This window comes from Prionailurus viverrinus, chromosome B4, assembly GCF_022837055.1.
Source record: "Prionailurus viverrinus isolate Anna chromosome B4, UM_Priviv_1.0, whole genome shotgun sequence".
NCBI classification, from domain to species: Eukaryota; Metazoa; Chordata; class Mammalia; order Carnivora; family Felidae; genus Prionailurus; species Prionailurus viverrinus.
This window is the reverse complement of record NC_062567.1, coordinates 64,870,985-65,447,700: the sequence shown is the minus strand read 5'-3', so window position 1 is coordinate 65,447,700 and position 576,716 is coordinate 64,870,985. Positions and strand designations below refer to the sequence as shown.

The following is a 576,716-nucleotide window of genomic DNA, read 5'->3' as shown; positions in this document are numbered from 1 at the left end:
TGAAATTCTCCTGACACAGTAACTATTACCGCCTCCTTAGAGTTCCATTCCAACCACACAAAGCCCATACTGCTTGGGAATCTTTCAAGCAACTCTTTCAAATGTGAGGCTTCTTCCATTAGATATGGTTTTGAAAGACCACTTTTAGATATGGTTTTGAAAGACATTATCCCAAGTCCAAGTTGTTTTCTACTCCTCTCTTTTCACTGATCAACTCAGCCCACAGACATCAGTCAAGTGACTTGTGTTACAATCTTTTTGGTCTGCAATTCTGTTTTTGCTCATAAGAGTCTCGCTACCTTTTGTAAATTAGCATCAACTACTAGTTTCCAGTCACATTCATATAGGATGGGGAAGTCACGATTTTGAACAAGGAAGGAAAAAACAGAAATCTGGAAATCTGAATTGATAATGTTGAATATGAGTCAATACTAATGAGATAGGTTTTATTGCATCAGTAACCACAGAATTAAAAAGTTATGTTAAGGATAATAAAAATCATTAACAGAAAATTACTGAGCTCGTTCTATATGCCAGATGCTTCTGGATATTGCAAATACAGTGATAACCAACAGGAACAAGTCAAACACATCTTTGTTACAATTAAGCTTAAATTTTAGGGAAGGAAGATATGAAGTGTGCTGCTAAAAACAGGTGCTATGAAGACTGTATTTGATCAGGACCCTATCTAGAATCCTGTGTCCAATATTAACACATGTTTATTAACACATGTTTCTGATAATTACATATAAATTATAAATCACGTAACCTAATATCTGCTGATACATTGGTTTGAAACTGTATTCTACCTTTGGTGTACAATTTGTGTCTTAAGAACGGAGATCTGTGTCAAATACCTGCCACAAAGTACTTAGAATAGCAACATGAACAGAGCAGAGGTCAGGAAAAAAATACCTTTTTTTTTTTTTTAAGTAAAGAGTTCCGAACACTATCACAAAGCAAACATCTTTTGTTTTGTTTTGTTTTTTCATTTGGGTTTTGTTTTTGGTTTTCTAAATCCCTGTTGCTTCCTACTGTGCACAATAGCATACACTCTTTTTAAGTAACAGAGGTGTTGACTTTATTGTGGACATCATTTCACAATATATATGTGCATTAAATCATCACATGGGACACCTTAAAGTTACATAATGTTATATGTCAAGTGTATCTCCAGAAAGACAGGAAAAATAGTTTCAAGATGATAACAGCAGAGCACAAAACCAAGCATGGGCTCTTCTGAGCAAAGGACTTTGTGTGATAACACAGATGTCAGACCTGTGATGTAAGCCCTGATTCTACCCCAAAACAAGTCTAAAATCTGACCACTTGTCACCATTTCCATGGTTAACAACTTGGCCCATGCTATTCCCCAGGTTACTACAATGGTCTTTTAAATGAAATCCTTGCACAACGTCACAAATTTAACTCTTTGAAAGTAAAAAAAAATGCTGTACTATGTAAAATAAATTCTTTTCCAGGTGTATACATCTATTCTTGTTTTTTTAAATCTAGCTTTTAAGCATTTGAGAGGGTGGAAAAATAAGTGAATCATCACTGTTCCAAGGGATGAACATAAAAGTAAAAATTAAGTGCACTTAACCATACTGCTATTTTTTTTTTCAAATGGAAAGTGCCAAGCCAGTCAGTTTCAAAAGGAAATAGGCTACAGACTTACATAGAGTGTTTTATCAGCAGTTTGCTTTATGGAAGTCTGAAATTCAGTTTTCTTAAATTCAGGTATTAATTTTCACGGACTTAAATTTTTTAAAGGAGTTACTTTATATAGACATGAATATCAGAGTGTCAAGATATGGTGACTACATTATATTAAGCTTTAAAAGAGACGATACAGCCATGGGGTAATGTGTTATGCGCATTTGACTATAGAAGATCAATTACTGAAAGCTTGTACTAACACATACATATGGATAAATAGACATAGATACATATATAAGTATAGATACAGGACTTGTTCTGTAGTTAATTATTTTGAGTATCACTCAGATTATTTATACACACACACACACACACACACACACACACACACACATATGTATTCTCAAGGAAGAGGGCTCATTTAAGGCATAAAAATATGATATATTTTGGCACCATAAGGTTTTTCATAAACTATATAATTAACTTGAGTAAACTGTGTAATACAAAATTCCATGAGAGGAATATTTTAACCTTATGTTATATCTTAGGTGGAGGAAAGATAAAATATTCTAGCCTGTTTTGAATAAGAAGAACATAAGGAAAGTAAGAAAACAATGAAAGAAAGGAAGGACTACTGAAGTAGGAAAAGAGAGGTTTATCTGATTTTAGAACATGAAGCATAGTGACTCACAACAATGCTTCTTTTCTTTCCTGTCGACAACTCTGAATAACGGAATAAACCAAAACACACAGATAATGTTTGGGACTCTGCCTCTCATCTACATTTAAGTCCCTCCACACAACAGGAGGCACTTTAGAGGAAGTCTGGGGGGATATAATAACATAAACTTGCAGCTCTGTTTTGTCATCCCAAACCCAACTTCTGAGAGGAAGAGCTGGAACTTTTGCCTTCTCCTTTGACCTTGCATCGCTCTCCTTCAACCTGCTTTTGCTTCCCCATCACACTGGTAAACTCCAAGATCTCACATCCTGTCCAGGCCTTAACACTGCAGATGGCTCTCACCTCCCTCCCTGCCCTGAATGTTTTCTCATCAAGGTCAACTGCCTGATTACAAGCAACTCAAAAACATACAGATAGTTCTACTTCTGATCTTGCTTAACCTTTATGCAGTTTTATCACCTTTTATCCCCCTTTCTCTTTGGAAAAGCTTTCTTCCTCCAACTCACACCACAATTTCCTTATTTTGTTCCTATGCTTCGGTTTCCTTTGTGAGCTCGTTTGTCCATCCTTTAATTCAGACATCCCCCAGCAATCTGTCTTGGGTTTTATTTTCTTCCTATGCATATTATCTATGGGCAATTTTACTTACTTCTATGGTTTTAATGACCAGCTCTAGGCTGATAAGCCCAAATCTCAACATTGCTAGTTCAAGTCTCTTTTCTGAGATCCAGAAATAAATACAACTCCCCACTGATCAGGTTTACTGATGGTCCATAGAGATATCAAATTTAACAAATCTAAAACTGAATTCATTGCTATGTCATTACCCCTCCCCAAATGAGCCCTCTTTTTAGGTTTTCTGATTTCGTTGTAGGCACTATCTTTCATCCTGTCGCTCAAGCGAGAAACCTTGAGTACCTTCCCAGCTCCTCCCTCACTCTCAACATCATACATCCAATAACCAAGTTCTGTTGACCCTTCAGTTCAGACATCTCTTAAGTCTATCCACTTTGTCTCCATTTAAACAATCATAGCCATTTCTTCCACAGCTCACATCTATTTCTGCACCAAACTGGCTGCTTACAATTATTCCTAGATCAAATCTCGCATCCTAATTGCAGCCCATGTGACCTTTCTAAAATGTTATGCTAGTCATTTCATTCTCCTCTTCAAAATCCTTTAACTGGTTCCCCACTGTTTCTTTCATTCATTCAGTATACTCCTTGTCTATTTACAGGCTATTATATTCTGTTAGGTACTTTGTAGAGTGCCAGGGCTATGGTGACCACAAAATATTATCCAGCAAGACACTGTTTTTTCCTACAGCAAAGATTTGGTTCTCCTGCTAACCCCAGACTTCAGATTTATGGTTTCAGAACTTTACATTAATCATAATTGTTCATTCCTCTTAGTGATAATGATGCACTGACACATTATTTCTCATCCTATAAATGTTTCTGATATCTATTTCCCTGCTTTGCTTCTGTTTTAGTTCTCGATACCTTCCAGATTGAACCTGGACTTACTTTCTGTCTACTAATGGGACGTTTTGAATGCCTTAGCTTGGCTGCATTCTACAATGGAGCTCCTAGAAGTTCCCCAAGTTACATTTTTGCCAAGAACCCTCCACCCCCAAAGTAAATACTGCTTTGCGTTATAGCTGCTACACCCTGGCTTGGTCTCTGAATTACTGGCTTTTCTCATTAAGGGCTACAGAATTGTTTCTGCTTTCTCATACTTTTTATCATTAATTATTTTCTACTTTCAAAATACAAAGCTTTTTTCTTAACTCTTTTTACCCTCATTTTCTTTACAACATATTTATTGGTGTTGTCCAATTTTTTTCCTTTTTAAAACTCTTTTTTTTTCCTTTGGTTGTTATGATGCACCACCATGGGTACTGTGATAGCTGTCCATTGTCTTTTCTGCCCTTACCACTGGCTTGCATATCTCCTGTCATCCATTAAAAGTAGTAGCCATTACCTAAAGTACTGACCATCATTCTATTATCTTTTATCTCTAAAAGTAAATGGTTCAGTCATATACTTTGAAAGCTTCAATGATTATTTCCAGATCACTCTTGTCAGTTCCAGAACCACATGCTCACAATTCTTGAATTTCCAAATGCTGCGAGAGGTTTTCTGTGTCTGAAGCTCATGGGGCTCCTCTTCTTTAATCCCCTTCATAGCTTCTTTCTTTTCCAGTAGACTGCCTTTTGTTATTATTAGATGAGATAATATATGTAAATGGCATATCATGGATGGCACACAGTAAGGCAGCACGTTTATTAATCCCTTTTTCTGTATGTATCTACACTTGAAATGTTAGTAATGTTAGTGAATTTTACCTCCACTTCTCTTGGAAAGTGAATGTAAAGTAGCAATTTTCATGGAGTCTCCATCCTCTGAAATCTCACATTCCCACCCAAATGAAGCCCTTCTTTCTATAGCTTTGATGAGCACAACTTTCCAACTAGCTTCCTCTTTCTACTTTATCCTGCGCACTGATTCCAGACAAATATTCTTGTGTCACAGCCTAATTATCTGAATGGCCTGTTCAGATACATTCAATGGCCTCCCAGCATCCGTTGAATACTAATTTTGAGATTATGAAGGTACAGAAAGATACTCATATCCCTTTTGGTGAGCCTAAGTATTCAACTCAGAGTCCTGGATTACTAGGTGATAGAAGACATCCTATAGGTTATAAAGTGAACCTTCAAAACATATAGCACTTGAATAAGCATTACATACCTCCCTTCTATTCCATTTCTTCTCTAATGTTAATTCTAGAATGGATTTTAGTTACTTATTCTCTGGCTTTAAATGCCTCACATTACAATTAAAATTCCTGTTCCAGGTACTTGACAATGGAATTCAAATATCACAAAGTGAATGCAACAGAAAGTAGGACCATGCCTGTGGACAAATGAGTTATGATTGTTTCAATCAAGGAAGTAACATTCTTATTGCTTTTGACTCATACTATATAAATTTATGCAACGTTTTTAAAGTAAACTCTACCCCCAATGTAGGGCTTGAACTCACAAACCCAAGATCCAGAGTCATGTGCTCTACTGAAATTTATACAAATTTATATAAAATCAATTTTTCCTTATAATCCAGATACGTGAAGGTAGTTTAGGAACAACTCTGTTTAGACTCACTCGAATAATTCACAGCTCTATATAACATCGACATTATATTATTCTACAAATAAAACAGAATTAGAAATATGCTTACATGAAAAGTAAGAGGTAAAGCCAAAATTAATATTCTAATTTCAAGCTATTCAGGCTTCCTTCTTCTCGGGCAAATTTACTTTAACATATAAAAGTATAAGCATGATTGCCTGGGAAAGTTAAGGAGTCAGGATCCCTTCAAGCAGACGGCATAGTCTTCCTCTGACTTTTATGACATGATTCCTCCCAAATTGCTGGGTATTTATCCCAAATTGTCTTATTTAGAAAAGCATCTACTCCCTCAGCATTGCCGCCAAAGTGTTGAGAAGACTAACGGAATGTATACAACGAAGTCTAAGATAAAGGAGAAAAACCTCAAATGAAGAGGAAAACATTTATTTATTTTCCAAATGAATTACATTGCTTTGTCTCCCACTGCTCCCATCAGCTTTACTGATGCTGGGGAGGCCACTCCCCAAAGGAAAGACTCTCCTCTCCTAACCACAACCATCTCCTCCACATTCACACCTTTCCTCTGCATAAGCAGCTACAGGGCAGAGGGAGAAGATAAGGAACATTAAATTGTTTTTGCAACAACTAAAAATCTTTATACAATTGTTATGATTAAGTAATTGGTAGTATCAAATAATAACAATGGATCATATATTTTATTTTCAGTCAGCTATGCTTGAAATCCACCACCCACCCCAAGCTGATTTTGATTTTATAATGGGCCATTCTCCTCCTGGACAATGCTATAAGCCACCACAGCCCAGAGGGGCCCGTCTTGCATGTTCACACGCAGCTCAGGTGTTCACAAAAATAGCAATACAAATCTTGATCACTTATTAATATTATCATTAATGAATACCAAATTGAGGGTTTTCTGCAACAACATACATTAAATATTCTAAGTTTCTTAATTCTGAACTACCTACGCCAGAACATATCCTCTTAAATATATAATTTCCCATCTATAGCAGAATATTTGCAAGAATAACATTATTAAAGAAATAACACTGGACATCGACTTTAGTTTAATTGAAAATTAAGCTGATCAGTAAATTATCCTCAAGCCAGTGTGAAAAAAAAATGTGCATATTGACAACTCAAGAAGGTGACGGAGTCAGGCTGGTATAGGGGAAAAACATCTGGTTTGTAATCCATGAGAACTGGTTTTAGCCAAGATTCTAATACGTTCAAACTGTGATTCTGAGCAAGTGAACAAACTTTCACAGGTGTCATTTTTTGTTCTTTTTTTTTTCTTTTAGATATAGTACAATGAGATTTTCCTAATGTGATTTCCTACTGGAATAACATATATGTCTAAGGATTTCATGAGACCGTATGGATTTCTTTCCTAGGTTTTCCTTGGAGAAGTCTTCTCTACTACATGCACAAAATATTTTATCAACAAATGGAAATGCACTGAGGCTTCTAACTTGATAAGCAAAGCAAGATTCAAGTCATGGGATTGGAAAACAATTAATTAAAATTGAAATCCTAATAAGGAAGTTTCCACATCATTAGTTTCATAATGTACCTGTTTCTGCTTATTTCACTGTCACTAGTAAAATTTAATTGCTTCATATTTCATATTTATTATTTTGCATATAGCATGTGTTTCAGATTAGAGAAAGTAATAGAAAAAGCATTAATCAAGCCAGGCCAGTCTCAGCCTTTTTTGCAGTCTCTGATCATCATTTTTATACACACATTTGAGCAATTCTTGTGATTATATTTTTGTTAATTATATGTTATCTCTTAAGCGTTCTGTACTCCTTATGGCAGCATCTAACCACTAAAATTACAATTTCAACCTTAATATGCAAATCGATATTAACTATACAGACACCTTTTTTTTTATGTTTATTTTTGAGAGAGAGAGACACAAAAGAGTGTGAGTGAGGAGAGGGGAGAGAGAAGGAGACACAGAATCTGAAGCAGGCTCCAGGCTCCAAACTGTCAGCACAGAGCCTGATGCAGGGCTTGAACTCAGGAACCACAAGGTCATGACCTGAGCTGAAGTCACATGCTTAACTGAGCCACCTAAGTGTCTGTACAGACACCCTTTAAACATTGTTTTCATGGCCTAAATATCCAAAGCTCTCATATATACACAGATAGTTTAAAAAGGCAATACTTAAAATTTTGAGGTAGAAAAATTTGGGTTTCTTTTTTTTTTAAGGTTATTTATTTATTTTTAGACAGAGAAGGGGTGGGGCAGAGAGAGAGAGAGAGTGAGAGAGAGAGAATCCCAAGCAGGCTCTGCACCGTCAGCCTGGAGCCCAACACAGGGCTTGAACCTGTGAGCCACAAGATCATGACTGAGCCTGAGTCAAAATCAAGACTTGGGACACTTAACCAGCTGAGCCATCCAGGCTCATTCATTTTTATATACTTTTTATGTATAAATTTAATTTTTCTGGCACAAGTGTTATTTCCAGTTTTAAATAATACAACACCTAAACTGGTCTTTAGAATAAGCTTAAAAGGATCTTAATTACTTCCTCTGAAAATTTTCTGAATCAAACACTGGTCCTGAGAACTATTCTTTTTCCAGATGGCCAACTTAGTGAATTTGCCTCTCTAGAATAACAGGGATTTTGAAGACCACCAATCTGTTATACAAGGGACCCTCTCTCCAGGTAAAATTGGCATCCTTTGAGGGGCTCAAATAACCTGATTGCTTCATACAGAAGTTTTTGGTAGTATTTATTGAAATACAAAGCCTGGCATAACTAAGGCCACACGGTGCCTTCAAACTTGATGGGAGTATAGTTTCAATTTCATGACCTCTAGAAATAACATTGTACCAGAATGCAAAAGGATCTAAAAACTCTCTTCTCACTTCTCAACAATACAGTCCTGAAGCCCAGTGTTTTCTCCCCTCAATATGTAACTCTCTTTTTTTCCCCTAATAACATTGTCTCAAAGAGATATTACAAGCAACTAGAAAAGATAATGGGTAAACTATAGGTATAGTTCCACAAGCAGTGCAATTTATTATTGCCTTAAAATATCTAAACACAATCCAGGGCCAAGCCCATGATGATAACAGTAAGGCACTTGTCAGAAGGGAAAAATTTAAGAGGAACCTCCCCAAATTCAGTAATCAAGACAAGTAATATTATTTTTAAATGGTTTATTTATTTTTGAGAGAGAAAGAGCATGAGCAGGGAAGGGGCAGAGAGAGAGGAAGACACTGAATCCAAAGCAGGCTCCAGGCTTGGAGCTGTCAGCAGAGCCCAACGCCAGACTCGAACTCATGAACTGTGAGATCATGACCTGAGCCAAAGTCAGATGCTTAACCTATTGAGCCACCCAAGCACCCCAAGATAAATAATATTTTAACGGAATATTCTAAAACATCAAAATTAAAGCAAAAATCCCCAATGAACAGAATATTAAAAATTTAAGTAAAGAAAAGATATTATATACTATATCTAGCTAAATAAGTCCTCACACCTGCCGTTTGTTTATCTTGCACTGGTTTATTGTAGAATAGCTACAGTTGTTCAAGTCATCAATGTCGGTATACATATCATTAAACACTAAATCTATACTTTTATTATTTTTCCATACTTATAAATAGAATTTTAATTGTTGGCCATGGACACTCATGAGATGCACTTCATATTCTGCTGCTGTTTCCAAAAGAATTTTAAGGAGATCCAATTTAATAGAGTGCTAGTCTTCTCCCCTTCTTAATAATAATCCAATTACTCATGTGCTTCAGGTAAATATATTATTATAACTATTTAATGTCACCTTGATGACGTTATCCCACCTATGAAGTTTTTTTAAGCATTTTGAATCCACAAATAATAATAAATTCTTTATACTTCAATACAGAAACACTATAGTATAACTTTATAATTTATAATAATTATTTACAACTAGAAAGCACCTGTACTCTCTCAGACCCTTTGCTGATGCTGCTTCTAGAGGCGTGGCTCACACTGATCCTCACTGCACACTGCTTTAGGGAAGACCACCAGAGCTCGAGTAGTTACATAAAACAAAACAAAACCAACAAGCAAACAAAACCAAACCAAACAAAAAGACCAAAAAAACAGGTGCTTATGTACAATAACATAAAAACAAATAGTCCTCGATTGCAGTAAGCATTAAGGTTTCAATTATTTAAAATTTCAGAAATTTGAGAGATACTTTCTTGCTCCAGCTCCCTTTCCTTGTCCACGTTTACCATTTTGCTTTAGAGCAGAGGGGGCAGGCTTTCAGCTGACCTAATGAAACACTGCTGCAAAATTGAGAAGCCAACCTGTGTGCAATTGCAGTTCAGCCAGAAAGAATGCTAATTCTTGGCTTCAGTGCTTTCTTTAAAGAAATCATTCAGGCTTTTCTGTGGCATGGAACACTGTGACCAGCCAGGAACTGTTAGAGATGAAAATAACCTTTCTTTGTTATGATCCCAAAAATGTAGTATTTGTTTCAGTTTCATATGAGACCCTCGTACCTAGTTTAAAAAAAAAATTGGGGGATGGGTGGGGTGTGAAATTAGTCAGGCCTAGCCATTGTCTATAAAGGATATAATCTCCTAACTTACAGCGTGCTCCCAAGGGGCTTATAAGAGGCATACAGCAAATGCTTTAAAAAAAATAGGGTATCATTTTGCAATTGCTCAAGTATGGTCAAAGAACCCTGGATATAGAGGAGGAGGAGCTGAGTTGAGGGCCCGCGCAACCTTTACAAGCTGTATGACAATGAATTCTGATATGAGATATCCTTTTCCCTAAAACGGCATTACTAATACCCACATCACAGAGTTGTAAGAATTAACTAACATGACAACTATAAATAATATATAAATGATAAACTGCAACACAAATGCCATGAAGAATTTTAAAAGATAACAAAATATAATAAGAATGTAAAGTAGGATTGTAAAGCCAATCTCCATTTCTACTGGAAATAAAATTAAGTTTTAAATTATTGTGATCTGTCCATAGAGGTATAAGCTAACAAATTGAGATATTGCAACGAAATAATTTCTTAGATTAATATTTTCACTTTTAGGAACATGAATTCAAAGACTGCAGAATCATTAATATATGATCCTTTCAATTTTTATTAGGTTAGAAAAGTCAATTCAAATAAAAACACTTAAAAGATATTTTCACTTAGAAAAAAAAATAAAAAAAGTGGATGGAGAATTACCTCAGTTTGATAACTTTCCAAGTGGTTTTTAAGTAACATAAGAATAATGGATACTAAAAATAAAGTAAGGTGATTCCATTATAAAGAAATAATTGAAGAGTAAAAATTTTATGTCATAGTACCATTTGACTGCTAGTAGTTACCAGAGTAGATAGAATATAAATTAAATTGGAAATTTTCAAATACCCTTATTGGGCATGTTAAAAATGTATCATTTTTTGATTTGCTACATTTGGTTCCTTTATTTTTTTTTTTATTTTTTTTTCAACGTTTATTTATTTTTGGGACAGAGAGAGACAGAGCATGAACGGGGGAGGGGCAGAGAGAGAGGGAGACACAGAATCGGAAACAGGCTCCAGGCTCCGAGCCATCAGCCCAAGAGCCTGACGCGGGGCTCGAACTCACGGACCGCGAGATCGTGACCTGGCTGAAGTCGGACGCCTAACTGACTGCGCCACCCAGGCGCCCCCATTTGGTTCCTTTAAAATAACTTTATAAAACACAGACATGTTTTACATGGCAAAAGAATTTTGAATAAGGCATATAAAATTCTTAATTTTTTTTTATCCTGATCATTTTTGTTTTCTCTTTATTCTACTAACTCTCCTTGAGAAATGTTACCCACTCTGGTTTTCATTACTATTAATATATGATTCTCAAATCTACTTCCACTACCAATATATCTTCTAAAGTCCACATTCCTGTTTTCAATTATCTACTGGACATAATACTTGGAAATTTCCCATGGACCCTTTGGCCCCTTCCAAAACAAACTCAACATCTCCCACCCTCTGACATCCACTTCTGTCTCTATATTTCCACCTGACTAAAAAGAACAGCTACCCACACAATGACTCATGTCTAAAATGTGGCAATCATGATTTTGCCTAATTTCAGACCCATCTGATTGGTCACCAAGTTTAATGGGTCCTACTTTTAAAATATCTGTCATTTTGGATTTCATCCCCACTCTGCAACTTATCTTCTCATCTTGTTCCCCATGTATCTTGTTCTACCATATCATTTGTCTGTCTAGAAACACCCATTGGGGTTTATGGATAAGTTGAGCAAGAGAATCTACTTGAGATTTCTAGTTTCTGGAAGAAATTAACTAAACTTCCTGAAGCCTTGAGTTTTAATTGCAAAAATCAGTATGAACTCATAATGTATTTGATGTTCAAAATCAAAACATTTTTCTTACTCTTTCAACAAAACAAATGAATGAAAAACCCAACAAGCAACCATAAGAGATCCCTTATCAACAAAACTGAAGACTAAATGAATCAAAGAACTTGGAGGAAATGGTTGATTCCAGACTGGAGGCAAGTTATATACAGTGGGTGAGGTAAGGGAAAAAAAAACAGATTCACCTTGAGTTGGTAACTGCTGAAACTGGGTCATGGGTGCATTAAGAATTCATTAGACTTTTCTGTCTAGTTTTGAACATATAAGAAATTTTTCATAATACACACAAAATAAAACAAAAAAGAACCAGGTCCCATAGTCTACTTGGATGTAAATTTTTATAATGCAGAGTGTCCATAAATGTTTTATAATGTATATAAAACACAATTTTGAAGCAGCTACAGAGGGCTACATTCCAACAGAAAATCTAAATGATGGCAACCTCTTGCAATTATACTGTATCTGATTTTTACTTCAAAAACGTTGTGTGTATTTTTTAGCTCAAAGTCTGCTATGGACTGAATTGTACCTCTTCAATTTCATATGTTGAAGCTCCAACTCCAAAAGTGATTGTATTTGAAGATGGGGCTTTGGGAGATAATTAGGTTTAAATGACATCATAAGAGAGGAGCCTTCTTATAAAGTTCTTATAAAAACAGACACTATAGAGCTTGCTCTCCTCTCTGTACCATGTGAGGACACAATGAGAAATGGCCATCTGCAATGTAGGAAGAGAATTCTCACCAGAACCCAGCCATGATCGTGGACTTCCCAGCATCCAGAACTGTGACAAATAAATTTCTGTTGTTTAAACCATCTAGCTTAATGTATTATGTTGTGGCAGCCCAATCTGGCTGATACAGGGCCTTTCATTTTTAGTGCTCATTAAATGGCAGAATTTAAAATGGTAGATTTCTAAGTTGCCTTGAAAATTCTCAAAACACAAAAGAACATTTTGTCTTAAACTTGAAATATACTGAATATACAAACATAAATCAACTACTGTGTAAAATATTCATAATACCAGAGGCTTAAAAATGTAAATGATTAGAAACATTAAATCACTGATGTGATTACAGAGGGGTACTTCATAAAAATAAAGCAGCGACAATTAGAATCATGCTTCATAATAACCATCTACAATGTGGAAAAAATTTCTTGCCTTGGGCATCAAATTAAGGTGGATAGTTTTATTCTGTCTAAGAAGATGAATAACACATATCTGGTCTGTTAGAAAGAAAAAAAGGGGAAACTAATTTACATTTGTTATCTTAATTAATCCTTGACAACACCAAGAACTCATTCTACTATAGCCATACTATATATAGTTTTCTACATATAAACTAAATAGCATGTTAACTAATTATATAACCTTTCTACTTATTGACAAAATATAAGAACATAAATTGATCTCTAGTACTTTTTATTTAGCACAAAAATATAAAGATTTTTAATATAAAAAACTGAATATAAATTGTTCTATTTTTACTTTTTTACTGATTAACAAGATTGTCAATTTATCTTTAATCTTTTTCAAAAAAGCAAGCAAAGGTTATGGTCACACATAGGAGAGATTCAATTTTACAGTTGTGGGTGCTAATCTGTGAAAAGCTGACTATTGGCTGATCATAACAGGAAAAGTGATGGTTGAAATCAATAAATCAGGAGATATAACTATACTTCATTATTCTGCTGGCAAGAATTTCTGGAAGTAATGAGTGACAACATCTTTGAGTCCTAACTAATAACTATCTTAAGGCAAACAAAACAACTTTATACCTTCTTAATTGTGATACTAATTCACCTTTTGTGAGGAGAAGGTTGTGAATAGCAATTCTTATAAGATGAATGAATACTCTGAGTTGGAAAATTCCTTTAAAAAGTATATTTGGATTTTGGAAGAAGTCACAGGAAAGTGGGAGATGATATTGAACCCTATAAATGTTCATTCATTCATTCAACATTGAGTTATTGACTGCATACTACGTGTCAGTAATCATAAGTTGGGGAAATCTGCCACAAACAAGATATGCAAAAATCACTGTTTTCAAAATATTTGTATTCTATAAGAGGACCAGTGTATGAAAACAAATAAATAAACAAGTTAGTTTCAGTTAGTCATAAATGGGTTTAAAATATAAAACACAAAGTAGAGCATGCCTTAGGGACGATTTTAGATTGGATGATGGGCAAAGCCTCTTGAAGGAGGTGATACTTAGGCAAAGACCAAATTAATGAGAAGGAACAAACTATGGGGGGCAGTGGTCTGGTGGAAAATGTTCTAGGCATGAGGAACATCTAGTACATGAGCTCTCCATATCAACCCTCAATTTTGATAGAGTACCTCTTCTTGGTGCAGTCACCTACCCAGTTCTCAGAAATCTTTATTTACTGTCAAAACCTCCAACACTAATCTTATCTCAACCTCATTCAGTGATCTTGTCATCAACACTACCTCAGCTCCTCTGGTCATATCCATAAGAAAACTCCTACCACTGGGTGGCTCCGTCAGTTAAGAGTTAGACTTTGGCTCAGGTCATGGTCTCATGGTTTGTGGTTTGGGCCCCACATTTGGCTCTGTGCTGACAGTGCAGAGGCTGGAGACTGCTACAGATTCTGTGTCTCCCTCTCTCTCTCTCTCTGAAATAAACAAACATTTAAAAAAAGAAGAAAACCCCTCCATAATCTCAATTTCTAACACCACATGCCCTGACTACTACTCCTTTCTTACCAGTTCACTACCTCTAAGTACCCTGACTCCAATAACTCTCTTATCCCAGCAGGACCTACAATCCATGGATTTAGCACTTGTTTCCTATATTTCACTCCCAACTCTTGCCTTCACCACTTTCCTTTCTCATCATAAATTTTATGGTACATCACTGAAATCACTCCACTATATAAAACTCCAACTTTCTTGCCCCTTTCTTGCTTTATTCTATTCTTGAATAAATCCAACCCTAGTTAAAATCAATTCCATCTATTCTATGCCCACATCTATGTATCTGAACATGGCTAGAAAAACAAATCACAGCATAGAATCATACTGAATGGTTTTGCCTTACATTCATAAACAGTATCCTAAAAAGAGCTGTTAAACCAGACTATTTAGTCTCCCACTGTCCTAGATTACAAGTTCATACTTATTGTTCTCTCCTACAACTGTGAACATGTCTTCCCTCATTCCATCCTTACTGAATAAACACCATGTAAGTGTTATTCTACAAAACCACAGCTGCCACTTGTACATAAGATCCCATCCCTCTACCCAACCAGCATCACTTCAGCAAATCTCCCCTTGTCTTCTTGGGTCGACAGTTTCTTTCTACACCCACTGTTCATTCTTATCAACATACAAACTTGGGGTAACTTGTTTTTTCCCAGATAATTTTCTTTACGAAATAAGAAAATAAATATATTTTTTTTTCTGGAAGAATAAATGATAAGACTAACCCTGTATTTTCTTTTTTTTTAATTTACCGAATTGACGAAGCTGTGGTTGTGTTAAAAGTATTAGGTCATGGGGCACCTGGGTGGCTCAGTTGGTCAAACATCCGACTTTGGCTCAGATCATGATCTTGTGGTTCGTGAGTTGGAGCTCTATGTCAGGCTCTGTGCTGACAGCTTAAAGCCTGGAGCCTGCTTCAGATTCTGTGTCTCCCTCTCTGTCCCTCTTCTGCTCATGCTCCATCTCTCTCTCTCAAAACAATGAATAAACATTAAAAAAAAATTTTTAAGTATTAAGTCATATTATAAAGCCCAAAAAAATTATAAAGCATAATAGCATGAAGAATGATACTAAAAACAGAAATAGAATTTTTTAATAGAGGCAATAAACAAACCTAACATTAAATGTGATAATTATGGCACTTCAAATCAAAACAAAAATAGGTAGATTAAGTAAAACCAAAACTCTAAATATATTGAAAACCTGGTGAAAATTTGCAAAATAATTAATAGAGAGAAAATATTAAAACATAAATGTTACAAAATATCGCTCAAAAGAAAAAAGTGGGCAATTCTCATGGTTAAGAAATTCAGAAGAAGATGTATAGATAGCCAGTAACATATGAAAAATATTTAACTTTACACATATTTAATAATATTAAAAAACAAAGGTGACATATTATTCTTGCTTATATATACATATATACATATACATGCACAATATACACACACCTATATATATAGATGTACAACATACTTCCACCCCAATGCCTATATTTCTATCTCTAACGTAGTGTACCCTATATTATGAAACATACAAGAAAGTATTTTCATACTTGTTATCAGCTGATAACTCCCTGAAGGCAACTTGACAATATAAAGCAAAGGTCTAAAAAATGTGGCTATTTTATAACAGCAAAAAATTAAAAATAATATAAATTCCCGACCATAGGAGATTACATAAATTATAATATATCTTTATGTTAGAATGTGATATGGCAACAAAAATCATAATCTTGAAGAATATGTGAGGATAGCTGATATTACTCCAGGCACCCTCCCACATCCTACAAAATAGTATAAAATAGTACTACAAAATAGTATAAAATAAGTGATCTCATCTTCCTAAAGTATTCATTATAATATTTATTATAAATAATATACCAAAAAATGATAAGAGCAAAGTATTCGGAGTAACTATTCTCAGTTATGGAGCTATGGGTAATTGCAACTTTCTTCAGTATTTTCCACCTTTTTTTACAGCAGTATATTTAGAAAGTTAAGAAAGCAACAAATATTGAAGATGATGAAGAGGAAAGAGGCAAGTTGAGAAGAGTAAAGTTTTCTTCTCTCCACTTTTTTAAGTGGGAATTGGTCAGAAATCACTAGTGCCTCAAGGTAGTCACATGGTTTGTAGGTCCTTGCACAGGAACAATTAGTTTATTGCAGGTTCTTCACGACCACCCCCACCACCATATTTGCAGATATTTTATGAAAGCCACCAAGGGCAATGACATCTAGCACAGCAATGAGGAGATTCTAGGCTCTCTATGCCAACCATGTGGATTGGGCAGTCAGAGAGTATTTCTGAACTTCAGTTCTAATCACAAAATAAATGGATTGACTTTTTTTGCAATGGGTTTGCCACCAGAACACAGATGTTGTAAAAACCACTGCTAAACCTAAACCAAAATGGGAAAGGAAAAGACTCATATTAACACATTGTCATTGGACATGTAGATTGAGCAAGGCTACCTCTACTGCTCAATGTGGGATCGACAAAAGAACTATCAAAAAATTTGAGAAGGAGGGTGCCAAGATGGGAAAGAGCTCCTTCAAGTATGCCTGGGTCTTGGATAAACTGAAAACTGAATGCGAATGTGGTATCACCAGTGATATCTCCCTGTGGAAATTCGAGACCAGCAACATCGAGACCGACATCATCATTGATGTCCCAGGACACAGAAACTTTTTCAAAAACATGATTACAGGCACATCTCAGGCTGACTGTGCTCTTCTGATTGCTGCTGCTGGTGTTGGTGAATTTGAAGCAGGTATCTCCAAGAATGGGCAAACCTGTGAGCATGCCTTGCTGGCTTACACACTGGGTGTAAAACAACTAAATGTTGGTGTTAACAAAGTGGATTCCACTGAGACACCCTACAGACAGAAGAGATACAAGGAAATTGTTAAGGAAGTCAGCACCTAATTAAGAAAATTGGCTACAACCCTGACACAGTAGCATTTGTGCCAATTTCTGGTTGGAATGGTGACAACATGCTGGAGCCAAGTGCTAACATGCCTTGGTTCAAGGGATGGAAAGCCACCCGTAAAGATGGCAATATCAGTGGAACCACAACTGCTTGAAGCTCTGGATTGCATTCTGTCACCAACTCATCCAACTGACAAGCACTTGTGTCTACCCTTTCAGGACATCTACAAATTGGTGGTATTGGTACTGTCCCTGTGGGCTGAGTGAAGACTAGCACGATGGTCACCTTTGCTCCAGTCAATGTTACAAGAGAAGTAAAATCTATTGAAATACACAGTGGGCTTTGAGGGAGGCTCTTCCTAGGGACAATGTGGGCTTCAATGTCAAGAACGTTATTTGTCAAAGATGTTTGTTGTGGCAATGTGACTGGTGATAGCAAAAATGACCCACTGATGGCAGCACCTGGCTCCCCAGTTCAGATATTTATCCTCAACCATCCAGACCAAATCAGTGCTGAATATGCACCTGTGCAGGACTGCCCCACAGCTCATATTGCTTATAAGTGTGCTGAGTTGAAGCAGAAGATTGATCATCATCCTGGAAAAAAACTGGAAGATGGTCTCAAGTTCTTCAAATGTGGTAGTACCGCCATCATTGATATGGTTCCTGGCAAGCCTATGTGTGTTGAGATCTTCTCTGACTGTCATCATCTGGGCCATTGTGCTGTTCATGACATGAAACAGACAGTTGCTATGGGTGTCATCAAAGCAGTGGACAAGAAGGCAGCTGAGCTGGCAAGGTCACCAAATCTGCCCAGAAAGCTGAGAGGGCCGTGTGAATATCATCCCCAATGCCTGTCACCCCAGTCTTAATCCATGGTGGAAGAATGGTCTCAGAACTACTTGTGCCAATTGGCCATCTAAGTTTAATAGTAAAAGATTTGTTAATGATAACAATGCATCATAAAACTTTAAGAAGGAAAAGGAGAATGTTTTGTGGACCATTTGTGCATGCATATGTGTGTGTGTGTGTGTGTGTGTGTGTGTGTGTGTGTGTGTGTGTAGCAGTTTTAAGCCATTATTTTTTTTTAAATCAGTACTTTTTAATGGAAACAACTTGTACAAAAATCTGTCACAGAATTTTGAGACCCATTAAAACAAAAGTTTAATGAGAACAAAAAATGGATGAATGCGATATCCTCTTTACCTTAGTACTTTGATTACTTATCTGTTTGATTTAGTAATGTAGAGAGAATAAGGGGAAATACAGAACTATTACTTTTATAAATCATACGGTATGCACATATAAAAAGATTCTAAAGCACTGTAGACTTTAAAATTCTGTAGACTTCAAATTTTTAGTCTTTAACTTTTATGATATCATTTGAAAGCATTAAGTAATAGTCTTCAAAATTATTGGAAACTCCTGGGAATAGAGATTACAATTATAAGCAATTTAATGTACCATGAAATTGTCCTATCTGGGATTAAATAAAACGACCACAAATTGAAATCTATACTTGGATCTCACTCATTAAAACTAGCACCTAGATGGGGGATGAAAGACAAAGCTGATCCCATGCAGATAACATAGTTAAATATGTTTTTCAAAATCATATGACATAAAGTGTCTGCCATTTGAAACATTTCATTGTTTTACACATTTCAATATTTTAACAGGAGTTTCTAGACTGTATAATGAAAAGAATCTGAAAAGTCCTAAAATTATTGTCTTTTGACTAAAGCAAGAGAGCATCATTCATAGGACAATGAATGTGCTACACACGTAGCTCTGAAACAGTGAATTTAGGACAAGTTCAATTGCACTAAGGCATGGGCTAATAAACATCAAACAAAGCAGTCATTGTAAGCCAAGCCTCATCTATTATAAACATGTGATCACACAGGGCATACTAAAGTCTTTGTTCTTGTGTTAGTGCACAGTGGTCAAAGGAAATTATATATTCTATATTTTGTTAACTTACTCATAAAAGACAATCAGGGGGTCTTATAAATGTATTTTACAAATACAAAATTTTAAATGTGAAATAAAAAGATGTAGTTTCACTCTAAACATATTCAGATAAATATTCAGATAAATAAAAATTAAAAATGATTATAAAAAGCTGGATTTTAAGAACTACAAAAAATAGGTCACAAGATTTTGCAGATATGCTTTACCAATTATCATTTTCTTATAAAAAGATCTTTGATTTATAAGGTTTTTTAGAGAATATATAATCCCATTTGACCAATGCAACACCACCTTCTGATAGAACATAGAACTCTTACACGTGAGGAAGCTATGGTTTCTCAAGGTTATTTCCTTCGCTCATATAGCTTGTTACGTTTTGGATATAGACCACCACAGTCTTCTGAAAACTATTATATTCTTCTTTTGACTGAACCACCACATTTTTGTACAAAATCCTCGTCCATGTAAATGCCATAAACTGAAAATTAAGGAGGCCTGTTTTCTATCTTATCATGGATTTTTCTTGTGATGTCAAGTGACCCCACGCACTTCCTTTGGCTCTTCCGTGCCCTAGATTCACACTGTTTATTTTCGTCTTTTCTTTGACTTTCTCCTGATATGAAAATTTTAAATGCTCAATGCTTTCTAGGCTAAAAGAAGCCACCTAAACTAGAATATAAGATACTGAGGACTGGGATTTCTGTCAAATTTGTTCACAATGTCCACTTTGTTTAAGGATACCTGGCACAGAGAAGATACTTCGTAAAATTTATTAAAACATAAAAGTTCCCTTTGTCTACCTCACTTTATTTTTTTTAAGTTTGTTTATTTTGAGACACACAGAGAGAGAGAATGCACACTCACGCATGCACACGTGAGTGGGGTAGGAGCAGAGAGAGAGAGAGAATCCCAAGCAGGATCCACACTGCCACTGAGGCACGCCAGTGAGATCATGACCTGCTCCAAAACCAAGAGTCAGACACTTAACTGGGTGAGCCATTCAGGCGCCCCTGGTCCACCTCACTTTAAAACTACTAACCTCTCATGATGTTTCCTTTCACTATCATAATCAAATATCTTGAAACTTCAGTTCCTGTATTATAGCTTCAAAATCACCCACTCTTAGGTTAGGTAATCAATAACTTCCTAATAATCAAAATGTAATGGTCTTTTTATAGTCTTCATCCTATTAGATGACATTTACAGGGCACCTTGGTGGCTCAGTCTTTTAAGCAACTGACTCTTGGTTTCAGCTCAGGTCATGATCCTGCGGTTCCTGAGGTCAAGCTACGAATTGGGCTATGCTTGCAGCATGAGTCGGCTTGTGAGTGTGTCTGTCTGTCTGTCTCTCTCTCTCTCTCTCTCTGACTCTCCTCCACTTGCATTAACTCTCTCTCAAAATAAGTAAATAAACTTAAAAATAAAAAAAAAAAAGAGGCGAGCCTGGGTGGCTCAGTCAGTTGAGCATCAGACTTCGGCTCAGGTCATGATTTTGCGGTTCATGTGTTCCAGCCCTATGTCAGGCAGTGTGCTGACAGTTCAGAGCCAGGAGCCTGCTTCGGATTTTGTGTCTCCCTCTCTCTCTGCTCCTCCCCTGCTCTCACTCTGTCTCTTTCTCTCTATAAATGAATAAACTTTTAAAAAACTAAAGAAAATAAATAAATATTAAAAATAAGAAAAACCGAACACTCTCTCTTATAACTATTATTGCCATTTTATATCTTAGTTTTCTTTGTCCCTTTCTGCTTCCTTTCTCCATTGCTGGCATTGCTTCCCTTACTTAAATAAATAATAAAATTCTTTAATTATGACCTTGGCTCCTCTCTTCACTTTGCTAGTTCTTCCTGGCCATATCTTTTACATCATGGTTTAAATTACCATAACTGTGCCACTAATATTCAAAACTGTTTCTAGATTTCATCTCCTGACTGAGCAAAAAGATTGCATATCCTGTCTTCTTGAATGACCCACAGAACCTCAAACATAACACCCTCAAAATAAACATTTTTTCTTTATAATCCTCTTTCACCAAACTGAGTTGTCTTGAGTTTTCGCACTTGGCTCCCCCCGCTTGTATATATTTTTTTTTTTTCTGATACTCAGCTGATGTCTATGCTTTCTATTTCTTTGGGGGAAAAAGAAGATGCAATCAAAAAAGAGAAGGCCTAAATATTGCCAATACCACATCCACCAACTTACTTTCATGTGTATCCATATACAACATCTTTTGTTCTGTTAATATGCATAAGCTGACCTACTCCTACCTAGAGCTAGTCTCTCCTTATATACTTGGAATCTATCCATACCTTTTAGCTACTCAAAGACAATACTCCAAAATCTGTACCCCCCCTTGCCTCTTTGATTTTTCCTCTCTAACCAAGATTCCCAATATCATGCAAACCTGATTTTTAAAAACTTTCCATCTTAAAAATGACAACAAATTCTCTTGATCCACATCTGCATCCAACCACTGTTTCATTTTTCTGCTTTCATTTACAGCAAGGCTCAAAAGAGGTGTTAACACCATCTCCCCTTCTTTTCCCAAACTCTTGAACTAGTTCATTTAGGCTTTTGTTTTTCCCAATCTATGCAACAGCTCTTGTCAAGGCCCCAGTGTCTGCTGCACCACCAAATTAATGGCCAATCCTCAATTCTCTTTCATAGAACTAATAGGGGCATTTGACACAGTATATCACTCCTTCCTTCTTGAGACCATTTCAACACTTCCTTAACCAAATATATAAAATAGTGAATATCCTGTCCCCAACACCTCAGACCTCAGTGCCCCTTCTTCTCCACATTTATTTTTCCCCTTATCCAGCTTTACTGAAGTTCTTCACAGTACCTATTACTGTGTGTATATACCTATTACCTGTATATATAGTTATTTTTTGTGAAATATAGGCTCAATGACAGCAAGGGCTTAGATTTATACTAGTCTCCAGCCCATATTAAGCACTCCCTAAATATCATTTATATAACTCATTTTTACTATTTGTACAATCATACTAATTAATATACAGTAAAACCTTGGTGTGCGAGCATAATTTGTTCAAGAACAATGCTTGCAATCCAAAGCACTTGTATATTAAAGCAAATTTCAAGAACCATTGGCTCAACAGTGATCATGTGACATCTGGCACCATGTACTACTTGTATTACAAGACATCACTTGTTTATCAAATTAAAATTTAGTAGAAATGTTTGCTTGTCTTGCAGAACACTCACAAAACACTTTACTTGCGATCCAAGGTTCAGATCCTTCTAATTCTTACTTACACTATTTCATGTGACAACCAAATGGATATTTTTACGTCAATTTTCTTTCCTTTAAAATCACTTTTTATGTTGTTATTATCCAGAAGCACAAATCAGATAACATAGTAAATACATCTACAACAATGGTAACATGCTAAGAAGAAGGAAGTCAACATAGTATCTTACACAATTTGATTAAAGTTCAGGAAAACTCATATTTTACTGAACATTTGCATAGGCCAATTAACATACCTTTTAATTTATATTAAAATATGGTTATTAGGAAAAATATATGTAGTTATTAGGAGTACATTATAGCACTCAAGGTCATATATACCTGGATTATAACTGTGGCTCTTCTATCCAACGACTTGAGTCATGTTATTTAACCTCTGAACTCATTTTTATTATCCATGAAAATGGGTGATCATAAGTAAGAGCTGGGTCCTGGGTTGTTGGAAGAATTAAATGAACTAATGTGTATAACTACTATTATTGCCATTATATATATATATATAGGTAATTATTCATTTTGGTCAATATTTACTCAGGACCTCGCATCTACCAGGTCATTGAAAAAAAAAAAGTATTAGACTGAACTTCTATTCTGTCTTCTATCTACCCAAAGATGCTTTATTTCCTTCATTTGATAGATATCTCAAGTAATATTAACATACCTCCCAATATTTGCAAACACATGTATTGGAATAAGCATAATTATACAAAGAAATATTTTTTCAGTAAAAATATCACTGAGTTGTGGTGGGTTAACTTGAAAGGTGGACAATGGGGATATAGGCTGTATACTTTAAATATACTCTATCTACTTTACTATAATACCTGGTCCACTGTATGAAGTCAATAAATATTAATTTATGTCAATGTACCTAAAATCTTTTAAAAAGGACAACTGTATACAATTATCATATAGTTTAGTTCCTGGACAATTCTTAGAAAATGGAATAGAATCCAGAGACATAATAAAGAATTGGTACTCTTTAGTTAGCACTAATAAATAAGAACACCAAGTTAATCATTGCAATAACAATTCAAAGAATTAAATGGAAACAATTCATTAATGTCAAGAATGCTACGATATAAAAGCAAGTATAAGAACTAAAAGGTGCTCTGTTTTCAGTCTTAAAATATTGTAATTTTAACTCTGCAAGAAAAGATAGATTAAAAATACATATTGAGCCACCTGGGTGGCTCAGTCAATTAAGTGTCTGACTTCAGCTCAGGTCATGATCTCACGGTCCGAGAGTTTGAGCCTCACGTCAGGCTCTGTGCTGACAGCTCAGAGCCTGGAGCCTGCTTCGGATTCTATCTCTCCCTCTCTCTGCCCTTTTCCTGCTCATGCTCTGTCTCTCTCTGTCTCAATAATAAATAAAAACATTTAAAAATTTTTAAAAATATATGTTGTACCTATAATTTTTAAACTATTGTTTATGAGAAAAGCATTTTCTTTTCTGCTAAATTGTTTCTTAGATTGATTCTTCTTTGTCCCACTCTTTTTTCTTATGCTTGGTGGTATCCAGTTAGACTTGTAGAGAAATCATTGATTGAATCAGTAATGAATCATTTGCAGTAAAACATCTAATATATGACATTAGAAACCAATATATTAATGTAATTTTTATGATTAAACAATGAGAATAAAAGCCAAAATTCTATTAAGACAGTTTTCACTTTGCATTGTGTTTTAAGTATCTTGAGTACAACAACAGCAACATTTGTAAATGAGCATAATAATTTTCAAGTATAACTATTCCAACATGAAAAAAAAATCTTGAGAATATAGCACTATATCTATGCACAACTAATCTTTAGAAATGTTAGATTTTCAGAACATTTTGCAGATGGTGTTAAAATCCCATCTGACACTCAGTAGTTTGTTGAAGAGATTAAAAGTGATATATATCTTTTACTTAAACCTTGGAGTTATTTTTCATTCTTCCTTCTCCTTCAACCCTTCAATACACAGTCTTTCCAACGTTCCTCACCTAATAATTAACACTAACCCTGACCTCTGCCCAGATGCCTCCTATTTCACCTATTACTTTACTCCCCAGATCCTCTTCCGTCCAATATTAGCTCTTTAGACAGTACTACAAACCACTACCAAACTGCACATTCCCCTCTCCTCTTCAAATATCTGTAATGACCCCCACTGCCTACACAATGAAGTACAAATTCCTGACCTTGTATTTTATGCCATCCACAATCTGCATCTCTTGTCTATACAGCTTTATTGCCTAATATGCTCCTTCACGAATACTCCATTTCACTCAACTAGTACTAATCATTGCCTAAAAAGAAATAATGCAAACTCAAACCTCCTATATCAAAACAGTTCTCCAGTGCCTATAATGGATTCACCCTTCTCTGTATTACAGCTTCCTATCAAGGAGTATTTTTTTTAGCAGCATATCACAGTCAAGTCCATTAACACTCATTATCACTTATTTTTCTTAAAACTTCTTGTATTGCTATTTATGCTGTCATTTTACAGCAATAACCTCCTGACTAGACTATTTCTTCTTTTGCGCTCCACAATACATTCTCCATATAGCAGCCAAACTGATATTTTAAAAATGCAAATCATATCAGGTCACAGCCTTGCTCAAAAGCCTCTACTGGCTTCCTATACTCAGTAGGAAAGACAAAAGCATCACACATCACTCTGCAGCTGCCTGCCCTGCGTCCTCATTTCTGCTCTGGGATTTATCATTCTGCCCTTGCTCACCAGACTCCTGGAACCTACACTTTTAGCCTTTTTCTATGCAATTCTTCCTACACATCTCTGCATGGCTTACTTCTCTGACAAGACCTTCTGTGACTACCTTTTCTAAAAGATTCACTAAAACAAACACATACATACGAATGCACACACACGCATACACTCACTCACACACACACGCACATTCAGGCACGCATGATCACTCTACCCTTTCCCTTCTTTGTTGTCTTCTTAGAATTTAGCATCATCTGTCTTTATTAATTTCTGATGCTACTCTATGGCCAACTCTTCAAATGGAATGTAAACTCCATACAGTGGAGATAATCTTTATAGCTATATCCCTAACTTACTATATTGGAAATGCACAATAAACATTTGTTCAATTAGCAAATTAATCCTTCTGTTAACAAGCATATAATCTGTTTCCTTAAACAGAATACTAATTCCCTAAGGAAAGACATTTGTCTGAATGCTCGAATGTTCTTGAATCCAGTAAAGCGGCTTGAATGTAAGTGCTCAAGTGTGTGTGTGTGTGTGTGTGTGTGTGTGTGTGTGTGTGTGTGTGTGTTTAACAAGTAGAATCAATTTAGAGTAAAATGCATGCTAGGAATTACATGAAAACAGGTAGAATTTCCAAAGTGAAACAAAAAATAGAATAAAAATATCTTTCTACCCATTTTATAAAATAGCTGGTTTCTCACTCAATATGCTATGAAAACCTGCTTTATGGAGAGATTTTATTGCCAAAGTCATTTGTGGAATTATTTTGTACATAATTTCAGCTCTTTTGAAATGAAACCAAACCACAGGGCTTTGCAAATCCGAGATGAATTGAATTCATTAACTCTAGGTCCCACAAAGCCTACAAGGTACCTTTTGGTCAAGTGCGTATTTCTAAAACCAAGACAATGATTTTTAAGCTTTTTTTCTTTAAGCTTTTTTTTTGGTACCAGACAAATTTGTCCTTCTGATAATATAGATGGGGAGCACAGATCAATAAAAACACCAACAGTCTTGGGGTGCCTGGGTGGATCATTCAACTGAGCATCCAACTTCGACTTAGGTCATGATCTCATGGGCTGTGAGTTCAAGCCTCTCTTTGGGCTTTGTGCAGACATCTTGGAGCCTGCAACCTGCTTCAGATTCTGTGTCTCCCTCTCTCTCTCTATGCACCTCCCCCACTTGCACTCTGCCTCTCTCTCTCTCAGAAATAACATTTAAAAATTAAAAAAAAAAATAAAAACACCAACAGTCTTAAAACTTCAAAGGAAATCAAAATAATTCACATCAAAATATTTTCAAAATCTAATAGCAAACTATGTTGCTGAGCCATTTCTTTTTTCCATCCCTCTACTCAACCCGCATGCTGAAGTTTACAGTGAAAGATTTAAAAAGGCAGACAAGAGCAAAATGCCTGGCACATGGTTATTATTCAATGATTATTTTTAAATGAATAAATAAAACACTTTAAGAGGCCCTCAGTAAGGAGATGGACAAAACATCTGGTCCCTGAATATTATTATAATATTAGTATAACTGTCATCCAGTTTAAAAAAAATGAGATAGAAATGCAGTATGTGATCATTTCATTTGTAAAAGATACACCAATTGAGAAGAAAGGAAATTTTTTTTCAATTGGAAATTAAGTAATAGAGACAGAATGGGTTTTTATATTAACATATCATTATTTTTTCAATTATGCAAAACATATTTAGTTTATATTAATCTACATAAGTGCTCATATAGTTTGTTCTTTAATTAACAAGGAATAAAGAACTAAGTTATTTAATATATTTTGGAATATCCAAGACTATTTGAAACCGTTTTTAATACTTCAAAATGTTATAAAATTAAATATCAATCAGTAATAGTAACCCTGGCTAGCACTTTATCTTTTTTTTAAAGTGGGGCACCTGAGTCGCTCAGTTAGTTAAATGTCCAACTTCACCTCAGGTCATGATCTCCTGGTTTGTGAGTTCAAGCCCCACATTGGGCTCTCTGCTGTCAGCACAGTAAATTGACTTCAGATCCTCTGTCTCCCTCTTTCTCTGCCCCTTCCCAGCTCATTCTCTCTCTCAAAAATAAATAAACATAAAAGTGAAGTATTTGTTGCCAATACCCATATCTTGATTGAAAATGACTGTAATAATGTGGAGAGTGAAGATGTCAATAATAATTAAGTTATATGAATAATAATTGTTGGAAAGGTATATATGCAGTTCATTGTAAAAATAAATAACACATCTGTTAGAGAATAGGCAGTTTGTGATCAGTGTCCAGTCTCATACATACCGCTGCCTAAGAAAAAATGGGAAATTTAGAAAACAGGTTAGGTCTTGATATTTGCCTGCACAAAGTAAATAAGTAAAATAATGTATCTCCCCATAGAGATAAATTGTACAATAAATAAATACGGTACAATTCAACATGAACTACTTTACAGCTGCTAAACATGGTGATTATGATTATGTGGCAATGTGGATCATATTAAATGTTAAGTGAATGAAGCAGGTTATACATTGTTATACTCCAATCACAATTATGTAAAGAAACATTTGTTTACCAAACAAAAGACTAAAAATAGACACATAAAATGATAACCATGGTTGTGATGGGAAAAAAAGATATTCCTTCTGGTAGTCTCTAAGAAAGTGATTTTATTTTTCAAATACATCTCACTAGTAGTATATATATGTCATGCCTCCATGAAGGAGTCTTTGTACCCAAACATCCCCCTTCCCAGTATATCTATGAATCTATCTTTAGAGATTTCTTCTCTGTCCATCCTGAAAAACTGGGGAAAGAGATTCTTTCCATTTCTTACTTCCTACATTCACCCTCAATGGTTTTAACAATCACTTTTATTCCACTAACTCTCAAGTCTCTCTCTCCTACCTACTACCTCTAAGTTCCTGCCCTGTGTTTTCTAACAGGAACTGAATGTACATTTTCTTGAAAGGATTTTGTACAAAAATGTTAACAGGAGTTTTCTTTATCACCTCTGGCCTCCTGTACAGGGTTTCATGTTACCATGCCTATTTCTCAAGTTGGAAACCTTAATAGGTAACTTCACTCCTTTCTCTACCTCTCCCGTCATGAATGTCAAGTCACCGATTATCAGTTCTTCCACTCTGGAAGTCTCCTGAAGCTGACATATCTTCTCAACTCTCTCTTTATCCATACATTCATCTCTGGTGTTCTTATATTTGTTTTCCAAACACTCCTTTCAAAAACTCAGTCAATATTACCGCATTTAATCTTTATGCCGATTATTTACATTAACACCGTTTTACAGACAAAACTGATGCATAAAAGGTAAGTAATGGGATAACACAGCTTGTAAGTGGCAGAGTTGGCATCTTTCACTATTCCAACTATCTCCTGTGTCTATGTCACTCCTAATTATTTTTTTTCAAATATTGTTTTGTCCCCCATTGCCTACATAGCAATTCAAACGTATTAGTGTCTCAAAGAAAGTTCTTGCAAGTCTACAGCAAGTGTACTTGTCCAAGCTTATCTTCTGATACTCCCTTACCCTACACCATGTATTCCTGCAGAAACTGATCAGAATGAACTCAGGTCATGGTGATCCCTTCTCAACCCCCATCACTATGTGCAAACCTCAGCTACTTAGAAAACTGTCCCAATCCCCTCCCCTCAAAAATCCTTTACAACCAGACTCAAAGCTTTCCTCTTTAATGAAACCTCTCCTCCTGTCACCAGGCTGCAGAGTAACCTTGTTCTGTTCTCCAGATCTCCATAACACTGTATTCATATATCTAACACATTCTCTACTGTAAATTAACAGAATTTAATTGCTGGTTAATCTATCCTCCTTCCCAAATGATAATCTCCTTCAGAGCAGGAGATCATATCACTTTTTCATCCAAATATACTAGTTGCATATCTACAACATGCTAATGCTTAGCTCGGTGCCTAGCACACAGTTGATACTCAATATATGGTGAATGTGGAAATTTTTCAGAGAACCATATTACAAAACAGATATTCATGGAAAGGGTAATTCTTATAGATCAGATAATTCAAGATCAAGGGCACTTATAAGAGAACTAATACAAGACCCTGAAAGGCCTCTAGGGATAGAAGGCGAAGGACATGAAAGAGAATGAGATATAGAAAGGATGGAAGAGTTCAAGGGGCACCCGGGTGGCTCAGTCGGTTGAGCGCCTGACTTTGGCTCAGGTCATGATCTTGCTGTCTGTGAGTTCGAGCCCCACGTCAGGCTCTGTGCTGACAGCTCAGAGCCTGGAACCTGCTTCAGATTCTGTGTCTCCCTGTCTCTCTGCCCCTCCCCCACTCATGCTCTGTCTCTCTCTCTCTCTCTCTCTCTCTCTCTCTCTCTCTCTCTCTCTGTCAATAATAAATAAGCACTAAAAAACTAAAAAAAAAAATGAAATGATGGAAGAGTTCAAAAGCAGCAAACACAAATTTTACTCCCTTGAAAATGTTGCCATTTCTGAAATATTAAATAATCAAATGCAATTCGATTTGGATAGAATTCTCTGCCACAAAGACAAAGCATTTGTCCTCTTTCCCTCTTTGTGTAAACTCTTGGTTCAGCTATTGACCGATGGAGCTATTATGGTGAAATACCACTCTACTAAATGCTTTCAGTTTTAGCCCATTTCAGCTATTGTAAAACTCAACTTGGCAGTCACCTTGCTGCACAGTGAAAGAGCAGGATAAATGAAACTTCCCTCAAGTTCTTTTTATCTTCAAACAGTAGGAGAACATTATTGGCTCCCTCCAGTTGTGGCTAGGTTACATGGGTTATATTCTAAACATTTCAGGGCAAACTCCCACTGTAATGTGATATTACTGGGCCAGTTTGTCTAACTTGAGAGAAAGTCCTATTTTAAGTAGAAGTACTTTTGCTTGATATTTTGAGAGTATACGTAAAACACTTGGAAAGTTTATAAATCTAGATTTTTTCCCTTTTGGGTAAAAGGAAAAAAAAAAAGAAATTCAGTCTCTCAAAGCAAATTAAAAATACATAATGTTTAAATGTAATGAATTAGTAATGATATTATAAATTCACTGGTAGAATTTTCAATCTTTCCATTAAAATTCAATTAATCTAATAAAAGTTATTTATAAACATCTAACGTACAAGGTAAGTAAAAACAAGATCATACTTGTAATCAAGGAACATAAGTCTGAAGTAAAATCAATTAGTCTACTTCTTTGCTTCTCTGTGGGTTGACATTTATCATTCATTATATTGAACAATTTATTTTATCACTCAGTGTGACATTTCCTCATCTGCCAAACAAAAATAGTATGTAAATGCACTGACTATTTCAAGTATTCCGTTGATATTTATAATATTTGGTACAAATAGGTGATCAATATATGTCATTTGAAATGAAATTTAAACAATAAAGGGATCAAATTTAGTATCTCATTGAGGGGATTGTTCAATAGGCTTTAATTAAAGCTAAATGGTCAGATTATTTCTAATTAAATTCATCATTTTAGTTTATCTTTCTTATATCTTTTGTGGTAAAGTATATGATATTTTATAGAACATAAAAGGGAAAAATAACGATGGACCATAATAAAAGAGGAAACCTTATTCATTAGAGGCTTTTTTGAACCACACTTGGAAAATTGAAAAAATGTGGATTATGATTTATTTATTTATAAGTTTAAGTCAAGTCAAAATTCAAAATTATTGAAGCTGATTTAAAGTGAAGGAAACAAGCAGATGTAAAGATATAGCCCAAAAAACTAGAAATATTACCGTTCACCTTCCTATTCTAGGAATTTTAGTGTGCTTTTTTTCCTGCTTATTGGTATGAGAGATCATTTGCCTGACTATGTGTGTGATATTTTACTGAAAGGGCTGCAACTCACATTCAACAAGTCACTTTAATGTTTATTAATCACTGATTATGTATACACTCTATTGGGAACTAAGTGAAAAAAGTAACAAAATTTTGTCTCCAGGAGTACATTGAGTAGTGGAAAAGACTGGTATATAATTTTAAACTTTCAGGATTCACTCAGGAGATTCACTTGTGAGCTATAAAATTCACACTTACTGGGAGATATCCAGAGGAGGTACACTTAGTCCATCCCACTGGAAAGGTGTAGATATGGTGGATGAATTTATTTTTGGGGACGAATAAAAACTGGCCAGGTGAAGTAAGTTGAAAGGAAACTCCGGGCAGTGAGAAATGGCCTGGTGTGTCGGAAGGGATGGGGGAAAACTTTCAGTTATTTGAGTGCTAAAACAGGGCTGAAGGGGGAGGCAGGGCTGAGCCCTAGAGTGTCCTTCATACCTTGCTAATGTGATTAACATTTGTCTAGTATGCAGTGAAGAGGCATTAAACCATTTTATGTAAGGAAGCTAACACATTATGTGTATTTGCCATCGATCGTTTGAGGTGGGAGGAAAGACTTGAAAAATACTACAAGTATGAAGAGAAAGTGAAGAGCTATTACAATTTCCTGATGAAAGGTGATGGAGAACTGAACGAGGGCAGAAAGAAAGAGAAGGCAGTGAAGACTCAAAAGTAAATTGTGGGAAAATCCACATTATGCAATGATGGTCACAATTTTACTTCTATGGCCATCCAATATGTTAGGACAGAACCTCAGCTCAAATGTAATTATGATATTTTTACATACCACTCATTTTAAAAACCATAGATTTATTCATAATATATTTTATTACAAGATTGTGTTATTCCCTTTATCGATCATCATTCTCGGATTTATCTGGCAGTTCTTGCAAATTTATTTATCTTTATGAACTTCAGAATCCATTATGTTGTCTAGTTTACAAAAAATTATACTGAGAGTTTTTAAGGAAATTGATTAAATTTATTTAATAACAAGAAAAGCATGTTTCTTTACATTAAGTCTTTATATCCAAAATAAAATACAGCATGTCTTTCTATGCGTATCTTCCTTCCTAACCTTAAACAGTATAGTATGTGTTATTCAGTGCATCTCAGATTTATTGATAAGTTTACATCAAGATAGCTTTTACTTTGTGTTACTACCAACAAGGTCTATTCATCCATTGTGTTTTCTTTAAAATTATTTTTACATTAGTAAATAGGCTTATAAAATGCATACCCCTGTACTAAACACCTACCTCTGTCAAATTCTAGATTTTGACTATATTTGCTTCAGATTTTTTGTTAATGAAATCAAACATTACAGATATGACTGGAGTTTCTGTTTACCTCTCTAGATCTCCTCTGCAGTGGGAATGCCATATAAAATTCAGGATTGCTTGTTAAAACTGAATTTTAGATAAACAGTGACTCAATTTTTAATATATCTCATGCAATAGGCAATTTGAATGATAATCTTACTTCTTGAGGTATAGAAATATCCTTAATTTGTTCTTTTATTATTCTTAAACATTTCAAACTATACTGTTACATATTATGTGATCTTAAATACTTAATGGCATTGCCTTTGAAAGTCTTCAAAACTTACACAAATTGTTCAAACATGTTGTTTCCCTTAGCTCAAACCAAGGATTGTTGCCTTTTCTCTTTCACACGGTCTGAACAATGTGTTTAGCTGGCTGTGTCTGAGATGTAACTGCATATGTCTTCTGACAGTATTTTCACGTATCCTGGATCGATATTTATTGCGTTTGACAATGCTTCATCTTAAACTATGATTCAAGAGTACAGATATGCCTAGTTTTGTCAAAACGTGATTTATACTTTTTTTTTTTTTTGCTAGTCTTCTTTCAGTGATTACAGACTAGAAAAAGGGAAAGAAAGGTTTGTACTCCCCCTTCTCACAATTGGAATTCACTTACGTATTTGAAAATTATTGATGCCTTAAGCAGCATTCTACTAATGGAATCAGTCCCCCTTCAAGGGTCAGTCCAAAACCTGTGTAAGCTGACAAACTCCATAGGTGATTCTTCTGTGGGAGTGAGACCCTTGGCTTAGCTAAACAAAGATAGATTTTAACAATACTTAGAATATTCTACTTTTTTCTTTTTTTTTTATTTAAAAAAATTTTTTTTTAACGTTTTATTTATTTTTGAGACAGAGAGAGACACAGCATGAACGGGGGAGGGGCAGAGAGAGAGGGAGACACAGAATCGGAAGCAGGCTCCAGGCTCTGAGCCATCAGCCCAGAGCCCAACGCGGGGCTCGAACTCGCGGACCGCAAGATTGTGACCTGAGCTGAAGTCGGACGCTCAACAGACTGAGCCACCCAGGCGCCCCTCTACTTTTTTCTTCTTACTTAACTTTGTTTTCTTTGTATCAAACAAATGTACATTTTTAAGCATGTTGTTATATATTTTTAAGATTCTTGCAACTTCTTAAAAATAGTACTAAATTGACTTCCATAAAAGCTATCAGTTTTAATCTCTAAAAGTTTATAAATGGCTTTAATTATTAACTAGATGTTAACTCAGATTTTATAGAAATGTTTAGTTCAGGTTCTGTTGGACTCCCCAATGGTGTAGAATGTTAGCCTGCAAAAAGTAAATAAAATATCCTTTGAAACTTTCAAGGATTTCTTGGTGATTTAATTATAGTCAACCTACGGGGCATCTGGGTGGCTCAGTTAGTTAAGCTACTGACTTTGGCTTAGGCCATGAGCTCACGGTTCATGGGTCTGAGCCCTGTGTCAGGCTCTGTGCTGTCAGCTCAGAGCCTGGAGCCTGCTTCAGATTCTGTGTGTGTGTGTGTGTCTCTCTCTCTGCCCCTTCCACATTCACACACTGTCTCTTGCTCTCTCAAAAATAAACATTAAAAAATATATAGTCAACCTACAATATTTATCCAGCCTTTCTTTGAGGTATAATCTTCTTTTGCTTTATAATAAAATTTTATGACCTATTAAAATGATTGCTCTTTCCTGTTCCTCAATTATGCTTCATGCTTTCACTGCTACATGATTTCCTCATACTCTTTAACTGAAATACATATTCTCACCTTAGTTGATAAATTAAACCTGTCTTTTAAAAAACATTTTCAAAATCAATTTCTCCTCCTTCAAGGTCTTGTACATGCTGGTTTTCTTTTTCTGAAACCTAAGGGCAATTCATTTGTATATTTCTTGACATGCTTATTACATGATATGATAATTTGTGTACTTGACTTTTCCCATAGTGATAGATCATAATTGATAATAGAATGGTAATATGTGATAATTATTTAACATCTACTAAATGCCAGGCAATGGGCTAAGGTCATCATTTGCTTTAATCCTGAAAACAAACATATGAAGTATGTAAAATTATTTTTTTTCTATTTTTCTAATGAGAAAATATGGGTAGAATCAAGTTTAGTAGTTCCAAAATCACACAACTAGAACAGGCCAGACTTTGAACATGTCTCACTGCAGAAGCAGCCTTCTTAACCACAATGCCCTGCAGTGCCGCAGGTCACCTACTGCCTCTTTGGGGTCTTGCTCAGAAACTTAAGTGGCAAATCCTAGCATATTTATTCCACTGAATTTCATCATTTACCCCTAACCATCTGTTTGATCTTATTTGGGCTACTTTTATATAATTATAAATGTGGGAATCTCAAGTCAACATGTTTTAATGTTTCTGTTTTCCCATTATACTTCAGAATTCTAATGAGAATACGTTCCCAGCTAGAGAACATGGCCTAATCACTAGTTCTTATGCCTCCCCCTCCCGTTTAGTGGACTCCAATTGTTCTGTAGATCTGAATTGACAGCCATTACATAAAGCAGCCAGAAGATGATTAGCCTGGAAAGCTGAATTTTGTCAAGTTAATTACCAGTGGTACACATTGACTTTGATTCATGAATATGGCTTTTAGCAGAACTCTTAAAGTAAGATGTTAATCAGTCAACACTAATTGTTTACAGTTTAATGGAAATGTCACAAGGAGGGTTGCAGGGAAAGCCCAGGCAAGAGGGACCCTGGTGTGCACTGAAAGAATCACCACATATAAAAGAAGCATTCATTTTAAAGAAGTGTTTTTCAAGCTTCTTGATCATAAAATGAACAGACCTCTAACTGCTAGAGCTGTAATCAAATCAATCATCAGTGCTCTTGATAAACACAGAGATCAACTAAGAGATTATGCTCCGTTTTTCAGGTAAAAACCTTCCAAATTTAATGGAACTGTGTGGTACTAAGAGTGAATGCAAAAAGGCAGGACAAAGAAGAAAATGTATCTTTATTAAATATAAAATATTTAAAATGTATTCTATACTTTGTGATCAGATGAAAATATTCTGCAATCTCTTCCTAGTTCAAAACTGAACAAATACTATTAGGGATAAAGACTTCCTCACAGTCAACATAAGTCATTCATGCTGCTTTTTAAGCTTATTATCTTTCTTTGTCTCAGGGTGATAAAAACCTCTTGCATATCTACCTCTGGGAGGGGGGGGGTGAAGATCTCCTTATCTGAACACTTTTGAAAATGATAGCATGATAGGAAAATGCAAACCTTATGTTTTGCTGCCAAATTTTGCCACTAAATGTATATCAATTTCTTGGGGGGGGGCGGATCTAACTTTTATGGCATCTAAGGTATCCTAGTTTTGAAGGTATATTTTAGCTTTCATTTTTAAGCTTTTTTTTTTTTCATGACCAAGAGAAAATAATACTGGAAAATAAATAGAGCCTGGTTAGAGTTTATAAGCTTTGTTTCCAGGCAACATTGAATTTCAAAGACACTGTATTTTGTATTTCAAATACTGCAAATCAAGTATGATATCAGCCACAAAATATTATGACCAAATTCATTCACTTATAATATTCATAAATACCCATCTTGGTCTCCCTGTCTCCACTCAAAGCCCAAGTTCATACGCAGGAACTTCATCTCTTTTATAAACAGAATGCAAAGATCCCCAGTCTCTATGAGTCACCACATCCATGACTAGAAGAATTTCCTAGTATAAATAAAATCTAATTAAATCTATCTAATTAAAATATATGCCAACTTGGTAAGGGCAGAGAATGATATAAAATGCTTGCCTCATTTTTTTAATATCATAAAGGCAAAAATTAGCATTTTGATATTTAAAAGAACTATCAAAGAATGCTACAGAATTAGTTTTACATCAGTAAAATCATTTGAAAGAAAGGATTCCTATGGAATTAACTCTTGTCAATTTTTCCAAATATTTAGACAAAAAAAAAAATGTAGGCAAATCAGTAACAAACACTTCAGTGCTTTTCATTGCCTTTTCCTCAATAGAGGCACTAATAGGATTTCTGAGCAAATGTGGATTTCAATCTTCTTTTCAATAAAGACCAGTACAGTCAATGGTTTCCTGTGTCCCCTTTTATAGTAGAGAAGAAAATAACTCAACTACAATGCTGAAATGCAGTTTTCCTGGTAGACCATGAGCCTGGTCTACAAAACTGTGACATCTTTCAGGACTCCATTTTTGAAGTTTGAGAATAAGTATAATGAATCAGTAAAGTGTATTTGATACAATTTCATATATCAGTATAACAAATAAAATACTCTGTTACCATTTGATTCTGCACATTGGGACAGAAGCTTTCCTCTTGAGATTGTATTACTGCATTTATCATTGATGTTTTCATTATTTCCCACATCAGGTTATATCTATAAAATTTAATTGGTTACTTTCAAAGATAACCATAAAGGTGACATAACATCTCATAATGAGATCTTATCAGATACTACACATACTAAATCCATGAAGGAAAAATAATTGCCTAAATTGAGCATGATAGACTTACAATTTTTTTAACCCTTCCACATGATAAGGCAAATAATTTAATGAGCAATTTCCCTAGCTCCCCTCATTTGCAATTTAAAATTTTCTATTTTATACTATAAATATGTTTTCAATCATTGATTCAACAAATATTTGCAGAGGTCCCTCTGAAGCAGGAATATAACGATTACCTAAACCAAATGCATGCTCCCCAAGAGCACATAGTTTGGTGGAAAGTAATACATTCATGGCATGTGCTCATTCTGTTTACTTATTGAAATGAGACAATTAAAATCATTAACATTCCCTTCACTGAGACAGAGCCATGGTTAAAATACTGGGGTATGTATGTGTTGGAACATGTGAAATCACTGTTTTGTAGACTTAAAATGGTCAATTGTAACAATGTCATACAGCTCACTCTAATATATTTCACTGTGTATATGGACCACAATGCTCTACAGTGGCATACTTAAATAATGTTCCATGTTTTTCTATAAGTAATGCTAACAGATAGTGCAACATTGCCTATCCAGTCACATAAATCTTTATACACACCTCTCATGCTCCACTCAAGAAAAACTCCCTGTAAGCAAAATATCTAAGATATGTACTTCTTTTTATCTTGCAATGTAATTTTAAATGGTGCTGAATATTTTACTCAATTGTTGGTTCCATTACCATTTGATTTATGTTACTCTGAAACTGAATGACTAGCTTATCCATTCCCCGCTATGGCATACTATTATCTATTGAATAAATTTTGGTTATTTATTTACTTACTTATTTATTTAACAAAAAAACACCCATTTATTTTAGCCACATTTTTGCTTTTTCTTAACATAGAATTGTCATGGTATCATTCTTTAGTCTTAAGGGGAAAACACCCAACCATAATATGTTGTTATATCCCCTCAATCATTCCTTTTCTTCTCCTTCTTCTTCTCCTTCTTCATTTCCCCACATGCACACACAAGCAAGGGAAGAACAGAGGGAGAGAGAGAGAATCTTAAGCAGGCTCCATGTGGAGTGCAGGGCCCTATAAGGGTCTGGATCCCAACAGCCAAGAGGGGCTCAATCCCAGGAGTCTGGGATCATGACCCAGTGGAAATACCACCTGAGCCACCCAGATGCCCATATCCTCCATCATTCTTGATATAATATAGGGAACTTCTCTTTTGTTTCCAGTTAAGTGTTGCTACGGGTTGGTCTATTTTACTGACCTGGTCAAAGAACAAATTTTGGATTAAATTAACAGTGGTATGTTCCCCTTTTCTGTCTAATTTTTAAAGGTCAGTTTTTACTTTGGGTGATTTATTTTCCTTAAGCATATTTTCCTATTCTATTTCTATTTTTTGTTTAGTGTAATACTTAGTTCACTTGTTTTCAGTCCTTACTATGTAAAATAATTGTATTCTGAGTATAGCTTAGGCCTATTACATAATTTGTATAGTTTATATGTACTTCTCTCTATTTTGTAAGGCACGATGTAATTGTAGAATTGAATCTCTATTTTCCTAAGTTAATTAAGAGAGTCATTTATCTCAAAGGTAAAATTTTTGTTTGGCAAATATTGTGGGTATTTAGAGTCAACCCAAATCTCCCTTCTCATCTGATCTCTTTTCCTATGGAAGATGGACAGCTAAAATTCTCAACAACTCATTGCAACTAGGGGTGAGTGTGTGGCTAGTTTTAACCCATGAGGGTATTAATAGAAGTCTCTTGGTAGTATTATTGGGAAAGCTCTATAAGAGTTTTTTGTTGTTTTGGGTTTTTTTTTCCCATATTATTTTGTTTTGTTTTGTTTTGTTTTGTTTTGTTTTAAATAGAGCTAACTATACTGGTTGGCTTGTCCCTTTAGGCCTTTAGTCCACTTCCTTTCCCCTTGTTCCTGCCTAAAATGTGGTTTTTGCCCAAGGATTTAGCAGACATCTTGAATATGAGAAGAAACTGCACACTAAGATCCTGCAGCAGGAAGGAGAAAAGAGCAGAGATAGTTAAGGATATACTGGAGTTTGGTGCATAGGTCTAAACTGCCCACCTCTAGACATATTGTTTCAAGAGAACAATAAAGCCTTTGCTTTGTTTAAGCCAACTTTCACCAGATTTTCTCTTTCTTGCAGCCCAAATTCATCCTAACTAAAAGTGTGGCTATAGTAGATGTTGTCTGTCCTTACCCTCAGATCTCCTTTATCATCAGTCTACATGTCCTCCAATACTGTCCTGGACGAAGAAGAGCTGTTTACCATAAGGCAGTACAAAAGCCCAACTTCTCTTGCCTGAAGGTGGAATACTTCTATGGAGTCATACTCCACAGTTTCTATTGGCAGTGACTGAGGGTAGATTTCAATCCTCCCCACCCCCATTCTAATCTGATTCCCTCAGTTTCTTATAGTTTTTTCTAGTTCATACACTATCAAGCAATCATTTTCTTCTACAAAATTCTATCTGATTCAGTGAGTATTTTTATGTCATTTTTAAAAATAAACACCTTGCTTTATTATAGTATAAGTATACAGCATGTATAATTTTCACTTCTTATAATTTTTAAATCATTTCTCTATGGCCTAATATAAAAAGGATTATGTTTATATTCATAGACATTTGGAAATAAGAGACATTTTTTTTCTCTAAGTTACCAAGTTTGATATAAAGTTAACTTTTCTGGTTATATCACTTAAATTCAGGATGTTCACAGTTACCTATGATTTGACTTTACTTGTATTTACTGCACTTTTTATATTTTTTAAACTTTCATGTATGTCTTCTGACTCATTCAGGTAGACATCTTTTACCTGTTATGTAAATTTTCTTGTTATCAATAAAGTCAACCTTCTATATTCATTTTATGCTCTTTGCTTTGAATTCTTTCAAATATTTCAATACTGCTACTTTGCTTTTCATTTGTTATTGTATTTTCAGACATATTTTCCAATTATTTAAACCTTTATGTCATTGTATATGACTTTTAAACTTCTCTTTTAGAAATAGCATATATTAGATTTGTATTTTTTGCCCCAATATAGAGTCTTTGTTTTTTCTTTTCTTTCCTGTCTTTGAAACTTAGTCTTTGTAGAGATGCAATTAGCCATTCACATTAACTATGATATGTCACAGGTTTTCCTTTAAATGTTTCCTTAGTCTCTTTTTTACTGTTAGAATTTTTTTTATTTGTGTGGCTATTTTGGCTTATTTTTCTTTATTACTTATCAAGTGGTTTTGAAGATAAAAATTATATTTTTATTCCAACAAAGACTTTTTAAAATTTCAGCACATTTTACATCTTTCCTTGGTATCATTAATCCAAAAGTAACAGTGTCTATTGTCTCGGTAAAATTCATTTACCAAGTTTCCGCATATCTAATAATATTACAAATCTACAGTGTAATTATTGAATTGCAGTATGTTTACTTTCCAAAATATTTTGACATTTTTATTACTATATAATCACATCAATAATAATAAAGAATAATTGCTGATGTTCTAATTCAGAAGTTATTCAAACTTATTTTTTTCTGTTTGCCACCTTCTTCCCCCTTACTGTTGTCATAACAATTTTTTATTGTCCTTGTAATGTAAGATATTTTACCATTTCTTTTCATTAGTTATTCCTATACTTTAGCCATTTTAATTTGCTGAGTCATGATTGTCTTTAATTCATGAAATTTTCTTCCATTGTCTTAAAGGATTGCTTCTCTGTTCTGGTCTTCTTAAAAAAACATTGTTATTGAATGCCTACTAAACATTTGTTGAATCTCAAGAATCTGGCCTCAATTGGAAAAAGTGAAATAGCACTAGACAGATTTAAATAAGCAAGGAAGACTTTATTCAAGACTAATGCAGTAGGCAAAAGAGATTGAACTCAACTACACTGAAACAACAGTGGAAGAGTTTGGGGGGAGGGGACACAGTTGGTGAGCTAGTGGAAAACTGATAGACATTGTCTGGGAGCACCCAGTGTGATCAGGCCGTCTAAGTATGCTAATTGTTGCAAATTTAAGTTTCTATCCTCCCAAAGAAACTGGGAGTTAAGGGTATTATCTTTCTTGATGATTACATTTCAAATGATGGCTCCCTGGTCCTTGAAAAAGATCTAGATTGTAAAATTGGCTAGAGGCTGAAGAATGAATATACATTTCATAGGAGCAGAGAAAAAAAAATGCAATTCCAAGTTTCTAAAGTAAATCCTTCAAGAAAAGGAAGATCAGGAGACCAGAGTCAAGAAGAAGCCTGTCTAAAGTTAGTTAAGATGAGGGGAATTTTAAGGCTAACTTGGTTACCTGGTCACTTGTCTTTTGTTATCTGGGTATCTTACAGATTTTTCTAGCTTGTAGTTTTTTGTGAATTCCTGGATATTTTTTTTAATTTTATTTATTTATTTTGAGAGAGAGAGAGAAACAGAGAGGGAACGGAAGGGGGGGAAGAGAAAGAGAGAGTCAATCCCCAACAGGCCCTGCACTGTCAGCACAGAGCCCAATGTGGGGCTCAAACTCACAAACTGTGAGATCATGACCTGAGCTGACTCCCTTATTTGTTTTTACCTTCAGAGTACAGAGGTTTCCTTGTTGACTGTGCTTTATTTTATTAAAAAACAAATTCAAAGATGTTTAAGAAAAAAGTTCTACTACTCTCTGAAACCTATTACATCACTAGACTTATTCTAAACTAATACTACTTTTGTCCTATACTGCAAATTGACACTAGATAAATTATATATTATAAATTATGTTACGTAGCTTTATAAGTATACACATATATGTGTGTATATCATTAAATAGACTTTAAGTAACTCTGTGTTGACTATTTGAGGGCAGTGTTTCCAGTCACACAGCTCAATAAACTACAAGCTGTTTGAGGGTGAGGACAATATCTAATAGAGACCTATAATCCCTTTCCCAAAACATATGGCATCAAATATGTTTTAAGATATATTTTGGAATTTTTGGAATTTTGGAAGAGCACATACCTGTCTAGAATCACAATATGTAATGTAAAACATCAATATTTCTTTAGGAAAAACTGAATATTCACACCAGAAAACAATGAATAAGGTATAAAAGGCCTCAAACCAGTTCAAAGTAGGTTTTTCTATCAATTCAAGTCAAGATGAGGTTTTGTCACCAAATGAGTCACAAAGACTGCATGTTTAGGGCTTTTGTGAATTCCAGAATTATAAGAAAGTAAATGGTGACTAGTAGATCCTTTGCACCCTGGGTAGCTCCCATGAGGGAGCTACCATGAGGTACTTGTTAGTTAATGGAGAAGTCTGTCATTCACCACAGCTTGGATTCGTGTGATATCACCCAATTTACCAAACAGCATCCCTTGACAACAAATTAAAAAACAACATATAGGGCTCCTGGATGGCTCAGTCAGTTAAGTGTCTGACTTCAGTTCAGGTCATAATCTCACAGTTTGAGTTTGAGCCCCACATCAGGCTCTGTGCTGACAGCTCAGAGCCTGGAGCCTGCTTCTGAATCTGTCTGTCTGTCTGTCTCTCTCTCTGCCCCTCGCCTGCTCACGCTCTGTGTCCCTCTCTCAAAAATGAACAAACATTAAAAATATATATATTAAGCCTTGAGATTGAGTGTCAAAGTCAAATGGGCATTCCTCTGTACCAATAAAAATTATACTTTTTTGATATTTTTAGAGTCCTTTACATAACAAAGAATTTTAAAATGTAGACAAAAGATCCAACATTAAAGAGAAAATAGGAGCTGGTCTTGAGTGCTTTTACAGCCATCATTCACATAGCTTACTTTACTGACTTTTGGGGCAGAATGTTAGAGGAAAGGTGACAACCTGAGCACTTGGGATCATTATGAAGAAGGACTGAGATACAAAATATCACATCCTTTATATGAGCATCATTGTCTGAAAAATAACTCTGATAAATGAGGACATCTGTATGAGTTGTGATGTTCGGGGTTTAGAAAGAGGAGAGACAGGATCAACTAGTAAAGTTAACTATTCTCTCAAAGGGCAAAAAAAAAAAATGCATTTTCCTCACTTTATATTTTACACAACCATAGCTGGGTTTCACTTTAAATAGCCTGACAACATTATGTTCAAAAAGTTGAATTATACCAAAAAACTATTTGATTATAGTTCATTTTTGGGAGATTTATAACAGGATTCAATTATCTGATACCATATTACCTTTGCATTTCAAATAAAACTCAATTTTCAAAAACACAAAACAAATTGCAACATAAACTAAATGCTATTTGTTCAAAAATGTTGAATTACACCAAAAAACTATTTGGGGTATAGTTCATTTTTTTTGGAGATTTATAACAGGATTCAATTATCTGGCACCATATTACCTTTGCATTTCAAATAAAACTCAATTTTCAAAAACACAAAACAAATTGCTACATAAAGTAAATGCTCTTTGCCTGCATTTCTAGTCATTTTTTATACTTCTCTACTCCCATGTATACCCAAACACACACACACCCTCTGAGATGGGTAACTATTTCTTAGATGGAGATCTGTCTATAGTGTTTAACAACAAAACAATCAGACTCTGAACTAAACCTTTGAAAGTCAATGAACAAATCCAGAACTTAAAAAATCCAAATAATTGTGAACAAACATGAGCTTCTATACTTACCTTTTTGACTCTAACATACTTCAGAGACAAATTTTAATGAAAAATACAGAGAATAGATTCATAAGCAGATTTGATTTTTTTTTAAAGGCACACTGTTGAATGTCAAAATCTTAGACGAGCAAGGTAGATCTTTTGACAATATTCTACTCTTTTAACTTCAGCATGGTATTGACATATGGTAAATACTTAATAAATACTTACTTTGTTGTCTAAGAGCCCTAGCAGTTTATGTAGCAAGCATATTATGTACTTCCTCTTAACCATGGTAGAGTACATTAAGCAAATAAGAATGATTTATTTTATTGATCACATAGCACAAGGAGATAAGGTGAGTTCCACAATTTCACATGAAATATAATCAAGGTTCTGGTCCTGATTCAAGGTTTAATGCTTTTTTCAATAAAAGCCACTATACTTCCTTTCTTTCAACTATTATATTTAGTTACTCTGTCCTACATTCCAGATGATCAGGTTACGAGTGATATTATTTAGAAGCTGCCTATAAAACAGCTTAGAAATTATAAAGCAAGTTTCTGAGGTAAAAAATTTTTGTGATAATTAAAAAGGCCTGTATGGAAAGTTTCCCTAAATATTGTGCTTTGAAAACATAACTATCCTCAATTTTAAATCAAAGTGACTAATACTTCATCATTCCATTGTGTTCTGTAACACGTTGTTAAGGTGACAGTAACATATTCCTGATTTAGGTGCTCTAATATTAAAAAATCTATAAATGTGCATTATTCCATACGATGAATCAGCAACTGTTAATTTTTCCATCTTGAGCACATTATTTCCAACTGAATAACACTTCTGTCCTCAAGGCACACATGACTATACAATTAACTTTAATTGTCCCGTGTTTAAAAAGGTTCAAACTTTGATAATATGCAGGTAATCAGACAGGAAAGAACTCAAATAGCTTCCCTTAAAAGATTTAACACCCCATACCACCCAAGGTGAAGGGAAATAAAATTAAATGAGGCTATGCACCTAAGGTCACTTTGGAAATATGCTTTGATGGAAAGAAATCCAAAATTTTCATCGATAGACAGCCAGGACCCAGAAATGCTTAATACAAGTCTGTTCAAATAAAGATAAACAGTAGAATCTGTGAAAACCTTAGAGGATATCTACAAAGTCCATCAGAACTAAGAACTCTAAATATGTAACAGAACTGTAAATACATAACTTCACCTGGCCTCAGTTTCTTCATCTGTAAAAAGGGAATAATCTCTGTCTTATAGTGCCACATGCATAATCTACTCAATTTCGCTGCTCCAGCATGTTGGGCCTTAGAGCACTTCTACCATTGCCCCAGAGGGCTCTTTTTTGCCCAGTGGAACAGAAACAGACTAATGGACTCGACAGACATGACTAAATTCACTGAAGCCAACTCTTGGTGTTGACTGGAAGCCACCTGGGTTACTCATTAGAGAAGGCATTAAAAAACTTTCATAACCTTCAAAAGTATCTTTAAAACCACCCAGCATGTGCTTGGTTTCGAATGAAAATGCACATTGCACTAAAAACAGATATCCATCAGGTGGGATAAAAGAAATATTATAAAGGCCCCATGTCACATGAAAACATAAATTAAAAACGGAGAAAAATTAAAACTTAATCTATTGCATTTATTTTTATTTATTTATTTATTTATTTTTATTATTATTTTTTTTAACATTTATTTATTTTTGAGACAGAGAGGGAGAGAGCATGAACAGGGGAGGGTCAGAGGAAGAGGGAGGCATAGAATCTGAAACAGGCTCCAGGCTCTGAGCTGTCAGCACAGAGCCCGACACGGGGCTCGAACCCACAGACCGCGAGATCATGACCTGAGCTGAAGTCGGACGCTTAACCGACTGAGCCACCCAGCCGCCCCAATCTATTGCATTTATAAGTCAGTCAATTAAAAATCTGGAATCTTTCTCTTGAAAGACAAGGTATGTAACTGATTCCCAAAGAAACCCCAGTTACCTTAGTAGCTTTAAAGCTGATTAAAGAATGAATAATACACACCTAATTATGATAAATCTATTTTTGCAATAATAGGCACAATTCTTTTATAAGAGGCCCCTACTTTGCATGAGAAATACTAAAAGAGATTCCTCCAACTCACTAGGCATCATGCGTAAAGGAGCAATTGTATCCAGTGTCGGTGGCAATGCTGATTTTAGCTTAAACCAATACAAGAAAAACAAAACCATGTTTTTATATACAGCTGTGAAACAATTTTCCTCAAGAAGCTGTAACACTCCTTCAAGAAAATAGTAGAACTGACTTGACATAAAAGAAATGAAACATATTTGAAGATGATTTTATATTTTCTAATGCTGACACCCAGTTGATATGCAGAAATTCTCTCATTTAAATAATGATTTATCTTACTACTTAAAACTTAAGGAGTTTACTCCAGAACTTAAAGCAAGAATTTCTTTTCAGTTGGAAAGCCCAATGTATAAAATAGTATGAATAGGAGTATGGTTGTATACTATAGGAATAGTTGGACATTCATTTTGCTTTAGTCTAATGAATTTATTAGTGCTTTAGCCTAGTGAATATCTGTCAATAATTTTATTGTCCCTATAACCATGTGAAGAGACCCAATTGGTTTTCAACTATGGTTACACTAATAATTGATGCCAGATTCTGAATCCAGGCCATCTTCCTGAATCCAGGGCATCTTCTGAAGCCCTTTTCACTTTTTACCATAGGTTAAGCCTATGGGTTCCAGACATGCTTGGGAAATACAGCCAGAATTCCTACATCCAGAGAGTTGTATTTATCCACATCTGACAGCAAGGTTCTATAGGCAATAATACACTGAGCCTGTATTCTACAGGAAACATTGCTCATCACCTTGCATTCTAGCCTTTCAACATTTGTTACAGTTTGTCTCTTCTTCCAAGCTGTTTAGATTTCAGAATAGCAGTAGTAAAGTGGTAGTAGTAGAGGTAGTAGGAGTAGTAGTAGAATGAGAAACAGAAGAAGTGAAAAAAACAAGAGAGAAAGAGAGAAGAACGAAAGAAAGTTATCCAGTATCTCTATAAGGAAATGGAGAAAGATGGACCCTAAAGCCATGTCTATCTAGGCTCTAACGGCCAGTCCCTTACTTACCAAATAACCTCTTGGCATAACAAAGTTATTCTATCCCTATATTTAAGTCTTTTTGCTTAGATTTTTTTAAAAATGCCTTTACCTTATAGCTATCTTTTGAGTTTATTTGAAGTTTAGGGGCAATATTGATAAAATACCTTATCTAATGCTTAATATATGGAAAGTAGGCCCCAAGAAATGGTAGTTGGCTTTTTGTCTGCACTTCTCTCCTTAATCATTCTCCTTTATCCATTTCCCTATATCAAGACAGGACCCCAAACAATTAAATCTGAATGTCTGAATGGTGGAGCCCAGGCATCAGTATTGTTAAGGTCCCAGGTGATTTTAATACCTAGCTTAGGTTGTAAGATATTCTATCATCCTGACTTTCAAACTATTAGAAATATCTGTGGAATTTAATCCTAAATCTCAAGGGTACATTTACTAGATATTTGTCATGGCAAATTACATTCCCCCCCCCCATATTCTCTAACTGCTATACTATAAAAAGCTTAAAATTACTTGTTAATGAGAAAGCATCAGGGGTGTCCTACTTGCTCCCCCCAGACTTGGTTGGAATAAAAACTTGATATCTTAACAGGTTTATTTCATTTTTTATTATTAATATGAAATTTATTGTCAAATTGGTTTCCATACAACACTCGGTGCTCATCCCAACAGGTGCCCTCCTCAGTGCCCATCACCCACCCTCCCCTCCCTCCCACCCCCATCAACCATCAGATTGTTCTCAGTTTTTAAGAGTCTTTTATGGTTTGGCTCCCTCCCTAACTTTTTTTTTCCTTCCCCTCCCCCATGGTCTTCTGTTAAATTTCTCAGGATCCACACAAGAGTGAAAACATATGGTATGTGTCTTTCTCTGTATGACTTATTTCACTTAGCATCACTCTCCAGTTCCATCCACATTGCTACAAATATGGAGGTTCCTCAAAAATTAAAAATAGATCTACCTATGATCCAGAAATAGCACTGCTAGGAATTTACCCAAGGGATACAGGAGTGCTGATGCATAGGGGCACTTGTACCCCAATCTTTACAGCAGCACTTTCAACAATAGCCAAATTATGGAAAGAGCCTAAATGTCCATCAACTGATGAATGGATAAAGAAAGTGTGGTTTATATACACAATGGAATACTACACGGCAATGAGAAAGATTTATTTCTTAAAAGTAAAAGGAATGTCAGTATTTTCTCCAACACAAATCATAAAATCAGGCCCTGGGAGATTACTTGTGTTATTTTTTGATAGTAAGGAAAAAATGTGTTAGTAATGTTCAATCAAGGCAAAGAATCCTGCTAATGCAGCATCATCCTATACAATAAATAAATTGCTTTGTTGTTTTCTTCCATTATTTAGTACCTTTGGTGTGGCTATTATTTTCTGAAAGTAAGTATTATCAGTTAACAAAGAAGGGTTGGTCTAAACTTAATTAGAGCAATACTACCCAAAGGGTAGTTCTCAGAAAGGCAACATTAGCATCATCTGAGAGTTTGTGAAAATGCAAATTATCAGAACCCACTCCAAACTACTGAATCAGAAACTTTGAGAGCATCTGTTTTTAAGAAAGCTATTCTAGTGATACTTGATGCATATTCATACTTGAGAATCATAGGCTTAGAGTATGTCTAAGGCAAATAAAATTGAGTTCATGACTTATCATGTTCTATATTCTCATCTTATTCCTTCACCCATTTTTCCTTTTTCTACAAAAAATGCTTATAAAATATCAAAGTCATGTTATATGTCAGCACGTCCTGAAGAAATCTGAATCACCAGGAGCTGGATATTATAAAATCTAAAAGTTGAACAACGTTAACCTGAAATACTCACTTTGTAGCTCATTGTAATAAGATCTTGCATTTTGGTTGATCTATGATGTATGCCTATATATGTGTTCATAAAAGAATTCATATTAAATAGAGTTGTTCACAACGATTACATCTCATAAGGTAATCAGTTCAGAATTGAGTAAATGAAAGTCTGTAGGAAAGCTAATTCAAAGTATAATTTCTTAAAGCAAATAATACATAATATTGTCCAGCAATGTTTATATCTGAGAATATACAAGAGATGAGAGCACCTCAATGAGGAAGCATTAGCAATTTGATATGCTACTGTATCTTTCACTTTCTACTAAAGATGGACAATATAACTTCATTAATGATCAACATTTTAACCATGTATGGAAGGGAGAGATGAAGGGGCTATAATTCAGTAATATTGGACCCTTTGAGTGATATTTAACAATTGCTATTCCCTAACCTATTAATTCCAGAAATGCCCCATACTACCACTCCAGGAAATCTGTTTCATGTTACCCATGAACTTCCTGGGTTTACTAATGCTTCAAATTAACAACTAATTCTTGAAATTAACATAAAGTTCTTGAAGACCTATTACATAATCTAAAAAAAGGAAACATAATTTAAATTTTTATATTGACTTTTATATTAACTACAATACAAAATATTATATAATAGACCACACATTTATATTCATAGGTGGTCAATCCTGATTTTGTTTTTTAGTTAGTATCCCAAATTCTAACAAGAGAAGAGAATGAGGCTATAATTAATCATCCAATCTCTTACCACTTAGGTAGTCAGAGAGAAAGAGGTCTTGGAGTGATCAGAAGAACCCCAATTACTTCTCAGGGAGGTCACTTGACCTCATCTAGCTCCTCTTAGCAGTGACAAATAGAGCAGAGTATAATTTGAAAATACCAGGGGAAAAAAGCAGTAGGATTCTGCTATTTAATAATAGATTAAACCAAAGCACCAAATACAGAAAAGACATATAACTTTACTTCCCAATGGTTCTCAGGGCAACAAAGCATAGAGTTTCTGGTTGGACGTTTTATTTACCTTTTCATTTATTTCATTACATACATAACTCCTCAGTATTCTCCCTAAATACTAACAACTTTCTTCTCTTGTGCCTTCATGACACATTTCTTTGACATGATAGGACCTTAAAAACATAACATTAACAGCATGACTTCCCCACTAGTTCCATTATCAAATGCTTCTTTTGTGAGAAACTGTTCTAAACAATTTACATGTGTCCTGCAATTTCATAAATTAAAAAAAAATCTGCCTACAAAAATATGCCACATAATCAAGAGGTTATTAGCATACAGGAATAGAAATCACTGAGTAAATCTCTTCCACTTTTGGTTCCACATACTTTAATTTACTATCGTATAAACAAATATGATGAAGACCTGGACAAATAAGCTTCTTGAGACTGCAGCTTTGATTTGGGCTAACTTAAAGTTTAGTTAAATTTATGCTCAATATATAAATCAATTCCTATAAGGACTTCCATGAATTTTATGAATTCATGATTTGAGAGAAATATTTCTCTAGATGCTATGTCACTTCAATGATATTTTTGAGAAAATGGTAGAAGAAAAAGCGATGATATGGGGTTGAAAATAAAAGATTCAGTTCATTTAACAACTCTTCAATGAAATGTAGTTGAGTTCAAATGAACATAAAATAGGAAGCCCACACAAACTTTGTGTTCAAGAGACAGCTTAAAAAGTTGGAATATGGAAGTATGAAGTAACATAGAAGAATTATATTATAGTAATATTTTACTTGCATAATCCAACTAAGTTGAACATTTCTGTGAGGTAGATACTATTTACATATAATGTGAAAACTTCCATATGATTAAGATCAGTGTCTTGTAAGTACTTTACAATGAATCTTAGTTGATCAATTAGAAAAATAAATATTATGGGTCCTTAAGAAATCAACTACTGTCATTGGAAATAATCTGAGAATCTTTCATAGAAGCCTTAAGCTTCAAATGAATAATCTGAGAATCTTTCATAGAAGCCTTAAGCTTCAAATGAATGTAGAGACAGGATACCACCATTTATAACAAATATTATGAACAAAGACACAGAAGCAGTAATGTGGGTGGTTTGTTTGGAGGATAGCAAGGAAGTTTCTTTTTAGGGAGCAGTAATGGTTATTGTTGAATATATACGATATATATTAAAAAGATGATTGAAGAGTTTGTTCCATAAATTTATAATTTAAATAAGCAGCCAATATTTTTGTATGTGTGACATACTTCTTAATCTTCTTTTTGCTTATTAGCCAATACTTATTTAAGTTCAGGTGGTATATATTTTCTAAAGAGCTCTTCTAGTGAGTGGAGAATATTCAAATAAGTTGTTTCTGCATTAGTGGTTTGGGGATGTCCGTAGAATGTGGGGCATTAGGGTCATACAGATTTGCATTTGATCTAGCTCATCCCCTATTACCGATTAATCATAGATTATTTGATTTCTAGGTCTCTCATCTGCAAAGGAGGACATAATAATATATAATCCACAGAGTCATTTTGACAATTAAGTCAGATAATTCATTTAAAGGCATAAAGCAAAAATGCAATAAATCATTAATTCCCATGCTAACTTGTGTAATGCTATTGATAATACAGAACTGTTTTAAATTTTTTCTTTCCTGTGGTTCAGTATGAAATAGATTGGGGAGGGGCATCTGACTCAGTCAGTTATGCATCCAACTGTTGATTTCAGCTCAGATCATGACCTCACAGTTCATGAGACCAAGCCCTGCATCAGACTCTGTGCTGACAGGCTGACAGCATGGAGCTTGGGATTCTCTCTCTACCTCTCTCTCTACATACATAGAGATACACGTTATTCTCTCTCAAAGCAAATAAATAAACTTAAAATACATTGTGGAGAAAAGCACAGCATTCAGGAAATAGAGTTTAGTGTGCTTATTAAACCACTAAACTGGAAACCACTAAGTGAAAATATACAATGCATTTTTAACAAGATGTGCCTACTGTATAAGTCAAATTGAAATTAATGACTTTGAAGTTATCAGCATATAGACAGCAATCAAAACCATCATTGGAAATAATATCTCATAGTAAATGTATTTAAACTGAGGTAATGGGTTTAGGACAGAAGTCTCAGAAAATTTAAGCTTAAAAGCAAGGTAAAGAAAAGACTAGAAAGGTTACAAAGATTTCTAAGACTTAAAAACCAGAAGATGGTTCCATGAAATCCCAAGGAACTGCATTATATCCATCAGCTATTGCCCAATAATTCTGCAAAACAAACATTCCAAAATTATAACAAGTTCCTTTTTTTTTTTTTTTTTGATCACAAGTCCACAGTTTGGGCCAGATATGCTTCAGGGTGAGTGTGCTTGGCTCCCAGCTTTGTATTGACTTCATGTCTGCTCACATGTTTCCACATTCTCCTTGGATGAGCAGGTTCTCAGCATATGTGCTTCTCACAGCAGATAACAGAGTATAAGAACTAAGCCAAACTACAGATGCATAATGTCCGCTTAGTTCACACCCACTACTATGCCGCTGGGCAGAGCAAGTCACATGACTGGGCACAACACCAATGGGTGTGGTCATATGCTTAACTACAGTGGGAATGAAAGAAAAACGAAAATGTCTTAACAATAAATCCAAACTACCAAACTATTTTAACAAGAAGGGAAATTCAAGAGTGTAGCATCTGCCAAAGGGTCTAGTAGGTGCTATGTGAAAGGTACCCACAGGATTTAGGAACTAAGAGGTATTTGAGTGACCTTATAAAGCACAGTTTTACTGAAATGTCTGGTATAAGAACCAGGTTTCAGAGATTAGAGAATAAATTGAAGGTAAGGAATGGCAAAGTGAGGGGCACCTGTGTGGCTGAGTCAGTTGAGCATCTGACTCTTGATTTTGACTCAGGTCATGCTCCCAAGGTCGTGGGATTGAGCCTCATGCCGGGTTCTGCACTGGGCATGGAGCCTGCTTAAGATTCTCTCTCCCTCTCCCTTAGGCCCTCTCCCCAAACTCTCTTAAAAAAAAAAAAAGGTAAACTGAACATAGATGAAAGTTCAAAGAAATTTGGCAGTGGGACAGAAAAGGGAAAAATAAATACAGTAGCTTGTGGGAGGCAAGAGTTCAAGGAAGGACTCTGTTTGTTTAATTTTGTCTACATGGTTTTTAAGATGAAAGAGAATTAGGCATGCTTAAATGCTGACATCAGGAAACTAGTAGAGAGGTCAAGGTTGAAGATTAAAGAAAGAGGTAATAATGGATACAATGACAACACTAAAAAAGTGGGCAGATGCAATCCTGAACTAGGAAGAGAAAAACATGTAGACAGAAATTGACTTTCCTCTTTCATTACAATGAATTGGAAGAAGGGAAGGAGAATGTTGCCGTAGCTTAGGTCATATATTTAGAAACTACAGACTAGTAATTCTAAAATAAGAAAGAGAACAAAATGAAGTTTAAAAAGTAGCTAGAAAAGTTAGTAGAAAAACAAAACTGAAAGTTTGAACATAGGGAAAAATTAGGGAGCTGAGTAGGAAAAAAATTGGAATTTCTGGGGAGAAAGCATATAACTACAAGAGCAAATATTTTCTCGTGCTGCACAAAATTGAGATCCAGAATACAAGTAGAGGTATTGGAATTAGGAAAGAGAAAAGATCACTCTCTCTGAGGTTTAAAGGACAGAAGTAGGGATACAGACATGTTGAGTGAAGCCATATTTAATTTACTAAGGCATTTCACTTGACACTGATATTTTTAGTAACATACATATTAGTGTCATCTTCCAAAATATGTTCCAGAAGAGTTGGAGAGGAAGGCTGGTTTAAAATTCAAAAACAGAAATAAATAGGGTATGTGTCAATCACGCTAAGAAATCTAATAAATAAATAAATAAATAAATAAATAAATAAATAAATAAATAAATAAATAAAATAGTTGCTGAATCCAGCAAGATGGTCTCCTTACCTACATATTAGCAAAAACCTAAAAGAAATTCCTTTGTTCTTCAGTATTCTTTTCAAAAACAGAAGGCAATATGAATAAACATGATTTGTGGCAACATCTGTAGCATTGTTTCTCAGTTTGTTTTTAAGAAGTATTTAATTGGCTATCAGTCATCATAGTCATACCACCTTAGATCAGACAATAGTCAATGGAAATTTTTCAGTATATTATCAGAAAGCAATAATTAATAGAAAATGTGAATAGAGAATCTTAGTGATACAGTTTGATTTCTAATATAAAAGCATATCTGTGAGTAATATGTTATTATTTCTCTCAAATATAAAACCAAATAAATGGAAGAAAAATGTAAACTTCAAATTAGACACAAAATTCTAGTACATAAAACAATTTACAGTGGAAAAATATACGCAGAAATAAAAAGCCACTGGGGAAATTCATATTGTAAAATAATGAATCAATTTTATTAATATTTATATAAGAATTAGAGCAAGTTATCTTTGCTCTGAGTTTGTAAATAAATTATTCATTTTTCCCAACCACCTTAAGAACTTGGCAAAGTACAACATCTTATTTTAATATTCTTAGCAATCCAGAAACCATCCCTCCAAAGGTCACCCAGGAAACTAAAGATTCCATAATATTGCTCCCTCTTTACACTTCTTTCCTCCTCCTACTCCAGTTAGGCACTTGTTTTCGAGACCAATCATTCATCCATGCTTATTATCAAAAAGGAGAAAGAAAGAAAGAAAGAAAGAAAGAAAGAAAGAAAGAAAGAAAGAAAGAAAGAAAGAAAGAAAAGGAAAAGAAAGAAAAGAAAAAAGAAAAGAAAAGAAAAGAAAGGCCAAGCACAACAGAAGACCCAAAGATTAAATTATTTTATGCATCAAAATAGGTTAGTATTTAACATGAAAGAATAGGATGCCCTGGTTGGCTAGTGATACTTGTAGTAAGTCATCTTTCGATACCAACAAAAAAGATAATAAAAAGGAAAGAGGAAGGGGGGAAAGCAGTGAACTGAGTGATAAAAAGAAATAATGGCTCTGGCAACGTGGTGATCCTTAATGTATTTAAAAGCAATTTTTTTAGGTTTAGTCTGAGCTGCTGCTGTAAGTGTGTGTGTGTGTGTGTGCACGCGCGCGCATGCTTGCGCGTGTGTTTATATGTATGTATTATTAGGCTATGAGCATTGGCTCCATCTAGGCTGACTGAATTTTTTCTTAAGTTTTTATTTCTTTATATTGAGAGGGGAGGAGGGGCAGAAAGAAATCTCAGGCAGGCTCTGCACTGTCAGCACAGAGCCAGACCCGGGCTGGAACACAGGCCCACAAGAAATGCTGTTAAAAATGCAGATTTCTGGGTCATATTTCAGATCTACTGAACCAGACTCTGTATTGATGGAGGTCAGGAACATCATTTTTAACAAATAATATCAGGTAATTCTTATAAATTGCCAAGTCTGAGAGCCACTGCCCCATTGTATATCACTTGTAGAACAATTGTAGGATTTTAACTGTATTTACCAACATGAAGAAAGTAGTGTGAGCACCTGCTATTACACTGATGGTTTCCCTCTTGTATTTTCATAATATGGAATATTTTTACAATAGAACATTTCTAAAATATCTTATTTGTTTACTAAAATAAAAAAGACATATGGAGACTTGAATATCCCTAAATGTACACTCTAGTAAAGAAAGGCAGACATAGGTATAAATATGAATAATGAAGGGACTATGGTAGAAGTTTGTAAGAGGTACACTGGGGACATAAACGCAGAGGTGCTAATATAACTGGAAGAAGTCAGGCTAGGAGAAACTTCCTGAATGAGGTGGCACAGAGTAATCTGAAAGGGGAGAAGATGCCTGCTAGATATACAATGCAGACACAAGCAAAACTTTCTACCTCATTATAAAGCATTGATGATACTTTAAAAAAAACAGATGTTGCTTTTGCTCAGGATTCTGTCTGAAGTCCATTATTAAAGAAATATTGAAGAAAACAATGATCTGCTATCAATTAAATAATTCTCCATTACTATCCATTATCCACAGCATTTGTCCCATCTCAAATATGAGCAAGTCTGGGAAACATGAACAGATACGCATTTGTCAGCTGAACCGAACAACCATGGCAATAATGAAGCAGAAATAGTAAATCAAGATTCAAATGGTAGTATCAGATCAAAAAACATTGCAACCAATTGTGAAGGAAAATATTCTCTGACTGAAACAAAATCCCCTTGGGGAAAGGCTTCCTTAAATTTTCATTCTCTAATGAATCAACTAATGGGCAATAACTGGCTTTGAAAAGTACATTAGAAAACTTCTGGACATTCAAAAAGTGACCAGTATCGTCGGTATACCTCAGGATGATACTTACCTGAACAACATCAGCATTCAAAGGAGACAGAAAGTAAAAAAAATAAGAAATTATGTACAATCACTAAACATCAGATATTTGTTGTGACTTCTCAATATATGATTTTAGCAGGGTATCAGAAAATATAAATATTTTTTATTGCAAGTATAAGCTTTTCACATGTTAAGCAGTGATTCTTTAAGTTCATTTTACCAGGACTAATAAGTTCATTTAGGTCAGTAGTAATGGCAATTTTTCCTCTTTACAGCTATCCACCTTACCACCATAAAAATAAAGAAGGAAAAAATTTTCAGTCCAGTGATATCAGACACAGGGAGCATTTTATAGAAACCCTCTGTTTCAAATATCTCTAAAGATCTCACTACTACTAGAAATCTTTCTTTAGTGATTTAGGCATGTAATAAATGCCCATTTTATATGCCTCTGTAACAAATATTATTATATGCAAACAGGAAACCATATGTGTTTCAAATAAGCATGGTGGCGTTCTGGTGCTCTCAGCCATGGCTGGGGATGAAATCCAAAGTCCTGTATACCTGTGGATGTCTATGGCTCTTAAAAAGATAGGTATCTCTTAGCAGAAATCTAGCTCTTAAAGATGCTATGAAAAACATTAAGATGAAAATATATGACTTAGTACATTTACTAAATTTTTCTGTAATTACTCAAAGGGCATTTTCATAAAATTATAAAAACAAGATGAAGTAAAAAATGAAATTATGATTAGAGTTTATCAAAAGAGACAATTTAGAGACTACAGGCCAGCCAATTTTGGAGCAAGACTTCTTATTGAGAATTGTGTAGATATGCTGCTTCAAATCTGGAGTAAATTTCCTTAACATTTTTGAAATTACAAAGTCCTCTATTAACTAATATCTTTCTTTTACTTTATTAAATCCTCAAAGAACATTTTAAGATATTAAACCACTGTCTTATGCAACCATTGCTCCTAGGCTAAAATACAAAGAACATTCTTTAAAATAACTATTTTCCATTCTTCAGCCATGTATCTAGCTACTGTATAGTTTATACTCTATCATATATTAGATTTCTTTCAGTTATTTGAATCAGTCATGCTCTACTAAATGCCCCTGACATAGACCATTCACCTAACACACTGATTCTCCTTGCATTAAAGCACTCATCACAGTTTGGGGTTATCTTTTTATCTATTTTTCCCACTTAGCTTAGAACACTTTTGAAGGCAAGGAAAAGTCTGACTTATTCATTACTATTTCCAGGCTCCAGTGCAATGTCTACCACACAGTAGATCTGTATTTCTGGACTCATTCTCATTCTCATTCTCTCTCTCTCTCTCTCTCCCTTTTATTCCCTCCCTTATGAATACAATGTAGAACAAATGATGAAAAAAATTATTATTCACTTTATTTCTTTGCATTTCTAGCAGAAGGACCTGCTTTGTAGATTATTCAGGGGAGAGAGATCCTTTGCCTCATCTGAAAGCTGATGTTTTTGTTTTCCTTGAAGAAAAAGCAACTTTGAGAGGGTCATAAATAGTTAAGTGAAAGACAAGAGGCACCTGCCTAACTAAGATGATTACCTAAATCAAACCTAGAAAACAATCAGACAGAAAATACTGCAAACATACTTTCATATCTATTCCCCTCACTTTACAAAATGAAGTCACTCAGGGTTACAGAAGTTGAGTACATTTCCCAAGAATACATACCTATTCAGTACCAGAATATTGACTTAAATATATGTCTATTGAATAGCTAGTATTACAGTCTTTCCTGCATGAGCAAACATATCATATATTATCTTGAAAGTCTATGACCCTAAAATGACAATGAAAGCAAGGGAATTTCTCAGTTCTTGAATTTTATGAAAACAACATAGGATCCATTTTAACTGAAATGTTCTACAAGTCTAATAACAATTAAAATATTTTTATGCATAAAATAATAAAACTTGATCTATAGCAAAAAAATGTTATGCTTATGATGTCATCAGCACATAATTATGCTTCTCTAATATAATTTCTTTATTTAAAGCTTAATTTGGCAAGACAAAATCTTCTACAAGTGTTTGAAAGATTGACAAGACTCAACACCGAAGACAAGATGCAAAAGCAAACATTCTTATTCCTGTTACTAGGATTATAAATTAGTACAATCTCTTTAAAAGACCATTTTGAAATAGTGATAATGTGTAAAAGATGCATCTCTTGCCAGCAATTTCACTGTAGAAATGTATCTTAGGGAAATAGTTCCAGGAATATACAGAAGCACATGTAGAACAATGTTGCACATTCTTAAAAGAAAGAAAATTGGAAATAACCCAAAGAGCCAATCCTGGGACATCAACAAATTAGGTTCCATGCTACGGGGTACTTGGCAATGCTAAAAGGAATGTGTTAGTACTATAAGGTAAGGAAATAAAAGTTGACCAAGATTTTTAAAAAGCAACAGAACATTTTATATAGTATGATGCAATTTTGATAGTAGTATATTTAAAATTATAGTCTATGCATAAAAATATTTATTTTAAATATATATATATATACACATATATATATATAACATCAATAATAGCTCTGTGGTTGGACTTAAATGAATGGAAAGAGTCGTCATTAAAATTTTTATAGCTATTGAAAAATAGTAAAAAATTATTTTCAAAAATACTATTGAATATATTTGAAAGTTTTGATGGATAAATTCCTAGAAAAAAAACTTATCAAAAAAAGATTAAGTAATAATTAGGAAATATATATAAACTCATAACTCCTAAGACAATTGATTATTTCATTTAAAATTGTGCCACACACAAAAAAATTCAGGAGGAGGACCAAATGGCTTCACCAGTGGATTCTATAAAATATTTAAGAAAGAAATTAACATGTATCTTCCAGAATCTTAGCAAATAAAAAGAGGCAATCTATTCCACCTCATTTTATGAGTTCAACCAACATAAACTTAAGACTAAACTGTAACCAAATAATATTACAAAAATTGAAAAACAAATAGCTAAAAAAAATCCTAAGCAAAACATCATCAACCCTAATCCAGCAATATACATAATGGGTAATAAACAGATCATGAATGAGTCAAATTTATTCCAGAAATCGGGTTTAACATTTGAAAATCAATCAATATAATCCACTGCAATAACTTAGCATAAGAGAAAAATCATATGGTCATCTAAATAATTTAAAATTATTAAATTTTTAAAAAAATCTTAACAAATAGAAATAGGGGGGAACTTCCTTAACCTCATAAAGGTTTTCCAGAAAAATCTAATACTTAATGGTGAAGTTTGGAGGAATTTTCTTATGATATCAGGAATGAGACAAAGATAAGTTATCACCACTTTTACTCAACATTGCACTAGAGATCCTAGGCAGTACAAAAAGGGAAAATTTTAATAAGTTATAAAGAATGGATCAAAAGAAATAAACTCATTATTCTCAAATGATACAACTGAAAATCTAGAAAAGTAAAAGGAATCAACAGAGAAATTAACATTGATAAGTGAGCTTTACAAGTCTATAAAAGGTCAACATATAAAATTGGAAATTTGGAAATTATAGTGCTTATGATGGCATAAAAAAATCAAACACCTAGGAATAGATACAACAAAATATGTGCAAGGCTTTCACACTGAAAAATTTAAACATCATTTAAAGAGTTTTTAAATATCTTAAAAAAGCGCTATATATATATATATATATATACACACACACACACACACACACACATATATATAAGCCATGATAATAAAAGACTTGAGTTTTTAAATATGTCAATTACACTCAAATTGATTTCTAGATTAAGTGCTATCCTAGTGAAATTCCAACAAGGATTTTGTAGAAATTGATAAGGAAAATTTCAAATTTATATAGCAAGGCAAAGAGTCGATAACAGTCAAGACAAACTTAAAGGATTAGCAAGCTAGAGAACTACTCTAGCAAATACTAAGACATAATTTAAATCTATTCATTACGACTGTGACTATGGCCACAATGATAGACAAATAATCCAGTGAAACAGAATAGCAAATCCAAGAACAGATATGCCCATACATGGTACACTTGATTTAAAACAGAGGTAGTAGCATTGCCAAACAGTGGGGAAAGGACAGCCTTTTCAGTAAATGCCCCTGATGACTTCTGAATCCATAGAATTAAGAAAGCAAAAGTCAAACCACACACAAAAATGAATTCCAGATGAAATGTATAACAATATAGTGTCTGGAACACAATACAAAAAAATCTCTGTAACTTATAGTTAGGAAAGATTTATTAAACAAGACCAAAATAATACTAATTCTGGACTACATTAGAGCTGAGAACAGCTGCTGATAAAAGATAACATTAAGAGTGGCAAAGCAAATCATAGAGTGGGAGAAGATATTTACAAACATTTTCTAAGGGCTCAAATTCAAAATATATAAGGAACCTCCTATGAATCAATACGTAAAAGATAACTCAATAGCAAATTGGATAAAATTTCTGAATGACACTTCAAAAGAGCATATTCAAATGGCCAAAACACATAAAAAAGGTGTTAATTTATTAATAAAAAATGCAAATTAAAACCACAATTAGGTATCCATTGCCACTAGGGTAGTTTAAGTTAAAAACACTATTAAGAGCAAGTGTTGGTAAAGCTAAGCCACAGCTTGAAATCTCATACACCACAGGCTCGACTGGAAATTGGCTCAACCACTTGGGAAAAAGCAAACAATTTCTATGTAGCATTAGCCTATGAATCAGTAATTGCGTATTACAAAACATGTACAATAACAAATGTACATAGAAGAACTATTGGTAATAATACAAAACTGGAAACAACCCAGATGCCCAACAAGCAGAACAGATATGTACATTCTGAAGTATTCATTAGATGGAATTCTATTGAGCAAGAAAAATGAAGCACTGTTATATGCAGGAACATGGATATTTCTCACCCAAAAGGTTGAACAAAATAAATCTGATGCAAAAAAAAATTGCAGAATATATGATTCTGTTTATATTTATTTCAAAAACAGGCAAAAACTATTCTATGGTCTTGAAGTCAGAATAGAGTCTACCTTCGGGGAAGAGCAAGGTGGTAGTGATTGGGAGGGGCTGGAAGAGGCATTCTTGGGTGCAGACAAGGTTCTCCATCCTGAATGGAATGTTGATTTCATGGGTAGAATTACTTTGTACTTCTCATTCAGCTCATTTAACTGACACTTCTCTGTATTTCTATTATTCTTTAGTTAAAAGGGTAAAACAAAACAAAACAATACAATACAATGTTTTATTTAAAGCAAAGGCCTTAGTTTCATTGCCATTCAACTTGTGCCTAAGCCAAAATTTAAAAACAACTTTTTAAAAAAAGCTGGGTTAATTTTCTAGTACCAAAAAGGAGTTGCTATGATCTTTAAAATAATATATTCTGGGGCGCCTGGGTGGCTAGGTCGATTGAGTGTCCAACTTCAGCTCAGACCATGATCTCAAGGTTCCTGAGTTTGAGCCCTGAGTCCAGCTCTGTGCTAACAGCTCAGAGCCTGGAGTCTGCTTTGGATTCTGTGTGTGTCTCTCTCTGTGCCCCTTCCCTGCTCATGCTATGTCTCTCTCTGTCTCAAAAATGAATGTGTTAAAAAATTTTTTAAATAACATATGTAAAAATATAGTCAATCAATCCAGTAGGTATTTTTAAAGGTTTTCAATTAAAATATAGTATATTTATTGCATAAAAATATTATGCCATGGGAATTTTTATCTGACATAAAATTATGTTATATTAAGCAAGTTGAGTCCCAAACTGGAATATTATAAATATCATTTGTAATATTTTAGCAGGCAATATTGTCTGTTATAGATAGCAAATCTGTACTTTCTGTAACCATGACAATTAAATACTATAAGATGAGATGCCTTAAGATAGCATTACTGTTTATGGTTCCTGGTGTTAGGAAGCAAAATTAAGGCAGAAATGCATAAATACTTCTGATGCATAGATCTAAGTTAAAATAACAAATTTTTAAAAAACACATTGCAATCACTTAATGTTTGGGAAACTGCCCCACGTAAATCACTATAGTAGAAGACCACTTTGTTTATATGATATCCATAAATAAAACATGTAATGTTATGAATGTTTTAGAATTCATATATTTAGAATGAACATATGTTCATTCTAAAATGTTTTAATCTCTTGTGTGGATACTAAGTTTATTTGAGATAGATATTGGTCACCTAAAATGGAGAAAATTTAAAATGTGACTCACAGAAAACTAAAACCGGATATCATGGAAAGGCGTTAAGCCTAATAATAATTTAGCCTTAGGAGTTAAATAACTTGGGTGTAAATTCTAGCTTTTTAATATCTCTAATCTGTCTCATCTGAAGAATAGTAAAAATAATACAAATCCACTTACTGGATTGGTTAAGTTAGGAGAAATCACATTGAACACATTTAAAACAAAGCCCAACACTGAGTAAGTGCTCAATAAATGGTTTTTGTCATCAATAATTGAGGTGAGACTACAGAGAACACATTGCTTACAAAAGCCAAATAGAAAAATCAGCCTCATATCTCAGTATTTTTAATTTTCAAACTAGGCTACTTCAATGCTCTAGGTAAGTATCCATCTATTTTTCATAAATGTCTTTTTTCAATACTTTCATTAATTCTGAAAAACATAATTGACTCACTAGATTCTCCAAGTTTATATATAATACATGCTAAACCAAACTGAAAATGTGAATACTGTATACTTAATTCTGGAAAAGGAGTGAAGAAATGGGCAAAAAACATGAATAGACACTTTTCCAAAGAAGACATCCAGATGGCTAACAGACACATGAAAAGATGCTCAACATCATTCATCACCAGGGAAATACAAATCAAAACCACACTGAGATACCACCTCACACCAGTCAGAGAGGCTAAAATTAACAACTAAGGAAACAACAGATACTAGCAAGGATGTGGAGAAATGGGAACCCTCTTGGACTGTTGGTGGCAATACAAACTGGTGCAGCCACTCTGTAAAACAGTGTGGAGTTTCCTCAAAAAATTAAAAATAGAACTACCCTACGACCCAGCAATAGCACTAGTAGGAATTTATCCAAAGGATACAGAAGTGCTGATTCATAGGGGCATTGTACCCCAATGGTTATCGCAGTGCTTTCAACAACAGCCAAATTATGGAAGAGCCTAAATGTCCATCAACTGATGAATGAATAAAGAAGATGTGATTTATATATACAATGGAATACTACTTGGCAATGAGAAAGAATGAAATCATGCCATTTGCAGCAACGTGGATGGAACTGGAGGGTATTATGCTAATCGAAATAAGTCAGAGAAAGACAGGTATCATATGTTTTCACTCATATGTGGAACTTAAACTTAACAGAAGACCATGGGAGAAGGGAAGGGGGAAAAATAGTTACAAACAGAGAGGGAGGGAGGCAAACCATAAGAGACTTTTAAATTCAAAGAACAGGGGCGCTTGGGTGGCAGTCGGTTAAGCATCCGACTTCAGCCAGGTCACGATCTCGCGGTCCGTGAGTTCGAGCCCCGCGTCGGGCTCTGGGCTGATGGCTCAGAGCCTGGAGCCTGTTTCCGATTCTGTGTCTCCCTCTCTCTCTGCCCCTCCCCCGTTCATGCTCTGTCTCTCTCTGTCCCCAAAAAAATAAATAAACGTTGAAGAAAAAAAGGAATATCTGGAAAAGGTATTTTAATAATTCTAGTAAAGAAGACATGTGTGAAGAGCATTGTACTTGTTGCCAGAAATAAAAAGAAATATGTACTGGGATGCCTGGGTGGCTCAGTCAGTTGAATGTCGGCCTCTGGCTCAGGTCATGATCTCACGGTTTATGAGTTTGGGCCCTGCGTCAGGCTCTGTGCTGACAGCTCGGAGCCTGGAGCCTGCTTCGGATTCTGTGTCTCCTTCTCTCTCTGCCCCTCCCCAACTTGTGTTCTATGTTTCTCAAAAAATAAATAAATGTAAAAAAAATTAAAAAAAACAAAGAAGTACGTCCTGAAGTAAAAGAAAAAATAAAAAAAAGAAATACGTCCTGAAGTAAAAAAAAAAAAAAATTATAAATGTAATATGTACCCACACATAAACATATCTAGTCTAAATAATCAAATATACACAAGACTTTAAAATATTTTTGACACAATGTTCCTATCAGTAGGTTTCATCTCAGACATTAAAAACCAAAGTAAAAACTGTCTATAAATATTAGTGCAGTGAATTTTTACTGGATTGTTCCAGAGTCTCAGTATAATATCAGTGTCCTAGACGTGGGCAGACTGGTGGCTGGCATTGAGGAGAGATGTTTTGGCTAACCATAATACACCAAACAAACAACTATAAGTAAGATGACCTTACTTCTTGTCCAGATTTGCCACTAGCTAACATGATTTTAGGCAAATTACTTATTTCTCTGAGCCTGTTTCCTTATCTGTAAGTCTGAATAATCATGACTTTCCATCTAACTTTCAGAATTGTTGCAAAGGATAAACTGCAGTTATGAATGTAACCATGTTTTGTAAACTTCTGGAGATCACACCAATGGAAGGCCTCTTATTAAATGAAGAGAGGGGGATTCGTTTTGTCAATATTAGTTCCAATAAAACTAAATATATATGTACATTATCCATGTAACCACACATCTTTTATTCTTTTTAAAATGTAGATTTAAAAGAGAGTTACCTACCGGTTTAGCATTTGGGAATTATTCAGTGTCTATGCAGTGTCCAAGGCATGAATCTTCATGTCAAAATTGCTTATTAAAGGACTCTTTTTAATGTATCTTGTATAAATCAACAGAACCAGGAAATTAATTCTTGAAAAAAACAGGTGAAGTTTGACATAGCTTCTAGTTTTTAGTTGTTTGTTTCCAAGGTAGTGATACAAATCCTTTATTCATTGAAATCCTGAAAACAAGAATCTTAACCTTCCTTTATTCATTTCTTCAGAAAATATTTATTAAGTATCAACTATATGTCAGAGCCTTAACTGGACCTAAAAAAGGAAGAAGGCATGGTCTCTATCCTTTAGGGCTTACAGTGGGGATAATAGACATAAACAATCAGTTACAATTTAGTATAGTAAGTGCTATGGTTGGGGTATCTACAGGTTGTTATGGAAGCACTAAATAAGGACCCCAAACTCGGCCTAGAAGTTCAGGAAGTCTTCCTAGAGAATGTGGCAGCTGACTTAAGCCTTGAAAATGTGAGGCAGATCAGTCACACTGCAGAAAGGAGACAGGTCATTTGTGGCAGAGAAGAGAGTATGGATAGGTAATGAAGTTTGAGGAAAAAAGAGAAAACATGATGCATTAGGGGAAATGCAAACAGTTCAGTGTGACTGGCATTGTGGGACTGGAGATGGAAGAGACTAGAATAATAAAAAAATGAACTTGGAGAATTAATCAGGGACCATTTAATACAGAACTTTAGGTGAAATGCAAAGGACCTTAGGCATGTTACTATCAGTAGAGGAGACACAGGATGGAATTGGTTTTAGAAAGATAACTGATGAGGGTGTGGAGGATGTGCTTGAGAAGAGACTATAAGAGAGGGAGGCTCACGTAAGGACCCTAAACTCTGAATATCCTCATTTCCTACATGGGAAAGAAAGATTTACAGAGATTAAGTAACTTGCCAAACATCACACCATTTGTAACTGGTTAAACTGACCTTCCTGCAAAGCTTTGCATAATTCTAATACATACGTTCTTTAAAGACCAAGGAAACTGCTTCTCATAAACGAATGTGACCAACTCTCAGTATTAGAGACTAGTAACAAATAAAACTGCAGGGAAACAATGACACAGGTCTACATCATCAAAATCAAGTACAGGAGTGAGCAATTATCCAGTGAATTAAGGACCATCTGGATAATCCTAGCAAAAGCAGATTTAGTGCCTGAGTCATTCAGATAATTGTGCAAACAATGTGCCTTGCTCTGGCTGAGTAACCTGGTCATTAATATCTTCCATAGTACGTTTTGCCCCGTGGCACTTCTGAAATGGACAACAGTAGCTCAGAAAGAATTAAGATACTATTCACTTCATGAGAAAGCCACATAAATAATAATGGGATCTTAATAGACTGAGAGGGTATTTTATATGTCCCCAGGAGCCATTTCACACAGTGATATATACACGATATATGTAAGCCAAATCCCACTTCAAAGAATAAAACAAGCTCAGCAATAGCACCCTCAAATGTGTGTTTTAATTTCAATTCTTTGTCAGAAGAAAGTTTTCTGAGCATTAAGGCAATGATAAATACTACTGCAAATAGACTTATAGGTTAAACTACAATAAGATTAAAAATTTCTATATGTCCAAAAACATAAAAGGTAAAAGGCAAAAAAAAAAGTAAGAAAAGTTTCACAGTATACAATAGATTCTTCTATGAAACAAGTTAAGAAAAACATAACCCAATAAAGTCAAATAAAATACACACATTAAGAAATACAAAGAGCCAATAAACATGAAAACATATCTCACAATCATCCAAAATCATAGAAACATAATTCAAAAGAATAACCAGATCCACAATTTCTACTATCAACGTAGTCACAATTTTTTAAACCACAATACCAAATGTTAATGAGAATCTTGCCCAATTAGTTGACACTGGGTATCAATTTGTGCATAAACTTTTCCCTGGAACAATTTAGCAACGAGCACTAGGAGTATGAAAATATTTACATGTCTGACCCAGTAATATCTGTGAAGTTATTATAAGGAAATGGTCAAAATTGCAAAGGTTAATGTATAATCATGTTCATTTCCTTTTTTTTTTTAAATGTGTATTTATTTTTGAGAAAGATAGAGAGAGAGACAGAGCATGAGGAGGGAAAGGGCAGTGAGAGAGAGGGAGACACAATCTGAAGGAAGCTCCAGGTTCTGAGCTACCAGCAGAGAGCGTGACAAGGGGCTCCAACCCCAGGAACCATGAGATCATGACCTGAGCCAAAGTTGGATGGTTAAACAACTAAGCCACCAGGCACTCCCATGTTCATTTCTATAAATGTAAAAAACAGGAAACAATCTAAAGTCTCTATCTATAGAAAAGAATAGGTGGCAGCCATTAAAAAATTGGTTAGTAAAAATATTAAATAAAATAATGTTTATGGTATGATGTTAAGTGGGAAATAAAGCTAAATATAAAAATAAATATTCACTTGAATTCTAAAACTGTATGTTTAAAATACCTAGGTATATTCACAGAAATAAAATTGGAAGGTTCAGAGTAGATTTCTCTGCATGGTGGAATTTTCTTTCATTTTCAATTTTTCCTGAAAAAATCTGTATTTCTTTATAAAAGTGTTATTTAAATGTAATATTAATAGGTATACTTTTGAATGCCATTTTATACACTACATTGTTCATACAACCATAACAAAATAATAATCTATCTTCCTCCCGCTACATTTCCAAAGTCACAAAACTGGTAAGTCCTATTCTCAGGATTTGAACCTAAGTGTCCTTGCTCCAAAGTTAGCACTATGGATATAAATATATGAAGTAAAGCACAGGAAAAGTTGCAAAGAAGAGCATCATCAATAATGAAAATTAAAATGTGTCAGTAATATGTGACATCTTAGATTAAAACAGGAAAACATACATTGGGAGATTTGAAAAATTGCCTCCTCTACTAATCCAAGGCATGCAATGACATATACACTGGTATTGGGAAAAATATATGATACAGATTGGAGATCAGAATAAAAATGGATAAATTAATTATTGAATAGATTGTGGGCACTTGGAGGTAGAGGAAGGAAGTCTGAAAAAAAATAACTAATCACAAACCAGAAGCCTGGAAAACTGTGGTATGCTTTGCTAAAAGCCAGTTGAAGGGTGATGACTATTGATGGGGGGAAAAAAGTTTTTACTATGTATATTATCACAACTTTAAACAGTACTTCTACTAATGGCTATTATTTATGAGTAATGACTACAGCCAAGCCTTATTTTAAAAGTGTTGTGTGCATTATCTTATTTAATACTAAAAAAAAAAAAAATCCCACAAAAAAACTCTGAGGTAAGTGCTATTATAATCCCCAGTTGACTTACTGACATTCACTTATCTGCATAATGATATATAGATAGCAGAAGTAGGCTTCCTTCCAAAGCCTGTGTTCTTAGCTGCTAGGCTAGTAATTTGAAATGGCTAATGGAGGAGAGATGAGAAAATAAATGCAGGAGAGAATTTTGTTCCCAATAAAATAAATTGCATCAACTGGGGGAATTCACTTGAAAACCTGAAGCAGGAAGAGGAGATTAAGAGGAAGACAAAGAAAAGGTTAGAAAAAAAGTTAGAAAAAAATTATCACATCAGATCATTGGTGGTATCAAAAAGTAAAAGATCAAGGAGGAGATGGAGAATATGGAAAATGGCAGTTCAGAGGGGAAGAAAAATGAACAATACACCAGTAAAAGAAAATGAACATTGGACTTAATGAAGAGCTTACTGTGACCTAGAATGGGTTCTTTGCTAGGATGTAAACTGTGGCCCAATTTGTATATAAAAATGGATGGACATTGTTGATCTCTCTTTTTTTTTTTAAGTTTTTTTTTTCAACATTTATTTATTTTTGGGACAGAGAGAGACAGAGCATGAATGGTGGAGGGGCAGAGAGAGAGGGAGACACAGAATCGGAAACAGGCTCCAGGCTCTGAGCCATCAGCCCAGAGCCTGACGCGGGGCTCGAACTCACGGACCGCGAGATCATGACCTGGCTGAAGTCGGACGCTTAACCGACTGCCCCACCCAGGCGCCCCTGTTGATCTCTCTTTTAATAGAGATCTAACACTGCATGTTTTGTACAGAAAAGTATAAATCATCTGTTTCAACTTGGACTCTAGTTTGTCTCACGGGCACAGATAAGAGAAAATATATAGAATAACTTATACATAGCCATAACCCCTACTGGAGAATTCAATTATTTTGTGGAAGGATATAGAAATGTCTGATGTCATCCATTACTCCTTTCGAGAGAATAAAAGAGCTAAGGGAAGTTTCCAAAAGTAGTTCTCAGCACACAGCTTTCCAATATATAGGATAAATATATTATCCCTAAATCATTACTCCAAATCATTCCTTAGTATGATGTTTACTCAACAAGAATCTTTGAGGCTACTTAGAACTGTGTTCAGTGTTGTGGAGTATACAAAAACATAGGTCATAGTCTTTTTCTGCAAAGTACTTCCTTGCCCAATTAGAAGACAAATCAGATATACGTAAATGGCTATGCGAATAAATAAATAAGACCGAGTGCCTGGATAACTGAGTAACCTTGGCCTGTATTGTTACTGGTATAACACTGAGCAAATTTTGTTATCAATACCAAAAATCACAGGAAGCTGAGGTATTCTATTTGAAGGGAAACTGCTATGCAATATAATTCATAGTAGGTTGTTGAAATATTAGGGTGGAAATAGTGGAATTTCAGAAAGCTTTAGGCAAATTACAGGTGTCCTCTAAATCTTAGTTTTCTCATCCAGGAAAATGAAAAAGTTATCATCAGGATTAAATAATTTCAGGCAATGGGAAAAATAAATGCACATACATTTATAAAACAAAGTCCGTGTAGTGCAAATAGATATGAAAAAGCAGCGCACATTTAAATATCAGATCCACAAGTAAAATCTGTACAAAGAAATAGATTTATACCAACTTCAAAGGTTCCAAAGGTCCCTTAGCTTTACCTCTTGCAAGGTGGGTGGATCTTTTTCCCCCCAGTTCTCCAATTGCTGCTATCTGTAAGTTACCATCCAAATACATTTACAACCCAAAAAGGAAGGCAGGGCATATAGAAACCATTATGCTCTGATGAGTTTAATAAAATATCTTGGATATGATATGTATTTATTTCATGTGTGTGTTACACTTCAGGTTGGTAAGGCTCATATGTACACTGTAAAGCTGAAAAATTCAGGGAAATAGCACACTCTAAGGATGTATTCAAAATAATATCTGGAAATACTGATCTTCAGACATGTTACAGAAACATCATTTCATGCAGGGTTTCCTCAGTCTGAGCACATCTTCTCAGGCTTTTCCCCCAGTGGAGAATTTGATTCCCTTTTGCCCCTCCCACTCAGTGCTTCCAGATTGCTTCAGAAGGCCCAGGCAGCCTGCTCAGCAGCAGGCAAAAGAGCTATATATAGCCCCACCTTGGAGATGTGCACGCAGAAGCACACATGCAAATGCCCATGCTGTATTTGGCATGAATAAACGAGAGAAGGTTGCAGCTTTCCTCTCTCCTTCTTCCCCATCACCCCAATTTTTCAATAATTTTCAAAGCAGGGTGTCATCGCTTCCCTAGAGTGATGCAGCCTCTAATTTCCCTGCGATTCTTCTGCCTACTGTTTCCAGCAATCCGACTCCGGCAGGAACCGGCATTGGGCCAACACCTACTACCCAGATGCGGTCATCCAGGGAGGCTGCCTTGCAGCCGCGGGGAGCCCATCCGGGTACAATTACTTGAGTCTCTGGAATCCCTGTGCATAAACCCATTTTTTAGAAACCAGGCTAGGAGGTGGGTCCCCATGGACATCGACAGACTAGAAGAGAGAGGCGAAGCTTTCCTGTCTCTCCCCTCCCTGGCCTGCAGTAAATAGGGGAGAAGGGCCCAGGTTTTCTCACTGGAGGCATAATTAATCGGTAAATGCCCTTAGAGTTGCGGGATTTCTTCCCCACCGCATCACTTCTTCACAGAGGAGCCGGGGAACAAACAAGTGCCTTCCTCCCCTCGGCGCAGTCATTCCCAGTTTTTGCAGGGATGTGCTAGTCTAGACGCAAGGGTCGAGAGGGAAAATGAGTGGGTGCGGACAGACGTGGGGAGAAGGAGAAGCCCTTCCTGGTTAGGAAGACCTGCGGGCTCCCGGCTGCTGACATCCAAACCCTCCCCTGCGGGTCGACATGGCTTTCCTAGGGCGCAACACCCGCCGCGGCGGCCAAAGCCTCCGGGAGGAAAGTTGACGAGACGCGGATGGGGGCTCGGTCCCCCCTCCCAGGGCACTGCCGCCCTGCCCCGCCCGTCACCGGGGCTCCCGCGCCCCTCCTTCCCAGCAGCACCCAGACGACCTCCATCCCGGTCCTTCCAGCCGTACTTCGCGACCAGAGCTGCGGCGACCACATCAATTTGGGGGTGACGAGGGCGGGGCAGAGCTGGGGGAAGGGGAAGGCAGGCAACAGTAGCACGAAAATACGCATTCTTTTTCCGAGCTGCAAAGAAGGAAAAGTCCTGCCTCCTACCTGTTCCGTGCTCCTGCTCGCCTCGGCGCCGCGCGGCTGGACCATAACCTACAGGTTTCCCACTTCCGCTGCAAACACCTGGGAGCGCATCTCCGCACCCGGCGCCCCTCCTAGCCTCGGCGGAGCCCTGCCTAGCTACTTGACAGCAGAAGCCGGGCCTTTTAGAGCGGTCATTGGGGCCGCGGGGAAAGTGGGGCGGGCCCCGGAGAGAAACCCGCGCCTCTCATTGGGCAGGCGGGATGCCACTCTCACCCCAGACCAGGGTTTGCTGCGGACTGAGGTAGCTGCTAAGCCCAACTGCAAAGGGTCTCTGCAGTCCCTGGAACCAAACCCTGCTGCCAAAGGATCAAGGACCCCTCAGAGGAGGGACACTGGTTTGATGGCTTGTCATCTGGGGCCCCAAGAGGGAGGGAAGGGCCAGGCAGCACCAGACACCCAGCACTTTCCAGAGCTTCCCTGAAGGGACCATCTGCTCTGGGAAATTTGACAGGAGAAAATATCAGGAGCAGTGCCTTGATAGGGAAGCACGAACTTCAGTTAAGAATGGAGAAAAATACAAGAAATACGTATATTGACGTGAAAAAAAACACAAGAAATAAAAAGACATGAGGGTTGTGTTTATTTATTTCAAGTTTCCTTTTTTTTTTTTTTTTCCTAAATGTAACCCGGTAGTTTTTCCTGTGGAATAAAGGTTGAACTGTTTCTTCTGTACTGCAGAGAGACTCCAAAATATTCCCTGGTGGGAACAGTGCTTTAAATGGGAAGACGCTGCAATAATAACCTCTCCAGAAAGACTAAAAGAGAGAAATTAAGGCCAAACTGCATAAGCAACTTGCTTTGGGCAATTCATTTGGTGGTGGAAGTCTTAAAATAATCACCACCAGACTGACTGATAATGGATCTGTTTCTCTTCTACTGATATTAGTCCCTCATTCCTTTTATGCTCAAACCCTGAGGCTGCAGAGGATGCTTAAGCCAACCCCAACATAGGTAATCCCAAACCTGCCTTTTAGATGAAGGGGAGCAAGGGTAAAACCATTTTGTTCCCATCTTTCATCTCTGCCATTTGGCCAGGTGGAATCAGTGAATCAACCCACAGAATTCTTAAGTGGGGAAAATGATAGAAGGAGTACCATAAAATTGGGGGAAGGGAGGTGTCTTGTTTTAGTGCCATATTAGAAAACAATCGTCTCACTTCCAGCCTACCTCCTTTTTGCAAATAGCCAAGTTCTTCATCCACCTAAATTAAGTAGCCGTCTTAACTTGTGCTGAGCATAACACAGCCCACTGGACAACTGTGCGAGAAGATAGCATTGTTATTAAATGCTAAATAAGTGTAGGCTCTTAGCTTAGTGCTTATGGTTGTTATTACCATTAGGGGAGACTCTTCATAAAATGTTCTCTTCATAAAACTGGATGATTCAAATTAATGTACTTGGAAGTGGGAAAGGACCCTAGAGATAATTTACAGAGAACAATAGATATGGCTTTTATGCTGGGAACTTAACTTACCACTGACTGGGAATAACTAAAAATGCAATGGGAAATTTCAAAACCTTTCAGCCATGTTTCCACATAATATGCCCATTAGTTTGTGTCTCCACCCCAGGGACCCACACCAATTGTTCCATTGAATTGGACCAATCATTCATTACTTAGTGCATTTACTGAGCACTTATTCTGTGCCACACCCTGTGTTAGGTGCCAGGGAACTAAAGAAAAATAATACATTGAACAGGAAGCAATAAAGATAGTAAAATATTGTAGTAAGGAATATGTAATTTCCTTTTTTAATATTTTTAAGTTAATTTATTTATTTTGAGGGAGACAGAGAGAGCGCGAGCAGGGAAAGGGCAGAGAGAGAGAGAGAGAGAAAGAGTCCCAAGCAGACTGCACAGGGTCAAGGCAGAGACTGAAGTGGGGCTGTAACTCACCGAACTGTGAGATCTTGACCTGAGCTGAAATCAAGAGTCTAACGCTTAACCAACTGAGCCACCCAGGTGCCCCAGGCATATGTATTTTCAGCACTAACTTCTTTCAATTCCTAAACCTAAATCATTTTGAGTAGCGATGAACTCTAGCAGACCTTCCCCTAAATTTAAGCAGGGAGGAGAAGGTGAAATATCAAGGAAAGAAACTGAACATTGGGTTTAGCACAAGAGTTGAAATTGGAAGTGAAAAGAATATTAAAGATCTCTGCTATCCTCATTCTTTCATTCCTTAATTCATTCCTTTCTTCAACAAATATTGCTATCACAAATATAGTGGTGAATAAGGTAGGCAAGCTCTCATGGAGCATATTTATTTTTTAAATATACAGTGTTACTCTGTATATTTACTGATATAATTACAGCTCTCTAGGTGTGCGTATGTGTGTGTGCACACACACAATTTGGGAACAGTATTAAAATAATTAAAATTTCTATCTGGGCATCAGGCACCTCTTATATTTTCAAATAAAACAAATTATCTCCAGGTTATTGCTTGTTATCTCAGAGAGCAACACCTCCCCCTCTGTTCCTGGAATAAGTATGTTCTTACGTATATGAATATATCAAAAGTATCTGCTACAGCACATTTTACATTTTTCAGATCACTTTCAGATAAACTCCGCCCCCCCCCCTTTTTTTTCTTAAGTAAGCAGAAGAATCATTATCAGCTCCACTTCACAACTCAGGAAATGAAAGTAGCCAAGGAAACGTATTCCTTTGAAAGTAAAGGTAATTAAAAAATAGTTAGGTATTTAATGCTTGGTATATAGGAGATAATATATACTTACAGATGAATATATGCTTTATAAAATGTGAGAGTTTAAAGAAGTTCAGAAACTATCAATTTCCACCATTAGTCTGTGAAGGAGACAATCAATTATTATAATTTGCTCAGGGTATTGTACCTACTCAGAAGCAAATGTGAGTCTAGAACCCAGATCTTAGAGCAACTCCTTCATTATTTTTACCAGCATAATGAACAATAACTTTCTCTGGTATATCTTCCACCAGAGTTCTTGCCCTTTTTCCTCCCCGAACCACCCATCCTTTTGAAATTTTCAAAAAATTCTGACCCAACATTGTACCCATCTTCCAGCATCTATAAAACTATATGAGAGCATGCCACTTTAAGTGGAAATTAAGCAGGACATAATAAGTAGCTAAGACTAAGTTTGCTTGTAAGTTTGGGGTCTGCCTCAGAAGACTGGGATCAGAATAATTGGGGCTGGCGTTCAGGTACAAAGAAAGCTGATGAAAATGGGTGGCTAACTAGGCAGATTGCCTCCAGCACATGCTGTCCCTAAAGTGAGGAAAAAGAGAACCGCAGAAACATCAGTCTGAATCCCCACTGACAGCCTGGGATAGAACCTATTTGCAAATCTCTATAAGAAACAGTAGGAACATTTTGCCTGGTTCTCTGGCTGGCTCTGATTCCCTAATCACTCGCAGAGTTCCACGGCACAATTTATTGGATATTACATTGCTAAACTTCCCTTGGCCCTGTTATTGAATTCTCCTGCCATCCATCCCCTCCTTCTTCCACCCGGCATTGGCCCTCTTTCTTGAAACATTCCAATTTCCTCCAACCAGTGATTAAATCTTGGTGAGAGGAAAGGAAACTATAGCAGCAGTACAGTGTTCCACAGCATGTATTCCTTTTCTTTCTCTTCTGCTCCACCCACCATTTCCTCACTCCGAAGCTTCCCAGAACAGTTGCTAGCATAGCCTGTTGTAGCAAAGAAGGGGGAGAATGAGAAAAAAAGGGGCTTTTCCAATAGAAATTTCAAACTAAACACAGCAGAAAGACAGCAGAGGCTCTGCCCACTAGTATGAACAGAGTCATGCTAAACCCAGTATGCAGCGTCTCAAAGAAGATCACATCAGCCCACTGACCTAGCTTTCACATAGCCAATAGGGAATGATTGCAAAGCGATGCACACACACGCGCAGCCACACACACACACACACACACACACACACACGCACGCACACTGTACCATGTGGCTGGCAGAAGAGGCTGAGAAGATAGTTTTCAAATACTGCATACTGGAAATACAGTCCACAGCAGCAGCTTGCTACTTAGCCCCCGGGCTACTGCAGTATTTTTGGAGATTAACAGTAAGATTAGAATTCCTTTTGTTTTGTCAATGACTGCTGTGCACCAAAAGGGCAGATTTATAGAAAGCCACATGCCGATATTTGCAAGGATATCTTCACACAGATTCCGTTGTTTCACAGGAGAATCCACTGTGTCTCCTTAAAATTGCCCCATTTGCATAATAGGAACCAATGTGTGATATAACAAAAAGGCATGTTACCCCTTAGTCAGCCAATATGTCCTCCAATTTATTTCACCTCCTGAAACTCATGGGGAAGGACGATGCTCAATTCAATTGTTAAATTGTAGCTTGGTCTCTGTTATTCACGGAGAGTAAGCAGTCAGTTATTATTAGTGAACTCCACTGTCAACCTTAATTAACATGTCCTTTCCCTTCTCTCCTAACAGCCACTAACACTGAAAATTTCATTTACTGAGTATGTCCTTGAAATGATGCATACCTTCACATCTGGAGTGGACATGGGATGAGACAACAGAAGACCTTTGTTCCACTCTGAACTAGAAAATAGCTGAGAGGGTAGGGACAGAATCCTCAGTTGCTATGCTATAATGTGTCACAGCAGAGTGATGCAAAACTATTTGCTAATAATATGGTATCAGCATCTTTATAAAAGGTCATCTACCCAAATATACCTCCTGTCCCCCAAAACAACCAAAAGAAGCAAGGGGAAAGATACAGAGGAAAGGATTTTCCACTTCACCAAAATTTTCAAATTTATTGGACTAAAGTTGTTCATAAAATCCTTTTTTTGTGTGTGTTTAATATATATTGGATCTGTATTTATAATCCAATTATCATTTTCTTTTTTTTCCAATTTTCATTTTCTATGTTGATAAATTATGCGGTTTTCCCCTTGTTAGTTTTCCAGTGTTTAGAAATATTGTTAATCATTTCAAATATTAATTTTGGATTTTTAATTTTTCTGTAATGTGTATATGTCTTCTATTTTATTGATTTCCACTCTTATCTCCATTATTTCCTTCCTCTTACTTAGTTTTGCTTTGTTCCTTGTCTCTATTCTTGAAGTGGGAATTGATGCCACTAATATTTCAGCATTTCATCTTTTTTTAATATCGCCTTTAAGGCTACACTGTTTTCTCTAAGCACTGCTTTAGTGTATCTAACAAGTTTTACTATGTCTTATCTTTATTATCAGTCAGTTTAAATAATTTCTGAACTCTGCTTTTCTTAGTCCAATGATAATTTAGAAGTACATCATTTAATTGATAGCCACTTAAGGTTTTCTACTTATCTTTCTGTTTCAAAATCTCAGTTTGATTTTTTCTTTGTCAGAAAAATACTCTAAAAAGATTTCAACTTTTAGTGATATGTTGAGGCTTTGTTTATAATGCCAATTTTTGCATCTTTGGTACATGTCCCCTGTACTCAGATTTTAAGCTGACTCCTAAACTATACATACACAGGACAGATTCCAAACAGTATAGATAAAGTTTAAAGAATTGTAGTAGGATGAACAATGACCCCTGACTCTCTGGAACCTGTGAATGTTACCTTATATGGCAAAGTCTCTGCAGAAGTGATTAAGGATCTTGAGATCCTGAGATTATCCTGGATTATCCAACCAGGTCCTAAATGCGATCACATGTATCCTTGTAAGAGGCAGACAAAGAGCGATTTTACTATACACAAAGCAGATGGTGATGTGAATGAAGACAGAGCCGAGAGAGATTTGAGGATGCTGGCCTTGAAAATTAGAGTGATGCAGCCATATGCCAAGGAACCCCCGCAGCCACCAGAATCTGGAGGAAGCAAGGAATGGATTCTCCCTAGAGCCACTGGAGGGAGTGTAGCCATGCTGGGCCACCTTGATTTTGGCCCAGTGATGCTAGTTTAGATATTTTGGATTCTACAGTGGTGAGAGAATATTATTTATTGTTTTAAGACCTTTTGTGGATTTAAGTGAGAGGATAAATGCAATTGTTTTGTTGTGGTGGTAATTGGTTACAGCAGCCACAGGAAACTAGGATGAGAATTTAGGAAAGATTTCAACTGCACAGAGGAGAGAGAATTCAGAATTGGAGGATATCCTAGCTAACTGCCTTATAAACAAACAAAGAGGGTGGCTCAGTGTGTTGAGCATCTGATTTGGCTCAGTTCATGATATCACAGTTCATGAGTCTGAGCCCCTCATCAGGCTCTCTGCTGTCCCTGCAAAGCCTGCTTCAGATCCTCTGTCCCCCACCCCTCTCTCTGTGCCTCCCCTGCTCATGCTGTCTCTCAAAAATAAATAAAACATAAACAAAAAAATGAAACATATTCATGCTCTTCAAAAAGACACAACAGAATCCAAAAATCACTAAATGTATAATCGCGGGGCACCTGGGTAGCCCAGTTGGTTAAGTATACGACGCAGGTCATGATCTCCAGGTTTCATGAGTTCAACCCCCGCGTCGTGCTCTGCACTGACAGTGTGGAGCCTACTTGGGATTCTCTCTCTCTCCCTCTCTCTCTGCCCCTCCCCCACTCGCACTGTCTCTGTCTCTCTCAAAATAAATAAATAAACATAAAAAATTGTTTAATGTCTCATCACAATTTCCAGGATATAATCTAAAATTACTATACCTACCTGCCTCCCCCTGCCACTGCCTGCCTCTCAAAAAGAAAAACAAAATCAAAAACAAAAACAAAAAAAAAACAAAAAAAAAGTGAGCTTCATACTTCAGAGTAAAGGCAGATATTACAGTTAGGAGACTAAGATTTTAAAACTGCTATTATAGTTATGCTCAAGGGCAAAAAGGAAAATTTGTCCATGATGGGTATTTTCCCAAATAAATTATATACACACAAATCTTCATCCTATAATGTTTCCTGGATGACTGAACACAATTTAATAAATCATACATGCTCATTATATAAATGTATGACAAACTAGAAGAGATAATAGTTGGAAAGAAATCTACCCAGAAATTAGCAAATTATTGTGTGATATTATTAATTTACTACTTAATTTCTGTTCTTCAATTATTCAAAATCGTATCAAACTCAAAATGTCCAAAACTGAAATAATTACCTTGTTATAAGTTACAAAGGAACATTATGAAAACAGAAACTTAATATATCTGAGAGAGAAAAAGGAAATAGAGATGATATCTAGGTATATTGTTACAGGAAGAATTGTCAGTATCTAGAACTGAAGACAATGTTCCTAGTTAGAAAAAAGTGTGAAAAATATAATGTAAAATAGCAAGGCATGCTCAATAATTGAGATTTGATTATGATTAAAGCATAAACATAAAGAAGACGAAAAACAGACTGGAAACTACATTGGCCTTGTTGCTATTCCTTATATGAGGTAAACTCTAATCATAGGGCTTTTATACTTGCTGGCCTCCCTTCCTGAAATATTCTTCCTCAATTCCAGCGTGAACTTTTTCAGATTTTTATTAAAATGTTATCTTCTCAATCAGCCTCCCTCTGATCATCTCACTTAAAATCAATATGCCCCACCTCAGAACTCCCATTTCCTTAACTTCCTCCATATTTCTCCATGATGCTTTTCATCAGCTACTGTGCTACATATTTTTTGTACTCATTTGATTTCTTGACTGTCTTATAGAATATGGCCACCTTATCTTCCCTTTAGAATTTAAGCTCCACTGTGGTTTAAACTGACTCTTTTGTTCACTTCTGTGTGCTTACTTATCATCACATGCCTGTCCATGGGGCATGATAGGTACTCGATAAATCTTTGTTGCCTGTGAAAAAGAACCCCCAGAAAGAGCACCCATAATGCCATGCTTTTTGCTTGACTCTGTCTTCACACTTGTTCTCTCAACCTGGGATCTATTCTTCCCTCCTCCCTACCTGCTTGCAGCCAGGTGAACTCTTGTTTATGCTCTAAAACACTGTTAGCTGGTATTTATTTTGTGAAACTCAAATTCTTCTCTTATAACAACATACAGTCACGGCCACTTCTGCACTTCTACACTTTACACATAAATTTATCATTCTATTACATTTTATTGTATGCATTTGTTGGTATATCTCTCTTCATTACAAATAAAAAGCAATGAAAAGAATATATCACTTTTTACCTTAATGGGGTATAAACTTGAAGCTTCATTATGAAGAAATATGGCAATTTGCTGATAAAAACATGGAAAATTATAAATCCATCTGGACAACTAGAGAATATGTAAAATTCAAATTTTGGGACTCTGAATTCTTGCTTGTTTCTGAAGAAAAGGGGTCAGAAATGCCATTCCATTAGTCCTGCCCTTCCCTTGGGTGTTCAGTAATAGTAGGAGGAACATGCAGCACAAACAGCACATAAGGAAAACAGAGTACAGTTTAAGAATGAAGTATTACCTACTGCCAATAAGTCTGAGCTTTCTGCTGCTATCCAATTATCAAATTGGAAGCACTACTTAAAAGAAAGTTTACTTTAACCTTTATGTGGACATAGTCATTCATTTTTCCAAAAATCTGTACCATTTGACATTGCAATAAAATTGGCTCAAAGCCTGAATTCCTCTCCAGCTGGTTGCCTACCTGAAGAAAGTTGATATATATTTTTTTAAATGTATATCAATCATGTATACATGACTAGGAACTGCTCACCCCCCCTTTCCAGTTGACCTGAATACCTGAATATTTTCTATGCTGTTACTGCTGTTTACAACTTTATTAGTCAATCTAGGTTAACTGGGTAGTTCTTTTTTTTTTATTTTTTTAATGTTTATTTATTTTTGACAGAGAGAGACATAGCATGAGTGGGGGAGGGGCAGAGAGAGAGGGAAACACAGACTCTGAAGCAGGCTCCAGGCCCTGAGCTGTCAGCAGCACAGAGCCCGACGCGGGGCTCGAACTCACAGACCGCAAGATCATGACCTGAGCCAAAGTCGGACGCTCAATGGACTGAGCCATCCAGGCGCCCCTAAGTGGGTAGTTCTTATACTCCCAAGAAGTCCTCTGTTGAGCAGCAAATTTCTAGAATGAACTCAAAGAAATAGGACATAGGGCAGGTTGTCTACAAAAGGAAAAAGAGTGGTTCATTTAGAGTGTAGGCTTGAAAATGATAGGAAAGCCTGGAGTTTTTCATGTGTTGCACAATTCTTTGGAGAGGATGCTTGCAGAGGTCAACAGAATTGAAAGGAAAATCCAAGGTTGTGGACACAGGATTACTCCATCCTGGGATGGCCTCTCACTCTGAGTCTCCTCCTGTCATAGTCCTCCCCACATTTAAAATTCCATAATGGCCTCGCATTGCAATTTTGAATGTCCAACTCTTTTTCCATTACAAATGGTCTGGCTCCTGCCTACCTGTCTGACTTCACCTCAAACCACTCAGCTCTTTGCTCACTATGCCCCAGCCCACATTGGCCTTGATTGACCTCGAATGCCAAACTCAGTGCTGTTCCTTTTTTCTAAAAGGTTCTTCTCTTGGTTCTTCTGTGGTGAGATTTCTATGATTTTTCAAGTCTCATCTTACCTGTTACTTCTCAGAGAAGACTTGGTGATGACGTGACTGGGCATGTTACAGCAGTAGCAACTGCCCCTGGGCCATCAGCTGAATCCTGACGACACGGTGAAATTCAACTGTAAATTTGAGCAGGTGCAACAGAAGAAAATGGAAACTTCCCACCGATCCCCTGTTTAGCTTTTTCTCATTCCTCCTTTCTCCTTCTGTGACCACGCTACAGTGTATCAGCAACAAATGCTGCAACATTAAATGCCAATTTGTTTAGATTCTTTTCCCAACATTCAATCAGATGATCAGCTCCAAAATGTAGAGGTCATCCTCCATTCTCCCCTTTTCCTCACTAACTGATTTAACTTATTTAATAACTTCTTTTTTAAAAAAAATGTTTATTTATTTTTGAGAGAATCCAAGTGGGAGAGGGGCAGAGTGAGAGGGGGACAGAGGATCCAAAGCAGGCTCTGCACTGACAGCGCATAGCCTGACACAAACTCAGGAATCATGAGATCATGATGTGAGCCGAAGTTTGACACTAAACCAACTGAGCCACCGAGTTGCCCCTCTATTGATTAGTATTCATTAACCATCCTCCCGATCATATTCTAATGTATCACAGTGCTGCCACTCTGACTAAAGCTACCATTCCCTTCTTCTACGACTAGTGCAGTAACCTGATCATTGGTCTCTCACCTTCCATTCCCAGCTATTTGTCAAATCATCCAGAGTAATCATTTAAAAACAGGAATCAGTTTAGATCACGTGCCCAAATGATACTTTACAGAGACCTTGCATTAGAGTTTGAATGTCCAACTTTCCCATTATAAACGGTCTGGTTCCTCCCTATTTCTCTGGTCTCATCTCAAACCAAACTCAGTTTGTTGTTCCTTTCTTTCTTTCTTTTCCACCCAGATTGCATCCTCTCCCTCTTACTCCCACGGAGGACAAGAACAATCATCAATGGCAATAGACGGTGGCAGGAACAACACCTACAGCCAACTTCATGCTCAGGAGAGAACACTGCACCCACCCCCCACCCCACCCCCCCCCATGGTTTCAGGCACTCTACATTCAGAGAAACTTCTCTAGTAACAAACTATAGAAATGATCCCTGCTTTTTTTCTAATACTCCTCTCCTGGTTCTCCATATGATTGGCTTTCTATGGTTTTTCAAGTCTAATCTTAAGTGTCACCTCTCACAAAAGACTCCTGTAACACTCCCAACATGTATCCCCTAATTCAGATTCTCTGTCATATCACACTATTATTTTTTCCTTCATAGCACTTCACTGTGAGAAATAATATTTGGTATTTAAATGTTTGTCTGTGTATCTTCTTTCTCTCCCTGTAGAATGTAGGCTCCATGAGGACAAGAACGTTGGCTGTCTTATTCACTACTATCTTCCCAGTGCTAGCATGGTCCATGGCACATGGTATGTGCTCAACAGATATTTTATACTAATTAATAAAAATTGTGACATGTGATTCTTTTTTTTAATATCCATGACAGGCCATATACATTTTTTAACATTTTATTTACTTTTGATAGACAGAGCATGAATGGGGGAGGGGCAGAAAGAGCAGGAGACACAGAATCCAAAGCAGGCTCCAGGCTCTGAGCCATCAGCACAGAGCCCGACGTGGGGCTGGAACCCGCAAACCGCGAGATCACGATCTAAGCCGAACTCGGACGCTCAACCGACTGAGCCACTCGGGTGCCCCTATGACAAGCCATACAAATGATCAGTGAACACTGTTGGTGAGCACTCACAGAGTCCAGACTGACAGCTCCCTCTGGATACAATGTCTTGTAGAGTTGTCCATCTGGACTCTCCAGAGCAGGCTGCCTGGTTTTACTTCTTGGGAAGTTGGTGGGCTCCTGAGAATCAGCACCCCATTGATACAGTACATCGAAGAAAATCTTTCTGACATTTTTCTATGAAACAACTCCGGTGTTTCACTTCCTAGTGGTGGTCATTTCCTAATCCCTTCAAATAATTGAAAGAGCCCCATAATTTCTGGATATGTATCCAAACTTTCAGGCCCCTACACAGACTAAATTTCCCTAAAGTTAGAGTAAACATAAGCTTCACACCAAAGGGAAGAAAGGAAGAGCTGGAAAGCTACTCAATTAAACCATAAACAGACCAGATTTAGCAGCATGATCACAAGATTGAGTCGAGGGAGACCAACGTTAATTTATTTCTGTTATCAATTTATAAAAAACATTTCTTGAGGGGCAACTGGGTGGCTCAGTTTCTTAAGCATTCAGCTTCTGCTCAGGTCATGATCTTGCGGTTCGTGAATTCGAGCCCTGTGTCAGGCTCTCTGCTGTCAGCACAGAACCCACTTTAGATCCTCTGGCTCCCTCTTTCTCCGCCCCTCCCCCACTGCCTCTCTCTCTCCCTCTCTCTTAAAAATAAATACACATTTAAAAGAATTTTCTTGAAACATACTAACCTTTTCAGAGAAAGATGCATTCCTAGGAGAATAAAATCATATTGGCATGCTACAAAGAAATGGAAATTTTCGGAAGAATGTGAACCTGGGCGGCTTGTCTCACTAGGACAGTACATATGGAGACTTAGCTATGTATTTTCTAATATAGTTTCAATTTGGAAACACCTGTATAGGTAAAACTTCATGTGTGGAGGATAATAGTGATTGCCTGAATGTCAATTTCTTCACGACTTACCCCCAAAACATCAGAGCAACAGGAAGGCGTATAAAGCCACATGTGACAATAGTATCCTTTAATAAGATTTTGATACACTGAAAGAGGTAACTTTCAATTCAGGCATCTTGTCCATTGGATGTTCAGAAATAGAGAAAAGTAAAATTTCATACATAGCTATTGAAATAAAAAATACAAACTGTAAATCAAAGATTTCAGTAGAGAAAATTCTCCTCAAATACACACACACACACACACACACACACACACACGTACACACAACTGGAGAAAACTGCAACACAACACTTGAATCTGAATTTTAAGTCCTTAAATGAGAATTTAAAGGTATTTTCTAAAAAAATAAGGATCAAAAATTTAAAAATTAAAAACAGAAATGGTTTCCCAAATAACAACAACAAAATTCTCACAGAAGGAAAACAAGAGCTTAGTTAGCTCAAAAAAGGAATTTAACAAAGAGATAAACCATTTCTTTAAAAAAAAGAATAAATTACAAAGTGCTCAAGGATAATAAATTCACATGAAAATTTAATAAGGCCCATTGAAGAAAGGAAGAAAAACAATCAAGTAAATAAAATGAGGTAAAGAAATAAAAATGATTAAAGAGATGGTAAATGAAACAGAAGGCAATCTAAGAAGGCCCAGCGTGCATACAACTAGAGTTTCAGAAGAAAAGAAAAGCAATCTAACAGCAGTAATATTTAAAACTGTAATCTAACAAAGCTTTCAAAACGCAACTAAATTTACATACTGAAAGGCCCCCTTGTGTACCTGGGAAAATGGATCCAGAACAATAAATTCTCAAAAGTATCTTAGTAAAACCATTAGTCTCTAAAAACAAAAACAAAATCATCAGGATTCCTGGACAAAAACATTAAATTATAAAAATAAAAAAAAATAGGGGCGCCTGGGTGGCGCAGTCGGTTGAGCATCCGACTTCAGCCAGGTCATGATCTCGCGGTCCGGGAGTTCGAGCCCCGCCTCAGGCTCTGGGCTGATGGCTCAGAGCCTGGAGCCTGTTTCCGATTCTGTGTCTCCCTCTCTCTCTGCCCCTCCCCCGTTCATGCTCTGTCTCTCTCTGTCCCCAAAATAAATAAATGTTGAAAAAAGAATTAAAAAATAAATAAATAAATAAATAAATAAATAAATAAATAAATAAATAAATAAAAATACACTGGTGCCAGACTTTTCAAAAGCAAGGCTGCAGTGCAGCAGCATTTCAAAAATTCTAAAAGTGTGAGCCACGGATGTTATATCTAACCAAACAATCCTTCAAGTATCAAGCCTATAAAAAGACACGACTTTGAATCAGAAGGAACTCAAGTTACAGTGTAACCATGAGCTCTTCATGTGGCTTCTATAAGATGAGCTTACTGGAGAATAAACATGACTGGGAAGTTTCCCCAAAAGGAGAAAAGATGAGCACTTAATATACTTAAGTGCAGAACTAATGCAGGGTTCAGTGTAGGTTTAGGTACGTGAGGGAAAATAGTATGTAAACATCATCTATTCTGACAAAATAGAAGGAATGCAACTAATAAACAGAAGGAGAAACTAGAGAGGAAAAAGTGGAATAAGAGCATTGACTGGTGTAAATGTAATAGACAGCAGGCAAAGAATGCCATTTACATTTCACAAACAGCAGAGGGAAATATTAAGTAGGAAATAAGGTGATTAAAGGCATTATAAAGGGTATACATGAATGGGTATACATGAATAAAACATAAGACAAAACTCCCTCGATATCAAAAGAAATGTTAAACAAAGGAAGGAAGACTCAATAAATACAGAAAGAGGTGCAGTAAATACAATACACTAGACACAGCAATCATAAAATACTATTATAAAAGCAACATATTAATCATAACAATAAATATGAACAGGCTTCACTTATGTACTAAAGGAAAAGATTTTCCAGTTGGCTCATAGAGCAAACCCAACTCTCTGCTGTGTACAAGACGCACACTTAAAATGGTAACTGAAAAGTGTGGACCATTAAGGCCAAGGCAAAGACATACTAGGCAAAGGGGAACAATAAGGAAGCAGGGTTTGTGTTTCTGTTATCAAAGTAAAATTCAAGCCAAAAAACATTACATGAGAACAAAAAAAAGGGCATTTTAAAATGCTAGAAGCCATAATTCACAATGAGGAAATAAAAGTTATAGCTATGCCCCAAATAATACAGTAAGCATTTAGTGAATACAAATCACAAAAGGTACAAGATGAAATAGAAACATTAAAACCAAGAGACTTTAACACATTATTTTTGGTTCAAGGCAAATCAAAATTTAAAATTTGGACCAGAGAAAATCTAAATAACATAATCCACAGCATAGAATTTATAGGGATATATCAAACACCACACAGGAATATGATTTCTTCTCAAATGCATGTGGAATGGGGCACCTGGATGGCTCAGTCGGTTAAGCATCCAACTTCGGCTCAGGTCATGATCTTATGGTTTGTGAGTTTGAGCCCCGTGTCCGGCTCTGTGCTGACAGCTCAGAGCCTGGAACCTGTTTCAGATTCTGTATGTGTGTCTCTCTCTGCCCCTCCCCTGTTCACGCTCTGACTCTGTCTCAAGAGTAAATAAACATTTTAAAAAAATTCAAATGCATGTGGAATATTCACAAAAATAAACCATATAAGAGATCACAAAGGAAGCATCAGTATTTTCCATATCAGAATCAATTACAACAACACTCCAATCACAATGCAAAACAACTTGAAATTAAAAGAAATTGCACATGGAAATAAAAAAAAAACCTTCTCTTAAATAACTCTTGGGTGGAAGAGAAAATACAACCAAAAGTAACAAAATCTCTGAAAAAAGAAAAAACAATACATAGTAGAATCTGTGGGATATATTTAAAGTAATGATCAGGAGAAAATTCAGTCTTAAACATCTATATCACGGGTCAGAAAACTAAAGTCCCCGGGGCAGGTCTAGCTCAATGCCTGTTTTGTATGCCTTGCAACAACAGCCAAGTTTATTTATTTATGCATATCTTATGGCTGCTTTTCACTACAACTACAGAGTTGGATAGTTGTGACAGAGATTATATAGCTCACAAAACCTACAATTTATAATATTTATAAGACCTTTACCAAAAAATGCTGATTCTTACTCCATAGCAATAGAAAGATAGATAAAAATTAAATAAATTAAATTCCCAACTTAAAAAAAATTCAAACAAAAATAAGCCAAAATAAGCATAATGAAGATTAATTACGTAGGGAACAGAAAAGAGTCTATTAAATTAAATCCAACTCCTACCTACTCTTAAAAAAATCAACAAAATAGACAAAATACTAGCTAAATGAATATGTTTTAAAAAGAAGAAGAAATTACATGGGAGACATAACTATTGATAGGAAGAAATGTATATTACATTATACATGTATATTATATTAACATGTATATTATATTATATATACATATGTAATATAAGATAATCAGAAACCAATTTTTCACACTTGCATAAAAATGGAAAACAGATAAAATTGATAGTTAATAAATCATTAGGAAAGTAAAATTTGTCAAAATTGTCTGATAGACAATAGAATAATTTACATAAAAGACATAGTGAAAGTTATCAAATTAAAAAAAAAAACAAAACAACAAATACAGAAATTTTGTGCAACACATATCAACAGGTAAAGGATAATATAACTAGCATATAAAAAAAGTATTTTTTAAGCTAGGTAAAAAAAATCAAAATTCTATAGAAAAAGTGACAAAAGACATGAATATAGATAAATTCACAAAAATCATGCAATGCTTAAACACATGGAATGGTGTCCAATTATTTATAATAAAGAGTTATTTATAATGTTATTTATAATAAAGAGATTTATATTAGAATCTCACTAAGTTACCATTTCTCATGATAGATTGGTAAAAACTCAAAAGCTTAATAATGAACTCTGTTGGCAAAGCTAGGGGAAATAGACACTCTCATGCCTTGCTACTGGAGTGCAAGATTGTATAACTCTTCTGGAGAATTTGGCAATATCTAACAAAAATATATGCATTTATGTTCTGTACCAGAAATCCCACTTCTAGGAAGATATGTTTAAAACAGTAGGAAGATATATGTCATACATTATTTGTAATGACAAAATATTGGAAACCATCTGGCGTGCCTAGGTGAGTGGCTCAGTCGTTTAAACATCCGACTTCGGCTCAGGTCATTATCTCGCAGTTTCTAGGTTTGAGCCCCATGTCGGGCTGTGTGCTGACAGCTCAGAGTCTGGAGCCTGCTTCGGATTCTGTGTCTCCCTCTCTCTCTGCCCTCCCCCACTCGTGATCTGTCTCTCTTTCTATCAAAAATAAATTACGAAAATGTTTTTAAATAAAAACAATTGCAAACCATCTAAATGCCCAGAGAGATTGGTCTACTAAAGTACATCCACATAGTGGCAGACTACATGGCTGTAAAAAGGATGGGGAACACTTCTAAGAATAGATATGGGGTGATTTTTAGGATACATTAATTAAAAAAGCAAAGTGCGAATCAGTATATGATATACTCTATGTTTGCGTGTGGGCATATTGCTCACCTTTGAAAAAAGAAACAGGAAAGATGACAGAAAATGAAATTGGTTACTGGCAAGGAGTTCAGGGGAGCAGGAGCCAAGAACGATACATGGCTGAGAGTAATATAGGCCTGGTTTACATTTTGGTTTGGTAGTTTGGTTTTAGAAGCACATTAATATTCTCCATATTTAAATACTAAAATAAAAGAAAAAAAACTAAAACCTCATGTAATCAAAAACAAATGAACCCAAATGAATTATATAATCATACTGAAATGGTATGGGGAGACCTAACCAACATAACTTTTAACAGAATACTTTATATATCCACAATCTGTATTTAAAAAAAGAAATAAAATCAAATATTAAAGGCATTTTAGTAAGTATCTTTTTCATAACTGTATCAATTATTTTGTTTGTTTGGGTTTTGGTTTTACTGAGGTATAATTGCATCTAATATCATTTAGTTTCAGGTGCACAATATAATGACTATATTTATATACACTGCTAAATGATCACCACAATAAGTCTAGTTACCATCTGTCACCATATAAAATTACAAGTTTTTTTTCTTGCGATGAAAACTTTTAAAATGTACTCTCTTGGCAACTTTTAAGTCTGTACTACATTATTACTGTTATAGTCACTCTACTGTACATTATATCTCCATGACTTATTTATTTTATAATTGGACATTTGTACATCTTAACCCATTTCATCCATCCTCAAACTTCTTCTCTACTAGAAACCACTGTTCTGTTCTTTGTATTTATGAGTTTTGCTTTGTTTTATTTGTTCACTTATTTTGGTTTTTTTATTCCACAAGTTAGTGAAATCATACAGTATTTTCTTTTTCCGATTTATTAGCATAATTCCATCAAGATCCATCCATGTTGTCAAACTGGCAAGATTTTATTTTTTTCAGGCTGAATAGTATTCCATATTGTGTGTGTGTGTGTGTGTGTGTGTGTGTGTGTGTATCTCACATCTTCTTTACTCATTCATTGAGTGACGGTTATTTAAGTTGTTTCCATATCTTGGCTATTGTAAATAATGCCTTAGTGGGGGTGCATATATCTTTTCAAATTAGTGTTTTTGTTTCTCCAGATAAATATCTAGTACTGGAATTATTGGATTATAAGGCAGTTATATTTTTATTTTTTTAGGAAAGTCCACACTGTTTTCCATAGTGGCTACACCAATTTACATTCCTACCAGCAGTGCACTAAGTCGCCTTTACTCCATATCCTCCCCAACACTTCTCTTTTCTTTTCTTTTCTTTTCTTTTCTTTTCTTTTCTTTTCTTTTCTTCTTTTCTTTTTATAATAGCCATTCTAATAGGTATGAAGTGGTATTGCATTGTGGTTTTCATTTGCATTCCCCTAATGATTAGTGATATTAAGCAACTTGTCTTGTGCCTGTTGGCCATCTCGATGTCTTCTTTTGAAAATGTCTGTTCAGGTCCTTTGCCCATTTTTGATTGTTTGGTTTTTTGCTACTGAGTTGTATGCATCCCTTATATATTTTGGATATTAACTTAAAAAAATTTTTTTAATGTTTATTTATTTTTGAGAGAGACAGAGACAGAATGTGAGTGGGTTAGGGGCAGAGAGATAAGGAGCCACAGAATACAAAGCAGGCTCCAGGCTCCGAGCTGTCAGCACAGAACCCAATGCGGGGCTCAAACTCACAAGCTGTGAGATCACAACCTGAGCCAAAGTCAGACGCTCAACTGACTGAGCCACCCAGGTGCCCCTATTAACATTTTGTTAGGTATATAATTTATAGTATTTTCTCCCATTCAGTAGGTTGCTTTTTCATTTTGTCGATGGTTTTCTTTGCTGGACAAATGCTTTTTAGTTTGATGCAGTCTCATGTGTTTATTTTTGTTTTGTTGTCATTGTTGTTGTTGTTGCCTTTGCTTTTGTAGTTAGGTCCAAAAAATCATTGCCAAGACTGAAGTTAAGAAGTTCATTGCTTATGTTTTCTTCTAGGGGATTTATGGTTTCAAGGCATTCAAGCCTTCAATCCACTCTGAGTTAATTTTTGCGTATGTTATAAAATGATAGTCTAGTTTCATTCTTTTGTTTGTAGCTGTCCAATTTTCTCCGTACATTTATTGAAGAGCCTGTCCTTTTCTTACTGTATATGCTTGCCTCCTCTGCAGTAAATGAATTGATCAAATATGTATGGGTTTGTTTCTGGGATCTCTATTCTGTTCCATTGATCAATGTGTTTTTGTACTGATATTGTATGCTTTGATTACTATAGCTTTGCGGTATCATTTGAAATCAGAGGGCATAATGCCTCCAGCTTTGTTTTTCTCTCTCAATATTGCTTTGGCTGTTCAGGGATTTTTGTGGTATCATACAAATTTTAAGATTGTTTGTTATATATCTATGAGAAATGCCACTGGAATTTTGGTAAGGACTGCATTGAATCTGTTATAACCATATCAATTCTGATTCTATCTCACATGTATTGTAGGATTGAGCAAATGAAAAAGTTGGTTAATATTGTTGAGAGTTAACATTGATACTGTGAAAGAAGGAAATGAAATATGGAATGGGAAAAAGGCAAAGGATGATCATGTGGTATACCATTGAAATAAAAAATGTCATTATAAATTTATGTTTTCTGTCGGTCCTAGAAGCAATGACACCTCTATGGCAACATAGAACAAGATGTAGCATATAGGCAACAAAGGATCAAACAGAAAAGAGAAATAAATATAGAGGACTTCTAGGGGTGGTGCAAAAGAAGGACAAGGAGGCCGTGGAGCACCAGGTGGCTCAGTTGGTTAATCGCCTGACTTAGGCTCAGGTCACAATACAGCAATTCATGAGTTCAAGCCCCACATCGGGCTCTGTGCTGACAGCTCGGAGCCTGGAGCCTGCTTTGGATTCTGTGGCTCCCTCTCTCTCTGCCCCTAACCCACTCTCACTCTGTCTCTCTCTCTCTCTCTCAAAAATAAATAAACATTAAAAAATTAAAAAAAAAAAAAGGACAAGGAAGCCAGCTGTGCAATAGGCTAAGGTAGAATTAAGTCCTCCTTGAAGTGGGACAACAGAGGATTCCAGATGCCCTTCCAAAAAATGTACTATATAAATATAATATAAAAATATATCATATGAATATAATATATCCATATACATGTGTCATAAATATACACAATATTTATTAATTACAGAGGGTGTGAATATATTCACCAAAGGAAATGTCATCATGGAACATAATAAGAGCTTCTACTTTGTAAAAAGTCTAGTTAAATGGTTTTACAAGAAAGGGAAGGAAAGAGTGCAGAAGGTTCAGAATGAAACATTAAGAGTGGTCAGTCTTCATCTTTAGATATTTTGAAAATGACATGTAGACAAGTCGATGTTTTGTAGAATAAACATACAACATGGTTGTGGCAATAAAGGCCAGAAAAAGTATTACAAGAGTTAAAAATTTGGCCGTAGAAAACCAGAAATTGGGAGGAGGAAGAGCAGAGCAGGGGACATTTGCTATTTTTGTAGTATTAATGACATTTCAAGAGTTTATATTCTTACTAGGAAATTGTTTATGAATTGGTGACATTTTTGAGGAGCTATGTTGCAGACTATCACAGAATGATCTGGTGGTCTCATTCTAGAACAATTCTCCTGGGATTATACCCTGGGTCATTTCTCTGCCCTTTTCTCTGTTATGCCCCAAGACTTGCCCACCATCCTACTTGATTTGCTACCGCTTCACCACTGTGGATCAAGAAGTATACTTATAACTTTGTCCTCTCTGTTCTTGTCCTCGCTAAATAAACATACAACACTGGAAATTTCTTGGACCTATTCTGAGCAATAACTATAACAAAACAGTTGTGAGTTCAAGCCCCACGTTGGGTATGGAGGCTACCTAAAAAAAATTGCTAGTCTTAGTCTTAACCGTCATATAAATAAATGCACCTCATCCTGATGCTGAGTTTCACTGATTCTCTCTTTGCTTTCTTTCTTGGAGTCAGATCCATTTTTCTATTCCTTTTCAAGGGCAAAAGATATAAATTTTAGAAATTCAGGTCTCATAAAGTATACTACTTGTGAATCCTTATGAGGGGGAAAATACAAGATATAAAGATGGTCAAAAATGGATTAATATACATGAATTAAGAAAGGGGAAATCAGAGCTAAAACAAAGACTTTCAGGCAGGAGGGAGAGGTGGAGTGACTGGATACATTATCTGTTGTTTACAACCTCTGGAACTGCCTACGCTCCAAATCTGAAAGAGAAGGCAAAGAGAGACAGAAGAGAGAGGGAGGCCACTCCGGATCAGTAGGTAGCAGGTTAATAAGCAAGGGAACTTAGCTGTGAGATGTGTTTTAGGCAGCAACAAGACAGATGGATCTCTGCCTCTGCCTGCTAGAATCTTAAAAGTTTATAAAGAGCTCTTAACTGGGTTAAGCCACATAATTTAGTTCAGATGGTCTCAACAACACATTGTTCTCTCGAGATTGTGTCCTTGTATAGCCAGGACACAGATGTGCAAGAGCACCTGGATCTGGGGGTCCCAAACAGACCAGATTCGGCAACTCACCACTGACAAAATCCAAAGGCAGAGAGAACAGTGGTGCTGAAACAAGAAAGGAATTTCTTTCAGGGAGGCCAACACCGGGAAGACTGGACTAATGTCTCAAAGACTGTCTCCAAAGCGCCAAAAATTCTTCCAGGTCTATATAAAGAAACTGTAGACAAAGATCAGTGCAGATGGGAAATGAAAGTCAAGTGGATTATTGTCCTGGAATTAATCATGGGGTCTTGCTGGCTCAGGGCAGTCCTCTTTGCTTGAGAGGGTAGTTTCTCCCATCAAGGGATGCTTTGCTTACAGGGTCCCTTGCCTGAGTTAAGAGATATTTTAGGAAAAAGAACTTAAGTAGAAAGTTTGAGGTCAAAATGGTGGTAGTTGAAGTCCTTTTTCACTTGAAACTTACCCTAAAGTGGGAATGGTGGGCAGAATGTACTTTCCAAGGACAGGAAAAGGGGTAAGGAGCCTCTGATTGCCCGAGTCCAGGTTGCGGGTCAACTGGTGATCATATCCTCTTGATGACCTCCACCACCATCACCCTAGGGACAGAACATTAGAAACTATAGAAATTGTAAGTATCAAAGTATAACTATAATCTGAAAAGACATCTTCACTTTTATAATTATTTTTATTTTTAATCATAATATTCCACCTATTTTAAAAAGCAGTTAGACATTTTATGTGCCTCAAAAATATATCTGGGTAATAACTTTTTTAAAGCTGGAATAAGCTGTTATAAAATATCTGACAGTATATCTTATATACTGGCTGGCTGGGTCACTCAGTCTGGTAGGCGTCCAATTCTTGATTTTGGCTTGTGTCATGATCTCATGGTTTGTGAGGTCAAGCCCTGCGTGGGGCTCTGCACTGACAGCACAGAGCCTGCTTGAGATTCTCTTTCTCCCTCCCTCTCTGCACCTCTTTCCTGTCACATCCACACATGCTCTCTCTCTCTCTCTCTCTCTCAAAATAAACATTTTTTTAAAAAAAACAATAAAGTAAAATATATGACAGTGAACAACAAAAGGTATCTAGAACAGAAACAAAAAAATAATAGGAACAAAAGTAGCAGATGTCAATAGCTTTAAACATTGATAATTAAATAAAATTGGTTGAAAGACAATTTTCAATGTACAGGCCACCACCAAAGGAGCAAAACAAGATGTATACTGTCTAAATCTTTAGGAGAAACTTCTAGGAAAAGAAGATAGACTTCCTTTTAACTTTGTCTTGTCTTGGAGGTACTGTGAAGCATTATTGCTAAATAGTTAAGGCAAAACCTTCAGAAATAATAAAGTACAGCATAGCCAGGCAACTTGGAATAAAGGAACAACAAAGTTTTCAGATTCAACGAAGCTCCTTTTGAGTCAGGATTTCATTACAAATCTTTAAGATAGGCACCGTACCCTCATTTTTACAAATAAGGAGAATGAAACTCAGAGAAAGCAAATAACTCATCCAAGGCCATAATTCTAATGAGCATCAGTGTTGTGATTCAAATCCAGATTTTTGGACTCCAATTCCACCATCCTCTGAATTACTTCACATCACTTCACTACAGCTTACTGGAGTTCAGCAGTGCTCAGGTTCAGCAAGTCAACAATCCTTTTCTCTTTCCTCTTTTGTTGTGCTGACTTTCCTGCTCTCATCATTTATGCAAAGAATCAAATCAACACAATAACATGTGCATTTTGCCTAAGTAAACAGGATGTTCCCAGTTACAAGATGGAGTAGCACAAATTTGTATTCTATCCAGCCTCAGGCATCAATCTCAACAGAAGTGAAAAGGAGGGCAACTCTAGCTGCTTCTAAATTTCCCTTATATTCTAGGAGCAGTGCCAAATGAAATCTTGCAGCTTATACTAAAAAAATCCAAAACCCAAAAACAAACAAACAAAAAAAACCTTTGTGCATTCATTCTAGTAAGTAAGCACACACTCACAAACTCCTTTATTTATAACAATCCCCAATGGTAGCCAAGTAATTTTCCATTTTATTCTTAAAACCCCAGTTACATAAATCTTGCATTATTTCCAAAACTATGAAAACTCAAGACAAATATTCACTCCCCTGTCAAAAGGTAAAGAAAAAAAAATCTGTCAAATGGTCAGTACGTAGGGGTTTCTCCAGGTAGACTCCAAGTTTTTGTGTAGCCATTGGTTATGATGAGACAGGAAAAATGCTACTTTAATAGATTCACCACGCCCCTCCCTGCTGTCTAACCAACTAAACAACCTAAATAAAGAGCTGGGATATTGGACAAAATGGGTACCTGAAGAACTGAGGTACAGATTTTCTGTTGAGAACATGAATTCTTAACTCGAATGAGGAATTTAGACCAAAACAATTATATAGCATACACTTATTATACTGGGGAATTCGAAACCACCAAATTTACCACGAACTAACAGGGAAGGCAGACTAATGATAGTGAGGCCGTCCTGCTTTATTAATGCTTTTCCATTTGTGTGCCAAAGGTCTTACATTTTCAGAAAAATGCATGAATCTCTCATGCCATTTATTTATCCAACAAGATGGCAATGCAGATGATTCTTAAGTGTGTATGATCTAGGAAAAATAAAGACAATAATAACTAATTGAACACGTGTAAAAACCACACCTTTAAAACTTTATCTGCCTCTGTAACTTCTTTAGTGTTAAGGAGTCCTTTTTCTTTCTTTTCCTCAAAAACGGGGGCAAGAAAAGCAAACCTGTTCTCAGCTCTATTGCAGAAATGCTCACTGGTATAATGCCCTGTCCTTTTAAGTCTTGCCTCATGTTAGTAATTACCAAATCAGAGAGGCCATGAAATAATAATTTCAAAGACCAAATTCCAATTTTTATGTAGTACAAGATGTTCTCATGCCAGTTAAATGTCTGCTACATATATTTTAAAACACGGTGTATCCTAAATCCTAACATTTCTTACACCCCTAGTCCTAACTTCTCCTCCAGCCTGAGCTACAGTCAGTTCTGACTTGATAACTATCCCTGGCTGCCTGCCTCCCCTTGGCCATCTGCCATTGTTTCACCACTCAGCTGTAGAAAGAATGATACTTTTCCAGTGAAAATAGATCATGCCATCCCTATTCTCAAAAATCTCCTAATAGCTTTCCAGCTCCCAGAAGGAAAAACAAATTTTTTTTTTCCCATCGTTTGAAAGACCTTAAGTTATCTGGCTGTGGCCTATCTCTAAGTGAATCCAAAGAGGAGGTGCACGTGACCAGACATAGGGTGCAGCTATAAAATGCTCCTAGCAAACAGGCCTATGGGAGAAATTAGGGTTGTAATTTTGATAGCAAATTTGATTCTCTATAAGGAAGAAATAAATAGTTTCCAAAAAAAGAGAAAAGAAAAAAAATAGAGTATTTCCAAGTAGAGACCAAAGCCTTTTACATACGTAAACTGAAATTAAGGCATGTTGAGTGTGTTGGTTAAAGAAAAACTGATGGTTTTATTTGGAAATAACTACTTTGCATAATTTCAATGTAAGCTTGCTTGGTCATACCAAGCTGAAAAAGAAAAAAAATTTCACTTTGTCATCATTGAAAGAGTTGAAGACAGTAGTGGAATCCATTTTGCATTTACATCTTCTGTGGGTTTAATTTTTTAAAGTTTTAAATTGATTTAAAAGTTAATTACCCCTTAATAAAAAAATAAATACTTTTAACTAAAGGAGATTCCTCCAGAGAACTGTATATCAAAATATGGAAATTAAAATATTAAACAATTTCCAAATTTTTAAATATAGTTGGAATGTTGTTAAGAGTCCAATGAGCTCAACACTCAAACCTCTGCACAATATCGGAATACTTTCTTTCACAGCTTTGAACACATGGTTGTGTAATTTCTAGCTGAAAATTTCTAGTGATAAGGGACTTTTCATCTTAAGATTTCTTTGATCATTGGGGCGCCTGGGTGGCGCAGTCGGTTAAGCGTCCGACTTCAGCCAGGTCACGATCTTGCAGTCCGTGAGTTCGAGCCCCGCGTCGGGCTCTGGGCTGATGGCTCAGAGCCTGGAGCCTGTTTCCGATTCTGTGTCTCCCTCTCTCTCTGCCCCTCGCCCGTTCATGCTCTGTCTCTCTCTGTCCCCAAAATAAATAAACGTTGAAAAAAAAATTAAAAAAAAAAAAGATTTCTTTGATCACAATTCTGATGAATGGAAAAGTTTTTACATTGTGTCAAAAGCCTCTTTATAATTTTCACTTACTGATTTTAGATTTGTCTTCTTGACCAACATAGAATAAATCTAATTTTCTATCTATGTATCGTTGCTCTATATATTTGATTACAATTGGCATTTCTTTTGCACACACTCTCTTCTACAGTCTAAACATTCCCAGATCTTTTAATACTTCCTCACATTAGATGGTTTCCAGTCTTTTCACTGGATCACTTTCATTCTTTTGAAGAACCCATTGTTTCCAGATGTTTCCATTAAAATATTACATCAAGTATAGATCTTCCTCAGCTTATGATGGGGTTATGTCCCAACAAACCCACTGTAAGTTGAAAAAATTGTAAACTGAAAATGCATGTAATATGCCTAACCTACTAAACATCGTAGCTTAGCCTAGCCTACCTTAAACATGCTCAGAACACTTACATTATCTATAGTTGAGCAAAATCAGATAACACAAACTATTCTATAATAAAGTATTGAATATCTCACATAATTTGCTGAATACTGTACTGAAAGTGAAAAACAGAACAGTGGCATGGGTACAGAGTGGTTGTAAGTGTATTGGTTGTTTACTCTCACGATCACATGTCTGACCAGGAGCCGTGGCTCACCCGCCCAACATCATGAATGAGTATCATACTGTCTATCCCTGGCCCAGGAAAAGATCCAAACTCAAAATTCAAAGTATAGCTCCTATTGAATGCATATTATTTTCACACCATCATAAATTCAAATAACTGTAAGCAGAACCATCTTAATTAAGTTGGGGACCATCTGTACTAAACATCATACCCCAGATGTATCACGACCACTGAAAATGAAAATTATACTGCCTTTCTTGGTGTATACAATATTAATAGTCATGAGATATTTATACCTCCAGTTTATCAAAACTCCCTTTCTTTTCCCATATAGACTTCTATGAAGCCAGGTACCCCCCACCTTGTGCTTTATTTTTTAAAGTAAAAACCATTTTTTATTCAAATGCAAAACTTTAATCTTCCTTTATTATCACATTGTTAGTTGCAGTCTTTTGGACTGTTGAGTTCTTGGACAATTCTCTGGAATCTTGATTGTATTATAATCTTGATTGTATTACCTTTCTCTTCCAATTTTGTTTAATTAACAGATTTGGCAAGATAGCTTATATCACTATGTTCTTGATACAATGTTAAATAGAAGAAGATCCCTTAAGGTATATCTTACTAGAATGAATATATTTGGAAACAATTGTTCATCTATTTTTAAAATTTTCCAATCTGTATTGTCATCCAATATACATTGTTCTGGGGATATCTGTCAACAATACCTTGAGACATTTTGTCAAAAATTTTGATGAAAGTAGTACACAGTAATATATGTAAATCTAATGACTTAGCAATCTATTTATCCCAACTCCCCCAAAAGAGTATCATTTGGGTTAATTTACATTTAGTGAAGCCATTTTCTAAGTAGATAACACTTTTCATCCTGTTATCACAAACCAATTGTTCTGAGTCCCCTGTTCTTTTACTGGATATCTTAATTAAGCCTAATTATTAGCAGAAGACTGTGTGTGTGCGTGTGTGTGTGCATAATTTTAATAATTATTAAAAATAATTATTTGAATCTATCCACACCATTTCAAACACCATGCTTTAACCCTGAAAGCTTGAATATACTTCTTGCTTTAAGAACTACTTCAGAGTCATTAATATAATTGACTCCACATTCCTGTGGGTAAAAAGATAATAAGACACCAAAAAGAGTTCTTTTTAGGTGCTTGGGCTGAATGGCTCTGTAGAGCAGTGCTGTAGCAAGTTTTTGACATTGATACAGACCACAAAGAATCATTACTAAGCAGAATCAATTTAACAAGCTTCACAGATGTATGCGTGAAATTTTTAGAAGTTTTCAAAGCAAGGTTTTAGTTTTACATAGAAAAAGTATGGTTTGAACAATAATTAAGATATTTTTAGACCTGGAAACTCTTCATTCTCTTATCATCTACTCCCACTTTTAGCATATATTTTAAACAAAAGAAAAAAGATATTCTTTCTTTCCTGGTAAGTATCAGTTTGGCAATGACAGATTAGGTCAGGCTGCTTAGAAAAACATGCTTCAAAATCTTCTTAGTCATAATTGATCTGGTAATTGATTAGCATTCAGTACAAAATTGAACTCATCTGTACTGGTACCCACCATGCAGCAAGAGCAACATCCTTACCCAGAAAGAATCACATACCCTGAAAGGACCACCACTCGCACAGGGAGAAGTCAACAGTGTTGTGAGGTAGGGGTGAGCGCTGACCTCGGGGATCCAGAAGCAGCAGCCAGAAGAGTAATGAGCCCTGCACTCAGGTGATAACCATTGGGCAATTGCCTTCCCTTCTAGCCATTATCTTGCCCCTCACCAGCATCCTCTTCACCGGACTTTGCAGGACGAGGTGAGAAAAGCCAACACAGGACCCACAGATTGGGAAGTCGATCACATAATCCTGGCTCCAGACTCCAAAGCCTAAGCCAAACACCCAGAGTATAACATCCCCAAAGCAGAGCTTTTTTGTCCGCCTTTGATCCCTGCTGTGTCCCAACAGCCTAATCAGTGCCTGGCACAGAGGATGTGTTGATAAGTGTTGGTCGAATGTATCAGTTGGGATACCTTCATGCTATATTAATAAGCAAACAATAATATTCCACATTTACAATCTTCTTTATTTCCTCCTACTCTAATTTTCTTTTAGAAAATTAAATCATATTAAGTAATATTAGTAGCTAACATTTGTTGAGTGCTATCAGCCAAATATTGAAGCCCTGCACGTGAATTAAACTCTTCTACTTATGCCAATTAAGGAGGCTTCCTGAGCTCTTTTCCACAGCATATTTCACAATCTAAATTTCATGCTCCGATGTTACTGCTCTGACCAAAAAACATCCTCCACTGGAAAGTCCTTCAACTTGCCCAACTTCGCATGTAGGGCCTAAACCAGTCACCCACAGATCTGGCAGAGTGGAGAGCTCTAGCTCTAGCAAATGTCTCTCTTTATTGTATCAATATTGAGTGAGTCATATACAAATTCAGAGAAGGATCAAAGGAATGCCAACCAGAACAGATTTTGTTTGTAAGTATGTTGTTTATACATTTCAAGTTTTGAGTACATGAAATAGCCATCCAAGAGAATCACACTTGCTCAGGGTAAGTTCCAGAGCTTTTAATGATTTATGCAAAGCAGACCATGATCTGGTCTCTGCCTTCTAATAAGTCTCATTCCCTGGCACTTTCCAGCACTTTCCATTCCTGCACACACCATGCTATTTCCTGTCCCCACGTCCCCTTAGCTGTTGTACTGCCAATTGCGCCCTAAGCTGGAGTTCTTGACAACCTCCCCAGACTTTAGCATGCTAATGTGTGCTTGGTACTCAGAAATGTCTATTGGATAAATGAGGGAATGGATAAAGAAGAATCAGTGCTGGAGAAGGATGAACTTTTTCTTCTACTCTTGCTGGCATGAATGCTAACCACATTATTTACCAAATATGGTGTAATAAAAAAACCTCCTTCAGCTACCACATCGTTGTTTTTCATAACAAGTCTCCAGAGGCAGCTTGGAATCCTGTCTTCCTGACACTCTCTTAACTCTCCAAAGGCTAGATCAGTTAAACTGTTCAACATGAAAAGAGGAGTGAAAAGAAAGAATAGCAAATATGTTCCTAAGAACCCCATTCTCTCACACAGCCCAGATGTGGTTGGCTCTGTGTTTTCAGGGGCTCTAGACACTGCTCTGTCCAGCCACAAACCATATGTATGACACAAGAGAGGTAAAGGGCAGATTTCTCTTTCTTCCACTTCTAAGCATTTATCGCATTATTGCAATATATTTGCAAATACCAGGAAGAAACTTTAGTTTAGTAAACATTGTGAAACATCTGGAATAGTTTTACCTTAATAACTTACATAAGCCCAGATAAACATTAAATGCAGACACTTAAAGGTCAAACTACTTTTCCTCATGCAAAATTCATTAATAATAGCTGTATGACAAATTTCAAGAACCAGCTGTTAGTATGTCCATTTTTCCCCCAGACTTTTCATTATCTTCCTCCATTCTAACCTTAGCTTATCCACACCAACCGATAGATTGACTTCCAAAGCACGTCACTCTCTGGCTCTAAAGCTTTTGGTAGAACACTATTATGAAATAATGTACAAGCATATCTGTGTGTTATTCAGAGGCCTCCAAGTCCAGTTCAACTTATCTTCCCAGTCTCACATTCCTCCTTTCATCTGCATGTACTGTTTTTCCAGTCAAATTATTCCCCTTGCTATTTCTAATTCTCTGCCCAGAATGGCTGTCTTCTGAACTGCCTAATCATTTCTGCCTTTCCTTATTACATGTATTATATGTTAGCATATTTAGCGGTCCCTTGTGCATGCACGAGTATGTGTCTGTACACAATGTTGATAAACTGTTAAGTTTTTGAGGACATTTCTTGTTTATATCCTCTACAACTCAGAACATTACAAATAGCATGTACTCAAAACATGTGCCTTGAATAAAAAAGTAAATGATGGGGGCTCCTGGGTGGCTTAGTTGATTAAGTGACTGACTCTTGATTTCGGCTCAGTTCATGAATCATGGTTTGTGAGTTCGAGGCCGTGTTGGGCCCCGCTTGGGATTCTCTCTCTCCCTCTCTCTCTGTCTCTCTGTCCTTCCGCTTCTGTTCTCTCTTTCTGTCAAAAATAAATAAATAAACTTTAAAAATAAATTATTACAATTCTCAGTAAAACCATCATTCAATCTCACAGTTTCATCCACACATCAGGTATCTTTCCACCGGTTGCTTGTTATATACCCGTTAGTCAAAAGTTACAGAAACCTTGCTTGGCAGAAGAAACCCGTCTCTCTTGGAGAGTAGCGCCATTTTCTTTTCTTTTTTTTTTTTTTATGAAATTTATTGACAAATTGGTTTCCATACAACACCCAGTGTTCATCCCAAAAGGTGCCCTCCTCAATACCCATCACCCACCCTCTCCTCCCTCCCACCCCCCATCAACCCTCAGTTTGTTCTCAGTTTTTAACAGTCTCTTATGCTTTGGCTCTCTCCCATTCTAACCTCTTTTTTTTTTTCCTTCCCCTCCCCCATGGGTTCCTGTTAAGTTTCTCAGGATCCACATAAGAGTGAAACCATATGGTATCTGTCTTTCTCTGTATGGCTTATTTCACTTAGCATCACACTCTCCAGTTCCATCCACATTGCTACAAAAGGCCATATTTCATTTTTTTTCTCATTGCCACGTAATATTCCATTGTGTATATAAACCACAATTTCTTTATCCATTCATCAGTTGATGGACATTTAGGCTCTTTCCATAATTTGGCTATTGTTGAGAGTGCTGCTATGAACATTGGGGTACAAGTGGCCCTATGCATCAGTACTCCTGTATCCCTTGGATAAATTCCTAGCATGGTATTGGCACAAAAACAGACACATAGACCAATGGAATAGAATAGAAACCCCAGAACTAGACCCACAAATGTATGGCCAACTCATCTTTGAGTAGCGCCATTTTCTGCATTGCATCTTGACGGTGCTATTCTTTCAATTTAGTGTGAATACGCCAACCCTCAGGAAAGGAAGCATTCTGGTCACACATTTTTATAATTATATCAACGTAGAACTATTACAAAATAATCTGACCACTTGCAAACATAGATTCTGGCAATTCACTTTCTGCTCCACAGACTTCCAAATCATGGCAACTTTAGTAATGGCCTATAGATAGGGTTGGAGATTCAACTGTGGCTCCTTAAATTCACAGTGATACATCTGCATATTTGAAAGTCAGGATCATTCTTAGAGAGGAACAAAGGTGTATTCATGAGAATGAGAGTACATTCCTCTCTCTTACATCCCCAGAGAGTCTTAAGTTTTATACTTTCATTTCCAAAATGCAATTTATTATCTTAAAATATATTTACTGGCTTCTCCTCTTAAATAATATTTTCAGGACAAACTACTACTTGGCATGTGCCTTTTGATATGAAAGCACAATTGATCTCTTCATGAAGATTGTATATGTGCCTGAGTGTGGACTGGGAAACTCTTTGAGGAGGACTTTTAGATATGAAACTGTAAAGTCAATCCTATTCCAGAAAGGAGAATTTTTGTGTATAAAGTACTAAATGCTCTGCATAATATCTCTTGAGTTTGTATGTCTGGACTTTGAGGTGGAAGGGCCCAGTGGAGAGGAACATGATCATGGAAAAGAAATCAGAGTGGCAACTTGCAGTGCCCTGGAAGAGGGGTATGGCACATGGATTGCAGCAACTTTTAGGTCTGCTATATGGTAGAAAAGGGAATGGTGGGATTTCCATGGGTCCCTTCCCCGGTATACATTGTAGCTTTTTCTATTCTCAGGCCTTTGTGTAAAACTTTGTGAAGCAGTAAGCTTTAAGGAATTATTGGATGGACGTGTTCTCACACTTACGAGAGCTTCAGGGTCCTGGAGGAATAATATTGACCTGGCAAGCAGTGATCTATATAGAGGCCAAGAGAAGCAGCCCGAATTGAAGACGCCAAGTGACATACAAGAAACATTTGTAGAACAAGAAAAATTCCTGAAAGTTACCAAGAAATATTGCGGGGGGAGGAAACTTAATAAAAAAGACACTATTTCCTGTAAATCAAACAAGAGAGAGAAATGCAAACTTCTATTATTTGGGTACTGAAGAGAGAAGTGAGACAGAAGGCTGCAGAATTTAGGGATGTTAAATTCTTAAAAGACTCAGACATAAGCAGAATGATTCACAAAGTGTAAGAACTCCTGGTCAGTAAGACTTTATCATTAATGTTTATTTTCAGCAACTCTTCATTATTCAGAGAAATTCAGTTTGGCTCTAGAACCGAACCACATCTAATTAATGCTGCATACGGTATATGTTTCCACTCCCCATTAGATAGAAACAGTAGTTCAAAGGAAAGCATATATGGCCAGCCAATAACCCCAAACCCCTTCTTCCGCAATATAGATATCTTTGCCTCCTACACTGGAAGAGAAACATCCCTTAATTAACTGTAAAAAGAAATATGTAAAAGTAGAAATAGTAAAAAATATATATACTATAAAGATTTGTACAGGAAATATAGAAGGTAATTCTATAATTATAATTTAAAAATTGGGCCACGGGTAAATGGTAAAATAATAGAAAAGGTCTGTATTTTATTTTCATTTTTAAGCCATAAAATATATTTTCAACAACTATACTGAAAATCCATAATTCTGACATTTCTCTGACATCTTAAGATTAGCTAGTTTTAAACTAATATTCCATGTTGGGAGAGCATATTTTTACCTGCCAACTATGTAAAAGACAAAGAAAAGGTTATAGAGAATTCATCTTTTTTTTTCTTTTTTGAGAACGCATCCTTTACCTCTTAGTCTGATGTTATTCAGTTATTGCTTTTTACTGATACATATTCTGGGGAAAAATAAATATTACAATGGCATACTGTCCCTTCTTTACTAGTATCTTTATCATCTGGTCATTCCTACCTAGCATGTATAAAGAATTCATTTTTCTTTCCTCACATTAAAAAGATTCCCTGACATCAAATACCTGGCAGTTTTTCTGAGTTTTTATTGCCTATGTATGCAGTAGATATGTATTGTTTTTATCAATGCAGTTTTCTCTACTTTTTATTCTGTAATAGAATCCCTCATTCCTTTAGGGAACTCATTCTGGTCATGTGAATCTGGTTATTTCCCATGAATCATGGGGAAGGGAATATGATCCAGACTTGGTGAAGTCCCCCCATTTTCCTGGACATTCTGGCTGGTTCAGGAACAAGTACAAGGTTCAAGCCCATGCAAGCAGAATCTTCCCTGGAATATTTCTTCTAGAAATAAACCCATTGGGGTTGATAGGCTCTGGGCTTGCTAGGGATAAAATGGGGCAAGCCATCTGACCTACCATGAAGCATGAATCTGTTCAAGAGAGGAAGGTCAAGACAGAATACTAATATCTTCATTTAGCCCCTAGGTCTAGCTGTAACTACAACTTCAGTGCTTTCAGACTTCTTGGTACATGAACCAATATATGCCCTTTTGTGAGAAATCTATTTTTAGTTGGGTTTCTGTCATTAACACTGGAAGAATTCCTCACCAATAAACTGATTCCTGGATTGCATTCTCTGTGTCCCATCCATGTGCCAAGAATACTGTTACTTTAATACCCCCATTCCTGTGAGATTTGCTTTCCTAGACTACCTACCTATTTAATTTTGCCCCATGGCCTCTTCTCTTTGTTGGACCTACACCCATTAGCTGCTCAATTTAATGGGCCATTCTGTCTCCAGAGCCAAGCCCTGGCCCACAGTAGATAATGCTAGACCATGAGCAACTCTAGCTGTGTCTGGAGATACAGTAGTATTCCTCACAGAACAGAATAACAGAGGCTAAACTCATTGAATTCTCTTGACTCCTAGATAGAACAACAACAACAGCAACAAAACCCCACAAATTTTTATTTTGTAACAATGTAAGCAAGTTACCCAGACATCTTGGATGTTTTTTTTTCTTTTGCTTCAGTTCTTTAATATTTATAGCTTATTGTTCATGCTAAGAAAATACTTCCTCGCCAAACAAGCCAGATTAGCTAATCTTATTGTGACGTTCATTTCTTCATTCAACAATATTTATTGAAATTTACTCTAAGATGTATATTATTCTAGGCATGAGGGACTTATCAAAGAACAGGGCAATCTTCTTGCCCTCATGGGAAAGGAGACAGCTAATAACAAAAAATAAACAAAACAAATGAAGAAAGAATGGTATGATAAAGTATAGAGTGGAGGGGATACTTGTGAGGTGTGGATGCTTCTTAACACACTGAGTCAGGGAGGCTTTTCTGATGGAGGCTACATGAGTGTAGGACCTAAAGAAAGTAAAAAAAAAAAAAAAAAAAAAAAAAAAAGAGTCATGAAACTGGCAGCAGAACAGCATTCCAGGTAGAAGAAAGCTAGGTGCAGAACTCTTGACACTGCCTTTTACCAGAAAAGTAACAAAGCCGGTGTGGCTGAAGCAGAGTAAACAGCGAGGGAGAAGTGGCCAGAGACAAGGTAGAAAGGCTGGGTAGAGGAAGGAGGGCTTTGTAGTCACTGTAGTACTTTGTTACTCTGAATTGGGAAGTCATGGAACAGTATCGGTCAGTAATGTAACAGGACCTGACCTTACATTTCCGAAAAGGTCATTCTAGCTGCTGTATAGTAATTAGATTGAATACTAAAACAGGTGTGGAAATAGACTACTTAATACCTTATTACTATGATGCAAATAAGATTATGGTGGCTTGGACAGTGGTGATTAAGGTAGAGTTTATAAGAAGTTGTGAGATTCCAGATATATTTTTAACATAGATAAAGTAGGATTAATTAATACATTGAACGTCGTAGAAAGGGAATGGTGATGTTTTGTCCTAAACAATGAAAAAATGAAATTGCCATTTACTGATATGGGGGAGCTTGCAGGGCTGATGGGTTGGGGCAGGATATGGTAAATTAGCATTTGGTTTAGATATGTTAAGCTTGAGATGCATATTAGACATTTAAGTAGAAATGTCGAGTAGTTTGGTATATGAGTCCAGAGACACCAGACACTTGGGCTAGAGTTATAAATTTGAAATTGACAACATATTGAAAGCCATGAGATGAGATCACCTAAGAAGTGATGAAAGATGTTTGAGTACTGAGTGATGGAGCCCTCCAATTTAGAGTTAGGAGAGATGAGTAGGAACCAGCAAAAGAAACTGTGAGGGTGTAGCTAATAAGGAAGAAGAGAGAGGAAATGGGGGGAGAGACAAGGGGAGAGAGATGCGGTGATGGGAGGAGTCAGAGAGAGGGATTGATTGATTCTAGAAGCCACGTGAATTAAGTGAAAATGAGGAAATGTTCAACTCCATTAAATATTAGATGAGAACAGAGAATTGACCACTGTACTTGGCAACGAATAGGTCATTGGAGACCCCGAAAAGAGCTGTTTCAGTGAATTAAAAGCCTAATTGGCATGGGTTCAGAAAAAGATTAGAAGAGAGGAATAGAGACAGAAAACATAGACAACATTTTCAAAAAGTTTTACTGGAAAGGGGCATGGAAAATGGGACAGTAGCAAGAAAGTCATGGATTAGGGATATTACAGCTTATTGGTCTGATGTTGGGAAAGATCCAAAAACGGGGGGGAATTGATGATACCATGGAAAAGAGACTGGATGAATTAATGTTATTGAATTGGCATGAAAGGTTGGGATCCTGTGTCCAAATGAAGGGATTGACTTTAGATAGGATGGTGCATATGTCAACCATAGTGACAAGGGAAAAGTAAATTTACCAGTACATTTGTAGGGATGGCGTTGGGAAGATGTGAAATTTTTCCATCTGGTTTTCTCTATTTTCTGTGGAGGAAGAAAAGCCAACAGTTCAGATTGGAAAGGAGAAAGGATATACCGATGGTTGGAGGAGAGAAGTGAAAGCATTAAATAGTCATATATTTCAGCAGATATATGAATATACTAAGAAAACATGGTGGAGTTGCTGGGTGACATGGAGGGCTGTCTTGAGAATGAAGGTCAGGACAGTGGGGAAAATAGGGGGCAAGAGTATGTAAGAGAATAGTTAAGTCAATATATTCCAGCACAGTCATTAGGTACATATTGTTAACAATATCCCAGCTTTAGTGAGGCCCCCAGAGATTCAGCATAAATGCAGAAAGAAGGAAATCATATAAAATCCTGGACCTTGCTTTCAAAGAGATTGGGAGCAGGGCAGTGTGGCTCAAACCAGAAAACAAGGAGCTTAAGGTTAAAATGGAGCAAGAGGCAAATCCAGATACGTAACCAAGGTGCAATCAATAATGCAAAGATGCAAGAGACAGAGCAGGAATCAAAATGACCTTCAATAAAAGATGTGGGACAGGAAGAGGGTCTGGTTAATAACTCATAGTGGAGCTTATGAGGGAATACAGACCTAGAGAATAAAAGGAGAAATAGCAATATAGGAGACAATGGAAATCCTGAGATGCAAAACCATTTCCTGGTCCAGGAATCTGGAGGTTAATTATAAAGGAGAGTCTCCACAATGATATTCTTCCCTCTTAGTAGCTATACTATTCTCTATCTTAAAAGGGAGATCACTATTCTGACTCAGAAAACAGCAACCATCACAAAAAGATTCTCCATCCATATATTCTAATAATTTGATGGATGCCAGAGTCTCCTTGGATTGCCTGTCCTGATTCTTACATTGTGGATTCCACAGTTAAAACATACTGTACGTGGTTTGGAGCCAAAACATCGAAGTCCCTTTGGAGATTCAAGCTTTGAATGGAAAATGAGCATCTCTAGGACTTAAATCCACTTCACTGAGCAGTGATTAGTCATTTAAATGCAAGAAGATTAATCTTTATGATTTCCACAGGATGAATTATGAGAGCATGGAAAATGAATGAGCTTCACAGTCAAAATGAATTTGAATCCTAGCTTCAGTTTACTTGAATTTTTCATGGGTCTCAGTTTCTCCACATATATAAATGGGGTAATAATATTTATCTAGAAGTTATTTTAAAGATTAGATCAGGTGATGTATATGAAAGCACCAATCATTGTGCCTAAAATAGTAAGCCCTCAGAAACCGGTTCATTTTCTTCGCTTTCTTCTTTCCTTTCCTCTTCTTCCTCCCTACCTCCTTTCCTCATTCTCAAATGGTTCTCTCCCTTTCCTCCTTTTCTCTCTTTCCTTTTTCAGGCACTAAATCCCATTACTATCAGGTGTTGACAGGGAACGTTTTATTTCAATATATTATCCTCCCGCCTCCGTGTATCAGTAGAAACTGTGATAAATTCATGCACTTATAGGAAACATAGGTCTGCTATTTGTCACAGAATCCTATTGCTTTAATTCTGATTTGTATTTGAAATTTCTTAACTACATGTATTTTATAGTATCTCTGCCCCTGACATTTTGTATGACTTCCCAGAAAGTTCCCCCATTGACCCTGTTCTTGTGAATGTTACCATGGATAGGGTGAAGTCAGAATATATTTCTTGCAATGTATCAGGCACTTTCTTTTAAAATAACAGAAACTTAGGGGGCCTGGACACTCTTAAGTGTCTGACTTCGGCTCAGGTCATGATCTCACAGTTTGGTTCATGACTTTGAGCCCTGCATCTGGCTCTCTGCTGTCGGCACAGAGCCCGCTTCTGATCCTCTATCTCCCTCTCTCTCTGCCCCTCCCTTGCTTGCACTCTCTCTCTCTCAAAAAATAAATAAACATTTAAAAAAAGGGAAAAAAATAACAGAAACTTTCTGGAGTAATATGGTTATTACATTTTTGTATACTGTTTTATAAGCCTAAGATCTTAAGTATATAAAAATAACTCAAGTGTGGAAAAAGAAAATTCTGCCTTTAAGGAACTACTCTGAAAGTAAATTCAGCCTTCTCTTCCTCTCTACAAGACACATGTTATTTTTGCTTGAACAAAAAGTTCTTGAACTCTTAACAGCCACATCAGCTTTCTCCTCTGCCTGGCCTTCCATCATTTCAGAAACATCCCAAGGTTATGAAATTACCTCTCACAGTGGGGTGATAAATGGCTGCTGTTGTTGATTCCTGTCTAAATTGTCAATTTTTCTTCATTGATTATCTCCCAATTGTCTTTACTTAGTTTGATTCAAATAATTTCATTCAAGATTATGAACATATAAGACTTAATGAAGTATTTTGTAATATTCTTTCCCATGGCTTAGGTAGATATGAAACAAAATATTCTAGGTGACTCTTGCCTTCTTCAAGGCATGAGTAAAATACAGCTTTGCAATTTCACAGATATTCCTAAGAAATTGTATTAACATTTTATCAAAATTATTATTGTAAATGATTCTTCTACAAAGAGTTGGTTTTTATAGCCATTTAGTCAAGGCATGGAAATACTGAGAATACAAGAAAACAGACATGAGAGACAGGGAAATGGGGAGCTATTGATCTATTGGGTATATAGTTTCAGTTATACAAGAGGAATCAGTTCTAGAGATCTGTCTGCTGTACAACACAGTGGCCATAGTTAACAATATGATATAGTGCACTTTAAAATTTGTTGGAAGTTAATCTCATATTAAGTGTTCTTACCCAGAACACACCCACAACCCCCCCAACACACACACACACACACAAAGGAACACAAGGAGATTTTTGGAGGTGATAGATATGTTTAGTACCTTCATTGTGTGATGGTACCATAGGTGTATGCATATGTCCAAACTCATCAAAATATATAAATTAAATATGTACAATCTTTGTACATCAATTTAAGAAAAGAAAATAGACATTCAAAACTCAAAGGTCTGTACTGTTTTATGAGACACCATCAATTATTCAAATAAATTATGAGGTGATATAGGAAAAAAATACAGCATCAAATAGTGATAAATGAGCTTTTATAATATAGTTCTAAAAATGTATAAATAATCTAAACTATTATGGAAGAAGAAAAATTAACCTTCATTTTAGGAAATACTGTTTTAACATCAAATCAGAATTAGCACTAGAGAGTATGAAATGCAAAGCTCCAGAATTCCAAGAGAAGGGTCTGGAGTAGGCAGAGGCCCTGCAATATTCCTAGAGGTCTCTATTAAAGGGCTCTGTCATTGAAGAGAAGAAAAAGAAGGTGATTGGACAACAAGGGAATGAAATGCCAGAAGAAACTTTCTCCCATTTTCTTTTATGACAAAGGTGGGAATGGCTTGTGAAGCTAGTAATGGGATATCATTCTAAGAGTACAGACATGATCATCCAGGCAAACTGCCCTCCTATAGAAGCCATATGGCTGTCTTTAGATTTTGATCATGTACAAGAAATATTACCCCTGTCCAAGGTTTAGTCTTTGATGCCAGCCTTTCTTGGAATTTCATCCTTAGTTCTTCTCTGAAGTTTAAATTAGCAAGTCATTCTAGGAATGATTAAAATGTGTTAAAGCATGTTAAAATATGTTGTCTTCCAAAAAACATTGATTTTCCTTTGGGAAAAGAGCAAATTAAAAAACCCCTTGTATAAATTCTAAGACCTTTACCTGCTAAGAAACATCACCATTTTCCCCAGAAACAGAAAGATCTTATATGCCATGTTGCTTCCAGTTTAAATCAACAACATTAAAAGCTGACAGCTCATGCCAATTTTTCTACCTTTAAGCATTCTGTTTAAAATAACTTTAAACAAGTAAGAATAACTGTAGGATTTTATGAAAGGTTTTGACATGCTATTCCCTAAGAAAGCAAACCTTGCCAAAAAGCCAAAGTTATTAAATTTGTGGAAGTCACATAAAATATTAGTTTTTGATGCCAACCTAGTGTGGATTTGTTTATCCAGTCAATCCATCAGGGAATTAAAATGAATCAGAAGCCTGGGGGAGGAGATGGACTGACATCAGGAAACCTGTCAGTGTTAATTCCCTGGAAGTCAGTGGAGGGAGCTTGGCAACAGGATTGCTTTCTCCATGTGTTCTTCAGTCCAGAAAGTCTCCTTGGCTCTGCAATGTTTCTCTCAGACATGGAAGAGAGAGTTAGACGTGTACATTCAGTGGTCCATCAACTTTAGGGAAATAGGTGATTTATTCTAGCTCAGATATGTGGTCTTTATTGGCAAAGCATAATAACACTTGGCCTTGTTTGAATGTTCTCTAACACCCAGGATTTAAAACTTGATTCTGCTTAAAACCTTTCCCAACCTAACCTCATTGAAAGTTCATGATTGCTTAGATATCATTACATATCTGGGATAAGCTTTATTTTTCAAACAAACATTGCAAACACCAAATAATCGCACAGTCAGCAGGTGTCATGAAGTCTGGAATTGTTTGGGCAACCAGCCATTTCTTTATACTATTTTTCTTTTGGCCTTCAAATTTATTTTAATGAAACTATGATTTAGTCCAGCATGAGTTTAAATGCCAGGATTTTAAAGTTCTTCATTGATTGTAAATTGTGTTTTATATTCTATGATAGTTCAGTTGCCAGATTTGGTTACATTTCATGGGGTAGTTTGGGTTAGGTACTGCCATTATAAAATTCATCCCTATTGTTTATCTACTATGACTATGTCTCCCACCATCTGCTGAGGTACACATGATTTTACTCAAACAAGAGAAGCCATGGTATTTTCTCCCTATCCCCAGTACCTCAGTTTTACTTTTTAGAATGTTCTTATATAAATATATAAGTAAATATATTTGACTCAGTGATTACCAGTTTTTATAGTTTCAGGGACAGGAAACTCATGCTTCCAAAATGCAATCCCTGGCATGGATATCTTCTTTACTGGCCACTTAAAATTTCAGTAACTTTATTAGGTGATCAGTCCTCTATAAATACAAATGTGAAAACAGTATTTTTAACTAGCTGCCGGCTAGCATAGATAACACCCTACACACTCACACACACACACACACACACACACACACACACACACACACAGACACACACAGACATTCAGGTACACACTCCCTACATGAATAGCTGGTATCAGGTACTCTCCATTCTTGCTGTTATGTCCATGAGAGATTTGTGGGGACAAGGTTTACTCTGCTGGAGAAAAGAAGATGGGGACTTAAATTAGAACATGGAAAGCATGATAGGGATAGCGAGGACTTTTTCTTTCCCCAGGCATTTGAGACTGGTTTTCAGCCCATGGAGAGTTAAAACCGAAGCTTATAGCACTTCTTAAAGGTAACTTGTGAGACTCGGAGCACAAAGAGAGATGCTTTGGGGTCATTGGTAGAAATCATACTCAAGGCTGTGTCCGGACAACCACCGACCTCAGCTTCCACGCCTGTCTCTGCAGAGAACCCTGTACTGTTTAGATACCTGGATGCTGAAAGCTGTGGTAGTGTGCTGAGTCAGCATTCTTGGCATGGTTATTGGTGGTCTTTTGATTGACAATCCTGGCACACCGAGGCTTTTACAAAGGATTGGAGCCTGTTCATATTCTAGAGCCGAGGTTGGCAAACTTTTTCTGGAAAAGACCAGATGGTAAATATTTTTGGTTTTTATGCCACATGCTATCTCTGTCACATTGTGTCTCCTTTTCCCACCATCCTCCTTCTTGTCCTCCTTCTCCTCTTCTTCCCCCTCCCACCCTTACTCCTCTTCCTTTTTAAGTAGACCCTCTAAAAAAAATTAAACACAGTTTTAGAGGCAGGCTGCACAAAAACAGGCCACGGTGAGATTTGATCAAGTCTGTAGTTTCCCAACACCTCCGTGAAGGGTAGGTGCGAAGTGAACAAATGATCTTTAATGGCAGCACTTTATTTTCCAAAATACTCTAACTTCTGTTACAAACCATCTCTAAATACCATGACTTAACTAAATCAGTTACTTTTGACTCCCATCTAGGTACAATGTGGAGGTTGGTTGGGATGGAGCCAGTGGGAAGTGGATTGCCCTGTCCTGAATGGTCTTCCATGCACTCAGGTTCCTTCTGTCAAATGACCCTGTAACCTAGGCTTCCCTGTCTGGCTCACAGAGAAGGGGGGAGCAAGAGAAAGGGCACCTTGAAAGGGATTTTAGGGGTGAGGCTTATAAATGCTGTGTATCACCGAACTCATCCTCATTGCCACACCTGTGAAGGGACTAGACCACATAATGTAGCCGTGGCAGTGGGAATTAGAGGTGAATATGGATATTAGAAACTACTAGCAATCTCTGGGAAGCAGCAACAAGTAGGCTGACAGCAACAGTATCCAAGACTCTGAAAGTATGGGAGGTGGGAGTGAGGAGGGGAGGTAGGAATGGGTACAGAAAGGAGGGGAGTAAAGATAAATCACTACCTATGTAGCAATCTTAGAAGCTGAGTCTGTTTACATGCCATGTACAAGATATCACGGTGGAATTTGAAATGATAGATACTGACATGATAGATAGTCAAATTGGATGTGTACTGAAATCAAACAGTTAGAAAGTAATATTCTCCAACTTGACAAATTCCATCAGTGGAATTTGAAATGATAGATACTGACATGATAGTCAAATTGGATGTGTATTGAAATCAAACAGTTAGAAAGTAATATTCTCCAACTTGACAGTTTCCATCAGCAGCCTTTCCAATGCAGAATGGGAGTTGGGGTCAAGTTGAAATAAAAAGTCTCTAATATTATTTCATTTTAATCAGGGCATTAATGAAAGTTTAGATATTTTTTTTAAAGATTTTATTTTCAAGTAATGTTTACGCCCAACATGGGGCTCACACTTACAACCCCAAGATCAGGAGTCACATACTCTTCCAACTGAGCCATAGTGCTTCTTCCATTGATCACACTCCCCATTGGCTAAGATATTTTGTTTAAGACATCTGTGTCATTACACATGAATATTTTAATTTTAGTCATCTTCTCAGTCAAGAGGAAATGACCTTTGTTTGACATTGTTTATTTTGTTGTAAATTGTACTTAAATAACTTCCATTAATACCACTGTGGGAAGTTCAGCAACTATAGCAGAAATTTACACTTATAAAACTATATTAAATTGGAAAGCTCCATGTAAGCATTTGCTGGTAGTAGCAGCCATAAATCAATATAATTATCTAGAATGTTACTGGTTCCAGGTTCTTTTGAAGAAAAAAATAGTGTATTAGGCAATATTTTCACTGTGTTATGTGTATTTTCCTAAGATAGAAGTTACTGTTTTTGATTTTCAAGAGTCCAGAATTTTTTTTTAATTTAAATGTTTTTAATGTTTATTTATTTTTTTTAATTTTTTTTTTCAACGTTTATTTATTTTTGGGACAGAGAGAGACAGAGCATGAATGGGGGAGGGGCAGAGAGAGAGGGAGACACAGAATTGGAAGCAGGCTCCAGGCTCTGAGCCATCAGCCCAGAGCCCGACGCGGGGCTCAAACTCACGGACCACGAGATCGTGACCTGGCTGAAGTCAGATGCTTAACCGACTGCGCCACCCAGGCGCCCCTAATGTTTATTTATTTTTGAGAGAAAGAGTGCAAGTGAGGGAGGGGTAGAGAGAGAGGGAGACACAGAATCTGAAACAGGCTCCAGGCTCTGAGCTGTCAGCATGGAACCTGACCCAAGGCTTGAACTCACAAACTGTGAGATCAAGACCTGAGCCAAAGACTGATGTTTAACCGACTGAGCCACCCAGGCATCCCAAGAGCCCAGGATATTTTTCTAAGCTGACAAATCTCAGTGACTTCAAAAGACACTTTAAAATGAGTCCTTCTTTTCTCTAAGCCATTGTAATTATTGCGGTTACAAACTTGTCAAGAGAAGCACCATTGTTGTATTTGCAATAGTATAGATCATTTCAGTTCTCCCTAAATTGATTTATAGATCTAGTATTTGCACAATTAAATCCTCATCAGGTATGTAAAAGTTGACAAATTAATTATTTTTCTTTTGTTGCAAGTTTTTATTTAAATTCTAGTTAGTTAACATATAGTTTAATACTGGTTTCAGGAATATAACAAATTAATTCTAAAATTTACATGAAATTCCAAAGAAGTTAAAGAACACAAAACAATCTTGAAGAATATATGTAAAGAACTTACAATTCCAGGTATCATGACTGATTGTAGAGCTACAGTAATTATGACAATGTGGTTATATAAGGATGGTAAGTAGACACCAATGAAATAAAAGACAATCCAGAAGGAGACACATACACACAATCAATCTAATTTATGACAAAAGTGTCACTAACAATCAATAGGGAAATTATTTTTTTTCCTGATAAATGGTGCTGGATCCAATGGGCATACATATGAAAAAAATATATATTTACTTCCATGTTGCATTATGCACAATAATGAATTCACAGACCTAATTGTGAAACATAAATTCATAAGTTTTTAGAAGAGAGCGTAGGCAAGTCACTTTATGGCCTGAGGTATACGGATTTCTCTAAACAGAACATAAAACATCAGAAAGAGAAAGATTAATAAATTGTCCTTCATTAAATTAGGAAGTTCTGTCATTAAAAGATACTGTAAGGGGCCCCTGGGTGGCTCAGTCAGTTAAGCATCCAACTCTTGATTTTAGCTCAGGTCATGATCTCATGGTTCATGGGATCAAGCCCTGCATTGGGCTCCATAATGATAGTACAGAGCCAGCTTGGGATTCTCTCTCTCCCTCTCTCTCTGCCCCTCCCACACTCTGTCTCCCTCTCTCAAAATAAATAAAAATAAACATGAAAAAAAAAGATACTGTAGGAAAGTGAGCAGTGAGAAGAGGCAAAACTGAAGATAAACACCAGAAAACTGGTTATCTTGAGGGAGCACTCTCGCCTGTGGGGGAACATCAGAGAGCCATTGGGGGTGCTGGTAATATTCTCTATCTTGTTCTATTTGGCGGTTTCACACATGTAGACATATTAACATCAAACTAAAATTATAATTTGTGCATTTCATCGTACATAAATTCAACTTAAATAAAAGAAAATAAGAGTTCTTGGTTTTGCATTTAATTTTATGACTTTATACACAGAAGTGCTTATGATTAAATCTCCATATTTGTTTTTAATTATCACCACCAAATATTGATTTTAATCCATCCTTTGTTGGGAGCACTTTCAAGTAGTTTTCCTGGCAAGAAATATGTTCCTAGCACTATATGATCTGACACCTTGCATACTTAAGAATACCTCTCACTTAATTCACACAAATGTGAAAACAGGTCACTCAGGTCATAACCTGTTTAGCCAGTACTTACTAGTCAGGCCATGCCAGGCCAGTGCCAGCATCCATCATGTTGGTCTGTTTCTGTGCCAGACTGATTGCTAAATGCATTATTTTGAATATACCTCTTTCCTTTTTTTTTCCTTTTTTTTTTTCTTTTGGCTTATAAATAACAAACTTATTTCTCACAGCTCTAGAAGTCTCTGGTCAGGGTGCCAGCAAGGTCAGGTTGTGGTGAGAAGCCTCTGCCACGTTGTAGACTGCTGACTTTCTGTTGTATCATCCCATGGCAGAAGGGATGAGAGATGAATTATCCCTCTTAAGATTACTTTTTAAATTTTTAACCTTTTTTCTTTGGAAATGTAAATTTGGATAGGTCCTCTCTTTGTTGTTTTTGTTTCTGTTGCTGTTGCTTGGGATTTGGTGAGTACATGCAGTCCAAAACATGCAGGTTCTTCTTCAGCTCAGAAGAATTTTCTATAAAGTAATTGCTTATTATGTCCAGTTTCCTTTGGAATATTTGTTAGGTCCCACAGTGGTATTAATGGAAGTTATTTAAGTACAATTTACAACAAAATAAACAATGTCAAACAAAGGTCATTTCCTCTTGACTGAGAAGATGACTAAAATTAAAATATTCATGTGTAATGACACAAATGTCTTAAACAAAATATCTTAGCCAATGGGGAGTGTGATCAATGGAAGAAGCACTATGGCTCAGTTGGAAGAGTATGTGACTCCTGATCTTGGGGTTGTAAGTGTGAGCCCCATGTTGGGCGTAATTATTTCTGCAAATATCAAATATTTTATGTTCTCTTCTGATTTTTATTTTTTTTATATATGAAAGTTATTGTCAAATTGGTTTCCATACAACACCCAGTGCTCATCCCAAAAGGTGCCCTCCTCAATACCCATCACCCACCCTCCCCTCCCTCCCACCCCCCATCAACCCTCAGTTTGTTCTCAGTTTTTAACAGTCTCTTATGCTTTGGCTCTCTCCCACTCTAACCTCTTTTTTTTTTTCCTTCCCCTCCCCCCATGGGTTCCTGTTAAGTTTCTCAGGATCCACATAAGAGTGAAACCATATAGTATCTGTCTTTCTCTGTATGGCTTATTTCACTTAGCATCACACTCTCCAGTTCCATCCACGTTGCTACAAAAGGCCATATTTCATTTTTTCTCATTGCCACGTAATATTCCATTGTGTATATAAACCACAATTTCTTTATCCATTCATCAGTTGCTGGACATTTAGGCTCTTTCCATAATTTGGCTATTGTTGAGAGTGCTGCTATGAACATTGGGGTACAAGTGGCCCTATGCATCAGTACTCCTGTATCCCTTGGATAAATTCCTAGCAGTGCTATTGCTGGGTCATAGGGTAGGTCTATTTTTAATTTTCTGAGGAACCTCCACACTGCTTTCCAGAGCGGCTGCACCAATTTGCATTCCCACCAACAGTGCAAGAGGGTTCCCGTTTCTCCACATCCCCTCCAGCATCTATAGTCTCCTGATTTGTTCATTTTGGCCACTCTGACTGGCGTGAGGTGATACCTGAGTGTGGTTTTGATTTGTATTTCCCTGATAAGGAGCGACGCTGAACATCTTTTCATGTGCCTATTGGCCATCCGGATGTCTTCTTTAGAGAAGTGTCTATTCATGTTTTCTGCCCATTTCTTCACTGGGTTATTTGTTTTTCGGGTGTGGAGTTTGGTGAGCTCTTTATAGATTTTGGATACTAGCCCTTTGTCCGATATGTCATTTGCGAATATCTTTTCCCATTCCGTTGGTTGCCTTTTAGTTTTGTTGGTTGTTTCCTTTGCTGTGCAGAAGCTTTTTATCTTCATAAGGTCCCAGTAATTCACTTTTGCTTTTAACTCCCTTGCCTTTGGGGATGTGTCGAGTAAGAGATTGCTACAGTTGAGGTCAGAGAGGTCTTTTCCTGCTTTCTCCTCTAAGGTTTTGATGGTTTCCTGTCTCACATTTAGGTCCTTTATCCATTTTGAGTTTATTTTTGTGAATGGTGTGAGAAAGTGGTCTAGTTTCAACCTTCTGCATGTTGCTGTCCAGTTCTCCCAGCACCATTTGTTAAAGAGGCTGTCTTTTTTCCATTGGATGTTCTTTCCTGCTTTGTCAAAGATGAGTTGGCCATATGTTTGTGGGTCTAGATCTGGGGTTTCTATTCTATTCCATTGGTCTGTGTGTCTGTTTTTGTGCCAATACCATGCTGTCTTGATGATGACAGCTTTGTAGTAGAGGCTAAAGTCTGGGATTGTGATGCCTCCTGCTTTGGTCTTCTGCTTCAAAATTCCTTTGGCTATTCGGGGCCTTTTGTGGTTCCATAGGAATTTTAGGATTGCTTGTTCTAGTTTCGAGAAGAATGCTGGTGCAATTTTGATTGGATTGCATTGAATGTGTAGATAGCTTTGGGTAGTATTGACATTTTGACAATATTTATTTTTCCAATCCATGAGCAGGGAATATCTTTCCATTTCTTTAAATCTTCAATTACCTTCATAAGCTTTCTATAGTTTTCAGCATACAGATCCTTTACATCTTTGGTTAGATTTATTCCTAGGTATTTTCCGCTTCTTGGTGCAATTGTGAATGGGATCAGTTTCTTTATTTGTCTTTCTGTTGCTTCATTGTTAGTGTATAAGAATGCAACTGATTTCTGGACATTGATTTTATATCCTGCAACTTTGCTGAATTCATGTATCCGTTCTAGCAGACTTTTGCTGGAGTCCATCAGATTTTCCATGTATAATATCATGTCATCTGCAAAAAGCGAAAGCTTGACTTCATCTTTGCCAATTTTGATGCCTTTGATTTCCTTTTGTTGTCTGATTGCTGATGCTAGAACTTCCAGCACTATGTTAAACAACAGCAGTGAGAGTGGGAATCCCTGTCATGTTCCTGATCTCAGGGAAAAAGCTCTCAGTTTTTCCCCGTTGAGGATGATGTTAGCTGTGGGCTTTTCATAAATGGCTTTTATGATCTTTAAGTATGTTCCTTCTATCCCGACTTTCTCAAGGGTTTTTATTAAGAAAGGGTGCTGAATTTTGTCAAAGGCCTTTTCTGCATCGATTGACAGGATCATATGGTTCTTCTCTTTTTTTTTGTTAATGTGATGTATCACGTTGATTGATTTGCGAATGTTGAACCAGCCCTGCATCCCAGGAATGAATCCCACTTGATCATGGTGAATAATTCTTTTTATATGCCGTTGAATTCGATTTGCTAATATCTTATTGAGAATTTTTGCATCCATATTCATCAGGGATATTGGCCTGTAGTTCTCTTTTTTTACTGGGTCTCTGTCTGGTTTAGGAATCAAAGTAATACTGGCTTCATAGAATGGGTCTGGAAGTTTTCCTTCCCTTTCTATTTCTTGGAATAGCTTGAGAAGGATAGGTATTATCTCTGCTTTAAACGTCTGGTAGAACTCCCCTGGGAAGCCATCTGGTCCTGGACTCTTATTTGTTGGGAGATTTTTGATAACCGATTCAATTTCTTCGCTGGTTATGGGTCTGTTCAAGCTTTCTATTTCCTCCTGATTGAGTTTTGGAAGAGTGTGGGTGTTCAGGAATTTGTCCATTTCTTCCAGGTTGTCCAGTTTGTTGGCATATAATTTTTCATAGTATTCCCTGATAATTGTTTGTATCTCTGAGGGATTGGTTGTAATCATTCCATTTTCATTCATGATTTTATCTATTTGGGTCATCTCCCTTTTCTTTTTGAGAAGCCTGGCTAGAGGTTTGTCAATTTTGTTTATTTTTTCAAAAAACCAACTCTTGGTTTCCTTGATCTGCTCTACAGTTTTTTTAGATTCTATATTGTTTATTTCTGCTCTGATCTTTATTATTTCTCTTCTTCTGCTGGGTTTAGGCTGCCTTTGCTGTTCTGCTTCTAGTTCCTTTAGGTGTGCTGTTAGATTTTGTATTTGGGATTTTTCTTGTTTCTTGAGGTAGGCCTGGATTGCAATGTATTTTCCTCTCAGGAGTGCCTTTGCTGCGTCCCAAAGCGTTTGGATTGTTGTATTTTCATTTTCATTTGTTTCCATATATTTTTTAATTTCTTCTCTAATTGCCTGGTTGACCCACTCATTGTTTAGTAGGGTGTTCTTTAACCTCCATGCTTTTGGAGGTTTTCCAGACTTTTTTCTGTGGTTGATTTCAAGCTTCATAGCATTGTGGTCTGAAAGTATGCATGGTATAATTTCAATTCTTGTAAACTTATGAAGGGCTGTTTTGTGACCCAGTATATGATCTATCTTGGAGAATGTTCCATGTGCACTCGAGAAGAAAGTATGTTCTGTTGCTTTGGGATGCAGAGTTCTAAATATATCTGTCAAGTCCATCTGATCCAATGTCTCATTCAGGGCCCTTGTTTCTTTATTGACCGTGTGTCTAGATGATCTATCCATTTCTGTAAGTGGGGTGTTAAAGTCCCCTGCAATTACCACATTCTTATCAATAAGGTTGCTTATGTTTATGAGTAATTGTTTTATATATTTGGGGGCTCCAGTGTTCGGCGCATAGACATTTATAATTGTTAGCTCTTCTTGATGGATAGACCCTGTAACTATTATATAATGTCCTTCTTCATCTCTTGTTACAGCCTTTAATTTAAAGTCTAGTTTGTCTGATATAAGTATGGCTACTCCAGCTTTCTTTTGGCTTCCAGTCGCATGATAAATAGTTCTCCATCCCCTCACTCTCAATCTAAAGGTGTCCTCAGGTCTAAAACGAGTCTCTTGTAGACAGCAAATAGATGGGTCTTGGTTTTTTATCCATTCTGATACCCTATGTCTTTTGGTTGGCGCATTTAATCCATTTACATTCAGTGTTATTATAGAAAGATACGGGTTTAGAGTCATTGTGATGTCTGTATGTTTTATGCTTATAGTGATGTCTCTGGGACTTTGTCTCACAGGGTCCCCCTTAGGATCTCTTGTAGGGCTGGTTTAGTGGTGACAAATTCCTTCAGTTTTTGTTTGTTTGGGAAGACCTTTATCTCTCCTTCTATTCTAAATGACAGACTTGCTGGATAAAGGATTCTCGGCTGCATATTTTTTCTGTCTAGCACCCTGAAAATCTCGTGCCAATTCTTTCTGGCCTGCCAAGTTTCAAAAGAGAGATCAGTCACGAGTCTTATAGGTCTCCCTTTATATGTGAGGGCACGTTTACCCCTTGCTGCTTTCAGAATTTTCTCTTTATCCTTGTATTTTGCCAGTTTCACTATGATATGTCGTGCAGAAGATCGATTCAAGTTACGTCTGAAGGGAGTTCTCTGTGCCTCTTGGATTTCAATGCCTTTTTCCTTCCCCAGTTCAGGGAAGTTCTCAGCTATGATTTCTTCAAGTACCCCTTCAGCACCTTTCCCTCTCTCTTCCTCCTCTGGGATACCAATTATGCGTATATTATTTCTTTTTAGTGTATCACTTAATTCTCTAATTTTCCCCTCATACTCCTGGATTTTTTTATCTCTCTTTTTCTCAGCTTCCTCTTTTTCCATAACTTTATCTTCTAGTTCACCTATTCTCTCCTCTGCCTCTTCCATCCGAGCCGTGGTGGTTTCCATTTTGTTTTGCATTTCATTTAAAGCGTTTTTCAGCTCCTCGTGACTGTTCCTTAGTCCCTTGATCTCTGTAGCAAGAGATTCTCTGCTGTCCTGTATACTGCTTTCAAGCCCAGCGATTAATTTTATGACTATTATTCTAAATTCACTTTCTGTTATATTATTTAATATATATTTTTTGATCAGCTCATTAGCTGTTGTTATTTCCTGGAGATTCTTCTGAGGGGAATTCTTCTGCTTGGTCATTTTGGATAGTCCCTGGTGTGGTGAGGACCTGCAGGGCACTTCCCCTGTGCTGTGGTGTATAACTGGAGTTGGTGGGCGGGGCCGCAGTCCGACCTGATGTCTGCCCCCAGCCCACCGCTGGAGCCACAGTCAGACTGGTGTGTGCCTTCTCTTCCCCTCTCCTAGGGGCGGGATTCACTGTGGGGTGGCGTGGTCCGTCTGGGCTACTTGCACACTGCCAGGCTTGTGATGCTGGGGATCTGGCGTATTAGCTGGGGTGGGTAGGCAAGGTGCACGGCAGCAGGGGGGGCAGGCTTAGCTCGCTTCTCCTTAGGTGATCCACTTCAGGAGGGGCCTCTCTTCTGTGGGCCTCTCGTCTGCGCTTGGGTCTGGCGACTCCGTTCTGCTAATCCTCTGGCGGTTTTCTCGGTTATTTAGGCAGGTGTAGGTGGAATCTAAGTGATCAGCAGGACGCGCGGTGAGCCCAGCGTCCTCCTACGCCGCCATCTTCCCAGAATTCCTCCTCTTCTGATTTTTAAATTGTGATTGCTTTCGGTATTTTTATCCATACCTTTTCACTTCTGCCATTTCCTTTTATGTCCTTGCCTTTACTTCTTACTTCCCAGGGGGTTTTATTATTCCATATCTGCTTCAGTCAGATGTCTTTTAACATGTTCTAGTATTCTGTTTTTCTTCTTCTTTTTCTTTTTCTTCTTCTGAGAGAGAGGTGCAAGTGAGCGAGGGGCAGAGAGAGAGGAGGGGGGAGAGAGAGAGAATCCCAGGAGGGGCAGAGACAGAGAAAGAGAATTGGGGCTTACCCGAAGCTGGGCTCATGTTTGCCTTAAGCGGGGCACGAGCTCACCCAATGTGGGATTCAAACTCATAAACCAAACCGTGAGATCATGACCTGAGCCACAGTTAGATGCTTAAGGACTGAGCCACCCAGGTGCCCTCTAATGTTCCACTTCGAATGGAAATGAATGTTCACAACTGTACCTCTCAGCCATTAGCATTTTTAACTATATCTGTGAATTATTTTCTCTTTACTACTTTGGAGAATGAGCCTAGCATCTGCTAAAAGACAAAGTAGACTATCTCTTGTACCACTTATAGCCCACTTGGCTACTCATAGCCTTCAGTACAAATGGAAAGAAAGCTTGATAATATCAACTGGTGATACCTAACCATAATCCAGGCTGGTTTTGAGGAGTCTAATGTCAGCTCTTACACTTTCCTGGCAGGGATTTCAGACTAATTACCAATAGGTGCTGTTTACAGTGTTATTCCTGCTTTCTACTGAGGAAAAAAAAATCCTTGGCAACCAAAATCCCAGAATGCACTTAGCCATTGCCCTGCTTCCCTGGTATGCTGCTCATTGCGATTTATGGTCTCTGAATGATACATAGAGATAAGCTAGGAACAGACAGCTTTCAGTTGCAGGAAACAACACACTTTAGAAACGTTTTAAGAAGACATTGGTTTAAAACATAGTAAATTGGGAGCTTACAAAAATCACTGAAGGAAAAGCAGGCTTTAGTGATCCAAGATCAATACCATTGAACTGACCCACCAGGGAGCTACAAAAAGCTCCTTACCAAAAGGAGATTGGAGAGACAAGGAGGGCATCTCTGAAATTGTGATCCAAAGAATGGCTGTGACCCAGAGAATCAGAAGCCACTACCTCTGCCACTACTTCCTGGCAGCCACAAAGTGAGTGACTAGAAAACAAAATGCTGAGTTGGACCACAAATGTCCCTTGCATCTGCCTTTGTAAACCATGCTCTAAAAGGAGCTTGGCAGACTTCGGCTCCCCAGGCCAGGTTCAATCAGCAAACACAGCCAAACTCCTGTGTTTACAGTTTGTCCATGGCTTCACTCACCACAACAGCAGAGTTGAGTAGTTGCGACAGAGTTTGTGTATGGCCTCTGGGCCCGCAGAATGTAACAGATATATAGTCTGTCTCTCTAAAGAAAAAGTAATGCCAACCTCTACTCTAGAAGTCAGTGGTTGGAATGCCATTTTAGAAAAACCCAACAAGTATACAATGCTGTCTGCCAGAAACAATACCCAACGAAACAGGAGAGTTCTGCCTTCCCTGCATTAGGCTGTTCCATCCAAAGGACACAACCCAATTCTTATCCTCAACCTTCAAGGGAATTTTATTTATTTATTTATTTATTTATTTATTTATTTATTTTTCTTTTTTTTTATTTAAAAAAAATTTTTTTTTCAACGTTTATTTACTTTTGGGACAGAGAGAGACAGAGCATGAACGGGGGAGGGGCAGAGAGAGAGGGAGACACAGAATCGGAAACAGGCTCCAGGCTCCGAGCCATCAGCCCAGAGCCCGACGCGGGGCTCGAACTCACGGACCGCGAGATCGTGACCTGGCTGAAGTCGGACGCTTAACCGACTGCGCCACCCAGGCGCCCCTATGTATTCATTTTTCAATGTTTATTTTATTTTTGGAGAAAGAGGGAGAGACAGGGCATGAGCAGGGGAGGGGCAGAGAAAGAAGGGAGACATCCAAAACAGGCTCCAGGCCCTGAGCTGTCAGCACAGAGCCCGACACAGGGCTCCAATTCATGAACCATGAGATCATGACCTGAGCTGAAGTCAGAGGCTTAACCAGCTGAGCCATCCAGGTGCCCCTTCAAGGGAGTTTTAAAAATGGACTTTTTATTTTCCGACTTTTGCACTGGAGGAGGCCACATCAGGAGAAAGCTGGAGGAAAATGTGTCATTTCACCATATCCACCAAATCCAACCTTTATGAAAATAATTTTTACACCCATTTCTCCTTATACTTCCAACAACAATGGCAACCTGCAATACCCATTGTCATACAGATATAAATGCATTTACCCTCCCCTCAGGAAGGTAGAATCAGTCTCATCAAAGACTGTTTTCACCTCTAGATGATACTCATTCCTCTTCAATGCAACCCAAATGGCGTTTTAAACATGCTGTCCCATTTTTCTTTTCATCTCTCTCTCTTCCAGGCTGAATACAGATGTGGAGGTGAGCTCTATTTGACGTGATGGGTAGGGTCACCATTTAGGAATGGGACAAGAAGCAATGAAAAGAGTTTCAATCCCTGACAATGGCTCAAACTATCATCCAGCCTTAGACCACAGTCCAGACTAATATATGAGAGAGACATGACTTTTCTCTTAAGCCACCCTATTATGGATTGAGTTGCCACAGTAGCAGCTTTGATTGTTCTCTTATCCATAAACCTAAAATTTTAATTAAAAAATGAACATCAATGATGTATCTTAAATTAAAAAAGTGACAGAAAGAAAAAGGAGAAAAATTAATTCGTAAGTTAAATGCATACCTAACATAGACACAAAGAAATTACGTATTTCTAATAGTAGTCACAAGGCCTATGCCACATCATCTTGCTTTCATGCAACTCTCGGCTGGTTACCTTTGCTTAATTTGCTTGATGGTTTATTTGTTTGGTCTGTAGGTTGATCCAAGTCCTCTCTTCTGAGATATCTGGCCTCTTCATGGTCTTGCCTGAATGACCATTTGGTCAGTATCATCTTCTATTAACTTTTACCACTAGATTGGCCAGTACAGGAGGCAACTCAGAGATCACTTGACCCCAACCACATTCCGCTTTGTTCCCATCGCAAGGCACCAGCCCTATTTCCCTTTGGAAATTAGATAAATCACTAGAAAACAAAGTTATTCTAGCCTCACCCTGGTGGATGTTGTTTAATTTTATTTTGTTTTGCTTGTTGCAAGAAGAGTCTAAAATGCAACCATAATTCACTATGTCCCCTGTAGAAGCATTCTTCCCTTCAGTAACTTGACAAAAATATTGCTCCAAGCCTGGTATGATACCTATTCCTTAACCTCCTTCGGAGAAAAAAAAATTGGCATTTCTAATGAAATTGCTTAGGTATCATTGCATACTTGCCTAAGGAACTGTAATAAACCTAAGATCTGTTCTGGCTATGAGCCACACTTTTCTGTAAATGGCACTAGAAAGAGATAAGCCTTTGAATTGGTCTGCTTAGGCCCCTTTCCTTGAACAACCCTGAAATAAAGTTTTGACAGGTTCACATAATTAAACTGTCAGAATAGATTTTTGTTTTTAAGTGGAAGAGGTTTTTTTGAAGGTGACATTGCTCCTGTAGGTTAGAACATCACTTTCATGTCCACTCCTTGGTTCCTCAACTCTTATATTATGGCTATGGGGGTGGGGAGTATCCTTTACAATATTTCTTCTATTTTAAGTCTTTGCATTCTGTTTGGTTCTGTTTTAGATTTTTGTGTCTCTGACATTGGCCTGCTTCTTAAAATGACTGCAAATCATAGTTTACCTGATACCGTGTTTTTCCTTCTTAACAGTACTTAAAGTAATGATGCTCCTTATAATCAAGGCCAGTTACAACATGAATCACTGCTTAAGATCATATAATGCATTCTTCTTAGCCTCACAAGGTACTATCTTCCCCAAACTGCTAAAACTGAGGCTTCAATATGCTATTTTATTATTCTAAAAAGGCATCTCCTTTGGGGTAACAGGAAACATAGTACAACCAGAAAATTCCTCAGGCTTCAGGACATTGTCCCACTTTTCCCACTAGAAAACAAGTCCACTGTGTGGAAACAACATTACAAGGAATCCTGAAGCTGTGAATGAGGTATTCAGTAAGACCATGGATAAGTGTCTGTTCTAGAGAGAACAAATCACCGTGACGTGGCTCAGAATAATCAACCCGCCTGCAAACGTTTTCTGGTACCTCTGGGATAAGCCAGCATATGATGTACAGCATTTAGAGGTACAAAACAGAGATTTGGGCAAGTGGGACACGTCACAGTACTATTAGCCAAATTAGCCTTGGTGAGGAGAAATCCATACATAAATGCCACCATGGCCATTTCGTCCCTGTGTCTGAATGCCTTGAATAAGCACTGGACTGGCTGGGGGAGAGACTAAGAAAGATGCATAAATCTTACTCGTGGAATTATTTTTATGCTCCCACATTTGTGATCTATTGAACCAATTGACTTACAACACATTACAGATGTCACAATTATAGTAAACTAATTTAGCAGTCTGTGGTTAACTGGTACAGTTTGCTGAGTATGTTCTGTAAAGGAAGGGAAATACCAAATCCCTGAGATAGTGGTTCCACTACAGTCTAGGAGACAAAGAAGATTCTGTTTCTCAGACATTTGAATCGGACTAATGAAAGAGAAAAGAACATTCTCCATCTAAAGCACTGCCTCACTAGAAATACTCTAGTAAATATAAACTGCACTGTTTATAGTGTAGCTCTTAAGATAGTTCACAAATCATAACGCCCCTTTCCTGGGCTTCAAAGTTAGAGGGTTTGGTCTTTACATTTGTACATCTCCAGCACTGGGACTTTTCAGCCTCAATATTTTCATTCTGAAGTTAACAATCTACTTCACCATTTCTGTATGAAATTCGAACACAGTACTTTAAGCCAGAACTTCAATACGGAGCACATACCACAAGCCCTATTGCAAACTGTTTTTGTGTTTTTGTCTTCCTCAGCAGGTTACAAAATAGCTCAGGGAGGGTTGGTTAAGGCCGTGGGTGCCTCGGAGGGGGTGCAGATAAATCCTACACAATTTGCTGATACACAAAAACTTGTTTCCAGCTTAGTGACTCTGCTACTCTGTAGTCAAATGGTAATTATGACAACATTGGGATTTCTCTTACTAAGTGAGTGAAAACCTCTTTTACTAAGTTTAATTCTGTGGCAACAAGATGCAAGTTTCTTTTATTTCTTTAATAACTAATTGCCAGGGAATTAAAATCCAACACTGTTTTTGATAGCTTTTGGAGAAACTGAAGGGAAAAGAAGTCATGCTCTGTGTTGAAGGAATTATAAGCACTAGGAAACTGACACAAGAAGATAAGATGTCACAAAAGCTAAATCTGTATCACAGTCACAATGCTCAGGGGTGACCTTTCATGGAAGCCTTAATCCACTCCCCAGAACTATTTGTGTCTTCTTTTGACTTGATTTCTCTTGTTTTTGTGTTTGCTGCATATAATTAGCAATAAACTCTTTATCCTTTTCAGGTTGTCACTGTCCAATAAGATGAATGCATTTTGAATAAATTCCTTTTTAAAAAACACTGCATAAAAAGTGATTTTTCACATTCTATAACTGTATCACTTAGTAACTTCCCAAACTGCTTTATAAATATGCTTCAGAACATCTATTCCATGGATTTTGTTAATAATATAAAAAACAATTTCCTATTTCGATCTCTCTAAAATTTTTTTTCATTTCATTTATTTACGTATTTATTTTTGAGAGAAAGAGAGAGAGACAGAGAGACAGAGAGAGAAAGAGAGAGAGAAGACAGAAGCAGGGGACAGACAGAGAGAGAGGGAGACACAGAATCTGAAGCAGTCTCCAGGCTCCAAGTGCAGTGCAGAGCCCAATGTGGGGCTTGAACCCATGAGACGTGAGGTCATGACCTGAGCCAAAGTTAGATGCTTAACTGACTGAGTCACCCAGGTGCCCCTTAAATTTATTTTTCTTAACAACAACTTTATTGATGTATAATTAATGTACCATAAAATTCATTTTTAAGTATAAATTCATGATTTTTAGTGTATTCAGTATTTGTATAAGAGTAGCCACTTTACCATCTGCAACTACGTGGATGGAACTGGAGGGTTAATTATGCTAAGTGAAATTAGTCAGAGAAAGACAAATACCATATGACTTTACTCATATGAGGACTTTAAGATACAAAACAGATGAACATAAGGGAAGGGAAACAAAAATAATATAAAAACAGGGAGGGGGACAAAACCTAAGAGACTCAAATATGGAGAGCAAACAGAGGGTTACTGGAGGGGTTGTGGGAGGGGGGGATGGGCTAAATGGGAAGGGGCATTAAGGACTCTACTCCTGAAATCATTGTTGCGCTATACGCTAATTTGGATTTAAATTAAAAAATAAAATAAAATAAATGATGTCTGCCAGGCTTCGCCCCATCAGGTAACTCCAAAATAAAGTTACTATTTTTTCCATTTGGAATTAATGAGTATTAATTCTGTAAGGAGATATTTTAGTTCTAAATAAATATTTTATTCCTCATCAAAAACAAATAAATAAAGTAGCTGTTTTATCCACGAAGCTTTGCTTTTAGCAAGACACTTACTTCATCCCCGATCAAAAGTAACAATTTCAAGAATGACTTTGTCACTATCTACCATGTGTTACCAGTGCCTCATTGTTTAATGGCAACGGGTCCCTCCCCACCTTTAAACCCAAATTTGATCAAATCTGCAATCCCACATTTCTATCCATGAGGGTGCATTGACCATACCACTTCCTGTATATGGTGCTTCCTGTGCTGTTATTCAGAATTCAGATGCAGGAAACAAGAATCACTCTACACTCTAGCTATCTAAAGCACAAAAAGTCAAATACCTAAAGGGAATGGGGGTACTTGTAAGATCATTTGATCTCTTTTGTTGGGGTGGGAGGAGGGAGGATGAGCGTCAGAATTTTTATCTTCAATTTTGCCTGTAACAATCATTTCTGTTGTGTTATGTTTATATTTCGTTAAGAATAACCTTGATTCTTTGGTTTTCTCCTCTTCATCCTCTACATCTATCCTCACCTAGCTTGTTATTTTAGTTCTTTGTTCTTTCCTCTGTATTCAGTAAGTGCCATTCCAGTTTATCCGCAATATCAGTGGTTCTCTTTCCCAAGAGTCAATTTGGTACTTTACCTCCTTGCAAATATATTTTAAGTCATTCATTGATAGCAATTTGGGGTGTTTGTTTTGTTTATTTTGCATTTGTTTGTTTTGCAAACAGTCTTCATTTTTTTAAGCCATTGTTTTATCTCTTGGAGTTAACCTCTTTTATTGTGGCTATGTGTTCTTTTATGCTACTCAGAATGCCACAATGTTTTCTTGTAATAATTAGCGTCCTAGAATCTTTTTCTTTTTCATGTTAATGCTTGTTTTCTTAATGCTATAGCACTGGATCTTCTCAGAAATTCCATATTGAGGGTATTTTTTTCCACTGAGCTTTTCAACAATAAATGTGGCCAAAGCTGTAGAGAACCATGGGGTGCCAGAAACAGAATATATAGACACGTTTGGGTCAAGAACATAATCCATTTGGTCAAGAACTATACATCCATTGTATTGTAGTAACACATTTTCAGAAGATAAGCTCCATGCTGAATATTATATGCCTATTACATCTAAGGGGTCTTCAGAATCATAAAACTCAGATGTGCAAAAATTGAACTTTCTTTTGATTCTCCTTAATTGAACTTAAACTTAGCTCTCAAGCCTCCATTTTGTTTTTACTAAAGACAAATTGTAATCTGCCAGTTCTCTTTAAACTCAGTCTGTACTAACAGTTTTAATTCTGTTCATTGAAGAATATTTATTCCCTTTCCCTTCCCTTCTCTCCTGCAAGGAATAGTTGATTAGTTGATATCTATCCATTACCATTTTCTTCCCTAGTTTACCTTCACTGAGATATATAATCCATATTGTTCTAGAAAGTTTGATATTCATTCCCTCTGCCGTCAGCTGCTAATACCTGTGATACTGTCTTGTTCTCCACTTGCTAGGATAATGTACCTTACCCTACATATTCCTCATCACAGCGCCAAGGCATATGTAACGCCATCTGTACTTTCTCAGCCTTCCTCTGTATCATTTTCAAGGGGACATAGAAATCATTCAGGTGCTCACGTATACTCTTCTTGGTCCTTGGAGAGAAGGAGGAAATGAGTAATAGCCTGTCATTCTATAACTGCCCTGCATCCATTCTTGTTCCATTATGACTAGGCACTCTGTGTTAATGTCCCCCCCCTCCTAACAATTCGAATAAGAGGAAGAGGACAGGGCACCCTTGCTTTCCAATTGACAAACCCCTTTGAAAATATCTATCAAGACCAATCCAGACTTTGGCCTTGAGAGGGAGAAAGGCAAGATACCTTTCCTAAGTGCCCACATAGAAGAAGGTTTCTTTTGCCGAATTTTAACCTTTTTCTCTCAGACCATAAAGGACTTTTATTATCTATCTTCTGTGTCATGAAAGAGGAAGATGTATATAGTGGAAAGAACCAGAAACTGACTCATCTACTTTCTCTCCAGCCCATTACATTTTCTTCTGTTAAGTTTTACCTCGGGATTCTCAAAGCTTCTATTTTTATATTTACATATTTACTTTGGAAATTAAAATCATTTTTCTTTTTCTTGTATTTAGAGACCATTCTTCCTGGTACATTGTTACTTAAGAAATCATTCAGAAATTTCTTTTTTTCCCTAAAATGTTTCATGTCCTCCCTTTTCAGAGGTAGTAGAAAGGCACTTAAGGCAATAAGGAGCAGTTGCTTCAATGGGTCGGTGGGTAGGTGGATGAATAAGAAATTGCATCTTTGTGAAAAATTAGAAGCTAGAGCTCCAAATTTCATACCACTCCCCAAATATTCGTCTCATAGCCTTTCTTTTTTTTTTTTAATTTTTTTAATGTTTATTTATTTTTGAGAGACAGAGACAGAGTGTGAGTAGGGGAGGGGCAGAGAGAGAGAGAAAGACACAGAATCTGAAGAGGCTCCAGGCTCTGAGCTGTCAGCACAGCCCGATGCAGGGCTCGAACTCACAAGCCATGAGATTATGACCTGAGCCGAAGTCGGGCACCTAACCTACTAAGCCATCTAGGCGCCCCTCATAGCCTTTCTTATGAGGTAGAAATATCCTCTTGTGTTCCCTTCCTGGTTTTCTAAGTGAATTAATGTAGTACATGCAGATAAAAATCTCCTGGATTCTTCAGGACTCCTGTCTAGCCAAACCTAAGCTGCTTCCCTTTACCTGAATGATGGGGGTGGAGAGAAAAGACCAAAAGAATAGCCTTCTGACCAAATTCAAAATAAGGATGAAACTGGCAAAGGAATGATTTTCTTTTTCTCTGGTTGATCAAGAATCTGAACTGCTAATGAAAAGATAGACCAGTGGGGAAGGATCATAGGTCTTGCAACCTTCTTTCAGATGGGTAGGTTTGCTTTCTTTCCCTTAGAGAAGAAAAGTGGGCAAATCACCCTATTTTTCTCACTCCAAATCCCATGAAATTTAAAATTAATGGAAATTGCTAAGGTTCCTGGAAGTCGATGATCTGTCATGCAATGGATTGCCTGCCGGCTTCCTCAAGATTCTACATGAGAAGTGTGGGTGTGAGGAGGCTGCATTAGAAACTGCCTGCCATTTTTAAGACTGGGAATTTTTTTTTAATAATAATTATGCTCGGTGTAATTTGTTTATTGGTAAAGTCAAAATTCTGGAAACCACAACACAGCCAGTCTAAAATAACCTTACTGAGGTGAGCTTTTTTTTTTCTTTTCTTTTCTTTTCTTTCTTTCTTTCTTTCTTTGGTTTACTCTAATGGTCCTTTTTGTGCTCTCTAAATAGTAATCATCTAACCCTGTCTCTGCACCTGGAAGTAAAAGAATTCAGCATTATGTGAGGAAGAATGCTCGCCATGACCCAGTTCTATCCTTCACTGCATAACTTTCTCTCCTGAAAGCACTGATTGATTTCAAAGAGACTGCTGCAAAGAGATCGTCTGCGATGTGAAGAGAATTAGAATTGGACCCAAAGGTACAAGTGTAACTGGTGCTAAAAATAGCTCACACTTTAGAAAGTTGATTAACACCAAAAGAGAGAGAGAGAGAGAGAGAGAAGTTATTAAAATGTTCAATTATAATCTCTGCAGCTTGGTGATTCTATTTTTAATCTTTAAGTTATTATGTATGCAAAATGCAGAAGGGTGTGAACCCTACCAGGAACAGTAAAATAAAGAGTGGGAGCTGCAAATGCTTCCTTTAAGAAGCAGCCACAGAGTTTGATGACAGCAGGTATTATTATTACTGCAAATGTCTTGGTCCAATATATCCATCCCTATCAGGGCAAAAAAAATTCCTACAACTCATATTACTTAGGAATCCCAGGAATCCCAGAATTTCTTTTTAATGTGAATTTTAGAAATTCCAAGGGCACCTGGGTGGCTCAGTCGGTTGAGCATCCTCTCTTGGTTTAAGCTCAGGTCATGATCTCACTGTTCGTGAGTTCGAGCCCCACATTGGGCTCTGTGCTGAGAGAAGCATGCTTGGGATTTTCTCTCTTTCTGTCTCTCTTTGCCCCTCCCCCACTCACTCTGTCTCTGTCTCTCTCAAAATAAATAAATAAAATTTTAAAAATCTTAGAAATTCCATATCCTAGATTTAATGTATGCTTACATTCATTCTTGGTACTTACACATTCTTGTACACTTATATGTATTCATTCTTATACACTTTTGACCACATTAAAAATAGAGTATCATTGTATCTAAATATTAATTGGTAATGTAAAAATCCATTTGCTCCTAGAATTAGGACAACCATCCGTCTATCTGATTGCTCAAACTAGAAGCTTCAAAGCCCCTCTTGATTCCTTCTCTCTCACTTCCCAAAGCCAAAAACCAGGTCCTATCAATTTTGCCTCTTAAATAACACTCAAATCACCATACTTCTTTCCATTCCCATGGTTGTAGCTCCCATCCAGTCTACTAAAATCTCTTGCCTAAACTATTATAAAAACCTCCCTACACTTTCCCAAACCTACTGTGTTCTCCTCTACCCAGTCTCTATTTTGCAATCAGAGTAGTAGGTCAGAACTACATCTGGTTATTTATTCCCCTTCTTAAAAGCTTCTGATGATTTCTTCTCACTGTTGGGGAGAGTCCAGTATCCACACCAAGACTTTAGGAAATGTTCCCAAACCAGCCCCTGCCAGCTCTCCACTTCATACATGCTCTTCTTCCCCTCACTGACTCTGTTCCAGCACAAGGGGCTTCTCATGGTTCCTCAAACTAATACATGCCATCCTCTAAATGAGGGGGTTTATGCATGCTCTTTCCTCTGCCTGGGATGCTTGTCTCTTTGGCTGGCTAACTTCTCATTCTCAGAATTATTCCCCAAAAGCACCTCTATTACATGTAAAAGGCATGTTTTCCTAACGTCTTCATACCTTCATCATACTATTAATTGTTCGTATAATGTCTCCTTACTTTGCTAGTGTGTATGACAGCAGTGACATGATGATTGTATTTCTTGGCACTCAGTGTAGTTCATGGCTAATTAAATAATTATTTCCTAGATGAATGACTAAAGTGCCATCTATAGTTATGAAATCCAGAAACTAAAAGAAGAGTGTCTTGTGGCCTGAAGGAAAATGAAAGGGAGAAAAGCTCTCAGTGGAAGATACATTCACCTCGGGGCTTGAAAAATAAGTAGGGCTTGTCAGGTAGAAAGAGCTGGTAGATTATTCCCAGAACTGGGACTAGCACAAGTGAAAGCACGGAAGTGAATGAAATGTTTAGGGCTTGGTGAGTTCTCCGTGACTAGAGTAGGTGAGGAAGAGGGAAATGATTGTAGCTACCCTAGCATTGGTAAAGCTAATTCAGGTTCAAGATGTTAAAAGCTTCTGTGCTACCCTAAGTAGTTCAGTTCTAACAGGGGAGCAAAATGATCATAACAATTAATAAAATCACACAGGTGTTAGCATATTACTATTGACAGCATCTGATACAACACACATACCTTTTCTCATTTTCTTTGACCAAAATTGGTGTCAAGTGAATTAATTCATCTTCAAATAGAAAACATTTATATCATACCAGTCATCTCATATATATTGTTATGTTTATTCTATGATTCTTAGAGAAAAAATAATTTTCTAGAAAGAGAAAACCTATCATTTTAATTCAATACATTTGCAACTTTGAGATTTTTTTTCTTTTCTGAAGATATTCCTTTATGCAATGGAATTTTCCCATTGATTCTACAAATAAGCAGTGTTTAAAATAAAGAAATATAAATACCACATGGTTAAGTGCATTAATGCTTTAAATATATCTAGAAAACAATCATATTTTAATATCCTTAATGGGGGCAAAATTAATAGGTAGCCATGCAAGAAGAAACAACTCTTTGCTGCCATCTGATGGCAGCCCATTTTGCCACCGGACTGTCTGTCTCTTTTGGTCCCACTTCAAGCCCCTGTGAAGATAATAGGCCAGCTTAACCAAAAAGCAGTCTGTTGAGAACCCAAGAGAATTTGTTCCAACGGACATAAGGCTTCTCTGACTTTCATAGTTATTAAAATGTTCAGTGGTTCCATTTCTTCTTTACCAGTTAGCAGGTAAAATGTCAGTGACATTAATATAAGAGATAAAGCAGATTCCTTTGAGTTAAGGCAGGGCTAACAAGGAATCCTGGAGGAGCTCTTCTTCTCGAATGTTGTCAGCCCAGTACTCCCTGGAAACCGCCCTTAACCAGAGAAGCCTCTCTTGTTCCATCTTCTCAAATGGTTCCTTGGTACAAACAAATGAGGCTTTTGAGCATTAACCAATTCATTCATTTAAAAAGTGTTGACATCCTTTGGTGAACAATGTAGACATGGAACTTACATGGTAGTAAGGATAACATGGGATAAAAGGAAATAGACAAATTAACAGTGGAAAAGTATAATAACAGTTTTGAAGGAAACGAGGGTCCACTGGAATATCAGATGAGAATGTACATTAGGAAAAGCGATCAGGGATAGACCTCATAAGGATATAACAGTGAAGTTGAGACCTAAAGGAAGAGAATGAGCTAATCATGTAGAAATGTGGGATGAGTGCATTCTAGACATAGAAAATAGCACGTGTGAAAGGCAGGAGATAAGACAGAGCTTGGAACATTCAGTACGTAGAAGATGTTAGACGGGTGTGGTGGGTGGGAAGAGTAATGAAAGATGAAGCTAGGCCTGGACAATGCAAAGTCTTTAGGCCACTGAAAGGACTTCAGGTTTTATTCTGAATTCAGTGAAAAAATATAACATAAAGATGTTATTTGAATCCATGATAACTGAAAATACCACCAAGGGAATGTGAAAGAGGACAAGACAAGGCAGGACTGGAGGAATCACATCCTGTTATGTGTCCTTCACACTAGTTTTTTTTTCTCTTGATCCACTAACTGTGACTGCTATGTATCCAACCCATGGTTTTTTAAAAGTCTCCATCTCTGTAACAAACTGTAATCTCTGTCTCATCCTATAGGTTTGACCTTCAGCCTGCTTCTGCCTAAGGATTTATCAGTAGCCATTTCAGGTGAATTAGACGTTCCATCTGTGGGCCCTGGTTCCTGGTTACTTTTGCAGTCATAGCCTTGAATCTGGATAACTGTCCACTCTGGCCTTTGGCCAGGAACCTAAGTCTACTCCGATAGATTGGATGACCTGAAGATTTCTGTGAAGGAAGGGTATCATGAAAAATCTTCATGAAAGGGGCACCTGGGAGGCTCAGTCAGTTAAGCATCCTACTCTTGGTTTTGCCTCAGGTCATGATCTCACAGTTCGGGAGGTCGAGCCCCACTTTGGGCACTGTGTGGACAGTGCAGAGCCTGCTTGGGATTCGCTCTCTCCCCCTCTCTCTGCCTTTCCCCTGCTCGTGCTCTCTATTTTTCTCAAAATAAATAAATAAATATTTTTAAAATATTCATGAAAAATAAAATTTCTCAGGTTCTTTTCTTAGAAGTCTGTTCATTTTGGAAGTGGAAACTTGCTAGTAAAAAGAAATTACTTGCATGGAATTACTGATTTCTGCTCTTTATTTTTATTGCTCCAATTCATGCCATTTTACCATGTTGGTATATATCTATATATCTTCTCTGAAAATTAATATATCACTTACTCTGAAAGCAAATGTAATTTCATCTTAACACTAGAATGGATTTTTAAAAGGATAGAAATAAAGCTCTTTGTTCTAGAGTCCGCATAGATATTTTTTTTCATGTACACAGTTTGCCACAGAAAATGACTTCTCAAATTAATGTTCTTTAAATTTTTGTAATGATTTATTTTGAGAGAGAGAGAGTGCACATGCACGAGCAGGGGAAGAGCAGAGAGAAAGGAGAGAGAGAATTCCAAGCAGTCCCCATGAGGCAGTGCAGAACCTGATGTGGGGCTTGAACTCACATATCATGAGATCATGACCTAAACCAAAATCAAGAGTAGGACACTTAACCCACTGAGTCAGCCAGGTACCCTCAAATTATTATTCTAGGAGTTCTAAAACATTCATTTTACACTTTCAATTGAATAATTGTTATTGGAGATTGCAAAGAAATTGTCTTCCTGTTGTATTCCAATCAGCAATAAAGATGAGAGGGTCAAATTTAAATGTCCGTTGAGTTTGCTATCCCCATGATTTTAAACAAAAGAATAATTCCTTTCTGGAACCCTTTATTCCCACGCTGGGGTGGTGGCACATCTGGTCTTAGCCTTCGTTCTCTTCTGACTGAGACTTATCATTTGAAATGATCAAGCAATTTTAACCAGATAATAACTTTTCCTTTTAAATCACATTTGCATGCTACTTAAGTTTCTCTTCTACCCAAATGAATACTGATAAGTTGGCTTAAAACATTCTGTTTTCAAGTAGGCAAACAAATCTTTGCAATTGACGAAGAGCTGAAAGTCAGAATGATTAACATGCACTAAAAGAAAAGCCATGAAAGGATTTCAAAGACTCTCTTCTTTCCTGGCTTTGGGAAATGTTAGAGTGCAAGTACTGTGTTGTTTTGTTTTGTTTTTCAAATTCAAAGCTTGTTTATTATTTCAGGAAAAAATCCTATAAATAATAAATATAATTTTAAAAAACCCACTAACTTCTTTTGACCACAGTATAAGTGAATGACATAGAAATTGGAAGAATGACACAACAATCTGATGTTAGGGCATGGAAAGCAGGTGTGTATGGCCATGCAATCCACACAGGTTTGGAATCAAGATGCACTTCTGTGGGGCCGCACATCCTTGGGCATCCCAATTAATCTTTCTAAGCCTAGGAATACATCTGTTAAGTGGGGAAAGAAAACTTACATGTGGTCCTTGTGAGTATTGGAGAGACTGAGTATAAAACATCTGGCATATAATAGACATCCCATAAATGGTGTGATACTGATGCTTTCCTGGCTGGCATATGTGGGTAAAATGAGCTGAGGATCAATCCAAAGATGTGTCTCTCTACCTTACAAAGGCAGTCTTTTCATGATTGTGTTTTGTGCCGCAACATAAGAAAGATTTACTACCAATTCACTTTAAACCAGTAAGACATGACCCAATTTCCTAAAGCCAGATGGCAAAGCTACTTCCGGTGGGGCAGATGGGCCTATTGACTTTCAGTCCCATGAAAACATCAGGCTTGGAAGATACCCTGGGATCCAGCTAATGCACCAAGAAGATAGAGGAATGCCTTTGACATTGGCCTGGGTATCAGGGAAGCAAAAAACTATCAGAAAGACATGTGTGGTTTTAGACACTCACACAGTATTTGGGGCATGAAATAGAGTATTCAGAGGAAGCCAAGTTGCTTTCATTGGCACTTGGGATATTCAAGAAGCTTCATCAACTAACCCTCTTTGTGTGAGATTGCGGCAATGCTTCTGAGTACCAGATGTGCTTGCCCTGAAAGGAAATGGAAAAACTGGACACATTCATATTCATTAATTAGGTAATATCAAAGTTAATTTATAAAGGCAGTTATTTGCTGGACGCACATGGGCAACAACTATCAAAGAGAAATATCACTGCAATGGGAAACATACCAGAAAATATCTGCCTTTGAAACAAACGAAAATTATATTGACAATAACAACCCCAAACCCAATGCCATGCATAGACAAATATCTATTTATCATACAGTATATTGAAATTCCAAGAGATGTTCTTACTTTTTTTAAGAACTTTGGCTCTAAAATAGAAGACTGATTTGAGTCAGTAAAGGAAAGAACTTTCTGACAGTCCGATATCTCTAGAAATAGAATTAATTCCTTAAGAAGTGTGAGTTTCCCACCTCTGGAACTCCAATGTGGCTAATGCAATATAGAGGGAATTAGAATAAGCTCTCTGTGGATGGCTAAAGCATATGACCTTATTGGTAAATTCAACCCTTGATTTATCTCTCTTTATATAAATCACACTTCATAGCTATATTGTTTTAAAGCATCACCAAAAAATAGGTATTATTTCCACTCTTTTCAGTATAAAAAATGAAATGGATGGGGATGGGATTAGAACCCAGAGCCGAATTCAATCATGCTTTTTCCACTACATGATGAGCCTCTGGTCTTGTTTATACACAAACTAACATGTAACCCTCATGTATATATATACCTATTTACAAATTAATCTCTTAGGCATACTATAGCTGAGTAATCATTAAATACAAAATTCAGTATGCATTGCATCCATGCTGGATACTGTCATTTCCCTACCCAATACACATCCTTCCTTCATTTGTTAGTCACAGTCAAAACCCCAACTTTATTTAGGGTAGAAATAATTACCTGTGTTTCTTGGCAGTTAGGTAAGACCAGACAACCCCATTCAGGCCCAAGGTTATATAAATGGAAGTATATTTTGTTAGGGTTTTGGGGAAAGCAACATTTCCCCCCTTTAAAATGCTTTCCATTTTATATTTGCATTATGAAAATAATGCAATGTTATAGAATAGAGATGTGGGAAAATAAGTACATCTATAGTTGACCTTATACGGATAATCATTGGTAGTTCTTGATATATGATCTGTTAGTGCTTTGTACACACTTGTATAGACTCTTAACATAATGTTATTTTTAAAGAGTACAAAGTATATACACTTCTCAGTTATTGCTTCTTTACTTAATATATTTGCTATGGTCTGAATATGTATGTTCCCCCAAATTGATATGTTGAAATCCTAACCCCAAGGTGATGGTATTTGGAAATGGGGCCCTTGTGAAGTGATTGGGTCATGAGGGTGTGCCCCCTTGTGATTGGGATTAGTCCTCTTATAAAAGAGATCCCAGAAAACAAGCTTGTCCTTCCCTCCATGTGAGCCAGACTCTCACCGGACACTGGGTCTGCAGGCACCTGATCTTAGACTTCCCTTGCTCTAAAACTATGAGAAATAAATCTCCATTGTTTATAAACTATCCAGTTTATGGCATTTTATTATAGCAAACCAAAGAGACTAAGACAATATTATAATCACCTTCTTATGCCATTAATGATTGTTATACAAGTTTATATTCATGACTCTAACATATGCCTTTATATGGCCATGGACATTCACGACAATGACAATGAGAGTCTCATGTTGAAGATGGGAAAGCAGGAAGCTAAAAGAACTTTAGCCTTGATGACTGCTTTCAGTCAGCACACCAACCATGGAACACTGACTTCTGGACTCCTTTTCACATGAGAAAAACATGCCTACCCCTAAAGTAGGATGTTGTATGTGTATGTGATGTTGAGGTCTCTCCCTAAGTTGAACAGAAAATAAGTCATTGAAGCTTACAAAGAGGAGTTATTGATCCTCTAGTGATGTGGAAATTTGTTTATTTACAAGTTACAAACAACTCAATAGATGTGATAAAGACAATAGAATTAGTAATGTTATTATATATATGGGATATGTATATATGTGATAGAATATAATACATTGTACATGTGTGTATATATTGTATATAATACAATATAACAGAAGAAACCCTCAGTGCTCAATATATCAATTAATTTTCCTGAAAATAATGTTATACTGCTCAAGCATATTTTCTATTCCTTAAAAAGAAATAAGCCCATAGAGATCACAGATTTCAAAAAAGCACCATTTGGTGTATATCCTATGAGGAAGTTTAGGCCAGAACAACTCATCAATATCAATAACAGAATAATTTTTAAATGTGATAATGTATTATCAATTTAAAAAGGTTATATTCAGTTTGACAGACTGTTCACAAAGTAAGGAGAGGTATAAACAAGTTTAGAGAAGTGATATTAGAAAAGCTTCAACAGAACCTCCCTGTTGCCACTAGCATGCAGATTCTTGCTATAAAAGGAAGAACAAAAAGGACAGCAAAGCATTCTAAAGAGATGCCATTCGAATGACTTTAGAGTTGTAGTGAGCTAAGTTGGAAGAAAAAATGTGGGATTCAATCAAAGAGTTAATAGGTAAGTTAAATCATATTAAATGGAAACAAGGGTTGATCTACAAAAGAATTAGGCAAATAGCCACTTGAAAATGGTGGACTCATATATGAAAAGCAATATGTCTAAAGGCTGTGAACATGAACCTTCATATCAAAAAGCATAAAAAAGTCTCATTAACTCCTCTACATAACAGCTCCCATTCATTAATCCTCATCTTAATTCTCAGACTGATAAGCAATGTATCAATAGCTTTAGTCTTCCTGAGACTGAAAAAATGTTCAACCAAGCTGGTGGGTTCACTATCTTTTCAACTCTGGGAGGATTTACAGTTAAATTTTAAAATGATGAGATAAATAAAACTGATAATACGAACATTTTAAATTTGAATAAGGGAGTAACTTGAATTTTTATTAATTTTAATGATTTTAAGCAGAAAGTCATAAAGAATTTGATTTCGTTTGTAAACAGAATTGAAATCATTACAAAAAATTGATTTGATGTATTTGTAAGCTTAATTGTTTTTTTAGATCTGTGAGAGTTTTTCATTTTTAAAATATTTTTCTCAGAATTTTTAATTTGTCCTGCAGAATATTTGAAAATCTTAAATAGGTATCAAGTATATACTTTGTAGCATTTTTACTAAGTGTGGTAGGCAGAATAATGACCTCCAAAATGTCTGCATCTTGGAAACTATAAATATGTTACATGGCAAAAGAGGCTTTGCAAATGTGATAAATTTAAGGATCCTGAGATGGAAAATTATCATATATTGTCTTGGTGTGCCCAATGTGATCACAAGGGTTTTTATAGATAAAAGAGGAGCAGAAGTCAAAGGGTTGTGACTATGGAGGCAGAAGTCAGTGATACGGGACCATGAGCCAAAGAATGTAGGCAGCCTCCAGAATCAAGCAAAGTCAAAGAAACAGGTTTTCCCCAAGAGCCTCTAGAAAGAAGGTAGCCCTATTTTCTATTATTACTATAACAATTACCACAAATTTAGTGATTTTTTTAAAAATTTTTTTTAACGTTTATTTATTTTTGGGACAGAGAGAGACAGAGCATGAACGGGGGAGGGGCAGAGAGAGAGGGAGACACAGAATCGGAAGCAAGCTCCAGGCTCTCAGCCATCAGCCCAGAGCCCCACGCGGGGCTCGAACTCGCGGACCGCGAGATCGTGACCTGAGCTAAAGTCGGACGCTTAACCGACTGAGCCACCCAGGCGCCCCCAAATTTAGTGATTTAAGGAAACAAATTTTTTATCTTAGAGTTCTAGAGGTCAGAAGTCCAAAATAGGTTTTGAAGTACTAAAATCAAGATGTTGACAGGGTTGTGTCCCTTCTGGAAGCTCGAAGGGAGAATCTGTTCCCTTGCTAGTGGTTTCTTACAGGGATAATCCCATGTCTTTCATTTGTCTAGTTTCTAAAGACTATCAGCATTCCCTGGCTCTTGGCCTTTCTCCATATTCAAATCCAGAAACATAACATCTTCAAATCTTTCTAACTCTAACATTACTGCTTCCTCTTATAAATACTATTGTGATTACACTGGGCCCATCCAGATAATCCAGAATAATCTGCCCATTTCAAGATTGGTAACTTAATGACCTATACAAAATTCTTTTGCCATATGAGGTAACATATTCACAAACTTTGAGTATTAAGACATGGACATCTTGGGAGACCATTATTCAGCTACCAAATTTCCTGTTATACACCCTAATGCAACCATTTATCTGCTTTCTATTTCTATGGATTTGCTTTTTTTTTGAACATTTCATGTAAGTGGAATCAAACAATATGTGGTCTTCGTATGTGGCTTCTTTTACCTAACATAATGTTTGGAGGGTCATTCATGCTGTAACATCTCTCTTTTTTTGTTGCTGAATAGCATTCTGTTGTATGGATCCACCACATTTTGTTTACCACTCACTGGTTGATAAATATTTGGGTTGTTTCCACATATTGGCTATTATAAACAAACTGCTATGATCATTTACATAGAAGCCTTTGTGTGGGCATGTTTTCATTTTGGTTGGATAAGTACCTAGAAGTAAAATTGCTTGCAGCACCTGGGTGGCTCAGTTGGTTAAGTATCTGACTTGTGCTCAAGTCATGATCTCACATGTCGTGAGTTTGAGCCCAGCATCAGGCTGTGTGCTGACAGCTCAGAACCTGGAGCCTGCTTCAGATTCTGGAGTCTTCCTCTCTCTGGCCCTCCCCCACTTGAGCTTTCTCTCTCAAAATAAATAAACTTTAAAAAAAAGATGTGGGGCACCTCGGTGGCTCAGTTGGTTAAGGGTCTCTCTTCGGCTCAGGTCACAATCTCAGGGCCCGTGAGTTCAAACCCCATGTCACCTACTGTGTGGACAGCTTAGAGCCTAGAGCCTGCTTCAGATTCTGTGTCTCCCTCTCTCTCTGCCCACCCCCGATTGCAGTCTGCCTCTCTCTCTCAAAAATAAGTAAACATTAAAAAGTGTTAAAAAAAAGATGCAAAATAAAAAAGTTGAACTACTGGGTTACATGGTAAATTTATACTTAACTTTTTAAAGAAACTGACAAATTGTTTTCTAAAGAGACTTCACCATTTTACATTTCTACCAACAGTGGATGAGGCTTCAAGTTCCTCTGTATTTCACCAATACGTGTTATTGTCTTCATGATTATCATCGTTATTATGGATGTGCAATAATATCCCAATGCAGTTTTAATTTGCATTTCCCTAATGACTAATTGTGCTAAGCATCTTTCCATGTGTTTATCCATAAATCTTTTCTGGTAAAATATCTATCTAAATCTTTTGATAATTTTTTAATTTGGGTCACTTCTCTTCTTACTGAATTACAAAAATCGTTTATGGTTTTGGATACAAGTCATTTGCTAAATACATGTTTTACAAAGATTTATTGCTTTCTGTGTCTTTTCATTTTGAAAACGGCATCTTTTTGAGCACAAAGTTTTAAATATATTGTCTTTTTTAATCACTTGTGCCTGGCATCACTCTTAAGAAATTTTGGCCTAACCCAATATTATGAAGATTTACTTGGATGTTTTCTTCTAAGAGTTTAGAGTTTTAGCTGGTGAAGTTAGGTCTGACCCATTTTGAGGTAATTTTTGTGTAGTGTATGATGATGTAAGGGTCTAAATTTATATTTTTGCATATGAAAAATCAATTTTGTCAGCATTTTCTGGTGAAAAGACTATTTTTCCCCCAATGAATTGCTTTAGTACCTATATCAGAATTCAATTGGTGATATATATGAGGGTTCATTTCTGGATTCTCAACTCTCTTTCATTGATCTATTTGTCTATCTTTACCACATTGTCTTCATTACTGCGGCTTAGTAATAGTTTTTGAAATTGGGTAGTGTAAGTCTTCCAACTTTGTTCTGTTTCAGGAAATTTTTCTCTTCGTTAGAAATTTTAGACTTGGCTTGTAAATTTTAGCAGAAAGAGTCGGTTGGGATTTGTGCTAAGCTTTACTGTATTTTGCTAAACTTTACTGTCGATCATCTTGGGAAGATCTGTTATCTTCATAATGTTTAGTCTTCTGACCCATGAATATGGACTATCTCTTAATTTACTTAGATATTATTTAATGTCTTTCAGTGGTATTTGGTAGTTTCTTTCACAAAGTTTTATAGCTCAAATATGTTTTATTCATAAAAGCAGTATAAAATGCTCCAGGAAACTTAATTAATTAAATTAGTAAATGAAATTACTTGTTTAAGGGAACAAGTAATTCTGTTCAGTTTTTCAAGTATTCTGTTCAGTTTTTTTTAACTAAAGCATATTAACATGCAATGTTATATTATTTGTATAATTTTTATATAGTTTCAGGTGTATAACGTATTGATTCAACAGTATCATACAATCCTCAGTGCTTGCCACAATAAATGTAGTCACTATATAATGTTATTACAATATTGTTGACTGTATTCCGTATGCTGTACTTTCCATCTCTCTAGCTCATTTATTTAATAACTGGAAGTTTGTACCACTTAATCTCATTTTTATATTTCACCCATCTTCCTTACCCACCTTCCCTCTGGCAGACACCAGTTTATTCCCTGGATTTAAGAGTCTGGTTTGGGGCACCTGGGTGGTTCAATCAGTTAAGTGTCTGACTCTTGATTTCAGCCCTGGCCATGATCTCACAGTTCGTGAGTTCAAGCCCCACATCAGGCTCTGCACTGAAAGTGCAGATTCTCTCTCTCTCTCCCTCTCTCTCTCTCTCTTTCCCTCTCTCTCTCTCTCTCTCTCTTCCCCCCTCACTGGCTGTGTGCTGTCTCTCAAAATAAATAAATAAACTTCAAAATGTCTGTTTTTTTGGTGTGTATTCTAATTTTAGTCGTGCACTAATTCAAGAAAAACTGGAAGGAAATATTCTCATTTTGCTAGATCTATAAATATCATAATGAGATTTGTAAGTAGAACTTCAAGGCATATGGAAAATTATGTTATTTTATTTCTAACTTTAAAAAATTAAATATTGATCTAAATCCTGATAACTTTAAATAGTCCTTTCTGTGAACAAAAGCTCTGCTAACTTGTTTTTTGGTTTTTTTTTTTAAAGAAATCACATTGATCCTATTAACCAAAACTACTTCTGAGACTTCCTTTTTTTTTTTTTTTGAGACTTCCTTTTTGAGAGTTTAACATCTTTTTGTAATACCATCTGTTAGTATAAAAAATGAATTTAGGCAAGGCGCCTGATCTCAACTCAGGGACTCAGGTCATGATCTCACGGTTCATGAGTTCAAGCCCCATGTCAGACTCTGCACTGAGAGCATGGAGCCTTCTTGGGATTTTTTTGTCTCCCTGTCTCTCTGCACCTCCCCACCTCATACTCTTTCTGTGTCTCAAAATAAATTGTAAAAAAAGCCCTCAGATTTTCTGATACTTAAATATTTTTAAAAAGAGAAAAACATTAACCATGGAGAGGTTCAGTGACATGCCTAATGTGTAGAAAATGAGTGGCAACCTTCTCTGGGAAAAAATATCCCTTTCATATCAGAGATGTTTTTGGCAAAACTAGTTTCATAAATTTAATGTCTGTGGGAAATGATATTCTATCTTTGGTGTGCTTAGGATCAGACAGATGATGATCAGATATTAAGAAATGGTAATAATAATGTGCTCAAAGGGAAGCAATTATGTAAAATACAATGTGGGATTATAGAAGATTCTAAGCTATTATCTTACCCTTAGAAGTATGAATTTAGTTTGAATTTTAAAAAGAGTAGTGTGTATTAAGGGAATATGCAGATATAAAAATCTTTAATACCAGATGAAATTATTTCCCCTATAAGGGGGAAATGTAATGTACACCAGATGCTTGCACTATTTAAGACACCTGATCAAATTTATATTCCTTGTGATTAAAAGAGTGTTTTGATTGCACTGATTCTCACTGCTGCCACAATCCCTCCAGGAATCCTGGAGGTGAATTTGAGTGATGATTTTTTCCATTTCATCATTTTCCTGCTAGGCTTCCCCTATTACAACATCCACAAGCACTCTCAAAGCCCCAAATTAAAATGAATCATTTAAATTAATTACTCAGCTTCTTCGTCTATTCAGTGTTTCTTTTTGGCTGATTTGTGCATCTATAGGTGAGTGATAACAAATTATAAGCTTCAGGGGAAAGCTTCACATTTGTCATAATTTGCTTAGGACAAAAACCCAGACATGAATACTGAATAGTTAGAATTAAAGGGATAGAATACCTCACAATATACCTTCAATAAATTTAATAAACTATAATGAGAGTAATAGCTTTAATAAACTAACACACACACACACACACACACACACATACACACACACACACACTTAATGGATCATCGTTTTAGAAAGATAGCATTTGGCAAAATTTGACCAAACACTTTGCCAACTATATCCTTGACTTTTCCAGATTCTAGTTTGGAAGTATAATTATGAATGTAATTTCAAAGCAAACATTGATTATTTTAACATAATCCATGGGAACAAAAGGCACAGCATAAGGAATATAGTCTGATATTATAATAGTGTGGCATGGTGACAGGTGTCAGCTATAATTGTAGTGAGCCTAGCATAATGTATAGAGAAACTGAATCACTATATTGTACACCTGAAACTAATGTAGTATTGTGTGCCAATTATACTCAAATAAAAATTAATCATTTGGGGGCACCTGGGTGGCTCGGTTGGTTAAGCGACCAACTCCTGATTTTAGCTCAGATCATGATCTCACAGTTCATGAGTTTAAGCCCAGCGTCAGCCTCTGCACTGAGAGTGCAGAACCTGCTTGAGATTCTCTCTCTCTCCCTGCCCCCACCCATGCTCACTTTCACTCTCTCTCAAAAAAAAAAAACATATTTAAAAATGAAAGAAAAAATAACCATTGTAACAATAGTACATTTGTTTTCCTGACTTGGAAAGCAAGGAGGCAGTGGTATGGGGCAGGGCAGTATCAGAGATAGAAATGGACTCTCTACTCTCATAAAACAATCATGCCAGAATACAATTATTCTTTTACCTTCTTTTTCTTTCCTACTACCAATACTAGTGCATTAGTCATCTTTGAATTCCTGCCACACAGCAGAAAATTGGCATGTAGTAACCTCTCAATACCTGTAGAATGAACATAAAATGAAATTCTAGTACTTTATCATGAGAAAACTATGCAGCTTTAGGTAAATCAATTCATTTTTACCTATAAATTACCAGGAAATTTGAGAAGATTGTTCCCTAAGTTCCCTGTAAGCTGAAGAATTCTCTAAAGGCACATTTATATGTCCTCGAATTGTGCCCTACAACAGATATTTTCATGATGTTATTATTATTTGTATTTTACAGGAATTTTAACTTTTTTATCAGATGCCATGGATACAGATTAAATCGGAAGTCTAGCTCTGAAACTAATTTGTTTTGTAATATCATGCAAGACCATTATATGTCTATGTGTCAGGAGCGATTGTCTGTACGACACGGTTGGTGATAGCTGCCATTTTCTTTAATGTAACAACATTTTGTTCAAAAGCTCTTTGAAGACCAGCAAAGAACACTATTATGGGCAACTGAAAATTAATAGTATAGAAGACTTTCCCAGGAATTTCTTTAAAATATCCATGGATGAATAATCAAAATGGTTTTGAAATAAAAAGAAGACATAAAAGAAACATAAAAACATGCTTTATTCCTTGTTTTGATATGGGTCATTTTAATGAAATTGTTGTTACTAATATACTGTTGAGATATCCAGGGAAACCCATAATTATCATAAAGTATACTTAATTCATAATAGAAACTCCATAACTGAACAGCAAGGTTAAAAATTTCCTGAGTTAAGTCAGATACTGCTAGTAAAAACATCCCCCAGATTTAGAGAGAAATTTGGCCTACCCAGGCTGCTTCTAATCTGTACCTTCTCCTTAGTTATCCTGCCTAGAAAAAACGTGTTTCTTATATGCACTTACCTGCATGCTATTCACAAAGACCGTCACATTATCCCAACTCAGCAGTAATAAATAAATAAATCAGTAACTGTGTAGAGCCCTGAAACACATTCACTGATTTGCAGAAGAGCCCTGGTTGTTGAAGAAGTTAGTTATATTTTTAAGAATTACTAGAGCTAATGATCAGTTATTGAGCAAAAACTAAAGATTGCTTTCCTTAGTATTATGTACCATACTCTTTTTTAAAGATACTAATAAGTTAAACAAAAACATAGAAGTAAATAAATACTATGGAGCATACCAGTTAAGACAGTAGGCTCTGAAATCAGACTAAATTTAAATCTCAGTTTGGCCAGCCTCCCATCCTAATGACCTCAAGCAAGCTACTTAATATCACTTTTCCTATTTCTCCATCTGTAAAATGGAGGTGATAAGAGTATACTACCTTGTAGAGTTGTTGTAAGGATTAGATAAGCTTCTATATATAAAATATCCTTAGGACAGTGCTTGGCTCAGAGCAAGTATTCTACATAAATAAAAGTTGATATTGTTGGCATTATTATTGATTTAAGTCCTTAAAAAGACGCTGCTATGGACTGAAAGTTTGTGTCAACCCCCACCACCAAAAATTTATATGTTGAAGCCCTAAACCCCAGCGTGATGGTATTTGGAGAGGGCCTTGGGGAAGTAATTAGACTTAGATGAGATCTTGAGGATGGAGTCCCCGTGATTGGATTAGTGTCTTTGTAAGAAGACGAAGAGTCCAGCCTTCATTCTCTAGGCCATGTGAAGATATAGCAAAAAGGTAGATGTTTGCTAACCAGGAAGAGTGTCCTCACTCTACATAAAATCTGCTAGCAGCCTGATCTTGGACTTCCTATCCTCCAGAACTGTGACAAATAAATGTTTGTTGTTTAAGCCCTCCCTCCCCCAATGTATGGATATTTCCAAACTAACAGAAACATTGGAAATGAGGAACATGAAATAATATGAAATTTCAAAATTAATGAAGTAATTTAATTAATTGTATGTGGTTTAAAAGGTTAGCATAATTTGAGCCTGGTGAAAATTGCCAATATCTTAAGAATAGTTATTTCTGCTTCTGAGACATGTGTGTAAAACAGATTTGGGGTCCTCTGCAGTAATATATCTTTTAAATAAGTAGATCAATTTTTTTTTAATGATTATTTATTTTTGAGAGAGAGGGGAGGGGAGGGAAGGGGAGGAGCAGAGACAGAGGGAGACACAGAATCCGAAGCAGGCTCAAGGCTCTGAGCTGTCAGCACAGAGCTCAAAGCAGGGCTCGAACACACTGACTGTGAGATCATGACCTGAGCTGAATTCAGATGCTTAACCGACTGAGCCACCCAGGTGCCCCAAAGTAGATCAATTCTAATGACATTCTAATGTCTGACCTTTGCTTCCAAGAGTAGAAATAACATATTACCAGAGACTAGGTTAGCAAAAATTAAAGTGAAAGTTGTAGTTTTCAGAAGAAAGCATTTTTTCCTTTCTTTATGCAATTTTTAAAACTTTGACACATGCTTAGTGCCAGTTTTTAGGATATGTTGTGTCTAATTTTTTTTCTAGAGAAACATAAATTGATGAGGGAAAAATATTCACATATCTGAGATGATTTTTAAGTCCTCTATTTTTAATTAAGAAAACATCAGCTCTACTATAAATAATTGCTATACCTGGAATCCAGCAGCACATTTTCAGATTCCACGACTGAAAACCCACTATCGCTCTGGGGCACCTGGGTGGCTTAGTCAGTTAGGCATCTGACTTGATTTTGGCTCTAGTCAATATCTCACGGTTAGTGAGTTCGAACCTCCCATTGTGCTCTATGCTGACAGTGAGGAGCCTGCTTTGGATCCTCTCTCTCCCCCTGTCTCTCCTCTGCTTGCTCTCTCTCTCAAAATAAATAAATAAACTTCAAACAAGCAAATAAATACATAAATAAATAAAGCCAAACTATCTCTCTAAGGTAAGCCAGGGTGGATAGGCCAAACCTAGTTTTATATACTCTGCTTTATAACTCCTTGAATGACTTGGAAGTAGAACTCAGGGAAGCTAATTCAGCGTCCTATGCTTGTCAAGCTGTTTTCTAGACAGTGTAGCCTTTTTCCATCAGTGAGAAGTAGCAGGTGGTGATTACCAATAAGCCATTGCACCAAAGGCTATGATGGGACACATTACGATAATTTCCAAGTTTTAAAGCAACTCATTGAACTCATTTGCTACAAAGGGCAAAATAAGAAGTATTAAAGAGGAGGATTGAAGTGTTAAAAATTTATCACGTTTAATATTCCTACCACCCTGTGTTCTCGTATATCTCTGAGGATACTTTACTCAAATTAGGTGATTTTAATAAAGCAAATGACATCTTGTCAGTAAAAGTAATATTTTTATGAATATTTATATAGTTTCCAGTGGAACCTTTGTTCATTTTAGGAGATTTAATGGCCCTTATGACTAATTAGTTCCTTTCTTGGAAACTTCCTTCTATGAGAAAACATCAGTTTCCTCTAGTAGGCTGAAATAAAGTTATTTTTTAATTTCTTCAAGGGGATTTGACAATATCAGACATCTTAAAAAATAATTAACCTCAAATTTTAGTATATATTTAACCTTTTAAAACTTCTTTCAGATTTTGCAATATTTTAAATGTTTGCTTCTAATAACATTTCTTTAAACCAATGCTATTAAGTCTGCTGGGAATTCCAGAGACTGAACAATGGTAAAAAGAATTATAAAGAGACAACAAAAAGTCAAATGAAATTGAGATTATCCATGATTGAGTCATCTACCTTGTTGGATAATCTGAGTCAGTTTCAGATTTTTTCACCACTATGTTCAAGTTGTTCTTTGATTACCATAACATAGTACCTGATTACCATCAATATGAGGCATGGCGGGCACATATGTAGGTATACCAAATGCCCATTACTCTGTGTCCAAGAGTAAATTCCCACATCAATCATAAGTCATTTTGGGGATATCTGTAATTTGTTGTTTACTCCCAAGTGAGTGAGAATTATACATATTTAATATATGGTAAGTGTTCTCTTTTTTTCAATTTAGATTTATACTTTAATGGGGGTGTTTATAAGGATGATTCAGATTTATTATATGTTTTTTAGTCACTCTGTAAAAAAGGGAGATGGCTGAGATGATGTCTCAAACTTCTTTTCATTACCAATGTTGTGTTGTTAATAACCATTGGCATAAATGTTGGTTCCTAATGTAGAAATAGAGAAATAGTGACCAAGCCACATTCTAGCAATTGGTTTAACAAAGACACTGAGAGTGTATGGTCTAAAGACATATGGTAGAAACTCAGGCTTTCCTCCTCTCTCCTGAGTCACTTCATCTGGGCTCTCTTTGCTTATTGGCTTCTTTGCTTACTGGTGTGCCCCAATGATCCAACCCAAAATTTCTCTAGCTAGACTCAGTCTGCAGGTGATCCTCTCCAGGGCCATGGTTCCAAAGATTATCTATAGTGCACAAATGACATGCATTTTCACATGCATGTCCAGTACGAACTATCCCCTGATCATCAGCCTTAGATACCCAACTCATTCTGTGGTATCTCCACTTGGTTGTTAAATAGGCATCTTAAAGTTAACATACACAAAATGCTTCCCCCCAAATTCTTCCTCTCTCAGTATTTCCCATCTCAGAAAATTGGTACTACCCAATTATTCAGAATCAAAACCCTAGAGTCATCCTTCTGTCTTCTCTATCTCATCCTTTCCACTCCTTATCTTCTCAGTGCTACTGCCACAGCCGCTGCCAACACCATCTTTTGCCTGAACCACTGCAAAATTCAAATGATCACTCTCCCTACTTTCTCTTTGTAGTCCTTACACTACAATCCACTCTATAAGGATTACTAGTAACCCTTTAAAATTTTTAATTTGGTCACGTCAGTCTCTTGCTCTCAAACCCCTTTTGGTTTTCCGTAACACTTAGAAAAAAATCCAGTGTCCCCTCCATGGTGGTTAAAGTCCCATATGATCTGATTCTCTGTCATGTTCCTCTCATTCACTTCCCTAGACACGTTCGCCCCTTTAAAAACTATCAACCAGGGGCTCCTGGGTTGCTCAGTCAGTTGGGCGTCTGACTTTAGCTCAGGTTGTGATCTCACGGTTTGTGAGTTCAAGCCCCGTGTCAGGCTCTGTGCTGACAGCTCGGAGCCTGAAGCCTGCTTCCGGTTCTGCCTCCCTTTGTCTCTGTCCCTCCCCTGCTCGTACTCTGTCTCTCTCTATATTTAAGTAAATAAGCGTTTTAAATAAACAAATAAATAAATAATAAAAACCATCGACCATATTCCCAACTCACTATTAGAACTCGTTTTCCTTGTCTAGAATATTTTTCAGCTATAAATTTTTCACGTTTATGTATTCATGAAGCCTGTTTCCTTATTCTTTTCATGCCTATATTCAACAGTTTCTAAGAGAGCCTTCATTGAAAGCCCTGTCTAAAATAGCTCCTTCCCCCTCCCTCCCAACTCTGTTCATCCCTGCTTTTTCTTTATGATCTGTCTTCTTTGTCATATCCAAAGGGAGAAGTTGACAAAGAAGACAGATCATGTACATAGCATATAGAAAGGAAGGAGAGGCACCTGGGTGACTCAGTTGGTTAAGCGTCTGACTTCGGCTCAAATCATGATCTCATGGTTGGTGAGTTCAAGCCCTGCATCACACTCCATGCTTACAGTGTGGAGCCTGCTTGAGATTCTCTCTCTCTGCCCCTCCCCAACTCATATTTTCTCTCTCTCTCTCTCAAAATAAATAAGTAAACTCAAAAAAAAAAAGATGCTACTTTCCTTCCCAGCTTTACTAATTAGAAGGAAGATGACGAGGACGAGGTGGAGGAGGAGGAAAGGAGGAACATGTACAGAAATTGGTAAGCTAAAGCAGGTACTTTTCAGAAGCAGAGGCTTGGCCAGTGGTTTCAAGTTTCACAGTTGTCCTGGCAGGAGTATTTGATGACAGGAAATGCTACTTCAACACACCTCTATTCATTTGTTTTGGTACTATCTTCCCCAAGCAGTGGTTGTATTATGGTTTCTCATGAAAACTGCTTGTGCTGAGAGACAGTTAATCTCATGAAGTTTGATGATGAATGAGGGTAATAAGTCCTATTCCACTAGCCGAAATCATAGTGCATTTTTAGAATCTATCGCATGAAGGACCCAGCTGAGTAAAGTCTTTAAAAGGCCTTGATGAACCTAACACATGTAAATCATCACAGCATTTCCCATGGAGAATGTCATACATTCCATTGTTAAGACGTGAAACAGAAATAGGAGAAAGTACAAATGCATAAATAAAAGATTTGCTTAGTATTAATGGTCCAACCTATTCACATCCATGGGTCTCTTCTTGTCAATAAGCTGTAACTTAAAATGCTGGACTATTACTAGAGTTCTGAGGAGCCAAGCTAGGGCTGGAAAGGCTGAGAATGGAGATATGGAAGCTGGAAGTAAGGGTAGTCTTGACACAAGCTTCCAGGAGTAAAACTTAAATTGCATCCTTGGCCTGAATCTGAAGTGGCTGTGGAAGGTACAGGGAAACAAGAAAGAAGTAAAAATCTAAACAGAAGCATTAAGAGAGGAGGCCTGACACAGAACATGAAAATGTTTCTTCAGTCATAAGAGAGAATCTGCAAATCCCTCTTATGGGGTGCTGCACACTTTTCGCATGACTCGTAAGACAACTTGAGGGCACTGATAGCTTCTTATACCTCTTAATAAAGATGAAATTTCTTAGACTTATAAAAATGTTTATTTATTTATTTTTGAGAGAGAGAGAGAGAGAGAGCATAAACTGGAGAGGGGCAGAGAGAGAGGGAGACACAGAATCTGAAGCAGGCTCCAGGCTCTGAGCTGTCAGCACAGAGCCTGATGCGGGGTTTGAACTCACAAACCATGAGATCATGACCTGAGCTGAAGCTGGACGCTTAACCGACTGAGCCACCCAGGAGCCCCAAACCCATAGACTTTTGAAACCAATTTTGAATTAAGAATCATGGCATAAATCTGATCATCTTAGAAATATTTTAAGGGAGTATATACTCTACTTTTCACACAATGTTTATATAATATAATGGTTGTTGTCAGCTTTAAAAATTATTTTTCTCCCCAGTTTAATAAGAAAAATCTACAAAAACCCTGTAGCTAACATCATACTTAGGGGTAGGAAACTTGAAGCTTTTCCACTAAGATTAGGGAAAAAAGCTTGGATGTTCTCCCCTCACACTCGTTTTCAACATCATACTGAAAATTCTAGCTAATGCAGTAAAACAAGAGAAGGAAATTAGCAGTATACAGATAAGGAAGGGAGAAATAAAACTGACTTTGTTTGCAGAAGACATCATTGTCTGTGTAGAAAACTTTAAAAAGTCAACAACAAAACCCCCCTTAAACTAATAAGCAATTATAGCAAGGTTGCAAGATATCATCATTCAAGTCAATAGCTTTCCTATATACCGGCATTGAACAAGTGGGATTTGAAATTAAAAACATATCATTTATGGTAGCACCCCAAATAAGAAATATTTAGGGATAAATCTAACAAAACATGTATAAGATTTATATGAGAATAACAAAATTCTGGTGAAAAAAATTAAGAAGATCTAAATAAATGGAAAGATATTCCATGTTTATGGATGGGAACACTCATATTGTCAAGGTGTCATTTCTTCCCAACTAGATCTATAGATTTAACACAATCTAAGTCAAAATCCCAGAAGGGTGTTGTGAATATCAACAAACTGATTCTAATGTTTATATGTACAAGCAAAAGGACACAATAGCCAACACGATATTGAAGGAAAAGAACAAAGTCAGAGGAATGTCACTACCCAACATCAAGAATTGCCATGAAGCGACAGTTATCAAGACATTGTGATATTGGTGAAAGAATAGATAGGTCAATTGGACAGAATAGAGAACCCTGAAATAGATCCACATAAATATAGTCACTGATCTTTGAGAAAGGAACAAAGGCAATACAAAGGAGGAAAGATAGCCTTTTTAAACAATGCAAAGACACACAGGGAGCTTAAATGCATATTACTGGAAAAACTAGACATCCACATGCAAAAAGGACATAGAGATACAGATCTTATGCCCTTTCCAAAAATTAATTCAAAACAGATCATAGAACTAAATGTAAAATGTTAGACTAAGAAATTCATACACTATAACAGAGAAGAAAAGCTAGATGACCTTGAACAAGGTGATGACTTTTTAGATAGAACACCAAGACTTTTTAGATAGAACACAATCTATGAAAGAAATAATTGATATACCAGACTCATTAAATTAAAACTTGTGGGGGCGCTTGGGTGGCTCAGTCAGTTAAGCATCCGACTTCAGCTCAGGTCATGATCTAGCAGTCCGTGAGTTCGAGCCCCATGTCAGGCTCTGTGCTGACAGCTCAGAGTCTGGAGCCTGTTTCGGATTCTGTGTCTCCCTCTCTCTCTGACCCTCCCCCATCCATGCTATGTCTCTCTCTGTCTCAAAAAGAAATAAACGTTTAAAAAATAAATTAATTAACTAAATAAATTAAAACTTGTGTTCTATGAAAGACAATGACAAGAGAATGAGAAGACAAGCCACAGACTAGAAGAAAATATTTGTGAAAGATGGAGCTAATAAAGTATTCATCTAAAATATACAAAGAACTCTTAAAAATAAAACAAACAAGCCAATTAGAAAATGAGCAAAATAGGGGCACCTGGGTGGCTCAGTTGGTTAAGCGTCCAACTTCGGCTCAGGTCATGATCTCGTGGTCTGTGAGTTGGAGCCGTGCATCGGGCTCTGTGCTGACAGCTCAGAGCCTAGAGCCTGCTTCAGATTCTGTGTCTCCCTCTCTCCCTGCCCACCCCCACCCCCGCTCGTACTCTGTTTCTCTCTTTCTCTCTCAAAAATAAACATTAAAAAATTTTTTTTAAATGAGTAAAATATTTAAAACAGACACCTCATCAAAGAAGATACACAGATAGAAAATAAGCATATGAAAGGATGCTCCATATCACATGTCATCAGGGAAAGGCAAATTAAAAACAACAATGAGATACAATTACACACCTGTTAAAATGGCCAATACTGGAACACTGGCAACACCAAATGCTGACAAGGATATGGAGCAACAGGAACTCTTTCATTGTTGATTGGAACACAAAATGGTATACCCACTTTAGAAAACAGCTTGTCAGTTTCCTACAATACTCAGCATACTCATACCATACAATCCAGCATTCATTCTTCTTGGTATTTACCCAAAGAATTGAAAATGTATGTCTATGCAAAACCTTGAATACAGATGTTCATAGCAGCTTTATTCATAATTGCCAAAACCTGGAAGCAACCATGATGCCCTTCAGTAGGTGAATGAGTAAACAAACTGTGGTACATCTAGACAATTAATAATATCAAATACTAAAAAGAAACGAGCTATCAAACAATGCAAAGACACAAAGGGAGCTTAAACGCGTATTACCAAGTGAAAGAAGTCAATCTGACAAGGCTAAACAGTGTATGATTCCAACTATATGACATTTTGGAAAAGGCGAAACTGCAGAGACAGTGTAAAAAAATTGTGATTTTAGGGGGCTAGTGGGGCGGTCCTAGTAGAGCATAGAGGATTTTTAGGGCAGTAAAACTACTCTTCAGATGCTATAATGGGGCAGGGTGTGGGGGGGTGGTGTATATGTTGTTATACATTTGTCCAAGCCTATAGAATGTACAACACCAAGAGTGAACGTAATATGAACTGTGGACTTAGGGTGATAACTCTATGTCAGTATATGGTAGTTTCACAGAGGTACCACTATGCTGTAGAATGTTGATAGTGAGAAAGACTGGGGGGTGGGGAGCAGGGCAAACAGGAGGTATGGAATGCTCTTTCTGTTCAATTTTGCTAAGGACCTAAAACGCTCTAAAAAATAAAGTACATTTAAAAGGGCACAAAGAAATGCTTTTCCCAATATTTATAAATTGCCATTTAAAACACATCCTCACTCCTAGTTAATTCCTTATTAGTCAGATGAAACCCTCTTTTCTTAATAAGTGCATCCCATTTATGTTCTTTCTTCCATAGCAACATATAGATTCCTTCTTAGGTCCTTGAAGGTATTATTTAGTTTGGCATACCCCAATGTTATTTTTTGGCTTCAGCCAAAAATTAAATGATAAATTAAGTCTTAGGTCTCAATTCTTTATCTCTCCTTATATTTATGTCTTTTTGACATAACTTTGAAATTCAACTCACAAAAGGTAAATATACTTCCTACCTCTTGAGTTCGGACATGGCCCTGTAGTCTATTCTGGGCAGTGAGTTAGCCGACTTGATGCAGGTTGTGTGCTCTGGTGGCCGGGCATGCTACTGCCATGCATCTGTCTTCACCATGAGAGGAGGCTGAGAGACACAACCAGAAAAGCCACCTTCTGACAGGCAATGTGAAACTAAGTTACTTCAGCTGACCTGCAAACTTGTGAGCTAGCAACTACTTTCATTGTTGCTTGCCGCAGAAATTTTGAATTTGTGGGATGCCTGAGTGGCTCAGCTGGTTAGGCCTCTTGATTTCTGCTCAGGTCATGATCTCACAGTTCGTGAATTTGAGCCTTGCATCGGTCTCTGCTCTGACAGCTTGGGATTCTCTCTCTATCTCTCTCTCTCTCTCTGCCTCGCCCCCTACTTGTGTGCTCTCTCTCTCTCTCTCTCTTCAAATAAATAAATATTAAGAAAAGAAAATGAAAACTCTTTAAAAAAGAAGCTTTAAATTTGTTGTGAAGCAATATTACACTGACCAAAAACTGACTCCTCTCCACTCTCAAGTCCTTTGCAATCCCATCTCCATCTGTTTTTATAATACATAGAATATTCAGCTCATTCATTCATTCATTCATATATCTAAAATTCTTATTGAGTTTCTACTCTGCCAGGTATTGTATGATTCAGATATTGGTTAAAAATGCATCTAAGCATATATATCAACTATATATATATAGGTGCACATAAGTATGAATATGTGTGATGTGTGTATATACAAATTTATGGCACATACATACCATACACACATATATGTGTCCACACACATATAAACACATCTACTTGTATAATTTCATATTGTTAATATTACCACAAACTGGTTTAAAACAACACAAATTCATCATCCTACATTTCTGGAGCTCAAAAGTACAAGATGAGTCTCCCTGGGATGTCTTTCTTTCTAGGAGAGAATCTATTTTCTTGCTCTTTCCAGCTTCTGGTGGCTTCTTGCTTTCCTCAACTCCTAGTCCTTGTCCACCATCTTCAAAGTCAGTGATGTAGAGCTGAAAACTTCTCTCACTGCCATCGCTCTGGTTCTCTCTATCCGGACTCCATTCTGTCTCTTACAAGTAGAATCACCTGTGATTACCTTGACCCACTCAGATAATTGAAGAGAAACTTTCCATAACAAGATCAGCTGATTAGCAACCTTAATCCATCTAAAACCTTAATTCTCCTTTTCCATATAACCTGACACATCCACAGATTCTAAAGAGTAGAGTGTTGACATCTTTGATTGGGGTGAGGGAGGATGACTTTATTTTGATTACCACATAAATCCACCATGAATCCACATGTGTTGTCACATTTCTTCTCTATATCTTCTTGGAATTCTCTGAGAGTCAGAATAAAAGTTTTAAAACATTTTTTAAAAAGGACATAAAGCCCCATATTAAATCCTTAGGATCAGATGTATTTTGGAATTCAGAATTGTTACAATTTAAAGGTAATTACAAAGATTACAAAGATTCAGTGGTATCTGAAGCATTATTCTATGTTGAAGCACATTAATCTTCAGGAAATGTATGAGTATTCACTCCAAGTGGGATAAATTAAGAGTATAAATAACCTCATGTCAGCTGAGGTCAAGTTCCATTACTAAATAAGTTCAGCTCAGGTCAGAATTTTGTTGCCATAGGACCTATGGAAAAAATTGATTTTTGTACTTTTGGGATTAGAAAAATGCAGGCAGCATGTGTATGCATAAAATGTAATAGGAAATGCAAAAATATTAATAGTTGATTTCAGCTTATTTAATATTTTCTGTGCATTCCCAAATTTCTACAGAGATTAGTTATCCTGTCTTTAATATATTTTTATTTCTATAGAATCTACAAAAACTTTTACTCCATAGAAAAATTTATAACTAAATAAATTTTTACTTTTTATTTTTTTTAATGAAATTTATTGACAAATTGGTTTCCATACAACACCCAGTGCTCATCCCAAAAGGTGCCCTCCTCAATACCCATCACCCACCCTCTCCTCCCTCCCACCCCCCATCAACCCTCAGTTTGTTCTCAGTTTTTAAGTCTCTTATGCTTTGGCTCTCTCCCATTCTAACCTCTTTTTTTTTTTCCTTTCCCTCCCCCATGGGTTCCTGTTAAGTTTCTCAGGATCCACATAAGAGTGAAACCATATGGTATCTGTCTTTCTCTGTATGGCTTATTTCACTTAGCATCACACTCTCCAGTTCCATCCACGTTGCTACAAAAGGCCATATTTCATTTTTTCTCATTGCCACGTAATATTCCATTGTGTATATAAACCACAATTTCTTTATCCATTCATCAGTTGCTGGACATTTAGGCTCTTTCCATAATTTGGCTATTATTGAGAGTGCTGCTATGAACATTGGGTACAAGTGGCCCTGTGCATCAGTGTTCCTGTATCCCTTGGATAAATTCCTAGTAGTGCTATTGCTGGGTCATAGGGTAGGTCTATTTTTAATTTTCTGAGGAACCTCCACACTGCTTTCCAGAGCGGCTGCACCAATTTGCATTCCCAACAACAGTGCAAGAGGGTTCCCGTTTCTCCACATCCTCTCCAGCATCTATAGTCTCCTGATTTGTTCATTTTGGCCACTCTGACTGGCGTGAGGTGATACCTGAGTGTGGTTTTGATTTGTATTTCCCTGATAAGGAGCGATGCTGAACATCTTTTCATGTGCCTATTGGCCATCTGGGTGTCTTCTTTAGAGAAGTGTCTATTCATGTTTTCTGCCCATTTCTTCACTGGGTTATTTGTTTTTCGGGTGTGGAGTTTGGTGAGCTCTTTATAGATTTTGGATACTAGCCCTTTGTCCGATATGTCATTTGCGAATATCTTTTCCCATTCCGTTGGTTGCCTTTTAGTTTTGTTGGTTGTTTCCTTTGCTGTGCAGAAGCTTTTTATCTTCATAAGGTCCCAGTAATTCACTTTTGCTTTTAATTCCCTTGCCTTTGGGGATGTGTCGAGGAAGAGATTGCTACGGCTGAGGTCAGAGAGGTCTTTTCCTGCTTTCTCCTCTAAGGTTTTGATGGTTTCCTGTCTCACATTTAGGTCCTTTATCCATTTTGAGTTTATTTTTGTGAATGGTGTGAGAAAGTGGTCTAGTTTCAACCTTCTGCATGTTGCTGTCCAGTTCTCCCAGCACCATTTGTTAAAGAGGCTGTCTTTTTTTCCATTGGATGTTCTTTCCTGCTTTGTCAAAGATGAGTTGGCCATACGTTTGTGGGTCTAGTTCTGGGGTTTCTATTCTATTCCATTGGTCTATGTGTCTGTTTTGGTGCCAATACCATGCTGTCTTGATGATGACAGCTTTGTAGTAGAGGCTAAAGTCTGGGATTGTGATGCCTCCTGCTTTGGTCTTCTTCTTCAAAATTCCTTTGGCTATTCGGGGCCTTTTGTGGTTCCATAGGAATTTTAGGATTGCTTGTTCTAGTTTCGAGAAGAATGCTGGTGCAATTTTGATTGGGATTGCATTGAATGTGTAGATAGCTTTGGGTAGTATTGACATTTTGACAATATTTATTTTTCCAATCCATGAGCAGGGAATGTCTTTCCATTTCTTTAAATCTTCTTCAATTTCCTTCATAAGCTTTCTATAGTTTTCAGCATACAGATCCTTTACATCTTTGGTTAGATTTATTCCTAGGTATTTTATGCTTCTTGGTGCAATTGTGAATGGGATCAGTTTCTTTATTTGTCTTTCTGTTGCTTCATTGTTAGTGTATAAGAATGCAACTGATTTCTGTACATTGATTTTGTATCCTGCAAGTTTGCTGAATTCCTGTATCAGTTCTAGCAGACTTTTGGTGGAGTCTATCGGATTTTCCATGTATAATATCATGTCATCTGCAAAAAGCGAAAGCTTGACTTCATCTTTGCCAATTTTGATGCCTTTGATTTCCTTTTGTTGTCTGATTGCTGATGCTAGAAATTCCAGCACTATGTTAAACAGCAGCGGTGAGAGTGGGCATCCTTGTCGTGTTCCTGATCTCAGGGAAAAAGCTCTCAGTTTTTCCCCGTTGAGGATGATGTTAGCTGTGGGCTTTTCATAAATGGCTTTTATGATCTTTAAGTATGTTCCTTCTATCCCGACTTTCTCAAGGGTTTTTATTAAGAAAGGGTGCTGGATTTTGTCGAAGGCCTTTTCTGCATCGATTGACAGGATCATATGGTTCTTCTCTTTTTTTTTGTTAATGTGATGTATCACGTTGATTGATTTGCGAATATTGAACCAGCCTTGCATCCCAGGAATGAATCCCACTTGATCATGGTGAATAATTCTTTTTATATGCCGTTGAATTCGATTTGCTAGTACCTTATTGAGAATTTTTGCATCCATATTCATCAGGGATATTGGCCTGTAGTTTTCTTTTTTTACTGGGTCTCTGTCTGGTTTAGGAATCAAAGTAATACTGGCTTCATAGAATGAGTCTGGAAGTTTTCCTTCCCTTTCTATTTCTTGGAATAGCTTGAGAAGGATAGGTATTATCTCTGCTTTAAACGTCTGGTAGAACTCCCCTGGGAAGCCATCTGGTCCTGGACTCTTATTTGTTGGGAGATTTTTGATAACCGATTCAATTTCTTCACTGGTTATGGGTCTGTTCAAGCTTTCTATTTCCTCCTGCTTGAGTTTTGGAAGAGTGTGGGTGTTCAGGAATTTGTCCATTTCTTCCAGGTTGTCCAATTTGTTGGCATATAATTTTTCATAGTATTCCCTGATAATTGTTTGTATCTCTGAGGGATTGGTTGTAATCATTACATTTTCATTCATGATTTTATCTATTTGGGTCATCTCCCTTTTCTTTTTGAGAAGCCTGGCTAGAGGTTTGTCAATTTTGTTTATTTTTTCAAAAAACCAACTCTTGGTTTCGTTGATCTGCTCTACAGTTTTTTTAGTTTCTATATTGTTTATTTCTGCTCTGATCTTTATTATTTCTCTTCTTCTGCTGGGCTTAGGCTGCCTTTGCTGTTCTGCTTCTAGTTCCTTTAGGTGTGCTGTTAGATTTTGTATTTGGGATTTTTCTTGTTTCTTGATATAGGCCTGGATTGCAATATATTTTCCTCTCAGGACTGCCTTTGCTGCGTCCCAAAGCGTTTGGATTGTTGTATTTTCATTTTCGTTTGTTTCCATATATTTTTTAATTTCTTCTCTAACTGTCTGGTTGACCCACTCATTCGTTAGTAGGGTGTTCTTTAACCTCCATGCTTTTGGAGGTTTTCCAGACTTTTTTCTGTGGTTGATTTCAAGCTTCATAGCATTGTGGTCTGAAAGTAAGCATGGTATAATTTCAATTCTTGTAAACTTATGAAGGGCTGTTTTGTGACCCAGTATATGATCTATCTTGGAGAATGTTCCATGTGCACTCGAGAAGAAAGTATATTCTGTTGCTTTGGGATGCAGAGTTCTAAATATATCTGTCAAGTCCATCTGATCCAATGTCTCATTCAGGGCCCTTGTTTCTTTATTGACCATGTGTCTAGATGATCTATCCATTTCTGTAAGTGGTGTATTAAAGTCCCCTGCAATTACCACATTCTTATCAATAAGGTTGCTTATGTTTATGAGTAATTGTTTTATATATTTGGGGGCTCTGGTATTCGGTGCATAGACATTTATAATTGTTAGCTCTTCCTGATGGATAGACCCTGTAACTATTATATAATGTCCTTCTTCATCTCTTGTTACAGCCTTTAATTTAAAGTCTAGTTTGTCTGATATAAGTATGGCTACTCCAGCTTTCTTTTGGCTTCCAGTCGCATGATAAATAGTTCTCCATCCCCTCACTCTCAATCTAAAGGTGTCCTCAGGTCTAAAACGAGTCTCTTGTAGACAGCAAATAGATGGGTCTTGGTTTTTTATCCATTCTGATACCCTATGTCTTTTGGTTGGCGCATTTAATCCATTTACATTCAGTGTTATTATAGAAAGATACGGGTTTAGAGTCATTGTGATGTCTGTATGTTTTATGCTTATAGTGATGTCTCTGGGACTTTGTCTCACAGGGTCCCCCTTAGGATCTCTTGTAGGGCTGGTTTAGTGGTGACAAATTCCTTCAGTTTTTGTTTGTTTGGGAAGACCTTTATCTCTCCTTCTATTCTAAATGACAGACTTGCTGGATAAAGGATTCTCGGCTGCATATTTTTTCTGTCTAGCACCCTGAAAATCTCGTGCCAATTCTTTCTGGCCTGCCAAGTTTCAAAAGAGAGATCAGTCACGAGTCTTATAGGTCTCCCTTTATATGTGAGGGCACGTTTACCCCTTGCTGCTTTCAGAATTTTCTCTTTATCCTTGTATTTTGCCAGTTTCACTATGATATGTCGTGCAGAAGATCGATTCAAGTTATGTCTGAAGGGAGTTCTCTGTGCCTCTTGGATTTCAATGCCTTTTTCCTTCCCCAGTTCAGGGAAGTTCTCAGCTATTATTTCTTCAAGTACCCCTTCAGCACCTTTCCCTCTCTCTTCCTCCTCTGGGATACCAATTATGCGTATATTATTTCTTTTTAGTGTATCACTTAGTTCTCTAATTTTCCCCTCATACTCCTGGATTTTTTTATCTCTCTTTTTCTCAGCTTCCTCTTTTTCCATAACTTTATCTTCTAGTTCACCTATTCTCTCCTCTGCCTCTTCCATCCGAGCCGTGGTGGTTTCCATTTTGTTTTGCATTTCGTTTAAAGCGTTTTTCAGCTCCTCGTGACTGTTCCTTAGTCCCTTGATCTCTGTAGCAAGAGATTCTCTGCTGTCCTGTATACTGTTTTCAAGCCCAGCGATTAATTTTATGACTATTATTCTAAATTCACTTTCTGTTATGTTATTTAAGTCCTTTTTGATCAGCTCATTAGCTGTTGTTATTTCCTGGAGATTCTTCTGAGGGGAATTCTTCTGCTTGGTCATTTTGGATAGTCCCTGGCGTGGTGAGGACCTGCAGGGCACTTCCCCTGTGCTGTGGTGTATAACTGGAGTTGGTGGGCGGGGCCGCAGTCAGACCTGATGTCTGCCCCCAGCCCACTGCTGGGGCCACAGTCAGACTGGTGTGTGCCTTCTCTTCTCCTCTCCTAGGGGCGGGATTCACTGTGGGGTGGTGTGGCTCGTCTGGGCTACTTGCACCCTGCCAGGCTTGTGATGCTGGGGATCTGGCGTATTAGCTGGGGTGGGTAGGCAAGGTGCTCGGGGGCAGGAGGGGCAGGCTTAGATCGCTTCTCCTTAGGTGATCCACTTCAGGAGGGGCCCTGTGGCAGCGGGAGGGAGTCAGATCCGCTGCCGGAGGTTTGGCTCCGCCGAAGCGCAGGGTTGGGTGTTTGCGCAGAGCGAGCAAGTTCCCTGGCAGGAACCGGTTCCCTTTGGGATTTCGGCTGGGGGATGGGCGGGGGAGATGGCGCTGGCGAGCGCCTTTGTTCCCCACCAAACTGAGCTCTGTCGTCAAGGGGCTCAGCAGCTCTCCCTCCCTTTGTCCTCCAGCCTTCCCGCTTTCCGAGCAGAGCTGTTCACTTATGACCTCCCAGACGCTAAGTCGCGCTTGTTATGGGAACACAGTCCGTCAGGCCCCTCCGCTTTTGCAAGCCAGACTCGGGGGCTCTGCTTGGCCGGCGAGCCGCCCCTCCGCCCCTCCGCCCCGGCTCCCTCCCGCCAGTCCGTGGAGCGCGCACCGCCTCGCCGCCCTTCCTACCCTCTTCCGTGGGCCTCTCGTCTGCGTTTGGCTCCGGCGACTCCGTTCTGCTAATCCTCTGGCGGTTTTCTGGTTATTTAGGCAGGTGTAGATGGAATCTAAGTGATCAGCAGGACGTGCGGTGAGCCCAGCGTCCTCCTAAGCCGCCATCTTGCCGCAACTCGCTCTAGAAATCTAAATAAATTTTTATAATATGAACACTTTGTGTAACCAGCATTCCAGATCAAGGAACAAAACATTCCTGGAAGTCCAGAAGCTCCCTTGTGCCCTCTTTTGGTCATTCCCCTAACACTACCACCTGAGGGTAACTACTCTGTTTTCATCATAGATATGTTTTACCTGTTTTTGATCTTTAAAAAAATGGAATCATAAAGTATATATTCTTTTGTATATGGTTTATTTGCTTTAATATTATTAAATATTATTTTGTGTAAAATTTAGTTGCAAGATTTTTTTGGTGTGTCTTTGCCTCGTATAATACTCCATTTTGTGACTGAATACAGTTTACTTGTTCATTTGAATGTTGATGTGTTTGAGGTGTTTCCATTTGAGGGTTATCAGAATTAGTGCTGCTATGAAAATTCTTGGTAAATATACGTGCATATTTCCATTGGGTATATAACTAGGAGTGGAATTACTGGGCCCTAGGGTTGGTTGCAAATGTTCAGCTGTAGTGGATACTGCCAAGCAGCTCTCCAAAAATTTTCATATTCATGTGTTATTTGGATAAGGGGGGAAAAGTAAAATTTTGAAATAAGAGAAAAAGTTCTGATTTCTCAGAAAAAGCAATTGGATTATACCATCAGGGATGTGTGTGTCTTGTCTGGCTTTGTCACCAACTCTGTGACTTTGGACAGGTTGTCTACCCTCTCAGGGTACCCCTGACTTCGGATCCTCTGTCTCCCTCTCTTTCTGTCCCTCCCCTGCTCATGCTCCCTCTATCTCAAGAATAAATAAACATTAAAAAAAATTAAAGTAGATCTGCCTCCACATCCACCAAAACAGAGAAACTCTTAAATGGGTGGAGGGAACAGTGGCAGTTGCTGAAAGTAGCATTCACAAAGTGGGAACTAAAAAGGATTTGTGGTATTTGGACACTTGACGTTCATTAATTTTGGAAAAAGCAGAATCAGTCTGAAATCATATTATCTGAAACTGTGAGTTCCCAAAATGCTTAAAAATACATATGTGCAGCCCTTACCTCATACCAGTAAATTTGAATTTTTAACAGTCTTATTATTAGGCACCAAGAAAGTACCTATTTGTGCACTCAAATTTGGAAAGTACCAGTATATTCTAGAACATTAAGAAGGATGAAAGGGAATGATAATAAAATAGCTTCAAGGGAATATACAGTCAAGACTTTTCATTTTATTTTACTTACTCATCCATTCAGTCTTTCATTTATTTATCCATAAATATGTAATCAGCACCCAATTATGTGGTTGGCACAGTACTTGGTGCCAGGGACATAATCTCATAAATAAATACATACATACATACATACATAAAAGAATCCAGCTCTAGAAGCTTGGCGTTTAATGTGGGGCAGATGGACACATAACAGTACATCCGGGAAAGGTTTCTGGAGTGTTGTAAAAGGACTTTGCACAGGATATATGAGGCATCTGAACATAAGAGGGCCCTTTTACCGGGAAAGGAAAGGAAACAAGAGGCATTCTTGGAGAGAAATGGCTGTGGAGCTGGAAAGGTAGAATGGACTAAAGTAGAGAGGTAGTGTTCTAATCAAAACTAATCAGTGGGTATAGGGGGTGCATGGTGGCTCAATCGGTTTGGCATCAGACTCTGATTTCGGCTCATGCCATGGTCTCACGTCCTGGGATAGAGCCCCATGTCAGACTCTGTACTCAATTGCAGAGCCTGCTTGGGATTCTCTCTTCCTCTCTCTCTGCCCATCCCCCTGTCATTCTCTGTCTATCTCTGTCTCTCTGTCTCTCTCTCTCTTTCTCTCAATAAATGAATAACTAAAAAAAAAAAAAAGCTAATCAGTGGGATAAAATTTCAGTTAAGCAAGATGAATAAGTTCTAGGAACCTGTTGTACAATATTGTGTCCGTAGTCAATAATATTGTGTTGTACACTTAAGATTTATGAGGGTAGATCTCATGTTTAGTGTTCTTAACACAATATTTAAAACAACAACAACTTTTGGTTAAGAAGTACAGAAACCCACTCCAATTACCTCAAGTTGAAAAGGAATTCAGGGGCACCTGGGTGGCTTAGTCAGATAAGTGTCTGACTTCAGCTCAGGCCATGATCTCACAGTTTGTGAGTTCGAGCCCCACGTCAGGCTCTGAGCTAACAGCTCAGCGCCTAGAGCCTGCTTCAGATTCTGTGTCTCCCTCTTTCTCTGCCCCTCTGTCACTCATGCTCTGTCTCACTCTCCAAAATAAATAAACTTTAAAAAAAATAAAAGAGAAGGAATTCAGTAAAAAAGATATGGAAGGAAACCAGTTTGTCTCACTCTGCAGAAATCAACAGTGTGGCCTCTTGAAAATGGCACATTTATGATTTTGTTCTCTCTGACTCTTTCTCGAAGACAGCAAGTTTCTCAGTTCTGCTTCTTTCCATTTTTTACACTTCTCTTCTTCAAGAATTAGTTTATCCCCCACCATTATTTCAGTTTGCATGTGGCTGTGGCTCACTGGCATCAGTTACACCCAGTTTTGTATGATCTTTCCACTCCCTATGACCATCACTGGTTTTGTCCCTCCCATTATCTGTTTTTGTACAAATCCCAAATCCAAATTCCTGGGGAAGAGATCCTGGGAAAGAGAATCCGATTGGCCCTGGATCTATCAGTTACCCTTCCTGATACAGTCAGCTATGCTTGGATGGAGCGGGATCTTTAGACATACAGGATTTTTCTTTTCCAAGAGTTGCATATTCTCATGAGAAGAGCTTGTTGAAAAGGCAGGCAATGCTAGACGAGTTGGTATTTATCATATGCGCAAAGTAGGAAAGAAAAAATAAATGACAGAGAGAGGACATAGAAGGGCATGTTCAAGAAAATGTCAGCACTTCACTAGATTATTTTATAACAAAGAATGCTTGAATATTTAGGGTAACTAGGAAATAGGAAGAAAAAGAGAAGGAAAGAATTGGTCTAACCCTTCACGTATTGTGACTAGAGAAGAATATCTAGCATAAAGTATCTCTTTGTGAAAGGGCAGCCACCAAAAGAAGTAAGTGAATGAATTTGCACCAAAAAGAAGAATAAAGATGTAGAAGAGAACATCGAGAGTGAAATCATTTGTATATCCTACACTAATTTTTCAGTTATTGCATGTAGTTTCTGAGAACTACCTGTGGATTTCACTCATTAAAATGCCAAATGCAGGGGCATCCGGGTTGAGCGAGTGTCAGACTCTTGATTTGGACTCAGGTCATGATCCCAGGGTCGTGGGATCAAGCCCCACATTGGGCTCCACACTGAGTATGAAACCTGCTTAAGATTCTCTCTCTCTCACTCTCCTTCTGCCCTTCTCCCCCTCTTAGGCACTCTCTCTTTCACACTCTCTCAAAAAAATTAAAGTTAAAAAAATTGTTTTTAAAACATTGCTAAATGTGGTGTTCAGAAAGGTTTTATTTTTTTCTATACTACTATCATCACTAAATTTGGCCCTGGATTAAAAATTACCACTGCTGTTCACTAATTTGCTATTAGTGTCTATGTTTTGTTAGTTTTTAATTAAACAAAATAGGTTTCTGGTAACAGGAAGGGAGACCTTTGCAGAAATACACATCAGATATTTTAGAAAATGTTGACAAAGTTCTGAAGGTGCAAACCACAGGGGAATTCCTTTTTCTTAGTCCTGCCATGGCAATAGACAAAGGTTTCAGTAGTACCTCATACATTAGTCGCCAGGTCAATGTGAAATAAATTAACCTGCCACATTCTTGCTCCAGAGAATTCTTTAGGCTGTCCAAGTGGTAGATAAAACAGTTTCTAAAGTCCTTCAAATGTACGTTTGCTGGTCTTCTGTCCTTTTACAAAACTAAATGTTATAAAAGGAAGACCTATTTGCCTATGTTTGGCTTCCATTCCTTTAAATGTCTCTATTTGAAGATTGAAAATAATATAAATTTAAGTAAAAGCACTGGGGAGCAATTGTTGTATTATTTTTACAAATGAATTCATTCCTCTGTCATGTTTTGACTGTTTACATCACATTTGATTACCCAGTCATTCAAGGTTTAGATCTAAGATGAGCTTGGATCCTACTTTACATTAGACTCTAGGTTATTACTGTGTTCACTTAGTCCTTGAAATCCATTCTCCTTAGCAAAAGGTTCCTGAGTGTCGATTATTTTAATTGCCTTTATTATGCAAACATTTTCTCCCTTTCCAAGTTCATCTAAATTAGAAAATGAATTCTTGGCCCACTCTTCAGGTAAGATATTAAACAGTTTTTTAAGCATGTTTTATAATTGGTCAAAGTCAGAAAATAAAATAATCCTTATAAATGCAGGACTTGAGAGATCTAAATTTTTTTATTTTTACTTATAGACTTGTATAATAATCTGTCCTTGGGGAGAGGATATCAGTTTTTATGCCCCACTGCCCTTATTCCACATTTCTCCATGACACAGATCATTTCTAGTCCAGATTGGCTGTGTCTGGTTAAATTATGAACACAGCTGGATTACTGATTTAAAGATCAAAATTCTAGCTCTCTAATCACATGGTTGGTTCTTTCAGGAACCAGCCCCACTTTAGGTGTTTTCCAAAAGTCACCTCATTAAACTAACAACAGACGCCTCTGCTGCTCTCAAGGTTTAGGAAATTCCAAGAGTTTGGGGAGCTCTGTGCCATGAATGGGGTCCAAAACCAAATATATATTTTTATTATAAATCACAATATCACACAAGACCATAGGTATGGCTTTTTAAAGACTATGGATGAGTAGGGCAGGGATCTTGACCTCCCAAATTCTAGCTTTGGCTCCTAATTGGATCTTTCCACTGTCGGACCCTTAGTGTAACCACAGTGTTCTCCGACTCCTGGTTGGGTCCTCCTGAATGGTTTACTAAAGACTTCAGGCACCCAACAGTAGTTTAGGCATCTCTTCAAAAAATTCTAAAGTAGGGGCGCCTGGGTGGCGCAGTCGGTTAAGCGTCCGACTTCAGCCAGGTCACGATCTCGCGGTCCGTGAGTTCGAGCCCCACGTCGGGCTCTGGGCTGATGGCTCGGAGCCTGGAGCCTGCTTCCGATTCTGTGTCTCCCTCTCTCTCTGCCCCTCCCCCGTTCATGCTCGGTCTCTCTCTGTCCCAAAAATAAATAAACGTTGAAAAAAAAAATTAAAAAAAAAAATTCTAAAGTAATAGAGAAATAAGTTTCTCCACCAAATAGGTATAGCTTAAATATCATATGGAACTATAAGAATTAGAGTTATTTGACCATGTTGACTGACAAAACTAGTAAGCTAGTGTGATTAAAACAAAGAAAACCAATCCTTCTACATAAAGTGCCTACACTATTATTATGTTATGCCATAAGGAGATTAACTTCCAATGTATTATAAATGTTAAAAAATAGCCTACTGGCTATTCCAAAGGAAGTGTTTGAACTTCCACCTTGTCACATGTCACATTCTTCTTCAATATCGTGGTGAGGAAGGAATCAACAAGACATATAAGTAACTTTCCTATTGAGAGTATCTACCAAATTACAGTAATGTCACCCTCGAGTGCTCAAACTGTATGCCCCAAACCCTATAAGCAGACTGTACATTTTTGTTGTATGTAAATGAGTTGGACATGCACATTATGATGGCAACATCAGACAATGAAACTTGCAAAATGGCACTAAAAATAGGTCTCATTTTTACTAAAATATGCAAGAACTTTTGACATGTGGATGTATAAGAGAGCATGGACGGGGCTCTAAACCACAGCAGACAGTGCTAAAGAATGATCAAGGCACTGGTGTGACAAGCTGATGTTCCACACACACTGTGAACTGTTGTCACACTGTGAGAGTAAATGTTCTGTGAATGCCATGGACTTGTTTCATGCCATTGTGTCATGTCTTTTTATCCCTTCAAGTTTGCAAAAGCAATTGTAACATTTGAAAGTATGAAATGAATAAAATATTGAGAACTCAGTATAACTTTACTATAAAAAGAAGAAACCAGAGTCTAGGTATTTCTCTGAAATATAAATACATTTTGTTTCAAGCCTTTGTGTAGTCAAAGCCCAACATTATCCCCTTTGTGCCTCATTGTCTCTAAAGAGCCCTTTTTGCCAAATTCCATCCAACATGTGACATAGGAAATACCCAGGAGTAAAACCTATTTTTAACACTGTGAAAATTTTAAAGCAAATCAGAGATGTCATATCATCCCACCAGTAAATATTCAGGTATTTATATCTAACAGATAAGGATTAAAAAGGAAAGTAGAAACTATCATCACAGTACCATCATAGCAACCAATGGAATTAACATCAATTCTTTCATACCATTTACTACACAATCTATGCTGTTTTCCCTGTCTCAAAATTTTCTTGTTATGGTTGATTTATTCAAATCAGGACCCAAGCCATATCCATGCATTGCATCTAATTCATGTGATTCATAAGTCCTTTCTAATATAACATTTCTGCCTCCTTTATGCTTCTATTTGCTGAAGAAACTGGGTCATTCTTCCTTGTTTTGACAGTATATCTTCACAGTATCGCTGAGCATGATTTCTATAATTGGTATTTAGATTTAGAGGCTTGACTGGATTCAGGTTTAATACCGTTAAAATTAAAGACAAAATGGAGGTCACACTTGAAAATTTCCCTGAGCAGACAAAACCATTTAAGCGAGGTAAACAAAACTAAATCTAGCTTATTTCATGAACATAAGTGAAACTTAGGTTATTTCCTGTAACTGACTCTGATAATCATAAAAGAAACCTAAATCATCTTCTAAAAATGGAATGAGATAATCACTTTTAACCAATTCCCTCCCATCTCGAACCCCCTGCCCCCTGTAATAACCAACTATTGTAACTTCCTCATTTGGGGCACCTGAGTGGTTCAGTAGACTTTGAGCCATCAGACTTTGGCTCAGGTCATGATCTCGTAGCTCTTGAGTTTGAGCCCTGCGTCCGACTCTGTGCTGACAGCTTAGAGCCTGGAGCCTACTTCAGATTTTGTGGCTCTCTGCCCCTCCCCTACTTGTTCTCTCTCTCTCTCTCTCTCTCAAAAATAAATAAACATTTTTTTAAAATCTTCATTTTTACTTTATAAGCCATCCTTGTAATATCATTCCCGTAGCTTTTTATGAGTTTAAAATTTGAATTCTTTTAATTAAAAAAATTAAATTTTAAATTTTAAATTTAAAGCTCCCAGTTTAAATTTGAAAGCTCCCAGTTTGTGCGTTGTTCTTATATACACAATAAACTCTTAATAAATACTATTTATTGAATTGGGAGCTTTAATCTCACTATTTCTGAATTTTTGACAGTACTTTCAGCTAGAATAGCTTATAATTAGTGCCATTTCTGTCTATTTCAGGGCCAACCATAATGTCTGACTTCTCCAAATGTTAGTGATATTACTGACAAAACATGGACCAGGAGGTTTTAGCCTTTGTAAAACAATCCTAATCTTTTACATAATGGTTTAAGCAGCCACTGATGATCATTGCCTAGATTTGCTCTTTCATTAGGAGTTACAAAATAGTTATCTTTGAAGTCCATCCTTCCTCCTACATGTATTATTTTCTATAAAAAAGAAATTTCACTCATAATTTATTCAGTTATTTTATATAGACATACTAGAATGGCTAGATAAATATTTGATTCTTTCCCTTTAACAATTTTTAGAAAAACCAATTGATATTTAGCAACAATGTGAAGGTGGCTAGAGAGCTCTGTTTTTTTAAATACCATTATAAACCCATGTTTTAAAAATCTGTTTAGCATGTTTAAATGCATTTGAATAATTACAATTTTGATGCTCAAAACGATTTATCTTTAGCCAGAGTGAGCCCTTTCAAGCTGTCTTCTGTGTCTTTTTGACACAGTCTCAAGAGTTTTTGGAGGAAGAGCCAAGATTGCAGAACAGCATGGAAGTTTTTTGTGTGTCTCACATCCATGAAATACAGCCAGACCAACACTAAAGCATCCTACACACCTAGAAAACTGATCTGAGGATCAACACAACAATCTGCACAACCTGAACCACAGAATTCAGCAGGTATGTGGTGCAGGGGGATGAACTGGGGGAGAGAGAAGCTGCGGAGGGCAGGGACCCACTTTTGTGGGAGGAGAGGATGGAGATGGGAGGTGGGGTGGGGGGAGAATACGGGAAAAGCACCCTCCACAAAAGCAGCTGGAGAGAAAGTGGAAAAGTGGAAACAACTGCAGGGACTGAACTAAAAAGGGAGAAATGAGAAAGGAGGAAGGAGAGGGTTTAAATTCCATTAAGAGTATAAACAGAGGGAGTTCAGAGTCTGAAACTCCACAGCTCAATAACTGTCAGTGCTCTGGTGGAAAGGGAAAATCCCCAGGAGCATAGTGGAGTCTAGGGTTCTTCAGGCCACAAGGGGAGAGACGGTTTCCCTGCTGGGAGGACACCTGACAGAGGCTGTGTGGGTCCCCCAAAGGCAAAGCCCCAGTGGACTCGGGAGAACAATCACATTCTCTGGTGCTGGAACAAAGTTGCTATGGGTGAAGCCTGGTGCCAGATGTGTGTTGTAATTTTCCATAATCCCTGAAACGCTGCTGCTACACTATCTTGCAAACTTTTTCTGGGGTGGGCTGGCACCTGATTGCGGTCTCTGGGCATCAGCAGCACAGTCCCACAAATGTTCCTGAGTGTGGTTGGCACCGAGCCATTGCTTGGTGAGACCCTCCAACAGAGGGTAGAATGGGTCAAAACCGCAGTCCCTCAGAAGTAAGGGGTCAGGAAAAACTGCCGGATCTCAGACAAAACTTGGGAGGAAGGTGCTGCCTGCGGCTTGGTAATGGACTGTGTAAAAGTGGGGAGTGGACAGAAACTGAAGCCAGAGGACGGGTACGCAATTGCTGTTCAGAGAGAACGGAGTTCTGATACTAGAGACTGGGTAGCTGGGTGACGCCATTTTCACCAGTCCCACACATGCGCATGTGCACGTAGTGCCACAACAATCTACCCCAGTAAGCTAAGCAGCACTATCTAGTGGAGAACAGAGCCGTTACACTAAGCCCCACCCAACGGGGCCAACCTCGCTCTTCAGAACACCTGCTTAGTTTATGGACTATAAAGTGCTTCATAGTTTGACTTATAGGGGACAAGAAAGTAATTTCAGTTGTATTCCAGTCTGTTTGCTGATCCATCTATTCAATTTCTTTATTTTTTCTTTTCTCTTTTTCGTTTCTTTTTTATTGAATATAGAAAGAGAAAGCATTCATTTTTATTTACAATTTTTATTAAAAATATTTTTCTTCAATTTTTTTCTACTATATTTTTCACTTTCGTGTAAATTTTTTCAAATTCTATTTTACTTCCATTATTTTATTTTAGTCTACTTCAGTGTATTCAGTTTTTCAAATTTTCAAACTATTTCCTTTTTTTCTTTCCCCTTTTTTCTCTAATCTATCAAGACCATTTCAACACCCAAACCAATACACACCTAGGATCTGCATCATTTATTTTACTTGTGTGTGTGTGTTTGTTTTTAATATTTTTAATTTTAACATATTTTAAATTTTAATATTTTTTAAAATTTTAATTACTTACCCCATTAATTCTTCTTCTCCCTTCAAAATGACAAAACGAAGGAATTCACCCCGAAGAAAGAGCAGGAAGAAATGACAGACAGGGACTTGACTAACACAGATAAAAGCAAGATGTCTGGACTAGAATTTAGAATCACAATAATAAGAATACTAGCTGGAGTCGAAAAAAGATTAGAATCTCTTTCTGCAGAGATAGAAGTAAAAGCTAATCAGGATGAAACAAAAAATGCTATAACTGAGCTGCAATCTCAAATGGCTGCCACGGTGGCAAGGATGGATGAGGCAGAACAGAGAATCAGTGATATAGAGGACAAACTTATGGAGAATAATGAGCAGAAAAAAAGAGGGAGACTAAGACAAAAGAGCCTAATTTAAGAATTAGAGAAATCAGTGACATTAAAAAGGAACATCAGAAGCATAAGGGTCCCAGAAGAGGAAGAGAGAGAAATAGGCGTAGAAGGGTTATGTGAGCAAATGATAGCATAAAACTTTCCTAACCTGGGGAAAGACATAGACATCAAAATTCAGGAAGCACAGAGAACTCCCATTAGATTCAACAAAAACCGACCATCAACAAGGCATATCATAGTCAAATTCACAAAATACTCAGGGAAGAAGAGAATCATGAAAGTGGCAAGGGAAAAAAAGTCCCTAATCTACAAGGCAAGACAGATCATGGTTGTAGCAGACCTATCCAGAAACTTGTCAGGCCAGAAAAGTGTGTCAGGATATATGCAATGTGCTGAATCAGAAAAAGAGGCAGCCAAGAATTCTTTTTCCAGCAAGGCTGTCATTCAAAATAGAAGGAGAAATAAAAAGTTTCCCAGACAAACAAAAATTAAAGAGTTTGTGACCACTAAACCAGTGCTGCAAAAAATTTTAAGGGGGACTCTCTGAGGAGAGAAAAGATGAAAGCAAAAAACAAATAAATAAAGACCAAAATCAACAAAGACTAGAAATGACCAGAGACCACCAGAAACATCAACTCTACATCAACATAATGGCAATAAATTCATATCTTTCAGTACTCACTCTAAATGTCAGTGGGCTAAATGCTCCAGTCAAAAGACATAGGGTAACAGAATGGATAAGAAAACAAGATCCATCTATATGCTGTTTACAAGAGACCCACTTTAGACCTAAAGACATCTTCAGATTGAAAGTAAGGGGATGGAGAACGATCTACATGTTAATGGTCAACAAAAGAAAGCCAGAGTAGCCATACTTATATCTAGACTTTAAAATAAAGACTGTATCAAGAGATGACAAAGGGCATTATACCAGCATTAAGGGATCTATCCACCAAGAAGACCTAACAATTGTAAATATTTATACACCAAATGTGGAACACCCAAATATATAGATCAGTCAAACACAAACATAAAGAAACTCATTTATAGTAATACCATAACTGTAGGGGACCTCAACACCCCACTCACAGCAATGGACAGATCATCTAATCAAAAAATCAACAAGGAAACAATGGCTTTGAATGACACACTGGACCAGATGGACTTGACAGATATATTTAGAACATTTCATCCTAAAGCAGCAGAATATACATTCTTCTCCAGTGCACATGGAACATTCTCCAGAATAGACCACATACTGGGACACAAACCAGCCCTCAACAACTACAAATAGATCAAGATCATACCGTGCATATTTTGAGACCACAATGCTATGAAACTAGAAATCAACCACAAGAAAAAATTTGGAAAGGTAACAAATACTTAGAGACTAAAGAACATCCTACTAAAGAATGAATGGGCTAACCAAGAAGTTAAAGAGGAAGTTAAAAAGTTCATGGAAGCCAATGAAAATGATAACACCACAACCCAAAACCTCTGGGACGCAGGAAAGGTGGTCATAAGAGGAAAGTACACAGCAATCATGGCCTTCCTTAAGAAGGAAGAAAGATCTCAGATACACAACCTAACCTTACACCTTAAAGAACTGGAAAAAGAACAACAAATAAAACCCAAAGCCAGCAGAAGACAGGAGATAATAAAGATAAGAGCAGAAATTAATGCTATCTAAAGAAAAAAATAGTAGAACAAATCAATGAAACCAGAAGCTAGTTCTTTGAAAGAATGAACAAAATTGATAAACCACTGGCCAGTTTGATCAAAAAGAAAAAGGAAAGGACCCAAATAAATAAAATCAAGAATGAAAGAGGAGAGATCACAACCAACAGAGCAGTAATAAAAACAATAATAAGAGAATATTATGAGCAATTATATGCCAATAAGATGGGAAACCTGGAAGAAATGAATTGCTAGAAACATATACACTAGTAAAACTGAAACAGGAAGAAATAGAAAATTTGAACAGACCCCTAACCAGTAAAGAAATCGAATTAGTAATCAAAAATCTTCCAAACAACAAGAGTCCAGAGCCAGATGGCTTTCCAGGGGAATTCCAGCAAACATTTAAGAGTTAACACCTATTCTCTTGAAGCTGCTCCAAAAAATAGAAATGGAAGGAAATCTTCCAAACTCTTTCTATGAAGCCAGCATTACCTTGATTCCAAAACCAGACATAGACCCCACTAAACAGGAGAACTATAGACCCATTTCCCTGATGAACATGGATGCAAAAATCCTCAACAAGATATTAGCCAACCGGATCCAACAATACATTAAAAGAATTATTCACTACAACCAAATCTACATTTAAAAATGAGGTTCCTGGGATGCATGGCTGGTTCAATCTGCAAAACAATTAACGTGATTCATCACATCAATAAAAGAAAGAACAAGAATCATATAATCCTCTCAATAGATGCAGAGAAAGAATTTGACAAAATACAGCATCCTTTCTTGCTAAAAACCCTCAAGAAAGTAGGGATAGAAGTATCATACCTTGAGATCATAAAAGCCATATAAGAAAGACCCAATGCTAATATCATCCTCAATGGGGAAAAACTGAGAACTTTCCTCCTAAGGTCAGGAACAAGACAGGGATGTCTACTCTTGCCACTGTTATTCAACATAGTATTAGAAGTCAGCCTCTGTAATCAGACAACACAAAGAAATAAAAGGCATCCAAATCAGCCAGGAGGAGATCAAACTTTCACTTTTCGCAGATGACATGAAACTCTATATGGAAAATGCAAAAGATTCCACCAAAAAACTGCTAGAACTGATTCATGACCTCAGCAAAGTGGAAAGATATAAAATAGATGCACAGAAATCAGTTGCATTTCTATACACCAATAATGAAGCAACAGAAAGAGAAAGCAAGGAATCGATCCCAGTTACAATTGCACCAAAAACAATAAAATACCTAGGAATAAATCTAACCAAAGAGGTAAAAAAAATCTATACACTGAAAACTATAGAAAGCTTATGAAAGAAATTGAAGAGGACACAAAAAAATGGAAAAAGATTCCATGCTCCTGGATAGGAAGAACAAATATTGTTAAAATGTCGATACTACCCAAAGCAATCTACATATTCAATGCAATCCCAAAGGAAATAATACCAGCATTCTTCACAGAGCTAGAACAAACAATCCTAAAATTTGTATGGAACCAGAAAAGACCCCCAAGAGCCAAAGCAATCTTGAAAAAGAAAACCAAAGCAGGAGGCATCACAATCCTGGACTTCAAGCTATACTACAAAGCTGCAGTCATCAAGACAGTATGGTAGTGGCACAAAAAGAGACACTCATATCAATGGAACAGAATAGAGAACCCAGAAATGGACCGACAAATGTATGGCCAACTAATCTTTGACAAAGCAGGAAAGAATATCCAATAGAATAAAGACAGTCTCTTCAGCACGTGGTGCTGGGAAAACTGGACAGCGACATGCAGAACGAACCTGGACCACTTTCTTACACCTTACACAAAAATAAAATGGATGAAAGACCTAAATGTAAGACAGGAAGCCATCAAAATCCTTGAGGAGAAAGCAGGTTAAAACCTCTTTGACCTTGGCCACAGCTACTTCTTACTCAACACGTCTTTGGAGGCAAGGGAAACAAAAGCAAAAATGAACTATTGGGACCTCATCAAAACAAAAAGCTTCTGCACAGCGAAGGAAACAATCAGCAAAACTAAAAGGCAATGGGAGATGGAATGGGAGAAGATATTTGCAAACGACATATCAGATAAAGGGTTAGTGTCCAAAATCTATAAAGAACTTATCCAACTCAACACCCAAAAAACAAATAATCCAGTGAAGAAATGGGCAAAAGACATGAATAGACACTTCTCCAAAGAAGACATCCAGATAGCTAACCAACACACGAAAAAATGCTCAACATCACTCATCATCAGGGAAATATAAATCAAAACCACAATGAGATACCACATTACACCTGTCAGAATGGCTAACATTAACAACTCAGGCAACAACAGATGCTGGCAAGGATGCAGAGAAAGAGAATCTCTTTCGCATTGCTGGTGGTAATGCAAGCTGGTGCAGTCACTCTGGAAAACAGTATGGAGGTTCCTCAAAAAATTAAAAATAGAACTACTTTATGACCCATCAATTGCACTACAAGGTATTTATCCAAGGGATACAGGGATGCTGTTTTGAAGGGACACATGCACCCCAATGTTTATAGCAGAACTGTCAACCATAGCCAAAGTATGGAAAGAGCCCAAATGTGCATCGATGGATGAATTGATAAAGAAGGTGTAGTATATATATACAATGGAGTATTACTCCCAATCAAAAAGAATGAAATCTTGCCATTTGCAACTACATGGATGGAACTAGAGGGTATTATGCTAAGCGAAATTAGTCAGAGAAAGACAAATATCATATGACTTCACTCATATGAGGACTTTAAGACACAGAACAGATGAACATAAGGGAAGGGAAGCAAAAATAATATAAAAACGGAGGGGGACAAAACATAAGAGACTCTTAAATATGAAGAATAAACAGAGGGTTACTGGAGGGGTTGTGGGAGTGAGGGATGGGCTAAATGGTTAAAGGGCACTAAGGAATCTACTCCTGAAATCATTGTTGCACTATATGCTAACTAATTTGGATGTAAATTTAAAAAAAAATAAATTAAAAAAAAGAGTTTTTGATGGTTTCCTTGATTTCAGAGATGACAAGTTATCTCAGATTCATCTTACACATTCCTGAGAAGGAATCAGCCATTTTTCTAAGGGGCCCTGGTTCCTTTTAGAGGGAATTGGTGTTTGAAGATAAAAATTGTGCATTGGGGTGCTCTTTTTTTACTAGTTAGTAATTGCCTCTAGATAGCTGGCAATTAGTGGATAATACTAAGAAACATACATATTTTTAAAATGAGAAAAATACTTTCAGGATTTATAAAACTGATGCTTCCAATTAAAATGAAAATAATATGAGGTTTTGCCTAACTTATTTCATTTATATCATGTATCTCTTAAACTATTATCTCTTAATCTTGCCATGAGATCTAGGTTTTTCTGTAGCAACGTAATCGTGAGAGAGACTAGTTATTTCCTATATACTTAAGAATGTCACCTCCACTCCGTTTTTCTCAATTTCTCTATTTGAAGGTTGAAATAAAATTGGGGTGCCTGGGTGGGTCAGTCAGTTAAGTGTCCGACTTCAGCTCAGGTCTGATCTTTCGGTTCATGGGTTCTGGCCCCACGTTGAGCTCTGTACTGACAGCATGGAGCAGGAAGGATCCTGGAGCCTGTTTCAGATTCTGTGCCTCCCTCTCTCTCTGCCTCTCCCCCACTTGCACTTTCTCTTTCTCTCTCTCTCAAAAATAAACATTAAAAAAATTTTAAATAAGTAATATGGAAGTCAGTTCATAGAAGTATCATGGGATTGCTTTGCAGTGTTGAGGAAAGGCAAAATAATAACACTGATTGAAAACATGGTTTTGCGAGGCAATGTTGTAGCAGATGTTTATATATCACACATATTTCTCATTCCAGCCTTAAACAAACCTATGAAGTAAATATTTTTATTAGTCCCATTTTGCAAATGAGAATCCTGGGACTTAAAAAGAAGTTAAATCATCCAGTATGGTGGCTATAATAAAAAAAGACAGGTAATTAACAAGTGCTAACAAGGATGTACAGAAACATTGCTGGTGGAAGTGTAGAATGGTGCCACCACTTTGGAAAACGACAGGTCCTCAAAAGGTTAACATAGAGCTACCATATGACCCAGAAATTCCAGTCTGAGATTTATACCTAAGAGAATTCAAAATATATGTCCACATAAAAACTTACACATGAAGGTTCCTAGTAGCATTGCTCATAATAAGCAAAAAACCCAAAATAACAACTCAAAATATCCATGAATGGATAAACTTAAAGTCATATAGCATAATAATAGAATATAATTTAGCCATATAGAGGAATGAAATACTGACATATGCTACAACGCAGATGAACTGGGTTCTTCTAATAAACGGAAGGCCACATATTGTTTGACTCCATTCGTACAAAATGTCCAGAACTGGCAAAGCCATAGGAACAGAATGCAGATTAGTTAGTGGTTACCAGGGGCTGGAGGAAATGGGGAGTGGCTGCTAATGGCATGGAGTTTCTTTTTGGAGTGATACAAATGTTCTGGAATTATGCAGTCATGATCATTGTACAACTTTGTGAGTATACTAAAAACTGCTGAGTTGTACAATTTAAAAGGGGGAATTTTATGGTATATGAGTTATATCTCAATAAAGCTGTTATTTAAAAATGAGGTTAGGAATTTATGTAGCATTACAAAATTGGAACAGGGTAAGCCAATACTTGAACCAAAACAATCTAGCTCTAGAACCTGCATTTTTAATGGCTCTATTTTCTATATCTCTAGTGAGAAGAAATATACTAGCTGGTATCATTTTATTTATCATCCACTTGCCCCAAGGTAGAATTTAGTCCATGTCTAATGGCCAGACTCAAGACTTCCATGAATAGTTTTCTCAAAACAGAGATTTTGATAATAATTAATCAGTTATCATTAATTATCACAGGCAAGAACCTGGATGACATATATTTCATTGGAGATAGAAGCTAAATAGTGTTCATTAACTTGCTATCATTGATTCTTCTTATTCTCTCACACCCCACATCCAACCTATCACAAATCTTTGCTTTGTCTTCAGAAAATACCAGAATCTGACCTCTTCTCACTGCTGCCACCAATGTCACCTTCATCCAGGCCACCATTATCTTTCGCCAAGACATCGCAGTAGCTTCTTAACTGGCCTTGCTGTCCCTTTGTTCCTATCTAGTACATGTACTCTGCACAGTAGCCATAATGTTATGTTAAAAATGAAGATCATCAGATTCCTCCTTTGCCTCTTCTCAAAGCCCATTGCTCTCAGTATAAAATCCAAAAGCTTTCCTAATCCTCCAAAATCTGTTAACATCTCTGACCTCATCTACTCATGTTCTTCTTTTCTTATAGTACCCAGATATTTTAGTTTCATGTCTTAAACAATCATCTGATCGTACCTCAGTAACTTTGCACTTACTGTGCAAGGAACACATTACCTTCTAAGTAGCTGTTGCCCTGGAAATCCACATGATCCCCTCACTACATTAACATCTCCTCTCATATCCCACCTTAACAGAGAGGTCTTTCCCAAATGTCTTGCCTAAATGATATGCTCTCTAACCTCTTGCCCTGCATTTTTTTTTAATAGCACTTATCACCACCTGACATATATTTGTTTATTGTTTTCTCCACGCACCACTCCTAAACAAGTCAGGATCTTAAAGAGATGCCTGTACTTTCATGTTCTTTGAAGCATTATCCACAATAGCCAAGATATGGAAACAACTTAAATGCTAACTGACAAAAAAATCAATAAGCACATGTGATATATACATATAATGTAATATTACTCAGCTTAAAAAAGAAAGGAGATTTTGCCATTTGTCACATGGTTGGACCTGAAGGACATTATGCTAAGTGAAATAAACCAGACACACAAAGGCAAACAATTTATAATCTCATTTATAGGTAGAATCTAAAATAGACAAACCTATAGAAGCAGAGAATAGAATGGTAGTTGCTAGGAACTGAAGAGAGGGGAAAAATAGGGACTAACGGCCAAACGGCATAAGGCTTCAGTTATGCAAGATAAATATATTCTGGAGACCTACTATATAGCATAGTGCCTATAGCTAACAATCATATATACTTAATATTTACTAAAAAAGTACATCTTATGTTGTATTCTTACCACAATGAATAAATAAATAAATAACAATAAAGGAGTCAGGAGGAAACTTCAGAACGTGATGGATATATTCAATACCTTCATGGTGGTGATGGTTTCATATGTGTATACTTTTCCACAAATTCATTGAGCTGCACACATTAAATATGTATAGTATTTAAACATTTTCAGCTTTGCTGAGGTATAAATAACAAATAAAATTATAAGATGTAAACATGATAATTTTGTATATGTATACATTATGAAAGGATCCTCCCTCATCAATTTAATTAACACATCCATCTGCTTCATACTTACCTTTTAGAACATTTAAGTTCTAATCCCTTAACACATTTCAATAATACAATACAATGTTATCAATTATAGCCACTAAGCTATACACTAAATCCTCAGATCTAACTCATAACTGAAAGTTTGTACCCATTTACCAACCTCTGTCTATTTCCCCAATTACCCATTCCTGATAGTCATTTTCTACCTTGTTTCTGTAAGTTCCAGATGTTTTTTGTTTTTTTTAGATTCCACATAGAAGTGCGTTATATTTCTTGGTCTGGCTAATTTATCTTAGTATAATGCCCTCAAGTTTCATCCATGTTGCCACAAATGGCAGGATTTCTTCTTCTTTTTTAAGGCTGAATAATATTTTATATTTTATTGAATACATATGCCACGTTTTCTTTATTCATCTGTCAAAAGACACTTTGATTGTTTCAAAATCTAGGCTATTGTGAATAATGTTAGAATGAACATGGGAGTCTTTTGGAGCAAGGCCACACCACCTTTTGGAGCAACTATTCTATTTTCAACAAGAACTAGCTTTTTACTGGCTTCTGGCAATAACAGATAACCATGAACCAAAGCAACTCATTCTGGACTGGGGATTATCTTGTTTATACAGCCATGAAGTTAGGCATTTCCAGCAGTAATCTATTATCCATTAGAAATCATTATACAGAGTGGAAACCCTGCCCCCATTAAGACCTCAAAGGCAAAAGTCCGATCCATGGATGGTTTCTTAATGTTTGCAAATATAGTTCCACCTATCTAGCTGCCACCTTTCTTTGAATTTGTGTGTTTTGCTTAAAGGGGTAACTTGAGGCCAGTTGACACAAAAGAATAAAACTCAAGGCCAGATTACCAATGACCCAGTATCAGTGAAAAGTGAGCTATGTGACATTATAGTGTGTCTCAGCCATGGTCAAAGAAGACAACTGGAAAGGAAATTTCTCATTGGCCATTGTGCTTGCTAGAAGTTTGGCTTGAGGACAGTCCTTTTTTTCTTATATAACCTGTTATTGGTTTTGATTTTCCTCTCATGTCTAATATGCCTCAGAAAGTACTGCTACCCACAGGCTTACTGAATATTTTATTTACTACCATAAAATGTTGCACAGCCCTTCTTCTAACCAAGTAATTTGTTTCAAAATGAAAAAAAAGGCAATAGGTACATATTACATCAGGGATTTTATATTTCCTTATTATTCATGGATAGTAGACGTTGAAAGATTGGCCTATTGAGAATTCCACCCGAACATCAGCTGAGGGACACTGCTACATAATTTGGTGTACTGATTGCAGGAGGTGATATATTGGCTGATCCATAAGTCAACATTTACATTCTCTTCCATTTTCTGAAACTCCCTCCTAGCCATTTGAGTCTTTTGTGACTCTAGAGCAGCCTTTCTAAGCAGAAAGGCTATCATCATATTGTCTCAAATGATCAATTCTGACCATCAGGAGAAAAATAGAGCTACCGCCACACGGTAAGGTCTGGAATGTAAGTGCGCTGCTGTCTCTATGTTTTATCATTCCCTGAGGTAAAAGGCATTGAGAAACTACAACTTCATGCAATTGGATTTTCAAGGACTCAAATCCCTCATAATTTTTCCGACTGACAAACTCTGCTACAGACTACAAAGAAGAACTAGCTGGAATGAGTGACAGACATGAAGGAAAGTTAAGAGCCTTGGGACTAACTATAGAAGTGACACTTGTAATATACACCTGTATTTAGCTATTGTTCATCTTTTGTTGGTAGGTACTACCAGTGATATACTAATATACCAACTTTCTTTCCCCATCATTGGGCATAGTGTTTAATGATGGTTAAATTTACCGTCAGTCCAGTTTACATAGAAAGGTGAGTAGTACATAAAAGGTTTATGATAAATTAGGTTGGGGAGGTGTTAACAACTGTACATTTTTTATTAAGGTAATTAATGTTGTGGGGCACCGGGGTGGCTCAGTTGATTAAGCCTCTGACTTCGGCTCAGCTCATGATCTCACAGTTCAAGAGTTCGAGCCGCACGTCAGGCTCTATGCTGACAGCTTGGAGCCTGGAGCCTCCTTCAGATTCTGTGTCTCCCTCTCTCTCTGTTCCTCCCCTGCTTGCGCTCTGTCTCTCTCTCTCAAAAATAAACATTAAAAAAATGATAAAAAATAATAAAAATTAATGTTGTACAAGGCATATTTAGAAATATATGTATAGGAAGAAGAATATGTGTGTGGGCAGCAAAGTGTGTAGAATGTACTGAAGATGATAGTCATGACATTACAAAACCTCAACTTCTCCTTCTAGCTAACTACCTCAATGGTATATAAATACAAAGACAGAAGTGGGTTAGGGGGAATAACAGTTCAGTTTTAGTCTTGTCGAGTTTGTTCTATCTATAAACCATCCAGCTAGAGGTGTGTATTCAGAGCTGTATCAATGTGTCTGTAATTCAGAGAAGAGCTGAGGGCAGGAGACATAGACTAGAAATCCTCCTCTGTGTATAAACACAACTACTTGTGTTGATGAAATCATCCAAGGGGCATGAATAGAAGAGAACAGGAACATGATGAAACTTTGGAGAATTGAAATTTGAAGGACTGGCAAAAGTGAGGGCAAGTCAAGAGCCTTGGGAGCTCCACAAATGTAGGAGCACTATTAAAACTGATGTCACAGTGGGGCACCTAGCTGGCTTAGTAGGAATAGTGTGCAACTCTTGATCTCAGCATAGTGAGTTCGAGCCCCACATTGGGTGGAGAGATGACTTAAAAATAAAATCTTTAAAAAAATGATGTCACAAAAAAAGCGAGAAAAATGTTTTAAGTGGGAAAGAGTGATGGGTGTGTGGGTAGGTCAATAGGATAAGCGTCTGACTTGGGCTCAGGTCAGGATCTCGCAGTTCATGAGTTCAAGCCCTGTCTCGGGATCTATGCTGACAGCTCAGAGCCTGGATCCTGCTTTAGATTCTGTGTCTCCTTCTCTCTTCCTCTTCCCCACTTGTGCTTTGTTTCTCACTTTATCAAAAATACATAAACATAAAAAAAGACTTTAAAAAAAGTGAAAATAGCATCAGACCCCACTTTTTTATTTATTTATTTTTGAGAGAGACAGAAACAAAGTGTGAGCGGGGGAGGGGCAGAGAGAGAGGGAGTCACAGAATCTAAAGCAGGATCCAGGCTCCAAGCTGTCAGGGCTTGAACTCATGAACCGTTAGATCATGACCTGAGCCAAAGTTGGACACTTAGCTGACAGAGCCAGCCAGGCGTCCCAATATCAGACCCTACTTAAAGAATTTTGAGGCTGCTGGTGTCCTAAGCAGAGAAGTTGTCATAGAATGAAAGGGCGATGTAATTGGCATAGAAAAGTGGGGGAAGGGAACAAAAACATAGTTTCAATAAGTTTAACTGTGAAGGGAAAGGACGAAATAGGATAATGGCTTCATGAGATAAAGAGTAGAAGAAAAACATTTTGGAGAGGCATGATATGACTCAGTTTCTCACTGAGTTGTAGCATTCTTATTATTATCAATAAAAACATACGCTCATGAATTGCTTGAAAACTTGTATTTATTTTTCACATCCAGTCAACAAGAGAACAAAATGCCTCAGAATGAGAATTCACACTTTGAGTGAGATACAAATGTTTAGTTATTCTATTTTAGTGATTTTTGTGCATTTATAAAATAAATACCTGGCCTGTTATACTTGGAAAGGTGATACTGGCGTTAACTGACTGTTGGGAGTGTAGACTGTTTGCACATATCTAAGCAAGAACATGCCGTGATGTGCCTATATCTGTAAGGTATTGTATTGCCATTAGGACAGTCAAGAAAAATTTCCCGGAATTCGTACTTATCTTCTTGGCAGCAAAGACATGAATTTGCCAGCTGAAAGATATGATAATTGTACCTAAAGGAAAAGAATATTCAGCAATAAATATTTTGGGGATATCTTCTGAAACAAATTGACATCAATGCTCAAATTACAATTGTCTAAGCGATTTAGCAATCCTTCCAACCAATTTATTCTTTACCTATACTTTGCATTTCCCCCTCACCATGAACTTCTGATGTGGATCAGTGATAATTGGTATGTAAGACAAAAGAAATCCAAAATGGAAATTTATAATCTTATAATTAGAATGTTATGGTGAAAAAATATAAACATATTTTTAAATATACAACTTCATACCAAATTATTATTTTCTATATATTAATCTACACATGAAAGTGTTCATGAAGGAAAAACAATATATATTATGTCTAAAATGCAAGTGACAGTTTAAAAACACATTTTCAAGCAAGACTATCTGCTTAAGTACTATCAGTAATTACTGTGTGAAAATAAATACACTTGCTATGAATGTATTAGGTTTGATTTATTTATTTATTTATTTTATTTATTTATTTTTATATATGAAATTTATTGTCAAATTGGTTTCCATACAACACCCAGCGCTCATCCCAAAAGGTGCATTCCTCAATACCCATCACCCACCCTCTCCTCCCTCCCACCCCCCATCAACCCTCAGTTTGTTCTCAGTTTTTAACAGTCTCTTATGCTTGGCTCTCTCCCACTAGGTTCGATTTATTTAGAAGGCTACTTTAAAACCATTCATTACTGTTGAAAATGTTTATTTTATTTCTAAGATCTTAATGTCTCAGATATGTGTTTCATCAGGTTTTGATCATTAGCTCTCAGGTAAAAAATGTTCTATGTAATTTTTAAAACTTAATTTCCTCCACAATGTTACAAAATTAATGCACAGTACACATTCAAAGAAACACTCACCTGACAGTGTTCTTACATTCCCCTACACATCTTGCCATCTCAAGTTTTTTCTGGCAACCACGGTACTTAACAGTCACATTCACAAGTGAAGATCTACAATTAGTATTACCTAAAACAAAATGATAATAGAACCAGAAATGAGGTTTAACATTAGCAATTGCTAAGTCTCAATTTTCTGAACCTTTAGTGGAGAATCATAACAAAAAATACTTCATAGTGTTGTTGAAGGGATTAACTACTTCAGCACCCAGCACAAGGTACCTGGTTAGTATTCAATAATTATGTTTAATAAATGTTATCTTTTCATTAGTGCTATCATTATTATCATAGGAGAAAGAGGAGGGAGGGAACAAGGAGGAAGGGAGGAGAGAAGAGGGAAGGGAAGATGGAGCTGAATGGATTGTTTCTGACATCCATTTCTCATTGTTGACCATTCTTATTATCTAATGTATCAGTTTACAACACAACCTGCTTATATTAGAGAGCAAACTATATTTTTTTTCATGAGAATCAAATTTCTTCCTTGTAAACACCATTGTTTTTTACTGGGAAGAATGTTTCAACCAACACGAAAAAGTATAATACATAACGTAGAGATATCAATTGTTAGTTTCTGCATAAAGGTTAGATGACCTGTTATGTTAAAAACACAGGAGACTTTCTATTCATGATCTGACATTTTGTTTTAAAGAAACACTAAATTTTTGTCAACTGTTGACATTTCCTCTACATGTGGAACCTAATGTTACTTACATGTATAGCAACATTTGTTTGAATCATAGACTCTGTCTTCCTATAGGGGTAAGAGAAATAGAAAAAAGACTTAAAAACATAAGTATTATTTTATAAATAATATAACATTACTGAACTTACTGAAATTACAAAGGGGAAAATGGAACAGATAAATATGCTGATCTCAGATCCAGGAAGCATGGATGAGAGAGCATAATAATAAAAATGAGTCTGAATATTTACACTAAAAATTTTCAACCGTAGGGAGAAAGGGAAAAAAATATCTAAAATGAAGTCTTCTTTAAAATAACATGCAAGAGGGGCGCCTGGGTGGCGCAGTCGGTTAAGCGTCGGACTTCAGCCAGGTCACGATCTCGCGGTCCGTGAGTTCGAGCCCCACGTCAGGCTCTGGGCTGATGGCTCAGAGCCTGGAGCCTGTTTCGATTCTGTGTCTCCCTCTCTCTCTGCCCCTCCCCCGTTCATGCTCTGTCTCTCTCTGTCCCAAAAATAAATAAAAACGTGGAAAAAAAAATTAAAATAACATGCAAGAAAGTAAAAAAATAATCCTCCCTTAGGTTAATTGAAAAATACTTTCATACTGATATTACTACTAGACACTGTAAGTTTCTTACAGACAGGATTTTAACCTTACATGTTAAAACTCAATAAATGTTTAAATCCAACATTGGAGTACTGAAATCAAACTTTAAACTATATTATCACTTATATCTTCAGAAAGAAAAATTACTTAAGTTTGAACTGGTGAGCATTTATTAACTAATTTAATTAAGACTTAAGCTTAAAACTTAGCATTTACTAATACAAAATCCTCACCATATGGTGGGGGACAGTAAAAATGAAGACTGTGGCATAAAGAAAGAGCTGAAAAGTACACTTAAATGTGATTTTATGAAAACTTTGTATTTTTATAAGAAATGATTAACCCGAATCCATGAGCCTTAAAAAAAAAAACAAGGTTGGTGTGTTTTAGGCTTTTTTTTTTTTTTTTGGTTTGTTTAAAAGTAGCAAAATGCTTTCTAAAGTAACATACTTCTTCTAGAATAGCACTAGATTAAGCTTCACGAAGCCTGCAAATATAACTTTGATATGAAAAATATACTTGGCAATAAAAGGTGTGAAACAGATCTGGAATGGAACCCATAAGAAATTTATGTCTGTTGGCCAGACAGACTTTTCCAAATGAGAAAGAAGACAGATTGTGTTTATATTTAACATAAGAAGTGGATGTTGTTGATCATTACTTAAGAAGATAACTTACTTCTGCACACCAGGTCTGCTTTGGGCAGTCCTGGACCACTGCGATGAAACCAGTGCTATGGCAGGAGTAGGAAATGCATGGATTGCTGGGGTCATCAAATGAAGCACCAATCTGGGAGGCAGAGAGGAAGAAAGAAGAAAGGAGTTATTCATCTTGATTTCTTGTTGAGGTTGAAAATAAAAAATCTGTAAAAAAAAAAAATTCAAATTCAGATTGTTAAGTGAATGTCCAGAGGTACCTTCAGTCACTAATTAATATTTAAGAAAAGTGAGTTAAAAGCTGTCTACTTCGATGAATAAATCAATATGCCTCCTTGAGAGCACAGATTGTGAGTCAAGATTCTGAATCCTCAAGTGAAAATTCACATATTCTATTCACCTACTCAGTCACTGTATTATATTTTAAAAATATTTTCAAGAAAGGTTGTATTATGATAACAGGAAATCAACCAATTGTTATGCTCTAAATTTTAGGGAAAAGAAGTAATATAAGTAGAAAAATTGGCACAAAATAGTTTTATCAGATTACTACAAATGATAAATGATAACAAATGATATATCCCACGAGACATCCTACCTCTACTTCTGCTTGTATACTTGTAAAGTTCTCTGGATTGCTTTAAAAATAATTTATGTTCGAAATTCAAATGCCAGTTTGGGAAATTGTATTTATTTCAAACTGCAAAATGAACTTTCTGATAAACTGGAATTTTATTATTTCAACTATTTTACATACAAATGCTTAGAGGTAAAACTTTTCCTTTGTTCTTTAAACATCATCATATTTTATGTTTAAAAACTTGCATAGATTCTATGGGGCACCTAGATGGCTCAGTTGGTTAAGCATCTGAATCTTGATCTCAACTCAGGTCACGATCTCATGGTTTGTGAGTTCAAGCCCTGCATTGGGCTCTGAGCTGACAGTCCGGAGCCTGTTTGTGATTCTGTCTCTCCCTCTTTCTGCCCCCCTTCCACGCCACTCTACTCTCTCTCTCTCTCTCTCTCAAAATAAAAATAAAATGGGGTGCCTGGGTGTCTCAGTCTGTTAAGCATCCAATCTTGATTTGGGCTCTGGTCATGATCTCATGGTTCATGAGCTCGAGCCTCATATCGGGCTCCATGCTGATTGCATAGAACCTGTTTGGTATTCTCTCTCTCTTGTTTCTCTCTGCCCCTCCCTCCTCACACTGTCTCTCTTTCAAACCAAATAAATAAACATTTAAAATAAATAAATAAACTAAGAAAAAAAAAACTAGAATAGATTCTCAAATCACATTACCTTTGGAAACCAAAAATTAAGAAACCAAGACAGAAATGTGAACATGATAAATAAGTTAAAACACTCATCAGCTCTGTTTTATATATTTCTTAACATACCACATAGATTTTATGCTAGACTCTTAATATTTAGTATCACCAGCTCAAAAGGATTATCAATTTGAGAACCATGTGGGTTTTATGGCTTCCTGGTACCTTTTTTAAAAAGTTAAATTACTTTCCAAAATGCCAAATCACTTGTCAAAATCTAGCCCTGAATATACGTGTTGTTATATTCACATAATGGGGTTCCAGTCTTTTGGGGTTTTTCATTTGATCTCTGACAGGTTGGCCATCTGATATTTCTGGCTATAATTACAGTTTAACTCTGTTCATTGATTTGAATGTCACAGAGTGTGCCTTCTCCATCTGGTCAGACCCCTGGGAAATTTTATTCAGAAGTTAGGTAGTTAATGATCAAGTACATTTTCCTCCTTTGAAGCGAGCCATGCTGAGTGTTACATTTGATGCTCCTTTTGAAGTGAATATAAGGGGGAAAAATGAACAGATTCTGCTCCACCATTACCAATTATTTTTTCAAATTATAAACTGAAAAAGCCTACATTTATTCATAATTATATAAATAAAAATGTTTTAAAGTAAAAACAGCCTTACCTTATACTCAGTATTGTTAAATAAGCACGTTCTTGGTTCTGAAAAATAAATACATTATTTTACCCTAAAATAAACATTATAATTCTGTTTTTATTTATAAACCAGAAATTGCATATGGAATCATATTTATCAACCAATTAAAATGTTTCTTCCCACAACACCATCATCTCCCTTTAATAAACTCATTATATTCATAATTATTAATTCTAGGTTTCCCCCACTCCAAAGATAGTGAGTTTTAAGAGATCAAGTATGATTCTGTTTTATTTATCACACTCCTCTAGCATGGAGTTTAACACATATTAGAAGCTCAATGAATATCTCTTGAATATGTGAATAAGTAAACAACTATTCAATTCAAATAATGTATTGTGAATACACACCACAGTATCCAATTTCACAGCAGGAATCATCAGCTTTGAACTTTACAAGCCTCTCTCCAGTTTTGCATGTGGGTGCAGAAGGGCACTCCTTGGGTTTACAGTCTACAGCCTTTGCATCAGTACAGGTGCATTTGTGGCAATTGGCAGTCCATATATCTCCAGGCTACAGACACAAACCAAGTTCAGACTTCTATTCAGATACAGGAATGACAGCAATTGGATTAAAGTAGAGACAAAGTGTGTACTTACAGATTTCTCTTCTCCCAGCGGACCATGACAAACTGTTAACATGAGATGATAAAAGGTAATTAAATTTGGCAAAATAGAACCATCTGTTATACATAGATAACCACCAGGTGGCCAATACAGAAAAACAGAATTATGGAGAATTGTATGGTGCCTTCAGGTGGGTAAATCACATCCACCTACTTTGAGCAAACTGTCTCTAATGAGTATAGATATTTCCTACTTTACAATCCCAGCACAGGTTAATTATTAATTTCTGCTGGCAGTGGTCAATAAATCTTATGACTGTTGTTTTACTTACTGTTTTACAGTCTGACTTCTGCTTCCATACCCTGCAAGTCACCAAGACTTTGTAATTACCAGTCCCTAAGGCCCTTTATCAGCTTTTCAAGTTCCCTACAATGCTGACATTTTTAACTCTCACCTTCTTGAAAATGTTCTCCTCCCTTCAAATTCAACACTCTGAAATTCCTTTCTTTATTAGCAACTTTTTCTCTTCCTTCTCATTGTCTCTGACCTTTCCTGGTACTTTTCTATCTCCAGTATCCACTGTAATGTCAAGTGGATGACTCTCAAACTTGTAGCTCCAGTACAGACATCTCTTGTAAACTATGGGCCCAGGTTTCCCTTGGCCTAATAAATAGCATTGCAGACCTAATAAATGGCATTATTGAGACCCTCAAACTCAATAAGCACAAAACAGATTATATCATCTTGCCCCTAAAACCAGTTTCTCATCTAAACTGACTTCTTCCTATTGAGAACCAAAGTATTCTTTCAATTATTTGAGCTTAAAACTTAGGAGTCATTTTGATTCCTTCCATTTCATCACTTGGCACCCAATCGACTGCAAAATTCTGTATCTTCATCTTTACTTCATTCCCTTCCTTTCCTGGTTGTACTTGCTACAGTACTACTCCAGGATGTTGTTATCTTTAATCTAGCATATGTGGGCTTTTCCAGGAGTAACTCTGACTCAGATTTCTTCCTGATCCAATCAATTCTCTATACCACAGGTAGAACAGTTTTTCTAATGCCTAGTTTTCACCTCATCTTTGCCTTGGTTAAAAACTTTGGATGGCCTCTAATAGACTTATAAAATAAATACCTAATTTCAGCATTCTAGCTTCTGAGGTCTGCCACAATGTGGCTCCAATCTATCTTCCCAACTTAGTCTCATTCTCTCATTTACATGCCCTGGACTAGCCTACATGTTTCTCTCAAATTCCAATTCTGTAGTGAAATACCTAAAGATTCCTCCAAAATATACAATATATGTAATATATACATGACAGATAATATGTGCTCTCTATATAATACATATTTCAAGTCTTTTTTATTGTGAAATTTATTTTCAGCCTTATATGAAAACTGTTTTTCTTTAAAAAATATCCCTTCTTCCACTATATCCTAAGATTAGAGAATGATTTTCTTTTTGGGGAGGGGGCAGGTAACTTCTGTCACTTTCTAAAAAGCACATCACATTGGCTGGAGAACAGTGGGGACTCAAAATCCTCTAAAATTATTGAACTTTGGTTAACTTTAATTTCCCTTACTCCTCAAAAAATCTGGAATTATCTGGTTTAAAAAAATACTATTTTTTAAACAATTTTTTGATGACAATTTTTTGATGAAGCTATCATATAATTAAATAAAACACTTTATTTAGTAAGTAAACTCTATTTTGAGTAAGTAACAAGAGGTATTTGTTTGGTTTGGCTGCATTAGTCTGTGGATGAGAAAACAGACTACCATTTGCTATGTATTTGGTGGATAAAAGCTAAATTCCTCCCTTTCCAGTTTTCCTATTCTGAAACATTTCCACAGCTAGCAACTTTCATAGGCATGACCTCTGATATTTGATTTACAAGAAGAATCATTAATGTAGAATGGTTGATTTTCAAGTAGAAGTATTCTTGTTTTTTTAAGTTTGTTTATTTATTTTGAGAGAGAGTGAATGCATGCAGCAGAGGGGCAGAAAGAGGGAGAGAGAATCCCAAACAGGTTCCACACTGTCAGTGCAGAGCCCAATGCAGGGCTTGAACTCACGAACCATGAGATCATAGCCCAAGCTGAAGTCAGAGGCTTTACTGACTAAGCCATTCAGGTGCCCCTTGAGTGGAAGTATTCTTACCTGGAGGTGGTGGAAGTGATGCTGGACATCCTGTGTGAAAACAGGCACCTCATATTAGCCTCTAAAGTTATTGAAATTGTTTCGGGGTAAAATAGTTATCTAATAACTGAAAATAATTGGCTACATTGCTAGTCTTACAGACTTATTTCTGTCTACCTTCCTGTGGGGAATAAGCTTAGGCATTCCCTGAGCCTGCAGCACTGATGGGTTAACAAGGCATAAAGAATTACAAAGCCATAGGATGCTCGCTCACACCCAAGTTTGGGTAAACAAGATTAGGTAAATAGGTATAGAGAGGGCAGGGCAGAGGCCCCAATATGGAACAAAGGTATATGAGGTAAACAAGATCAGGGCAGAACCACCACCACCCCCCCCCCCCAATTTAGTACTATAGCAGAAAGCTGCTTTCACAGGAAGGAAGGAACAAATTAGGTAAATAGGTAAATAGGGCAAAGGGGAAGTTGCCCAGAGCGGAGCTAATTAACAAAAGAAAGGCTGACCCTGAGGTTGAGTGCTCTGTCTTTCTAGTCCCCTAGACCAGTTTAGTTAAACAGAGGTGGTGCCTCACCTCTGCTGTAAACAACCTTCTGCCTGACCTCGTGGCACAAGGATTTTGTTTTGTATTAACCCAAATCCCTAACCCCGCATATTTTCAAAACCCCCTTTCCCTCATGTCCATGAGTTAATGTTGACAGTTTCATTATCCCTTTGTGCATGTCCATCACCATGTTTGTAAGCCTTCCGATCCTAATGAAAATAGATCAAGGACCCTTAATTGTGGCTCTCGTCTTCTCCCGGACATTAGTCATCTCCCACATTTTAATCCTGTGTCCCATTTTCTTGCTAGACAAGAAAGAACTCAAGACCCAGAGTCTATGACACTTTCCTTTTCTGCTTCTCATGGCATTTCAAATTGCACCTTAGAGAAAAATCCCTTTGGACCTCAAATTTGAATGGGAGGGGAAAATGGGAGCCTAAAGGAGAAATGAGAAAATATCAAGGTAAACTACTCCTTGATTTTTTTTGGCAGACACCTCCTATTAAAAGGACAGTAAAATATGCATTCAAAAAGGAAAAGGATAATTCAGGTATAGGAAAATGTGTTATTAGTAATCTAGTTTTAATCCTTTAAGAACTTTTATCCTTTTTTTAACTTCCTGAAATATTTCAATCTTATTCCATCTCCACCTGCACCAGATGGCGTAAGCTGGCCATATGTTTCTTTTTAAGTCTTCACATATCACATATTTTGGTCAACCCAACAATTCACTCAAAAAGTTCAAATTGTATTTCCAAACTTCTAAAAAATCAAGTTAATATTTTAATTCTACCCACCAAGCAAAAGTCCAGCCTAGAATATTTGAAAGAACTTAAAATTGTTACATGTTGAGGTAAAGGGGCCACAACAACCAATAGGGGCAGAAGAAACAGAAAGAAAATTAGTTAAAGATGTAGGAGCTTGGGGGTCAAATGTCTCTTTTAACTGAGGGAGGCTAAACTAATCCCCAATTATAAATGCTTAACAGATTAGCAGAAAACAGCAACCAGAGAGACAAATGTCCTATTAGGGATAAATACAGCAGAAAATCTTCCCTGATCAGAATTCCAAGGGTTCATTGAAGACATTTGTAAGAGGAGCCAAAAAGAACAATCTCCTAATCTCCACATTGCTGTCAGAGTCAATTCTCTAAAACATCTTTCTGATCATCTCATTCTCTTGACAAAATCCTTAAGGGGATCCCATTTAGTATATGGATATGTCTCATTTAAATTTAGAAATAAGGTTTTTCTTGAACTTGCTTCTACTTTCCAATCTCATTTATCCCCTGAACCTCATACATTCATGACTGATACCTGGCTGATTCCTGAACTCATTCATGATATCACATGTCTCTGTCTTCTCATGGCTGGTTGGCAGGAATTCCCTCTTCACCCCAGCCAATATTAAACTCAGTCATCTCCTTTCTGATGCCTTCACTCAACATTACCAACTAATAAGCAGAAATTAATATTCTATTCTCACTATACAACTGGGACCATAATGATTATACATGTTTGGGGGTTAGCTTTAAATATACTGTAATGATAGTATCTGTGCCCATAATAATCTACCTACAAATACACAGAAGTAATAAAACAGCAAGGACTTTATTTTATTGATATTTTTGCTATTAGCTTCTGCTACAAGTCTAGCATATGTAAAGAAATATTAGTTAGATAAGTAAAGAAATTGGGATTTGCCCCATACTGACCTGTTTTATTTTCAGTTTCTTGGTCTCTTGTTGTGACTAGAGTGGTTTCTAAAGAGAAATAAACTAATGGTATTGTCATTTTATTTATTAGGATAACACATATGCATATCAAGTCTCTCTGTGTATATGCACAAATGACAGTGCAAAGTCATGCTCAAAGGAAGCTTTGTGTGAAATAAAGAAGTCATTCCAGCACAGTTGGGTCATTTCATTTTACCTGGGTAGGATACTTTGGGTCTTGTTGTGATTTTAGTTGACAAGGAGGTGGAGCCTACAAAAGGAAATACAAAAAAATTTCAAGAATAGCACATTTCATAATCCCATTCCCAGAGATTTCAAGCTCCATAATTAAGTCTTCAGATGAGGAATTTTGGTGAAAGCCTAAACAATAAAAACAAAAACAGGGCGCCTGGGTGGCGCAGTCGGTTAAGCGTCTGACTTCAGCCAGGTCACGATCTCGCGGTCTGTGAGTTCGAGCCCAGCGTCAGGCTCTGGGCTGATGGCTCAGAGCCTGGAGCCTGTTTCCGATTCTGTGTCTCCCTCTCTCTCTGCCCCTCCCCCGTTCATGCTCTGTCTCTCTCTGTCCCAAAAATAAATAAACGTTGAAAAAAAAAAAACAAAAACAAAAACAATCTTAGATTTTATATATATATATTTATTTATTTATTTATTATTTATTTATAAATATATATATATTTATATATATTATATTTATATATATTTATTTTTATATATTTATATATATATTTATATATGTGTGTATATATTTATATATATGTGTGTGTGTGTATATATATATATATACATATATATATATATATATATATATATATATATATGTATATATATATATATAAATGAACTTCAAAGTCATGTTCCAAAACTTTGGGAAAATCTTCCTGGCCTTTCTCTCCTGTTTCTTCTAGCTTTCCTCTCCCCAAACCCAACTTCTCATATATAATCATAGGTGCACAGATCATTGAGGAATTTGTACTGCCAGCAGTCACCTGTTTGCATTCTAGTTCCAGAGGTTTCCTTGACTCCAATGGAAGCAGTGGCTGCTAAGGGAGTTACAAAAGCAGTAAGTATAGGGGACTGGAGAAGCTAGACTTTGTCTTCAGATAAGCTGGTCTGTCTTCTGAGATGTCACCAAGAAAAGTTCATTTATTATTATTTTACTTACCTGTGGTAGAATTTCCAGGAGCAGTGGTTGTTTCAAATGCTTCCCTGGAGGTACCTAAAATAAAGACAGGAAGAGCAATGCGCTTTTTCTTGTCTCAGAAGAAAATGTCCTAAGACATGTCTACATGAGACAAGAGTTTTGAGCACCTAGCATGTACCAATGCATCTACTAATGCTAGGACATCCTCCTGCAATTGAAACATAAGAGGCCCCTATCTTAGAAACTCCTTGATCACAGAAATGAATTGAATATTTTCCCACGACCCAGGTAAATTTCACACTTACAGGTCTCCTTCTCTAAATGATACAAATTTTTTTCACATCTAATTCTTTGTTTCCTGGTTCTCTTCTATTAGTTTTTGGGACAGTGAAGTTATGAGAGTAAAAAAAAAAAAATGAGAAAACATCTGTGTTGATCAAGATGGCCTAAACATTCCCCTCAGCTTGACTAAATTTATAGACGTATCTTCCTGATTAAAGGGCCCTGGACTCTCTTTTCTTAGAGCATTTACTGTAGAAAATTTGTGGCTATAAATTCTTTCTCTGTCCTCTTGAGATATAAATCTTTCCCTAGTCTCTGGACAGTTTTACAACCCAACAATGTCTTCCCCAAAGACCTTGGAGCCACCTCTTTGAAATATAATCACTGAGAATAACAGTAACCCTATCTCTTTGTCTCTATGGGAAGTTGGAGCCTAACTTTATTCTATAAGCACCAATTAGCAAACTTAGGTGGCTTAATCGTATAGACCAGCCTCCCCTCCAGTACTTTTCCCACTAGCTCACCCCAGCCCTTAAAATATCCCCTGGATTTTATTTCAGAAAAGAGGAGGTAAAACCTCACTGCTATTGCAATGGGCTTTACAATAATTACAATAATCTTAAATAAAGTCTTCATTGCCATTTAAATTCCATCTGGTGCAATTTTTCTTTTCGAGTTCAAGTCTGGCATTCATTCATAGAGATAAATATTGGTTATCTGAAACACTTAGGTGTGAAAGAGAAGAATGTCAAGGATATAAACTTCATTTGAAGTCATTTCCATTACCTTGGGTGGGACTTTCTGGGACACCAGTAATTCTACTTGATGCCACACTAGTACCTATGAAGGCAAATGAAAAACATTTCATATCAGACACACCTCCTATGGCCATCCCCAAAAATTAACAGTGAGAAGAGAAAGTAAGCCGGGTGAAAGTCTGGGTCAATACTGTATCCAGCCCATAGATTCCCCTTGTGAATTACAAAACACACCCTTTTTGGGCAGATGTGGCCTCATAGATTTATGCCTTTTTAGAGGAATGTTGGCTGGATTTCAGCATCTATTCCTCCTTTTAGCATTGCGTCCTGTGTACCTACCTATACAAACTTACCTGGGTGCTCTGGTCTGAGTCCAGAAACTCAGAGCAAGAAGATAACAATGGCTGAAAAAAGTACATTCCTAATGAGATTCTGCCCCATTTCGTGGCCCTTTATTTTTACTCTCAACATTCCCCTACACTGAAGCGAAGCTTTAGGAGTCTTTAATGAGAATTCAATAGATTTGAATCACTGACTCTTACTTATTTACATTTCAACTCCAGTGGTCGCCCCTAAGAGAGGCAAACAAGAATGAGGTCAGGACTGCTCTGTTGATGTTGCAACAGTTAATTCTAGAGAAAGGATATTATTTTTTTTTAACTTAGATACTCTGCCACTTACTAAATATTTACTAACCTGTATTGGAGCTTCCAGGAATAACTGTTGTGCCAGAGGCTACCCCAGTGGTACCTGCAATAAGAAGGAAGGATGAGCCTCACAAACCCTTTCTCACCCTAAGAAAAGTGTAAAATTGGCAAGTGCTCCTATTTCTCTGAAGCAACAGAAAACAATTTAAAACAATTTTTCTTGTATCATGTGTTAAACCTGACATGTTTTCTAATGCACTTTCTCATGATTGAAATGTTCAAAGAAAATATAAGAGGAAAAGCTACAATTGTGTCAAAAATCTTATTTCTCTAGATCCAGAATCATCTAGAATCTTATTAGTAAAGGAGAGAATGTCTGTCTTATATTCACATGGTTTACTTCCAGTGACTTAACTCTTTCACTCTCCAGTGGAAGAAAACCAGAGAAAAACAACTGCATCTATACATATCTTGGCTGGTGGTGACTTTCACTAATTCTGGAGTATTGCCTGGCAAAACAAAGGGGGTAAAGTTTCTTTAAAAAAGGTGTGTCTAGAGAATTACATCTATGGTTATGTTTCCTAGGAAAACTCAGGGAACTAACCTAATTTGACCCTATGAGCTATTATTAAAGGAAAAGGAACCACTTCCAGTGATGTTCATTTTCATTCACAATCTGTGTATAGTGAGTTCAAATGAAAAAAACCATGGAGAATCCAAAATCCAGTAAAATTCACCTGATGAAATTCTTGCTTCCATAGTTCCAACACCTTCTTTAAAAGTTGTGGTTTCTGTAAGAGCAAAGAAGAAAAAAATTGAGAAGATTAAGAATTTGAAAATAGGAGAACATACGGCAGTGTGCAATTTTGTCCATAGGCCCTTAAAGGGGAATTCCTTTAATTTCCTGATTTACCTGCTTGGAAACTTGCAGGTGATGATATATTTACAGAGCCTGTCCCAGTGGTAGCTGGGATGTGAGAGAGAAGAAAGAGACAGTAATGTGAGCACTGACTTTCTTATTGGATGGGGATGATCATTTAGGAAAAATTCATGTGTTTCTGTGAAACAACATATTCCTTCTCCAGGACTCCTTGCCCCCAAAAGTAAAATAAACATTTTTTCTTGCTCTGTTTTATCCCCTATGGTAAACTCCATTCTTCTACGATCCCTGTTTTCTGGAATTAGTATCATGGAGATAGGTGCCTTCCCCGTTTCACCTTTTTCACTTCCCCATGCTTACCTATTTTTCTTCCAGTAGACTGGCTCCCTGGAATTAGGTTGGTGACTCCTGAAGCTTAAAAAATGAAAAGAATTAAGAATCTTGACATTTTAATTATTTCAAAACAGTTCTCCCTTCCTATTTCAAAGTTTTATATCTATTAGGTCAGGCCCTCTGAAAAATGAATCTTACTAAAAATTACATATGTTGTCTGAAAATTCTGTTTGCTCCTGTTTGATCTGGGATTCTGAATCCCCAGATTAGAAGCAGAACAGTCTCCTAAGTCACATCCCAGGACTCCAGCACTCTGTCTTATAGACTTGACTTAATCCATACTGGCTGAGCCCAAACTATCCCCTTTTCCAGGCTCCTCTGCCTTTACAAAGCCCTTTTTTTGTAACACCTTTTAAATTTACTTTGAATATGTGTTTTTGTTTTAACTGTTTAAATTTCAGTATAGTTGACACAGTTTCATTAGTCTCACATGTACAACAGTGATTCAACAACAAGTCTATCCATCATGCTGTGCTCACCACCAGTGTTGCTACAATCCATCACCATACAACACTGTCACAATACAATTAACTATATTCCATATGCCGTCCCTTTTATCCTCATGACATAGTCACTCCATAGCTGGAAGCTTGTTATCTCTCACTCCCCTTCCCGCATCTTTGCCCACCCTTTGAGCCAGGGTATCATGTTTTAACTTCTTGGTCTTCTGACTATGTGTGTTTACCCTAAATAAACTCACCAGCACCCAGCACTTAAATATCATTTGTAATCAATCGGCTGACAAATGTGTATCTTCAATGTAGGCCTCTCTTCTGTACTCTAGTTGCACTTAACACTTCTCCTGAGCATACTACTGAATACATCAGAGCACTTTATTTTATTTTTTTAAATTTTATTTACTTGTTTGTTTGTTTCTTTAAATATGGAATGCTTCTTGAATTTGCATGTCATTCTTGCGCAAGGGCCATGCTAATCTTCTCTGTATCGTTCCAATTTTAGTATATGTGCTGCTGAAGCGAACACCTCAGAGCATTTTAAATTCAAACTGCCCAAATTTGTCCTCACTATATCTTCTATCAGTTATCAATTTTTTTTTCCTCCTCCAGTATATTCCCAAATTTGGGGATGGCACTTCCATCCGTCTACCTAAGCATCCAAACTATGAGCTAGATTCACCCAAAACATCCTTCTCTCCTTCACCTCTCCATCGCATCATAATAAATGCCAACTTGCCAACATATTGCACATTCTTTGTGACCTCCATTTTCCGACATGATTGCCTCTGTAATCTGTCTGTAATCATGTCTTACCTCCAACAGTCTCAAACTGGATGACACACCTCCAACACTTGCTTTCTTACTCCCCGTTAAATCATGCCTAACTTATGCCTAGTTAATCTTCCAAAAAAGTAAATCTATGCATGATAGTCAATCTATCCAAAAACCTTTCAATTTCTCCTTATTGTCAATGGAATCACAATTTAATTTTTTTCATAACTGAATCCTATAATATTATGGAATACAAAACTGATGGGTGATCTCCTTTTTTTCCCCCTTTTCAGGACATTTCTGTCACAACTTTGACAACCAGAAATTTTGACAAACCTCCCAACATCTGCTCTTGCGATGGTTTCCCAATATCTGAGTTGTATTCCACAAGTTTAGATTATTATAATTTCCTATTTTATACTCCCATGCTTTTTAATAAATGTTTCTTTCCTTGATCATTTTCATTGAGTAGACAAAAAATATTAATGTGAGATTTTAAAAAATGCCCTAAATTTATTTTAGTCATCTTAATTTACTTGGGTTGGAAACTTTTGAGTAACCTGTGATTTCACCTATGACCATAGTACCTATAAAGACAAGTAGGAAAATATTTTACCAAAAAGACTCCTGTTTTCATTAAGAAATGTACCACTAAGAAACTACATCCTAATAAATGTGCATATGATGAAGTCTGTAGTCCAGGAGATTCTAGTACATTAAGATCACAACCCCAATTATCTCATAAGTCTTCAAATTAAAAGTTTTATCATCTCCTGTCACTACCAATATCCTATGAGTAATCAGTGAAATCTCAACAATTTCTGCAATGCCATGACTGACCTGTTTGAATTACATGCACAGTGGTGTCACGGCTTAGTCCCAGAGTTGTAGCCCCTGTGAATAAACAAAAATTTAAGGTGATTTTAAACAATTTTGAAATCTGGAAAAAAGTTGTATGTTATGAAAGTAGAAGACATACTCTCAAAGAAGATGGCTTTTGACTGAGATACTAATAAAGAGTATTAGTCTCTTTGTAACTTTGACTAACTCATGTTGGCATTTCCAGAAATAAGTGTGGTGAAAGACAACCCTGGCGGAATTTGAAATGGAAATGAAAATGAGATTTAAAAGAATGAGAAAGATACCGTGAAATTGAGAGAGAGAGAGAGAGAGAGAGAGAGAGAGAGACACCACAGTAATACTTTTTATGCCCTTAAAATATCATGGACAAGATAAATTCACATGTTTCTAATAAGCAATAAAGGGGTTTCGTTATGCACAGAGAAGCAAACACCATGCTCTCCCACAGACTCTTTCATTTCTCCAAACCAATATATGGTAAAGTTTCATTCTGGAGCTCTTTGTTCTCTGTGGTTTAATGCTTTTTGTAATAGCATTTTTCCTCTGCTCATTTGTTTTCCCTCCTGTGACTTGTCTTCCTGATGCTTCAGTGGGGATTCAGGTGTGTGAAGGAGCATGTAAATTTTTTTTTAATTTTTTGAGACCTTAGTTATGAGGAAAACCTGAGAAGAAAGGGTTTTATGTGCAAGATAAGTCTAAGGCTGATGAATTAAATCCTACTAACCAGGACTAGAATTTTCTGGACCCCTGGAAACTTCAGCTGACTCTGAAGTAGTATCTGCTAAGGCAAGATGGATAAAGAATTGAGAGTAATATATCATTCTTAGCTTCATAAAATATAAAAGGCTGGTGTATAGAGAAAATCAATCTGAAGAACAAAGTCCACGTCTGATTGACCTAACATATGGTCTCTTCAAATGGAATACAAAACCCTATCTTAGCTGGTCTGCTCACTCATTCATCATCTAACACAAACTTAAACATAAAACTGTTGAGAACACAAAAGGTTGAAAGCAAACCACTCACTAGTGGCCATTCCAAATACAGTGGTAGCTTCAAATTCTGTAGAAGTTGTAGCCTCTGAGAGGAAATAGGAGAAAGCAATATGAAATGCAGAAATTTGGCTAAAGTTCATAGAAGCAGGTTTCCTCAACTTTTTCACAACTTACTTGTGTTGGAACTCCCAAGTGCGATGGTTGTACCTGTGGTTATCCCAGTGGTAACTGAAAGCACAAAAGGAGATAATCAATGTATTAATTCCTTTTTACTTAAAATTAGGATTTAGTTTAGAAGACATTGATGGGTTCCTCTAATCAACTAAAAGGTTTAGATCAGGAACTTCCTTGTCTTAAGTGATATATCAATACTGGTTTCTATTATACCATTTTATTACAAGTCTACAAAATATAAGACAATTCACATGGGATAAAGAGTTAACATCGTGACAATTTGTACTCAAAGAGAGATTAAGGTAAGGTAGAATAGAATTCCCTCTAAGTTCATTACAGTCACTGTGATTGACTTTAAGATGTAGAGAAAAATATTATTTGACTGCTCATACTCATTTATTTTAATTCCACCCTTGGTGTTTCCACCACCTCCAAAAGAAGTTGTGGTCCCTAAGTGAAAGGAAGAAAGGAGAAGGAAAGTGAATTCAGAAGGATCATATAAATGAGAAATGGTGGTTTCCCAGGGAATGGTAGGGAAAGTGTGATTGGGAGGAGATGTTGAAGCAGGAGGCAGGGGAGTGAGTTTTCCATTACTGAAGCTCGTCACATTCCCTGTTAGGTTATTGATTTACCTGTGTTGGAACTTCCAGATGCTGTTGTGCCAGTGATTACACCTGTAGTGCCTGCAGTAGAAAAGAGAAAGACAGAATCCAAATGGTGATGCATTTACCTTTCTGAGAAGAGCATGGCCAACCAGACTGCCTGTGACTGGAAAGTAGCAGATCTTTTTTGAGCTATCCTGTCAAGATGAAGTTCATTCTCTATTTTTAAGTTCAGGGCCACAATAAACATGGTGGCTTACGGTCCAGCTTTGATGACTAGCTTCCCTAGGATTAAATATCAGGAGTCTCCAGGCCTTTCCAAAGCTTACCTGTTTTACTTCCAGGGCTTGGTGTCTCAGATGCACCAATGGTAGCTCCTGATGACAAGAATAGAAACAATATTTGTGTAAATGTATTTATTTGTATTCAATGAAATAACATCTGAAATCCAAAATTTGCTAGACCTAAACTTCCAGTTATTTCTGTCATCTTTGCTTCCCTAAATAGAACTACATGGACATACTGCCTCCAACTGATACTGGGGTAATATCTTCAATATCAAAAAGGGACCTTTCTGAACTCCCCTTATGGTAATAAGAATTACCATATAAGGTTTGCCCCCAGAAGAAATGAAATCATTTTCATAAATATAAACTTCCTCTAACAAATGTCCCCCAAGAAAAGGCAAAGACAGAATAAATCATCAGGAACTCAAGAATTGCCGAATCCTGGGGCACCCGGGTGGTTCAGTGGGTTAAGCGTCTGGCTCTTGATTTTGGCTCAGGTTCTGATCTCAAGGTAGTGAGATTGAGCCCCGTGTCGGGCTCAGCATGGAGCATGGAGCTTGCCTGGGATTTTCTCCTCCCTCCCTTCTCTCTCTCTCTCTCTGACCCTCCCCCACTCATGCCCCCACTCTCTCTCTGTCTCAAAAAAAATAAATATATTTTTAAAAAGGAGTTACCAATTCCACTTTCACTGGTTATACTTCCTTGTAATGGAAGTTGTAGTTTCTGACAGTGAAAAGAAAGTAGTGATGGCTAATGGAAAGTCATAAAAAAGAATCACATGCTATTCCTCCAGAGCTAGTCCCAAGAAAGAAATTATAGCACATCCTTCCTCGTTGGCTTACCTGTGTTGGAAATTCTGGGTGAGATGGTACTTTCTGAGGTCACTCCAATAGTACCTGAAAGCAAAATGGAATGATATGATCATGTGAACTTTACTCCTATAAGAAAAGCATATTATAGAAAAGGGTGGGGAAGCTACACAACTTCTTTATTATGCAAAAAAGATTATTTTTGGCAATAGCTTGTTTCAGAGTTGTTTGTGCACTTTCTAATGTTTCATTCCCAAAATAGTGGTGGGAGAGCACAATGTGGGATAGTGGTGGAGAGTCTCAAGACAAAGGTATTTTTCCTTTATTTACCTGTTTGAATGCCAGGGACTTGGCTACTGGATCCCCCTAGAAGAAGAAACAACAGGATTGATCACCAATTAAATTTACATTTGGGTGAAGTACTGATGTTATAGAAATTTTAATGTTCTAGAAATGTTTAGACATGTGACAAAGAAATCTAGTGATATAATGTAGTAGTAATATAGTATCATGATTAAGAGGTTAGACTTCTGAACCAGACTGCCTGAGTTGAAGCCTGTTTGTTTGCTGTATGACGTTGGGCAAGTTGATTAATATCTCTAAGCCATGTTTTCTCATCTGTGAAAATGATAGTACCTCAGTTTGGGGTAAGGTTTAAAATAATAGCAAGAAGGGTGTAGGATAATGCCTGGCACATACTTAGAGCTTGAAACTGTTAATTGTTATTGCTGCGCTTGTATGTGAAAAGTGGCAAGGTTAGGAAGCTTCTGAACTCACCTGTATTAATTTCAATTCCTGTGCTTCCACTGCCTCCAGGGGGTGTTGTAGCTTCTAAGACAGAGGAAAGGTAGAAAAAATGTGAGGTGAAGAGGATTTAATGTTTTTTCAAAATATAATTTATTGTCAAATTAGCTTACATAAAACACCCAGTGCTCATCCCAACAAGTGCCCTTCTCAATGCCCATCACCCACTTTCCCCTCTCCCCCACCCTCCATCATCCCTCAGTTCTCTGTATTTAAGAGTCTCTTATGGTTTGCCTCCCTCCCTCTCTATTTGTAACTTTTTTTCCCCTTCCCTTCCCCCATGGTCTTCTGTTAAGTTTCTCAAGATCCACATACGAGTGAAAACATATGTTATCTGTCTTTCTCTGACTGACTTATTTTGAGGATTTAGTGTTCTGAGGCAAGTTTATTATGTACTTTTCTGGGCCACTGTACCATGAGAGATACTTTACTACTAGAAGTTTTCCTGTGGAAGACTCTCTTCAGCTGGCTGGCTCACCTGTATTTGAACTCCCTGGTGCAAGTGTAGTGCCAGAAGATACCCTAGGGGTACCTACAACAAGAAGGGTGGCTTTTCCCCTCATGGAGTTGGGGGTGGGAATTCTGCTTATCTTGTGGGCCTTTTCAACTAGTGATAAATTATTTCTGTTCTCTTATGCATAGTTTTATTCCCAAATCAAATAAAGATGGAAATTCCTCAACAGAGAAGTCCCCTTTTCTGAGATTTAATGGCAGAAAAACAAGGGTTATTCATATTCTGCCTCTTGTTCTTCTGATCCGCTTCCCACCGGAGCCACCTAATGTGCTTCCAGTTCCTTTATTTATGGATACTTCTGTAGTAGCTCCTATGAGAATGAAAATTTTTAAAACTTAAGCATGAAGATAGATAGTTACTGGGATAACCACTGCACATTTCAGTTACTTCTATGCTCAAAGAAGAACATAATGAATAGAGATAAATTTTCTGTGTTTGTTGTGGCCTTCTGTTTACCTGAAATAAAACGCTCTGCCACCATCTTTCCATCAGCTAATATCATGGTGATACTTAAGATGACAAATAGAAAAAGAAAACTCCCTAGACAATTATCACTTTCACTCTCATATTCAGGGAGGTATATATGGAGGCTGGACCATGAAAATGAAGATATTTCAAAAATCTGCCCCAACTGATTCAAAATCAAGTAAAAAAGGAAAACACTGTTGATCTTAGATGTAAGTTCCTTAAAAGCCCCTCCTCAAGAAATTATCCTACTAAGAAACAAAAAAGTAATTTATAATCAACCAAAGTCCCCCCTGCCACACAAACACACCTACACCCACACACACTAATTTCCATCTGTTTCCTAACGGACTCTAGTAGTAGTATGGCTTCTAGAAGAAAAAAAAGAAGAAACAGATAAAGGTTGGGTATTTAGGAAGAAAAGAAAATATGGTACGGTGCTCTTACATGAGAAGATCCATGTGAAAGACATTTTTTCACCTTATTTTTAGGAAAGATGCTTTCTTCCCAGCTTGTTAACCTACCAGTATGGGAACGTCCAGGTGCAACAGTTGTACTCAAGGCCACACCAATGGTACCTGAAATAAGAATGTCATGGGATCATCACAGAGAATGTTCTGCATTGAGGCAATCTGAGTATAAAGTAAGTGTATATTTCCAGGGCCATATCTTCAGTTATATTACACATTGACAACTCCAGGAAGGACCATTCATAGAGACTATTTTGTCCATATGGAAGCTCTATGAGCATGCCTTTCTGCTCCTGGATTGAATCGTGTAATTTTTCCCATGTATCAATTATTTCATTCATTCAAAAATATTTATTGAGCCTGTTGAACACTAGAAATTCACCAATAAATAAAATAAATGAAGACTTTTTTTTCCCTTAAGAAGTCTATCTTCTAGTAGGCTTACTTAGCAAATATTACACTATTTTCAACTGGGAACAGAAGAGTTTTTCACCATGTTTATCTGTTTTACTTTTAGCGACTTGATTGATACTCCAGAGGTAGTTCTTAATGGTTGAAAGTAGGAAAAATATTTTGAGTATGTTATCACTTTAATCAACCTCCGAGGCAACCAGTCATTAAGCAACTTAAAGTTCAAGATAAAAAGTCAAATGGAAGGCAAAAAATTTCTACTTTCATTTTAGTCACCTACTTGCCTGAGATAGAAGCTTTTGGGACAGTGTTGACTCCTGCCGATTCTGCAATAACATCAATCATGTCCAGTGGGTTAATCTTCCAGGAAATTACTACTACCACCACCCTATTCAGAAATCCACACCACATGGCCAGGCACTGGAAAAGGGTTGTCCAGAAACCAGCAGAGGAGTCTGAATCAATAGCACCATTGGCCTGGGTGTGCGATGGAGGACCTGCCTTTCCTGTATAACAGTCTTTCTGATCCAGAGGCAAACTCATGATCGTAATCAATGGCAATGCTAACATCTGGCACTCCTAATTCTCATTGATTTCATCACAGGGTCTCTGATGCTTTCTAAGGAAGCTTTGGCCTCTGGAAACAAAAAATTAGGAAAGTAGAAAGTATGTTTGGGGTGACATATTTCTGCTTGATGTTAGACAAGGAATGATTGCCTCTGAATACATTCACTTACCAACACTGGATCTTCCAGATTTAATAGTTGTGCCAGAGACTACTCCACTGGTACCTAGAATCGCAAAAGGGAAGGGATTGATATGTTATTTCCTTTACATTAAAAGAAAAGCTAAGAAGAAAAATGTTACAAGCTTCTTTTAATTCATAGAAGGCTTATTCTAGGGTTCCTCATATATCTTTTCACAAGAACATTTCTTTCCAAAAGAAAAAAAAAGCTGTTTCACATTATAATTCTCATTCTGAATATTGGTAAATATCAGGGAGATATTCACATTTTCTCATGCTTACATGTTTGAATGTCAGAGATCTGGCTACCTGGTATGGTAGTCGGGACTCCTGAGGAGGAGAAAAGAGATGGGGGTGGGGAGAGATATTCTGCCTGATATAAACTTAGGGATGATTAGGGTAAACCATTAACACACTGGAATTTGGGGGTTTAGATAAAGACTTCCATAGGTCAGAAATCATTCTGTGTTTATTTTAGCCAATTTAAATTACTAGAAGGAATTCACAAAAAAAAGGGAAAACTTTCTGGTGTTATTTGCAATACCAATGGAGAAATCCCATCATATCTTCAGACTTAGAGCAATGAAACTCAGTGCTGGAATTTATAGATTTTCAAAAAGATTTTTATCCCTACTATTAAACCTATTTTGACTCACTTGCAATACCCCTAAATTAAATGCAAACTCTCCAAAGGAAAGCCGAGACAGTCCTAAATCTGTTGACCCCCAAATCATGGGCTCTTCATGCTCACCTGTTTGGGCTCCAGTTCCAGTCATTTCTGTGGAAGTTGTGGCCTCTGAAGAAAGAAATAGGAGAATGATGAAATCTGGGAATTTGAAATATTGGGAAAATATATTGTGCTATTTCTTTATTATAACAGCCCTGAAAGCAAGATCATGACATCTGAGATTAAATAAGCGAAATTTCTTCCTTGTTAACCTATTTGTGTTAGAACTTCCAGATGTAATGGTTGTTCCAGACAATTCTCCAGTGGTACCTAAATTGCAAAAAGGTAAACAGAGTAGTAGAGCATTTCACACTCCCAGTTCATCTTAGAATCATTAATGTGGCCCTAAAGCACTGAAGCTCCTTCCTGAAGACTATGAATAAAATTGAAAATGAACAACTTCACAGCATTGTATTTCTCAGGTCAAACTGGGATGGATGTGTTGCTATGGATTTCTCTTTCACTATGTGTTAAAAAGAAGCAGGTCTTTAAATCACCCTTACCTGCCTCACTTCCAGGAACGTATCCACCTGTCGTGCCAGAGGTGCCTAAGGATGGGATTAAGCATGGTTTTAATTTTTATAAGTAGTAACCTTTGATGTAACTTGGAGCATTTTGATAATCAGTTGTCTTTATGAAGCCTTCTAGTGAAAAAGGATAGAAAATAAATAATAAGCATCATGTATACGAGAGAGATGATAGGAAGTGGCAAGCCCTGGGGAGAAGGTAAACTGGGTAAGGAGGATTAGGAGGATTGGGGGTTAGGATATATTCAATATGCACTCATACCTTTCTTCAGAAAAACAAAACAAATCAACAACAACAACAACAAAAAACACCTCTGTGAGTCAGAACATAGAGGACAGCCTAGGCTTGTAATTCCCAAGCTGAATAACTTGAATATACTCTCATTGGTATACTACAATATTGTTAGAGGAGGTCATTGAAAGGACATGAATGTCAATTGACCTATGAGCTGGACTCTGGAAATGGGAGTATGGGATGTATGTTCTGCCTACATTTCCACAGCTGGAGCCGTTTTCAAGGAAGCAGCCTTGAGAGGGAAATGTGTCATCGAGACCATCTGGATGGTATAGAGTGACTGAACCCACTTAAGATCTCCACATAAGCTTTTAAGATTCTGGTGGTGGGTGCAGAGATCTACTCATCTTGTGGCCACTCAGGACAAGGCTCGGAGGTAAGTTCCCTTATTACACCTGTCACCTACCAATCCAGAGTGGCCTGCTTCTTTCTTCCATTCTCTTCGCTGTTTGTGTACAGGGCCAGGCTCAGACTTTACCTGGGAAGCTCCCTAGTTTTGCAAACCAACAAATAGGGCCACAGGGAAAATGTAGGACCCTTTCTCACACTCCCTCCCATTTTCATGCTTAACCCAAACAGAGAAATAATGAGAGACTTAGGCCTCCACTGAAAAGCTCACTGCCTGGCAGTACTCCTTGGGTGATCTCGCTCCCTCCTGTGAAAGTTGTGGCTTCTAACAGAAGAAAAAGGAAAAAGAAAATGTAAAGGCTAGGGACACATGGGTGGCTCAGTCGGTTAAGCATTTGGCTCCGGTCATGATATGGTTGGGAGTTCAAGCCCCACCTCGGGCTCTGTGCAGACAGCTCAGAGCCTGGAGCCTGCTTTGGATTCTGTGTCTCCCTCTCTCTGCTCCTCCCACACATGACCTCCTTCCCTCTCTCTCTCTCTCTCTCTCTCTCTCTCTCTCTCTCTGTCTCTCTCTGTCTCTCTCTCTCACACACACACACACACACACACACACACACACAAATAAATAAATAAACATTAAAAAAAAGTAAAGACTTGGAGTGTGCACAGGACATTCAGGTATAATACGTCCTAGGTATACATCCTGTGTATAACTGTCAGGTAATGGACCCCATAATGCCCTGATGAAGGCTCCTTAGAGCACAAAGAGGAAAAATTAAAGTGTCTGAACAGATTTTATTGATGTCAAATATTGAACAACTGCTAAATTTTTCACCAGTCTGCTAAATATGGAACATCCAAAGAGTTTTGATATATATTTTCTTATTCTTTTTTTTAATTTTTTTAATGTTTATTTACTTTTTAGAGAGAGACAGAGCATAAGTTGGGGGGGGGGGTGGTGGCATAGTGAAGGAGACACAGAATCTGAAGCAAGCTCCAGGCTCTGAGCTGTCAGCACAGAGTCCGATGCAAGGCTCAAACTCACGAACCTGAGATCGTGACCTGAGCCGAAGTTAGATGCTTAACCGACTGAGCTACCCAGGTACCCAAAGAGCTTTGATATATTTCAGTCAGGGCCTTTTACTGAAGTCATTAGAAAGTACCATTAGTGCCTTAACAGGGCTCACCTGTGATGATCCTCATTCTTGTTCCACTTTCTCCCACAGAAGTTGTGGCTTCTGAGAGAAGAAAACAGGAGTTGAATGGAAACTATTTAAGGACCACAGAAAGGAGTGTGTAGAGGAGACATCTAATTTGTGGGAGGACACGTGGAAGATTCCCTGTTGTCTTGTTGCCTCACCTGTAATAGAACTGCCAGGGGCAACAGTTGTACCAGGGGCTACCCCAGTGGTGCCTGAAACACAAAGGTCTGAAGTCATCACAGTGATTCATGTTTATCTCCTGAATACCTGTCTCTAGAAGGAAATCTGGATGTATCTCATATCAAGGGGCCCTTTCACTGCTTCCTGATGAAAGTGAGAATCATATACCTTTCCTGTGACCTATAGCATTAAGAAAGCAATCAAAATAATAATTTTTCCAAGTTGAGGCAACCTCCTCAAACATCCCATGATTTCAAAACAGAGAATAAGGTGGCTTTCTTCCAAGTGTTCACCTGTCACACTCCCAGTTGCTTGGACTCCCGGTACTGCAGTGGTGCCTACCGTAAGATGAAACAAAAAAAAAAAAATGAATTTCCCAAGGAAAATACTGAGCATCAATACTGTTTCTTTGAATAAGAAAATCTTTATATAGGACAGGCCTATTTAGGAGTTCACATCATTTTCACTTCTTCCCAAGTGTATAATATTCCTCAGCTCCCCCTGACATCTTAGTGATATATAAGCCATCACAGGAGAAACCTATCATACAGTTTACATCACCAGCACATCTTTAAAAAATAGCCACTGTGAGGCTAGATGCTGGTGTTAAGAGCTCTTCCATATATTAAATATGTGAAATCTAAGAAAATGCTGAAAATAAATACAAACTACTCTGTAGGAGAGCACACCTCCCAACAGGTGACTTCAGGGAGAGCCATAATTCACACTAAACCCCAAACTGTAAGCTAATTATTCTCACTGCATCTGGATCCAGTTCCAGAAGTACCACTGCCTTCTGTTAAAGTTGTGGCCTCTGAAGGAAGAAAATGATGAACGATGAGGTCTGAGGATTTGGGATATTAGGGAAAGAATTATGTTGATATTTTTCAGAGCAGGTCTACTAACTATATTATGAGGTTAAATATGGAGATTTATTTCTTATTAACCTACCTGTGTGGGAACTTCCAGATATAATAGTTATCCCAGAGAATTCCTCTGTAAGACCTAAAAGAAGAAAAATAAAGGGATCAACACAGCATTATCTCCCTGATCAATATGGCGTTGAACCACTGGAAGACCTTTCCTGAGGATCTTTGTTTCTAAAGGAAATGAACCATCAATTACTTCCCACAGTTTCTTTTCCTGACCCACCTACTAATCCTTGTTCTACTGGAGTTGCCTTTCCATACATCCCACTGAAAGCAGAAGGAGACCTTATGTCACCCTCCCAGTTTCTCTTCCAGCCCCTGGACTCCCAGGAGTGAGAGGTGACTAAAAGAATAAAAAGGCAGATGATCAATTATTTGAGGTGTTTGGGTAGTCAGATGTTTAAAATAGCACTCCTTAACTCTAATACTCTCATATGATGAGTTTATTTAGTCCATTATACCTGGCTTGGAACTCTGTGAACTTCTACTAGCTCCAGGTGAAATCATGGTGGTACCTATTAAAGCAAATAGAGTGAAGTTTTAAGTAAGTATACATTTTATCATTACTCTAGTATTTATAGACATCTCTTATGTGCAATATTGTTTTTGGCCCTTGAATGTATCAGTGAGCAGGATATTCAAAGATCCCTCCCTTGATGCAGCTTATATTCTAGCAACTGGAAACCATCAGTGAACAATCAACAGGACAAATAACACAGTGTGACAGATATTAGGAAGTGGTATGGGAAAACAGCAAACTATGTAAAAGCTCTGGGGCTTTGGAAGGCAGGGGCTGACCAGCATGTTGCCTTCATCTTTGCTATCCAAAGACTAGCTCTGCAACACTGGGCATCTGGAAATCCATATGGAGATATCTTGAGGCTATTGAATTTCTAAGCAGGCCTAGGTGTGTGACTCTTGGCATGTTATGTTTCCTAGATGAAATGCAAGGCCCTTTCCCAGGTCAGGTGTTCACTGTAGCCACACAAACAGATTTGATAAAACCCCCAAAGCCTCACACTAAAACAGCTCACTTCCTAGAAGTTCTGTTTGGGTGGTCACACTTCCTCCTGTGGAATTCGTGGTCTCTGATAGGGAAAAGGAAGGAAGGAAGGAGTAAAGACTAGGGTGTGGGAAAGTACACACTGTGCTGTTGTCAGAATCTATCATCCAATGGCCCAATTTTGCATGTATTTTCAGACTTACCTGTGCTGTAATTTCCAGGTTCCACAGTTTTCTCAGAGACTATACCAGTAGTACCTAAAACAAAAAAGGGGCAGCAGTCACTCAGTTCAATTGCTTGTCCACTATGGGATTTAAATAGGAATCTAAAGTTTCCATATAGCAGTAAACGATAACCCCGAGACTTTGAATTCCAAGAACTAATTCATATATACCCCGTGTAATATTTCTTTCTACAATAATTTTACTGAGAAAGTTCTCGACTATCATGTCCCTTTCTTTGGGAGGAGAGATAGGAAGTTTCCCTCCACATTACCTGTCCATCTGTCATTAGTTTGACTTCATGATGGTCTACTGAAGGTTCTTGTAAGCTCAGGAGATAAGGAGGCAACGTAATGACTGTCCTGTCCTTTTTTATGAATTTGCTTAATATAACATATATAGTGTAGATTTTTTTCAGAAGACTGTTTTTTATATCAATTCTTAGCATTTTATTTTTTTTAATATGAAATGTATTGTCAAATTGGTTTCCATACAACACCTGGTGCTCATCCCAACAGGTGTCCTCCTCAATACTCACCACCCACCCTGTCCTCCCTCCCACCCCCATCAACCCTCAGATTATTCTCAGTTTTTAAGAGTCTCTTATGGTTTGGCTCTCTCCCTCTCTAACTTTTCTTTTCCTTTCCCTACCCCATGGTCTTCTGTTAAGTTTCTCAGGATCCACATAAGAGTGAAAACATATGGTATCTGTCTTTCTCTGTATGACTTATTTCACTTAGCATAACACTCCCCAGTTCCATCCACATTGCTACAAATGGCCATATTTCATTCTTTCTCATTGCCAAGTAGTATTCCATTGTGTATATAAACCACAATTTCTTTATTCATTCATCAGTTGGTGCTCAGAAGACTGTTTTAAGAAGTTATTATGAAGTGCAGGTATTAGATTAGCAGCACTCACCTGTGGCTATTCCAACTCTGGTTGTTTCATTTTCTCCTAGGAAAGTTGTGGCCTCTGATGGAGAGGAGGAAAGAGTTAATTGGAGAATATTTAGGGTCATGGAAAAGACAGATGGTACTCCTGCAAAGACTAATACCAGAGGAAACATCTAACTTATGGGAGGACATGTGGAAAGTTCCCTACCATCTTGTTGACTCACCTGTGTTAGAATTTCCAGGGACAACAGTTATGCCAGGGGCTACCCTAGTGGTGCCTGAAACAAAGGAACAGCAGTGCTCATGTTTCTTTCCTAAAAACATGCCTCTAAAAGTAACCCAAGTATGTCTTCTTTATATCTAACTGGCTCACTCTCTGGCCCTTCTCTGATGATCAGCCCTATGTATTTTCTTTTCACCATTTTATTACAAAGCCAGAGTCACAATGTTGTCAACCTAAGATAATTTTTCCAGAATTCTATGTCTTGTTACGCTCACCTGTTTTACTCTCAGTGACGACTTGCTGATGCTACAGTGGTACCTGCTGTGGAGTGGCAACAGAAGGTATGAATGTGCTCAGAACCCCAGACATTGGGAAAATATCTCACTCTTCATTGCTTTCTTGTGAAAAGCAAACATCTATCTATATAGGGCAGACATGTCTCCAGGGTCCATGTAGCTCTTCTCCATTTCTCCACAATACAAAGTTTTCGTACCCTTCCCTCTTCAAATGCTTATAAGGTTTATAATTCCACAGGAAATAATTCTCAGAATAATTAGTACAATCATCCCATCTTCAGGGATTACAGCTAAGATGGTGGACCCTGTTATTAGTAGCTTTTCAGGAAAAAAAAAGTTCAAAACTGAAAAAGAATTAGTTGGCCAAATGTGCAATATTAATAAGGTAAATATGGACTGCTCCCCAGAAACCCTCTCTCTCTCTCTAGGCTCTCCTACAAATGCCATAATTAGTGGTAACAAGAAGACAGGAACTGATCCCTCTCACCTGTTCTGAATCCACCTCCACTGGTGCCAACACTTTCTGTGGAAGTTGTGACCTCTTGAGGGAGGAAATGGAACAGTAAGTTCTGGGTGTTTGGGTGGTTGGAAAGAGATATTTTGTATTATTTAATCACCACAATCCTACAAAAAGCTTCATGTCCAGAGTGTCCAAACAGATGGCTTTCTTATTATTTCAACTTTAACCTGTCTTGGGAATGCCTGTTTTAACAGATTTCTCTGGTAGTAGGCACTGAGTGGCTCACTGAGTGATACATGTTGAATGGTCCTTAATCAACAAAGGGAGAATCTAATGGATCAAGTGGATAAGTATTGAAATCAAACACTTCATCAGATAAGGACCCCAAAGGAATTTTATATCAGTGAATGAAATAAGACAAAAATGCCTGTCTTCAAGGAGCTAACATTTGAACGTATGTACTGAAAGAATGTAAATGAGAGCAATTGAGAAAAAGTGAGATGTTCTAAAGATTAAACTTCTTTTAAAACTGTTAAGTCTAAAAAGAGATACCAGGATGCAATAAAAGCTAAAAATTTTCATGGAAAGGATAGGTGATAAATAACGCTAATAAGCTGAGAAAAAAAGCTGCCTTTTTTTAATAAGGGGCATATTTCAGAGTTATTTTCATTTATTTGATTGATTTTGCACATTTGTACACAACTGGTGTAGAATTTAACTATTATGTAAGGGAATCAATATGACTTTGTTATGATTTAAGAAGGCATAAGAATAGAAAAATCAAAAGCCCTATGCTACCAGAATCTAATTTGAAGTTCATGTTTTATTAATCTGATAAAATTGAGATTTCTATTATATTCTCTAGTCTAGTTACTGCAATACCAATTTTTTCCAAATGCACATTTATAATTTCATATTTTCTCACCTGTTACTGCAAGCTATTTTGACGTCACTAAAACTTAAGCTATATTTATAAATGCACATTTTTAATTTTTCATGAAAAGATTAATTTATATTAGATTATAATTTGGGAAGAATATCACAGTCTCATATATTTTTCAGTGTCCAAATGGAAAACATAAAAATGCTGAAGCCACATCCTACAGAGCATATTTTTGTCATTTTAATGTTGACTTACCTACAATTAATACTGGTGGAACTCTCTTATCTGACCCTAAAAAAGGAAAGATTAAATTCATGTTTCCATTAAAGAATATACTTGAGGGGCGCCTGGGTGGCGCAGTCAGTTAAGCGTCCGACTTCAGCCAGGTCACGATCTCGCGGTCCGGGAGTTCGAGCCCTGCGTCGGGCTCTGGGCTGATGGCTCAGAGCCCGGAGCCTGTTTCCGGTTCTGTGTCTCCCTCTCTCTCTGCCCTTCCCCCATTCATGCTCTGTCTCTCTCTGTCCCAAAAAAAAATAAACGTTGAAAAAAAAATTAAAAAAAAAAAGAATATACTTGAATTCCATTTTTAAAAATCCCTTTGGTGCTTCAACTGCCATCATATATAATTTTTTATTAAAAAACAGAGGTATGATATTTTCATAGAGGCTGATCTTAGAAATTGAAGTCAGAGTGCGAGATCACTTGGGAGAGAAGCTGCGAAGTGCTCTGTAAGGAATCACCTATGAATTACAAATTATCAAACTGAAAGCAAAACCATTGCCTTTTCCCAAGTAAAATATTTACACAAATATAATTCTTGTTTGCTGCCATTTAATTAAAGATTAAGGTCTTAAATTTGGAAAATGCAAGAGTACTATTGTCAATAACAATAAAGTACATACTATGTCCAATAGTCACATCCTAGTAGCCATGATATTAATTTATAATATAATTATGGTGTTCAATATATAATTTGAAACATTTCAATTTATTTACATTTACATAGCCACAGATTGAATAAAGATTATAAATTTAATCTGAATCAAATTACTGAACTATTTTCTAGTGACTAGTTTGTAAAATAAATTTATATAAGTCATCTTTGTAAAAGTAGTTAGAATAAGTGTAGCATAATACTTTACAAGAAAAAAAGCATAAACAATCTTTTCCTTAAATAATGGACAATTTCATCATGAACAGCTAGGTTCGGTGAGATAACCTACAAACAGAAATAATGCCTTTCTCAAGTACTATAATATATTACTAGTCCAAAAATTTAAATACTAATGTGCTATCATCTTTAATACATTTTCATTTATTGGTAAGAAAAATAATTGCCTCGTAAGTTGGAATGATTGTAAAAAGAAATGAAGTGATAAAGTTTTTATTTATAAAGCAATAGTATTATAGTTTTTGCCAATGTTTTAGAATTGACAAATGCCACAGTTTGTCATTATATATAAAATTTTAAACCCCTTTTTAGTACCTGCTGCTGTGGCTTGGAAATGGAGAAAATTTGAGCTTTATAAATATTAAAAGCAAGGTCTTATTGATGGATCATCAAAGACCATTTTATATTTGCCTTACAGGAGGATGGACATTGTGGGTAGGAGCACAGTCTTTGGAGTCAGTATAGAATGGATAAAAATATTGGCTCCAATATTTGATTTGCTGTAGAATATGAACAAATTTAGGTCATATCTTTTTTTTAACGTTTATTTATTTTTGAGACAGAGAGAGACAGAGCATGAACGGGGGAGGGTCAGAGAGAGAGGGAGACACAGAATCTGAAACAGGCTCCAGGCTCTGAGCAGTCAGCACAGAACCCGACGCGGGGCTCGAACTCATGGACCTTGAGATGGTGACCTGAGCCGAAGTCCGAGGCTTAACCGACTGAGCCACCCAGGCGCCCCTAGGTAGTATCTTTTCTAAGTTCCCCATGAGTAAAACGAGATAACAAAATTTATTCTAATAGTTAAATGAAAGAATATATTTAAGGACACTATAATTATGTAACTGGAATTATTACTAACTATTTTGCCATTTTTAATTAGCCAATAAGCATGAAAAGTGTAAAAAAAAAAAATCTGACATCCCCTGCTTACTTACCAGTAGTGGAACTTTCTGGTGCAATTGTTGAGCCAGGGGCAGCTTCTGTGAAACCTGAAATTAAAATGAAAAGTAATGTGTCGCCTGTGTAACCCAGTCAGTTAAGCAGCTGACTTGATTTTGGCTCAGGTCATGATCTCACGATTGGTGAGTTCAAGCTCCTAGTCTGGCTCTGAGCTGACAGCACAGAGTCTGCTTGGGATTCTTTCTCTCCCTCTCTCTGCCCCTCCCCTGCTCATGATCACCTGTGCTCTCTCTCTCTCAAAAATAAATAAACATTTTAAAAATTAAAAAAACCCAGAAAGTCATGAACAGTGTTCTTATTTTATGGGGACACTACCTAGACATTTAACAATGTAACTACTTTGAGTTCAGGTGTTACAGTTCCAGTACCTGGTGTAAACACACCTAACAAAATATAAGGTCCTAAATGCCAGATGACTTGGATCTGATTTTCTGATTTCTACTCAAAATACAATAATATTCATCATTAGATTTATCAGGAAACCTTATTTTGTGTTACAACCTGGGCCAACACTTTCCCTTCCCACTCGCCTGATTTTCCAGGTGTGGTTAAACTGGTTATGCTTTCACCTGATTTGGTTTCTCCATATGGTTCTTCAGTTGTACCTGATTAATGAGATAATTGAAAATTATCTTTATGTGTTTCATTTTAGGAAAAACAAACCTACCACTATTTAAATATATTTAAAATTTAGATGTTAATACTAAACCTAGAATATCTCTTAATATTTTCTCCAAATATTTGGTGCTTGATTAATATAACAAACTCATTATCATGATGAGTCTAAGCTACACTGGCATTGGAATACCAACAGATACCTGGGTAAGCCTTGACTGCTTGTTTCCCAGCAGTGGTGGTTATAGAGCCTGATGCTCCAGCTGTTCTTCCCCTGTCTGAACCTGTTGTAGCTCCCACTGACACTCTGGTGGTACATGGTCAAAAATAAAAGTAGGAGGGATAAAAACATAAACTTCTTAAGAAGTCTGTGGACTCACTTCAAAACAATAATGTTCTACAAAGCTCCCATCTTTAGTAAACAAGTTGAGTTCTAAATATTGTAATTCTGACAAATGTATATAGTTCAAAAGTAGAAATCTGAACAAAATTAAAATTGCTTACAATAAATGGTCTATTTTCAGTGAACTTGACTTGCCTTCAGATGTGGTAACCTCATTCCTTAACATCCCAGTGGTTATCCCAGTTGATGATCCACTTGTCCCTGATCCTTCTGGTGATGGTCCAGTTGTCCCTGAAATTTCATGTGATGGTCCATTTGTTCCTGATGCTCCAGATGATGGTTGAGTTGTCCCTAAACCTAAAATAGCTGATCTAGTTGTCCTTGATTCTCCATTTGATGGTCCATCTGTCACTGATCCTCCAGCTGTTGATGCAGTTGTCCTGGATCTTTCAGATGCTGGGATAGCTGTATCTGAAACTAAAACAAGTAGTCCAGTTGCTCCTGCTCCTCTAGATGATATTCCAGTTGTCCCTGGTGCTCCAGCTGATGGTCCAGTTGTCTCTGAACCTATAACAGATGGGGCAGTTGTACCTGATCCTCCAGATGATGATCCTGTGGTCACTGAACCTTCAGCTGATGGCCCAGTCCTCTGTGATGCTACAGATGGTCCAGTTATCCTTGAATTTACAACAGGTGGTCCAATTGTCTCTGCTCTTTCAGGTAATCTTACAGTTGTCCCTGATCCTTTAGTTGATGGTCTAATTGTCCTTGAATCACTGACTGATGATATAGCTGATCCTAATATTTCAATTGATTCAGTGGTCTGTAATCCTGATGATCCAGTTTTGGCTGATCCTTTGGTCGATGGCCCAGTTGTTCCTGGTTCTATAGCTGGTGGTACAGTTGTCCCTAATCCTTCAGATGATTGTGGAGTTGTCCCTGAACCTAAAATAGATGGTCCTGTTGTTCCTGATCCTCCAACAGATGGCTGAGTGGTCTCTGCTGCCCCAAATCCTTGTACAGTTGTTCCTGCTTCTTCAATTAATTGTCCAGTTGTCTGTGATTCTCCTATGGATGGTCCCATAGTCTCGGACCTTACAACAGAGGTTTCAGTTGTTTCTGATAATCCAGAAAATATTCCAGTTGTCCTTGATCCTTCAGCTGAAGGTCCACTTGTTCCTAACTCATGTAATGTTCCAGATGTCCCTGTAAATCCTGCTGATGGCAAAGATGTTCCTGATTCTACAACAGATGGTCCAGTTGTCCCAAATCCACCCATTGATTGTCCAGTTGTCTTTGATATAGCAACTGATGATATAGTTGTTCCTAATAGTTCAGATGATGGTCCAGTGATGGATATATTTCCAGATGATGATCCACTTGTCCCAATCACTCCATGTGATGGTTCAGTTGTGCCTGAACCTATAACGGATGGTCTAGTTACCCTTGATTCTTCAGATGATGGCAGGTTTGTCCCTGAACCAAAACTTGATGATCCTGTCATTCCTGACAATCCAGTAGATGGTCTTGAGGTCTCTGATCCTAGGGCTGATTGTACAGTTGTCTTTGATTCTTCAGTTGATTGTTCAGTTGTCCATGATCCTACTATAGATGTTGCAGTAGTCTCTAACATTGGAACAGAGGTTTTGGTTGTTTCTGATACTCCAGCTAATGATCCAGTTGTCCTTGATCTGCTAGCTGATAGTCCTGTGGTCCCTGATCCTCTAGCTGCTGTTTCAGTTGTCCCTGACCCTAAAACTGGTGGTCCAGTTGATTCTGTCAATCCTGGTGCTGATGAAGGTATTCCTAATCCTACAACGGATGGTGCAGTTGTCCCTGATCCTCCAGTAGATGGTTGACTTGTCCTTGATATTCCAACAGAAGATCTAGTTGTTCTGAATACTTCAGTTGATGATCCAGTGGACCCAGATTCCCAGGATGACAGTCCACTTGTGACTGATCCTGTAGCAGATACTCCAGTAGAGCCCGACTTTACCAATAAAGGTCTAGTTGACCTTAATTTTTCAGAAGATGTTAAGGTCATCCCTGAACCTAAAATAGATTGTCCTGTAGTTTCTGATCCTCCATGGAATAGTCCTGTAGTCCCTGACCCTCCAGATTCTAAACCTGTTGCCCCTGCTTCCTCAGCAGATTGTCCAGTTGTCTGTGTTCCTCCTATGGATGTACTCATAGTTGCTGAACTTACAACAAAGATTTCAGTTGTTTCTGATCTTCCAGAAAATGATTCTGTTGTCCCTGATCCTTTAGCTGATGGTCCAGTTGTTGCTAAACCAGCTGATGGTCCAGGTGTCCCTGTCAATCTTGACGGGAGAGATGTTCCTAATCCTACAGCAGATAGTCCAGTTGTCTCTAACCCACCAGATGATAGTCCAGTTGTCCTAGATATACCAGGTGATGATCTAGTTGTTCCTAATTCTCCAGCTGATGGTCCAATTGTCCCTTTCACTTCAGATGATGGTCCAGTTATGCCTGTCACTCCAGATGATGCCCCAGTTGTCCCTGAACCTACAACAGGCAGTCTAGTTGTCCCTGAAACCAAAACAGATTGTCCTGTTGTTTCTGATCCTTCATGGAATTTTCCTATGGTCCCTGAACCTCCAGCTGTTGGTCCTGTTGTCCCAGCTTCTTCAACAGATTTTCCAGTTGTCTGGATTCCTCCTATGTAGGGACCACTAGTACCTGAACTTATAATAGAGATTGATGTTGTTTCTGATCTTCCAGAAAATGATCCAGTTGTCCCTGCTCTTTCAGCTGATGGCCCAGTTATTCCTAACCCATGTGACGGGCTAGATGTCCCTACCAATCCTACTGATGATACAGATGTTCCTGACTCTACAACAGATGGTCCTGCTGTCATCCCAGATCCACCCATTGATAATCCAGTTGTTTCTGATATACCAGCTGATGAACTAGTTGTTACTAATTCCTCAGCTGATGGTCCAGTTATTCCTGTCATTCTAGATAATGGTCCAGTTATGCTTTCCACTCTAGATGATGGCACAGTTGTCCCTGAACCTACAAAAAATCTTCCAGTTGTTCCTGACCCTCCTCGAAATGGTCCTGTTGTCCTTGCTTCTTTAGCTGACAGCCCATTTGTCTGGATTTCTCCATTGTAGAGACCACTAGTACCTGAATTTACAGTAGAGGTTGCTGTTGTTTCTGATCTTCCAGTGAATGATCCAGTTGGCTCTGGACCAGACATCCCTGTAAAACCTATTGATGGTACAGATGTTCCTGATTCTACAAAAAATGGTCCTCTTGTCATTCTAGATCCACTTGTTGATGGTCCAGTTGTCTCTGATATACCAGCTGATGATCCGATTGTTCCTAATACTTCAGATGATGGTCCAGTGGAATCAGATACTCCAGATGACAGTCCAGTTGTGGCTGATCCAGTAGCTGATACTCCAGTTGTGCCTGTCTTTACCAACGAAGATCTAGTTGTCCTTATTTCTTTAGAAGATGGTAAGGTCATCCCTGAACCTAAAGTAGATTGTCTTGTTGTTCCTGATCGACCATGGAATGGTCTGGTGGTCCCTGATTCTCCAGCTGCTTGTTCTGTTGTCCCTGCTTCTTTGGCTGACAGTCCAGTTGTCTGTGATCCTCCTATAAATGGACCAATAGTCGCTGAACTTACAACAGAGGTGGAAGTTGTTTCTGATATTCCAGAATATACTCCAGTTATCCCTGATCCTTCAGCTGATGATCCAGTTGTTGCTAATCCAGGTGATGGCCCAGAGGTCCCTGTCAATCCTACTGATGGTATAGATATGCCTGATCCTACAAAAGATGGTCCTGTTGTCACCCCAGATCCACTCATTAATGCCCCAGTGTTCTCTGATATACCGGCTAATGATCTACTTGTTCCCAATTCCATAGTTGATGGTCCAGTTATTCCTGTCACTCCAGATGATGGTACAGTTGTTCCAGACAAAACAACAGATTTTCTTGTTGTTTCTGAACCTAAAACAGAATGTACTGTTGTTCCTGATAATCCATGGAACAGTCCTGTGGTCCCTGAAGCTCCACCAGCTTGTCCTGTTATCCCAGTTTCCTCAGCAGGTGGGCCGGTTCTATGAGATCCTCTTGTGGACAGACCAGTAATCCCTGCACTAAAAAAAGAGGTATCAGTTCTTTCTGATATTCCAGCCAATGACTCACTTGTCCTCGATACTACAGATGATTGTCCAGTTGTTGCAAATGCAGGTGATGGACCATAGGTCCCTGTCAATCCTGTTGATGGTACAGATGTTCCTGATCCAACAACAGACATTCCAGTTGTCCCTGAACCTCCAGACAATGTTCCAGTTGTACTTGATATATGAGTGGATGATCTAGTTTTACCAATTACTTCAGATGATGGTTCAGTGGACTCAGATACTCCAGATGACAGTGCAGTTGTGGCTGATCCTGTACCCAGTCCTCCAGTTGTGCTGGACTTTACCAATGAAGGTCTCGTAGTCCTTATTTCTTTAGGAGTTGGTAAGGTTGTCCCTGAACCTAAAACAGGTTGTCTTGTTGTTCCTGATCGTCCATGGAATGGTCCTGTGGTCCCTGATCTTCCAGCTGCTTGTTCTGTTGTCCCTGCTTCTTTGGCTGACAGTCCAGTTGTCTGTGATCCTCCTGTGGATGGACTGGTAGTGCCTGAACTTACAATGGAGGTTGCAGTGGTTTCTAATCTTCCAGCCAATGACTCAGTTGTCCTCGATCCTACAAGTGACTGTCCAGTTGTTGCAAACCCAGGTGATGGACCAGAGGTCCCTGTCAATCCTGCTGATGGGACAGATGTTCCTGATCCTACAACAGATGGTCCAGTTTTCCCTGACCCACCAGAAAATAGGCCAGCTGTACTTGATATACGAGTTGATGATCTAGTTGTTCTGAATACTTCAGATGATGGCTCAAGGGACTCAGATACTTCAAATGACTGTCCAGTTGTGGCTGATCTTGTAGCTGATATTCCAGTGGTGCTGGACTTTACCAATGAAGGTCTAGTTGTCCTTATTTCTTCAGATGATGGCCCAGTCATCCATGAACTTAAAACGGATTGTCCTGTTGTTCCTGATCGTCCATGGAATAGTCCTGTGGTCCCTGATCCTCCAGCTGCTTGTTCTGTTGTCCCTGCTTCTTTGGCTGACAGTCCAGTTGTCTGTGATCCTCCTGTGGATGGACTAGTAGTGCCTGAAGGTACAATGGGGGTTGCAGTGGTTTCTGATCTTCCAGCCAATGACTCAGTTGACCTAGATCCTACAGATGACTGTCCTGTTGTTGCAAACCCAGGTGATGGACCAGAGGACTCTGTCAATCCTGCTGATGGGACAGATGTTCCTGGTCCTACAACAGATGGTCCAGTTGTCCCTGAACCTCCAGAAAATAGTCCAGTTGAACTTGATATACCAGTTGATGATCTAGTTGTTCTGAATGCTTCAGATGATGGCTCAGCGGACTCAGATACTCCAGATGACTGTCCAGTTGTGGCTGATCCTGTAGCTGATATTCCAGTGGTGCTGGACTTTACCAATGAAGGTCTGGTTGTCCTTATTTCTTCAGATGATGGCCCAGTCATCCATGAACTTAAAACGGATTGTCCTGTTGTTCCTGATCGCCCATGGAATGGTCCTGTGGTCCCTGATCCTCCAGCTGCTTGTTCTGTTGTCCCTGCTTCTTTGGCTGACAGTCCAGTTGTCTGTGATCCTCCTGTGGATGGACTGGTAGTGTCTAAACTTACAATGGAGGTTGCAGTGGTTTCTGGTCTTCCAGCCAATGACTCAGTTGTCCTCAATCCTACAAGTGACTGTCCAGTTGTTGTAAACCCAGGTGATAGACCAGAGGTACCTGTCAATCCTGCTGATGGGACAGATGTTCCTAATCCAACAACAGACATTCCAGTTGTCCCTGAACCTCCAGAAAACAGTCCAGTTGAAGTTGATATATGAGGTGATGATCTAGTTGTTCTGAATACTTCAGATGATGGCTCAGGGGACTCAGATACTCCAGATGACTGTCCAGTTGTGGCTGATCCTGTAGCTGATATTCCAGTGGTGCTGGACTTTGCCAATGAAGGTCTGGTTGTCCTTAATTCTTCAGATGATGGCCCAGTTGTCCATGAACTTAAAACGGATTGTCCTGTTGTTCCTGATCGTCCATGGAATGGTTCTGTGGTCCCTGATCTTCCAGCTGCTTGTTCTGTTGTCCCTGCTTCTTTGGCTGACAGTCTAGTTGTCTGTGATCCTCCTGTGGATGGACTGGTAATGCCTGAACTTACAATGGAGGTAGCAGTGGTTTCTGATCTTCCAGCCAATGACTCAGTTGTCCTCGATCCTACAGATGACTGTCCAGTTGTTGCAAACCCAGGTGATGGACCAGAGGCCTCTGTCAATCCTCCTGAGGGGACAGATGTTCCTGATCCTACAACAGATGGTCCCTGTGTCCCTGAACTTGCAGAAAATCGGCCAGTTGTACTTGATATACGAGTTGATGATCTAGTTGTTCTGAATACTTCAGATGATGGCTCAGTGGACTCAGACACTCCAGATGACAGTCCACTTGTGGCTGATCCTGTAGCTGATATTCCAGTGGTGCTGGACTTTACCAATGAAGGTCTGGTTGTCCTTATTTCTTCAGATGATGGCCCAGTTGTCCATGAACTTAAAACGGATTGTCCTGTTGTTCCTGATCGTCCATGGAATGGTCCTGTGGTCCCTGATCTTCCAGCTGCTTGTTCTGTTGTCCCTGCTTCTTTGGCTGACAGTCTGGTTGTCTGTGATCCTCCTGTGGATGGACTGGTAGTGCCTAAACTTACCATGGAGGTTGCAGTGGTTTCTGATCTTCCAGCCAATGACTCAGTTGTCCTCAATCCTACAGATGATTGTCCAGTTGTTGCAAAACCAGGTGACGGACCAGAGGTCCCTGTCAATCCTGCTGATGGTACGGATGTTCCTGGTCCTACAACAGATGGTCCAGAAGTTCCTGAACCTGCAGAAAATCGGCCAGTTGCACTTGATATACCAGTCGATGATCTAGTTGTTCTGAATACTTCAGATGATGGCTCAGTAGACTCAGATACTCCAGATGACAGTGCAGTTGTGGCTGATCTTGAAGCCAATACTCCAGTTATGCCTGACTTTACCAATGAAGGTCTTGTTGTCCTTATATCTTTAGAATTTGGTAAGGTCGTCCCTGAACCCAAAACAGGTTGTCTTGTTGCTCCAGTTCGGCCATGGAATGGTCCTGTGGTTCCTGCTACCTCAGCTGCTTGTTCTGTTGTCCCTGCTTCTTTGGCTGACAGTCCAGTTGTCTGTGATCCTCCTGTGGATGGACTGGTACTGCCTGAACTTCCTATGAAGGTTGCACTGGTTTCTGGTCTTCCTGACAATGACTTAGTTGTCCTCGATCCTACAGATGATTGTCCAGTTGTTGCAAACCCAGGTGATGGACCAGAGGACTCTGTCAACCCTGCTGATGGCACAGATGTTCCTGGTCCTACAACAGATGGTCCAGTTGTCCCTGAACCTCCAGAAAATAGTCCAGTTGAACTTGATATACCAGTTGATGATCTAGTTGTTCTGAATACTTCAGATGATGGCTCAGCGGACTCAGATACTCCAGATGACTGTCCAGTTGTGGCTGATCCTGTAGCTGATATTCCAGTGGTGCTGGACTTTACCAATGAAGGTCTGGTTGTCCTTAATTCTTCAGATGATGGCCCAGTTGTCCATGAACTTAAAACAGATTGTCCTGTTGTTCCTGATCGTCCATGGAATGGTCCTGTGGTCCCTGATCTTCCAGCTGCTTGTTCTGTTGTCCCTGCTTCTTTGGCTGACAGTCCAGTTGTCTGTGATCCTCCTGTGGATGGACTGGTAGTGCCTGAACTTACAATGGAGGTTGAAGTGGTTTCTAATCTTCCAGCCAATGACTCAGTTGTCCTCGATCCTACAAGTGACTGTCCAGTTGTTGCAAACCCAGGTGATGGACCAGAGGTGCCTGTCAATCCTCCTGATGGGACAGATGTTCCTGATCCTACAACAGATGGTCCAGTTGTCCCTGAACCTCCAGAAAATAGGGCTGGTGTGCCTGATTTTTGAGTTGATGATCTAGTTGTTCTGAATACTTCAGATGATGGCTCAGCGGACTCAGATACTCCAGATGACTGTCCAGTTGTGGCTGATCCTGTAGCTGATATTCCAGTGGTGCTGGACTTTACCAATGAAGGTCTGGTTGTCCTTAATTCTTCAGATGATGGCCCAGTTGTCCATGAACTTAAAACGGATTGTCCTGTTGTTCCTGATCGTCCATGGAATAGTCCTGTGGTCCCTGATCCTCCAGCTGCTTGTTCTGTTGTCCCTGCTTCTTTGGCTGACAGTCTGGTTGTCTGTGATCCTCCTGTGGATGGACTGGTAGTGCCTGAACTTACAATGGAGGTTGCAGTGGTTTCTAATCTTCCAGCCAATGACTCAGTTGTCCTCGATCCTACAAGTGACTGTCCAGTTGTTGCAAACCCAGGTGATGGACCAGAGGTGCCTGTCAATCCTGCTGATGGGACAGATGTTCCTGATCCTACAACAGATGGTCCAGTTGTCCCTGAACCTCCAGAAAATAGGGCTGGTGTGCCTGATTTTTGAGTTGATGATCTAGTTGTTCTGAATACTTCAGATGATGGCTCAGGGGACTCAGATACTTCAAATGACTGTCCAGTTGTGGCTGATCCTGTAGCTGATATTCCAGTGGTGCTGGACTTTACCAATGAAGGTCTAGTTGTCCTTAATTCTTCAGATGATGGCCCAGTTGTCCATGAACTTAAAACAGATTGTCCTGTTGTTCCTGATCGTCCATGGAATGGTCCTGTGGTCCCAGATATTCCAGCTGCTTGTTCTGTTGTCCCTGCTTCTTTGGCTGACAGTTCGGTTGTCTGTGATCCTCCTGTGGATGGACTGGTAGTGCCTGAACTTACAATGGAGGTTGCAGTGGTTTCTAATCTTCCAGCCAATGACTCAGTTGTCCTCGATCCTACAAGTGACTGTCCAGTTGTTGCAAACCCAGGTGATGGACCAGAGGTGCCTGTCAATCCTGCTGATGGGACAGATGTTCCTGATCCTACAACAGATGGTCCAGTTGTCCCTGAACCTCCAGAAAATAGGGCTGGTGTGCCTGATTTTTGAGTTGATGATCTAGTTGTTCTGAATACTTTAGATGATGGCTCAGCGGACTCAGATACTCCAGATGACTGTCCAGTTGTGGCTGATCCTGTAGCTGATATTCCAGTGGTGCTGGACTTTACCAATGAAGGTCTGGTTGTCCTTAATTCTTCAGATGATGGCCCAGTTGTCCATGAACTTAAAACAGATTGTCCTGTTGTTCCTGATCGTCCATGGAATAGTCCTGTGGTCCCTGATCTTCCAGCTGCTTGTTCTGTTGTCCCTGCTTCTTTGGCTGACAGTCCAGTTGTCTGTGATCCTCCTGTGGATGGACTGGTAGTGCCTGAACTTACAATGGAGGTTGCAGAGGTTTTCGATCTTCCAGCCAATGACTCAGTTGTCCTCGATCCTACAGATGATTGCCCAGTTGTTGCAAACCCAGTTGATGGACCAGAGGTCCCTGTCAATCCTGCTGATGGGACAGATGTTCCTGGTCCTACAACAGATGGTCCAGTTTTCCCTGACCCACCAGAAAATAGGGCAGGTGTGCCTGTTTTTTGAGTTGATGATCTAGTTGTTCTGAATACTTCAGATGATGGCTCAGGGGACTCAGATACTTCAAATGATTGTCCAGTTGTGGCTGATCCTGTAGCTGATATTCCAGTGGTGCTGGACTTTACCAATGAAGGTCTAGTTGTCCTTAATTCTTCAGATGATGGCCCAGTCGTCCATGAACTTAAAACAGATTGTACTGTTGTTCCTGATCGTCCATGGAATGGTCCTGTGGTCCCTGATCTTCCAGCTGCTTGTTCTGTTGTCCCTGCTTCTTTGGCTGACAGTCCAGTTGTCTGTGATCCTCCTGTGGATGGACTAGTAGTGCCTGAAGGTACAATGGAGGTCGCACTGGTTTCTGGTCTTCCAGACAATGACTCAGTTGTCCTCGATCCTACAGATGACTGTCCAGTTGTTGCAAACCCAGGTGATGGACCAGAGGACTCTGTCAGTCCTGCTGATGGGACAGATGTTCCTGATCCTACAACAGATGGTCCAATTGTCCCTGAACCTCCAGACAATGTTCCAGTTGTGCTTGATTTTCGAGCTGATGATCTAGTTGTTCTCAATACATCAGATAATGGCTCAGTGGACTCAGATACTCCAGATGAGTGTCCAGTTGTGGCTGATCCTGTGACCAATACTCCAGTTGTGCCTGACTTTACCAACAAAGGTCTCATTGTCCTTATTTCTTTAGAAGTTGATAAGGTCGACCCTGAATGTAAAACAGGTTTTCTTGTTGTTCCTGATCGTCCATGGAATGGTCCTGTGGTCCCTGATCTTCCAGCTGCTTGTTCTGTTGTTCCTGTTTCTTTGGCTGACAGTCCAGTTGTCTGTGATCCTCCTGTGGATGGACTGGTAGTGCCTGAACTTACAATGGAGGTTGCAGTGGTTTCTGATCTTCCAGCCAATGACTCAGTTGTCCTCGATCCTACAAATGACTGTCCAGTTGTTGCAAACCCAGGTGATGGACCAGAGGTGCCTGTCAATCCTGCTGATGGGACAGATGTTCCTGGTCCTACAACAGATGGTCCAGTTTTCCCTGACCCACCAGGCAATGGTCCAGTTGTGCTTGATGTACGAGTTGATGATCTAGTTGTTCTGGATACTTCAGATGATGGCTCAGGGGACTCAGATATTTCAAATGACTGTCCAGTTGTGGCTGATCCTGTAGCTGATATTCCAGTGGTGCTGGACTTTACCAATGAAGGTCTAGTTGTCCTTAATTCTTCAGATGATGGCCCAGTCGTCCATGAACTTAAAACAGATTGTACTGTTGTTCCTGATCGTCCATGGAATGGTCCTGTGGTCCCAGATATTCCAGCTGCTTGTTCTGTTGTCCCTGCTTCTTTGGCTGATAGTCCGGTTGTCTGTGATCCTCCTGTGGATGGATTGGAAGTGCCTGAACTTACAATGGAGGTTGCAGTGGTTTCTGATCTTCCAGCCAATGACTCAGTTGACCTCGATCCTACAGATGACTGTCCAGTTGTTGCAAACCCAGATGATGGACCAGCGGTCCCTGTCAATCCTGCTGATGGGACAGATGTTCCTGGTCCTACAACAGATGGTCCAGTTGTCCCTGACCCACCAGACAATAGTCCAGTTGTGCTTGATATACCAGCTGATGATCCAGTTGTTCCTAATTCTCCAGCTGGTGGTCCAATTTTCCCTGTGACTCTAGTAGATTGTCCAGGTATACCCATCACTCCAGATGATATTCCACTTGTTCCTGAACTTACAACTGATGGTCTAGTTGTCTCTGAACCTAAAACAGATTGTTCCATTGTTCCTGATACTCCAGGGAATGGTTCTGTGGTCCCTGATACCCCAGATGTTGGTCCTATAGTCCTTGCCTCTTCAGGTGATAGTACAGTTGTATGGATTCCTCCTATGTAGGGACCACTAGTTCCTGAACTTACAATAGCAGTTGCCGTTCTTCCTGAATTACCAGCAAATGATCCAGTTGTTTCTGCTCCTTCAGCTGATGGCCCAGTTGTTACTAACCCAGGTGATGGGCCAGATATCTTTGTCCAACCTACTGATAGTACAGATGTTTCTGACCCTACAACAGATGGTCCTTCTGTCATCCCAGATCTACCCGTTGATAGTCTAGTTGTTTCTGATATACCAGCTGGTGATCTAGTTGTCCCCAATACCTCAGCTGATGGTCCAGTGGTGTCTGAATCTCCAGATGATGATCCCATGGTCTCTGTGTGTCCAGGTAATGGTCTGGTTGTCTCTGAACCTAAAACAGATGGTCTAGTGGTCCCTGATTCTTCAGATAATGGGTGAATTGTCCTTGAAACAAAAACAGATGACACTGATGTTCCTGATCCTCCAATGAATTGCCCTGTTGTCCCTGATCCTCTAGCTTCTTGCCCAGTTGTTCCTGAATCTTTAGTTGACCATCCCATTGTCTGTGATCCTCTTACAGGTGTTTCAGTAATCCCTAATGTTACAACAAAGGTTTTTGTTGTTTCTGATCCTTCAGCTAATGTTCCAGTTTCTCCTGATGCTCCAGCTGACAGTGTTGTGGTCCCTGATCCTCTAGCTGCTGTTCCAGTTATCTCTGGTCCTCCAACTGATGATCCAGTTGACCCTGTCAATCTTGTAGATGATGTAGATTTTACTAATCCTGCAATAGGTGCTGTAGTTGTTTGTGATACTTTCATTGATGGTACAGTTGTTCCTAACCCAAATGATGATCCAGATGTCCCTGTTAATCCTACTGATGTTACTGATGTTCCTGATTCTGTTCCTGAACGTCCGGTTATCCCTGACCTTCCAGTTGATGGTCCAATTGTCCTTGACATACCAGATGATGATCTAGTTGTTCCTAATTCTCCAGATGATGGTCCAATTGTCCTTTTCACTTCAGATGATGCTCTGGTTGTCCCTGAACCTACAAAAAATAGTCTACTTGATGGTATAGTTGTTCCTGGACCTACAACAGATGGTCTGGTTGTCCCTGAACCTAAAACAGATTGTCCTGTTTTTCCTGATCCTCCATGGAATGGTCCTGTGGTCCCTGAACCTCCAGCTGTTGGTCCTGTTGTCCCAGCTTCTTCAGCAGATTGTCTAGTTGTCTGTGATTTTACTGTGTAGGGACCAGCAGTCCCTGAAATTACAACAGGGGTTACTGTTGTTCCTGAATTTCCAGCAAATGATCCAGTTGTCCCTGCTCCTTTAGCTGATGGCCCAGTTATTCCTAACCCATGTGATAGGCCAGATGTCTCAGTCAATCCTACCGATGATACAGCTGTTCCTGATTCTACAAAAAATGGTCCTGTTGCCATCCCAGATCCAACTGTTGATGGTCCAGTTGTCTCTGATATACCAGCTGATGATCTTGGTGTTCCTAATGCTTCAGATGATGGTTCAGTGGACTCAGATACTCCAGATGACAGTCCACTTGTGGCTGATCCTGGAGTCAATACTGCAGTTGTACCTGACTTTACCAATGAAGGTCTAGTTGTCCTTATTTCTTTAGAAGTTGGTAAGGTCATCCCTGAACTTAAAACAGATTGTCTTGTTGTCCCTGATTGTCCATGGAATGGTCCTGTGGTCCCTGATCTTCCAGCTGCTTGTTCTGTTGTCCCTGCTTCTTTGGCTGACAGTCCAGTTGTCTGTGATCCTCCTGTGGATGGACTGGTAGTGTCTGAACTTACAATGGAGGTTGCAGTGGTTTCTGATCTTCCAGCCAATGACTCAGTTGTCCTCGATCCTACAGATGATTGCCCAGTTGTTGCAAACCCAGGTGATGGACCAGAGGTCCCTGTCAATCCTGCTGATGGGACAGATGTTCCTGATCCTACAACAGATGGTCCAGTTGTCCCTGACCCACCAGACAATAGTGCAGTTGTGCTTGATATACCAGATGCTGATTTAGTTGTTCCTAATACTTCAGCTGTTGGTCCTGTAGTATCTGAATCTTGAGATGATGATTTAGTTGTTCTTGTCACTCCAGATGATGTTCCAGTTGTCCCTGAACCTAAAACAGATGTAGTTGTTCTTAATCCTTCAGATGTTTGAGTTGTCCCTAAACCCAGAACAGGTGTTTCTGTTTTTTCTGATTCTTCAGTGGATGGTCCTGTAGTCCCTGATCCTCCAGCTGCTAGTCCACTTGTCTGTGCTTCTTCACCTGATCGTCCAGTTGTCTGTGATCCTCCTATGGATGGTCCAGTATTTCCTGACTTTAGAACAGAGCTTTCAGTTGTTTGTGATACTCCAGCAAATAATGTAGCTGTCCCTGATCCTTCAGCTGATGGTCCAGGTGTTGTTAACCCAAGTGATGGTTCAGTTGCTCCTGTCAATCCTTCTGATGGTACAGATGTTCTTGAAACTACAACAGATGGTTCAGTTGTCTCTGATCCTGTAACTGATGATCTTGTTGTTGCTGATCCTCCCAGTAATGGTCCTGTTTTCCCTGTCACTACAGATGACAATACAGTTGTCCCTGATTCTTCAGCTGATATTCTAGTTGTCCCTGATCTTCCCTCAGATGGCCCAGTTGTTCCTCCTCCTTCAACATAGTGTCCAGTGGTTCCTGTAAAAATAAATAGTAAAAATACAATTTTGTTTTTAAGATATATCGTGGGATTTTTGTTGTTGTTGTTAAACTAGGAGCTTTCTCCACTATAGCTTTCAAGCATCTTCATGGGCACCACCATATTTCATACCTTTTATTCTACAGTGTAACTTCTTTCTGTTTATTCATCTAGCAGTACTTTACTGGGTATCTTGTGTGGTATTGTATAAGTTCTCAGAAACATATAAATATTACTCATTTTACCATTGGAACTACCCTATGGCATATATAGTACTACTTTTCCTTTTGATAGAGTAGAAACTAAAGCAAATATAGTTGAAATAGCTTTTCAAAAATGATGTAGCTAGTAATTAGAGAGTTCTCAGTTTCATGAAGCATTCCTAGTTGAATGGAAGAGACATAACAGACATATAAATTAAATTATATCCAAACAAACAAATCCACACACAAGAAAAGTGTCAAAGCACTAACATAAAGTGAGGTAATACTGAGCAACTGGGATTCTATTTTAGACTGCTTGGATAACAGACCTCTCTGAAAAAAAATGTCTTTTATTTTGAGATATGACAAAAAAGCAGAAAACTATGTGAAACTCTAGGGAAATAGAACTCAGGCAGTGGGAACAGCTAGGGCAAAAGCCATAAGGCTGAAATGAACTATTTGTGCTAGAAAAGCAGAAGTAGAAGGTGAATGTACTTGGAAAATTGGAGGTTACAGGGAGGACATGCCAACAACTTGGCATCACCCAGAATACTCTGATATGAGACCCTTATATCAAGAATTCCACCAAGGGAACAGATGAGGTTGGAAACCTTGGATTTGTTGAGACATAGATCTACACAGTAGTGTGTGTGTATGGTGCCTATTTACATCAAAGCTTCATTACTTGGGAATAGCAGCAAATAACCTACTGCCTACCATATCTTCAATCCTTCTGGAAGGTTCTCTTTCATAGAACCTGTTGTTTTATTTTGTTAATAAAAGTAAAGCCTCTGAATCCTTTACCAGATTGGGAACTCTTATTCATCATTTCACATATTCACCAGATATCCACCAGATATTTATTAAGTCAGGCACTAAGCTAGGCACTGGGAATGCAAATGTAAACTAGCATAGGCAAGGTAACAAGACCTTTCTCTAGTTTTGATAGTAATTCACCATTGTACTAGACAGTGGCTGTCTAGTAACAGAAAATGACTGGATGAAGATTCAATCATCTAGGCCCTGTTTTAGCCTCCAAACATATTCACCTATGACTAAAGTAAACACATTGATTTTTTTTATTTATAAAATTTGAATAATCACTAATATATTGTCAATTGCACTAGGTGGTTATATGATTCGAGTAAGTGAATATATGTGAAAACACTTTGTCCATCTTATACTTAGTATAATTTTATGTGATTATCATTTTTATTTTTTGCTAAAACAGGTTAAGATGACTTACAAATGATATTATACGATGGTAAATGACTACCTCATATCTTTATTTCATTGAATAAGTTGTACTCAATATATCCAGTAAAAAACAAAGTATAAAAACAGTTTTATTTTACTAATTAAATTTTTAAGCACTTTTTTTTCCTATTTCATGAGAAATATTTACCAGTCCCCTTTCCTTCTCTCTTTTTTTCTCGCTGGTCCGTATCTTTGATCCTTTGAAACAATTTAAATATTATGAAACACAAACATTGTTTAGTAAGGTGTGGCTATACCCATTGCATATTGCATACCCTCATTGTATATTTTCCTGTAAGGTGAGTTTTGAGCAAATGAGGTATGTAGAGTCATGTTCTATTTGCAAATTCTAGAAAAGTAGAATTTTTTAAACCAAAGTGTAGAGATTTTAAGGAGCAAACTATTTGCTGAATGTTTAGACAATTCAGAAGGCAATGTTACTGAATATTCTTAGAAAAGGGAAAGCTGTTCATCAAGGTTCTAGATCATTTTTCTATTCAATAATGAACTTATAAAGAAATATATTAATATTTTAAATCATGACTTTTTTAATACTAAAGAACCATGACATTTTTCTAATACTAAAGATAGAGGGTTTTTGAAAATAGATTGCAAAAAGAAAAATTCTAACTTGAACTTGAACATCCCTGTTGATGGCTGAGAATCATTTAATATCCAGAAGCCTATTATTCAACAAAGAAAAGAATTTATTGAACTCTCAAATATTTCTGTTATGGGAAAATCATATTATCAATCAATGAAATGCAGAAATACTATTATTTAGTACTTTTATATTTATATTTGTTTGTTGTGTAAGTGATTTTTTGTAGAACCACTCAAACCTTAGATGAAGAAATGTAACTAACTGGATGAGGAAACATCCCTAACTCAAAAACAACATTTAAGGACCAAATATAAGATGAAATGTTAGATGGTTACTATTACATTTTTAATTAACTCAGTTATAGTATCAGGTAACATTCCAGTGATTTCTGCATTGGCCATGCATTCCAGTGATTTCTGCATTGGCCACATCAGATTCAAAATGCTGCATTAGTCTTGTTTAGTAACAGGGAACACCTGAACTGTCAGATCACTGTCACACTGTCATGTGCTGTTCTGAAAAACCAACAGTGCACAAATACTGAACAACAAAAAATTTAATGGCAATCTTTCTAGTACCACCAGATGTTCCAGTTGTACCTGCTATAAAGGAAAAATGGATTGGGTTCATTCCCAGAATATCTTAAGCTATGAGATAACCAAATCTGACTTAAATGAACTTCCAACCAAAGATTACCAAAATATCTGTTTTTCTACATCAATGATATTACCCTTTATACATTTCCAAAGATGTGCTTTGACATACATTTATTTATTTTTTCACTGGATTCTCATCACAATCCTACTGAATAGATTACATTCCCATTTTTTACTGATAAGAAAACTGAAGTTACAGATGTTAAGTGATTCATTCACTTAATTGCATGAATTGCATGATACTGGTTCTAGGAAAAGTATTGACATTTGAATACTGCTCAGGCAGGTTGTTTACTCGGGATTTTTTTTTCTTCCCATCTGAAATGGTTATTGAAAATTTATCAAATGTATTTTTAGCCTGAATGTAGATAATTAGTTTTTTTTATTTCTCTTAGCTCTATTAGTATGAACCATAAATATATATAATTTTTTTTGAGAGAGAGAGAGCAGGGGAGGGACAGAGAGAGAGAGAGAGAGAGAGAGAGAGAATCCCAAGCAGGCTCCACACTGTCAGCACAGAGCCTAACATGGGGCTTGAACTCAGGGGCTCAAACACATGAACAGTGAGATCATGGCCTGAGCCAAAATCAAGAATTGGATTTTTGACCAAGTGAGCCACCCAGGTGGCCCTATTATGAACTGTATCAGTGGACTTCCTAATTTTGAAAAAATTTTCACCAAAACTTAATAGAAACTATTTTTAAACATTATTTTAGTGTGCTTTTGGATTCCAATTTCAGCCATTTGTCATTTGCTATGCACTCTTAAATTGCTCCCTTTTTTTTTTTTTTTTTTTTTTTGCTTTTTGCTTCTTTATTTCTATTTTGATAGGTTCTATGTTCACAGTAACACTTTTATATAATCCCATTAGCACACTCCCAATTTTCTTTCAGGTAGTATCTATTGTTTCTCAACAAATAATAATAATTATTACATACTTATCATTATATAATAATTATTATTAATGTAAGTATTATTATTTCTTCTTCCCTTCTCTTCTTCTGTGCTTTCCACTTTAAATACCATTTTCTTTCTTAATATTCATTGTTTTTACTTCTTTAATAAATGTGAATTTCTCTTATCTGGCTCATGGGCTTTAAATAATTTGACTACTATCTAATCAATAAGATTATCGCATCTTCCTTCTTATTCCTATCTATTTATTAATATGATATTTTTAGTTGGTTAAATATGTAACATGTATTTTTCTTCAGCCTTTCTTTCAACTTTTGTTCTAATTTTAGATATAGTTAAAAATAGTGCCCTATATAGGGGCACCTGGGTGGCTCAGTTGGTTAAGCAACTGGCTCTTGGTTTCAGCTCATGATCTCATGGTTTGTGAGTTTGAGCCCTGTGTCAGGTTCCTGGCTCTGTGCTGACAGTGAGGAGCTTGCTTAGAATTCTCTCTCTCCCTCTCTCTCTCTCTCTCTCTCCCCTTCCCCCATTAGTGTTCTCTCTCTCTCTCTCTCAAAATAAGTAAACTTCACAATTCTTTTTTTTTTTTTTTTTAACTTTTGTTTACTTTTGAGAGACAGAGCACCAGCAGTGGAGGAGCAGAGAGGGAGACACAGAATCCGAAGCAGGCTCCAGGCTCTGAGCTGTCAGCACAGAACCCAACAAGGGGCCTGAACTCACAAACAGTGAGATCATGACCTGAGCCTAAGTCGAATGCTTAACCAACTGAGCCACCCAGGTGCCCCAATAAATAAACTTTAAAAGGAAATAGTGCTATAACTTTTGGTCATTTTCAAAGCATCTCTTTGTTGCTTAATGCACTCACTCTACAGTGATTTTATTATGAAGGTCTCCATGGGTGTATATTTCTCTGAATTCCTTCATGTTTTCAAGTATTTCCCGATAGCTTGATACTTGAATTACATTTAGCTCGATTTAAAAACACTTAGCCTACATTTCTCTTCCTTGAGTTTCTTAATGATCCTACTTTATCTCACTAAGCCTGATACCAACCTGAATTTCTTTCATTTTAAAAGACTTTTTCTTTTTGCCTCAAGGTCCAGAGACTGTATCTTTCAAATCTGACACTTTTCTAAAATAACTCACCAAATTGACCATTCAGGATTAATTCTTCCTGATATGGAAGATCCTTTCAACATGTAAATTTAGGATTTCCCTTTTAATTACGGGACACTTGTCCTGACTTACAGTTTTACACATTGTTTCATTGTTTTTTCTTCTCCAGAAACTGAAATATACATATATATATATATATATATATATATATATATATATATATATGTTGGATATTTTTGTCTAGTTCCTGCAACTATGTCTTTCTCTGATCCACTTTATTATTTTTTTTAAGTCTGAAATATTTTGGGGGATCTTTTCTTTTTTTTTTTTTTCAACATTTATTTATTTTTGGGACAGAGAGAGACAGAGCATGAACCGGGGAGGGGCAGAGAGAGAGGGAGACACAGAATCGGAAACAGGCTCCAGGCTCCGAGCCATCAGCCCAGAGCCTGACGCGGGGCTCGAACTCAAGGACCGCGAGATCGTGACCTGGCTGAAGTCGGACGCTTAACCGACTGCGCCACCCAGGCGCCCCTTGGGGGATCTTTTCAATTCTGTCTTCTGCCTCTCCTGCTATGATTTCAATATCATGTATATTCTCTTTTGGGTAGCTTGTAACTTGGTCCTTATTTTTAAGATAATTTTTTTCCAATATTACTCCTGAGTTTTCATTAGTTCCAATTTAACTTCTTCCTACTGTTTATCTATTTTTACCCTCAAGTTTCATAATTTATAGTTCTGAGACCTATATCTGCAGTTTATTTCTTAATTTAAATTCTGTTTCCTCGGGGCGCCTGGGTGGCGCAGTCGGTTAAGCATCCGACTTCAGCCAGGTCACGATCTCGCGGTCCGTGAGTTCGAGCCCCGCGTCGGGCTCTGGGCTGATGGCTCAGAGCCTGGAGCCTGTTTCCGATTCTGTGTCTCCCTCTCTCTCTGCCCCTCCCCCATTCATGCTCTGTCTCTCTCTGTCCCAAAAATAAATAAATGTTGAAAAAAAAAATTTAAAAAAAAAATACTGTTTCCTCTGTTTCATGACTAGATTTTTAGAATTTGCTTGCTGTTGCTGAAAATTGTTCAAAATATATATGAGTGAATAGCTTTATATAGATATTAGCATTTTCTTCTTCTTTTTCATGTTTTTTTGTATTGGATTTTCTTGAAACAATGATGGCAGGAGATCCTATGCAGTAGGGACAGAGAGGCTTTTGCAATGGCTCACCAGATTTTGCAGATCAGGAGCTTCATCTTAGGTTATGGTGAAGGGAAGCTTCTTTTTTATTTATTTTTTAAAGTTTATTTATTTATTTTGAGAGAAAGAGAGAGAGAGAGAGAGAGAGAGAGAGAGAATCCCAAGCAGGCTCCATGCTGTCAGTGCAGAGCCTGATGTGGGGCTTCAACTAATGAACCATGAGATCATGACCTGAGCCAAAATGAAGAGCTTGATGTTCAACCCAGGCACCCCGAGAAACTTCTTTTTAAGTGGCTTCTTTCCTTTGTCTGTCTTCTAATTCCTAATTACTATCCTGTTTTCTTGAGGTTCTCGGCTTTAAATATATCTCTCTTTTTTCTTTGACACCCAGGCCGCAAGGATTCTTCTACCTTCCAGGGCCCTTCCCTTGCCTTCACACAGTCTAGTGCCTTCTCATGGTTCTATAACTGCCAGTCCTCATTCCATGAACTCTCCAATCTTATTTCTTTCAACTCCACATCCACAAGAGCTCTGACTTGTGAGGTCTCAGATCTTCTCTCAGTAGTCTCCATTCAGGGTACGGCCCTTTCCCTCCAGGGATAAATCCTAGTTGATGCTATCTATGTTCTTCCACTATTAAGCACTTCTTTATATTCCCCTTTCTTCTTGGATGCCCTGACCTGAATCTCAGCTCCACTATGAGCCCCAGAGTCATCTTTCCCAGTCATTGAAGTCTTAGTCTCCTCTCTCCTTCTAACCACTCTAGGTGTGGGCTCTGTGATATTTATGGTTTGTAGAAGGAAGTGTGTGTAGATCTAATGTATGCAGCCAACATTTTCCTGACTCCTTTTTCCCCATTGGGTCTTTGAGTTTAAATGCTACTCAATTCTAAGACCATAAAAGCAAATTAAAAACCAGGTTAGTCCAGATCACACCCTGCTGAGGAAGGTATGGTTGAACACAGCTGGAAAGTCAGGACCAGCGTTGTCTGCTTTCCCAGGACTTGGAGTTCTAGTGCCTGCTTCCCCTGGGGTGTTGTCACCTCTGGTTCTGGAAGTGGCTTTAGGCAATACCCTAGGCATGGCTTAATTTTACAATAGAAAGAAGAATTAGGTAATTAAAATATGAAATTGATCATCTTTTGAGGATGGTTTATATAAGGACAAACGAAAATTTAAAACAAAAGGCTTAATTCTTTCTGGTGAAAGTAAGGAAAGAGACTTTCCCTTTCCTTTGCTTAGAACAAATTTGTAATTTTAGGTTTTTTTCTCTTTGAAATGTGTGCAAATCTTCAAAACATCTAAATAGGCCTAATGACCTAGGTCATTCTAGGTCTTTCTCAAGGACCTGGGGGCTCTTTGAAATGTAAACATCAAGGGAGATAGTACCCTTATCTCCCTCTAGTTATAAAACTTCCTCTTGTCAAGTGGCTCAGTGGGTAAGTGTCAGACTTTGGCTCAGGTCATGATCTCAGTTCTTGGGTTTGAAGCCAGTCTGGGGCTCTGTGCTGACAGCTTGGAGCCTGCTTCAGATTCTGTGTCTCCCTCTCTCTTTGCCCCTCCCTTGCTGATGCTCTCTTTCTCTCTCTCAAATAAACTCAAAAATAAATAAACATTAAAAAAAAAAAAAACCTTCCTCCTTCAAGACTGGAGTTTATTTTCTCCCGTATAAAATCAACTAACCAAATTGTCATCCCAACTACTAAGTGAATTTAAGATGAACTATGTATAATAAATGGGGTTTTAAGGTCCTCTTACTTCAAAACTAGTAATAATTTTTCTTGAGAATATGTATGTAAAGGGTTGTCTGCTTGGTGAGATTCCTTTCTGTTTTTAGAATCTCTTAGTAAATTGTCTGTAATTTGCATCACTTTCTAGGTTAAGGCTCATTCAATTATAAAACTGTTTTCTTGGGGCGCCTGGGTGGCACAGTCGGTTAAGCGTCCGACTTCAGCCAGGTCACGATCTCGCGGTCTGTGAGTTCGAGCCCCGCGTCAGGCTCTGGGCTGATGGCTCGGAGCCCGGAGCCTGTTTCCGATTCTGTGTCTCCCTCTCTCTGCCCCTCCCCCGTTCATGCTCTGTCTCCCTCTGTCCCAAAAATAAATAAAAAACGTTGAAAAAAATTAAAAAAAAAAAAAAAAAAAAAAAACTGTTTTCTTTCTCTACTACCTTTATGGACTGGGTCTCTGGGCTGAGAGAAGATTTTGTTTTCAAACATATTATCGCAACAACTGAAAAATGACCATTGTTATTCCCATGAAATTGAATATATCCCTAAAATTCCACCCAACTCACTTATGTTTTGAGTTTTTGCTTGTTAAAGTGTATAGATATAGTACATTGATCATAATATCATATAATGTTCAAACTAGAATAATCCTGTTGTTTTTAACCCTATCTAATCAGTTCTCTTACTAGAATTTCCTCTTGAGTTCCCACTCCAATGTTTGTCACTGAACATTTCCTTGATATTGACTGTTTTCTGTCTTACATGGTATTTGCCTTTGCATGTATATAAATATTCATTTCTCCTGCTCAAAAAACAAGTTCTAAGAAAACAAGTACATTACTATTCTCCTGTGTTCTCTGGAGCATCAGTCTGATGCTCTGTGTAACATCAGTTTGATGTTACACACACAACAAATAGCTTGATTTATTTCTGATCTTCTTCAGTTTTGACATTACACAAATAATGATAATTAAATTCTTCAGGAAGCTTTGTCTCTGTAAAAATCGTAAGTAAAGAAATCACATTTCTCTTGTCTGGATTCATTCTGATTATGTTCATTCAGTACCTGAGGCTCGGGAAGTGTTTTCACCAACAGTTCCAGTGGTGGCTGCATTTTCCCCTTCAGTTGTTCCTAATTGAGAAGAACAATGGTGCTCAGTCCACAGTGGGGTTGCCAGATTTAGCAAATGATAACACAAGACATCCAGTTAAATTGGAATTCCAGATAAACAACAATCATCCCAATGGGACATACTTATAACAAAGTATTCTTTATTTATGTGAAATTCAAATTTAAATGACATCCTGTGTTTTCATCTGGAAATTCTAGTCTTCATCGATGGTTGTAATGAAAATGCCCAAGCTACTCATATTCATTTGTCCTAAAATAACAGCCATTAAAACTATAGCCATTGCTAAATTCATTTAAATGTCTCATAAAAACTTGAGGTCTCAGCTAAGCTCATGATGGAGCACCACCAAAATGCCCAGGTGAGCCTGTGCCTTGTCTGCTGAATTCCCAGCTGGGCTGCAATCAGTGAAAGGTCATCTAGTTGTGATGCCATCACCAGTTCCAGTGGTAGTTCCAACAGGTTCTCCTATTACACTTGATAAACACAGTACTGGGAAAGCATGTACATTACTGTAGCTTTAATCTAGTACTTTGGCATTTTTGAAGGGAAGATTTGGAGAAACCAGAAAAAAAAAATATCATACTGAAAACTTAATTCTTTTTATACCTTTCAACATCCTTCTTGGGCATTCGATTAACCAAAACAAGTTAAATCAGCAGGGTTCTGACAAAAGACTCTTCTGTTTTGTTTGGGGGATTTTGTTTTGTTTTGTTTTGTTTTTACAAAAACCATGGTCTCTGAATGACATTCTCTACTCACCTAACTTGCCTTCAGATTGTGTCACTTCACTACTTGGGGGTCTAGTTGTATCACTAGCTGATGATCCGGTAGTCCCTTTCAAAATAAAAACTAAATATGAATCATGATCTTTGGTGAAGCAGAACAGATTGTGCTGTTCTCTGCTTTCAAAATACTTTTCATATATTTGTTTACATATTGTTTCATATATTTGTTCATTTCTCTACTCAGTTCTAATTTGTAGCCAAGATTGGAAACCATGACCCTAATCCCACTCCAGACTCACAGTTTCAGAAGTCCTCAAGCAGGAATCTAGCAGTTTAAAATATATCATGTTTTGCTCTATATCACATCTGAGCTGATGTTGGAGAAACACTGCCATTAAGCTCATAAAAACAGGGATACTGAATATGTCCTGCAATAATTTAAAACTAATCACTCAGAAGCCACTGGCAGCTTCCCTAAAGTCAATAAGAAGATGCTTTAGACCTTGCACTTCCATACCTGGTCTGCCTCCCACGGTTGAGCCTGGGGCAGTTGTGTCTCCATTTGTGTTCTCATGCCCAGGTGCTGTTGTGAAGCCCTCTGAAACCTCTGGGGTCCCTGACACAACAGTGGGGAAAGGGGTTTACTTCTCGAGTTGCAGGATTCTATATATCACTCTTTTCTGATAGGACAGTATTGAGGTTTCAAGACAAAAGAATCTTAAAGGACTCCTAGGATTTCTGCAGCTAGATATCTAATATCAGCCTAATATCATATAGAGCTTAATCTTTTTTTAAGGTTATTTATTTTGAGAGAAAGAGAGAGTGCGGGAGGAGCAGAGAGAGAGAGGAAGAGAAAGAGAATCCCAAGCAGGCTCCGCGAGGGCATCTTGGAGCCTGATGTGAGTCTTGAACTCAAAAACTGTGAGACTGCGATCTGATCTGAAGTCAGATGCTTAACCGACTGAGCCACCCAGGTGCCCCACATAGAGCTTAATCTTTAGTTCAACCTGTGGTATATTCAGTGTATTTAATAGGCGCTAAAATGTGTATCTATCTGACTTGCCTGGTTTCCCTGGGCTTGTCGCCCCTGTGCTTGGTTCCCTGGGTGTGCTGTCTTCACCTCCTCTTGCTGGTGCAGTAGGGCTGCCTGTTGTTCCTCCTGATAAAATACAGCAGTTTCAGAAATACACTAGACCTAAATCAACTCCTTTAATCTTATAGAAATCCGCCAGAGCTGGCAGTATTATCATTCCCACTGATGACGTGGTGAAGTGAAGTGCTCCGGGCCACCCAGTTATTTGGCAACAGATCCAGGAGCCAAACCCAGGCAGTCTCACCCTGGAGTTGATACTCCAAATGTGCTTCTCAAATCAACTGTGGTAAGAGAGAAATTTTGTAAAATTTCCAATCTGCCTTATTTTGGGAGGAGGAAGGAGGAGAATGCCATAAAAGTGAAGAAATGAAAATTTTAAAAGTGAAACCAAAGAAAACATAAAATTTTATTCAACAGATACGAAATCACTGTGTCAAACCGCTGCTCAATTCTTACCACATCATGGACCAGTAAAACAAACAGTTCTGGATGGCATACCTTTGTGGACCAAACTTGGAGCAGCCCTGCTCAAAACCATTGTACAGATTGTCTGATCCCCAAAAGAGACAGCTGATTGACTCATCATCATGACCCAGTAATTCTGATTCAAATTTTTGGAAATATAAACTAGATGGTCATTACCCTAAGAGTTCAGTAAATTCACTGATCTAACTGGAATCGACCAGTTTCTTGACTTGTGCTACTGTACATTATATCTTTTAATATGTTATTTTTATGTAAACTGTAATTTATTATAGTATTTAAAACAAAAATTTTAAATCAAGAAATCTGCTAGAGGAAAACAAATGTAGGAAAATAAAACCAGGCCATGGATTCATTAATAAATACGTAAAGCAAAGTCCCATTGCGTATACTAAAGAAATGATTTTTAATGGTATGTAAAGGAGTTTTGATTTATCCTAAAAGCAATCAGAACAATTGTCGAATGACCTGAAGACAGTTGAATTTTTGGAAGTTCATTCCGGCGTGGTATTGACTAAAGAGTAAATTGGGACAGAAGTGGGGAAAGAGTGGAAATGTTCTCAACTTTGATATGCATCAGTTGCTTAAAGGGCTTGTTAATATGGTTTGCTGGGCTTCACTTCAAAAGCTTCTGAATCAAAGCAGATGGGCCTGAAAATCTGCATTTCTAAAAAATTCCCAGGAGACACTGAGGCTGTTGGTCTTGGAACCACACTTTGAACACCTGTGTTGGAGGAAGATGAGCCATGTGGACAACTGCAGGTATTAAATGGAAACTGTTTAACACCTGAGCAAGAGGCAGAGGCAAATGTGACTCAGAGGAATTTTAAGAGGTGTTTGAAATTACTGACTGATTAAGGGGCAGGCTTGTTTGTTTTTAATTAAAATCATCTATGCTTAAAAAAATGTCAATAATATTTTATTCTTGAAACCAACAATAGTTAAAATTTAGTCAATGATGCACAATGATAAGCATATTCTCACTGGCTTTTCTTGGATGCATGCTCTTATGCACAGATCACAAAACTGTGGGGCCATTACAGAGGAGGATAAGAGTTCTGGGTTCTAATCCTGCCTCTGCCAGTTTTGAGACCTTTTATTATTTTCTTCTTTCTGGGCATAAAAATACTTAATGGTGTTAATGTGAATTAAATTACATATTTTCCATTTGAGAATAACTCAGAAGTTTTAGTGTGCCATATAAATATTATTGAATATATAAATGCAACATAAAGTGCAAGTGGGGGATAGGCAAAGAGAGAGAGAGAGAGAGACGGACAGACAGACAGACAGAATCACAAATAGGATCTGCCCTGTCAGCACAGAGCCCAGTGTGGGGCTCCATGGTATAAACGGTGAGATTAGGACCTGAGGCAAAAATCAAGAGTTGGATGCTTAACTGACTGAGCCACCCACGCACCCCCTAAAGTTCTACATTTTAATTATGTATAAAAAATACCTAAGGCTGATATTATACCTAACTCAGATATCTTTATTTTATACAATATTGTCCTGAGAAGCATTGCCTGAAACCAGTTGCTTAGCTGTGGATGGTATACCTTGTTCTGAATTCAGTTTACCTGCCATGTGCCCAGGACTGGTCGGGGCGGGGTACACTACAGTCGTGCCTGCAGTGCCAGCACTGACGGTCAAGGGAACGGGAGTTCCAATAACACCTGCAAAAAACATGAAATGAGCTTCTCATGTCAAGTATACTTGGATTTTGTTTCCAATGGGTGGGTGATTTAACTATTCAGTCAGTTCCCACTCCAGAAAATGAAAGTGTGAATCCAGTGACTTTTTGTCCAGAGTTCCCTAAGATTTTGTTCTACTATAATTTCCTCAAAGATTTTGGTTTAGTTTTTACTATTTTGTTGTTGTTATTGCTTTTTTTTTTTTACAGTTATGTTCTAGGCATCTTAAATTGGGTCATGCTAAGTCTTCATATATTTGTCTCAATGAGGTTGCTTTCAAATAAATGGAATCTTAAGCTCTAATCACACTGTCACTCAGGGATAATAACAATGATGAAATATCATGAAAGAGCTAATTGCTACTTTTACACTTAGAACGCCTAAAAGAGCAAAATACATCATTAGATATACACATGTTTTCTCTTATCCTATATATTACATTTTTAAATTTTGAGCTTGATGTTATTTATTTCTGTTATACTCTACTAATAGTTACTGATAAGGAAAAAAATAAAACTAGAAACCATATTATAGCCAGCCAATATAAACTGGTCAAAAACAAGATAAATTCAGGCTTTTTAAAGAATTTTAAATCAGTGGGAAAAGCTTAATAAATTACTTGTTCGCAACGTTGTGTCAAAAGCAAAACTCTCATATAAATTCTTTCTTAAAAACCCAAAGTTACTAATAATTTTCCCTGTTAGATTTTTTTTTCACATATAAAACCAGGAATTAATATACTAACCTGTAGTAAAAGGTTCACCCAGAAGAGTTAGAGTTGTCCCTGATAAGAAAAAGAGAAATGATGTAAATTTGTCTGACCTCAAGGGAAAATACTGGAAAGATTGCTGGATTGTTAGTTTTCGCTATGTAGTAGTTTGTAATATATTTAGCACTGAGAGTTAATAATAAAAATTGATTTCAGTTTTAAAATAATGATATCATGGGGCGCCTGGGTGACTCAGTTGGTTAAGCGTCCGACTTCAGCTCAGGTCATGATCTCACGGTATGTGAGTTCGAACCCCGTGTCAGGCTCTGTGCTGACAGCTCAGAGGCTGGAGCCTGCTTCAGATTCTGTGTCTCCCTCTCTCTGACCCTCCCCTGTTCATGCTCTGTCTCTCTCTGTCTCAAAAATAAAAAAACGTCAAAATTAAATAATGATATCATAATGTACTTTACAATGCATATGTGTATGTGTGAAGGGGCATGGATATGCATGTGTATACTATACACACATATGCTGAATTCCAAATGCAAGGTAAATGCAATAAATGTATATCAATAATGACAAAGTTAATTCTGTGTTAGCAGAAGCTAATGTTGAAGTTAATGACTTCTTTTACTCTATTTCTGGTGGTCAGTGCCTTCCATAGTTGTCTACCGAGTGGCATTTAGTCTATATTTGGAGTAGTGGGAAGAAGGAATATTTTTTAGGATTTGTTTTTATAATTTTATATAGTAGGTTTATGGAGATAAATTTGTAGTTACCAGTAAACTCCTGAAGGAAGAGGCCATATTTTTACTTTGCCTTCCCAGTGCCTGCCCCTCCAACCATTCCTGCCAGGAATACATTAACAGCTTATTAACTGTTTATTGACAGGGGTGTGGTGTACTCAAAATTAAGCCTTTGTTAATCTCTGGTTTTCATAAATAGCAAAATCAGCTATTTTCTGTATTTTCATCTTAGTCTCTATTGAAAAGCCCTGCAAATCTATCATTTATATGGAAATTCACACTTTACAATATTATAGTATTTTGCAACTTACAAAAGAAGAAAAAGTGTCTCACACAACCTCCCTATTTGATCCTCATCCTTTGTTCAGCCACCATGGCTGCTTTTCAGCGTCTCATACCTGCTATTTGCAGTTCCCTGGCCTTGGAACACAGTTCCTTATTCTTCTCTGAGTTAAACCTTCACTGGTCAGTTCTCAACTCATCTTTTCCTCAGCCTTTCCTGACCATCTTGACTTGTTCAAATCTCTTCTCCACCTAACTCACCCCCATGTTAAGCACTTCATAGCTCTTGTCATTGACGGAAATTTCCATTTGTATTTGTAATTGCTTGATTGATATCCATCTTTCTCACTAGACTATAGGTTTTATGAACACAGGGATTGTATCTATTTTGACTCATCTTTATATCTCTAATGATAGCAGAGTGCCTAGCACCTAATAGGTGATTGATAAGTATTTGATAATAGAAGGAAAGAAGGAAAAATATTATGCTTATTCTGCATATAAAGAATTGGGCTCAGAAAAGCTATGTGATTTGTACAAGATAGATGCTAGTCAGTGACAACGCTGGGACTAAATCCAAGTCATCCAGTACCTAGGACTATAACCCAAATGGCTTTTTATATAATAGAAAAATATTATGTATAAAATATCTATGTATAATGAACTACCACTTGTAGTTTTTTTAATTATCCATTCATTATATCAATGGAAATGTTATGTTAGACTAGAAATATATAATATCACATCAAATAAATAATAAAATATCCTTTCTTGATTACTTCAAAAATGGATATTATAGGGGCGCCTGGGTGGCGCAGTTGGTTAAGCGTCCGACTTCAGCCAGGTCACGATCTCGCGGTCCTTGAGTTCGAGCCCCGCGTCGGGCTCTGGGCTGATGGCTCAGAGCCTGGAGCCTGTTTCCGATTCTGTGTCTCCCTCTCTCTCTGCCCCTTCCCCGTTCATGCTCTGTCTCTCTCTGTCCCAAAAATAAATAAACGTTGAAAAAAATGGATATTATAAATATGTTAAGTAGTTTGAGAGAAGGTTTATGTGCGAATTCTCAAAATTAGTGTCAAGCTTTAGTTGAGAAGAATTTTTAAATCAGTGTCAAGAAGACCACCAACAGACCAATTCATATCTTATATTTTCTCATGGATGAACACATTAATTGGACATTGAATTAAAATGCCTTGCTGATCTGGATGCAAGGATCACATAGAAAGACTATTGTTCCATGGCCCACAGAGACTATCAAGATTATAATGATGCAGCAGGATACATCGTGATACTTCAAAAGAATATGTTGCAGATTTCATTTCCCAGTATAGATATAACCTTTAGGGAACTGCAGTGATTCCAGTTTGAGCTCTTTCAAATTGAGCACAATAACATTTAATTAAAAGCAGCATTATCACATGGAACAGAATCAAAATCTTCTCCACAGTTTCCACATTTGAATATTCTCTGATCAAATGGAGTCAAGGGGAACACAGTGGCTCACCATAGATGGTAGAGCACAGACTGCAAATATTTTTAGCATACGAAGGAGAAAACACATTTATAGGCCTTTCCTCGCGATTGGTATGGCTAACATGGCAACAGGCTCCAAAGTGGATCTCCAGGACCCATCTTAAATCAGGGCCAGAAGATTTATCTAAACTAGTCACAGATTGGAGTACATGCCAGTTGGGCTACTATATATAATATAGCAGTTATTTCCCCCCACAAATAAACTTCGGAAGATATGTCTAAAATTGTTGATATAGTGATAAAAATATGGATAAGTTTTCTCTAACATGAATAGAGAAGAATCCACTTTTCTTCATGGGTTAATGACCAAAACTGATAAAGCATTACTGTTCTCATTAATTTTGGCATCCATAACCGCTGCAATTACAGTTAATATTTTCCTTCACTTACAAATGAACACATATGCTTAAAGGACTTGATATTGTGAATTACTATGTATCAGCTGCTTTGTTGCCAAGAGGTAACTGCTCATAATAAGAGCTGCCAAAATATTGATAGCTCTGTGCATTATGAACTAATAATCCACTCCAAAAATTTTCAAAGTGATTGTGTTGATTTATTTTTACCTCATAAGCTTAATTAAAAAATAATTTAATTTACCTTGTTTATTTTCCACCACATAATAGACTGAATAATTAAAATAAAATCTTGCAATTAATTTTCCAGCTACTACTAAGATTTTCTGATTAAAGAATCCTTTTAATTTTTATAAAAGTATTATTTTGCCATTTTCCCTGAGTGGATTCCATTTTGCTTAATATTAACTTCAGAAAGATAAGCTTAAGGAGTATCCATAATATTTCCCTAATAAACAACAATTTTGGTACTTCAAAGCTTGCAGTTTTTCTAAAATATGGTATTTCCGAAAAAAATAACCCAGGTTTTGATCCAGAAAGTAGTTGGGTTTCTGATTATAAAAGATACTTAACTCCTTTGCTAAAATCTAAGTTCATTTACACAATAAATTATTCTTTATAAAAATGTTAATAGTAACTGGTCACCTGGGTGGCTCAGTCAGTTGAGTGTCTGACTCTTGGTTTTGGGTCAGGTCAGGAGCTCACGGTTTGTGAGTGAGAGCCCCACATCAGGCTCTGCGCTAACAGTGCAGAGCCTGCTTGGAATTCTCTCTCTCCCTCTCTTTGCCTATCCCCTACTTGCTTTCTCTGTTTCTCTCTCAAAATAAATAAACTTAAAAAAAACCTTAGTAATAATAGAGTTGATTTTACTGAGTCTTACTGTGTATTATTCTAAGCTGCACCATTACATTTACTCTTTACTCAAGTCCTATAATAAAGATATTAGATCCTTCCCACTCAATAAATGAGAAAACTAATGTTCAGAGTGTTTGAAGATTTAAACTAGGGTCATACAGCTAGTAAGTAGAACAGAAGAGATTCAAATTCTTATTTTTCTGCTTCTACTTCCCACTACACTGAGGTGACTCTCTATAATATCCCAATGTAATTATTTTCTTTCTATGATGGATACTATTTTAGAATAAGCTCCTTATGCAAATTAGTTGTAACACTCTAAGATTTTAACTTTTTGAGAAAGTAAAAAAAAATGTATTTTAAGATATCAAATCATTATGTCACAAAACCCACTTTTTAATTATATGAACCAATATCCCATATGGTCAATGAGCTTTTTTATAGTTTAATAGAAAATTACTACATAAATCATAAATTTTAACACAACTACCAAATTGAAATTGGAATCTGAAATTATATGCAACTATTTCAATAACTAATTTATATTAAATTCAATTTTATTCTCTTTCTTAAATACACAGCAGCATTAGGACTGGAATCTAGAAAAAGATGTCCTGAATTTTAATCCTCTCTGTGCTTCTTATTAGCAGACAACCTTGGACACATAACTTAAACTTCTTGTGCTTCCATTTCCTCATTTGTAAATTGGGGAAAATAATGGCACTTACTTCACAGAGTTTTCTGTATCAAATGAGATAATATGTGTCAAATACTTAGAAAACTGCTCAGTAAGTGTTAGCTCTGTGTCAAGATCTGTCAATTTCAACAGGAAAAAAACCATAATTGCATAATATTTCTTCTAAAACTAATATACTTATTGGAATGGTTGGCTAGGCATTTCTCAGGATATTTTAACCCTTTGAAAGCATTTACTGTATAGAAAAAAAATAGATATATAATGCATGGAGAAAAGCTTAAGCTTTGCAAATTGCTTCCCTTGTGATTTTAAAGTTTTCTTCAATGTTTTTCTAAATTAATTAAAAGTACACTTCACTGCTATGCTATTTAACTCAAAGAAATGTGCAACAGTATAATCATACCATAACTTCTATACAAGATGCTTCAATATAAAATCAAATAAATCATCAATCCCTCTCCTGAGGACCTAGTCACTTCTCTTATCTGGCCTTCCATCCACTTGAGAAACGTCATTTAAATTTATGGAAAGAAACTTTATTTTTTTTAAATTAAAAAAAAATTTTTTTTCAACGTTTATTTATTTTTGGGACAGAGAGAGACAGAACATGAACGGGGAAGGGGCAGAGAGAGAGGGAGACACAGAATCGGAAACAGGCTCCAGGCTCTGAGCCACCAGCCCAGAGCCTGACGCGGGGCTCGAACTTACGGACCGCGAGATCGTGACCTGGCTGAAGTCAGACGCTTAACCGACTGCGCCACCTAGGCGCCCCGGAAAGAAACTTTAAAATAATTTGTTTAATCTTTTCAAGTCATAGATTAAAAAATAATAATGATCAGTAAAAAGTACTTGATTCAGGGAAGTATTTCATCTAGTACCTGATCAAAATTACTTCACCCACTGAACAAGACAATGGCCAACAGCTGCCCTTCTGCCCAGTCTCTTTTAAAAAATAAATCTTGGGACAGATATCATATGTTTTTGCTCATATGTGGATCTTGAGAAACTTAACAGAAGGCCATGGGGGAAGGGAAGGGGGAAAAAAAAGTTACAGAGAGGGAAGGAGGCAAACCACAGGAGACTCTTAATTACAGAGAACAAATTGAGGGTGGATGGGGGGGTGGGGAGAGGGAAAATGGGTGATGGACATTTAGGAGGGCACTTGTTGGGATGAGCACTGGGTGTTGTATGTAAGCCAATTTGACAATAAATTATATTCGAAAAATAAAATAAATCTTGGGGCGCCTGGGTGGCTCAGTCAGTTAAGTGTCTGACTTTGGCTCACTCAGGTCACGATCTTGCAGTTTGTGAGCTCGAGCCCTGCATTGGGTTCTCTGCTGTCAGTGAGGAGCCTGCTTCAGATGCTCTGTCTCCCTCTCTCATAAATAAATGAACATTTAAAAAATCAATCAATCAATCAATCGTGGGGCACCTGGGTGGCTCAGTTGGTTAAGCATCCGACTTTGGCTCAGGTCAGGTCATGATCTCAGGTCATGAGTTCGAGACCCACATTGGACTCTCAGCTGTCAGTGTGGCACCTGCTTTGGAACCTCTATTTCCCTCTCTCTCTGCCCCTCCTCCACTTGTGTGCAAGCACACACGCTCTCTCTCAAAAATAAATAAACATTAAAAAAGATAAAAATAAGCCTTACCTATGTGTTCAAGAAATATAGGTTTTTATACCTATAAATTTTATAACTGTAAATTGAAATCTTAAGACAAAGTAGAAAATAAAAGTAGAAAAGCTTTGACTAAATTAAATCAACCCATGAATCACACTGGTTCAATTCAAACATACTAACATATTATCCAAAATGAAACTACACTTAGAACACTGAGACCATAAACCAAAATTCTGGGTGAAATGGGTTCCCATATCTAAGAATGAAATCTCTCTACCTACTTCCGAGAGTTCATGAAGAGACAGTACATATTCAAAATGATGTGTCTTCCTAGCTATAATATCTGGAAAATGTTAAACGTTTACTTTTAAGTAGCCATTTAAATATTTTAGTTGATGTATACTATATTTAGAAAGTAACAAGAAACTTTGCCAGTGATGAGGACAAAACCCTTATTTCAGCACCCATTTTCTCATCACTGATCAAGCAGTTCACCCCTAGAAAGCTGAAAAACAAAAAATGATTATGTAGCTATGGATTCATCCCAGTTTGTCAAATGCTGTTCAACTTTTAAACCATGGACGTCAGTAAAAGAAGTGGAATGTAGCTTTCAAGTCTACAATTGGTAAGGCAACTACTCCACAAAAAGAATGTATTTCTTTTAAAAGGCAAATACTATAAGCTGTTTTATTTTTACTATATTATGATGCTTATTGGATGAATTTAGAAAAAACAAGTTTAAAAAGGAAACATATGTTGGTATGTCTTAAAATGAAATATCTTATTCTTACATGGAAAATGAAAAACAACATCACCAGGCTTGGCTTTTTTTTTTGTTTTCCTTTTAGAACTTCAAAATAAAATTCCCAGTAAACATATGATTGGTATTTTCTAAGATTGTTCTGATTGACATCCTCACTTCATGTAGATTGTTATGATTCCTGAGTTGGGAGTAAATGGACATGTTGTCTCTTATGGTTGTTAAAATTCAGAAACTTCCATTTTATTCTGAATATTTTGTACCCAGTCCAGGAGTCTATAGCACATGCTGAGGTAGACAATTTATGATTGTCCAGTTAATAGAATCCACCAAGATGAATGAGAGGTATGAGCCAAGCCTACCAGTCACAGCTTTTTTTGGGGAAACTAAATAAGTTATTACTTGAGTAACTTCTAAATTCCTCTTGATATAAATGATATAGGCATAGTCTCAGAAAAGATATGGGACAGTGAATGAGAAGCTAAAATTTAAATCAAGTTTTACCGCTACCATTCATTTAAAATTGAGATTTAATTAATAATCAAAATTTTGTCTGCCTCAGTTCATCTGGGAAAAAAGCATTTGCAGATTTATTCCAGCAACAAGATAAGCTATAAATACATTATTAACGAATGCTGAAAATGTCTCAATAATTTGATAACTTGATAAGCAATGTTTTCTGTGTATTGGGATTATTTGACTAAATTTATTTAAAACACATACAATTTGTGGCACAATTGGACAATTTTAACATAAAAAATTGTTTTTGTCTCCTGATTTTAGAATAATGTTGGGGAGACCTTAATGATTTATGTCTTTGAAATGATAATTTCTGATAATAATTTCTGTATTTCATGGATAATAAGGAAAAGAAAAACAATGCTAGTTTCTCTCTGTATCACACCAGAAAATTCCTTTTCTTCTGATCTTTATAACTCTGGAAAAATTATTTAAGCTCTTTGTATCTCATTCCCTGCAAAATGATGAAGACAGAGGGGTCCACAGAATATTACTTAATCAGGCAATTGTTGAGATTTAATGAGATAATGAATGAAAAAGTGTATCTAATCACTGGAATACAGTAAACCCTCCTTTAAAGTTGTTATTACCAAAGGAAATAATCATCAAAACTAAAAGGCAACCAATAGAGTGGGAGAAGATATTTGAAAATGACATATCAGATAAAGGGTTAGTATCCAAAATCTATAAAGAACTTATCCAACTCAACACCCAAAAAACAAATAATCCAGTGAAGAAATGGACAAAACACATGAATAGACACTTCTCCAAAGAAGACATCCAGATGGCCAACCGACACATGAAAAAATGCTCAACATCACTCATCATCAGGGAAATACAAATCAAAACCACAAGGAGATATCACCTCACACCTGTCAGAATGGCTAAGCAACAACAGATATTGGCAAAAGATATTGGAGAAAGAGGATCTCTTTTGCACTGCTGGTGGGAATGCAAACTGGTGCAGCCACTCTGGAAAACAGTATGCAGGTTCCTCAAATATTAAAAATAGATCTACTCTATGACCCAGCAATTGCACTCCTAGGTATTTACCCAAAGAATACAGGTGTGCTCTTTCGAATGGGCACAGGCACCCCAACGTTTATAGCAGCACTATCAACAATAGCCAAAGTATGGAAAGAGCCCAAATATCCATCGATGGATGAATGAAGAAGATGTGGTATATACATACAATGGAGTATTACTCAGCAATCAAAAATAATGAAATCTTGCCATTTGCAGCTACATGGATGGAACTAGAGGGTATTTTGCTAAGCAAAATTAGTCAGTCAAAGAAAGACAAATATCATATGACTTCACTCATATGAGGACTATAAGATACAAAACATATGAACATAAGGGAAGGGAAGCAAAAATGATATAAAAACAGAGAGGGGGACAAAACATAAGAGACTCTTAAATATGGAGAACAAACAGAGAGTTGCTAGAGGGGTTGTGGGAGGGGGGATGGGCTAAATGAATAAGGGGCACTAAGGAATCCAGTCCTGAAATCATTGCTGCACTATATGCTAACTAACATGGATGTAAATTAAAAAATAAATAAATTGTTTTTAAAAAGTTGTTATTAGCTATATCTTACAAAATAGTACTAAAGTGGCATTTTAGTAAATTATTAATATTATACTTCTGGAACATGAAATACCTGCTAGAAATTCAATGAAATGAAATAAAACACTAGGATTTGGGAAGGCTAAGCATAAATTATAATTAATACCTCATGAATTCTGGGGGGGGAAATCAGCCAGGTAATCTCTCCTATAATTCAACTATACATTAGATTTATGATTTTTTAAATACTATGGTGAACATAATTAATGAAATTTTTGTAGTGTTTTAAGGTAAATTAAACATTTTACATCTACAATTTCATCCGTTGCTCACAAAAACTACATCAGTAATCTATTCATGACCTGCTGTTTTATATAAAAATTTGCTTGCTATAATACAAAGTGTCGACAAAATGAAATTTCCATAATATTATGTTCAAAACTGAATTCTTGGGGATATAAAAACAATGAAAGGAAATACATGTATAAACTAAACAAAAATCAAGCCAGTTTTCATATTTATGAGTACCTACTGTGATATAGGATGCAGATAACATCTTTACATTGAAATAGTTAACAAAATTGCTTATGACTCATGCACAACTGTACAATGCATCAAATCCATAGTCAAGACTAGTTCTTTTTCTTTAAATGGTCACAATATTCAAAAGTTTTAATAGCTGAACAAATGATTTTAACTAAAAGAGAGCTATATAAAATGAAATTAATCTTCATGGAAACAGAAGTGGGATGAGAATTAGAAGTTTAGTCATTGCTAATGACTGAAATAATACATGGCCAGAAAAATTTTCTGCAGTATAAGAAACAACATAGAAGGACTTTGGGGATGAAATTTTTACTATGTCTTGGGAAATACACTTACACTTGTAGAATAGAGAAAAATACTTCTAAAACCTGTCAGTCTTTCCAAGATTTACACTGAACAACTCAGTAGTGCTTAGTGTTGCTAATAACATGCAACATGAGAGAGAGTTTGACAAAAATTAAACATGTTAGTTTAGGCATTTTTAATGATATTCCATACTGTGATGGGCTGATACTTAAGAAGTATATTTGCCCTTTGAATATATAAGAAATATATTAATTACCAAATAAATCAGACACTGCTGATAATTACAAAATACCCAAAATTATAGTTGTAATTCTATATCATGATATAAAATTATAATCCAAAAGTAGTCTTGATTTTGCAGTGTACATTTGCATTTTATAGAAAGATTAGCTGCAATGAATGAATGTATAAACTGTAAGAGTTTCAATACAATAATAGCTAACCAATAGTCTAACCTTCACCAGAAATTCTATTGCCCCCCCCACCCTAAAAAAATACCTGAATTATAAATTTGGGATGGGGAAAAAGAAGAGTCATTCATTTATTCTACAAATATTTAATGAATGATAACTATTACACAGCTTGGGACTAGGTGCATTTGGGAATACAGGTATGGCAAAACATGGTCTGAGACTTTAAGGATGTAAACTAGACTTATCATGGTGATCATTTTGCAATATATATAAATACCAAGTTGCTATGAGGTACACCGGCAACTAATATAATGGTATGTGTCAATTTTACCTCAAAACATATCGTGCATGTAAATATATATCCATTTTTTTAATAGAGAAAGTACTAAATAATAGGAGAAAGTGAAAGTATTCAGGTGGGGAAGAAAAAGTCCTAAATATAAACAAGTGGGTATATTGATTAAAATAGGCTTTAAGTTAAAAAAAATGTTTAATATATGTAAAAAAAACCCTGCATTGTATTTTACAAGTTTTCTGATTCACCCACCTATTGTTTCGCTGCTTGATGTTGTAATCACTGGAATGGAAGCTGCTGAATTAGAGAAAACAATGGAAAATAATTAGTTTTGCACAGAGGGAACATTATGCTTCTGAGAACATCTATGGTCATGTATAAAATGGGTCAACTTGAAATTAATGTTTCAAAGAAATTTAATCATATAGGTGGATAGATGTTAAAGTATAAAATTAAAGCTTTCAAATCCATAGACCACAAGTAAAAGGTCAAGAAAACACATTTTGCATAACAGTTTTTCCAAGGTCTTCCTCTAAAGCATTCTTAAAAACAAACAAAAGTCCCCATAAAATGTCATTAGAAAGATATAATAGTGCAAAAAGAAGTTTTGTTTTTTGGGTTTTTTGTTTTGTTTTGTTTTGTTTTTTTGTAAATGCCCTCTTGATTAAGTTGTGGGTAAAGATTATGGCTTACCTGCACCTGAGCTCCTGGTCACCAATGTTATTGCTATACAAAGAAGGAGGAAAATATTTGGAAATGTATGTTAAAATTGTGTTAAAAGACAAAATTAAAAGTATTTATTTAGAGATGTGTTTACATATATGTCTAATGCAAATAAATGATTAGATGTAACAGTTAAATGTATTAATCAGATGTCCACACATTTCAAAACACTTTTTGTAGTCTTTAGGCTATTGCTTTACTACAAATCATTCAATTAACATTGAGATTCTTTGATATTAGTAAAGGATAAGTTGTAAATCATTTTTAAAGACTTTAACATAGAATGCTCTTCAGTAGTAGAATTTTCTTCACTTTCTCCAAACTAGTACGGAGAATGTTCTTTTTAGGATGCATAACCTCTGAATAGGGAAGATGCTCTTCACTAATATTATAACTGGATGTAGACCCTGCTATCTGGCATTTAGGAAATAAATAGAGAATGACAAATTTGAAAAAAGGGCCAAATTGCCACATTGCAAATTCACTTTGCTGCTGATTTAGAAGCTAAAAGGCAAACTTTTTTTTTTTTTTACCTGCTTCGGTGCTTAATATGGAGGTAGCTGTTGTAGCTGAAACTGTGTAGGGAAGAAATTATTGAAGAAAAGTAAATTACTTGGATAATTTTACCAGGAAATTTAGTTTAAAAAATCACTTACCATAAACTAAGTGAAAATTTCTAAACCTGTGTTCAGAGGTTAAGTGACAAAATAATCTCTCATTTAAATAAAAAAAAAATAAAAAAATAAATCAACACAAATAATTCTATATATTTATTGTATGCCCCCCCCCAAATAATTTTTCTGTTTTTATCATTTAACCAAAATCTCACAGGAATTTTATAAGGCCTATTTAAGGACCAAGAAATAAAGTTCAGAACCCTGACGTGGGATACCTTAGCTGTAAGTAAGTGATCAATAATAACTAAAAATTTAAATAACATTTTACAGACAATAACACAACTTTAAATATAGTATCAAAATATAAGGCTTCCAATTTACTCCACGATCTCTTCACTGATATCTCTGAATATCGGTCTACAGGAAATAAAACTCCCCCTGCATCACACAGAACAGGAATACGGTTAAGTGCACTGCAGCAACTCTAACTATGCTTATATTGCCAGTAAGTTAAAAGTCCCAAAGCTAAAATTAGACTGCATTCTGTCAGCGCTCTTCCTGAGTGGACATGACTGAAATGTCCTTGGAGCTTACAGCCGATATAAGAGTTAAGAAAAAGAAAGTAACTTTTATTTCTATATTTTTAAATTACCTCCCGGTGTAATCATGATTTTAAAATTTTACTCCATGGGAGACCACATTTAACTCATTTTCATTCCACGTGTTCCAATTATTATCTAAAAATGTCAAGCTTTGGATGATGATATTTAACTAATAAGCATATATTACCTAATATATGTTCTAATCATATTCCTAGCTGAATACACTAGAGTAAAATGAAATAACATTTTGACAGATTTTCTAGTAACTGTTCATTCTAATTTGAAATTTTTGTATCAGATTTACCACCATATTTTTCACTGGCATAGACTGATGTGAAACTGTAAAGGATTATCCACAAAAAGAAATCAGAGCTACACATTGAAAACCATGATGATTTGGGGCACCTGGGTGGCTCAGGTGGTTAAGCGTCAGATTTCAGCTCAGGTCACGATTCATGGTTCACGAGTCTGAGCCCTGTGTCGGGCTCTGTGCTGACAGCTCAGAGCCTGGAGCCTGCTTAGCATTACGTGTCTCCCTCTCTTGCTCTCGCTCTCTCAAAAATAATAAACATTTTAAAACTTTAAAAAAGAAAACCATGATGATTTTACCTGTGAATGTTGAATTTGTAGGAGCAGTTTCTGAAATAAACATAAGTTACTATTATTGAGAAGAATGAAAAAGGGTGAAAAAGTCTAAAATCTCAAATTGCCAATGAATTATTTGTATCTTGTTTATTTTACTCCCTGCAATTTCTAATACAAACCAGGGAGTAGCTCATATATTTTTTTAAAGCTTATTGAGATTCATCTTTAAGATTTGTTGCTCATGAGTGATCCCTCAATTATTTAATTCTATCTTATCTAATCCTGACCTTTCAGCTCCATCCCTTCATGAATCTATTTTGAGTGATGTCGTACTGCCTTAATTCCCAGAGCCTACAGATAGGCAAGGGCTTCCATGCAGCAGGAGGACTACCTACTTGCTAGTTGTTGGAAATGCCTTGGCAGCATTGGTTTTGAAATGACACAACATGAACAAATACACAGCAATGGAATTGTCCAAACCACTGAGGGAGGAGCAGTTTAAGCCTTAAGTACCTACTCCTTTTTCTGTTGATGATCTGAAAGGATCCCAAACCCCATACCTTGTCTTCCCTAATTCAATTAGAATAAAATGCAAAGACTCACCACTGCACTCCAACTCTCCTGCGATGCAATAGCTGAAAGTTAAATTAAAAAAAAAAATGAGGTTGAAATTTTAACTCCTACTGGCATACACCTCCTGAATTTGAAACAAAAAATAGTCTAACCATGAGAATGGAAACAATACCAAATAAGGGAACAATAAATAATCATTTCCCCAAAGGACGTTTATTTTTTGGTGTACTGTACCATTATTCCTAATCATTTCACTGCAGTGTTCTTGACACCTAAAAAAATGCTTTGCAGTCAAGCTGTACAGTTAGTTCTTACATTTTCAGCTTTAAACCTGACATCTTGGCCATGCTGCTCTTGTAGAGACTTCTCCTATTTGCTTCCATGTCACTGTCTGAAGCCTGTAAACATGATCTTGCATTTATAGAATTAAAACTTTCTTTTTACCCAAAATTACCAGTGACATTTTCTGTTCCTGTTTTCCTCATTATAAGATTTAACAAGCCATTTGTTGACATATGGATTTACTGAAAATATTAAATAACTAGCATTACTGACAGAAAATTGAACCTAATGCTAGCCTTATCATTTAGAAACAGGAAAGCTAAAAATTATACATGTATACTTAATTTTTTTTATAAATGAAAATGCAAGGAACAGAATTGCTTCTTAGAAAGTTAATAGAGAATGTACCATGTTCTTCCACAGTTATCCTGAATCACTCCACCTGCTGGTATGATATCATTATAGAAGCAGCTGCACTCAGATAAACTGACGCATTTCATGGTGTTCTCATCCAGATAAGGAGCACTATCTGGGCACTTAGCATAACATCCTGTATGAAAGATGACCCATGGTTCATTTCTGTTTACAGAAACTTGTCACATTGCATTACATATTTGTAAAGTTACTTAAATGCCTACATGAACTGAAGTAGATAATAGCAAAATGATATCATTTTGGATTCAGGATTCAGATCTTCTTGCAATGGAATATCAACCTAAGAACTGAGAACTTATACATTTTCACTGATTTATTTTTCTAAAATGTTTCCTGAAGTATTTTAAAATAATTTGCAACTTTAATGATGGTATGATGTTGAATGTAATACAACACTTTGATAAATACATATCTTGAAAAGCGAATGCCAATTCTAAATATCTATTTTTTGTAAGGATAGATGAAGATCCAGGTGTCATAATAAAATGAGCTGAAAAGATCTCAGAGACTGGGATCTAACACAGAGGTGACTCTGGGAAGTTACTGCATCTTCTTATTTTCTTGCCACTTCTTCCTTTCCAAGATATGAAATGCTAAGAACAAAGGGCTGATGACGTGTGGGATATAGTTAATTGGACTATATAGTACATTGCATTCTGAAACTACGTTCTCAACAAACTATATTGTCTAATGAAAGGTATAAAAATTGACAATGGGACCGAAGCACTGCATTCTCCCCACTGCTTGTCTGTCTTATTAAACAGATAATATATGTCTAGAGGAAATGTTTCATTTTTTATGTTTATTTATTTTTGAGGATAGAGAGACAGAGAGAGAGCATGAACGAGGGAGGGACAGAGAGAGAGAGAGAGAGAGAGAGAGAGAGAGAGAGAGAGACTCATTATCTGAAGCAGGCTCCGGGCTCTGAGCTGTCACCTGAGAGCCCAATGCAGGGCTCCAACCCACAAACCGTGAGATCATGACCTGAGCCGAAGTTGGCCACTCAACCGACTGAGCCACCCAAGGGCCCCTAGAGAAAATGTTTCTTATGTAGAAATATTAATGTCATAACAAGTATAAATGCCTATCCGTTAAAGTACAGAATGTGAGGACCGGGGTGGCTCAGTCGGTTAAGCATCTGACTCTTGATTTCAGCTCTGGTCATGATTTCGTGGTTTGTGAGATGGAGCCCTGTGTAAGGCTCTACAGGAACAGTACCAAGCCAGGCTGGGATTCTTTGTCTCCCTCTCTCTCCCCTCACCATCAAAAATAAATAAATAAACATCAAGTAAATGAATGAATGAATGAATGAATGAATGAATATATAAATAAATAGTAAAATGTAAGATTCTGAATTGGCAGAAATAACATTTTCAGTATTCAAATATCAATATAATTCGCACTACTTCATGGATATTACTAAAATTTACCTTACCTTCTAAAAGTGCAGAAAATTTCTGGCCAATAACTTGATCTTTGCAAGTTTTTGCAGTCACTGTACCACAAGGTTCATAGTGCCAACTGCATTCCCCAGGGGCATTGTAATAATCACAGTAGACAGCTGTAATTTAATTGTATCAAATTACTTCCATCTATTATGTAACAATTTTCACCTTTCCCTTTCCAAAGCATTTTTGAATGATATTAACAAATAAACAGACCTAGCATATATCATTCTATCTTATCAGGTTCCTTTGGCTTTATCCAAATTGCCCGATAAGCCAAAATAGCTCACAAAAAACGGAGGGGGAGCATATAGGATCAAAACAGCACTTTCCTTTAACACCTCACAAAGTTGGTTTGGGGTAGAAAAGTAAACACTAATTTTCCCATTTTAAGGTATTTTAGGTCACAGTCTAGATTCATAGTTTTACTGTTCAAGACTAAATAGCAAAAATAAATCTCTGGGAAAAGCAGGCTCCTTTAATATGTAAATAACAGTTCCTGAATGAGGTAACTAAAGATTTCAATATAACACTTTGCGTAATAAAGAATAAAATGTGGATTCAATGTCAATATTTCTCATCTGTCATATTTTCTCTCATAATACTTTCCATTAGAAGGGAAAGAGCTGATTTCTACTAAAATTATCACATTCCATATATATCAATATATGTATCAAGACCAGGGCTCTATAAACGTTTTTAAGATAATGTGTAAGGACTTGAACCCAAAGTAGATGAGGTAAATGTTCAAGGATATATGGCTACACCAAGTTAGGTAAACAATTCATTGTTCATCTAAGTATGAATAAGAGATACTTTCCATCAGTATTTAATTTCTCCCCTGTTATAAGAACTTCAGAAACTCCAACTGAATTTGATGTACTGTGCCAGGTGCTATACTTTTTAAAATAGGGATTTTTCCCATCATAAACATATTAACATGTTTTGAAAACTTTCTAGGCACAAGAGTATGTATTTTATAGAAAATATGGAAAGAAGATTGATCACCTAACCAAACAATGCTATCTAATTACCTTTTATAAGAACAACACATGGACCTCACTTACGGCAGAGCTCTGGTTTTCTCCACCTGACACAGACTCCAACCGCACTGCACGCCTCTGCGTACATAGCCACAGCTGTGCAGAATCCCAGGTACTTCCCTTCCATGTCACATGCACAGGCTTCTTCAATGCATGCATCATAGTAGGCATTGGGGTCCACCTAGAGAACACGGCCCATGAGTCTCTGGGAGCAAAGCCTGTGCAGGTCCCTGCTCTCAGAGCCATACTACCTTGCTGTGGCAGTCTCTGAAGGTGCTGTCCCGGATGATCTCACATTTCCGCACAGCCCAGGCCTTACAGTACGGGTTTGAGTCACACGGGAAAGCTTGAGCTACTGTGTCTGAACATTCTTGACTGGTTTTCCAGCTATTTCCAAATTCCAGTGTTCCAGCAGCTACTGATGAATATCGTGTTGTGAAATCATCCTTGAGATCACCATTGTTATTTCCACAAAGACCACATACTTTGCCCTGTAGAGATCCGAAAGGGAAGTTAACAAGTAGGTTGTAGTAGGGATATAGATATATGAAGAGATGAGATCAGAAGGGAAAATTAACAAGTGAGTTGCACTATAGTGGTATACAGAGACAGATATGTAAAGATGTTATGATCATTTATAGTATCATAGATCTACTTTATTTATTTTATTTTATTCTTATTTTGTATTTTATTTTATTTTTGAAGAGAGAGCATGTGACAGGGGGAGGGGCACAGGGAGAGGGAGAGACACTCTTAAGCAGGCTCCAACTCAGCATAGAGTCCATGCGGGGCTCGATCTCATGACCATGAGATCATGACCTGAGCCAAAATCAAGAGTCAGACACTCAAGCCACTGATTCGCCCAGGTGCCCCCCCCCTTTTTTTTTAAGTAAGCTCCATACCCAACATGTTGTTTAAACTCACAACCCTGAAATCAAGAGTTGACATGTTCTGCTGACCGAGTCAGCCAGGTGCCCCCACCATAAATCCATTTTAAATTCCAAATTTTAGAAGGAAATTAAAATCTGTGGATAAGATTCTGGTACTGTTTAACCCGATATCCTATATCACAAAATGATCTAGTATCAAATAAGATAAATGCATTAAGAATTATTAAAAAATAATTATATTCACTAGCTTCAAATCATACGTAAGTAGACTCTTAGCCTCTTAGAATTTTTGTTCTAAGAAATATATTTAATTCTATATATTCACCAGCTACCTTAAAATTGTATTATGCAATAATCTCAAGTAACCAAATATGGTTAAACTAGAACGCTTCAGGTTTATTGCATTTAGTTTTCACCAGGTCCTATCATCTTTGATTACATTTCTTATTTCATCATAAGGTTGAACAGTTGTGGAAGGCTTATTCTATGGAAGAAACTACCACTCTCTCACTTTCCACTGATGAATTGTCTCTACTTCTCAGAAACAGAAGTTATTTTGTTTCCCCGTTAATCACTTATTAGTGATATACATACACTCCAGTGTGGATCCAGTATAACAGAAACTCTTGTATTCTTGTCCCAAATTATGGTTATTCCATTTAAAAATTTCAGAATCAAGTACAGGCCAACAGTATGTACAGAATATGTATTTCCATTGATTTCACATTCCTTACTTTCTGTAATTTTGGCTGCTGTTACTTTCCCATCGTGCAGAACAACATTCTGATCCTATAAATTAAAAGACAGACTTATAATATCAGTTTTATTTGGCCACTCATAATCTGAGAGAAAAAATATATAAAGAGAAACAGTACCATACCTGAAAAGCAACTATGATTTTTCTTGAGCATGTAAGCCCATTTTCACAGCATGGGACGCTTTCAGTTAAGAGACGGAATGTGCCATTTTCACGACCACAATAATCCTTTAAAAGTAAATTATCATAATACTTTATAAATATCAGGGACGTGGAACTCAATTACAATATTTGCATCAGACAAAGAATTCTTAGACAGTGATACCTTAAACTCAATAAATTACCATAAGCTGTGTTATGGAATGTCCAGAAGACAATAATTTAACTGCATATATGGAGAGGTAGCCCTCCCTGGCTGAATCCAACCTAGTTAATTTGCTTTCACTCGGTCCTTTTGTAATATTTTATAAAAGTTTAGAATTATAACATATTACATAAGTATTTAAATGATATAACATGGCTTATAATCATTGATTTATTTCTAGGCTCTGTACATAATTAGATGAAGTTGTTTATTTCCCCTCACTGATTTTTATGAAATTTGCATAAATATAAAACAATATAAATTTAAAGCATAAAACAATCCAAATTTCAGGAAATTAGATATTACTTAGGAAGCAGCTTAGTAGCATGTAACAAGTGTGAACTCTGGAATCACACAGATCTGGTTTTGAATACGACATTTTCTACTTAGTTCATGTTGCTTAACCTCTCTAAGCCTCAATTTCTTCATCTGCATCATAGGAATAATAATATCAGCCTTTGAGTATTGCAGTGATTAAATGTAATCAATTTGCTTTGGCAAAGAAGCACTCATAAAGTGGTAACTGTCATTGCTGATAGCGCTGTTGTTAAATATCTAGCATTCATTGAGCACTTAGTATGTGCTTCAATATTTGCCCAAATTTGGTTTCAAGGAAGCTGTTTCCATCCCCATTTTATAGATAAGGAAACGGAGACACAGAGGGATTAAGGAATGTGCCCAAAGTCACACAACAGAGAAAGGGTAGAGCCAAGGTTGAAGTCTAGACCTACCGCCTCCCAAGTCAGCATGATACTGTCATATTGTACTGTCTTTGAGAAAGACTTAAGGGGCCATTTGTTTAAATTTCACATTTTGAGAATAAAATTCTCCAGAGAACATCTGCAGATAAATAATAATTATTAAGTATAGAAGAATTGTGATAAAACACACTAGTAATTACCTCAAGAAATGAATACTGGCAGAGACCATCAAAGCTGTAACTTTTTCCATCAAAAGTTCTAACATGACCTTCCCCATAGATATGGCAAGTGGTTTGACATTCATTATGTGTACAGCTCCAAGACCCTTTTATGCAAGTACTAAAAGAAAAAAAAATGATAGAGTGAGGTAATTATATTATGCCAAGATTCACATTCTCACACTGTTTTTGTAAAGAAGCACAAAACCTTGTTTTATATTGACTTAAATTTGGCAGTTGTCTTCATTATATCATGTTAACCATAGAAAATGCCAAATAAAGGTTCTATTTCATAAAATATAGCCTAGGGAATACAGTCAATAATATTGTAATAACTTTGTATGGCAACAGATGGTAACAACACTTATTGTGGTGAGCGCTGCATAATGTATACAATTGTTGAATCACAAGGCTGTACACCTAAAACTAATAAAATATTGTATGTCAACAATACTTCAATAAAAAATAAAATTATAGTTTCTATTTATAAAATAGCATTTTAACTATATTTGACCATTATTCTTCAATATCTCAAAGTATGACTTCTTTCCTATAAAATAAGAGCAGACTATACTTTCTAATATCCAAAACATATGAAATAGTCTTTTATTTTTTAAGGTTTTAATTTAAAGTTGATTTATTTCAAGAGAGACAGAGAAAGAGGCAAAGAGAGAGGGACAAAGAGAGAATTCGAAGCAGAGTCTACACTGTCAGCACAGAATCCAAGCAGAACTTGAACCCACAAAATGCAAGATCATGACCTGAGCCAAAACCAAGAGTTGTCGCTTAACCAACTGAGCCACCCAGGTACCCCTATAGTAATTCTTTATTATGCACCATTTGTTGCAGCCAACCGAGGTAACACTTCCCTGGTCATACTCCTGTCCACCAAAAGAACATGGGCAGTCTTCAGGAAAGACACAGTTTCCTTTAGAATTTCGAACCATGCCAATTGGACAATAGCACCCACGTTTGCAAGGCAAGTTCTCCTATAGGAACAAATACAAAATATACATCATCAGGTGCTGCTGTAACATGTCACATTATCAGCATCCATTTACCATGCATAACTATATACCAAGTATCCATTTAGAGCCAACATTTGACAAGTCAAAATAACACACAATAAATATGACCTTCAAATTCTTTTTCACTGATGTTTTGGTTGGCTTCTATCCTGACACAATGAAAAGTTTCAAAAAGTTTAACTGCACAGCCATGTTCCTTACATCAAAACTAGGTATGTTCCGAGTGCTACAGGTACTGTCAACTCTTCTCTGTGCCTTCGGGTCCCTGCAGTCAACAAATTCAGTCCCTCCGGTACAGTTCTCTGCAGGATAAAGGAAGTTGTTAATCAAGGGCCTCTTGATGTGCTTGGTTTAACCTAAGTGGATATTTTAAGCTTAAATTATGATTTCAACACTTACGTAGGGTTAAATCAATGGGAGTGTGGCAAAGAAGAATTCCATCCCGACAGACACTGGAAATAGAAGAAAATTATACATTTAAACATCAAACTTCAATGACAACTTCTTAATACACTGTTAGAGAAACTTTTACCCCTCATTCACAAGTTTTATCCAAGTAGATGGATGAGACACACTGCCCAGAAATAACACGCACCCAGTTATAACATGCAGCCTTGTGCATATTATAGGAATATACAAGCAAGGTTCTATGGGTATCAGAGAACACATGAAAAGGATGGCTGTATCTTGATGGATGAATTAGATCCAACAGATAATTGCTCATAAGATACAAAGCTGTGATGCAGGAAACAACAAGGTATGTTCCAATGACTTGTTTGGATAGAAAGCAGTAAGTAGGATAGGGAGAAGTGGTAAAAGCAAGGCAGGGCCAGATTTTGGATGGTCTTAAATGATGTGCAAGCTTACGTCTATTCTTCAGGCAACTGTCACCATTAAAGCTCCTGAGCAGGTAAGTGGCACAATCAGAATAATGCTTCACGTTAGTCATTATAGAGGTAGTGCAAGAAATATGAGACACAGAGACAGGGCAAAGAGCAGCCAACTTAACCATCATGGTAGTGATGGGGATCTGAAATAGGGTAATGATAAAGGGAACCATAATTTGGAGGCGGTAGCCCAGGTTTCACTAAAAAGGTAATCTACCTACTGATTCCTCAACATCTACAGAGAAAGTATCATGATCAAAGCCCAACCAAATGTCTTGTGTGCTGTAATAGAAAGAGGTTTTTACCTATGCTTTCCTTTTAAATGGCCAAGAAAAAATCATCCATTTCTAAATGATAGTTTCATGGAACCAAAGAAAAGAGATAAGGTGTATCCAAAATTTCTTGGAATGGCTACTTCATTTTTACAGTTACATTGTTAAGAGTTGCTACCTCTGCCTATGGAATTAAAGATACAGATAAATAACTTTGCCCAAAACTGCAGAATCACAATCTCCTTAGCCATTACAAGAAGTCACAATTCTTCAACTTCTCCTACTGCCCAGGAACTTAGTTCAAATTCTTGAGTACAGCCTGGCCACAGTCTACTTTTCCAGCCCAATCCTTTCCAGCCCAACAAGAACCTACATGCGCAATACTTTCAAGCATTTCCTATGTTAGTGTGTTCTGTTTACGCTATTGGAAATCTCTCTTCCTACCCCAATTTTGTCTGGAAAAAGTTTCAAATCCTAGTAAAACTCAAGTGCTAGTCTCCTCTGAAAAGTTCTTCTTATCTGCTCAGGCACTAACTGGCTCTTTCTGCTACCATATTATAGTATATAAACCTTGCAAAAGCGAGCACTCTGCTCATTCTGTGAGACAGAGGCAATGTTCCTTCATCTTTGTAATTCTAGCCCTCAGCACAAGGCCTGGAACATGGCAAATATCTATTTAATAAGTGTTTGTTGAATGGTGAATGCTGAGAGACAACTAGAAAACATCGTTTGAATATAAAATCATTTTTGCATCCTCTGTATGTAGGGCATGCTAGAATGTTTTTATATTGGTATTTGAAATCAAACAAAAGTAGAATAAATCAGTTAGAGCCATTATGATGCCGTGAGCACATCAGGTTAAAGGGAGCAATAACTAACTTTAATAAATACAAATTTTAAAATGTGGTAGGTCTAAAGAAGACTTTAGGAGACATCTATTTCTCTGGAAAGGACAGTCCCCTGATTTCAAAGTCATAACAAGTATATATGCAATTTCCATACCATTTATTGTCATCAATATGGATGAGTTTGCCTGGTTGTATGACCTCGTCATTTAGGTAGCAGTCACACTGAGATTTTGGAACACAATTCTCTTCATTATTATGGTACATTCCATCAGGGCAAGTGCACCCATCAACTGGAACATCTTCTACATCACAGCTCCTATCTCTCTCTGACAATGATCGACAAGAACTATTGCAGGCTTTTACATTGTACTTGAAAACCAGGCCACTTGGGCAAGAGTGATCTGTTGGTATAGGAATAAAAAAATATTAAATATGTATGCATCCAGGAAAAGTAGCAATTCTATTTCATCCTGATGTTTATAGATATTATAGTGAATTATTCACAATTGAGGTTATGAATAGTCAAGAAAAAGTTACTTGCTGTTCACTGGTATTTTTCATTCTTTTTTTATTTGCAGTCAATATTGAGTCCCTACTATATGTTTACATATTCTGCTGGGGATAAAGCCCATAAACAAGATAGGAAATACACTGCTATCATGTGACTTATATTTCTGGGGAAAGGACAATTGTGGCACGTGCTATAAAGAAGCAAGATGGGAAGCTCTAAGTATGTACAACTGGGAACTTGCAGTCCATGTAGAGCATGAAAGCTTCCTAGAGAAAGGTAATTCTATGCCTGGGGAACAGCCTACATCAGAAGACAGGGAAATTCTTTCAAAGAGCAAGAAGAATAGAAGGTATAAGCCCAGACACAAAATCAGTAATTAGAACTTGCAGGGCCCTCTTAGTTTGCTCTTTAGCCTTAGAGCAATGAGAAGCCATTGACTCATTTTAGACTGAAATATCAAATGATCAGGTTAGTTTTTTTTTTTTAACATTTATTTATTTTTTAAGAGACAGAGAGAGACAGAGCATGAGCAGGGGAGGTGCAGAGAGAGGGAGACACAGAATCTGAAGCAGGCTCCCGGCTCTGAGCTGTCAGCACACAGCCCAACGCGGGCTCAAACTCATGAACCGTGAGATCATGACCTGAGCCGAAGTTGGTCGCTTAACTGACTGAGCCACCCAGGCACTCCGATCAGGTTAGTTTTAGTTGGTTTTACTTTAAAGATTATCCTGACTTCTTTGTAGAAAAAGTGGATATTAAAGGAAGCAATTGAAATAACCCAGGAGAGAGAAAAAAAAAAAAAAGAGTTTTTTTTTTTTTTGAAGTAGGTTGGTGGCCATAGAGATGGAGAGATGTGAATGTATTTGAGAGAAATTTTGGAGGTGAACTTGACAGACCTTTGATGGGAAATGAGCTATGAGGTATTGTGATCTACAAGACATGTATTTCTATAAAGTTTTCTTTTTTTGGGTAAGCCATGTATTTTTCTGAAGTCATATTCAAATACTACAATAAATATGTTAAAAAAATGCAAGATTCAATAAATATGATAGTTGAACTCCTAATTTAGTTATTTTTATTTTCTTAAAAATGTCACTAATATTTAACACTTCAAAATGTAGTAGGAGTTGGAATATTAAATTTCAGCATATAATAACTGAACAGAAACCCATGTTAATATATAAATATGTATATATTCTGTTCTTATTTAAATCAAGATCAAAGACTCAAGAAGTAAAACTGCATGGATAACTCAAACATATTTAAAAAAAAACAGGAAATCATCTTTGAAAGAAACAAGTACAAGTTTGTAAATACATGTTTCTAAACTACACACACACACAGACACACACACACACACACTGACACACACACACTATAGTAAAAGTGAGAAGGGAGTCATCTAAAGCCCCTGTCCTGCTTACCACATAGTCCAGTTCTCCATTCCACTATGTATGTTTCTTTCTCAGCACACGCTTTTACATAGTTGCCTAAAATCGTGCACAAACAATCTTCACTGTTGTCACAAGTGCAAGTGTATTTTTTGCATTCCTTTAAGGTAAGAAATAAATGCATATTACTTTATGAAAATGTTCACAAGAACAGGTAAACTGGGTATCTTAATTCAGTTTATAACCACTCCTCTTCCTTGAAAATAATCTGTCTTGAACTTTGGGAAATACTTCCTTTTGAAATATGCAAAGTAGTAAATCAATTATTAACTAAGTTTTCCACAAACTTAGAAAACTCAGAAAGAGGAACTTATTCAAGATTTTTCTCATTCCAGGGGTGCCTGGGTGGCTCAGTAGGTTAAGTGTCCAACTTCAGCTCAGTTCATGAGCTCATTGTTCGTGGGTTCGAGCCCCATGTCGTTCTCTGTGCTGACAACTCAGGGCCTGTTTCCCTATCTTTCTGCATTCCTCAGCTCACGCTCTGTCTCTCTCTCTCTCAAAAAAATAAATAAACATTAAAAAAAAGATTTTTCTCATTCCAACTTATTTGCCAGTACTGTTTTTTTTTAATTAGTATATCTAACAACTGAATAATGTTAAGTTTAAAGCTATGTCTTAATGTACTGGCAGTGCCTGTTATTTGAAAAATTTTAATGTCTACAGGCTTCTATTGATATTATCAGAATAGTTTGCAAAAAGAGCTGTTAATCTTAGACCCTCACATACCTCATGATATAGTTTAGGATTCACAATTGGATGGCAGGAAGCAAAAGGCCCACTTGAATCAAGAAGAATTCCACAGTGCTTTTCAGCATATCTTTCTGGAAGAAATTTAATGCACTCAAAATTAGTATCAGTAATGTCATAATTTTTAATTTAAAATGTGTGATTGTGTTTTTAAAGTGTTTTTGCGGGGCACCTGGGTGGCTCAGTTGGTTAAGGGCTTAACTCTTGATTCTGCTTCAGGTCATGATCTCAGGATCATGAGATAAAGCCCCATATCAGGCTCTGAGCAGAGCATGGAGCCTGCTTGGGATTCTCTCTCTCCCTTGCTCTCTGCCCCTCGCTGCATCCCCAACCCCCATCCACCACAAAATAAATAAACTTTAAAAAGTTAAACAGTAAAATGTTTTTGCTAGAACATATCTAACTTATTATCAATATATACAAAAATAGCATGATATAACCAGAAACACCTTAAACTAAGAGGCAAAGTCTTTCTTTTTTTAAATTGAAGTACAAACACACAATATTACACTAGTTTTAGGTGTACAACGTAGGGATTAGACAACTCTATACATTATGCTGCGTTCACAAGTGTGGTTACCATCTGTCACCATACGATGCTATTCCAATACCAATACCACTGACTATATTCCCTATGCTGTTCCTTTCAACCCAATGACTTACTTATTCCATAACTGGAATAAGTGGAAAAATCTTTATTAGCTTCATATATTTGTACTAAATCAGTTAACCTGTTTGCAAAATGCAATTTCTACCAAAAAAAATGGGACTAAGGGAACCAGATTATTTATTCAGGTACATAGCAAGTGGGTAAAATGAAATCATCACAACACCAGCACCACCTCGCCCCGTTGCCACAATAATCATGTCAGTTTTAGGACAAGCAGTATCAACAATTCAAACACACATTTTATTTTTTACGGACTGAATTGATATTTGGTTGCTTCGTAAATCACTTCTTGTATTAAATTAACAGAAAATGAAGTTCACAAAAATAACATCTGAGTAACAAATGCTTTGCTCAATGATTTGCAAATACTTAAAGATGATGTCAGTGACTAAAAGAAGGATTGCTAATTTTTTTAACCATCTTTCAATTGGCTTTTAAAAGTTACTGTCACCAGGATGCAATAAAGAAGCTGACTGAATCTATTAAGAGGACATTGAGGCCAATTGTTTCTAGGTGTGCCTGGGTGGCTCAGTCAGTTAAGCATCTGACTTTATCTCATGATTTGTGAGTTTGAGTCTGGAGCCTGCTTTGGATTCTGTGTCCCTCTCTCTCTCTCTGCTCCTCCCCTGCTTGTGCTCTCGCTCTCTCTCAAAAATAAATAAATAAACATTTAAAAAATAAATAAAAATAAAAGGACATTGAGGCCAATTATTCCTAAAATTTTGACAAACTTGTAACCAGGTTTTACCATTTTTTATGTTAATATTACTAACAGCTTATTACGGCATAGTTTCATTTTCTTATTTTATTTTAAGTTAAATATAAAAGATTGAAAATAGAAACAGTTAATTTATATAGCTCTCAAAAGTGTTAATATAGTCTCCTTAACAAAAATTGGCTTGGGTTCTTATGAGATATATATTTGTTTTCATTTATTCGCATTTTAATTATTTTCATTGCAACACCTGCAAAACAAAATAACATGAAAATTGAACTTTCAAATGCATATTACCATGTGGATGTTAATGCTTCTATCAACTCCTTTCATTAGTCAAAACAAGTAGATGAAACTTTCAAAAGAAATTGCTTTGTAATTTTTAAATATTGTCAAAAGCTGATCAGACATTTGCTTCAAATATGGAGATTAATTTAGAGACAACTGATTAACATATAAACAACATATTTTAACTTACTTTCCATTGAATTCCATTATTTACGAAAGAAGTAACTTAAAGTATTTGTTAAAATCAACAACACTAAGTATGGGAACAATCAGAGCAAGTCTTTGATTCAAAATACTTGGATTATCAGAAACAGACCGATAAATACAGAGGACAAACTGATGTTTGCCAGAGGGGAAGGAGATTGGGGGATGGGCAAAATGGGTGAAGGGGAATGGGAGATACAGACTTGTAGTTATGGAATTCATAAGTCCCAGGGATAAAAGGTACAGTATAGGGGATGTAATCCGTTGTGTTGTAATGACATGGTATGGTGACAGACAGTAGCTACACTTGTGGTAAGCATGACATATTGTATAGACTCGTAGAATCACAATGCTGTGCACCTGAAATCAACGTAACATTGGGTGTTACCTGTACTTCAATAAAAATATTTTAATTAAATAAATAAAAATAAAATACTTGGGTGACAGATTCATCTTTAACCCTTATTAAGTACACTCTATCTGGAGTCCATTATCAACATCAACCTTAATGGAGATAATAACTACGTCCGTGCTCTTCATGAGTGTTTGTGGGAATAAATGGAACCAATATTTATGGAAATCTTCGGTAAGCTAAAACATGAGCTGAATCCTACAAGTGTAAAGTTTTCCTCGTAAGATCTGTATTTGGGGGTTGGTATAATTAACAGACATGACAGCAGTAGTTAGGAGATGTGGATCTAGCTACAGCTCTATTGTTAAGTAGCTGAGCAATTTGGGGGAGTCTCATCATTTCAACCAATGATCATTTCCATGCCTAAAATAAAGGGTAAGAATAATAAATGAAATGATCTGTAAAATTTCCTCTAACCCTACTACTCTATAGCTATGAAGAAAACTGTCAAAGAAGGAAAAGAACGCGTATAGAAAAAGACAAATATGTTGATCCCCCTCCCCAATGAAAGATGTGTTTTCTAGTTGCGCTCTCAGCCAGCCAGACTGTTTCTCCGCTGCTCCCTGTAAAACAGGTACAGTAAAACAAGCACTAGCTAAAAGCAGGATTATCTGAGAGTCTCATATTATTAACAGAATAAGTATACAATTCCTAGTACCAAATATTTAATCACAGAGTTTAATGTTCAATTACCAATACCTTTTTCTATACTGATGCACGAAGTGGGGTTTCCTTTAGGACAGGGCATCATTTCCCAAGAATCAGCAAATGCCTGAGACGTTTTCTCCAATATATTCTGACTTGACATGAAATCATCCTCTGCTCTGTTGTTGTAGGAACCACAGAGTCCTGTATAGAGCACAAAACAAATTTTAACATTTCCTCCCCTACTCACCTTTTTGGATTCATAGTCTCACCTCATATTCAGTTCTTCACTCAAATCAAAACACATAGAAGCTACCTGAGCGTGTATGTCTTGGTTAGTCTTTACACATACAAGCAAAATTCATGACACTTCACATTAATATCCCATTTTATTCAAATACCAGGAGCACTGAGACACTATTTTCCATAAATATTGTGTGTTTTTTCTGTTTGTCACTATAGCTTACTTAACCTCCTCTGACAAGGTGGGGGGAAACGTGCTTACAAATAGGATGTTTGGGACTGCACATTTTCAGTTGTAGTGTGGAGAGTTGAATCATGTTAAGGGCCATATGCATTTGATCTGGATCCAGGGATTACATTTTTTTCCCTATGTATAAATAAGTCACCTTTTCAAGTAAAGACATGGTGCAAAAGCTTAGACTTTTGAAATTAGTAGCTGTGGGATTTGCCACTGTTTTGTTTTATCTGACATCCATGACACTATGTGGGAGCTGATTTCTATGACAGAAAACAGCAGTGAAAGATAAGAACATGTGATCTATCAGCAGAAAGACAAATTGTAATGTAGTTTGTGTTTGAAACTTGATATTCAAAAGATGTCTAAGTATAATATTTTCATCTTCTACAGGCAAAAGCTCTGGTAATCTACATTAGCAAAGTGATATATATCCTATATTATCAAACCTGACTTTAAAACGCCTTAATTTAAAAACCTTAAATTTGTGGAAAACCATTTAGGAATAGGTTTTGTAATAAATAAAACCATCTTTACTGTAAGTTGAAACTGTTTTACTGCAATATTGAAAGGAAGATTAAGTAAAAATGCTTTATGCATAACGTCATTAATTGAGAAACAAGTGAAAATTAAAATAAGTGATAGTAACATTAGAACCTTGGAAATAAAAACATATCCAGGGGACTTACCTACAGTGTCTGTGAATTGGTTGGGTGGCATGGAAACATATAATTGCATCACAGGAACAATCTGTATCTGCATCTTTACATGAAAGTTTGTTTCTACTTGAAGGTATGAGGAAGATGCTTTGAAGATCTGCATTTGGTCTGTTAAAATAATTATTAACATTAAGAATAATAATTTAAATAGTGAACAATTTTTAATTCATTAAAATGGTTTTATATTTTCATGTGTTAAAAAACACACATTTGATATCCTTAAAAATTGAATAAGTGAATGCATCTTACATTTAAGTGGATTTATTAAACTTACCTGAATAATAATAACCTTGATTTCTAATCTTATCATTTGTGACTGTTCCATCTCTATTGAATATATATTTGTCAACTGAAACAGACTGATATTTAAAACAATTGTTAGTTCATGTTAATTTGTAATACTAATTCATTTTAATGCAATATATGCACCTTCATTTTTATGCCATAAAGTGTTTAATTTTACTAGATTAATTTTATCTTATTATTATTTTACTATTAAATAAAATAATATTATATTTTTATTATATATAATTACTATGGTGATGAGAAATAAATAATAATTATCATTTACTAATAATAAAAACAGATACAGAGTGCTAACGGGGGAGGGACAGAGAGATAGGGAGACACAGAATCTGAAGAAGGCTCCAGGCTCTGAGCTGTTAGCACAGAGCCTGACGCAGGTCTTGAACCCATGAACGGGGAGATCATGACCTGAGCCGAAGTTGGATGCTGAACCGACTGAGCCACCCAGGCACTCCTTAAATTAATTTTTAATATCTAAAATATAGAACATTTTTTAAGCACTCCTCATATGTTTTTTCATTTCTTCTTATACCAATTCTTTGAGAAGTATTGTAAAGGAATTTCCATCCCTAATTTGTAGATGAGGAAACTGAAACTCAAGAAGATAACTTACATTTCTAAATGTCAGAAGCCTTCTAAGTACCAAAGGCAAGTCTCAATGTCCTCCCTCACCATTTAGGTCTATTTCCTTTTACAATGTCACTTCCAAATACATGAAATTCTAAACAAATATAATTGCCTTTTAAATGGCCCACAGAGTTTAATAATTTAATAAGCACATAAGTTGATCTGTAATTAGTGCATTAGTTGTATACGTATGATAACTTTTATGTACTTAAGGATCCTTAGAAGTATCTACCTCTTCCAGGGACATTATCAATTTTCTGTACAATATCACTTGTTATTTCAATTTACAGAGTAAAGCCTCTCTTCTACCACAAAAATTCTGAATTTGTGAAGTAATTGATTTTATTTTGCTCTGGATAAACTTTAGGGAGTGGACTACTCACCGAATTCAAGAGGAGTGTAACACTATTTAAGCACGTTCCTGACCGACCATTTGGACAGGGACGAAGTTCAACGCTAACAGACCAATCTTTATCCTGTTAAAAAACGCATTTCATTGATATATTTATTAAATGTCATTGATTATATGCTATTACTGCATGATTCATTCACAATGCATGTTTGCATTTAAAACATGTACAATTCCTACATATAATCTGTCTGCTCTGAAAGTAAAACCTCATTCAGTCCATGGTAAGTGTAGAAATGGCCACTTTACAGAAGGTCCAAGTATCTTCCATAAACTATATCTGATTGGTGGGTTTTCATAGGCCTCATTTTTTTCTTTTATCTTTACTTTTTGTCATCTCCTCCAAGGGAATGTGCTGCATTGCAGAGACGGATAGGAATTAGAGATGACATAGCTTGTTTATTCTCTGGACAATCCACAATGTCTGTTTAAAGCCAATGTGAAAGGTATTTAATTTGTAAAACCAAAATATAAGTCATGTCAAACATTGACTTCCAGTCCTCTCTGCACGATCTAGGAATCTAATATAGGAGAAGCAATTATTCCACATATTTTGGTGTTGTTTCCCTTTCAGTTTGCCCATCCCCCACCCTCACAGATTATGTGAGGAGCATAAAAGGAAGAAAGATTTGGAAAATGGTCTTTTAGTAGCCAGGACAGAATTTTTCAGACTACTGGACTTGAGCCATCCCTCTCGCTTTAGGAGTAACAAATTCTGCTCATCTTGGTTCCTTACCAAAAGATTAAACAAAATTATATTTTCAGGCTGGCTATAGGCACAAGATACAAGATGGAATTCCCCTTTACTGAAATCCAGATTACTTAAAATTTTAGTACTGAACAGAATTTAAAAGTCAGGATAGCTTCTATCATACTAGTGATATTGTATTATAAAAACTAAAAATAAATGTAAAGGGGTAACTATGAAAAAGGAAGATGTTTCATGGAACATAAAAGATAGTTTCAATTGAGGCACTAGTGAAAACATGCAAAGAAAAGTAGAAGAAAATATTTTTCCAGTGTACTTAGAAAATTATTAGTGATGAAGGGAATTTTGGGGTTTGTTGGTTTGTTTAGCAAGGAATTTCTAAGAAGTGCATGTAATACTTATGGTCAATGTCAACATGTGACAGAAAACAGATACCAAAATATGTAACAAATAATTGAAGGGCTGCTTGTTATTTATTTTTTAAATAGTAATTTGAAGTGAAGATTGTGTTTTAAATTGGATGAAAAACAGCTTGGCACGTGCATCAGTTTTCTCAACTGTTCCAGGCTATTACATACGTGGATGGCCAAGAAATGACAGTTTCCAGGATGGTTATATTTAACACCATCAAAGGTGGTGATTGAACTTCCTTCCACCTTACATCTTCCAGGACATAATGCTTCAGTGCAAGACCACTTTGCTTCTTGACATGTGCTGGTAAAATGCAATGGTTACATTAAAGGTCATCAGCTGTGTTTTCTCTATGGCCAAAATAAATATCCCAACATTAAAAATCAAAATTTAAACTAAGACATTTACTTAAGTTTTATTAGACCATCTTTTTTGTTTTAAGTTTTTAAGTAATCTCTACAACCCAACATGGGGTTCGAACTCATGACCCCAAGATCAAGAGTCACATGTCTTCAAACAGAGCCAGCCAGGAGCCCCTATTAGACCACCTTTGTTTCCCACTCAACATCTCAACTCTGATCAAACGTCTCATTGATGGTGGCATCCTGTATTTTTAAAAGACTTGAATGCCATGGACTAAAATAATAGCTTCGGCCTGAATTAAACATATAAAAACTTTTAAACTGGATTTCAGGTTTGTTTAAAAGGAACCCATTTCACTATTAGTACTAAGACACCTGCTAAATGCCACACTGTAGACCTGCAGTGTTCAATATAGCATAGAGACATATAGCTATTGATTACTTGAAAGTGACTCATCCAGATTGAGATCTGCTGTAAATGTAAAATACACACAGACTTCTAAGACTTAATCTGAAAAACAGATCATAAAATCTCTCATTAACTTTGCATACTAATTTCATTTTTAAATGATAATACTGTATTTTGGGTATATAAAATACAGAATTAAAATTCATTCTACCTCTTTCTTTTTGCTTTTTAAAAATGCATCAACTAAAAAGTGTTAAATCATATATGTGGGTCATATTTGCGACTCACGTGATATTTCTCCTGGATAGCACTGTCATAGATATTCAATAAATCATAGCTATTGTTATATATAATTATTACTAATGCATTATGACCACACTAACAAGAACATTTCTCATTTATAAAGAACATATTATAATATCAATAATAGATTAGCTTTCATTGAGTCAGATTATTTCCCTACAAGGGCATAATACATTTCTAGAAAAGTCCTCTGGACTTCTGCACAAATTTGGAGTTTCAGAGAAAAGTTGTAATGAGGAATGGGGAACTCTCTCTGATCAACATATTGCTGCTGAACTCAAATAGTCCACACTAATTTCTGGCACATTAAAATTCACTCATTAAATATATCCATAAATATTATAAATATATATAATACATAAATAAAAATATATAAATAAAGATTAAATATGCCTTCACCAATGTAGCCTCATAAAAATTATTTGAAAAGTATTAGATTGTTTCTGATTATACATTAGATTGTTTCTGATATACATTCTGATTAAATATTCTTGGCATTTTGCACAATTATTGTTTCCTTGTTGTAACCATACTCTTATATTATTCTTTGCTCTATATTTGCAACCACTAATTGGCTTACAATTTGAAACACTACTTCAGTTAGTGAAAAGCATTACCTTTTAAAGATACATAGAAAGCGTATACATTTTATTTTAAAAACACACTAAACTTTCCTTAAAAGATAAAAGGCAAATATGAACACAGAAAATACAGTGAGGTTGCATTTTATTTCTGGAAAGTTTATTTTAAGTACTTAGGAAATATTTAAAATTGATTAAACTATTAGTATTATTTTGCTATTAATAAAATGTGGGCAAAAAGCATGCACCTACCACTGAGAACCACAAGGACCATCTCGGACTTCTCCTGACTGATAGATCTTTCCATTTGATTCACAGGGACATTTAGCCTTTAATACACATCTACCTTTTTCTTCAATATCGTCCAATAGATAACCTGGAATAAATATATTATATTAATCTCAGAATTATATAAACATCAGTAAATTCTCAAGCAGTGAATTGTGAAATCACTCTTGAGCTAGTTCTTTTTTTTTTAATAAATTTTAAAGTGTATATTTGTTTTTAAGACAAGTAGAGACAGAGCATGAGTGGAGGATGGGCGGAGAGAGGGAAACACAGAATCCGAGGCAGGCTCCGGGCTCTGAGCCGTCAGCACAGAGCTCAGTGCAAGACTCAGGGCTCAAACCCACAACTGTGGGATTATGACCTGAACCTAAGTCTGACGCTTAACTGACTGAGCCACCCAGGTGCTCCTGAACTAGTTCCTTCAAGTGTAAACATGCACTTGAAATGGTAAGTTCCATTTAAGCAATTACTCCAGTTTGAGAACTGACAAGAGTATAATTTTCTGAGCCATAGAGTATTTCTACTGAGCGCAATGTAAGACTAGAGGATGATCTGTGGAGTACTATGGCCCTCAGGTACCATAGACATAGCCATACACATTAACTTTGTAAGTCTCTCTCTTGCCCTCTTCTGCAGTGTGCTAGAAGGATGGATTATGAATAGATGATTTCATTAAATATCTAGTTAGAAATAAGACCCACCATACCAGAAGCACTGTTTTCAGTTGTTTCAGTGTAAATACTCTCATAGGGTGTATTACCTTCTGGGCAGGTGCAGCCACTCACACATTCACTGTCTTGAAAAGGAGCCACATTAGAACAAGTTGCAGGGTTTGAGGGACCACATTCTTTGTAGATATGTTTTTCTGGGCATCTAGGTTTTTCTAGAGAAATATAGATATAGGTATACATGGAAATTAGAGGAAATGAATGTGATAAATAGATAATACTTTAATGGGGATCTTTTCAAATGAGCTTCTTTGAGTCTAATGTTCAAGATATGAGTCAGTCTTTAAAAATATTCAGCACAACTAAATTGTGCCAATTTTTCATGCATTATTTTATGATACAATATTTAATCTGGAGAAAAAATAAAAAAACAAAGACAAAAATTAGGAGGAAATGTACTTATATATATCATTGCATCTTACTTTGGAATTGATATTCTACTCATATTTTAACTTCTAAGGATTTCGCTAAACATAGGTTGAAAGTATATTTATATTTGTGTGAAACTCATCTCTATGTTTTATTTTTTTGAAAGGAAATCATAGTACTAATCAATATACTTTTGATAACTTTTCCACTATTTTCAATTTTTACAGAATTTCTCATTTTTCCCAGTAACTTTTACTAATTGTAAAGACTATAAATTTCCTAACTGAGATCTTAACACAAAGCGGTGCAACTTACGGCAAGTCACTTCGCCAATACAGGTCTCAGTTTCCTCACAAGTATCTGAGAGATAGGACTCTAATATCTCTAAGATCCCTTTCAGGGCTTACAGTCATTTGAAAAGATTACTTTGAAATATAGTTCAATTTTAAAGTGCTATAGACACTTTCTGTCTTGGAATCTGCAATACAATTTAAAACCTACCACAAACCACATCAGAATCATCTCGCCAGGATACGTAGGGACCGGGACCATCTGAGGCACAGAGGCGGGACAATTCTGTGTAAGTGTCACACGTAGAATTTTTGTCTCTATTTTGGCAGTACTCATCAATGCAGATCATTCTGTAGTCATTGGATAAAGTGGTGACCTTTCTACATTTCTCAAAGTAAGTTCCAATAATTTTGTCACAGTGCTACAAAATAAAGCATGAAGTTTTATTGAAACATAAAAAAATGGACAATCAAATAAACATTTAGGAAAAGATAAATTCAGACATGTTTGATTCTGCATGATAACCTGTAGCTTTGGCAGGAAGAGTTGTTGACTTCTGGTTGAAACGGAGAGTTTTAAAGTATTATACTCGGTACAGTGACTCCTAAAAGAACACTTCACTTATGGCGTTTTGGATTGTTGTACAACAGCTTCAAAAATTGTTGTACCTACACTCAACCAAAATTTCTCTAAAGGTGACATGAAGTTTACAACTTGAGAAAATGGAAGGGTGAGAAAAAATAAAGATTGTTGATGCCAGAGAGTGGGATGGTAAATAACTGATACCACAATAGACAGAAGGGACATTGGCCCTTTATCTATTAATATTCTTATATTTGATGAGCAACCATGGCAGTAAAATAGAGCGAATGTGTGCTTTCTTAGTGGGGGACATGTGAGTTGGCTCCAGAGACAACATATTTGTTCTCATGTTGGTTAAGAAAGTAAGCACATATATTACTGAACCCAAAAATATTTAAATGTCTACATTTTTTAACTACCACGTAGCTGTTTTCTTTCTTAACATGTTTGTAACAGAGAAATATAAAAACCACTGTTAAGCAAATGTATAATTTGTACCAATTAAGCCTAAGACAACTGATAACATTCTCCAGGTTAGGTATAAGATTAAGTGAAATAAAATCTTCACGGATTGATTATCATTTATTATTTTTGTATAGTTTTATCACTAAATTACAGGTTCCTTTAGAGTAAAAAATAGAACTTTGTATCCTCTTAACTTACCACAATATCTCGCATGTAGCAGGTCTTTAGTAAATATGCATTAGCTTCGTAATGTGTATTTATTTTGAGAGACATAGAGACAGCATGAGTGGGGAAGGGGCAGAGAAAAGGAAAGTGAGAATCCCAAGCAGGCACTGCACTGTCAGCACAGGGCCCAATGCAAGGCTCAATCTCATGAACCATGAGATCATGACCTGAGCTAAAAACAAGCATTAGAGGCTTAACCGAATGAGCCACCCAGGAGCCCCTGCATTAGCTTTAATATAAATTTATATAATCACTGAACTGACATTTTTGAGCAACCAGGAGTAAGTTCTCATACATTTTGCAACTACCACAACAGATAAAACATAAGTCTTGTCATCATCGAATGCATAATCTTACAGGGAACATAAAAACATGGGAAATTTTTGTGGATGGTATCTTATCGTAAGTAGTAAGGAGTGGCATAGGGTAACAGAGGAAAAAGAGAAGGCAATTCTAACTGAAAACCAAAGAGGGTTTCACAAGAAAGACAGAAGATGATACAGAAAGTCATGGCTTAATTTGCTTTGCTAGAAGGTAACAAGATGGTTAGAAATGCAACATCCATTGTCGAGAAAACAAAAAGTCTCTTCTGTCCATTCTATCCATACATCTTGATCTGGAAAATTTTGTTCTAGATTGAAACAGGAATATGTGAACATTTATTCAGTCATAAAATAAATGCAACCTATCCTAAAGGACCTGAATGTGAGACAGGAAACCATCAAAACCCTAGAGGAGAAAGCAGGAAAAGACCTCTCTGACCTCAGCCGCAGCAATTTCTTACTTGACACATCCCCAAAGGCAAGGGAATTAAAAGAAAAAATGAACTACTGGGACCTTATGAAGATAAAAAGCTTCTGCACAGCAAAGGAAACAACCAACAAAACTAAAAGGCAACCAACGGAATGGGAAAAGATATTCGCAAATGACATATTGGACAAAGGGCCAGTATCCAAAATCTATAAAGAGCTCACCAAACTCCACACCCAAAAAACAAATAACCCAGTGAAGAAATGGGCAGAAAACATGAATAGACACTTCTCTAAAGAAGACATCCGGATGGCCAACAGGCACATGAAAAGATGCTCAATGTCGCTCTTCATCAGGGAAATACAAATCAAAACCACACTCAGATATCACCCCACGCCAGTCAGAGTCGCCAAAATGAACAAATCAGGAGACTATAGATGCTGGAGAGGATGTGGAGAAACGGGAACCCTCTTGCACTGTTGGTGGGGATGCAAACTGGTGCAGCCACTCTGGAAAACAGTGTGGAGGTTCCTCAAAAAATTAAAAATAGACCTACCGTATGACCCAGCAATAGCACTGCTAGGAATTTACCCAAGGGATACAGGAGTACTGATGCATAGGGGCACTTGTACCCCAATGTTTATAGCAGCACTCTCAACAATAGCCAAATTATGGAAAGAGACTAAATGTCCATCAACTGATGAATGGATAAAGAAATTATGGTTTATATACACAATGGAGTACTATGTGGCAATGAGAAAGAATGAAATATGGCCCTTTGTAGCAACGTGGATGGAACTGGAGAGTGTGATGCTAAGTGAAATAAGCCATACAGAGAAAGACAGATACCATACGGTTTCACTGTTATATGGATCCTGAGAAACTTAACAGAAACCCATGGGGGAGGGGAAGGAAAAAAAAAAGAGGTTAGAGTGGGAGAGAGCCAAAGCATAAGAGACTCTTAAAAACTGAGAACAAACTGAGCGTTGATGGGGGGTGGGAGGGAGGGGAGGGTGGGTGATGAGTATTGAGGAGGGCATCTTTTGGGATGAACACTGGGTGTTGTATGGAAACCAATTTGACAATAAACTTCATATATTGAAAAAAAAAACCCAAAAAAACCCAAAAAATAAACATTAAAAAATTAAAAAAAAAATAAATTAAAGGTAATAAATGAATACTACAAAGAAGAAAATATTTAAAAAAAATGCAACCTGTCCTAAACAACAATAACACAACAACAACAGGGGGCACCCGGGTTGCTCTGCCATTTAAATGTCTGACTCTTGATTTCAGCTCAGGTCATGATCTCGCATTTGTGAGATGGAGTCCTATGTCCTCTAGCTTCACACTGGGTGTGGAGCCTGCTTAAGATTCTCTCTCCCTCTCCTTCTGCCCGCCCCCTCACATACGTGCACACATGTGTGCACATGTGTTCTCTCAATAAATAGATATAGATAGATAGATAGATAGATAGATAGATAGATAGATAGACAGACAGAAGGATGCAACCTATCAAATTCAATGTGACAGAACTACAAAAGTGCAGAAAATTCAGAGAGGGCTATTTTCAAGTATTGTAGTCAAAATAATTACATATTACTCTTTCAAAAAGAAAGCAAAGTATACAAAGTATGACAATTCAGATTGGCTATCTGGGGCAAAAGTAAGGGAGAACAGAAAGTAGTTTTTAGGGACACAGGACATGGATTTCCACAGCATAAGAGCCCATCAATATCCATCAGCAGACTTAATTTAGAGGTGAAGCATGTCAGTTTACGGACAAACTAAAACTCTGTGCAAAGAAAATCAGAATTGTTACACTAATATATAGTAAATATCATAATGTTTTAGGAAAAAACTTATTTTAGCATCTACAGCTAAACTAAAGCTGAGAAATAGACTATAAGGACATTAGAGAAAAAGTAGTTGCACAATTCCAAGAATAAGGCATGAATGCTTAGAAGAGGATGTTGGGTATCTAAATTGAAACAAAGGGAAATAGTGCTGAAATTTGCTGCTGGGTGAAATATAAATCTCTTACCTGCACACCATCTTCACAAACATCATAGCTTTTACTAACAGCTTTGGGACAATCACCAGGAATTTTACTATTGGCAATGTGTTCATTGATATCATCTCCTGAAAATGAAAACAATGCTTAGTTCAAGAGATTCATTATGTACATATACATTATTTTCAAGCTAAATATAGCTAAGTTGACAACATAAATTTTGTTTTATTTTAATGATTTCTTATTCTTTAGACAAATGCAAATTTCTGTTGGATTTATCCAAATGTGAGTAATTATTTTCTAATTTTCTTTCAGGAAGCAATTTTCTTAGACCTAATGCATTGAAATCTTACCTGGAGTGCTGTTGAAGTTACCACAGAGACCACAAGTTGGATATTTCTTGTGAAGAGTAAGCTTTTAAAAAAAAATACATGTACATGTTTATACAATATTGAAAATACCTCAAAATGTAATTTACCCAAACCAAAGGACAGTGTCCATTCATTTTCAATTCTATCTAAGCTGGTTACTTAGGAAGTACTATAGGACGTTTTTTAAATGACCAGGATCTAGAAGTTGGAAATTTCCTGACTCCATCTCTTACTAACTATGTATCTTTCGGTAGATAATTTAACTCTTATTAGCCTGAATTTCCTGAGTTCTATCACCTATAAAATAAGATTAATAACAGTATGTACTTCAATGTATTTTAAATATTAAATAAGATAATGCCTAGCACGTGAATAATATATAGAGATTTCTCAGTAAACGTTAGCTCTTATTTTCCTTATAATGTATTCTTTTCATAACTGAAAGCAAAGAACAAAAGGCCCAAGAATGTAAGAAAATCAGAGACAGACTTACTGAGAGTTTGTTATTTTTGTCCCACATTAAAGACATGATTCCTCTGCGGCTATTCAGGACATTATGTTCTCCATATTTTTTAATGTGTATCAATTTATTGTTATATGGTATCTGTACACTGAAAAGTTTAAAGCACAAGTACACATAAGGGTAAGAATAGTATATGTTTTTCTAATAATTCATGTTCTATATTTAGTATCACAAATATAATACTGGCTAGTAAATATTGCAGCTTTGTTTTTCCTACCATTTCAGAAGAGACACAATGGCTTTGTTTTTCCAATTTTTGAAAGACTTTTAAAGAACAATGAATAAATCTTTGGGGCTTTGGAGAAATTAAAAAGAAGAAACTGGTGCAGTGTAAGGAATAAATGATCAAATAATTTGAAATGTTCACAAGTAGAATATCATGTCTCAACTTCTTATCCTGAAAACTATTCAAATATTACACCCTTCCAAATATGAATTGCTACTTCTAAAAACAATGACCTAAATTTAATCTATTGAAAAATCTCATATTTTAAATTTTTTTTTTCAACGTTTATTTATTTTTGGGACAGAGAGAGACAGAGCATGAACGGGGGAGGGGCAGAGAGAGAGGGGGACACAGAATCGGAAACAGGCTCCAGGCTCTGAGCCATCAGCCCAGAGCCCGACGCGGGGCTCGAACTCACGGACCGCGAGATCGTAACCTGGCTGAAGTCGGACGCTTAACCGACTGCGCCACCCAGGCGCCCCAGAAAAATCTCATATTTTAAACAACAAACATACAAATGAAAATTGAAATACTCTATTAACAGAGGTGTTGAATATGCATGTTGTCCCAAATCTAAGTACTCAAAATAGTCAAACAACAAAACTAGTTGTTTGTCCCCACCATGTTATAGGAATAAATATAGTTATAGGAATAAATTGTTATAGGAATAAATATAGGAATAAATAAATTGTTATAGGAATAAATATAGGAATAAATATAGACTCCTGTCCAAGAATTTAATGTAATGAATATGAGCACCAAAATAGGAAAAGAGTATCATCTTTTCCTAGTCAACCTTTTCTCTTTTTTGCTCAGGTTACTGTAAATCTTTTTAATGTTCATTTACTTTTGAGAGAGATAGAGAGACCAAGCATGAGCAGGGGTAGTGCAGAGAGAGAGTGAGACATAGAATCAGAAGCAGGCTCCAGGCTCTGAGCTGTCAGCACAGAGCCTGATGCGGGGCTTGAACCCAGGAACCAGGAGATCATGACCTGAGCTGAAGTTGGATGCCTAGCCACCTGAGCCACCCAGGCACCCCTCTTTTTGCTCAGGATAGGTTAAGTCATTCTATAGTGTTTTTCCATAACACTGTGGCATTTACCTTTCTTCATTAACTAGGATGATATCACCAAAAATAGAGACGTCATTAGTGTCGATTTTAACTATTATTTTTTCAATATCACTATTATTGTTTCTTTTGATCTCAATATTGAAATCTTCTCCGGATTCCACGCAATGACGGCAGAAGGTATATGCGCATGACGAGTCAAAGGAAAAGATGCGGCCATTGAAAGCTTTATATGCTCCTTTGCCCCAAGTAGAAGCTTCGCCTACAAAATATTTAGAGTAGAATATTCAGAGTTCTTTGTTTTTTTTACGTGTTTGTGTACCAAGATAAAACATTACTGAAAGTTTCTGCTCTCCCCAGCCACCACCTTAAATAAGAACTTTTCTTTCTCACACAGAGCAAAAACACACTAAAAGTAGTGCCTGAATCCTTGAGAATACACAAAGGTTGCTGTTCTGTCTCAAACAAAACATGAATAAAAACATCTTGTTTCCTATGGGAAAGGGAAATTGTCTCTACTTGTGGGGAGATATATATGATCGGAGTTGTGGTCTGTTTGCCTGTTTATTTTGCTTTTTGTAGAAATAGTCTTTCTAATGTTATACGAGTTGGTTACCATATATCAATTAAGTATAAAGAATATTGTTTCTCTATGTACATGTATATGTACATACGTATGTATGTTATATAGTTCATGTATATGTGTTATGTATATATGTGTGTATATGTATCTTTGAGGAAAATAGTATGAATGTGATGTCATTCAAACATAAAATGATAAAATGGATAGGTGATGGGCAAATGTTTACAACTAGTTTCAAAATATTGGTTAGGTACTGGCTGGCTTGGACATAAAAATATGGGTAGAAATCAAAGTCCTTTTTACTTACCAATAATTGTATTTGTTTCTGAGTATTTCGGAGTTGCTTCTGGAATATGGGATCCTTTTTCTATTTAACATAATGCATAGATTATTTAAACTTAAAAACATACATTGATTCTAAATATACAGAATATTTGGGTTTCTATGTAGGAATTTAGAAGCTGATATTGAAGGCCATCAGTGGGTTTTTTTATCCTGATCATATAATTTGATTTTGTGAGAACTGTGATTTGCCACAGTCATGTACATGATGATCTCTGAATTGTACCATATTTTTGGTACAATTAGCCATAGTATTTTCAGAAATCATTATGAGCTTATTCATTTTGAGTCATGTACAATTACTAACATATGCTGCATCCCTTACAGAACTATATTTTCAACTTCATAAGCAGAACTTTGCTGGCATACTTTCATTGGGAGTCACTAGCTAAACATGCCCAAGGTAGATTGTACTAAATCAGTCTACTGTGTAATACTAATAATTCAATTATCTATATATGAAGAGAACTTCATTCTACTGATCAAAGGGGAAAATTCATATACCTTGAAACCTTCCCCTGATTATTTTTAATGCATTGACCCTTGTATGTAACCAAGTAAATTTATATGAAATCTTAGAGCAGTTAAGCAAGCAGAATAGAAAAGCAACAACAACACAAGTGAATATTTTGATAGAAGTATAAAATATTTTTCTCGTGTTATTTACTGTGTACCTTGAGGCCACTTGCCTTTACTACAGTTGTCTTTTCTTAGGTAATATAATATAATATAACATAATATCTTTATAAATTATTTTTAAAGCCATTTAAAAATAGTGTATCTAAAATGACAAAGGAGAAGTTGTATTATGCTTTATTTAGGTTCCCTTAAAGTATAATTTAATCTACCTTATTAATGAAATTATTTAAAATATGCAGTTGGTGATCTAAACTTTAGTACTCAAAGAGAAGCATTTAGAAGCTCAATTCAACATGGAAAACACATAATAATATCATGTCCTAGTAAATCAATAATCCACAGTACACTTAAATTTCAGAATTATGTATATATGTATAAACACACAGATATATACACATATATCATATATATGCATTGTTAAGCACTGGAAGTCATAAGTCAAACTACCTGGTGTAGTGAGTGGTGCAGAGGTACTGTGGTCGGCTGGGCTTGTGACACCTATTTTAATACGAAATAGTTAGTCTGTATATACATACTACTTGGTAAAATATGAAAAAAAATGTTTTTAAAATCTGATGGATAAACCATGGATCCAAGTTCAGCAATACTAATGCCAGCAGATTTAGAACAATGTGAAGCTGTATATATATATATATATATATATATATATATACACATATATATATACACACACACACACACACACACACACATCTATATATAAAATCAACTTAACAACCTGTGGGAGTAACAAAATTAAATGTCTTGCCACAAAATGAAATGATCAAATTAACTTACTCCAGATCAATTGCCTTAAAATGTGTTTAGGAAAAGAGAAAGGTTTGCATAAACAGGGTCCAGGGTCTCCTATCCCAGTTTCAGTCACACTCCCACTTTGAATTGCTTTACATTTGGAAAATCTAGCTACCATTTTAAGATGTCAACTGAACAAAGGGTTCTGCACTCACAGAAACTGGAAGTCTGAAAACAACTGATCTAGTTGAACTGAGAGTTCATCTCAACTTGTCTAATGTTAAGACAATAATGCCAACAGATCCAGAACTTGCCATTCAAAGCCACTAGATTTACTGCTATTAGATACACTACCGGAAAGAACACTAATTAAAACAAGTCTGTCTCATTTGAAAAACATGAAAGCAGTCAAAAGTTGGTATCCAAACAGCAGAGAAGTCTCAGATTGGTAACCACTCCACAATAGTAAGAGGAGAGACAACTACTTCTTAATACATTTTTCAGGAACACATCCTAAACTGGAATACCTGAGCTAATGGCAGCAGATCTAGGGGTTAAAAATTCAGTGTCTCTTAAACCATTTTACTAACTGGTTTTAAACAAGGTCAATGGCAATAAATAATCAGGGATCTCAAATTTCTCAGTTCCACTGAAGTGTTGACCTCAAAACTGATGTCCAAAGATTAAGAACAATCCAAAAGTGAATTATTATTTCTTTATAACCAAGCCTTTTCTGAACAGATTCATTGATAGTCAATCCTGACTGAGGTCAGCCATTACTACACTAAGTATATCTCTTGCTAACTAGACTTTACCTTTTAAAAACATATCAATCCCAAAGTTGATTTCTAAGTATGAATCCTGAATATCTTTCAGATCACTTAAGTCATTAGAAGTGAATCTACTGCCCACAGTTCTGAGATCACTTAGTCTAGTGGCACCCAAGACTTTCCAATAGAAGAATCAAAATAGTCCCCATATCACAATAAATATTACCACAAATTCTTAGACTGTTCACTCTAATGCTTCCATTAAGAAATATTAAAGTTTGAGATGTTCAAAAAGGATGGAATTTGTTTACTCTTATCAGAAATAAACTTGCAAAATAATTTAAAGTCCAGATCCAGAGCACAAAGATCAAACCCAATAAATCACCTCTTCACATATGTGACTCCAAATCAATTTTGCATGAAGGCAACAAAAACAACTCCACATAAATATAATCACAGCCACAAAATTCATTCCACATTCTACAAAAAATATTAAATGATTTTTTTCCTGATCACGTCTAAATACAGTTTATCATTTCAGGATTTTGTCTTGCTTTTTATATCATTATTGATGTTTATGATTTTCATTGTTATTTTATAACATATGTTAGAATCCTGACTCTCTAAACGCCAGACATAAATCCCAATTCTCGGCCATGGGAACCAGACCCAACAACATCCTTTCCAGTATCACAGGTACCTGTGCCACTAACGCCAGTTTCACCAAATTCATTTGGTCCAGAAGTACCAACACCAAGTCCAGCTGCACCCTTCCTTCCTCCACTACTTCCAGAACCAGAAGACCGAGTATTTTCTCCTAATGGAAAATCAATTAATTGATTAAAAGTGTGATTAAAAGAAATGAAGAAGGAAGAAACTAATTTGTATTTCTTGGGAACAGAGTCCAGGTGAAGATACCTGTGCCACTGACATCAGATCCAGGACTCAAGTATCCAGCCCCCACGATTCCACTGCCACTCTCTCCATTCCCACCAATTCCACTGATTCCAAATCCCTGCTGATCAGATGACCCCAAATTGAATCCTGAGTCTTCAGAGATACCACTAGAATATTCATCCCCATTTCTTGCATTTGAGTCACCTGCTGAATACAAAATGATGGTCATGAGAATTATTTTTTATGCATACCATGATTCAGAATTTTTCTCTGCACAGAAATTAACCATAAATACCTAGAGCCCTGGAACTATAGCCTCCAGTACCTCCTAATCTATTTCCATCCAAGTCTGTACCACCATGGCCATTGGATTTGAACCAGAATCTCCAAAACGAAATTGAGTTTCACCTTTCCTTTCTCCATTTTCAAAATTAGACAACAAGTCCTTCCCTCTATTGGAAAATTCTTAGTGTTACTTTGCGCCTGGGTGGCTCAGTCGGTTAAGCATCCGACTTCGGCTCAGGTCATGATCTCGCGGTCCGTGAGTTCGAGGCCCGCGTCGGGCTCTGGGCTGACAGCTCAGAGCCTGGAGCCTGTTTCGGATTCTGTGTCTCCCTCTCTCTCTGACCCTCCCCCGTTCATGCTCTGTCTCTCTCTGTCTCAAAAATAAATAAACATTTAAAAAAAATAAAAATGATCAAAAAATTGAAACCTATTTCAGTTTCCCCAAGAGTCCAGGTTAGGAGAATGCCCAAGTTGTGGGCATTGGACCTGAGATTCAAGGATCCAGACAAAACACACATGGTGCTGCTCATTCTGTCAATCCCCTGCCTCCAAATTCCTTTTTACCAAATACCCACATACCAAATCCTGAATATTCAAACTTTTCACCAGCATGCTCACCACCACTTCTTGCACTGGTACTTCTACCAGAATATTAAAAGTTTGTCAACAGGTTATATTTAATAATTATAAATTATTAAATTCATTAATTATAAATTTTATAATTGAGACGTTTTTAAGCAAAAAATTAACTGTCAACATTCATACCACTAAAATTAGATTCTCTAGTACCTTTTATTACATTTTCACTAAGGCCAATGTCATCAAATCGATTTGAACCAGAATCTCCAAAATCAAATTTAGCTTCACGTTTCCTTTCTCCATGTTTCAAATCAGAGGATGAGGACTTTTCCACTAACAGAGAAATAAAAATGTTATAAAATAATAGATGAAAGGCTGAAATCAATTTAGATTTCACCTAAGCAGAGTCCAAGATTAGACTACCTGAGCCACTGACATCAGAGTCCCTGCTGCTCTTACTCCAGTCAGATCCTCTGTTTCCAAATCCCTTTTGACCAAACTTCTCAAAACCATATCTCAAACTTTCTGATATGCCATCAAAAAGACTATCTCTAATTCTTGCACTGATGCCACCTGCAGAATGTAAAATGATTGTTGTCAGAACATTTTCCAATAAATTTTATGATTCAAATATTGTTTATGCACAGAAATTAAACATCAACACCTAAAACATGGAACTATATTCATCATTATATTTTACCCCATTTTCACTAAGTCCAATGTCACCACAGCAATTTGAACCAGAATCTCCAAAACCAAAATCAGTTCCAAATATCTTTCCCTCAAGTCCAAAATCAAAATACCCAGGCCTTCCCACTAATAGAAAATTCAAAATAATATCAAAATAAAAGAATGACTGTTTGAAAATCCAATTGGATTTCTCAGGAACAGAGACTGAGTGGAATACTTGAGCTATCAGCATTTCTTAAACCAGCATCACCTCCAGAATATAAAATGATGTCACAGAGTACATTGAAAACATTTCATGATTCAGAAATTTTTATGCATAAAAATGAGATATCAATACCTAGATCATTGGAAATGGGTCCTCCAGAACTACCCACTTGATTTCCTTCAATTTTTATTTTGCTATTAATGCCACTGCCACCAAATGAACTCGAACCAGAAGCTCCAAAACCAAATGCATTATCGCCCTTCCTTTTTCCAAGTTCCCAACCAAAAGACCCGGTTCCAACTGACAGAAAAATTAAAATGTTATTAAAAATTAATTTTACATAATTAGTTGATGTTAAATATTTAAAAAGTGTATTTTTAAACAAGTAGTTAATTAATTTTAAATTTTCTGGAATGAGTCTTAGTTGGAATACCTGGGCTACGGGCATCAAATCCAAAACCTATTGATTCACCCCCAGCAGATCGTCTGTTGCTCATTTCACTCCAGTCAGCTCTACCAATGTCCAATCCCTTTTGATCAGATGTCCCCAAACCAAATCCCAAATTCCCAGAGACACTGCTACTAAATCCATCCCTATGTCTTGTGTTGGTGTTATCTGCTGAAATGAAAAAAAAAAAAAAAGATTGTTACCAGGTAATAATTAAATACAACTTACGACTCTGCTTTTTATGCACAAAACCTAAATAATAATACTTAGATCACTGGAACTTGATTTTCCAGTTCCCTATTCATTTTTATGAATGTTCCCTATTTCATTTTTTAGCAAAGTCTTTTTGTTCAAAACCACTGACACCCACTCCACATGAGCCAGAATTACCAAGACCACATACAAATTCGTCCTTCTTTCCACCACCAAGACCAAAATCAAAAGGCAAGTGTAAAACTCAACAGTTGTCAAGAGCAAAACAAAAGGATGTAAATTATTTGTATTTTTTTCTTAAAGGTCTGAATCTGAATTCCTGAGCACTGATATAAGAGCCAAAACCCATGGATTTACCAACAAACTCCTTTCTATTCTTCCGTTTTCCACCAATTACCACATCTTTTAAGATAAATTTCTCTGACACAAAAATAGCTAGATTTAATGTACTTTATTGACCCTAACTTCTTCCACCAACTGTAATCTCCAAAATATAAAATGCTATTTATTCACACTTTTGTAAATTTTTTTTTCCTGGCATTCTTTTTCAAGAAACTAGTTAAAATAGGAGTGCTGAAACTTCAGAAGTTAGCATCACAAAAGTACGGAAACATGTGACCAAAATTTTTCTGTTCCTTATGACAAAACTTGGGAACAAGAGAGCTTAAGTGGCTTTCCCAAAGTCCACAGAAGGTTAGCAGGAAAGACTGGGGATAGAAACTGGATCTCTCCCTACCAGATCCAAGCTCCTTCATAAAAGCATTAAATCTAATTGTCTCCTCATTAAAATGTTTAAGTTGCTGATTTCTGTTAAAGATAATACAGATCCTTTAAGAATCCAACAGAATTTAAAAATCATTTCCATGAGTTCCTCTAATATTAAAATCTGTATTGGTCAAAAGAAACACCCTGCTTTGCTAATTGATTGACTTTTTCTGTCAAAAGCAGAAACTAAGAAACAACTTAGAATACCTGTTTCACTGGGAGCAGAATGAGAGTCAGCTAATCCACTTACTGCATTCACATCAAATCCACTTTGGCCAGATGGACCCCTACCAATGTCATTTTGATTTGAAGCAGTGCCACCAAATTCAATACCACCAGAGATACCATTGGCAAAACCACTTGCTGAACGGGTTTTCTCTACCACACAAAAATACAATCATTATCAGAGAAAAGTTGCATTCATTCATAATGTACAACAAATTAATCTATATACATTACTTGAACTAGGCCTTCATTATAGGTTCAAAAATATCCCTCCCCTCTATACAACTTTCCATATATAATTCCACAAAGTGTAATCAGGGGTATGCGTGACAAACAATTTACCATGAGGTTTGAGAATTCCATAAGAAAACTGAAGTATTGAGGCCATTTAAGAAAATCTCACTGTGTTCTGTAGAACATGAGCAAACAATTAACACCTCGGTACTGTAAACAAGAGCAAATATATCTGCATTAACTTATAGGTCATACTGAATTTGTCAGTCCCAAGACAGGTGACTGGACAGACAGGAAACTTCTACCCTTCCTGAAATATTTCAACTGCACCCTTGCATCCAAAGCTGTTTCTCCCTTTTCAGTTATCATCACTCGGACTCAAATTTCAATATAAATATTGAAGTTATTTTCCTCATTGGATCTCTTTCTTTTCTGGTTGTTTGTTTGTTTGTTTGTTTGTTTGTTTACAGGTATGAACTATAGAGATTTCAGGGGCTAGGAAAGTAAAGTAAAAGTTGGCCAATTGGGAGAAGTATGTAGAAGCAGAGAGAACATGTTTCACCTATAGAAAGTTAATTTTTTCTCAAACAAAACAAAATTGCAGTCTATAAAATGTTTAGAAACCCTGTTTTATAGTATCACTCAGACAACTGAGTACGTAATTTAAAGAGAGAATCATGGTATTGAAAATAAACTGTGGTTGGAGACAAAAACATGTGTAGAGAAACCTTACACTAAATTTGGGTCCCAGAAGTATCTTAATTAATTTAAACAATATAAAAATGATTTATAATTACAATAATAGCACCAAGTAGAAAAGTAGCATAAGAAAATTAAACCTATCAGGAAAAAAATGTAACTTAATATAAACATCTTGGCCAAAATTCTCTAAAGACAGAATTCATCAGTCTCATTGGCCCTGAAATTAGTTTTTTTATATTCTCCACTATTAATATTAAGGCCATGTGCTGCAAATAATACAAAAATTATCAGGTTGTCCTAAATGAAAAAAAGCACTTGTTTCCTAGGTAAGCATTTTTCTCTAACAGTACCTGCTGGAGTGTCTTTTAACACTAAACTATCAGTATCTCGATGTTTTCTCCACCGATCTTCAGCCCTTTCGCGAGCATTAAATCCAAGGTCAAGGAGTGAACCAACAAGAGATTTCTTTCTTCTGTTTGGGTCAGCAAAGTTCAAATTACTGAACAAAAAGCCACCTAATGTGAATAACAGAAGATCATGTTTGAAAACTGTATTGCTAGCACAAGAAGGTGATTTGATTGTGATGCTTTGAAAGCATATGTTTTTTCCTCATTTTTCTGGCAGTCCATACACTGCTTATTGACTTCATTGCCATAACCATATCTTTTTGTCATGGTTCTAAGACTTCAACAAAGAGAGATAAATAGAGCTGTGAAGATTTCACTGTTGTGTGCTAGACATTCTCCTCACAGACAGGGCAGACACCTCTCCAGCTGTTTTCCTCGCCATTGCTAGGCCCCGAGTTCCAGTGTCCCACCTTCCCCCATCAAAATTGTCTGTTGTGTTGAAACCACGCTGTCCTTGGCTTAGTAAGAGCTGGTAAAGTTAAGATAACATACCTAATTCTCTTTTCTGTTTTTCTGCAAAGAAAAAAAGGTGAAAGTATTTATTTATAAATTATAGCATTCACTTCCTTCAGGTATCAGCTTAAATGCCATCTCAATGAGGTATACTCTGACAATTTAAAGTTGCCACCCCCATTCTAACGCTCCCAATTATCATTGTATTACTTTAATTTATTCCAGAGATTTTATCACCTTGTAATATACCGTGTTTACTACTTATGTTTATTGCTTATTGACTGTCTCCTTCATCTAGATTTTAAGCTCTATGAACTCAAGGTTTTTTGCCTGTTTTCGTCACTAAGGTATCCCAGGTGTCTAGATTCTGAATCTTAATATCTAAATATCTTATTTTTATGCCAAAGCAGAGAGAAATAAGGCGGCATTCAGTCGTGGGAAACCTATAGGCTTTTGAATCAAACCCATCTGGACTCCCAGACCTGCCATCAGAATGGCCTTTGACAATGTCTCTCTTAGACTCAAGCAAGAGGGGTTCCTACTTGGAACCACTCAAGTCTCACTCTGACCTTCTTCATGCCATGGTTCTCCTTGGAGGGCAAAGAATAAAGGCAGAGGGGTCAGGAACACCTGGTGGCTTAGTCAGCTAAGCGACCAACGCTGGCTCAGGTCATGATCTCATGCCTCATGAGTTCAAACCCTGCATTGGGCTCTCTGCTGTCAGTGCAGAGCCCGCTTCAGTTCCTGACTCCCTCTCTCCCTGCCTCTCCCCAGCTCATGCTTTCTCTCTCAAAAATAAATTTAAAAAAACAAAAGGGGGACAAAAGGGCAGAGGGGTCAAGATACACCAACCCAGAGCCTGTGCCCTCCTCCGTCCCTCACTGTAGACCCTACTAAGTCCCCAGAGCCCTATAGTCCCAAGCCTGTTCTCAGGATCTTCATAAGCATCCTTCCCAAGACCATTCCCCTAAGGTGAGACCACACTGCAGTGACGAGAACCTCTAGGCCTGGGGGGAATGATCAGGGAGTGCCTGTTTGCAGAAGAAATAGATTGTGCTGAGACATGCAGGCAAGGGTATCTCTCTGTGTAGGACAAAGCCAGAAATGGAAAGAGCAGGGAGAGGGACACATTGGCAAGGCCACTACCCACTTGGCTCCTGCATGGAATCCAGTGATCTGAAAACTCTGCAATTATAATCAGGCCTTCTAAGTGGTGACAAAGTTCTAAGTGGTGACTAAGTTTTGTCAAGTTGGAAGAAAAAAAAAACATTTTATTTTAAATTTTGTTCCTTTATTTATGCATGTGCTATTCTTGCTCCTAGCTATGCCCCTGGATACATTTAATACTTATGAAACAAAGTTTCTTTGTCTGTTAAATGGAGACTACATAATAAATGATAATAAGTACTCAATATGGAGCTAGGGTGCCTGGGTCAGTTAAGCACCTAACTTTGGTTCAGTTGGCTCTGGTCATGATCTCATGGTTTGTGGGTTCGAGCCCCACGTGGGGCTCTCTGCTGACAGCTCAGAGCTTGGAACCTGCTTCAGATTCTGTGTCTCCCTCTCTCTCTCTGGGCTCCCCCACTCAGGCTCTGTCTCTCTCTCTCTCAAAAATAGATAAACTTGTAAAAAAAAAAAATAAGTACTCGATAGAGAGAGACTGTATCTTTTAATGTATTTTATTCTACTCAACAAACATCACATCAAACTCATGTAGAATTTTTATTTAATTTATTAAATCATGGTAAATATTCACTATACTTATACCTCTCCTGAGTTCAACCCCATAGGTATATTAGATCTTTCATTTTATTAAACCAATGTTTCCACTGAACTTATTCATTCTATTGTTGAAATGAATGGCTTGGTATCTTAGCCAGTGGGCCATGTTTGTTTCTACTAACTTATTTGTCCCTTTTTTATATACAAAACTTACTCAGAAATACATTGTCATCGGGGTGACTAGCAGTAACGGTTAGTGTGTGTTTTGTATGTACCACATCTTAGAAATGTAACAGTACCTTCCATATCTTATCTCTTTAATCCTCACAGTCTATAAGGGTGATACTATTATCATTTCCTCACTTGTAGATGAGAAAACTGATATTTAAGAGGTTTCATGACTTGTCTAAGATCACAAGGTAAAATCTGCCAAGAAATCCTTTTTTCTTATGCAAACTGTATAATGCCATCACCCCGTTTAAAGATAGATTGCTTATACAATGCTTAAAGATAAATAAAATGTTTACCTCATAGCTCAAAGATAGGTACAATTTATTCATTTATATTGCATACATTTTGCACAAATTTTTGGAAGAGTTAACTTACACTTCAGACCACAACATGAAATAGAAAAAAGAAATAGATATAATTCTGTTCCTCTACCTTCATTCTATGGAGAAAAACTGCTGGATGACAGAGGTGAATATGGATGAACTACAGAGAAGGGGAGATTTTTAAAAGGAATGGCAACAAACAAGTTACATTGTCTGAAACCAGTAAAATCTAAAAATATCAAAAAACAAAGTCCTATACTGCCTTATGGATACTTTTCTCAAATATGCGAATCTTTGTCTCATTAAGGAATAAAAACTGTGGGGGATAACATTGCTCTGGAGTTTGACCAGTTTTATGTCGGCTGGTAGAGTGGCTGGTTGAAGCATCTTTGCTTGGCATTTTTATTCATCCAATGCTGCTCTAGCCTCAAAGATCCTCAAGTCCCTCCCAAATAATACCCAGACTTGCAATGTTCCCTGAAAGACACAGGAAAAAACTCAATTGCTAATAATTTCAGAAGATTCTCAGAGAAGTATAGAATTCCAAGTTCTCCCTCTCTTCATCCAAACTTCTTGAATAAGGACTTTCAGAAGAATGCTCAAGACTATTCTAATTAACATTCAGATTTTGTACACTTGGAAGTAGATAAACTCTTGTTCTATCATTACAGTGAAACCTAATGAACCTGTCCATAGTTACGATGAGGTGATTTTGAGGTCTCTGAGACAACTGACCTGCTACTTATTCTCGGTTTGCCTTTACCTCAAAGAACGCATTTTCCAATTGCATTTTATTGTATTTAGGTTGTAGAAAGACACAGAGATCTAAAATATCACATAATAAAAACATATAAAAGTAATCTTGGTCTATTTTGATTGGTATATATGTTAGACCAGAATCAAATTCAATCTATATTGACATTAGCCAAAATCCTTTTGTTCAATTTAAGAAAAAAACATAAATGCAGTCTTGATTTGTTGTGGCCAATTTTTCATATTGGTGGATAGGGAAACAAAATAATGGGTAATATTCAATGTTATTCAATGTTCTGAGGGAATCTGTAGTACCACTAATAGGACTAGGATCAATTTTAATTAAAACAATTCACTAAGAAATTAATCCTGTAATACAAAGTACTTATTTAAGGAAAGTAAATCCTTAAATCTAGATCCACATTTTACTTACGGGTTTAAAAATTTTCTATTTTAAATGTCACCACCTTTATGAGATTAATTATTAAAATATCTGGCCCAGATTCTATAAAAACACACTAGAGTATGTTTGTTTGTAACAAGGAATATTTCATTTTAAATGTTTTAGTGTTTTTTTCAGAGGAGATCTATCTTCCCTCGAAATAAAAGCAGTCACTTTATTGTTGTTTAGTATAAACAGTATAAGAAAAAAAAAAAGCAATTTACCTGATGTGCTTTCAGCTATTTTTCCATCTGGAGAAAAAAAAGGAGAATTGCTGTCATTAGTAGTTTCTCTGACAGATTTGCCAACAGAAAATGAATTTTGATTACAGCCATTTCTTGTCCTTGGGAAGTGTTCCCACAGATATTCTCACTGAATTCAATACTCAGGCATGAATATAGTAATTATCCATTGACCCTGGTGTATTTATACCCCTCCAGAACACCCCCATAAAGGGTAAAGTCTCCACTGGTCCCCCAGCCGGTTTAAAATACAGCCTAGATGGAGGAATTAGAGCATAGCAAAAACAAACAAACAAACAAACAAACAATAATTCTGGGATGGCTGAAAAGGTGTAAAGCATTAATTACTATTCTGTTGTGAAATTCAGAAGTTTTAGTTAAGAGATTTTTTCAAAAATATTCGATATAACTAACCAGTTAATTTGAATAAAATTCTACAATTTCTATTGCACCACTGAATATAAAAGTCATGTACATGCTACTTACAAATGATTTCTTATCATCAAGGTGAATTTTCTTCATATTTAAGTAAATGGCATGCAAATTTGCAAGCTTGTCAAGTTATAGTATAACTGAGTCAAAAACTCACAATAAGAGTGAGTATAATGAATGACAATTTACATAGAAGTACACATATTATGTTATATTTAAAGATAAACCTATTTTCATCATATACATAAAAGCACTGGTTTCCCAGAGATTTTTTTCAAAAATTATGTGAAATAAAACATTTAACAATGGGGAGTGCCTGGGTGGCTCAGTTGGTTAAGCATTGGACTTCAGCTTGGGTCATGATCTCACGGTTCATGGGTTCAAGCCCTGCAATGGGCATCTGCTGTCAGCACGGAGCTTGCTTCAGATCCTCTGTCTCCCTCTTTCTCTGCCCCTCCCCTGCTCATTCTCTCTCTCTGTCTCTGTCTCTCTCAAATATAAAAAAAAAAAACATTTAACAATGGCAATAGAATTTTGCATAAATTCACATTCAAGAAACCTCAAAAAAAAAAAAACCACATTTTTTGTATAACATTTTAATTTTGGTACTTAATGGATTGTAGATTTTTTTTATGTTTCTCCATGCTCTATAATCTTCAAAAATTTCCTAAAACCAAACTTCCTACATCATTCAAATAAGATAACCTTGCAGAAATTGGACTGTCCTAGAAAATCCAGGACTTATGGTCAGCAAACCTATGCCAGAAACAAAGGCATAAATTAAGTCAAACCGGAAACAGAGCCAGTTATAAGATAAAGAGTTTCCCACGTGTTCTGATAAATTGTTGCCAAAACCAAGTTGTATGTAATTACACATACAACTACATATACACATATTTAGCCAAAGGCTATGAAGAAATGGTCTGGAGATACTTAATATAAATCCTTTGAAAGAAAATTGTACAATAACATTCTCCATATAGGTTAAATACCTGGAAAATTCTAATTATTTAAAATGTAGTTTGTAGTCCAAAAGTCATTCCCAAATCCTCTTGCAATAAATAGAGGTGTTACAAAACCCATGCATGAACTTTACCCATCAGAAAGAAATCCCATGGGCCCCACTCAGCACACTTTGTCTTAAAACAGATGCAAGACTAATGAGCTTGGGGTGCCTGAGCGGCTCAGGACTCTTGATTTTGATGCAGGTCATGATCTCACCATTCTTGGGAACAGCCCCACATCAGGTCCACACTGACAGTGCAGCACCTGCTTGAGATTCTTTCTCCCCCCTCTCTGCCCCTCTCCTGCTCGTGTTCTCTCTCTCTCTCAAAATAAATAAATAAACATTAAAAAAAAAAAGACTAATGAGCTTGAATCAACGGTATTATCATTCCAACAGACTGAAAGCAAGGAATAAAAATTGGAACTGGTCATAAAAAACAGACATCATAACCCTATCAAGACACAGAATTAATGGGGTGCCTGGGTGTCACAATCGGTTAAGCATCAGACTTCAGTTCAGGGTATGATCTAATGGCTTGTGGGTTCGAGCCTCATGTGGGGCTCTGTGCTGACAGCTCAGATCCTGGAGCCTGCTTCAGATTCTGTGTCTCCCTCTTTTTCTGCCCCTCCCTTGCGTTCTCTCTCTCTCTCTCTCTAAGATAAATAAACATTTAAAAAAAAAGATACAGAGTTAAATGTTCAATAGAAATGAGAAGACAGAAAGGCAAATCAAAAGCATATACTTAGAAACCATCTTTAGGGTAGGGCCCAACTATCTTCCACACAGCATTAGATCCCAAGGGCATCATTGCATGATATATAATGTGATAACTGGCATTCACTTTTATGTCTCCCCAAAAAGATTAGGCTGTGTTCAGAAGTTCCTTGTATTCTTGGGTAAAAAGATAGAGTATCTGCAGTTCATTTCAGAAATTTTACTTTGCAAAAAGTTGGTTATTTTCATATGGAAAATTCTTGTATGCAGAATGAACACTATAAACAATCCCAAATTATATTTCTAATTCAAAACAAGTATGATCTAATTACCTGTTTCATTACAGCTTCTGTTCTCAGTATTGTGAATACCCAACAAAAATCATAGACCAAAATCCTATCCGTGAGCAGTTTACAATCATGAGAGATAAATGAGTAAGGAGTCATAGTATTTCATTCCCAAATCAAGTTTATACAAAACACATTGATTTCTGATTTCTATGATGGCAAGAATGTAAACTGGTTCAGCTATTAGAGTAAATGGTATGGAGGTTTTCAAAAAATAAAAATACAATGACCATACGACCCAGAAATTCCACTTCTGGGTAAATATCCAAAAGGAAATGAAATCACTATCTCAAGGAAGTATCGACACTGCCATGTTCATTCCAACATCATTGATAATAGCCAACAACCTAAGTGTCCATCGACAGACAAATGGCTAAAGAAAGTGTCACATATATACACATGGAATACTATTCAACCATAATAAAAGAAAATTCTGCCATTTGGGACAACATGGGTGGACCTTAAGACATTATGCTAAGGGAAAAAGTCAGACAAAGAAAGACAAATACTGTATAATCTCATTTGTATGTGGAATCTAAAAACATTGAACTCACAGAAACAAAGTAAAATGGTGTCTTCCAGGGATTGGGGGTTGGGACAAATGGGGTGATGTTTATCAAAGGGTGCAAACTTCTAGTTCTAAGATGAATAGGTTCTGGGGATCTAATTAATAGCTCTTAAACTGTAGTTAGTAATACTGTATTGTATACTTGACAGTTGCTAAGAGAATAGATCTTAAAAATTCTCACCACACATACACACAAAAAGGTGATTATGTGAGATGGTAAGGGTGTTGAATAACTGTATTGTGGTAATCATTTTACAACGTACACATGTATCAAATCATGTTGTATATCTTAAACTTATGAAGTGTTATATGTCAATTGTATCTCAATAAACCTGTAAAAAAAAAATCCTTATGTTCCAAAAGAAGCAGGCTCAGAATACACCTTGATGTCTCAAAGTAAAGATAAATTTCTGGAAGATACAGACCTGATTCTTGTCTGTAAAATAGGGCTTCTCCATCTATTAAAAAAAGAAGAAGAAAAAGTATTAACAATTAGGTCATTTTATACTTCTCCATACCATATTTTTTATAAGAAAATAATATTCTTCTTGTTTCCATTCTTTTAAGTTCAATCTAAGCAATCTACTTTTTATATCTGAAAATTATTATTTTTCAGCATTAATTTATTATTTTGGAACTTTCTTATGTAAATGTAGGTAATTTATTTACCTATCAACATACTTAAAAATCTAAGTTTTCAATGTCAACTCACTGGAAAAACATATGGCCAACTAAATTAAAACCACAAATTTATATTAGTCAATATTTTATATCTTTTTCACATTATCAAAGCCTTTTACTGCTGTTAATCTGAAGTATATTTTCTGATTGAAATTTCACCTGATTTGATTTTGCCCTAAATATTTCTGGTTAGTGTCTTCACAAGCAGTGAATTGGACAAAAGACGAAAAAAAAAAAAAAGAAAGAAAAGGAGAAAAGAACAAGAAAGAAAAAAGTAATTATATAGATTTTACTCTACTGAGAAAACAGGATAATGCAGGAAAAATAATACTCAGTCAGGGTGCCTGTGTGGCTCAGTGGGTTAAACATCCAACCCTTGATTTCAGCTTCGGTCATGATCTCACAGTTCATGGGTTCAAGCCCAACATCTGGTTCTGTACTGACAGCACAGAGCCTGCTTGGGATTCTCTGTTTCCGTCTTTCTCTGCCTCTCCCCTGCTTGCACTCTCTCACTCTCTTTCTCAAAAATAAATAAATAGGGGCACCTGGGTGGTTCAGTTGGTTGAGTCTCCGACTTTTGATTTCCATTCAGGTCATGATCTCATGGTTCCTGAGTTCAAGCCCCATGTCAAGTCCTGCATTGGGCTCTGTGCTGGCGATGGGAGACTGTTTGGGATTCTCTCTCTCTCTCTCTCTCTCTCTCTCTCAATCTCTCTGTCCGTCTCCTTCTGCTCCTCCCCACACTCTCACTGTCGCTTGCTCTCTCTCAAAATAAGTAAACTTAAAAAATATAAAAACAAATAAACATAAAAAATAATACTTGATTATACATATCTATTTCATGCCAGTTCTATATTTCATATCACTAAAGTTTTTTTCCACTTAGCCAGGGTACTGTTTTATTTTGTTTTGTTTCGTTTTTTCCTTTTCTTAGTACAGTTATGGTTAAACAATGTAATTTTTTCTTTTGCTTGAACACATAATGCCTCCCAAATATCTGCCTTTACCGACTTCCACTCCTGAAGTCTTTACCATTCTATAATGTAAAGAAAATAAAGGGAGTCTGTTTGGACTACGTTCTGCAGAAATTCCAGGTGCCTTAGATGAAATGAATTTTTGTTCCTTAGTCAATCAGCTCCATAGTCCATGGCTTTATTAATACATATAATCTCTTGTTTTTGTTTAAAAACAGCAACAACAACAACAACCAGAGTGCCTGGGTGGCTCAGTTGGTTAAATGTCCAACTCTTGATTTCGGCTCAGATCATGATCTCACAGTTCATGAGATTGAGCCCCAGGACAGGCTTTGCACTGACAGTGCAGAGCCTGCTTGGGATTCTCTTTCCCTTCCTTTCTACAATCTTCCCCACTCACGCACATGCTCGCTCTCTCTTTCAAAATAAATAAATAAACATTAAAAAAAAATCACCAATCTATGGAAATCCTATTTAAATATTTGTAATCATTCTTAAAGCCACCTTAGATATTTAAGAATTTACTTTAGAAATTGTTTCCAATTCTCCGGTGAACTTAATATACTTCACTAAATACTTTTAAAACATTTTTTGTGATACAATATCATTTAATAAATGCTTTGAAAATAATGTGTTTTGTGCATTGTTGTTTAAGAAATAAACACATTTATTAAAAGTAGAAGCAAAGAATATAACAAACTGCTATATAAGATTATGAAAGTCACCATTACTTGACTAGTCTTTTTCTAATGGTCCATCAGATGATTTCCCAGGTAGTTGGATTAAGGATAAAAATATTTTCTCTTAATCACAGCAAATAATCATAGTCCTCCACATTCTAGCTTCTCATAGAAAAGTAAATAGTACTCTACTCGCAAATTTAAAAAATAGATTTTAAGTTTAGATACAGAATGAATTTTCTCCCTTTTACCGAACTTTTTTCCTTATGTTCAGATGTTGTTGCTTTTCTTCTCTGTTTATAAATAGAACTAAAGAGCAAGAAATACATTTTTTTCTAAAGATTTTTTTCCATTTTGCTCAATTTTTAATTAACAAGATTAATGATGTCCTACTTTTCAATTAATTTTAGAAATTAATTAACTGACTTTGTGAAATATCCAGAAAAGTTGTTAGTTTAAGAAATATTTTACCTACCAAAAAAATTTTTGTGACAAACCAGCCTTTTAATTGGTGATTTGTAAAAATTGCAATTACCTGTGTGGGTCTTTAGTCTAAATGCGGATTTTAAGTTCAAGATAGAGTCATCAAAAGATAAACTGTGATAAGATAAATAACAAAACTAATACCATGTGCATCTAGAGTAACCTATTCATTAATATTTCCTTAAAATAAACTCATTAAGCCTGAGTAGGATGAAAATCTAGTTTTCTTATTATACTACTATCCTTACCATTATCTTACTGAGGTAAAGGAAAATTTTATGATAGAGATAAAGTTTGACACTAAACGTTTAAGCAAATGTATAAATGGGTCTATCAAATTTGAAATGATTATTTAAATTAGTCCCTTACCTTTGCAGAAGACGCAAAGGGCCACAACCAAATACAAAAAAATTAACTTCATGGTGGTGATTTGAGACCTAGAAATGGGGACCAGTCATCGTGAAGAACCAAATCTGTGAGGGACCCTGTAACCGTAGGTTTTATACCCACTATTACCTCTGTCTCTCGTCATGGGCTAGGTGTGGTAAAGTTAGTGATGATAGAGCAAAGATAAATATAATAGCATGCCAAAGATGAAATCCGTTTCAAGTCAGTTTAGTGTCTTATTTCTGTGACATCTTCTATATTGGATCAGGTCCAGCTCATGACAAACCCAGACCATGCCTTCTTGCAACCCTTGTGCAAACAGCAAAGGCAGGAACAAAAAGCTCTAGGATTAAAAACCAAATATGCCAATGGTATACGTTTGTCTGTACCCTATTAATCATTGTAAAAGTCTTAATACCTCAAGAAACTCAAATAGTGTGATTCAATATTGTAATATTATCTCTCCCTTAACAACAAAATTTATTTTAAACATTAACCTACCTTGAAACAAAGAACTCTTTGCCTACCAATATATTATTAGGTATTTCCTTGCAGAAATATGTAATTATCACATAGGTATAAGTATAGGAGTAGATATACTAAGACATACAATGCACTACTATTACTGTAATGCTTTATTACTCACAAGGACACATGATATTCCAATGATCTACATGTTTACCATGACCTTTATCATAAAGTATATAAATAACTAGAAGACATGAAAACGAGAACAAAAGAATGTTATAGAACAAAAATAAAATTAAATAGAAAATACCACCCATGAATTATACATGTAGATATTCTAGGGTAGGAGGAGGAAGTTCAAGTCATGGTCTTGAGGTCTAGTCCATGCTGAGAAGGGTAGAGATGACTGACCATCAAAGGTGGACCTGAAACATAGAAGGGCCAACTCCATAGCTTTGATGATGTCTCTGTTTCTCATCTGCTCCCAATCACCGTCAAGGAACGGTTTCAGTACATTTGTGGGGAACATAGCATAATGTATAAACTTGTCAAATTACTAGGTTGTAAACATGAAACTGATGTAACATTGTGTGTCCACTATCCTCAAATAAAATAAAAAAAGAAAAGGATTTCAGTAGCCAAAGGGAAAACAATTCTCAGTTAATCTCTCCAGAAAAGCAGAAAAATCCCAGGAAAAGGGGAAAACTATGGATAAGCATCCCTTTCCTTCCCCTTTATCCACTCATTCTCAACTAACCTGAAGGAAATAAATGAGCCCTGAATTCTCAGGGGGCTTTACCAATATAGAGTGAATGCTTTTATTCATGTGTTTCCTGTCCTCATCAAATCTTAGTCTACTAAGTGATTCCTTAAGTCATTTTGAAATAGGACAGAATTCAACAGGTTTAAATATTTTTAATGCATTCTACTGTTGGAGGTAATGCATTTACTGAAGTCCATGCATTTTTTAATCTGACATCAGTGCAGTATCAGAGTTTTCTTCATGGGGCAGGGATTTGAGGGTGGGCAAACAATAGACATAGGAGTGCTGTGGAGAGGACGCACTCCAAGAACAGAAGAGGAGGTAACAGGTTGGAGGGGCTAAAGACCGACTTCGCTGACTTTGTCCAAACCCCAGCCCTGACCTTTTAAATATTTTGCAGATAAAGACTGTGTATTGAAGACTTTTCTCCAACACAGAAAAAAAAAAGGTATAGTTAAGGGGCAACGTTTCCCTTTTGACATTTATGTATTTGTTGTTTAATCATACATGACTGCATTGTGAAGGAGATTTGGTCTTAGCCCATTTCTCAGATTATCATTATAACATTATTATTCTGCTATGTGTCAACAGTGGCCTACATAGACCAGAAGGGAATAAACTTACTTTGAGACTTTGGGGTAACTAAGAATACATGCAAGATGGGAACTTTTCCATAAACAGAGTTCAGCTGAAATGCTATGGAAGCTCGAAGGAAGGTGGCATTCTTTTAGCTTGTGAGAATCAGGGAAAATTCCATGGAGAGGGTAGTCTAAGGACTGAACCTGAGAAAAGTAGATAAAACCTGGACATGCAGAATCACGGAGGATTCCAAGTGGAACATGCATTATAAAAAAGTCAAATGCAATTTCAAGCATTCTAATGTCTTGTCACCCACTTCTCTTTCTAGGTCACTCATTCTAGTAGTGCGATTCCAAGAATCTGCTGGTTCTCCTGGGGCCTACAATCCATTGATCCTGCTTCATTTCATTTATCCTCACTCCTCTCAACAATTCAAGTACCCTCATACTTGGCTTACATTCTATAGGGAGTTATTATCATCATTCCCTTGCATGTGCTCTTAATTCCATTGAGTCCCCCCACCCCACCCCACCCTGTTCTTGCTTTCTTGGCAAAACCCCAACCATGGTTTAAATTAAACTCATTTCCTTTCCCTACCTAAACCATGCAGATGAACATGACAGTACAAAAACATAGTCATGCTAATTGTCTCTCTTAAATCTATTACCCCAAATGGGCCCTTAAGATAGTCAGGCACTTATATTTTCTAGTCTATTTGCTTTCACACTCTTCATATTTTCTCTTCCCTTCTCTAATATCCAATGCCTCCTTTCCATCCTCCCTCTCAGTTAATGACCCTACTTCCAATTTTACTGAGCAAATATAAGCCATCAAAGGAGAAACTCTATAAACTCCCATCCCCAAGTATATCCATCTACTGGTGTCTGGACCCTGTTCTGCCTGCCTTCTCGTTAATACACAAGAAGTCTCTGTGCCAGCATGGAAGGTCAATGCTCCCATTTGCACACTGGATTCCCTCCAAGAACATTAATGCCAGTAATTTGTTCACCTCTGTCCACATCACTAAGGCTTCTTTTCTCTCTTGGATTAATTCCAACAGTATAAATACTTGCTGTTATTTGTTCTTACTAAGAAAAATAAATATAACAAAAAATTAACTTTATGGTATCTGAATTATATCTCGATGAAGCTATTTTTAAAAAACAAGTTGTTGAACTTACTTCCCTCCCTGCTCTTTTCCCATTTCTCTTCTCCCCTTAATTGTTTGACTTCACAAGAGTTACTGGTGTTCACTGACCCCAGTTCCTGATTTCTCATTCTCCCATGACCCATTAAGCTCTCACTCCATTATGGCACAAAAATAAAGAGCACAGGTGATCTTTTGTGAATCCAGTGGGGAGTAGTCAGTCTTCGTTTTATTGACCTCTCAACATTTGATGCATGGTTGATCAATTCTTCCTTCTTAGAACACTTTGATTTCTGCAGTTTCCATGGTTTTCCTTCTTCCTTTGCTGCTCCCTCTCATTCTCCTCTGCTGAATCCTCCTCATTTCCAGCACTTCTGAACATGAAGGTTTGAGACTCAATTTTGGAGCTCTTCTTTTTCTCTAGACACTTCACTCTCTTGGTGATTGTACCCAAGTTCTATGGATTTACATACCACTCAGATAGTCATGACCTCCGGGTTTATAAATGCAGCCCTGGACTATTCCCCTGCCTCCAGGCTTATTTTCCACATCTTCACCTGTGTGTCTAATAGGCAACTACACTTAATGTGCCCAGAATGAAACTCCAAACTCTCTCCTTCCACAAATGCGCTTCTCCCAGTGTCCTCTTTATCTCAGTTAATTGGGTTACCTCCCCCAAAATGTATAGCCATTTTTGAATTTTCATTTTCTTTCACCATCCCTCCCACGCACACCTATTGCACCAGAAAATCCTGTTGATTCTCAATTTAAAATACATCCAGACTAAAATCTCACCCACCTCCTCTGCTTCCCCTCATTCAGGCCACCAGCACCTCTGACCTAGATTACTACCGTGGACTTCCAGCTAGTTTCCATTTTATAATCTCAGAACATCAGCCAGCATGGTCCTGTGCAAACTGACTCATACTATGTATTCTTCTACTCAAAACCCTGCAGGGACCACCCCCCCTCACCAAATAAAACCAGCACTATGGTCTCCACGACACTACTCCATCAGCCCCAGTGCTGATCTCACCTCCTGCCTGCTTGCTCTCACTCTCTCTGTTCCAAACTGTGCTGTCACACTTTGCTCAGAGGCCTCTGTGCTGTCACTGTTGCTCACTAGGCAGTCCTACCTCAGAGTGTCTGCATTTGCTGTCTCTGCTCCCTGGAATACGCTCCCCTCAGGTATCCACAGAATGTGCTCTTTCACCTCATTAAAACTTGCATTTTAATGACATACTTTGCAAATAGCTAGTATCCACTTCTACATGCTATACTTATTTTTCCACCAAAATAACCTTTTTTAGGGTTATGATTAAACTTTAGCCTTAGTGAGTTAAAGCCTATCTATATATAAAAGTTCTTAAATATGGATAGTTTGCATATGTTTTAAACAGATGTCCAAAAAGATAGTTCATAACATAATTCTTTGGCACCATCAATGTTTTATACTATTAAAACTAAATATTTTAATTTCAAAACAAATTAATGCTCTTTTAAATGTCTTCTAAGTCATTTATATGTCTATATAATTGCTAATTCTTCCCATAGATATCACTTCCTCATCTCATTTAAGTCTTTAAAAACCAGCTTCACATGGACACCTTCTCTGAATACTTTACAAACCTCACCGAACAGCACTTCTTCCCTCTAATCTCTTTTCTTTCTTGTTTTCTTTCTTTCTTTCCTTTCTTTCCTTTTTTCCTTCTCTTTATTTCCTTCTTTTCCTTTCTTTTTTCTGTTTCTTTCTCTGAGAGAGAGGGGGAGAGAGCATAAGGGAGAAGCAGAGGAAGAGGGGGAGAGAATCTTAAGCAGCTTCCACACCCAGCAAGGAGCCCCATGAGGGGCTCAATCTCCCCACCATGAGATCATGACCTGTCCTCTACTCTCTGTTCTATTTTTCTCCATAGCTTTTACCACCATCTAATGTATGTTTTTAATTAATCTGTTTAATACATTTAATTTTTGTCTGTCTTTAGAACTAGAATTTTTAAATGTTTATTTATTTTTGAGAGGGGGCAGGGAGGGCAGAGAGAGAGAGAGAGAGAGAGAGGGAGACACAGAAACCAAAGCAGGCTCCAGACTCTGAGCTGTTGGCACAGAGTTCGATGTGGGGCTTGAATACACGGACCACGAGATCATGACCTGAGCTAAAGTCAGATGCTTAACTGACTGAGCCACCCTAACTTGATCTAGAATTTAAATTCAATTAGGGCAGGGATTTTTATGTGTTTTGTTCGCTGCAGAGTCCCAGTGCCTAGAAAAGAGCTTGGAACATGCTAGGTACTCACTAAGTATTGAATAAGTAATTTAAGGAATAACTTATTGTGGTCAAAAATAAAGATTACATTAAATAATAATGGCAATAATAATGATAAACACATTTTAGTATTGAAGCCTTTTATAAAGAGATTTAATTCAATATAATATATTGAGTTAGACACACTACAGTAAAACTGGGGAAATACTGACGGTTAGGAAAAAGTTACCACCATTTGAAACTTCTAGTCCAGATTCACCCTCAATTATTATTAGGGGAAAATGCCCTAACAGCAATGTTTTGTTTCATTTCACCAGCTCAGTTGCCTATAGTAAAATAAATAGTCCAAAGTCCTAGATCTTTTTCACTATCATGTTAATAACTACCAAAGAAATTGGGTTTATAGTTGTGAGAAGGTGGAGGCAGGACAGTAAATTATCCTCCACCCTAAGAAACTACTTTAAGACCGAGAAGTGAAGCAAGCCGCTTCGATACATTGACAGGGTCAGTCAGGGTGACTTACTGAAGTGGAAGCAGGCAACCCCAGTGTTGTGCAGCTATTCTCAGCCCAGTTTGGACCGTAATCCACAGTTTTCGTAAAGCAAGGGGCATTGGGATGAAGCCAACGGGTAGTTATCTAAAATGGGAACTCCTGTGCACAGGTCATCTCTGTTAGTTATCTAAAGTGGTGTTTTCTGTGTGCCACTTTAGGGAAGATCAGAACAAGCCTTCCTTCACTCAGGTCAGGGCACACATTAATCTCCAAGGGGCCTGGAACACGTAGCCCCAGGGAGATCATTGTGAGGGCATGAACAAGATGGAGTCAGTGTTGTCTGCACTCCCAAAACCATGTCCCTGAAAGTCAAGAAGACAATAAAATGCCAATATACTAGATTCATATTGATTGCCTCTCCATGAGTTTTTTTTTAACGTTTTTTAATATTTATTGATTTTTGAGAGACAGAGCATGAGCTGGGTAGGGGAAGAGAGAGAGAGAGAGACAGAGAATCTGAAGGAGGCTCCAGCCTCTGAGCTGTCAGCACAGAGCCCATCATGGGGCTTGAACCCACAGACCAAGAGATCATGGCCTGAGCCAAAGTCGAATGCTTAACTGATAGAACCACACAGGTGCCCCAGTTTTATTTATTTTTGGGAGAGCGCAAGCTGGGGTGGGGCAGAGAGAGGGGGACAGAGGATCCTTCAGGCTCTGCAGTGACAGCTACAAACGATGTTTTCTGGATTCTAGTGCTTCTGTCCTCCCCAAGCCACTCCTTTCAAGACTACACTGCAGGTTTTCTTTTTTGCCTTCTAAAATTTTAAAGTATCCATGATTGATATTACTATAAGAGAACAGTTTTAAAATGAATTAAAACTACCAACTTGGCAAATGTTGAAGAGGGTTCTTAGAAAGAAATTAAGTTTTCTGGGAGGCTGGCTCATTTTAGTTCTGGAATTTTTCATTAGTTAGCTTGTATTTTATAAGGAAATTAAACACTTTAACTCTTTTGTAACAACATACCCATCAGATAAAACCATCTAATAATATTAAAACATGTATTGCATAACAACTGTACATAGTGTAAAAGCATATCCACCAAAAAGAACAATAGTCAAATGTTTCCTTCTTGATTTAAAAGGATGTGGCTTAAGTGTCCGTACACTTAATGATATGCTGTCAAAGGAAAAGTCAACAGTTGAAAGAACAATAGCATCAGTATGGGCAAGACAGCTTATTTTTTTTAACTAACAGTTGTACCAGAAGCAAATACAGAAAATGTTAAACAGCATTTATTTGGATTATGGGACAAGAAGTTCCTTACTTTCATATATATTATGCTCTTATATTGGAAAGTTGAGTGTCTGGAAATTCGAAAATTGTTGTTATAAGGGAGGTTTCACACCAAGAAAAATAAAAATACAATTAAATTCTTGAATAAATATTATTTAAATTAATATAATTATTTAAAATACATTGTGTTTAACATCAGATATTGATAATACACAATTTTTCGTAGTAAATTACCGCCTCCAATTTAACACCTCAAAATTGTGTATAGTAATAGTTAGCAGGCAGACGAAACTGGTAATATCAGAACAGATTTTCTTTTTTATTTTTAATGTTTATTTATTTATTTTGAGGGAGGGACAGAGAGAGTGCATACGAGTGGGAGAGGGGCAGAGAGGGAAAGGGAGAGAGAGAGTCCTAAGCAGGCTCTGCACTGGAGGTCTCCAATGTGGGTCTCGAACTCATCAACTGTTGAGATTATGACCTGAGCTGAAAAAAAGAGTTGGATGCCTAACTGAGCCACCCAGGTGCCCCAGAACAATTATTGATTTTATAAGAGAGTAAAATCAAATATTGATTTTATAAGAGAGTAAAAAATTCTGTCAGGGTTCTGAGTAGGATATGATATTGGCATTGATACAGCTATAGCATCCGCTTTCCTGAGTAAAATTTTAAGAAGAATTTGGACACTGGCCTTCTCTTGATAAGGTGGTCCATAGTAAGTCATATTCCAGACAAAGTTTTATTATCTGTGTTTTCTCTCTGCATTAGTATCACTGAAACGCCTTCCTGTGCTCAACCTAAAGCCCTATTTTTAAACATCACCCTATCATTTGTCCTCCACAATTACCCCCATGGTTATTATATCAATTCCTTCTTTCCAGCTTTCTTCTACTTCTTAACATTCATGGCTGTATTTTCATCCTCATTGTGCCTTCATAGTTACACATTCTTCTCTACCCACTTCAGTTAGCTTTTCATTCTATAAACTGTCTCTAAATGATCATCACATAATGGCTTCATCACCACACTCATTTGCTTTATTCAGCCCAGATGGATCCTCAGGGACTATCCCCCCACTTTCGATTCCACTGATCATCTCCTTCTTTAAACTATCTATGTCTCTGTCTGTCTCTTTCTGTTGTTTCTGAATATGGATGTTTTCCAGAGCCTTTTTCCCCAATATGTTCTCTGCCATCTCATCCTCTCCCCCATTTTGAAATGATGGTATTATGAGCTGAATTGCATCCCCTCAAAAATTCAGATGTTGAAGTTCAATTCTATAGCACCTCAAAATGTAGCTATAGTTGGAGATAGGGCCTTTAAAGAGGCAATTAAAATAAAATGAGGTCATTGAAGTAGACTCTAACCCACTATCACTTGTGTTCTTATAAGAAGAGGAAATTTGAGGCGCTCCTGCATGGTTCAGTTGGTTAAGCATCCGACTTCTCAGGTCAAGATCTCATGGTTCATGAGTTCGAGCCCTATGTCAGGCTCTGTGCTGACAGCTCAGAGCCTGGAACCTGATTCAGATTCTGTGTCTCCATCTCTCTCAGTCCCTCCCCCACTCACCCCTGTCTGTATCTCTCTCTCTTTCTCTCAAAAAAAAAAAAAAAAAAAAACATTAAAAAAAATAAGAAAAAAAAAGAAGAGGAAATTTGAACACAGACACATACACAGGAAAGATGGTCAGAGATACAAGGAGAAGATGACAATTTGCAAGCCAAATCTCCTGCCATACTTACAGTTTCCTGCACCCTATATATATTTTCACATCTGTTATTATCTCAGATTTTATGTTTCACTATTCACATATTTAAACTTTTAGCTGGTCTCCTGCTCTGAGATGATCCTGAATCTTCTCTCTCATGTCTTATTTCTTGTAGCCTTTGTTTATTTGGACTGTATAATACTGCTTATTGTCTTTAAAAACTTATTTATATTAATTGGGTGATAGAATAAGTGTATATTCCTTCAGAGAAAATGCCAATTTTCCTCTTCCAGGTCCCTAACACCACCGGTGGAACTACTTTTGGCAGCAAATCTTCTGATGTTTTTTGGAAACACATGTGATGTAAATCTGGTCTATAAATCTATTATGACTTCAGAGATACAATGGCTCTGATTCTTTTATCACCACCTTGCTATGCTCAACATCAACACAATTTTACTTGGAGGGAAGGGCTATAAACGTGTGGTGTGAGTAGGATCTGGTTTACCTGAGAGTTTACTTCTTTGGGGTTGCAGCTTTGAGGAATGAATCTTTAATTCGACTCCCACGTTTGGTAGATCCTCATTTATGTCTTCTGTCCCATATGCTCCATAAGTCCTACAAAACCTCATCCCAATCATACTGGAATGAACTAATGCATTCAAAGCAAATGGTGATGGATATATGTGTTTTACTACTTTAGAGATGTATAGTGACTTTGGTTATCTCCCATAGATGTTGCTCAATGCCACCCAGAACTGAAAGACACCTTTCCTCGTTGGCTGGGAGCTGGTCAACTTGTCTTAATCCCTTTCCTACAGATGTCTCTGCTCAGAGTATTGTCATGCTCAAGTTCATTCTGCCCTCTCCAGGCATCCCACATAATGCCTGGTCTACGTGGGTACAAATTTCTTCATGAAGTTAACGGAGGTCCTGTCATGTGTGTGGCACACCCAACTTCTTCCTCTGCCCCATCCTGCTTCCTTTCTACCCACCCCCCATCCATATGTGGACCCGTAAAGTACTCCCTGAAAAACTTCCTGCACAAATTCCTAGATCAGAGTTGGCTTGCCAACCTGTGACACATTTTCGCAATTGACTTTTATCTTAATTACGTTCTGGTGAGAGAATAAACTTGTATGATCTCAGCCCTTTAAAATTAAATGATTAGGGGCACCTGGGTGGCACAGTCGGTTAAGCGTCCGACTTCAGCCAGGTCACAATCTCGTGGTCTGTGAGTGCGAGCCCCGCGTCGGGCTCTGGGCTGATGACTCGGATCCTGGAGCCTGTTTCCGATTCTGTGTCTCCCTCTCCCTCTGCCCCTCCCCCGTTCATGCTCTGTCTCTCTCTGTCTCAAAAATAAATAAAAACGTTGGGAAAAAAAAATTTTTTTTTAAATAAAATTAAATGATTAAATTAATGGCTTGTGAGCCAGTTTATGGTAAGTTTTTATAAATGTTCTTTGTGTGGTTGAAAAAAAAACACATATGGTAAAGATATAGTTTGCAATATTCTTTTTATTTCCATCATGTCAAAATCGCTCATCGTGCTATTCAAACCTCTGTCCTGATTTGTTCTTCTAAGTTGCTCTATCAATTACTGAGAGAAGTTTGTTAAAATTTCTCACTCTTATGTGTCTAGTTATTTTGTGCAGTTTTGCTAATTTTACTTTATTTGAAAATGTGTGATTATATAAATTCAAATGCATATTTTGCATATATATTTAAAAGTTACATCTTCAAAATGAATTAAACACTTTGTATCATGAAGTGATCCTCTTTACTTCTAGTAATGATATTTGCCTTAGTGTTTAGTTTGTCTATTAATATAGCTTCCTTGGTTTCATTTTGGTTACCATTTGTGTGTCTGTGTGTATTTCTATAATTTTATTTTCAACATTTATGTATTTTTTTATTTTTAATGTTTATTTATTTTGAGAGTGGGAGAGAGTGAGAGAGAGAGAAAAAATGAGCGAGGGAGGGGCAGAGAAAGAGGGCGACACAGAATCTGAAGCAGGCTCCAGGCTCCAAGCTGTCAGCACAGAGCCCGACCCGGGTTTAAACTCATGAGCCGGGAGGTCATGACCTGAGCCAAAGTCAGACGTTTAACGGAATGAGCCATCCAGGTGCCCAACATTTATGTATTTTTAAAATTTAGTTGTATCTCATAGTGAACAGATGGATTTTTATTTCTTATCAAGTCTGAAAAATCTTTTCTTAATTGGATCACCAAATATATTTACATTTAATGTAAAAACTGATATATTGGATTGTACACCTAGGTTATATTTTTTTGTCTGATTTTTTTTAAGATTCTAGTTCACTCATTTCTTGCCTTCATTTGGATTGAAAAATATTTTATAATTTCTTTTTTTCTCCTCAACTAATTTGTAAATTATACATTCTGTCCTTATTCTTTTAGTGGTTACTCTAGAAAGGACAACACATATCTATTTATCAAAATATAAATTGAAATGTCTTTGCCATCTTCCTTGTCAATTCAAGGACTTTAAGACATTTTTAATTTAATCAATAGTTCGAGTGATTTTGTTCTTAAACTATGGATGATGAGAATTTGGATTGCAGCCCCAGGAAGGAGAACTCTTGGGCTGTCCCCCACAGTGGGAGATGATGGGGCAGTTCTATGCCTGCTTCCCACTTACATAGAGATGTAGCCCTTCAGTGTCCCTGCCTAATGGAAACAGCCGTCTGTTTGAGTCCTAAGTGTGGGTGTGTTGGGATATAGTCTCTGCCCTCCAATCCACTCAAAGCTGAGGCATCTGAAGCTCAAGTTCCCTAGGACCATCAAATGCTCCCCCCAGGGAGGGGGACAGCTTTGGTGCTCTGCTTACATCACTGTGTTCCTACCCTCACTGATAATTCCATACATCTTGTCAGATCTTCCTTTTCATCTAAACTTTTTAGTTTTCAACAGGTGGACTTCTCCAAATCATTGCCATATTACTGGAAATGAAGCCAAGGTCAATTTGTTTTCATATAATTTTTATTCACACAAAATCAGTTTCTCCTGTCATTGAATAAAGGCAGAACAAATACTCAGTGTGTTAGTTGGATGGGATACCAAGTTACTACTTTCTCAGCTGCTGATACTTGCGATACACGATCCAAAGGCCACGGTCTGTCACTTAAGCAACTCAACAGAATGAATAATCAGAATATTGTCTCCATATACCAGCTGCAAACTTCAAAACTCACCTTCCTTCCATCAACAAATATAAAGCAGCTAAAAGTTCTTTTAGGTTTTGAGGATAAGGAGGATCCGAGAATACGTTTTTCACAGCTATATGTGATAGTATTTTTTACTCTTTTACAATGAGGACAATTGACACAAAAGAGATTGAACAGGACAGCCAGGATAACAATGAGCCCCAGAGCCCATGCTCCTCACTCCCCCAGTTTCATTAATTCTGAATCACAAAAGGGAAAAAAAAAATAATTCTTCTCTCTATATAGACTTATAAGGGAGATTTTCCCACAAATTTTTGACACACAGGCCTTCAACCAATGATTAAAGATTTAAGTTGAATATTTCTTCACTTTTTCCATAATGTGCAATCACGTTATAAAAATCTTCAGTCAGTATTTCAAATTGTCAATTTTCTTTCCTCCTATTCACATTACCTTGAAAGTGTAAAAATTATTTGAAGAAACAATTGAATAATTTATATTTTGATATCTAAAAAATAAGTCAATACCTGGAAAACCACTTTAATATACAGTGAATAACCCAAAAGGAGGTTGTAAAAAGTAAAATGTCATTATTCAGTGGATGAAGGACTACTTATTTCACTGTAACTGACACACACTAATCATCTTTATGGGAACACCAAACTGTATAAAATAATTGAGAGCATTTAATGAAAATGTGACTGAGTTGACTTAAAAGCTTAACATAATAGTTCACTTAGGACATTACTACATATTGCTACCACTTATGTTTACTTTTGAAATAAATATGTGTCAATGAAGACATTCTATTTTATGTAGCTAAAACTTGTATTTATCTTTGAAATTAAATCCCTCTTGCTAAATGAAGATACTCCCAGCCTTACTCAAGCATGCTTGACATAAAACTGAAATGATCTCATTTATTTTATAATTCCCTACTGCAAGAAGAAAGAACTGTCTAGAAATTATCAGCAATCCTTAGAAGGTTTTGAATGCCAGTTTAATTTCCCGTATGTAATTATGTGCCACAGACATTGTGCCAGTCAGTCATGTAGCTCAGGTGTAGTAGATACGAAACAGATGAATAGCAAAACCCCATATTGTATGAGAAATCAGAGAGAGGTTATTGTAATGCGTAAAAGTTACATGGAAAAAGCAATTCTGTGCTAAGGCAGAATTTTTATCAGATGAACCTCAACCTCAATGTTCTCTTCTCCCAACCCTACACCCCTCAAAACAACAACAGGATCAATCTTACTCTCTTCTGATGCACAAAACATTATCCAAGCAGCTACAGGCAATTCATGGGAGGAGAGAACATCACAAATCTTATCAATTGCACTGATCAACATAGTAGCAAATTAAGTATGTTTGCAGTTAAAATCATGGATAGTGTTGCACTTAATGTGTTGATAGCAGACAAAGAATAAAAACCCTCATATAGCCCTTTGCAACTTTACTTTTGTTTTGATAAGAGGAAATCTCCTTGCTGTTACAAGCTAACATGTAACTCAGAACAGCGTAACAGAAAACTCTTCAATAGGTCTGCTTCAAAATTAGCTTTTCTGTGTGTGTGATCCTCCCAGATCCTCCACTCTGGCTGGGTGGACACATTCTCTATTTTCCCATAATACTTCCTTTTGTTTGTTTGTTTGTTTTAGTTTTTATTTAAATTCCAGTTAGCAAATGTAAAGAAACTAATATTAGTTTCAGGAGTGGAATTTAGTGATTCAACACTTAACACCGGGTGTTCATCACAAATGCATGCCTTAACCCCCATTACCTTTTTAATCCCTCCCCCCACCCACGTCCCCTCTGTAACCATCAATTTGTTCTCTATAGTTAAGAGTCTGTTTCTTGGTTTCTCTCTCCTTTTTTTCTCTCCAATGATCATTTGTTTTGTCTCATAATCCTTCTAACACGGCATTTAACATGTTGGTTTGTATTTTCATAAATAAATGTGGATAATAACAACCTCCTCTCAGTGGGGATGGATACATGTAACGAAGCCTCAATCACAGTGACACAAATAAGGTAGTCCATGAAATGTGCTTTTCTGAGCCCTACTGCCATGGGACAGTGGATTCTCTGGAGGCCAAGCAGTAGCCCCCACAACCCAGATGCTGATACTTGCTGCCTTCTCCCCACTCTTTGTCTTAGGCCAAGACTCCCCCAAGCAGAGACTCCCCAGTTACCCTGGAAACCAGGGGAAGAGAGAGGACAGCACAGAGGGAAAACCAATCGCTGATCACCAATCAGTGCATTCAGACTGCAGGCCTGGCTCCCACTTGAAAACTAAGCTGTACTCCAAATACCTTCAAGAATTGGAAGAACCAAGTACCTGTGTACTTTTAAACAGTCATATTCTGAATTGCTACTGGAAACAATGGCGCCAAGGCTGGGACACTGGGAAGATGCAGAATGAGGATTTCAATTTCTCCTGGGATGGCACAGTTTAAGAACTTACTATTTTGCTGATGAGAAGCATTGGGTTTCCCAACATAGGTGTTAAGCTATCTACAGTGATGAATTACATAAAGATGCAAAGTCTGTTTTAGATTTTATCTACTCTCATCTGAACATCTGTACATTCACCTTTAATTTAGGAAAATTATCAAGATTTTTTCCTACTTTTGCTACTTTTCATTTTAAAGTAGTTCACATATAATCAATAGTTCTTGCCAGAATTAGATTCCAGGGGTTCCCTTTTTAAACTTAAACTTTCCCCCAAAAAATATTTTCTAAATACTTATGGGGAGGAGCCAAGATGACAGAACAGCATGGAAGGTTTTTTTTGCATCTCACATCCATGAAATACAGCCAGATCATCACTAAACCATCCTGCACACCTAAAAAACTGATTTGAGGATTAACACAACAAATCTGCACCACCTGAATCACAGAACTCAGCAGGTACGTGGCACAGAGAAGTGAACGGGAGGAGAGAGAAGCCAGGGAGTGCAGGGAGCCGTTTTTGCATGCTGAGAGAGGACAGACAGGGGGAGAATACAGGAAAAGCACTCCCCCCCTCCCTACCAAAAGCAGCTGGAGAGAAAGTAGAAAAGTGGAAATAGCCACAGGGACTGAACTAAAAAGGGAGAGGGGAGAAAGGAGAGAGTTTAAATTCCATTAAGACTCTATAAACAAGGGGAATGCAGAGTCTGAAACTCCGCAGCTTAATACCTGGCGGTGCTCTGGTGGGAAGGGCGAATCCCCAGGAGCAGAGAGCAAGGTCTTCAGGCCACGCGTGGAGAGGCGGTTCCCCTGCTGGGAGGACATCTGGTAGAGTCTGTGCAGCCCTAGGGGTCCCAGCAGACCCCATAAAACAACCACATTCACTGGTGCTGGAACAAGGTTGTTAAGGGTGAAGCCTGGTGCCCGATGTGTGTTGGCGATTTTCCATAATCCCTGAAACGCTTCTGCTACACAATTGCGTGAATGTTTTCTGAGGCGGGCTGGCACTTAGCCGCAGTCTCTGGACATCGGCAGCAGCATGGTCCCGCAAATGTTCCTGAGTGTGGCCGGCACCCGGCCATTGCTCCATGGGACACTCCCGCAGAGGGTCAGAAAGGGTCAAAACCACAGTCCCCTCACCCGAAGTGGGGGGGGGGGGCGGGAAACACAGCCACATCTGATATAAAAGGAGGGAGGTGCTGCCTGGCAATCTGACGGCTTGGTCACAAACAGTGTAAAAGCAGGTAGTGGACTGAAGCTGGAGACAAAGGATGGGTACGCGATTGCTGATAGGGGAGAACAGACCTCCCTTACTAGACACTGACGCCATTTTCACTTCTCCCGCGCATGCGCATACACACCTATGAGCGCCACAATCCACCACAGTAAGCTAAGCAGCGCCATCTAGTGGGTAACGGAGCCGTTACACTAAGCCCGCCCAACTGGGCCAACCTCTATCCTCAAGAACACAGGTCTCCCCGCCTGCTTAGTTTACAGACTATCAAGTGTTTCATTGTTTGACTTCTAGGAGAAAACAATGTAATTTCAATCGTATTTCAGTCTGTTCGCTAGCCCATCTATTCATTTTTTTTCTTTTTCATTTCTTTTTCTTGAATATAGAAAGAGAAAAAATTTTTATTTCAACTTTTATTAAAACTATTTTTTTCTTTTTTATACTATATTTTTTACTTTTTTGTAAACTTTTCAAATTCTATTTTAATTCCATCATTTCATTCTATTTCATTGTATTCATTTTTTTTCAAATTTTCAAACGTTTTCCTTTTTTTTTTTTCTTTTTCTCTTTTTTCCTCTAATCTATCAAGCCCCTTTCAACATCCAGACCAAAACACACCTAGGACCTAGCATTATTTATTTGATTTTTTTTGTGGGTGTGTTGTTTTTAACTTTTTAATTTTAATTTTTTTTACCTTATTAATTCCTTTTCTGCCTTCAAAATGACGAATTGAAGGAATTCACCCCAAAAGAAAGAGCAGGAAGAAATGACACCTAGGGACTTAATCAACACAGATACAAGCAAGATGTCTGAACTGGAATTTAAAATCACAATAATAAGAATACTAGCTGGGGTCAAAAATAGATTAGAATCTCTTACTGTGGAGATGAAATAAGTAAAGCTACTCAGGATGAAATAAAAAATGTTATAACTGAGCTTCAATCTAGATAGATGCCACAGCAGCAAGGATGGATGAGGTAGGGCAGTGAATCACCTATGGAGGACAAATTTCTGGAGAATAATGAAGCAGAAAAAAAGAGGGAGACTAAGCCAAAAGAGCCTGATTTAAGAATTAGAGAAATCAGTAACAAATACTTGGAGACTAAAGACCACCCTACTAAGGAATGAATGGTCTAACCAAGAAGTTATAGAGGAAATTAAAAAGGAACATCAGAATCATAGGGGTCCCAGAAGATGAAGAGAGAAAAAGGGGTAGAAGGGTTATGTGAGCAAATCATAGCGGAAAACTTTCCTAACCTGGGGAAAGACACAGACATCAAAATCCAGGAAGCACAGAGGACTCCCAATAGATTCAGCAAAATTGACCATCAACAAGGCATATCATAGTCAAATTCACAAAATACTCAGGCAAGGAAAGAATCATGAAGGCAGAAAGGGAAAAAATGTCCTTAACCTACAGGGCAAGACAGATCAGGTTTGCAGCAGACCTATCCATAGAAACTTGACAGGCCAGAAAGGAATGGCAGGATATATGCAATGTGCTGAATCAGAAAAATATGCAACCAAGAATTCTTTATCCAGCAAGACTGTCATTCAAAATAGAAGCGGAGATAAAAAATTTCCCAGACAAACAAAAATAAAGTTCATGACCACTAAACCAGCCCTGCAAGAAATTTTAATGGGCACTCTCTGAGGGGAGAAAAAAAAATGAAAAAAAAAATACCAAAAGCAACAAAGACTAGAAAGGACCAGAGAGCACCACCAGAAACTCCAACTCTACAAGCAACATAATGGCAATAAATTCTTATCTTTCAGGACTCACTCTAAACATCAATGGACTCAATGCTCCAATCAAAAGACATAGGGTAACAGAATGGATAAGAAAACAAGATCCATGCTGTTTACAAGAGACCCACTTTAGACCTAAAGACACCTTCAGATTGAAAGTAAGGGGATGGAGAACCATCCAACATGCTAATGGTCGACAAAAGAAAGCTGGAGTAGCCATACTTATATCAGACAATCTAGACTTTAAAATAAAGACTGTATCAAGAGATGAATAAGGGTATTATATGATAATTAAGACGTCTATCCACCAAGAAGACCTGGCAATTGTAAACATTTATGTGCCAAATGTGGGACGCTCAAATATATATCAATTAATCACAAACATAAACTCATTGATGATAATACCATAATACTAGGGGACTTTAACACCCCACTTACAACAATATACAGGTCATCTAAACAGAAAATAAACAAGGAAACAATGGCTTTGAATGACACACTGGACCAGATGGACTTAACAGATATATTCAGAACATTTCATCCTAAAGCAGCAGAATGTATATTCTTCTCGAGTGCACATGGAACATTCTCCAGAATAGATCACATACTGGGACACAAATCAGCCCTCAACAAGTACAAAAAGATAGAGATCATACTGTGCATATTTTCAGACCACAACACTATGAAACTCAAAATCAACCACAAGAAAAAATTTGGAAAGGTAACAAATACTTGGAGACTAAACACCATCCTATTAAGGAATGAATGGGCTAACCAAGAAGTTATAGAGGAAATTAAAAAGTTCACGGAAGCCAATGAAAATGATAACACCACAGCTCAAAACCTCTGGGACGCAGGCAAGGTGGTAATAAGAGGAAAGTATATAGCAATCCAGGCCTTCCTAAAGAAGGAAGAAAGGTCTCAGATACACAACCTAACACTACACCTTAAAGAGCTGGAAAGAGAAGAGCAAATAAAACCCAGGGCCAACAGAAGACAGGAAATAATAAAGATTAGAGCAGAAATCCATGTTATTGAAACAAACAAACAAACAGTAGAACAAATCAATGAAACCAAAAGTTGGTTCTTTGAAAGAATTAACAAAATTGATAAACCACTGGCCAGTGTGATCAAAAAGAAAAAGGAAAGGACCCAAATAAATAAAATCAAGAATGAAAGAGGAGAGATCACAACCAACACAGAGAAATAATAACAATAAGATAATGTTATGAGCAATTATATACTAATAGTAATCTGGAAGAAATGGACAAATTCCTAGAAACATATAAAACTACAAAAACTGAAACAGGAAGAAATAGAAAATTTGAACAGACCCACAACCAGTAAAGAAATTGAACTAGTTATCAAAAATCTCCCAAAAAACAAGAGTCCAGGGCCAGATGGCTTTCCAGGGGAATTCTACCAAACATTTAAGGAAGAGTTAACAACTATTCTCGAAGTTGTTCCAAAAAATAGAAATGGAAGGAAAACTTCCAAACTCTTTCTATGAAGCCAGCATTACCTTGATTCCAAAACCAGAGACCCCACTAAAAAGGAGTACTATAGACCCATTTCCCTGATGAACTTGGATGCAAAAATCCTCAACAAGATACTAGCCAACCGGATCCAACAATACATTAAAAAAATTATTCACCACAACCACGTGGGATTTATACCTGGGTTGCAGGGCTGGCTCAATATCCACAAAACAATTAATGTGATTCATCACATCAATAAAAGAAAGGACAAGGACCATATGATCCTTTCAATAGATGTAGAGAAAGAATTTCACAAAATACAGCATCCTTTCTTGCTAAAAACCCTCAAGAAAGTAGGGATAGAAGGATCATACCTTGAGATCATAAAAGCCATATATGAAAGACCCAATGCTAATATCATCCTCAATGGGGAAAAACTGAGAGGTTTCCCCCTAAGGTCAGGAAAAACACAGGGATGTCTACTCATGCCACTGTTATTCCACATAGTATTGGAGGTCTCAGCCTCTGTAATCAGACAACACAAAGAAATAAAAGGCAACCAAATCAGCCAGGAGGAGGTCAAGCTTTCACTCTTTGTAGATGACATGATACTCTACATGGAAAACCCAAAAGATTCCACCAAAAAACTGCTAGAACTGATTCATGAACTCAGCAAAGTGGCAGGATATAAAATCAATGCACAGAAATCGGTTGCATCCCTATACACCAACAATGAAGCAACAGAAAGAGAAATCAAGGAATCAATCCCATTTACAATTGCACCAAAAACAATAAAATACCTAGGAATAAATCTAACCAAAGGGGTGAAAAATCTATACACTGAAAACTATAGAAAGCTTATGAAAGAAATTGAAGAAGACAAAGAAATGGAAATATACCCCACGCTCCTGGATAGGAAGAACAAATATTGTTAAAATGTCAATATGACCCAAAGCAATCTACGTATTCAATGCAATCCCTATCAAAGTAACACCAGCATTCTTCACAGAGCTAGAACAAATAATCCTAAAATTTGTATGGAACCAGAAAAGACCCCCAAGAGCCAAAGCAATCTTGAAAAAGAAAACCAAAGCAGGAGGTATCACAATCCTGGACTTTAAGCTATACTACAAAGCTGCAGTCATCAAGACAGTATGGTACTGGCACAAAAACCGACACTCAGATCAGTGGAACAGAATAGAGAACCCAGAAATGGACCCACAAACATATGGCCAGCTAATCTTTGACAAAGCAGGAAAGAATATCCAATGGAATAAAGACAGTCTCTTCAGCATATGGTGCTGGGAAAGCTGGACAGTGACATGCAGAAGAATGAACCTGGACCACTTTCTTCACCATACACAAAAATAAACTCAAAATGGATTAAAGACCTAATAAACGTAAGACAGGAAGCCATCAAAATCCTCGAGGAGAAAGCAGGTTAAAACCTCTTTGACCTTGGCCACAGCTACTTCTTACTCAACACGTCTCTGGAGGCAAGGGAAGCAAAAGCAAAAATGAACAACTGGGACCTCATCAAAATAAAAAGCTTTTGCCCAGAGAAGGAAACAATCAGCAAAACTAAAAGGCACCTGACAGAATGGGAGAAGATATTTGCAAATGACATATCAGATAAAGGGTTAGTATCCAAAATCTATAAAGAACTTATCCAACTCAACACCCCAAAAACAAATAGTCCAGTGAAGAAATGGGCAAAAGACATGAATAGACACTTCTCCAAAGAAGACATCCGGATGGCCAAATGACACATTAAAAAATGCTCAATATCACTCATCACCAGGGAAATATAAATCAAAACCACAATGAGATACCACCTCACACTTGTTCAGAATGGCTAACATTAATAACTCAGGCAACAACAGATGTTGGCGAGGATGTGGAGAAAGAGGATCTTCTTGGCATTGTTGGTGGGAATGCAAACTGGTGCAGCCACTCTGGAAAACAGTATGGAGGTTCCCCAAAAATTAAAAATAGAACTACCCTACGACCCATCAATTGCACTACAAGGTATTTATCCAAGGGATACAGGTGTGCTGTTTCAAAGGGGCACATGCACCCCAACGTTTATATCAACACTATCAACAATAGCCAAAGTATGGAAAGAGCCCAAATGTCCATCGACCATGAATGGATAAAGAAGATAGGGTGTGTGTGTGTGTGTGTGTGTGTGTGTGTGTGTGTGTATACACACACAATGGAGTATTACTCGTCATTCAAAAAGAATGAAATCTTGACATCTGCAACAACGTGGATGGAACTAGAGGGTTTTATGGTAGGTGAAATTAGTCAGAGAAAGACAAATATCATATGACTTCACTCATATGAGGACATTAAGATACAAAACAGATGAATATAAGGGAAGTGAAGCAAATCTGCACTGCAAAGGAATCAACAAAACTAAAAGGCAACCGACAGAATGTGAAAAGATATTTGCAAATGACATTATCAGATAAAGGGCTAGTATCCAAATGTATAAAGAACTCATAAAACTTCACACCCAAAAAACAAATAATCCAGTGAGGAAATGAGCAGAAGACATGAATAGACACTTTTCTAAAGAAGACATCCATATGGCCAACCAACACATGAAAAGATGCTCAATGTCACTCCTCATCAGGGAAATACAAATCAAAACCATACTGAGATACCACCTCACTTGTTCAGAGTGGCTAAAATGAACAAGTCATGAGACTACAGATGCTGGCAAGGATGCGGAGAAACGGGAACCCTCTTGCACTGTTGGTGGGAATGCAAACTGGTGCAGCTGCTCTGGAAAAGTCTGGAGGTTCCTCAAAAAATTAAAAATAGAACTACCCTATGACCCAGAAATACCACTGCTAGGAATTTACCCAAGGGGTACAAGAGTGCTGATGCATAGGGGCACGTGTACCCCAATGTTTATAGCAGCACTTTCTACAATAGCCAAATTATGGAAAAAGCCTAAATTCCATCAACTGGTGAACGGATAAAGAAGATGTGGTTTATATATACAATGGAATACTACTTGGCAAGGAGAAAGAATGAAATCTGGCCATTTGCAGCAACGTGGATGGAACTGGAAGGTACTATGCTAAGTGAAATAAGTCAGGCAGAGAAAGGAAGACACCGTATGTTTTCACTCATATGTGGATCCTGAGAAACCTAACAGAAGACCATCAGGGAGGGGAAGGGGGAAAAAAAAGTTACAGAGAGGGAAGGAGGCAAACCATAAGAGACTCTTAAAAACTGAGAATAAACTGAGGGTTGATGGGGGGTGGGGGAGAGGGTAAAGTGGGTGATGGGCATGGAGGAGGGCACCTGTTGGGATGAGCACTGGGTGTTGTGTGGAAACCAATCTGACAATAAATTATATTAAAAAAAATAAAAAGGGAAGGGAAGCAAAAATAAAACAAAAACAGGGAGGGGGACAAAACATAAGAGACTCTTAAATACAGAGAACAAACTGAGGTTTGCTGGAGGGGTTGTGGGGGCATGGGCTACATGGGTAAGGGGCATTAAGGAAGACACTTGTTGGGATGAGCACTGGGTGTTATAAGCAGGGGATGAATCACTGGAATTTACTCCTGAAATCATTATTGCAGTATATGCTAACTAACTTGGATGTAAATGAAAACCAAATAAATACATACATACAAACATACATACATACATACATACATACATATATAAAATGTAGAGATTGACAGAATGTCCTAAAAAAGATGATCCAATTAAAAAAAGACAAACACTTATGTTTTTATAATGATAAGTAGCTCATTTGGGGGTACTAATCAGGGAAAACTTAAAATGAGTCTGCCAATTTTTTTAATAAATTGTTCTAAAGTCATTTTTTGTTTCAGTACTCAAGAGGGAACAATTCTATTTTAAGAAAATTTTTACGAGAATTTGAAAATGGAATATATCAGGCCTATCAGGTTTTATTCTGGGATCCTAAAAACTATGTGTACTACAGGCAACTGAATAAATCCCCAAGAGAAAACTTTAGTTAGCATTTTTTAGATGTCCCATACACAGGTTAATAAAAAATTTCATATTAGACAGATACAGAGCTATATGTGAAAAATAAAACATTATCACAAAGTTTTAAAATTCTTAAACATGCTTTAAGAATGTTTATTATTCCATTTAAATATAATGTTCATTTACGTATTTCTTCATAATTTTCTTGGTAAAAAAATTACAATAAATACAAAGTAACAATGAGAAATATCACAGGAACAAACTCGTCCATTATTTTTTAAATCATCCTATAATACAACACTGGTGAGTTCTGAGAATATTCAATGGACAAGTTATCCTGTCATAGAGAATTGTTTGAATTTATGACTATTGGCGAGGGCCAATGGATTTACCAAAAAAGTTTTTCCTTAAGACATAAATGTCACTCAAATTGTTACCTAGACACTCGGCCCTGACACTCCTACTGTGGGAAGATACTCCAACAATTTAGGTATAATTTAGAAGACAAGGTTAGCAGGTATTTTTACCTGTCATAACCTGAAACTCCTTTCCTCTTCATCAAAATAAAGAGTGTTATAAACTTGCCCCCACAGTCACAATGGGAGTTGTGGAATTCTATAATTCTGGAAATAGGGTTTCTTCCTGAGTGATGCAGGATTTGCAGAATCACAAATTTAGGAAGTAGGTAGGTAGAAATGTTAGGGCGCAGGTTAGAAACAAGTAACCAGTGGTCTGGCTTACCACTGAAAACCCGAATTAAAACATAAAAAATATCACGTGAAGACTGAACACTGTATTCACACCAAGTATACAAATTTCAGGGTATCTACATTCAAAGATTGAACTGCACAACAGGAAAAGAGAAAGTGGCCGTGTCTTTACTGGGAATGAAAACAATACGTTATATTTCCTCATCAGCACTTTCCGTGACATTTTCTTTTAAATGGAGGGAAGATGCATGAAACGCATTGTTTGCATTAGCAACAAAGAGGATGCACATTCCAATGAAGGGATTTATTGGTGAAAATTCAGTTTACAAGCATGCATGAGACGTGCATTTAAAAGGAATTTAAGAAGGAATGTATTACATGTGAACCAGTCCTGATATTACTATTCTACTTTGCAAAATACCTAGAAAGTAATCAAACAGCAGTCCCGTTTAAATGCAGAATTTTAAATAAAGTTTACTTTCGTTATGGATAAAAACAAAAAAATGAATCACTTTGTAAATTTTGGTATGAGTCCTGCAATTATGTACTTTTTAGCTTTCCTTTCATTACTTAACCCACAAAATTAATTAGGATGTGGGAAATATAATGTCATATTTTAAATAATTCTTTAAAACATTTCCAGTGAAATTATTTTTACACATATTTATATTTAAAATAAAATAAAATATATAAACATTCCTTCATATACACATGAGCTTTTTCAAAAAGTGGAAGTGTCCTTTTCATATGTAAACATTTTTAAAGAAATATTTACAGGAGAATAATTTTTGCATCCAAAGGCAAAGATCTCCAACATCCCTCTTATTCAACAGATATTCTTCTCATTTTTTCAGCTAATTCGTTTCTTACTTCAATATGTTTTTCTAAATTTTGCACTTCATGTGGAAGGTTGATATCCCAAACAGACAAACAAGACTGTATCTCTACAAAGGAAAAAAATGAAATAATGGTTCAAAGATCTGCCATAAGGCCTTTTTATTTTATTTTATTTTATTTCAATTTTGTTCATTTATATTTAGTTGTCTTATACAAACATATACATAAATACAGCTATAAAAATTTACTAAATCACTGCCATTCATAAGAAACTACATTTGGAAAATGTTTGAAGTGTATTACAGAAACAACTACATTTCAAAAAGAGTGTGAACTTTTAATAATCTGATGTTTCACTTTCTGAAAGAAAGAGTTTTTTCAAACACTGTTCAAAATCGGAGCTCATATGGATATAGGTAAACTGTAAGGAAAAATAACCACGTTTAGTTTAAATTTGGGCTACTTCTCATTTTATAGTGGTTGATATTTCTACTTCATCTGAAAAAATACTACTCAACTACTAAAACTTAATTTTGAGAATTTATGTTTAAATTATTTACACTATAAAGAAGCTACCAATTTAAAATGCTTGAAGTATTATAGTATATGTTATATTTATTATAAATGTATAAAACACATAACATGTTATAATCATCAGTGTCATTGTACTGTGTTTGGACTACAGTATCTTATTAAACACTACCTTTTTGGTGTTGTGTGCCTTCAGTACTTTTCCGGATATACCCCAAAACCAGCATGACATTTTTAAGGCTTCCTTTAAAAAAAAATATATGAGTCTTCTGTTAAAACAATGTAATAAGATGAACTTTAAAAAGTCATTAGAAATTACCGTATAATTCTGCTTTTTAGGAGACACTTCAATTATACTGAATAAAATGCTCCAAGATCAGCAATTATTTAATGTTGGAAAATTTGTGGCCCATTCCTTGCTATAATTTTTATTAATTGTGTTAATCTGAGAAAATAATTTAACTTTTGAAAAATGGGTCTAATATTTATACACCCAGAGTTATAATATTAAATGAGATGTGTGTGAAACTGCTTTGGCATTAGTCAAATGTGAATCATTTGGATACAAAGTTGGATGGATGATACACTGATACTCTGTCACAGAACCATACGTTCTTCTCAAGTCACTCACTAATTTACTCAACAAATATTTGTCATACATCTTCTATACAGGAGGCAAGGCCCTGGGGAGTAAAGAAGTAAACAAACACATGCAGACTCAACCTACATGGAGTTTATATTCTAGTGAGGAGATTGACACTAATGAAAAAAAAAAAATCGTGACCAGGATGTATGCTATGCAAGGGAGATGTTATGAGAACTCCAAAGAGGGAAGTTTGACCTAATCAGTGTTCACTTCTGAAGGTTTTGACATATGAGTTACCATTTGGAAAAAAGAGTTAGTGTACCTTCTTGGCTTAATTAACTACAGAAATTAAATAAGCAAAGAATGAGCAGCACATGAAAAACATTGAGGCAGTGTGAAGCATGGTATCCCAGAGGGACTGAACATTCTCCAGATCAGAAAGCACTGGGAGCAATGTGATAAATGGCAGAGGCTACAAAGGTGAGGTGAAGCCACATTGTACCTGCCGCACCTGTGGATTATGTTTAAATTTATCTTTACTTTAAAAATCAATTAAACCACTGAAATTCCACATAATTTCAGTAATGAACAACGATTTGGGTACGAAAGTACAGACAAATTAAAGGACTTAACAACCTTGGTAGAATAAAAGTAGAGAGACAACCCACTATTGTTGTGAGATACAACGCTGGTATGCTGAGAGTCACCAATCACTCACAGCATCTAGTGTAACTCCTGTGCAATTTCAACATCCAGTCATAAAAAATGGGTGCGAGTAAGGAGTAACACTTGTCCCTCCTTAATATATTCCTGTAAAAGGAATTGACCATTTGCTTCACCTGTCAAACACACTAGGACTTATTTACTAAAGTTATATAAACTCTCGTTTTGCAGAACCTAATCCCATGTTATTTTGGTGATCAACTTTGTATATATGTTAATACTATTCTCTAAGCCTAATAATTAGTTAAAAGAAAAAAATGGAATGTATTTATGTAGAAAATATATTTCATGTGCTGTTATGATTTCTTCATACTTAAATAGAAAAGTAGGAGCAAGAAAAGACATAAAAGTCTGCATAAAACATCATGATTGTCAATACCTGCAGATTGTAGAGTTCAGCATATATTGTTACAAGCATATAAATTTGTTGATAGAATGAAAAACCAAATTTAAGAAGGGTAGGAAATTTAAATTGGTTAAAATAAGCATTTGCTTTAATACCTTTTGTTAAAAAGTTAAAAATACTCAGGGAGCCTGGGTGGCTCAGACAGTTAAGCCTATGACTCTTGATGTGGCTCAGGTCATGCATGATCTCACAGTTTGTGAGTGTGAGCATCTCACTGGGAATTTCTCTCTCTCTCTCTCTTGCTCTCTCTCTCTGCCCCTCCCCCACTCACTCTCTTTCTCCCCCACTCACTCTCTTTCTCTCTCTCTCAAAATAAATAAAGAAACATTACAAAAATATTTTTAAGTTAAAAATACTCAAAATTATCTATTTCCTCTTTTGCCTTAGATACAGAGAAAGTAGAACAGAGAATCGGTGCTCGGCTGCAATAATCTTCTCTAATGGGACTGAAAGCATCCATTCCCTCCATTTTTTAATGACCCTATTAAAATGTATCCCAGTTCTATGTTTCATGATGTGACCTTCTGAGACATGTCCAATGGCATTAGAGAGTGAGACTAAAATTAAAAATAAAAGCATATTTTTAAAGTCTTAGACAATATCACAAAAGATTGAAAGGAAAGAAACTTACCTAACTGTGCTGTCATCATGACTCTGACAGAATCACAAAAATTGTGAACTATACGTATAATTCGACGAGTTGAAAGATCAAGGAGTAAAACATGGCCTCCTCCAGTTCCTATCCAGAGGGCAGTGTTCTTCTGGAGGCAGAGAGTTTTCACTCTCCCAGAATAAGATATTTTGTGTTTTGATTCCGCATTTACTTTTACCATTTCCTCCCTAAAACCATAAAGTATGCATTAATAATTTTATCAACAATTAAGAGAAAAAGCAGATGTCTACACATGCACACTATATATAGCATTTTAAATTATGAATACATAATAGTATACATTATATATCATTAAAATTCTACAAAATGAGTGTTGCTAAATACAGAACATCAAAGTGGCTTCTCTCCTTGAAACATAAATTAACAAAGATAACACAGCCCCTTCAAGAAATTCTAAACTAAATAAAATGGATAAAATAAAGTGGCTCAGTTGGCTAAACGTCTGTCTCTTGATTTTGGCTCAGGTTTGCATCAGGCTCCACGCTGACAGAGTGGAGCCTGTTTGGGATTCTCTCTCTGCCTCTCTCTCTTCTCTCTCTCTCTCTCTCTCTCTCTCTCAAAATAAATATACAAACTTTAAAAATGGATATAATTTTTATAAATAATAAGCCTATATAACCCAGTGTAAAAGAAAAGAATAAATTTGCCCAATATAAATAGAAAAAGTTTCTTTCCATGAAGTCTAAAAGTTACAAAGGAAAATTAAATTTTAATCATTTACATGTAAAAGATATCAATACAAACCACTAAATGTTTCTCTGAGCCAATGAATAATTCATGACGAAAATGAGGTGTCCGGAAATAAAACAGTTCTAATACTTTTAGGACTTCAGGAAGTAAGGGAACCTTTACCAGGCAGAACTGTCAACACTTCAGAATGTCAATCTCCTTACCATCCAGAGAAAAATGAAAACATTCTGGGAAAGTCAACCTTGAAGTTTCACTTTATAGATATAGTGTGTAATCTAAATGTTCTCCAGAGAATAAAAAATCTATACATAAAAACAAGATAAAACAGGGGCACCTGGGTGGCTCAGTCGGTAAGCGTCCGACTTCAGCTCAGGTCATGATCTTGTGGTTGGTGAGTTCAGACTCCGTGCTGACAGCTCAGAGCCTGGAGCTTGCTTCAGATTCTGTGTCTCCCTCTCTCTCTACCCCTCCCCAAATAAGGTTGAGTGGTCCCCTTTCCCACCAGCAGCACACAAAAGATGTGCGTGATTTAAAGTCTGAGATGTGCTGGATTAGACTAAGAACTGGTTGTCAGTCTGGTGTCTTGATCCTTCATCCTTAAGCAGTTCGTGCATTGGTCAGTGCAGTAGGTTTCCCCCATTTTTTAAATTGTTTCGTGACTTTGTCTTTAGAACAAAGTATCCTTGGACCTGTAGTCTAATTACAAGTAGTAAACTTTGACATTGTAACACTACTAAATGTACAGTCAGCAAGGAATCCAGTATGATCACTTTCAATCACGTACTATTTTTTCATTGGTGAATATTCTTTGTAATATCTTGAAGAAACCATATATATCATGTTCCTATTTTTTTTTTTTTTTAGTTTTCCAAAATGAAACTACTTGCTAGATACCAAGAGATGGTGCTGAAAAGAATTAGCAATTTTGTTTCTGAGTTGTTTAGTGTTCTAGTTAGAGGTAGAAACAAAGTAAAATTAGGCATACTGCCTCTCTAAGTCTGAGGTATAAAAACGGCTCTAACAAGCACAAAATAAGAACCAATGACATTGTACCTATAGTGAACAATAATATGTTGTACACCTAAAAATTTGTTAAGAGGGTCAATTTCACACTGAGTTCTTTCCACAGTAAAATACAATTTAAAGAAAACAATTTACTTTAAAAAGTGCACACAGTCTATAAGTTCACAGAGTTTTTCAGTCTTCTTATCCCATACTTCCACAAATGGGCTATTTTTCTTAGCAACGTAGAGAGCCGTGTCCACCACCACTGCTATGATGTTGGAATCACTGAAAGCTGCATAAGAAAACCTAGAGGGACAAAAGAATGTCACTATTCTTCATTTCTTGCAAACAGATTGGCTAGCATAGGCCCTACCTTCATGGCAAACTTCTACTTAGCCTTTGATGTTTAACTTAAATGTCAGCTCCTCTGGAATACTTCCCTAACCTATCAAAATATACCAGTCATTCCCTTTCCCGCACTGATATACCTGTAACACTACAGACCTCATTAAGTATCAAATCGTATTCATTGATTAGTGTGTCCCTGACACTAGACTGCAAATGTGGTTTCTTAAGGACAAGGACCATGTCTTTTCAATATACCCACAATCCAGTAAAGAGTCACCATGGATAAGTACCTATCTATCTAGCAAATACAAGTGTGGATAGATAAGAACCTATCTAGAAAAAAATGCCTAGCTAACAAAGTAGGCAGTTTGTTAAGTAGACGGACAGAGGATGGATGGATGCAGAATGAACTAATAGAAGGAATGAACAACCAAGAAAAAGTAAAAATGGTTAAAGTTGCAATTCGACCAGATAAATGACATGAAAATGTCACACCGTTTAAAAGCCTTTAGTTTATTGTAGGGCAGGAAGATTTTTTTTTTCTTCCTCTTTCTTATTCTGGCAAGGGAGGCAAAAATATGTGCTGCCAGAGAGCCACTACATTCTAGACAATTTCTTTCTGAGTTTTTTTTGCTGTATATAAAAGAAGACAGTTCAAATTAGTATAAATATTACATAACATTTTAGAATTTATAAAATGCTTCTGTGCGTTCTCTCATTTGATCCTCAGTAACAATCTTACAAAATACTACAAACCTCCATGTCTGCAATGGGAGAAAGTTAACAAAGGCTAAATAACTTGCTCGAGGCCACATAACCAGCATGTCACAGAAGCAGGACTCGACAAGTCTCTGGAGGCCTGTGACTCCAGAGACCATATCATCTCTCACTACCCACCATGCCTCTGTCAGCGCGAACTGATGACAATGAGGAGGGTAATGAGGATGAAGCAGCATCTAATTAGCAATGAGGTATCTGCTTAGCCAGGGAGAGACGAAGGCAACAGGAGACACTTTTTGAGAAGAGAGCAAATACTTCCAAGTGTCTATGAAACCAGATCCTCGTCTCTTTCAGGTGATGAACAGCTTTGCAAGTGCCATGTTTATGGGTGTTCTCTCTAGTACAGCATTTATACTCCAAATCTTATGTGGAATTTTAGGGAGTTGATTCCCATGATCTCATAACATGCTCTATGAAATAAAAAAAAATTGGGGGCCTTTCTTTTTAAATATTTTCAGTTTTGGTTTTTTTTTTTTTAGGTTGATTAAAAGTGGAAATTACAGGGATGCCTGGGTGGCTCAGTTGGTTGGGCATCCGATGCTTGGTTTTAGCTCAGGTCATGATCTCACCATTGTGGGACTGGACTGAGCATGTAACCTACTTAAGATTCTCTCCCTCTGCCCCTCCACAGCTTGTGTGCATTCTCCCTCTCTCTCTCTCTCTCTCTCTCTCTCTCAAAAAATTAAAATTAATTAAAAAAATAAATGAATAAAAATGTGTTTTTTAAAAAAAGTGGAAATTACAGAATGAAAATGGATTTATCCATTTACCACACATTAGGAAACAAATCTGTGAATGAGAGAGAAAAACAAAAGTCCTCATCCATGAGAATTTACAATACATAGCAGTGTATCTGAACCCCAAAGACCTTAGAATCACATGAGAGCCTGAAAAGAAAAATACTGAAATCTGGGCCCCACCCATGATTAATTCATCTGATTTAATTGGTCTGGAGGTGAGTCCCAGGCATAATAGTATTTTCAGCTACCTCATGGTTTCTAAGTGGGGCCAATGCTGAGAACCAGTTAAGTTCAGTATTAAGAGAGCATTTTTGAAAATTCTTTTATAAAAATGTATGGCAGATGTTGTGAAGGGAACTAATAGCTGAACTGGAAGAACAAATCCAAGGCATCTAATCTGCACAGGAGGAATCAAAGACAACCCACTCAGAAGAAGCGACATTTGCACTAAAACGAGCAGGGAACATATTAGTCGTCCAGGAAAAAAAATCACAGTCACAGGTTGGGGGTGAAAGGGAGCAGGCTGTCTTTGAGAACTGAGATGGTTTCAGCTTGTCTAAAGCACAGGCAGCAAGGAGGCTGCAAAATACTAATCCAGAGAGGGAAGCAAGGACTAAATCCTACAGGGCCTGGTAGACTACCTTAAGAAATCTGAACTTCAAACAAAGGACAATGGGATGTGACTGAGGGTTTTAAGCAAGAGACTGACACCAGACTGAGTTGTTTTAGAAGAGCTCCTCTGTCTGCAATGTTGAGAACAGACTGAAGGAACACAATCAGAGGTTGAGAACTGGTTAAAAGATGCTGTTGTTAGTATGGTTACTGATGATGGATGGTAGCCTGGCCTGTGGGAGCAGTAGAAGGAAAGTGAGAAATGAAAGAATTTGAGTGTCAATTAGAAGAGTTAAATGGACAAAGGGAGTAAAAGATAAAGGAGTCAAGGATTACTCTCAAATTTAGGTTTTAGGTGATTAGATGGATATTGAGAAGCCAGGATATTCCCTGAGATGAGGATTTGTGACTCAAAGCTAATACTAATCACGAGTAATATTTATTGAGAGCTTACCAAGTGCTGGGCATTATGTTAGCTCCTTATGTTAATTTTCTTGTTTAGTCTTCCAAACATCCCTTTGAGGTACGATATATTACAATCCTCAGATTAGAGAAGACTGGATGTTTGAGTAGTTCTTGCCCAAGTTCACATAACCAACACACAGCAAAGCCAATATCTGAACTACAATTTATGCTGTTATCCACCAACCTACCCTGCTTCTCACTGAGGAATGTGGCTCTTATGAGAGCCAACTGCAATGATTTGGTTAAAACACAACTCTAAAAATTGAAAGAACAAATGGGGTCAAGGTTTCTGTTTTATTTTTGCTTGAAAGTGGTATCACTAACTTTGCTGTAGAAAGGGTATGTGTATAATTACCGAATCTAGAGATGACTTTATTCCTGAGGTGCATGTTTCCTACAATCAATACTTAATGCAAGTTATCTAAAGCACGTATGTAAAACCCACAGATGAAGTAAAATACTGACTTTATTACCTTTCAAAGTTATATTTAATTTGATACAGGGATAATGAAATTGTTAAAAATTGAGATTGACAAATACTACTAAGATCATCACGGCTTTTCATATTTTATCCCAAACGTGACTAGGCTGGGTGACATTTTTAATAGAAAAATTAATTATGCATTTTAAAAGATTTTTGCTTGGGTTGCAACATTATTAATATGATTATAAATAATAAACATGGGGGCACCTGGGTGGCTCAGTTGGTTAAGCGTCCGTCTTTTGATTTCAGCACAGGTCATGATCGCAGGGGTCATGAGATTGAGCCCCAAGTAGGGCTCCACGCTGGGTGTGAAGCCTGCTTAAGATTCTCTCTCTCCCTGCCCCTCCCCACTCTCTCTTTCTCTCTCTCTCTCAAAAAAAAAAAAAAAAAGAATAAATATGAATAAAGTAGCAAATTAATTGTATAGATAGAAATAACTTACAGCTGATTTGTCTTTGTCTCAATGAGCTTCTGAATGGTGAAATCATCAGAAAATGAGAAAAGTTTTGTGCCACATCCTCCCCACATAATGTTTTTTTCAGTTGAATTCATAGATTCACTCAAACACATCAGTGGAGTACTGACATTTCCTATATTTAGTATCTTCAAAGGAGCGGCTCCTTTACACTTTGCCAAGAAGAGAAACACATTCAATAAACTGAGTAGCTGCAGAATGAAACACTGTAAAATTTGCTGTGCTTTCTAAAAGCTACCATTCCATTTTAAATGGCTAGAGATCTTAAGATAAAAATTCAGGATACATTTTTCAAAGGATTTATGAAAACAGTATTCAAATTCAAGTGGTATGCAAAAACATTATCCTTATAACCAATCTCTTTACATTTCCATGCAAAAAATTTACAGCAAATAACCCAGGGGTTATACTCTACTTGTCTGTCTCTCATTAGTAATGTTTTTTGATAACAAGGAGTATAAAGGGTAGGATGTTGGATAAATAGATGGAACCACAAGATGAATGGATGGAAGGAGGAATAAATGCTTTATTGATAAATGAGAATCTGAAGAACAGAAAGTTAATTGATTTCCTCCAGGCTAAAGAAAAACTTGGCAAACCAGATTTAAAACTTAAGTTTTGTTTTTTTCCACAATATATTTATTAGGAATTATCACTTCATTTATATAAAAATAGAATTATTTTCATTCCTAACATTATAAATCAGACCTCATTTACCATTTTTATCCTTAGTTCATTTATATAAAATGTACAGCCAGTCCACATACATTTATAGAGGTTCTATTGTATGCAAGATTTAATGGGAAAAAAAGGTGAAAAGAGTATTTGTGATCTTTGCTCTTCTGGAGTTTATAATCACTTAGAAGGGGAGTGGGGATAAGCATACATAAAACAAAGAACTTAACATTTTTTTGATGTAGAATGGATTCAACATTTACCTTAACAGTTTTATCTTCAAAAATTGCTAAATTGCCATCAGCAGTTCCCACCAGAAGAAAGTTTTTTTGCTTGCTAAAAGAAAAAAATGTCAAAATTGTTATAAAAAGAATGCTTATATTGACCAAGATGGCCATAACGTTCCCCCTAGGTTGACTAAACTTTAGACAGATTTCTTCATGACTCTATGGGTGCCTGACCTCCCTTTTTTATAATTTGCTTATTTTTTTACAGCATTTACTTTAGAAAATTTACAACTGTAAATTCTTTCTCTGCACATTTGAGATGTAACTCCTCTCCCAGCCTGGTTTTACAACCTAGATATGTCTTTCTCAAGGAACTGGGAGCCTTCCTTTTGAAATGTAATCATCAAGAAAGGCTGGACCCCAGGGCACCTGGGTGGCTCAGTCGGTTAAGTGTCTGACTTCAGCTCAAGTCATGATCTGAGTTCATGAGTTCGAGCTCCACATTGGGCTCTATGCTGACAGCTCAGAGACTGGAGCCTGCTTCGGATTCTGTGTCTCCCTCTCTCTCTGCCCCTCCCCCATGTACACGCGCACGCACGTGCGCTCTCTCTCTGACCCTCTCTCAAAAATAAATAAACATTAAAAAAATTAAAACAAAAAAAGAAAAGCAGGGCCCCACCTCACAGTCTCCATGGGAGGGTAGAAGCCTAACTTCAGTGAGCAACAGTTAGCAAAGACAGATCAATTAATCACATGGAGCCCCCCACAATGACCTGCAGTATATTTCCACTAGCTCCATCAATATTAAAAACTCTCCCACCTTTTGTATCAGTAAAGTTGAGTTCAATCTCTGCCCCCTATTGGAATAATCTTAAATAAAGTCTTCCTTGCTTATTTAACACCATCTGATGAATGAATTTTTTCTCTGACAATACCCAAATAATTTCAACTCCAAAACTGCCAGTGGAGTTTATATTTCAGCTGCCAAAAACTTGAGTTTCACGGTTTTCTAATGTACTTATTTATTTTCCAGTATTGACTTAAACAGGAGAAATATATGGGGTATAATCTTAATGGCTCCTGGAAATCATCCTGCCCCAAGTATTATAACAATCAGCCTGTTACTCACATCTGAAATTCTGCCAGTTAGATAAATTCATTTGAAATGAGATCCCCGTAATCAAGAATGGTTGAGTCGTTTTCACCTATTAATAACTTACGAATTCATTTATTAGGTATTTTCCCAATTTGATAGTTAACTGACATGTTTTAAACCAATATGGAATAGGCTACTGATATTCAAAAAAAAGAATAAATGGAAAATTATCTCTGAAGAGGACTTACAAAGAAAAGTAACCTGATGTGAAGGGTGGTAATGAAATCGATCAGAGCTGTGGTAATACCAGCAGTAGGGCAGGTTGGCCTGAAGAAAAGGACTGACCTGTCTCATACTGCCTCAGCTTCATCTATAAGAATATCTTTGTGGCCTCCCACAATGCCCTTTAATATATGCATATTGATAGAAATATGTTAAAAATGAGCAGTCTTTGCTGAAGCAATCAAAGTTTTCCACACAATCAGTCACCTAAAAGGTATGGAACTTTCTCCAATGGTCAAATTCACTACCATACCTTTGCTTGGGAACGGAATTGCAATATAAGCAAGTTACAGAATCAGTCATCTTTTTAAGGGTATGTCTCTTTTTCCCATCTTCGGTACTGATGACCAGGAGCATGCCAGACTGTGTCCCACACACAATCCAGCTTTCCTTTTCAGCAGGAAGATGCACCAAAGCTAGGCACAGTATTCTGCTGTCAGTAACTTCCTGTTAAAAAAAGGAAAAAAAAAAAAACACTCTAATGAACTTGATTCTGGCTTAAGTGACTAGAATTTGAATAGAATAAAAACATCGTTATCCATACACTGAACTCTTTTTACTCTCTTGCTCTTAATTTTAAAAACAATGCCGATTTTATTTAACAAGTTAACTGGCAAACAACTTTGCCTATCTAAAATGCATCTAAAACTAAAATTAAAATTGAAAAATATTTTTCAGTATCCATATTTCTCACTCCACGAAAATAATGTGAGAGGATTGTTCAACCTTAAGAATAATGATTAGGCATAACATGTGTTTCACACCAACAACCACAATATTAGCTTATTTTTTAAGTCTAGAAATTTATCTTATCTCTGCTAATACAATTTGTTGACCCATCTTGTAGAGCAGTACCCGGATTTTCTCTTTCAGTCATGAGCACCAACCCCCAGCTGCTGTGAGTGCTGATTACTAACAGCTCAGAGTTGCACCCTCCACCACATAACTGCCCTCCACTGCTGGGAGCTGGCTTGGTCAGAAATGGCAGGCAGGCGTGGCCACACCCACCCTTGGGCAGACCGCAGCCAATGCCTGACTGCCATGTGGGAATGAAAGACTGGTGGCCTTGAGAGACCAATCTGTGTTGCTATCCACACCCCAGTCTCTCATGGCTGAAGACTGACAGCAGACTTCTTCAAAAACTACATTGTTGTGGAATTTCTTCCCCTGTTCTATTGGCTTCCTTCACTTCCTTAAAAGTTACTCTCTCCTTACATCACTTGTACAAGACTCTTTTGTCTTAAACTCTGTTTCTAGGGATCCTGACCGGAGACAAACATATACTATGATTTTAAAACAAAACAAAGACTATTTAATGTTATGTTAAATACTCTTGTTCCATCAGAAAACTAACCTAACAACACTCCTACATTGCTTTCATTTCACTTCTTTCTAAGTAACTTTTTAACTGATACATTCTTTAGCATAACCTGCAAAATAAATTTTCTAAAGTATTTGTAATTTAAAGAGTATTTTGATTTACCTCAGAAGTGTGTTTTTCCATATTTAGGTCAAGAAATGAGAGCTGTCCTTTGTCAGTGTGCCCACAGCCCAGCCAGATGCTTGCACTCTTGCTGTTATGATTTGTAGCAACCATGCATTCAACTATAAAGTTTTTAGGTATCGATATATGTCTCATCAGACAGATTAACTCAGCTGAATTCAAAATGTCAAAGACCTGAGAAAGTTTATAAACAACAAAACAATATGCATCAAGTTAACACATGTCCTCTTGAAAGATCATATTAGTGTGCACAACGTAGAACTGCATGTTATAACAAACTGTGATCTAATCCAAGCAACGAGATTAATAATCCAAACTACAGATAAAATTACATTAAAATAATACTTAGTTTTAGACTAGGCATAAAATATACTCTTTTGTATGTATGTTTTGTAACTTGAAAAAAGAGAAAATCCCAAAAGTGCCAACTGAACAGAAATGTAGTATAGACTGGAGCTATTCAACACTCAACTCTATACTGCAGAGCCACATCATGTTACAGATAAACACAGGCCACCCACAGAATAGACTTTCTGCCAGTTGCAGGGAAAAGAAATTTTGATCTTTGGTAATGAAATTCACAAATCAATTCTAGATTCTGTTTTCATGCTTTTCCTTGAAGCACTAAAGAACAAGAGAGACAGGGTGGGGGTGGGGAAGAGAACTGTAAGAAAACAGAACCAGGACTCGGGAGAGTGGCATTAGAGCCACGATACAGCCACTTGCCTTCCACTCATGAGATGCAGAGAAAGCTCCTTATTCTCTCAGTGTCTCATCTGACAAAGGTAAGGAGTTTACCCATCTTGTCTAATATATACTGTATTTAAAGATTAAGTGGGTAGGTCAAAGTCAAATACTATCATATACTACAAAAAAAAAAAAAAAACAAGGTGAAGTATTGTTGAAAATAAAAGGAGAATAGAGTAGGGGTGCCTGGATGGCTCAACTGGTTAAGTGTCTGACTCTTGGTTTTGGCTCAGGTCTGATCTCACAGTTTGGGGTCCACCTCGGGCTCTGTGCTGATAGTGTGGAAACTGCATGGGATTCTTTCTCTCCCTCTCTCTCTCTGCTTGTCAGCCAGTCACACTCTCTCTCTCAAAATAAATGAATGAACTTAAAAAGGAGTAAAGAATAAAATAATAATTAAGCTATGGAAATTTTACTGTGAAAAACAAATTAAAAATACAAGAAGTCTATGTGATGAATACCAGTTATAACCAAAATTTAAAGACAAGTAGACATACAAATGGCCAGCTCGTACATGAAAAAGTGCTCAACATCACTAATCATCAGAAATGCAAAACAAAACCACCATGAGATATCACTTCACACCTGTCAGAATGGCTACTATCAAAAAGACAAGAAAAAAGAAGGGCTAGCAAGGATGTGGAGAAAAAGGATTCCCTGTACACTGTTGGTGGGAATGTAAATTGCTGCAACCGCTATGGAAAACAGTATGCAATTTCTCAAAACATTATAAATAGAAAAACCATTCAACTTTTATTTCTGGGTATAAATTTAAAGCAAATGAAAGCATTTATGTTTAAAGGATATCTCCACCCCCATGTTCACTGCAGCATGATTCACAATAGCCACAACATGGAAACAACCTAAGTGTCCATCAATGGATGAACGGATAAAGAAAATAAGATATATATGTATATGTATATATGTATGTGTGTACCTATACACACAATGGAATATTATTCAGCCATTAAATAAGAAGGAAATTTTGCCATTTGCAATAGCATGGATGGACCTTGAGGGTATAATGTTAAGCAAAATACATCAGACAGAAAAGGCAGATACTGTACTGTATCACTTATATAAGTGGGACCTAAAAAAGAATAAAATAAAATAAACAAAACAAAGCTTCCAGATAAAGAAAATGGACTGGTGGTTGTGAAAGGCAGGGCATGGGAGTGGGTAAAATGGGCGAAGCAGGTCAAAAGGTACAAATTTCCAGTTATAAGACAGGGATGTAATGTATAGCATGGTGACTAATGTTAACAATATCACACAGAATATCTGAAAGTTGCTAAGAGAGTATATCTTAAGAGTTACTAACATAAGAAAAAAATTATAACTTTGAGGTAACGAATGTTAACTAAACTGACTGTGGTAATAATTTCAGAATACATACATGTATCAAATCGTCATGTTGTAAATCTAAAACTAACACAGTGTTTATGTCAATTATGTCTCAATAAAATTAGGAAGGGGAAGGTAGGGAAAGTAGCCAAGATAATGACATAATTCTTGATAAAATCAGCATATGTATTCAGCTATTTTTGAGTAGACATTTTAAAGCTGAACAAAAAATTTTCGGGGCGCCTGGGTGGCTCAGTCGGTTAAGCATCCGACTTTGGCTCAGGTCATGATCTTGCGCTCTGTGAGTTCGAGCCCTGCATCGGGCTCTGTGCTGACAGCTCAGAGCCTCGAGCCTGCTTTGGATTCTGTGTCTCCCTCTCTCTCTGGCCCTCCCCCAGTTCATGCTCTGTCTCTCTCTGTCTCAAAAATAAATAAACGTTAAAAAATTAAAGTTGAACAAAAGATTTTCAATAAATTATGATACCAAATCAAGAGCCCACAACATAAAGAGAGCTCTTATTTTGATCTATTAAAATCTTTTTCAGTTTAAAACACAATAAGGGGGCACCTGGATGGCTCAGTTGGTTAAGCATCCGACATCAGCTCAGGTCATGATCTTGCGGTCTGTGAGTTTGAGCCCCGCATTGGTCTCTGTGCTGACAGCTTAGAGCCTGGAGCCTGCTTCATATTCTGTGTCTCCCTCTCTCCCTGTCCCTCCCCACTCATGCTCTCTCTCTCTCTCAAAAATAAATAAACATTAAGACACAGTAAAAAATTTACTTCTGACAATATGGTGGGAAAGGTTATTTGGACAAACCACCCATCTAAAAGTAACTTAAAATACTAAGGAAATTATTTTTTAATCTCTTAAAAATATTAAAGATCTGACAACATCATAGGACTTATCAGGACAAAATATTAGTGAAAGAATCCAATGAAAGACAGAGAGGTCGACTGAAACTTAAAGCCAGATATTTCCTTAAAGGCATTTGTCTATTGAAGGCAAAACTGATGTGTGGTTTCTGATATCTTATCAGTCTGCAAGAAAGAAGTTTAAATCTACAGCATTCCCAAAGTGGAGTCCAATAAAAGCCTGTTCCCATAAATCTGGAACCCCAAAGGACTACATATTCAGAGTAAATGAGAACCAGAAATAAAGCCACCCCATGCTTCCACTTTCACTGGTATGAGGAAAGTTGCCTTTGACAAAGGGGGAGGAAGGAAAAGAACCCTGAGAAATTGTTATTCAAAAGCTTGTTCTCATGAACATTTGTAGACCAGATTCCCATCACCTAGGTAGTTCAAAAAAAAAAAAAATCTCAAACCAGGAACTGAGTTTAAAGCAATTTGCAGCAAGAAAATTAAGAAAAAAATGTGAAAGACCTGTATGCAAAATCATAAAACTTTATTGAAAGACAAGAAAACATAAATAGAAAGATAACCCACATTCAAGAATAGAAAAACTTAATGTAATGAAGATAAAATCCTCCCCAAATTGTCTGCAGATTCAATGCAAGGCCAATCCAAGTCACAATAGGTTTTTTCATAAAAGTTGACAAAGTGATTTTAAAATTTATATAGAAAAACTAAATCCAAGAAAGCTAAAGCATTCCTAGAGAAGAAAAATAAGTAGAGAAACGAGACTTATACAGTGACAGGAATTAACAGAGGATAGTATTAGAGGAAGAACATATAAGTTGACCAATGGAAGAGAACATCTGTGTGGATGTGTGAGTATCTGACATATTAAAGAGTAAAACTAGGGGGAAACGATCAACAGGAAAAAAAAGGAAGAAACTATTTAATAAATAAAGCTGGAAAATTTAGTTATCCATATGGAAAAAAACTGGATCCAGATAAAAATTTCAATTCCTAATGGGTTAAGAACTTAAATGCCAAAAGCAAAACAGTTTTTTTTTTCTTTTCAGAAAAAGAGCACATGAGCAGGGGAGAGGAGCAGAGGGAGAGACAGAGAATCCTAAGCAGGCACCACATTCAGCACAGAGCCTGACATAGGGCTCAGTCCCACAACACTAGGATCATGACCTGAGCCAAAATCAAGAGTTGGGATGCTTAACTGACTGAATCACCCAGGTGCCCCCAAAAGCAAAACTTTTAACCACTTTGAAGAAGCCATAGATAAATATTTGTGTGACTCTAGGAGAGATGAGGACGTCTTAAAACAGGACCTCATAATGGCAATAACCATTAAAAGGGTTGTTAAATTTATCTGTATTAAAATTAAGAAATTCTATTCATCAAGAGGCACCCTACAGGAAATAAAAAGACAAACTACAAATTCAGAAAAGAACTTTGAAGTATATATAACCAACGAGGGATTAGTATTTCTTTTTTTTTCTTTTACTTATTTTATTTCTATGCAAATAATCCCATAGAAAAATCGGCAAAATAATGAACAGGTATTTCCCAGAAGGGTAAATACATATATAACCAATGAATATATAAAGACATGGTCATCCTTAGTAGTATTTAGGAAAATGTAAATCAATACATAAGACAGTATAGTTGAAAAAATTAAGAACCCAGATAGCACTAAAATTTAGGGAGAATATATAGAGAAATGGCTACACTCACATCCAGGTAATAGAAGTGTTAAGCTGGTACAGCTTCTTCAGAAAATAATACGGATATTCATATATTCTATGATTCTGCAATTCAACTCAGGTATATACCACAAAGCAACTCTCATACATTCTGCACTAGAAAAGTACAACCATAGTCATAGCAGTACTGTTCATAATAACAAAAACCTGGAAACAATACCAATACCCATAGATATGACCATGGGTACATATACTGTTGATCATTCAAACAGTGGAATGGAACAGCAGTGTAAATAATCAATGGGTATGTTTAACAACCTCCATAAAGCTTACAAAATAAGGTTAGAAGAGCAACTGAAAATATCTTGGTAGATGACATGATTACAATTCCATTTTAACTAGAAGATGAATACAGGAAACTAAACTGGATAGCAAACATAAGGAAAAGAAAAGCAGGGATTATCTCCAAAGTTAGAAAGTGACTACATCTCTAGGGAAAGGAGAGTGATACAATCAGGAAGAAGCATATGGGGGCTTCCAGGGTGTTGGCAATGCTCTTTATTTTGTGCCATGGGTGGTGGGGAATATAGGAGTTTTGCATTATGACTGTTTTAAACTGTATGTGTATGTTTACTTATATATCTGAATATATATGTGAAGATTATATATGTGTATACATATATTGATGTTCTGTATAAAATATTGATAAATTTTGACTATAATCATACCTGGGCAGAAGTAGGCCTTTCTTGAGGATTTTCTTTCAAACACTTTTTAATTAACTTCTCCACCATAGGCCATGGGGCACAACCATATTCTTTAACTGGATCTAAAACATTCAAAAACATATCATGCTAGAACATTAAACAAATCAGAACAACTATTTCATTTCCTTTCATTGTGTATGAGAGGCCCAGACCACGCAAAGAAATACTCTGATCTCCATAATTCTATATTTATTATGGATCTACTTATATCACAAACTTAAAGATAATTTTTCTAGCCTTATCTCTACTAGAGACATCAAAAAAGACTTCCTGATTTTTTATTATATAAAAAAAGACACAAATACCAATTGAATAACAGATTTTCATTCCACACCTGCATTTCACAAATACTGTGAAAAAAAATTTTGTGCATATAATAATTAGACTTCTGTGGAATTACTTTTAATTTTAATACTTAAATTTGGCAAGCATTTAATCCTCATATACCTACAGTCAGTTTGTGCACATTTCTTTTTTATAAGAGGTATGCCGTTCTTCTGGTTGGTATAAACCACAGACCTGGGAATGGTCACTGGAAAGATAACTGGTAAAATAAGGGTGATGATCTAGATTGTGTTGAAAGTTTATCCAAATAATAATAAATTTTCTTTTAGTGGGCATCTTTAAAGGTCCCCCAAAAGGAGGTAGTTAAAGCTATATTCTCTGTACCTGGAACATAGCATACACTCAAAAATATTCCTTAAGTGAAAGAAAAAGTGGAAAATATGAAAAACAGCTACATATATTTAAAAGAGTATTTTGTAAGGGGAACTGAAGTAATAATTAAGGAATGAATGACAACATCCTAGAATTTCTTAAAAACATGAGACAACCATTCAAAATGAGATCTGATCTCACTAAACAATCATTTACTAATTCTTATTAATATTTACTACTAAAAATTATTATTATAAATAATTCAACCTTCCATTGCTGCATATAAATTATCTCCCTCCAAGAACATGAAAACACTCCAGGCTAAGGAGCACATAGTAACTCTTTATAAGAACAGAAATCACTAAGCATGGAGCTCCAACAGCAATTTCCTTTTCTGAATATTCTTCTAAATTTAATACCAAATACATTAATATGAATTTGGGGTATTTTTAAAAAGCCTGAAACTGCTATCTTTCTCATGTGATTTTTATTGTGTCACAGGAATTAAGAATATTCATGTGCTAAACAAAAAATCATCAGTTGTGAAATGAATTAAGTCTACAACCACAATTAAATAACTTGGAAAGAAAGTTGATATTAAAAATAATAATCTTTATTGCACATAAAATAACACTTACCAGGTAATTTCCCTTGTATTGCCAGTTCATCAAACTCATTTGGAAACTTCAAACCCTCTGCTATTCTACCTCCAGTTGTCAAGATGTCATAGAGTAGTAAGCCAAATGAATAAACATCAGCCTGCTGGTTATAAATAACATTTCCTCTTGCAACTTCAGGTGCACGAAACCCTGAAAGGAAGCAGATATATGAATAAATATGCCCATCCTGTTGGGATGAGCACTGGGTGTTGTATGGAAACCAATCTGACAATAAACTTCATATTAAAAAAAATATATATATATATGCCCAACACTAGAGCCCATACACCCAAGAAGGAATATTCTTAGGCATATATGCTGATGAAGAGTCAAGGAGATGAGCTCTATACCAGGCTATGTTCTCTTATAAGGAGACATGTAGCCAGTTAACAGCCCTGTGCTACATTTCACCTCAAGGTTGATCTTGAAAAATAATAAGGATAAACATCCAATAATGATTATTAAATCATGTTTCATAATTAAAGTAAGTCTAATAAGGGGAAAAAACCTATATCATTTTTCTCATTCCTAAAAATAACTATTCCCAGGAAAGTGTTGCAAACAAAGGAGGGGTCAGGAGGGACAAGATTTCTAGACTTCACTCCAAGTCACTTTAACCTGACTAAAGTCCAATGCCCTCATTATTTCCAGGGCTTGTGATTCAGCTCTTCCTACCCAATGGAAAAATAAAAATTAAACCATGACTAAAAAACAAATAAAAGCCCTCTCTCTCAGGTGCTGGTTCATTACTGAAACTCTTTTAAAGGTAAATAAAACCTCTCATTTCACAATAGAAATAAATTGTTTTTAAATTCTTCAAAAAAAGGTAATTTTAACATGATTCATAATAGTAAAAATATCAACAATTAATGAAATCCAACTATTTAAGGAAATTGGTTAAATGTGCACTATGCATTAACTTAAAAATCATTTTTAAGATGACACGTAGGACATAAATCCTAAAGGACAGAAATTTATCAAATATGTGAAAAAAATCAGCTGAGTTCATTTTCTTAGATATGATAATGGTATTGTGATTATGGAAACACACATCCTTATTCTAAGGAAATATATGTCAGTATTTTTAGGCATGGCAGCATGATGTCTGCAATTTAATTTCATGTCTCAAATTCATATACAAATAAAGTGAGAGAAAGAACAGTGTGGCATACAGTTAATAATCCATGTCAAGGGCATATAGGTGTATATTGTACTATACTTTCAGCTTTTCTGTAGACTTAAACATTTTCAAAATAAACAGTTTGCAAATATATCTGAATGTAATAATGATTATTATCCATGTGCTAATTATGGGTAGCTTTTATTTACCCATTTTTAATTTTTTATACTTCTAAATTTTCTATAATGAACATACAGGATTGTTACTGTAGTTTAAATATGTAGCCAGGGAAATAATGAACTCACAGCCTTCAAGAACGAAATGAATGAATTTGGAAAGAGTTCTGTTGGACAGAGAGTTCACCATCAAAAGATGAGAGGCCCAGCAGTCCTTCACCAGGCAGGAAGGACATGAAGAATCAGAAAGATGGGATGTCATTTTTGAGTTTGATAATCCCTATTGCACTAATCGTTAACATTCTCCAGGTAACATGTTGCCACACTTGTTCATGCTCTCTCTTTCTACACACATACACTCACCATTTTCCCATATATATAATATATATATTGATCAATCTGTCAATCGACCAATGGATAGATATAATATGTATTTTCTTAGAATAAGGAAATTTTCCTATATAGCCATAATTTCATACTCATACCCTAAACTCAAGAATTGTATAAGTAATTAAGACAGTTCTTAAAAAGATCCCTCATAAACTATACCTGTGACATCATGTAAGCATAATGTAAAATATGAATACCCAATTCATATTCCTATAGCACCTTACAGATAATTTCCTAAGTATTTCATTAGCTATGCACAAAAATCACCTGTGGTGGGCAGATGAGGACTTTCCATTTGACAAATAACATAAAAATGTTATGTGTTTTCCTAAGGCCACAAAGATAATGAATGGTAAATTCAAGAGTACTTAAATGAGCTGCTCACACATTAGCTAGTTCATTAAGAATATTTATGCTTACCTTTCTAGAATGTGAAAGGGATTTTAGAGGTTAAAATAAATCTCATCCAATTATTTATTATTCATTCAACACATTTTTGGGGTATCTATTATAGCAAGGTACCATTCAAAGACTATTAAAACATTCACTATATTTTGTCTCTTGGTAAATTTGCTGTTAGAAGCAGTAGGATTTGGAATCATGGGACCTTAGAGCAGAAAAACTCAAGGGTCACTTAATCTAAATTCTCATCCAAGGCACATCCTGTTGCAACCGTTTTTAGCCCTCTAGGCATCAATCCACAGATGTTAGAGCTGCACAGAGGGTTAGAATTTTTTTTCTTGGTGAGTCAGGGGATGCTAAGAAAGATAATTGTGAGGATATGGAAAGAAATATTGACTTCAACACGGAAATGATTTTAACCTTCTTATCTTCTTCCTTTCAAAATAAATATCTTCATTGACACAATTCCCACTGGGAGAACATAATCCTTATTTATATATTCAGGAGATACCTCAATTACAATATAAGGCACTTCTAAATGCTGCTTGAAATTCACCTGATGAATTCACAGTATCTTTAGAGAATTTAAAAGTAATAAACAACTGACTACAGTGGGACAGACCACCCCCATCATCCCTGTTCTTGGTGTAGCACCGATGAAACATGTCAGGAAAATCAGAATCCAAAAGGTAAAAGAAACAAAAGTTCTGTACCTCAAAGATTCAAACCCTACATTGGCATATGCCATAAACAAGGTTGAAGGAAAAACCCTACACTTGAAAATACCTGCAATATAAGAGAGGCAAAGAGTACACATGACTAAACGCAGATTGATGAATGGTAAGGACAATCGACAAATGGATAAAGACACAAAATCATATAGAACATGAAAGCAAAAATAGGTCCTATATAATAAAGATTGCTTAGCCTCAAGTGAAAAATAAGCAAATAAATGCTTTAAAAATAAAAACATTAAACATAACAAAAACATAAAACATTTTCATTTTTGGTTATGAATTTTATGAAGATTAAAAGGAGTAACAAACCCCGAATGGGAAATGAGAGCTCTAATTTGAGTATGAAGGGAATTTTAATTTACTAACTTTTCTATGAGGCAATTAATGTTTCAAAATTCAAAATATGCACACCAGCAATACCATGCGTAGGAATTTAATTTTAAAAAATTAGTTTCATAAATGGACAGGGGCACCTGGGTGGCTCAGTTGGTTAAACGGCCAACCCTTGATTTTGGCTCGGGTCATGATCTCTCAGTTTGTGGGATAGAGCCCCATGTTGGGCTGCATGCTGATGGTACAGAGCCTGCTTGGGATTCTCTCTTCCTCTCTCTCTCTCTCTGACCCTCCCCAGCTTGCATGTAATCTCTCTCTCTCAAAATAAATAAACTTTAAAAAATTATTTCTTATAAATGGACAATTTAAATTTACAATTATGCCAATTAAAGCACTGTCAATATATCAAAAAGTCAGAAAAAAATTTAAATATACATCAAGATGTGGTTAAGTAAGTAAATACTGTGCATACTAGCAATGAAATGCGACGCGACTGCTAAAACTGATGTTTGACACAGAAAGATGTCCATGAAATATTAATTAGAAAAAGAAAACTAAAGCAGAATTTACAATACAGCTATTAAAAACTTAAGCACAATCGAATCTAGATACAGATATATCTCTATCTTATGACAGTGGTAAGAATTATGTCTGCTAATTTATTAGAAACACGTATTTTGACCTCCTTAATAGCATTTTCTGCTTTCACCTTGTGCCCTTATGTTTTGTAAATCAAATATTACTTTAAAGTGACTTGGCCTGGGGCGCCTAGATGTCTCAGTCAGTTAAGTGTCAGACTCTTGGTTTCTGCTCAGGTCATGATCTTGTGGTTTGTGAGTTTGAGCCCCGCAAAGGGCTCTAGACTGACAATGTGGAGCCTGTTTAGGATTTTCTCTCTCTCTCTCCCTCTCTCCCTCTGCCCTTCCCATGCTCTCTGTCAGAGTAAATAAATAAAGTTTAAAAAAAAATAAAATGACTTGGCCTGAGATGCCTCATCATGGAGTCCTTCACCTCAAAACCAAAATGACTGGGAAGAGGGGGACTGAGAGCGTTAGGACCTAAGCTGCCAACATGATGTTTGATTATCAGTCTAAGCCATGTATTCTACATGTACCTTACCACTGAGGCGTCCCCTGGAACAGCAGCTGCAAGTACTTCCAAAGTTTTCACTTTACATTTAACTATGCTTGTCACCATAGTAGTAACAGGAAGAATGAACTTTCAAGCTATGCAATTTATTCACCACTGAATTTAATTTGGGAAGAAAATGAACACTTCTACTATCACCTGCCATTGAGAAAGGTTAGAAATAGGAACATCTCCTGCATCTTCACAAAGGGACCACACTGCCACATGATCTATGGTCTAATATTATGAATGACCTCTGATGCTCATGGACCATATCACCACACTGAAGGAATAACCTGTTTAGCATCAATGGCCCTCAAAGACTAGAAATGTCAAGTACTAACTGACATCCTAAATGTGCATTTGTTAAGTCAGGCTGTCCAAATAAGTCTTTTATTTAAGCATGTGTCACTTTTACCTCTAGCTAAGATGGAACAACAGGGGTTAGATTTACCATTGTGCATAAAACAATGAAATAACCAGACAAAATATATGAAACACTGGACACTAGGAGCACAGGAGAGTGATCCCTGAGAGACAGCGAACCAACAAGATGAGTCCTCTGATGGCCCTGCAGAGAGTTTCCAGCCCACAGCACAGGGAAGGGAAACAAAATCAGAGCCTGGTGCCCTCTAAGTTGAGAAGAAAGAGCAGAAAGTCGGGGAAAGCAAAGGCAGGTAGAATGTGCCAGGCATTGTACCAAACACTTTTTATGAATTTCTTTATATGAATTTAATTTTCACAGCAATCCCCTAAAATAGATATTTTTATTAGCTACTATTGTTTAACCAAGGAAAAAAGGTAATTTCTCTGGTCTCAGCTAGTAAGGGGTAGAGCAAGAATTCCAACTCAGTCTGACTTCACAGCCAGTGTTTAACAGATTCCAGACAGCCAAGAAGTTCACAAAGTCACATCTATCTGTGCATCTCCAGAATCCACTATGGTGCCTAGAATGTGCACCATAGAGAAAGATTAAATGAAGGTGGCTGACATTACTTTTTAAAAATTTGGATATAAGTCCAAACTCCATTCATATTTATTTACTCTCTTAAATTTTTGTTTCTATCATAGGCGCATACTTTCAAAATCTAGAGCAAATACTTATCATCTTGTTAAAAGTTTTTCTATAAATAACATTTCCCCCCACTGTGAGACAGAACCAAAATTTCAGTTGCCCATTTTATCATCGATTCATGCCGGCATGATGCCGAGATGCAAACCTTTCGCTAACAAATAAGAATATTTTTCAATGACTTCCCCAAACTGAAAGATGCTATTATTTGGCATGATTTAAAAGGCCCTTCATGAGCTAGAAAAGTGTCATACTGGGCTGTGTATCAGAAATATTTGCGTGCTCAAAACACTGAAGATGTTCTTGACCCTCATTCTAGACCAGTGGCTCTTGAACTTGAATGCACATTGGAATTACCTAGAGATATTTAATAATATCAATATCTGGGCTCCATCCCAGACTTCACAGAACTTAAATCAGAATCCCTGGCAATGAGGTCCTGAGATCCATATATTTGAAAATTCTCTAGGAGCTTCTAGGCTGTGGCCAGATTGAGAGTTCCACTCCATGCTTACTAAAATAGAATTGTAAATGATACAACCCCAGGAGATACATTCTTTAAGCTCTACAGGTCATCAGTACACAGCCACAATTGAAAAACACTTAACTAAATAACCCCCCATACTCCATCTATTACTTAGACCATAAGAATTTCTTGTGCAGTTATCTGAATAAAACAAGTCATATTATACCTTAGTACCTTTTGCCTGGAATGCCTACTCCTGCTTTTTTATTATTTTTTTTGTTTTATTTTCTCAAACTTCCTGCTTATCCTTTAAGATATAATTCCAGAATCCCCTCCTCTATGAAGGAAGTCCTGACAACTTACAGCTCAGTTAATTACTTGTTCCTTTGTGCTCTTATCACTATACATTGATTGCCTACTGAAACTGACAAAATATGATTACTGGTTTGTGTAATCCTATTTGTCATGGCAAAATGTGTGCCTCCTGGAGGGTAAAATTCACATTTATTCACGCACATTCCCCCAAATTCACTACTAGAGCAATTGCTGACATAGAGCAACTACAATATGCCAAGCCTTGTTGTATGCTATTTGTGTGGATTATTTCATTTCACCCTTAATACAACCCTATAAGGTAGGCATTATTTTTTCTCATCACAATTTTCTTAAGTGAAAACTGAGCCCCCAAAAGTAAACCTTGATCAGCACCACACAGCTATGAAGCAGTTGTACCAGTTTGGTATTTGGAAAACGTTCAATAAATTATTGCCAGATGCCTGAATAAATGAGTAAAGAATAAAGAAAATTTTCCCTGGGGAATTATCATAACAATTACAGTATCAAAATAATTGGGAAAATGTAATTCATTGTCTAAACACCACTTTTGGACAATTTTTAGACATTTTTTCAGATAAGCCTGCATTTTAACAAATGCAATGAGGAAATAAGGTAAAGATCCATAGATCAAACATCTAAGAAATTTCTAAGTTAGGACTGACTATATATCACATCATGCAGAGAAACATGTTTTCTTTCCTTTTTTACTTTCAGAGAAGTATGAGTAGAGCATGTTTCATAATCTCTCTCAGATAATAGTGTATAGCCAGAGAATAACATTGATATTTGCCCAAAGACTACTGTATTTCCATGGATGCTGGCACAGTTGAAGCCATCATTCAGCCATCCACCTCAGTCAACAATGCAACTGTCACAGGACCCAGAATTGACTGGCATTCAAGACAGGATATGATATAAATACATCTATTTAACTGAGTTAAAGTTGATGCTCTCCAAGTTATTTACAGTTGAAAGTATCCATCCCATATTTACCTTTCACAATGTAAACAGACACTGTGTCAGTCCTTGCCAATAACTGAATTGTTTCTAACTTGCATTCCAACTCTGGCACTACCTGGCATGGGCTGTGCGCCTGGGTGGCATGCATTTGCTTCTTGTATGACCCTGTAGACATTTCTAATGGTCCCTAGGCTTCAGTTTCCTTATCTATAAACCAGGAATAGTAATAGGACCTATGTCAGACAGTCAAAAGGATTAAATGAGATAATCACCCCACACAAAAGTCTAAGCACAAGACAGCACACTGTTCATACCACAAAAGGTCTGCTCCCATTCCCATCTTCTCTGAAACAACAGTAATGAACCCACACTCACATGCGTACAACAGAGTGAAAGCACCACTGTAAGGGTAGTATAAACACACACACACACACACACACACACACACACACACACACGTTTAACAAATACATGGTCTTTTGTTTCTCTAGAAGCTTCCAAGTTAAAAGTTACAACATTAAGAGGAAAAAAACATTAAAAAGAAAAGACAGGAGGGGCGCCTGGGTGGCGCAGTCGGTTAAGCGTCCGACTTCAGCCAGGTCACGATCTCGCGGTCCGTGAGTTCGAGCCCCGCGTCGGGCTCTGGGCTGATGGCTCAGAGCCTGGAGCCTGTTTCCGATTCTGTGTCTCCCTCTCTCTCTGCCCCTCCCCCGTTCATGCTCTGTCTCTCTCTGTCCCAAAAATTAATAAACATTGAAAAAAAAATTTAAAAAAAAAAGAAAAGACAGGAGATAACTGAAATCATATGAAAGGGGATGATTTTCTGCTCAAACATAATTGCTTTGGGGAAGGAAAAGTCTGGTGATGGTGGTTAGCAGTGGTGACGGTTACTGTTATTTAAAATTTGAGGTCAAGTTTTGGGCTGAGACCATCGGAAGTTCTCTAACAATAATGAATTCAGTAATGTTAAAGAGAAGGTCTGGGATATAGCAAGAAAAAAACTGCTTACAACGTATTAAGCAGCCCGGGGGAAAAGAGGACAGAATAGAAGGGATCAGGCTTTAGGTTTTTCTGTCATGATCTTTCTCCATGTGTATGTTGTGACACATTGATATAGCAGATTAAAAGGATCAGTAACAAGTATCTGGCTTGTTGTGAAAAAGTAGTTGGATATTGAACTTTAGGCAAATTTTGACCAAAACCAGGAAGCCATGAGTCTGAACAGAGTTGAACTGAGCCCAGCCCACTGAGGGAGGTGGCAGGTTTGAGTTCCAGGTCATAGTCACCAGGGACCATATAGAACAACTGTCGAAGAAGATGAACAAGGTTTCAACAATAGGATTTCTACTCCATGAACACCATTACCGGATTAGGAGTTGGAGGGGGAACAAACTGCAGGTCCCAGATGAATGGCTTGGCCCACTTTCATGTCACACAAGAGTAATGAACAGATCTCCTAAGAGAAGACCCCTCATCCTGTGCCGACATTTTCTAGGCAGGAATATGTAAGGCCTATGGAATTCCATCCCCCACGATTCTTCTTCCAAAACTATAGTTGACAATGTCTGCTGTTCCTGATGGCCCCATCATTTTGCTTTATTTTGATTTTTTAGTAACTAAGATGAAGTATTTAAGCCTTTTTAAGTACGTGTTAGAGTTGCATGTAATCGAGGAGAGAGATTTAGGATTTAAAGCCAAATAGCTCTGGATTCATTTCTCACTTAGATTGAGTTCTTATCTTGACCACTTACTGCGTGACTTCCTACAAGTACAGAATCTTGCTCTGAGCCTCAGCTTCCTCATTTTACAGATGAGAAGATAAAAGCTAACTTTCAGCCTTGGCATGAGGCTAAGATATCATGTGTCTAACGTACTTGGCACTGAGCCTAGTACACAGCAGGTGCTCAAGAGATAATATTATTTTATTATTATTAAACCCAGTGACACATGCAGCCATATGTACTTTGAAAGGTTTATAGGAGGGCACACTCTACTTTCAATACATAGGTATGAAAAACAAAAGGGAGGATAGATATTTGAAGCAAAAATAAAACCAGCCATCGGAAGCTGGGGCCATCTGCTCATCTAAGTACGTAAGTGGGGGGGTAGGAGGGATGGGGGATGGTTAAAGAACAAACTAGTATTTTTGCCTACTTTCAGACATCCCCTATTATCTTCCATTTTAGGCATCTGTTTTAACTGAGCTACAATCATCAAGATGATGTAAAGTCACCTGTAACTTTATTTACAAATAATAAACAATACAAAATTCTCTGAAAATGGAGCTGTTCCCCCAAACATAAGCCAACCCCTCAATCTTCTATTCCCACTCAAACTAAAAGCCAAAACACAAGATGTCTGTACAGAGCACCTGTCCTATGACTATTTCTTACTAAACAGAACCTGAGACTTTGATGAATCCGAGACTAGAAGAAAGAGAATGGGAGTTGAGAAAGGAACAGGATTCCATGGAGTAGAAAGTAATGTGAAAGAACACGTCTAAACATTAAGCCCATGCAAACACAAGAACACAGAAAGTGGATTTTCACTGGTAGAAAGTCAGGTAACAGAAGTAATAGGATTATTAGAACAGGCATGAAAAACAGAGGCTGTGGATGATCCTAAAAAGCAACATTCAAATCTAAGGCAAGAAAATGATGTCTTTGATTTTTGGAGATAATAGATATAATGGCATCCAGAATGGGTACGTTTCACTTTACATAGTAACCATGACTCATCTTGCTATAGAAGGCCAAAGACAGAAGCTGTTTTTAGGTATTGAAGTATTAACAACTAACAAATTTTGAAGAAAGAAAACTGAAGTTCAGGATTTAAAGGCTTAAACTCCTGTACCAATCTACCAATAAAGAAAGAAAGAAAGAAGAAGAAAGTATGCCTGTATCAAAAACAGTACAACTGAAAACTCTAGGCCCTAAGTCCCTATCTGAAACTCTTAGAGCCAGAAGTATTCAGAAACTCATACCTTTTCATATTTAAGAAAGTTAATAATAATGCATATAATTACATAAACTCATTAAGATTGGGGCCAGCACCCTGTACTCAAATGTGCTCTTTTCTGCCATGAAACATACGCATACTCACACTGAGAATATGTGTGAGAAATAAAGACTGTATTAAGCATCAAAGTAGTTGGGGTCAGATTTTGCCACTAAATCAGTTATAAAAAAATTCTTTGGGTTTTCCAAGTTCTTTGGATTTCAGAGTTACAAGAAATGGTTTGGGAATCTGAATTTAGTTTGTCTCCTAAAGGTAAATGTGAACAGTACCTAGATTGAAATTTTGCTGTTCCTTTTCACCACCTCTGGAGTATCAAAATGTTTTAAAAATCCAACTTTTAAAAATATAATTTGACATCAAACATTATCTACTTTCCCCCATGGCAAATTATATCAGTATATCATTTCTCCCCTACAGAATACAATGATTAAAATCACTATGTACTGGCCACAGTTATTCACACAAGAAATATCTGTTCACCACGTGATAAGACATGGCGTTCTCTTGATTCTCCTGAACTTACAACTGAAGTCCCTGGTTATCCATCCTGAGGAAGGAATTACCAAGCAAACCTTGTCACGTACCTGGTGTGCCCTCTGATGTCTTTATCCCCATTCTACAGCAGTACTGAGCAATCCCATAGTCAGCAATCTTTGCGATGATGGCAGCATTGGGGTACAGGGTGAAGAGCAGCACATTGTGGGGCTTCAAGTCACGGTATATGATCATGGCTGAGTGGAGGTATCTGCCAGAAAACACACAGGCAGAGTCATTAAAATGTGATTATATTATTACAATTTTTGTCATGATTTCATTAAATATGTACGTACCTCTATTATCCAAAGCATCAAAAATTCTGTGCTAAGTTTGACCCCTCAAAGCGAAGAGATATCATAGAAGGGAATGAAAACATGCAAGCCAAATATTACAAAATGAGCTTGTGCTTTTAAAACCAAACAACAAACCAACAAAAAAACAGGTCAATCCTGATATGTGAGTGATTTAAACTTTAAGGTACAACCAGTTCAAGCAAAGTACCAGTTTTTGGTGAGTTTTCTTTCATATGCTTAATAATTACTGAAAAGGAATTCTGAATTCTCTCAAAGGTCATATGACTATTTTAATTAGTTTAAAATGTAAATATGTTAAATATGAGTTGATAGTATTTTCTGTAACTCCCATTTACTTACTAGTTCCGATTTTGTTAAAACCATATAGAAGTTTATCTTAGCTTCTAAAATTCTCTCTATTCCATTTCTCTTTTGATATTTATTTTTCTCTGACTAAAATGTTTCCTAATTTGGGGGAAAATATTTTCACCTTTTTCAGTAATAACAAATCAACATAAGAAACTTTTCTAGCTATCCATATCATATTCTGTTCAAAGATGTAATTTACTTTAAACCCAATTCTATTATGAATTAAGGCTAACAAAGAACATTTTGGACTCAGAGTTGGCACGAGTAAAACAATGTCTTAGTGATATCGGATGATGTTAAAGTAATCTCCTTCAGAGACTGATCCAATTAAATATAAGTGCTAGAGTTGGACACTGCAGGTAAAGATTAAAAAACACAATGAAGTTTTAATCTGAACCAGGTCATGTCTATTCTGGCAACACAGCAAGAGAGCTACTCCTGTGCTCCAACAAGTAAAGTAATTCCATCACCACCTTTCCTTACATATTCACAAAGTTCAGATTCCCCCGCACCCCCAGCTCAGTCTTCCCTGCTCCATGATGTCAAATTTGCTATAGCTCTCCACGTGATCTCCCAGGCAAATTATGACCTACCTTGAAAGGACAATTTTTTACAGAACTTAACAGAGGTAAATTTAAATCCTTTCTTTGTTGGCAGCTTTTGGTTCGGGTTCACACTGTATCAATAAATATTTACTCCATTACCTAATACGAATCACTGCTAGAGGGATTATGAGCAGAGTGGCAGCGATACTCTAAACTTTCCATTGCATGATGGCCTGAAGTGTATGCATCATTTAATTGCATCAGCTACTGCACAAGTTTCTTTCTCTTCCAGGATGTAGTCAGGACATTTGACGTTAGGCCTACTCATTTCGCTCTACATATTTTTGGCTGAAAAATAAGATAAACGTACTAATGAAGTTGACCTTAACAATAAGTAATGGACTCGAGAGAAAATTTACTAAGGGCTTACTGAAAGGCCATTAGCTACCCTTGCCCTGTTGAAGAGAAAAGCTGGGAGATTAAGAAGAAAAAAGTTAAAGCCAAGTCATGCATAATTGAATAGCATCCAAATCCTTCCTAATGCATGCCTCTTTCAGAATATTTATAGAACATAGACTCTCTCAGAATACTTCTCAAAGGTTAAAAAAATACTTAAACTTAATTTGAAATAATGTCTGTGGGAGGGAAAGATTAACTGGGTTAGTTAAAATGTTCAATTATATAATTTAATCTTAAAAAGTACAGTTTTAATAGCTTCTAATACACTAGCAAAATAGCTTTTGATATATTAACAAGTGCAGATCTTGCCTTACTGAAAATAATTCAGCTGTAATTTATGCATTATGTGACAATGAACACTGTCAAATATTTTATTAAAATAAACTGGTCCAAACTCAGTTAGTCATTCTTTAATTGTGATTATCATCCGGGTTGCTAAGAAACTCCTTTCTTTATAATTGAAAGTAAACTTTATCTCATCCTAAATAGAATTAGTCTAAAAAATGAGATGCATTCATTCACATAACAAATCTGTATTGGGTGTCTATGAGGGCCAGTCACTAGGGGATATAATAATATCCTTATATCTTATATATCTCTTATATCCTTATATCTCCACTCCTGAGCAGTCACAATCTAGAAGGAGAGACAGGTTATCAAACAAGATTGCAGAACTGCAGTGGGTACCAAATGCTAGAAAAGCCAGAGAGAGAAAAAGAGAGCTAAAGATAGCAAAGCAGACTCTCCCACTAAACTGCAAGTTTTCAACCTTGATAAGATAATACACATAAGGTCTGCCTTTTCCTCTCCAGCACCTAACACAAAGCCCTGCATACAGCCAACCCAAGAAACTTGTGCCAGAGAGACCATCTATTCAGAGCTTCATCGTGGAGACCGTATGTGAGCAAATTCTACAGGAAAATGAATTCTCTAGGCAGACAAGTGTGTGAAAAGAGGAATGACAAATGAAAGAAAGACATGGATGTCCAGGAAAAGTCAAGACCCTCAGAATGATCAGAATGTAGAGTGAGGGCAGTGGAAAGGCAAGAGGCATACACACAGAGTTCTGATGCTCTGCCAAGTGGTTTGCATGTATTTCACAAAGAACTTGGAACTCCCAGGGAATTTCAAGCATAATTAGATTTTTATTTTAGCATAAATATTCTGATAATTCCCTGGAGGTACTGGACCGAGGCGGCAGTAGTGGCATAAAGATAAATGAAATGATAATGTGAAATAAATGAAAAAGATAATATGAAATAGTCAAAGACCTGGTGGCCAAATGGATACTTACTTTTGGGACGAGAGGGGTAGCCTAGATGTGACTACAGGGATTGCCGTCAGCAAGTGGAAGACACAAGGGAAAGAACAGATTCATGGCGGGAGGAAGTAGCAGAGAGAATAAACTCAATTTTGTAAATACTGAAACAAAGAAACTTATGGAAAATACAAGTGACCATATCTTCATAGGTAACTGAGAATTACGATAAATAGCTCTAGGGAGAAGACTGAATTAGGAATGAAAGCTAAGAGTGTAGGCAATACTGTAAGAGATAGAATATGTAATGTGAAAAAAGTTTTGTATATCTTTCTAAACAGCTCCATCATTTAAGGGACTCCAGAGGAGTGTGACATTATTGTCTCTTTCTACCTCTGTATTTACAGTTCTATGCTGAAATTTGAGGAAACAAACATTAATGCTCAGTTTTTAAAAATATACTTAGTGCTGGTAGAAGACTGAAAGCTACCGAAATCTACTAGCTTCTTGTGGCACAAGACCCAGAAAGCTGTCTTGGCATTCGGCTGAGAAGAAATCAGGTGAATTAAAGCAAAATATGTTGAGATTTCATTTACTTCATCAGAAACTGCAGAAGTTGTTAAAGTAAGGTCTCAGAGAACCAGAAAAGCTACCTTAGAGGTGAGGTCTTTCACATGGTGGTGAATGAAAGATAGAAATTCATCATTTTATAAATAAGCATTCTGGGAATTATTTGCAAGAATTAGGGGAAAACTAAGATCTGGACTTAGGAAAGTGACTGATCCCGCTCTGAAATACACCAGAGGTTGTTGCCTGTTATCTGGATTAATTTAACACATGGTTCCCCCTGGTGTTCAAAAGCAGATATACCAACCCAAATCCAAACCTCCGCAATACTGTTTCATTAATAATCTGTATGATTTTTGGCAGTTTCCGGAGTCTTTCCAAAAAGGAAAACCTATTTATTTTATGTGTCTTTTATAGTCTCTATACACTATTAAGTTGTATCTTCCTGGTTTGGTCTTATTTGTTTGTGAGCAGTGTTTCTTTGTGTTCCTTGCCATCTATTCCATTCACATTTCTGGACACTGCCTGAGAGGAATAGTCACCGTATTTCAGAAGGGAAGGAAGGGAAAGAAATTTGCATTCACTGTGTGGTTATATGTGCCAGGTACTGTATTCTTCCCTCTCTCCTATCTCCATCTCTCTCTACTGCCCACACATATTTACTGGGGGTTCACCATTCCAGGTGCCAGGGATATGAAGGTGAACAAGATGGCAAGTCCTATCATGGCCCTTAGATTTCCAGCAGCAGAGACAGATAATGAACAAACTCTTTAAACGAAAATATAAAGAACAGCAGGCAGTGATCAGTGCCACAGGTGCCAGAGAGACATAAGGTGGACAGGGACATCCCCTCTGAGAGGAGACCTGAAAGAAATGAGAAGTGAGCCAAGAGGATATCTGGGGGGCGGGCTCTCCTGGTCCAGAGAAGAGCTGGTATAAAGCCCTGGGCACATCCGAGAAACTTCAGAGAAGCAAGTGGCTGAGCACAGCGACTGAAGAATGAGATAGGAGAGGGTTGAAAACAGGACAAAGACTTGAGCCAATTTCCACATAGAAAAGCCCCCTGGCCACTGCCATGTGAACAGGAATACGGGGCAAAGGTGAGAGCAAGTGGGCTGGTTAGACAAGGAGCCATGACGGCGGCTCAGACACTGCAGGTGGGCAGAGAGGCTGTGAGGAGTAGCTTCATGAAGATAGGTTTTGATGGCACTGCTGAAAGTATTTGCTGAAGGATTAGGTGTGGGATGTGAGAGAGAGGAAGGAAGGAAGGACGACTCCAAGGTGAAATAAGTGTGTGACTGGAGACGGGGACAGTGGTGGAGAAGGAAATCCAGACTTTAATCTGGGATGTCTCCAATTATCACAAAGTCCTTGAAATGTCACACACTGTATTAGTCACAGTTTACAGACTCTGACAGATGAGTTTCGGAGGTATAAAATCACAGGTATGTGTGTGGAGCCATGACTTCTCCTAGTCCCTCTGTCTCCCAAGACCGTGGCCCTTCTGCTCTTTGGTGCTGCCTCCCCGGCACTCTGTTGTGGTACCAGCTGGCTGCAGGATTGGGTATGCCTTGGACACAGAAAATCACTCCAGTCCCCTTCAGAAATATGGACCAATCTTTCCTTATTAGAATTGTCCATGATACCTGACACTTTCCTTGGCACTTTGAAATTTAACCTGTATTTTTATAGGGCAAGGAGGTCACTACAGTTTTAAGAAAATGAGCTCTGGAACAGGTTTCCTGGGCCCAAATTATTTTTTTTTTTAATTTAATTTTATTTATTTTGAGAGAAAAAGAAAGTGCAAGTGGAGGAGGGGCAGAGAAAGAATTCCAAGCAGGCTCTGCACTGTCAGCGTAGAGTCCGATGCGGGGCCCGAACCCACGAACCATGAGATATGACCTGAGCCAAAATCAAGAATTGGACGCTTCACCGACTGAGCCACCCAGGTGCCCCCCAAATTCTACTCAACTAACTATGACGTTCTGCATGGTCTTCCTACTCTTATTTTATGGAATTACAAAATCTGTTCAGGGAAATGGTAATTTTTCCCTCAAGTTGTTTGTGAAATGTTACTGGGACATGATATTACTGGAAAGTGCTATTCTCCAAGCCCTGGGAGGAAGTTGAGGCTCACTCTTGTCACACACAGAGTAGAAAACCATATGACCTAATTAATTACCTCAAGCCATCAGCCACATGGAGTGCAATCCTGTGCTGTAGGGTTCTGGTGAGACTGGCTTTGTCCTGCTGAAGCAAGCGGTCCAGTGAACCCTTGGAGGCTAACTCCATCACCAACATGCGAGGACGAATCCCAGCCGCCAGCAAAGATATTAAGCTGGGGTGGTGGAGGTGGCAAAGGACCACCAGCTCCTACAAAGGGAAAAAACCATTTAAGAGTACTATAGCCCCAGTACCTCCTTCCTTAAGTGTCTCAACACTTTGAGTGTGGTTTTCTCTGGGTAACTGGATTATAGCAAATGTTCCATTTCTTCTTTAATCTTTTTTGTATCTTCCACATATTCAGGAATAAATGACTGGTTTTAAAAACGTATTCTGAATGAAAATGTTAAGTTCTATCTTTCCTTATTGCTTTGCGTTTTTCAGAACATTTAATGCAGGGTCAGTACCCCTGCTGTGGTCACACGATCAGGTCACGTCAATCTTATCTAATGAATCCTAGTTAGCCACAGAGTCCTTCTCAGGCCAGGATTCTGAGCAGCTGCTACTAATCAACTGCAATGGGTATGTGAGGTACCACCTGCCTATCATTTCTGGTTTAATGACTAGAAAAGCCCATGGGTGTCTAAGCCCATGGGAATACATGGTATCACTCCTCTTGAAACTTCTCTAATAACTTTCAGTTACTTTTGAATTAAAACCCTGTGTACTCACACAGCCTCCATGGCCTGACCTGATCTGGTCCCGGCCCATCTCTCAAAACCCATCTCCTTCTGTGTCTTCTCCTCTTCATGGGCACCCTTCTGCCACACTGGTGTTCATTCAATTCACTGCACATGCCCAGCTCCTTCATTCCAGCCACTGAGCCTTTGCCCCTGCTGGTCTCTATGCTCTGAAACCCCTTCACCTTTCTGAAGGCTTCTCATCATTCTGATCTTAGCTCAAATACTCTTACTTTCTGAGAGTAACCTGCCTTGAAACACCCTCGCTAAAGCAATCCCCAGCTGCAAGAATCTCTCTCCAAAAAGTCAGATACCATTTTAGCTTGAACAGAGAGGTCGCCATTCTGATGTAATCCTCTCCCTAGACCACATCCTGTGAGACTTTACAATCTCCTTTATATGTGGTTTGTGAATTCCATATATACTTTATTCTGCATATTTCACTTTACTCTGAAGCCCTAATTTAGTTGAAATTTATAGTTCATGTGATATTAAATTGATTCATGTTATAAACTGTGATTTCTGTCTGCAGAACCTCTGCTTCTTAAAAACCAGCTTCAAAGATGGGGAGTATCAGTGCCAACTGCATTTGTCAGGAAAGTGCAGTGTGGAGAATTCTGCAAGCTGAAGAAGAAAGGCTGAATACCCTGAGCGGGGATTTTCCAAGAACAAAAGCTACAGACTGCAATCATATTTCCTCAGTGGATAAAAACCTTTTTTTTTTTTTTTTTTTTTTTTTTTTGCCTCTGTCTGATTATCCCAGTTGTTTAAAACTGATGAGAACCAGTCAAGTTAGGTCCATTTTCTTTCATAGGCACAGACAGAAGCTGAATCCAAATTTTCCATCCTAGAAAAGCAGCTCACTGATTTCAAAGAGAAAGGAGCAGGAGACTGTAATAGATCAGCCCCAGTTCATGACCACTGGGAGAATGACCCTCAGAATGTGGCCCTGAACACTGCAGTGCTTTCCTTTTCTTTCTTTCTTTTTTTTTTTAAAGAAGCACATTATGTACACTCTACTCTTACTATTTCTTCTATCATTTCCTTGGTTCCCCTAGCTGCCTACACACTACTCAGTCCTGTATACATTCTTAATGTTTTGATTTCCAACAGGGTTCCCTGAGCACACTGAATAAAATTTGGAACATACATTGAAGACTAATGACCAAGGCTGAAAAATCAATTTATACAACCAATTGCCTACAGATTGAAAAAGACTGTGCCCAGATTTGGTTCATAGACTTGCTTCTATATATAAAATGTTTATTAACTTATCTGTAAAGCCACAGTGTAGCTTTTAGTATTACTAATAAAATTACTCCAGGATATTTTACACAGACATGGAATTATTTTCATAATCCATAATTAATGTATTGTAACTGGTTTTGTTTTGTTTTGTTTTGTTTTAGCTTGCACATGTCATTTAGTTTTAGATTTAGGCACAAATTATTTTCTTTAAGTAAGAATGAATAGATTCAAAAACATAGTTGAGTTCTGGCATAAGATTACAGAATTTGAATTGGATTTTACCCCTCTTCTTACCCTCTCTCTCTCTCTCATTCCTACTGTCAGGAAAGACTCAGAAAACAGAGTAAATCCTCATTGGTACTCAAAACCAGACAGGGTACTGGAATGACCACTGTTTGCTTTGCATCCAATATCCACTCACTTTTCTTTCCTCCTAAGGGTACTTTGATTTTTGCTGAGGCATTCAATCCTCACCCCAGTAGCCCATGAACTTAGGAAGAACTGACTCTAACCCCAGCCTCGGGAAAAGGTGGGAATATTCTAAATAATAGCATTCACGTTACCATAGAGACTGATTGAGTAACACAGGCCTAAGTCCATCGGTGCAAAGCACTATCCTGGACATAAGTGCTTATGGAGAAAAGAACATGTGATATAAGTGAAGCCAAGAGAGATTTTTAAATGCGTATCGGATTTGGTTCCTTTGAAACACAGGACCTCAAAAGAGGTACCTTCTTTTCTTCTGTACTTGGGGGAGGTAACTGTGAAGCTTGGGACAAAAATTCTCAGAATACTGCCTTTTCTTTGTTTTTCAACAGGAGAAACAAAACAATCTCTTTTTTTTTTTACTCCATAAAGAGGGACAAAAGTGGGATTTCATAACTAAACTCAGGTAGACTTTGGGGGGAAATGTGATCATTTTGCATTTTCATAAACACATGCAAAACCAGAGCTCCAGGAGGTTAACATGTCCGATTTAATGTAGTAATATTGGATTTCTTACTTGTCTTAACAATCTAAGTGATGTATGTTTATTGAAAATCTTCACAGCCACTTCTTCTCCTTCATAGGCTGCTCGATAAACAGATCCAAAACTGCCATCACCTTTTGAAAAGAAAAGTACAAAGCACTTCTGTTAATCTGTCTAAGCAGAAAAGCTAGATAAATTATTTTGGTTGTGATTATATATGTTTTATACATGAAGAGAAATCTGACCCATGTGTTTCATTGAATCAAGTCTCCTTTGATGCTTCCTCTTCCTTCTGCTACTGTGTGAACTACAATGCACCTGAAGATTGTGTTTCAACCTTCTCATCTTCCATCTACACACTCCGCACGCAATTACGTCACCGACTCCCTAACTCCATCAATTCCGATACATTGAGTGTTTCCACATCTTAATTTACAGCCACAAGCCACTTCTGAGCTCTATCCTATATTTACAACTTTGCATTGGAGACCACTGGCATGCCCTTCCAAATCTCGACCATGCTCCATCACAAGCCACATTCATTATCTTGTCTCCAAACTAGTTTTTATTCCATTTCACATATCTTATTTAAAAAAAAAATTTTTTTTGTGGTCATTATGGACTCAAAACCAAAAAATCATCTTAGCTCTTTGCCCCATGCCTCCTTTCCATTTCCACTCCCTTGGTTCTTTCTGCCTAGACCATGGAGGCATTCTGAGTTCATTACCTCCAACTCAGTCTACCTCACCTGCAAAATCAATCTCCCTATAATCACACTTTGTGACACTTTTTTGTTCAAAAACACATTATTCTATGCTGTATGCCTAATAACATCCCAAATCAGGCACATATCTAACCTGTAGCTCCGAATTTCCCCTGAGGCTCTCTTCCTGCCCTACTGCTCATTCCCTAGGCTCCAGCCCAGTAGTGCTCTGGGTCTGGGCTGCAGGAGATACCTGAGGAGCTTCTAAAAATACCAATGTCTGAGTCCACCCTCAAAGATTCTGACCTAATTAATCACAGGAGTTACTGGTCATTAAGATTTTCTTTTAATTCCCTAGGTGATAGTAATGACCAACCAGCCAGGGTTGAGGACAACTATCCTGGAAAACTGAAAGAGCCAAAATCTCCTCATCATGCTTGGTATCTTCAGGCTTCCATGCCCTTGTTATGCAGTTACTTAAAGAGCTCCATTGCTCCATCATCTCAACTGTGTAGTGTTTATCAAGTCTATAAAGTACAATACATACTGAGATAGCAAGGCCTGAGAAATCAACCATGATCAGCTCCATGGGCTATTACTCTTCACTGACATACAGTATAGCCTTTGTACAATATTTGTGATTCTCATACAGTGTTTTGAAATATAAGCACTTGACCGACATAAGTGAACGAACTCAGAAAAATCTACAAAGAAATAGAACCATGTTGAGACCTCTTATGTCTAAGTGGTGAAATTATGCATCTATGGGAAGCTTAGATATTTTACATTTTTAAAATATTTTTGTATTTGTATTAATTGCGTATTTTAATCTCTATAAGTACACGTAAGTATATATTATATGTTCAGAAACAATGCACATTAAAAATATATTCATAAAACAAGTCTATTAATATACACAAATCTATTAAGAAGTGTCATATAGGAACTGCTATGTCAGAAGGAAAATGTCAACTGAAGGCTTGAAATTCACTCCCACCCTACAAGGAAAATGGAAATGAATGACCTCTATCATATTACCCTAGCATACTACAAATAATGAATGGGGAGTCTCTGATTATAAAATGTTTTTAATATTTTTTAATGTTTATTTTTGAGAGAGAGCACAAGAGCATGCGAGGGAAGGGCAGCAAGAGAGGGACACAGAGGATCGAGGCAGAGGCTCCACGCTGTCAGCACAGAGCCCAAAGCGGGGCTCAACCTCACGAACTGTGAGATCATGACCTGAGCCAAAGTGGGACGCTTAACTGAGTCACTCAGGTGCCCCATAAAATGTTTTTGGAAGGATATATCTCATTTATTTACATCAGTGATTCTCAACTAGGGTGATGTTGCTCCCCTACCCCTACCCCCTATCTTTTTCAATGTCCAGAGATATTTTTGATTGTCACACCTGGGGAGGGGGAGGTGAGGAGATACCATTAACATCTAGTAGGTAGAGGCCAAAGATGCTACTAAACATTCTACAATGCACAGGACTGCCCCCATAACAAAGATTTATTCAGTCTAAAGTGGCAACAGTGCAGAGTTTGAGAAACCCTGATCTAGATTGTGAATGAACATGAAATTTATGGGTCTATGGGGCATGAGACTAGAGAATGAGGAGTACTTATATAAACACTTCACTTGCTGTGTAATTAATGAAATACAGAACACAGGTGCTTTTGAAGGTGGTCAAAAGGTACAAACTTCCAGTTATAAGATAAAAAAATACTGGGGATGGAATGTCCAGCATGACAACATGTTGAAAGTTGTTAAGAGAGTTAGTTAATCTATGAGACCTCAACACAAATAAAAAAAATGTATTTGTTTCTTTTTCTTTTATTTTGCATCTAAATGGGATGACCAATTCTAACTAAATTCACTGTGGTAGTCATTTCATGATATATGTAAAGTCAAATCATTTGCTGTATACCTTAAACTTCTACAGTGCTGTATGTCAATTATATCAATAAAACTGAAAAAAAAATCCCACAGGTGCTTAAAAACAAACTTTGTGAGCATTTCTACATATGCTGTGCAAAGGGTCCTATATATGAAACTCATCTTAATGCACTAATAAAAGATATTTTGGGGAGCTTTGTCTGATGGCTTGAGACTCCTTCAGAGAAAGAATATGTATGTGTGGTATTTACCTGCACCCTTTGAATCACAGGTCAAGTCTGGTGTTGGTTAAGATCTAGGATTTGGCATTGACTATTCAGCATTTGGTGTTAACCCACTACTACTAATATATTCATTTCCAGAGTTCCAAAACATTCATTCTAAAATTCTCTATGTAAAGAATAAAGGTACCAAGCAGTTTATTTACCTTTACATGTCATGCCCCAAATTTTAGACATTCTCTGTTAATAGTTTTAATGTATTGACATGTTTCAGGCATTCTCTGTGGAAATTTTATTAAAATGAAGTGTATACACAGACAACAACCAATATTCCACAAAGTAAAGCCAGAATTGTCCTCAAATAGTTTACATTAAATCAGTGCTCTTCACAGTTCCCAATGACCCTCAAGAAGGCTTAGAACTTGAGTATGTCACCAAATTAATGCTTCTGAATTTTTAATCCCAAATTGTTTTATGAATATTTTTATGAGAATTCATGCCTGTCACCCTAAGGTACAAAACTGCTACTATGAGTACCTAGAGGTGTTCTTCCTTTACTTATTCTGTCTGAGACTGAAAAATGACTGCATTACACAACTGAAAATCTCCTTATCTCCCTCCCCCATTTCTGGCACTTAAAGCAAATGCAAGGATATATTTCACAAATGTGTGCTTTTATTGTAGCCGCATTCTTATCTCGAACCTAGTCTATTAGAATGTGTGAAAATCAAATTCTTTATGTGACACGTTACTTTAAAATATATCATTCCAATTATAACATTAATCATTATATCACTATAATAACATTATATCATTATAACGATAATATCATTCCATTATAACAAATATATGAAGACACTAAAAACTATGATAATATAATTATATTTGAATATATTCTAGATTATAAGGAAAAATTATATCCTAGTTTTTATTCTCAAACCAACAAAAACAGTTACCTAAGAGGAATTCTGGAGCTTGTTCAAATTCCAATTCATCATTATTCAACATAATATTTCTAGGCAGGTCAGCCAAAATTAAGTCAGGAGCAATTTGAGATATAGGAATGGTGAGCCTTGGTTGCTCCGGATTGACTAGAAGGTCTCCTGAGAAGTACATAAAACATTTATTACAAGCAGACTTTGAAGGATGAACGTAAATGTGCGCTTTTGACTTACAAAAATAATCACATTTCCTACGATTTCTAATCACTCTCTTAGGTTATCTTACCAATCCTATTTTTCTCTAGAAAATTTGAGAAAGTTTTAAAGGTTTAATTAATACCTACCTACCTGGAATGTTAAAAACTCATTCCTAGGTTCACTCATTAGAAACTAGAGTTCAGAACTGCCGCAGACTATCTGACATAGATTAGGAAATAATCTATTCTCTTAACCACCTTCATGGGGGCACTTATTATATGGTTAACAAGTTGTAAGTTATTTCTATGTATCATCTATTTTATTTTTTATGCAAGTATAATTAATATAAAGTGTTATATTAGTCTCAGGCATATAATATAATGATTCAAAAATTCTTGACATTTCTCAGTGCTCATCATGATAAGTGTACTCTTAATTCCCTTTACCTATTTCACCCATCCCGCAACCCACCTGCCTTCTGGGAACCACCGGTTTGTTCTCTGTATGTAAGCATCTGGGGTTTTTGTGTCTCCTTTTTTTTCTTTGTTTGTTCATTTGTTCTATTTTTTAAGTTCCACATATGAGTGAAATCATATGGTATTTGTCTCTCTCTGTCTGACTTATTTCACTTAGCATTATACTCTCTAGGTTCATCCATGTTGTTGCAAATGGCAAGATTTCATTCTTTTTATGGCTGAGTAATATTCCTGTGTGTGTGTGTGTGTGTGTGTGTGTGTGTGTGTGTGTACACACCACATCTTCTTTACAAAAACATCTATAGATGGACACTTGGGTTGCTCAACATCACTAATCATCAGGGAAATGCAAATCAAAACCACAATGAGTTATCACCTTACACCTGTCAGAATGACTACAATCAAAAACAAGAAATACCAAGTGTTGGCAGGGATGTGAAACTAAAGGAACCCTCAAGTGATGTTGGTAGGAATACCAACTGGTGCAGCCACTGAGGACAACAGTATGGAGGTTCCTCAAAAAGTTAAAAATAGAATTACCATGTGATTCTATAGATATTTACCCAAAGAAAATAAAAACACTGTTTTGAAAAGATATATGCACCCCCATGTTTACTGAAGCATTATTTACAATAGCCAAATTATGGAAGCATGCATCATCTATTTTAATCCTCATTAACAATTCTATAAGGTAGGTTTTAGTATTCCCATTTCACAGATGAGATTATTTTGCTCAATGAGCCAGTATTCAAACTCTCAAACCAAAAATCTTCTGAATTTAGAACACAAAGGTCTTTTTGGTAACAAATACAATCCACCTTTGATCTCCGTAATTGAATGCAGTATCCTCTAACTCATACCTTAGAGGTAAGAATTATTTTTACATTCATTGCAAAATTCCACAAATACTAAAAGGATCAGTTAAAAACATGTGAAATTGTATCAACACTACCTTCTTCTGCTTTCTTCATCAAGTCATCAAGCAAGATTTTTTGATGTTCTTCACCATCATTAAAACTATATAATGCCCATTTCTTCAACAGAGTTTCTCCTTCACCACAGATATCAATTTCCAGTAATCCAGGAAACCATTCTTCCATGAGAGAATCAATGTGGTCCACAACTTGGCCCAAAAGAATACAGCCTACATAATCCAAAAAAGATCTCATTAACACCCTACCCGAACCTCGTCATGTTGCAAAGCTAGAAAAGAGGATCTGTAAGTATAAAAAGAAAAGTTTAGATTTCTTTAGTGGTACAATTCAAAGTTGAATTAATTTCCTTACCTTTTCTACACGAAGGAACTGTAATTTTTAAGAAACTCTCTGGGTGATGGTCTAAAACTTCAGATCCTACCAGACAATAAGCTTCAGGAGACCAATTCAAGTAGATGCCTTGTCGCCAATACATTCTGTTTGGGCGAAGTGCTCGTTCTGAAAGAAGTTTAAATGGACCCAAATGAATCTATTAATCATTAACTATTCCATAAAATAAAGGGGCAGAAAAATCACTGCACATACCACATTTGACTAATAGAGCTATATTTGTTTGAAACAAAGTATTGGAATCATTAATGACACAAGTCCTCATCTGTATCTATTATACATGAAATTAAGTATTTTATCCTTAATTTTGCAATGAAATAAACAAAATGCCCGGTAGGTAACCTCAGAGGGATTTCAGGTTCATGATGTTAAGTAGTGTAATATGTATATTAATAGAAGATAAAGAATCATAAGTAAATTCTTACAACTTTTAAAAGGAGGTTGTTGGCCAGGCTACAATAAAAACTTCCTGAATGTTTCATTTTAATGCAATGTAACTACTTATATACTGATCAGTTGCAAGCAAGATAAGGCTTATTTCAGAATATAGTAGTACCTCCATAAAGCTGATTTTTAACCCCCCAAAATGGCATTTTTCCCTGTGGAGCACTAAGATCTCTCTGTCTTCTAGAAGGAAGCACTAGCATTATAAACACTCATTTTTATTCCCCCCCGCTTTTTTTTTTTTTTTTTTTTTTTTGTAAATCCCTCAGGGATGGTGCAGCAGAAGAGAACTATTATTGTTTCTACACCGAATGGTCTGAATGGCCACAACCTGTTACCTTGTTAAATAAAACTCCCTGGCTTTGCAGTGACAGTCATTTCTAGTTTTATTTTGTTCATTTGTATGTATGTATGTATGTGTGTGTGTGTGTGTGTGTGTGTGTGTGTGTTTATATGCCATGACTCCTAGTAATCTCACTTTCTAAAATTGTTGCTTATGGTCTACTTGGGCTTGGAAAGCAAGACATTCATACTTGTTATAAATGTGTCTAAAATAAAAACAAATAGGCTTTGAGTGAGGACCTGAAAAATTTCCTTTTTGACAAACCACATGAACTTATATGAGCCTATCTGTCTTTATCTTGGCTACTCTGAAGTCTTTTGAGCTTCTTTTCTGATTTTCAGTGGCCTTACAAATAAATAAACTCTGAAAATGACATATTAATTTTAATATGCTTTCCCCCTAATTTCTCAAATATTAAGTCTTCATTAAATACATACCTCTTCCTGAAAGCATGTAAGGTGAAATTTCAAGTAATCGATTGATTAACCTTGACCAAAATCCCATTGGAAAATAAGGCATTTCATATAGTCGAATGATAATTTCAGAGTTCTCACAATGAGGGAGCTCTATCACAGGCCTGTGGTCAGACAAACTAAAGAGAAAAGGACATCAGCATTATACGGCTTCATAATACACCCAACCATGCTAACCAAAGTGCTTTACAACTTGAGAATCAATGAGTTGAAGAATAAATATTCTAGCTTATTGCACTTTTTTATAATGTTCTTTTGCTACATGTCCTTTCTTCCTCAAAAAATTCAATGGCTATTTAATCAATTCAAATGCATGCTCAGATGCATGAAATTTTTTCAGTAATCCTCTTTAAACTAATAAATAAATTATTACAATTAGTCATGCAGAGACAAGTTTGAAGCGATTATATAAAACTTAAAAAATGCAAGTCCTAGAAAAAAAATATATATGTATTTTTGGAATTGGATATCATGTAGCAATCAATGCAATTTACACTTTTCAGTATCACATACCTTATAACATTTCCTACTAATAACATATAAAGCAACCTTCTATAATAAAAGGTTAGAACCAAGGCCTCCACTGTGTTGCCGCTCCCACTGAAAATTCATTGCCTTAAATTCTTCTGGTGAAAACTCAGTATCTTCCCAGAACCTGTCTAATATAAATCTCTCAATGCCATGTAAGAACACACATGAACACACACAGAATAATCACTATTTACCTTTAAGTAATTTAAGCAGTAGCAAACCAAACTATATACATAAAACAAGTTTCACTGTATCTTTAAAATGTCAAATGCAGTGTTTTCACTAAAAGTAAATGTTATACTTCAGTAGAATGTGTACACCAGAAGCAAAATAAAATTAGTACATTTATCATAAACAAAAGTTATTTTGACAATTAAAATACATAACAGATGGTGAGTCTCCACAAGGTAATTGAAATTTTAAGTTTAGGTTTACCTGCTTGGAACCAGCAAATATTCTTCTCCTATTGGCAGGGCAATCTGGAATTTTTCTAGGAGTTTAAAGTACTGTGACATGTAGTTCTTTGGAAACCTCTTTTTCTTTGAAAGAAACTTTTCCACATCTCTACGTGAAATGATTCCCTTAGGATGTTTTGGATAGCCTTCCACTTTCACTGTCAAAATCTGAAAGATTTAAACTTGTAAATAATCACTCCAATTTATTTTCTGAAAAGTTCTGAATTTAAAGCATTTGGTGTCGCTTTGCTCAGTGAAAATGATCAGAACAATTTTAACATTGTCAAGTACAACATGGGACCTCATTTCTTTACTAGAAGCCCAGTGGGACAACCACTCCTCCACAGAAAATTTATTAAATTAAGGGAGTTATTTCAGATCAGATGTTATAGATATCCTCTGAAATCAATGAATCTTAAGCTTTCCTAGATCCAATTAACAGATCAATCCAACACCCCTCATCCTTATTATAGTCTCATCAATGATACATTCATAGGGAAATTATCTTCCAGACTGTTCTCACTACAGGTTTGCCACAGAAATGTTACTTTACATTTGTATAATAGGAAATGGTTTCTATCAATGGGAAGAGAAGCAGTATAGTACAGTTTTGTGGTCCTCAAACAAAGCAACTACAGAATTTTGCTGGACTCCACTCAGTCGGAAATAGGTCTGGGATAAAGCTTGAGAATCTGTTTAACAAGAAACTCAGATGACTCTAGTGTAGAGATCATACTTTGAGCTTTGATTATCATCATGAGTTAAAAGTAGAAATTCAGAAGAACCCAGGTCATATCCAGGCTCTACTACCATCTCTGTTACCTTGAGAAAGGTATATAACTTCCTTAAGCCACAATTTAAATGAGATAATAACAGTGACTGCTTCTTAGATTGCCATAACACTGAAATAAGGTAACATACGTAAGGCATGCAAAGTGCATATGACAATTTTTAGCATATAGTATGCCCTCATATGTCAGCCATTACTATCCACATATTCCTTGATGAATGAAATGAAATCACATTTCATTTAGCCAAACTAATTTTTAAAAGAGGTTTGTGCTTAATTTCTTTGGTAGATCTGTAACGTTCAAGGGCTACTTAAATAGGAGCAAACATTATGAACATTATCATGCAGTTGAGTGAAACACTAGATTGCAAAATCCTTAGGCCCAGGGACTTGTCTCACTCATCTCTATTTCTCTATTTGGTACATATAATGTTTATTGAATCAATGAATGCATGACTGACTGAACATAATGGTGTCTAATGACAATATATAATGGGTCATTAAAGAATACATTGCAGTTGGCACTTAACCGACTGAGCCACCCACGCGCCCCTGTTCTGGCATTCTTAAAGTTTCCTTGTCTCACAACTCACTCTCTATCCCTAACCATATTATATATTTGCTTTACAGCACTCTACCATCTGACACTGTAAGAGTTTGGTTGTTGGTTGTTTCCTTCAACTTGAATGTCAGCTTCATGAATGCAGGAAACTTGTTCCCTGCAGAACAATATCAGGAACATTGTAGCTGTCAAGTCAATATTGTTGGATGAGTAAATTCGGGTAAAATGAAGTTTGGAGCATTTTATCCTGGGGTTAGTTTTTTAGACACTGGAGTCAAACTACTTGGTTTGAAATCCTAATACTTCTTCCTGAATATGTAACTTTGGATAAATTATTTAACCTCTCTGTCCATCAATTTCTTCATCTTCAAAATGGGGACTAGTATAGTACCATTAAAATAGCTGTTCTGAGAATTACAAGAGAAAATGTTTAAATTAGCACATAACTAACCCCTTGTATGTTAGCCATTATTGTATACTATTCTAATGTATTTTATTTAGACACATTGATTTTAAAATAGGTGGTTTGTGCTTGATTTTTTAGTAGATCTATGGTGTGCTGCCACTGTTTGTAGTAGATAGTTTACAAACATAGACACATCAATATCTTCTCATCTTCTACATGCATGGTGTTCAATCCTTTGAGAAATTAAATCCATCCATTCTCCTCCTCTTAGATCTGGACGGGCTTTGTGGTTACTCTGGTCACTAATAGCAGAACTGATATTTTACCAGTTCTGGGCCTAAACTTTGTGAGTACTGGTCATATGAGGGGCCACACAGAGGAAGACGAACATACCAAAAATGTGAGTGTGGCATTTTTAGACTTTCCAGCCTCGCTCAATGAAGGAAGCCAAGTGAATGACCCTTGCCAATGCCATGTGGAGCAGAACCACCCAGCTGAGCACAGTCAATCCACAGAAAAGTGAGAAACAATAAAGTGTTGATGTTTTACCTTAAGTTTACTTGTTTACTCAAGTTTTGGGGTATCTTGTTTCATAGCAATAAAAAACTAAAACACTGCCTTAATTTTATCACCTTTCAAAGACCTAATATTCCTTCAGCCTAGTAACTTATAATGCTAACTTATGCACTTATGCAAAAAAGAGAATTTTCCAGATTCCTCACCCAAGTTTTTATCAAAATTAAATTGCCATGCAAGCTTTTTAATGTTCCACCTGATTAACTCAATAAGTGTATTTCATATTTCTTTTATCATACATTTAAATGAGTTTTGTAAACTTCTCTGTGCAGTGATGGAAATGTCTTTAATAAGTTTAGTGACCTAATAGTCTGGGTCACAGAGAGGGTAGGAGGCTCATTAGAGCTTTTGCACCATGAAATTATTTCTGCCCTTCCTTTGATGATTCACGGAGGTGAATACGCCTATTTATTTTTGTTGATGGGTATCAGATAAGTCATTCTTGTTTTCATTTGATTATTTATAGCTTTCATTCTCTTCAAGTGTTCGTGAAAATGACATTATATTTTAATATATCAGCATAAATAAAAATATAGTACTTATAAAATTATTAAAAAATTCAAGTTAATATCATACTGGCTCTTTAGATCTATCTCTCAATATAACTTTGGACTGTTCAAACTATTGACTTAATTTTCACTTAAATTATCATGTTTATAGTAAAACTATGCTGATAAGAGTTTCAACTTAATCACTCCATGAATCTTCAGGGATTTTATTGTGGTAATATGGAAGGCTGCTTTTGTTAGAAGATGGTGATTCTGAAACAAATCACTTCTTTATTCTACTGAAGAAGATACGCACACCCTAATACTACCCACATCTGTACAACTTTAACTATTCCCAATTCACAGGGAAACACATCATTTTGGGGGGCAACTTTAGCCTTTCCTTGACTATATAGAGTTTAGTCATTTTCTGATATAGTGTGGCACACAGGACAATAAAATCTTCAGGGTATATTTAAAACTCCCTTTGCTATATCTGGGGCTCCTGGGTGGCCCAGTAGGTTAAGCATCCAACTTCGGCTCAGGTCATGATCCCATGGCTCGTGAGTTCCAGCCCCATGTCAGGCTCTGTGCTGACAGCTCAAAACCTGAAGCCTGCTTCAGATTCTGTGTCTCCTTCTTTCTCTGCCCCTCCCCCGCTCATGCTCTGTTTCTCTCTCTCAAGAATAAATAAACATTTAAAAAATAAAAAAAATTTAAAAAACTCCCTTGGCACCCACCTACACATATGTTTTATTTAGCCCCATACCTGACACACATTCTAAAACTACATGGATACATCTTTACAATTTTGAAAAATTTTTTTATTACCTAAAATAATATCCTTAAATTACTAAATAGGTCAAACATAAGATTAGCTAACAGTTACTTCTCACTTACACTGAATTAGGAAAGCAATGTAGAAGATAATATTGTTATTATCCTTATTTTACAAGTGAAGAAACAAAGGCTTAAAATATTAAGAAACGTCACAGTGTTGGGATGGATACAGAAGAGATTTGAACACGGGTCATGCTGACTACAGAGCTTGTGCTCCGGACCAGTCAACGTTACCAGCTCCATTCTCATTTAGCAGATGAGTGGAAACACACTTTCCAGGGCATATGTTCAGAGGGATGAAAATCTACTTAAAAAATATCTACCAAAATAGGTATTACTGTCACATTACAATTGCCAATTGCAATACATTTCAATATGCTCTCAAGGTCCATGATATAGGATTTAGGCCAAAATGAGTTCCCTCTTCAAACTACCTGCCTTTTTTTTCTTTAGATAAAATTTAGGAACTATCATTCAAAATTATCTGAGGGAATTTAATGACTATTATGGTTTAATTAGAAGAGATGATTCTAATGTAAACAGATAGAATCATTTTAGGGTCTCAGGGAGTCACATGCAAAACTCTAAATTATGCCCACACTCAAAATAGTTGCCAGTGAATACATGTGCTGGAGACGGCCTCCCCAAGCTCTCTTCAGTTCATGATTAAGCTAGATGCAGCTGTTCTCAACCAGGGTGATTCTGCACCCCCACTGATGTTTGGCGATCTCTGGACACATTTATGCTTGTCATATTGGGTCAGTACTACTGGCACCTCGAGAGTAGAGACTAAAGATGCTGCTATCATCCTATAATGCACAACAAATAATTATCTGGCCCAAAATGTCAATATTGCCGACACTGAGAAACTCTGAGCTAGTGCGTTCTGATTGAATGGCTTTCTGTGGCAAACCTGTAGAGATGGGTTATGCTAACTATTAAGATAATCTCATTGGTAATTATCACTGGCAGAAGAAAAAATCTTTCCATATGAAATATAAATGGAGAAAAAACAGCCATAACCACCACCATCCAAAGTTTTCAAAACAATAAACGTTTATAGCTTATAATCCACTCAAGAGTCAAAACTCCCCTCCATGTTGTCCAGTTAAAGGTTTTACATCCATAGACTCAATTTTCTTATGTATATTTGCCCCAAGAATTTTCACAAAGCTTCCATTCAACTGACTATATCAATAACCAAACTAAAGTGTCATAAGGATCTAGAAAAGCACTGTGGAACAGAGTGGTACAACATCTGTTCACAAGTTGGAAACAAAGACATTAAAGTGAACTCTCAGACATTTTCCCTTCTTCCATGAAGCTCTTCTTTATGCAGTCTTCTACATGAACTGCTCTACAGTAGTCTACATTTATAGGATTTTCTACTTTAACTGAATACAAACTCTATAATGCTCAGTTCTCTGGGTGTCACTTGTTCCTCTCTTCAGTCATTGCCCTTATGCCACAAAAATACAAAATACCAACCTGTGCCATGACTTTACAAAGCCACTTGGGTTCCACAAAATATAAGTCACTCAACTGCAGCGCTGGGTCTTGAAAATGAAGAAGGACCCCTGTAGTAAAAATCAAACAGTGAAACATGGAATCTAGAAGATACAATTATCAAGGGACTTTGGAGAGAATCTAGTCCAACCTCTTCATTTTACACATGAGGAAACCTCAGCACTGTTGGCGGAAGAGCTGAGGCTAGAACCTGAGCATCCCAGTTTCCAATCCCTAAAGTCCAAGTATTAGAAAGTATTTTTGGAACTACATAAAATGATCATATATAAGCATATTTGAGATAATTGCATGCACTGTCTTTCATATATTTACAAATAATCAAAAGTTCACAAAACGTTTTGGCTTTCTAAACATATTCTATAAGCCATCTTATTTTCAAATATAGGTAAGAAACATAGGATAATGCAGAAAGCTACTAGTTTAAGAATAATGGAGGGAAAGGAACAGATTATAATCCATGTGAAGGTAATTTTTCATACAACAGACTCTAGGGATTAAAAGCAGCTTTGCAGTCACTTACCCTAGTACTACAAATTAACTCACACGTTTTTAGCAGGGTTATACTGATCAAGTACACAAATAGCACAGACGCCACTATAAGCATCTTTATCTGTGAGACCATGCTGACAATGAGTGATGCAACAGGCAAGATCTGCCATTCAATAGGTTTATTGTCTCAGGTACCACTGATTCTCTAAGTGCCGAGTTAGACCATCCCAATAATACTTACCCTTTAGAGTATATAAATAACTTCCACACACAGTAAATTCAATTGATACCATGAAAGGATACGGCTTGTGCTTGGGGTCCCAAAGCTCCTCAATAGTTAAGTCAATTTCTAGAACCCACATGTTTTAACTCCTCAGATACTTTTCCCACCACTGCCCTTAGATGGTTTCCTAAATGTTTTTTTCCTATGGCATGACATATGATTCAATGTCATTGCACATGATGACCTTTCAAAAGGAAAAAGTCAGTGGTCAAAGAATTCTGTTAAATTTTGAATGCAAATTCTATACAAGGTTCAGATACATTTTTACAATGACTACAGTGGAGTTTTGAAAAAATATGTAACAAACATACTAACCTGATTCATTTAGGAAGTGAACCGCATGAGGAAGCTCATTTTCATCCAACTGTAGCTGATTTTCTTTTACGAGTTGTAATAATCGTTTCCGGTCGATTACAGGAAATTCAATTGGCACATTTTTACGTTCCAATAAAATGATTTTCTCAAGTTCTACATAGCAGTCTGGAATCAGCTGCCCAACGACAGGCTGATCTCGGATCTGTGTAATTACAAATGACAAGCTGTAAAAATCCATTTTATTCATCTGCCTGAAGGTGGTTGGTAAATTCAGTGCTAATAGTTGTTCAGAAATTGATATATTATTCAAGTGTGATGTAAAACTATTTAAGCTGTGAAGGATAAATAAAATGATACTAAAATAAGAAAAATATAAACACAGAAGCCAATTTAGAAATAACTGTCAAACAAAATAGTATGGAAATATTTAACTACCCAAAAAAATCCATGATATACTCCAGGATAAATCACTAATCATAAAGAAAGGATTTTTTATTTTCTAAGACATTAAACATATATGCAATAGATACGCTACCATAATAAGTCAGGAAGTATTACAAGAGCTTTGGGGCCTTATTTATTAGATGAAAATATCCATGCCCCAAAGTAAAACATTAAATTTTGTGCTTGTTATTTGCAAAATGTACCTGATATGTGTATATTCCATGTCTCCCCAGGAGGAGACACGAAATCTCCTCACCCAAGAAATACTTTTTCATGGAATTTTAAATTTGGGAAAATAATAAACCATCTACACGCCAACAATTTTGACATGAGAGGATGATTTTTGGTCTGTTACATTTACAATATAATCATTGTCTACTTACGTACATATAAAAAATAACAACTTTTAAAGAATAGCTTTAAGATGATAGTTTCTATCATAAAACATCTTTTCCAATTTTTTCTTTTTTCCAGGAAAATCTAATTTTAAATAGAAATGCCACTGAAACAACAGTAACTAAAATGCCTCTGAAAACCACCAGGTGGCAAACTCTCCCCATTTCTCAACCCATGTATATATTCTATATTCTTTTTACCTGAGAATTTCTACTTAATTTCTTAAACTTATTATAAACAGAAATTGGGTTTTATCACACACACATGCAAATTTAACTTGCTCTTTTTTCTACTCCTAACTAGAACTTTAAGGGGCTTTATTTAAACAGTCATACTATTACTTACATATTCACCTCCAGTCATTCAGAACATTGTTTTCCTGTATCCAATGCCCTCCTAGTAAATTAAATACAATTTCACTAATCTTCACTTTTCATATTCACCTTCCTCATCATTCATAAATTACGATAAAATAGAAATTCATATTGAAGTTTGTGTTCTAACTCAAGAAAGAAACCTACATATGGAAGTAAACAGGGGTTCTCACAGAAAGCAAATTACACAGCAAAGGGATGAACTTTTTATGGCTGAGTTACAGGGCCAGCAAAAGATCCCACTGCTAATGGGCTGGACAAGTTTGAAAGAGGCAATGTTGGCAATGAACTCTGTTTTGTCCTACTTCTCCTTTTAGCTTGATTATGAGGTCCCCAACAGCCAATAAAAAAATTTATTTTAGAGTCTGCAAAGGCACGTGTTAATAAGGGCAAGACAGGGAAAGATTAGAGAAGAGCCAAGAGAGAAGGAGAAAATGAAAAACAAGTGAGAGGGCAAAAAGTGATCTCCAGTAAATTCAAAGCTGCTATTTGAATACAAGTTGAAGCATCTCAAGGAGGAAACAATATTCTAGTTCTGGCAGGCTCATTGATTCTGGGTGATCCTGAAAAAGCCAGAATTCTACAAAGCAATCAAATGGATTTTCAAACCAAAATGCCAGAACGGTGCAGCCATCAACAATATACATCCATAGCAATATATGGCCATTTCTCAAAGCATTTCTTTTACCTCCTTGTATCAGCCTCAGTGATCAGTCATAAGCTCAGGAGGAAAACAGGTCTTGTTGATGGACAGTGATAAATTGCTTTACACTAAAGCAGTACTAGTCCAGCCAGCTGAACTAACCAGTTTATCCATACTTCAACTAAACTATCCATACTTTATCTATTTGTTGCAACTAAATTCAGGCTTTTTCAAAACAAACTCATTCTTGAAGAAGTCTTTTTAAAAATATGATATATGGTCCAACATAAATGATGAAAATAGGAACTATTAAAACATAATAAGTAAAAACAAAGTTCTGTATGTATAGGTACAATCTCAGAAGGAAACCGCCTGCATAAAAAGAATATTTAATTGGATGTCTGAATTTTGTGTATTTGTTTCTTACAAGTCACAATACTTTCTAATCCTATGTCCAATTAGAGAGTAGGAAAATTTGCAAATAAACAATGTATCATTCTTCTTACATAAGATGCCACTACTGACCCACCATTGGTAAAACCTTTTAGTGATGGTGACAAATGTGTTGAAAGATACAAACATGCAAATTCTCCCCCTGGGCATCACAAAGACCAACACATTTATAAATGGCTCATTAGGTTTTAGATAGGAGCATAATCTGTGAAAATGGAACAGAACTAAGCTAACTGGCCAACACATTATAACCAGGGTGACTGTGTAATTTATCATCCAAATTAGAATGCTTTTGAGAATGTAGTAGGACACTATTAATTATGCTGGGAATGCCCAGGCTACACAGGACCCTAGTTATAAGCCATGGCCTTGATCATTAGTGCTAACGAACGAAACCACCAGGGACTAACAATGAAATTCACCATTGTGTTTGTCACATTGAACTATTTGAGGAATTTTCAGTGCATTTTATACCACCGTATCTGCAGAACTCAGGAAAGATTTCTTTTTCCTGCAAGTATTAAAAATAACGTTTCTCCTGGATAACCAACTTATTTGTGCTTTATGAACCCTATGAATTACATTTGGCTTACCAGAACTTTGGAAATCAAAACATAATTTCTAAAATGGAACACCCAGTTTATATGTACTAAAAATTGTTTAGGCATTGTTGAAATCAAATTCATGACCTCGGCAACCACATCAAAGAGCCATCTCACAATACTGAGGGGGAGATTAAAAGGTGGAATGGGTATCATCACAGTGACAAGAGACAAAAGGAACAGCACATAGATCAAAATGCAGCTAGAACAGGAACTCTGAAAGAAAAGAGCAAGTGAAACAACAAAGAACAACAGAGGGAAGATGATCCCAAGATCCCAATATTCATGTGTATTCTTTGAATCACCACGACAAAAAGTGAGAAAAAGGGCATCAGAAACGTTCTCAGATTCTCTCAGAAACATTCTCTCAGTCTCCCAGACATTCTTAGTGTTTGTCCTTCAGGATCCTCTAATGATGTTTATTCTCATTTCTATGCATTTGAAATGAGATATGGCATAAGTAATTTTAAAACTGAAAGCGTTTTAATAATGCTAACAACTATGAAAAAACCACAATTTTAAGATAGTTGTTCTTTTCTCAAGACTTCTGACATTTCTAAGCAGTTGTGTAGCATGAGAGTTAATAAATTATGTTTACCCACCAGCCCACAATAGGCATTAACCACGTTACCTTGAAATTAAGACTCTCATTTATGATGGTTTTCCGAAGCTTTGCCAAAGCATCAGATTCCTCTGTGGCATTCACAAAGTGGTAATCTCTTATTGCAGGAAACCCTCGCTTGTTCAGCAGTTCCTTGGTGATTTTACTTATGCAGGCTTTGCGCTGCTTTTCATCGGAAACATCCAAATGTGTGCCAACAAGAATCACAGGGGAAGAAGAAGCACGGGCCTACAGGAAATGATACAAAATACTCTTGTGTTTGTTTTAAAATCAAGACTGCTTACAGTTCTATTCACATTCCGTTTTTATGAAATTCAGTTGAAAGGAAATTAAAAACTCAAACACGTCAAGAAGAAGAAAATGTCAACTGTCTTTCCTTCCTTAAACCTAGGGGAAAAAAATGTAACCTTAACGAAATTTTGAAGTCATTTTTATGCCCCTTCTTATTCCAATTTTTATCATTTTTTCAGGTGGCCTGTATAAGACTAGTGGTCTGTTTTTCTTTTCTTTTATGCCTTAAAATGGGTTATTCTCTAAGTGTACTTTGGACTTCTAAACAAAATAAGCATTTAATAAACGCAAGACCGTATCAAAGTGACATAATATGGTTTATATTTTCTCCTCCTTATCTGTAAAGTCAATCTCCTGAATTTATTTTAAACTCATCCAATTTGTAGTCTACATGAACAAGAAAAAAAGGCACTAAAGTATCACTGCCACTATTCACTTGGGCTAATTCTGACCAATACAAGGAAGTTAAAAAAAAATTACCAAAATTACAAAATGAGCTTGTACGCAGCCAAAATATCTGCTAAAATGTCCTCACACAAACCTTTTTAAGGACTTGACTCACAGAAGAGCCCACTGAAGCTTCATTCAAAGAGCATCACTCCTACTTTATTTCAATTCTAAGAACCAGTAAGTACTACATCAAGGAATAGCTAACAGCATGACAGCAAGGGACAAAATGGAAAAATTACAGAAAGAGATTCCAAATATAAGAGCATATTAATAGGGTGCCATTTAAAAGTTTAAGATCTGAAGGACTTCCTACTAAATCACCAATGAGGGCATAGCTAATGATTCGTGGATTGCTTTTGTTTAGTGTAGTTTATTTTAAATTAGGGAGGTTTGTCCTTCATTTAAGAAATAAAGTGATTGGGGTGCCTGGGTGGCTCAGTTGGTTAAGCATCCAGCTTTGGGTCGCGTCATGATCTCACAGCTTGTGAGTTTGAGCCGTGCATTGGGCTCTGTGCTGACCACTCAGAGCCTAGAGCCTGCTTTGGATGCTGTGTCTCCCTCTCTCTCTGCCCCTCCCTCACTTTCTCTCTCTCTGTCTCTATCTCTCTCTCTCAAAAATAAACATTAAAAATTTTTTTAAAAGGAAATAAAATGATCAAAAACATTATATATATATATCCATTATATGTATATATATATGTATATATCCATTATATGTATATATATATATATAATGTATATATTTTCAATTTTTATAGCTTAAAAGGGTTTTAAGTATCTTCAACATTCATCAATATGGAACACACTATTTTCATGTCACAGCCTAATTACACTAAAAAGTCCCCAACTCAAAATTTTAGTGCTTCCTAGTTTTAAATTTTTTTAATGTTTATTTACTTATTTTGAGAGAGAGGAGACAGAGAAAGAGAGTATGAGCAGAGGAGGGGCAGAGAGAGAATCCCAAGCATTGAGCTGAAATCAAGAGTCAGATGCTTAACCAACAGAGACAGCCAGGTTCCCCCAAATTTCAGTGCTTCCAACTTCATTTTTAAAAACTGAGGAGACTGTTTGAAGCAACTGTCCAAAATAAATTACCTTACACATACAAAAATAAATGTTATTTTCTATTTTCAAACGATTAAGATAAATGTTACTTTCTATTTTCAAACGATTAGAACAGACGACCTTTATATTGAAGAGCCAAGGCTTCATGGCATCGACTTCAGCCTGCCCTTTGCTGAGGTCATAGACAGCCAGGTAGAGGGCCCGCTGGGTCATGAAGTGAGGATGAGTGCTGTAGAATTCCTCACGACCTAAATAAAGATTGGAGCCATTGTTTTAGGTGATAATATCACTATTTATCATACAAAGAGAGAGAGAGGAAAACAGCCAACAGACGATGTTTAGAAGACTATACTGGGTTTTGCTAGGGATTGACAAGTTTCAGCATATATGTCAGCTACCAAACCAAGTATTTAAGCTTTAGCTGGCTCCTATTGGTTCCTAACATTTCCCTCCATGGAATTCACCCTGGTGGCAAGGGTAAAATTAGAAGTAAATGGCTTTGGAATAATTCTGTAGAATCCACCAGGTCTCGTTGCAGTATTGGAACAAAATCTCGGCTTTTAAATCCCTGTCCTAAGTAAAAGATAAATGTGAATAAAATATTCTAGTGAAAGAAATACCTGCAAAATCCCACACATTTAGAATGAGGTCTTTCTTCCCTTTGCCTCTTATTTGGATAGGCCAGTCCTTCACATCTATACCAACTGTGGCGCTTTGCACCCCAGGATCCGATTTCTTGCTTTTCGTTAGTTGCTGCAATAAGGTGGTTTTACCGCTCCCAGTATTTCCCACAATCATAAGCTTCATTCGGTTATAGGGCACAGCCTTTTTTAACCGCTGCTGAAGAAACCTGGTATTTGAAAGACAAAAGTAAAATAATAAGCTGCTTAACACTGTTACTTAAGATATAGGTGAATTCTTAGGTGTTGAAATTTTTAAAATACCAGACTGTTCTAAAATACAGTGCCAAACAGTGCTTAGCTCATGGACCTAATAAGGGCACATGTCTTTCAACACACTGTTAGTGCATATATTTTGTGAGCGAGCGATGTTAATGTAGTTGATAATGACTGGTAGCATTATCAAAAAAATGACCTGTTATACTATCACCAGAAATAATCAAAATATGTTTGCAGCACTAATTAGAATGCTAATAATTATGAAGTAATTAGCATTGTGTGTATATATATGTACATATATATGTGTATACATATATATATATGAGTTTCTTTAAATAACACAGATAAAAACCTAAAAATTACAAGGTATAAAATTTTACAAAGCCCCTATGACAGAGAATGAAGATAGAGTATATATGTGTACTGTTACACTAAACTTTGATAGTGAGGTCTCACTGGATATATTACATGTGCCTGTGTGTGTGCGTGTATGTATATATACTATATATATACTATATATTGTATATATAATGTATACATTCATATCTATCATACATACATATATAGTACAAATGGAAACTGAGAACATATTGGTTATGTTATAAATTAATACATGTAAACTATTATACTATCAGCAGATAATATGTTCCTTTTTCTAACAATCTTAATGAAAAAAATAATTGAAACTAATTCGAAGTGGTGTAGGTAGCTAAGCAAACCACCTTTAAATTAATACTAGATTTTAAATGTTCTTAAAAATATGTTGGATATAGAAAGTCATATTTTTAACTATGTTGAAATGTTGCGACAGTTTAAATTTAAAGGAACAAAACTGAGACATCTGGGTGGCTCAGTCGGTTGAGTGTCCGACCTAGTCTCAGGTCATGATCTCATGGTCCATGAGTTCGAGGCCCATGTCGGGCTCTGTGCTGACAGCTCAAAGCCTGGAGCCTGCTTCGGATGCTGTGTCTCCCTCTCTCTCTGCCCCTCCCCTGCTCGTGCTCTCTGTCTCTCAAAAATGAATAAACATTGGGGCGCCTGGGTGGCGCAGTCGGTTAAGCGTCCGACTTCAGCCAGGTCACGATCTCGCGGTCCGTGAGTTCGAGCCCCGCGTCAGGCTCTGGGCTGATGGCTCAGAGCCTGGAGCCTGTTTCCGATTCTGTGTCTCCCTCTCTCTCTGCCCCTCCCCCGTTCATGCTCTCTCTCTGTCCCAAAAATAAATAAACGTTGAAAAAAAAAAAAATTTAAAAAAAAATAAAAAATAAAAAAAAAAATAAAAAAAAAAAATGAATAAACATTAAAAACTAAAATTAAAGGAGCAAATTAAGTAATATGTCAATTTTAGGGAATATTGACTGATCCATTAGATCCAGAATCTAATAGGATTCTGACCAACATTCTCAAGGATCTGAACAAAAGGCATCATTACTTTTCATGATTTAATTCGATGGTTGAGAAAATACAACCTGACAGATCAGATATTGTGCCTGTTATTACTGAAATCATTTTCTCACATACAACTTACGCTGTTTTGTTTTTGTTTTTTTAATTTTTTTAGTGTTTATATATTTTTGACAGAAAGAGAGCATGAGCAGGGGAGGGGCAGAGAGAGAGGGAGACACAGAATCTGAAACAGGCTCCAGGCTCTGAGCTGTCAGCACAGAGCCCGACGCGGGGCTCGAACTCACAGACTGCGAGATCATGACCTGAGCCGAAGTCGGACGTTCAACCGACTGAGCCACCCAAGCGCCCCTCTGTTTTTATCAATAAGTAAGAATATCGATGGCCCAAATGTCTAGTAAGAAGTCAGCACAATTTGAAAAAGTCATCCTTCAAAAAAGAAAATGATGCCTACAATTTCTAAAGTACTCCAGTCTCCCCTACTCAAAATGTTAAACACATTTATAAGTAGATATAGTGGCTTCATCATACAGCATAATACACTGAAAAGTAGTTCTGCTAAATGTTTACCAAGAATTGAACCGATTTTAATTTGAACATCTATCCAGTTTCAGGAGAGAAAATCATGGGAAACAATCAGGTAGAATAAAAGGTAGTCATGTTTAGTTTAGCTAGTGACAAAGCCTTTCTTTGCAAATTAAATCAAGTCTAGGGGAACAGAAAACCAAATCTTTCCTCATAAAAAGATAAAAAGTAAAATGTAATTTAAGAAAATTTAAGCAAAGAGAATTAAGTAAGTATGTAGTTCACTGGTAATTCAACAATGATCAATTATATGCCAGGCTTTGCGTTAGGTGACAAGAATCACACTATGAGTGAATGCAGCCATGGTCCCTGCCCTGCTGGATATTATAGTCAAGTCATGGATACAGAGAGGTGACAAATGAGCTGAAGCCTGCAAGATAAATATAGATAGGAGTAATTTGGTGGAAATGGGATTAAATAACTTTACAAGTAGGTAATAGTAAGACTGACACACTGAAGTGGTGACAGAGAGTAAGATACAGTCCATTACCAAAGATATTTGAAGTTCATAATGTGTGAAGACCACAAGCAGTGATGTCTGGAGAGCTTTGGTGGTTTCAAAAATGACCAAGGTTAGTAGGTTATTCACCCTCACAGGCAAAATCGAAGTTAGTAATTTTATATCATTTAAGTATCTATAATGCTTTAAGATATAACAGACACATGGTAACTATTCACTATATGAAATGCAGCTTGAGAAGTCATTATACTTTGCACTATTTCTTTAGAACATATATTTGTAACAAGAGACCAAATAGCCATAATTTCCTTTTAGAGTCCATTTCTAATGAAAAGCATGGATAAGAAGGGAAAGCCATTCTCTCCACATCAGCTTGGCTAGGAGAAAATGAAAAGCTCTTCAGTGGCACCAAATGAACCCATTTATTAAATAAAAGGCAAATGACACATAGCATATTACCATGAAACAGTACTATGTATTATTTCCTAAATCATAACTATTATATCCATCGAAGTCACAGACTAAAAAACATCTGAAGCAAACTTAATTTTAAAAATGGAAATAAAATTATCTAACCTTATGATGTCTTTGGCTTTACATCCTATATGTTTAAAATCAAAATTAAGACGCAGTTCATCCAAAGGAAGATCCCATATTTTGCTTAATTTCCCCATTTCATTAGGAAAGGATCTCAGTTCCAGATTGTAACTGACATCAAAGGAGGTCAGGTTTTCAAGACAGCCAATCTCAGGAGGAATCTTAATGAGATAAAAAAAAAAAGGGGGGGCAAATCCTGTTGGTAGGAAGGAAGAAATGTGTGTTGCCAAGAAACAAGGTGCTTACTAGGAAATGAGAAAGGCTCAGAGAGCCTATCTGCAACTTGAATAATCTCTCAGCAGAATCTGTCATAGTTGTCAATACAAATATATGCAAGTATAAATGACTTACCCCAAACAATATATATCACTTATTTATAATCTTTAAAGACCCATTCTCCCTTGGTAAACATCTCCTCCTCACAACACTGAAAGTAAAGAAGTTTTTTATATTTATCTAAATCCAGTCATCTGTGACTTCAGCCTGTTCCTTTACACTATGTTCTTCAGTAAAACTATAAAGATCTAGTTATAAACTTACATACAACATAATGTTCTAAAAATATAACTAAATGTTTACACTTTAGGTAGTATCCTGGTAGGGGGTCTTTTTATTTTTTCCTCTTCCAAATTGTTAAGCAGTGTGCATTACTTTTACAACAGAAAACATTGATTTGCTGACAAAATAAAAAAAAACACAAGTAGCAAAAAATATTCACAGTTTCTTTTTTTTAATTTTTTTTTTAATGTTTATTTTTGAGAGAGAGACAGAGTGTGAGCAGGAGAGGGGCAGAGAGAGAGGGAGACACAGAATCTGAAGCAAGCTTCAGGCTCTGAGCTTTCAGCACAGAGCCCGATACAGGGCTTGAACTCATGAACAGTGAGATAATGACCTGGACTGAAGTCGAACACTTGACTGAGCCACCCAGGTGCCCCCACAGTTTTTCTGAACTTAATTCTTTTTGGCTTTCATATACAAAAAAACTTGAAGTTGGCAAAAATATATTTTTTTTCTCGGATGAATGGAAAAATCAGTTTTAGATTTACAACAGAGGCAATGGAGTGAAGCAAAGAAGGCTGACCCACTGGGGTAAAGGGCAGCATGATGGAGGCATGCACAAGTTTAAGAAAATAGGAAAGTCAGCTGAAAAACACATACTGCGTATGGCTCAGCAACAACTTGGGAAATATAGAGTATCTGTGAGTCTGTGATGAGATCAGAGATTTAGCGAAAAATAAAACACTTAGAGCATTACACATATTCATAATTAAATATATATATCCATATAATTCTTCAAAACTAGAACACAAAGTGATTTTTAAGAAAGATAACCTACGCTAATATGCCCATTTACTTCATGGTAGGATTGGATGTTATTCAAAGATAAGAAATATCAAGCAGATTTCAAAATGGCCAATCCGTGATGTTTTCAAATCACAAAAGCACATTATTAAATCGGCAATCATTTTAAACAAATAGGATGACCTCTTACCTCTTTCAGTTTATTATGAGCAAGATGCAGTTTCTCTACTCTTGACCACACATGTGCTTTTTCGCTCAAGTCCAAGACGCTGATCTGATTAAAACTGAACAAGAGTTCCCTTAAGTTCAAAGATTTCCAGTGTGCAGGACTCGGTAGATATTGAATATCATTGCTGCTCATATCTAAGGACCGTAAGCTAGAACAATACAATGTCAACATAAAAGCCAAATGAGTGCTTCCACAACACGTGAGATAATATCACAAGCAATTTTCACCAGAGAAACAACTTTAAAACTAACATTATTTACATCTAAGTATGCATGTGTTCTTGTGTGTTCATAGAGACATATATGGGCTAGAAAAAAGTATGTCTCACTAGGAACAACATTTAAATGAATAAGGACCATTAAAAACAAAACTGAAGCATAATTTCCTTACTTCAGAACCATGACAATGTCAATCTTAGAATGAAAGAGCCAAGTGTTTACCAATGTTTATGATGCATGAGAAATCATAATTAACAAAGGCAAAAATGGTCACTTCTATACAAGATTTATAAATATGCCTTCTATACAAGGGTTACAAATATGTAGCTCCCCGCTTCTCTTTTCAATTTCCCTCGTTACTGGGAGGATTCTTCAGAGGTTATGTCCTGGAGCTAATTAATAACATGCAGGGGCATAACCTTTTAACAGCTTGTCTCAGTATGATAAATATCTCAACACTGAACATGATGTCTTGCATGTGGTAGGCCCAATACAAATTGGTTGCTTTCATGCAGGAATACACTCCCCAAAGTTTGCAGGAAACGACAGAAAAACACATGTCACATATAAGCGTACATGTGTAGGAAGAATACACAGTCAGTGATGGTGATATATTTGACCATGTAAAGGTTGCCTGGACTTTTGCAGTTATATACTGACCCCTTGCATGCAGCATATCTGAACCATGATGAATTGGTTCTACCTAAGCTCACGCAGTCGTTCAACCATTTACACCAAGATTCAGGTCTACACGTTTTTGCTCTCATTTTACAATTATCCTGGATTCTGCCCTATCTCATAAAGATGTGTGAAAATAAGAAAATTAATTGGACTGTTTTAGAGAAAAGATGTGAATATCTAACAAACCATACAACTTAGATAAAGCCAAGAATCACCAGACTGTTCAAAAGCAATCCTTTTTAGCCTCAATGGGAACTTAAGCTGGCCAACTGCATATTCTTTTGTTTCACAGAAAATTGTTTTAAAGAAATATATACAAAATGCTAGAAATGTATATCTGGAGATGTTGTCTAAAAGTATAGAGTAATTAAGGACCAAATAACATTTTTAGTTATTTGGGAAGAAACCTTTATGGTAATATATCTACTAACTTTCATAAATATTTGACTTTCAAACACATTTTCAGGAACATATTATGGTTTTTTTATTTTTAATGTTTATTTATTTTTGAGAGAGAGAGAGAGAGAGAGACAGAGCATGAGTGGTGGAGGGGCAGAGAGAGAGGGAGACACAGATCTGAAACAGCCTCCAGGTTCTGAGCTGTCAGCACAGAGCTTAACGCGGGGCTTGAACTCACAAACCATGAGATCATGACCAGAGCCAAAGTCAGACGCTCAACTGGTTGAGCCACCCAGGCACCCCAGGAACATATTATGTTTAAAATATAAGACCACCTGTATTCTAGAGGTGCCTGTATACATGAGTTAAGACTAGAAGGTTGAGCCACCAGAGTTTAAGAATTGTGACTTTAGGCAAGTTACTTCATCTCTTTAATAAAATCATATTCTCATTATAAAGTGGAGATAATAACAGCACCTATTTCCAGTTCTATTAGGACAATTAAAGGCAGCATCCACCATTGAGCACTTAAAACATTGTCTAACACATTCTAAAGCCAGATTGAAATTAATTATTATATGTCTGTTTGACATCTTCTATGGCTAGATTATAACTAAGCATTATTCGCCTATACATACATATATATATATATATATATATATATATATATATATATATATATATTTGCACATATACACTTATGGATTTGGTTTATAATATATACAACACAGTTATAATGGTACTTAAGATAACATAGGAAGCTTTCATTTTTTTTAATGAAACTAACTAGAAACATCCCCAAATACCTAGAGCTATATAAATTGTCCTAATCCTCACCAAAAATGTCTTCACCAAACATTTCCTTGCCTCCACAGTCTGGATGAGATCCTCCCCGAGGTACCCTTGTATAACCCTCAACTTTTCCTCACAGCATGTAGCTTAGTTATTGAATGCCTGTCTTCTGAACCTAATTACTTATTCCCTGAGGACAGAGACTGGGTTTGCTTTGCTCATTAGTGAGGGAACCACTCTTTCTCCAGTTTTTACTCAAACATAAATATAATTTCAAAGTTAATAATATCTTAGTAGCATATCAACCTCTGAGAGCAAGCAAAATTTTAAAGTTAAAGTGATAGCCACTATAACCTCAATTGTTTGTAATGGTGCAAACATTAATTAACATTAAATTGTTTCAAAACAATAGCACCCTGATATAAAAGCTAAAGAACACAAATAGCAACTTGGGTGTTTTGCCTAGTAAAAAACAAACATTCATAGATTTAAGAACATTAAACTGAATAGCTTTAGAAATCAATTATGAATTATAAATCAATTGATATGCCTAAATCAAAACCATGTTTCTGAGGGCTTTGTTCCAGCTCATGTGGTTTTAAAATTAAAATAGCAAACTTACTGTGGAAGATTTAAAATTGCTTCAGGAACACATGTAAATCTGTTTTGGGACAATTTTAGGCTTGTCAGAGAAGAAGGCAAAAAAGGCACAGCAGCTAAAAGAAAATAAAAGTGAGATAAGGGACATTTTAATCATTTTAACTAGATTTCCATTAGATTTGACAGTAAGAACAGCTACCAAGGACCTGTCACTTAATTCAATTTCCATTTTCATGCTGACTTTTAAAATAAGGTAATATCCTTACTCCTAACACTGAACATTAAAATAATACACCATCCTTATAAGAGTATTTTCATCTGAAATCTAAACAATTATCTGAACACAAATCTCTGCCCAACATCTGTACAGAGTAAAAATTATTAGAATATTCATTCCAAATTATGTGATATTATGTGTACATAAATTATAAATTAATTCATATTACTCTTAAGTAAATATAACAAAACACTTTGAGGGGCGCCTGGGTGGCGCAGTCGGTTAAGTGTCCGACTTCAGCCAGGTCACGATCTCACGGTCCATGAGTTCGAGCCCCGTGTCAGGCTCTGGGCTGATGGCTCGGAGCCTGGAGCCTGTTTCCCATTCTGTGTCTCCCTCTCTCTCTGCCCCTCCCCCGTTCATGCTCTGTCTCTCTCTGTCCCAAAAATAAATAAAAACGTTGAAAAAAAAAATTAAAAAAAAAAAACACTTTGAAAACTAATACACAATACAACGTAAAGATAAAAATTCTTTACAGTACCACCTAATAAAGAGTGTTCTATGCAACAACAGTGGATGTTACTTAATAAAAGTATTCTTTGATCATATGATCGATCTTAAGAGATTGGGGAAACATTTAAGTAAAATAAGGTGAAATATCTCAGCGTCCTCAATATTCTCATATATTTTATGAACTTCCAAAAAGGAAATACAGTATGAAGTATAATAAATAAAACTCTGTGGACACAATTTTGGAAAATGAGCAAATCATTCAGCCTATTTTTTATCTGTAAAATAGTGCAGCTACACTAGATGAATTCTGAGATTCTTCAGATATCTAAAGCTCTATGGTTCTATGCAAGTGGCTTGAGAAATTACTTCTTAGCATTTTCAATGGGTTATATTTTCTCTAGTAAAATCTTCAAGAGTCAAAGTGTTCCAAAACACTGCTCAAAGCTGTTTTCCTGAGAGGCTGAAAAGGAACATGCTATTATTTTTTACCTATATCTGAAAAGTATTTGTGGCAAAATAAATGATTCTCCTCTTAAGAATTAAGAGGTTCAGATGCTGTATGGAAAAGACACTCATAAAGTCAAAGGACTGAAACTATATTTCACGTGGGATTATTTGTAATGGTTAGTGGTTCTGCTCAGATATCACCTTCCTAGGGCATCTTTCCAAATGAAAGACCCTAAAACTACACAGTTGTTGTAGTGCAAAGCAAACAGATTTTTGAACTTGGTTATATTCAAGTTTCCACTACAACTAGTTAATTCATTCTACACCTCTATGTCACACAAAAATCTCAGTCGATCAGAGTTCATACCTATCCTACCCTATAGGATTTTTATGAGATTTAGCTGAGATGACGTATGAATCAAGCCTCAGGTTTCTTGGGATGCTCTTCTTTCCAGATCCAACTTAAGTGTCAGAGACACAGAAACCTTTCCCTGTCTCCACAGTCTGGATATGAGCCTCCACTCCCCACCGAGGTACCCCAGTAGCATCCTCAACTTTTCCTCACAACACTTAGCTTAGTTACTGAATGCCTGTCTTCTGAACCTAACTACTTATTCCCTAAGGACAGAGACTGGGTTTTCTTTGCTCATTAGAGAGGGAACCACTCTATCCCCCATTTTCAGGTCCATAGTAGGAAAATGGGCAATATTCAAGAGGCCTAGAAGAAGGGAGAAAGGAAGAAAATATTATACAAATTTACATATCTTTTATCATTACTAGCTTCTGAAAGTTCCAACAAAATAAAATATTTTAGGATATGTCAAATTGTATTCTGCTTTTAAGCAGTATTAAATAGTATTTTACAGAGTCAGTCAGTATACATGGATGGGAAGGTACACGTGGCCTCCTTTTATCTTCTTGAGGAAGATAAAATATGGGGAGCCCCCATATATTTCCATAAAAGTATTTTGTCCCTTAATACTAGAATGTTCAGATAGACTACTGAACTTATGTTCAGATAAACATAATTCCCTGCTATCTCACATGCTAAGAGAAAATGGAGTATTCCCCAACTTTTAATAAAAGTGATGATCATATTCTGTATTACTAGAATATCTTGTAGTATCAGAGCAAGTGCTCAATGAATACACATTAACCTTACTAATTTGAAAACTGTTAACTGATTAATTTTATTTCCAAAAGAAATAATAACAGTAACTATATTTATAATCCAAAAAATTGAGTAAACCTCAGTTGGGCACTCAGTATTCTGGCTTCAACCAGTTCATGCAGCCATATGCATTTTTAGTTTTCCAGACTAAAATGAACCACAGTATAAAGGACTATCTGGGAGTCCAAGGAAATGTCATTTTAGTCTATGACAACAGCAATCTGCTGCAATTTTTTAAATTGAAAATTTTTTCAGTATTAAAAATTTTTATGTTTTAGAATTTAAAAATAGGGGCGCCTGGGTGGCGCAGTCGGTTAAGCATCCGACTTCAGCCAGGTCACGATCTCGCGGTCCAGGAGTTCGAGCCCCGCGTCAGGCTCTGGGCTGATGGCTCAGAGCCTGGAGCCTGTTTCCGATTCTGTGTCTCCCTCTCTCTCTGTCCCTCCCCCATTCATGCTCTGTCTCTCTCTGTCCCAAAAATAAATAAAAAACATAGAATTTAAAAATAAACTAGTTTTTAGGGTAGCTTCAGGTGTACAGAAGAATTGAGCAGAAAGTACGAAGAGTTCCCTTAAAGCCCTTCTCTCTTCACCATCACTCCCCCTCCCCACACACACACATTTTTATTCTTATGACTAATAACTTGCATAGCTTGGTGTATTTGTTATAATTGGTAAGCCAATATTAATACATTATTATTAACTAAAAGTCATCATTTACAATAAAGTTCACTCTTCATGTTGTATGTCCTCTAGGACAAATGTATGATGACACGTACCCACTTTACAGCGTCACACAGAATAGTTTCACTGTCCTAAAAATCCCACTCACCTCCTCATTCCTCTCTCCCTCCCTCCAAACTCCTGACCATCACTGGTTATTTTACTGTCCCCACAGTTCTGTCTTATCCAAAATGTCATATAGTTGGAATCATATAGCATGTAGCCTCTTCAGATTGGCTTCTTTCATGCAGCAATATGCGTTTAAGTTTCTTCCACGTTTTCATGGCTTGAAAACTCATTTTTTTAAATCACTGACCTGTTAACTTTATATATGAAATTCCCCCATTACATTTAAATTGAAATGCCACCTTTATATCCCCACCTGAAATGTCCATGTATGACTCATCCTCTAATACCGGTTAAAAGGAGATTCCCACAGGATACTTACCAAGATAATTCATTCGGGCACTGAAACTCTCCACTTTAGGACACGCCTCAAGGAAATCTTCTGATAGGGATGTAATGTGGTTTTTACTAAGGTTTAAAATTTTCAGTTCCTTCAGGCTTAAGTGGGAACATATTCCTGATATTTTATTTCTAGTTATAAGAAACAAAATGAGGATTAAATTGCATGAATTCATATGCTTTGAAGAAAAAAATCAAAACAATATGCCTTCAAAGAATAGCATCAAAGCAGACTGATTAAGTTTTAAATTAGTTGTAAAAATTTAAGTCAACTGATAGAAACTATAATATTAATTCCCTCAGTCTCTTCTCATATTATGGTTTAAAACCCATTGCTATAGAAATAATGTCAGCATATTTTGTCATTCTTATGAAACTTCAATGTAAGGCAACCCTTTTGTATTTAATGAGCCCCTTTCTTACCCTTCTAAAATGAGCTGTTCCAATTTCTCTACCACATCACCAAGGTTCTCAGGAAAAGAAGACAGCTGATTATATGACAAGTTAAACTGCTTCAAGGTTGGGCACTTCACTGCAGGATCCAAAACTACTGAGGGGTTGATGTCGTTTCGAGAGATATCAAGGTTGGCAATACAATTCATTTTCAACAAGTAAGAGGGAAATGATGTAAATTTATTACTGTGCAAGTCCAAATGTGTCAAACACTTCAGGGTCTGGAAAGACAATATTTTAAAATTCTCTAACCATCTGAAAAACTTCAAATTAGCTCATATTTCTGCCTTCCATACCGCTGGTAACTAGAACCATTAAGAATTTTCCAAAAACCTGAAAACACAATCCATAAGAGAGCCTCAGTATAATGACTAATCCAACCATCCCTGCTATTAAATGGGTAAAAACCAGGAAAACATAACAGGTAACTGTCAAAAGCAATTCAGAAAAACGGGGTTAAGAGCTTATTTCAGTTTTGTTTTGTTTTTGCAAATTATTCCCGCAAAGAGTGAAATGGAAGCAGAATAAGCCTCAACAAATATTTGAATTAATTAATGAATAAACAGTATGACATAATCCTGGGAATACATTTTTAAATACTAGCTTTTAGAAACTGTTATACATTTTAATATAAATATGACTTAACCAAAAAAGTAGTCATTGTATACAGGTTTCATTTTAGGACTTCCTCTTTTTTATAAAACTTTTTGTTTCAAATCTCTATTTTCCATTTTTAAGCACTTTCTAATTTTACCATGACAATAAGAAACTTTCCATTTATATGTCAATGTTTTAAATCTTTGGTATGGATTGTCGTCAAAGGGCTACAATATAAAAAATAATCTCTTCTCTCTGCTCTTCGTTATATACCAATATATTTATCCTCACAGAAATCTAGAGTTTGACATGATTATAAAGGTTATATTAATGGATCTTTGCCCCAGAAGTTGTTTCAAAATATCTATCACTGTTTCAGATCCTACCAGATTATTCAAAAAAATGTATTTTTACATTATTCATTCCCAAATTTTAACCAGGAAATTTTTTGGCATAGACACCTACAAGCGGTGATTTTATTTTTTTTTATTTTTTTTTTATATTTTTTTTAACGTTTATTTATTTTTGAGACAGAGAGAGCCAGAGCATGAACGGGGGAGAGGCAGAGAGAGAGGGAGACACAGAATCGGAAGCAGGCTCCAGGCTCTGAGCCATCAGCCCAGACCCGACGCGGGGCTCGAACTCACGGACCGCAAGATCGTGACCTGAGCTGAAGTCGGACGCTTAACCGACTGCGCCACCCAGGTGCCCCTCAAGCGGTGATTTTAAAAACTGCCATCTATTGGTGCCAATTTAAAATTTCCTTAAGAGATTCTGAGCTGGTCTGGTCTTTAAATACCCTGATGTTTTTCAACCTGTCATGCTCTTTTCAAATCCTCTTTTTTTTTTTTTTTAGCTAAGCTATATTCTAGTCCTATTTTACTTACTCTGTAACTAATACTTATTGAAGGTGTACCAAGTGTCAGTCATTAATTCCTTCATGAATTAATTCAATAATCATCTATTAAGGCTCTACTGTATGGAAGACATTATGAGGCACTGAGAACAGACATGAACAAGCCTGAAACAGTTCCTGTTCTCAGGAAGTTGACAATTTAGTGAAGAGAATATACCTTAGATCAAAATTTATAAGTGAATGAGCACTGGGGGAAAAACATGGATGCCATGGAAATGTAAATCGGGTGTGTAGCCAACCTGGTCTGGAGGGATGAAGAGGAGAAGAAAAGAAAAGGGTAAGGACCCTTGTGACTTGGTGGATTTAGACTGGCGAAGAGGGGGAGAAGGAGAGAGTGAACACATTTCAGACATGGGTTGCAAGAAGACTGTCCTCCCTTTCTCCAAATACACACACTGTAAAGGAAAGACACCACTTAAATATACTTAAAAAATGCAACGTTAATGTTGCTTTAAAAAGTCTCAAAATTATCGTAAGCTTTATAGGTGAGAAAAGGGAAGAAAAATACAGTTTTTTCATCAAACTTTGCAGTTCAGTCTAAGAATTCAGTTTAATAATTTAAATATTTTATTAAGATTATTTTAATTCATCAGTGAATCTTTGGCTCTTGTCTACAGTACATAAAAATGATGAACAAAGTCAATATTCAGAGGACTATTCTATTGGCAGATCATCTAATACTTTAATTTTTGAAAATAGGAACTCTGAGCAAAAAGAATCAACTTTTAAGTCTCATATAATTTTAAAACTCAATAAATGCCTTACGGATAGTTTAGCTGAGCCTCTGTATTTCTGCAGGTAAGGAAATGAAAGCTTAGAGCAGCCAAAGTAACACTTACTGTTAAACAGCTGGTAGCTAAGCCAGAGCCAGTGCCACTAAACCAGGTGTAACAGTCTACCTACTTTAAACAGTTTAAGTTGTCTTCTAGAAGTAAATAACTGAAAGTATAGCCTTGATACATCCTACCATGTACACATGTATCATCAGGACAGAACCTAGCATTCCTTTTCATCAGGTCCCCATCCTCAAAGATGTTCTTGAACACCACATAGACTGATACTAATGTGACAACTACAAGAAAGGGGGAATTACTATCCAATGAAGCAGAAGCAGATCCTTCTTTGTAAAGATTTAACCATGCAAATTAGATCAAACTGCAAAAGCTCTTCAAATATCCTGAGAGTAATAAGGATAAATTAAATTTACTTCACACAATTGTTGTGGAAAGTTCGTGAGTCCATTCTGGTGAAGCTCCAGCTTTTCAAGATGCTCCAAATGACCACTTATACAGCATTTCTGGCTTAGGGCATCAATGTCTCTTAGTTCATTTGCTGAAAGGTCTAATGATGTAATATACTCTCTCTCAGAAGCCAGGGAAGAAATGCTGTCTGAATGCCTCATATGGGATTGAAGTTTTGATGACCCTTTTGTCAAAAACAAACAAACAATGGAAACATAAGCAAGTAATTTAAGTTCACTTGGTAAATATTTACTGATCACCTACTACTGTCAGGATCCCTTCCAGGCACTGGAGATTCAGTAGAAAACAAACTACAGAGCTTACATTCCAGTGGCAGAGGTGGACAATAAATAATACATATTTAATCAAATGGTATTAGTAGTGTAAAAAAAAAAACAATAGACCTGCAGAAAGAGATGAAGAGTTGCATTGGTGACGGTACTATTTGCCTTTCAGGAAAGTAGTAGAAAGGATAAAAGAGTCAGTCCTACATAGCATCATAAAAGGTAAAGTTTTAAATCTATAACTGTATTTCATTTTTCTACAGTGTGTGATATCATTAGGTACACAGAATTTGAAGGTTATGTACGATGAAATTAACACCCAAAAAAATTGAACAGAGGAAATTTAACAAAGTACTGTATTCTCCTCAAAATATCTATTTATTTACGATTATTGTCAAATACTTACTGAGTGAGTCGTCTGAAGACAATATTTTTCTTTTTCGCCTCAGTAAATCTTCATGATCGAAAATGGGTCCCTATTAAACAAATAGACATTTATAATAAAATCACTATCATTTCTTGCAGCGAAGAGAACAGTTTCCTATCTGGTTTCCTTAAGGATCACTGTAAGACTTCCAGCAAAAGTACTCAGAGGACCAAGCCACACCATAAGACAGAGAGACCTAGCCTGGGCTCCATAGATACGGAGCTCTGAAAAAAAAAAAAAAAAAAAAAAGATAAATCATTTTGAAGTGTACCTAGTACACATATGGTCCCAAAAGCTCAAGAAATGTACATTTAAAATGGCTTATATGTATATGTGTATATATATATATATATATATATATATATATATATATTCTGTATATAAAGTTTTCAAATATTAGGGAATTGCTGTACCAGTAGCTCCTAGCTTTGACACATAATTTCAGTTATCAAGAGAATACTAATAACAAAACACACAACATAATCACAATTAATCATAACTTACCAATGAATTGGAATGTCTCTGCAAATTTGGTGAGCAACGCTGTAAGGCACGATCTCGGTAAAATTCTCCCACACTAATTGAATTGGATTTTCTTTTCACAAGAAATGAGCCTTCACTTCCTATTTTTAAATGATAAAATAAAGGCAAATAAGAAATGCTGACTCAATCATAAGATGCTAGTATCATAGTACAATCATAAAAGATAACACATATATTCATTGATGGAAATTTCCCAATTCCCACTGTAACAGTTTTACAATGGAAATAATAAACTATGTTGGCTTTTCATTTTCAAAATTCAGCTACATTTCTCTTCATCCATAAATATTTACTGAATGGCTATCTTAGACCAGATACTGAATAAGTGCAGAATAAAGATAAGCAGGAAAAACAATCCATGCCTCATCTGAGTTCATAGTACAGTAGGAAAAGCCAACTAAAAAAATAGTTACATGCTATAATAAATACATGTATGTACAGGAAGCAAAGAAAGTTTACACAAAAATCTGACCAATGTTATTCTTCTTGGTTTCTTTGAATTGCTTTTAGCAAATTTTCAAATTTTATTTAAATATTGGGATCACACTAAATTATTTAATATTCAGCAATCTTGACAACATCTCTATTTAAATTTCATATTATATGGTTTCATTTATCAAATGACGTTAAAGTAAAATAATGAGTTTAGTTGTCAATATTCTGCTGAGATAGAGGAGAGGAGCACTACTTCTCTTTTAAAAAATTTTATTTAAGGACACCTGGGTGACTCAGTCGGTTAAGTGTCTGACTTCAGCTCAGGTCATGATCTCACTGTGGGTTTGAGCCCCACATCTGACTCTGTGCTGATAGCTCAGAGCCTGGAGCCTGCCTCAGAGTCTGTGTCTCCCTCTCTCTCTGTCCCTCCCCCACTCACGCTCTCTCTCTCTCTCTCTCTTTCAAAAATAAATAAACATTAAAAAGATGTTTTTAATGTAATGTGTATTTATTTATTTTGAGAGAGACAGAAAGATCGCAAGCGGGAGAAGGGCAGAAAGAGAGGAAGAATCCCAAACAGGCTCTGCGCTGTCAGCACAAAGTCTAACATGAGGCTCAAACTCATGAAACTGTGAGATCATGACCTGAGCCGAAATCAAGAGTCAGGCGCCCAACCAACTGAGCCACCAGGCACCCTAGAAGAACTACTTTTAAAATTATGGATTTCCAGGACTCCTGGATTGCTCAGTTGGCTGAGTGACTCTTGATTTCTGCTCAGGTCGTGATCTCATGGTTGTAAATTGAGGCCCGCAGTGGTCTCCACACTGAACATGGAGACTGCTTGAGATTCACTCTCTCTCTCTCTCTCTCTCTCTCTCTCTCTCTCTCTCTCTTTCCTCTTCCCCTCCCTTGCTAGCACTCTCTCTCTCTCAAAAAAAAAAATTACTCATTTTCAACAAAATAAGAATCAATAAATATATTTTTAAGGACAAAAATATATTACTGAAAAATTATGAGATCATAAATCCTAGCACTCTATCTTATAAGCATAAAGAATGAATTTTAAGTTTCAAAACAAATTATAAAATCTACATATCCAAAAATCAATTTTGTAATATTTATATAAATCTTAAAGTTGAAACAGATACTTCCTACTTGGTTCACTATTAAAATTTAATTTACCCTATAATTTTAATTATTTCATGCTTAAGGAACTTAATAAAATAGACTTCAAAGTTAATTACATTTTTGTATCTTATAATTATTACATTTTCATAATTATCCCACTTTATGTTTGTGAAAGTTCTATGAGCATATTGTTTATAGAAGCAACAAAGGCATTTTATAATTATTTTTATGTCAGCAATTCTAACATTTTTCTTTATTTAAAAATACATAATAAGAATTCTTCTTTCAGGCATGATGGAGTAACAGACAGCAAACCTGACAACTCTCCCCACAGACAACTAGAAACTTGGAAGAAATATTTTGAACAACTGATTTCAAACACTAGGCAACCAACAAAAGGTTCAGGATGCTGTAGTGCCTGAAAGAAGGGATACAAATTATATAAGCCTTATGCTCACCCTGGCTTTCTGCCTGAAGACCATTAAGGGCCACAGGCACAGGGAGAAGGAATTTAAACAAAGCCCAATGGTGTTCCTGAGATGAAGAGGTGGAGATCAATGCTCATGGAGACTAACTAAGCTGGGAGTTCTGGGCAGAGTCTTGAAAAAAGAGCTTCAGTAATTGGCACAGGGGTTTCCAGCAGATTTGCACTATAAGAAATGTGAACAGGAGTTCTTCAAGAGGAAAAAAAGGATACTAGATGGATCATATGGAGGGTTTGAGTCACCAAAAAATTACAATCCTTAATTTTTGTGCATTCAATAACAAAGCTCCATAACACAGAAAGCATAAACAGATGGAATTAAAAGAAGAATTAACAAATCCATGGTTACAATTTCAACATTTATTCATCAAATACAATAGAGAGAAAAATTAGTAAAGATATAGAAGACCTAAAAAATACTACCAATTTGACCTAATTGACCCCACAATAGCGGAATACACATTCTTTTAAGTGACACATAGAACATTCACCAACACAGACCAGACAGTAGTCCAAAAATCAAGTCTCAATAAATTAAAAAGACTATAAATCATTAGATTCTCTGACCACAACAAAGTTATATATGATATCAATAACAAGGGGATATTGGAAAAGTTTCCAAATATATGGAAAACAAACAACACTCTCCCAAATAATCCATGACTCCAAAAAAATCACAAAGGAAATCAGAAAATTTTCAACACTGAATATAAACAGAACATACAAAAATTGTGGGATGCAGCTAACGTGGTCCCCAAAAGAATTTGTATTGGTCTTAAATGTTTATACTAGAAAATAACAAAAAGGTCTAAAAATCAGTGTTCTAAGCATCCACATTAAGAATCTATAAAAAGAAGAGCCAAATCAAATGAAAATAAGTAAAATAAAGGAAACAAAGATTAAAGCAAAAATGAGTAAAAAAGAAAATGGACAAATGACAGAGAAGAATCAATGAAACAAAATGCGGATTCTTTGAAAACAGCAATCAAATTAATAAACTTGAGCCAATGAACATACAAAGGGAAAGACACAAATTACCAATGTCAAGATTTAAAGCATTTTGAGGTCTAGTAGAAATTGTGTTCTGTTGATTGGGGGCGGGGGCTGGTCTGTGTGATTGCAAAGGTGTACTACAACAGCCTTTTTATCTGGGAGCCCCTGTGTCATTCAAATATCTAACTCTGAGTTGTACAAAGTGTCACATTATACTATCTGTGCATTGTGCTTTCTAGGCAGATCTATATTGTGTATTTTTGGGAAATTTTTATTTAATTTCTTGGAGATCACTGTGAATGGATCAAGAAATCCAGAATAGCCATTTTTTTTTAAATATCCATTTAAAATCTGCTCATTTAAGTGGGACCATTAGCTTGTCACCAAGCAGGACTCTTTTAAAACAAATTTAAAACTACTTGTGGCCTATATATGTTTAATCCTGATTGAAGAGGAAGCTTCTAACTCAACACAGTAACCAGTTGTAAAACCCAGACCTTTATCAACACCAGGTAAAGAATTTCAGGACTCATATACAGATAGACAATAAAGCCATGCAATTTGAAAAGCAGTGTTTCATTATGAAAGACCTCTCAAATTCCTTTTAAAGCTAATCTAATAAAAAAGATATATAAATGTTCTTGAAAAAAAAGAATTAAAGATCAGGTATCTCTTACAAAGGTTAACAGGACAGTAGGAGAATTATTATGAATGACATTAAATACAAGTTTGGCAACTTATGTAAAATGGACAAATTACTTGAAAGTTGAAAATTACAAAAACTGAAGCAAGAAGTAATAGAAAATGAAAATAACCATAAAGCTATTAAACTTATTAAATTTATGATAAAAATAGCCCCCCCCCCAAATAAATTTCCAAACCTACATAGCTTTACTGGTGAAGCCTATCAAACATTTAAGAAGGAAATAACCTCTATTATACAAAATTTTAAAGACAATGGTGGAGTTGGAAACACTTCCCAACTCATTTAAAAGAGGCTAGCATTACTCTCATAATTATAAGAAAACATAAAACTACAGACCAATACTCCTCACAGATGCAAAATGCTTTAACAAAATTTTAGACAATCAAAGCCAATAATATATAAAAAAGGATAATGTATCACACCAGGTGAGATTTATCCCACAAATGCAAGTTTAGTTTAACATTAGGAAGTCAATCAACATAACTAGCCATATTAATAGAATAAGGGGGGAAATATGCCCATTTCAACAGATGCAAAAAAGCATTTTCCAAAACCCATTAGTAATAAAAATGCTCAGCAATTAGCTGAAAGGAACTTCCTCTACTTGATGAAGGCTATCTATGAAAAAAAGTATAGATAATATCATACTTAATGATGAGAGACTGAATGCTTTCCCCCTAAATTTGGAAACCAGGAAACAATGCCTACTCTGAACACTTCTATTCAACATAGTACTAGAAGTCCTAGTCAATGCAATAAGACAAGAAAAACAAAAAAGACATATAGATTAGAAAGGAAGAGATCTGTCTTTATTAGCAATTGGCCTTATTGTGAACATAGAAAACTGTGGAGTCAACAACAAGCTGTTAGAGACACACATTAAACAAGTAAGTCCACAAAATACAATATTAATATACAAAGAAATCAACTGTATTTCTCTATGCCATCAGTGAACAATTGGAAATTGGAATTCAAATACAATACTATTTACAATACCATCAGAAAATATACAATAAAAAAATTGGTTAGAGAAACTTAAAATAATAAATGAAAATATATACATTTATATGTCAAAAGACTCATATTAAGATATCAATTCTCCTAGATTTATTATAGATTTATCTGAAGAAATTATTCATATGTTAATTCTATATTATGTAATATTAATAGTATATAATTAATAGGGTAATTCTACATTAAATGTATGTATTTAATTCTAATAAAAACTCCAGCACAAAATTAATTTGTTGACTCAAAATGTATACGGATATGCAACAAACCTAGAATAGTGAGAGCAATTTTGGAAAAAACAAACAAAAAACACCAGAGGATTTACACTATCTGATTTCAAGACCTACCATTAAGCTAAAGTAATCAAGGCAGTATGTCATCAGCATACAGATGAAGACATAAATTAATCCCACAGAATAAAGAATGCAGAAATAGAACTACGCTTATATGGTCAATTAAGTTGGACAAAAATGCCATTAATTCAATGAAGAAATATAGTGTTTTCACAAAATGATGTTGAAAAACTGGATATCCATATGTAAAAAAAAGTACTGTCAATCCTTCAGTGACATACATAAAAATTACTTAAAATGGATTATAGACTAAATGTAAAAGCTAAGGTTTTAACACTTCTATGAGGAAACACGGGAAAAATAGTCAAAAATTTGGGATAGGAAATATTTCTTAAAAGGAATAAAAAACACAAACCATAAAAGAAAAAACTCAAAACCTGTACTTTATCTAAATTTAAAATCTATGCTCTTTAAAAAATAACATTAATAAAATGAAAGACAAACTATGACAGGGAGAAAATATTTGCAATTTATATATTGTCAAAGGAATTCTACCTAAATATGAAGAACTCTTTATGACATAAAGAACTCTTATAATACAATAGTAAGACAACAACCCAACTAAAAGTCAGCAAAAGTTCTGAAAAGATACTTTGCAAAAACAAATGTGAATTGTCAATAAAAACATGAAAATATTCTCAATATCTATAGTCATCAGGGAATGAAAATTAAGCCCAAATGAGTTAGGACTACACCTTCACTAGAACGGCTAAAATTAAAGTGCCTGATGATATCAAGCAGTATAGTATGACAAAGATGTACAGCAACTAGAGAGTTCATATTGCTGAAGGAAGTGTACATGGTGTAACTACTTTGGAAAACAACAAGACATAAAAGAGAACATACTGTATCATCCTATTCATATAAAACTTAAGAAAATACTAATTTAATCTATAGCGACAAAAAGATCAGTAGTTGCAGGGACCAAGGATTGGGGGATTTGTGAAAAGGCATAAAAGGAACTTTTATAGATGATGGAAATGTTGCATAATTTAATAGTGGTGATGACTGCATGGATGTACAAATCTTTCAAAACCCATGAAAACACACACTTAAAATGGGTGCATTTTATTTCATATTAATTATATATAAATAAAGTTGGTTTTAAAAAATACTTGGGCCAAAAAAGAAAACATGTGGGCCAGAGATTTTGAGATTTGGGGAGAACTCTTACTGTTTGCCTTCTCAAATACCTTTATGGGTCACCCAAAGTTTTCAATCATACTGTTAATAAAAAAGCACTACACCCCATTTTTACCAAATTGCATAATGTTAAATATGTCCACCCTAGTTACTGTCATTAAATATATTGCCATGTCAATTATTTTAAGTTATTTCAGGAGAGTTATTAAAATATTAAAATTACTTTATTTCCTCTAAAGGTAAAAATTTTTTAATGAAGCATTTCCTATTTGGCAAGCACTCTCCCAGACATTTTACATACATTTTTTCTAATGCTAGAAGATTTGCAACACTATCTTCAGTAAGGGTGAGGAGCATACAAACCCACAAAAGGACCTTGTCAATGATGAAACATGGAATCCAATTCTAGCCTGATTCAGTGTTTTCACTACATTAGTCACAATTAACTGATCATGGTTAATATTCTAATACTTTGGAAGTGCAGATACATTTTCTTGAGTCATTGCCTTAACTGGAATTAGTGAGCATTAACTATTTCCAATGATGAACACGTTTCCTCAAGTTTTACAAACGAATTAAATCAGATTCTTGTCTCAGTTTCTATCGTTCAACACCAGCGCATAAATTTTTTAAAACATAAAGGGAATATTTCTTTGGAATACATACCTTCACTATCCAGGTCGTCACTGTGACCAAACACACTGTCTACACAAGAGTCTGGAATGAAGGTCCATTCATCAACTTTATCAAGAACTTCTTCAGGAAAATTCCCATCGCTGCCTGAGGCTGCTCCTTCTTCCACAACGCTTTTCATCTGATATCTGAGCACCATTCTTGCTAGGGTGGATCCTATATCTACAATAAAAAGATACACCAGCAAGTTATAAATCAACAAACATAAACACAAATCATACCAAAGTTCTTTCCAGAGAAATTTTTATTCTTCTTTCCAAAGTCACTTTGTAACCATGATATTGCATAAAAAGCAGGCAGTGAATTTAAATTTTTTAGAAATCATAAAAATTTACTCAAAGCTTTGGTGGAAGTGACAAAACTGAATATTTATGACACGAACTTGACCCGGGAAAGAGCCTGGGCTTTGAAGCCACACAGACCTGTGCTCAAATAACAGTAACAGCACTTGCAAGTTACATAAGCTCTCTGAGTGTTAGTTTCCTCACTTGGGAAATGGAGATGACAATGTAGGATTATGGAAAAGATTAAAGGAAATGGTGAAAATAAAATGTTTATTTAGCACAATGCTTAGAACACAGAAGATGCTCAATAAATGATATAGTTACTTTTTTATAAACTATTTGCTAAGTGATTCATTCTACTGGGAAATTTGGTGAAATTCAAAAGTTAACATCCTATTTTATTACATCTTATATTATGCTTTGTTATGAAGAAATTAGTTGGCAGAACTCTCATTGTGTTATGTACAGCCTGGAAAATCTCTTCAAATATTACTTCCATAGCTCACATGACTGACGTGTATGAGACTCAGTCAAGTAGTACCTGAAAAATGTTTTGAAGCTATGAATTCAAAATGTTCTTTACTCAGATGAACCGCTAATATAATTATGGTCATACCCTCCAATCAATCAAATGACATGACTGTATTTTTTTAATTAGGTGAGACTTATCAAAGGTAAAAAACTTCATGTAGAACAAAGAGAATACAGTGGATAGGAAATCTCCCTTCTTCCCTCTCCAGTGTCCATCAGAAATCAGAGATTTAAGTAAACAGGTTGCTGGCGGGAGACTGAAGTGATAGAACATGGGATCTAATCATATTTCATTAGTTTCCAAAGTCCCCAGAGGGAAATCAAGTAATACATTTCTGGGGTTTTTCTTGTGACAGAGTCTTTTCATATTCAAACATTTATGACTACCATATCTCACCAACATCAGTATACTAAAAACACTGCTCTGTGCGTCTTTATTTTTATTATTTTTTTACTTAATAATGCACTCTCTATCTGACCATTTGGATTTGTTAGATGGTTTTTTCTCCAATGATTGCAAAGCATTCCACTGCATGAATGTCCCATGATTGATTCAAATACTTCCTTTTGAAGGATACTTAGAATTTTTCCCCTAATCTCTGGGTATTATAAACAATATTTTATTGTGCACCCCTGCACCCCTGCATCATGGATTCCTATCAGTATGTAGCTGGTCAAAAAAGCATGGATGTGCATTTAAAATATTAATGGATATTGCCAGATTGTCCTCAAAAGAGGATAATTTGAATTTATATCAATAATGTGTGAAATGCCTATTTCCACTTATGTTTATCCACACAATTACCAATTTCTTATTTTTGCCAATATTATGAATATTTAATTAGCCCTACTATGTGCAAAGTACTAGTTAGATGCTAAAGTTACAACACTGGAAAAAAATGACATTGACTTCATGATGCATATAATCTACCAAAAGGTAGATCATAAAAAGAAAAAATACAATTATATAATGTAATAAATGCTACTACACGTAAGAAACAAGGTGCTACAGGAATATGGAGGATGATCTTCCACACAGATTTCATATGGGCAGGAATGTTTTCTTCTAAAAAGTGATTTGGGGCTGAAGCAAAAAAAAAAAAAATAGAAATGAAGAGACAGACAAGTGGACAGAAGGTAAGCAGGCAGGTAGCTACATTAACACTGGAAGACACATGACACATTTAGACACATTTTATGACACATTTTAGAAACCGAGGGAAGGAGAGCCTGGGTGGCTCAGTCAGTTAAGCATCTGACCCTTGATATCAGCTCAGGTCTTGATCTCAAGGTCATGAGTTCAAGCCTCGTGTTGGGCTCTACACTGGACATGAAGCCTACTTTAAAAAAAAAAAAAAAAAAAAAAAAAGGAGAGAAACTTAGGGAAATTAGCCTGACTGGATCTTCTAGGGCCCACCAGAATGTTGGAAACCTGGAATTTGTAGAGGCACTAATAAGCATGGATGGATACTTTCTTCCAGCAGCATTTTCAGCAACCTTGGTGAAGGGAAGGGAAAAAGCAGACCACTGGACTGAACAGGAATAGGATATTGCCAGGTAAATGCACCAGAAAAATGACAGGAAAGCTAACATGTTGTTAACAAGAGAGTACTTAAGGTGAAGATCACTGTAGGGAAGGAAGCAGGCATGGAAGTTAAGTTAACAGAGGGAAATAGGGAGCTCAAACTTTAAGAACACATTTAGCGTGAGTGACTGACATCTGAGATAACAGAAATCTTAACAGAGGATGATGCTAACTTGTCATTAATTTATTTAATATGTACAAAACATATATTAACTCAAAAATTTCAAGAAAATACCTTTTTAGCTGAAATATTGAAAAACTGAAAACTAAATATGTTAATATGAAGATGCAAAGTATATATGAATGAGGCACCTGGGTGGCTCAGTTAAACGTCCAACTTCAGCCCAGGTCATGATCTCATGGTTGATGAGTTCGAGCACCGCGTCAAGCTCTGTGCTGACAGCTCAGAGCCTGCAGCCTGCTTTGGATTCTGTGTCTCCTCCTCTCTCTGCCCCTCCCCCACTTGTACTCTGTCTCTTTCTGTCTCTCAAAAATAAATAAATGTAAAATTTTTTTTCAAAGTATATATGTGTATAAGTTTCTGCATATACATTTTAATGCATATGTATATGTAAGCATATAAAAAATCTGGTAAGAAAATCTACATTGATAAGGGACAAAATAGTCATTTTCTTTCTTATAGTTTTTATGTGTTTTCCTATTCTTAAAATGAGCATGGATTAGTTTTATAATAAAAAAATATATGTTTCTTTAAAAAGCAACTGCTCAGAAACATCCCACTGTCCCACTCTATCTTTATAAAACATTTGCTAGGAAACGAAGAATTAAATACAATATCGCTTTCAAGCATTTCATAACCAAAAAAAAAAAAAAGATATCAACAACAACAACAAAAAAAAGATACCCAAACCTTCACAATATTTTGGCTTAAGTTGTACCAAATTGAAATAAACCTAATGAAAATATTAGTGACTTAAAAAAAAATACTAATAGGGGCGCCTGGGTGGCTCAGTCGGTTGAGGGTCCAACTTCGGCTCAGGTCATCTCACTGTCCGTGAGTTCGAGTCCCGCATCGGGCTCTGTGCTGACAGCTCAGAGACTGGAGCCTGTTTCAGGTTCTGTGTCTCCCTCTCTCTCTGACCCTCCCCCATTCATGCTCTCTCTTTCTGTCTCAAAAATAAATAAACGTTAAAAAAAATTTTTTTTAAATACTAATAAAAACCAGACTTGGACAAAATCGTCCTGCTAATACTCACTTGTTTCTTTTCTTAAATTAGATGTCCTATCTGGAAACAAAGGACCAAGCCATGAAGGTTCGATTTTTCCTATACAAAATCCTCCAAGGCAAATGCTATTATTGGCCAGATCCAGGGCGAGTCTCCGTAAGAGTAAGCTGATAATCTGGCTGTCACCTTTTCCAATGCTTATTGTCAGAGCTTTCCGGACATCCTGTTCACGGGAACCACCATTCAGTAACAGTTCCACCAATTTGGGACTGCTTGCTTTCTCACATACCTATTAAAGGAAAAAAGAAGGTGACCATATTAAAAGCCTGTATGTCTTCCTTTTGGTAGACATGTAAATTGAATTTGGTGTGATTTTTCTCTACACCCTCATTTAGACAGAAATAAAATAAAATAAGGCAAAACTCATCCTTGAAATAGATTAGGAAAATACAATAAGGTTAGCACCACAAATATCAGAGTAGCAGAAGCCAAATAATCTGCCACATGAGTCAGGTATTATGAAAAAGGCACCATCATATGGAGAAAAAGCTCTTAACACCTGACTTAAGAAAGCTGAGGCCTCACCAATGATACACATTGCTTACACCTTCTGGGATTCCGTCTGCTCCTTGTAAGACATCTGGGAAACTAGTACCATACACAGTAAAGGCTACTGCCCTGCCTTCATTCATGATATAGAATATCTAAACGAGAATATGAACATCATAAAACTTGTAAATGCCACATACAAAGGCTTCTGGCTTTCCAGCACAAGACCCTGAATTTCCACAAAGAAATTTCTTATCTGTTTTCTACCTTCCCCTGAATACTGTTTTCAGAGCATGTGCTCAAGGTAGGTTTGCATGCTGGATGCTACAAAAACTACAGTGACCACAGTAAGCAGAGGGAAGGCTTAGCAACCTACAGCATACTGGCCTACACAGAAGCAGCTTCTAAAAGGTGAAGGAATGATGGTCTGCTAACAAGAAGATCAAAGTAATAGATAATAGAAATATTGTATGTCAGGAACTGTGCTAAATTCTGTATACACTTGATTTGTAATCCTTATTAAAAACCCTTTGTCAGGGGCGCCGGGTGGCTCAGTCAGTTTAGCATCTGACTTCGGCTCAGGTCATGATCTCACGGTTCATGGGTTTGAGCCCCATTTTGGACTCTGTGCTCACAGCTCAGCCTGGATCCTGCTTCAGATTCTGTGTCTCCCTCTCTCTCTGCTCTGTCTCTCTCTCAATATAAACATTAAAAAAAAAGTCTATGTCATAAAAATTATTATCCCCATTTTACAGATGAATATTTAGAAAAAGTATGTGATTTTTCCAAACCTATTAGAGGTAATCAACAAGAGACTTGGATTTCAAGTCAAGCCTGTGCTCCTTTCACTGCCCATAATTAAGGATTAATTTTTTTTCTTTTCTTTTTTCTTTTCTCTTCTTTTTTTCTTTTCTCCTTTCTTTTCTTTCTTTTCAAGCCAAGACCCTAAGATCTAAGGTACCAGGTGAGGGGAAGGAGACTGGGGAAAATTCCTGAATTCTCTAGAATTAGTGTATGTTCAAGAGATTTGAGGGGATCATTCTGTGGTTTCATGGCACCAACTCAATGCCCACTAGTCTCCAGGTTACCTACCTTCAACCCATTCTCCCCAGAGCCACTATAATACCTTTCTACTTTAGATAGGAGCAGGTCACTGCCCGGAAATCTTCTAAATCCCTCTGCTCTAAGACATTCCCCCAAACACAACATGAGGTTTTTCTAAAACTTCATTACCTTCATTTATACTATTTCTACTGCCCTAAATATCTAATTCTACTCTGCATCCAGCAAAAAGATGTTCATTCCTTTTTTTTTTTTTTGAGAGAGAGAGAGAGAGAGAAAGAGAGAGAGAGAGACAGCGTGAGTGGGAGAGAAGAAGAAGAAAAGAGGCTCCAGGCTCAGTGCAGAGCCCAATGCAGGGCTCAATCCCATGACCCAGGGATCATTACCTGAGCCAAAATCAAGACGTGGACGCTCAACTCACTGAGCCACTCAGGCACCCCAAAAGATGTTCATTCTTGAAGGAACAGCTTCATAATCTCTTGTACGGTAAGCCCTTGCTACTAAGCTCCCAAGCCACACACACTCTTCCTCCTCCAGACTCCTGTCCCATTTGCTTACACATAGCACGTAGCACACTAAACCAAAAACGCCTATCAGTTTTAAAACTAGAATGAAAGGCTTGGATGCTATTGCAATTCAATTTGTACCTCCATAGCCTAGTACAATGCCTAGGAAATATCTTTCATTTAACTAACAAATCACTAATATCCTATTTAAAAGCCCACAGGAAATTTATTTTTTTTTAATTTTTTTTTAATGTTTATTTTTGAGACAGAGAGAGACAGAGCATGAACGGGGGAGGGGCAGAGAGAGAGGGAGACACAGAATCGGAAGCAGGCTCCAGGCTCTGAGCCATCAGCCCAGAGCCCAACACAGGGCTCGAACTCACGGACCGCGAGATCGTGACCTGAGCTGAAGTCGGACGCTTAACCGACTGAGCCACCCAGGTGCCCCAGGAAATTTAAAAGGAGTGGGAGGAAGGAAGACGGAGGGACAGAGGGGCCAAAAAACTCAATCACAAATGCCCTCTCTGTGGCCTAGCAAATTTTTTATGTCTAAATTGGCACTTACTGCCTACCTCATATTAAAATGATTTACATTTTATCCTGTCTCCTTTCCCAATACACACTTGGAAAGAATCCATCCAGAAACAGAAAAACCCTTGTATATTCTTTACTACTTATCTAGTACTGTGCCCTCCACCTAGAAATTGCTCAACACACTTTTAAAGAGTATTTTCCTTGAGGGCCCAAAAGATCCCAGCTGACTTTAGGTACATGGGGATGAAGCCAGAGATGTATAAGAGAGCGTATCAGACAAAAGACAAGTTGGTTGAGTATCCAACTCTTGGTTTCAGCTCAGGTCATGATCTTGTGGTTCATGAGTTTAAGCCCCATGTCAGGCTCTGTGCTGACAGCTTGGAGCTTGCATGGGATCCTCTGTCTCCCTGCTCATGCTCTGTCTCTCTCCCAAAATAAATAAACTTTTAAAAACTGTATAATTTACTATCTTTTGCAATCTTCTCTCTCATCTTCAAATTTATCAATAATGCAGCCCATGATCAAAACCAAATATTTTAGACTAGCCTTTGAGAATCAGTGAGCAACTCTCCCTACTCCCCTCCCTATCACCACCACTACCAAGAATCTATGGTATAGACGAGATTAAAGCATGCATTTGGGAAGCCGACTTTCCACTACTTACCAGGAGAGTGTCCTTAGGCAAGTTACTTAACCTCTCTGTGCCTCAATTCCTTCCCTGTAAAATGGGAATAATACTAGACCCCACTTCTAAGGTTGTTGCAAGGGTTAAATTGTGTAAAGGACTCAGAGCAGTGCCCAGGTGGTAATGAATACCACAACAGTTTGTTATTACTTTTATTCAGAGTTCATCACAGTTGTTCTTCCTACCATGATCTGATGGTTTTCATCTTTGGATCTCTATCCATGTATTTTCATGCCCAGTATCAGACTTCCATATTCTTCTATATGAATCATGTATATTGCATCATTAGATTCTCCTCAGAAAGCCTAACAAGATTAACTCCATCTTTGCTCCAAATAGTCCTTAATTAAACAGCATTGGTACAAAGATAGTGATTACCTCATTTTACACTAGTATCTAAAATAATGTATGTTCAATCTATCCACAAAATTTAATCAATATTTTTTAGAGGCAAATAATCTCTGACAAGTATGATAAATTCTTTAAATTTAACATACCCATGGATGCAAAGATCTGATTTTGCTTAAAAATATATAAATAAGTGCTTAAATCCAAAAGAATGCAAGAAGAAGAATAAAATAAAAAGCTCCTATACAAAGATTTAGGTAAATTGAGAGAAGAGCAGGAAGCATTTCCTGTCAGAGATTTAAAATTATTACACTCGGGTGCTTTGGGTATGCTATTTCCCTAAAAAAAAAATTTGAAGGGGAAATTCCTTTTCAGTTCCTTGGCATATTCCAGTAATATTAGTGCAAAGATGTGCAGATCACACAAAAGATACACAATAAAAATGTATTATATTATTGAGGGAAATAATTTAATTACTTTTAATAATAGAGAAGCAATTATTTTTAAGGTGGATTTCTTAAATGAAATTTGACTAAATGTAAGTAATTTGATTATTTATTTGGTCTTAATGTACACATTAATTGTGCATGAAAATAAGTTACAGGTTCAGTTCCTTTTTATGTAGAGTACTAATTAGTACTAACTTAATTTACAGTTGACAAATTGAATTGAATCTATAGGCAAGTGGGAAATTAAATAAAGTAAGGCTTTTAAAGTAAATTACTGGAAAATACAGTACTCTGTTGGTTATTTAATAATGTGCATTAAATCACTGCATAATTGCTTTGTTAGAAATATTATTAATTTCTAGAAAATATACATGGTGCTACCCAAATGCTATTATAAACTGAAATTTATGCAATGACAACCCTGAAATAACATGTAATGCACTTTAATAAATACTTACTAAATTCACACTGTATGTAAAGCAATGAGTTAGTTATTCTAAATGACATGAAGATGAACACTGTACATTTCCACTTTCATACAACTAACAAAATATAAAAGATATATTGTGTATATCACATATATTGTCATGGACTCAAAAGAAGTAAATCTTTTATTTTGTATGGAGGTCAGGGGTGCCGGCAGGGCTTTACTGAGGAAAGAGCATTTGGGTTGGATTTTGAAGGTAAAGTAGAACATTTAGATAGAGGTGCTTGCCCAGTGCATGAGTGAAGGGAGGGAAGGAAGGCAGGACCACAGTGCTACACAACCAAGGGGGTGGTCAATGGCAGGGGATGCCAACGTGAACAGTATCCCCAAAGGGGTGTAGTAACCGCCTGCATGGCCACATGCAGTACAACTGAGGAGAGAATTTGCTATCAGAGAAACTGGAAACAGAGAGAAAACGGTTGAAAGATTACCAAACCGAACCATATGTTGTATGGAGTGTGCCTGGAAAAGAATTTGGACAGAGATACATTGTAGGAGACACATTTGGAAAGTTATTAACAATATAACAAGGTAAGTAAACAAGTAAAATGAAGGATTATATTGGGGGGCCTGGGTGGCTCAGTCGGTTAAGCGGCCGACTTCGGCTCAGGTCATGATCTCACGGTCTGTGAGTTCGAGCCCCGCATCGGGCTCTGGGCTGATGGCTCAGAGTCTGGAGCCTGTTTCAGATTCTGTGTCTCCCTCTCTCTCTCTCTGACCCTCCCCCGTTCATGCTCTGTCTCTCTCTGTCTCAAAAATAAATAAACGTTAAAAAAAATAATAAAAAATTTAAAAAAAAAATGAAGGATTATACCGGATATGCCTAAAGGACCCTATTACCTCTGAAATTCTGTGAATCTAAATTCCTACTACAAATCACAAGCAATTGTGAAATAAACTGGTGAATTCTGTAGTAAAGAATAACAGGATGTAAGCAAGAGCTGTACAATGGTAGAGTCAAATAACAGAGAAAGACCAAAGTTAGGCCTTGAATATTTACCTGACAAATTAAAGAAGTTGCCTCCTTTGTTCGATTGGCGTCTGCTCCCAATAGAAGCAAGCATTCAACCATGATACTGTTATTCTGATCACATGCTTTCTCTAACATCACGCTTTTTAACTCATCGTCCATAGCTAATTTTGCAAAGCACTTGCAACAAAGGTTTAGAAACTGAAAAGAATGGAAACGAGGATTAGAGTGAGATAAATCCATTAACAGTTAGCATACAGGTGAGAAACACTGTACCTGTTGATCCTTTTGTTCCATGATACTGGAAGACATCTGATGGAATATCACCGAATCAAAGGAATGATGCACCAGCAGGTTGGAAAAAGACACTGACAATTCCAGTATTGTTAAGATTGTCTGAAATCCCTGAAAGTGGGACCAAAATAATAACATAAGCAATTCTGGGCCAAAAGAATAAAAAATAAATAGTATAAAACAGATAATTTGTATGTGATAACTAACTAGATAATATTTATTGGGTTTGTACTTAAAAGCTATAAATCTTGGAACATTCCCATAAGCAAACCTTGCTCTCTCATTACTAAGAAATAGAGCAGGCACACAGAGAATAAAATGCAAGCTAACAAGCCATTGTCTAGCAAGGCAGAAAAAATCCCTAATGAATTAAAAATAAGCCATACTCACAGGATGAAAGCAAGATATTAATTAATATTAGAAGAGCTGAATCAGCAGAGCAACATACCCAAATCAGCCAGCAAAGTGTATTTCTTATTACAAGACTACAGATTAGGTTCTCTAGATAGCCTAGCATTTCGCTAACATTTTGGTGCCTTCTTGTGAAATTTCAGCTGCAAAAGATGAATATGAGCTCCTAGATTTCATTCATGTTGAATATAGTTGAGAAAAGCTCTAAAGGCAGTCTGAGGTTTACACCTCTGTAGCAAATTATTTATAAAGAACTAGTCAGTCGCATCATTACTTTTCAGAACCACCTCAAGCATATTCCTAAGAGTTGTCTGGGCTCTCCACACATGAGAGAGTTTCAGGAAAGAATGAGCTTTGGAATTTACTATTATTTAGCTTGGGTAAACTCATCAAAGATCAATTTAACCTAAAAAATTTTTATTATCTTTCAATATAATATATTAATGAAATTGTCTAATAGTTACTATTTTGTGGTTTTAAGATGCTGAATTTTGACAAATACTAACATTTGATAAGAGAAGTAGTCTTAATTTTTGCAGGTCTGAGGGACATGTGGTCCACCCACCACTAGACTAGAGGTCCCTGCAAATTCAAATAAATGCACCAGAAAAGCAAGTAATACAAATGTGCAGAAGGCACATAATTCAAAATAAAAACTTATAAACACTGAACTGACCAAATAAAATATGTTGACAGGCCAAATTTAGCCGATTGGTCAATAGTTGAAAACCTCTACTACAGAGATCCTAACATTTACACCTTTATGTATTAATACTGAGTAAACTGAGAGCTCTATAGCTGTACAGATTTATCTCTTTTTTCTAGGATTACTTTTAATCAGTTCTGGCTTGGCTTTAGTCATCCTTGCCTGAGGCACATTATAAAAATCAGATTTATATAGCACATTGTTGTTTTTAATCTAAGAATGCTGCACGTTCAGCACTTTATAATTAAAAACTTTACATACATTATCTCATTTACTAGTAATGTCTGCGACAAGGTTATAGCCTGGATTTTTTTTTTATTCCTGGTCAATTCTGCCATTTATGAAAACATTTGTTGAGTGTGGTTTATGAAAGCTGCAAATTCCATTACCAAAACAAAACAAAACAAACGAACAAACAAAAAAAAACAAAAACAAAGCAGAAACTCTTAAAGAGACTACTTGTTTTGCTAACATTAAAAAAAATTTTTTTTAACTCAAAGCAAAGTGGATATGGAAGGAACCTACCTCAACATAATAAAAGCTATATATGGCAAACCCACAGCTAACATCATACTCAATGGTGAAAAGCTGAAAGCTTTTCCTCTAAGATCAGGACAAGGATGCCCACTTTCACCACTTTTATTCAACATAGTATTAAAAATCCTAGTCACCACAATTAGACAAGAAAAAGAAATAAAAGGCATCCAAGTTAGAAAGGAAGAATTTAAGCTGTCATTACTTGCAGATCATTTGATATTATACATAGAAAACCCTAAAGACACCACCAGAAAACCATTAGAACTAATAAATGAATTCAGTAAAGTTGTAGAACACAAATTAAAATACACAAATTGATTATATGTCTAGACACTAATTATGAGTTATCAGAAAGAGTAATTAAGAAATGAATCCTATTTATATTTATATCAAAAAGAATAAGACACTTAAAAATAAATTTAACCAAAAAGATGAAAGACCTTTGCACTGAAAACTATAAAACACTGATGAAAGAAATTGAAGTAAACACAAATAAATGGAAAGATACCCCATACTCATAGAATGGGATAATCGATACTGTCAAAATATCCATACTGGCCTAAGCAATCTACATCTTTAATGCATTCCCCATGAAAATACCAATGGCATTTTTCACAGAACTAGAACAAAGAACTCTAAAATTTGTATAGAACCACAGAAGACCTTGAATAGCCAAAGCAGTCTTGAGATAGAAAAATTAAGTTGAAGGTATCACACTCCCTGACTTCAAACTATACTACAAAGCTATAGTAATCAAAACAGTATGGTACTGGCATGAAAGCAGACACATAGGTCAATAATATACAACAGAGAGCCCAGAAATAAACCCATGTATATATGATTAATTAATTAACCAATAACACACAAAGGGGAAAAGACAGTCTCTTCAATAAATGGTGTTGGGAAAACTGGACCAGCTTACATGCAAAAGAATGAAACTGGATCACTATCTTACACCACATACAAAATGAATTCAATATAGATTAAAGACTTGAATGCAAGACCTGAAACCATAAAACACAAGCAGTAAACTCTTTGACATCAGCTTTAGCAATATTTTTCTTGGACCATACTCTTCAGGGAAGGGCAACAAAAGCTATAATAAACAAATGAGATTGCATCAAACCAAACAGCTTCTGCACAGCTAGGAAAGCCATCAACAAAATGAAAATATAATCTAATGAATGGGAGAAGATATGCGTAAATCATACATCCAATATGGGGTTAATGTCCAAAATATATAAAGAACTTATAGAACTCAAAACCAAAAAGACAAACAACCCAATTAAAACATGAGCAGAGGACTTGAATAGACATCTTTTCAAAGAAGACAGACATGTGGTCAATGTCTGTTGATGCTGATCTGCACAACATCACTAATTATCAGGGAAACACAAATCAAAACTATAATGAGATATCACCTCAAACCTATCAGATTGGCTATTATCAAAAAGACAAAAAATAAAATGTTGTTAAATATGCAGAGAAATGTGAACCCTTGTACACTGTTGACGAGAATGTAAATTAGGGTGGCCACTATAGAGAACAGTAGGGAGGTTCCTCAAAATATTAAAGATACCCATATCATATGACCCAGCAATTCTACTCTTGGGTATTTACCCGAAGAAAATAAAAACATCAATTCAAAGAGATATGCATCCCTATGTTCATTTCTGCATTATTTATAATAGCCAATATGAGAACCTAAGTGTCCATTGATGGACAAATGTATCGATAAAGAAGATGGGGTACACACATATACACAAAATTGAACACTACTCAAACATAAAAGGAATGAAATCTTGCCATTTACAACAACATAGATGGACCTAGAGGGTATTATGCTAAGTGGAACAAGTCAAACAGAGAAAGACTAATACCATATGATTTCACTTATACATGGAATCTAAAAACCAAAACAAATGAACAAAAAATGCAAAACAGAAAAAGACTCATAGACAAAAGGGAAAAACTGTCAGTATCATAGTGGGGAGGGGTTGGGGGCAGGTGAAACAGGTCAAGGGGATTAAGAGGTACACACTTCCAGTAATAAAATAAATAAGTCATGGGGATATAACATATAGCATGGTGAATATAGTCAATAATTTTGTAGTAACTTTATATGATGATAAATGGTAACTACATTTAAATTGGAGATCATTTTGTAATACATAAAAATATCAAATCACTATGCAAAATTAATAGGATAATGTATGTCAGGGCGCCTGGGTGGCTCAGTCAGTTGAGCACCTGACTTCGGCTCAGGTCATGATCTCTCTCTCTCTCAAAAATAAATAAACATTAACAAAAAAATAGGATATTGTATGTCAATTATATTTCGATAAAAATAAATAAATATGTGATAGGAAAAAAATCTGAGCCAATTTCTTTCTTAATCTCCCCTAAGCCAACATCTTTCATTCTTAATAAGGAACACTTATTATATATCACATGTGAAATGTTGTTTGATGAAAAATACTTAAAATATTTTACTGCAAGAAAAAAAAATATCAAGGAGAAAAACTACTAGAGGTAAGCATCCCATAATAAAACATTGAGAATGACAAACCTTGAAAAATTATAACTTCTATTTACCTAAAATCTAAACAAGTAAAGCTCAGCTGGCTAGACTTTCTCTAGCACATTCTCTGCCCTTTCATGAAAAAGACAAATGGCAAATAAATATGCTGATTTTAGAGATTTAATAATGAATCACAGGATCTCTGCAATTCAATCCAATTCTCTTCACCTATAATTAAAATACTACAAAATGATAAATAGGTTTCAATTAACTAGACTATCTCCATTAATGCAAAGTGGGAATTGTACCAGCTGCTCTGAAAGAGAAATCTTCACAAGATCCCAAATTCCTTTCAAGATAATGCACATACTTTAATCTGTACTTCAGCCATATCCTTAAATCGTTGTAAACTGGAAACCAGAATTTTTGCCAGCAGATGCCCAGTTCCTATGCATAAATTCTTCTTTGTAATCAAGCATCCTATAAGACCTAAACCCAGACATTGAATTTCTAGAAAAATAAAAGAAAAAAATAATAAAATTAGTGGTTTTAAATCTCAAAACTAAAGAAAAAATTTGAAGACACCCAGCCAATAGCTAAAGGCTTATACAAAATCTATCCTAATCCTGGGGTGCCTGGCTCAGTCAGTTAAGCATCCAACTGTTGATTTTGGCTCAGGTCATGATCTCACCCACAAGACCGAACCCTGCATAAGGCTCTGCACTGACTCTGCACTGACAGCAGGGAGCCTGCTTGGGATGCTCTCTGCCCCTCACCCGCTCGCCCCTCCCTGCCGTTCCAAAATAAATAAACATTAAAAAAAATCTATCCTAAGAGTGCCTGGGTGGCTCAGTCGGTTAAGCATCCAACTTCAGCTCAGGTCATGACCTTGTGGTCCATGGGTTCGAGCCCTGCATCGGGCTCTGTGCTGACAGCTTGAATCCTGGAGCCTGCTTTGGATTCTGTGTCTCTCTCTCTGTCTGTCTCTCTGTCTCTCTCTCTCAAAAATAAATAAATAAAACCATTAAAAAATCTATCCTAAATCCTGACTTCAAATGGTACCAACCTTGGTCATCTGGATACATCTGAAGTGTGTGAAGTACCGAATCAATAGCACCTTCCAGGGATAATACTTGTAATGCATCAGGAAAATGTGCTAAGGAAGAAATTACTTTCAATCCACATTTCTGAATCCCAGGATTTCCAATGAACTGAAATCAAAAGGACAATTGATATTTGCTATTTAAAATGAATTATTAATACTTCAGTTAAAGCCAGCTACAGACTGACAAAATACAAACTAGTCCAAATAAAGATTATTACCTTTGATTTTGCCTTACATTACTAATTACTTTTTAATTATGATTAAGGATAAGAGCTACCATTTTAATACTGAGTACCTCTTCTGTGCCACACAGCATGCTTAGTACTTTACATGCATTTTCTTTTCACACGAATCTAAAGTCCATACTAATATCACTCCCAATAGCAGATGAGTTTACTGGGGGTTAGAGAGGTTGCATATTCCTAAAGTCACACAGATTGTACATTGCTGAGATGAGACCAAATCAGGGATGTTGGAGCCCTTCGCCTGTATACTGTGTATTAGCCAGTAAAATGCAATGCTGACACTCACCTACAGAAAATACTAATCGAGAATCTACTCTTTAAGTGTTTTATATGTCATGTCTCATTTATTACCCCTCAACAGCCTCATGTGATAGATTCACCAAATTTCAAAGATATGGGAACATGAAGAGCTCAAATCACAAAGCTAGTATGTGTCAGGTCTAGGACTTTAATATAAATGTGTCTCCCTTAAAAACTCAGGAGCTAAAAACAAAAACAAAAACAAAAAACAAAAAAAAAAACAACAAAAAAAAGAAAAAGGGGAAGAAGAAAAAGAAAAGAAAGCACAGGAGGTTAATCGCTACCTCTTCCAACTTTTTAATCTCAACTCTTCCAGATGATTTGACATCATTTACAGGTATCCTAATACAGGCCACTTCTTTTTCCAAACTATCCTACTTATCAACTAAGAAGAAACAGTCAATACACTTCCCAACCATGGACAATCACAGTTACACCTTCTCTCTTAAAAGCCCGTGGCTCGGGGCGCCTGGGTGGCGCAGTCGGTTAAGCGTCCGACTTCAGCCAGGTCACGATCTCCCGGTCCGTGAGTTCGAGCCCCACGTCAGGCTCTGGGCTGATGGCTCAGAGCCTGGAGCCTGTTTCCGATTCTGTGTCTCCCTCTCTCTCTGCCCCTCCCCCGTTCATGCTCTGTCTCTCTCTGTCCCAAAAATAAATAAACGTTGAAAAAAAAAAAAAAAAAGCCCGTGGCATATAGCTAACTCTTATATGGGATGGGCCATCTCTGCTTTTCCATAATGTTTTCCATGATATGAATGCCCACCTAATAGCTTTCCTTTCAAAAATTACAATGCTATCCTTCACAGCACTTTTGTTTACACAGACACTGGTTTCATGGTATCTCTACTCCAAATGTGTGATTGGCACTACTGTGGGTATACACCACGGAGCTGAGAGCTTCAAGTCAGATCTCAAGCTCTGTTACAGCTTTTTCAACCAAAACCATCTACCCTCCAACCTTTCTCACTTCCATACTGTCAACGAACAGACTTTCATTCCTTTCCAATCTAGTCCTCCAATGCCTCTCAATTGTCCTTATTCAGCATCTTTTTTTCTTCATAGGGTATGAGGAGAAGCATCATTTTGTCATCCTGTGCCTCTCTCTTCCACCCTAATTGCTCAGCTCGGACATCAGTTCATCTATCATTTCAACAACAGACTCATATCCTTGCCCCACTTCATACTCTTTTCCTGTCATTGTTTCCATCTTACCAACTCTCTGAGTAGCAATTTGGAGCCAGTTAAATTTAGGTTTAAATTCTGCCTCTTTTCACTTAATAGTTCCATTAAAAATTAATGAAATAACATTTACTCAGAAGTGGTATTTACTCAGAAGGTATTATTCAAGAAATGAAAAGAAATTCAAAGTAGTTCAAAGTGAAGCTGGAGGGATGGCTCATGTGTCTCTGCCTCCTCACCTTAAACTGATCCTAAAAATCGAGGGTTGTTATGAGGATGAAATGAGATGACTCACTTTCTGTGCAACAAACCCTGAGTGATGGCCACGGTTCAGGCCTTGGGCTAACCACCCTCCTCATAGATGAAAAACTTCTAACAGGAGACAGAATGTCCCTTAATTGGTCTTCCATTCCATCAAGCTACCATTTCTCCTCCATTTCTAAACTTATTAATAGAAACATCTACGCCCACTGTCTCCACATTCTCCCTACCCCTTAATTTCATATAATCAGACTTCTGTCCTTACCACTCTGAATTAAAACCATTCAAAGAAAAAAGTCCTTTAACAACCAAACTGCTGCTTTTTCCTCCCTTAATTTCCATGACATGGTACACCCCTAATTATTCTCAAACTTTAAAACCATTCATTTGCCCATCTCCTTTACAATCTCTTCTTTCAATGTCAAACTTTGTCCAAAGTTCTTTTCTTAAAACCCTTCTATTTATGGATGGGACTTCGTACACTAACATGGTTCATGTCACCGTAACAACAATAGCGACAACCACAACAATAATACCAAAATCTATGCAGTACTCGCTATGTGCCAGAGATCCTTTTAAGCACTTCTTATATATTAACCCATGTAATCCTCACAATAACCCTATAATGTAGAAACACCATTATTAGCCCTATGCCATTGATGAAAAAAATTGAGACTCGGAATCCTTTAAGCAGATAACTCAGAGCACAAGTTTAAAGTCTCTTAAGCTCTAAGCCCACATTACTCTATGCTTGACGCTAGTATCTGAAACTCGGATGTTCAAAGCTAAAAGTTTATTAACTTATCAGGAAAACAGAAAAAGGAAAATGTTAGATTGTAGACTGTCTGAACTTTCTGTGTGACGAATAGTACCACCATTCCTACTTCCTAGGCAGGGCCAGCCTCCTGCGTACGCACCTGCGCAGCCATAGTTCTCTGTGCTTCCAAGGGCCCCACACTCGGTATAATGCTCTGCTACCACCGTCTTGAAATTCTTAGTTTTTAAGCAAGGAGTCCTGCATTTTCATTTTGTTCTGGGCCCCACAAATCAGGTAGCCAGTCCTAACCTCAAAATGCATCATAGGCTTATTTTTTTACGCTAAAAATTAAATCAAAAAGATATTTATAAAGCATACATATTTGTTCTTAATACCATCCCTCTAACAAGTTTCTACTCAACTATTGGTTCTGCTACCTTAAACTCCTCTAATCTTGAACTATTTATTTCAGGTACAGTTGGATGATGACTAACGACTCCCTTACATCAGGAAACCTGTGATTGGTCCATGCAAAGAGAATGACAGCTTCACATTACTACATACGATGGAGCGCAGATAAACTGTTGGATAATTTAAAATAGTGGTATTTGACTTCTGACCAATTCATAAATCTGAAAATATTTATACAGGGGCACCTGGGTGGCTCAGTCAGTTAGGCTCCCAACTCTTGATTTCAGCTCAGGTCATGATGTCACAGTTCGTGAGACCAAGCCCCACACTGTCAGCCCAGAGCCTGCTTGGGATTCTCTCTCTCTCCCTCTCTCTCTCGCCCTCTCCCCCCCAACCAAATAAACTTATAAAAGTATGTTACATGTATATATTTGTATTTACAAGCCTACAGTAGTCTTTTCTTTCAGTTATCAAATATTCTGTCTTGAAAATAGTGATATAATGTATTGCTGTTCAAATGGAAATTAAAATCAGTTTACTAGTTTATACTTAGCAATGTTATCCGAATGAAATGTTGGGAAATGCCAGTGGAAGGACACATAGAGATGTTAAACAGAAACATCTTATTGCCTATGCCCCACAATTTTCCAAGTTTTTCAGAAAATACATAAATAATTAAAATGGTTTCCTCAATGAGCTAACTAGCCAGCTCAAGTCACCTGGTTCAAAAATAGTCTCTTTCCTAGCTGTCAGCTACGTCAACTGCAATTCAAGAAAACTTCCCAGAAAAAATAAAAATATGGAATGTATAGCTAACAAGAAGACACCGTAGTCCAGGACTAAAATTAAGATACAACAGGGGCGCCTGGGTGGCGCAGTCGGTTAAGCGTCCGACTTCAGCCAGGTCACGATCTCGCGGTCCGGGAGTTCGAGCCCCGCGTCAGGCTCTGGGCTGATGGCTCAGAGCCTGGAGCCTGTTTCCGATTCTGTGTCTCCCTCTCTCTCTGCCCCTCCCCCGTTCATGCTCTGTCTCTCTCTGTCTCTCTCTGTCCCAAAAATAAATAAACGTTGAAAAAAAAATTAAAAAAAAAAAAAAGATACAACATAATAGCGACGCCTGGGTAGCTCAGTCGGTTAAGCGTCCGACTTCGGCTCAGGTCATGATCTCATGGTCTGTGAGTTCGAGCCCTGCATCGGGCTCTGTGCTCTGTGCTGACAGCTCAGAGCCTGGAGCCTGCTTCGGATTCTGTGTCTCCCTCTCTCTCTGACCCTCCCCCATTCATGCTCTGTCTCTCTCTGTCTCAAAAATAAATAAACGTTAAAAAAAAAATTAAATAAAAAAAAAAAGATACAACATAATAAAATATCTGGATTTCAAGAAAAAGAATCCTTTGGTATCCAGGTGAAAATATCACTCATTTTAAAGTGAGAAAAAAAAAAATCAAGCTGGTTTTAGACTTTTCCCCTGAAACATTCAGCACTAAAAGACAGTGAAATGCCTACAAGTTTTTAAAGAAAATAAACCCCAATATTTTACACCCAACCAAACTGTTTTTTCAAGAGTTCAAATATAAAGCATTTGAACAAAAGATTTGAACTTCAGTCTGAATGTTACTGGAGTTTTATATATATCCAAACATAAATTCACTTTAATAAATACTTTCCAGGGTGCCTGGGTGGCTTAGTCGGTTAAGTGTCCAACTTCAGCTCAGGTCATGATCTCCTGGTTCATGGGTTCCAGCCCCACACTGGGCTCTCTGCTGTCAGTGCAAAGCCTGCTTCGGATCCTCTGCCCCCGTCTCCCTCCCTCTGCCCCTCCCCTGCTCTTGCTCTCTCTCTTTCTCAAAAGTAAAAAAATAAAAACATTAAAACATTAAAAAAATAAAAACAAATAAGTAAATAAATACTTTTAATAGTCTTTGCACTGTAACCTTAGTTGAATCTCAAATTCTATCTAATTGGGAATTCTGCTTTCCAAGAACAGACTTAACTTTTAAAGGTGATTCGTTTCAGGTGTCTGCAGTATTTGGGCCCAAAATCTCTGATGCTTTGTAACATTTATTCAGAGTGAGACATGCAATCACAGAATTTTAGAGCTAAAGAAATACTTATATTCCTCTTTTAGAGTTTTTTTTTTCCTCAAAAGTGGTGAGGAATTAGGGGAATAACTTTTAGGAATTAAAAACAGGGGAGGTTTTTAAAACTGAAACACTGTCACTTCTATTTCCCCCTGACCTTAACTCCCTGCCTCCAAATGACAGTCGCTGTTTAGTGAGATGCCTTGTCATTGCTCAGCTGTTGAAATGGCGGAACACATAGGGGAGGCAGTGGTAGGCTTCTCAACCACTGCTTCTGGAAGTAGCAAGCAAAAGAAAGGAAGACCTGGGAGCTGAGTGCTTTTCTTGGCATCACGGTATTTACTGACAGGGTGGGGTCTCCTGATCGCTGACTCCTTCTACGATATCACACTTATAGTCAATAACTTTAGAAAAGATGGGCTACCCAGAATCACAGTTACCTGTGAAGTTGTTCTGGTACCTCTTGCTTCTCACCAACATATACCATGAATAAAATTAACCACCCCCTCCTCTACACGCCTATTGTCCATAAAGCCAGTATAGTTCGTAAGTCCCAATGCAGAACATGTGGTTTACGCACGGCTGTTGTTATTCCCCTCACCCAACTGTGAGATCCAAGAGAGAGGGGCACAAATCATGTTCATTTTTGTCTTCCCAGTGCCTAACACAGTTCCTTCCACATACTTGTTTTCATCAAATATTTCTGGAATTGAATTCAAGCCATTATATTGCTATACTCAAAAATCATACTAAGGTTTCAGTACAAATGACTCAAATATATCATAGACAATTACATTATAAAGTTCAGTTTAAATTGAATTGTTAAAGGAGATCTCTCTACAGGCTATTCTGATTTATGACATTTTTCAAAGTATACTAAATCACAAGGAATCATTTCCATTAATCACCTTGACTGCTCTCTTCCTCTCATGAAAACATTAACTCTAATCATTCTTTACATCTTTACTCTTGTATCTTTTATAAAGACCAATTCATCTTACATTAAGCCTCAAAACCATCTTAATTCCATCAATTCCTTTTGCATTTCACAATGTAAATTTAATTCCCTGCTTTTTTCATACTTAGTATGATTGTTGATTATAGTAATTATATTATTGCAAATGTAGATCAATATGTAAATATATGTAATACATGTAAATGCATATAGATATGTAAATATCTAAAAATGGTCAGAAACAATGCACACCGAACCATTTCAGAGGTTATCTCTGAGGAGAGCAATGAAAGTGAGCCCAGGCAATTGAAGAAGCTTTTAATGTTGTGCCCTGTGTCTTCATGGACTGAACCTTTCAGACCAGAAAAGACCCAAAAGAAAGACAACAGCAGCCACAGTTCCTGACATCACTCATGAGCTTAACATCTAGCTCTTTAGTTCTCTCTCTGATTGAGTAGACTGGAGTGGATTTATGTTACCAGCAATCTAAAGAACCTGTCCACGTGTGTGGTCAATAGTACACTCCCCTCAGCTGGAATGGTACACCTCTTCACACCTTGCATCCCTGTTGGCATCTTACATCTCCACCCACATAACTTCCTACTATCATAGTAAACAGAAGATGGAAAACTGAAACTGAAACAGCCCTTCTATTTCTCCAAATCCCATAGTCCAGGGAATGGTATAAAGGCAGAAAACTTATATTGTACATACCCTGTTCAACGCTGCTAGGACCAGTTTGTGAATATCATTCCTGAAACACTGTTTTTTAACCATATGTAGCTTATGTTGATATTCTGTATCTTCCTTGGACTCTTCTGGCATGCCTAAATAAGTAAACAAATAAATAATAAGTTTCTCATAAAGATTTAGGCTGAGCAGATTGTCACTTCCTAGAAGTGATCATAATTAACCTAACAATACATACACATGTTGTACTATTTTCTAATGCATAGTTCCTTATCAAAGAAATAACCCTTATCTTTACAGAAATTATAAAAAGTTTATCATTGAATGTAAAATAGATGCAACATGTGTGGGTGTTTACTGAATTTAAAGTAGCAAGAGCTACTACCTGGAGAGGTTTTCTAGAGCAAACAATACTTTTTTTGTATGAATACTCTGTACTCATACAAGATTTTTATGCAACAATGGACAGCTTGAGAAAAGCTCAGTTATTTGGGCTACACATAAAAAGGTCAGATATGAAATGCAGACATAAAAGAACAGCTGGAACAACAGTGAAAAGAAAAAAGATTTCAGTTTCAGCGTTATGGTGGTAAAGAGCATGTACTTTTGTTAAAAGTCCTCTAAGGCTGTATAATAGTATTAAGTTACTCACAGGAAACATATTCCTTATTAAGCTACATGGTAATTAAACTATCCTAAAACTGTTAAAAAATAAGAAGTCAAAAAATAGTGGTTACATAATTGATACTGCATACTACAATTATTATGAATGGATGATGTTTCCAAAACCTATGCCTATAGAAATAATTATTAATAAGCAGTTCTTTATATAATCTTTCACTTTAATAATCTGTATTAACAAGGGGCACCTGGGTGGCTCAGTCAGTTAAGCGTCAGACTTCGGCCCAGGTCATGATCTCATGTTTCTTGAGTTCCAGCTCCACATCAGGCTCTGTGCTGATAGCCTGGAGCCTGGAGCCTGCTTTCGATTCTGTGTCTCCCTCTCTCTCTACCCCTCCCCTGTGCTCGTTCTCTCTTAAAAATAAACATTAAAAAATATTTTTTAAATTATTTTTATTAACACAAACTATTAACTGGCTGCATATATAGCTTTTCATTTACCTAACAACAACAACAAAAAAAAAACTTAAATGCTAACTACATGCCAGAGCTGTTGCTACATGTTGGGAATAACACAATGAATAACAAAGGCTGGGTGGATCTCCACCCTCCTGTAGCTTTCAGTCCTCATTTTAGAATATATTCAGACAGGTTCAGACATTCACTACAGCTGTATGACCTTAGGCAAGTCGCTTAAACTCTCTGCCTTATTTTCAGTAACCAAGCCCACGTTAATTTCTGAAACGGCCGATTACATCGCAAGCAGATGTAACCACTAAGAGGAGGCCTGTTGAGTAATAAAAACTTTATCACATGTAATAAGTCTTAATAAACATCCTTCTTACATTAAGACCAAATGAACATTACCATAAATTTCATCTCTGGTCTTTGTTATATCACTTGAGTTTTTACTATCCATAAAGGATATAATCTCCTTTCCATGTAACAGTCCTTTAAATTGTACATACTGCAAAATTTTGAGGGCAGGATCCATAACCTAATCATCTCCAGATCACCAAGAGTTCCAAGCATAGTGTTTTAGATCTGTTATTCAATGTATGCCTGTTGCACAAATGTATATATAGAAGTGCCTACTCAGGAGTCAGGCTGCATAGGTTGAATACCTGACTCCATTATACAAGTTGTGACCTTAAAATCTCTACTTCTCATGCTTGTTTCATCATCTGTAAAATGGCACACACACAAAAACAGGTATCTGCCTCATGGGTTGCTATGAGAATTTTAAAAATTCATACACATCAAGCACTTTGAACAATGCCTGACACATTTTAATTCTTCATGTTTTTCAGCATATTGTTACTAACTACAAATGAATGGGGTGTTTTACAGTTTTCATAGCATCCTAAGCCATCTCCTGATTAAACAAATTCAGTTTCTCTTAATGTTCTTTCAGATGTGGTTTTATACTCATAATCACCTTCCTCTATATAATTCCCAATTTGCATAAGTCCTTTCTTAAAGAATTTTACATTATTCCTTCTAGATCTGACACCAAGTCAAGAAAAATAACCAACGCAATATTTTATTAAAATAGCTGTCTTATCATTTTATTAAAGCCACAGAGTCAGGCACCTGGGTGGCTCAGTCCATTGAGCATCTGACTTCGGCTCAGGTCATGATCTCGTGGTTTGTGGATTCAAGCCCTGTACTGGGCTCTGTGCTGACAGCTCAGAGCCTGGAGCCTGCTTCGGATTCTGTGTCTCCCTCTTTCTCTGTCCCTCCCCCGCTCATACTCTGTGTCTCAGAAATAAATAAACATTAAAAAAATGTAAAAAAAAAAATTAGACTTCCATTTTAAGCTCAGTCCACATTGATAAAAAAATAAAATGAAGACAGAAATTACATCAACTCTGATCTTGTACCTCTGAAGGGTAATAGGTAAAGTTGCCAAAAGTTCTGTTTTTGCACATATGCTTTCTACTATTTCATTCAAAGAGACAGTTGAAGGTCTACTCTCATCCTGGTTTGTGTTAGTAGCTGAAATAGAACAGGAAGACCTAGTTTCTACCTTTCTCGAGCCCAATGCTTAGCTTTAGAACACATATGTAAATAAACTATTATAGTGGTTAACAAAATAGAGGTGTGTGCAAATAATAAAAGGGAAAGAAGAAGTAATGACCAAAAGAAATGAAGTCAGGTGCCCAAGATTTGTAGAAACTATAAGGAGTTTGGGTAAAGTGAAGTTTACTTCATCTTAAAAAATGAAGAAACTGGAGGGACTCCTGGGTGGCTCAGTCAGTTAAGCATCCATGATCTTGTGGTGTGTGAGTTTGAGCCCCACCCCAGGCTCTGTGCTGACAGCTCAGAGCCTGGAGCCTGCTTCGGATTCTGCGTCTCCCTCTCTTTCTCTGCCCTCCCCTGCTCGTGCTCTGCCTCTCTTTCTCTCAAAAATAAGTAAACATCGGGGCGCCTGGGTGGCACAGTCGGTTAAGCGTCCGACTTCAGCCCGGTCACGATCTCGCCGTCTGTGAGTTCGAGCCCCGCGTCAGGCTCTGGGCTGATGGCTCAGAGCCTGGAGCCTGTTTCCGATTCTGTGTCTCCCTCTCTCTCTGCCCCTCCCCCGTTCATGCTCTGTCTCTCTCTGTCCCAAAAATAAATAAACGTTGAAAAAAAAATTTAAAAAAAAAAATAATAAAAAAAAATAAGTAAACATTAAAAAAACAAATCTTACAAAGCTACCGGGTCAATCACTTCAGTAACTTATTGTTCCAAAAAAGAGGAAAAATTGAAAACTACTACATTGAAAGAAGTTTAAGAAACCTAACAGCCCATATGCATATGTGGGCCTGAACTGGACACTGAATTATATAAATTTGCTATAACACACACCTTTGTTACAATTAAGACAATCTGAATATGGGCTAGTTAATAAATGAACTGAGATATTATAGGCACCTACCTCAACTTAACATGCTCAAACCAGAATCATATTCAACCTCAAAACTACTGGGGTACTGATACTATAGTTAACTCATTGATACATAGAATGGTTAAGATACAGTATAGCAAATTACGGTGTAGTATGGTATAGTAATACGGTATAGGAGCATAGAATAAAATAGATAACAATAAAGAAATGTATTTATATAATGATATGTTTATAAATGTGTCAACAAATACGTATTTCTACACATGAAATACAACCCTAAAATTATAAAATTATTTCCAAGGGTACCCATTAATAGATCTAAACATCATTATAAGAAAATCACTTAATTGACCTTTTAAATACATAAGTTCACATATCTAATGATTATTGCTATCAATGTGGCTTCAGAGTCAATTCTAAAAACAATAAAAAAATTATCTTCAAAAAATGTTTTAATGTTTATTTATTTTTGAGAGAGAGAAAGATAGAGTGTGAGTGGGGCAGAGCAGAGAGAGAGGGAGACACAGAATGGAAGCAGAGTCCAGGCTCTGAGCTGTCAGCACAGAGCCTGAGGCGGGGCTCAAACTCACGAACTGTGAGATCATGACCTGAGCCGAAGTCGGACGCTTAACCAACTGAGCCACCCAGGCGACCCCAGTACGATTTTTTAAAATATTTATTTAGTTTTGAGAGAGAGAGAGAGAGAGAGAGAGAGAGAGTGTGAGTGGAGGAGGGGCAGAGAGCGAGGGAGACACAGAATCTGAAGGAGGCTCCAGGCTCCAAGCTGTCAGCACAGAGCCTGACGTGGGGCTCGAACTCACAGACTGCAAGATCATGACATAGGCCAAAGTTGGACACTTAACTGACAGCCTTGAAGGCACCCCCAAAACTTGTTTCTTAACCAAAAGAATATTATTTTATTAACTAACAGATTTGGTTCTGAAAGTCTTCTGCTTACCTTTAAAATTTAAAAGATTAAGGCTGGCACCTTTAAGGATGATCAAAATGGTTCTGTTTTGTTTTGTTTTTTACAATCTACAAAGTTCAAAAAAAACTGTAATAATATTTTCAAGCAAAATTATGTCTGTTAAGTTATACCTTAAAAGTTGCATGACAACTATGAATAGCACATCATGATTCAATTCAAAATCTACTAATTGAACAGCTATTTTAGTTCAATATGCCAGGGGATTAAAAACACCAACAATGACAACGACTGAAGAAAGCCCCCTCCTTGAAAAAATGTATATTCTTGTACCGAGTATGCTTTTATTCTTAGAAACATAAAATACGATTATGATTAAAGATAGTGGTAGATTTATGAGGATTTCATTTAAAAACAGTGTATACAAAAAAAAAAAAAAACAAACAAACCTGGGCTATAAAAGAATAGGAATTTTACAGAGCAACAAAAAGTAATTACGTCCCTGATATTCAGCAGTCAGAAAGTCCTATCAAACGAAGGTCCTCACTGTCTCTCAGATCCACCGTCTCCCCTGCTTCCATCGCTGGGCCCCCACCATGTCTCACCTGACCATCATGGCCTCCAACGCAATCTCCCTGGAGAAGGCTTTCTCCCTGCCAATCATCCTCCACAGCACAGCGCTTTCACTATAAACTGCAGACTTGTTCATGACACTAAAGTTTTTGAACACCTTTAATAAATCTGAACTGACTTCTGTTCAAAAAAGCCACACACTTGCTCAGTGCTGTGGTCAGGCCCTTAACCTCAGGCCTCCGCCAGTCCTTCCACATTCATCCACAGGCACTGATCTCCTCACACCTTACCCACCCAAGACCATGTGCACTCTGTCCTTCTGCCTGAAGGGTCCTGCCCAACCTTCCTACCTGGTCAGCTTCACACACCCTTCAACTTCAAATATCTCAATCTTGACCTATTCCTTTGATTAAATTACTTGTGCCTCCACCAATATTCTCACAGCCTTTTATACTATGGCAGTAACAGCTCTGCTCATACTGTCTGGTAATTATCTATTTACATATCCATCTACCTCTAAGCTCCAATAATAGTACCGTAATGCCTTCTTCATTCATTTTTCACCATTGGGCAGCCATCACAATATTTAGAACAAAGGAGGTTCTTAATAAATATATACTCAATGAATGGAGGAGCAGTTGTTTTAAATGGGCTTTGGGGGTGCCTGGGTGGCTCAGTCAGTTAAGTGTCTGACTTCGGCTCAGGTCATGATCTCACCATTCGTGAGTTCAAGCCCTGCGTCGGGTTCTGTGCTGACAGCTTGGAGCCTGGAGCCTGCTTCAGATTCTGTCTCCATCTCTCTGCCCCTCCCCTGCTCACATTCTGTCTATCTCTCTCTCTCTCAAATATAAAACATAAAATAAATTAAAATAAATAAATACAAAATAAGCAGGCTTGGAAGGACAAGTGAGGTCACAACAGATGTAAGCAGGGGGTAAAGGGGAGAGAACAGAAGCTACTGAGGTTAATAAATAAAAGCCACAGGGGCGCCTGGGTGGCGCAGTCGGTTAAGCGTCCAACTTCAGCCAGGTCACGATCTCGCGGTCCGGGAGTTCGAGCCCCGCGTCAGGCTCTGGGCTGATGGCTCAGAGCCTGGAGCCTGTTTCCGATTCTGTGTCTCCCTCTCTCTCTGCCCCTCCCCCGTTCATGCTCTGTCTCTCTCTGTCCCAAAAATAAACAAACGTTGAAAAAAAAAATTTTTTAAGTAAATAAATAAAAGCTACAGGGTTATATCTGAGAAAGATTCATTCAACCACAGAGTGAAAGAAGGACCAGAAAGAGGCAAAAGAGAAAGTGTGAAAATTAGTTTGCTATGTTTATAGTTCAGACAGGAAGCAAAACAAAACTTGGATGGCAACAGAAATAGAAAAAATTACCAGAGGTTGACACTCTCCTTGGAAGCAAAGCTCCATACTCTATATTATAGTGACTGCTTGTATAAATAAATTATCCAATTTTCTTATAAATTAATCTGACCCTTCCACGTCATCATTTTTCCTCTCTTTTTACTTTTGGATTAGTGGGAAGATTTGCTTTTGGTTGAGAAAAGCTGGTCCTTTCATTTTCGCCTAGAAAGTTGGTATTTCAGAAGTCAAAAAAAAATCCATTGAAATTGCCATCTCTTCCCATATCCATTATGTGACTTACCTGGAACTATAAAATGTAAAATAGCTCGAAGTGCCTCCAGCTGCACTGATAATGATGCCTCATGATATTTCATAACTGTTATTATTTTGGGGGCCACTACCACCATTGTATCCATGGAAGCATTACTGGAAATATAAGATTGAAACGCTTATTAAAAGTACAATCTTATTTCATTGTACAAACACCCAGGTTAAACAAATACAGGAAAACAGAACCATTCTATTTTACCAGAAAAGGCGATATGGAAATGCATTTGCATTCAGTAATATGAGCACACCTATTTTAATTATTATTTAATTAAACCCTGACCTCAAGAAGTGGAAGTCCTAATAACCTGGGAATTCTTTTATTTAGTTTCACAAGACACAGCTCCCTTCTGATCTGCACATGGGTCACTGGCAACAACCCTGAAAAAGTAGGTGTTATTATCTGCATTTTCCAGATGAAGAGTTTAGCCTGACAGAGGTGACGTATCAAGGTCCTATAACTAGAATGTGACAGAGCCAGGACTGGAACACAAAAACTGTCTGAGCTCCAAGGTCAGGGATCTTTAGAGCATACCAACCTGCATCTTCCAAATTAACACCACTGGACTCCCTGTATGGTATTCTTAATTTGTTTCATCTGCGTTGAAGTCTTAAGTTTCTCTAAGGTATTTTGTCTATTCTTTCTCTTCCATATGAAGAAATCCCACTGGATTAGATTTCAGTAGGTACTACAAACTGTAAAACAGGCAGGCCTTGCTTTGCACAGTGCCATGTTAACTGAAACCTGTGCATTACTCCAACCAAGCCCTCACTTCGCGTGGTTCTGTGGTCACGGTAAGCTTCTCTTGTTTGGTCATCCCACTTCATTCACTCTCCTCTAACCACTGTGCCCTTACTCATCCCTGCCACTGCATTATCACACAGTATTTACTGTAACTGTCTCTTTACACATCAGTCTCCCCAACTAGACAGTGGGTTTTTTAGTGGCACGCCCACTGTCATAGTTATCTTTGAATCCCCAGGACTAAAACTGTATATTTTACCTATGAGGAAACAGCCAGAAGCATTAATTGCACATAAACTACAGAATCTTAAAGGGTAGATTATTCCATGGTGTTTTTGTCTCATTTATAAAGGTTTGCACACTTCCGGGACCATAAAAATCATCATTGGAGATCAACTTTGCATTTAAATATTCAATAGCAACATTTAAATAAAAGAAATATGACTCAAAGATATGATATATATAAACATAAATAAATTAGCTGGATGGATGTTAAAAACAACATAACCTTATTCCTTAAAAGCCTACCAATGTGCTACATACATTTTACCATGCTATTTGCATTTCATTTATTCATATTTAAGAACAGTATTAATAATAATAGCTGTGATTTATTGAGTGCTTACAATGTATAGGCATTATCTTAACTTTGTAAGAAGTATTTAATATTTACATTATAAACTTACAACTGATGAGGTTATTACTATTTATCCCTCTTTACCAAAGAGGAACCTGATGTTTAGACATAAAATGGCTGGCTCAAATTAGTGGGAAAGCCAGGACACAAAATCATTTTCTACTGCAACATTTGTGCTAATTATTTTTTCTTTTACACATTACAGTTTCCTAGAGAGCTTATTTTTTTGTTTGAGATTCACACAGATTAGGCCAAAGTTACTTCCCATTCTTTGGCCTAATAAAATGCAAAAAGGCACTGAGCATATCCTGCAGTAGGCACCTTCTGTACATAATTCAGTTTTAGCCTTTTAAACGGGTTTTTCTTAAGCCCCCCCACTCACCACTCTACCCCCCAACCCTGCCCTATCGTCCACCCCAGATCTGGTCCTGTTGTGCCTCTAACCAGCCATGGAATCTTAACATCTTTGGACTTCCCAGCTAAGGAATGAGAGCAGGAAGAGAAGACCAGGTTAATTCAAATGAAAGAATCGCAATAAATATTTGTTGTGAAAAAAACAGAAGCCATATTCTGATTTTATCTCATGCCTTTCATACACAATAATTTGAAAAATTGATTGTACAACTGCCATTTTCCAAAATGTGGTCAGCACCAAGCACAAAGTACAAAAGCCAATTCAACGTGTTTCTACAATCTCTGCCATCCCTTTCCACAGTCAGATAAAATAAGTCTACAGTATTGGTGATATAAGATTATATTCCACAATGTTTCAATCTGCAAATGTCTTATGTTTTTCTTTTAACTCTTAGAAATATGCTTGAAACATTGATATATTCCTGGCCCAACCTTATATATTCTGCATAAGTTCATGAATCTGTATTACCTTCCTTCAAAAAGATGATTTAGCATTTTACAGCCGCTTTCTGCAACCTCAGGAGAATGTATATGCTTCTGCATTAACTCCAATACATTCAGGTATATTCCTTTTGACAAGAGGATTTTTCTGAAATTAACTATAAAATGTTTTTAACGTTACTCATAGAAATAAAAGCACACTTTCATAATTCTGCAGTAGACACAAAATGCTAAGATAGTCCAAATTCATAAAAAAGTACATGTAGAATTTATATTTCATTGCAACTTAAAGATCATTAATGTTTATCTTTCAAATGTGCACCATTTTCAATTTTTCACACTTATTCACAATTTCAGTTGAGGTTTTGATTTTTAAAGTTTTATTCATAGACAAGACTGGTTCCAATATAATCCTATTCCTGTGAAAGGAGTGTTTTTGCAGGAAAATATTTTAAAATAATGCCCTCCAAAATAAGAATGAAAGTTACATTTCATTCTAATATTTATAACAGTGTCACAAAATAATCGCACTTACACAGACTTACTAGGCACGTTAGACACTAGTGAGTCTGGGAATAAGTTATAGGTGCATGCAGGTACTGACCATCCACTCAAACCTTGCGGGGGCAGGGGGAGTAGGGTGGGACAGGGGCTGGAACCATGTCAGGCTGCCTTCAGCCTTGAGCTACCTTCTCCATGCATCCCAGCGAACTGTACAAACATTATTTATAGGTACACCATCATGTGCAAAGGGACGGAAAGCACTGACAAAATTATTACATAATTTCACAATGCCAAAGCTTAATAAATATGCTTTACAACTGATTTTATACTCTATGTGGGAAGATAACTATATCCCAGCAATAATGATTACAGAATAATTTTTCTTTGTTATAAACTTCCTTCACTAAATGCACATTATCTTATACTGTCTATTTAAGTATAAACTGTCTTGAAGACTCTGTATAAATATCATTCCAACATTACACACTGCAGGTCAACACTCGGAAAGGGGCAGGAAATGAAACTTAGATTAAGTACCACAGAGGGTCCCGACTTCAGATGGCTCGACCATCGATTTTTCGACCTTTGTGATGGTGTGAAAGTGATACACGTTTAGTAGAATCCATACTTCAAATTTTGAATTTTGATCTTTTCTCAGGCAGAGTACAATACTCTTTCTTAATGCTGGGGAGTGGCCGCAAGCCACAAAATAACAAGAGTAAACAACCGATGCACTTACACTCTACCTCTCATCCTGTTTTTCACTTTCAGTATAGCATTCAGTAAATTACGTGAAACATTCAACACTTTGTTATAAAACAGGCTTCACGTTAGATGATTTTGCCCAACTACAGGCCAACATAAGTCTTCTGAGCACATTTCAGTTCAGCAAAGCTAAACTATAATGATCAGTAGGTTAGGTGTATTAAATGCATTTTCAACTTCCAACATTTTCTACTTATGACAGGTTTATTGGACAAAACCCCATCATCATAAGTCAAGAAAGATCTGTATTTTGAAAATGAGTTATCAACCTCAAATTGGGACAGGAAGAAATGACAGAAAATCGGGAAAAGTCAGAAACAAGTGGAATTGATATACACATTCTACAATACTGCCAAAATCTGAAAAATTCATACCTTTTAAAGACACCCAGAATAACACACACTAAAATATGGTAAGTTGGGTTATTTTGCTTGGTCATGTCAGAAGGTTCAATAACCCCTCCTAAAGTGGTTAACTTCTAACCAAGAGGATACTTTTAAAAGATGGAAGTCCCTCTACACCAGCAGCGCTCGCACTGCAGAGAAACTTGGAATCACTCAGAAGGCTTGCTGAAAAACAGATTGCTGGGTCTAACCCCAGAGGCTGTGGTTCAGCAGGTCTGAACAGGGCCCTAGAATTTACATTTTTAACAAGTTTCCTGGAGATGTTACTGGTCCAGGCACCATACTGTCCTAGACATTCACCTAACCTTTGACTTAAAAATTGAGAACAGAAATTTCATCAAACACTGGACCTAATAGAAATTACATCATGCAGTGACTTCAGAGTTCACAGAACATTTTAGACACCTTATCTCCTTTACCTTATATCTGCATAAAGTCCTGACCTCTTCTGCTCCATTTTAGTAATAAATTATCTGCTTTAAAAGGCCAATAATAATATGTAACTTCCTGCAGCTCTTTATCCAATATTCACCTTCTTCCCTGGCTGCCTCGTCACCATTTTATCTCCTCTGACCCCTCACACACATCCTTCTTCTCTGATTCATTTTCTTCTTTCGTAGCTACCTCACACATATGTTATATAATCTTATTATCTGTCTTCCCCACTACAGTTGAAGCTCCCTGAACCTGGGAGTATCCTATTTATATGATAATCCAAATGCCTAGGTCACTGTCTAGCAGGAGCTCAATAAATACTAACTTAATTCATTAAGTAGATAACTAATTAATTGAGGGAAATGTCACACAAGATGTTCAAGCTTTGGCCTGGGTAACGTCATGGCAGAAACCAGTTCTGCCTGCCAGTCCTGTTGTTTTTCAAGAAAACCCATTCCAACCCTGCATACTCCATGTTTCCAAGTGTCTTTCAATGAGAAGTTGCCCACAGAGGTTGGTGACCAAGCTGCTCAAGGTCTTAATACTCTCCTAAGGCAGAACTCCAAGAATAATACAAGGGATCTGAGTACAGTTTACCTAGCAGGTGGCCAAGAACAAAGAAGTAAGGAACAAGGAAGAGCAGGCCACTGATTCTGATCAAAATCAAAGCTGACTCCACATGTAACTAATCCTCAGACACTGGTCGTTTTGTTGGCATATCAAAGATTTCCACAGGGCAAAGAACAACAGCACCAGCACAACATTTGTATATAGCCAAGGTTACTCTCCTCTACTCGATGTGCCACACAAAAGCAACCAAGTGAGGCTCTGGTCCTCATTTTCAGGAGGGAGATCCCTATCCAGGTCTCCGCACAGTAGAAGATGGGAGATTTAAGGGCAGCAATTCCCTTTCCTAACACTCCTGCTCTGACTTACTATCCCAGAGGGATACCCCTATCTGTCTGTGAGGGCTCTTCCCAGCTCACGTTTTTTTATTAAAGTGCCACCTGAGGGGCACCTGGGTGGCTCAGTCTGTTAAGCGTCTGACTTAGGCTCAGGTCATGATCTCACAGGTTCAAGCCCTGCATCAGTCTCTGTGCTGACAAGCGCAGAGCCTGGAGCCTATTTTGGATTTTGGGTCTCCCTCTCTCTCTGACCCTCTCCCGCTCTCTCGCTCTCTCTCAAAAATAAAAACATTTATAAATAAATAAATAAATAAATAAATAAATAAATAAAATGCCACCTGAGAGGTAAAGTGAGAAAGAAGGAAAAGGAAGAATAAATTATTTTCCTCTTGATTCGACTTAATAACAGCATTGAGAAACATGCATGGACTGTTTTGTTGATTCCCTTCGCTTCTATGGAGGTTCTCTACTAACAGGTGGTGCAAACACTGGTCTCTGGTTCGGGCTTTCAGTGTTTTTCTCTATTTTGCTCCCTCTAAAAATATTCTGAAAGAGCTGCCAAGTCCAAATGCCTTTATGATGAGTTTTCTCCCAAGATTTTCTGGCAGGATTTCCTGTTCATGGGAGCCTGGAATCTGAACATCCAGAGCCTCAATTTTAAACCTCAGAGTCTTTCCAAAGGTATAACAGCCATTTTTCTCTCCCTAATAACAGAACGCTTACATGTAAAGGACAATTTTAACAGATTTTACCATGGTGACTATCTCTCTACGCATTGCATTATCTAGAAAGTTTTCTTTAAAAAAAAAAATAACAGGAACAGTACATGAAAGAAAATGGAAAAAAGTGACCATTTGGTGTTTATTATAGGTACGAAAAAAAAAAATCCCACTCAACACAAAGTAAAAGTCTATCAATGAGAAAATGGTTCATAAAATAGAGTATAGGTGTATGTGGGAAGCTACACTGCTATTAAAAATGATAATACAGGGGCGCCTGGGTGGCGCAGTCGGTTGAGCGTCCGACTTCAGCCAGGTCACGATCTCGCGGTCCGTGAGTTCGAGCCCCGCGTCAGGCTCTGGGCTGATGGCTCAGAGCCTGGAGCCTGTTTCCGATTCTGTGTCTCCCTCTCTCTCTGCCCCTCCCCCGTTCATGCTCTGTCTCTCTCTGTCCCCCCAAAAAAAATAAATAAATAAGTAAACGTTGAAAAAAAAATTTTTAAAAAAATGATAATACAAAATTTTACATTTATCAACACAAAAAAGAAAACATATACAACCTGTTTATAAAAGTATTAATATTATCCCAATTCTGCAAACATAGAAAATATACAATATATTGTACATATTGTATATATGTATGTTGTACATATATACAATACATGTTATGTGTGACTACACACATAGAAATTCAGGAAAAAAATCAAAATGTTTTTTTTCTTCTTTATCTTTTTACCTATATATCAATACATCTACATATCAGATAAATATCTACTTATGTGAATTTTTTGTAATGTATTACCTTTACAAGTTTAAAACAATACAAAATGCATTTCCTTTTATTCAAAAATGATGTACTCCTTACCATTTTGTTCTAACAGAGTGGACAACGCATTTGCAGAGGCCTGGAAGACTTCTTTTGATGAAGAATGCATCAACATGGAGAGCATCACTTCCCTGTGAGCTGGGAACCTTTCACAAATTCAATCACAATATTAACGGGAACCTTTTGAATAATTAGTTCAAATATTCCCTTATCATTATCTACTCTAACAACAAACAAGGCCTTTAAACAGGATTTCATGTCACCTCCACTTTAACAAGTCACTTTGTGAATTACAGGTAAACAGTTTTTACATTTAAAAGGTAGTTCAAATCCAATAAATACTAATAAATTAGTATTTCTCTGTTCCTTCAAAGTTGATAAGCAGTAAAGGGGGAAAAAGATCCAGCAAATATATAAAGAGGTGTTAAGAGTAAAAAGATAAAGTGAGAAAAAGAATGGAAACAAGAAAAAAATAAAAATCATAAAGAAACAACATGAGTTTTAAAAGTGTAGAGCATAATATATATTCTTTTAATATATTTTAAAGGTTGCTATGGATATTAAGGAAATCAGTGTGCTATGAGCTGAAATTTATAAACTGCAACAAGAACTTAATCTTAAAAAGATTGCTCAAAGTGGATTAGGATGCTGGTTTAACATACAGTTTTCTAAAGTATTACTGTTGCCTTTTAAAATGGAGATATATAATTAAATAGCATTTATGTCATTAATTCTCTCCCGACGGGCAACGGACCCATATGCATCCAGGTTTCCAGGATTTGAGATGTACGCTATCACTACTTAAGTTTCCAAGAAAAGTCATTCAAAAGTTCTTAAAGCAGGAGCATACCCAGGGCAAACATCACATGTATAAGCATTGCCATAAAGCACAGAGCCTTGCGGCCATGAAACAACTTTGATAGACACCAAACTCCTGTTTACAGTTTGTATCTTTGAGAGAGAGGGCTGCTCTTAGGAGGCTTGAATGGCACTCCCATAGAAAGCCTCCTCCAGAGCTGACAGCTACAAATAAGCCTCTAAAGAGAAGACACATCAACACTGCAACATCAAGTAGGGAATCAATTTGGAGGCTTCTGACCACACTGAACTCCTAATATCGACAACCTGCTGGCTAGTCACTGCAACAGAGAAGGTCACAGATGGCTCTGCAATCTCTGTCACCTGAGATTAATTAATACAGCATTTTTAATGATCAGCTAGAAAACTGAAAGGTTCTTTCTCGATGACCCATAATTTCTGAATGATGCTTGATTCCAAATCGCTGGGTAATAATTCTCAATCACACTAGGGATCAAAATACTATGGATGCACCACTATTTTGTGGCAACACTTGAAACATACATGCCTACATCAAAAATGTTTCTAAAAATAAAAGTTACAATTACGGTATTTTATATGGATTGATTAAAAATGTAACTGCAATTCTCTATCATGTAAAATCAAAACTACTGACTGGCCGTCTTCGTCTCCGATCTTCTCATGGAGACTGTTTTGGTACATGAGGAGATTGTTTAGGGCCCAGCATGCAGCTTCCTGGATCAGGGGAGAAAAAAGAAACCTGTCAAAATATAAATTATTGAACCTGTCAAAATATAAATTATTTAACAAGCACAATTCTGAGTAACTATAATATTTACAAAAGTGTCTGACCTGCACGTGCTTGTTCTTTCTATGCCACGTCAACGCTTTGTAACAGGCTTCCAACCAAAACAATTTTTCTTCTTCCTCATCATCATTCTCCTGATTTTCATTCTTTTCCTCCAAATCTTGATTTAGGAAAATGGTCTCAGCTTGAAAAAATTTAAGTATATGACTTACTTACAGTCTGAATGACCAACTTGAAGTCCCTATTTTGAAACATTATGAACGAAGTGAGGTATTCCTTAGTAGTGGTCTTGATTCATTACAAAGACTTTAAAAAATACATTACACACCTCATAATAATGCTATTCCAGTTAGTCAAATGATCAAATGAGGAAGAGGACACCAAACAAAACTAACAGACTAGAGGAAGATGAACTGAGATTAGCTGCCTGCTAACAAAGCTAAATCAAGGATGTAATTACTCATGTATGAAGAGGAAAGGTGTACTAATCACAACTGTTAGTTCCCTTGAAAGTATCTTCTATGAGAAAACAAACTACAGGGGCGCCTGGGTGGCTCAGTCAGTTAAGCACCTAACTCTTGATTTTGGCTCAGGTCATGATCTCAAGGTGCATGAGATCAAACCCCGCATCTGCCTCTGCGTTGGCAGCAGGGAGCCTGCTTGGGATTCTCTCCCTCTCTCTGTCCCTCCTCCTCCTCTCTCTCCCTTACAATAAATAAACTCAACAAAATTTTTTAAAAGAAAAGAAATTACATAAGGACAGAAAAGGCATTTAATGCTTCCTTCCCTACATATGACTGTCTCGATAATGTTGTCTTGTTATAAGGTTCCCATTCAAGATCAAATGCCCCATAACAATTTCTTGTTTAGTAAAGTTACTTACTGAGAAGTGCTAAACAGCTGAGCGCTGCAATTTGTAACGTGGCGTTCTCTGAATACCGCCGCACAGCTTTCACCACAAACTCATGTACATCGTTTAATACAAGAATATTAAAAAAATTACCTAAAAGGTAAGTGAGATTTTAGCTGAATTCTCATCTGCGAAACCTAAATTACTTTGAATTGTATAACAGTATTTAAATCAACAAATTTGAGTAGTAAATATTTTTAATGACATTAAAATATACATAATTTAAGTAGCTTAGTATAATTGCATAAAGTTTTGAAAATTTATTTCATGTAGTCATTAAGTTATCTTAGACAATGGAACTGACCAGGCAAAAATAATGATATGTTTGGGTTACATTAATTTTTTGTTCTTTGACACCTTCTCCTGTCATCCCATAAAACAATGGTATGTTATGCATGGCACTACAATAGTCATTGTACAAAATAGCTTAATTTTGTAAAGATGGAGAAAAACTCCCTCCCTCGTCATTAAATGCTTTCGCTGAACTCTTCTTTCGCTTAAAGGAATAATGCTCAGAAAAGCCACTGGCACACTTCGTTACTTGATTTTGTCTGCGATTTTAGAAAAAAAGAGTAAGAGAACACTTCACCACTTCTAAACCAAACCAGAAACAAATCTCACGCCTTTTTACACTCATTCTTCTGAAATCAACACACAATCCAAAAATCTAAGTCATTATGAGGAAGGAATTTTTAAATGATATTCCAGAAATACGTGCCTCCTTCCAATTAAGCTTATTTCTAACTCTACAACAGTCACCAGTTTCCTTCCAGAAATAAGAATGAAACTCCTATTTAGCTGTAAGTCTAATTAAATAACCCCTAGGACACAAAGCCAGAATTGGAAAAGATCATATATCTGAAAAGCCTAAATATCAATCAACGGCTTCAATATCAAAGGGCAGCTTAATCAGGTATAACTCTTCTTTCAACACCTTCTTATGTTCTTACCTCTTTCACATCCACCCACTAAGCAGACATACCCCCCGCCCTTAGTGATATCTAGTCTTGGAAAGTCATTTCAAAAGGTTCTCTACTTTTACCAACTTCTCTAAACCTGCATTATCCCTTCACCTTGTCTTCCCTGCCACACCACTGCCAACAACCGCTCTACCATCCACCAACTCTATGACTCTGGGCAAATACCAGGGAGACTGGCCTTATCTTACTTTCAGACAGTTTACATGAAAATACATAGTAAATTATATAAGGCCTTTATGTGCATTAAACCCATAATAAGGTTACATAATTTGACAAAATGCTAAATATTTATTCGTTGACTTTGCATTTTTTAATTACGAAGAGAAAGTTAAGCTTCTTTTGAAACAGTAACAGGGGCAATAAATTCTCTAGTCATTAAATGGAACAAATAATCTGTTAACAGATGAATGAGAACGAAAGAAAGGTATCCTTATCTGAAGATCAAGTTGACAGCTTTTTAATACTGGATAGTGTTAACTCTATAGGGAAAGCAGGGAGAAGAAGCAGCCCAGGGGACCTTCACCAGCATTGGTAATGTACTAATACTTCAGGTGGGTGGGGCATTCCTCTGCATTGTGCTTCACGTTTTCTACATGTTATGCTTATTCTTTTGTTTGGATCAGCTATATACATAGTTATACTTTAAATATAGCACACACGCATGTGCTCTCTTTCGCTCTCTCAAAAAATAAAGAAAAATTCTAAGCATGGCAGGATAGTTTGCTACTTTACAATACTTCCATCCAGTGTATGTCAATATGCTACTTATCCAACATACAACCTCCATATGTGTGGTATATACACTTACATCATATAAACCGTGACAACAAATTAACCAAGAATTAGAACTCACCTAAGGTAAGCCTATGGAGCAAGCAGCAACTCACTTCTTGAATTTTTTCATTGTCAGGGAATGCTTTCATGGCTTCTACCACAATATTGTAACACCTCACGTTGCCACTCATGAGGACTTCAACATTACTGCCTAAATTTAAAGAAATAATAATTACCCACAAGGTAGTAATTTCCCACTTGAAATATACATACAAAAACACCCTATACATTTTGCAAATCTATGGCAGGATAATGGCTCTATTTCCAAATTTAAGTACCATGTTCTGTCAATACTGTTCTGTCAGTGTTCTCTCAATAGCTGTAAAAAATACCATGTTCATTGCTAATATAATAGGATTTAGGACTCTTCTCTAGCATTAAGGGAAAATTGATTTACTCCTATTTCTAGGCTTAAAAACTTAAAATACAGGGATAATTGAGAGTGTTTTTATGTAAGTCTAAAAACGTAATGTCTTGGCCGAAAGTTTTCAAATAAATGAATGTGGGGCCTTTCCCTAATGAGCCACTACTCCTTTGGATAATGGCTTTTACATTGTTCCTCTCCCTCAAACCAACAGAAAGAAAACCAAAATCATGTCACATAATAGAACAGCCAAAGTCAGCTATGACTTATTTCCTGTCTATTTCAGAAAGGCAGCAGAGCAGCCAGTGTACCAGGAAACGAAATCAAGCTTCCTGAAGGCTCTGAGATAGATGGAGAAAAGAATGGGGGACTCAGGGGATGTGTAACTAAGAGACAAACACGGGTCAACCAGAAAGGAAGGAAAGAATCTACTGGGAAAGGTAGGTAGCCAACAGCAAGAGTGAGTGTGTGAACTATATTTAATAATGTTGACTATTATTAAAACAAACAGAAAAGGTGATTACAGAACATTTTTCTGCCTTTTTTGGCATAACCAAACCAACCGTTTTTCAAAAAATATGTTTTTAGTGTTTAATTGTATTTTAAAGAGCATTGAAAACATGTTGTAATGAAAAGAAATGGCTTCCGAAAATAATTATTTGCTTTACTCAGAATATGAGACATGATTTGCTCTAAGACCCAAAGGCAAACATCTTTCAGTTAGAATCAGTGTTTACAGACTGATGAATGGATAAAGAAGATGTGGTATGTATACATATAATGGAATATTACTCAGCATCAAAAATAATGAAATCTTGCCATTTGCAACAACATGGATGGAGCTACAGTGTATTATGCTAAGCGAAATAAGTCAAAGAAAGACAAATATCATATGATTTCACTTATAGGTGGAATTTAAGAAACAAAATAGATGAACACAGGGAAAGGGAAGGAAAAATAAAATCAAAACAGAGAGGGAAGAAAACCTTAAGAGACTCTCAAATACAGAGAACAAACTGAGGGCTGATAGAGGGGACGTTTGTGAGCGGATGGGCTAAATGGGTGATGGGCATTAAGAGGGCACTTGCTGTGATGAGCACTGGGTATGATATGTAAGTGATGATTCACTAAATTCTCCTGAAACCATTACTACACTGTATATTAACTAACTTGGATTTAAACAGAAAAAAGTACAAAAAGAAGATTCAGTGTTTAAAACATTTCATTTTTCTTATTTTTAGATGCCTCCTTTGACCTTTGTATGATGAATCGACACATTTTTCACTGTAGTTACGTCAGATGTGGGTGGAAAACAATGAATTTCAAAGCAGCCAGCCCAAAACAAATAAATTTTACTTGTTTCACAAACAAGTAAAATGAGAAACATATTCAGTTTGTTGACAGTGGATGGCTCAGAAATTTTAAAGTATGTCCATCCTCAACTGTAATGCAACTCCATCTACTTTCAAATGTTTAATTTCCCACGGAAAAGAAAATGATGGATTTTATAACAGTCATGAAGAAAGAGCATTACTTCATAAAGGGATTGGGTTTTTACTGAAAACTCAGCAGATATCAGCAGATATCCATGTCTGAAACCATGTACGTGTATTATACATAACACATTACAGTGCACATGTATGAAATACAAATTATGTAATAAATACTATCAAACGTTTTCACACTTATTACATACCAGGTACTATTCCGTATTTTCGAACTCATTTCACCATTTAATCCTCACAACTTCACATGTGTGAAGATGAAAGCATCACTAGATAAATGCACGTGTACCTCCTGTATGAACCGGCACAGGCGATACATGAATAGTGACAAAATGCTCACGTGCACTTACAAAACAAAAGTAACAGAATCTGAAGCATTATTCCAGCCCATTGACAATCACTAGTAGCATACACAGCAAATTAATTTCTTCTTATTTGTACTTATTTTGTGATAAAAGTGCCTAGATTTCAAAGCATCAAGAAAACGCTCAACAAGCATCACTATAAAGTTCAAACTCCTTCCTGTGGCTTTTCAAGCCCTTCAAGATCTGCTTGTGTCTCCAGCCTCATCCACTGACTCTTATCAAGCCCTGCCCCTGCTTCCATTAAATGACACACAAGCAGACACCCTCTGCTCAGCGCTGGGCATGCACATGCACACACATATGCACACACACGTACTCTTAAGTGCAAAGGTTCCTAAGCTACTTCTACCCTCTTGCTCTCTCTTCCTCCAGGATCTTGACACAGGATGCTCACTGCTTGGGACACTCTGCCTACACCTTCCACTTCACCTCAGACATCCCTACACACAAAGCTCTCCTCAAAGAGCTCCTCAAAGTCTCTACCAAGAGATCCTGCCTCCCTTCTTTTTCCCTCATAAGGCCAGCCACTTGTGCCAACACTTGCCTTACAATACATTGTAATCACCTACATACTTATCCATATCTGGCATGGTACACCATGGGTTCTGAGAAGGCAAGAAATATGTCTATATTTTCTGCTTACTGTTTCCCAGCACAGGAACCAGCTGCAGGAGAGTATCAATAAATAAAAATTAACCAAATGAATAAATAAATGGGTTTTGTATCTACAAGTTTCTACAAAATCAAAAAAAAAAATTAATGGACTTAGAAAGGGGGTGCCTGGGTGGCTCAGTCAATGAAACATCCAACTCCTGATTTCGGCTCAGCTCAGGATCTCACAGTTCTTGAGATCAAGCCCCACATCGGGCTCTGTGCTGACAGTGCAGAGCCTGCTTGGGATTCTCTCTCTCTCTCCTTCTCTCTCTCCCCCTCCCTAGCTTGCTCTGTCTCTCTCTCTCTCTGTCTCTGTCAAAAAATAAATAAACATAAAAAAATGGACTCAGAAAGGAGGTAAACTGTAATTTTTCATATAGAAAAAAGAAATCATGCACATGGGGTACTTACAAGGAATTGCTAGGGAGTGTAAACAGTGCACTACATGAAGCACAATTTCCTCTTCATCTTTAAAATTTTTTAATGCATTTAGCAAGATCATATAATCTTTATTCTCAACAAATTCAGTCAGCTGCTCCTCTGAAACTAGAAAAATAAAGACAAAATACTGAAAAGCTTAAAGTTTACCTACTCAAAAACATAATATTCATGTCAATCATGAGATACAGTAAATACAACAGACATAATTTTAAAATACATATTTCAGCAAAATCCTTCCTAAGAATTTCATAATGGGAAAAAAAAGCTACTGAGATTAAAATAATTTCTTTTTGACCTATATTAGTTACTCCATATTTTAAAATGCAGAAGTGTTAGTGACCAAACAATTCTATAAAAAAACAAAATTATTTATAATTGCATTTGGGAGATTATAGAGAAAACTGACCAAGGACTAATAAAGATGGCCTACTGGAGGGGCACCTGGGTGACTCAGTTGGTTAAACATCCAACTCTTGGTTTCAGCTCAGGTTTCGTGAGTTTGAGTCTCGCATCAGGCTCTATGCTGACAACACGGAGACGGCTTGGGATTCTCTCTCTTCCTCTATCTCTGCCCTTCCCCTGCTCTCTCTCTTTCCCAAAATAAATAAATAAACTTAAACAATAAAAAAAAAATATTTTTAAATGGCCTTCTGGAAGTGAACATATCACAATACTTCAAAGGAGTGGTTAATGGTACACTATTGAAAGGCAGCTCAGCTAAATCCATCAGTCCAAGAGGGGTGAACTTTGGCAAACGACAACTACATAGACTTCAAAATACTCTATCTAAATGGCCTTGATTTCATCAGAATTATCATTAATTTTCATAATGAAAATAGTTTGATCAAGCCAATGAGTTCCATTTGGAGTCATTTTATTGGGTGGGTAGCTCAAAAACATGTATAAAAGTCTGGTTTATCTAGCCTGAGAATTGTGCTGACAAAAATGTTGGAAAACTCAGCACTCTTCAGGATCAACCTTACTTTTTTTATTTTTCAACTTGATACCAACCGTACATGTAAAATGATATGATATTGGTTAGATTCTAATAAATGAGTATTATGGAACTTTCTCATTTTATGGTACAGTTTCCACAGTCTACTCTCAAATTTTGAAAATTCACTTCACAGGTGCCAATACATCCAGAGAACTTGATTTCCTGGGAAATTCAGAAATTTTTCTACTCCATATTTATAATCATAACACTGTCAGCACTGATGATATTTCTTTTGAATAAGGGCTTCCTTTTAACATTCCCTGGTCCTTCTCCATATGTCCTGGATGGGTCCCACAATGCTGGGGAGAGAATGATGTTAACCCTTCTTCCATGAATGAGACCATGCCCTTAAACTGCAACACAGATTACAGGCCTTGCAAGACTCATTCTGCCTGGTTCTCTTCAAAAGCTTAGTTCCAAGATACAACATTTATAGAAGATATCGCAAAAGATGTTCCTCGATTCCCCACTCACAGTAAGCTGTCTTCTCCACCAAGCCTGATCTTCAGAGAGCTGGGTTCCAGGACCATGCTGTTCTGACTATTAATAGAATCTCTTTCACTGAAATACACTTTGTACTCCTTATAAAATGTGTGTACTTTATCATCTCATCCAGGGAAAGCCAAGGGAGTATTTCCTCAGGTCTCCCATGACACTGATCACTTCTCCTGATAAATGGGTTTATTTTTATCTCAAGTAACTTTGTAACGGACGATGTTTAACTCTTTGCCTCATAGGAAGCAGAGAGCCAGATTTCTGCAAGTATACAGGACCTGAAGTAACTAGTAAATTTAACCAGGCTTTATATTGTTTCCCCTTCATACATTTCCTCATCCATTTTTCTCTCCTTTATTATAAATAACTATAAGCTGTTTAAAGTCCTTCTGGAACGAGACAGGGAATTAAATAGCTCCATTCCTGGAGCTGCCAGAAACTAAAATGGCAAACTGACAGAGACACAGAACCCACATAAGTTATTCTTATCCTAAACCTCCAGCACTGTTGGTTCTCCTAATGATGCAGAACATGCTCGGAAAATTGGTGGTAAATTGAACTGCAGTGGTGCTGACTAGCTGTATGCCCATGGGCACGGTGCTCATGTCACCTCTCCAATCCATTTCCTCACCAAGCCGATGGAAGGACTACTGGTCCCAACCAAGTCCAAAATTACACAATAATCTCTGTTATCAATCTTAGTGCCATGCCATAAAATACCTATTTGTCTTTTTCCTAAGAGGTACTTTGTAAACCTCTTGGTTCTTTATACTGAGCCTCTAGCAATTTCTAAAACCCCTGGTGATGACTCAACACCATAAATCTGAATTTAATCTATGCTTTGGCTTCATAGTTTTATTTTTTCTTTCTTAACTCCTACACATCCGGTTTGCAAAGAGAATCTTATGCCTTGTTAAGCAATGGAAGACAGTCTACTACAATGGCATAATTTATAACCCATGAATAAAATTCATTCCACAAAACAAGCAATATTTCTTAATTAACTCCATTATGTATCCTAGACTGACAGTTCCCACTTCTTAATAAAGAATAAAATTTTACATACCTTCTTATTACCGTAATTGCATTTTACTTTTCCCATAATAAACCCTTGCTTCTTCTATAAATATAAAAATAGAGATTTTGACATTTTTAAGTACCTCTTTCAAACAGCACACATAAAGCTTTGCATCCAAGTTTTTGGACTTCGTCATTGGCTGAAAATGTGCGCATGGCATCAAAAATTAACAAGAAAATATCAGTCTCTTCATCCAATATCAGCAAAGTGATTTTACCTATTTGGAAAAAAAAAAAAAAAACATGTCCCAGATAAATAGCTGCTTTAACATTTAATGTGTTGGTTTTTACACGATGACTATAGTCTGTGGACTCTTCTTTTTGATAAACCACTTAATTCCCCCAGATGTTAGACCTATCAAGCTCTATGATCTTTCTAAGTAAAATAAATGCTCAGTACACTTTACTACAATTCTATGATTCCTAGTCAATACCTGTAGGCAAGACTTCTTTCCCTCAACTCCTGAAACACATTTCTATCTGCCTTTTAGACAACATCATTTGACTATTCCATGGGCACCCCCATATCTAGCCTGCTCCTGCTCCGTATCATCTTCGGTGATACGATCACCCAAGTTACCCAAGAGAGAAACTACCAACTCATCTTCCTTCTTCCATCCTCCCTCTCTCTTCTTACAGTCTACCTAAGCAAAGTAGGTAATTGGTCTACCAAAATTGGTCTACCTACCAATCAATTCATTACCAAGTCCTTCAAGTCTATCTTCTAACTATCTTAAAAATTCCCTTTGAAGTGCCCCCCCCCCTTCCTATTGTATCCAGGACCTCATCATCTCTCATTTGAAATGCAAACCCAATTGTTTAATGCTTTGCTAGGCTGAAATCCCTCCCTAACTGGCTTATGCCCTGCACTGTATTTCTAAAACACAAATGTGATCCTATAAATCCCATGCTAAAATATTCTAAGGTCTTTTCATACTGTTCAGCCTGACAAACAAGACCCTTTACAAACTCACTTCATGAACCTCATCAGCCCCACTCACTCTATGCATTGCCTCAACCCCACACATGCTAAAGTCTTCTGCTTATCACTAAACACTTTCTTGGATATCTCTTTGCATTTGCACCTGCTGCACTGAATGCCCTTGCCCCTTCCCACACCAAACATATTCCTGCCATAATTCAAGAGATAACCACACACAGCACCCATCCTGTTAATAAACACAAGTACCAGAATAGGAGTGTTAGTAGTAGTAAACACACGTCTGGCACATCACATGTCATCCACGGGTTAAAGCAGATCACTCTAACGACACATGTAAACCCACCACGACTCCATAAGGTAGGTGTGATCCCCATGTTAGAGATAAGAAGACTAAAGCACAGAAAGGTTAAGTGACCCAAAGTGACTCTGTTCAAGGTCCAACAACTAATAAGAAGCAGAGTTGGATTCCTTAGGCAATTTATGTCCATACTCCTAAGTCCTTTGAATGGGTTTGGCTACTCTCTTCTTCTCTAATGTTCCTGCAGTGGTTTCTGTCCTTTCCCTGTTGTAAGACTTTTCTCATTAAATTGAAATGATTTCTTATACTACTTTTTATGTCTTTGCCTGTCCTATCCAATTCAGTAGCCACTAAGCACATGTGGCTTTTTAAACTAAAATTTAAATTAATTAAAAATAGATTAAATTAAAATTTAGTTTCCTACGTTTCAAGTGTTCGATAGCACGTATGGCTACTTGCCATGATACTGAAAGGTGCAACATATCCTTTATTGCAAAAAGTTATATTAGACTCTGGTGCTGGACTGTGAACTTCTACACCGTAAGAAGGTTGCCTCATCTGCCTTAGAATTCTCTGATATCAAGCACAACTGTAAGTGCCCAACAGCTACTAAATCAATTAACTAATAAGCCAAACAATAAAAACAATCCATAAGTTAACCTCGGATAAGTATCTGAAATGAACTTTAAAACACATTAAAAATGGTCTTACAGTGCAAAATTCTACATGTCATATGGAAAATACTAACGTAACCAGTCTTTTCAAGACCCATGTAAAATTTTCTAATTGTCTGCACATTGCTGACTTCAATATATTCCAGTGTTGGGAGATTTTTCAAATTCATAAACTCTCAGTTTCCTGTCCATTGCGAAAGGAAAACAAACAAAAAAGAAAAAAAGGCTCCCAAGGATGGGTTTAAAATAAATCATGGTTAAGACTAGCTGGCACATCCCACTGTATATTGTAATAAAAGGCTGTGTTGAGGACCTTCTGGCCTATCCGACCCCTCTCCTCTCATACTCTGAACTTCACCCTCCTTCTTCCTCTTTCTCCCATCTTGTCCTCATTACTTAACAGGGCCAGTGAGGGCATTTCAAATCTTTCCACCCAACAGGTTCAACCCTTATCATGCTTAGCATGATAGGTATCTTCCTGGGTATTTGCATGCACCCTCCACCACTTTGAGGGGGAAAACCCCTCCCTATCACCATGATTAGCTCCCCTGTGAGCAACCTTTCTTGTCAGAACCTTATATAATAGCAAGTGTCCATCACAGCAATGATCACAACTATTGCACTGAACCAAGATTCTTTGTTTTCAGGTACATAATCCTCCAAGCAGAAGTGTCCTCAAGGAAAGAACCTGATATGTGGACTCAGACCCTGTTTCTACTAGTTACTGGCTGAGGCGACCTCTTTGTGTTTAAATGTCCCTCACTAGAAAACTGAGATCAATACCTATCTCAAGAGACATTCTGAGGATTACGTTTGTAAAAGCATGTGAAGTATTTTACATGTGAAGCCCGGCATCTAACATGCATTCAAGAAGTAATGTTATGTAGTTTTAAAATATTACTATTATGTCATACCCTAGAATATACAGAAAACATATAAGAAATATAATGAAGAAAGGTAATAATGACAAGGTCATGTTTAGCCAACAAGCTAACGGGAATGTGACGTGTAGGGCCAGGTTGGGGAGCAAAGCTGGGGACAGAAATTAGGTTTGGGAAAAACACATAAGGTGATGCTTAAAGCCAAAGATATTGGGTGGGATTTTTGAGGGAAAAAGTATATGCAAAAGAGATAAGATGAGAAAACAGAAACAGAAAGAATTTTGGAAGTCAGATATTTAGGTTATATTCTTATTCTTTAAAAAGACATTTGGCAAATCGTTTAAAATACTTCTTTAATTTGAGTCACCATTAAAAACATACATGTGTATATATTACCTGAAGTTAGGAGGAGATCTAAGGCCTTTAGTCCAACTGTTAACAGGTTTACACTGGCATTATGAACTGTTAGCATTTTAAGAATCAGTCTGTAATTAAAAACAGAAATGAAGATAAGAGCGAATTATCATATCTAGATGTTTGCTTTTTCAGATATTGTGTTTCACTCCCCTATATTTTCATTCATCTCATTGTATTTCATTCCCTACATTGAATCTTGTGTAGTTTTACTTCCATTAAAACTGAGCCAGACTTATAACAATTAAGAGGGCAATATTATGAGTCTCAATAAAGAAGTTATACCTTTTTCCTACGAATATTCAAATTCAATTATTAATTACTTTTACTCAACTCCATATCCAAAGTATCACAAAGAATTATATACATCAAGAGATGAAGCTCATTTTTATGTGTGATATAAACTTGTGAATTACATGTTATGCATGTTGATATATTAAAATATACAGAGGTGTAATAAAGATGTTAGTTTGTACAGATAATTAACAATCCACATGAATAATTAAATCATTCATTTTTACTAATTTTGAAAGAGGAATTAATAATATTTTATCATAGTGAACTCAGTATTAATCAACAATATTCAATTAGTTCAAATTCATTAAATTTCTCCCTGAGCTAATCATTTCTAAAATATACAATTTTCAGTCTATCTCTACCTACTAGTACTTAGCTTTACATCATTAGAAGAAGACAGAGCCTGGTGACATTCACCAGTTGGCAAGGTGAGAAACTGAGACACTCTGTCCCTCTACTCCCTGTCAATTCTCTTCCAACCCGCATTGCCCTGCAAGCCCCTGCACCACACCCCCACGCCTGACTTCATCTCTACACCAGATTTCTTCTTTCATACTGTAAGCCTTTGGTGGAGAAAAGCCCTTGAATATGGGGAGATTATGTTTTACAATAAAGTTTGCTGGGAATGATCTAATATGCTCCACTACAGAAAGCAGTGTGTCTACCTTGTTCACACTACCTCAGGCCTAAAGTAGGAGTGAATAAATGATGAATGGAGGGTAACTGAATAAATGAATGAATGAGTCAATGAGACTCCCTATAGGAATGTTCATGTAATTTAATTTGAATAGTCAGTTTGTACTGGAATATGACTAGATAAGTTTTCTAAAACTCCCTAAGTTATAGATTGCTAATCTTCGGGGATTTTGGAAATTCTCAACCAAACCAAGGGACATGTAACATTTCAGTTACTAATTACAGTTAAATTTTATATAATTCCACATTAAATGCCATATACTTTAGAACTGACTCATAGAATCTCAGAAATTGGTTTGGAGATGATTAGCATACAGTAAATGTGAATATGTCCTTTTCAAAACACTCTTTAGATCCTGGAAACTGAAGAACAACAACACATAAAACTTCAAAGATGGAAAAACAAGCACAGATAGGGTCACCTATGAACAAACATCTCTGATCTGTTTAGATTTGCAGCAATGGTTGATACTAACAAGCAATACAAAGATGTTACGTTTGTTTTGCATAAAAAAAAACGTTTTTTACAAGCTATTATGTCATTGAAAGCAATCGGTATTCACTTCTCTGTGGTAAAGAAAAGTCACATTAGTTACCCGGAACACCTAAGGTTAATGCCAGAAGACAATTTTTAAATGTCAAGGAAAAAAGCTATCCAAAAGGGATTTTCCTGGAAACACTTTTTTCATCAGAAAATTTTTTCTTAACTAATTATGGCTAAAGAAGTGGTCTCATCCATGAAGTCATTGTGTTGCAAATTGCCGTAACCAACATAGCTGGTAAAACAGCTATCAAGATTCGGCTGCAGATGTGCTAAAAGGTAATTTCCTCTTTTTTCTTCATTTTGAAAGCTGTGGTTTAAGCTCATAAATATAGATGTATGAATATAGAGGAAGGTACTTTTTAAAGACAGTAAAGCATAAACTTTAAAATTACTATTTACAGAACTTTTCAGTACCCTTCATTTTTTTTAACAACTAGTGGCTTATATCAGTTCTACAATTAAAAATTAAAATACTTCTCGGTTTGAATTCATAAGTAGTCATCAAAAATCTAAAACTTAATCAACTGCATAACTGGATCATTACATTATTAAAATAGTAATAGCACCTAAATTCTACCTCAAATACTGGCTTTCTAATTCAATTAGAGAACATACTCCTGAGTCGAAAGCTCTCTATAAATATAAGCCATCGGTTCAGAAAAAATACCCGCATTTTAAAGGATTTTACCAGATTGGCTTGGATTACAAATATATGATATATAAAAGGTGGGGTTGTCATATGTACAGGTAAATAACAAAGTTTGTTTTTACACGTCTGTCATACTTACTGGTGGATCCCAAGTACTTCCCAATCACGTCCAATATCCTGCGGTCCCATTAAGCTTTGCATTGTATTTGGACAGATTTCTATCAATTTGCATAGAAGTGACCAACCCACCTGAAAGCAAGAAAATCAAATATTCACATCTTTTAAACATGCTAATGGAACAGATTCATTCTAAGTGGAATAGGTGACTACAATATTTTTAAATAATTATTTTAAAACAAAATGATATCCTAAAATGCTTACTGAGGAAAGCAAGCCATATAATTAAAATACATTTTTCTCCAAATATCATACCAAAAGCGCATACAAAAAAATAGTAAAGCGTTTCTGAATGATGAAGGAAATAGACTGTCTATTATCTAAATAAAAAGAAATGAAATGAAACACAAAAAGTAGTTTCAGAGGACATACCAAGATTATGGAAGTACAAGATTTTCAAGTCACATCTACCTGACAGTTGGTGGTAGGAAAAAAAATGAAGTGGTTGAAATGGAGGATTAGAGGAAGTTGGAGATTTGATAGCAAAGTAAGTTATTAGGAAAGACTGCCCGCGCAGGTAGGGTAGCTAGAATAATTAGCAGAGAAGTAGAACTGTCTGACGGCAAGCTAATGTCTGTTACAGGAAGAAGAGAAAGGCGCTGTAAGAAAGACAGGAGGTAGAATTTATCAATGGATCCCTCTAGGTTTCTTTATCTAAATATGAGTTGATGAGATGTCGGCATCAGAAATGCCCCTAGACTTTTTCACATTTCCAAGTGAAATATGATCTTACTGATGTATTTTAAATATATCTTCTTTCAGTACGTTCACATGATACCAACTTGAATAAGCTGCTCTTTACTTCTGGAAAAATACAATTTTTTTAAATACAACTTTTTTTAAAATGCGGTATTTGAATTTCAAACAAGAGATTAAATTTAATTCATTCCGCTCTATAGTCCTTTCTAAACTTAAGGAATCCTCCATTCTTCCTCCTATACTACAAAACTAGATTTGATATAGTCAAAAAAGGAAAACCCAAATAGAAAATGCATAAATATGTAGCCTCTAGAGATTTATGAAAAAGCGTCTAAATATGATGTGTGATAAATGCCGATATTATATGAATCCTGACAGTGGGATTCACTGTTGGTCAGAATTACCCAGAGAACGATACAAAATAGGAAAGGTAGGACTTGAGCCAGATTTCAAAGGAATTAGAAACCTGGGCATTCAAAAAGGGAAATGGAAGCCTCTGAAACTGATAAGCTGTAGGGAGAGTAAGGTGCTGAATGGTAAAGATAGGGCTGCGGGAGGGCTCTTGCTAGACAAAACCGGATGCATAAACGAACCCAAGTGATGCAGAGCTCAATAACAGCATGAGAATTTCTGAGCATCCAATGAGGGATAATGGCACAAGTTTGTTGTTTACAGGAATAAACAAGGTATATTTCCTAAAATAAAAATGATTCCACAAGATCTCTTTACAACATTATTTCTTAATGTTTTCTGAATTAAGCATGGATTGCTTTACTCTGCCATTACATCCTTTTACATAATGTCAAATTGCTTGAAAAGGCAGCAATTTCTGACAGCTATTTTTACCTATATTTAAGTAGGACATCCTCCTCCATGTAAGCTGAAGAGACATTGACAATCCAGCTGTCATAGAAACTGGCTATTTTTGTGCTTGCGTAAAACACACTGAGAATTTTTCCCAAGTATTTAAGAAAATAACATTTGGAACAGCTTCCAGTGGAAAATAAATCACAAATCACATAGAATGCACTACTCACTTCTGTACCTGCATGACTGGCTCAAGGAGAAAACCTGTTTTGTTTTGGCTGGTGAATAAGGAGCATCAGTAATTGCTTTGCAAAAAGACTGAGGCAACTGAACCTCTAGGATTAAAGAGAATCACTGGCAGCAGAGCAGAGGTAACAGGTGACCCATTAACCTATTCAATTAAAAGCTTATCTCCCAGAGAGAAGGTTCCTATCCCATGCAGTTATAATACAATTAAATTGGTAGTTTCACTTATTATAATTATTCCGTAAATTCCAGCATCTAATTAATGCACAATGGCAAAGAGTCTAGGGGTTAAAGGCAATTTTAGTCACTCTCATTTATTTTGCTTCCTTACTTCAAACGTTGAAACTGTGGATAAATACAAGTAACGTAAAATTAAGGAGCACAGAGAAATGATGAGATGCCTGTCAGAAAAAGGAAAATACAAGACAGCTAGCCTAACTACTAATTCCCTAAAGACTGTCATTTATTAAGGGGCATTAATAAAATATAAAAAAGACCTTGAAAATGCAAATTTGGAATCTGGAATATCATGTTAAATGAACTCTGGAAACAAACTTTTTTTTTTAATTTTTTTAATATTTACTTATGTTTGAGAGACAGACAGAGCCTATGTGGAGGAGGGGCAGAGAGAGAGGGGGAGACACAGAATCTGAAGCAGGCTCCAGGCTCCAAGCTGTCATCACAGAGCCCGATGCAGGGCTTGAACTCTCGAGCTATGAGATCATGACCTGAACCAAAGTCAGACACTTAATCAACTGAGTCACCCAGGTGCCCCTGGAAACAAACTTTAATATTTACTTTTGAATTCACCTTACCTTCTTAAATTCATCATTCAGTAAGTTTCAATTCTGCACTTCCAACTAATTCAATGTAGAAAGCATTAAAGAATATCTGTACTAATTATGCCACAAATATGAAGAAATTTGAAACAAAAAAAACCCACTTCCTTTTAAGTGGGGTATTAAAATATCAGTAGAGAGCGGCGCCTGTGTGGCTCAGTCAGTTAAGCGTCCAATCTCACGCAGGTGAGCAGTCATGATCTCAGGGTCTGTGAGTTCAAGCCTTGCGTCGGGCTCTGTGCTGACAACTCAGCCTGCTTCAGATTCTGTGTGTGTGTGTCCCTCTCTCTGCCCCTCCCCTGCGTGCTCTCTCTCTCTCTCTCAAAAATAAATAAACATAAAAAAATGTTTAAATATCAGTAGAAAGACCTGTTTCTACATCTCTTTCATAAGACCCATGATAATTAAAATTGATAATGTAATAGTGCCTGGCTTGGCCACGGTATTTGCAGCAAACCACTGTGTTTCTTACTTGTACAAAAAGCTTGTGAATTCAGCAGCTAGTGGACTACAAGGTGGAAAGTGAATCTGAAGATATATGAAGACTTGAGTCCTGGCTCTGTCATTAGCTTTGTGATCCTAACTGAGCTACTTAACTCCGAGGTAAAAGTGGCCAGTGAGATTTCTGAAAGGACACGGAGATTCCGGTGAGAATCAAATGATGTCAAATACATAACGCATTTTGCATACTGATACACGTATGGCGCTAAAACTAATAATTTCATTCCATTAAATACCAAATCAAAAGACAATTCCTTATTTCCTTGCATCCTTTGTCTCTGGTACCCACTGGACAAGGATATCAAGTGACATTCATAACTACTCCAGACAAACATGTCCAGGCTTGGGCAGCTTCTAAAACAAAGAATGAAATGGTGCATATGTTCCAGCTTCCCCTGGATTCTCAAGTTTAGCACTGTCTCCTCTGCACCCTGCAGACCAAGCCCTCCCAGGGCCCTGAGGATTCTGAATTTCACCCAACAAGGGGACTCTCTCTATCGAGCATGGAATCCAAGGAAGACAGGCTGCCAGACAAGGCACTTTTGAACACCAAAGCAGAGGCAAGTAAGAAGGGATGGTGTGGGTGGAGAGCAATGTGACTCATATTTCATGGGCAAAATTCAGACACTGGGTGCTAAATGGAACATTGTCTTTATCATGCCTCCATCTTTTCATGATTTTGTCTGCTAACAACTGAAAATTAATAGTCAGATGGGAAATATTTCAGTTGAAGAAAAATTAAAATAACCATTTATCCCAGGTAGAAATATCCTCACAGAATGGGGCGTCTGGGTTAAGCAGTCGACTTGAGCTCAGGTCATGATCCTGGGGTCTGTGGGTTCAGGCGTCGCATCAGGCTCAGTGACAGCTCAGAGCCTGGACCTGCTTCGGATTCTGTGTCTCCCTCTCTTTTTACCCCTCACGCTCTTTCTCGCTTTCTCTCTTTCAAAATAATAAACATTAAAAAATATTTTAAAAAATAAATAAAGATAAAGGAAGGTAGGTGTATGGTTCATCCAAACCAGACATAGCTGGATACAGAGATGAACATAAAAGATGAAGGTAGATAGACACAGATTTGGAGATCTCCAGATAATTTCTTACTTCTGTTTAACCTCTCCAGTATTAAAAAAACACTGGCTTTCTGACTACACCTTCACAGAATTCAAAGTTCAAATCTCTTTCCCTCTAGCACCCAGCAGCATGCAAATGACAAAGCTGCTTTCAGTTCTCTAAATCTCAAAATCTACAAAGGAAGTTAATACATTAGGCAATAATTTGTTTTGACTGTAAATCATCCTTAACTATCACCTCAGGACCCCCTTTATTTTAACATATTTGAGGTATTTAGCAAATTGGCCAGTTACGTCTTTTTAATAATTTAACTATTACTAAACTTTCTTACTGTTACTTATTCTCCTTTCCCAAACTATTCACTCTTGTGTCATCTCTAAGACATGCTGTACATTGGTAAAGATTCTTAGAATAATTTGATTAAATGCTGATGAACTCATCCAGCCAATAACAGAACTAAATCTCAACCCATTAGTATTTCCTGCCCACCACCAACCATGTTCTGTAGGTCTGTGGTATAAATTCATCTCTACAAAACCATTAGGGGGCATTCAGTGGGCCCTTTCGCACCATTAACATTTGATAATGATTTGACAACCCTTCCTTCTTAAAGTCACAGTCAGTGGTCTGTCAAGCCAAATGTCAGAAATAACCCAGCACTTCTGGGCACATAATATTGACAGAAAAACATGTATTTCCAAAGAGAAGGGGGAATGGGCAACATGAAAACAATTCCTTTACCTGCTGCACACTAGCGACTCTCATATACAAGTCCAAGACGATCAACACAGGCACGTGGACATTTTTGCCTTGAAATAACTTGGAGGCTGGAAAAGAAGGGGGTAAGGGAAAAGAAGCAAAGTGAGGACTCACGCACCCCCTTTTGGGCCGGAAACAAAAGTGGGCGCAAGACCTTCCTGGTATTCTCAGCTCCTTTCTTGCCCTAAGGAGTAGAGAGCGTTTGTGGCTTCTCAAGAGTCCAGGTCTGTGCAGCTCCAAAGTGCGAGAGAGAAAGTTTGCAAAAGAGGCAGCGCGGGGGTGGGGGATGGGGGGAAGCAAATAGTTTGCTTGCAGATGATTACCGTGGTCCGCGTACGTGAACACCAGCAAATCCTCCAGAATTTGGACCAGGGTCTCTATCTGTTTTCCTTCCTGGACATTGTTCAGCCTGACTATCAACTTCTTCAGAGTTTCCTCGTCCTCCTCCTCGCACCCCTGACAGCTACCACTGGCCATGATGCACCCTGCTCCAAGCCGACCGTCCCTCCCGCACGAAGGCCGGCGGCCCGGGCAAGGCGCAGGGGCGCCGCGGCGGCTCTCGGGGACGAGCGCAGTTCACGGCCCGCAGCCAGCGCTCCCCGCCAGCCCCATCCGCACCCGCGCCCGCCTGTTTATGAGGAAGGCGGCGGCTCCCCGCCCAGCTCTGCCCTCCCTCTCTGCAGCCCTCCTCCTCGGCTTCCTCCTCCCCCACCTAGGCTCCAAACACGAGCTCAGGGGCCTGCGCGAGGCTCGGCCGGGGTACGGCGCCCGGCAGAACCGCGGCGGGCGTGCGGGTCGCCGCCTGAGCGGGGCCCCGCCGGGGGACCGCGGCCCCGGCCCCCGCGCGGGCCGAGACCCGAGACCCGAGACCCGACCCCCGACCCCCGACCCCCGGAGGGCACCGCCTCCCGGGACCGGATCCCGCTCGCCGTGGCGGCGCAGCCAGGAGTCGCGGAGGAAGAAACTGACTCAGCGCGCCCGGCGGGCTCCCAGGCCCGGAGCCCCGCAGCCGCGGCGGGAGGAGGCGCGCGGTCTGCAGCCCGGCGGGCGACCCGCCCCACCCCGACCGCCTGAGCTCCTTCTGCCCCTCGGAGGGTCTGGAAACTAGGAAACTAGGAAAAAGGAAAAGGAAAGCCTCCGCCTATCTCAGATCTAAGAATAGAAATCTGGGCGTTGGGAAAGGAGGACACCGCCCAGTTGGCCCCTTTTAGGAAAACATGTTCCCCCTATAGGGAGATGAGTAATTCTCTACCTCCCCCCCTCCCAGGGATGGAGAGAGATTTTTGCAATCAAAATGAGCCCAACTGAAGACTTTTTTCTATGGTTGTTGTGGCTTTTTGCAGGGAAGGAAATAATCACACACACACACACACACACACACACACACACACACACACACTTATCTAAGCTCTGTTGGCTTAAGTAAGTCCACTAAACTTAACTTTTCAGGAAAATTTCAGTTCGCATTCTGTAGGGTCTTCGTAATCAGGGCACTCCAAAGTAATCAGTCCTCAGCACTATTAAAACTAAAGAGAAACACTGGGGAAATGAAAAGAAAAACAGAAAACCAGAAAGGGTGAAACATACAATCCGATACATTGTTCCGTTGGTACTGAAAAAAACTTAGTAGTGTCTGTAACCCTAAAGTAGAAAAAGAAAAAATAAAAAGTACCAAAGTAAAGTGTTTTTCAGGAGGAGAAACCTAAGCAAGAAAGTAAGAGCCGGTGTCGACAAGGTTGGACAAAGATGAACTACTGCCTTCAGATGATCTGTCCTGGGGGTCATACACAGAAGTTAGCTCTGCAGCTTTAGATGGCTTGCTTTTGCTTTAGTTGCCTTATCCTGATGACAATTCTGAAACGGATAAGAGGACTACTTATCCTTCTTGTACTAATGAGGACATTGAGATTTAGAGTTGATAAGATAAGACGATTGTAAGAGTCAACACTCACGGATAGGAAGCTGAGAGCCTTGACCCAGGTAGTTCTCTTAATGCCAAGCTGAAGGTTCTGTACACTCTACCCCTTTAATCACAATGAGCTAGGTTTCCTAATATGTTAGTAAATTTGCAAATTCTAATTCAATCTCAATATTGTGAGTATGCTATGTTGTCATAAAAACGTTTTTATCTTTCACAGACACATGCTAAAATTTCAGTTCAAATGAGAGAACTGCTAGGATTTGCTTCAGAGTAATCCAGGAGTGAAGAAAGGGGTGATATATATAGATGGAGGTAGAGACGAAAGAACACTAACTTTTGAATCGACAGTGGTTGAACATAGGTGATGGGTTCATGTGGTCTATGGCACTATTTACTCTGTATAAATTTTCCACAATGAAAACAAAACAAAAAACTCTCAACATTGTTATCTTTATCTTACCTGCATTACACCCTTTTCTAATTGGTTTCTGAACTTGTTTCAACTTCTGACTAACCAATCAATATCTCCAAACATTCCTAAAAATTCTCCCTTCCATGCCTTCCTCCCCTTTCCTCTGATTCTGTTTCTCCTCCCCAGTCTGCTGGATATTTTCTTGCAAAAAATCAAAAACTACCTCCCTTCCAAAGAAAAATAAATCTAAATTAAAAAGTGTCTCCTCTTGTCCGCAATTCTTTCATCCACCTCTTGACTATTGAATACTGTGTGTTACCCAGATTGTCGGAGAGGTAATACAGAAACATAAATTCTCTGCGGCAAGCATTCTGTCAAACTACTGCAGTGGTCAGGTAAAGTATCTGCCTAGCTTTCAAAAATGTTAAATTGATTAACTAAAATCCCAAGACACATTAACTCTGCAGATAGTTAATAGGACTGAAAAGGAAGGCTACAGGCAAAAATTCTTGATAGGGGTGGTATTCAGTGGAGAATAAAATGGTGCTGGAATATTTGGCTAACTTCCTAGGAAGAAAAAAATGAGATACATGGCTAATTACAGCAAACACTAAAACAAATTCCACGTGGATAAAAATGTTAAATGAAAATTATTTTAAAGAGAAAATGTAGATAATAGTTATTTAATCAAAATTTTATGGGGAAACATAAAAGCTAAGAAAAAAAGCACAGAAGATTAGTATATGTGACTTCTTAAGAGCTTAAATTTTCTACTGTCAAGGAAAAAAAATAAGAGTAAAAAGCAAAGGGTAAACTTAAAAAAGGGGGCAATACATATGAAAAAAAACAATTAGACTTAATCTTTTAAAAGTTCTTACAAATCACTGGGGGAGGGGGTGGCAGTGGGAGGAGGAAAGGCACTCCACAGATATCCCAGGAAAAAAATGGGTTAAAGATCTGAACAGGACATTCACTATGAATGGACAATAAGAAAACTATGTTCATAACTATACAAAAAATTGTATTCCTCAACATTAGTAACATACAATGATACAATGTAATTCTCTGTGTATGTGTGTACAATACCAATAGTGAGAAAGTAAGAGAACTTGAGAATAGATGTAACATTTTTTAAATCACTTATGAAGAGGGGCGCCTGGCTGGCTCAGTCCATTGAGCTTCTGACTTCGCTTGGGTCTTGATCTCACAGCTCCTGGGTTCGAGCCCCCGTGTCGGGCTCTGTGCTGACAGCTCAGAGCCTGGAGCCTGCTTCGGATTCTGTGTCTCCCTTTCTCTCTCTCTCTGCCCCTCCCCCACTAGCGCGTGTGTTCTCCTCTCTCAAGAATAAACATAAAAAATAAATAAATAAATCCTTATGAAGAAATTATTAAACTATGTTAAAAGGCATTAATAAGGGATAAATAAATAGATGGACCATGTCAATTAATGAGAAGATTAAATATCAAAAGGATGGTAGTTCTCCACAAGGTAATAAAAACAATGCAAGTCTAATGAAAATCTCAGCAAAAAAAAATGTTATAGATTTAAACAAGAATGAAGGACCTAGAATATCCAAGACACTCTTGAAGAAGGACAAAGTGAGAGAATTGCTCAATTAAACATTGAGTCAGGACCTCCATTGCCTTTTGTTAATTTTCCAGAGGAAAAAAAGTACCAATGATTGGGTGGGATATGGAGCAACCAGAATACTTACACAGAACTGGTAGGGGTGTAAATCAGGACAATCACTTTGGAAACCAATATGACAGTATCTAGTAAAGCTGAAGATGTGTGCATCCTATGACCCAGCACTTTCTCTCCACAGATATCCCATGGGGACACTCACATATGCGCAAGGGAAGTTGTATAAAAATGTTCAGTGCAACGGTGCCTGGGTGGCTCAGTCAGCTGAGCATCTGACTTCAGCTAAGGGCATGATCTTGCTGTCCGTGAGTTCAAGCCCCACATTAGGCTCTGTGTTGACAGCTCTGAACCTGGAGCCAGCTTCAGATTCTGTGTCTCACTCTCTCTCTGCCCCTCCCCTTCTTACTCTCTCTTTCTCTCTCTCTGTCTCTCTTTCTTTCTCTCTCAGAAATAAATAAACATTAAAAAAAATTTTTAAAAAGACTAAAAAAATGTTCAGTGCAACATTTTTGCTTATAATGAAAATGAAAACCACTTGAATGTCCCATCAACACTTATATTGCATATATTTATATAACGGACTTATATAAACCTGTGTAAATTATTGAACTAGAGCTCCATGTATCAACATGACTAAATAGCAGAAAGTATAATACTAGGCTTTTATAAAAGTTACAGTAGGATACATATTCTACTATGATATCAATACTCTAATGTTATAAAACATGCAAAGTTGCATCTACTTTAGGGATATATACATATGTAGTAACAGTACAAAAATTATACATGGGAATAATAAATTCTAGCTAGTGGTTATCTCTGGGGAAAGGAAAGTAGAAACACATCCAAGAAGAATTGGAAGCTACAATTATGTCTGTAACCTTTTTCTCTTAAGCTTATTATTGGGTACATGAATGTTCATTATATAATTATCTATACTCTATATTTCTAACTTATTTCATAATAAAAACAATCAGATGTATGTGCAACTTCCCTGGTGCTCAAAATAATCAATAAAGCAACAGATTAATTCTTTTTACTCACCAAATTAACAAGTCTTTGAAATTTGTGAGCTTGTACATGAGGACAGAATAAATTATTCATAACATATAAAACTATGACATAAATTTATAGACTTTTGATCCAAATTTTGCTAATAAATAATAAAAATGTACCTGCCTAATGAAACTGCTGAAAATAGATAAAATAAACTCATGTGTAATAGTGGTTCTTGTTAGATGATAGAATTACAAGTGATTTTTATGGTATTTATACTTTTTCTGTGTTTTTCAAGTTCTCCACAGTAAATGTGTATTACAACAAGAAATAAGGCAAAGTAATTTACAAAATACAATTTTTTACCTTAAAAGTAGAAAACTTATTTGGAGAATATGACTTACTGAAGTCCAGTGGACTCATTGGATATGTGCTATAATTCAAAAGTCTACATAGCCCACAGATGATAACCCAAGTAATGTAGTCTAATTCTCAGAAATATTTCACGGATGTCGTATATTCCACAGAACATCTTGGATTTCGTTCTATACCCACACCCTGACAAAAGAGTCTCTGGAACAGAACAACCCTTCCATGAGTTTCCGGTACTTGGTGGAATAAGTGAATGAATGGCAATGGCAGACCAGAGGAGTAAAATGATCTTCCCAGAGTCATCACTAGAAGGCAGAGCTGAACTGCATCACATTGAGTTCTTAGATTCTGCGTCCAGACTTTTTCCATCACTTTGTTTTTTTCTTGTTTTTTTTTTTTTTTTTTTTAGGTGAGTTTCATTAAGCCAGAGACAGGCTATCTAATCACTGAACCCTCACTTACCCTTTATCATCTGTGCCTTATTTATTCAGAAAGCAACTTTCTTTTCTGGTTTCTGAACTGCAGATAAAAATTACAGCTGTGCTCATGATATGATATTTTCCTATCAGTTGAAATAATCTCTCATTAAAGTCAAATCTGATACTCTGAGATTATAACAGAATATCTGTAGTCTTCATGCTTGGTTTGCTCAGGAAAGCAGCCTTCCAAATTTATATGCTGTTATCATATCCTTGTTTAAAAGTTTTAGAAGTGCATATATATATTAAGGGTGCCATAGAAAAACAGAAACAAAAGCATAAAAAATTAACCCAATATCTATTTCACTCACAATAGATCATTGTCCATATGATGCTGGGCACCTTATAAGTAATTAAAAATATTTGGGGGGTTAAATAAAATAAATTCTTGATCACGGTACTTAACCTCTGCTGGTAAAATAATGTTAAGAATAAAAATAATGAAATGATTAATATTTATTATTACATTCTTTTATAAGAAAAAAAAGCTACTAAAAATTTCATTTTAGGAGAAACATTGTTTTTACCACTTGATAAATAAATGGTATCTTTAGAAAATAGTTTCATGGGGCACCTGGGTGGCTCAGTCGGTTGTCAGACTTCAGCTCAGGTAATGATTTCACGGTTCATAGGTTCAGGCCATGCATTGGGCTCTGTGCTGACAGCTCAGAGCCTGGAAACTGCTTGGGATTCTGTGTCTCCTTCTCTCTCCACCCTTCTCTCTCTCTCTCTCTCTCTCTCTCTCTCTCTCTCTCTCAAAAACAAACATTAAAACAAACAAACAAAAAAAAGAACATAGTTTCATATCCCTAACAAAGATAGTTAGAATATAAAGGCACGTACATACTTGGGTTCCAAATGAAGAGATACATATTAATCTTATCTTCCACCACTAATACTAGTTTCTGGAAAATTTAGATGACTATCCTAAGTGGATGATTTTTTTTTTTTTTTAAGTAGGCTGCATGATCAGCACTGAGCCCGTCGTGGGGCTTAGAACTCACAACCCTGAGATCAAGACCTGAGCTGAGATCAAGAATCAGACACTTAACCAACTGGGCCACTCAGGTGCTCCCTAAGTGGATGATTTTATTTAAATCTATTGTAAGGAGTATACATCTTTCTACACTATTTAAAAATTTTTATTGTCGAATTAGTTTGCAGTAGTTTTTTGAGATTAGTAAGAAGACAAATTTGGACCATAAACAGAAGAATATTCCCGGATATTCAGTCAGTAAGTCAACAACTACAGCAGGCCCCTTTAATCTGCAGTTTCACTTTCCGCAATTTCAGTTACCTATGGTCAACTGCAGACAGGAAGTAGAGGATCCTCCGTGGGTAGGTCAAAAGCAGCCTAAGGGCACATCACAATGCCTGCCTGAGTCTTTCACTATACTTCATCTAGCCCAGGGGCATTTTATCTTCCACATTAGCACAAGAAGACAGTTGAATACAGTACAATAAGATATTTTGAGAGAGACCACATTCATATAACTTTTATTACAGTATGCTGTTATAATTGTACTCTTATAGTTGGTATGCTAATTTCTTACTGTACTTAATTTATGAATTAAACTTTACATAGGTGTGTTACCTCAGAGATATTGCAGGTTCAGTTCCAGACCATCACAATAAAGTGAATATTTCAATAAAGTGAGTCAAATTAATATTTTTGTTTCCCAGTGCATATAAAACTTACGTTTATCATATACCACAGCCTATTAAGTGTGCAATAGCATAATGTCTAAAAAAATGCACATACTTAATTAAAAAATACTCGATTGCTAAAGTAGGTTTACCATCATCTGAGCTTTCATCAAGTCATAATCACAGATCACCGTAACAAATATAATAATAGTGAAAAAGTTTGAAATGTTGGAGAATTACACAAATGTGACATAGAGACACGAAATGAACAAATGCTGTTGGGGAAATGGTGCTGATAGACTTGTCTTTGCAGGGTAGCCAAAAACCTTAATTAAGGGGGAAAAAATGTAGAATCTGTGAAGCACAATAAAACAAGGTATGCCTGAATAGAGGGCTCAGTAGTATTTGCGGTTTTAGCCATTCAGTGAGTCTTGGAACATATCCCCCGCAGATAAGAGAGGACTGCTATATTGTATACCTACCCAGTTTGAGCTCTGCGTTGTGTCTTAGGGACCCAAAAGACACAATCTGTACTCTATAGTAGCTCATAGTCTAGTGAGACCAATTTTCAGACAATTGTGAAGCAATACAACACAGTAATTATTCTAAGGGAAGAAAGGAAAGGACCAAGACTGCCTAGCAAATGTTTGAGGCTTGGGGCACCTGGGTGGCGCAGTCGGTTAAGCGTCCGACTTCAGCCAGGTCACGATCTCGCGGTCCGTGAGTTCGAGCCCCACGTCGGGCTCTGGGCTGATGGCTCAGAGCCTGGAGCCTGTTTCTGATTCTGTGTCTCCCTCTCTCTCTGCCCCTCCCCCGTTCATGCTCTGTCTCTCTCTGTCCCGAAAATAAATAAAAAAAAAAAAAAAAAAAAAAAAAAATGTTTGAGGCTTGACGAAATCACCATGCATGTAAACAGAGGAAGAGAGGGAACCCTGGAATGTGAGGAGTGAAAGAGAAACAAATGGCCCAGGAGGTATACAGTGAGGGAGTGAAAGGAAAAATAGGGGAGAATGGAGGAAAGTATGTGGAAGGGGAAGTGTTTACCAGTAAGGTCAAGAGCAGGAAAGACTTAAAAGTACCCTTTGAATTGGGTAACACCGGAGAACAGTTCTGCACAGTGGTGAAATCTAAAGCTCAATTACAGAGATGGGAATGCATGAGTGTTTTACAAGTGGTGTTAGTCTTCAGGTATTATTTGGATATTACTGAGGTGCTGTTTTTCACATTGTATATGTCTGTAAGACGACTCTAATTCTTGCCTCTGATTATCTCTATATTGGAATGTTAACCTTTCCCCCTAAATTAGCATTTCTTTCCATTTACAAGTAAAACTCCTGCTTAAAAAAAAACAACAACAACAACAACAAAAACCAAAACCTAAGTTGCCACCAACAGTTGGAAAATTTATTTGTTTTATTGTGAGCTAGAAAAAGAACCAAGAGAGAAAAATATTGACACAGTCCCTTACACCCCCAGGGGTATGTTGTTACTGGCAGCCAGAACATGGGAACCAGAGAGAGGAGCTCCCAACCCCCTTAAGAACTTGGGGAAAAATGAGGCACAAAATCAACAAAAGCAGAAAAGACCAAAATGATACATGGAAATCATTTCAGAGAAACACCTTCACCCAGATTAGCAACACTATATTTACCTAATGAAATATATTAACATATCTAAAGAACAAATGTATTTATCTGATTGGTATTGGAGGTCAACTAGGGAAATATAGGTGAAGAACAAAATAGGTAAACTTTAGTGCTTATCCAGGAGAAGTCATTGTTCGGATAAACTCTGACAGAACGGTGAAGCAAAAGCAGACTGCCCTGTTGGATAGCATGTCTTGACCATTAGCTTTTAAACCCTCTGATGAAGTTATGCTATCACCAAGATGAAGGAAGGAAAGGAAAAAAGAAAGAAGAAAAGGAAAAAAGGAAGGAACCTATGAATACATAAATTACTTCAACAGTTGTTTAGTGAGTATCTGTTATGTGCTAGGCATATAACCTAACTGTTTAGTTAAAACTAAACATAGAGTTTACAATCTAGGGACGTTACAGTGCTGAGTAGCAAGTACTGTAATGAGGAATGTATAAGTTACTATAAGAATATATTAAAAAGAGAAACTTTTTGGATAGAAAAGTAAGATGAGAGAAGGCCAAACAAACCCCCCAAAAGCTCTGGAACTGAGATGGCCCTCAGGGTTTTTCTGAGTTGTGATAATGAGACCAAGTCTTTATTACTCTATGCAGACCAGCCATTGGATAGAGGCAATTTTTGTAGTGGAGAGTGCCAACTTTGTGTAAGAGAATTCTCTTCAGCTAAGATAATTCTGAGAAGGGACTACAGCTGAGGGCTGTCTGCTAACAATAGTCCCTGTAGCTGGCAGAATAAAGCTTTCCAGTCCTCAAGGCAGGTCTAGTAGATTAATCACAGCATGATCGCAAGAAAGATGGGAGATAAATCTGGGAAGGTGAGCCAAAACCACATCATGGAGGGCCTTGTAAGTCAGTGACTTCGGATTTAACCTAAGAACAACAGAGTGGGTACTGCAGAGTTTTGCTTAAAATAGTGATGTACAAAGATTTGTGTTTTTAAGTGATCCCTATGGCAGGGTAATGTTTTAGGGTGGAAAAGAGATTGAAGGATCAAACTGGAAGAAAGAAGATTGTGTTTGGAGACTTGTGAAGGAAACCAGGAGAGAGATTATGGTAGCCTGAATAAGGCCATGGCAGTAAGGATGGATTTGATGAAGGATGGATGGATGGGTTTAACGGATTTGAAAGAAGTTTTCATCACAGAATAGATTGAATTTGGTTATGAATTTGACGTAAAGGTACAAAGGAGGAAATATGAAACTTTACCAATTAAGTGAGAACAGTGTTGGGGCACCTGGGTGACTCAGCCGGTAGCGTACGACTTCAGCTCAGGTCATGATCTCACGGTTCCTGATTTCAAGCCCCAGGTTGGGCTCTATGCAGACAGCCCAGAGCCTGGAGGCTGCTTGGGATCCTGTGTCTCCCTCTTTCTGTCCCTCCCCTGCTCGTGCTCTTTCTCTCTCTCAAAAATAAGTAAACATTATTTTTTTTTTAAGTGAGGGCAGTGCTGTTTATCAAGCCAACAACCACCAGAAATGGAGCAAGGCCTAGTGCGGAGGGGAAAGGAGGCAGGGAACAAGTTCGGTTTTAGAATCATAGTTGTTGTGTGTCTGTAGCAATATACAAATGGTAAGTGGTTATAGCTATGGGTCAGAAGCTAAGAGGAAAAAGTGGGCTATAGATAGTTTTCCTTCCAACTTAAAAATAATAAATGACTCAGAGAAAAAAATGAAATCTTCCAGGAAAAAATAAAAATAAAAAGCTATATACTAGCAAAGGAGCACTTAAGACAAGAAAGGAGGAGTCCAAAAAAGATGATAAGGAGTAGCCAAAGAGTTAGGAGGAACATGCCTGAAGAATGAGCAGTGAGAGATCAGGGAGACAATAGGCTCAAGGGACATGTGTGCCACCATGTGTCTGCATTCGTGGCAGGGAGATCAGTGGTTCCCTTCTGAGAGCAATGCCAGGAGAGTGGTGTGGGCTGAAGCCAGACCACAGGGGTCAAGAGTCAATGAGTTCAACTCAAAATTCAACTCTGGCCAAGAAAGCATATATTCTGGAGGTGGTTTTGGGGTGGCCTCAAGAGTAGGGTACTTCAGGGGCACCTGGGTGGCTCAGTCGGTTAAGCATCCGAATTCGGCTCAAGCCATGATCTCATGGCTCATGAGTTCAAGCCCCTCATTGGGCTCTCTGCTGTCAGTATAGAGCCTGCTTCAGATCCTCTGTCCCCCTCTGTCTCTGCCCCTCCCCTGCTTGTTCTCTCTCCTTCTCTCAAAATAAATAAAAATTTTAAAAACATTTTTTTAAAGAGTAAGGTACTTTGTATTTTCTTATGATACAGAAAGTTAGAGCAAAGGGCTGAGGGAATAATCTATTGAACGAACTCCAAGTGGAGGCCCTATGGGCATGCAACTTGGAGTATAAATAACAGGGTTAGAATTGACCTTAGGGAGATTTTAGAGTAATCTAAAGGAAGGAGGAAGGGGTACCTGTGGAGACAGGTAAGTTTGTAGGTGGAGTAATAGGAAATAAGAGTTCCCACTGCAAAAGTAGGAGATGAATGAGATCACTTGTGAGCATGAAGGATCAGGGAGGGATTAGAGCTGGTGATTAGAAGAAAGAAAGTTTAAATTTGTGTTGAATGGGAAAACACCTTACGGAGGTAGCCTATTGCTTCTAAACGTTTAAATCGCCTACTCATTTTTCTGATTTCATGCTCATCAAGCAGCTAGGGTTACACTGACTTCCTAGAGTTCTCTGAAAAAATTTTGTTATTCAGGTGCCTGGGTGGCTCAATCACTTGAGCATTAATTACACCCTTGATTTCAGCTCAGGTTAAGATCCCTGGATCATGATCCCTCAAGCAGGATCGAGCCCGCTTAAGATTCTCTCTCTCTCCCCAGGCCTCTCTCCTCTGCTCTCACTCTATAAATTAATTAATTAATTAATTAATTAATTAAAATTTGTTATTGTTATGGTGGTTGTTATTATTGCAGGGAAGAAAATGCCCCATGCAGGATGATACGTGTATTCTGGCACACATAGCCGTTGTATTTCTTACTCTAAATCAGTTTTTGTTTTTCCTTGGAAGGAATGATGAGTTTGATTGATGTGAATGTCCTTGAACAAGTTCAATGAGAATGTGTTGACTAGAGAGGGCAAGTATCAGTGCCATCAGGTCCAGGATCACATGGGACAATATCAGGTTTGCCATGCGCTCTGAGGAAGGTGTCTGGGAGGACGGCCAACCAGACTATTCCTATCTTGACTTTCCTCTGTCTTGAATTTCATATACTGCTCAATGATGGGAAAACCCCAAACCAGAGCCAAACTAGGGTAAATAGAGCTGGAAGTATCACAACAAGATACAGAAAACAGTTTAGGTCCATTCCAAAAGCAAAGAATTGCAAAGGGAAAAATTTGGTAGAAAACAGAATAAAATGGCTGATGTAATCACAGTCAAGGCAGCCATCTTCTCTAAAAGGCACATTATAGGGGCACCTGGGTGGCTCAGTTGGTTAAACGGCTGACCTCAGGCCATGGTCTCACAGTTTGTGGGTTTGAGCCCCAAGTCGGGCCCTGTACTAACAGCTCAGAGACTTGACCCTGTTTCAGATTCTGTGTCTCGCTCTCTCTCTGCCTCTCCCTTACTGTCTCTTTCTCAAAAATAAACGTTTAAAAAAAATTTTTAAGCCACATCAGTTCATCACTTTATTTTCTCATTCAGTAAGTATCATTGATCACCCACTACCTACTGGGAAGATGGTAGGAGCAAGTAAGATTAGCTCCATTCCCTGCAGCATCTGCTCCAAATATTGCCAAGATCAAAAGTTTGCAGAAGGAATAATAGAATAGGACAGACTAGAAAGGATATCCAACTGCATCTCTCTTACTGACAAAGTTCTGTGACTCAATCCAATTGCTGAACAATTGACAGAGATTAATGGAAAAGTCTTGTGCCATATTTACCATAGAAAATAACATGAAGGTACTACTTGTAAAAAGGAAATTATGTTGCTTAAAAAGTAAGTTGGATAGGGGCACCTGGGTGGCTCAGTCAGTTAAGCATCTGACTTCAGCTCATGTCATGATCTTTCGATTGGTGGGTTCAAACACTGCAACAGGGTCTGTGCTGACAGCTCAGAGCCTGAAGCCTGCTTTGGATTCTGTGTCTCCCTCTCTCTCTGCCCCTCCCCCGCTCATGCTCTGTCTTTGTCTCTCAAAAATAAATAAACATAAAAAAAAAGTTGGATAAGGCATCGATGAATTACGGCCTTTATTTTTCTGATGTGAAGAATAGAAGAGAATGATAGAAGACATTTAAATACAATGTTGCAACTGAAAGATAAATCTCAATAAAAATAGTAACAATAATAAATTAATATAAGCCTCCAGAGTGGGATTTTATCATCAAAATGTATTACATTCTTTAGGGATATTATAACAAGATCTCTAGCCACAAGGCTAAAAAAGGACTACTAAAAAAGCAAGCAACAAGGGATATAATACTAAAACACACATACCACCATATTCTATAGTAGAGCTCTGGTACCAGTAAGAAATAGAGAAGAAAGAGAAACAGTATTTCTACTAGCTATCAAAACCAAGTCAGGTGTTTTTTTTTTTTTTATTGCTTTGCATTCTACACACACACACACACACACACACACACACACAGTCTACAATGACCCTAAAGAGGGGTAAAAATTTTTTTAAAGGCTAACATCTTAATGCTTGCTTTCCACTTGCTACAGCAGAAGTGGAAAGAGAAAGAGAAACCACACCTTGAAAATGTAGAACTATGTGAGAGAGTGACAGTGCTTTCCTAGTATGATATTTCTTCATACTTCTGGCTCAAGGACATTATGGAAACATCCTTGGTAAAGCTTAAAGCCAGTTTCTTCAGTGTTCAGCAATGATTATGTAGGGCAGGAAGGATTTCTTGCTACAGTTTAGATGGCTACATAGAAAATAAAGGGGGATGGGCAGTTGGAAATAAAGGGAAACAAAATTTATTGAGCACCTATGAATACCACTTTACTCAAGACATTTTATATGTATGACGTGTTTAAGCTCAACAACCCTAGGAGGCAGCTGTTATTCCTATTTTTAAAGAAGTAGTGTTTGAGAAGTTATACATTGTCTAAGTACGATACCGGAAGCTGGTACTCAAACACGTAACTGTGTAACTTGGAAACAGTTCTCACCATGAAGGACCAGGCCGTATAAGGCCATCACTGTATAGAGACAGAAAGGAAGTACCCAGTGATGTGGCAGGTCTGGGGTCTAGATCATAATTGCAACCAAGATTTGCTTTGGCTGAGAGCATATCAAAACCTTAGATAAGAGTCTCTTTGACTTTAACTCATGACTTAGAGACAACAAAATGAGATTTATTGTAAAAAATGAGATTGAAATTTGGATTCCTACACAGTTAATTTACGTATCATAAAATGTAACTCACATTTTGTTGGCCACACCAGACTAGGGATCCACAGAGACTCACAGCAGGCAAACAGCAGTTTTCTGGAGCGGTCACCCATATTCTCCCATATATGCCTTGGGTCCCCAAGATATTTATCTCATGTACCCCCCAATGTATTTTTTTTGGCTACCAAGTAGGATTTACCTGTATTTTTTTCTGTTCTTCATCGATTCAACTATAAAGTCCATGATACTCAGTGAGTTTTTTCTCACTCTTGCATCCTCAGAGCTTAGTCAAATTTCTTAATTCATGAAGACAATCCATAAATATTAAGTGAATGGGAACCCCTGTTTCTGACATGGCAAAAGGTAGGTGATTAATTCTCACTACATGACTGAGGGCACCGTGGCTGCTGCTGCCTGAGCCCAGGAGGCCATCTCTAGTCCCTCCAAAACAGCAGGCATGTCCTCTTACTGTGGCCAAATTCTCCTGATACTAAAGCTACAGACACTCTTATGCAGTGAATACCCCACAAATGATATTCATGATACTGTGATTTTAGTTTTTATTTACCTGATTTCTGCAATCCTCTTGTTTTCTGCTTCAGTCTAAAGGCCAGGCCACAGATACTGTGCTGTTCTCAGAAAAACCTCACCCTCTAAATTTTGTGCCACTAACTTTGAATAGTGGGACATACCTTTTTCCTCTTAGAATAACCATTCTTAAGTCTATTATACATGTACTTGTTTATTATATATAAGCTTTTAAACACATGCATATGTATGTATATATTCACATGTGTCTACAATATAATAACATATGTAGTACCTTTTGCATTTATTTTATTATATATAATATATAATTTATTATTTTTATATTATATATTTATATATTATTCATAATTTACCATATTTATATACTTATATATTTATATTAATTTATTTATATATATTATTGATATATTATAGTATGTTATATATTATATTATAATATATAATATATAATATTATAATAACATTATTATATTATATATAATATATAATATTATTATATCATCATGTATATAATATATTATTATATTATAATATACTATATTATATGTTATTAATATATCATAATATATATCTATTAATATATATCTATTAATATATTTATATTAATATACCATATTTATATTTTATATATTTATAATTCTTATATATATAAGAGAAAAGAGAGAAAACAACTTTATTTTTTTTAATTTTTTTTAACGTTTATTTATTTTTGAGACAGAGAAAGAGAGCATGAATGGGGGAGGGACAGAGAGAGAGGGAGACACAGACTCGGAAGCAGGCTGCAGGCTCTGAGCCATCAGCCCAGAGCCCGACGCGGGGCTCGAACTCACGGACCATGAGATCGTGACCTGAGCTAAAGTCGGACGCTTAACCGACTGAGCCACCCAGGCGCCCTGAGAGAAAACAACTTTAAATACAATACAGTGTGCTTGGGGTTTTAATTTCCAGATATTCCTTTCTAGAAATTGGTGCCCACCTTAGCTTGTACCTGAGGGAAGTAGTTCCTATATCTTGTACCTGAGGGAAATAGTTCCTATCGTCTTTGCCCATCTCCATTATTGAGTAATCCTGTATCTATTGTTATTTACATCCTGGGTCCCCTGGCCCAAATCATCACCTAGGTGGGTCAAGAGGTAGCAGGATTTTGTAATCGTCATCATTGTTGGAAATTATGTTGGAATTTTGCTCTCAGTATTTTTCCTTCCACTTTCCATTTCTAACTGGTTGTTTATGCTCTTTGTGTTTCTTGCACAAGATTTATGAGCTCAGAGAGAAGACTCCTTCCCAGCTTTCATTATTCTAAGTCTGTCCTCTTTTAAGAGATTAAGCTAAGTGCCAAGGAAAGTGAGGTATTATCTGAGGGGAAAGGGGAAAGAGAGTGGGGTAAGTGCAATTTTCCCAAGATTTAAAAGAAATGTCAAAATTGAGGGGTGGGAGAGTGGGGAGAGAGGAGGCATGATCAGGCTTCAAAGCAGATTCCTTTTGGGAGTGACTAGGAAAGCTGGGCTCTGGTGTGGGGACTCCTAAAAGCAGCTCAGACTCCTGAATCCCTGTGGAACCCAAGAGCAGGGACGGGCAGGACATCTGTAGGCTAGGACTGGGCAGCCCCAGAAGGACTCCCAGAGCCCTTTCTGCCATTTCCTTGATCACATATAAACCTCCTGATCCTGTGCAACCACAGGGCTGGATCCCTGTGGCAGAGACTGACTTTTCTGCTATCTGGTAGAACTACAGTTTGGAGTTAGAATTCAGTTGATTTAAAGATAATAAAGACAGTCATAATGTTTGCCCAACCTGAAATCTGATCCTGCTATTATTTGTAAAGTTTTAAATGTAAAAATTCTTTAATACATCTGCAATGAATTCACTCATTGAACAAACACTGATTGAAGCACTTCTAAGTGCCAGGCATTTGGGATACAATGGCGAATGGGACAGAGAGGCCAGAGCTTGCAGCCCAGCAGCAGGTAAACCAGAAAATGGAATTCAACACAGTGCGCTAAGAATAATGATAGGGTAAGGTAAGCTAATTAGGGGAGATACAGGAGGCTACTTGAGTCAGGGAGCAGACAAGAGAATGCTCCTTTTGGAATGGGGCGTGCGCAGGAGAGAGTGCGCTGAGTACTGGAGAAGGGGAGATAATCTGGAGTTCCAGGTGGGGGTAGTAAGAATGAAGCCCAGAGAAGCCACCAAGTGATTAGTCCAAATCACCAATGGCTTTGAAAGCAATGTGAAGGAACTCGGGCTTTCAAGTGATTGCTCAAACTTGTCATATCTAGGACAAATTTTCTTCAGGTTTCTGAAAGAGGTTTTCTTTCTTCCACTGCATTTTGCACACGTAAGTGGCCACAGCTATGGAAGCAACCAGAAGTGCCTTTCTGATTTGCAAATTTCCTGGTTTGTGTCTTCGTTTCACTCAGAGCTGTGCTATGCAGTAAACAGTGAAGGAAGTTTTATGAGTCACAAATGTTTTTAACGAGAAAAGGGCAGTTTGCAATCCGGCTATGACCTGAAAACAGCCCCTCCTTGCACAGGATTCCTTTATCTCTGTTTTGCTTCCTTTGTTGCAACAGCGAACATCCCCAAGATTGCAGCAGCTCGGGTCCGCTTCTGTATGAAATAAGGAAGGGAAAAACTGCTTCTACTTTCAATTTAGGTTTGTGCCCTCACCTTTTAATATTTCAGTTCTGAAAAACAGCTTGAATTTAAAAACTAACCGGATTAACTGATTTACGCAACTAGGCAGAAGCCTGACGACCCACCCAGAACTACAGAGGCTCAGGCCCCATGGGCTTAGCACTGGTGAGCAGTTTGCTCAAGGGCAGGATAACTAACATACACCCTCCTATGGTAAAAATGTTACATGGTCATATTTGTGTAAATCTTCTTTCAACTATGCCACCAGCACTTGAAAAGTTGAAGATAGCTTAAACATTAACTTTCAAGTCACTGGGTAAAATGCTTAAGAGTGTCGACTTACCCGTCACTAAAAATTTCCATTTTCCAAGGGCTGGAAAGATTCCAATGAATGCTCGACCTGTTCAAGGCAGTTGGATGAACAAGCCGTCATTATTCAGCTGAGTTTATATTCACCGTGTGTCACAGAGTTGCAGCTCAAAATTTAAAGAAAGTTACAAACATTTGAGAGCAGACAATGGATGCAAAAAGGTATCTCAAACTTTTTTTTGTACTTCTGAGTGTCAAGAGGCAAATTGAAAAAGGAAGTCAACCTACACAATAGTATCCTAGCCAGCAAGAGAGTGAAATTAATTTGTAAGGTGATAGGCTTTTGTGTCCATTTAGCTTGATAACTTATCTAATACTTTGTTATATTTGAACTTTACCAGCATGGGTGAATTCCGTATGGGATTCTTGATGTGGACTGCTAGAGTTTATATAAATACCTTATGTTCCCTGCTCTGTAGTATCCAGTCGTGCCATCCATTAGGTCCTCATGACAAAGGCCTATACTGTGTAACTGTGCCTAATATCCACTAACACATGGTCTGGTCTTCTGTGAGGGGACTAGGCAGCCTGTGTGAGGGGCCTGCGTGGCCATGGACGCTTCATGTGTTTCAATCCTTGAAAGCAGTGAGTTTACGGTTTTGTTGGGGTCACTGACATAACCTAGCAACTCTGATTTCAATTGTGTCGGTGAGGTGGGAGCCATCACACACTCTGGCCATCTTCCAGGATAAGAGACGAGACCGAACACTTGATGCTCACTGCTGGGTGATAAAGAAGCGCAGCTTCCAACCACAGTTGTTCATGACTTCGCTGTGACTCTCCTAATGGGAGGTCCTTCTAAAGCCAGAGTTTGAGGAAAGTGGTCATTGTGATCTCTTACATTAATAAACAATGGGGAAAAAAGGGGGGGGGGGTGAATCTCTCATTCCAACAAAGTATAGGTTTAGAAACCTCTGGGCAAAACAACTGGAAGCCAGGGGTTTATAGAAATGTAAGCAAAGAAACTGCTAAGTTAGACTTACGTTAGAGTTGAATGCTATACAGAAAGAAATAATTATGTTGGAGTATCATTAGAGTTTTATTAAAAAGGAGCTTTCTCTAAAGCTGAGTTAAAATATAGAGCTCCTGAGTAAACCCAACCCAAGAAATTTATTGACACTAGGGATGCACAAAAAGATCACAAAACAATTATTAGTCACAATGCCCATCTCTACTGCATCTGTCTAAAATACATGGGTTTACAGATTATCATTTACCTGGAAGAGTATGAGTCTTTTGAAGACAGCTTTACAAAAATGGATCTACAGGTGACATTTAAAAAGTAGTTTAAAATCTCAAAATGTGTTCATCACAGTCCTTTGATGAAATTAATAACAATAACAAAAAAATAACATTGGTAAAACACCCAGAATAATATCTAAACTATGCTTAGAATGATGGGGTGCCTGAGTGGCTCAGTCGGTTAAGCATCTGACTTCCGCTCAGATCACGATCTCATGGTTCATGAGTTTGAGCCTCACATCACGACTTCTGCTGTCAGCGCAGATCCTGCTTTGGACCCTCTGTCTCCCTCTCTCTCTGCTCCTCTCCCATGAGCACTCTCTCTCTCTCAAAAATAAATTAAAACATTTCAAAATATGCTTAAAATCATTGTGGTCATTATTTATTTATTTAAACCTGAAAAACTAATTATATTCCTATGTCATTGGGCAAAGACATATAATCCTTCAATCTATATTAGTATAGATTACATTACTGAAGACTGAATGCATCATGAACAAAGCATACGTGTATTAATAGGTACTTAGTAGATTTCTTTTTATTGGCATAAACTCCTACTGTAAAGTTTATCCTAAAAAAGAACATGCAGATTATCTATATTTTAGTGAATAACTCTCTAATCAGTTATGGCAATTCCTACTCTTGTAATTAGGAAGCTTTTTCAAAAATATCACTTAAAAAACAAACTCGTAAATTTGGGAATAGAAAGATATACCCTTAATGTGGATCATAATCAATGGGGAAAACTTATAGACATTCCTATTTTTTTTAACTTTCTTAAAGTTTTTATTTAAATTCCAGTTAGTTAACATCCAGTGTCACCTTAGTTTCAGGCATACAATGTAGAGGTTCAACACTTCTATACATCATCTGGGGCTCATCACAACAAGTGCGCTCCTTAATCCCCATCACCTATTTAACCCATCCCCCCACCCGCCTTCCCTCTGGTAACCATCAGTTTGTTCTCGATAGTTAAGAGTATGTTTCTTGATTTGCCTCTCTCTCTCTCTTTTCCCTTTGCTCACTTGTTTTGTTTCTTAAATTCCACATATGAGTGAAATCATATGGTATTTGTCTTTCTCTGATTTATTTCATTTAGCATAATATTCTCTACCTCCATCATGCCATTGCAAATAGCAAGATTTCATTGATTTTTATGGCTAAGTAATATTCCATTATATATAAATATACCACTTCTTCTTTATCCATTCATCAGTGATGGAAAATTGGGCTGTTACATCAAAACAAAATGTTTCTGTACAGTGAAGGAAACAACAAAACTAAACAAAACTAAAAGGCGACCTATGGAATAGGAGAAGATATTTGCAAATGACATATCTGATAAAGGGTTAGTTATCCAAAATACATAAAGAACCGATACAACTCAACATGCAAAAAAAATGAATAATCCAAATAAAAAATAGGCAGAAGACATAAATAGACATTTTTCCAAAGAAACATACAGATAGCCAACAGACCCATGAAAAGATGCTCAACATCAAACATCATCAGGGAAATGCAAATCAAAACTGCAGTGAGATATCATCTCACATTTGTCAGAACAGCTCAAATCAACGATGCAAGAAACAACAGGTGTTGGCAAAGATGGGGAGAAAGGGGAATCCTTTGGCACTGTTGGTGGGAATGCAAACTGGTGCAACCATTCTGAAAAACAATGTGGAGTTTCCTCAGAAAGTTAAAAATAAAACTACCTTGTAATCAAGCAATCGCATTGCTAGGTATTTAGCCAAAGAGACATACCTATTTATTTAAACAAACTTGTTGATGAAAATTTTTTAAGTGCACCTCTCTTATTCTAGGTGTTGTGATGGGTGCTGAAGCTTAAAAAAAAAAAGCATGAGTTCTTCTCTCAAGGAATTCAGAATCCCTTATTATTTGTTATCAGAGGCATACTTCAATGTCTAATGAGGAAAACAGCTAGCATCATTTAGCATTCTTTTGGAAATTTTGGATACAGTGTAGGATAAACAGAAATTACAAAAAAATTAACTATTTACAAGAGTTTCATTATTTGCAAGTAATACATTCACAAGTCTGGAAAACCTAAGTGAATAATTACAAATCTTTTAGAGTTGGTAAGAATTTATTAAAGTGATAGAATTAAAGCTTTATGTTAAAAAATAGTTTGCAATATAACAGCAGTAAAGAGTTTGTATACATAATAGAAAAAAAGAGTTTACATAAATAACAACAAAACAATAAATAGAAAAAATTAAAAACAAAAAACAAAAAACCCTAGGGATTTCTCTAACAAATGTGTACAGGGTCTATTAAATACCTAAATACGTATACACACACACACACACACACACACACACACAGAAAAGACCCTTAAAATTACTAAAATATATGATGAGATGGAAGTAAATGAATATTTTATGTTTCTGGATAAAAAAATTAAATAATAAAGATCTGTGAAGATATTAATTCATCCCAAACTAACTTACAAATTTAACATAATCTCAGTCAAAATGTCATTGGTTTTATTCCTTTAGTGGAATTAAACATGATGTTTCTAAAAGTTCAGTAAGCAGGCAACTTTGTGAGAAAAACTAAGAAAATTTTGAAAAGTGGAAATTTTGGGAGATTTGCCCTATTAGACCTGAAAGTATATTATAAGGCAAAAATAATAGAAGAGTAGACAAGCATTGCAAATATTGTTAGACAATGAAACAATTGATCTAAAAGAGAGCTTAGTGTAGATGAGAGTTTAGCAGTGATCAGGGAAACCATGAATCGATAGGGAAGAAACGAATTATTAAATAGCTCTAAAGAAATTCAAATTACTGAAGGAGGGTATCAAGTTTATTTCTCACAATGTACATCACAATAAATTCCAGATGGATTATCGGACTAAATGTAAAAACTAAAAATGCAGAACTGCTTTCTAATTGTACATGTTTTTTAATTCTACCATAAAAAGGAATATTACATTTAATTGAATTTAAAATTTTTAAAAATCCTGTACCCAAAAATACACTAGAATTTTATTTGGCAAAGGACAGAGGGAATATATTTGTAAAATACGTGGTGGGTAAAAGGTTGATTTCCTTTCTTCTTTTCTTTCCTCCTTTCTCTCCTACAATAAGCATGTATTCAGCTTTGGCCAACAACGAGTAGAAATTGAAAATGCAGTGGCAAACAACATAGATTTTGTCCCTGCGACTGCTGCTACCTCAGGGTACCTCAGTGGAAACTGGAGTAAGAGGTGCCCTGTTGGCAAATTGTGGAATTAAGAAGGGCTGGATTTCAGGCTTCACTGGCTTTCTTTGTTGGTGCCCCCAGGGCAAAATACATGTACAGCCCAATCTGGGGACACTCCACTCGCCCATTCACAGCTAAACAGGCAAAAAGCTCAAGTGAACAATTCCAATATAAGGATGGAAGGCAGAAAGGAGTAGGGAGTACTTAACCTGAACTGAAGAGTGTAGGGAGGCTAGCTGGGAGAAGTGGCCATTAAATTGAGAAATGAAGAATGAGCAGATTTACATATAAATACACATGTGCAAAGGCAAGATATTCACTTTATAAAGAACTCTGACAATCAACAACAACAAAAATTGGCGGTCACAAAATAAAATTAGGCAAAATACACTAAAATTCATAGAATATGAATCAGAGAACATAACAATTGCTCAGCTTCCCAAATCATCAAAGAAATGCAAACTGAACCAGCAGTTGAGATATCAATTTTGTTCTAAAAACTTGACATACTTGACAGTTTGTATTAAAAGCCCTGAAAGAACACATACCCTTGATTCAAGTAATTTTGCTTTTAAAATTCCAATATTAAAAATAACAATAATAATAGTAATGCCAAGATCTGAGTGTAAGATGATTTATTTTTAAACATTATGTATACCACCGACAAGTGGATAAACGCAAAGTAGTACATCCAGTGGAATAAAGTTCTAATACATGCTACACCTTAGATGATCCTTGAAAGCATTATACCAATTGAAAGAAGCCAGTCACAGAAGACCAAGTAGAGCATTGGTGGTTGTTTAGGGTTGGGGAATGAGATGGTGAGCTTTCTTTTATGATGAAAATGTTCTCAAATTGACTGTGGTGATGGCTGCCCACACTCATAAATATTCTTAAAACCACTGAATTGCACAATTTTTTTTTAAGTTTATTTATGTATTTTGGGAGAGATAGAGACAAGGTGAGTTGGCGGAGGCAGAGAGAGAGAGAGAGAGAGAGAGAGATTGAGAACCCTAATCAGGCTCTGCAGCACCATCAGCCCAGTCTGTTGAGAGCTCGAACTCACAAAACCACGCGATCATTACGTAACACAAAAAGAAGAGGCCGAGGCTTGACCGACTGAACCACCCAGGCGCCCTGTATTGCACACTTTAAATGGCTATACTGTATAGTATAGTATTGAGTTATATCTCAATAAAGATTTAAAAAACAGTATGTCTGATAGCAAATAAGAGGGAAAAAACCAATATCCAAAAAAATTTTAAATGGTTAGACAAATATCATATTGCAAGTATAAATTGAAATAGTATAAGTGACACAGTGCATAATATGATGTTGAGGTGTAGAAACAGTATTATTAAATCTACCTATTATCTATTATATAGCATTGACATCTGGTAATTTTTGGATATTGGCATTTGTGAATTATTTTATCTCTTCTGTTTATTGTTGTTGTCATTTATTAAAACTTGTCTGTAGCATAGACATCTCATTATTTCTACAATTAAAGGGTGTGACACATTAGGGAAAAAAAGGTTAAAACAGATTTGTAAAATTTAAGAGAATGCCCCAAACAAAACTCTGGAAGAAAATATAGGACTTGGAAGTTAGAACATTAAAAGCTAGAAGCTTATTGTGTTTCTTTTCTGTTTGTTCTCTTTTTTGAAAATGCGTGTAATATTTTACACAATTAACTTTATTCCCCACACTTCCGGTGGGGAGCCACAAGCTAGTTAAAGCTTTTTTCTCTCATATTAGTCATTCAGAAGAAAAAGGAAGCTGTTCACAAACGGTATACAGCTCTGAAAATCCTATGTTTTTCTTGCAATTCCAATGTAAAAAAGGGGGGGGGGAGTAATTCAATGAATACTTAATAGTAAGATTTCTAAGCTGTTGATTCAGTTAGAAATGAAAAAAATATTAAAAACTTTTTAAAAATTCTTCAAACCATGATACAACTTTTAGAAGTATTTAAGCTGAACTTTCTCCCAAAGTGTGGAGTTTAAGCAGCTTAGAAGCGATCTTTTCCAAAATCAGCTTCACATTTTCAAAATGGAAAGAACATATTGTGATTATGTACAGTAATATCTATATTTTTATATGTAGGGCTGGAATGACAAAGTGTGTATTATTTGCTTTAAAAGACTTAATAGTAAAAGAAGGAAAAATGGATGGACAAAGCATATGTGGCAAAACTTTGATAATTATTAATTTTAAGTTACTGATACATTTAGTCTTACTGTACATTTTGAGAGTTTTAATAATGAAATTTTTTTACTTTTTTTTAATTTATTTTTTTAGTTTACATCCAAGCTAGTTAGCATATATTTTTGAGATAAAGGGACATTTTAAATTTCTTAAAAAGAGTATAAATATAACCTAAAGTAAGGGATCAATAAATCACACAAGGCAGAGGAAGCTTACAAATCTTAGTTAATATAAATATGCTAAAGACACTTAAATTCATCATGCGATTCCAAACATCAGTAAGTCATGTGAAAAAACAGAAGTCCAACTTCATATTCAGTTGTAAATTAGAAGAGGGAAGAGACTTTATATTGTCCTAAGAGGTAAAACTCTGACCAGTGGAAATAAACTCAAGGAAGACAAATATTCCAGAGATGGAATAGGTTGCCTTGGGAAGCTGTAATTTACTCACCCCTGGAAATATCAGCTAGACATTCTCTCAGAAAGGCAGTTAGAGGAAGACTTCAGGCATCAGCTGTGGGGCAGGACTAAATAAAAGTCCTTTAAGCTAACTTTGTTATTCAACCAAAGAGTGAGGTATAGTAATGAGCTGGTTGCTAGTTCCGTGGCTCTGGGGGCAGTCATGCTAAACCCCTAGGTGCCAATGAAACAGTATCCATCTTTCAGGGTTGTTGTGAGGATGTAATGATAATACATATAGGAAGCATTAGAACAGTGCCTGGCATGTAGTAGGCACTCATCAACATTAAGCTTTATTACTAGAATGATTAACATTGGAAGCTCTGGAGTCAAACATCTGCTTTGTGACCCCAGCTTTACTATTTGCTACACTTTGTTTATTTATTTATTTATTTATTTATTTATCAATATCTGGCAGCTTATTCAAGTTTTTAAAAATTCTTTTACACTAAACTTTGGGTAGTAAGTGCTGGAATTGATTAAGTAATGTATATAAGATTGACTTAATAAATGACATTTATCTTATTTTAATGACATATAGTAATTATGTTAAAGTTTTGTTTATTTAAGAAATCTCTACATCCAAGGTGGGGCTTGAACTCTCAACTTCGAGATCAAGAGCCACATACTCTTCTGACTGAGCCAGCTATATAATAATTAATTAATTAATATTAATTATTATTAATTATTTTAAAATTTCATTTCCAACCATGTTGCTTTTGAACCTACTATGTATTGTGCTTGAAATTACTTTGAGAATGTAAAACTAACTGCAGTCAGCATTTGATGACAGTCATATTGGCAGCTGGCAGAGCTGAGGAACCCCTTGAGTTTTGTTAGCTGGAACTTCCACCAGAGGCTGCCAATGCCACAACAGATGACTTATTCTTTCCAGTGCATCCACATCTCACCATCAGGAGGCTCTTCCAGAAGTAAAATCTCTTTAGTGTTTATGACTTAATTTAAGATCTTTGGAAGAAAAGAAATGTAAAATATGAGCATCGCAGCACTTTTTAAATAGGCTGTTACAAACTCATCAGCATCTAAGGGGGAGAAAGCTATATTTATCATTCTGACTCCTGATTGCTGTTTGACAACAGTTTAAGATTCACTGCTTTGTTGTCAAAGAAATATTTTCAAATAATGTCTGTATATTTCTCTCTATATCTCTGTAACTAAACAAGGAGTCCAAAACTGAAGGCACTTTGAATCAGTTTTAAATATGAAGCATGAAATTTGGCATCAGCATTTAGCATGATGTTCTTCCTATAGTAAGTGCTCAAAACACATGTAGAATATAACTGAAAAAGATTATTGAAAATAAATGCTGTTTGCAATTTAGCAGTATTAAAGATGTATTATGAAAGATGTAAGAAGGCTTAAGCCACTGTATCAAGTAGTTACTTCTAAGTCCGACAAAAATTGTAATGTATAAAGAAGATCTTAAACATATTACTCATCGGAGTGCCTGGGTGGCTCAGTCAGCGAAGGGTCCAACTTCGGCCCAGGTCATGATCTCATAGTCTGTGGGTTTGAACCCTGCACTGCCAGTGTGGAGCCTGTTTGGGATTCTCTCTCTCTCTCTCTCTCTCTCTCTGTCTCTCTCTCTCCCACCTCTCCCACTTGCACTCTCTTATCTATCCCAAAATAAATAAATTTTTAAAAGAATAAAGTTTTATTTATTTTGAGAGACAGAGAGAGAATATGAGCAGGATAGGGGCAGAGAGAGAGGAAGAAAAGGAGAATCCCAAGCAGGCTGTGAACTGCCAGCCAGCTCAGAGCCCAACGTGGAACTCAAACTTACAAACCATGAGATCGTGACACGAGCCAAAATCACGCTGGCTCATAGGAACAATTTCTACTTCTTTATAAATTACATCTTCAACCTAGATTTAGCCTTTTCTTCTAGATAAGATGTATTTAGATATCTAACCATAGAATTACCCCCCACTTCCTAATAGTATTCAACCCAAAGCAAAACCTCTTTCCTTAGACCCTACCCAAATTACCTAATTCAAGCAAAAACTCTGTAAGTATTTTCTACAAGCCTCTTACTAAAATCCCCTTAGTTGCTCAAGGTTTGCATTTTCCTTTGTTGCCAAAAGTAATAAATCCAAAGTTTTATCACAGGTGTGTTCCTGGTGGTCTTAGCTGGAAGACAATGACAAATGTATAACAGTCCCTTTTCTTTCTTGCATTGCCAAAATTTTCATCTTCCCCCTCCTTGCTCTTAGCATACAAACTTTAAAAATAATAGCAAAATAATTTTACTTTGCTCTGCTGAGTGCTGCTTACCTGTTCTCTCCTCCAGTGTGTCGACTGATAGAGTAGGCACACAGGAACTAAGAGAAAAATGATTGGATGTCAGCTTTTTTTTTTAATTTTTTTTAAACGTTTATTTATTTTTGAGACAGAGAGAGACAGAGCATGAACGGGGGAGGAGCAGAGAGAGAGGGAGACACAGAATCGGAAGCAGGCTCCAGGCTCTGGGCCATCAGCCCAGAGCCCGACGCGGGGCTCGAACTCACGGACCATGAGATCGTGACCTGAGCTGAAGTCGGACGCTTAGCCGACTGAGCCACCCAGGCGCCCCCGGATGTCAGCTTTTTCATGACACTTCTCCCAACATGGGTGAATGCTGCTGGGTCCCCTACCTCCCATTGTTTACAGGCTTCTCATGTAGGGTATGGCAAGTGGCACTTACTACTTCATAACAGGAAATGGATAAATCCTTAAAGCCTTGCAAGGGTGTGTGTGTGTGTGTGTGTGTGTGTGTGTGTTTGTGCCCATATGTATGTGTGCACATACATGTGCACAGGTGCACAAGAGCCAAGAGCAAAGAGTGAAAGAAAGAATTAGCTTCAAGAATTAAGATAACTTACGGACAATGACCTCTAATACATTAACTTGGCCAGTAAAGAAATTTGGGCCAGTGGATATCTGAGACGCCTGCAATTGTCCCAGTTTTCATCCTATGCCAAGAAGGTTAAATTCAAACCACAATGGGAGGGTAAGGAGCCCAGCAGCATTCACCCATGTTGGAAGAATGTCATGAAAAAGCTGACATCCAATCACTTTGCTCTTAATTCCTATTTGCCCACTCTATTACTCAAGACACTGGAGGAGAGGACAGGTGAGCAATATTCCGCAGAGCAAAATTAAAACTAAAACATCATAGTTTATGTGTTTCTTTGCATCAAGAGAATAAAAGTTTCTTCTTATAAGTGCTTTAGGTAATTGAAGACTGCAGAACACCAAAACTATGAGCTTTACATCACTACTGGGCAGAATTCACAGGTGACCACAAAAGCTACATAATGCAGTGTTTTTAAGTTGTGACCCACAACCCATTAGTGTGTCAAGAAATCAGCTTAACAGATTATCACAAGGATTTTTAAAAAGCAAAATAGAATATAACAAAATTTCAAACTGCATTGGGATTTTGGGGAGCGAGAGGGACAAAAAAAATCTCAATGTGGTTAATGGTCTTATTAAGATCTTAAAAAATTTACAGGTCTGAAAGTAGGGATTTGAATTCAGACCATCTGAATCCACCATATATGCTTTTGGGTGTATGATGCCTCTCAGTTTTGCTGATTTCCAACAACTTATCTCCTAAATTCCTCAGCCAATTGCTTTCTTAAACATGACCATGGGGATTAAATGCATAGATCTTGGAGTTCAAATCCTAGGCAAGTTACTTTACCTCTCTAAATCTCATCCATGGAGATAATCACTGTACTAACCTCATAGGATTTATTATAGGCTGGACCGTTTTCCCCTGCCAAGTTCATGTGTTAAGGCCCTGACCCTCAGTTCCACAGAATGTGACTGTATCTAGAGATAGGATCTTTAAAGAGGTAATTAAATTAAAAGAGAAACTAAATTTCTGTTATTTAAACTACTCGGGCTGTGGTATTTTGCTATGACAACCCTAGCAAAATGACGTGGGGTTATTATGAAGATTAAAAGTCTCTCTCTCTCTCTCTATATATATATATGTGTGTGTGTGTGTGTGTGTGTGTGTGTGTGTATTGATATGTATAATATAATATAGTAAATATGAATGATATAATAATCAATATATATATATAAAATGATTGGTAATATGAGTTTTCTATTGTTATTGCTTTCTTCAAAGTCAATTTCTCGGGGCGCTGGGTGGCTGTCGGTTGAGCGTCCGGCTTGGGCTCGGGTCATGATCTCACCGTTTGTGAGTTCGAGCCCCGCGTTGGGCCCTGTGCTGACAGCTCAGAGCCTGGAGCCTGTTTTGGATTCTGTGTCTCCCTCTCTCTCTGTTCCTCCCCAGCTCTGTCTCTCTCTGTCTCTCTCTCTCAAAAATAAATAAACATTAAAAAAAATTCAAAGTCAATTTCTCTATATCTTCAATTCTTAAAGTTTACTTACTTCCTTCTCATATGTATTTATATTTACTTATTTAACATTTGCTCTTTTGGTTCATTTATAAGCCCCCAAAAGAGGAATTGTTATGTTGGCATGTGCAAATAGAAAATAGTTTAGAACATATTAAGTACTTACTAAATATTTACTAATATTGATGAAGGCCTCATGATCAATGTAGGTGCTCTGCTGAATTATTTTTCTAAAATTTTGTGAATTTATTTGAGAATTTATTTCTTCACACCCATCTCTGTATTCTTGCCTCATATTTTTTAAAAAATATATACTTAAGGGTATAATGCAGGGTACAGACTTAAACCTTATTTTCCTGCTGACCTTACAAAAAGATGTTGAAAGAGGAATAGAGGAAACAGTGACAAAGAGTGTGATGACAGTGCTTCAGTAACCATAGGAAACACATCAAGGAGGCATCATGACTGGCCTCACAAAGTGGAAATCACATTGGCTATAGATACCCCTCCCACTCTCTAGTGTGGATAAATTTTACCTCTGTGACAGGAGAACATTCAGGATAAGGACAGGAGTCATCTATGATTCATGACTTTTATGTAGCAATGTCAAAGCCATTGATATAAAATCCCCAGTCCAGTGCCAGAAATGCAGGCACCATTCACTAATCTCACATACATCAGTGTTTAAGCCCTAGAGCTCATAGTAGGGGATAGAATCCTGTTTATGACTCAGGCCTGTAGAGACTCTGCTGAAGTTTATGTTCCTGAGCATGAAGTAGGAAGAAAGAGGAAAAGACACCATTGAGTTTCAGGAAAGGGTTCTATTCTTCTTATTTTCTACTTGAGAATATGGCAGTGCCTAAGAGGTAGCAAAGACAGTATCTGTGGATTGTGCAATATAGCCAGGCATTAAAGGATCAGATAAGATTCAATAGAGACAAAAGCAACATAACCTACTGTGGTAAAAATAAACCCTAGTCTATTAATAGGACAATGACTATGACTCATCCCTTAGTAAAGACAGGAACATCATTAAGCCTTGAAAATATCAGTGTAAGGTGCTATTTGCTCACAAGAATCAATATACTGCCAGTCATTTTTAGGAAGGAAGCAAACTGTGAAACAGGAAGCTTGCCTTTAGTTTCTTTACTATGCATCTTGTCTCTTAGGCAGTGAAAAGAAGTTTGGGGTCAAGAAACTCTAAAGATAACAAATTTGGTCAAGGTAAGAGAATAACACATAACTAGCATACTATAAGAGGTAAAGCAGCTTCTGTATGTGAAAATACGTATGACTGGTTAGTCTAAAAAGAAGAAAAAAGACAAAATCAAAGTTCACAATATGCTGACAGGTTTATATAGGATACATGTAGACTTCTTTCCCAATCACTAAGTGTTAGAATGGGAGAGGACAGACTTGATAGAACATCAGGACCATACAGGAACTTAGAAGTCATTCTAATCCAATCTCCTTATTAAAATTCAGGGAATTGAATTTGGTGAATTTTTCATCCAAGTGAGGTGACTTTCCTGAGAACACACTGATAATAGCTGAGCTGAGACTGGGCCTTATTTCTGTATTCAACCACCTCTTCTGACTCTATTTGGAGGCCTCATAGAGCACTCTGGCTGGTAAATGATGCTTACTATGGAATCTCTTTGAGGCCTGTTCAATTCATTCTCTTTTTGCAGTCCTGAATCAGACAACAGATGAAGTAATTTATTCTAAGGTGAAAAGAGCAATAACTGTATGCCTTATCTCCTCCATGGATTTCTTTTGAGCACTGTTGAAGAGGGAAGGTCATAAACCAAGGAGTCAAATGCCTACCTCAGAAACACTATGATGTGGGAGATAATGAGAGCCAGGGCCACTCTCTTGGACTTTCTAAAGTTACACAACCCAGAGGCCCACCACTAAATCCTGTTAAAAACAAGACAACAGGCTCAAAATGGAGTCACTTATGCTAAAGCCCATGTCATGAAACTGAGACTTAATTACAGTTTTGATTCTCCCAGAAATGGAATCTTAAATTCGTCAATCAGGAATCACCTAATTAGCATTAGTTAGGTAATCAGCCCAACAAATTCTTGCCATCCCCTATCAGGAAAATAACTTTTCAGTAATCAATCTGCCTTTTTGCCTAGTACTACTTCCTTATTCTTCCTTCCTTCTGCCTATAAAATCTCTTAACCTCGTATAGCTTCTTAGAGCTCTTTTCTATCCGCTAGACTGGATGCTGCCTGATTCATGAATCACTTAATAAAGCCAATAAGACCTTTAAAACTTACAGTTGAATTTTATTTTTTAACTGTTTTGGTGGTAGCAGTGGGATCTGAAGTTTCAGAGACCATAAGAAACCTAGGCATCTGTACCCGTTTAACCCTTTATGATTTCTCTTTCTCACCATATCAGAGACCCATACATAAGTTCCTCTTGGATCTGAACTCCTTATTTGTTTTTCATCTGAACTCTCTGCTTTTATCGGGTTTCCAGTCCAAATTTAAGAGGTCAATCTACACTGATGGGAGTCTCTAATAGAGCACCAATCCTTATCAGTCCAGGACTTAGCAGGTCAGCTTGCGCTAGCAGACTTGGAACTCCAGTCCCCAGCCCTTGCCAAGTCCACAGTGTCATTTCTTTGGTTACTGCTGGTATCCACAGTACCATTTCCTTTGTTATTGTTGGATTCTGCAAATGTGCACATCAAGCAAAGGAATACTAGACCTATTGTTAATGGGAATCCTGGTAGCCCAACTGCAAAATTGATAGGGGCAGGTCAAGCACTTTGAAGCTGTTCGAGCACTGGTCATGTAAACCTACAATTCCCGTCCAAGGATAAGTTGGTCTCACAACAGGTTAGATTGACACTAAATCACAGGCCAGCCTCAAGAAAATTTCCACGTAATGAGGTACACTGTAAAACACCACAAAATCCCAACTCACATCCCTTTGGGGTATTAATTTGGTTCTGAGAGACCTGAGACTTAACTAAAAAAAATAGGATCCTCAAGTGCCAAAGAATTTAGTCAATGGGCTAAAGAAGTGCACTTGAAAGCAAGCATTCTTAAACAAGGAGAAGAGGATGTCTATTTTAACTGGCATGCAGAAGCATCCCAAAGGCTTCAAGATTCTACACTAGCTTATTGAAGGATTCATTGTAAAAAGCTAGTGAGGGGCGCTTGGGTGTATCAGTTGGTTAAGGGTCTGACTCTTGGTTTTGGCTCAGGTCATGATCTCACAGTTCGGTGAGTTCAAGCCCTTCATCAGGCTCTGTGCTGGCAGAATGGAGCCTGCTTGGGATTCTCTCTCTTTCCCTCTCTCTCTTTGCCCCTCCCCCACTTAGACTGTCTCTGTCTCTCTCAAAATAAATACATAAACTTAAAAAAAAGCTAGTGAAAAATTAAAGATACCAGATGTACCCAAAATGAAAGACTGTAAGACTGATGTAACTCCTATTGTTTTCCTTTATCCTTCTTTATCTGAGTACTATTAGTCCTCTGTCTGAATTGTCTTTCCACTCTGAAGAGATTACTAAATAGTTACCTTTTAAAATAAGACCACCCAAGACCGCAGGTGATCCCTTTCAGGGAACTGTTACTTTTTGGTCAAAAGCTAAACTAAGGGCTTTATTTACCTAAACCCAGGGAAGAGCCCTAAAAGTTTTCTGAAGAGCTTACAGTCTTCACTGGGACCTATGACCCTGGGCTGGCACTTCTTGCAGCCCAAAAGTAGATGTGGGAAGCAGAATGGCATAACTCCAAGAGTAAAATTTGAGACAGAAAAATATCACAAGAAAACAACTGATCTTTAAAAAGCTACTCCCAGAGTCTTTCCTTAGCCACACTGATTGGTCTATTATTCAAAACTGCAACTAGAAGAAAGATGAATCTGTAGCAACTTTGAAGCCCGTCTGTAGTTTCTCTTCCGACAGCATGAAGAAAGGGCATGGAAAGGTGGGCAAGGGCAGGCCTCAAGAAAAATATCCTATTTCTCCATTGTAGCTGGGTCTCTTACACTCTTCTTATTGTTGACAAAGCCATTGTAGCCTTGGAAGCAAAAGCTGTCACCATTCTGCCTTTTCCCACAGCGAATGCTTGCCTTTAAATTTCCCTTCATAGGTTCACCCCCTAAGAATGTTACTCTCTGAGACGATCCTGGATTGTTTGGAATGGTACTGTAGGGTAACGGAATTTGCCATCCCAAAATATGTCTCCTTGACATAAGGATTCCTTTAGGCTGACTTTTTTTTTTTAACATTTCAAAAAATTTTTAAGTATAAATAACCTGCAGTTTTATATTAGTTTCATGTATACAATATAGTGATTCAATAATTCTATATATTTCTCAGGGCTCACCAAGATAAGTGTACTCTTTTTTATAAGTTTATTTTATTTATTTTGAGAGAGAGAGTGTGAGCAGGGGAGGGGCAGAGAGAGAGAGGGAGGGAATCCTAAGCAGGCTCCACCGTGTTATCAGTGCACAGCCTAAGGTGGAGCTGGATCCCAGGAACCGTGAAATCATGAGCCGAAATCAAGAGCCAGATGCTCAATGAACTGATCCACCTAGGTGCCACAGGCAAGTGTACTACCAATCCCCTTTTATCTATTTCACCCTCCCCCTCATCTATCTCCCCTATGGCAATGGTCAGTTTGTTCTCTGTATTTGAGAATACAGATATATATAGATAGATGATACAGATGTAGAGACAGATATAGATATAGATATACATATACATATACATGATATAGATATAGGTATAGATAAATCACCTTATTTACCAATTCATCTATAGATGGATACAGGTTGCTTCCATATCTTGGCCATTGTAAATAATACTGCCATAAATGTAGGGGTGCATATGTCTTTTTAAATTAGTTCTTGTTTTCTTTAGTTGAATGCTTAGTAGTGGGATTATTAGATCATATGGTAATTCCATTTTTCATTTTTTGAGGGACCTCCATACTGTTTTCCACAATGGCTGCAACAATTTGCATTCTTACCAACAGAGCCACAAGGGTTCCTTTTTCTCCATATCCTCAGCAACATATGTTATTTATTCTGTTTTTAATTCTAGTCATTCTGACAGGTATGAGGTGATATCTCATTGTGGTTTTAATTTACATTTATCTGACGGATTTGTGATGTTGAGTACCTTTTCATGTGTCTATTGGCTGTCTGTATGTCTTCTTTGGAAAAATGTCTATTCAGTTCCACTTTCCCCCTATTTTTTTAAATTTTTTAATGTTTTTATTTATTTTTGAGACACAGAGAGACAGAGCATGAGCAGGGGAGGGGCAGAGAGAGAGGAAGACACAGAATCTGAAGCAGGCTCCAGGCTCTGAACTGTCAGCAAAGAGCCCGACATGGGGCTCAAACTCACAGACTGCAAGATCATGACCTGAGCCGAAGTCGGACGCTCAACTGACTGAGCCACCCAGGCACCCCCACTTTCCCCTTTTTAATTTTATTATTATTATTTTTTTGGTGTTGGGTTGTATAAGTTCTTCTTATATTTTGAATATTAACAACTTATTGAATATATCATTTGCAAAAATACTCTCTCAATCACTAGGTCATCTCTTTTGTTGATGGTTTCCTTCACTGTGCAAAAGCTTTTAATTTTGGTACAGTTCCAATAGTTCAATTTTGCTTTTGTTCCCATAGCCAGAGGAGACATATCTAGAAAAATGTTTCTATGACTGATGTCAAAAAAATTACCACCAATGTATTCCTCTAGGGATTTTCTGGTTTCAGGTCTTAAATTTAGGTCTTTAACACGTTTCAAGTTTATTTTTGTGTATGGTGTAAGAAGGTGGTCCAGTCCAGCATCTAGCTGTCAAAGTAGCTGTCAAGTTTTCACAGCATCATTTGTTGAAGAGACTTCTTTTACCCAGTGTATATTTTTGCCTCCTTTGTGGTAAATTGACGATAAAAGTGTGGGTTTATTTCTAGACTTCTACTTATGTGAAAAAATGCTATACGTATTTTGATTTACAGTCCTTGTTTTTAAGTCTAGTTTTGTCTGATAGAAATATTACTACACCAGCTTTCTTTATGCCTCCATTTGTATGGTAAATGTTTGTCTGTCATTTTACTTTAAATCTTCATGTGTGTTTAGGTCTGAAGTCAGTCTCCTGTAGGCAGCATGTAGATGGCGTTGCTTTTCTTTCTTTCTTTCTTTTATCCATTCAGTCATTGTATGTCTTTTGATTGGAACATTTATTCCATTTACATTTACAGTAATTATTGACAGGTATGTACTTTATTGCCATTTTGTTACTTATTTTGTGGTTGTTCTTGTAGTCCTCTGCTGTTCCTTTCTTCTCTTGCTTTTGTCTCACAATTTGGTGCTTTTCTTTAGTGGTATGCTTGGATTCCTTTCTCTTTATGTTTTGTGTATCTACTACAAGTTTTTGATTTGTGTTTGCCATTAGGTTTATACACATAAAGCAGTCTATATTAACTTGATGGTTAGTCAGTTTGAACTCATTCTAAAAGGACACAATTTTTACTCCTCCATTCCACATTTTGTGTATATATGTCATATTTTACATCATTTTATTTTGTGAATTCCTTGACTGCTTTTTATACGTATAATTGATTTTATTGCTTTTGTTCTAATAGATTAACTAACTACATCTATCATGTTTGCAATTTACCTGTAAAATATTGTCCTTTCCTAATTTTCTTGCTCCTGATTAATGTTTCTTGTAAGGATGGTTTGGTGGTGATGAACTTCTCTAACTCTTGTTTGTTTAGGAAATTCTTTCTCTCTCCTTCTATTCTGAATGATAGCCTTGCTGGATAGAGTGTTCTTGGTTGCAGGCTTTTTCCTTTCAGCACTTTAAATATACCATCCCACTCCCTTCTGGCTTGCAAAGTTTCTGTTGAAAAATCAGCTGATGGCCTTCTGGGGTTTCCCTTAAGTAACTATTTTCTTTTCTCTTGCTGCTTTAAAAACTCCGTCTTTAGCACTACTTTTTGCCGTTTTAATGATTATGTGTCTTGATGTGAACCTCCTTGGGTTGATTTTGTTGGGGGCACTCTGTGTATCCTGCATCTGGATTTCTGTTTTCTTCCCCAGATTAGGGACATTTTCAGCTATTATTTCTTCAATAAATTTTTTGCCCTTTTTCTCTTCTTTTTTTTTGGTATTCTTATAATGCAAATATTATGCTTGATGATGTTGCTGAGTTCCCTTAACCCAACTTCCTTTTTTATTATTTTTTTCTGTTTGCCATTAAGCTTGGTTGCTTTCCCTTACTCTGTTTTACAGGTGACTGATCCATTCTTCTGCTTCCTTTAATCTGCTACTAATTGCCTCCAGTGTATTTTTACTTTCAGTTATTGAGTTCATCATCTCTGATTTGCTCTATCTCTTTGTTGAAGGTGTCACTGAAATCTTCCACCTTTTTCTCAAATCCAGTAAGTATCTTTATGATCATTACTTTGAATTATTTATCAGGCATATTTCTTATCTCCATTTTATCTAGCTCTTTTGTTGTGGTTTTGTCCTGTTCTTTCATTTGGGACATATTCCTCTGTTTCCTCATTTTATCTAACATTCTGTGTTTGTTTGTATGTATTAAGAAAGTCAGCTATCTCTCTTGACCTTCAAAGTAGCAGCCTTAGGAAGAGGCCCTGTGGTGCCCTATAGTACAATGTTCTCTGTTCACCAGACACTTCAGGGGTGTCTGCTATGTGGATTCCATGCGCTCTACTGTTGTAAATGAACTGCTTATGCCTTCAGTCCAGTCAGCTTCAATGGCCCACTTTGCCTGTTATTGGTGTATTGGGTGGCGTTTGGTCCCTGCGCTGTTAACTGGTCAGTCTAGAAATGCCTTGGGTTTGTAATTGAGTGCGAGCCAATTAATTTTAAGAAACTGCAGACACTGAAGCTCAGAAATCTGAGTAGAAGTTACTTTTTTTGTCTGAGACACTTATATTTATAAAGGAAATCTCCATTTGTAAGAGTTGTACCAGGAAAAGGGGAATGACTCAATCTCAAATTTGTCAATGGAGAAGCAACAACTTAAATCTATATAACAACCTTACTTTTATTTACTGTGTTTTCTTGGTAACTTCCCATAACTGGCTTCCCAATCCTAATATCTTATTTGTCTTTAGCTGAAGATGGTATTTAAGGTGATGGCTTTGACCATTTTAAGGGGTTACTCAGTTTTCCTGGGTATCTCCCTGTATATAGAAGATGCACATGTTATTTAACATGTTTATTTATTTCTCCTGTTAATCTGTCTTAAATCAATTTAATTATAGATCATCCAGAAGAACCTAAAAGGGAATAAAAGAAAACTTTTCTACCCCTACAGAAGGAAGGAGAGAGGATGGCTCTCATGACTTCTAAAGCAGAGTTTATAATTCAAGCCCTAAAGGGAAAAAATACATAGGATATGCAAACACAAGTTGAAGTATATTCAGTCATTGAGTCTGTGTGATTAAAGAAATGAAAATCTGGGGGCGCCTGGGTGGCGCAGTCGGTTAAGCGTCCGACTTCAGTCAGGTCACGATCTCGCGGTCTGCGAGTTCGAGCCCCGCATCAGGCTCTGGGCTGATGGCTCAGAGCCTGGAGCCTGTTTCTGATTCTGTGTCTCCCTCTCTCTCTGCCCCTCCCCCGTTCATGCTCTGTCTCTCTCTGTCCCAAAAATAAATAAACGTTGAAAAAAAAAAAAAATTAAAAAAAAAAAATTAAAAAAAAAAAAAAAAAAGAAATGAAAATCTGCAGAGAAATAAGCTCGACAATCCCTGGGACTATTGTTAAAGAGAATCTTGGCAGCCTTTAATTTCATTAAGCAGAACTTGGGGAAATTATCCATTACAGACAAGTTCTTTAAAAATGGTCATTCACCCAAGCTTTACTACAAGATTTCAAGGAAATACCCTTTTTCTTTGAGAACCCAAAAAGTAGGCAATGATCTCTACACTAATCATTAGTCACCTAAGCACATAGGTTAGAAGTGATTTCAAGGGCACATCTGATTTATCCTCTCATTTTGAAATCTTCCCAAAGTCAAGAAGATCCCTTTTTAGGGGTGCCTGGGTGGCTCAATGGGTTAGCATCCAACTCTTGATTTCAGCTCAGATCATGATCTTATGGTCATGAAATGGAGCCCCACATTGGGCTCCATGCTAAATGTGGCGCTTGCTTGGAATTCTCTCTCTCCCTCTCTCTCTCTCTGGTCTTCCCCCACTCACTCTTTCTCTCTCTCTTTCTTTCTCTCTCTCTCTCTCTCAAAATAAATAAACATTAAAAAAATTTTAGGGGTGCCTGGGTGGCTCAGTCGGTTAAGTGTCTGACTTCAGCTCAGGTCATCATCTCACAGTTCATGAGTTTGAGCCCCATGTCGGGCTCTGTGCTGATAGCTTAGAGCCTGGAGCCTGCTTCAGATTGGGAGACACAATCTCTCTCTGCCCCTCCCCTGCTCATGCTCTCTTTCTCTGCCTCTCAAAAATAAATAAACGTTAAAATTTTTTTTAAGTGTTAAAAAGAAGATCCCTTATTTTAAAATATTCTGGGGGCTTTATCAAGAACTTCAAGTGTGAATTTTTTTGAATTGTAGACATGAACATTTTTACTTGCTTAGTTTATAGTTTATAATTAGATGGTGATACTAAAAAATAGTCCAGCAAATAACTGTCCTATAAGAGTTTTGCTAATGCCAGAAAACTTTAAAATCATTAGGAAAAAGTGTGAAATATTACTATCTGTAACAGAAGCAAAGTATGGTTTAGATTGCAATAGAATTTTCAGTAAAATGCATACATGGTATGCTAAGAGCATAAGAAGTGCTCAGAAAATATTTGTTGAGTGAATGACTGATGTTTTGCCTCATGGGAAAAAGTGCCACTTAATGATAAGAATACAATGTTTTAAAGAAGAGAATTGCAGGAACTTGAAGGAACAACTAAATGCCAATAAGTTTTGAAATAGTACTATCAAGCATGCAATTGATAGTGTACTTCTTACTTATGATTAGTCAATTAAATAAAGTAATGAACCTGCATTAGATTTTTAGAGAGGCATTCAGATTTTGAAAGCTTTGCTTTTAGGTGAAAGCAGCAGAACTAGTTTATTCGGCTTATTTTGCCGGAGTGTTGGTTTTAATTGGTTTTAATTGGGATTGTCAAGTGAGAAAAGGAGGTGAACTGAAAAAGAAACAAAGGCCTTTATTGCAGAGGTCTCAAAATTGCAAATTGGGGAGCACAGATTCTGGCAGCAATCAGGAAGTTTCTTGCCTGTACAAGGAAAACAAGGGATTTTTATGAGAGAGAGGAAGAGGGGGAGCAAATGCTCGACTTAGAAAAGGAGGAAAAGGAAAAAAAAATTGCCAACTGGTTACTAACATGATGAGCCACCTTTGTTTTTACACTTTGATCGACAAACTTATTGGTGTTACAGTTTATTGGTATACGCATTACTTAACTACTCTGTCTTCAACAGGTTCTCACTGACAGTTTTATGGTCTGGATGCCAGTGGTCCTGTCGATTTTACAAGCAACCGCTTGTAAAACAATTAGCATTTCTGACCCAGTTCAAAAGGTCTTTTCGCCCAATTCAAGAGTTCATTAGTTAGAAAAGAAAATGAAACTTCAAATGGAGACTCTCTTGTTCAGAAGTTTTATATAATTTCACAGTAGAAAGGGCTCTCTTCCAAAAGTATCACTGCTTACCCACCTAAAATGAATCTCTTTGCATGAGAAGCAAGTGATATAATGTAAAAAGCACAGAGTTTGGAATCTGACACACTAGCACAAATCAAAGCCCCAACATTTATAGTTGCATGTGACCTAGGGCAAAAAACTTAATGTGTTTGAGCCTCTTTATTTTATCTGAAAAATGGAGACAATAGCATTTACCTTCCAGGATTGTTGTGAGAATTAGTGATAATAAATGTAAAATTCCTAACATATAAACGTTAAATTAAAAATTACTATTATCAGGGTGCTTGGGTGGATCAGTTGGTTAAGTGTCTAACTCTTGATTTTGACTCAGATCATGATCTCGCGGTTCATGAGATTGAGCCCCGTGTTAGGCTCTATGCCGACAGCCAGAACCTGCTTGGGATTCTCTCTCTCTCTTCTTTTCTCTGTGCCCCTCCCCTGCTTGCTCTCTCTCTCTCAAAATAAGTACTTTTAAAAATTATTATCAAAACTATAAAGAATATTCCAAAATGAGAAAATGTTTAAAAAAAGACAAATTATGGAATAATTATTAATTTAAAAATAATAATGTTCAGGACTAGATTCTAGATAGGCAGCATTAGCCAGAATCTGAAGTATTTTCTTTTTTTTCTTTTTTTTTTTTTTTGTTTCAAAATAGTTGACACACAATGTTACGTTAGTTTCAAATGTACAACGGTAGTGATTCAACAGGACCTGAAGTATTTTCTACTCAGTATGTTATTTTTTAATTCTTTGGTTTGTATCAAAACATTGAAGCTTACATTAAAGTTGAAGACTAGCACCTAGAGCCAACAATTGTGCATCCAACGTATTGCCACATTCGCGCTCTCTCTCTTAATATATTACACACAAATACGCATACACGCACGTATTTTTTTTACATTTTGAGAACAAAATGAAAAATATCATGACAATTCATTCCTAAATTCTCTAGCATGCTTTTCCTGAGAATGAGGACATTCAACAAGCTAATATATTTTAATGCACCAATCAGGACAAGTAGATGTAAACAAATTGTAACTGTGAAAACCAGAGTCTTTTTCTTGAGTTGGAAATCTCTGCACTTTTCTAGGTACCAATTTGCACTGGTAACTAGTTTATTACAAAGTTAGAGTTTTATCATCAGTAACCGTATTCATGAAAACGTGCTTTTTTTTTTTCTGAATGGCTATAAACACTCTATCAAGTTATTTTAAATGTCAGCATTTATATAAAATAGTTACATAGAACCTTCAAGTCCCCGGGGTGTAGATATGGTGCCCATGAGCCTGGTTGAACATGAGCTTTAATATACCAATACAGCTGTGGAAAGATACAAATGACTGTGTAGACACACCCAAAGATGTGAAGACCAATTTTTCAAATTTTATAACACACTGCTGGGTTTTCTCTAGTCTTTGTTCTACACCTTCTCTGGACAATAACTCAGTTGTGCCGGGTTAATATTGTCATGCAATATCCACCCACCACAGAGAACTCTTACAGAAAGGGACTTTCACAATCTTATTCTTTCCCTTCAGTTTTGCCCCCCAGCTCTAGTCAATCTTCTCTGCCTTTATTTATGCACAGTTGAGACAATTCTACCTGAGGCAACTTTTCAATAAGTGAACTCACCTTTGTTAACAAATCCCTCTCAAATTCCTCTTTTGAAGCTTTCGCTCAATTATCACGTCTCACTCCCTCTCTATATCTTAGCCTTTCTCTTTTCCTTCTCTTTTTTATTATGGACTAATAAAATAATCCCAATCACTATCAATTATCTAGTTAACCTTGGGCAAATTGCTCAAACCTTCCTGGACCTCAATTTTCCCTCCTGGCAGCCAAGGTTGAGTAAGTTCTACTTGCAAAAGCAGAATTGAGAGTTCTGCTTGAGCGAGATTAGGTGAATTCTGACTTCAACCTGCTTGAGTTCAAATCTCTGCTTCTCAACTACTAGTTTGCTGGCTGTGAGTGAGTTATTTAACTTTTCATACCTTGGTGTCCTATTTGTAAGGCAGGCATGTTAATAAGAGTAGCTGCCTCTTAATATAGAGATAATATTTGTAACCAAGGACATTGTAACTGAAAAATGTTAAGAGTGGTGCTGGAATTCACCCACATTAAGAAACAAACATCAGTAGCTCTGAGATCCGTATGGATAATAAAGAACCAATAGAATGAAAGGTCTAAAACTACTGAGCACGTGTCAAACATCCTATCAGAATAAATAACTATAAATGCCTCCCCTTTGCTACCTGCTTTCTTCTCATCCTCTAACCAAACCTACTTGTCATCAAAAAGTCAATTAAAATAAAATTCCTTGACATTATTTTAAAATTGCTTTCATTGTAACAGTCTGATTTTCTAAAAGTTAATTGTATATTATATCAGGTACCCTCAGAGGCTAATTATGTAGGATGTGGTTAGGGCTTAATCACAATGTATATTATTTCTAAGTTCTCATTAGGTAAAAGTATGAATTTCAAAGAGTTAAAAACAAGGTTCATGAACAGAGCATATGTCAAAGACATTTAACTGCTTAATTAGGGAACAAGCAGAATGATGAAGCTAGTTCCAAAGAGAAAAGGAGAGACCAGTATACACAGAAAGTGGAAGAAATAACACTGAAAAAGGGTTGCTAAGTTAGCTTTAAAATAGTGATTGCTATGATCTGAATGTTTTTGTGCCTCCCAAATTCATATGTTGAAATCCTAATCTTTGGGAGGTGCTTAAATCAAGAGGTAGATTTCTTATGCAGAGGATTACTGTTTTGTGAAAGAGGCTCCAGAAAAATCCTTGGTCCCTTCTGACATGTGACCTGGAAGGGGGAGTCCTCATCCAACTATGCTGGCACCTTGATCTCTGACTTTTGGCTTCTAAACTGTGAGAAATAATTCTGTCATTTATAAACCACCAAGTCTGTGATATTTTGTTACAGCAGTGCAAACAGACTAAGACAATGATTAATTTCCTTCCTGGCAATGAACTAGAAAGTTGGGGCTTTCTTTCCTCCTAGAAAAACATTGTTTGCTTCTCTAGCAGAAAAATAATTTGCAATTTAACAATCTTTGTCAAACATCTACCTTTGTATAGTCTGGGCTCAACTAACACCAAGCTATTGACTAAGTCAAACAAAAGTTGCAATCTCTCAATGCCTTTAAGCATGCCTACTGATTAGACAGTACTTTAGTATGATAGTGGAAACACCCTCAGTAATATTTTTGAATTACCTTTAGGTTTGGGGTCATATTGTTTTCAATGGTTTCATTTTACAAGGAAACATTTGCACCACTCTAAATTCTAAGCCATTTATAAGCCATCTGTAAATTGAGTTTTTCGTATACAAAAGAAATAGGCAAGTATGACCTGTGACTTTGGGTTTCATTTACTTAATTTAGGAAGACAGCATATACATGCAGAAATGACTCAAAGATACTTATGAAAATGTTTTTAAAAGTTAAACTCAGGGGCACCTGGGTGGCTCCGTCAGTTAAGCCTCTGACTCTTGATTTCAGCTCAGGTCATGTTCTTGCGGTCATGAGATCCAGCCCCAAGTCAGGCTCTGTGCTGGTCATGGTACCTGCTTAAGATTCTCTTTCTTCCTCTCCCTCTGCCCTTCCTTCTGCTCACATGCGTGTGCACTCTCTCAAAAAAAAAGTTGTTTTAGGGGCACCTGGGTGGCTCAGTTGGTTAAGCATCTGACTTTAGCTCAGGTCATGACCTCATGGTTTGTGAGTTCAAGCCCCACGTCAGGCTCTGTGCCGACAGCTCAGAGCCTGGAGCCTGCTTCAGATTCTGTGTCGCTCTCTCTCCCCCCCTGCTCAAGCTCTGTCTTTCAAAAATAAATAAATGTTTAAAAAAAATTTTTTTAAGAAAAAAACTGTTTTACAGTTTAATTCAATGAATGAATAAGTAGTTGGAATCAGTTCTAGCTTAACGCAGGTAGTCAGAAAACTATAAACACGATCTTTACACTTAAAACAATATACCAACTTTTGAAAGAAATTACATAGCTTCAACATCCATACTATGTACTATACATTTAAAAATTTGTATTTAGTTTATTAACTTGAGAATTCATTCCAAAAATTCTATCAGTTTAAATTCAGTTCTTATACTAAGCCAATAATTTTGAAGTCCCCTCTTCTCCTCTGACTCCTGTGTATATATAGAATGGAAACCCCAAAAAAGCCTGGCTTTTTCTATGAAAAGTTCAGATTAGTATGCAGGTACAGTGAAAGAATGCATACTCCACAGTAATTTTTTTTTTGTTTTTTTTGTTTTACTGAAGGCAATGCCTTTGAAATCACACATCCAATATTATAAAAACATGCAGCTAAAATGAGCAATTCCGGTTTTGGAGAAATTTTCTTTAAAAATTCTTTTCAAGGGGCGCCTGGGTGGCGCAGTCGGTTAAGCGACCGACTTCAGCCAGGTCACGATCTCGCGGTCCGTGAGTTCGAGCCCCGCGTCAGGCTCTGGGCTGATGGCTCAGAGCCTGGAGCCTGTTTCCGATTTTGTGTCTCCCTCTCTCTCTGCCCCTCCCCCGTTCATGCTCTGTCTCTCTCTGTCCCAAAAATAAATAAATGTTGAAAAAAAAATTTAAAAATTCTTTTCAAAATATCATGTCTTCTCTTTTGAAAATCCATGCTTAAATAAAGAAGAGAATGTCTGAAAGTTTCCAAGAGACTACTATACCTATTGTACCTTACTTCCTTGTAGGAAATGTAATCTTGAGTTAAAACAGTTCTTATTAAAAAAAAAAAAAAACTCATACAAATCAATAAGAAAACACAAAGACACCAATCGATAAGAAGGCTAAAAGTACAAAAAGAAAAGAGAGAGGAACTGCTGCTCAGCAGACTTAAGGGAATATGTTCTTAGCGCTCAAAGAAAGCAAATTAAAGCAAACTATCAATATTCACCTTAATTGGTATATTGGTTTTCTAGGGCTGCCTTCACAAATTACCATGACCTGTATGGCTTAAAACAACAGAAATTTATTCTCTCTCAGTTCTGGAGGCTGGAAATCTGAAATGAAGGTGTTGTCAGGGCCATGAATTCTCTGGAGGCTGTAGGCAAGAATCTTTCCTTGCCTCTTCCTGGCTTCTGCTGGTGGCAGCAACCCTTGCTGTTTCTTGACTTACCATTCCATCTCTCCAATCCCTGCCTCCATCTCCACGTGGCATTCTTCCCCTGCGTGTGCATCTCTGTGTCCGAAGTCCCTCTTCCAGAAGTCATTGGACTAGGGCTCATCCTAATCCACCATGACCACATTGTAACTTGATTGCATCTGTAAAGACCCTCTTTCTGAGTAAGGTCACATTCTGATGTTCCTGATAGGCATGAAGGTGGGGACCATGGGGACACTATTCAACCCAGTACAATTAGGTAAGATTTTTACTTAGTAGTAGGCTCAGTACTTGGAGTCAACAGAGACTGGTCTCCATCTCCCATACCACATCTGATCACTAGCAAGTCTGTTGTTACTTTATGTTTAAAATATCTTCTGGGGGTGACACCTGGGTGACTCAGTCGGTTAAGCATCCAACTCTTGGTTTCAGTTCAGGTCACGATCTCACAGTTTGTGATTTTGAGCCTGCTTGGGATCCTCTCTCTCCCTCTCTCTCTGCTTCTTCCCTGCTTGCTCTCTATCTCTCTCTCTCAAAAGTAAATAAAAAAAATATATATATATATATATATATATATATATATATATATATATATATATATGTCTTCTGGGGGCACCTGGGTGACTCAATCAGTTCAGGGTCCAATTCTTGATTTCAGCTCAGGTCATGATCTTAGCAGAGAGCCTGAGCATAGAGCCTGCTTGAGATTCTCTTTCCCTCTCCTCACTCATTCTCTCTCTTTCTAAAAATAAGAAAAGAAAAGAAAAGAAAAGAAAAGAAAAGAAAAGAAAAGAAAAGAAGAAAAGAAAAGAGTATCTTCTGAATCTGACTTCTCACCATCATCTTTCTATGTAGACTATTGCAGTGGTCGCCTACTTGGTTTCCTGTCTCTGCACTTACCCCCCTACATTCTCTTCTCCAGACTGTGCCAGGGTAAGCCTTCAAAACCCCAATCACAGAATGTCGCCTCTTCATTCAAACTCTTCCAGGATCTTTTCATCACAATTAGAATGGAGTACAAAATCTGTCAGGTTGTAAGAGGCCTTATGTACTCCAGACCCTGGAGTCCAGACTTCTCTGGTCTCATTTTTAACCGTTTCTCCTTGTTTCATGCCTCTTGGGTCACTCCACCCTTCATATAAGGCATCTATGTTCCCACTTGCAGCCATTTGCACGTGTTCTCTCAGTCTGCAGTGGTCTTCCTCAAGGTCTTACCATGGTTGACTAATTTACTCTATTCATATCCATTCACTCTATTCACAATAGCTTTGGCTATTCATTGACCTTTAGAGTGAGTACTGAAAGATATGAATTTATTGTCATTATGTTGCTTGTAGAGTTGGAATTTCTGTTAGTGTTCTCTGGTCCTTTCTAGTCTCTGTTGCTTTGGGTCTTTATTTATTTATTTTTCATCTTTTCTCACCTCAGAGAGTCCCTCGTAAAATTTCTTGCAGGGCTGGTTTAGTGGTCACAAATTCCTTTAATTTTTGTTTTCCTGGGAAACTTTTTATCTCTCCTTCTATTTTGAATGACAGCCTTGCTGGATAAAGAATTCTTGGCTGTATGTTTTTTTGATTCAGCACATTGAATATATCCTGCCACTCCTTTCTGGCCTGCCAAGTTTCTGTGGATAGGTCTGCTACGAACATGATCTGTCTTCCCTTGTACGTTAGGGACTTTTTTCCCCCTTTCTGCCATCATGATTCTTTCCTTTCCTGAGTATTTTGTGAGTTTGACTATGATATGCCTTGTTGATGGTCGGTTTTTGTTGAATCTAATGGGAGTCCTCTGTGCTTCCTGGATTTGGATGTCTGTGTGCTTCTCCAAGTTAGGAAAATTTTCCACTATGATTTGCTCACATAACCCTTCTACCCCTATTTTTCTCTCTTCCTCTTCTGGGACCCCTATGCTTCTGATGTTGTTCCTTTTTTATGAGTCACTGATTTCTCTAATTCTAAATCATGCTCTTTTGCCTTAATCTCCCTATTTTTTTCTGCTTCATTAATCTCCATAAGTTTGTGGGTCTGTATCTTTTTTTCTCTGTTCTGCCTCATCCAGCCTTGCCACTGTGGCATCCATTGGAGATTGCAGCACAGTTATACCATTTTTTAAATTTCATCCCGACTAGCTTTTACTTCTTTTATCTCTGAAGAAAAGGATTCTAATCTATTTTCAACTCCCGCTACTATTCTTATTATCGTGAATTCTAAATTCTGGTTCAGACATCTTGGTTAAGTCCCTGGCTGTCATTTCTTCCTGCTCTTTCTTTTGGGGTAAGTTCCTTAGTTTCATCATTTTGAAGGGAGAAAAGGAATTAATGAGGTACAAAAATTAAAATAAAAAACAATATTAAAATTAAAAAATGAAACACACACATACACAAATCGAATAAATGATCCTAGATCCTAGGTGTGTTTTGGTGTGTGTATTGAAAGGGGCTTGATAGATTAGAGAAAAAAGGGGAAAGAAAAAAAAAGGAAATCATTTGAAAATTTGAAAAAATGAATACACTGAAGTAGAATAAAATGAAATGATGGAAGTAAAATAGAATTGAAAAAATTTACACAAACATATAAAATATAGTAGAAAAAATTAAAGGAAAATATTTTTAATAAAAATTGAAAATAAAAATGAATTTTTAATCTTTCTTTATTCAAAAAAAAGAAAGAAATGAAAAAGAAAAAAGAAAGAAAATTGAATAGATGGGCCAGCAAACAGACTGAAATACGACTGTAATTAATTTGTTTTCCTTAGAAGTAAAACTATGAAGTGCTGTATAATCTATAAACTAAGCAGGCAGAGAGACTTGTATTCCTGAAGAGTGAGGTTGGCCCAATTGGGCGGGGATTAGTGTAATAACTCTGTTCTCCACTAGGTGGTGCTACTTAGCTTACTGGGGTGGATTGTTGTGGCGCTTGTAGGTGTGTGTGTGCGTGTACATGTGCGGAAGCAGTGAAAATGGCATCACCCAGCTACCTAGTCTCTAGTGTCAGAACTCCTCTGATCAGCAATTGTGTACCTGTCCTTTGTCTTTGGCTTCCATCCATTCCCTGCTTTTATGCTATGACCAAGCCCCAGGCAGAACTTCCCTTCTGAGTTTTATCTCAGATGTGGCTCTTTTTCCCAACCTCTTATTTCTGAGGGACTGCAACTTTGACCCGTTCTGCCCCTCTATGGGAGGGTCTCACTGAGCAATGGCCTGGTGCTGGCTGCACCCAGGAATGTTCACAGGACCATGCTGCTGAGACTGCGGCTGGGTGCTAGCCCACCCCAGAAAAAGTTCATGCGATCATGTAACAGCAGCGTTTCAGGGATTATGGCAAATCACAATGCATCTGGCACCAGGCTTCACCCCCAGGGACCTTGTTCCAGCATCAGTGAATGCAGTTGTTCCCCCAGGTCCACTGAAGCCTTTGCCTTTGGGGGACTCACACAGCCTCTACCAGGTGCCCTCCCAGCAGGGGAACCGGCTCTCCCTGTGTGGCCTAAAGACCTCCAGGCTTCACTCTGCTCCTGGGGTTTCGCCCTTCTCACCAGAGCACCACCAGGTATGGAGCTGCAGAGTTTCAGACTCTGCACTCCCCCTGTTTATAGAGTCTTAATGGAATTTAAACTCTCTCATTTCTCCTTTCTCCCTTTTTAGTTCAGTCCCTGTGGCTGTTTATACTTTTCCACTTTCTCTCCAGCTGCTTTTGGTGGGGGGGTGCTTTTCCCATATTCTCCCCACTGTATCCATCCTCTCTCTGCATGCAAAAGCAGCTCCTTGCCCTCCATGGCTTCTCTCTCCCTCAGTTCACCTCTCCACACCACGTATCTGCTGAACTCTGTGATTCAGGTTGTGCAGATTGTTGTGTTAATCCTCAGATCAGTTTCCTAGGTGTGCAGGATGGTTTAGTGTTGGTCTGGCTGTATTTCATGGACATGAGACAAGAAAAAACTTCCATGCTGTTCTGCCATCTTGGCTCCTCCCTCTAGAAGTTTTTTTTTTTTATATTTTTTTAATGTTTATTTATTTTTGACAGAGAGACAGAGCATGAATGGGGCAGGGGCAGATAGAGAGGAAGACACAGAATCCAAAGCAGATTCCAGGCTCTGAGCTGTCAGCACAGAGCCTGACGTGGGGCTCAAACTCACAGACCATGAGATCATGACCTGAGCTGAAGTCAGATGCTCAACTGACTGAGCCACCCAGCACCCCTAGAAGTTTTTTTTTAATGTTTATTTATTTTGAGAGACTGTGCACATGCACATGTGAGTGGGGGAGGGGTAAGGAGAGAAAGAGAGAATCCCAAGTAGGCTCCACATTGTCAATGCAGACCTGACACAGGGCTCAATCTGATGAACCATGAGATCATGACCTGAACCAAAATCAAGAGTTGGATACTCAACCAACTGAGCCACCCAGGTGCCCCCTTTTAGAAGTATTAAAACCCACATAGGTAAGGCTGACCAAATATACCATGAAATAGACCAGCCTGTTATATTAGAGTTTTTAGCATAGAGATGCTACAGAAATAAAATAGAAACCAGCTTCAGTGAGTTATACATATTGAGTACTAAAACATATACAGGATCAGAACCTAATGGGGAATGAAGTATACCATGATCAAACTAGACAAGCATGCTTTAATCTCTCTAAATTTGATGCTTCAGGGAAACTGTATTAGAGAATGCCATTCAGGTTTGAAGGTAAGGTAAAGTTTCCTTTCTCTTCCCTCCGAGTTGAAGGCAGCTGATTCTACAGGGTACACACTCAACCTGAATTGCTCACCCAGGTGCAGGAAAAGTTGTAACTGAGTCAAAGAACAGTGATCGTCTATCACTGTGATAGGTAGGGCTCCCAGATATAAATACTGCTCAGCCAAATGCACAGAAGTCACTTACACCTGGATGAAGAACATAAATGAACATGGTATATCTTCAAGTCTTAACGTTGAGACAAAAAGAATCTGCCCAATATTAAATGTGCACCAATGAAGCTCAAATTCTAAGTAATTGGAATCACCATCTCCTCATTGAGGGAGCGTCGTGGTTGAATTGTGTCTCCCCAAAAAGATACCTTCCAGTCCTAACCTTCCCCCATGCCGTTCCCTTGAATGTGATCTTATTTGGCAACAGTGTCTTTGCAGACGTAATTAAATAAAGGTGAAGTCATGATGCAGTAGGGTAGGCCCTAATCCAATGACTAGTATCCTTGTAAGAAGAGGGAAATTTTGTCCCAGAGACAAACACCAGAGGGAAGAACACCATGTAAAGATGGAGGCATAGAGGAGAGTTAGAGCAGCTGCAAACCAAGGGTGCCAGCAGCCACCAGAAGCTAGGAAGAGGCAAGGAGGCATTCTTCCCTAGAGCTGTCAGAAGGGAGCATGGTCCTACCAATACCTGGATTCAGAATTCTGGTCTCCAGCACCGTGAGAGAAAAACCTCCTGTTGTTTTAAACCACTCAGTTCGTTACAGTAGCTCTAAAAAACGAACACAGGAAGGAATAAGAAATAAGTTGGAGAGAAAATTTGGAAGTGTTTCTTCCCTTCCAACTCTCCCTCAAATGGAAGAAAGAGGCTTTATCCCAATGGAATAAGAGAGGATAAATATTGGAAATTGAGAACTTTTCTGTTTCTCTCCTGCATCTCTGCTTCTACTGTTTGATAAAAATCTACAAAAGCCTTTCTGCTGTGTTTCCCTTGGCCAGTGAACTGGAAAGTTCAGCAATGAGAGCTAGTGATCTCTGAAATTGGTAGGAATGAGATATTAATTATTTAACTCCACAGACATGGTATGCCCTAAGCCAAAAATTTATTTTCTTTACTATTTCATATTTCAAAATATGCTTAACCACTATTTTTAAAATACTCACCAGAGATTGGTAATAAACTAGAATAGTATCTTTGGCTCCAATTTTGAAAATTAAACTCCTGCTCCCAATATTACTTCCTAATTGAAAATCTTACCTTATACAATCTCCCCTTTATCACTGATGAAATTCAAGCTAAATTGAATTTTATGTTGACAAAAGCAAATCAGAAAGTATTAGTGTCAAAATATAAAATTAAAATATCAGTCTTTTCACTCATTAAAGAATACAAAATTGTCTCTTAAAAATAAATATGCATTACCAGTAAAATAAATTTACTCTAGGACAAATAATAAGCAATTTACATATTAATTTTCTTTTTTAATACAGCTTATATACAAATTAACTTCTGGTGAAGTGACTACAAGGCCATATTCTTAGCTAGTTTCTACTTGTGGTGTTGGGAGTTTTCACATAGAGACAAAAATTGGGGAGAAGTTAATCATTTTTTCTAGATTTGTAATGTACTTATGAATAAATAAGTAAACTTTGGAAAAAAATGGCCAGAATGTTAAGATCTAAGATGTCTTTAAGAAACAAATATGTTTACTCTAAAAATAGAAAGTTAAAAGGCCAGATTTGTAATACAAGACAATTTAGGCAAATGGTTCAATGTACTTATCAAATCATGCTTTTAAAAAAGAATTATCTCATTTTATTGAGGAAGTTATCTAAAAAAAAATCTGTCACATATTGAAGGAGCATGGGTATAAACAAAGAAATACAGGAAAAGGATTTCTATTTATTTCAATTATTTTATAGCTCTTACATGTTGATTATTTTACTTGAATGAATCCCTGGACTTGAACTGATTTTTTAAAAAAATAACAAAAACGAAGGAAAGAGAGGTGCTGGGGATAGACTTTTAAGATTGAAGGGAAGGGACTCCTGGGTGGCTCAGTCAGTTATCGATGTGAAATATCATATTGATAGCAAAACTATTTTAAATATAAGCTTTGTTTTTAATAGCAACACATGCTGTTTATGCCTTATCTTGTCTCTATTCTACATGACTAACTTTCACATCTGCTTCTTTCAAACTTCTATTTGACCTTTGAGCTTCTTTTTCTCTCTCCCTTCTCCTTCCCTCCCCCTTTCTTTTTTTAGAAAAAGGATGCTGTCACATGCTGATAATAGTGATGAAAGTAGAAGAAAAAGTGAGATTCGTTGGTAAGTTTTTAAGTCAAAGGGGGTAAAATTTATTCATTATTGTCTCTGTAGCATAAAATAATTTAAATTCTTATAAATTTAAGCAAATTTACAATTAACAATATCCTAAAATTATACACAAAAAGGTAGATTTGAAGCTATTTGTGAATGACTTCCTCCATACTCCACACCTTCCCCTACTCTCCAGATTCCTTTAAAGCTAAATTTTTTAAAATACAGAAATAATGTCTTTTCAAGGTTATTTTTTTTAAGTCAAAGATTCAAAAGGTAGAAAATGAAGATCAGTCTTGTACAGGCTTAGTTCATTTCACAAAGGCAACCACTGTCAACAGTTTTGTTTTGCTCTTCTTGTGGGTATGGTCATCATTTACCTCAATTCTTTAACTTCCATACAGTTTTTATAAATGATTAACCTACTGGGTGTCTGGGTGGCTTAGTTGGCTAAGCGTCTGAATCTTGGTTTCAGCCCAGGTCATGATCTCATGGTTTGTGGGTTTGAGCACCACATCAGGCTGTGTGCTGACCGTGTGGAGCCTGCTTAGGATTCTCTCTCTCCCCTTCTCTCTCTGCCCCTTCCCTGCTCATGCTCTAAATAAATAAATAAATAAATAAATTTTTAAAAAGTAAAATAAACAATTAACCTACCACTTTCATTATGTTTCCATTTACATGTTAATTTTCCTAATTTTCTTACTCCTGATTATGCCCTTTCCTGTCTGTTGAAAGAATTCCCTTTAACATAACTTGTAAGGATGGTTTAGTGATAATGAATTTCTTTAACTTTTGTTTGTCTGAGAAACTTAATTGCAGGGTTTTTTGTTTTTCTTTTACCACTTTGAAAATACCATCACCACTCCCTTCTGGCCTGCAAAGTTTCTGCTGATGGCTTTCTGAGGTTTCCGTTGTAGGTAACTATTTTCTTTTCTTTTGCTGCTTTAAACTTTTGTCTTCGTTACTACTTTTTGCTATTTTAATGATTATGTGTCTTGGTGTGGTACCCCTTGGGTTGACTGTATTGGGGTTGCTGTATATATCTGTATCTGGATTTCTGTTTCCTTTCTCAGATTTGGGAAACTTTCAGCTATTATTTCTTCAAGTTTTTCTGCCCCTTCTCTCTCTCCTTCTGGGGTACCTATCATGTGCATGTTATTACACTTGATAGTATTTACTGAGTACCCTTAAACTATTCCCAAGGCTCATTATTCTGTGTTCTTTTTGCCATTCATCTTGGTTGCTTTGTATTACTCTGTGTTCCAGTTGTTGATTTGTTTTTCTGTCTCCTCTAATCTGCTATTGATTCACTTGACTGTGCTTTTACTTTCAGGTATTGAGTACTTCATCTCTGATTTATTCCTTTTTATGTTTGTTTGTTGAAGTTCTCACTAAGTGAAGGATCTCACAAGTCCCATGAATGTCTTTATGATGATTACTTTGGATTCTCTCTCAGGCATATTGCTCATCTCCATTTCACTTAGATATTTTGCTATGGTTTTTCCTGCTCCTTCATTTGGGACATATTCCTCTGTCTCCTCACTTTATGTAACTCTCTGTGTCTGTTTTTATGCATTAGGAAAGTCAGTTACATCTCTTAATCTTGAAAGTAGTGGACTTATGAAGAGGGTCTTGTATTGCCCTGTAGTGCAATGTCACCTGTTCCCAGAAACTGTCACTTCAGGGGTGTCTCTTATGTGTTGTGCTCTCCCTACTCTTGTGGTTGTGCCACATTTCCCTTCAGTCCAGTCATCTGCAATGGTCCCCCTTGCTTGTTGTGGCCAGGTTTCAGTCCCTGTGCTGTTAAGAGGCCAGTTTGGGCTGTCCCGGGCTTGAGTTGGGTTAGACCAGATTTTTGCCTGAACTATGGCAGCTCCAAACTGCAGGGAACTCTCCCTGTATTGTCACCTGAGAGGCTTCTTTAAGTGGTCAGGGCCTGTAGCCCAACAAGATGTCTGTCCCCAGTCCATCTGTTTGGGTTGCAGTGACCCTGAACTATGGAAATCCCTTTTTGTCCTGCCCCTTGTAATATTTTTGTTGGTAGGTGAAGTCAGCAGTGAGATCAGATGTCTGCCCCATCTCCCTGCCCAACTTCTAGGACTGCAATGGGACTTGTCTGTGTGGTTATCTTCCCTTGTCCTGAAGAGTATCTTTGCAGTGGTGCTGACCACTGTTGGGTCTACTTTGAATACCAAGTTGGGCAGGTTGAATGGGGCTATCTGCTGGGAAACAGGGGGTTGGGGGCAGGACACATGGTGTTAGCAAAGTATGCACTTGTCTGCTTACAGGATGGAACCTGGAGCCACATTGGAGGGACTTCTACTAGTGAAGCAAACTGGACAGCGCAATCCACAGGAGAACACAAGGGTGGACATACAGTGTTAGCAAGCTAGGTTGCAAGTATTCTTACTGGTTCCTGTAGGTGTTCTAATATCCAGGCTAGGAAGTGTGGGAGAGAAATGGTACCCACCAGCTCTTCTGTTCTTGGATAAATGTCCTAAGGATCTCTGCCCCTCCCAGCATACATTAAGAGGTTAGTAAATAAATACCCTTCTTGTGTACCCCAAGCACTTTCAAAATGCTGTTTCTATGCTCTAACTCAACAGGGCTGTTTGTTGTGCTGTATTTTTTTTTTAAGTTTATTTAATTATGTTGAGAGACAGAGAGGGTGAGTAGGGGAGGAGCAGAGAGAGAAAGAGAGAGAGAATCCCAAGCAGGCTCCATGCTGTCAGTGCAGAGCCTGATGCAGGACTTGAAATCGTGAACTGTGAGATAATGACTTGAGCCAAAACCAAGTCAGATGCTTAACTGACTGAGCCACCTAGGCATCCCTGTTGCCCAGTCTTTTTTAAACGTTTATTTATTTTCGGGACAGAGAGAGACAGAGCATGAACGGGCGAGGGGCAGAGAGAGAGGGAGACACAGAATCAGAAACAGGCTCCAGGCTCTGAGCCATCAGCCCAGAGCCCGACGCTGGGCTCGAACTCACGGACCGTGAGATCATGACCTGGCTGAAGTCGGATGCTTAACCGACTGCGCCACCCAGGCGCCCCCAGTCTTTTTAAGGGCAGAGAATGTTTCCTATTGCCCTCCAGCTCTCCCAAAGCTGAGCTTATTGATGTTTAAACTTTCTTGTGGTAAGCCCTACTAATTGCAAAAACTTGCAAAGTTAAGTCCCTCTGGTTTTCAAAACCAAATGATATGGGAACTTACCTTCCCATTGCAGGTCCCCTGTGTCTGGGTGCCTGGGGTGGAGTCTGTTCCTCTCTCTTTGGCATACTTATGGCATCCCTCCCTTTTGTGGTTGGTCTCACAGGTTAGTTTGATTGTTGACTACATTTCTGCCCTTCCGTCCATTTTCGATGTGGCCTCTTCTCTACGATGAACTGTGAAGAGTCTGTTCTGCCAAGACTCCACATGATTTTCTGGGTTAGTTACGCTGATGTGGGTGTTATCTACCTGTGTTCATGGTCCAAGGTGAGCTTAGGTTCTTCCTATTCTGCCATCTTCTCTGGAAGTTGGCTTTCTCATGAAGATCTTGATCTCTTTGTCTCTCAGGACCAACATTTTTCAATTTTGTTAAGAAAGCCCTGACCTTTCCCTGGATGAAACACAAAGTAAAGTAAAAGCACTGGAATGACTGGTTAGAAATATAAATTAATTAATAACTTGAAAGGAGCCTGATTCCATTTCCCTTAAATCTCCAATGACAACACAGAAAAGCAGATGAAAATCACAATATTACAATCTAATCATGTGGACCACCACGTGCTGGAATTGTGGAGCAAAGTCTGCCAATGGTAAATCTAGTACCAAAGGATTCGTAGAAAATGATTCAAGTTTTGCCTCATAGATAGGCTTTATTTTATTTAATAATAAGAGAGACAGAGAGTGGGAATTAAAAAAAAAAAAAAAAACAGAATCTAGAAAGTGCTTAACATCTACCCCTCAGTGTGTAAGATCAGAAGCCAAACTCTATTTCATACTGCTGCTCTGTGACACCACAGAGAAGAGTCAACCCCATCTCCTTCCCTGTTTGTGTACAATATGTACCCTAAAGCAGAGTCTCCCAGCAGGTAGGGGGGACTTATGGTAGCTCCTTGATTTAAAGACATAGTTGGGGGGGGGGCGGGTAGGGGGAAATTATGGTATAAAAATTCTTCAAATACCCCATTAATGAAAAGTATCAACTAAACGGTGAGTTTAGGTTTGAAAACTGCCTCAGAAACCAATAGAAATATTTATTGAAAGCCAGCAAGAAACTGGAAATTAATATCTAAGTATATCCGTCTGCATTTCAGCTAAAGATTTGGAAAGTTTACCAAGAGTGGGACCTTAACCATTTATTCTCTGGTCTTTTGACAAACACTGACTTAGGACTGAATCTCTTTCTGTAGGAATTAGCAAAACACACACAGAAAATACAGGACCTCTGGGAGAAAAGGGAATGAATTTTGCTGTAGAAGAAAGAGTGATAAGGAAATCCTGTGATTTCAACAACATGGATAAACCTTGAGGGTATTATGTTACGAGAAATAAGTCAGACAAAGAAAGACAAATGCCATATGCTCTCACTTGTTTGTAGAATCTAAAACAAAAACAAAAACCCACTCTCATAGATACAGAGAACAGACTGGTGGTTACGAGAGGCAGAAGTGAGGGGTAGAGGAAATGGGTGAAGTTGGTCAAAAGATACAACTTTCCAGTTATAAAATAAATAAGTTGTGGATATGTAATATACAGCATGGTGACTATAATTAACAACACTATATTTTGTATTTGAAAGTTGCTAAGAGACATCTTAAAGTCCTTATCGAAAGAAAAACAAATTTCTACATATGGATGGTGATGACTGTTAACTAGACATACTGTGGTGAGTATTTTGCAATACATATCTAATCATTACATAATACATATCTAGTCTAATATCTAATCATTATCTTGTACACCTAAAACATAATGTTATATGCCAATTATATGTCAATAAAAAATGAATGTGTGACAACTAAAATGTTTAGAGAAAAAAATTCTAAAAATATAAGATTCTAGAGAATATTTCAATAAGCTGGTATTATCAACAAAGGACTCATGGCTTCTATGAAAAGAGAATCAGAGAAAAATAATAGAGAAGCCAAAAAGCAACACTATGAGATGAAAAAGTAATAGAAAGAGAAGAAAGGGAAGGATGAACACATTAAGATGGAAAGGAAAAATGCCGAATCATGGAATGAATGTAACCTCCCCAAAATCATATGTTGGAGTCAAAAATCCAGTGTGGCTCTTTGGGAGATAGGGCCTCTAAGAAAGTAATTAATATTAACTGAGGTCATAAGCATGGGGCTCTAATCCAATAGAATTAATGTCCTTCTAAGAAGAAACATCGAAGAACTAGCTCCCACTCTCTGTTTGTGTACAGAAGAAAGGCCATGTGAGGACAGTGAGAAGGCTACCAGACAAAAGAGAGAGAACTCACCAGAAACCGACCATGCTGGGTCCTTGACCTTGGACTTCTAGCCTCTAGAACTGTGAGACAACAAATTTCTGTTGTTTAAGCCACCAGTCTGTGGCATTTTAACTATGGAAGCTTGAGCAGACTAACATGCTGAGATTAGAATGTTTCTATTTAGAAGGAAGCCCAAAATACAATAACTAAATTAAAACCTGCACTAAAGGTTGGAAACAGCAGGATGTATACTGAAGAAAATGTAATCAGTGTAGAGTGTGTTTCTCACATTTCAGTGTACATGGGGGGTCACCTGAGGTTCTGATCAAGTGGGTCTGGGATCTGAGATTGTACACCTCCAACAAGCTCCACCACAGCTGGTCTGAACACACTGGTCTACACCACAGTGGCTGTTGACAAGTTCAGAAGGTTCTAGACATGACTGAGGAAACATATCGATGTTCATGTGTCTAAAAGAAAGATCAGTACAAATGCAACAACAGAATAATTAAAAGTACAATAGAAAGAAATGCTGCTGAGGTCCAGAGGGAACTGAGAGTTCAGAGAAAGGCACTACCATTTTATGTGCAAAATTCAGTGAAACGTTTTGGTACCTCTTCCCCAAAATGAAGAAAAACAGAACAGAACAAAACAAAACCAAAAAAAACCAAAAAAAAACCCAAAAAACAAAAAAACAACTAACATAACCAAAGGGGTAAAAAAGGAGGAAGATGAGACAGATTTATATTTATCATAAATTCATTTGTAATAGAGGAAAATGCAAACAATCTCAATGTCCAATAATAAACTGTTTTAAAATGGTGGTATGCTCATAGAGCAGAAACTATGCTACAGGTAAAGTTACATAGCAGAAATATAACCAATAATATTAAAAATGTTGACAATATGTTGTAAAGTGGAAAAGGAAAGTTGCAAAACAGCATATAATTCTGCTCCTATAAAATATGTGAATATATTCATTGAAAAAACTGTAAGGATAAAGGCCTGCTTCCTAATATGTGATTGCAGGTAACATTTATATCCTTTCTTGCTGGTATTGTCTAAATTATCTATAGTGATGATAAAATAGGTCTAGAAAAAAATGTCTAGAAAATATAAATCATTGAGGCACCTGGGTGGCTCAGTGGGTTAAGCGTCCAACTCTTGGTTTTGGCTCAGGTCATGATCTCACAGTTCATGAGTTGGAGCTCCACATCGGGCTCTGAGCTGACAGCATGGATCCTCTTGCCTGAGATTCTCTTTCTCTCTCTCTCTCTCTCTCTCTCTCTCTCTCTCTGCCCCTCCTCTGCTTTCACTGTCTCTCAAAATAAATAAAACATTTTTTAAAAAAGAAAATATAAATCACTACTGATGTTATCACTGGGCACTTTATGTCCAATATCTTATTTCATATTTAACTATAAAGATCTAAATGGTTTTAGAAGGTAAATAGACATTGATTGTATTCAAGGAACATTAATTACTACTTATCTTTGGGAAAATTTTCAAGGCAACCAGGGACAGCATTGCTGTAACTTGACTTCTCTTGTTTGAGAAAATAATTTTCTTGTCCCATTTCTGATTTTCTATCTTAACAAAATTTCAAACATTCAAAAGAGAATAAATAAATGATATTGGAGATGGTTTTATGTTTTCTTAAAATTATTTTTCAAATCAAAATTCACTTCTGTAAAACTAAGAATAGATAGGATTCTCAATTCTACTATAAATGTCGTGACAATTATATCTACTGAGCAACAGATTTTTAAAGTAAAAATGAGGGAAAATGGGTGCTAGAGCAGATGTATTTTTATGCCCAAGTGATGATAGAACCTGTGGGTTTTTTTTAGTTAGAAGGAAAAAAAAAACGTACTATTTTGGAAATAGATTTTTTTTTTTTACTGTTTTTCCCTAAATGTACTTTGGTTTTACTTTCTATGGGCACTTCCTAAATCTAACTGCATATTCTGAATCAAAAGTTACAGAGATTTTCCCACATATATCCAATCTGCAAGTTCAACATGATTGCCTATCAAGCACAATGTAGTGGGGAAAACATTAGATTTGAACCACAAGTTGTGTGCTCATATCCCAGATATACTCCCAATTATAAATCTTGAGCAAGTTACTGGAAATTTCTTAAGTCTCCATTTTCTCACTTACACAATGAGATTAGTACCATCTACCTTACAAAATTGCTGGGGAGGGGCACCTGGCTAGTTCAGTCGGTTAAGAGTCTGACTTGATTTCAGCTCACAGCTCGTGAGTTCCAGCCCTATGCGGGGCTCTGAGCTGACAGCGTGGAGCCTACTTAGGATTATCTCTCCCCTCCTTTGCCCCTCACCTGAAATTTCTCTCTCTCTCTGTCAAGAATAAATAAATATGGGTGCCTGGGTGGCTCGGTCGGTTAAGCGTCTGACTTCGGCTCAGGTCATGATCTCGCAGTCAGTGAGTTCGAGCCCCGCGTCGGGCTCTGTGCTGACCGCTCAGAGCCTGTAGCCTGTTTCAGATTCTGTGTCTCCCTCTCTTTCTGCCCCTCCCCTGTTCATGCTCTGTCTCTCTCTGTCTCAAAAATAAGTAAACGTTAAAAAAAATTTTTTTTAAAGAATAAATAAACCTAAAAAAAAAGATTAAACTTGACAAAGCTTATTAAATAAGCATAAAGCATACTATACCTTTGTTTCCTTTTTATTTTTTTTCCATCTTCCCTGAAATTTGGTTAAAGCAAATCTTGTTTCAAAGACCCAACATGTGTGTCTCTCTTCCTTGAAGCTAAGGCCATTTCTGGTAAGAGTATGCCCATCGAACTGTGTAATATAAGACGCATATTCTTGTTTTCAGTGGAGACCTTTGTAATTTGTGTCATTTCGCTCTTACGCAAATATTCTCCAACTGTAGATCTCAGACTGTGGCTCTGTCACATGGCATATATCTTCCATGCGCTCGCTGTGTGAGCCCACTTTATCATCCCTGTCATATCCCTACTATGGTAAGGACCTACATAATTAGAAAGTGGTTGCACAGTAACCACATTATCAAGCATCTCATTCCACTTCTGTCTTCTATCTCCAGACAACTAGTGGAGCATTTTTGGTTAATAGTCTTTAACCAGAAAGAGAGAAAGTAAAATTCTAGGTTGCTGAGTCAGTTTTTTTTTTAAGTTATTTCCCTCTATTTTTATATTCACCAGGCTTGTGTGTGAAACAAGAACTGAAGTGCTCACAGATGAGGCAGCGATTAGCATCCAAACCTACCCCATGCCAAGCAAGAGCTGTTGTTGCTGCGATCCAAAGTTATCTAGGTGATCACTGACAAATAGCTTCCCCCAGAACATGAGAAATCTCCAGCCACCTGCTCTTTCTTGGCTGGTGGAGTGAAACAGATTTCCTAGTCTACTGGCTCTGCTAAACTGTGAGTTCCAGGTGAGCCAAAGCCACTCTTCCAGCCATTGAAAGAAAAAAATGACCTCAGTCAGCAGGAGGACTCTCTCCTGCCAGAAGAAAGGGAAAGAGACTTGAGAAATCATTTAACCCAAGACCCTCATTGTACAGATCAGAATTCAGGTCAAGTGCTTCACCTAAGTCATAAAGCAGTTATTTCATTGCAAAAACAGTATGAGCAAAAACCTCTCTGGTTAAATTAAAGATACTCCCAGGGGGGCATCATGATGTATGTAATGAGCAGAGTACTGGTATTGATTGAGACTCTCTTGGCTTGTATTTTAATTCTTCAATTATATGTAAGCTACCAAGGTAACCTTTAGCAACTTCAGTTTCCTTGATGCTATCTTACAGGGTCATTTTGAAGAGTACGTGTGACAATTCACATAATAGTCATGTAATTGCAACATGTAATTGTTATGTAATTGTACATAAATTAAGTACATGCTAGCAATTATTATTATTATTCAGTGGCCCAGGAAATGTAAACCTATCAGCTATCTACTGATATCTTCAAAAGAAGAGGACATCCTACAAGGAACTGTGAAGTCAAATAAATTTCCAAAATTTAAAGCTAAAGTTAAATAGTTGGTCTAGATCACCAACTATTCAGTCTTTTAAAAATTCTCTCTTCCTTATCTTTGGAATGACTATCCAAAGATTTCAGCAAATGCAACTGGCCCAGAAATGTAACCACATATAATATAGAGCCTAAAAAATAAAGGTTTTTATTTCCATCTAAAACTCTTATTTGAGCCTTTAAACCAGATTCTAGCTCTTTTATAGAAGAGGGAAAAAAACAAACAAACATTTACAAAGTATGAGGAACTCTGCCTAATTTGAGCCTTGAGCCATGGTTTAAACATTCTTTTCAAGAAAAGCCTCCATGATTAATTATCACTAATTATATTTTTTTTCTCTAGGAGATCAACAATGAACTAGATAACATTTGGGAGAGTTTATTTTTGGTTAGCCTATTAATCTTAGCCAGAATAATCAGGGGTTGGGAATATGAAAAGATTTCAGGAACTATCTCATCAGAGATAAGGATTTTCAAAAAGGAACAAGGCAGGGTTTTCCCCCCTCCCCCAAAATAACAAACAAACAAACAAACAAACAAACAAAACAAACAAAAGACACAGGGGTGAGGTGAGGGTACTTATAGAGGTTACTCCTTTAAGTAGATTCTTTAAAAAAATCATTTTGAGTATTACTCTTAGGCCTGGCCATGCCTATTCCTTCTTTAACTTCAAAAATCAGTAAATATGAGCATACAGTTTCAAGAAATCACAAGCTGTCATTTAGCTTACCTCCCTGGTACCAGGTATGTTTTCTCAAATGATTTCCTAGTGTCCTTTTACTACATACATAAAAACAGAAGCCATTGGAAGTGGCTTATTGTCTTGCAACTATAGAAGTTCCCTCAGGGAAAATCTGAAACAAGCCCCATACACAGGAGAGAAAGGGACCGAAGAAAGAGGCAGGCAACTCCAGATGGGTAGGTGGCAGTTTTAATAAGCAAGGAAATTTGCAAATAACGCTGGTCTTCTTCACCAAGCAGATCCCTGCATCCTTCCACCAAAACCGTGAAAGTTTACACAGAGGCCTTACCTGGGCTCAGTCACGTGCATACGGTACAGAGGGTCTCAACAACACTTGGCTCTCTCACAGGTGTGTTTTTCAAGTTTCTCCGAACTTGATAAGAATGGGCAAGACATATACTTCAAGACAGGGGAAGGGTTAATACATAGCCTCTGATTGCTGGAGTTCAGCTCAGAGGTCAAACGGCAGCCATGTCCTCTGATGACCTCCTCCAACATGGCGGGATCAAGCAACTGGGGCACCCACATGGAACTTTCAGATGTTTCCTATTCCAGGAGTAATTTCTCTGATTCCCTTAAGGAGGTTGCTATGGTATTCTCCGGCCAGCTTCATTACAATATTATAGGCTGCTACTCCAAAAATATTTGTTTCATTTTCTTAATGGTACAGTGGACACTGAAAGACATTGTAGGTCTTTTTGTTTGATTATTTGTGTGCGTGTTTTGTATTTGGAAACATGAATGCGGAAAAGGAAAATGATAATAATGAAGATCCTATAGTGTTAGAGTTCATTAAGCTGGTTAAAATTTTCCCAGCTGATACTTTCTTCTCTTGGTGTGTGAGGAAACTGACATATTTTTTTGTTTCTTTATTTAAAAGGATATAGTATTAGGTGAGAGAGAAAAATCATTTTGAGTATTCCTTCTAGGCCTGGCTGTGCTTATTGATGATAAGCAAAACTTAATCAATTGGGCAAGGCCACCACCCTCCTCCCCCAGCTGTCTTCACTCGAACTGAAACAGGAAGCAATTTTATAGGCAATTATGTTTGCTTTTTGGTGCTGTCACTTTATATAAAATTTGCCAGTAAAAAAAAAAAAAAAGTTGCCACTATGTTCAACTGCAAATGTGGAATGATAAATCATTTAAATGAGAATTGAAACCTGTAGTAAGGCATGAATTTCTGTGATGAACTTAGTAAAGCAGCTGGTTTGAATTTGACTCACCAAATAATGATGAGTTAGGAAGTTGAGGGATGTGGACAAATGGAGAAAAAAAAAATGGATAATAGATCAAAAAAGATCTGGCACAAGTATAGAAGTGCCAATAATATAAGCCTTATTTTTTTATTAAAAAAGATTTTTTTTTACATTTACTTATTTTTGATAGAAGAGAGACAGAGCACAAGTGGGGGAAGGGCAGAGAGAGAAGGAGACACAGAATCCAAAGCAGACTCCAGGCTCCAAGCTGTCAGCACAGAGCCGGACGCTGGGCTCAAACTCACAAACCGCGAGATCATGACCTGAGCTGAAGTCGGATGCTCAACGGACTGTACCACCCAGGCGCTCCTATGAACCTTATTTACTTTCATTTGTTTCCTAAAGCTTTGGTCCTTAGTAAGGTTAGAGAAGGATCATCTTAAGAATCATCTAGAACAACATGAATGAACTTTGAAGAATTATGCAAAGGGAAATAAATGAGTCATAAAGAGACAAATACTATTTAATTCTACCTAATTGAGGTATCTAGAGTAATCAAAGTCATGGAGACACAATGTCTGATGGATTCCAGAGGCTGTTGAGAGGGGGAAATGAAGCTGTTTAATGGGTACAAAGTTTCAGTCTGGGAAGATGAAAAAGTTCTGGAGATGGATGGTTATGATGGTTGTACAATATGAATATACTTAATGCTACAGAATTGTACACTTTATTTTCTTGAGAACCATAACTGGAGAAAGAAAGCAAAGAAAAAGATTGATTACAATGATAAAATTGAAATAGCCATGGAAAACAAAATATGTGTGTGTGTTACCAAATTTCCTTATAAAATCTGGTTTAACCTTAAAATGTGTAGAAAAATCTCAGCAAAAGAGTGCCCCCTTGTGGACCTCTGTAAGGTGGCAAAATCCATAATGAATAAGCCCTGTTGTCCCTCTGAAGTCTCTTGAATTATACATTCCAGTTCTTGCACGTAACCCCCACACTTACATTCCTTGAGGGCAGAAGAACTCAAACACCTCCCCAAAGTTAATTCAAAATCAGAGACCAAAATAAGGATGTTGATATATTTTGGAGAGATTCTTTTTTTTTTTTAATTTTTTTTTTAATGTTTATTTATTTTTGAGACAGAGAGAGATAGAGCATGAACGGGGGAGGGTCAGAGAGAGAGGGAGCCACAGAATCTGAAACAGGCTCCAGGCTCTGAGCTGTCCGCACAGAGCCCGACGCGGGGCTCGAACCCACGAACTGTGAGATCGTGACCTGAGCTGAAGTCGGATGCTTAGCCGACTGAGCCACCCAGGCGCCCCGAGATTCTTTCTTTCACTGTTTTTGTTGACAGTCAAAAGACAATTAAATTTCTTAAAAGTTTTAAAAGTTGAAGCTCAATTTACATGGTAATTGTAACATAGGGTATTTAAATTCATATTGGGTTTCTGGAAGAAGCCTCTTCAGCAGAAAAAAATATTTGGAGTGAGTTTTTTTGGAGGGGTATGTTTTTGAAGCTTAACTTTATTTCATTCATTACTGTATTTGGTTCTGTTACTCAGCAGGAACGATTTTGCTGTTATTGGCATCTAATTTTGTTGTTAATAAATAAGAAACTGGAGAAAATAAATCTCTCTTTCATCATCACAAAATGGTATAATGCCCTTCCACAATAGATATTTTTTGCTTTTTTGATGATTGCATAATTGTTTCTTTTTTTAACCTAGAGAATTTCATCAATCTCATTTGGTGGCCAAGGAACATGTTAAATAAAATTTCTCAAGGTCATTGAAAGAATGAGTGGGAAAGCAAGATTAAAATCCTGATGTACTGATTCTGTACACTAATCTTAGCTGATTGCCAATGCTGCTGCTCTAAAAATGCATATTCTTAAGTGGAAGAAATTTTGAGTTGAGATTTCTCAAGGTAATTCTATGATTTTGAGGGGGAAATAACTTATAGAATTTGATACAAAATTATTTTGTAAGTATAGGTTCTTAACTACAAATATCTTAAGTTGAAGAAGACAGCAGAATGATTAATTGCACCTGCTGGCAGCTTTCACTTGACCTTGTAAAGGTTAGAGTTCTCCAGAAGTCTTATTAGACACCCTTTCTACCCTTGGGCTTATTTTTCCTTAGGATCTAGAACCTGAACTAATCTAGTATTAATGAAACAACTGTAAGTAGCTTAAGCTATTTGTAGTTCTGCATCCTGAGATTCTTTGGAGACCATTAATTAAAAGTTCATGATGTCATTATAATATCTCTTTAATGGGCTAGTATCATATCCGATTGTAACTATGTTGGTATTTTTAAAAACGTCTTATTTGGGGATAATTTTAGATTAACAGAAAATTCCAAAGATGGTATAGAGAATCCCCATATACTCTTCACGCAGTTTTCCCTCATGCTACCATCTGACACGACCACGTTAACTGTGTCAATATTTAGAAACTAATATTGGTACGTCAGTATTAACTAAACTCCAAATTTTATTCTCTTTTTATTAATGTTTTTTCTCTATTCCAGATTCCCATCCAGGACATCACATTGCATTTAGTCATCATGTCTCCTTAGTCCTCCGGTCTGTGACAGTTTCTCAAACTTTCCCTGTTTCTCATGACCTTGACAGTTTTGAGGAATATGCATTTTGTAGATTGTCTCCAAATCTGGTTTTGTCTGATATTTTTCTTATGACTAGACTGGAGGTTTTTGTGTGGAATACTAAAAAGATGACAGTAGCCTTCACATCACGTCATATCAGAGACATGATACCACTGCTAAGGTGACCTCAGTCATGAGGTTACAATAGTACTTGCCAAGTTTTCCACTGTAAAGTTGTTGTTTTTTCCATTTTTTCTTTTCACTGTTTTTTGGAAGGGGATCACTATGTCCAGCCCACACTAAAGGTGGAGGGGGGGGCTGGTGGTGGAGAATTTTGCTCCACCTGCTGGAGGGGGGAGTATCTGAACACATTATTTGGAATTTTCCATAAGGAAGACATATCTCTTCCCCCCACCCCCCATCTATTTGTTTATTCAATGGTTTTTTTATATCAGTATGGACCTGTGTATATTTTATACTTTGGGTTATAATCCAATACTACTTTATTTTGCTGCCTAACTCATTCCATCTTTGGCCATTGGGATCTCTTTCAAGATTCGTTCCTGTGACCGTTTGCTATGCCCCCATTCTTTTGTTTTCTTAAACATTTCCTTACATTTTAGCATTACAAAATGCTCTAATATTTACCTTGCACCAGACCTAAAATCCACCATTTTTCCAAGGAGCTCCTATCGCTATTGGCAAATTGTATTTAGAAACCAAGATTTCCACACTTGGTGCACTCATTGCTATTGGTGTCACTGCTTCTCGGCCCTCTTAGCAGATGGAGCTAGGAAACATGTATGTATATTAACCTATGCATACACATATATCTATAATTATCTCTGTATCTCTCCAGCTGTATATAGATCCTGGGTGGATGGATGGATGGATGGATGGATGGAAGGATGGATAGGCAGGTAGGTGGTAGATAGATAGGAATTCATACTGAAGTCTCTGACACCAATCCAGTACCAAAGGATTTGTAAAATTGTGAGAATTTTTTTTAATTCTTGAATTTTATTTCCTCTTATTAACTGAATTTTTGTAACTTGTTTTATGTTACTCAATAAAATTCCCTTATTCAGCCACTGCCAGTGTACTTTGGTGGCGTAATCATGTTGCCATATCATTCTGTGTAAGTCGAGTAAAAGTTTTTTGACCCAGGTATAGACAGTGCTGGTTGCCTACCTAATATCTATTCATCTCTTCTCTGTTCCCCAAATTTTAGAGGTAGCCCTATATCCAATTTAAAAATTCTCCTCTCCAGACTGTCTTTAAGCTGGAGTTGCTCTATGTAATTTATATTTATAATATACAAGAGGAAGCTCCCTGGGTGGAGCACACAGGAGAGCTATTGTTTTCCCAACAAAATACATCTTTGTTCTTCATTCTACTCTCTCCCTCTCATCTGAGACATGCACGTGACGTCTGGAGATGGAGCAGCCACCTTATGGTCAAGAGGATAAAAGCTATACAGTAAAGATGGCAGAGCCACAAGATAGGAGTTGGTCTCATGAGTTCTCAGACACCTGCACCAGCTTTAGACTGACTACCTCCAGACTTGTTACTTGGGGAAAGTGAGTTCATATTATGCCAGCTACTGCAGTCTGTTATGTGAGGTTGAACACAGTCTTTTTTTTTTAATAATTGATTTATTTTTAAATTTACATCCAAATTAGTTAGCATATAGTGCAACAATGATTTTAGGAGTAAATTCCTTAATGCCCCTTATCCACTTAGCCCATGCCCCCTCCCATAATCCCTCTAGTAACCTTCTGTTTGTTCTCTACATTTGAGAGTGTCTTATGTTTTGTCCCCCTCCCTGTTTTTATATTATTTTTGTTTCCCTTCCCTGATATTCATCTGTTTTGTATCTTAGAGTCCCCATATGAGTGAAGTCATATGATATTTTTCCTTCTCTTACTGACTAATTTCACTTAGCATGATACCCTCTAGTTCCATCCACGTAGTTGCAAATGGCAAAATTTCATTCTTCTTGATTGCCGAGAAATACTCCATTGTATATATATACCACATCTTCTTTATCCATTCATCCATCTATGGACATTTGGGCTCTTTCCATATTTTGCCTATTGTTGATAGTGCTGTTATAAACATTGGGGTGCATGTGCCCCGTCAAAACAGCACACCTGTATCCCTTGGATAAATGCCTACTAGTGCAATTGCTGGGTCGTAAGGTATTTCTGTTTTTAATTTTTTGAGGAACCTCCATAACTGTTTTCCAGAGTGGCTGCATCAGTTTGCATTCTCACCAACAAGGCAAAAGAGAATCTCTTTCTCCACATCCTCGCCAACATCTGTTGTTGCCTAGTTGTTAATGTTAGCCATTCTGACAGGTGTAAGGTGATATCTCATTGTGGTTTTGATTTGTATTTCCCTGATGATGAGTGACGTCAAGCATTTTTTCACGTGTCGGTTGGCCATCCGGATGTCTTCTTGGGAGAAGTGTCTATTCATGTCTTTTGCCCATTTCTTCACTGGATTATTTGTTTTTTGGGTGTTGAGTTGGATAAGTTCTTCATAGATTTTGGATACTAACCCTTTATCTGATAATGTCATTTGCAAATATCTTCTCCCATTCCATCGGTTGCCTTTTGGTTGCTGATTGCTTCTTTCAATGTGCAGAAGATTTTATTTTGATGAGGTCCCAATAGTTCATTTTTGCTTTTGTTTCCCTTTGCCTCCAGAGACGTGTTGAGTAAGAAGTTGCTGCAGCCAAGGTCAAAGATGTTTTTGCCTTTGCCTGCTTTCTCCTCAAGGATTTCAATGGCTTCCTGTCTTACATTTAGGTCTTTCATCCATTTTGTGTTTATTTTTGTGTATGGTGTAAGGAAGTGGTCCAAGTTCATTCTTCTGCATGTCGCTGTCCAGTTTTCCCAACACCACGTGCTGAAGAGACTATCTTTATTGTACTCAATATTCTTTCCTGCTTTGTCAAGGATTAGTTGGCCATACGTTTGTGGGTCCATTTCGGAGTTCTCTATTCTGTTCTATTGATCTGAGTGCCTGTTTTTGTGCCAGTACTATACTGTCTTAATGATTACAGTTTTGTAATACAGCTTGAAGTCTGGGATTGTGATGCCTCCTGCTTTGGTTTTCTTTTAAAGATTGCTTTGGCTATTTAGGGTCTTTTCTGGCTCCATAAAATTTTAGGATTGTTTGTTCTAGCTCTATGAAGATTGCTGGTGTTATTTTGATAGGGATTTCATTGAATATGTAGATTGCTTTGGGCATTATTGACATTTTAACAATATTTATTCTTCCTATCCAGGAGCATGGAACATATTTCCACTTTTTTTGTGCCTTCTTCAATTTCTTTCATAAGATTTCTGTAGTTTTCAGTGTATAGATTTTCCACCTCTTTGGTTAGATTTATTCCTAGGTATTTTATGGGTTTTGGTGCAAATGTAAATGGAATCAATTCCTTGGTTTCTCTTTCTGTTGCTTCATTGCTGGTGTATAGGAATGCAACCGATTTCTCTGCATTGATTTTATATCCTGCAACTTTGCTGAATTCATGAATCAGTTCTAGCAGTTTTTTGGTGGAATCTTTTGAGTTTTCCACATAGAGAATCATGTCATCTGCGGAGAGTGAAAGTTTGACCTCTCCTCGCTGATTTGGATGCCTTTTATTTCTTTGTGTTGTCTGATTGCAGATGCTAAGACTTCCAATACTGTGTTGAATAACAGTGGCGAGAGTGGATATCCCTGTCTCGTTCCTGACCTTAGGGGGATAGCTCTCCGTTTTCCCCCATTGAGGATGATATTAGCATTGGGTCTTTCATATATGGCTTTTATGATCTCGAGGTACGCTCCTTCTACCTACTTTCTTGAGGGTTTTTATCAAGAAAGGATGCTGTATTTGTCAAATGCTTTCTCTGCATCTATTAGGAGGATCGTATGGTTCTTGTCCTTTCTTTTATTGATGTGATTGTTTTGTGGATATTGAACCAGCCCTGCATCCCAGGTATGAATGCCACTTAGTTGTGGTGAATAATTTGTTTAATGTATTATTGGATCCAGTTGGCCGATATCAAAAATATGGAACGCTTCACGAACCCGAGTGTCATCTTTGCACAGGGGACATGCTAATCTTTTCTGTATCTCCCCAACCTTAGTATATGTGCTGCCAAAGCAAGCACTGTTGTGTCATATTTAGGTGTTGAAAAGTATATTTAGTTTCAAGGGTTAATATACAAAGAATTTAATGGCATTCTTTTTATCATCAGGGCCAGCAAGTTTCAGGATTAAACAAAGCTTCATGTATACATACCGGATAAAGGCATACATTTTAGAAAAACAAGGGACTTGTGTATGGGCCCTCAGATATTCATATCATAAAAAATTGATTTTCAGGATGTGATTTAATATATTAATAATACAGCCCAAAGATTTTTGGGAAGGGAGGAGAAGATACAGGGTAAGGATTGGAAGAATTCAAGGATTGTAAGGTGGGAGAATACGCAGTTTGAAAAAAATCATATTAGGGGGCGCCTGGGTGGCTTGGTCGGTTAAGCGTCCGACTTCGGCTCAGGTCATGATCTCATGGTCCGTGAGTTCGAGCCCCGCATCGGGCTCTGTGCTGACAGCTCAGAGCCTGGAGCCTGTTTCAGATTCTGTGTCTCCCTCTCTCTTCCCCTCCCCTGTTCATGCTCTGTCTCTCTCTGTCTCAAAAATAAATAAACATTAAAAAAAAAAAAAGAAAAAAATCATATTAGGAGTATGACTTTTGATCACTACATTTAATATTCTTTGTAAGTTGATAATAATGATAATAATAATAGATATGTTCTTCTATGTTCCAGCCAAAATGCTAATCAATATAACATTGACTTGCTACAATAATACTTTGCAGTAGCTACTCTTAGTGTCTGCATTTAAAAAATGAGGAAACTCAAATATGGAAATATAAGCTCACATATCAAGTTAGTGCATGGTATTCAAAACCAAGAGCATCTTATTCCAGGTCCTATGTCCCTTCCCACCTCACCAAACTGTTTCCTTGCTAAATAACATTAAAGGAAATTATAGGGCTCCTATCTTATCAGATAGCACTTTACAAAAGGTGTTTTTAAAAAAGTGAAGTGCTACCATTACACTCTGAGTGAAAAATGAAAAGATGTTTTGTTTTTTGTTTTTTTTTTTTACCTACTGATAGAAGTAAATCACATTGCTAAATCACATACATTTCTAGATGAATATAACAACTTAAACTGACATTTGATTTGCAGGGGTCTATGACCTTAGGTCACTGCAGTGTCACTAAGAAATATTTTCTCAATCCAAAGATAAAAAAATGAGATATACTTCTTTCACACAAATTATTTGTGAGAGCAATATGTGTGGTCCTACTGCCTTGCTCATAATTCATTTTTATATGAGTTATTTTGAATTATGCTAAAAATGACAGGCAGCTTCAACTGTCACTTTGATTTAGGAAATGTCAGGTATGTGTGAACTCACTGACATGCATGACTTACGAAAGATCTTAGCAAGATTTTTGTCATTTTTTTCTATACATATCAAATGCATGTGATTGTATTCTAGAAAAGGATCACTTGTTTAATAAATTAGGAAGTATAAATATGTACCAGAACGAGAAGAAATAACTTCCAACATTTACAGTATAGTCTTTTTAGTAGACATGGTAACTTTTTTGCCCTATTTAGAATAGTCACACTACCTATAATAGATTAGCACAGACACCTCCAACCACAAACTTTTGAAAACAAAGATTTTTGTAAACAGCTTATGGCATGCTTAATACAGCTGCACGGAACTGAATCAATTGTCTCTCACATGGTAGTTCCCAGCTATTGACAGTCACAGTAACAAAAGCTCGTATCTGGAAGTGGCATCAACAGTAATTCAATTCTAACATCAATATATAGCCTCGTAAATCCTTCTTGATTAAAGAAATAAATGTATCCTCTTTCCTAAAAAAGACTTCTGCATTTATTCATTTGTTTTTTGCTTATCTGAAAAAATAAAAATCAGTATCATTGCAGTAGTAGCCTCTGACGAGGAACACTGCTTGACAAAGTACGAGTTTTATATGCAGCCCAGGTGATGTGTGGGATCCCCAGTCCCCCTACTGTCTGAATCAGATTTCTTCCATCATCCCATTCCATGCCTATGTCAGTATAAAACTTTTCTTCAGTTTTCTAAAAATTACCGAGGTCTAGCATTTTCTTGGTCCTTCTGGCTTCCAACTTTTTGTCCTTTGAATTAGCTTAGCTGATGGCTAACCTTTCCATCTGGCAATATTTCTTGTTACAGGTCATGTTAACCCAGATATGAAACTCAGTCTTTTGTTATAGTGCCACAAAATAAGAAAACTAATAAAACATATCCGTGTGTGATATAATTTACTAAATTTTGGGGGAAGAGAGGGTTGGGGAGACTTCACATTGAAGGAAGATCAGCATCTTACATCTAATAATAGGCATCCTAGTTATTAAAAAATGCTTCAGGCATCCCATCCACTGTCGGGGATTTTTCACTGCTACCTCACTGCAAATAGAACCCAGCCTCATACTATCTGTTTGGCTCCTTTCTCATCTTCTCATTTCTGTCTCATCTCTTCCCTGCCCTCCCCTTCCCCTTCCTGAATTGCTAAAAAGACCTCCAAATTAGGAAGAAAAAAAATTTCATTTTGTCTTTCCCTGAGTACTCTTAAAAACAGAGCAACAATAAAGAACGCTTCCATGCTTTTTTATCAAGAAGTCAAATTCCAGGGGAACAAGAAGAAGGTAAAAAGGAAAATGAAGCGGGGAGATGAAGAAAGGAAAAGATGAGGCGGTGCATTACTGACCTGGCTGTAGTTTTATAAGGAAACACAACTTAAGTGTCACATGGACTTTTTGCATCTGCAAACAGCCAGAGGATGGAAGGGGGCAGAATATATCTGCAGGACCCTTTCCGCCACCTGTCTCTCATTGATGAGTTTCTTTCCAGCTGAGTGTTAACTTCGGGGTACTTGTGGTTTTAAATCCCAGTATTCCTCATCAGATACATGTGTAACAGTATTACTTGATTCCTGGATACACTTAAATGGTAAACTGTGCTTCGGAATTTTTCTTAACAATCAAACTCACTGGCACCCATACTCTGTCATTTTCAATAACCCCTTACCAGTGTCGTAAGTTCTTCTACCATGGTATATCTTTGTCACAACCTGCCAGTAAAAAACCCTAGAACAATGTATCGTCATCGAGTATTACTGCAGAAAATGAAACAACTAGAAATTCTGCCTTTAAATTCAATAACCTTAACTGGACTCTCAACATTGCCTAACCTGACTGCTTCCTTTGTTATCTCGCTTTCCTGTTAACCACATAGTTGGAACTCTTCATTCTCCTCACACATCAAGCCCCAGGCTTTTCCCCGACTCTCATGAGATGACTTTACCACCCACCTCAGAAAGAAATGGAAGTCTTTACCGAGACATCTATCAAATTCTATCACCCGATTTTCAAATCTACTGCATCCCTTGTACCAACAACAGGGCCTGGCAGATAGTAGGTACACAATAAATATCTTCGAAATAAATACACACCCATTCTTACCTCTCTCATCATGTATAATGAAGAAATGGAAGGTTCCACTTGTCTCTTTTTACTATCAACCTTCCCCTCCTTACTGATGGGCATTTTAATATGATATAGGGTCTCTCTTTTTTGTTAAACTCCCTTCAGCTTGACACACAACCTCCCACAGCTGTATAGTAGTATAAATATCCTATAATTTATTTATCCACTCTACTGTTGGCCATTTGAGTTGTTTCCAGTTTTTTGCTATCACAGTGATTCTACAAAGCTACCTGCACATGTTGTTTGGTGGATATATACTATTTTACGCAGAAGAATTGCTGAGTCATTGAGTATGCATATCCTCAGTTATACTACATAAGGTCAAATTGTTATCCAAACCGGCCATGCCCTTTAAACATCTGCTAGCCATGTGTAAGAGTTTTCATAGCTCCACATCATAGTGAGTTGATTTTGTCAGATTTTTTAGTTTTTGCAAATCAAATGGATATGCGATCAAATGGATTGCATCGCACTTTGGCTATAATTTGCACAATCTTTCTTATTGATGAAGTTGACCATATTTTTATGTTCATAAAGCATTCTTTCTTCAGTGAGGAGCTTGCTCAAATATTTTTGTTCATTTTTATTTTGGATTGTTTACCTTTTTTTTCTAAATTTATTTAGTTATTCTTGGTGGGGGGGGGGGGCGGGCAGAGAGAGAAAGGGAGAGACAATCCCAAGCAGGATCCGCACTGTCAGCACAGGATTCAAACTCACAAACCATGAGATCATGACCGGAGCTGAAATCAAGAGTCAGATGCTTAACGGACTGAGCCAATCAGGCACCCCTGGGTTGTTTATCTTCTTAGTATTGGTTTACTGTTCTTTATATATTCTACATATTAATGTTTTAATTACATTTGTTATGATATATTCTATTTGTCATTGTTTTCACTTTCTAAATGCTGTCTTTTGATAAATAGAAGTATTTTTTAAAGTTTATTTATTTATTTTAAGAGACAGGGAGTGCGCGCAAGTGGGCGAGGGGCAGAGAGAGAAGAGAGACAGAGAATCCCAAGCAGGCTCCATGCTGCCAGCACAGATCTTGATGTGAGGTTCAATCTCCTGAACTGTGAGATCATGACCTGAGCCAAATCAAGAGTTGGATGCTTCACCAACTGAGCCATCCACGTGATCCTAGAAGTCTTATTTTTAATGTAATTGAATTAATCAATCCTGTCTTCTGTTATTTAAGTATTTTTTTTCTTGTTTGAGAAATTTTTGCTTTGAGATCATAAATATATTTTCATAGATTGTCTTAGTTTTTTTAATTTTATTTTTAATTTTTTAAAATTTACATCCAAATTAGTTAGCATATAGTGCAACAATGATTTCAGGAGTAGATTCCTTAGTGCCCCTTACCCATTTAGCCCATCCCTTCTCCCATAATCCCTCCAGTAACCCTCAGTTTGGTGTCCATATTTATGAGTCTCTTTTGTTTTTTTCCCCTCCCTGTTTTTATATTATTTTTGCTTCTCTTCCCTTATATTCATCTGTTTTGTCTCTTAAAGTCCTCATATGAGTGAATTGATATGATTTTTGTCTTTCTCTGACTGACTAATTTCACTTAGCATAACACCCTCCAGTTCCATCCACGTAGTTGCAAATGGCAAGATTTCATTCTTTTTCATTGCCGAGTAATACTCCATTCTATATATATATACAACATCCTTCTTTACCCATTCATCCATCGATGGACATTTGGGCTCTTTCCATACTTGGCCTATTGTTGATAGTGCTGTTATAAACATTGGGGTGCATGTGTCCCTTCGAAACAGCACATCTGTATCCCTTGGATAAATGCCTAGTAGTGCAATTGCTGAGTCATAGGGTAGTTCTGTTTTTAATTTTTTGAGGAACCTCCATAAAATGGAGTTTTCCAGAGTGGCTGCACCAGCTTGCATTCCCACCAACAATGCAAAAGAGATCCTCTTTCTCTGCATCCTCGCCAACATCTGCTGTTGCCTCAGTTGTTAATGTTAGCCATTCTGACAGGTGTAAGGTGATATCTCATTGTGGTTTTGATTTATATTTCCCTGATGATGAGTGACATTGAGCATTTTTTCATGTGTCGGTTGGCCATCCGGATGTCTTCTTGGGAGAAGTGTCTATTCATGTCTTTTGCCCATTTCTTCACTGGATCATTTGTTTTTTGGGTGTTGAGTTGGATAAGTTCTTTATAGATTTTGGATACTAACCCTTTATCTGATAATGTCATTTGCAAATATCTTCTCCCATTCTGTCAGTTGCCTTTTAATTTTGCTGATTGTTCCCTTTGCTGTGCAGAAGTTTTTATTTTGATGAGGTCCCAGTAGTTCATTTTTGCTTTTGTTTCCCTTGCCTCCAGAGATGTGTTGAGTAAGAAGTTGCTATAGCCAAGATCAAAGAGGTTTTTGTCTGCTTTCTTCTTGAGGATGTTGATGGCTTCCTGTCTTACATTTAGGTCTTTCATCCATTTTGAGTTTATTTTTGTGTATGGTGTAAGAAAGTGGTCCAGGTTCATTTTTCTGCATGTCACTGTCTAGTTTTCCCATCACCACTTGCTGAAGAGACTGCCTTTATTCCATTGGATATTCTTCCCTGCTTTAATCAGATTAGTTGGCCATACGTTTCTGGGTCCATTTCTGGGTTCTCTGTTATGTTGCCTTGATCTGAGAGTCTGTTCTTGTGCCAGTACCATACTGTCATGATGATTATAGCTTTGTAGTGTAGCTTCAAGTCTGGGGTTGTGATGCTTCCTGCTTTGGTTTTCTTTTTCAAGATCGCTTTGGCTATTCGGGGTCTTTTCCAGTTCCATACAAATTTTAGGATTATTTGTTCTAGCTCTGTGAAGAATGCTGGTGTTATTTTGATAGGGATTGCATTGAATATGTAGATTGCTTTGGGTAGTATTGACATTTTAACAATATTTGTTCTTCCTATCCAGGAGCATGGAATCTTTTTCCATTTTTTGGTGTCCTTTTCAATTTCTTTCATAAGCTTTCTATAGTTTTCAGTGTATAGATTTTTCACCCCTTTGGTTAGATTTATTCCTAGGTATTTTATTGTGTTTGCTGCAATTGTAAATGGGATTGATTCCTTGATTTCTCTTTCTGTCGCTTCATCATTGGTGTGTAGGAATGCAACTGATTTCTCTGCACTGATTTTATATCCTGCAACTTTGCTGAATTCATGAATCAGTTCTAGCAGGTTTTTTATTTTTTTTGCGTGTGTGTGGAAGTCTTTTGGGTTTTCCATATAGAGAGTCATGTCATCTGTGAAGAGTGAAAGTTTGACCTCCTCCTGGCCTATTTGGATGCCTTTTATTTCTTTGTGTTGTCTGATTACAGAGGCTAAGACTTCCAATACTATGTTGAATAACAGTGTCGAGAGTGGATATCCCTGTCTCGTTCCTGACCTTAGGGGGATAGCTCTCCGTTTTCCCCCATTGAGGATGATATTAGCATTGGGTCTTTCATATATGGCTTTTATGATCTCGAGGTGTGCTCCTTCTATCCCTACTTTCTTGAGGGTTTTTATCAAGAAAGGATGCTGTATTTTGTCAAATGCTTTCTCTGCATCTATTAGGAGGATCGTATGGTTCTTGTCCTTTCTTTTATTGATGTGATTGTTTTGTGGATATTGAACCAGCCCTGCATCCCATGTATGAATCCCACTGGGTTACATGGTGAGTAATTTTTTTAATGTATTGTTGGATCCAGTTGGCTAATATCTTGTTGAGGATTTTTGCATCTATGTTCATCAGGGAAATTGGTCTATAGTTTTAGTGGGGTCTCTGTCTGGTTTTGGAATCAAGGTAATGCTGGCTTCATAGAAAGAGTTTGGAAGTTTTCCTTTCATTTCTATTTTTTGGGACAGTTTCAACAGAATAGGTGTTAACTCTTCCTTAAATGTTTGGTAGAATTACTCTGGAAAGCCATCTGGCCCTGGATCTTGTTTTTTGGAAGATTTTTGATTACTAATTTGATTTCCTACCGGTTATGGGTCTGTTTAAATCTTCTATTTCCTCCTGTTTCAGTTTCGGTAGTGTATACATTTCTAGGAATTTGTCCATTTCTTCCAGATTGCCCAATTTATTAGCATATAATTGCTCATAATATTTTCTTATTATTGTTTTTATTTCTGCTGTGTTGGTTGTGATCTCTCCTATTTCATTCTTGCTTTTATTTATTTGGGTCCTTTCCTTTTTCTTTTTGATCAAACTGGCTACTGGTTTATTCATTTTGTTAATTCTTTCAGAGAACCAGCTTCTGGTTTCATTGATCCGTTCTATTGTCTTTTTTTGGTTTCAATAGCATTAATTTCTGCTCTAATCTTTGTTATTTCCTGTCTTCTGCTGGTTTTGTGTTTTATTTGCTGTTCTTTTTCCAGCTCCTTAAGACTAAAGTTTAGGCTGTGTATCTGTGATCTTTCTTCCTTCTTTAGGAAGGCCTGGATTGCTATATACTTTCCTCTTATGACTTTGCTACATCCCAGAAGTTTTGGGTTGTGGTGTTATCATTTTCATTGACTTCCATATACTTTTTAATTTCCTCTTTAACTGCTTGGTTAGCCCATTCATTCTTTAGTAGGATGTTCTTCAGTCTCCAAGTATTTGTTACCTTTCCAAATTTTTTCTTGTGGTTGATTTCGAGTTTCATAGCGTTGTGGTCTGAAAATATGCACGGTATGCTCTCAATCTTTTTGTACTTACTTAGGGCTGATTTGTGTCCCAGTATATGGTCTATTCTGGACAACGTTCCATGTACACTGGAGAAGAATGTATATTCTGCTGCTTTAGGATGAAATGTTCTAAACATATCTGTTAAGTCCATCAGGTCCAGTGTGTCATTCAAAGCCATCATTTCCTTGTTGATTTTTTGATTAAATGATCTGTTGATTGCTGTGAGTGGGGTTTTGAAGTCTCCTACTATTATGGTATTATTATCGATGAGTTTCTTTATGTTTGTTATTAATTGCTTTATATATTTGGGTGTTCCACATTTGTAGCATAAATGTTTACAATTGTTAGGTCTTCTTGGTGGCTAGACCCTTTGATTATGATATAATGCCCTTCTGCATGTCTTGATACCATCTCTATTTTAAAGTCTAGATTGTCTGATATAAGTATGGCTACCCCGGCTTTCTTTCGTTGACCATTAGCATGATAGATGGTTCTCCATCCCCTTACTTTCAATCTGAAGGTGACTTTAGGTCTAAAGTGGGTCTCTTGTAAACAGCAAAAAGATGGATCTTGTTTTCTTATCCATTCTGTTACCCTATGTTTCTTGCTGAGCATTGAGTCCATTTACGTTTAGAGTGAGTACTGAAAGATAAGAATTTATTGCTATTTTGATTCTTGTAGAGTTGGAGTTTCTGGTGGTGTTCTCTGGTCCTTTGTTGCTTTTGGTCTTTTTCTTTTTTTTCTTTCTTTTTTTTTTTTTTTTTTTTTTTTTTTTTTTGTCTTTTCTCACCTCAGAGAGTGCCTCTTAAAATTGCAGGGCTGGTTTAGTGGTCACAAACTCCTTTAATTTTTGTTTGTCTGGGAAACTTTTAATCTCTCCTTCTATTTTGAATGACAGCCTTGCTGGATAAAGAATTCTTGGCTGTATGGTTTTCTGATTCAGCACATTGAATATATCCTGTCACTTCTTTCTGGCCTGCCAAGTTTCTGTGGATAGGTCTGCTGCAAACCTGATCTGTCTTCCCTTGTACATTAGGGGCTTTTTTTCCCTTGCTGCTTTCATGATTCTCTCCTTGCCTGAGTATTTTGTGAATTTGACTATAATATGCCTTCCTGATGGTTGGTTTTTGTTGAATCTAATGGGAGTCCTCTGTGCTTCCTGGATTTTGATGTCTGTGTCTTTCCCCAGGTTAGGAAAGTTTTTGGCTATGATATGCTCACATAAACCTTCTACCCCTTTTTCTCTCTTCCTCTTCTGGGACCCCTATGCTTCTCATGTTCCTTTTTAATGAGTCACTGATTTCTCTAATTCTTAAATCATGCTCTTTTGCCTTAGTCTCCCTCTTTTTTTCTGCTTCAATATTCTCTATAAGTTTGTCCTCTGTATCTCTTTTTCTCTGTTCTGCCTCATCTATCCTTGCCACCACTGCATCCATCCATGATGGCAGCTCAGTTATAACATTTTTAATTTCATTCTGGCTATTTTTCACTTCTTTTATCTCTGCAGAAAGGGATTCTAATCTATTTTTGACTCCAGCTGGTGCTCTTATTATCCTGATTCTAAATTCTGTTTCAGACATCTTGCTTGTATGTGTGTTGGTTAAATCCCTGGCTGTTGTTTCTTCGTGCTCTTTCTTTTGGGGTGAATTTCTTCATTTTGTCATTTTGAAGGGAGAAAAGGAATTAATGAGGTAAAAGATTAAAATTAAAAAAATTAAAATAAAAATAATAAAATAAAATAATTAAGTACACACACACACACACACACACAAATCGAATAAATGAAGGTAGATCCTTGGTGAGTTTTGGTCTAGGTGTTGAAAGTGGTTTGACAGATTAAAGAATCAAAGGGAGGAGTAAAAAGAAAAAAAAAGGAAATAGTTTGAGAATTTGAAAAATGAGTACACTGAAATAGACTAAAATGAGGTGATGGGAGTAAAATAGAATTTGAAAAGATTTACACAAAAGTAAAGATACAGTAGAACAAAAATTAAAGAAAAATATTTTTCATAAAAATTAAAAATAAAAATAGCTTTTTTCTCTTTCTGTACTCAAGAAAAAGAAAAGTAATGAAAAATATAAAAAAGAGATAAAAAGGAAATTGAAAATTTGAAAAAGTGAATACTCTGAAGTAGACTAAAATAAAATGATGGAAGTAAAATAGAATTTGAAAAATTTTACATAAAAGCAAAAAGTGTAGTAAAAAAATTAAAAACAAACATTTTTAATAGAAATTTAAAGTGAAAATTAAGTTTCTGCATTCAAGAAAAAGAAAAGAAACAAGAGAAGAAAGGAAAAGAAAAAAGGAAATCGTTTGAAAATTTGAAAAAGTGAATACACTGAAGTAGATAAAATGATGAAAGTAAAATAGAATTTGAAAAATTTTACATGAAAATAAAAAATATAGTAAAAAATTTAAAGAAAAATATTTTTAGTAAAAATTGAAAATAAAAATGAATTTTTTCTCTTTCTGTATTCAAGAACTAGAAAAGAAATGAAAAAGAGAAAAAAAAGAAAGAAAATTGAATAGATGGACCTGCTAACAGATTGAAGCAGGGCTGAAATTATTTCGTTTTCCCCCTGAAGTCAGTCTATGTGGCACTTTATAGACCATAAACTAAGTTGGCAGTGGGACTTGTGTTCTTCAAGAGAGAAGTTGACCCAGTTGGGCGGGGCTCAGTGTAACCGATCCGTTCTCCACTAGATGGCGCTGCTAGCCTACTGGGGTGAATTGTTGTGGGGCTCATAGGTGCATATGTGCATGTGTGGGAGCAGTGAAGATGGCGCCACCCAGCTCCCCAGTCTCTAGTATCGGAACTCTGTTCTCCCCAATCAGCAGTCGTGCACCAGTGCTCTGTCTTCAGCTTTCTTCCACTTCCCACTTTTTCACTCTCTGTGACCAGGCCCCAGGCACTACCTCTTTCCTGAGTTTTGTGTCAGATGCGGCTGTTTTCCCCGGCCCCTTACTTCTGAAGGACGGCAGCTTTGACCTGTTCCACCACTCTGCAGGAGGGTCTCACTGAGTGATGGCCAAATGAGCAATGGCCGAATGTTGGCTGCACCCAAGAACTCTTGCTGGACCTTGCTGCTGCCGGTGCCCTGAGACTGCAGCCAGGTGCCAGCCTGCCCCAGAAAAATTTTGTGAGATAGTGCAGCAGCTGCATTTCAGGGATTATGGAAAATCACAACACACATCTGGCACCATGCTTCACCTTTAACAACCTTGTTCCAGCACCAGCGAATGTGGCCGTTTTCTGGGGTCTGCTGGGACCAGGTGGCTTCACAAGTCTCTACCAAATGTCCTTCCAGCAGAGGAACCGCTTTTCCCCGTGTGGCCCGAGAACCTCCCGGACCCCACTCTGCTCCTGGGGATTCGCCCTTCCCACCAGAGCACTGCCAGGTATTGAGCTGTGGAGTTGCAGCCTTTGCGCTCCCCTTGTGTACAGTCTTAATGGAGTTTAAACCCTCTCCTTTCTCCTTTCTCCTTTCTCCCTTTTTAGTTTAGTTCCTGTGGCTGTTTCCAATTTTCCACTTTCTTTCCAGCTGCTTTTGGATAGGGGTGCTTTTTCCATATTCTCCCACCTACCCCGTCTCTGTCCTCTCTCCGCCTGCAAAAGCACCTCCCTTCCCACGGCTTCTCGATCCCCAAGTTCACCTCTCCGTGCCGCATACCTGCTGAATTCTATGGTTCAGGTTGTACAGATTGTTGTGTTGATCTTCCAATCAGTTTTCTAGGTGTGCAGGATGGTTTAGTGTTGGTCTGGCTGTATTTCAAGGACGTGAGACACAGAAACAAACTTCCCTGCTCTTCTGCCGTCTTGGCTTCTCCCTCATAGATTGTCTTATAAAAATAGTATAGAATTCTCAAATCTACCTATAATTTGTTTTTCGTATGTGGCAGCCAGCTTCCAAGACAGTCTCCAATAATCCCTGCCTCCTATTCATACTGTTGTGTGTCTCCCCACATTGAATAAGGCTAACCTGAGTAGTAAATAGGATACACAGAAATGATGGTATTTGACTTCCGCACCTAGATAATGAAAGGCCTTGAAGTTTCCATTTTGCTCTTTTTCATGTCACTAATTATGATAGTTATGGGAGTCACCAACTGCCATGTTGCGAGAATGCTCAAACAGTCCTTTAAGGTAGTTCATGCAGCGCAGAACAGAACCCCCCAACCAAGAGCCAGTGAGGGACTGGTTGACAACAGCCATACTGATAAGCCATCTTACAAGTGGATCCTCCCCTTTCAGTCATGCTTTCAGAAAACTGTAGCACTTAGCTAACATTTGACTGCAACCCCATGAGAGACTCCGAGGCAGAATCACCAAATAAACCCTTCTTGAATTTCTGACCTGTATTAACTGTGAAATCAATATCTATTTACTGTTTGGAGTCCTACACTTGGGGCTACTTTGGTGCACAGGAACAGATAATTAGTACATTATATATGTAAGGTAGCATTTCATTTTCAGTATTTTTCATTTGTATAATCAGTTATCCAACATAATTTATTTTAAAAGCCCTTCTTGTCTATAGTTATCTGCAAGAGTAGCTTTGTCATAAATAAAGTTTCCAATTATACATGGATCTGATTCTGGACTCCTTAGTATATTTCATTGGTTGATCTGTTCATCCTTGAGTTAACTCTTCATCAATCTTTATAAATAAATGGATGAACATCTACATTTATTTTTGAAGTGGCAATATGTCTACCTATAATGTACACTTCAGATACCACTCTACCTAGGTGCTCAATATTCTCAAGGAGATTTTTCCTTCATAATAAGAAACACTGATGTTTCTGATTCTTGGCTTAGTATGTCACAGATAGAGGAATATAGGATCTAAAGGAAGAGCTTCAAAGTGGTGGAACATGGCATTTTATATCACCTTGCCTTTCCCTTTTCTCCCTTATAACTTTTGGCATGTGTAATGGAGCCCTCCTGCTAAGTATATTCAGCTCAACTCATTGTACTTCATTGAGGCTTTCACAAACCTTTTCACGTGTAAGGATAAAACAGAGTTATATCTTTTTTTAAAGTTTATTTTATTGATGTTTTTGTTGTTGTTTTCTTTTGTCAGCTATAAAGATTAGCTTCTTGTTCAATGGAAAATATGACCAACAAAAGTTTTCAGAAATTATATTAGGGCCCCATCATCACTACTATCATCATTATTCCCGTTGTGTATGGAATTTCTAAATATTTCCAAATGCTCAACCCTAAACATCTCCTTTCATTGATATTTTAAGTTTCTTAGGTACCACATCAACTTAATAGCTTCTTTTTGTTCTTTTTTCAAAATCTCAGGAAGAAACTACATGTTGGAATTGAACCAACAATATGTATTTCTCTCTGTGGATAAGCAAAATTTCATAAGAACTAAAATGATTCAAGCAGATGTTCATCATAGAAAAAGTGCCAGAAAAAGCACTGGGAGTCACAAGAATAAATTCAAATCCACTGTTTAGAAATCTTCCCACCATATTCGAGCATCTTTTGAAGTAGGTATTAGATTGTTTTTAAGTACTTTTAAAGACCTTTCTAAATTTCATCTAAAAAATACTTTTGAAATCTGGAGTACTGTTCCTGGAAATATATCTTAGGTGGATTTGGGTGGAATGAGAAAGTAGACGTGGATCTTTATTTTGTCTTTAATGACTCATTTATAGGAAAACATATAGGGCTCTCCCTCTTATAGCCATTGCTTATTTCTTACCACCTATCTTCAAATCCTCTTCCAATCATGTGAAACTTAACAGCATTTCCTAAAACATGTCATGCTATTTCACACCTTTGTGACTTTGCTTACATTGTCTATTTTCTCCAGAATGCTCTCCTTAACCCCCAGTTCCAAAACCCACTAGGAAAATACATATATGTTTTCAGATTTAGCTCATCACCTCCTGGAAAACCTCTTTTGACTGCCATTCATCTCCTGTAGGCAAAATAACTTACCATCTTTGGTACTCCCTCTCTCCACTCTAGACCTTTCTACATGGTTCCTATAACACTCCATTGGCTTGTTTGAATGTGTGGCTCTCACTCAGCAACCATAAATTATTTGGAGGCAAATTGTGTAGCCCACCTTTGGATTACTAGTACCTAGCATTGCCTGACTCAGTATGAACTCAGTGAAATTATTATAAAGAAATGAGTGAATGAATGAATGACTGCCTGTATCTGTATCAAGTATTTCATACTTGAGTAGTAAAGGTTTTTAATTTTATTCTCCAATAGTTTGAGATTTAGTCTTGTGTTAAATGAATTAATTTGCACACATTAGACATTACTTTGTCTTTTTCAGTTGTCTCTAGCACATATGGGGCAAATAATTTCTATAAAGTTTGAGGAAACCTTTTGTAATATATTGTACCATAGAAAAGGCATCTATAAAACATCATAGTGCAGACACTGTTTCCAATGTTTTATATAATGCTGGAGTAAAATTTAAAGAATCTTGAAAAGAAGGAATACTTAAAAAATGACATTATTATAATGTGCCATTTATATGCTTGTAACTGTACTGTGTTCTTTAAATATTTTACCTCATTTTATTCAATACTCAAAGTAAGCCTTTAAGATTTCTTGATATTTTCCTCATGGGCAGAGAAGGAAATTGAGTCTCAGAGAGATTACATAAAAAATTTCCCAAAGTCACAACAAATGACTTTGGCTCTGGTCTTTCTAACATGAAATCCTATGTTTTCGTGTTTGTTTTTTGACTTTTCCTTTTAATTTTTTTACTATGCTAAGTACACTCAACATGAGATCTACCCTTTTAACAAATTTTTAAGCGTGTAGTACAGTATGGTTAACTATAAGCACAGTGGTATAAAGCAGGTCTATAGAACTTCATCATCTTGCGTACATGGAACTTTATACCAGTTGAATAGCAACTCCCCATTTCCCCCTGCTCCTAGACCCCAGAAACACCATTTTATTCTTCACTTTGCCAATATGAATACTTCACTTAAGTGGGATAATTAAGTATTTGCCCTTCTGAAAGCCTATGCTTTAATTTACTCTTTGAAAAATAATAATAAACTGCATCCGCAATGACGTGGATGCAGCTAGAGAGGTTGGGTGCTAAGTGAGATAGATCAGTCAGAGAAAGACAGATACCATTGGATTTCACTCATATGTGGATTTAAGAAACAAAATAGGTGAGCTTAAGGGAAGGGGGAAAAAAAGGGAGAGGGACTCAAACCATAAGAGGCTCAATGGTAGAGAACAAACCAGGGCTTATCGGAGGGGTGGCGGGTGGGGGGATAAGCTAAATGAGGGATGGGTATTAAGGAGGGCCCTTGTTGTATTGAGCACTGGGTGTTATATGTGAGTGATGAATCACTAAATTCTACTAAAACAAATATTACACTGTGTGTTAACTAACTGGAATTTAAATAAAAATTTGGGGAAAAAAGAAAAATAATAATAAACTATAGTATATTAATATAAATAACATTTATGAACAAGAAGTATTTTTTCAAAAAATTAGTTTAAAAGAGAGGCCTGGCTAGCTCAGCTGGTTAAGTGTCTGAATCTTGATTTTGGCTTAGGTCATGATCTCACAGTTCGTGGGTTCAAGCCCTGCATCAGGCTCTGCACTGACAGTGTGCAGATTCGCTCTCTTCCTCTCTGTCTGTCCCTCCCCTGCTCCTGCTCTGTCTCTCTCTCTCTCAAAATAAATACATAAATATGAAAAAAATTTAAATATTAAAAAAATGTTTGAACTATTGGGAAGCATCAAATTCATGCTGATGGACACACATTTTCCAAAATTTAGCGTTTCCTTCAAAATCAAAGTTAATTATTGCCAACAATTATTTCAGTTGTCCTCCCTGAAGTAGCAAACTCACGTTGTTCATTTTCAAGAAAGTATTGGCCAAGTCTGAATAGTTCTAGTTTGTCCATCAGTACTCTTTTAATGATGTTCTGTTCAGTTAAAAAAAAAAAACAGTGGCAAGTTCAACTGGCAACTCATTTGCACAAACACTCTTCTTCAAGACAACCATTATACATTCATAAACAGCAAGAGAGCTCTATGTATACTTCCCATTTCATCACACAGAATTATTACCAGGAATGTTCTCTGGAATTGAGATTTAATCACATTAAGAATATCTACTACTTCAACAAGGATATGCTTAAGTGAAGCATCCTATTTATTATTTACTTATTTTTATCTGAGCTTGTGGAGAACACAATGACTATTCACGGAGTCTCGAGTCATGGTAAGGTACCAGCATGTTACTTATTATTGCTTTTGCTCCATCAGTGCATAAGTCAACACAGTGAAAAAGAAAAACAGCATCTTCCTTATCATGAAAATAGTTTTGACTTTGTGAACCCCTGAAAGGTTCTTGGTATTTCCCTGGGGTTCCTTAGACCACACACTGAGAATTACACAACAAGGTTCTCGGTAGGTCTTTACACTCTATACTATAACACCCAGAAGCATAACTTAACATAGTGTTTCCTAAATAAAAGTTCACAGATAGAACTCGGGATATTTGTTAAAGCACAGAATCTAGTCTCCATCCCTAAAGGTTTTGATTCAGTCAGCCTAGGATGAAAAGAGGGAGAATGTATGTTTAAAAATTCCCCAGATATTTCCAAAGAACCCTCAGTTTTGGGAACTCCCTTCCTAAGCCAACTTGCTACTGTCTGATGTAAGGCATTAGTAGATACAGCATTTATATAAAAGGCAGCTAGGCAACCTGCTAAATCATCATTCAGATCATTCAGATTTCTAAGGGTCACCATAAGAACACATAACTGTATAGAAAGACCACATAAAATAGAATGAAACACATATTCTATATTTACTTAAGTATAATATCAATATACAAAAATAAACTGTATTTCTATACATTGGCAATGTTTTACCTGAAATTGAAATTAAGAAGGCGATTCCATTTAGAATAGCATCAAAAAGAATAAAATCCTTAGAAATAAATATAATGAAAAAAGTGTAAGACTTATGTATATTGAAACTACAAAATATAAATAACTGGAAGGACATCCCATGCTCATAGCTGGGAAGACTTAATATTGTTAAGATGGCAGGGTCCTCAAGCTGAGCTACAGGTTTAATCCAATTCCTCTTCAAAACCCCATTTGGTGCTTTTTTTTTTTTTTTTTTTTGCAGAAAGTGACAAGCTAATTCTAAAATTCACATAGAAATTTAAGGGACTTAGAAGAGTCAAAATAATTTTGAAAAACAAGAGTTAGTTTTAAAAAAAAGACTTTCCACAAATAATAGTAGGACAGCTGGAATGAATTTGGATGTCTTCCTCACAATATACTCAAAAAAACAATTCAAAGTGGATTGTAGCCTACATTTATGAGCTAAAACTATAAGATTCTTAGAATATAGGAGTAAATATAGGAGTAAATCTTCATGGCCTTGGCTTAGTCAAAGTCTTCTTACATATGACACCACAGCACAAATGACAAAAAAAAAAAATTGACTCATCAAATTGGAATTCATCAAAATTAAATGTTTCTTGCTTTAAAAAATACCATCAAAAAAGTGAAAAAAACAAACCACAGAATGGGGGACATATCTGCAAGGAACTAGTCTTTCTAGATATAAACAACTATTACAATTCAATAACACAAACAACCCAATTTAAAACTCAAGTGATATAGACATTTCTCCAAAGAAAATAGTCAAATGGCCAGTAAACATGTGAAAAGATGCTCCAAATAATGAGCCTTCAAAGGTACGCAAATCAAGATCACAATGAGACATCACCTCCAACTGACTAGGATGACTAAAATAAAAAGACAATAACAAGTGTCTGCAAAAATGCGGAGGGGAATTGGGACCCTCTCACACTGCTGGTGGGAATTTAAAATGCCACTCTGAAAAACAATCTGGCAATTCCACAAAAGGTTAAACATAAAGCTATCACCAATTTTACTCCCAGGAAAATGTCCCCCCTCAAAAGGAAAACATATATAAGTGAAAAAACATGTAATTAATATTCACATCAGGATTATCCATGATTACCAAAGAGTAGAAACCACCCAAATGTCCATCAACAGATTCATGGATAAATAAAATGTGGTATACCCATAAAAGGGATATTATTTGGCAATAAAAAGGAATGAAGTACTGATACATGCTACAACACAGATGAACCTTGAAAACATTATGCTGAGTAAAAGCAGGCAGTCAGACCACGTATTATCTGGTCTCATTTGTATGAAATATCAAGAATAGATCTATAAAAAGAGAAAGTAAATAGATGGTTGCCTATGGTGAGTGGGGGCTTAGGGGAGATTGAGTGTAATTGCTAATGGGTCTGTAGTTATGTAACTTGTTTTGGGTCTGTTATAGCAACCTGAATGGTTCAAATCTTTGGTGTCTAAATCCTAAGTGTGTCAAATGTGTATTCTTGCCAATCGTGTTACCTTCCAAGATAACAAAGAGAGGAGACTTCCAAGGAGATGGATCAGCCCCTTGCTGAATGCCTGTGTTTCCCTTCCTATTTTCCTTGATCAATTTATGAAAAGTTACATTCTTTTCATGAAATGTGGCCCTTTGTAGCAACATGGATGGAACTGGAGAGTGTGATGCTAAGTGAAATAAGCCATACAGAGAAAGACAGATACCATATGGTTTCACTCTTATGTGGATCCTGAGAAACTTAACAGAAACCCATGGGGGAGGGGAAGGAAGAAAAAAAAAAGAGGTTAGAGTGGGAGACAGCCAAAGCATAAGAGACTCTTAAAAACTGAGAACAAACTGAGGGTTGATGGGCGGTGGGAGAGAGGGGAGTTTGGGTGATGGGTATTGAGGAGGGCACCTTTTGGGATGAGCACTGGGTGTTGTATGGAAACCAATTTGACAATAAACTTCATATATTGAAAAAAAAAGTAAAAAAAAAGAAAAGTTACATTCTTTTTAAGTTATACTCCTCATTAGCTACGGAATTTGAAGGGGGAGATAATTTTAAAAATATATTTTCTTAACATATACCAATAGAGGGTAATTGAGGTGGGTAGGGATGTTCATTCTTCTCCGACCTTTCTTTCATACACTCACATACGATTTAACACTCAAATGTCCTTTCATTGCAACATCAAAGTATCTAATTCACCATTCCTATTTTATTTTCATAATTAAGTCCAGCCTAAATAATATTAAATTATACAGCAAATGACTTTTTTATTGTAGTAAAATATACATAAAATAGATTTACCATTTAAACATTTTTAAATATATAGTTCAGTGCCATTAAGTTCATTCACATCATTGTGAATCATAGCAAATGACTTTTATATCAACAGTTCAATGAAAAGTTCAAACATGTATTCAAATCTACAAAGTATCTTTTATTATTAAAGTAAAATCATAGTTCGAATAAAGAACACTATCACAAGCCTTCAGATGAACTAGTAACCCCATTAATAAATTCATGACATTATTATTTATGGAACCATATTTAAACTATATTTGTATTTGTAATTTCCTTTTACGACCCAAAGATTTTCATCCAGACTTCATATTGAAAATAAATTCACTGATGCATCAAGAGACAGACTGCATATTAAGTATATTAAATGTCAGGCTTGTTATTCCAATTTCATTTGAAAAACAAACTCTTCCATAAGGCATGGACAGATGTTGATAAGATAACAGCAGCTGTGGCGGAGAATACATTTTCATTAAGTAAAAATGACAATGTTTTCTTTAATGGACGAGATTATTAACAGCTCTTTGGAAGTATTAGACAGAAGTTGTTACAAAACATTTTAAGATAATCAATAACCCGTCCACTATGTGTCTTATTGTGAGACCAGCTGCTGCTATATCTTCTCTCTTGACAAGACATCAGAGTTCGACACCATGCCTACCTAACCATATCAGATATATCAAACATAGCCATCCATTTGACTAAGAGAATTATCCAGTTAAGCCAGAATTTCTTCAATTTGTCCTCTCCTTTCATGTCCTTCCGTCTTTGAGCCTGGGTCTTTTGTTGATGGCCTCTCGGTCCTTAGGGACTTGCTATCAATCATTTTCTCTTCAGTGCCTTTATTTTCAAATTTTATAGGTTCTTTCCCCTCACCATTTTCACACTTTGAAATAAAAAAAAATCAGAAATCAAAATATCTTTTCTTACCTCTCCTATTCCCACCCTGCTAATGTTTAAGCTGTCTACTGCACTTCATAGCCTGACTTCTTTAAAGAGGACTGACATCCTGTCTTCACTTCTCACCATGACTCCCTCTCTAATCTACTAGAATGTGGCTTCTACTGAAATTGCCCATGCTGAGGCAACTAAAGCCAATGGATACGACTTGTTTTCTTACTTGACCTCTCTCTGCTTGTGACGGTTTTATGGATTCTTACTCTTGAAACTCTCCTGCGGTGGCCCATGTAATACTACACTCTCTCAGTTCTCCACACGTGTCACTCCTTTGCAGTTTCTCTCATGGACTTTTCTTTATCTGTCCTCTTCATGAGTGTTGATGTTTCCCTCGTATTCAACTTCTTACTAAACATCTATAATTGGACAGCATATCTCAGACTCAATAACAAAATGCGATTCTGTATTTTCTCCCCCAACCTTCCACTCCTTAGATGTTTTCTGTCTTATTGAAAGGCACCACCATTCATCCAGTTGTCCAAGTCTGAGCATCACCTTTGACTTCTTTTCCTTCCCCTCCTACATAACATCAGCCTCCAAGTTCTCCCCCTAACCCAATTACGACTAGTCTCCCTCATCATGCTGTGTCTCATGTTCAGAACTCATTTACTGCAATAGCTTCCAACCAGTTGCCCTATTACTCACTTCGAATCTCCACACTGCTCCAGAGTCATCTTTCTAGTTTGTATGTACAATCATGTCACACCTTTAGTTAAATATACATGAATGGCTCTCCAAACAGAGTTTAAACTTGCCTCAAGGTTTTCGTATTATCTGCTTCCCACTTTCCACTGTATCCTCTACTTCCATTGTTCCCAATAATCATCCTTCACTCCAGCCAAATGGAATATATTAGATTTCCTCCAATATATAATGCAGTTTTCCTTTTCTTAGAATGCCCTTCTCACTTATCCCTTATCCATTCAAAATAAGCTAGACTACCACTACCCCCATGAAGTGTTCTTTGTTCTTACTTTCCCCCCTTGCTCCCCAGGCATAACCTCAGGCCAACTTTGATATCCCCCATTTGCTCACCTAAAGCTGCCTCCACATACCTCTTCCTAACTTAGCTCATATCAGAGTAAATTGTAATCCTAGGTGTCTTTTTCTTTCCTCTTCTACTGTCTACTCTTAAAGCAAAGGAATATGCTTCACTTCCCTCCATAGTCCTAGAACCAAGTATAGCATTTGGCTATAGTAGTGAGCAATAAAAAGTTGTTGAATTAATGAATACAGAAATGAATCGAATCAATTAAATTTGTTTTGCCTTAAATATATGGCCAACCATACCATAACATAAGAACCCAGAATTATTGTCCTGCTACTTGAAATGCTCCTTTATAAACTAAACCTACTAAATGTTTGGGTTTGACTATGGTTAATTCTTAGACAAGAAGGCTTAGTGTACTACAGAAGTCATTTTATTACATTTTAGTTTCATTTTCCTTATTTTTGCAATCTGTCATATATGTATACTCTGATGGAAAAAAAATATTTGTGCTTAACTTAACATTCCGTGGGTATTTGTATGGTTATGAGTATAAAGATCTATGGCCACCAGAATATCTTGATCCAAATAATGAAGCAAAAGGAAAAGAGACTTTAAGGAAAGTTGATTACATGTTATAATGACAGGGGGTTCCTGTTAGCAGCTCCGAGGCAAGAACCAAAAGCTATGGTTGGTTTATTTCTTTGCTTCTTTTTTCCTTGTCTCCAGTGCCTGACAATGCTAAGTACAGCGTAAGAGCTTATAATTTTATATATTTATATATCAATTTACATTTTAAAGGACTTTCAAGTTAATTTTTTCCTTTGAAACTTTTGCTGATGTGTTAATTTTATTCAATCCTCCTGAAACTTCAATGGTTCTAATAAGAAAAAAAAGTGTGGGCTCATTTTACTGTGGCTGAAAATTAAAATCTTACTTTGTCTGAATTTTTTGACTGAATATTTGTATCTATTTATTTATTAAAAATCTTTTAATATTTATTTATTTTTGACAGAGAGAGAGAGAGAGAGAGAGAGAGCACGAGCTGGGGGAGGGGCAGAAAAAGAGGGAGACAGAAGTGGCTCTGTGCTGAGAGCAGAGAGCCCAATGTGGGGCTCGAACTCATGAACCATGAGATCATGACCTGAACCCAAGTCGGACACGTGACCGACTGAGCCACCCAGGTGCCCCATTGTCTGAACATTTTTTTAAAGTATTTTCATTATGGGGCGCCTGGGTGGCGCAGTCGGTTGAGCATCCGACTTCAGCCAGGTCACGATCGCGCGGTCCGTGAGTTCGAGCCCCGCGTCAGGCTCTGGGCTGATGGCTCAGAGCCTGGAGCCTGCTTCCGATTCTGTGTCTCCCTCTCTCTCTGCCCCTCCCCCGTTCATGCTCTGTCTCTCTCTGTTCCAAAAATAAATAAACGTGAAAAAAAAAATTTAAAGTATTTTCATTATGTTTCAGTTTTGTTTTGAATTTTAAAAAATGGTCTATCGTGTGTTTTATAATGCTTTTAAATGGGCTTTAAATTATTTGTTTTCTATTTAAAGATATAGGCATAATTCAGGGAAATAATTTTGAAGTTCCTCCTTATTCTTGCAATACTGTTATAATATATAAAATATATTTACATATATAAATATAATTTTTTTTCTTTAATGGAAAGAAAGCAGTAACTGTTATTTCCAAGCTTTAGAAATAACTTTCTCCCCTGTCTTACCCTTGAACCTGAACTTTGAAACCCTACTGAACTTATTCTTACATGTTCTCTGCTCTCAATGTCTTCTTATTCCCATAGAGTCTTAACCAAGAATGCATACATGATAAAATTTATGTTTTATATTGTCTGTAAGGCTCATGTAGCTTCAGTCAGCCACACATAGAGATGCTGTGATTGGGCATAAATAGTTAAATCATTAGTCAACAACTAGTTTTTGACCCTTCTTAGGCTGGACATGGTGATAAACCCTGGCATACAGTAGTGAACAAACAGTAGTACCATTGATATGTTATAATCACAGAGAATAACCAATACTGTTTTACATACATAAAGTATCCTGGTGCCCATCATTCTGTTCAGAGTGACACCTAAAGTTTTATATCTATTTTTCCTACCTTAGCGTTCCTTTTGCCTTTAATTCCTTACACATTTTTAAAAAATTCTTGATTTGTATGCATATTTTTAGGACACCTCAAATCATTATGCAGTGAGACACGATATAAATAACTAAATTCATCTCAGAGTAACAGTACATTTTCAGCACAATTACAATAAAGAAGTCATTTTCCTCCAAGTCAACAGGAAATGAGGTCTCCTTTGCCTCAGCTCATTAGAGAATGCAAAGCACTCAAGTCGGAAACCAGAAATTCAGCACCAAGGAAGCAGAGATGGAAACCGTTCCCAAGATAATCAGCAACACACATTTTGCAGAGTAAACTTTTCAGGGATGATACTTACATTTTTCAAAGCGTTGGTATTTAAAGGGAACCTTGAAGAAACAAGCAACCAAAACCAGAATGTGGAAAATTCTGCAGGACAAATGATCCAATTTCTTCAACAAGTAAATGGAAAAAAAAGAAAAAGACAGGAAGGAAGGAAGGAAAAGGAATTGTGAGAGGTTAAGAGAGTTATAAGATACAGATTGACCAAATATAATGTACAAAACTATTATAATCTTGACTCCAATAAACTAACTATAAAAAGACATTTATGAGACGATTAGGGAAAACTAAACATATATTAGGCATTAGATAATATTAAGAAAATATTACTTTTAGGAATGTAGTAATGAGATTATCAGTTATATTTTTCAATGGCCTTATATATTAGAGATACATACTAATATAGATGAAATGTGTCAGATATTTGCTTTAAAATAGTCCAGATTTATTTAATGTATTCATGAAATAGACAATTTTATCTGTTTAAAAGTGAGAAAATTAAAGCATACCTTGAATCACAGGTTTCTAAGAGTTTCAATGAATACAGATTATATTCTTATCTCAGTCCAGGTTCTTCCAAAAGTAGCAACTGATAAAAAAGCATATTTGAGAAATTATTTGGGAATGTGATCCCAGGAAACAGCATTGAAAGTCAGAGAGAGTGGGGGTACCTGGGTTGGTACCCCCAAATCAGTTGGTTAACCCTCCAAATTTGGTTCAGGTCATGATCTTGCGGTTAGTGTGTTTGAGCCCCACGTCGGGCTCTGTGTGCACAGCTAGAAGCTTGGAGCCTGCTTCAGATTCTCTCTGAAGCTCCCTCTCTCTCTGCCCCTCTTCCCACTTAAACTGTCTCTGTCTCTGTCTCTGTCTCTCTCTCTCTCAAAAATAAGTAAACTTTAAAAAAAACTTTAAAAAAATGAAGAGAGTAGAAACGGGAAAGAAGAGAAAGTCAATAGAAGAATGCACATTGAGTTGGGTACCACTTTTAGATAACAGGGAGCTCAGTCCTGCAAAGAACATCTGAAATCCTCATGAAACGCATCTCAGAAGCATCCATCCATTAAGGGAAGAAAAAAGAAAGCATTTATCAATCATCTCCTTTCTCCGTTGGTCAAGGGCTGCAGGCCACAGGACACTAACTCCTTTGAACTTTTTAGTTACAGAAGCATGAATGCTGATATAGCTCTGTAATATCTAATGACTAGGCATAATAGAAGCCCTCCAGCAGGAAGTAAGAGGTGTCCAGTGGTGGCCTGAGGCAATGTACTGACAGACTGCACCTGAATGCATCTGGGTTAAGTCTTCTTGGGAACTAGTCTCCACAGCTAAAATGAGAATGAGAGGATTAGAAGAGGTACATAAGCGTTGTTCCAATACAGTTCATTCTCTGTGCCTACTACCCATATCTCCTTTTTCCTTCCATTAAGTACAGTCAGTTACATAAAACCCTTTAATATGGTGGTGGGCTGAAATCTGCAAAGACCAAATGTAAGATAGTTACTGAAACAAGCCAAAGTCCCCTCAATGATGCTTCTGATTCCAAGGCCATAATAGGTATTAATTTATCTCCCTTCTCCACTGCCAGTTTTAGACTTCACTTACCCTAGGCCTGCACCTTGCCTGGGCTGTTTGCCTCCTGGGCTGACCCAAACTTTCATTTCCAAAGGGCCTATGCCCTGGATTTCCTTATGTTTGTCAGGCCGTGGTTGCTTCAATATTCCACAATTTTCACTAGGCATGGTAGCACCAAGAGATATACAGTGAGCAACCCCTAGACACTCTGTGAGTCTCACATATATATCTCTCTGCCTTCATTTTGTAGCAGGAACCCTAGTTCCTCATGGTAAAAATTAGTATAATTACACTACAGTACAAACTCTTTCTTTGCCTATTGTTAGATTTCAGGACTGAAAGTGCTCAAACGTGACAAAGTATGGGTCACCAATAAGACACTTAGAATGTAACATTGAATATACTAACAGAATCCCAATCGAGGTTACAAATAGTCTAATTATCATTAGCAGGTGACATGTTATTATTTTGTAAACTTGACCCCAAGCACCAATCACCTTAAAATAACAAAACAAAACAGAAACAGGAGGGTGAACATGTCTCAAAATACAAGACTAGGTTGTGTGAAATTTTCTTCTCATGAACCATTTTAGAAAACTCTAATTCCTATCATTGTTTTTCTATCTAAAATAGTTTATACTTTTTCTCATTTAACAGGAATTTGAAGGGGATGCAGTGGCTTAATAATTTTTAGCAAGTGTGGACAAAGTCCTAAGATATTTTGTTTAACAGAAAAGTGGAGTTTTATCTCCCTCACTGGTTATGCCTTTCTAGATGCATTTGCTTATTCAAATCATAAGCAAATAATACAAATTCTTTCATTTGTCTTTTGCATCTGTTGTGATAGGTTCTTATACGAATTGACCTCAATCTCCACAATAACCCTGTAAGGTAGGAAACTGAGGAGTTAGAGGAAATAATTTATCCCAAATCAAACACCTAAGCTAGAATTCCAATTCAAAACCTATTGCTTTAGGGCCACCTGGGTAGCTCAGTTGGTTAAGTATCTGATTTTAGCTCAGGTCATGATCTCACTGTTTGTGGGTTCGAGCCCCACATTGGGCTCTGTGCTGACAGCTCAGCCTAGAACCTGCTTCAGATTCTGTCTCCCTCTCTCTCTGCCCCTCCCTTGCTTGCGCTCTGTCTCTCTGTCTTTCTCTCTCTCTCTCAAAAATAAATAAACATTAAAAAAACCTGTTGCTTTAGGTCGTTTACTAATCTGGAATAGTAAAAGAAATCATTCAATTTACAGTTGTAAATATTGTGGGAAAACTTTAGATTTACAGTCTTTAGATAGTCATTTTGTGATTCCAAATTAGAACAGCGGTGTAGTGAGGAACACAGAGATAATTCACAGCCTGTGGCTTTCAAACAGCTGGCTTTTATGTTATTCCATCATAGGTAAAGCAGACATAAATAGCTTTTGTAGGTTGTAAATCAAGGTGCCCCGGTCCACCTTAGCCAAGGAGTTGTTATTTGACTTAAATCCAAGGTCACATTTTCTCTCCTGAGATTTTGATGCATGAATGAAGTGATACAACACAGAAAAACAGGTGGAGCATACTTACTTCCTGGGGCAACATTGTCATAACACAATCAAACAGCTCAGGCAGCTTAGCCTTTAGATTATGTCATTTCCATGGGTAGCTCTTTAGTCTTCCTCTAGATTTTGTAAGATATCATGACCTCCTTCCAATAAACTTTCCTTTTCTCTCCATTATGCACAGTTAGTTCCTGTTCACTAGCAATCAAAGAACCCTAAGTTGTATACCATTACAGCCAAGAATGACCATTTATTTCTCCAAATACGTATTGTATTGACTATCCACACCACACAGTTCAGCATCAATGTTCTTTAATTCCATGAGAAACGTTGCTTCTGCTTGCATATAAACTACTTGGGCATTTCTATTATTCTTTGTGTTCCCTCATATGACCCAGCACAGGACTATATGCTAACTTGATGAATAAATTTTAAAAACAATGGTAATAGATACTGTGGATTCAGTGGTAAGGGGTGAGGTGTTGGGAAAGTCAGGAATAGGAAATGGAACATAAATCCCAGAGAGTGCCAAGATAGAAATCCAAAGCCTTCTCCTTAAATCTTGTGTCAGCCTGCTCATGACGATTGCAAAGAACACAGTTCTCCACTGGACAGCGATCCGGACTAACAATAAGTACATAAAAAACAATTTTATTGGGCATATCATCTTGTGTGTGTGCTCAAACCTACTCTTTCCCAGAGGAGAAAAGAGTTGGAATCATTGGATATCCATGGAACAATGACTCATAAACACATTTTTTTTTGCACACATATATAAAAAGTTACATAGAATGGTATTCTCATCTTTCAGCAGCAGTAATGATTGTTGAAAATATTAAGGAAATTACCAGGGTGAAAATATAGTCTCTTAATAGATGCCGTAAAGGTAGTATTTTGAAGAGCATTAAAATTGTAGCAGAACGGCTTATTTTCCTCAGCTGGCAGAGTACAAACAATTTATTTCACAAAAAAAAACCTCAATAGGAAAGGGTGATTACTTTTAGTATATTGAATCATTGAAGGAGTGCTTATTCTACTGTTGAAGTCATTCTGAGATATGAATTCAGACCATTTGTTAGTTATTCACAAGGCGTGGCTATTCTTAACCTGAATGCGGAGAAAACAAAAAGGAATAAAAACCCGTTAAGAAAAATGTTTAGATTTTTAAAAAATTGTAACTGTCCTGGTTGATTAGTGTAATGTCTAGTCTTTTCTCTTAGCTTTTATCCGTATAAATACATGCCTTTTAACAATTACAAAAGGTGGCTCCATCTCAGAATGGTCTTATTTACTTTAAGATGAATTAAACATTACCTCACTCTGCCTAGGACGCTTTCCTTCATTCCCATAATTTTCTTTGCAATTTATTTTAAAGACATGCTATTATGGTAGAGTACATAAGGGATAACTAAATTAAACATGTGTTTGAAATTTTGCATAGAGAACACTTTCCAAAACCAGCAATTGTCTGTGAAGTCATTCAATTTTGAAGGACATTTGTGAACTCTACCTCCTAAAAATCTGCAAAAAAGTATTTGAAGAGTCAATCCAGGGAGATGTAAAGAAATACAAAAAGGGAAAGCTAGGATTCAAGAAACAGGGCCAGCAAAGTCTAACCCAGAAAAAAGTGTTTTAAAAAAAATCTAGAGAGAAATTAAGAATATCATGAGTATAAGATGCTTATAGATTTCCCTTAAAGTAGGAAAATTTAATGATACAGGAGTACATGTACTTCTTTAGGTATTCAACTGCATTACTTGATTCAAAAAGAAAATATCATGTTATATAAACATATATTACTATATGCAATATTGTATTTGCAGTTTATTGGCTTTTGGAATGAATCTACGGAAGATAAGAAACATAATTTTAGTGTGTGTTATAAACTTTGATTATCGACACAATAACACAATAGCACAACTATAAAACCAGAAGGTAAATGAGGAAAAGAGAAATTTGTAGGTAGGGTAGGCACGCTTCTGAGTAGGCAATCAATAGACACTGTCTAATGTTGTTGGTAAATCTAAATATGGCAACCCGGGGTGGATTGACTCTAAAACTAATAAAGCTTAAGCTTTGGGAATCTTTACTTCCAAGGCACTGAGAGGAGCGCTAGAAATTTTGTAATAGTGTGGGTGTTTTTTTCTTAAAGGTGTATCCTGGCTAAGCTATACATTTTAGGCCCCTTATAACCTGGATCCACTCCAGGACTACTCCCAGGGCTTTGGCAGAGACCTATGCACCTGTAAGATCCTATATAGTTCCTTTAGCTGCAAGGTAAATGCAAGCTTGACGATAACCACCCAAATAACTAAAAGCAGAAATCATTGACACTCTTAGCTTCTGGGGGATAGTCCTGGTCAAACTGGGGCTGTGAGAAGGGAAGAGGGCTGTTTGTACTTCTCACTTTATAGCAACTAGTGTGGTTTTATTTTATTTATTAACCCATAGATGTATTGTTTTTTAAATAGCAATGATTAATTTATAATTTATTAGTCAACATGCACTTTTCTCCTTGATGTGTACTAACGCTATAGGTTAAAGGTAAAAGATAAGGCTACAATGTATATATGTATATTTAATATATCTTTTCCACATCTGTGGTAACTATCCTTATTTTCTCCTCACATACATATTTATTCTGGGTCCAGTACCACCTTTCAAGTTAGTAGGAATTTCACATGTGAAAGCAGCAGTGTGTGAGATACCAGGAAATAAAAACAGCTGGCATTATATTCTTGTCCTTAGGAAGAGTAACTACAGAGAGCATCAGTGATAGTCTTTTCTTATCAAATAGATGGCATCACCGATGGCACACTTAAAAGTATAGGAACATTTTCTTCTTATAAAGAGTTTTCTCGTGAATGGAATCTTATTCTTTCTCAAGGTACTTTAAAAAAAAGGAATTCATTGGTTTCATCATAAAATCTCTGCAGCATTATAACAGTATTTTGCTCCCGTAAATAGTAATATTGTTTAAGGCAGATATACTTAGAGCTTGCAGTAGAGTAAGGAAACAACCAATTTATGGAAATATTTCAAAGTCTAATGAACCACCTTGCCAAGATGAAGTGTTGCTTTTTGCAGATAATTAGACTGTTCTTTACCTGCCACTGAAGGAGTGCAACCATAAGCAGACGCAAACTCCATGGTAACATGCAGATCAGCATTTTCCTTTTCAGTACCTGGGAAATGTCATTTCTCTGAAATTCTGCTAAGGCATTTCATCTCAGTAACTGACTAGACAACTAACTAGTGACAAAGAAAATATTTAAACATCTTTAAACTGAAAAGCATTACTGCGGTCAGCCAACTACCTAAGCAAGAGAGGACAGTCTTAGCAAACGAAGGAGAATGAGAGAGGAAGGCATATGCCTATATCCTCCCAGTCTGGAGATGAGAGCACATTGGCTGGAGGATTCCAGCGGGTAACTGGGAAGCCTGACTGCTTTCCCTTCACTCATCTCCTGGACGGCTCGGCAAAGGATGGCAGAGTATGAAAACAGGACCTAATTTAATGACCTGTCTTGTGGCTTTGTCACATTGCTTACTTCCAGTCGAATGGTTAACATTAGCAGTAAGATTTTTATTACTTTATGGATATGAATGTAAATTTGGCATAAAAGACAAGCAGCTGACAAATCTATTTACCTGGAAGTTTAGGGATGATTAATCCTCAGTGTGCATGTGTGTGTGTGTGTGTGTGTGTGTGTGTGTGTGTTTTAAAATGTCTGTTTTCAAGGTTTGCTAAGAAAGCCTCCAGAGACATTTATAATACAAATTGTAAAGGATCATGAAGAAAAGTTAGGCCATTTTAAATAAAAAGAAATTAAGAAATGGAAGTATTACATTGAGATTATTAAACATTGTATGATGAATAGTAAGTTAAAGGAAACTTATTGGTAAAATGAAGTTGGAAGACTATAGAATTTCCAAGGTCTACTCAAGTCTATGTTTCTTTGAGCAACAAAACAAGAAAAGACGAATGAGGAACTTCAGAGGTAAAAAAAAATAGGGTTCAATTAAAAAAAATTCTAAAGTACTCTTGAAAAATATTTCACTATAATGACATGGTAGACTATCGTGTTTGCGAGGTAAATGGTGAAAACAATGATCTGTTTGTAAGAATGAGCAAAAAATATATGTCTTAGGGAAGTTGTGGAAGCAAAGACAAAATGTAAGAAACCTAGGCAAAAATACCTATGGGTGGAACATCATCAGAGGAATTATGTTAGAAGCAGGCATTTAAAAGCCCCAGAGAAGTTGGTGATGGCAGAATTAACAGTAAAAATAACAACTATCTTGAACTACAAAAATGAATAATGTTAATTTCTATACAATTACAATGTAATAACAAGAACAGAATGTCTTGCAACAATACTAAAGACTAAATGAATGATATGTCTCATGTTCTAGAGTTCAAAAGATCAAGGGAAGAGAAGAAAGCATCAAAGAGGATCAATAAAAAATTTATTAGAAGTTTATCAATGAAAGACACTTATTCTACAAGATTCTATAGATCTTGCCCCTCCTATTTCTCCAAAATCATCTCATTCTCCATTACCTCACCCCTCATGCCCTGTGTTCTGGTCACATGGTCTGCTTTTGCTTATGTGAACATGACAAAATCATCCCACCCTCAGGTCCCCTGATTATGCTGTTTTCCTGTGCCACGAATGGTTTTCCTCCTACTGTGCTTGGCTATCTCTTTTCCATCTTTTAGTTTTAGCTTAAAATATTATCGTGGCCCTTTATGTTCCCTGTTAAAGAAAACTCTAAGCATCCCAGTGCTACTCCATGGCTACTGACTGCCGTTGTTTTTCATGTCAGCTATCCTTGTATTTGTTTTCTACGGAACACATAACAAACTTTGCAATCATTTTATTTCTTAAGACTAGAAGTTAAGGGCGCCTGGGTGGCGCAGTCGGTTAAGCGTCCGACTTCAGCCAGGTCACGATCTCGCGGTCCGCGAGTTCGAGCCCCGCGTCAGGCTCTGGGCTGATGGCTCGGAGCCTGGAGCCTGTTTCCGATTCTGTGTCTCCCTCTCTCTCTGCCCCTCCCCCGTTCATGCTCTGTCTCTCTCTGTCCCAAAAATAAATAAAAAACGTTGAAAAAAAATTAAAAAAAAAGACTAGAAGTTAATTTCAAAACTAGAAATTAAGCTGATAAGGGAAGGGACTGTGTCTCTCCTTGTCACTGCTTGAGTCCATGACCTGGTATGGTACTTGGCATATGATAGACACAAGATAAACAGTGATTGGACAAACGGGTCACTTACGATTTGATCAACTGATGGGTTAATAAACAAAACATGTAAATAACGTGGTGTAAAATACAATGGAATAGAAGGACAAACATCTGTTCTAAGGTTGCCTTTTACAAACATAGCATGTTTTCCCAAGTCTTTATTAAATTCTGGCTTAATTTCAACCATAAACCCACCATGTAGCTGCCAGAGATTATGGAGAACAAGTATTTGGCCTTTTTGGTTACTCTAGAGGCCTCCACCAACAGTGGCATACTAGTAAATTTTCCAAAAGTCAAAGGGGGAGTCAGATACTAAGGAGCCAAAGCCTCCAGAGATATACTCACAAGAGCCAAGAGTCCTCATACTGGGATTAATTGTGTACAAGGTCTAGGGAAGAGCACTAGTTAAGAAAAACAGGTGAATTCGTTCACCAGTGATTACTGAACTCCGTTGAGCACCTGTTGAGAAACTACTTTGTGCCAAGCTTACTACCAAGTCCATAGAAGGCAAAGAAGAATAAAGAGCAGTCTCCACTTGCATGAAACTCAGTGTCTAATACAAGAAACACACATGTATACATATATAATTTTCTGCAACCTTAAGAATTACGCTTTTGAAAATTTGAGCAGAAAATTTGTGGCTAAGAATGTAAGAATTTAAGAGACAGTAGGAATGTGGGACAAAGTCCATAATGAAAATAGGAAAGTCTTATTAAATGTGAGATTTTCCTTCCCTTAAGAATGGTTTCTCAGTGCAGAAAAGATCATCTGAGGATTTCCTTTGATATTAAAATCTGAAATACAATTTATCAAGATTCTTCTTTAAAGTTTTAAGTTGAAACAACAAACCTATTTTAAAGTTCAGTAAATTTCAACAGTTTCTGAATAATGTTTGATAGTTACCAAATATCATTTTAAAACATTTTAAACTATATTTATAAATATAAAATATTCAATTTCCTTAAGACTTATATGACTTAAAATTTTCTCAAGTATAAAATCAGTTATTGTGAAGATATTCAATTAATCTAAATAATTCGATTCTTCAGTTGTCTTAAATGTTTCAATATATGCACTTAATAAGAGCTTAATTTAAAACCAAAATTCTAAATTAATCACCAAATTACTAAATTAGAACTAAATGCTTGACATATGTTGCTCTAAAAGTCCATTTTTTAAATTACAAGGATATTTCAAATATACTCAGATTCCATCACATAGAAGTGTTAATATGATGAATTCTGATTCTTTTTAACATTTCTGTACAGTTGACCCTTGAACAACACAAGGGTTAGGGGCACCAACCCCCCATGAAGTTGAAAATCCAAGTATAACTGACTTCCCAAAAACCTTACTAATAGCAAGAACAGGAAGAGATTACTTTTTTATTATTTTTAAATTTTTTTAATGTTTATTTATTTTTCACAGAGAGAGACAGAGCACGAGTGGGGGAGGGGCAGAGAGAGAGGGGGACACAGAATCTGAAGCAGGCTCCAGGTTCTGAGCTGTCAGCACAGAGCTCGACACGGGGCTCAAATGCACAGACTGCGAGATCATGACCTGAGCCGAAGTCGGCTGCTCAACCGACTGAGCCACCCAGGCGCTCCAGGAAGAGATTACTTTTTACTGTAATATGCCATTTACTGCCTGCATGGAGATGGTTGGCATCACACGACATTTTAGGTGGATACCCACAAAACCTGAGCTCACTACAATAGCAACAGGAGGTAGTTGTGAAATTACTAGAGTAGTACAGCATGCACTACAAATGATTTTATGCAGTTATGATTTAATACTGCATCTTTATCTTTGTTTACATTTCTCTTGACTGCCAGTGCCACCATGCATGATTTGTGTTTGTGTGCATAAGTTCTGAAAATTCTGACTTTTTGTAATAGATTTGTGTATATTTTATGGTAGTAAATGATAAAATAGGCTGGCATGTCCAAAAATTTTTCCAATATATCTATTGAAAAAAATCTGCATAAAAGTAGACCTATGCAGCTCAAACCTGTGCTGTCCAAGGGCCAGCTGTATTTAATTCTAAATCTTTTGGGGAACCCGGGTGATTCAGTTGGTTAAGCATCCGACTCTTGATTTCAGCTCAGGTCATGATCTCATGATTCATCAGTTCCAGCCCCATTTCGGGCTGTTTGCTGTCAGCGTGGAGCCTGCTTGGGATCCTCTGTCTCCCCTGTCTTTGCCCACCCCCCATCTTTCAAAACAATCAACATTAAAAAAAAATTAAATCTTCTAATAGTTGAGAGATGCTTACTTGATGAGGAAATCACTGTCATCCCCATCAAATTTCAGCATAACCAGCTTTGATTGGTTTCACAACCAGAACTTTGAGCTTTGGTGCTGATTGGCTTCTTGTTAGCAGCTGATGGAACAGGTGAGCATTGCTTGTACTCCTATATCAATGTGCAATTTACAGCTGTGTAAATCACATCACTGGGTTCAATTTATGAGTATCTGATTCTTCTGCCTACTCATAGAAGTCTCATAGCCCTACCTTGCTTATATCACATGATTCATGGTTTGTAAACACTTGCTACAGGTAAATGTGTTTTTTGGCTATTTTTGATCTAGAAGAAATCCTACATTTAAAATATATACTTCCCATTTCTTAGGACACCTAACTCTTATGCGTATTATAATGATAACTCATTTTTTAATGGTTAGCATCACATTTAATGGCTTAGCATTACTATTCAG

The 576,716-nt window shown here is 36.9% G+C and overlaps 4 protein-coding genes, 3 non-coding genes and 1 pseudogene across 11 annotated transcripts in view; 1 reads left to right on the top strand and 7 right to left on the bottom strand.

Annotated features, from left to right (window-relative positions):
* CNTN1 (contactin 1) overlaps positions 1 to 71,494 on the bottom strand; it is a 366,494-nt gene extending 295,000 nt beyond the window's left edge. For both annotated transcript variants that reach the window (XM_047868302.1, XM_047868304.1), the window contains exon 1: positions 71,365 to 71,494. The gene's annotated coding sequence lies outside the window, so the exon portion shown is untranslated. The remainder of the gene's footprint in view (positions 1 to 71,364) is intronic.
* Positions 17,028 to 18,385, top strand: LOC125170596 (elongation factor 1-alpha 1-like; annotated as a pseudogene).
* Positions 71,495 to 81,815: 10,321 nt separating the features above from the next.
* Positions 81,816 to 82,037, bottom strand: LOC125171351 (small nucleolar RNA U3). Its single transcript, XR_007154277.1, has one exon. It is a non-coding gene; the product is annotated as a small nucleolar RNA U3 (small nucleolar RNA).
* A 105,576-nt stretch (positions 82,038 to 187,613) lies between these two features.
* MUC19 (mucin 19, oligomeric) lies at positions 187,614 to 296,062 on the bottom strand. 3 transcript variants are annotated; one of them, XM_047868016.1, is made up of 82 exons: positions 295,987 to 296,062; positions 294,934 to 295,119; positions 294,716 to 294,832; positions 292,940 to 292,990; positions 291,819 to 291,878; positions 290,962 to 291,190; positions 289,604 to 289,721; positions 289,093 to 289,153; positions 288,770 to 288,867; positions 284,914 to 285,124; positions 284,076 to 284,198; positions 283,280 to 283,403; positions 281,540 to 281,675; positions 280,227 to 280,319; positions 279,185 to 279,269; positions 278,881 to 279,018; positions 277,768 to 277,917; positions 274,759 to 274,853; positions 274,006 to 274,132; positions 272,225 to 272,471; positions 270,463 to 270,515; positions 270,265 to 270,365; positions 269,873 to 270,024; positions 269,018 to 269,156; positions 267,876 to 267,980; positions 267,590 to 267,784; positions 266,357 to 266,596; positions 266,130 to 266,286; positions 265,053 to 265,178; positions 263,591 to 263,732; positions 262,931 to 262,962; positions 262,352 to 262,381; positions 261,057 to 261,098; positions 260,494 to 260,526; positions 260,053 to 260,097; positions 249,341 to 249,379; positions 248,482 to 248,577; positions 246,389 to 246,484; positions 245,843 to 245,941; positions 245,360 to 245,434; positions 244,534 to 244,599; positions 221,741 to 235,798; positions 221,118 to 221,192; positions 220,563 to 220,616; positions 218,709 to 218,744; positions 217,598 to 217,651; positions 216,816 to 216,869; positions 216,617 to 216,670; positions 215,677 to 215,730; positions 214,932 to 214,985; positions 214,493 to 214,546; positions 213,835 to 213,879; positions 213,520 to 213,573; positions 213,347 to 213,397; positions 211,493 to 211,537; positions 211,014 to 211,058; positions 210,255 to 210,308; positions 209,161 to 209,214; positions 207,631 to 207,684; positions 207,184 to 207,219; positions 206,887 to 206,940; positions 206,087 to 206,134; positions 205,788 to 205,838; positions 205,156 to 205,209; positions 205,013 to 205,066; positions 204,711 to 204,764; positions 203,966 to 204,019; positions 201,864 to 201,917; positions 201,361 to 201,414; positions 200,673 to 200,726; positions 200,005 to 200,058; positions 198,958 to 199,011; positions 197,992 to 198,045; positions 197,775 to 197,822; positions 195,523 to 195,552; positions 193,392 to 193,423; positions 193,143 to 193,305; positions 192,760 to 192,797; positions 190,829 to 190,939; positions 189,571 to 189,610; positions 188,818 to 188,926; positions 187,614 to 187,935 (listed from the first exon to the last, which is right to left on the bottom strand). In XM_047868016.1, the coding sequence occupies exons 7-82, from the start codon at positions 289,637 to 289,639 to the stop codon at positions 187,752 to 187,754; spliced, it is 20,220 nt and encodes a 6,739-aa protein (XP_047723972.1). In that variant the 5' UTR covers positions 289,640 to 289,721; positions 290,962 to 291,190; positions 291,819 to 291,878; positions 292,940 to 292,990; positions 294,716 to 294,832; positions 294,934 to 295,119; positions 295,987 to 296,062; the 3' UTR covers positions 187,614 to 187,751. The 3 variants fall into 3 exon arrangements, with proteins under 3 accessions (XP_047723972.1, XP_047723973.1, XP_047723974.1); XM_047868017.1 differs by lacking the exons at positions 204,711 to 204,764; positions 205,013 to 205,066 and having other exon boundaries at positions 197,775 to 197,837; XM_047868018.1 differs by lacking the exons at positions 204,711 to 204,764; positions 205,013 to 205,066 and having other exon boundaries at positions 197,775 to 197,837; positions 201,864 to 201,911.
* On the bottom strand, positions 202,774 to 202,880 carry LOC125171369 (U6 spliceosomal RNA). Its single transcript, XR_007154288.1, has one exon. It is a non-coding gene; the product is annotated as a U6 spliceosomal RNA (small nuclear RNA).
* Positions 290,958 to 325,552, bottom strand: LOC125170595 (mucin-19-like). The gene is made up of 11 exons (XM_047867287.1): positions 325,443 to 325,552; positions 299,609 to 299,730; positions 298,305 to 298,475; positions 297,105 to 297,290; positions 296,804 to 296,971; positions 296,200 to 296,349; positions 295,987 to 296,109; positions 294,934 to 295,116; positions 294,716 to 294,832; positions 291,819 to 291,878; positions 290,958 to 291,190 (listed from the first exon to the last, which is right to left on the bottom strand). Exons 1-11 carry the CDS (start codon positions 325,550 to 325,552, stop codon positions 290,958 to 290,960), a joined length of 1,623 nt encoding a protein of 540 aa, XP_047723243.1.
* A 7,517-nt stretch (positions 325,553 to 333,069) lies between these two features.
* LRRK2 (leucine rich repeat kinase 2) lies at positions 333,070 to 471,994 on the bottom strand. Of its 2 annotated transcripts, XM_047866488.1 has the most exons (51): positions 471,686 to 471,994; positions 471,345 to 471,430; positions 466,400 to 466,509; positions 464,057 to 464,145; positions 460,948 to 461,082; positions 458,266 to 458,400; positions 454,986 to 455,117; positions 453,126 to 453,245; positions 452,287 to 452,426; positions 452,090 to 452,169; positions 450,655 to 450,761; positions 446,086 to 446,215; positions 443,795 to 443,919; positions 437,163 to 437,275; positions 430,224 to 430,368; positions 429,528 to 429,667; positions 424,965 to 425,093; positions 424,719 to 424,889; positions 419,129 to 419,387; positions 415,485 to 415,673; positions 408,527 to 408,645; positions 408,002 to 408,071; positions 407,278 to 407,495; positions 404,528 to 404,778; positions 404,088 to 404,236; positions 400,592 to 400,685; positions 397,841 to 398,027; positions 396,328 to 396,509; positions 393,027 to 393,256; positions 392,527 to 392,654; positions 390,610 to 390,828; positions 387,067 to 387,268; positions 385,941 to 386,029; positions 380,771 to 380,958; positions 379,769 to 379,923; positions 378,506 to 378,652; positions 378,172 to 378,363; positions 376,561 to 376,707; positions 372,812 to 372,912; positions 369,840 to 370,030; positions 364,214 to 364,374; positions 353,471 to 353,641; positions 352,137 to 352,237; positions 346,733 to 346,927; positions 345,503 to 345,696; positions 343,908 to 343,980; positions 342,937 to 343,121; positions 339,219 to 339,371; positions 337,329 to 337,537; positions 335,155 to 335,226; positions 333,070 to 334,558 (listed from the first exon to the last, which is right to left on the bottom strand). In XM_047866488.1, exons 1-51 carry the CDS (start codon positions 471,837 to 471,839, stop codon positions 334,437 to 334,439), a joined length of 7,584 nt encoding a protein of 2,527 aa, XP_047722444.1. In that variant the 5' UTR covers positions 471,840 to 471,994; the 3' UTR covers positions 333,070 to 334,436. The 2 variants fall into 2 exon arrangements, with proteins under 2 accessions (XP_047722444.1, XP_047722445.1); XM_047866489.1 differs by lacking the exon at positions 471,345 to 471,430 and having other exon boundaries at positions 471,686 to 471,807.
* A 69,826-nt stretch (positions 471,995 to 541,820) lies between these two features.
* On the bottom strand, positions 541,821 to 541,927 carry LOC125171381 (U6 spliceosomal RNA). Its single transcript, XR_007154298.1, has one exon. It is a non-coding gene; the product is annotated as a U6 spliceosomal RNA (small nuclear RNA).
* Positions 541,928 to 576,716: the final 34,789 nt, after the last annotated feature.

Bases quoted from the DNA above. Each gene is read 5' to 3' on its own strand.
- MUC19 (XM_047868016.1), bottom strand. From the start codon at position 289,639: ATGTCTTTAATGTGGGACAAAAATAACAAACTCTCA. The intron at 262,963-263,590 runs GTACATTCTCTA...TTTAACTTTCAG, and splicing joins GATAACTGTGGAAGAACATG to CTATTGCATCGCAGGAGAGT. The intron at 200,727-201,360 runs GTGAATTTTACT...TTCTTATTGCAG, and splicing joins GGAAGCAAGAATTTCATCAG to GTACCACTGGGGTAGCCTCT.
- LOC125170595 (XM_047867287.1), bottom strand. From the start codon at position 325,552: ATGGAGCAATGGCCGGGTGCCGGCCACACTCAGGAACATTTGCGGGAC. The intron at 297,291-298,304 runs GTATTCTAAGTT...TTTTCATTTCAG, and splicing joins TTCTGCTCCCAGTGAAACAG to CAGATAACACCAACACAAGA. The intron at 294,833-294,933 runs GTATCTTCACCT...ATTTTCCATTAG, and splicing joins ATCTGATGTCAGTGGCACAG to GAGAAAATACTCGGTCTTCT.
- LRRK2 (XM_047866488.1), bottom strand. From the start codon at position 471,839: ATGGCCAGTGGTAGCTGTCAGGGGTGCGAGGAGGAGGACGAGGAAACT. The intron at 398,028-400,591 runs GTAAGTTTGCTA...GTATTGTTCTAG, and splicing joins GCAATTTTAAATCTTCCACA to CTTACGGTCCTTAGATATGA. The intron at 392,655-393,026 runs GTATTTCTTTCA...ATCTTTATTTAG, and splicing joins AAATGTGTGGGATTTTGCAG to GTCGTGAGGAATTCTACAGC.